General features: G+C 36.3%; 5 protein-coding genes across 7 annotated transcripts; 4 read left to right on the forward strand and 1 right to left on the reverse strand.

The window, feature by feature from the left end:
- The first annotated feature begins 137,791 nt into the window (after positions 1-137,791).
- On the forward strand, positions 137,792-163,516 carry LOC145689607 (uncharacterized). The gene is made up of 7 exons (XM_081763791.1): positions 137,792-137,870; positions 139,051-139,226; positions 146,880-147,879; positions 152,483-152,607; positions 153,810-153,905; positions 160,312-160,422; positions 163,321-163,516. Exons 1-7 carry the CDS (start codon positions 137,792-137,794, stop codon positions 163,507-163,509), a joined length of 1,776 nt encoding a protein of 591 aa, XP_081619917.1. The 3' UTR covers positions 163,510-163,516.
- A 25,564-nt stretch (positions 163,517-189,080) lies between these two features.
- On the forward strand, positions 189,081-208,998 carry Manf (mesencephalic astrocyte-derived neurotrophic factor). 3 transcript variants are annotated; one of them, XM_081766018.1, is made up of 5 exons: positions 189,081-189,220; positions 195,749-195,848; positions 200,109-200,233; positions 203,053-203,194; positions 207,031-208,998. In XM_081766018.1, exons 2-5 carry the CDS (start codon positions 195,755-195,757, stop codon positions 207,195-207,197), a joined length of 528 nt encoding a protein of 175 aa, XP_081622144.1. In that variant the 5' UTR covers positions 189,081-189,220; positions 195,749-195,754; the 3' UTR covers positions 207,198-208,998. The 3 variants fall into 3 exon arrangements, with proteins under 3 accessions (XP_081622144.1, XP_081622143.1, XP_081622145.1); XM_081766017.1 differs by having other exon boundaries at positions 189,089-189,241; XM_081766019.1 differs by having other exon boundaries at positions 189,093-189,206.
- Positions 208,999-238,805: 29,807 nt separating this feature from the next.
- egl (Egl_like_exo domain-containing protein) lies at positions 238,806-460,369 on the reverse strand. Its single transcript, XM_081766021.1, has 7 exons — positions 458,955-460,369; positions 354,654-354,734; positions 274,361-274,605; positions 265,936-266,133; positions 256,325-256,420; positions 251,826-251,983; positions 238,806-246,793 (listed from the first exon to the last, which is right to left on the reverse strand). Exons 1-7 carry the CDS (start codon positions 460,224-460,226, stop codon positions 246,420-246,422), a joined length of 2,424 nt encoding a protein of 807 aa, XP_081622147.1. The 5' UTR covers positions 460,227-460,369; the 3' UTR covers positions 238,806-246,419.
- On the forward strand, positions 277,738-288,181 carry LOC145690773 (uncharacterized). The gene is made up of 2 exons (XM_081766020.1): positions 277,738-277,908; positions 285,115-288,181. The coding sequence occupies exons 1-2, from the start codon at positions 277,872-277,874 to the stop codon at positions 288,123-288,125; spliced, it is 3,048 nt and encodes a 1,015-aa protein (XP_081622146.1). The 5' UTR covers positions 277,738-277,871; the 3' UTR covers positions 288,126-288,181.
- A 220-nt stretch (positions 460,370-460,589) lies between the features above and the next one.
- Positions 460,590-486,621, forward strand: Dpm3 (Dolichyl-phosphate mannosyltransferase subunit 3). The gene is made up of 4 exons (XM_081766023.1): positions 460,590-460,751; positions 475,632-475,799; positions 479,083-479,160; positions 484,714-486,621. The coding sequence occupies exons 2-4, from the start codon at positions 475,650-475,652 to the stop codon at positions 484,783-484,785; spliced, it is 300 nt and encodes a 99-aa protein (XP_081622149.1). The 5' UTR covers positions 460,590-460,751; positions 475,632-475,649; the 3' UTR covers positions 484,786-486,621.
- The last annotated feature ends 952 nt before the right edge of the window (positions 486,622-487,573 follow it).

Consider the following 487,573-nt stretch of genomic DNA (forward strand, 5'->3'; position numbering starts at 1 on the left):
CGGAAATTGGTTTTAAATTATTTACAAGAGGTATAACACCTACACTGATTTTGTTCATATTTCAGAAATTCATATTTTATTAATAATGCGTACTACAATGTGATGTGATTTCTCATAATAATAATAATAATAATAATAATAATAATAATAATAATAATAATAATAATAATAATAATAATAATAATAATAGGTCTAATAATAATAATAATAATAATAATACGAGTTAAAATGGGACATTTTGCGCCCCGTTTGCGTTTTCTTCGAAACACCGGACAACTTTATGAAAAACTGGACAACAGAGTCAGATCTAGAAGATAAAAACTGAGGGGGGGGGGTAGTGTTGTAAAAAAACGGTTTTTTTCTGTGAAGTTTTTTTCAATAAAATACATTGTTCTTTTTCATGTTTTTTTTCAAAGATCTGTTTTTTTTTTCTGGCAACTATTATTTATTGATTTATGTTGCAGATTATTGAAATAATCAACAGAACTTGAGTCGAAGCCCTCGTTACTTACAAATCGTTTGTTTCTTTGAACCTATACGAGCAAAATTGTGTGATTATTCCTTTCGGCCTCAGGTCATTTTTGGCGTTTTCCTACATTTCCAGTAAGTGACTTATTGCTCAAAAACTATTCATTCGATTGATATGGTTAAGGGTTGTTTTTGAGAAAATGGATGTGGCTATTTTTTTTTTTTTTTTTTGTGTGTGTGTGTGTAAGTTGTATTGCAGTGTTGCCAACGGGTGGGAAATTATTGAGGGAAATGTACTGGTGAAAATTTTAAAAAAATCCCTAACCGAATTTCAAAATTTTTTTGTATCTAGCACCACTGCTGCTATATGGGTTCAAGTCACCTAAACAAATCTTTGGTGTGTTGACAAGGTACAGTGAAATCCTGAAGTCGCTGGCTTCCATTCAAAGAGGGAAACAAAAATTCTGTCATACACATGAAATTTTGACACTGTTTACGCCTCAGAAGTAAAAATCAAATATGCCAGGGTACAGCTTCTCTAATTATCCTATTGAAACTTTTTATGGTGCGTTCTATAGGGCAAAGAGGAAGCTTTCAGGTAGTGGTACGTTTGTTTCAATGTAGCCAGTAAGAGGGTAAGAATAGAGGGGAAAAGGGAAAATTTCCGAATTTTTCACCTAATAGTGGGAATTAATTGTTTTGGCTGGAAACGCTGCCATCAGACAGACGAAAACTATCTGAAAATAAACCGTAGTGTTCCAAGAATATATCCTACAAGTATCATGGCGATATATAACAAAGTAAGCATGAAATTTATAAAAAATCTCATTCTACCTTAGAAATTCACCATTTTCTTACCATTTACAGAACATGGTTTCTTATAAACCTCAACTGTACTTCCCGTAATTATTCTAGTAAAACTTTTTATGGTGCGCTGTGTAGGCTAAGGATGAGGCTGTTACACACTGGTACATTTGTTCGAATGTAGCCAACAAGAAGGAAATAATAGAAATAAAAAAGGGATATTTTTCCAAAATTTGCCCCTAAAATCTGGAATTAAAATTTTTTGTAGGTAGCAACACTACTATCAGATACACACAAACTATCTTAAAATAAGCTTTGGTATCCCTCTAATACCGGTATATCCTACAAGTATTGTGACGATATCTAATAAAGTAAGCATGTCAATTAAAAATATCTCATTCTACCTTTAAAAAAATCACAGTTATTTTCCAATTAGAGAACAAGGTCCACTGTAAACCTCAACTGTACTTCCCCTAATTATTCTATTGAAACTTTCTATAGTGCGTTGTGTAGAGCAAAGACGAGACTTCCAGATACTGGTACGTTTGTTCCGATATAGCCAACAAGAGGGAAATAATAGAAACAAAACATATAATTTTTCCAAAATTTCCCCCTAAAATCTGGAATTAAAATATTATGTAGCTGGCAACACTGCTACCAAACAGACGCAAACTATCTTAAATTAAACATTGGTACACCACTAATATATCCTATAAGTATTATGGCGATATTTAAGGAACAATACTTCTAATTACCAAAAATATATTACGGTAAACAGAAAAGTAAGGGGAAACTAGAAAAATCAAGGGCTAGAACCTAAATACGAATTTTACGTGCGCCCCCTAATTACCCCATTGTAACGATCAGTACTTTCGTTTTTTAAGTAAGGACAAATGTTCGATTGGCGTAAGTTGACTTGCACTCTGACGTATAGGTACGGATTTATAAACAAAAATTTTTATTTTTTTGCCCAAATGTAGGAGAATTTTAATTTCCCTAAATGGCAACACTGCGCGCAGGCCCGTCCAATTGATGTCAACAATTAGGTATCCATCCGAGGTATCTACCTGGCAAGTCTTAAGGATATCTATGTACAACGAAGGAAGCTACAGGGGGAAAAAAAGTAAAGCAAATTCGAAATTAGAAAATTCTCGAATTTTTGACTGGGGTGAAATTTGAGAAGGAAATTCGACACCAGAAGAAAAAGAAATTAATATGATAAACTATAGTCTAACCACATTTTGCAAGAATAATATCCCGATATCTTAATTAGTGTCCACACTGGAGCGGATTAAACAAGTGACACACCTGTGTGTGCCACTTTGGCCACCTGGGCCACCGAGTATACATTTGATTACACTTTTTTGACTACTAACTCGTGTTGTTGTTGTAGTTATAGTCTCGACTAATAATAATATCGTTGTAAACAATAACTTTATAAGGAAAATTTTCTCTCCTTTTTACATCTTAGTTCCAACACTGTTGGTGAGAAATGTAGGGTGTTTCAAAATAAATTTGGGGGTTTTAAGTCTTCGTAGTACTTATTACATTTTACGTACAATTATAAGCAATGCATCAAGTAAAAGAGCACCTCAAACAGTCTTTGCTACAAGTGTTCAATGTGAGATTCATTCGTCACACGGCACACATCTAAGGCCCAAAGAGGTCCGACAATGTACTTTGGTACTTTGATGTTTGTAATTTTTTATATATTTTTATGTTTATATATTTTGTGTTTGTATTTTTTCTATATGTACCTATAACAGCACTTGGGCCCCCCCAAACACACATCCTGGCTACGCTAAGGCGACAAAGGCCCATAAAGTTTCCACCATATGGCACAAAACACATTCAATTTAGGGGAGTTTCGTTTCAATTGTACCATCTCCTGAGGGTTTGCTGACGGTCAGATACAAACATTATGAGTGTTCGCATTAGCTCTTAGGTGAAATGTCGATTTATCACTGAAGACGACGCGATCCAGAAAATCTTCATTGTCATGCAGGAATATTTCACTTGCGAAATTGGCACGTAAACCGTAGTCTGTAGGCTTTAGACCTGTAGCAACTGCAAACAATAAAGAGGTAGTTGCAAGCGTCTCCTTAATATTCTTCGCACAGGCGGTTGCACTGTACAGGTTCTGTCTTTATTAAAACACAAAAAGCCTTCTGCACTCTAGTTTCCATCTTTGCTACTTGCTCTTTCTAACGTCACACAGAAGAAACAATGCATGTGCATGCGTGCGTACAGAACTGTTTGAGTTGCTCTTTCTAGTGATGGGCAAAATGGTTCATTTCGGAGAATTGATTCATTCAGTCTGATTCACTGAAATGATTCGATCATTTAATTCGTTCATATGAATTGGTTGTCAGCGCATTCCCTTCGCGCAAGTGAATTGGTTGGGAATGATTCGCTCATTGAATCAGTTAGGTTTCCGCGCATCTATTTTGCGCAGATGAATTATTCGATCATATGAATTGGTTGGGAATGATTTGCTCATTGAATCAGTTAGGTTTCCGCGCATCTATTTTGCGCAGATGAATTATTCGATCATATGAATTGAGTGGGAATTATTCGATCATATGAATCGCTTGGGCTATTGCATTGCTTTTCTGCGCCACTTAATAAATTCCTTGTGAGGAGAGGAAGTACACCAGATGACACGGCCAGCGTTGCATTGGGGTGAGTGGTGGCTCAGTGCTATTATGAAGTTTCAATATTATGGTGTTGCTCTGCTCCCATTGTTGTTATTTTTGCATCTTGTTTTGATATTACGGCTTGAAGCAAAAACTAACACTGTTGCAATCTCCACGTTTTTTCTGCCAATTTCAGTTCTCGAGGAAGTACTTTGTTGAAATATATTCCATAAAATTTCCACTGGATACTAGCAGTTTTAAGAATTTATTTGTAACTTCTTATTGTCGTACATATTAATATGGGGGAAAATATAGAGTCCTAAGTGCAATGTATAGGCTACATTCATGTTTTTGGTTTTAAATACAAAAGTACTATGCAATGAGTCCGTAGTTGTATATTCATTTCTGATGCGTATTATTTCCCCAGGTACACTGTAAAGTACATAGGTCTATTATGTTAATGAATTTTATTCTGTTGTTACGTCTTACAGTTTTGCACTATAGGCTAAAGAAGAGGCGGATGATTAATTAAAGTAAATTGTCATCTCGCAATCCATTCTATTCTATCCTGAGGTCACCGTGGTTCACTGATAAAGCTGTTACCTCCGGTGTGTGAGGTTCCTGGTTTAATCCATTGCTAAATAAGTTTGTGGTATACATCATGATGTCCGTGGGTTTTGTCGGGGTACTCCCGTTTCCTCCCACACTCTCATTCCACCTATTCCATCATCATTTACTTGCCTTAATCATTCGCTTTTCTTAGATTAATGGACATAAACGTGGAATGTTAAACTGCAAGATTTCTATTTTATCCTATTATATTCTAAAATATGTTCTATTTTATTCTTGACTGGCAAAAAATAATGATCTTTTTGAATTATTTTGAGCCAGAGAAGAAAGTGAGTTAACACATCAACATATATTTAATATTATTGTGATCATTTTATAAGGTTTCCCTCTGGGAGACATTGAGTAAACGCGGAATGAAAATGGGGCCGCGGTGGCTCAGTGGTAGAGCGTTCACCTCTGGTGCTTGGGGTCCCGGGTTCAATCCCAGCCCCCGCCAAGTGTACTTTGTGGTGGACAAACACCGTGTGCGTGGGTTTTCTCGGGGTTCTCCCGTTTCCTCCCACTTTCTTCATTCCACCATTTCAATCATTACTCATCATCACCGTCTCCTTTAGCCTAGCCGGCATTTCAAAGGTTTCATTTCATTTCATTTACGCGGAATGAAATGAAATGTTAAAAAGTTTTACGTTCCATGATTATCTTCGTCGACACTAAAGGAAACGATGCTGATAAGGATGAATGAAATAGTGAAATGAAGGAAGTGAGCGGAAACGAGAGAATTCAGAGGAAACCCACACATATGGTGTTTGTCCACCATAAAGCCCATTTGGCGTAAATAGGAGAAAATCAGGGACCGCATCCACCAGAGGTGAACGCTTTAAGATTGAGCCAATACTACTTCAATAAGCAAGAGATGAACTTATATTTGCGAAAATACTGGTAACCTCAATTGAACCCAATCTGAGAAATGCCCCAGGGGATAATTCTTAGCCTCGGGGTATTTTCTCCTCGCCTACCCCTGAAATCATCACTGTTCATCTATATTCTTAAGAGAAAACCATTAGCTAGTTAAATTTGAGTTGAGTTGATTTTGAGCTTAACGTCCCATTCAGCAGCAAAGCTATATGAGACGTGGACCTACTGGTTAACATGGAATCCGAATCACATGAGCTCTTGCCGGGAATCGATCCCGGGTCTCCCACATCCTCTTGTTTACATGGAAGCTCAGAAAATCATTTGTATCTCTACGTCCATTTCAATAGTAGTAAAGCGAAAAATATGTACCACTAAACAAGGGCACCGATTTCTCTGTAACTTGGGGGGGAGGGGCGAATTAAGGTGTGTTTGGTTGCAGACAAGGGTCTAAAGGATTTTAAGACTAATTCAAGTTATGCTAAATACTGAATATTCATAAAAATACATTTAAGCATTCAGGGGTCCGGTCCCCCCAGAATCGGCGCCCTTCCCACTAACTTTTTTGCATGTGGACAAGTGTTTCTACTGAAAGATGCAATACATTATCTTCCCAGAAAGAATCTGCGTCTTTCTATACATGTATATACGTTTGTGAAATCCATTATGTACAGTACAAATAGTTTACAGTGGACTTTTTCTGTGTAAATATTGTATTTAGATTGAATATAATATAGTACTTTGAGCTGATCATGAAACATTAAAATTGACCTTTTTGGCTAGTGCAGTTGAAAGTGATGGTAATATCTTTATCCAATGTACGTATATATATATATATATATATATATATATATATATATATATATATATATATATATATATATATATATATATATATATATATATATATATATTTAACAGGCTAGTCTGAAAGACTAGCTGCCTTTCAGAGGGTTACGCCCTCTTTTAGGAACGAGATTGGCGGTTAACAATGGAATTAATATGTTGGATGGGCTAAGTGATTTTAATCTTTATTAGCAGTAACATTTAAATAAATAATTTTGAAGGTGGAGACTTAAGGAATATTAATCCTTAACATTAGGTGCACGTATAAACACAAAGGAGAAAAGAATACGGTATATTTTAAACAAATAAATTATAACAAAATGATAGCAGTGCTTAGGTATAGCATTCATGATTTGTACAAGTATAGTTATGAGCGTGAGAGATGTGGTGAGGTGCATTCACAGGACAACACATGGGTGATGTTAATTAGACAAATGAGGTTATCTTCAGCCTAGGGGCTGCTCTAGGCAATGATGAAGACGAATGAGGCCCATGTTAGTAAATAATGATAATCACTGTGCTGGAAATGATGGATGAATGAGAGGAAGATGTTCAAGAATGACGTAATCTGTGATGATAAGTAAGGCGGGATCTAACGGTGGTAGAGTGTAGTGATATAGTGTGAAGAGAAGCGAAAGTGGAGGATGATAATAACGGTGAGGTGTTGGGTGAAGTGCTAAATATCGCATTGTATCCTGTAGTAAAGGATGTCGTGTTTCGAAGCGTTTGGTCATGAATGTTAGCCGCAGCTTTTCAAGGTAATATTGTAAAGTCGGAAAAGTTATTTTGTGGTATAGATCCTGTGTAGGACTAGGCAGCTTAATGCGGAACGCTGTACGGAAAGCATGGCGTTCTAGAATTAAAAGTTTATTGTAGAACTTAGTTGGGGCAGCTATCCAAGCAGTAAATCCGTATGTAAGAACAGGTCGTAAGAAAACCTTGTAGGTATTGAGGATGGTGTGTGCTTTAAGGCCCCAGGTGGTACCAGTCAATCGTTTCAGGAGATTGAGTCTATTATAAGCTTTAATGGTAATGTTTCTCAGGTGTTGCGACCAAGTAAGGTGATCATAGGTAATTCCAAGATATGTGACAGTGTTACTGATTTGAATAGGCACCCCATCAACATACAGAGAGAGATTGCGTGGGTTTCGGCGGACTTTGGAAGTTCTTCTAGGTGGTAAGAATACGATTGCTTGTGTTTTAGCTGCGTTAATAGTAAGCCGCCACTGAACGCACCAGGTGTAAAAGCGATCGATAGCTGTTTGTAAGACAATGTTAAGCTGCTGGATAGTTGTTCCAAGTGCTAGAAGCGCCGTGTCATCCGCATATTGGAAAAGATGGACCTTATCTGGCAGTCGGGGCATATCAGCTACATACAGCAGGTATAGTAAAGGAGACAGGGCTGACCCTTGTGGTACTCCAGAGAACAGAAGGATAGGATGTGACAAACTGCCTCGTACTGAGATATAGGTGATACGATTTGTAATGAAATGGTAAATAAGACGAATGTAGGAGATAGGAAGCTGAAATTGCAGAAGTTTGTATATGAGCCCATGGTGCCAGACTTTATCGAATGCTTTCTCCAAATCAAATAATACTAAGCAGGAAGGATTGGCTGAATTATAGTGCTGAGTAATGAGGGTTGTGAGTCGAAGTAGTTGATCATTGATAGAGAAAGCTGGTCGAAAACCTGCTTGTGTGATTGGAAGTAGGCCGTGATCTGAGATGAAGATGTGTAGTCGTTTAACCATGTACGTATAGTATCTTGATAAAATAGATAAGCGATCATCAAGAGTATGTTGAAACTAACTACGAAATCGTATTATATCTAATTGAGCAACACTGTCAGTACTTCACGACGAGAAGCAAGCAACAGAAAAGTTTATTTTGTAAGTAATCTGCTTCTAACAACGCGGCTTCCTCTCTTCGCAAGAAGCAACCCTATCACGCAGGAAGAAAAAAAAAACGCACGCCATCTACGAAAGAAGGGAGAAACAACGCGCGAACGGTTTTCTTTATTTTAACATTTCCCGTGAACTTCAAGCGCATTTGCAGAAGCAACCCTACCAATTCTCTCACACAAGCTGGCACTTTGTGATTCTCAATTCATTTCGATCACGGCAAGCAATTCAGTGGAAAGTAAAATGATTCATTAGAAGAATCGATTCATTTCTGGAAAGAATCATAATTCATTTGATTCACGCCATGATTCGTTCATAATGATCGAATCGTTCATGATCGACACAACACTAGCTCTTTCATTTGATATGATATTTATAATTGTAAGTTAATTGTAATAGACACTACAAAGTTTCAAAACCCTAATATTAATTTTGAAACACTCTGCATTACTTCAAATTGAGTCATCCTATATTCAGGTCCTAGTCAATTTGTCGCCTCGTGCAATGGCATAATTTGCCGCCTCCCCCTTTCTCCAGAAAGAACAAATCTTAGAAGTCATGATTTTAAGTATGCTACTCCAGCATGAACAAGAAAGGTGAGGATAAGTGCAGTCGCACTCAGAAAGGCTTAAATACTTACTAAAAATGCAATTCCGTTGTGTCTGTTTTTTTTCTTTAAATGTTAATCTATTATGATAGTGAAAGATAAAGCAAACACACCTGCAGAGGAAAGATGGTAATCCTTTTTTTATAGAATTCACTATCGAGCGTCAATCTCAATGTATCAGTTTGCAATTCCAGTGCAACTAGCTCTTTTATCTTTATTTGTTGATTTTTCTTCTACATCTTCTAACATTTTATTAAAAAAAAACTATTAACTAAAAAAAAACTAAAATTGTTTCTATCTTCAATGATAAGGAACTTGCTTCTGACAAAAACAAGACTACTTTCATATCAAAACTGTGGTAACTTACTAAATGGAACATATATTCACTACTATTCGAGAATTGAATTCTTGCATTTGACAACAATCAAGCAATTTGTGCTCGGATTTATTCGACCATTTGCTTTAGCATTGTCCATGTGGCCTTAAACTAATGTAACCTAAACATAATTTATGAATGTTGTATTCAAATAGAAGGTCAGCTTAGTAAATGTAACTACCATCATCATGAAGTCTGTTTCCAACAAGAAATATTTAATTTAAATAATATACTTATGACAAGATTTTGCCGGACCATCCAAGCTTGCCGTTCCACGCAAATGCACGTGTTGCATATATACAGTGGCGTATTTAGGGGGGCTTCCGGGCTTATGCCCCCCCCCCCGAAATCTTACTTACTATAGTAAAGTATATAAAATATATTTCAGAATTTTCACATTTTCAGGCAAATGCACCCGAAAGTTAGCAAAGCCTCTCCCGAAACAAAATCGTAAATACGCCACTGCATATATGGTAGAGCCGGCTCTGCATATCATATATATCTAGTCGACAAATTATTTATATATGACATTTAGAAAAATACTATTAGGCAAATTAGTATTAGTTTTTACCTTTAGACAAGTTATTGGAATTTTATACTGTTCGTGACATTATTTTCGTACTTATTAAAGGCCTGCATTCACGAAAAAACAAAATTCCATTTCTACTTTTATTTCTTAGTTGATATTGATGAAAACTGCTGAAACCCGAATTGTTAATAGCAGGGCCTAAAATTGAGTGGAGTACTCCACACTTTGTGGAACTGTAGGAAAGGAGTGTGGAACTATAATTCTTAAAGTGTGGAGTGGTATTAATGTGAGTACCTTACTTTTCTCGGATTATGTATTTAAGCACGTTTAGTGTGTCAAACTAAGTCTTACTGATTCAATACATTCATTATGCAATGGGTTACTCAATTCCATATAACTGCTAGTATATGACATTAAGCCAGAGTTAATACGTATAGGTGTCTCCTAGATGGCAGGGAAAACCATTGCCAATTTTGAGGTGAAGGAACTTCTTAACTATATTTAGTTTTCAAACGTTTTCGGTTGCATTCATATAGTTTTAAAATATGCAACTAACTGCACGTTTATCTGTTGTTTCAATATGACATTACACTTTTCCAATATAATGAAATATGTTGTTTTGTAGATAAAAAGTACACAATCCTTTGAATCCGTTATAGAAATATGTACTACCAGAGATAACATACATCAATAACCGCCAAAAATTTAGCCGAAGCACCGTAGACTCTCAACAACCAATCATAACACAGGAAATATTATCCGTTCGTAAGTTTCATGGGGAAAAAATCTCGCTAGTCGGCCCAGGTTAATTCTTTTGTCTATAGATCAGTGTTCGCTGTTTGGTGACGATGCATTGTTGTCTTCGGTAAAGTAATCTCATTACTTTAGAAACAATAACGAAAATGAAACAGAGGAAGGAAATAAAGAAAGAAAAAGTAAGCCCATGTTCCTCGTCTTTATGCCTGCAGACACGACACCTGACACATGGTTCTCATCTAGTTGATTTACCGGTACTTTGTGCTTACAAGCAGTGGCGGCGATTGGAGGTTAAAAGTGGGGGGGCAAGACACAAATATTTGTATATCAATGTTCATTTTCCTGGTTGCACATTGTTTGACGAAAGGTTGTATAACTAATAGGATACTATCTTTTTCAGTTAAAATACTGTATATCGTATTTCATATTTTACTAAGTAAATTAACAAGAGCAACGCAAGTAGATACTAGCCCTTTGTATTCTTAAACAACGAAGGTGTAAGAAGAAATTTGATTCCTTGCTCATGAACATCTTAAAATTCAATCTGGAAAATTGTGTGATCAGATTATTTAATAAATTGCAAACCAAATAAATAGAAAGAATAATATTAATCATAGTAATGAATAATGAGCTTTGTTTCGCAAAATTATATTTAAACCAGGGATTAATGAACAACTTACATCTTTAATTCCACATATACCATTAAATGTATGTTATTACACTTAGAAAGACAGTAAATGCCACAAGCATATGCTACGACATTTAAAGAAATATTTTTGCAGCTTCCGAAAAATGTTCGTTGCCATTAGGTGCAGTTTTCACTTTCTTGAAATACATCAAAACTTAACAAAACTTAGAAACACTCCACACTCCAGTTTTACAAAATAGAATTATGTCGAATTCACTAAATTTAATTGTATGTACACTAGTACACCCCTAAACACGCCACTTCACTCGTATATTACACTGGAGAACAATGGAAAAGGTAGAAGTTGTTTATTACTCTCCTTTTAATCATTTGGAATGGAATACCTGGGTTCGATTCCCGGTGGAAGCTCATGTGGTTTGGAGGTCCTGTTTCATATAGCCTCGCTGCTGAAAGGCACGTTAAACTCAAAATCAACTCTCTTTGTAATCAATATTCCATACTATTAGAAAGAAGAAAATACATTTTAGGAACTATCAATTTTTGTGTAATTAAAGAATAACTTGTGAAAGACCTTTTTTACTTTTATTTTTATTTTTTTGCGAAATGTTCTCTCAGTTAGTTTCAAAGAGCTTGATTAGCATATCGAATCTTTGTAAGAAGAAATGAAAGTACGCTGGAATTGTTGCGCTCCAATAGGTTAATTTTTGGACCGTTTTCTGTGGCAATTAAAACGCAATTCCTGTAGCTTTCTTAACTCCACGGTAAGACAACCAATACGAATTTACGAAAATGCAAATATTATATGGAACTATTTTTTCCCCTATGAACCAGTAATACATACGAAAATTTTACATTTCCAAATGAAACTATATTCATTAGTGGGTCACTTCAAAAAAGTGGGGGGGCAACTGCCCCCCTTTGCCGCCCCTAATCGCCGCCCATGCTTACAAGCATCATAGGGTATTCAATTTTTCATGTTGCTGGGCGTTGGACATTAGGTCTATTTATGTTTCTATGGAACATGAAATTCAAAGCCCCAGTAAAATTATACAGGGATCCCTTTAGGAATTTCTTAGTGTGGTCACCCACTACTGAGTAAATATTATCCGGTTTTGAAAAATCGCGCTCACAGTTAGCAGTAGCTTATAACGCAGTAAATTTGAGCCAAGTTGGGCATGTTGGGGAAAAGAGTACATAGTCTTGTCAGTGGAGAAGTACTTCACCAACTCTGAGTATTTTTATTCTTTTCACGTATTAACGCAGAAATTTTAAGTGCGGGTAAGGTGCGGGGCGGCGTCCCGGTGATGTTAAGTGCGGAAAACGACGCCCCACGTGGAGGGATCCCTGAAAATCGCCTACTAATATAAGAAACGTAACATCTGTTTCTGTTTCTTTGTCATTACTTTCCATCGTTTTGTGTATGCTACAGTGATAATGGGGAGTAAGTAGAATGCTGTAGACTAGACCCCCCGTATCGCTTTTATGAACCTATTTTATATATTTCATTTTTTTTTTTTCAAAATTATAGGCCCATGTTGAGTTTACAAGTGTTGTTAAATATTGTTACGTGTTTTTTAATGGTTTTACTTCAAGAAATGCCACTTACTGTGTTTTAACAGGCTGAAAACAACATATGTCAATGTGAGTGCAAAAATACAATAAGTGCAAAATTACTAAAATCTATATGATAAACAGTTAAAAATCTAAATTTTTGACTGTACAACATACAATCGCAAATAGTATAATACCTGTCAAATCTGAAAACCCATTCCTAAGTCGCCACAAAGTTATTTGTCCTGATACAGATCTTTTGCAGTTCGCAATGCAATATAGAGAGGCATCATCGTGTAGTATGTTGAAAAGTCTGGACGCGAAAAGCCTTCTCATGAAAATCTGTGGAAATCAGTCATTTCATGCTCTGTCAACAAGTCTAGCCCGAGTTGTTGCTTCGAAACCATATTCTTCCTATTTTGAAAGACTTATAAGTGACTACAACATATTGAAAATAGATAACACACTCCCTTTGGCTCCCACTACTGTGAAAAATTACCTTCACGTTAATATAAATATGAGTCCGTTGGAAGATTTTAGCCCAACCCCTGCTGTTATGAAATGGCTGGCCAGAAAAGAAAGGCGTTTTGAAATTGGTAGGAAGTCAAAGGAACAGCCCTGGTATAACGATGTATTTGCCTCAGCAGAGAACAGACTGAGTCAGCGTGATGATCACGGAAAAATGACAGTGAAATTCCTATGTAAGAAAAAGTGACTGTTTTCTTTCAGTGTGACTATTTTTCTTACTAGTTTGTTTCCTGTATTTTATGGTTTAATACAATACAATTAAATATGCCAAAATTTTCCTACATAATAATAATAATAATAATAATAATAATAATAATAATAATAATAATAATAATAATAATAATAATAATAATAATAATAATAATAATTATTATTATTATTATTATTATTATTATTATTATTATTATTATTATTATTATTATTATTATTATTATTATTATTATTATTATTGGTCGCAGGTAAACATAATGTACTGGACAGAACACTGATTATATGTCAAAACAAATGCTGACTAAACTAGTTTTTCTATACTATATAAAATTTTTACCAGTGTGGAGCTGTGATTTCGTTGAATTTTAGGCCCTGGTTAATAGGTATGGTATTCATGTAAATTGTAAAATATTTGTAGCATATCAGTATCTAGCGTTTAATTTGTGTTGCATTTTACGGTGATTACACCTACATAAAAATATTTCATACTTAAATAGACGTAAGATGCATTACAAATGACAATTTGAAAACAACGAAATTTAGAAAAAAAACGAGAGGCAGTTTTTTTTTCTAAAAAAAACGTACATTTCTGAAAAAATACGAACCGTTTTTTTTTTTTCTATTTACAACACTAGGGAAGGGGTAGTCAGCCCCAGACTATGATAGGTAGATCATGAGTTTACTATAAACTTTCAAAAATATATAAAAATTGCTTAAATTATTTTTGTTTACTCAAAAAACTGGGGCGCCTAGGCCCCCGGTCCTGTGATAGATAAGCCACTGCCGACAATCCTTTTAAAAATGAGACCTCTAGTCACCCTACTTTTTTTTTTTTTTTTTGTACGACTTTTGCAACTACTCATTTAATTTTGTTCATGTTTCATAAACAAATATTTCGTTAACAACTGTTAATGAACCGTTTCTGCTGAAGATAATCACAAAGAGTAGTTTATTATTAGGGGTCAGTTTTTAATTTTTTTCAGAAGGGATTTCTCAATATATATATACACACACACACACACACACACACACACACACACATATATATATATATATATATATATATATATATATATATATATATATATATATATATATATATATATATATATATATATATATATATATATATATTTCAGTAATAACAGCATCATTGCTTAATTTAATAAAATGAGAGCAACCAAGTTTAGTGCGATGGTTCATACCCACCACTAATTGTGGCTGAACTGAAGAATTAAAACAGGTGTTTGGTGTCTGAGCGTCTCGCATTCATGTTCCCTGCCTACGCGTGTGAAAGGAAAACAACCCTTCGATCAGTGGCCACGAGTAATCACGTACATCATATAATATCACCTTTGCTATACGACACGTTCTTGTCACACATGTCGCTGTAAGATTCGTGTTACCCTGGCTTTATGATACGAAACAGGGTAACGAATATGGGAACGCGCAAAGGTAGAAACTCACGTACAGTATGTAGAAGGAAGTCTGACGTGAGTTATTCCAGTGAGTTTGTAGTTATATTTATCAGAAAAGGCTTGCGAAGACATCCAAAGTGAGTTTTTCATTAGAAATATTTGTAAAGTGTATTGCACCGAGTATTATAGCAGTTCGGGAACTAGCACATTCCATTGCAAAGATTGTTTGTTCAACGTATACTGCAAAGAATATAAGAATTTTCACAGTGTGTTCATACGGAAGTTATGTCCTGTAAAGTGAACTGATGCACATGATTCATATACTTTTTGAGTTTAGCAGCGAGGTCATACGAGACGTGGATCTACAGTTTAACATGGAATCTGAAACACGTAAGCTCCTGCCGGGAATCGAACCCGGATCTCATACACCAAAGGCCCGTACGATATCTGCTTAACTACGATTGATGTAATATAGCTTCTCTTCAGATGATGAGTAATAGAGGATAGCTTTCGAACAATACATCATTTGCACGCAGCTCTAACGGAAGTAAGGTAAGGAAGAATAATTTAATATAGGCTGGTGTGTATAAGCTGCATCTTTATACTTTCATACAATTTCAGGACAATAATCTCATGTGTAAGCCATAGCGAACATAAAATATTTATTTAATTATTTATTTTATTTATTTGACAATCACCAGATACAGCTCAGAGGCCATTTTACACTGGATAGCTAACAATAACAATAACAATAGAAAGGATTTGGAAAGGTATCGGCCAGAGCCTGTTTAGTAGGTATCATCCCGGCATTTGCCTGGTATTACTGAGGAAAACCCCAGTCAGGATGGTCGGCAGCGGGAATCAAACCCACGACTTCCCGAATGCGAAGCCAACGCTTTACCACTTGAGCTTGAATTCTAATATATTTGTTAGTCTTAGTTGTGTTTAAATACCTGAAACTAAAACCACTACAAGCCACTGAAACCATCACGAAACCACTACCAAACTTGCACAGTATTTTTTACATATCCTGCTCGAACAACCTCAGATTTAAAGTTATACAATGGTCCTTATGCAGAGTCGTTCTGACGCGTGATTAGTGTCATAGTAAAGAGTTTGACGAACATATTTTTCCTGCAGTAGTCAGAACTTTAGTATGACGCTAATCATACGTCAAAACGACTCTGCATAAGGCCCAATGTATTTATTCTGGTGTACCACAAGAACCGAATCTCGTTCCATTTCATTTTGTTTTGTTCATTACATATTAGATTTATTACTTCTAAATTGAAGACCTTGGTACAAGAAGGGCTCAGCTCCAATTTTACATTGCAACAATTGTCCTTTCGTCTTCAAACTTTTGGTAAAGAGAGGGTTTATCCTATAATAACATGTCCTTACAAAAAAAAAAAAAAAAAAAAAAAGTTTCGAGACAATGAGTAAAATAAGTTGATTTTTAAGAATGTTTATTTGCAATCCTGAAACAAATGTAAAATTGGAGCTGTCCCCTTCTTGCAATGTGGTTTTCAATTTATCGAATGGAGGATTTTTTTCTGTGTATGGATTGTTGATAAGAGTCACTGCATTATTTTTCTTGGCACTTTTCGTCACTGCATTACTGATTGGAATTACAAAATAATAATAATAATAATAATAATAATAATAAATAAAAATGAAATGAAATCTTTAAGTTTAACGTCCCACAGTTATGCCGGTTAGTCTAAAGGAGACGGTGATAATGAGAAATGAGTGAAATGGTGGAATGAAGAAAGTGGGAGGAAACGGGAGAACCCCGAGAAAACCCACGCACACGGTGTTTGTCCACCACAAAGTTCACTTGGCGGAGGCTGGGATCGAACCCGGGACCCCAAGCACCAGAGGTGAACGCTCTACCACTGAGCCACCGCGGCCCCCAATAATAAATAAAATAAAATAAATTTTAAGAAGTTCAGTGAATGTTTCAATGCTATTGTTAATTACACCAGAAATTGTGAAATACAAATTGAAAAGTGGAAAACTGATCAGAAAGTTTCGATTCATCCATGGTCACACTTTTATTTTGAAAATAGTCCAGACAACAGATAATTCCATCAAACGGTATGTCTTTGATATTGTGGAGCTCAATTCATTGCATACATTCAAATTCTTTCAAAATGCTTATCTATTTTTGTAGATAATCAATTCACACTTCACAAAGTATACTACATTTTTCTTTGAAAATATATTACTTCTAATTTCAAATCAAACTCGTATTTTCCGAAAGTTATTTCAAAGTTCCTTTTAATTTTACTGGTATTAGGAAGATATTAATGATATGGCGCAAAATATTTAAGAATTTCTATCATTCTTTGTAATTGTTAAAGACAAAATGAAAAGTCTGATTAAATATAAGTCTGATTAAATGTCAGACAATTAAGAAAAATAATTAAACGCCTCCCGAACTTGAAAAAAATAAATAAATAAATAAAACGGTACATGATAAAAAAATAAAACAAATGGGTGCCAAAATATACATTTTATTAACCACAACCACGGGCATCTCTGGTGAGGGGGACGCGCCCCCCAATATTTTGAAATACAAAATATTCAATATTTTTATTCTAATTTAATTTATTTACTAACGACAGAATAACATATAAATAATAATTATTATATTTATGTGGAATATAATATTCAGGCTGTGAAACGATTGTAATCGAGTTCTTGATATACCTTAGGGGATCCGTGAAGGTAAGCAGAAAGGTAACAAATGGAATCGAAGTTAATAAACAGGTTGGGCTAGGTAGTACCATTTAAATCACTTTCTTAGATATCCCCCCAAATTTTACATGCCAGAGACGCCAGTGACCACAACACTGGCTTATTGCTATTGTCAGGGGTGCCAATCCCCCCAAATTAACAAAGTATCCCCTTAACATTTAATTTTACACCTCTTCCTATCACAACTCGTGAGATCACTAGTAACTTGGTCCATGGCCCAAATCAAGACAAAGCGTTTTTTTTTTATTTCGAACCAGGGAGCTCAGGGGGGGGGGCGTTTACCGGGACCGGCCTGGGGACTAGACATTTTGACCGAGAGTTACCAAATTTTGGTCACGGATACCTTGGCCCAGACCCCAGAGCAAGGCGAAGCGTTTTTGACAAAATTCGAACCAGGGGATCTCAGGAGGCCGATTACCGGGACATGTAAAAGTAGTAGAAAATGACCGATGTTAGGGTCGAATTCATAGTTTTCGCGTGGCTGAGATCAATAGTGAAACTCCGATTGCATTAACTTCCAAATTCACCTTATTCGGTTTGAGGCCGGGGGTCACCGGGGGATACCGAGACATGTAAAAGTAATCCAAAATGACCGATATTAGTGTCAAATCCATAGTTTTCGCAGTCGCTGAAATGGATGGTGATACTCCCACAAGCGTTGACTTTCAAATACAGCCCCCATGCGAAGAATGGTTAGACTAGGGTGACCAAATCGTGAACTAGAAAAAACGGGACACCTTTTATTTTTGGATAGGTTGCCCCCCTAAATATATTTTTTAGTCTCTCCGTTCTCTCTCTTTTTGTATCTCTCATAAAAAGGGGCAAATTTACACTTTTTCGGTTTAAAACCTATCGAAAAAGTTGTAGAATCAGTTAAATAACAAGTAACTATCAGCAGTTAACAAGAAATGAAAATATAAAATAATGACATATTTGAAAACATTACTAAAAATATATGAAACATTTTATCAATTATTAAAATTAGAAAAAAAACATGAGGTATGTTCATGAGAATAATGTAATGCAAAACATGAGTTCATTTCATGAGCTAGATTCATGAGAATACCTAGCTGTCTTTAAAACTTTCTTTTCTTTTTTCTAATAAGTTTACAAAGTTATAAAAGTCACAACAATCCATTTTCAAATTGTATAGTCCTTGAAAAATTGCAGAAAGGGTCTCCACTACCATCCTGTTTCTTTCGTCTGTCCACTGAATGTTCATGAGCGAAAATATTCTTTCAGTATTGCCATTATAAGCAGGGATCGCAAATACATATTGGTATATCTTTAAAGATTCACCGCCTTATGCACAGTCGTTTTGACGTTATGATTAGCGTCATACTAAATGCCTGACTACTGCAGGGAACATATGTTACTCGAACTCTTTAGTATGCCACTAATCACGCATTAAAACGACTCTGCATAAGGCCCTCAGAGTGCTGCTCAGACTTAGTATGGGTTTTGAAAAGAACAAACCCACTTCTCGTGGCACTGGAGGATTTTTTTCCCCTTTTTCCACTCCTTTATCTCGTATTATTAACAAAATCCTTCAACGAAGCCACGTGATCGAAAAGGAAAGAATAAATTATTTCAATACTTTTCTCTTTGAAGTAACAACACTATTTTCAACCCGCACCCAACTGAGGATGTTCAACAACATGCATTTGGATATTGAAAAAGTAGGGAACAATACACTCCATTTCCTTAGATATTCAATGGAAGTTTCATAAAACTCATTAACTTCCTGATTGGTTTTGTCTTGTTGCGTATTTTCATTCCTTTTGAGAAAGGATTTTACATTAAATGATAAAAACTGTTCCTCTTTTCTTTTAGACATAGCTTTAAGCATGCTTTCCATTATTGACATCCATAACATTTGTTTTTGCACTTCCTTTCAATTTTCTTAATTCCGTGGTGGAAGATACTAATCTGGTTATAGATAAATTCTATTTATGCTTCACTTAAAGAATTATTGTCTAGTCAAATCACGGAGACACTGTACTGTACTGATGACAGCGCCTCAATTTTCCACGGCCCAAAATAGAGAGAAAATCAGTTGAGTTGAGTTGGTATTGAGTTTAACGTCCCTTTCAGCAGCGAGGCTATATGAGACGGGACCTACTGACTAACGTGGAATCCGAACCACATGAGCTCACGCCGGGAATCTAACCCGGGTCTCCCACGCCAAAGGCGCGTACGCTAACAGTTTAACCACGAGAGCTCGAGAGCAAAAACAAGTTACATTTGTTCTTCTTAAGGCTTTCAGTCCTTTGCACTGTCATCTGCGGAGTGGAAGTCTTGGAGTGAGGAGACCTAGGAGGGGAAACAGTGCAGCCATCACATCCATCATTGCTAACGTCGTAGTGATGTTGCTCAGTAATTAGATATGTTCCAATATAATCACATAGCTTAGAAAATAATATAAATTTGGAAATTTTAGCGATTGGAAAGTGTCTTTGTACCCAATGTAAATACGGGACATTGTGGCGTCCCGGGAGATTTTTTCGGGACATCGGGAATGGGAGTGAAAAAACGGGACAATCCCGTTTTTACGGGACGGTTGGTCACCCTAGGTTAGACCCCCTAGTTCAGCTAGTTTTGGTTCAGCTAGTCTAATCTAATCTAATATAAATAAAATAAGGAGTTTATTTGTGTGTTTGTCTGTCTGTCTGTGTGCGGCCTGGGGACCAGGCGAGTGGACCGAGAATTACCAAATTTTGGTCAGGGGTGCCTTGGTCCAAGCCCCGATCAAGACGAAGCGTTTTTTAAATTTCGAACCAGGGGGTCTCAGGGGGGGCGTTTACCGGGACCGGCCTGGGATCTGGTCTGACAGTTATCAAATTTTGGTGACGGTTACCTTGGTTCATGGCTCAGGCCAAGACGAAACGGTTCTTTTTTCTTTCAAAATTCGAACCAGGAGAGTCTGAGGGGAGCGTTTACCGGGACATGTAAAAGTAGTAGAAAATGACCGATATTAGTGTCGAATTCATAATTTTCACGGTCGCTGAGATTAATGGTGAAACTTCGATCGCATTCACCCCATTCGGCTGCGTGCCTAGGGTCCCGGGAGGGGAGCGATACCGAGACATGTAAAAATAGGCAAAAATGAGCGATATTAGTGTCAAATCCATAGTTTTCGCGGTCGCTGAAATGAATGGTGGTACTCCCACAAACATTGACTTCCAAATACAGTTCCCATGCAAAGAATGGGTATATTCAGCTAGTACTTAAGAATATCTTCTATTTGATGGTTTTGTATTTTAGTAAGATGCATAATATTGTGTATACCTTCTGCTACCTGATAATATTTTGTATGTATTACATGACAACAGGAATTCTCATGTAAGCATTAGTAAGCATGAGAATTTCTCGCGTTTTGTAAGCTAATGATACAGGCAAATAAATGAAATGAAATCTCGCGTGTAATTTTTCACTGTTCAGAATATTTTACGTCAGATGTTGTCCTACACATATAGATCACAATAGACATCTGTTTCCGTGTTTGCTTCGTGGGTTGTGATTTGTTCAAAAAACCGTATGTTATAAAAAGAATTGGAGTTAATGTCGTTTTTGCAAGGTCTTCCGAGATGCCATCAACAATCATTGTGAGTTTAAGTTCAATGAGGAAAATACTTTCAGCAATCATGAATTTCGATAACAAAGGAACAGTTTCATGATTTGTTCATATTTTGTCACTCTAATCCAGAACTTGTAGGAAAAAGATATATGACGAAAAAGCATATTCTTATTTTCCTTTGTAAGCTACATCAATTATTATTCAATGAATTTTAACCGTGATATTTAATTACTCTTCGAAACAAAATACAACTCGGATAATTTCGGCAGTTAGGAGAGCATTGATGTCACGATTTGTTCCATTATTTATCGGATTTAATGCAATAACAAGGCAACAATACATTTGAACATCATGTGACTGACTTCGCAAATGCATTGTATAATCCAGACCCTAGTAATCGAAAGGTTATTGCTTACATTGACCGAACGAATAGTCGAATTGAAAAAGGGGGCCGTTGCCATAGAAACCACCGTTTCCATAACAACGAATCCCGTCACGGCTCGTCAATCTAAAACTGATTGAGGGAAGAAAGAATCTGCAACAAATGTGATGCACGGAATAAGTCGTGAGTGGGAACCCTTCACCCCTGGTGGGGATATTCATGAAGCTATCAGCTTATGTCTAATTATATTGGAATATATTACCCATTTCTTAATTTCGAACATACTAGGTTCGATCGAAACGAGAAAACTTTTTATCGGACTTCTAAAGAAAATAAAATAAAATAAATAAATACATGACCGTGTTTATTACATATAGAATTCCCAGTCACGACCCCCTTTTCAGTTTTATTAAAAATAGAAGAAGATGAAGAAAGGAAAAGGAAGATAGAAGAGAAAAGAGGTAAAGTAAGAAGGTGATAAAGAGGAAACTGTTACTGGATATTTTGAGAAATATGGTAAAGGGAAAGTGAATAATTATCGAATTGGGATCATTTCCAATAGCTATTGGGTGAATATTTGGTATTAAGGTAATCAAAGGTAGACACATGTTAACCCATACATCCCCGACCTAGATCCATTTAATCCCAACTACCGAATTATCCCAATCTAGCTCTGAAATAGATGAGAAAGTTTAATTTTACCGTTTATTCAATATTTCCAGAAGTTCTAGACTAATATCCAATATTTGAAAAATGAACGACGAAGTTGATGGCATGTTAGAATCGACCACAGAGAAAGAAAAAAAAATCAGAGTATTACATATTTGTCTAAGATTTTGACTTTCACAGTTCTCCCATGATGATCATTCGTTCAGGCTACTTCGGTCCTTTTTACTTCCTTCATAGAGCCAACTTAAATTAAGTTAGTATTAACATTCAATGACTTTAATTGCTAGCTACCATTAATTATAATAAGTCACACATATATGTCAAAATAATTTGTGCACTTAATACTAAACCTACATTTCACTCACACACACATTCATACAGGACAATGTATACTTCAGGTTGTATTTAGTTGAATTAAACTAACCTAACTACATTTCTATAGACATTTATTACATTTCAATAAAAGAAAACTTAGCTTGACATAACAGGAAAAATTTAATACATGAAAAGAATGTTTCATAAGCATGCACAGAAATCCGCTACTTTCAACAAGATCAAATAACACATTTCTCTTTCTAGATATATTAAAAGTTGGATTACATAAAAAAAGAATTCGACAAAAGACGAAAGACAAAAATAAAGGAAAAAAAAAGAAAATTCAAAGGTCAATATATTTAAGATTCAGTGCAATGAATACATATCATTGCGGAAAAAGAAAGAAAAAAATATAATTGGTTAATCATTCTTTAAAAAAAAACACTTTAGTAACATTTTATTGAGTCTCTGTCCCAAGAGGAGACATTTCGACAATTTTATGAGTCTTTGTTCTAAGATAATAACTCCTTTTTCAACTCTCTTTACGCACTGTGATTTGTGTCCATGAGAGTATTTAATTGTTTTTGTTTAAACTATAGACAAATAGTTGCTTCATATTACATATATATTTAAATTTCTCATTTCGTCACTTGACGCACTTGATATAAAATTTCAAAGTTTATCGAGATTTAAAATATCGAGTCCAGTCCCAAACATTGGGAACATATTTCCATATTCCTGTATTCACACTACTAAATTATTAACCTAATTTCAGTTCGTTGAATTTAAGATCACTATTTTTTTTCTAGTATAGATTGTGTAGTCAAAAGATTCTAGTCACTGAATAGTTAGGTTTCCGATCGTAGGGGAAGGATTTGTTTCATAGTTTACTGATAGAAGGATTCGTTGGTGGGGCACACTGTTTCGTAGCTTACTGATTTCACTATGATCTCGCAAAATAAATTTGGGTAAGGATTAGGGTTATTTTTACTTATCTTACGACCTGCTACTTGTTTTATTTACATGCAGTATTTAACATGATATTCAACTTTAATAGTTACAAACATCAATAACAACTCAACAAAATGTAATTTATTACAATTTACGCGGTAATACTGTATATCACAAATAGTTGGTAAATGTCGGGTGTCAAAAATCTATGGCAACCTAAAACAACCAGGGTAAATACCGAGCCCTTCACATACATACTCGCATATATATATATATATTCATATTAGTCAATATAATAAATTTCATTTTAATATCCATCATAGTATTTCGTCGACATTTAATATCTACATAACCTTTTTATATTCGATAAGTATTCATATTTTATTGGCTCAAAATAAACAAAAACCCTGACTATAAAAATTCACTTTTTTCCATCATAAGGTTGCAACATTGTACTTTATATGTAAACCCGATAATCAATAATCATTCTCAATTCACTAAAGATCCGCGTATAAAGAAATAGTTGGTGTTATTTAGTAAGTTGACATAAGAGGTGGAAATACAACAAATAGAGCAGGCACGTAACTTTTAAAACTATGTAAGTACATATATAGATGTATATACAGAAAAAAAAATCAATGTTATTCGAAACTAGTGGGCCCAAACTACTAATACATACACACTATATGACCAATCAATAGAAAGAAAAACCAGAAATCAGTAATCAATGGATATAATTTGTACGATCAATGAATAACAAATGTTTTCAGGAATCTGAAAGCATAGTGTACCTTCTCGTCAATTTCTCTCGTGGTGGATTGAATATCGCGAAAATGGTCCTGAGATGTGCTGCAATACCTCCACGAATTGCATCCCTCGATGTCTCAGTTAGTACATACGATCGAAATAAGTGATATGAATATTGTACGTTTTCATGAGTTTCAGAAACCGGGGGGGGGGGGGTTGAAAAATTTGAAAAAAAAAATCTCGAAGTAATGAAGACAGAGAGAGAGATAGAGAAGAAGGAAGACGAAGAATAGGGGCGCCAAAGACTTAAGTGGGAAATAACTAACGCTACAAAGATAGAAGTCGAATTTCGCTCTGAACAAAATCCATAGCCAAAATATTTTTAACATGCCAAAAGGGTGGTCTACTCAAATACGTAGACTCAAGGAGCGCCCTGCTGCCAAGGATGCAAGTTCTGTGTCCATCAGATCCCAATCCCACAAGAGTTTGGTTGTAAGATTGAAATCCGATCCCCGTATCCGGCCCAAACCAGCAGGGTCCCGAAAATCCTCCGGAAGGTTAGAGACGGCGTTAATTTAGAATTTCAAAAGAAAAAAATCATCCGACCTCTTGGAAACTTGAAGATTCCAGAATAGTAATGAAATTAGAGTAATAGCTAAGATATCCCTAATTAGAATTTGCCAAAATAAAAAAAATTAAATAAACTGAATTTTGGATCGGTGATTTCAATAACCAAACATCACCGATGGCTACCCCGCGCAGACATGCCACAGTCTGGGACGTCGTTAATTTCCCTCATCTAATTAAACGAAGAAAAGACATGAAAATACTTAAGGGGACTAGGGGTCGACGTCCGGGTACGCTAATGACATGAATATTAATTTAGTAGCAGTTGATTTAATCGGATGGTCCGAACTGAGTTATATGAACACTGCACAATAAATAAATAAGGTAAGCAACGGAAAAAAAATCTCGGAGAGGCTATGAATGTTAAAGGTACAAATGACCGAAACCTGTACTTTTCGATGATCACAGGATATAGCAGTTGGTTTTCTTAATTATCATTTCTGTCAACCTTTAGAAGTAATTCCCACATGATGCTACCCTATCTATTGAAAGGCTTAAGATCCGGGGCTGTTATTATGAGGTACATAAATGCGAAGTAACACACAATTCCCAACTACAATTTACTATCCAAGTAGCAAACTCGGTTGGATGAATGTACTGGTGTAGAAGTTAAAACGCGAGAGATTTTTTTTTTAGTAAACGTATTCATATTTTCACTATATAACATACACTAGGCCTATCCATTTAAATGTAGGTGTCATATCATCTCATTCATATTATTTTATATCATATTATTAATATATCATTACATTCATTCATTATCTACTAATTTTTGCGCGAAGTAATATTTTATAGACACCCTATTTCATACATTTTACACGCAGGCCATACACATATTTATATTACACACTAATAAATATATAATTATCACAATCTATCACGCTCAAACTACCACAGATAACATTCATCGAACCACGTACTCTTTGTTTCGAAACACCCAAATTGTATTTACTTCGCAGGTTTAAAAAAAAATCATACGTGTATTCACTGAAAGTTAAATTGTCAACGATTAATCTATTTCCAATTTGCTGATAAAACTAAAGCAACAATGGAATTTTCTACAGCCACGGGAAAAGAGAATTTAATACTACATTTTGAAACAAACAGTAACAGCATATGGGCTTTACTTCTATTAAGAAAATAGGCATTCTTTATTTTAATGGATATTTCGGGTTCTAAACGACATAGCAAGCTGTAATTTTCCAAATAGTAAGATCTCATGCTATCTTATATGAAGGTATACTCATCTGAACCGAAAACCATGTCCACGGGAAGTAATTTGAGAATAAATGGCCAAAATCAAACAATCTAGATCACTAAGTCATGCGATGTCGTAATGTCAACAAACAATTGATTACCGAAAACGGACACTATGGCGCTGTGGTGGAGGCATAATTTACCGTGTACTGAAATATATACTTGTACTCATTAATCAGAAATTTAATATTTACTCTGGTTTAGTATTCTTCGAGTTAGACAAATGGTACTAAATTAACGCATATTTATACACTGTCCTAACCGAAAATTCACACACTCACACAAAACTACTAACTACATACATCACTGTTAGTACTATACATAAAGACAACTAACTAAACCAAACATGCACCATTTAATTACATGCATGTTGACGAAGAATACTCCCTTGTTGGTATATACAGTCGGCTCTATTAAACTTAAAGGGGGGCAAAATGAGAAAAGGTAACCCTAGGTCCAATTGACCTGACCAATTGTTTACATAATTATTGCCAAAGATTGATGCCCTGGGGGCACCTTAACGAGGTTTATTAAGGGACCCTTCCCCTGAAAGGGGAAAAGGCCCTAAAACAAATAATAACTAACCCATTCCCCCGCTAGAACTGGTTCAATTTGGAAAAGGGGATAGGAGCCCTTTTAAGCTAACTTAAGCTGCCATTATGATTATTTACATTACAACTATCAAACCTACTACGTACATGCAATTACTAAATAAATAATAAAAAATCACATTTACTGTATACACGAACAACATGCACTAAACAGGTCGTAATTTCCCTAATCCCTAACTGAATATATGGTTTGAAAGAAAAAGAAAGTAAAGTCACTATTTCACTCTGTATATTCTAGCTGGGCAGCAAACATGGCTTCCTAGAAAACAGAAATCCGGAAGCAGATATTTTCCCCTGATTTTACAGTTCTCTGAACAAAAATATGTGTTTCTGGCTCCTAAATGATCACACGACGTTTATCAATGAAATTAACTGGATATTACCTTAAGTTCGTTTGAATTTCAGTCCTAATGAAGTCAAAATATGGTGATCACTTCCACAGATAGTGCTTCGTGACGTGTCTTCGATTATTGTGATAACATTGCGCCGAAAACGCCAGAGGTAGGAGAATTCCTCCAATCAGAACGAAAACTTTAGCCGCGGAAATTACAAAACAAATAGAAATTTGGCAAATCCAGATATAACCGGATCTGAAAGTGACTATGGACTAATGAGAGGGGTGAGGGAAAGATTAGGTACCTGACTAAATTCTACATTGGTCTGAAATTAAGAAAATTTATATCCAATGACGGAACTATGTTTCGGTATGACGTCAGAATGGTAAACCTTGTAACTTTTCAACTTATATATCCGAAAATGGGATTTACACTTAATCAAAATATAAATAAAATATATTATTCAGTGGGAATATGGTTACTAATGAAACCTTTGGATTCATTATATTTAATTCGAAGTAAAGAGAGTAAATAAATTGTGTAACTAAACCGAAATTGAAAAAAAAATTACTAGGTACAGGGTGCGTAAAAAAAAGTTGCCATTACTTTCAACTGTAATGGTACATTACAGTTTTCCCCGGCCCATTAACAAAATTTTGTTAGAATAACAAAATTTTGCTAATTGGGAATACTAACTACTGATGCTTGTTAAATTAACACACTCATTCATCCCATTCAAACGTTATCAGTCTCACTAGGACAGTATATTATATCTACTTGGGGTATTGCGCGAGTAATTCACTACGTTTATCTTCTGTACAATTGAAAATCTTTAAATTTCGAAAATTGTGAGTTCCGATACTTTTTTTTTCAGTAGTGTTCATATAGCAATAGAACGGACAGAAGTTCTAACTGAGAGATCGACAGAGACAATTCGTAAGGCTTCAGCCGTCGACTAGTATATCTGATGACATTAGGCCGCAGTTTCCCGTCTATCACTGCCATTTAATATGGTTCTAGGCTCACCGTTACCACGCACTTGCGAAGGGACTGAATTCTGGGGTCGATTTACATTATTGTTACTATTATTGTTATTATTATTGCCCTGACTATTACCGTTCTCCCTTCTTCCGTACGTCCTGTTAAAATTCCTCCTGGTGTTATCGCCCCTATCCGGGTTCGATTCCATGTTGGTACGGTCATAGGGACGATAACTCCGGCGATTGTTGAACATGGGCCGATTCCTGAATAGTCGCCGGCCATTAGTGTTGTTTTCTGAGCCATACCCACTAGGATAACGAGATCCAGCTTGGGTATAACTCAGGAAATCTGTCTGGCAACTTGCCGTTACCTTCGTCTTCGTCGGTTTTACAATCTTTGCCTGTCGGGCGAAGTATCGTTTTGGTGGACCACCAACTTCCTTGCCGCACAAGGCAGCTAAACGTGAGGTGACTTCTCGCACCGTTTGGCACAAGTGGGACGCTATGGCCCGGGACTCATCGGGTGGAAGAGCGTTAACTATAATATCTACCAGTTCGGCCTGAGAGGGATGTTCAGCTATCTGATAATATAGTTCAATGATTTTCCAAGCATAGTCCAAGAGGGACCCATACTTGGAGCGATCATACCGGAGTGATTGTAAGTTTCTCTTTTGGAGCCGCTCGATGTGCTCATTACAATACTCTTCTTTGAAAAGAATCAAAAAATCACTGAACGTCCGGATTTGGTATTTAACCGAGGCAAACCATGCGCCCGAAGCGGCGATCAAACATTTTTCGACTATTTGTAGGCGTTCCCCATCAGTAAGTTTGTACATATCTAGATATTGCTGCAATCTTCGCAGAAAAACTCGAGGTAACCCGTTAGCAATGTTCCCATCGAAAGTGGGAAAACGTTCAATATCCCGGAGGGAAACTTTAGAGCTCATACTATACGGGGCAGGAAAAGAATCTAGTGGAATCAACGCGTTATCCTGAGCGGTTGGGGTTGTCACCGGATTTGCCACCGACGGAGTGGTCACCGAACTGAACGCTCCCATATGACCAAGAGAGGTTTTATAATTAGTGTTGACCAGGTGAGGTTCGAACTTAGGACCCACCACGGCAGTAACCGACGGTCCGGCACATCTCCTTTCCCCTCCTGGCAGCACGCTGTAAGATTGTACCATTCCAAAGGTAGAGTGAGCATTTACGCTAGTGACTGTTGTAGTCACAACACTCGACTGCATCGGTACATCGAAATTACTCAACCATGATTTCGAGGTTGGCTGATGCGGGGGACAATACATGGTTGTGTCCCGTGCATCAGGCAACACTTGACATTTTCCCGGGAGGACGTTACTTGTTTCTGGGAAAATTTTCCCTGGAGAATCGCCATCAGGAAAAGGATAGGAGATATCAGACTTGACGAGTTCCAATTTAGTAATATTCCCCTTAAGACTGTCTACTTCGGTTTGAATTTGACTAATTCTTTGATCAACCGACTCTAGTTTGGTTTCTATTGATAGGTTAGATATTACAACATTTAATTTACTTATTTCAGCCTGCTGCTGTTCAACCTTTTGTTCGATGTCACAAAATCTTTTGTTTGTGCTCTCAAACCTTACATCTATTTCATTTAATTTTTCATTTGTTTCGTCTCTGAGCTGCTCGGTAGAATGTTGGGCCTGGTATCTAACCTGCTCTAGTTCAGTAGACGTTTGCTCTTTCAATTTGCTAATCGAAGAAGCAAAGTCTAAACAGATCTGGTCAAATTTATTGTTTAGTACCTCGAATCGAGCATCGGTCTCTCGTTTCGAGGTATCAAACTTTTCATTTATTTCACGTCTCATTTCTGCATTCTCACGCCTCATTTCTACACTATTCTGATCTAACTTCTCATTTATCTCACGCCTCAGGTCTGCACCGTTCTGTTTCAATTCATCAAATTTGTTGTTCATCATTTGCATCATTTGGCGAATTAATGCAGACGTGTCAGACCCTCCAGATGACATTCCTTCCTTCGGGTTTGCCGTCTGATCACGAGAATCATTGTGATCTCCATTCTTTTCATCATCATCGAGGTCAGATATCTCCGCTGGAGATATTTGGCCTCGGTCCTTTTCACAATCCTCACAGTATTTTATTATTTCGCCGGTTTGAACTTTTTCTGCATTTTCAGCAGTATTATCCAAATTGGTGCAAGCAAAGTGGATCCATTTTAGTCCACAACCGGTGCATCTTATTAATCTCCGCGGGGCGCGAGATCTTTTCTCTTTTTCATCTAACGTGCATTGAGTGCACGTGACTTCACATTCGTCCTGTGACAAAACAACCTTTTTTAATGTTGCCATAACTTTGACACACTATACACTTTACAAAAGACAAGATATATATCAAAAATACACATATACTATAAAATACTTATTCGCTATCAAGACAAGTATTATTCATAAATTAAAGGACTCCCATTCTCTTTCCTTCCTTGAAACCCTTCTAGCGTTTAGTTCTAATTTAGAAAAAAATTTGACACTCCTTCTCTTTTTCCCCCTTAGAAAAGGAAACAAAAATGACAAAGTAGCCAACGACTCTACTTGTTTCACTTGACTATAAAATTTCTCTTATTAATTTCAATGTTGTAATCAATTCAACATGCCTTCAACCTCACTCTTTGACATTCTTAAAAAATTTCAGATCTATCGGTCGCCATTTAAACTGAGATCCGTTGCCATGGGAACAAACGTTGCCATGACAAACCATTCTTGTCGCGGTTCACCAATTCAAACTGATTGGTATGATAACTTGTATTATTCAATAAGCATTTTCAGATCCGTTACCACAGCAAACATGCGTTACCATGGCAACAGTCTTGTCACGTGTCGCCACTCTAAAACTGAAAAAGGGGGCCGTTGCCATAGAAACCACCGTTTCCATAACAACGAATCCCGTCACGGCTCGTCAATCTAAAACTGATTGAGGGAAGAAAGAATCTGCAACAAATGTGATGCACGGAATAAGTCGTGAGTGGGAACCCTTCACCCCTGGTGGGGATATTCATGAAGCTATCAGCTTATGTCTAATTATATTGGAATATATTACCCATTTCTTAATTTCGAACATACTAGGTTCGATCGAAACGAGAAAACTTTTTATCGGACTTCTAAAGAAAATAAAATAAAATAAATAAATACATGACCGTGTTTATTACATATAGAATTCCCAGTCACGACCCCCTTTTCAGTTTTATTAAAAATAGAAGAAGATGAAGAAAGGAAAAGGAAGATAGAAGAGAAAAGAGGTAAAGTAAGAAGGTGATAAAGAGGAAACTGTTACTGGATATTTTGAGAAATATGGTAAAGGGAAAGTGAATAATTATCGAATTGGGATCATTTCCAATAGCTATTGGGTGAATATTTGGTATTAAGGTAATCAAAGGTAGACACATGTTAACCCATACATCCCCGACCTAGATCCATTTAATCCCAACTACCGAATTATCCCAATCTAGCTCTGAAATAGATGAGAAAGTTTAATTTTACCGTTTGTCAATATTTCCAGAAGTTCTAGACTAATATCCAATATTTGAAAAATGAACGACGAAGTTGATGGCATGTTAGAATCGACCACAGAGAAAGAAAAAAAAATCAGAGTATTACATATTTGTCTAAGATTTTGACTTTCACAGTTCTCCCATGATGATCATTCGTTCAGGCTACTTCGGTCCTTTTTACTTCCTTCATAGAGCCAACTTAAATTAAGTTAGTATTAACATTCAATGACTTTAATTGCTAGCTACCATTAATTATAATAAGTCACACATATATGTCAAAATAATTTGTGCACTTAATACTAAACCTACATTTCACTCACACACACATTCATACAGGACAATGTATACTTCAGGTTGTATTTAGTTGAATTAAACTAACCTAACTACATTTCTATAGACATTTATTACATTTCAATAAAAGAAAACTTAGCTTGACATAACAGGAAAAATTTAATACATGAAAAGAATGTTTCATAAGCATGCACAGAAATCCGCTACTTTCAACAAGATCAAATAACACATTTCTCTTTCTAGATATATTAAAAGTTGGATTACATAAAAAAAGAATTCGACAAAAGACGAAAGACAAAAATAAAGGGAAAAAAAAGAAAATTCAAAGGTCAATATATTTAAGATTCAGTGCAATGAATACATATCATTGCGGAAAAAGAAAGAAAAAAATATAATTGGTTAATCATTCTTTAAAAAAAAACACTTTAGTAACATTTTATTGAGTCTCTGTCCCAAGAGGAGACATTTCGACAATTTTATGAGTCTTTGTTCTAAGATAATAACTCCTTTTTCAACTCTCTTTACGCACTGTGATTTGTGTCCATGAGAGTATTTAATTGTTTTTGTTTAAACTATAGACAAATAGTTGCTTCATATTACATATATATTTAAATTTCTCATTTCGTCACTTGACGCACTTGATATAAAATTTCAAAGTTTATCGAGATTTAAAATATCGAGTCCAGTCCCAAACATTGGGAACATATTTCCATATTCCTGTATTCACACTACTAAATTATTAACCTAATTTCAGTTCGTTGAATTTAAGATCACTATTTTTTTTCTAGTATAGATTGTGTAGTCAAAAGATTCTAGTCACTGAATAGTTAGGTTTCCGATCGTAGGGGAAGGATTTGTTTCATAGTTTACTGATAGAAGGATTCGTTGGTGGGGCACACTGTTTCGTAGCTTACTGATTTCACTATGATCTCGCAAAATAAATTTGGGTAAGGATTAGGGTTATTTTTACTTATCTTACGACCTGCTACTTGTTTTATTTACATGCAGTATTTAACATGATATTCAACTTTAATAGTTACAAACATCAATAACAACTCAACAAAATGTAATTTATTACAATTTACGCGGTAATACTGTATATCACAAATAGTTGGTAAATGTCGGGTGTCAAAAATCTATGGCAACCTAAAACAACCAGGGTAAATACCGAGCCCTTCACATACATACTCGCATATATATATATATTCATATTAGTCAATATAATAAATTTCATTTTAATATCCATCATAGTATTTCGTCGACATTTAATATCTACATAACCTTTTTATATTCGATAAGTATTCATATTTTATTGGCTCAAAATAAACAAAAACCCTGACTATAAAAATTCACTTTTTTCCATCATAAGGTTGCAACATTGTACTTTATATGTAAACCCGATAATCAATAATCATTCTCAATTCACTAAAGATCCGCGTATAAAGAAATAGTTGGTGTTATTTAGTAAGTTGACATAAGAGGTGGAAATACAACAAATAGAGCAGGCACGTAACTTTTAAAACTATGTAAGTACATATATAGATGTATATACAGAAAAAAAATCAATGTTATTCGAAACTAGTGGGCCCAAACTACTAATACATACACACTATATGACCAATCAATAGAAAGAAAAACCAGAAATCAGTAATCAATGGATATAATTTGTACGATCAATGAATAACAAATGTTTTCAGGAATCTGAAAGCATAGTGTACCTTCTCGTCAATTTCTCTCGTGGTGGATTGAATATCGCGAAAATGGTCCTGAGATGTGCTGCAATACCTCCACGAATTGCATCCCTCGATGTCTCAGTTAGTACATACGATCGAAATAAGTGATATGAATATTGTACGTTTTCATGAGTTTCAGAAACCGGGGGGGGGGGGGTTGAAAAATTTGAAAAAAAAATCTCGAAGTAATGAAGACAGAGAGAGAGATAGAGAAGAAGGAAGACGAAGAATAGGGGCGCCAAAGACTTAAGTGGGAAATAACTAACGCTACAAAGATAGAAGTCGAATTTCGCTCTCAACAAAATCCATAGCCAAAATATTTTTAACATGCCAAAAGGGTGGTCTACTCAAATACGTAGACTCAAGGAGCGCCCTGCTACCAAGGATGCAAGTTCTGTGTCCATCAGATCCCAATCCCACAAGAGTTTGGTTGTAAGATTGAAATCCGATCCCCGTATCCGGCCCAAACCAGCAGGGTCCCGAAAATCCTCCGGAAGGTTAGAGACGGCGTTAATTTAGAATTTCAAAAGAAAAAAAATCATCCGACCTCTTGGAAACTAGAAGATTCCAGAATAGTAATGAAATTAGAGTAATAGCTAAGATATCCCTAATTAGAATTTGCCAAAATAAAAAAAATTAAATAAACTGAATTTTGGATCGGTGATTTCAATAACCAAACATCACCGATGGCTACCCCGCGCAGACATGCCACAGTCTGGGACGTCGTTAATTTCCCTCATCTAATTAAACGAAGAAAAGACATGAAAATACTTAAGGGGACTAGGGGTCGACGTCCGGGTACGCTAATGACATGAATATTAATTTAGTAGCAGTTGATTTAATCGGATAGTCCGAACTGAGTTATATGAACACTGCACAATAAATAAATAAGGTAAACAACGGAAAAAAAAATCTCGGAGAGGCTATGAATGTTAAAGGTACAAATGACCGAAACCTGTACTTTTCGATGATCACAGGATATAGCAGTTGGTTTTCTTAATTATCATTTCTGTCAACCTTTAGAAGTAATTCCCACATGATGCTACCCTATCTATTGAAAGGCTTAAGATCCGGGGCTGTTATTATGAGGTACATAAATGCGAAGTAACACACAATTCCCAACTACAATTTACTATCCAAGTAGCAAACTCGGTTGGATGAATGTACTGGTGTAGAAGTCAAAACGCGAGAGTTTTTTTTTTTTAGTAAACGTATTCATATTTTCACTATATAACATACACTAGGCCTATCCATTTAAATGTAGGTGTCATATCATCTCATTCATATTATTTTATATCATATTATTAATATATCATTACATTCATTCATTATCTACTAATTTTTGCGCGAAGTAATATTTTATAGACACCCTATTTCATACATTTTACACGCAGGCCATACACATATTTATATTACACACTAATAAATATATAATTATCACAATCTATCACGCTCAAACTACCACAGATAACATTCATCGAACCACGTACTCTTTGTTTCGAAACACCCAAATTGTATTTACTTCGCAGGTTTAAAAAAAATCATACGTGTATTCACTGAAAGTTAAATTGTCAACGATTAATCTATTTCCAATTTGCTGATAAAACTAAAGCAACAATGGAATTTTCTACAGCCACGGGAAAAGAGAATTTAATACTACATTTTGAAACAAACAGTAACAGCATATGGGCTTTACTTCTATTAAGAAAATAGGCATTCTTTATTTTAATGGATATTTCGGGTTCTAAACGACATAGCAAGCTGTAATTTTCCAAATAGTAAGATCTCATGCTATCTTATATGAAGGTATACTCATCTGAACCGAAAACCATGTCCACGGGAAGTAATTTGAGAATAAATGGCCAAAATCAAACAATCTAGATCACTAAGTCATGCGATGTCGTAATGTCAACAAACAATTGATTACCGAAAACGGACACTATGGCGCTGTGGTGGAGGCATAATTTACCGTGTACTGAAATATATACTTGTACTCATTAATCAGAAATTTAATATTTACTCTGGTTTAGTATTCTTCGAGTTAGACAAATGGTACTAAATTAACGCATATTTATACACTGTCCTAACCGAAAATTCACACACTCACACAAAACTACTAACTACATACATCACTGTTAGTACTATACATAAAGACAACTAACTAAACCAAACATGCACCATTTAATTACATGCATGTTGACGAAGAATACTCCCTTGTTGGTATATACAGTCGGCTCTATTAAACTTAAAGGGGGGCAAAATGAGAAAAGGTAACCCTAGGTCCAATTGACCTGACCAATTGTTTACATAATTATTGCCAAAGATTGATGCCCTGGGGGCACCTTAACGAGGTTTATTAAGGGACCCTTCCCCTGAAAGGGGAAAAGGCCCTAAAACAAATAATAACTAACCCATTCCCCCGCTAGAACTGGTTCAATTTGGAAAAGGGGATAGGAGCCCTTTTAAGCTAACTTAAGCTGCCATTATGATTATTTACATTACAACTATCAAACCTACTACGTACATGCAATTACTAAATAAATAATAAAAAATCACATTTACTGTATACACGAACAACATGCACTAAACAGGTCGTAATTTCCCTAATCCCTAACTGAATATATGGTTTGAAAGAAAAAGAAAGTAAAGTCACTATTTCACTCTGTATATTCTAGCTGGGCAGCAAACATGGCTTCCTAGAAAACAGAAATCCGGAAGCAGATATTTTCCCCTGATTTTACAGTTCTCTGAACAAAAATATGTGTTTCTGGCTCCTAAATGATCACACGACGTTTATCAATGAAATTAACTGGATATTACCTTAAGTTCGTTTGAATTTCAGTCCTAATGAAGTCAAAATATGGTGATCACTTCCACAGATAGTGCTTCGTGACGTGTCTTCGATTATTGTGATAACATTGCGCCGAAAACGCCAGAGGTAGGAGAATTCCTCCAATCAGAACGAAAACTTTAGCCGCGGAAATTACAAAACAAATAGAAATTTGGCAAATCCAGATATAACCGGATCTGAAAGTGACTATGGACTAATGAGAGGGGGTGAGGGAAAGATTAGGTACCTGACTAAATTCTACATTGGTCTGAAATTAAGAAAATTTATATCCAATGACGGAACTATGTTTCGGTATGACGTCAGAATGGTAAACCTTGTAACTTTTCAACTTATATATCCGAAAATGGGATTTACACTTAATCAAAATATAAATAAAATATATTATTCAGTGGGAATATGGTTACTAATGAAACCTTTGGATTCATTATATTTAATTCGAAGTAAAGAGAGTAAATAAATTGTGTAACTAAACCGAAATTGAAAAAAAAATTACTAGGTACAGGGTGCGTAAAAAAAAGTTGCCATTACTTTCAACTGTAATGGTACATTACAGAATTGAGAGAAGCAGTAAGGCCATCTATAAACTATAGGGTAGATCCTAGAAAATCTCTTACGATTTTTCCTAGAGTCAAAATCTATCAGATCGCATGTCATTTCCTATGTTCTGAACGATCCTATGAAATTTTTCGTGTTTAGAGCACACACTAATTCGGAACGAAAATGCGTAAGATTTCGATTTAAGCGACATGAGGTAAGAAAAAGTGTCTTTATATATATATATATATATATATATATATATATATATATATATATATATATATATATATATATATATAAGACACTTTTTCTTACCTGATGTCGCTTAAATCGAAATCTTACGCATATACAGTGGCGTATTTAGGGGGGTGGCTTCCGGGCTTAAGCCCCCCCCGAAATCCTACTTAGTATAGTAAAGTAAATTAAATATCTTGCAGAATTTTCACATTTCCAGGCAAGGCCCCCCGAAAGTTAGCAAAGCCCCTCCCGAAACAAAATCGTAAATACGCCACTGCGCATATATATATATAGGTGTTGTGTGCGGAGGACTGTGAATTTGCATAATCTGAATAAATTACTACAATTATTAATATGAAAAAAATGCAAATGTGGGAGGAATCTGAATATTTAAACTGATAATTACGTTAAATTACTTTAGCCTCCTGCCACAAAGTTAATTTAGTGAATTTAGTCAGTCGGTAGAGTCTTAGATTGAATAAAAGTTAAAATTTTGAAAATATAAACAAGATTCCTGTTATGCATGAAACTCTAACTTACAGGTTCATATGGTTTTAACACCCATCCTGTATGCGAAAGATACCCACAATATGCTCATCGGAATTACGATCCATAGATAGACCCAGCTTCTGGCCTGAAAAGCAAACAAGAAAACAAAAGGGGTAACACATTACCTTGCGGCCAACTGCAACAATAAAAGGAGTCAACATTCCAGTGGTAATCCTGCTTTAATGCACCACTTCCGTAATTTTAGAGCACACAGAAATTATTTTTACAAAAGCACTCGCGCGCGTGGTCTTGCTAAGAGACCTAAAAAAAAGAAAAAAAAATATTTCTTTTAATATTTCTTTCTCACACTTTGAGCTCGTATTACTGTTTGTGCACTTTTATTTTCATCACGCCGCACTCTTCTTTCTTGAAGTGTCTCTAGTTTCACAACTGAATGCGTTTCTGGGTCGAGTTTCTCCCAAAGTTGTGGACCATCCTCTTCCTAGGTTCTGCTAACCGTCAGGTTTCCTCTGTCATGGAATTTCAGTAAACACCATAGGCGGTCAACTGGGCAGTCCTTGGTGTGATACAACGATAGAGTACGTCTGCTATTTGACGAAAGTTCTCATGACGTTCTCTTGCACAAAACCCGCCTACTTAATACAAGCAAAAGTAGCTCAGTTCTTGTATTTAATGGTTTTTAATTAAACTATGCTATACGATAGCATTGGAGATTTCCTATAGAACACGGCAATGCTTTTTCTTAACTAAGAATGGTATTCGCTTTCGATTTCACTGTTAGTGTGAACAAGTGATATTGCGTGTGACGTAAACATGGCACAAAATTGACATTGGTACGAAGCACTTTACGAAATATGATGTAAAGCTTTGTCTCTTCAACTCAGTTAATGGTGATATATGTGACACTTGTTCTCATATCACTTTTGAGAAAACACACTTTTAAATATATACATAATCGGTATCTCCAACTCTCCCATTCCACCACGAGAATGTTAGTCCGGAAAAAAAAGGAAATACTGAAATTAAACTAGCTATGGTTGCTCATTTTACAGCACACACGCACAGAATATCAGTGTGTAACTAACGCACTATTCTTATACACACATCTCTGAATGGTCAGAGTTCCAAAAAGCTGCCGGTCAACACTATGACGATCTGCAGTGCTTGATCTGCACTGTCTCGCGAATTAGCAATAACTCACCTCTCTGGTTGTCCCGTGTACTGTTTTATTCCTTTGCAGTTTCATTGTTTCTTTCAACTGCTGGGTTGGGCCAAACCAAAGTAGCCCGCTCCACTGGAATAGGGGTGAAGGTGCACCCCTCACCTGCGAGTTTCCAGTGACCTAAATAACTTAAAAAAAACACACTTGTTCATGTTCTTTTCCACTTTGTCTATCACTTCAATGGCATCGTTGTCTGTCACTATGTTAGTTAACTTGCTTAATAATCAAGCTTCAATTTAGTATCTGTTACGTGCACATACTGTGCCGTAATTACGATAAATATTAACACAAACACCAACATTATTTAAACTCTGTCACTTGACATGTTTACTTAACACCTTTGTCAGGTGACACCACCTATCGGCGATAGCAGGAACTGCTTGAACAAGTGACATTGAATATGATGAATTACAGAAACGGATGCATTTGAAGGATTTGGTTTCTGAACAAATTAATGAAGTTAATTAAACGAATTAAATGAACTATGCAAGATGTAAACACATTAAAATGACTTTAGATAAGGCTGAAGTAGCCTGACACATAATAAACAACATAATATTACTGATTGGAAGGTCGCTTTTCCTTTGTAACAGTATTGCCTTCTCGGTTATATTTAAAAAAAAAAAAACAAAGGTATGTGTTCGTCTCCCTGCATACCTTCCACAACCACAAACTAAGCCTAAACTGGTATTAGTACAAGCCAATTTGACAAAACAAAATATATATATCGAACTACATATGTCTAATACTACGGGAACACCCAGAAAGTTTATTTACATAACATAACACATATTATCATTCAAATCATATCAGCGGAGCAGACGATAACTATATTTTTACAGAGACATCTAGCGGTTGTCATAGAACCATTACAAACAACGTTCTAGACAGCTTCCCCTCTAGTTCAAGTGGACTCGTCAATAATTTTAAAATAGTCAACTATTCTTTCTCTGAGAATGTTCCGTTGGCAAAACGACGCTTCACAAGTCGAACACGCTAAAAGTGGGCGTGTTTAAAAAAAATAACACCTCTTTGTATACGGATTTCTCTCATAGACATGCTAAAAATTTTATGATTTTTAAAGTATTGTCTCTCTAGGACTTGTGTCTCGGCGGTGCTAGTGTATGCTACTTCCTATAACAACACTAAGAAATTCAACTAGCAATACATCTAAGCAAAATCTGAATCTCATAGGTTTTCTATCCTTGTTCAGATGGTTATATTGATTTCAAAATTCTTCTCACCTTGGGTGTCCAACGCTCCGTTAAGTACACTTATATTCTTTAAGTTTTTTTTTCTCTGGGAAGCTTTCTCTGCCTCTATCCATGCAAACTAGCATGTCAAATACAAAATTCGCTATCTTCTTAGACGTTAATATAAATTAATATCAAATTCTCATTGCTTCTCGCTTAAGTCCTGCCCTGTTGTTCATTACTATTCATTTACATAACACAATAACCATAAATATACATAGAAATATTAATAAAAGTTATATGCTCCCGCTGGTAATTATTTAAATCTCAACATTCTTTATATGCAAATTCCTAATTATATTGAAATATTATTCATAATTTCACGAAAAATTTACATATGCAAATCATCTTATAACACATATAATGTGACGTTCACATTTATTCCCCTCATAAGGAAATGCAACCGTTAATCGCTTAATCGTTGCATTTTCTCAGAAGTTGTACTAATCTACTTTACGTAAATCACCTACATATTCCGTATATACTAACTTTGTACAAGATTTCCTAAATACATCAATATATCATAGCAATAATAAAATGGTAAACTAAGCACTAATAACACATAAAAATAATTCCTAACATGTCATAATCACTTTATACTCATCATAATTCTATACAAAATTCATCTCTTTCATAACATCCTGATTCAGCTGTTGTATTACACTCCGCGCAACTACTCTCTTGAAGGCCAGACGTAAAGAGGTGCGTCTGGGAGTGATTCTTTCTTCTTCAGCTCTCCATCCTGTATGACGTGCTGTGTTTATTTCCTGCCTTTCCTACGTCATCAGGTCAGCTGTGTCCTGAGGAGGCGTGGCTTCACGCTGAACGTATTTTTTCAGGTGGAACACGTTTCTCTTCATCAATGCTTCCTTAGTCTCAGGATCACCGAGCGTGCAGACATTATTCTGCGCAGTGGAGAGTGTCAAGTAAGGTCCCGTGTAAAGGAGCATCATCTTTTTGGTAATGCCAGAGAAAGCGTCAGATTTGGGAAAAGCTCTCACCAGTACCAAATCTCCAACCTCGAAACGCGCTAGCTCGCGACGTTTATCGAAGGCCTTCTTTCTTCGCTGTGCTGACTTCTTCAGATTACTTGCTGCTAGCTCAACGTAATATTTCAACGATTTGTGTCTCTCTACTTCTGGGATCTCAAATAATCTCGCCAATTCTTTCGACGGTGATTCTCCCAGGTGCACTTGAAATGGACTTAGACCAGTCGACAGATGTACGCTTGAGTTGAGACACTTTTCGATTTTCTCAAGGTGTTTGGGCCATTCTCTCTGCTTGTCATGGCACAATTTTCGTAACATTCTCACTGTCGATTTTACACCCACCTCTGCCATGTTTCCTTGGGGATAGTACGGAGTACTATAGATGGGCTTAAGGTTTAAGTCCGAGAGTTCCTTCTTCCACTTGGCACTTGAAAACTGTGTCCCATTGTCTGTCAAGATGACCTCAGCAGACGGACACAGTTTCAGGAACTCCTTCAGCTTCTTTAACGCTGTGTCTGTGGTGGCCCTTCTGCACGCATAGAGTCCAATCAACTTGGAGAAAGCATCCACGCATACAAGGATGTATGACACGTTGCCTACCCCCACAGGGAGAGGCCCCAACCAGTCCAGACAAACCACGTACCCAGGGCGACGCACTAAAACAGGGTTCAGTGGTCCCGAACGATACATGTGAGGGGGGGATGCTTTCTGGCACAGACCACAGGAAGCTGAGAATTTCTTTATGGCATTCCTCATCTTCGGCCAAACAAAATATTCAGTTAACATTGGCACAAGCTTGCTAGCAGACAGATGTCCTCGCTCATTGTGGTAATATTCCAACAATGGCTGCACAAGCACTTCCGGTATGCAAATCCGTAGACCGGAACGGTCACGTTTACATAGCCGTCCATTTGAGAGCAAGTACTGGTGGTTCTCGCTGGCTGTTTTCCCTGAGTTTTCCTGGTTCTGCAGCTTTCTCTTGACGTCGCCAAATACAGGGTCAGAAGTTTGCAGCTCTGGCAACACTGCAATAAGTTCCCTTAACTGACTCGGAATGTGGGTCAGTATTGTCATCAGAGATTCATTCAATACCAATTTCTTTGCCTTATCGAATTGAACTCCTGTATTTGGTGGGTACCTGGAATGGTAGTCGCTTAAATTGTCCTTAGACTTTACATACTCAAATTCGAATGTCAACATATTCAAAGTTAGTACCCAACGCATCAGACGCTGTGACGTAAGTCTACATAACAGCAGAAAACGTATCGATTGATGGTCGCTGCGAATTTTGAAGAAATTGCCTACCAAATAGTGTTTAAACTTACACACGCCATCAATTACACCAGCCATCTCTTTCTCTGAAATTCCATAGTTACGTTCTGCTGCATTAAAGATGCGTGACGTCATTCCTATTACACGGACCTCGCCATTGTCGTCCAGTTGATAAAGATGCGACGAACAACTTACATCGGAAGCGTCACATTCCAAAATAAGTTGTTTGTCAGGGAGCGGCTTCTTCAGCACTACTTTCTCTCTGAAGACTTCGCGTATCCTTTGAAACGCTACGTCGTGACAAGGCAACCATTGATATTTCACTCCCTTCTTTAACAACTGAAACAATGGGTATAAAATTTCTGAATACTGTGTACTGAATATTCTATAGAATTGACAGTACCCAATAAAACTTCTCAATTCTTTCACGTTTCTAGGCTTGCGAAATTCCATTACCTTCTCCAGTTTCTCCTGCGACTTCTCAATTCCAGCAGGGGAGAGGTCATAGCCAAGAATGGAAATTCTCCGGCGGGCAAATTGGCACTTTTTCAATCTTAAAGTTAGGCCACCTATTTTCAACTTCCCTAACACAATATCAAGATGGCGTAGATGCTCATCAAAAGAAAATGACGATATGGTTACATCATCAACATAATGGCCACAAAAGTCACGACACTCATCCCCGAGAATGGAGTTGATCGCACGCACACATGAAGCTAAGCTCTGCTTGGTCCCAAAGGGAAGCTTCTTGAATACATACGTAATTCCGTCGTGAAGGAAACCTAAATATTTCTGGCTCTTTTCCTCAACTAGAATTTGCATGAAAGAATCCACTGCATCTAAACTAGAGAACCAACGCCGTTCACATAAGTCTTGCAGTGTACATAGTGCAGGGATTGGTTGATCGAATTCTGCGCGCGTAATAGCACCGAGCTTTCTCGCATCCAAACAAGTTCTCAAGGTCCCATTCTTTTTCGGCACAATCACGAGTGGACTTAAATAAGAAGTGGGATGCTTCTTGATTATACCCCACGTCAACCAACGATTAATGGTGTTAGTTACAGCCGTCCGGTGTCGCAGAGGATAAGGATACATCCTTGTCTTCATGGGTCGATCATCGGTCACCTCTATGGAATGCTGGTAATCCCTAATGGTTCCGGGCTTCTCGTCAAATATGCTACGATGTTTGTAGAGCATGTCGTACAACTTTTGCTTTTCCTCCCCACTCAAATCAGTATACTTTTCGACATGATCTCTAATTTCTTCTGGGGTAGCCTGGGTTCGAACCTTCGCCCATTCCTGTGGCGAGTACACGACGTGTGCAAGTTCGGCTGCAGTTGGGAACTTCCCATCATCCAACTGGCTGCGCAGGGTAGCCAACTCTCCCTGGTGGCCTCCGCCTGCTGACGCTCGCTCGAACTGCTCTGTAGTCAGCGGTCCTCTCCTCGACACGCACATACTACTAAGTGTGGGATTCTCACAATCGACCACATCCTCTTCGAACTCCCAGGATAATTTTCTTATGAACAGGTCTTCTTCCTCTATTTCGATGTCTCGAAAAGAAACTTCTATATGGTGGGGATGGTTAAGCGAAAGGACGTTTCTCTCATAATCTAGAATCGCTCTACTTTCTACAAAGAACTGTGAACCCAAAATGAGTTCACGGTTCAGCCCTTTCACTACTATTGCCGAAGTATAGTACTCCTTTTCTGCAATCACTACCTCTAACAATACTTGGCCGATGATCGAAGCGACGGCGCGACCGAACGCTGAACTGACTCTAATATTTGCTGACTTAATGAATGCTGGTGGGGGGTCTCGCTTACGTATTTCTTCCCAACATTGCAATGAGATAGCTGAGATGCTCGCGCCACTGTCCAATAATGCCAGAATTTTGCTATTAAATAGACCTACTTCTACCTCAGGAAGTGTAACCAAATTGTTATTGGGTAGCTTTTCGGTCGAACTATCTAAAAGGTTCCTAAAAATCGCATTCGTCTCGTCAAACAACTCTTTGTTTATTTTAATTTTGTCCCCATTTCTCTGTAAAAGCATAATTTCGGGCTGACGAATGTCGTTATTTCCTTCACGATTGAAATGTGTCGTGCTAATTATACGTCTACAAGTTTCACAATCCCCATTCTCAAGTGTCGCTAACGTCTTTACAAATGTTTCACTACTTTCTTCTTTTTCTTCTTCTACAACATTGTTGCATGCAATAACACAATTACGCATATTCTCAGAAATACATTTCGCCGGTTTATCCTGAATATTCAGTACTCCAGTATTCAAGTCACCGCTCTGAGAACATGCGGACAGTTCTCAGTGGCGTTGACTAGTTCCAGGGCTGTTTGCACGTGAATTCCCACGAGACGAGACTTGTCTCGTGGATTGCTCAGTCCTATCATTATGAACACGGAGCTCATTAACCTCCGCAGCATAGTCACTATTTCTGTTATTATTATTACGAGTTTGTGCACGACCCCTTTTCCTTCCACGTCGTTGTCCTCGATTTCCCTGATTTCTCGTTCGAGAATCCCCAGTGTCACGCTCCTGACCACTGGAATTTCTCGAACGCCAATTGCCATTATTATTTCCATTTCTATTTACATTGCCTCTTCGTGAACCCCTATTATAATAAGGCCCATTGTCCCTGTGGAACCTCCTGTCTCTGGTGGGGTTACTCGGCCTACTGTTTCGTGGGGGGGGGGAGAAGATCGTCCTACATCTTCTTCTTCTTCCTCTACAGTTAGTGAATTTATTCCCCTCCTACTGTTATTGTTACTTGGTGGCTGATAGGTGGACTGCAGCTCACCAACAATGTTCAACAACTCATCTATAGATCTAGGTTTAGATGACACAATACATCTATAGATTGAGAATGGCAATTGCCGTGGAAGAACTCGCAAAAGTACCTGGGGCGGTAACGGGGGTTCGAGAATACTGTTGGTATGCAGTAATTCCAACAAGTATTCTGTCGGCTTCTTGCTTCCCCGTGCCTCGAAGCGTGATGTCAAAATAGAGGCACGGAGATTAGCAAGTTTCTCCTCGCTAAGATAGGCGTTCTTGAAATGTCTAACAAGATCTTGGTAATTAGCGCATTTCTTCAAAGTCACCTGCATCCACTGACGTGAGATGCCACGGAAGCAGTGGGAGGAGAAGGCCAACCGTCTCTCTTCTGGTACACCCGTTAAATCGAAATAGTTATCTAGCTCCACTAGAAAATTATGGGCCTGTATTTCTGATTCAACTCCTGTAAAAACAGGAAGTGACAGATCTCGATGTAACAGCCCTAAGGCTGACGCTACCTGACAATTCGCCACACTATTATTGCTACTGCTGACGTTGTTTATGTTTTGAAGGGGAGGGGCAGCCTGCTCGTCTGAGTTCTCACGCCTGGGAAGCTCAGGGAACTGTCCCGCATGGCTCGGTCCAGCGACCGGCGTTTCGATTCTCTCATGCGAGACAGAGGCTGTGTTTTGACAACTGGAACTGTTCTCTCGCACCGACTCCTTTAACATTTCCAGCTGTTCCTCCCATCTCAGTTCTGCTCTACGCAACTTAGATTGTAAGTGGCCCACTGAACTATCTACTGTGGCTTTTACTCTATCTATTTCAGTAGAAACGGCGGCTACGTTTTCCCCCACTCTCTCCATGTCACCACGTAAATGGTTGACATCTCGAGAGACCTGAGCGAGATCCGAACCAAGGACCTCAGATATCTCGCCTATCCTGCTTTCAGTGTGAGCCTCTAATTCGCTGATTTTATTCTCTGTTGCCTCTACTGATGATTTTAATTCCTGGCAGGATGCTGTTATCTTGGATTCCAGAGCTTCCGCTGAGGAATCGATCCTTGCTTCTAGCTCTGTCACGTTTTGCATCATTTCACGCCGGAAACTGTCAGTGATCTGCTCTTGAACAGCCTCTAACCTCTCTAACATGGTTCTGCTAGCGTTCTCCTGCCTACTTGCTAATTCCGATAACGTTTTTTCTTGCTTCTTTTCCTGAGTTTCTAGTTTACTTGAAATTTCTAAAAGTGACTTTTCATGAATCTTTTCTTGATTCTCTAACTTATTCGAAATGTCATTTAATGATTTCTCTTGTTTTTCTGCCATTTCTTTTAACATGCTAAACAAAGACGCGAGACACGGGTCAGATACCGATGTGACTTGCGCTGAGGTGCTAGGAACCGGTTCCCTAACCTGCTCCGATTCATTAGCCCTCTCATTACTAACTGTACCTTCTCCAGGCGGAACTACTTCCTGGAGAGAGGTGTTTACATTTCCTACTGAATCGCTTCCGGTGTCCTGAGACTCCGATGGAAATTCTATTACTTGCGCAAATTGATCGTCAATATTGTTGTCGCCTACAAAGCCTTCCATCGCTCTAGCTTGACTTCGCGTTACTACCATCAAGTGATTATGACCTCTAAATGAGTAACTAGGTTCTCTAATATGCCTAAACTTGATTCGCTAAATGTTATTCCCCTCCAAAAGGTTTAAAATTTGGCAATACACTTCAACAAAATAAATGCATATAACACAACAATAATATACACAGAAATAATAAACTTTCTGGATGGCAGCGCGACAACCTGAAAGAAAAACACATCTACTGCTACCCGCGTCTGGCTTGCACTAAATATCGTAAAAACGTTGGGTATCTTTCATTTCTTGTGGCAACATTCTTTACTGAATCGAAAATGAAAAAGAAAACAAGACTTTACTTTATTTTTCTTGCCACAAGATTTACTATCAAAAGCAAAATTTAGCAAAGGACATTTCTAAAACAAAACATACATCCAGGATGGTGTGTGTGTCGCGCCCCACGCGTAAGGCAGCCAAGTTCTTTGTGTGCGGAGGACTGTGAATTTGCATAATCTGAATAAATTACTACAATTATTAATATGAAAAAAATGCAAATGTGGGAGGAATCTGAATATTTAAACTGATAATTACGTTAAATTACTTTAGCCTCCTGCCACAAAGTTAATTTAGTGAATTTAGTCAGTCGGTAGAGTCTTAGATTGAATAAAAGTTAAAATTTTGAAAATATAAACAAGATTCCTGTTATGCATGAAACTCTAACTTACAGGTTCATATGGTTTTAACACCCATCCTGTATGCGAAAGATACCCACAATATGCTCATCGCAATTACGATCCATAGATAGACCCAGCTTCTGGCCTGAAAAGCAAACAAGAAAACAAAAGGGGTAACACATTACCTTGCGGCCAACTGCAACAATAAAAGGAGTCAACATTCCAGTGGTAATCCTGCTTTAATGCACCACTTCCGTAATTTTAGAGCACACAGAAATTATTTTTACAAAAGCACTCGCGCGCGTGGTCTTGCTAAGAGACCTAAAAAAAAGAAAAAAAAATATATTTCTTTTAATATTTCTTTCTCACACTTTGAGCTCGTATTACTGTTTGTGCACTTTTATTTTCATCACGCCGCACTCTTCTTTCTTGAAGTGTCTCTAGTTTCACAACTGAATGCGCTTCTGGGTCGAGTTTCTCCCAAAGTTGTGGACCATCCTCTTCCTAGGTTCTGCTAACCGTCAGGTTTCCTCTGTCATGGAATTTCAGTAAACACCATAGGCGGTCAACTGGGCAGTCCTTGGTGTGATACAACGATAGAGTACGTCTGCTATTTGACGAAAGTTCTCATGACGTTCTCTTGCACAAAACCCGCCTACTTAATACAAGCAAAAGTAGCTCAGTTCTTGTATTTAATGGTTTTTAATTAAACTATGCTATACGATAGCATTGGAGATTTCCTATAGAACACGGCAATGCTTTTTCTTAACTAAGAATGGTATTCGCTTTCGATTTCACTGTTAGTGTGAACAAGTGATATTGCGTGTGACGTAAACATGGCACAAAATTGACACTGGTACGAAGCACTTTACGAAATATGATGTAAAGCTTTGTCTCTTCAACTCAGTTAATGGTGATATATGTGACACTTGTTCTCATATCACTTTTGAGAAAACACACTTTTAAATATATACATAATCGGTATCTCCAACTCTCCCATTCCACCACGAGAATGTTAGTCCGGAAAAAAAAAGGAAATACTGAAATTAAACTAGCTATGGTTGCTCATTTTACAGCACACACGCACAGAATATCAGTGTGTAACTAACGCACTATTCTTATACACACATCTCTGAATGGTCAGAGTTCCAAAAAGCTGCCGGTCAACACTATGACGATCTGCAGTGCTTGATCTGCACTGTCTCGCGAATTAGCAATAACTCACCTCTCTGGTTGTCCCGTGTACTGTTTTATTCCTTTGCAGTTTCATTGTTTCTTTCAACTGCTGGGTTGGGCCAAACCAAAGTAGCCCGCTCCACTGGAATAGGGGTGAAGGTGCACCCCTCACCTGCGAGTTTCCAGTGACCTAAATAACTTAAAAAAACACACTTGTTCATGTTCTTTTCCACTTTGTCTATCACTTCAATGGCATCGTTGTCTGTCACTATGTTAGTTAACTTGCTTAATAATCAAGCTTCAATTTAGTATCTGTTACGTGCACATACTGTGCCGTAATTACGATAAATATTAACACAAACACCAACATTATTTAAACTCTGTCACTTGACATGTTTACTTAACACCTTTGTCAGGTGACACCACCTATCGGCGATAGCAGGAACTGCTTGAACAAGTGACATTGAATATGATGAATTACAGAAACGGATGCATTTGAAGGATTTGGTTTCTGAACAAATTAATGAAGTTAATTAAACGAATTAAATGAACTATGCAAGATGTAAACACATTAAAATGACTTTAGATAAGGCTGAAGTAGCCTGACACATAATAAACAACATAATATTACTGATTGGAAGGTCGCTTTTCCTTTGTAACAGTATTGCCTTCTCGGTTATATTTAAAAAAAAAAAAAAACAAAGGTATGTGTTCGTCTCCCTGCATACCTTCCACAACCACAAACTAAGCCTAAACTGGTATTAGTACAAGCCAATTTGACAAAACAAAATATATATATCGAACTACATATGTCTAATACTACGGGAACACCCAGAAAGTTTATTTACATAACATAACACATATTATCATTCAAATCATATCAGCGGAGCAGACGATAACTATATTTTTACAGAGACATCTAGCGGTTGTCATAGAACCATTACAAACAACGTTCTAGACAGCTTCCCCTCTAGTTCAAGTGGACTCGTCAATAATTTTAAAATAGTCAACTATTCTTTCTCTGAGAATGTTCCGTTGGCAAAACGACGCTTCACAAGTCGAACACGCTAAAAGTGGGCGTGTTTAAAAAAAATAACACCTCTTTGTATACGGATTTCTCTCATAGACATGCTAAAAATTTTATGATTTTTAAAGTATTGTCTCTCTAGGACTTGTGTCTCGGCGGTGCTAGTGTATGCTACTTCCTATAACAACACTAAGAAATTCAACTAGCAATACATCTAAGCAAAATCTGAATCTCATAGGTTTTCTATCCTTGTTCAGATGGTTATATTGATTTCAAAATTCTTCTCACCTTGGGTGTCCAACGCTCCGTTAAGTACACTTATATTCTTTAAGTTTTTTTTTTTCTCTGGGAAGCTTTCTCTGCCTCTATCCATGCAAACTAGCATGTCAAATACAAAATTCGCTATCTTCTTAGACGTTAATATAAATTAATATCAAATTCTCATTGCTTCTCGCTTAAGTCCTGCCCTGTTGTTCATTACTATTCATTTACATAACACAATAACCATAAATATACATAGAAATATTAATAAAAGTTATATGCTCCCGCTGGTAATTATTTAAATCTCAACATTCTTTATATGCAAATTCCTAATTATATTGAAATATTATTCATAATTTCACGAAAAATTTACATATGCAAATCATCTTATAACACATATAATGTGACGTTCACAGTGTGCAATTTATCAATTGACAAACATGGGTGTAGTTATCCTATTTTATATCTTGCAAATTTGTGAAATGTAACAATTTTGAAAGAACATTTCCCAAGAAATCCAAATATGTGGGCGCTGTACTTCTGAGTTTAGTATTTCGTGAGAAATACATGTTGAACTTCTCAAGCACGTAATCTGGTTAGACAGAAAAAATCTAGAAAGGCAGAAAAGGGTCGGATTTTCTACGAGATATGTCTTAACATTTTTTCGAAGATAAATCGTAAGAGATTTCCCAGGATCAATCCTATAGTATATACCAGGTCTAACTTTAGAGTACTGTAACAGTCCTATTGTGCGCATAAGGGTTATCACTTTTTGAAACCTGCGCTGATTGTGATACCGGATGGATCCATAGTTGCAATTTTAGAGCCTTACTTCCCAGATTATCCGAATAATGATACATAAATGCTCCGGAATGATTTTGAACATGAAATTAACGGGATAAGTGAGTGATTCGAGGAAAATGATACTTTTGTAATAGATCGAGAGTATAGAGACCCAATACCTTTGCTTGAACACCTTGGTGTTGATCACAAAATGCAAGCTCTTTAAGTACGTGGTCAGAAGCAACTTTCAACTGATCAAAGTAATGAATTCCGTTGACATACTAAATCTAGATGATAGTTGAATCCAGAATCAAACGGTCAATGATTAGTGGTTACCACGATTTCAGTCTTTTCTACCTTAGTGCAGAATATATCATCTTCAGATCTTTTCAAAAAATTGGTCTCGTAGTGGCCAAACTGTCATGCTTGATGGTTGTGCCCATTAAGATTGTTTCTCAGGATGACAAGATCTCAACGTATCACGGTTTCAGTCTTTTTCACCAAAATCCAGGATATAATTTATGTACTGCTCCTTTCAAAAAAGTGTCCTCGTACTGGCCAAACGGCCAGTCATTAATTGTTGTGTCAATTGAAAGTTTTTCTCAAAATGCCAAGATCTAGAACATATCACGGTTTCAATCTTTCCCACCGAAACCCAGAATATCATTAACTTCGGCTATTTTCAAAGAAATGGGCTTGTAGTTAGCTAACGATCAGTGATCGGTGGTTGTGCCTGTTGAGACTTTTTCTCAGGATCACAATATCCACAACATATCACAGTTCCAAGTAACTCCACCGAAATCCAATTTCCATAAGGATTGTGCGAGGATCCTTTACCCTTGTATGTTCGACATTACATAGGAATCTTTATTTTTGAGAAAATCTTTTAGAACATATTTTACTGTTGGTGTTCTAGGAGGTCAGTAAACCGAAGGGAGAAAGAGGAAGATCTTTCCAATTAACTTGAAAATCGCAGTAAGGGTGGTACTTGCTGTTGCTTTTATGACTATTATCGGTGAGTGTATCAACATATTGATATCGTTAAGACTTCCCATTCATATATTGCAAGACCATTTCGTGGTTCAGTTCAGTACTTAAGATGTACTTTCTTTTCGTCACGTCTTCGATTCCTCTTTTCCCTAAAGGCAAACATACACGGATAAGATTTGCGCACGTAATTTCAGTCCGTAAAATGACGTCGTAAATTTCCATTCGTTATCTGGACCATACACTTAATGTAAAAATAAACGCTTAAAAGAAAAGGAAGCAGTTACGACCCACTCTTCCTCTTGCCCATCGTTTGAAAAGGTGGCCATACTCCAATTTACCCAAGTTGTTTGAACAGGATGGATCGATCTAAAGCCATGCCTTTAAGTGGATATGCTGCAGGAAATGTAGAACAAATGATGATTGAAATTATATTGCAAAGAAAAAAAGGAAGGATACATGTGACAATAGGACAAATCTTTTTCCAAGGATGTTATAAATAGAGGATCTGCCCATATGTATCGTCATCCTATTAAATCGATGAAGCCAAAAATCAACCTAGCATCGGTACGTTTGATTGGCTACTCTGGTTTCCGCCATCGTCTGATTGGCTACTTTCGTTTCCGCCATGATTGTTGGCTCAAAACATTGCGATCCTATTGGCCGGAGTGGGCAGAGTAGGGGTGGCGAAACTGTGACGTATGGCTTCAAGATTTTGTTGTAACGGCAGATCCTCTATTTTATAAGATCCTTGTCTTTTTCTTTGTCGTTTACGGTCAACAACCATTTTCGAAATGCCCAATTGTTCACTTCTGCTGTTTCACTACTGAGAGAGGTGGACGAGAAGAGTGTGAATGTTTCGGGTGGCCATTTTATTTTATCTTATCTATTATCATAGATGGATAAAAAGGAAAAGATCAATGTAACTAATACCGTATAAAACACGCTGTGTGAATGACGAACTAAGATTTATACTTATTTCATACCAGTTTTTATATTGTAAAAAATTAGTTTACCATTATTTATATAATACAAGCTAATTCATAGATAATAATTAGTAGCCGTAATCAGTAGCGTCTCCTGACGTGGATGTTGGCAAGAAGGGAAAAATATATTAATCCTCACATCCATAGGCGATACTAGATGGGGAACCCCGTCTCCCCAGGAGCAAAGATGGGCCCACCCACTTTTTTTTACTGATCGAAAATATTATGATAAATTTACCTCAATTTACGCATAACTGTTTTAGTGGCATTCGCATTCAGCATACCAGTATTTAATAGTGACTATACTTTGCCCACCCATCGATCTTCTGAATATAATCTGTACCTGGAAGTTCTCGCAATTTTCGAAAGTAAGGAACCATGATCGTCACCACATAATGTCTTATTTACGCCAACCTATAAATAGCAATTTGATTCTAACAATTTAGTCTGGAAATTATAAAGAGCATTCAAGGAGGATGTTATTACGTAAGGAATACATTTAATTATAGTATAAGTAAATATACCCTCAAAATATGAAACTGAAAATCAAAAACAAGCAATTATTTAATTACAATTATGTGAATTTCAGCTCAAGTCGTCTTTCTTTGCGTAGAACCCTCTGGATTACTGCTTTAGAAATAGCAATAGGGGACCGAAATCGTAAGTCTTGAGGATGACCCACTAACGACAAAGTAAATGAAAATTAGGGAAATAAAAAGGCAAAATGGAAAACCGTTCTGTAGTTTGACGTCCAGGCTTCTTTTGCATCAACTGACACTTCGAACACAACCTGGATCGGGAAAAACGATGTTTCTTTTCACCGTACTCCTTACATGTATTTTAGGAAGAAGTCGATTGCACCATTAACTTTTGAATTGAATGATATATTTAGCAATAAAAAAGTGCGTAGATCATATCCCTTCTCCCCCCCAAAAAAATGTATTCCGTATTGCTATAAAATATCTGTACATTCACAAATAAATCTACAGACTTGGCAACGCTTGAGAGAGGCAGAAAACTCAAGACGTTGATTTCCTATCCAACGCCTTGGATCACACAAGCACGAGGTGAGAAACACGAAGCGCATGCGCAATAAAATTTCAGTCAAAGCGTTGCCAACGACTTACTCGCAGAGTTGCGTCCTCAAAACATGACGGAGACCGCACAGCACTTCTATGTTCTTTTGCACTTCAACAGTTGATTCTGTCTCGTTAAAAATAAAATATACCAAGTTCTGACGATCCGTTTAATTAAATTAAAATATCCTTTTTTTCATTTTTCTTTGGGCGTTAACACACGGCTTGCACACCCAGAGAAGACGCTACTGGCCGTAATAGAAAAGCATATTGTAATGTCCCACGTGGTATTGTGTACAAACAACTCTTCACGCTTATGTTTATAAACACCACCACATGGTTTTACGAGAGGATACTACTCACCACGTGGATCCACTATGACCTGCAGACGACAGACTTCTAGCACCTCCCACGAAGCAGACGACGACGACGAAGCAGAAGCGCCACCACCGTCTGAGGACCTCTATAAATTTGATGGATGACGAGAAAACCTGTACCAGTTCTCTAGTGTCCCTTCTATTGTTTCCTTCGGAACATTAGGAGTAACCTAACCCCAAGCCTCTAGTTTGCTTCTGGACTTCTGGCTTTTCCTTTCTCCTGGCCTAGCCTGGTTCGGGGCTTTGTAGGGAATCCCAACCTCAGTCGCTTAGCCTGCTTCGGGGCTCTGTGACCACCTAACCAACCCACTGCTTGCATCGGAGCTTTGGAATCCCTATCACCACTCTGCCTAGCCTACTTCGGGGCTTTGTGGAGATCCTGTCTGCGACCTCTCGGTCAAAGACTACCTATATCTTATCTAACAAGTATAGAGAAATTATCTTTGTAGTATTTTTGTAAAATACTGTTTATAGTGGAATTTTTATAATAAAAGCCGGTAGTGGGAGTCGATTCCGGACACTCTTTTTATTAACATGCTCTACCTACAACCTATATGGGACAGAGTTTTACAATATAATTTATAATAGTTTCGTTTAAGAACTAATTTAGTTTCTGAAAGTTGTCCACTTGTCCAAGTTGACCACTTTCCCATTGAACCGGTGGTGGCCAACATAGATAGCTTTCATTGCATTATTCTGTAGAAATTAGTTGATGGAGACCGAAACTTGCAATTTGATATAGACACAGACATGCAATGCATACTCGAAAAATGTTGGGAAAATATATAATTTATTTTTAAATCTGTACTCTTTCTTAAGAAAGTTTGGGATCCGCCCCTGGATGGCAGAGGTTCTCAAAACTGTTTATTACTTTTCTGTTTATGGGGAGAAAAATATGATTATTATACGTGAGGAAATGGTAGCTATACAATTCGAGACAGCCAAGCTAATGTTGTGAATAATGTAACTGCTTGGATGCTAAGTGGTGTTAGCTCTAAAATGGAAACTTTTCAGCAGAAAACTTTGAAGTTCAGTAACTCATGAAAAAATTCATACGTACTTTATGGTTGCAACCAAAAACAAAACGTTTATTTGCTAATGCTGATCAGCTACGCAAATAGACTAATTGTTGCCCGGGGCAAGAACTCGCTTTAGTTCCCCCCCCTTACCAACCAAACCAAAACGCTCCCCGACTATACCTGATAATGGCATCACACAATCAGGGATGTACGCAGGAATTTACAGGGTGTCCGAGAAGTCCTTCCCTGATTACAGAAATTGATAACTCAGGCTAGAAATAAGATAGAAATATGAAACTGGTGTTGAATTGTTTACAAACTATAAAAGTTTTTGTCTGTGTTAGGTTTGTTCTGTTTTACCAAGTCTCACTTTTTTTTTTTTTTAGGTTTGTAGTACGTAAGTAAGAAGCCCCAAGAAGCCATGCCAACCAACCAGGAGAAGGCACAGTGTGTCCTGTGGTACCATGAGACACGATCACCAACCACGGTGCAGAGACAGTTCCAGACAACATTTGGGAGGACTCCACCTGATGTCAAGAGCATTAAAGCCTGGTATGAGAAGTTCAAGAACACAGGGTCGGTTGCTGACCTTCCGAGGTCTGGTCGACCAAGAACCTCAGCAGACCCGGTGGAGGCTGTGCGGCAGTCTTTTTTGAGAAGTCCTAAGAAATCGGTTCGCAGGGCCTCACGTGAATTACAGATGTCCATGACATTTTACACAAACGTTTATTGTTTCGTGCTTACAAAGTGCAACTCGTTCAGGCCTTGTTGCCCGACGACGGTACACGTCGATATGACTTTGCGGTCGAAATGCTATCACGTATTGAGGACGATAATGGTCATCTCAGACGAATTGCCTTTTCCGACGAAGCGACATTCTTTGTCAGTGGAGTAGTGAATCGTCATAATGTACGCATTTGGGGTTCAGAACCCCCCAGGGAGGTCAGGGAGTTCACCAGAGGCAGTCCAAAGGTGAATGTTTGGTGCGCGTTATTGCACGATCGAATTATCGGGCCATTCTTCTTCGCTGAGGATACCATCACATCTGCAGTGTACCTGGATATGTTGCAGCTGTATGCTGTTCCTCAGCTGCTTCAGTATCGCTCCGATGTCGTTTTTCAGCAAGACGGTGCATCACCTCATTGGGGTTTGGACGTCCGTGCCTATCTCAATAGGACATTTCCTGGGCGATGGATTGGTCGTGATGGACCAACAGCTTGGCCTCCACGCTCTCCTGACATAACCCCTTTAGACTTCTTTTTATGGGGTTATGTCAAGGATGAGGTCTACCGAACACGTGTACCAGATCTTGAAACCCTGCAGCAACGAATAACCACAGTCGGATGGAAATTGAATATCGCCTAGATGTGCTACGTGCTACCAAGGGTGCTCATGTGGAAGTGTACTGATGTGACCAAAACTTTTATAGTTTGTAAACAATTCAACACCAGTTTCATATTTCTATCTTATTTCTAGCCTGAGTTATCAATTTCTGTAATCAGGGAAGGACTTCTCGGACACCCTGTATTTCGGGAGGGGTCTAAAGCGTTTCGGGGGGTCCAAGTACAATTTAAGGCTAAATTATATGAAAATTTCTAAAATTGCCCCTAAAAGTAGACTACATTTACAAAAAAAGTCGGAATTTCGAGGGGGTCCGGACACCCAGGATCCACCCCCCTGCGTACGCCCCTGCACACAGTAATTCTCATATTCCATTTTCTCTTCAAGTGGTAAGCTTGATTTCAAAATTGCAGTATATAGTGTAATTTTTATTATAACATAAAACACCAAGCTAATTAGTATTTGATTGCTAAATAATCTGAGAGTACCGTACTTGACATATTCTCATAGTCTTGTCACAATAACTGCAAATCACATTTTTTTTTCTGGAATTATATCGGAATGTGCATATGTGTAAAATGAATCAACAGTCTGTTGGTTTAGAATAGAATATTTAATTATGACAAATAGTCAAGGTGTTATCTCGAGTATTATATTCGGACATTTTGCAAATCTCTTAAATTGATGTAAGTTAAATGAAAACACAAAAAGCTGGAATTAAAATTTAACTTTTCGGTCTCTTTTGACTGCAAAGGTTTTTACAATGTCCTCAAAAGATAGCTTTGAAGCTAACTTATGCTCTGTGGATATGATCCTAAGATTGGTGAGTCCTGTTAAGTTTCTGAGGTATATTTTTTTTAACCATCTTTAGTTGGTAAAAACTCCTTCCCTTGTCTTATAGTTGCCCAGTTTTGTACCCCCAATCCGGCGCCCGGAGCACAAGCCCCGTCCCCCCTTAGTTACGTCACTTATGCTGATTGTGAATAATATTTCCTGGATGCAATTTGCATAAAATGTTTTAAGTTCAAAATTTCTTTCTCGGAAAATTTCCATTTTGGAGTTATACCTCTTGGCATCCAAGTGGTCCAATTGTAACATTCTCTCAATTGGCTAATGACAAACCAAATTGTTCAAAGACTATTAGCATTTAACGACCAAAAAAAGGTCCAAAAATGAAACATATAGCAATTGATATATCCCATTGTACTGAACAAAGTGATACATATAAATGTAAACCTCATGCGTAGTTTTTGAGAAAATTGATTTTTGTACATCTAAAAATTGTTGTATGAGAACAATACCATTTATTGAGGCGAAAGTGATGTTTCAATATGCTCATGAAGGAACCTCTTCATTGTGACACGAGCAAGGACATATAGTACAAACTTAAATTTTAAATTCTATTTAATTAAAATATTCTTCACAGATAAGATTGTATATTAAGGATGGCCAATTCTGGAATTTTTTTTTCCGGAATCTGAAAAGTACCCTAATATTCATGCTTCAGAATTCACCGCTACCAGGGAAAAAGAACGTACCATTAGTTCTTAAAGAAGTATCCCTATACCTCAACTTCCTTTTTACAGTTCGTTTCGCCGATAACAGAGGATGGTAAAACATGGATATTTAGATAGAGCGCATACTAGTTCTTGTGTAATGCCTTAAACCGCTTGGGATAGGTCCTATAGTTTCTAAGGCAGGGAGTTTCGAAACGTGATTTTTCGAATTTTGGTTTTTCATAACTGTGAAAAGAGACGTTTTTCGACCTGTCTTTATTAGAACATTTTCCTTTCATTTCATATAAGAAATCATCTCCCAAAGTTTCTGGGTGTTGTTACCTTCCACCCTCGTATATAAATCTATAAAACGAAATGAGAAAAGCTTTTCGAGAATCGAGACAAGATGAGAAAGGATTCTTCGAGATTCGATACTTTTTTTTTACAAAATTTACGAGTTTAGAAAACCGTATTCCTCGTCCCATTTCGTGGGCAACACTAGCGACAACATTTCCTTCCTTCTTATCATCGTTCGAAATTAAAAAGCAAATGTGGACAACCTCTAAAAGCACGGGCGTCAATCCTACCGGAGATACTGCGGACGTGTCCGCCCCCCCGAATGTTTGTAATACAGTTTTCGTCCTCATCAATATTTCAAGTATCTGCGGTGAACTATGACCCAAAAGAGGATCAACCAGGTAGCATTTTGCTACCTTCACAAAACAATTAAACAAAGCGAATACGAAAAAGTAGCACAAAAGTTTGTTTTCAACTGTGAAAAAAAAGGCAGGCAGTTTTTTACCCTACGAAGGTGAAGGTGGAGTAAACTGTAACGTAACAAGCTGTTTTTATGTAGATACCGAGCAGGAAAGCGAGTTTAGTTCAGCTAAATAATAATAATAATAATAATAATAATAATAATAATAATAATAATAATAATAATAATAATAATAATAATAATAATAATAATAATAATCATTATCATTATCATCATCATCATTGTTGAGCCCAGTGATGTCAACCTGTGGAAAAATCCCATATTATGGGATTTCTTGACAATGATTCCTTGAAATGGGATAAAGGGAATTTTCGTAAAAATTGGCAGAAATTGTGGGATTTTTCCCATATCTATTTTTCATTGACGAGAAGAAAATTGTCTATGGACGAGCAGACAAATGGATCTTCAATAAATGTGAAAATAATGCTAATTGTCACATTTTGTTATTATAAGATACATGTTAGTAATTGTACTTTGGTATTAAAAATATAAAATGAAAGAAAGAACAGAATTATCGGAAGAAGATAAAATAAGAAACGCCCAACTCCAAAGCGTTCCATATGAAATGACTAAGAATAGTTTTATTACATTCAGTGGAAGATCATGGCACAAAAGCGTGATAGAAATATTAAGCTCATAACAAACACTTATTTTCATTAGGATTTTTTAATTGTCTCTTTTAATTAAGAAAATATGTATTCATAAGTTTTTTTTGATAAACTAGACAATTGGAATTTGTGAATAATTCACACATATGTTGAAGAAAACGTCTGATATACACTAACTTCATTGTTCATGTATTCAAAGTTTTAAAACTTTTAATATTAATATAGCGTGGGAAATTCAATAGCAACATGGGAATTTCTGCCTCTCGGAACGGGATTTTATAACTTTCAGGTTGGCATCACTGGTCGAGCCTCATTTATATTAGTTGTAGACTTGTAGGTTTAAAACTTGTTTTCAAAACTTCGTTGTTTCTGAGTATTCATTTTTCACTACCTTTGATCGTTATCTTGGTTTCGACATAAACTTGGTCATTTTAGACCTAAGTTTAACTAAAATTGTAAAACAAGGTTGAATTTTACTGTTTGAGTAATCAAACAAACGGTAAAGCATATATATATATATATATATATATATGTGTGTGTGTGTGTGTGTGTGTGTGTATTTTACTACTACATTTTCAACAACAACAACAACAACAACAACAAAACCTTGACTATCAAGGGTAAAAACACAAAAATTTTAAAGTTTTTATTTGCTTTTTAATTCAAAAATACTTTAGAATGCAATGTACGAAGACTATTTTTTCCCTAATTTTCCGGGGAGAATCACCGGACTCTCCACTTTTCTAGGGATATTTCATACACTCCAGTTCCCTCGATAGTTTGTTCCCCCGAAAATTTATGTGTTGCTGATGTCAATGTATAAAAGCAATAAGTTAGCTTCCTGGCAATGTCAAAGCCATAATAATAATAAAAAAAAGAGAGAGAGAGATTTTAAGAATTACTTGGTTCCGTTATTTGAAATTTGTACCATTTCTTTAATTTTTTTTTAATTGTGGTTCCATGAGTTTCTTCAAATTCAGATATAATTTCTGTCGTGTTTGCTAGCTAGGTTACAAGGACCTATCTTCTTTTTAAATGTCTGTTTACAATAAAAGTACATACGTACAATTTTAACTATGATATTTCGTGATAAGATTACAATCAGTATAAAAGTGCTCCCGACATTGCATGCACATTCTATGGACAATTCTAGTGACAGGAAACTTATAGTGGAGAAGCCACAAGGGAAAAATCAATGACATACGTAAATATTGATCATATATTTGCGCATAAGGAGAAGTACAATGCAGAAAATTGCATATATTGAATGGTATTACTGAAGACAACAAGTACGTTGTGCATTTTAAGTGTACGGTGCAAAATGTGCAAATATCCAGGCATGAAGTGAGTGCGTTATATGACACAAAAGTGTTTTGTTAACAACTTTTAATTTTCTTTTTTGTTTTTAAAGCACGGAAGCTTACATAATATCTCATCATATTATTTAACACGCTGAACGTTTAACCACGCTTAAATTCGAAAGAAGTTTGTTTATGCATTGATCTCTACATGATATTATAGGTAAGTTCTTCTCATTTCTATATCTAGTTATTATTTTTGTAATTTGTAATTTCTTTTTTGTCAATCTGATTTAAAAAGAGAAAGCAAATCCCATAAAGGGAACACTTTTTAAAAAATCCATATTCACCATTAAAGACACTTATACTTAAAAAAAAAAAATGAAATAAAATGAAGTGAATCGAAGTGACGTCATGAAACGAGATGGTGACTTAAATTACGTCTGTAGTTGAATGTCCATTTACTTAAATTTTATTATCTATTTATTAAAGAAAATAAATGATAAATAAAAGTGTATGATTGAATGGTGACCTATCCTATATTGAAAGGACAAGTAAACGGGAAAATCCCGATAAAACGCATGAGCACCATATTCATGGACGCCCGAAGGGGAGGTGTGGTTGGTGATTGTTCTAATAGTGATAATTACAGTCCGGATTTTTATGTAATATCAACCCCTAAATATGTACATAAATATGTAACAAAAATCGCTTAAAAATGTGAGAAATGTGTAATATTATATAAGAATATGTAATATTACATATGTTACAAATTTATGAAAACGTAATATTAACACGCGTATGAGTATGCAATATATAAACGAATTATGAAAATAAAAAGGAAAATCTACTACACTTTATCTTGCTTAATAGCCCAGTCAATGAATGTCAAAAAACATCAAAGTTCGGAAAAAATTTGGGTAAAACTGATTTTCTCTCAAGTGATAGACCACTATGAGAGGAACATTTTCCCAAAAGTCCCCGCCCCTCCCCCTGGAACTTCCCCCCACGCCCCCTCAAAGTTAAAAAATGGGCGTTTTAGAAAAAAGGCCATATCTTCAAAACTAATGGACATATTGACATGCTCCTTTTTTTCTCGTAATCTGTGAAATGTTCTCTACAATTTCGTATTCCTTAAAGTTTTTCATGGACCTAATGGTTTCTTGGCAATTTTAACCTAAAGAGTAAAAAATGAAAAAAATCGCCCGCGCCATTTTGTTTTTCCTCTTATATTTCCTTAGTGAGTTGTGATATGGAAAAATGTTTCAAATAAATCTTAAAGAGCATAAAATTATCTTTCCAACGGTGTATATATTGTGGGGTTACTCTTAAAATTAGTCATGTAGCGAGGTAAGTTTGAAAACGAGCGGGCTCAAATTTTCGCCTCAAATATCAGTCACTATGTTTCATTTCGGAAAAAAAAGACAAAGCTTTTTGTTTTTCAAATAATAAACCACTGCATTGTTAGAAAAGCATTTTCGTGATATCCCTTCTCTCCTCTGGATCTCCCGCCTTACCCCCTTCCCATTCTAAAGTTAAAAATGAGCGTCATCCATCAAAAGAAGTTTTGTAGTTGTGTCGTATGATTTTGGTATTAATAAGAAAATATAAAAAAAATGTAGTTTTAATGTTGTCAAATGATTAAATGAGCATTACTTTATTAAAATTAATGTTTCTGTTGACTTTTGCAGTATGTTTAGACTATGTAGGCTGTATGTGTAGCGACATTATTGTTCACGTTGTTGGCAACACTGCCCCTTCCACTCAATCTTTATCAGACTTCGTGAAGAACAAATAGGGATGTTCCGGATTCCGGAATTCCGGAATACTTCGGAATGAAAATCTTAATTCCGGAATCGGAATTAAAAATTTAGTTATTCCGGAATTCCGAAATCTCGGAATTCCGTAATTTCGGAATCTCGGAATTCCGTAATCTCGGAATTTCGGAATCCAGGAAGTTCATTCCAAAATTTCGAAATATCTAAATTCCGGAATTTCGGAATTCCGAAAGTTCACCTCGAAATATCGGAATTCAGGAATCTCGGAATTCCGGAACGTCAGTCAGAAATTTCGGAATTTCCAAAACTCGGAATTCCGGAATCTCGAAACTTCAGCTAGAAATTTATGAATTCCAGAATATGAGGACTTCGGTTCAGCACTTCTGAATCTTTGAAATTCGAAATTCCCAATAACGGTACGTCGATCCAGCATATCGGAATCTCGGAATGCTGAAATGTCAGCATCTGAAATCTTCAAGTAACATGATTATGAGATAGACATCAACACTCAGACAATGTAATGATGAAACTTACCCTTTTTTACTCATTGTCAGTGGCGACAATACTCCGTCTTTCTGCAGAACGAAAAGAGCTGAGCAGAAGTACCGTACTCATTGAACAAAGTGTAAAGACTTCATTTACTTGTTCTTGTCTTGTTCTAATGTTCTATCCAAGGGCAGGCTCTAACATGTTTATACATCGTTGCTAGCTGGGTCACTAGTGCAATACGGATAGAGTATTTGACCAGTTTCTTCCCTGCGTGGCTTCAAAATGACATATAGAAAATGAAAAACTTAGAAGCAGGGTGAAGCCATAGATTGCGAGTTTCGTATTCATTACCAATATATTTACTTGCACACTTGAGCCGATATTCACCCTCGTACTCCTTAATGTTTAGAAGCCAGGTTCTGGATACGTAGCTGAAATGCTCGTTCTGCGCACGAAGAGATTTTAGATTTTAGAAAGGCATACGACTCGGTTAGGAGAGAAATATTATACAACGTTCTTACAGAACTTGGAATACCGAGAAAGCTAATTAGATTAATTAAGATATGTTTAAATGAATCCCAAAGTAAAGTCCGGGTAGAAAAATTTTTGTCCACGAGCTTTCACGTCGAAAATGGCCTGAAACAAGGAGATGCGTTGTCGCCATTATTATTTAACTTTGTTCTGGAATACGCTATAAGGAAAATCAAAGATAGCAACCAGGGCCTACAGTTGAACGGTATTCACCAGGTTATGGCATATGCTGATGATGTAAATTTAATAGAGGATGATAGGAGAACAATAGAAAAAAAATGCAGAGATCTTATTAAACGCTTACAGGGACATGGATTTAGAAGTAAATGCAGAGAAAACTAAATATATGGAAGTGTGTCGGGACCGTAATACGGAAAATTGTGGATGCGTTAAAATATTAAATAATACTTTTGATAAAGTGGATACTTTCAAATATCTAGGATCAATGTTAACCGAGGAAAATCATATTCACGAAGACATTAAATGCCGACTAAAAGCAGGGAATTCGTGTTACTATTCGGCGCAAAATCTCTTGTCCTCGCGAATTCTGTGGAGGAATTTGAAGCTTAAAATATATAAATCGATAATCATCCCTGTTGTTCTGTATGGTTGCGAAACATGGTCGCTTACACTGAGGGAAGAACATAGACTGAAAGTATTTGAGAACAAGATCGTGAGACGAATATTCGGACCCAAGAGGAATGGGAATGGGGAATGGCGGAAACTTCATAACGAGGAACTACATAATTTATACGGTCTACCCAACATTGTTAGGGTCGTCAAGTCTAGGAGGCTTAGGTGGGCAGGTCATGTAGCTAGAATGGTAGAAAGTAGAAACGCTTTCAAAATCTTGACTGGAAGACCAATCGGAAAACGACCATTAGGAAGACCCAGGCGCAGATGGGACGACAATATTAAGATGGATCTTGCAGAGATTGGAATACAAAGTAGAAACTGGATGCAGTTAGCTAAGGATAGAAGTCAGTGGAGAGCTTTTGTGAACGCAGCATTGAACCTCCGGGTTCCATAGGCCATAGAATTAGTTAGTTAGTTTAGTCATATGTGTACCAAGTTTGGTTGAAATTGCTTCAGGTGTTCCAGAATTATGCTGGAACAAACATACATCCATTTTTATAAGACAAAGCATCTCTTCTCCCTCATAGTTTTCTGTTTTTTATTTTCTTGTATTAGGAAAACAACTTTTCAACGAAAACATGTGGTTCGGAGCTCACATACGTAGTCGGTCCCATAACTAGCTGATAGCAAACAGTTTTTCATAACGTAGGTTTTGCATAATGCTATACCATAATTATGTAATTTTTGTAGATAGCATGGCACAAAAATTAATTCAATTATACCATGATACTTTTTTTAATACACAAAATGAAAACTTTCCTTAATGTCAAATGTATTTTGCGTTAATATAAAGAAGAAATAAAAATATGATAGATCTGAACTGCGGAAGATTGGAAATACAATGTAATATATTTGTAATAACTGTATTTAATATTTGTAAAAGCAGTGGAAAAATATACAATCAATCTAGCTTTCAACATAAAGTAATAATGAAATGCCATATCAATAGAATGTTAATTCTCTCAAATTTCTTTAATTTAAAGGAAACCTATAATTTTAGTTTTTACCGTAATTTTTTCTATCAGAGCTTTACATAATAGCGGATTCTTACTCTTATAAGTTAGGCTACCTGTTCATAAGATCAATAAAATAAATAAACAAAAAATACCTTATTATGTTTAAAGTAGTGTTGTAAAAAAAACGTTTTTTTTTCTGTGAAGTTTTTTCAATAAAAAACGTCGTTCTTTTTCATGTTTTTTTTTCAAATCTCTGTTTTTTTTCTGGCAACTATTATTTATTGATTTACGTTGCAGATTATTGAAATAATCAATAGAACTTGAGTAGAAGCCCTCGTAACTTACAAATCTTTTGTTTCTTTGTACCTATATACTAGCAAAATTGTGTGATTATTCCTGTCGGCCCCAGGTCATTTTTGGCGTTTTTTCCTACATTTCCAGTTAGTGACTTATTGCTCAAAAACCATTCATTCGATTGATATGGTTAAGTCCTTGTTTTTTTTTTTTTTTTTTTTAGAAAATGGATGTGGCTAGTTTTTGGTGTAAGTTGTATTGCAGTGTTGCCAATAGGTGGGAAATTATTGAAGGAAATGTAGGGGTGAAAATTTACAAAAACATCCCTACCAAATTTCAAAATTTTTTGTATCTAGTACCACTACTGCTATATGAGTTCAAGTCACCTAAAAAATCTTTAGTGTGTTGACAAGGTACAGTGAAATCCTGAAGTCGCTTGCTTCCATCCAAAGAGGGAAAGAAAAAATTCTGTCATACACATGAAATTTTGACACTTTTTACGCCTCACAAGCAAAAATCAAATATGCCGGGGCTACACCTTCTCTAATTATCCTATTGAAACTTTTTATGGTTCGTTCTGTAGGGCAAAGAGGAAGATTTCAGGTAGTGGTACGTTTGTTTCAATGTAGCCAGTAAGAGGGTAATAATAGAGGGGAAAAGGGAAATTTTCCAAAATTTTCACCTAAAAGCGGGAATTAATTGTTTTGGCTGGAAACACTGCCATCAGACAGACGAAAACTATCTGAAAATAAACCTTAGTACTCCAAGAATATATCCTACAAGTATCATGGCGATATCTAACAAAGTAAGCAAGAAAATTAAAAAAAAAAAAAATCTCATTCTACCTCAGAAATCGACCATTTTCTTACCATTTACAGAACATGGTTTATTATAAACCTCAACTGTACTTTTCCTAATTATTCTAGTGAAACTTTTTATGGTGCGCTGTGTAGGCTAAGGACGAGGCTTTTAGACTCTGGTAGTTTGTTCGAGTGTAGCCAACAAGAGGGAAATAATAGAAGCAAAAAGGGATTTTTTTTTCAAAATTTGCCCCTAAAATCTGGAATTAAAATTTTCTGTAGCTGGCAACACTAGTATCAGACACACACAAACTATCTTAAAATAAGCTTTGGTATCCCTCTAATATATCCTACAAGTATTGTGACGATATCTAATAAAGTAAGCATGTCAATAAAAAATATCTCATTCTACCTTTTAAAAAATCACAGTTATCTTCCCAATTAGAGAACAAGGTGTACTGTAAACCTCAACTGTACTTCCTCTAATTATCCTATTGAAACTTTCTATAGTGCGTTGTGTAGAGCAAAGACGAGAATTCCAGATATTGGTACGTTTGGTCCTATATAGCCAACAAGAGGGAAATAATAGAGACAAAACAGATAATTTTTCCAAAATTTCCCCCTAAAATCTGGAATTAAAATTTTCTGTAGCTGGTAACACTGCTACCAGACAGACGCAAACTATCTTAAATTAAACATTGGTACACCACTAATATATCCTACGAATATTATGACGATATTTAAGGAATAAAACTTCTAATTACCAAAAATATATTACGGTAAACAGAAAAGTAGGGAAAAACTAGAAAAATCGTGTTAAAACCTAAATACAAAGTTTTCGTGCGTTCCCTAATTACACCATTGTAACGATCTGTACTTGCATTTGTTAAGTAAGGACAAATGTTCGATTGGCGTAAGTTGACTTGCACTCGGATTTATACGGATTTATAAACAAAAAATGCTAAATTTTTTGCCCAAACTTAGGAAAATTTTAATTTCCCTAATTGGCAACACTGCGCGCAGGCCCGTCCAATTGATGTCAACAATTAGGTATCCATCCGAGGTATCTACCTGGCAAGTCTTAAGGAGGTCTTTCTACAACGAAGGAAGCTACAGGGAAAAAAGAAGTAAAGGAAATTCGAAATTAGAAAATTCTCGAATTTTTGACTGGGGTGAAATTTGAGAAGAAAATTCGACACCAGAAGAAAAAATTACTATGATAAACTATAGTCCAACCATATTTTGCAAAAATAGTATCCCGATATCTTAATTAGTGTCCACACAGGAGCGGATTAAACAAATGTACCCGTGTGTGCCACTTGGGCCACCTGGGCCACCGAGAATACATTTGATTACATTTTTTGACTACTAACTCGTGTTGTTCTTGTAGTTATAGTCTAGACTAATAATAATATCGTTGTTAGTCTCGACTAATAATAATATCGTTGTTGTAAACAATAACTTTATAAGGAAAATTTTCTCTCCTTTTTACACTGCTCCACAAAACTTAAGCAACCCGAGAGAACGTGTTATAAGTGACGTGTGGGGCCCATTCAACACTGGTTAGTGACATGCACATACACAGAGAGACACAAGCAGGGCGAGCACCCATTCTATATCATAATCAGCACCGTTGCAAGCGCGGTGAACAAATTATGCCATGAGGCGTACACCACAGCCCAGTAGTGTCCAAGGCTCCAAGCATTGAGTTAGTGGTTCTTATGTGGGGTACACACCTTGCAATGGCTGGTAGACGACATTTGAGTGTCTTTGACCGCGGGCGAATAATTGGTCGGTTGGAATTGGTCCGATCGCAAGTGGAAATGGCGCAGGAATTTAACGTGAACAAAAAATTGTGTCGAGGCTGTGGAGTCGCTTCCAAAATGGAGGTGAAGTCAATAGGCGTCATGGAAGAGGCCGTCCGAAGAAGACGTCGGCCGTCGATGACCGATTTCTCACAATTGCTGCCAAACGTAACCGTCAAGCTTCGTGCTCTCAACTGGCCAATGAGTTGTTTCAGGCTACAGGACAACGCGTGAGTCGTGAAACTGTTCGTTGGCGGCTCAATAGAGCAGGACTGTATGCAAGAAGGTCTGTGCTGTGTGTGCCATTGAAACTGGAGCACAAACGTGCGCGTTACACATGGTGTCAGGAACATGTTGCGTGGGGGGAACACCAGTGGGGGCGTGTCATGTTCTCCGATGAGTCGAGGTTCAGCCTGTCGTCTTATTCTGGTCGAACTTTAGTGTGGAGAGAGCCAGGGACATGCTATCATCCAAACTTCATTGCTGAATGGCCGTCCTATGGCGGTGGTTCCATTATGGTGTGGAGTGGAATTATGCTGGATGGGAAAACGGACCTCCATATTGTGTAGCATGGCACTTTGACAGCACAACGGTACCGGGATGAAATTCTCAATACACATGTGCGCAATTTCCGCGGAGCATTTGGCCCAGACTTCCTATTCATGGATGACAATGCCCGCCCACACCGTGCACATCTTGTGTCCGAGTATCTGGAGTGCAAAAACATTACGCGTATTGCATGGCCTGCATATTCGCCGGACTTGAAACCCATCGAGCATGTGTGGGATACTCTTAGGCGGGGAATAGCGCAGCGCAGTCCACCAGCACGCACTCTCCCTGATCTGCAAACAGCTCTCCTCGAGGAGTGGCGCCATCTGCCGCAAGAATTGATCAACACTCTGATTTGCAGCATGGAGGCCAGATGTCGTGCCTGTATAGCTGTTCGTGGTGATCACACGCCATATTGACTGCCTATGCCCTCGCACAATCCAGCTTCACCTGTTGAGGTATCGTTGTGCTGAACTTTTTGGTCACTCTGTACATCCTAACTGTATTGTTCGTCTTCACTTGTGCTGCACTGTGCATCTGGACCCTCTGGTTGTTCATTATACTTGGTTCAGTGTTCGTGTCGTTGTATTTTCTGCCACTTTCTTCGAGTTGCTTAAGTTTTGTGGAGCAGTGTACATTTTAGTTCCAACACTGTTGGTGAGAAATGCAGGGTGTTTCAAAATGAATTTTTGGGGTTTTAAGTCTTCGTAGTACTTATTACATTTTACGTACAATTATAAGCAATGCATCAAGTAAAAGACCTCAAACACCAACTCAAAGACCAAACCTCAAATGCACCTCAAACAAGTCTTTGCTACAAGTGTTCAATGTGAGATTCATTCGTCACACGGCACACATCTAGTCGATAGGCGAGAAAGGCCCATAAACTTTCCGCCATATGGCACAAAACACATTCAATTTAGGGGAGTCTCGTTTCAAGTGTACCATCTCCTGAGGATTTGCTGACGGCCAGATACAAACATTATGAGTGTTCACATTAGCTCTTAGGTGAAATGTCGATTTATCACTGAAGATCCACTATCCAGAAAATCTTCATTGTTATGCAGCAATATTTTCACTTGCGAAATTGGCACGTAAACCGTAGTCTGTAGGCTTTAGACCTGTAGCAACTGCAAACGATAAGGACGTAGTTGCAAGTGTCTCCTTAATATTCTTCACACAAACCGTTGCACTGTACAGATTCAGTTTTTATTAAAACACACAAAAAAAAAAAACTTTCTGCTCTCTAGTCTACATCTTTGCTGCTTGCTCTTTCTAACGGCAGATAGAAGAAACAATGCATGTACATGCGTGCGTACAAAATTGTTTGAGTTGCTCTTTCATTTGATATAATATTTATAATTGTAATAGATACTACAAGGTTTCAAAACCCTAATATTAATTTTGAAACACCCTGCATTACTTCAAATTGTGTCATCCTATATTCATGTTTTTTATATACATATCGTCAGAGCCGGTCCTAGTCAAATTGTTGCCCCATGCAATGGTATAATTTGCTGCTTCCCACTTTCTCCAGAAAGAACAAATCTTAAAAGTCATGATTTTAAGTATGCTACTCCACCATGATCAACAAAGGTGGGGGTAAGAGCAGTTGCACTCAGAAAGGCTTAAATACTTATAAAAATGCAATCCCGTTGTGTCTTGTTTTTTTTTTTAAATATTAATCTAGTATGTTAGTGAAAGATAAAGCAAACACACCTGCAGAGGAAAGATGGTAATCCATTTTATAGAATTCACTATCGAGCTTCAATCTCAATGTATCAGTTTGCAATTCCAGTGCAACTAGCTCTTTTATCTTTATTTCTTGATTTCTCTTCTATATCTGTTAACATTAAAAAAAATGTTTCTATCTTCAATAATAAGGAACTTGTTTCTGACAAAAACAAGACTAGTTGTCATATCAAAACTGTGATAACTTACTAAATGGAACAAATATTCACTACTGTTCGAGAATTGAATTCTTGCATTTGGCAACAATCAAGCAATTTGTGCTCGGATTTATTTGACCATTTGCTTTAGCATTGTCCATGTGGCCTTAAACTAATGCAACCTAAACATAATTTATGAATGTAGTATTCAAATAGAATGTCAGCTTAGTAAATGTAACTACCATCATCATGAAGTCTGTTTCCAACAAGAAATATTTAATTTTAATAATATACTTATGACAGATTTTGCCGGACCATCCAAACTTGCCGCTCCACGCAAATGCACGTGTTGCATATATGGTAGAGCCGGCTCTGCATATCATATATATCTAGTCGACAAATTATTTATATATGACATTTAGAAAAATACTATTAGGCAAACTAGTATTAGTTTTTACCTTTAGACAAGTTATTTGAATGTTATGCTGTTCGTGACATTATTTTCGTACTTATTTAAGGCCTGCTTTCACGAAAAAACAAAATTTCATTTCTACTTTTATTTCTTAGTTGATATTGATGAAAACTGCTGAAACCCGAATTGTTAATAAATATGGTATTCATGTAAATTGTAAAATATTTGTAGCGTATCAGTATCTAGCGTTTAATTTATATTGCATTTTATGGTGATTATACCTACATAAAAATATTTAATACTTAAATAGACGTAAGATGCATTACAAATGACTATTTGAAAAAAAAAACGAAATTAAAAAAAACGAGAGGCAATGTTTTTTTTTCTAAAAAAAAAACGTACATTTCTGAAAAAATACGAACGGTTTTTTTTTTCTATTTACAACACTAGTTTAAAGATGTTGGTTAATGCAATATAAATTTCGTATAAATGTTCATAGACTAGAATATACATTATTACAATTAATTTACAAAAACTAAAAAAATACACATTACCTCAAATCCAATACTATTATTGTACAACATTTTAATACTTTTCTGAACACGGTACTCGCGGTTATAGAAAACCTTTATTTCGTCGGACTCTGATGTATAAAATTAGTTCTTCGATCCCGACTCGTGAGAGGATAGTTATGTTCGCGACAATTTCAAAAGAATAAATGTTTTAAAAATTAGAAATAATATCCTATATATTTGATGGATGCCATTAAACCTGATTGTATTCTGTAAATTATTTCTACTACAAAATGTTACTTTTAAAAATTCTTTTATCCTTTCATAGCGTTTTCAGTCTGGTTAGTTTTACTAGGACATATGTAAAAGGCAGAATGGAAATGTACATTAACTACAAATTAAAATAAAAAGTACTTATCATGATGAAATATAAGCAAATGTTATACAAATAACATAATAACAATATATATTACGCATATTTAATACGTAACACTAGAAAACTAAGAAAATGTTATGCTGTACAAACAACATTTTAAATACGAAATATTATGAAACTTAAGAAATATATTAATTGAAATATTATATTGAAATAATGTATTAACATTATGTAAATTTAAGCGATTGAATAATATACAGATACATCTATGCAGTGATAATGACACTGGTAACTATGCCCTTCTCAATTGCTTAAATTTACCGTACCTTTGAAAATAAGAAAAAACAGATACAGAGACCGACAGAAGTATTGGAATAATATAATTAATACTTTATTTACATTGTATGAATTATAAACAACATACATCATATTTGCTTAGTAGTGTTGAATTTGTAAAGATATAAACGTTACCATTATGTGTCTCCGAAACTATATTTAAAATATCATAATGCATGTATTTAGCACACAATATATAGAGTCTACTATATTTCTCCTGCGGTCTCACTTATAGGACGACATAACGTCTCCAAACGAGTAGACACATGACTGGATGCATGTTTTATGCCCCCACCACACAGTCGTTGATTTCATACTGTGCCTCGCAACAGCAGCTCGCAATTGTAGTGTAAAGCTAAGCATTCACAAGTGACATGGGGTGTAAAGGCAAGGAGACAACAGTCGAAGAAAGAAATGTTGTAATTAATCTGTACAAACAACACAAACCCTTCTCCGAAATTTATAGTACAGTCAACAGAAGCAAAATCATGGTGTTCTCCATCATTCAGCGCTTCAAACAGACTAATAGTGTTGTGAATAAGCCGAGATACGCCGCTCCTTCTAAACTTACTACTAGAGACAGGAGCCAAACAAGCAGAATCCGGCATCTGAGATTAGAGGAAGCCTTGAACAATATTCTGGCACTGTGATGCACACAGGAACAGTTGGACGGGTTTTACATAGTGCCAGTTACAATGCCAGTTTTCCTACGAGAAAACCATACACCTGGTATGTCAATTGTGTGAATCAGAAAAAGAGTCTAAACTTTGTTAACCTGTATAGGGAAAGCCAACAGAATTCTGGGATCACGTTCCCTGGTCGGATAAAAACAAATTCTGCTTATACAAGGGTGATGGACGTGTTACAGTGTGAAGGCTATCAAATACAGCTAAGAACATGGTAGCTACAGTGAAACATGGAGGCAACAGTGTGATGGTATGGGGATGTATGGCTTCATCAGGCGTTGGAGAACTGGTGCTCATAGATGGAATCATGGAAAAGTTTGAATACAAGAGAATTCTTGAAAACAATCTTAAGAGGAGTGCACAGAAGCTAGAATTGGGAAATGGTTATTACTTCCATCAGGACAATGATCCAAAGTATACTGCGGAAATTATGAGGCTTTGGATGGTGTATAACACTCCTCACACTTTGAAGATACCGACCAAATCACCAGATTTAAACCCTACAGAGAACATCTGGAACCAGCTCGAAGATCGTGTTAGGAAACATCACAGAAGTAAGGACCATCTGAAAGAACTTCTTCAGAGTGGAGAAATATGAACTCTGCAGTCAGCACAAAAAAGTACAGTCATGTTAAAAAGTTATCGTAGTAATCCATAGAAAGGGGAACACAGCTAATTACTAGCTGTTCTCTGTTGAATGCTGATATCCAGATGTAAACAAACTATTTTCATCCTTTCTGGTAGTGGAGATAAGTATCCGATGTTTTTCATGAGTTTATATATTTAGTAGAAGACTCAAATTTATTTTGTAGCAGTTGCAATTTTGTCTACTTTCTTTGCATACCTATAGAAATAATAAATCTAGTAAACATGTTTATGTTAGAATAATTATGTCGGACTCTGTACTTCGTGTTGATTTATGAATCTCCTGTTATACTAAGCCAGAGATATGAAACAATGAGAAAATTTAGCTTATATTCAATAGTATTTTAAAATGTTTTTGGGACAATAGCTTTGTTCATGGACAGAAATATTAACTGCCCAGCATGCTCAGCGGTAAGATTATTTGTGTACACAAATATTTTCTCGCTAATTTTGTTAATCTTGAAAGATGGTGGGAATGATTATTCCACCAAAGTAGTGGCTCTTCCTCCAAATCTGCATCCCGAAGGCTTAGGTACAGGTTCAATTATTCTATGTGACTGCCTTCTTTATCCTGTCACCAAATGTCCTTCGTTTTAGGCAACTGTCTAATCTTTTAGTACCAACATTCCCTCGATTATCTTTTCTAGGATTTCCTGCTGGAATAAGTCTCAACTTATACAGTACTCTACCTTTTGTTATCTCAATATTTTTACCCAAATTATCTTCTTTAAACCTGAGATCTAAGAAAGCACAAATTTTCTACAGAATTCTGCTTCTTTCATCCTTCTCGAATCGCGATTTCAGAAGAGACAAAATTTCCATTTTCATGCTTCTTTCATCTTCTTTGAGGCTGCTTCTAAGATCTGTTCACTATCTCCCTCTTCAGTCAAAAAGTCATAGAATGAAAGATGTGTTTCCTGCGTACTTGCTTCATCTTGTTATGATATATCGTCTATCAGTTGAGATTCTTCGACTTGAAAATCTTTTGAAATTTGTTCATGTGATGGCCATATGTCCGACGCTGTAACAGATGTTTCTGCTGACATACTGTCACAAAGCATTTGTAAGGACGATAATAGTTAATAATTCTAATTAATAATCATAGTTAATAATTCTGTTTCTTCGTTCTGAAGAATAAGATTTTTATATATTGAGACAGAACTTTTGCTTTTTCTTCTTGGCATGTTAAAACTACCAGCATCAAAAGGAAAGTAAACAATCATCTTGTTGGTGTGCATGACGGAAGTATTTTACGCAGAAGGCCTAATGCATCTTACTCTTCTTGCAGCGCATGTCTCATTTTCCTGCTTTGACTCATAATTTGTCTGTTTCCGAAGGTCCCTGTAGCTCAAGGGCTTTGTTTACTCTAATATTCAAAGTATGGCCGAAACAACTCAAATGTTGGAAATCGCTCAAGTCAACAATGGCCTTTACAATATTGACACTACTGTTGTTACACAACGAACATTTTCAGTTGGTATTTCCCACATATCTATACTAAAATATAAAGCCTCTAACAGATTTGATTTCGGAAAATCGGAATTCCGGAACTTCATCGCAAATATCGGAAGTTCGGAATTCCGGAATCTCGAAACAAGATCTGAAATTTCGGAAGATCGGAATTCCTGGATCTCGGAATTTCGAAATTCCGGAATTCCGAGATTCCGAAAATTCCGGAATTGCGAGATTCTGAAAATTCCGGAATTCCGAGATTCCCAAAATTCCGAAATTCCGAGATTCCGAAAAATGGAATTCCGAAAAATTTCGGAATTATCGACATTCCGAATTCCGGAATTGAAATCTCAATTCCGAACACCCCTAAGAACAAACGAGTCAGTTGAGTCATAACAACTGGTGAGCTAGGATGTTGTGTTCAGCGTCTCTGTGAAATACTTTGTGCTATATTGCAGGAAAGATTTCCCATCTAAAGCTGTTTAATAATAAAAGAAAAATGGTTCTTTCATTCTAAGTAACCTTAATAAAAGAACTCCCCCAAATGTTTTGAATTGTAAATAATCCTAATAAAAACAACTAGGCCTAATTAATCTTTGAGTGTGATAAGGTTAAGTAATTAACCTGTCGCCATATTACTGTTTATTTTAGGATTATAAATATTTTTATAGCTTGTATTGTTTGATAACAATGGCCAGTTCAAGTTTCTCGTGTATTATTTGTGGGGATGAATTGGAAGGAGATACCGTAATAGTTGAAAAGGGGCTGAAAACGATTATTGAAAGTAGCTTAAAGCTCAACGATGGGCTTCATGAAAAGTTGGAAGGAAAACAAAATATTACAATTCATAAAAGATGCAGGCAAATTTATACTCGACCTTCGAGTATTAACGCTGCTATTAGAAAATCAGATAAATGCGAAAGTAGGCCATCTTCAATGGCATCTTCGGTTTTGAGGAGTTCGTAAGTGAAATTTGACTTTAGAAAAGATTGTTTTCTTTGTGCAAAGCCAGCAGAAATTGACACAAAGGCACCTTCAAACCGAAGGAAACCTATTCACATTGTAACGACAATTGAAATAAGAGAAACCATGCTGAAAAAGTGTGAAGAAAGAAATGATACCTGGGGACAGAAAGTAAAGGCCAGGCTTCTCAGTGTTAGCGACCTTATACTGTAGCTCCTGAAGCAAGGTACAGTAGAGCGTCGATTATCCGAAGTAATTGGGGACATGGGTGTTCGGAAAACTGGTTTGTTCGGATAATCGAACGGTACATGTTTATTTGCCATGCGCGGAGCGGCACGCCTCAACTCTAAGCTGGCGCAGCTGTTGCTGTGAACAGCTTTGATACTGCCGCTACTTCTACAGCCAGTGCCAAACCGACAGAAGTGTGTTGATTGTTGAAACACAGCGACTGGCGGCTTGGCCGGTCAGCAGCGCCTTATGAAGGCCCCATTAGAAGCAATGTTCCGCCAGCGGTGGGTCAGTGCGGCGACTACTGTGGGAAACTTGGTTTGGGAGTGAGGGGGATGATGGACGGTAGGGTGGGAGAGTAACAGGTGCGAGCGAGTACACAGTTCGGTTAAGCGTGTAGTGCTCCAGGTTTACACTCCACACTACAGACATCAATTCATGTATTATATTTTAATTGCATTATTCTCTACACAAAAAAAAGTTTGCTAATGAAACTAAGTGTGATTCTTACTAAATGTGGAAATTTAGCATTAAATATAACAAGAAACGAAATAAATATCTGTAATTAAAGTGTAATCCAGGTAAAAGACTAGTAATAACATTTTACTATTCATTGAAAAGTTATAATTTTGTTGAAGATCAATTGATGTTGAAAATAATGTGGTACTGAATAGTTAATTTCGTCCTCTAGAACCAAATTCGATACAACCTACCGCGTGATATCCAAATTTATGCAGATTCCATATGATTAAATTAATTAAAAACTTTATACATGAAAATATGTTTATGAGAATTGTTTGCTTCCTACATGCCTAAGCTGTTTGTTCGTATTTGTTTATGCACTTTCATGGTTCTGCACTTACTCTTAAGAGCTAATTACTTTTAACCATAAGCAAGACTCAGCGTAATAACATAATATAAATAATCACCTGATTCTAGTGACAAAATATCAATTTGTGAAAACAAAGATAATTATTAGATTTACGACATTGTGATAATCAATGAATTTATGATAAATAAAGTAATATAATTGTGAAATGAATAATGTTGAATTCTACGTACGATATGGATAATGAATGGTTAATTAATTAATGTTGATGTTTACAATTTGGTCACTACGAATCCTGGTATGTATTCTGACTGATTGAATTTTGCTCCTGATTTTCTATAGTTGCTATTGCATATAATTACATTGTCAATGTTACGTGCTTTTGTTTTGCATGTCCTGTAGCCTATGACTGTAGAACCAGGTTACTACTTACCATGTTTATAGTGAGTGCATGGATTTAACTATTAAGCTATATATTAGCAGCTTACACTAAATTTAGGCTGGCTATTGGTAACAATTCAATAAACTCAAACTGAATAAAGACAATTCATATGGAATATTTGGTGTAATTTGTTATTTAGATATAATAATATTATCTTGTTGGAAATCTTCATTACTTCTCCGAATATTGATCGAAGCTTAATCTGATGTTTAACTTCCAAGGAGGGGTCCTGTCGTTCAGACACGAGTCCTGTGATCTTCCGGCTGGGCCAACGAATTCATTAATTCGTTTACAACTAGAACATCAACGCTGTACTATCGTCACGATTCATATTGGGCAAGTACAGAGTGTTCACAAACCTACATAACATTACCCTTAAAGAAGTGGTGAAGTGGGGAGTGTTACAATTGGCGACCCAGTTCAGGATAATGATGATAAGGATGATGATTCGAAAATGATGATGCAAAGTAGAATAAACAACGATTATGTTGTTGGAGAAAGTAGGAGCATTACTAAGATAAATGGTTGAGTGAATTTCGGAGAATTATGGGGAAGGCATTTATAGAAGTAATCATGAAAGATTATTTGAAGTCTAAATAAAGTTAAATTTAAAGTTGAAAGTTGTAAAATGTGCATATTTACTTTTATGTTTTAATACTTAGTGGCAATCGGTGTAGAAAAGGCAGTCCCCGAATCTGTATTACAGGGAAGTGAAATATAATGGAACGTACTTCTAATGACCTGTTGTTAATTTTATCAAGACAATTGAATCAACTAGAGGAAAGCTTTAATCAAGGTATAACAAGGTTGTCAGACAATATAAGCAACTTAGAAAAGACAATGCGAGAGATGCAATGGTTTAAATCATCTCCTAACAAGAAGAAAGAGTCAGTAATGTCTGATGGCAGAACCAATTCAGAGTTGAAACCATCCGAACCAGTAGAAACAGACACTGACGAAATGACGAAAGACACAACAATTAAACCACTAGAGACAGACACTGACGAAATGCCGAATGAGTCAGTGATACTTGAGAACAGCCAAAATAACGAAGATAAATCGAATGTACAGCAGTTTGAAGGAATTAACACTAATGCTAATTTGTTGTCGCAGAAAGAAAATCAAAAGGACGAACAAATGATTAAGGATATTGATGTCAATCAAATGAAAACTGTCAAACTGTGTAATTGTGGTTGTTGTAGAAGAAAAGGAAGAGGGCGGCATATATGCTTGTGGCGAAGACACAGAAGAAAAATCACTTTAAGAGAAAATGAGTGTGTTACACGAACCATTCCAAGGCGGAATGTATTTGGAAAATTTGAATATGCTTTGCTGTGCCCGCAAATCATTTATGCATCCATGAAAGACGGATTGATCAGATGTCCAACGTACCGAAAATTTGATGGAAGGATTCGAAAGAGAAAACGCAAAGATAGATTCGAAATTCAGGATGAAATTGGATTAACACCAATGACGGAAGGCATCGTTTGGAAGGCGCATCGAAAAATGAAACGAAGAAAATGTAACAAGCTGATACGGCGAAAAATCGGAAATTCTATACAAGACAATATTCTAATTAGAAAAGTAGATGAAATGATTCTAGGAATTAAGAAAATAATGCACCGAAAGTGGATGTGGCGAAGGAAACGAGAAAATGAACAGAACAAGAAAGTAACTCAGCGTGTTCAATGTTGAAGCTGAAAGATGGTTTAAAGTTTGATAATCATTATTACGTTCATTGTTCGAAACTTACTGAAAAATTGAACATTATTGTTACTACGTTTGTGTTTATTGTTGATAAGTTTGTGTTTAATGTGCATTTATGATTTTGTGCGTAACTAAAATTTTCTTTCTTTTTACGTAAGACCATATGTTGTTACTCAACTCTTGAGAAATTGTGCAATACTAATAATGCTAGGTAACAAGCACCCAGAAATGGAGAACGTTTCAAGTTTCAAGATAACGAATATGGTCAAGTAAATACAAATAATGACTGATGAAATTCAAACACAAATTAAACAGTTCGTGAACTCCAAAGAAATTTTATCAACATAAAATTTCTTTTGTGACAACGGGGAGAGCTGTAGTGCTCCAGGTTTACACTCCACACTACAGACATCAATTCATGTATTATATTTTAATTGCATTATTCTCTACACACAAAAAAAGTTTGCTAATGAAACTAAGTGTGATTCTTACTAAATGTGGAAATTTAGCATTAAATATAACAAGAAACGAAATAAATATCTGTAATTAAAGTGTAATCCAGGTAAAAGACTAGTAATAACATTTTACTATTCATTGAAAAGTTATAATTTTGTTGAAGATCAATTGATGTTGAAAATAATGTGGTACTGAATAGTTAATTTCGTCCTCTAGAACCAAATTCGATACAACCTACCGCGTGATATCCAAATTTATGCAGATTCAATATGATTAAATTAATTAAAAACTTTATACATGAAAATATGTTTATGAGAATTGTTTGCTTCCTACATGCCTAAGCTGTTTGTTCGTATTTGTTTATGCACTTTCATGGTTCTGCACTTACTCTTAAGAGCTAATTACTTTTAACCATAAGCAAGACTCAGCGTAATAACATAATATAAATAATCACCTGATTCTAGTGACAAAATATCAATTTGTGAAAACAAAGATAATTATTAGATTTACGACATTGTGATAATCAATGAATTTATGATAAATAAAGTAATATAATTGTGAAATGAATAATGTTGAATTCTACGTACGATATGGATAATGAATGGTTAATTAATTAATGTTGATGTTTACAATTTGGTCACTACGAATCCTGGTATGTATTCTGACTGATTGAATTTTGCTCCTGATTTTCTATAGTTGCTATTGCATATAATTACATTGTCAATGTTACGTGCTTTTGTTTTGCATGTCCTGTAGCCTATGACTGTAGAACCAGGTTACTACTTACCATGTTTATAGTGAGTGCATGGATTTAACTATTAAGCTATATATTAGCAGCTTACACTAAATTTAGGCTGGCTATTGGTAACAATTCAATAAACTCAAACTGAATAAAGACAATTCATATGGAATATTTGGTGTAATTTGTTATTTAGATATAATAATATTATCTTGTTGGAAATCTTCATTACTTCTCCGAATATTGATCGAAGCTTAATCTGATGTTTAACTTCCAAGGAGGGGTCCTGTCGTTCAGACACGAGTCCTGTGATCTTCCGGCTGGGCCAACGAATTCATTAATTCGTTTACAACTAGAACATCAACGCTGTACTATCGTCACGATTCATATTGGGCAAGTACAGAGTGTTCACAAACCTACATAACATTACCCTTAAAGAAGTGGTGAAGTGGGGAGTGTTACAATTGGCGACCCAGTTCAGGATAATGATGATAAGGATGATGATTCGAAAATGATGATGCAAAGTAGAATAAACAACGATTATGTTGTTGGAGAAAGTTGGAGAAATCAGAGTTGAACGAAGCATTTTCAAGATTATGTGAACATATAGAGAATAGTGACGAATGCCAGTAAACAATAAAGGAATTACAGAACCTTTTAACGGAATTTTCTGGTCTCCAGGAAACGTACACAGATAAACACTAGAAGAACCTTCTTAACGAACATTTTAAGATTCGTTTATTCATGTCAAATATAAAAGAACAATAAAATGTTGTGTGTTTATCTGATAAAGCTAACAAACTGATTGAACAGTGGTACAGAGATAGAGACACAGATCCTGCTACAGAGCGTATGAGAATAGTGTTAGTAGCTGCAGACATTATAAGAGAGGATATACAGAAAATGATGTACGATTTTCAGAAATATCCAAGTGTTGAGATCAGAAGTGGAGCGGAAAATCTTGTTCCAGAGACTCTTAAATGTTTTACTAATAGAGTAACAGAAAAGAAAGGAGCTCCAGATACGGAGAAAAATTAAAGAAAATGTGCAGTAAGAAAACACGCAATAATTTCTGCTGTGAGACCAATATCGTTTTTATCTCCCATTCAAACAGGTTTGAGATTAACACTGCATAGGTTATATGGATCAAAACATCTTATTGATCTTCTAGCATAAATGCGTGTTTGCGTCTCATACAATGAAGTATCTGTATACATGAAGTCTCTCATAAATGCTGGATCGCCTAAGGTAAATGATGAAGGACTCATCCAATACGTATTTGACAATGCAGATGTTAACGTACGAACACTAGACGGATTAAACACATTCCACGCGATGGGAGGGATAAAATGCATAACACCAAATGTGTTAAAACAGAAGTGGAGGTGAAGCGAACTCCGTTGGGAACATTTAATCCTGAAACTATTCGTATTCTTTCGTAAGCCAAAAAAAGTCACCGTAGTGGGCTCTCCAATATTTTTGTGGGAGATTTTAATGACTTGAAAGTTACCAGAGGAATTGAATGTCGAACGGTACACCCCATATTTCCAATGAATGTTTTTTGGATTGCAGGCGCAGATATGTAGCCTGGGTGGAATGGATTCATGACCTCCGTAATGAGTAGAAGAGAAGATTGTGAGGATACATATATATTAGGAATTCCCTTTATAAACATGGATCCTAGCAATCCATCAACAATGTTCTCTGCTCTCAGTTATGCTGCAGAACAATGTCAGAAGCAACGCCGTGCCTGTATTGTTACGTTCGATCAACCTTTGATTTTAAAGGCGGTTGAAATTGTAGCGTCAGCAAATCCCAACAGTGAAGTGTCAAAAATTATTCTGAGGCTAGGAGGATTCCATCTATTAATGTCTTTTATGGGTGCTATTGGAAAGATAATGGAGGGGAGTGGTTTGGAAGACCTATGGGCTACAGTTTACGGTAAACTGACTGTGAACCACATGTTGAATGGTCACGCATATGCAAGAGCTGTCCGAGCATATAGCCTTACTGCTTGTCCGATTGTTAAAGTGATGAAGAGCAGTTTTACTGAAATAAATGGCTCTTTTGCATATTTGGAAAATATTCCTAAAGATCTTCTTGAAAAGGGTTTTAATGAATAAGATGTTCTAGAGAAACCAGCTGTTAAAGAAGCTTTGAGCAAATTTAACGATTTCTTGCAGGAAATTAGAACTTTAAGCAGAACAATTAAGCTGTGGATTAATCTCCTTAGGTGCATTGACCTTATAATGCTGTTTATCTTTGCAGAAAGATAAGGAAACTGGGATTTACATCTGAATACAACAATTCAAATCCTCCCATATTTTCATGCTGCCGGACATCTCCCCTATGCTAAATCCGCCCACTTGTATGCACAAGAGATGTGCAAACTTGAATCAAAACTCACAAATCAAGAACTAGTTCTTTTTAAGGAGAAAGGATTCTTCACTATTAGGCGGAAAGGCAAGCACTGATCGGGAACGTGGTCTGATATGTGCATAGAACAAGATTTGATGCGACCCATGAAATCTGTTGGAGGACTGACACATGGCCGTGGCATTACTGACAATACTCTTTCAAAATACTTTCAATACTTGGGTACTTGGAACACCATTCTTTCTCAAAGTCCATGAGGCTGTAGATTTTTTCGAAACAGCAATGCAGTTTAGCGAACAGCACGTCGAACTACGAGAATCCAGAAAGAAGAAAGACTTGTCAGACTTACAGAAGTTTACACCTTGGTTACAAGAACACAATCCTTTTACAAAGTTGTCTTGTGAACTGGTCTCTTTGGCCACTGAGTTTGTTTGTGATGATTCAATAAACTGTGATCAAGCATACGATGTCGGTTTGTCTACCATAAACAAAATTAAAGGTAAAAATTTCCAAGAACTCAAACTACACAGAAAAGATATGGTGAAGACACAGGCAGCACAAAAGTCAGCAAGAGTAAGATCAAAAGAGGTCAATATCAATTCTCAACAGCTTTTTAATCGGATATTGTGTGTCTGTGATAGCGCCAGCAAATTAAAGACATATTTCGAATATGAATTGGCAGTACGCTCACCAGCTCTGTTTGACGAAGTTTCTCTTCGAAAAGGTACAAAATCAACCTTGATGAAAGTTTTTGAAGAAGGAATCATCGAAGAACTAGATGTAAAGGATGCAACATATATTGTAGACGGAGGGTTTCTTCTTCACCATCTGCCATGGCCAAAAAATTTTATTTTTGGAGCTGTCTTAGAGAACTATTGTACGTACCATGTTCTTAATAAATATGGTCAAAAATCTATCGTTGTTTTTGATGGTTACCCTAGTGAGCCTACCACGAAAAATGAAGAACAAAACAGGAGAGCGGCGAAAAAATCTTCACAAGACATAATTTTTTTGTCAAAACACAGTCTGTGCCACGGGAAAAGACGAGTTCTTAGGTAATAGAAACAATAAGAAGAGGTTATCGTTGGCTCTGGGGTCTGAACTCGTGAAATGGGGATTGACTGTAATTACAGCAGAGGAAGACGCAGATGTTGACATTGTAATGACGGCCATTCAACAGTTGAAAACTGCTTCAAAAGTTATTGTTGTAGCATCTGATACTGACCTGGTAGTCTTACTTACTGCTGTACCGTGTGTCTCCTGAGAAAGAAAGTGCTTCTGTTTACTTCTGTAAAGAGAAAGGTGGTGTGACTCCGAACACACGGTACTTCAGGATCGAAACATTGATTGAAAAGTTTGGAGATTGCCGGCAACTACTTTTGTCCTGTCATGCGTTTACAGGATGTGACACGACATCGTGTTTTTATGGTATGGGCAAATTAAAAGTAATAGATATGCTCAAATCACCGGAATTTCAAAACTGGGCCAGAATGTTTTTGGATATTTCAAAATCTAAAGGAGAAATATTATCTACAGGTGAAAAATTAGTTTTGGCTTTGTATGGTTTGGGGAAATACTCAAATTTGAATGAAGCCCGATACCACAGATTTTTGTCTTTGACAAAGAAAAGTTCACTAAGATCTAACTTTGACCTGGCCAAACTACCTCCAACTTCTGAAGCGTGTAATGAACATTCGCTCAGAGTATTTTTGCAAGTACAGAAATGGTTAGGAAATAAACTTCCTGACACAGAAAGGGGTTGGAGGATAGAATTAATTAATGAAAACGGACGCTCCAAAAAGACATTGAAACCTATTCCCACATCCAACCCATTTGCACCAAACGAGCTTCTGTACATAATATCATGTTCGTGTAAGCAAGGATGTGAGTAGTAATGGGGTGACCTGATCGCGTTTTGGACTTTGACCTCGACCTTTGTGACGTCATAGGTCAAAGGTCAATGACCTAGGGGTACTTAGGACCACCCCCTCTAAAATTTGGCCGGGGTACCATGGCCTACCCCCTAAATTTTGGCAGGGGTACCTAGGACCACCCCCCTTAAATTTTAGAAATTGCCAAATCTAAAAATTTGGTATGGTAGCCTAGGACCACAGTATGTACCTCTATTAGTATTGGGTGTCTATGTCGTTTCCTTTTATGGGTAAAAAATTGCCAAAAATTCAAATTTCGGGGGTTTTTGACCTAATTTATCCCCTTTGATGAGGTGTTATTACCTTATATAGTTAGATGGGCGTATGCAGGGGTTCATTCCCTTTCATAAGACATGGGTATATTAATGCACCCCTTGAAAATTTGGGAGGGGTACCTTCGCCCACCCCTTAAATTTTGGAAATTAACAAATTTAAACATTGGGTATTATAGTACAGGACCCTAATATGTATTATGATAAATTTGGGTGGTCCACCTCATTCCCTTTTAGGGGTACAAAATTGCCAAAAATATAAACGTAAGCAATACGTTGTACCACGTGTTTGGTTTTCGATCTAATTTATCTGCTTGGATGAGGTCCTATTACCTTATATAGTTATATGGTCATGTATAGGGGTCCATTACCTATCATAAGACATAGGTACATTTGTGCACCCCTTTAAATTTTTGGGAGGGGTACCTTGGCCCACCCCTTTAATTTTGGAAATCGACCAATTTAAACATTTGGTATTATAGTACAGGACCCTAATATAGATCACTATAAATTTGGGTGGTTCACCTCGTTCCCTTTTAGGGGTACAAAATTGCCAAATTTTAGTACAACCACGTGTTTGGTTTTTGGCCCAATTTATCCCCCTTTGATGAGGTTCTATTACCTTATATGGTTATATGGTCATGTATAGGTGTCCATTCCCTTTCGTAAGACATGGGTATATTGATGCACCCATTTACATTTTTGGGAAGGGCACCTTGGCCCACCCCTTAAATTGTAGAAATTGCCAAATTTAAACATTTGGTATCATAGTATTGGACCCTAATATATATCACTAAATTTGGGTGGACCATCTCGTTCCCTTTTAGGGGTACAAAAAATTGCCAAAATATAAACGTAAGCAATGCGTTGTACCACGTGTTTGGTTTTTTGGTCCATTTTATCCACTTTGATGAGATCCTATTACATTATATGATTACAGGGGTCTCTTTCCTATCATAAGACATGGGTATATTGTTGCACCCTTCTTAGACATGGGTATATTGGTTTCTTAATAGTACAACAGCGTCTGAAGGATCTGCACCACCAAAACCGGCACCTGAATTATTTTCTTCCGGAGAAGAAGAAGAAGAAGATGATGATGATGATGTTTTAGAAGTCCGACCAAAAAGAAAACGTATCATTCCACAATGGTCAACGTACAAACTATGAACAAAAAGTTGAAATCCATTTATTACAATCCAGCACACCCTGCATCGTTTTCTACTGCAAAGAAATTATGGCAACCCACAGGAAAATCTATACTTTTAGCCAAAATAAAACTTTGGTTAAACAAACAACCTACCTACACGTTACATCGTTCTGTACGTCGTCGTTTCCGTAGAGATTTTTATCTTGTCAACAATATTGATGATCAATGGGAATGTGATTTAAATGATTTACAATCGCTTCAAAACTATAATGACAATTACCGCTATATTCTTACAGTGATTGATGTGTTTAGTCGGTACGGGTGGGCTGTACCACTAAAATCAAAAAGTGCCGAGGATATAGTGAATGCATTTGAAATGATTTGAATTTAGTACACAGCCGGATTAGTCAGCAATTGTGATGAAATCATGAATTCAAACGTCAGCACATTCCTTTGACGTCAGTCGTAGTTGTATGCTGAATGCGATCGATGAATTTGGTTGGTCAGCATGACGTCAGCAACTGTGATGAAATCATGTATTCAAACGTCACCACATAACTTTCCAATGACGTCAGCCGTAGTTCTATAAATCAACCAATATACTGTCAGCCCATGAAATCATTTGAGCAAGTGCGTTTCAGCAGGAAAGATGTGTACTTCTAACGATAAAGAATTCCTCTTCGCAAGCTATTATCCAATAAATATATTTCAAACAAAACAGGTGATGATTGGTATCAGTGCTAGAACATTTGAACCTGTAATTCGATTGGGCAAAGCAGAACAATTTGGTGTACAACTGACCTGTGAAGAATGGCAAATATTATGTTCACGAATCGACCAAATGAACGATTATTTTCATGATGAGCTAAATGTGACCATAGTCAAATCATTAGGCTCAAATCATGAAGTGGTGCTGCGTACAGTCCTTGAAGAGAAGATGGTGCTGTTACGTAAAAAGAGTACATTTCATGTCCCTCGCAATATGGTGTATCTAACGCAAAAGGAATGGAACAAATTCATCAACGTATTCCAATGTGTGAAACATGCAGTGGAAGTGTGCAACAAAACAAGTATATTCCTGAAAAAGTACTATTTTGAAAAATGTGTTATGCATATTGTACAACATGTATCTAGATGTTGTGATGGTTGTCAATATCGTTCGTGGGTGCATACCTGTATTGATAAACAGTTTATTTGTGATCAAATGGACATTGAGTTTCCACCAATTGATATTGCAATAGACCTTAAAAGACTTCAACTGGAAATAAAATTATACGCTAAAGACAAACTAGTGCAAGAAGTTCAAAATACATTGTATCGATAATATCCAGATCCTCTATCTGGTATGGATGTATGTGATTAACCAGTGCAGTGTAATAAAATGATCCATTTCAATGATTTGTGTTTTTTCATTTCAAGTACAACCCTATGTTCTGACGTGTACTATTGCACCATGATAAACAATGTTGCCAGAGGTTTTTGTTCTAAACAGTTCCGGTTCTTTACTAATGAGTGCACAAACTTATAAAAATGTCAAACCAAACTTTGAAACAAAAATTTCAAACAAAAATTTCGAACAAAAAACTTTGAAACAAAATTTTGAAAAAAAATTTGAAACGAAAAAAAATTTGTAAACGATAAATTTCAAACAAAAAATTTCAAACAAAAAAATTCAAACAAAATTTTACTTTAAAAAAAATAATAGTAATAATATAAAATATTAAATGTAATTGAATTGTGTTTTTGTACGATGTTCCCTTTCCTTGAGATTACATGCTATGTTGAATGCATCACTGACTAGTGACACCGAACCTACCGGGCCCGTATGGGCTCGTCATCAACAGCCACTGATACACTCACCAAGCCAATCATCTACGGAAAATAGAACTCAAATTTGGCCCGAAATATAAAGCTTCCAAACTCTCTTCCATCTCGACTCACAGTCCGATATCCAGGCCTGCAGTTCATCATCCACATCCCATCCGGAAATAGGTTGTGAACCACGACTACAGACACAGGACACCGACCTCCGAGTGGAGCTGGCGCTGAGCACAAAGAAGATCTTGATGTTGTCTGTGAAAGCCCTATCTGAATTTAAAAAAAAAAAAATCTTGAAACAGAATTTTGTAAATTAAAAAAAAAAGTCTAAACTGAGATTTTAATCGAAACTGATAAGATGAGAAATTTTCTACAGATTCGGTTGTTTTCAACTCGGTCACACTAAGGAAAGTCTCTTCCCTGAATTTCACAGCTATTTCATTTCCCCAGTAAACTTATTCTGTACATACTGCTCTCTGTTTTGATCATGCTTCGCATGCATACCAAAAACATCGACTACATATTTCTATGACTTCTTAAAATTACAAGCTAATTAGATTTAGTATTCGAAAAGAAAGATGCGTTCACGGCTAGTAAGTTTTATTCTTCAAAATATTCATGAATGTATTATTGGACAAAATATTCGATAATAAGAAAATATTTACATTGAACTGACATACCCATCAAAATAAAATTTTATAAAATCAATTTCTATACTTTCAGAGCCGAAACATTCTTTACTTTTGCTCATATTCTCGAAATATTCATATTCTTTAATATTCATTTAATATTCTTGCCTTCTAGAGCATTGACATTGTATCGACACGCAAAACAAACAAAAGGACACAATAGAAAATACGAAACACTACTGAAAATAATAACTTCACTGCTTACATGTTGTAGTTAGCTTATTTCACTCCTGTATATATTCTTTGGTGCTTACACTCCTCTGTGCGTCGAGATTGTGGCCGGCGTAGAGGATTTACGCTCTTCGCGACCTCTCTTCAGCTCGGACCCACATGACAATCTAGCACAGGCAAAACATTCATGTACATATTGACATCACACTTAAACCTAAAGCCCTAATCTAACTAATCTAACTTAACCTAGACAAGCATATATATATTTAAAAAAAATCACACATATATTTCATAAAGCACCATACTTATTTTGCATTTTATATTTTGTTTAGTTTCGCTACCACAATCCTACCGAAGACGCAGTGGTTATTTTTGCATCAGTGTCGCTCTGAATATATTGAATTTCTAAAAAAAAGAAGGAAAAGATATTTACTAGTAATTAACAAAAATTGCAATTTCTAACTTGATGAGTATCAGAATTTTAAAAATATTACGTAGGTTTAGCCTATTGATGAAAGTTTTCAGTTACCGGTACGCAAAATGCATGTACCCTTGCACTTGACAGTAGCCGTGAATCTGACACTTGTTTACATCTTCAACATTCATAATCATTCTATTTCAAAACCAAAGAAAACATGCCAAAATAAATAAAAGTTGAATTTTGAGCAGAATTACCGAAATGAATACTTTCTAGATTTTTGGGGAATCTAAAACATCTTTTCATCACTGGGGAAAATGTGTGTGTGGTACACACATTTTCTTGAGATTACAACAATCGCTCTGTGCTGAGATTCTAGCTTTCGTTTCCCCCCCCCCCCCATCGAATGAAAACACGATGTCACATTGCCTGAATCTACATGTGTGCGGCGTTGAGGGAAACGTTACGAACTTAATGCTTCATATTACGAATATTACACGTACACCAGAAAATATATTCACACATGTTTGTCAGAACAAGGAAATTTTCACGCCAAATACCTGGATTGAGTTTCACTTTCACTATTCCTTACTTACTTGAATCCTCTTCTTACACAGCGACTGAACGGATATATTAATAACAAAAAAGAGGTTCCTGACGACTTTTCCACCCGAGATTCCTGGGAAACTCGTAAAACGTGGTCTCAAAACAGTTTTAGGATACTAACTCCTACAGCACCTATCCAGAAAAAAGCATCGAGCGTGGCTTGACTTCTTCCTCCTCGATGTCTGCACCACTACTCAACGTTCTCTCTCCTTCACCGTCTCCTCTGGCTTCTCTTAGGTTCTCTGGCTGATCGAGAACGCAAAATTTGCTAAGGAGCTCATTCCATAACACTAGACATCTACAGGCTAGTATCCATTATGTTATACGAAATCACTTCACAATTGGACTATATCTGGATTAATAATCTGTTGAAACACCAAACACCGTACGTTTATCTCTTATGACAATTTTCAATATTCGCCAAAACGAAGAATTTAACACAATTTAACGTGATCACAAATTATTCCACTTTTCTGCAGACGCTAAACACTGCACGTCTGACTCTTGAAAATGGCTGACGCCGTAAGACAAAGAGTTACAAGAAGATGATCCCTAATTGGAAGATAATCATGACGTAATGATCGGATGATAGGCTTCTGTGCGAAGATCAAAGAAAACCGAAATCTCAGCCGCAGCTGTGATTGTGGATTATCCAATCAGATAATTTTACTTCGAAACAAAGAGATGCACCAAGAAGGGATTATGGCTGACTTTATTAATTTGGAATTTTGAAGATTTTACGAAATAAAATTTCTAGCTTTCTTGTGAAGATTCCCTATGCCGAAATATGAATAGAAATGAATTGAAAACCATTGAAAAAGCTGAAATATACACTTATTTGTCTAAAATAATAATATATTCATGAATAAATGCGTAAAATATATAAAATATAATTAATAATCATGTAATCCTCATATACTATCTATTGAAACGCTCTGTTTTACTAAAATTACGCAAAATTCTCGATCTACGGTTTTCTACTATAAAATAAAAGTTTCTCTTAACATTCTAAATAAATTTTTAAAATTTTCCTACCAACATACAAGGTGCTCAAAAGCATCGGGCCATGTTACGTTATGCTGGGCATAAGGTAACAAAAATTTTGAAATGAAAAATTTTTTCAAACAAAAATCTTGAAAGAAAATTTCAAACAAAAAATTTTAAACAAAAAATTTGGAAACGAAAAAATTTTAAACAAAAAATTTGGAAACGAAAAAATTTTAAAAAGAATTTGAAACGATAAAATTTCAAACAAAAAATTTTAAACAAAAAATTTTTAAACAAAATATTTTGAAACAAAAATTTCAAACAAAATTTTTCAAACAAAAATTTCGAAACAAAAATTTTTAAACTAAAAAAATTTCAAACCACAGTTTCAAACAAATATTTTCAAACGAAAATTTCAAAAGCTTCTTAAATGTTAAACAAAACTTAAAACTGTATGCAGCAAAGATTTGAAAATCATCAACCAATCAGATTGCACGAAAGATAGTGATCAGCCAATCAGATTGCACGAAAGATAGTGATCAACCAATCAAATTGCATCAACAATAACTTTGCCAGTGTTGTAGCATGTATTCCCTTAAGACTATGAGTCATAAGATTCAATAAGGTTAGCTATCAAATCCTAAAGCTCAGGTCAAATCAATCACCACAAATGATCTTAGACTATGAGCTGTGACTAAAGTTCAATGTATTGTTTCAAATTTTGCGCCTTGTGTTAAAATTCTGTTTATCACAATTCCCAAATTTAAAGAATACTTCTTTTGATATACCTAAGTCTTAGAATTAATCATATCATTATATGTTCAATAAGGTCAATAATGTCCGTTAATTGTTTACCTGAGTAGAACCAACTGTTGTCTAGAAACGTGTACTCAAACTTAAGAAGTACCACAACAAAGGAAATGAATCCCTGTACACTACCTCATCAAGGTCAATCACGTGGTACATCGTATTGCTTACGTTTATATTTGGCTGTAATAATCAAAACCAATGACGCAATTTCATTTGACAATTCTCAAATTATCCTACAAAGTTTAAATGTACCAATGTCCTGAACACCTAACCATATCATAGGTCAATAACTGATCACGTGATCATACTAATATTTGACAATGATTTACCCAAAGAAAGATATACCACCCAATTCTATGAACAATTACCAATTATTGATATGACAATAAGAAATGTACCCCTCCCAAAATTTAAGATTGGTACATAAATACACCTGTGTCTTATAAAAAAAAGTAATAAATCCTGTACTCATTCAATTATATAGTCGTATCAAAAGAAAAATGAAATCGGTCAATAAACTTCAAAATTTGAGTATTTGGCTATAAGAGGAACACCAACCTTTACAATGGGTCCTAGAAAAAGGTTTACCGAATTTTGTTATTTGATAATTCCCAAATTTAAAAGGGAACATAAACATATGAAGGTAATAAACCTCTGTACATACCCATATAACGTGCTAAATCCTTATCAAAGGGGTCAATAACCTCCGAAATTTGATTTTTTGGTAGTTATTTACCCATGAAAGGGAACGATGTGGACCATCCAAATTTATAGTGGTACATATTGAGACCTGTACGAAGATACCAAATGCTTATATTAAACAATTTCTAAAACTGAGTGGATAAGCCAAGATACCCCTTGCCAAATTTTAAGAATGGTGAACGAATATACCCATGTCTTATGATAGGAAATGAACCTATATACATCTCCATATAATCATATTAGATAATAGGATCTCATCAAAGGGGATAACTTAGGTCAAAACCAAACACATGGTACAACGTATTGCTTACGTTTATATTTTGGCAATTTTGTACCCCTAAAAGAGAACGATGTGGACCATCCAAATTTATCATGATACATATTGAGGTCCTGTACTATGCTTAAATCGAATTTTTTTCCAAAATTTAAGAGGTGTACCCCTTGCCAAATTTTAAGAATGGTGCACCAATATACCCATGTCTTATGATAGGGAATGAACACCTATACATGACCATATAACCATATAAGGTAATAGGACCTCACCTAAGGAGATAAAATGGACCAAAAACCAAACACATGGTTACACGTAAATTTGGCAATTTTTTAATCCATGAAAGGGAACGAGGTGGACCATCCAAATTTATCATGATACATATTGAGGTCCTGAACTATAATACCGAATGCTTAAATCATAAAATTTCCAAAATTTAAGGGGAGGGCCAAGGTACGTACCTCTCCCAAAAATTGAAAGGGGCGCATCAATGTACCTAAGTCTTATGATAGAGAATGAACACCTATACATTACCATATAACCATATAAGGTCATAGGACCTCATCCAAAGGAATAAATTAGGTCAAAAACCAAACACGTGGTACAACGTAATGCTTACGTTTATATTTTGTCAATTTTGTACCCCTAAAAGGGAACGAGGTGGACCACCCAAATTTATCATGATACATATTAGGATCCGGTACTATGATACCACATGTTGAAATTAAGCAATTTCCAAAATTAAAGGGGTGGGCCAAGGTACCCCTCCCAAAAATTTAAAGGGGTGCATCAATATGCCCATGTCTTATGAAAGGTAATAGACTCCTGTATACGCTCATATAAACATATAAGGTAATAGGATCTCATCAAAGGGGATAAAATCAACCAAAAACCAAACACGTGGTATAACGTATTTCTTACGTTTATATTTTGGCAATTTTGTACCCCTAAAAGGGAACGAGGTGGACCACCCAAATTTATCATGATACATATTAGGATTCAGTACTATGATACCACATGTTGAAATTAAGCAATTTCCAAAATTAAAGGGGTGGGCCAAGATACCTCTCCCAAAAATTTAAAGGGGTGCATCAATATGCCCATGTCTTATGAAAGGTAATAGACTCCTGTATACGCTCATATAAACATATAAGGTAATAGGATCTCATCAAAGGGGATAAAATCAACCAAAAACCAAACACGTGGTATAACGTATTTCTTACGTTTATATTTTGGCAATTTTGTACCCCTAAAAGGGAACGAGGTGGACCACCCAAATTTATCATGATACATATTAGGATTCAGTACTATGATACCACATGTTGAAATTAAGCAATTTCCAAAATTAAAGGGGTGGGCCAAGATACCTCTCCCAAAAATTTAAAGGGGTGCATCAATATACCCATGTCTTATGAAAGGTAATAGACTCCTGTATACGCTCATGTAAACATATAAGGTAATAGGACCTCATCAAAAGGGATAAAATCAACCAAAAAACAAACACGTGGTATTACGTATTGCTTACGTTTATATTTTGGCAATTTTGTACCCCTAAAAGGGAACGAGGTGAACCATCCAAATTTATCATAATACATATTAGGGTCCTATACTATAATACCACATGTTGAAATTTAACATTTTCCAAAATTTAAGGGGTGGGCCAAGGTACCCCTCCCAAAATTTTCAAAGGGTGCATTAATATACCCATGTCTTATGAAAGGTAATGGACACCTGTATACGCCCATATAACTATATAGGGTAATAACACCTCATCAAAGGGGATAAATTAGGTCAAAAACCTCCGAAATTTGACGTTTTGGCAATTTTTTACCCATGAAGGGGAACGACATAGACCCCCAATACTAATAGACGGACATACCCTAGTTCTAGGCTACCACACCCAATTTTTGGATTTGACAATTTCCAAAATTTAAGGGGGGTGGTCCTAGGTACCCCTGCCAAAATTTAGGGTGTGGGCATGGTACCCCTGCCAAAATTTAGAGGGGGTGGTCCTATGTACCCCTAGGTCATTGACCCCGGGCCAAGGTCATTGACCTTTGACCTATGACGTCACAAAAATTTTTGCTGACTCGGCGCATTATACGCGGACCCCTACTACTATATTCACTTTCAACATATTAAAATATTATACATTCGGTCTTTACAAGATGGTTCTTTGTTCTATCTATCTTTCTTAGTTACCGTAACAACAACATCAAACAGATAAACCAGTTGTCATAGCAACGAAATTAAGAAATATTTTGATATGATACAAATTATTTCTTTATATTTTTTCTTCTTCTTCTCAATTGCTTGTGCCTTTAAAATAGCACTTTTGCCCGTAAATATAAACAACACTTAGAAAGTACATACAAAGTATACATTATCGTTCTATGTACGGACTATGGGACTTCTTGAAATTGATTACAATTAAAGAAAGAATTCTGGACAGTTAAACATTTCATATATAATAGTTACCTTACTTTTTGAATAGCCTTCATATATATAAAAAAATACAATTCATAAAATAATATATTATTTTCATTTTATCTCAATATCATTCTTATATTTATTCAATAATCAGTTTTATTTTAATTCTATAAAATTATCGATGACAAAGACATATTCCAAAGGTAGTAAGTTTGTTGGTTATTTTTAGGACCTAAATAGATTCTTGAATTCAATGCCATTTATACTCGTTAACAATAAAGTTAATGTGAGTTAAAATACAACGTAACATATTTCATTTATTGGGCATATTTAACATAAATTTGATAGACAAAATTTGTATTGATGCATAGAAGTAATTGCATAGAATGTGAACGAAGTAAAAATTGCGAAGTAATCATAAGAATATTCAAACTGAAACAAAACAAAAACCAATTGATATTACAAAAAAATAATCACATAATAAAGAAATTATTACGCTAAGGATTAATCTGAAATTTAGATATTATCTATATTAATCTTAGATAAAACTTCTGTAGGAACTAACTTTTCAACTAATTGCATCCACTTATTTTTGGTATAACTTTTAACAGCACAACTTAGCTTAAGTGACATTACCAAAAGATTCGATTAAGTTGCATTGTATAGCACAATATTGAATACAGTTCTGTATGTTATTCACTTCACCAATTCTTTGATTTCTATTTTGAAGATTTCTGCCACCTATGTAATTACTACGAAATCTGGGAATTCGTGAGAAATTAGCTCAATTATTTAAATTATTCTTAACAGCAGTATAATTATTATTTCTATTTCTTCTGAAATTAGGTGCGGTCGTATTGCCTTTACGAGAAAATCTAACATTACCTCTCATATTATGATTACAATCTTCTCTAACGTTGATATTTCAAACAGGAATATAGTTAGCTTGATTTCTGTTATTATTACCTTACAATCTAGTCTGACTTTCATAATTTTGAACTATCATTATTAAGTGATTAAATTTAATACACTGCGAAGAGATCAATACTTGCTGTAGCCTAAACGGTAATAATATTCTTATTGATACGATAATACGTGATTTCTGCTGATATGAATTGATCTGTTTCAAGTCATGATACGCAGATATTACAAAATCTGTAAGGCTTTTATCTACTTTAGGATCAAAACGTCGGTTTCTAATTTGGACATCCCGATCTCCTAACATAAAATCATTTTCGAAATTTGCTAACAGCGCATTTTTAAAGTCGGAATAATTACGTAGACTACCTCTGATTGCTTTGTACCATACCGAACAAGGTGGTAACAAAATATACGGTAAGATTTTCAGGAAATTAGCCTTATCTATTCCAATTAGTTCACACTCTTCCTCAAGTTTCTCTAAAAATGTACTCGCTGGGATGTCCTCAGATCTACCGGTGAATTTAGTTAATGATCTTGTTTCACTGAGTTTCACGCGACTATTATTATTACTAAAATACCTTAGATGTCAAGGTTTTATGAGTGTATGTTTCCTGCGACGTGGTCTTCTTTCTTTGTCCTCAGTATTTTATATGGTATCTTCCCTTTCAGAATAGACTTCTGATGAGTTGTCTTCTTCACAGAGTCTATACTCATTTTTCATATGTTCTTCATATACAACGTTGAGGGCAGGATCAGGATTACACTGGGCCGTAATGATTTTATCTTTGATGGTATGAATCTCTTCTTGCAGTCTTCGAATTTGGTTCGTATGTGTCGTTGACTTGTGTTTCGACTACATTAACAGTACTTCTCATCACTGCAAAGCTATGAATAATTTGTTCCATCCTATTGTTGGTTATTTCAGATTTGGTATTTATCTGCTGTGTTACTTGTTCGAATTTGGAATCCATCTGTTGTGTCATGGAATTCATTTGCTGTCCTAGCTGTCGTAAAAAATTAATTACATCCGTTGAAGTCTCAATTGCTTGAATATCGGCATCTTCAACTCCTGTATTGGTATTGATTTTAGGTCTTCGGTATATTTGTCTTTTATTACGTAGTAAGAGATAATCCGTGATGCTGATTGAGATAGTTTACTAATACTTCTGAGTAATGTCAAAATTCCACGGTTTCGGCACCATATAAATATGTAACGTTATTTCTTTTCGCTGTTACGTTACATTCCCTGATTCCAAATGTATATATTGAATATTTATACAGTTCACTAGATTATCATGAATCACATAACACAATTATTCACTTCTGAATATATATATATATTCACTTTCAATATATCGTGTTTGTCACATTAAAATATTATACATTCAGTCTTTACAAGATGGTTCTTCGTTCTATCTATCTTTCTTAGTTACCGTAACAACAACATCAAACAGATAAACAAGTTGTCATAGCAACGAAATTAAGAAATATTTTGATATGATACAAATATTAAAATTATTTCTTTCTTCTTCTTCTTAATTGCTTGTGCCTTTAAAATAGCACTTTTGCCCGTAAATATAAACAATACTTAGGAAATAAATACAAATTATACATTATCGTTGTAATAAATTGTAGGAATAGGTGTAATGATAATTAAAAACTATTAATTGCTTCTCTTGAGTGAAATATTAGATTTTTTATACTGTTCATTTCCTTACGTTTTATGTAACAACGATTTTGGAAATAAAAATGTATTCGTATTTCATGCTCCTTGTATAAATTTAGCTGTTTGGGATAAATAAATAATACAAAACTTATTATGTTAATAACATAATGTGTACAACGTACTTATACCTTTCTTTAACAAAAAAAAAAAAAAAAGAAAGAAAGAAAGAAAGAAAAGAAAAGAAAGAAAATTAAAATCGAATGATTAGGAACGAAGTTATAAGGAGTTATAAGGGGTTAAGCGAGCGATGACTCTTCATTTCCCCCCACCCCCTCCCAGTCGCGGGTTTGACATGTCCACCATCACTTTTCTTATTCCCTAACTTACAAGGAACAAAATGATACCATCCACAATACTCTACAATTAAATTGCACACGGATTATTGTCCGTTCACTCTAGGATGGAAAATTGTTTACAAACAACAATTTGTAGTGCGAGCGTCAACGCCTTGCTTCTCACCCGTACATGGTTAATTCATGGTTGCCAGACACATGAATCGCCGAACCGAATGTACCTACTTCTGCACAGTCATAGAACAATTATTATTACTACGTAAATTGCTGCTTTTCGCATGACTGAGATATTAACGTTATGACAAATCGAGTTAGTTATTATGTAATACAATCTTACATATAATGCACACTCAATTTTGTACAAGTGTTCTTGTTCGAAAGTGTGCCGAAACTTTGTACGCCTGGCAATATTGGAATCATGCAGTTTGTATTGTAAACAATAAACAGGGATCGCGAAGACCGTTAGGTTCGCTGGACAGCGTTGTTTTCTTGATAAAGCGACAGAAACATCTTGTACTGATTGTAAACAGAGGCTGGGAATTTCGATGCGAGTTTAGGTGGAAATATTCTCGCCACATTATTGCCTGTTGGTGAAGGTTTGCAATGTTGCAAACTGCCAAGTCTAGAATTCATACTAATTGAACGAGCTTTGAGAAGGATTAGTCTGATGCAATAATTATAAATACTAACAACCATAGACCTAAAGTATTAGGAAATAAAGCATGCTGCTGTAAGAAGAATATAATACACATAGAATTACGTGGTCAAAGCACAGTATAAAGCGAATTTTAACATGTAAATATTTTAAAGCAGTACGCATTTACCCTGTTTGGGTGCCCTTACCAGACACTGTCCAACACAAAAAAAAGGCATTAAAATAGGTAGATTGAGCATGGGCATAAACCCAGCTCTGGCTGGTATTCCTTTTTAAGGTTTTTCTCAGTCCCACAAGGTGAATGCCTAAACGATAGCTTCTGTAAGGCCGGGGCGGATTCAGGACGGACTTCTGGGGGGGCGGTGGGTTTTAGTACTGCTACTTAGAGCTACTTTTAAGAGCTCCAAACTCTGGAATGGGTTTTATTTAAATATATAAAATAAGAAAGTTTTCTCTCCGGTGGGGGGGCGATCGTCCCCTGGGTCAGCCACTGCTGTAAGGCCAGAAATGAGCCAAACATTGAGGCCCCAGAATTGGCGGGAAATATATTACGCCAGAATGTTGCCAAAGCTTCCACAAATATTATGGTGGTGGGTTCCGATATCCCTTTTTCGTTTATATGTGTTTAAATTCATTATGAAGTAAATTTAGAATTGTTTCTTTCATTCTCTTTCTTTCTTTCTTCTCATCTTTCTCATCCTCACTCTCTTTTCCCCACCTTCATAAAATCTGAATACTATCCTCCTGTAAGATTGTTTCTCTCCACGACCCAAGGTTTAAAGAGACCAACCTGATATAGTTAACTATTAGCAGAACTGTGGCAATAAATACACATTAGAGACAGCGCCGTAACTCAGATTTTTTTCTGGGGACAAGCATTAGTACGTGTATTTGGGCCTCCTAGAAAAAGTTTTTTCTAATTCTAGGGCCCTCCTCTTTCTACCTTTCTCTTACTATTTATGTCCCCCCGGAGCCTGTGGCCCTCCCTCACGGCAAGGTCTGCGGGGCCGTTACTTACGCTCCTGGGCCCCTTCCATACATGACAAATTAATTCAGGGGACAATATTGACAAATCTCAAAACCATACCAATAAATGTTTCTAGGACCCCTAATAGTACACGTTTTTTACTGAAGTGGGCCCACGACTCACTTTTGTTTTATTTACCTTTTGTGCGCTGCTTTATGTAAAGTAGTGAAACTGTTTGATGCTTCATTTATAATTTCATGTTCGTATCGTATATGGATTAAGAAATTTTTGCCTCAAAATGGGCCCCTTCGAACGGCGGGGAACCTCCCTGGGGGCAGTTGCCCCTCCCCTGCCCCACACATGTTACGGGCCCTGATTAGAGAAGAAGTAAACTGTTTCGAAATTTACGCAACTTGCAAATACCAAACCCTACTAGTGATAAAGTTGATGAGTTAGTGCCACTGTTACCACTGCGATAAGGAGAAAGAAGGGGAAGGACTGCTAAGATTCGCTAGCCAGGTTTTGTGTCAAAACACAGCTCCAAGCTACAGTAAACGGACAATACCACTAGAAAACCCACTATATGGTTATACCATTGGATCGACTATACGAACGCTTTCACTGCAGAGTCAGGGCGTCTGGGCGCGCTAATAACGCGTATCTCAGGAGGTTAATTCGAGCTCTAGATGTTTTTATCTTTCGTATCGAACCTTCCACCAAACGATCTTAATAATTCATCAAGGGATTTCATTAACATCTGTTAGTATTTGAAGAATTTATTTTCGTAGTTCCGGTGCTCCGCGAACATTAAATAAATTGGCCAGTAGAAAGCCGATTTGTCAACAAAGGATGAGTTCTCAATTTGCTAATTTCCTGGTCACCTTCACTTGCTAATCTCTCGGGTATTAGATCAATAGGTCGATACATCCCATTTCTTCTAATCTCTTGCTTATTAGGTCGAGGTCCATAAGCCTACATCCCATTTCTTCTAATCTTTCGGTTATTAGGTCAAGAGGTCTATACATCCCATTTCCAGCGATTCCATATCTACCACGGAGAAAGAAAAAATAATGATGTTGCAAGAATTCAATGCCTACGCGCGTTTAGTCTGATTACGGCACTTCTAGTGTCGCTTTATCTTCGTTACGTGTTTAGCGTCCGTATCGTCGGACAAAATAATACCCTCTTTTCTGGACTGCTAATGCCGCGTTTACAGCGTCCGTATACTCTATGCAATACATTATCTATTTGGTTTAAATAATACTTAAAAACTGATATTGCACAATTAAACGAACTCCACATTTCCTAACTCTCAGAAGTTTTTCGTATGGTTAGTGTAGGGAGAACCAGCTTCGGTTCCCGTAGGAGCTCGTGAGTTTTGAGAAGTTTTATGCTAATGTAGATCCACGTCTCATATAGCTTTGCTGCTAAAAAGGATTATAATTTCCTATCCAACCAACCAAGAACACTTAACTTTCCTTGTAGTGTCGCTGCTTGCATTCTAATAATATAAAATGATTTTAAAAAACATTGTTTAGTGATCACGTAAGATTTGTTAAATAAAACAGTAATTTTTTTGTTTGTTCCCAAGGTTTCATAATGGTGGGTCCAGCACGACAGCAGTAGAATGGAAAGGGATCCATCTCCTGTTGCAAGATCGTCGGTCTATCGCAGTATGGCAGAGGCACGAAGACCACGATCTGCATCATCCTCCAGAGCTCCTACTCTACCTCCAAAGCCAGCACGACTACAGGAACATAGACGAAGAAATTCTATTGATGAGTCGTCGCTAAATAAGATCACAAACATGCCTTCACGTGAAAAATCGTTTGTGGATTTACAATCTTCTTACGAGCGAATGTCATCATCAATGGTTTCTACTACAACAACTGAGTCAAGTGAACCTGAGAGTAGAATCTCAGTTCGTTCAGAAAGTGAAAGAAGAAATGTTCCTGTGCGTCCAGCTCCACAGCTACCGCCAAGTGGAACTATACCGAAATCTCAGTTTCATCCAACATCACGATCAGTATCCAGTGCACCGCCTGCAGGGGGAGTTGCATGTTTGCCTACTGCATGGAGAAGATCGTTCTCTAACGACGGAAGCACGAAAGATGAAACAGACCATAGGATGGCTCAAGTGCACAGACAAACACAAACAGAATCACCTTCTAGGACTCCTAGAAAACGACGAAGGCCCTCTTCTGCTCCAGGTGTCAAGAGTTCACCGTCTAGTGCAGGTATGTTATCTATTATGCTGCTTGTAGACGATCCAAGAAAGCTTGAACAAGACCATTCAATACCTCAAATTTACACGTTCAAAGGAGTATTGTTCGAGACACTTGAACAAGAGTCTCGAATGGACTTGAAACAACTTTTACACGATCATAGAGGTATTGAATCTGTTTTATATTCTTGTTAATAGATGGCAGTCGAAAACAAGAGACTGTAACTATGAAAACAAATGAAAGAAAAACTGCGTACTGTTTTAGTTCAGACCTGCGCATGAATAGCTATAATATTAGGATATTTTTCGTAACTTTCTGCAGGTATTTGTAATTTAATAGATTATATTAAATAATTTAGAAAACAGGTCAATTGATTTTGCAGCAATCCCATCGAATTTTCACTAAGTAGTTTGTCCCTTTTACATTAAATGCGAGTTAGGTTAGATGACGTTAAAAAAGTAAAGTGCTGCTTAGGTATAAAATCGTTCTCTTTACTAAGATTTTTTTAAAAATGATCTTCAAATGGTGTGCTGATGACAGAACCACACTCAAAAAGAAAAAATCGAACTGTTTCCTAAAATTGTGTGTATCACGAGGCAATGTCTGCCTTTTGATGTTATTTATGCTTTGGCATCGAAGACTGTTTAAACAAAAGGCTGAAATCACAGAAAACCAAACGAAGCAATGATAATATTTTTCAGCTAGAGGCCTTTCGCTTATATGTGCATCAGACTTTCTTTACAAATCTATCCCTGTTTTGGTACTGGTTAAGAATAACTCGTCAAACGAATAGTAATTTTACTGTTAAAATATGTGAGTGTGTATGAAGGAGAATTATCTGAGATGCCGTAATAATTCCCACTGTCGAAACATGCCTGTAGAATGTAGGAAACCAGTATTTTATATTTAGAAGTTTAATGTTACCAGTATCAGATCATTACAAGAGCTATAGTTCAGTTCAAATGAGTGAATACGATGTCAAGGGTTTGTTGCACTATTCTCATTTATACATGATTCTTATTCTTGTACTATAACCTCCGTCGATGATGCGCCTGATCCGTACGGACATACTCTCCCGTGGACCCCCTTCAATACTCCTGCCGCGACATTATTAAATAGTATCTCGATTTTATTATTATTACTTTTGCACAGTCTTGTATGTAGCATATGTTAGCATGCACATTTGTACCTTACGGGAAAGCACTGGCTAAATTAATCTGCACGCGTGAAAGCAATCTCTACCTCAAGACATAACTCTCAAATACTACGTGTGGATTTCGTGATAAAATAATTAGAATACAATAGGATAACATCTATCATTTCCAGGATGCTTCAGTTTGCGAGCATATTATCAACCTGTACGCAAATATTTAATATTATCAGAGATTAATAACAGTACAAAACGTCTTAATAAATCAAGAAAAGTCAGTTATTTATTCTTTTTATTTGTCTCTTCTTCCTTATCTGCACCCAATATACTTGTATATTAAATTCTCAAGTTAATACTTATACTTCTCATTGCCTCAAAATTTAACAAAACTTATGGGCATGCAAGCATTATAACTATATAAATCGTGAATATTATAAATAAAAAATACTAACAATATCTTCCGGCGCAAATAATAGCTTTTGTTTATTATAATACACACTTGGAATATCAGATAATTATGGAAAAGAGTAACGAAAAGATATTTATTCAACTACAGCTCTGTCTCACGACGCCATCATACTTGGTTTGTATTTTCCTGCACTCAACTCGAGCGCTGATTGAATTGGATTGTTTAGAACAGGACCGAAACGAAATTTCTTGAACGAAACTATTGAATTCAAGACAAAAATGACGTCAGTGCTGACGTCTTTTTCATCAAATAGTCTTGAATGGTCTTGAACAAGTGTCTTGTTCAAGCTTTCTTGGATCGTCTACAAGCAGTATTAGAAATATCGGTAGGTGTGTTCCTGTATATTCTGTGAATGTGTGATGATTTTCTTCGGTTAATTGATTGATTGTCTGTATCATTATCAATTTGTTGTTAGTTATATAAAGATTCCAACGCAAGGGTATCCGTGCAGACTTTCTTCCAGAATATTTTTTCCGTGGGGGATCAAAATGTAAAAGGGTTCACTAAGACATTTGGTAAAGAAAGTGCTCTAAAACAAGAACGTCATGCAATCACAATTTTCAGCTCCGGGGGGGGGGGGTAATTCCTTATTTCCGCGGGTGTGTACTCCCAGGGAAACACTGTAAATTAATGCGTGTAAGGTTTATCATCTGCTACTCTGAAAAGCATCCACGATATTAGTAACTTATAACGAAGAACAAAAATATAGTATCCAAATATGAGACATTAATTGATAGACTTCAACGAGATAAACAGAATGACTTGGATAAGTTTAAATTCTCAGGTGTTGTTTACGAGAAATCCAAGAAAAACGACCTTTTATGGCGCTAAAGAGTATGACATTCATTTGCAGTAATAGTTTATGTTACTTTATTCTGGTACAACAGATTGTTTATTTATCTATATAGCCTATGTGTAAAAAAGTACACTATCAAGTTACAGTTGTCTTCTAATAGTGAGTCACACACTCCTAACAGTGACGTATATATATAATAACTAAATCATTGTGTAATCTTCTTCAAGTTAAAGTAACTTTCCACAAAGAGAAAACCACTATGAAGTTAGGAAATCAATAGGCCTATACCTAATGAAGAAAATTTTGAAAAAAAGAAAACCAAAACACTATAGGGTTTCTTATTCAGGTCTCATTTATCCAAACTTGTCCGAACTCATGTGGTCGGCGCTCATGAGTTCCAGATCATGTTGTCGACGCTCATGAGTCCAATCTAGCTGCTACAACGGAAGCTTTGGACCACAGCTCACGAGAAATCTGTGTTAATAAGGAATCTGTTAGAAGAGAAAGAATCTATCAGAAGGAAATCGCTAGTTCGTCTTTTCTATCTGGTGGTCCACTTACAGTCCATTGGGATGAGAAGTTATTACCTGTCCTCACATCTATGGAACCTGTTAATCTCATAGTCGCTCGTTTCTGGGAATGATGATACGAAACTATTAGGAGTGCCTGCTATTTCAAATGAAAGTGGTGCCTCCCAGTCGGAAGATGTTTATAAGTTGCTAGAGGGTTGGAACTTAACCACACGTGTACATTTCATGTGCTTTGACACAACAGCATCTAACACGGGGTCACAAAATGAAGCTTACACCCTGCTGGAACAGAAAATGCAGAAGGATCTGATCAGAGTCCCATGCAGGCATCACATAATGACACTAATTGTCGTGAGAGTGTTCGACATGGTTTTCCGGTGCTTCAATGTGTCCACACATAAAACTTTCAATGTTTCTCTGAGGCATGGAACTCAATTGGCAAGCTGAAGTTTGACATCGGAATCCAGGAGGATGTTGTCGCAGAGGTTTTGACCCCAGCATAGTATGAACTGATATAATTCTTCAAGCAGCAACGGACGCACTATCAACGTAGAGATAATTACATAAAACGTTTACAACTTGCTCTCATATTTCTTAGCAAAGTTCTTCCAGGAGGTATCACATTCAATATTCCTGGAGTTTACTATCGCACGATGGATGGTGAAATTGATTTATTGTCTGAAGTCATATCTTTACCGGTCACAGTTTCACCCTATATCTCGTGAGCTGAACGCGCTTCGCGACTTAAACATATTTGTTGTCGCAGTGTATTTGAAGCCATCCTATTCCTCTAGTCTTGCGCTTTCAGCCCCAAGTAACGACCTGAATCTCTTAAGACGCATCCATTCCTACCAGAATGTTAACGCAAAAATTGCAGAAGTAGCAATGTGCAGTTTTTCACGATATCTGTGATATTTGAGCGAACCACTTATTGTTTTCAGTTTTTCTTTTGATCCTGAGCTCGTCGTAGCAGTGAAGAAAGACATGGTTACAGCGTTATTTAGGAATGGAAGAAAAGGAGAAGAGCTCGTGCGCTTAAGATATAAGAAGACCACAAAGCATAAAACCCTTAGTGACTTCGTTTCCAGAAACACCAGAAATGTGTTTGAAGCATTGAATATCTTCAAGGATTTTTTATTAGAAAACCCTCAAACATGGGAAACGAACGATACTTTCCTTCAGACTCGAGAGCATGTGAATGCTCTACATGTTGTAAATGATCTGGCAGAACGATGAATTGGATTGATTCAAAACTTAATGGAAAACTGACCAATCAGGAAGAATGGGCCCAATTTCTTCTCCAAGCTGTAGAGGTGCACAGAAAGAAATTTCCTCACCCCCAAATAAATTCATTCTCAGTCAGTTTGTTTGTTTGTTTGTTTGTTGTATTGAATATACTTTCGCAAACTTAAACACTGAAAAAATATAAATTCGTAAAACATAAATATTACTATACGATGTTTCCACACATATTTTTGAATTTCATAATATTTACACATTTTACACATTAATTTTCACATTTTGGTGGTTTTAAATAAATTTATGGATGCGTTGATCGAACATTAAATATTAAGTAATTGTTTCAAAATTTTTGTAGTAAACATTAGAGATAAAAAGAAATAAAATTTGACTTTGAGACCATTAAAAATGCAAAAGTGAATTTTCGTTGCCACCCCACATGAAGGTAACCAAGGTCTGTGTTCAATTGGCCCTCAGGTCAGCTCAGTTGTTGATGAGGGTATATCCAACATACTACCTGGTTATGGCACTTTAGTTACACGGTGAACTTGCCTAAGAATAGAGTGAACATGAAACCACAGAGCGTAATAAGGACGTATATCCTGTACGAGTTCAAACTGGGGTCAAACGCCACTGCAGCGGGGTGAAAGATATGCCAGGCCTTTGGTGAGGGTGGCGTAAATACGCGGACAGTGCAGCGGTAGTTTAACTAGTTTAAGGAAACAGAACACTTTAAGTCGCACCACGTGCCGGAAGACCAACACACCTACAAAATGAAGATTGTCAGGAAGCAATTGAGGCGAACAGTGGCCAGACATGTGAGGAACTGGGGTTACAATTCAGTGTGAGTGGAGAAACGATTCGGCAGTATCTCCATCAACTTTTCAAGCACCACAAGTTGGATCGATAGGTCCCATATGATTTAACTTCGGGCCAGAAGGCAACATGAGCAGATACCTGTGTTTCTTTGCTGTCTCGTCTGAAGAAGTAGCCATTTCTGGACAGGGTGTTTACATGTGATGAGAGGTGAGTCCTGTACGAAGCTCCACGGCGCCGTTATCATTGGTTAGCAACTCATGAACCGGTTTCAAAACAGCCGAAACCAGCACTTCACCAGAAGAAGGTCCTCCTGTGTGTTTGGACGACTGCTCGCGGCATCGTGCATCGAGTACGGCTACCGGCTGGTCAGAGCATCAATGCAACTGTGCACTGCCAGCAGTTGAGCCGTATTCAAGGAAAACTCAAAACTCTGGAACCAGCATTTCTGAAACTTAAATGGGTCCTCCTGTTACAGGACAACGCTAAGCCTCACGTAGCTAGGATGACTCGTTGCACCCTTCTACGCCTTGGATGGGAAACACTATTGTATCCACCATACTTCCCGGATATTGCACGGTACGATTATCACCTGTTCCATTTCTTGGACAAATATCTTAGAGGACGCCAGCTCAAATCTCTAGTTGAGGTGCAAAATGCGCTTGATACCTGCTTCGCTTCAAGGGCCACCAAGTTCTACCGTGATGGAATCCATGGAATTCCAGAAAGTTGGCAGAAAGTCGTCGATGCTGATGGGACTATCATCGATCTCTCAGGTATGTCTTAGGTGACATATTGATGTATGAAGGCGGTGGGTGAAAAAGCAATAGAACATACTAGATAACCTTTATATATATAAAAGTGAAGATATTACTTGATAGTAAAACTGTTTTAAACGTCATTGAGTAAAGAGAACTACTGTATGCATGTGAGTGTGAGAGAAAGAAAATAACCAATTATCACCCTGTCCACTTAAGCACCCCCTGCAAAAAAAAAAAAAAAAAGTTTTTTAAAAAAGAAAAGGCGATATAAAAAAAGAAATTAAATGAATGAAATACGAAAATTTGGGAATAATCCTTTAAACTAACTATTCTTAAATAGTCCTTATGTAAGAAACCACTAAACTTTAATGCACGTAGGGGCCGCGGTGGCTCAGTGGTAGAGCGTTCACCTCTGGTGCTTGGGGTCCCGGGTTCGATCCCAGCCCCCGCCAAGTGAACTTTGTGGTGGACAAACACCGTGTGCGTGGGTTTTCTCGGGGTTCTCCCGTTTCCTCCCACTTTCTTCATTCCACCATTTCATTCATTACTCATCATCACCGTCTCCTTTAGCCTAACCGGCATAACCGCGGGACGTAAAACTTAAAGATTTCATTTCATTTTTTTTAATGCACGTAATTTTTCTCACACCGTATCAGAGTGTTGCCAACTAACTGATTATATTTTTTGATAAAAACCTAATTTTATTCTAATTTCTTTAAACGGCCAGGAATTCTCAACCGGTACTTTATGTGTACTTGACAGGTTGGTCCCTCAGAAGGACAGGAAGCAAAATAATATAACCGTCACCATGTTATATAAGTAATTTTGTGGATGCTCTGTATATTTTGGGAAGACGCAATCATTCTTCAATTTATACTTTATTTTTGAAGCGCAAATAATTTCTTTTCTTCGGTGGGAACTGCTAGTAACTGATTTCTTTCGCACGAATTAGAGCAAAAGTCTTTCATCGTTCACTCATACATATATGTGAAACGTTTTTTTCACGGTGAGAAAATTTTAGTGAGTAACAAAGACCACATTCATTATCTGAAATATATATATATATATATATATATATATATATATATATATATATATATATATATATATATGAAAGTCGTATTTCTACTACTTGGATCCTCAGTGTTTCTTCCTTATTCATTAATGTGCAAAGACTACATTATATAGTTATTTGAAACTAAATTAAGTGATTTCTTCAATTATTTATTGAAATACTGACAGGCGAGAGCAGACCAGGCGCAACCTATTCAGACCGTCGACTAGCAATATCGTTCAGCCAGTTTTATCTAGAAATTCTGACGGTCAACTATCATTACCTTTTTGTACATTGTGACCAGTGAACTGTGAATTACCGCAGATTCTTTCAGCATCTAATTTGCATATCCATACAGGTGGCTTAACTTGATTACATTTTAAAATGAAGTGCCAACATTGACCAGTTGGTCAACCCAGCTCGCACCTCGAGCACCTTAACTCTAGGAGTTTTCTTCCGCGTGTCGTTGTAGCCAACACGTTCGTTGGATTCGGTATAGAATTAGTAAAGGGGCATACGTCTCATAGTCGACCAAGGACTTGTACACCGGGGGACACTTCTAAATGGTACAGCCATATGGAGATTTACGGCTAAGGTGTATCATTTAGAAGTGTCCCCCGCTGTACAACGGCTAGTCCCCAATTAGTGAAGTCCCGCGTCCGCTGACCCAGTGCATATAAGTAGTAAACGGGTCCTCCCAATGTCCTAATCATACATTGTGACTACCTGTATTTGTTCTGCTGGATGCTACCGTGAACCTTTTACGGATTCTTCTCACAGCAACCAGGAACTTAACGTCGTGGGATTACTTTAGTGTTACCCCATTGTGCTAATTCAAATCTTCATTATTTAGAGGTGTGAGAAAAGTGTTTGTTGTGAACCCCCAAATATAATCTTTCATTCATCTATATACGTGATACAAAGGGCTATTATCTCGCGAAATGTGAAGTGTAATTTTGTTTGTGGATTTACAGTAGTAAAGTGTCTATACTCATATCAGTGTTTAGTGTTGTGATTGTTTTTCTTCTATACATTTTTTACACATAATGCATTTAATAAATAAGCATAGTATTATTCTATTTAATGTGTTTTTGTTACGTGTATCAATGATGTCGTGGTCTGAGCGATCATCTGGATGCCCGTGAGGATTTCGAGACGAGACATCCAAATCTGTCGGTGCTTGACGCTCATCTCATTGTTGAGACCTGCAGGTAATCCGGGAAAAGTTCTGTAATTCCTTTTTGGAAATGGTCTTTGATGTCTTAACCGGGCAAGTTGAAATCTCCTGAAATCACTCGTTGGTGGGACATCTGGGGGCAGATCCGGAAAGCGATTACAAGTTAAATCAGGCACATAGCCAACGGGTGGGTCTGGGAGGTCCAGGCCCCCCTTCGAAACCATAAATGAAAAACTTAAGGACAAAAGGATAAAAGAAGATAAGGAAGGATAAAATAAAAAAGAAACTAGAATAGGAAGAATCAGTGTTAAAAATGAAAATCTACAGCAAGCGTTTGATTGCTCTTTCTTATGAGGAGCTTTGTGTAGAGGAAACGGGGAGTCAAGTTAAAAATGAGTATTATTGAAACGTAGCTTTCCGAATTCCACCTAGCTCCATATTAATCCTATGGACTACAAATGATAATTGTTAAACCAGTTCGGTGAGATACTCTCAGGTAGAACTTATGAAATGCCCGCAATCACCAATAATATGAGCCTGGTAACATAGATTCCAGTTACACTTGTTAAAGAAATTTTCAACTTCACGGCATTATTAATCCATTTTATAGGATGTCTTTACTGCCGAAAGAGACCTCGTCGTTATCCTTGATGGCATTAAACGAAGATAAGAGAAAGAAGAAAAAGAAGACAAAAAGAACCGAGTTCGAATGACTTTGGAAGACAATTTTTTCAATACTTTTTCATATTCTTTTACTCGAGATTTCTTCATAGGTTGTTATTAACATACAGGTACTAACAACCCATTGTCCTAACGAACCAATATGAGTTTGTTGCCAGAAAAATAGTTTAGATTGATCGAGCCCCTGGTGTGTAACCACAGTACTTCATGTTGCGTTCCTCCATTACGAAATCCTGGCTGAAGAACCAATATATGTTGCCAGTAAAATAGTTTAGACTGTGACGTAAAATGTTGTAAATTGTAGGAAGTGGAAGATAAGTGAGTTTTATTTTTGGTAGTAGGTTTCCCCGAATTATTTTCTCAAAATTGACTCAGGCGATTGTTTGTTAATTCATAAATAAATATTTCATTGGTAATCTGTCAGTATGAAACAATTAATTTGTCCTGAAAATTTTACAACGAGCAGTCAATTCTCGGGGGTGAGTTTTTTCAGGACCGTTATCCTATTTTCTTCGTTGTTATTTAATATTAATTTCTGTCTCCTTCAGCATTTGTTCCTTATAAAGGTGGTATTCGATATCAAAGAATTACTTTCACTTCTTAATCTTAATACTCTAGGCATCAACTTGACAAAAGTGGTCTGTTTTTCGAGTTTAAGGGCAAATCATGTAACAATTTGGCATTTTGAATATATACCTATCACTGATCACTAAAAAGGCCGGATGCCAGAAAAAATACCTCACGGGAGGGAAGGGGAGAAAGCCGAAATATTATCCCTTTCTATTATTTACTATATCTCCGTAACTATTAGAGCTAGAGCATCCAAACGTTTTTCATTTTGTTTGTCTCATTGTACTCTACAATTTAACTCTAGTTCAGTTTTGAGCTAAATATAACGGTTTTCTTGTTATTTTCATTTTTACTCAATATTGGTTGCGCGTGACGTCAGTTTTTAGCCACAGATACTTTACAACATCGAATTTGGAAAAATGTTTCTTCTAAAAGTTTTTCGTCACTTTATGCTCTTGGAATTATCACCTTCAGAACTCTTTGTTGTTGTTTCCGGTAGTTTTAAAGATCAGAAGACTGTTAAGTCAAACTTCGAGATCGATGTTCAAAATCTTGTAGGGAAGCATGAAGAATCAGAATCTAGAATGATACTTCATGCTGTGAATCACAATTCAGAAATAGTTGTTGTGTTGTGTAGAGACACCGGTGTATTCCTGCTGTTGAAGCACCATTATGGCAGAATTGCTTGTAAAGAATTGTATATGATGGCAAGATTTCAAAGACAAGAAGGTTTATTCCAGTTCACCACCTTTGTCAGAATAAGAAGATAGGTAATGGCTTATCACGCTCCACTTGGATGCGCCATAATGTCATATCCAGTTGGACCAACAAAGATCAAGAACTGTCTACTTACTCACGTCAGAAAACTATAACCTTTTTTCTCTTTCTTTCTTTGGACAGATCCCTTCATTAGCAAGCGCTATAGAATCTGCAGAACTTTTTCACAAAGCGCCTCAAGGTTAATGCGAAAATCTGTGATGAAGCTAGGCTCCTACATTTAGGAAAATGCAGCCTGGAGAAATTACCTCCAACTACTGATGCTCTGAAACAACATATAAAGAGATCTCATTACCAAATAGCAATTTGGGAAATGCTGATAAGTGTGAGATTGATCTACCAAGGCCAGAAGACTCCGTATGGTACTTGGAGGACCAAATTCTGAAGCCAGTTTTGAAAGCACTCGAAGATATTCTTAAGGCTTGTTTAGAGATTACAATGTGTAGCTGTCAGAAACTTGAGTGTGTAAGTTTGAAATGCAAATGTAAGAATCGCGGTTTCTTGTGCACTCCAATGTGTAGTTGTCCGAGAAAGTATAAAAATTCAATATCAGTTAATGAACAGAGTGATGAAGAAGACTGAATGACATATTAAAGACATCAGTTTTTTTTATATCTTTTCCGATATATAAAGGTAACCAAGAAAGTTCTGTCGCTTTTGTGGAGGTGTGTGTTCAGTTGGCTCTCACACAGTGAGTTAAGTGCAAATGAAGATAAAGCGAAAGCCACTTGTTGGTACCTGGTTGTGGCAGGTCAGTTACACCCTAAACTTGCGTAAAGACAGAGTGAACATGGGACCTCCACAGAGCGTCATAAGGGCGTACATTCTCTACGAGTTCAAACTGGAATCAAACGCAGCTGCAGCGGGGCGGAAGATATGACAAGCTTTTGGTAAGGGTGTCGTGACGATGTGGACAGTGCAGCGGTGGTTTAACAAGTTTAAGAACGGTGACGAAACAGTCAAAGACGTGCCACGTGCCGCAAGACCAACACACGTACAAAATTGAAGATCTTCAGGCAACAATTGAGGCGAACAGTTGTCAGACATGTGATTAATTGGGACTACAATTCAGTGTGAGTGGAGAAACAATTCGGCAGCTTCTCTATCAACTTGGGAAGCACTACAAGTTGGATCGATGGGTCCCATATGGTTTGACTCCAGGCCAGAAGGCAACGCGAGCAGACATCTGTGTTTCTTTGCTGTCTCGTCTGAGGAATGAGCCACTTCTGAACAGGTTGTTGACATGTGATAAGAAGTAGGACTTGTATGAAACTCTACGGCGCCGTCATCATTGGTTGCAACCCATGAACCGGTTTCAAACAGCCGAAACCAGCACTGCACCACAAGAAGGTCCTGCTGTGTGTTTGGTGGACTCCTCGCGACATCGTGCATCGGTAACGCTACCAGCTGGTCAGACCATCAATGTAACTCTGTACTGTCATCAGTCGAGCTCTGTTCAAGAAAAACTCAAAACTCTGGAGCCAACACTTCTAAATCGCAAAGAGATCCTCCTGTTACAGGATAACACTAAGGCTCACATGGCTAGGATGACCCGGGACACCATTCAACGCCTTGGATGGGAAACACTATTGCATTAACTATACTCCCTGGACATTGCACTGTCCGATTATCACTTGTTCCATTCCTTGGACAATCATCTTAGAGGACGCCAGTTGAAATCCCCAGGAGAGGTACAAATTGCACTTGATACCTTCTTCGTTTCACGGCCCACCAAGTGCTATCGCGATGGAATTCGTAGCCTTCCAGAACGTTGGCAGAAGGTCGTCGATGTTGAGGGGAATATTTTTTGATTTTTCAGGTACTTCCTAGGAGATATATCGATGGGTGAAAGTCTTGGGTGAAAAATCGGGAGCACCTGGATTGCGCACACTCTAGATCCCGAATTGCGCACAAATCTCTGTTGGCCTCTTTTAACACATATTTTTGTCCAACATTGCCACAATGTCAGCTTTAATATTGTGCGCAAACAAGGTTTTCTTTCAGACTAGGACATAAACAGAAATTAGAAATAAAATACAAATTGGATTGAATAAATATAATTTGATCAATGAATGCAATACAAAATATCTCCATAACCAAGCATTTACATTTACAAGCCACATATTAAAATTTTCTTGGTTCCAATTTTAAACCTACAATATTTAGAAATGTAATCCTCCTTATCTCATACTCTGAATATGTATCACCTTTAAACGTCTTTAGGCATATTGAGGATTAACTAAATATAATTGGATCAGTAAATACAATACAAGATACCTCCAAAACCAACTTTTTCTATATTTACAATCTACATGTTAAAATTTTCTTGGCTGTAATTTTAAGCCTACTGTTTTTAGAAATTTAATTCTCCTTGTCTGATACTCTGAATATGCACCACTTTTAAGCATCTCATACTGCTTCAATATGAAATTATGTCTCTTCACATCTTCCTTTCTTTGTGTATTGGTCTTTCCATTAGCAATTGATCTTAATTTCAATTGTGTTTCGGATTGTGTCTTCAACAAAGATGAAATCACCTGATAAATATCCGGACTCGGTGAATAGAACTGTTCATTGTAATGTTTATGGAATGCTTCTGCCGCATTCGTCGTTCGAGGAGCCACTGAGGGTTCTGAAGCCCAGATTCTAGGTGGAAATCTAAATAAAACGAAGGAAACAATTATTAAAAACATTCTCAATAATAATAATAATAATAATAATAATAATAATAATAATAATAATAATAATAATAATAATAATAATAATAATAATAATAATAATAATAATAATATAGCACAGTAGGCATGCTTCACACTATTATCCAAGTTTTATGGAAAAATTGACAATTGAAAATCAATATGAATAATGTTCTCCCTTGTGGTAAAACTTTGCTTTTGTAAAGTTATTAACGTCTGTCCTTAACATCGTTTTTTTCAGCCATATAATATACTTGTTACAATAATATACTATACAATATACTTAGATTACAATACTATTAATACAAACATTGATGTTTATAATCGACTTCCTCATATAAATACTGATTATTCCAATATAATCCTTGCAATATTACACGATTTACTTATTAATAATATGGAATCTTTCAATATAAGTTAAATCACCTTCCTAAATCTAGTTAGAAACAGTATTTTGTACCTACCTGCTAGTTTCTTCAATGTAATTTTCGAGTACGTAGTCGGAGAAGTGAAAACCTTCATTGTCCGGTGCAACTGATATCAAATCTGCAAACGCATCGGATACTTCAGTTGGATGTAAATATGAAAGACCGAAAAACGACTTTAACCACATCCCTGTAAAATACAATTAAAACCCTCAATTATACTACTGTTTTGGTATTTTATGATTTCTAATGTGATTTAAAATATAACAAGTCTGATGATCATTATAGTTAATATTGACAATTTATTATATCGTCGTCTGAGATTCAACACCGCGTAAGTAACCCTTCACTAATTTTACAGGAGAAAAAAAAAACGTTTACAAAAATAATTTTAGCCTTAATATAAGCAGTGTGACTTTTTAGGGAAGAACAGTATCACCTATCGTGATATAGGTGTAGTACTTAACTAGATTGTGCACAATCTTATACTGATTCTAATAGTATCAAACACTCAAGTTCGCCAAAATTGGAGACATACGAGCTGTTGAATCCCAGACGACGATATATTTATTGTATTTCTTCCTTCTTATATGAGACAAGAGGAAATCTTTCTTATATAAGGAACCCCATAATTATTCAGAAGAATTTATATTTAATTCAACGATATGTAGTTCACAAAAGTAGAATCGAATAGGAACGACTTAGTCTCTGAGTGCCAACGCCGCTAAGATGTCACAATATTGGAAGACTATTAACCAAATGTGTATAATAACAATTCAGATTGGAATTACTTTGAACAAGGTACAATCAATTGTTTAACTTGTTAACAATTAAAAGCTTTTATTCTTTAAAAAAATATTATTACATGCCATCTATATCTGGTACTAAAAGCAATGACATCTCAGAGGAATCAATTTTGTTTACTGAAAGATTATTAATTTCACTGTTTTGATTAGTTGGCTAACAAGCAAAACTTTATGAAGGAAAATCACCTAGAGTACCTACCTAACTCAGACTGTGGATTCAAGTAGGCTCAATATAAGTGCTTGTTGCCCTGGATCTTTCTCCACCAAGATTGACCCAAATGGAATCGACATCCAATGATGTTACATTCTGGAAATACCTCCCTGATAGCTTCGTGAGCTGCAGTTTCAAAGTCTACATGGATCGACTTCAAATTTATTTCAGGTTCTAGACTTCTTATCATTTCCCACATTGCCTTGTAAGTTGGCTTATCCTTCCCCGGCAAAAACGCATAACATAGAGGCAAATAAAATTGGTTTTTGTATGCGTGAATAGTATACAGCTGATGAAAATGACGAGGAGCATATGTAAAGGTACCATCTGCGTAAATCTCAACATCATTTGTCTCACATATAAAGCTGAAAAGTAAAACGAGAAGAAATGTTACTTCAGTTGCATTAAATTTATTAACACTAATACTATAAATCTAACAATTCCCACTATTCAGTTGTTCATCATAATCAAGCCTAAAATGTCAAATGAAAAGCTTTAAAAAAAAATAAAATAAAATAAAAAACAGCCAACAATATTGAAATATCGAAACTATACTAAATATTATTATATACACTACGACTATGTACAGTAAATGTTATCATTATACGTACCTAATGTTACTCGCACAAGTTAGGACGATAATCTTAGCTTCTTTATTTACAAATAGAAACTTTTCTCCATCATGACTGAACTCATCTTCCCTTTCAATCATTTGCTCAACAGCCTCTGTAATATTTCTTGGACGAACTGGTGTGTTTCTTTTTCGAATACAGTACATCGCTTCTCTACACCTCTTCATATCCTTATGCGTTAATTTCTCTGTATTTTCTAAACTAGATAGCTCAGTTCTAATGATTTTATTCGGCCTTTCGTTCGGGTATTCCGCTGCTCTTCTTACAGATTTCTCGTAACTCGTGACTTTGAACCCTTGAAAAATCGCTCAAGTGATTGTGCTGTCCTCTTTCTTCCAAAATAACAGTTCTGTCGCAATCAGTGATAATGACGGCACAACATGATTTTAACGTACACCTGGAAAATAAATTTGTCAAGAGTGTCAGATATATATGTGGTATATCGTTAACAAGTTTACTTTGCTATATAATATTAAAATTATACTGTATATACTGTAATACAAAAAATATAATCATTTATAGTTAGCCTATGCTCTTTTTCTCGTCAAAAAAATTAATAATTAATAAATACTTTACTTACCGCCACTGTGATCCTTTCTTATTCTCCCGAAATCGACGATACTTAAAACCATCTTTAATCACACAAGCAACTCCTTTTTCAGTAACACTTACTCGGAAATCCGCCATTTTCCAGTGTCAAAACAAGGCAGTCACAACACAAACCCAAAGAAGGTATAAAAACTTCTGACTACAAAAGGTCATCACCTTTGGTATAAATAAAGAGATTCTTTGACCTTTACATCCCAGTCAACCAATCAGATTCGTCCTCTAATTAAAAGTTTACTTTAGCCACCTGCAAAGTTCATTTTCCACTCCACCAATCAGAGGAGGCCACTAAGTCAACATTTATCGTCTAATTAATTACAGAAGTCAGTTCTTGTAAACACCTGGATATATAATATAACACATACATACAAACATAACAGAAGAGAGAACATTTTCCATCTTGGGTCCGTCTTTGAAAATATACAACTTGTCAATAAAGTCATACATACGTATATACAAACATAACAGAAGAGGAAATATTTTCACTCTGACAACATTGCTTAATTTTTTGTGCGCAATCCTGTACATTATGACAGCTTGTCAACGGCTTATCAGATAAAACTGATAAAACCGGAAAAGTGTGCGCAATATCATTGCAGCCGAAAAATCGACAGAACTTTCGTGGTTAACTTTATAAAAAGTGGCATAACATTATTGAAAACCAATTCTAGAAATCAAATAATTTGTTCTCTTGTGTAGAGATTTCTTAAGTACACGGTTTCCTTCTATTATGTTTCTTCTTATAGATTTATTGTATTATAGCAACTGTACACAATCTTAATAATAGGCAACTGCTTCTTATCTAAATAAGATTTAACAGTGTAAAAACTGATCTTTTATAAAATATGTTAGGTATATGTTATTTTTTGCTTTTTTTCTTATCGTTACAGTAGGTATTAACAGGGAAAGCTGGTAATATATAAAAAACGTGGATGGCATTTTTTTCATGATTCTCTCTTGAAGGCAATTTTGAAATCTAGTTCCTACTTCATTTCGGTCAGTACAATTGTAGTACATAAATCAAAGGTTGTCGAAACAAGATTTTTTTTCTTCAGAAAATTCAATAGAAAGCTTCATGTTTGTGCATGTTTTAGAAGGTATCAGAGACACGTATAAAGAAACAGATTTGCAGATTTTCTCATATTGTGTACTAGAGAAAGCTCTCTTTTCGCTTTTCAAAGAAATTTTGTGTTTTGACAAGGGTTATTTTCCAAAAAGCCCCTCAATTGATGTTAAAATGGATATTTTTTAATTAGATTATAGACAAACTTAATCATCAGTATTATATACTTGCAGGCAGACAGGATTACATATATATAAATCATCATCAGCTGCTAATATCTACCGTTTGTGGGAAGGTAACTCTTGGGCCGCGCCGTGATCAGTTTCGCACACGACTGAATAAAGTCGCTTATAATTCAGGCACTATTAGTCCTGCACTAATATAGGTATACATTTTTTGAAAGAGTATAAAGTGACGAAAAACTTTTAGAAGAAACATTTTTCCAAATTCGATCTTGTAAAGAATCTTTTGCTAAAAACTGACGTCACGCGCAACCAATATTGAGTAAAAATGAAAATAACAAGAAAACAATTATATTTAGCTCAAAACTGCACTAGAGTTAAATTGTAGAATACAATGAGACAAACAAAATGAAAAACGTTTGGATGCTCTAGCTCTAATAGTTACGGAGATATAGTAAATAATAGAAAGGGCTAAAATTTCGGCTTTCTCCCCTCCTCTTCCCCTCCCGTGAGGTATTTTTTCTGGTATCCGTGATCAGTGATAGACATATATTCAAAAAATATTGGATGCCAAATTGTTACATGATTTGCCCTTAGAACTCAATTTTTAAAGCCCGATGCCTAGACTATAAAAATCTGGTGTCTTTAAACTTAATCTGCACAATAAATTGAATGCAGGTAAGTGAGCGATAAGATTAAGTGCATCGTAAACATATCCACGCCTTTAGCATCAGTACATGAAATCATCAGTTGTCAAATATAGCTCGTATAATTATCTACCTTACGTAATTTATCTCATTTTGTCTTATCAGTTGCTAGATATTATGCCATACAATTAATAAAAACCTTTAAATTAGACATTGTTCCTGAGTGAATTGGGGAAGTAAGGCACTTTTAATCGGACAGAATTGTAATTATTATTACAAGTAAGTACGTTTTTGTTTTCTTTTAAGTAAATTGAAGTGATTTAGTTTGTATCTAGGCTGAAAGACGCTGATATGATCTCCGTCTACATAACATACAGTACTTTAATAAGTATATTCACTCTCCTCAACTAAACGTTGGTGGACAAAATAGAAGTGTCAGATTTTCTGTTCACTTAATGCTTGTTTCGGAGATGAGGATATTGTTATTCTTTCCTTACGTTGTTCAGATACTCCTTGATTAGCCTTCTATGTCTATTTTTCATTAACTTTCGCAGTACGTAATAAATAAATAAAATCATTTTCCTATTATCCAAGGGTAAAAATGTCAAAATACGAATACATTGTCACCTGGCTAACTCATTATGTAAACATTAAGTTTCAACATAAGAATGATAATTTTTAATTTCTACTTTCAAGTTTTCTTATGAAATATAATTGAATACGAGTACTTACACAGCATCATATAACTTTACCCATTCATATTTTCCGTAAATCTAATCATTATAACAATTTCTTCTTAGAATACAAATACGCCCAAACATACGAGGTGTGTTCAAAAAGTATCGAACTTCATTTTTTTCTCGCGTAAACCAATGAAGCAGGACATACTTTCTTCAGTGTAGATGTACCCTAACAGCAGAAGATGTGCTAGGCATGTGCCATTTAGGTGTGCCAGCTGTTTCTTAGGTACCCGACACTTGGCACATGTGATATTCATATGCTAAGTATGTACTTCAGCTACCTACAATTTTAGGTACTTGTTACACCTAATTGATATTAGCAGCTATGTACCACAAATATAGCATTTATATACTTGGCAGAGTTTCGTACTCTAACAGTCATTTGTTTTATGTTGTCACTTGGGACATATATCTATCATGTTCTAAGTACATACTGTTTCAGATACTTTAACCGCACAAAGTGTGCTAGGGATGTGTCGTTTAGGCGTTCTAAATTCATCTCCCACATTTGATGGGTTTGTTGCTTCTTTTTCTAAGCGATTGTGTACTAGAGGCAACAAACGCATCAACTTTATTAGATGGCAACTTTCACCGATCATTGGAAGTGAATATGGAAGAAACATAATAAAATAAATAGACACTCGTCATTTTGTTATAAAATTTTTAACAGATTTTAGCAGATTTTATCTGATTCCAAACTGTTATCGTCGAATATACGCGGTTAAAGGAGCACTCGGATTAGCCAAATTCGAAAAACCTCAACAATTTGTGCCTCTACAAGCGATGTTCTGTTGATCGCCTCCGCGGCAAAGTCGGAAGAGCACGTGGCTAGTAATCCAAAGCTTGGTAGTTCGCGCCCACCCTGGGGTACATTTTTTCTTACTTGTTTAAAGTGTTTTCTAGACTCACCTTAATGTAAACACATTACGCATATAGGCGATTTAACATATTTTTGATGAGTAATTTTGTGGTTCATTGACGCTTACGGCATGGGAAACATACCTAGAACACACTAGGCAAGTTTCCCAGGTACTGTACATGTCAGGCATATGCCTAGGGGCGGACATAGACTGTGACTATCACTTGCCATCCATGTGATTTGTCTCTCAGAGGTACATAAGGCACATACTGGACACATTCCCATGTACCTGAGGGAACATGATAGGCATATGCCTGCTATGTAATTGTGCTGTTAGGGTAGAGGGGACACTCATGTGCTGTCGTGAATTTTTTGTCGAGCCAGTTGCTGGCAGTCGGCCAATATGTGAAGACATGTAGTGAGCGGTCGTCGAATTTAAGTTTTTAGTAAAATGACAGAAAAACTTCAGCCGCGATATTGGATCAAATTTTGCCAAAAGCTTCGCGATAGCCAAGCGGAAACCATTCAATTGGATAAGTACATTCAATTTTGAACCAGAATTTTGGCATGAGGAGAGTGTCCGCGAAATTTGGTTCAGGCTTTCATCGCCAAACAAGACATTCCTGTGTGTCGTCAGGCCCTACTCACCCGACATGGCTCCGTGTGACTTTTGGTTATTTCCCAAGCTGAAAATGCCAATTAAAGGGACATGCGACGGCATGGTTATTCACCATTCCAAAAGCTACGTTCCAGAAGTGTTTCGAACTATAACGGGAGCACAGGGAGAAGTGTGTGCATTACTAAGAAGATTACTTTGAAAGGTATTAGTGTTTCGGATTTCCAAATCAACAAATGCATTTTTACCAGCTAAAGGTTCGCTATTTTTGAACACACCTCGTATATTTATGTGTGAAATATCTGAAATGGTGCTGACAATACACTTGAGCTTAGCAAACATGGACAAATTAAGGAATTTCGGAAAATGTAAGCAGTCCGAAATGTTTAGTCTCAAAATATCGATATGTCCGCATAAATGCTGACGTATGGTAAGGTTATCCAAGGGTCTTAATGAAGGAAGAGCACTTCCTTCTTTACTTTACCAATTTGTATGGTAGAGATACTGCATTCCTATTACTATTCTGTGTTGACTGGGGCTTTAATAAATATGGCCTAGATTTGCGATCATAGGCGCCGACTTTTAGGGGATTTAGGATTTAGGATTTAGATTTCTGGGCTTTCGGCATCTAAGGCCATTTAGCCCTTCACTATTTGAGGGATGACGTCCCTCGGCGAGCACACACTCCGTGGAAAGGGAAGGAAGAAAGGATTGGGGGAAAGAATGAAGCGGCCTGGGACCTATAAGTTAGGTACCACCCCGACATTTGCCTGGTGTGAATAAGGAAAACCTCATTCAGGGTGGCTGGCATGAAAAAAACGTGTTATACTTTTTTCGACCGAGTGACCCTACCGGGCGCTGACTTTTAATTTTTAGTAGATGTTCACGCTTTCGTACTTACAAGATACAGGATGTCATGACGTCTTATATTCTATTAAAGAAAAAAAGTTTAATGTATGAATGCTTTCGTGACTGCGGGCTTACTCGTTTCAGCATTTGTAGTTTGAGGAAAATTTCCCTAGTCGGGGGAAATTTCGTAGGTAAATTAGGAAAAACTTGAAATTGAACTTGAACTTGAAATTTTAACTTGATTTTAATCATCATATCATCTCCAAGAGAAAACCAGTGATGCAGTAATAGGCCTATTTTACATTCGTTCTCAGCTTCTTTATTGAAAACCTCTAGGCATTCCATAGTCAGCTCTTCTACGGCTTCTGGGTGGGGTGGAGGGAACGGTGGATCAGTGGCAGAGCGGTTACCTCTGGTGCGCGCGGTCCCTGGTTCGATCCCCGGCCAGGTAAGTTTGTGGTGGATAACATCGTGTCCGTTGGTTTTCTTGGAGTACTCCCATTTCCTCCCATATTTTCATTCCACCAATTCTTCCATCATAATTCATTTGTCTTAATCTTCATCTCCGTTAGCCTAAAGGGCATAATCATCGGACGTTAAACTGAAATATTTTCTGAGGATTCTCAAAAACTCGTCTCCAGTTGTTAGGTATTCAAAATAATGCTATCTCGTATGTTACTAATCTCTGATTATTAATCTTATATCTATCACACATATTTACGACGGCCTTCTCATCAATCACATTTAGTATATCGCACTAACACATATCATGGCATTTCTTAAGGATCATCATTCTTAACATAACCTTAGAAATCATTTTCATTTACCATTGCAATGTTTATCAATCATATTAAACAAATACATAAAATACGTAGTATTTAGCTTACAGAGCATAACTATGATATACAGGACTGGATTAACCCATCTGGAGACGCGGGGCTAGAAAAATATGTGCCCCCCTGCTGACTTTGCCTAAAATCTTTCTTTGAAAGTTCAGCAGGAAAATTAAGGGAACATGTTTCATATTTTTGGTCATATGTTATCTTATGGTGATAACTGTATCTTGTATGATACTTTTTAAACAGCCAGTTGAGATTTTGATCAAAGTGGAGGCTCCCGTCCACAAGGAGACCCGGAGCTACAGCCCCCCTAAGCCCCTCCCATAATCCGGCCCTGATGATACACACTATTATTTTATTATGATTATAACTATAATTTTTCTATCACAAAATTTTAAACTTGACAAATCAAAAGACATTTAAACAGATTTGAAGAAGAAATTAGTAAAATCCAATTTATCCACACACAAAAAAAAAACTAATAATAATTCCACATATAAGTTATAATTGGTTATGAAAACAAAGATGCCGCCAAGTACTGAATATTCTAACCGAAATTCTTGTTAATTTGTTATGAATCAGATCAACTATTGATTTTTGGAACTTTTTTTTATTATAAGAAACAAACCAGGAATGTTTCTAAATTTTGAACCTTGAATCTGGGGACCTTCAATATATTTCTTCAAAAAGTTTGTCGAACAAGTTCCAAAACAGGTTTCAATTCCTTGCCCGGATATGCAAGGAATTCAACATATTTCCGCTCAGGGATGGAAATATATAGAACAACTTTACCTATATATCCTATATCTCAAAGTGCTCCGCATGACTAGTAGATTAAGAATATAATATGCACTACCAATTTCATTCTATATCAAGGTATTAAAATCAAAATAATGATTATTTCCCTATAAATTTCCTATATTAGTGGACCTATAAAGTTGAGAAAAGCATATCCATAATATCCAGTCAAAAGTATGTCATTTGGTATCACAATTAATGTGACCCATTGTTATGACTCGATATGACACATTCTGTGTATTTCAATTTCTATATTTTCCTCGATTTCACCTATATACATTGTCTAAGCCTGCCATACGTCCTATAAAAAACGGAACAGTCCCGATTTTGGGCCTGAGTGTCCCGCGTCCAAGTAAATTTAGTCGGGACAGGCAAACGTCCCGTATTTTAATCTCGTCCCATCAATATAACCTTATTCGAAAAGTGAAAAATCAAAAATTCTGACATTGACTGGAATCCTGTAATCACTGAATGAACAATAAGCTGTAATATGTAACAGCTTCGAGCAAGTTATCACACCACCCGCTTCGATTTGATAGCGAGCAACAGAGCCGTAACTTGTGGGGGGCAGGGGGCAATTGCCCCACAGGGAAGCTCCTTGCCGTTCGAGGGAAGCCCACTTTAAGACAAAATTTTCTTACTCCATATACGATATGAACATGAAATTATAAATGAAGCATCAAACAGGTCACTACAATTAAATAAACAAAACAGCACACAAAAGGTAAATAAAACAAAAATGAGTCGTGGGCCCATTTCAGTAAAAAAAATGTCTACTATTAGGGACCCTAGAAATAATATTTATCCGTATGGCTTTGAGATTTGTCAACATGTATCCCCTTAATTAATATGTCATGTATGGAACGGGCCTAGGAGCGTAACTAACGGCCCCGCAGACCTTATCAAGCGGGAGGCCCCACAGGCTCCCGGTGGGCCCATAAAGAGTAAGAGAAAGATGGAAAGAGAGGGCCCAAGAATTAGAAAACCGACAGCAAAAATGCCTAAATTAAAGTGTACGTTTTCTTAAAATTTGAAAGGAAATACTCGTTTTTGAAAGCAACGAAGTTGAACTATGAAGTTGACTGCAAATTTGCAAAACTACTTTTTCTATTGCTCCTAATGGGAACTCGGACACTCTCCAACACCGAGAAACAAGCAAACATAAGAAGCTTCGAGTGCTTCTACATCTACGAGCATAGAGAAGATTAGTGACTTTTTCTTCAGCAAATAATCTTTTTTGAGAGGCTAGGGGCACAGAATTGTGCTTTGGTCTACTGTTTAGAAATACATAAATCCGGCCCTGACAATATATTACACACGACGCAAGGAGAGAAATCAGCTGTTTTCATCAGATTAAACTAATAAACGAAATTTTGGCAAATACAACCATGTAAATAAATATTGCTAAGTGCGCAAAGAATATTCAAGGTAGATGGTATCACTGATTTTAAATAAAACGAGATTATTTGCTTATTGTTTTTGCGTAAAACATTTTTATAAGACGTTACCTTGAGTTTTTAAAGCGATTCCTTTGCAGTTGTAGGGAACGAAGAAAAAAAGTAGCTGCAGGCTTAACATTGTCAGATCGTACGTTCATTATACATGTATATTCTTCAACTGCTCATCTAAATGAGTTGTTTTATAGGTCGCCAGACCTGTAACCAGCCCAAACATGTAGGTGGGCCCGATCCAATCATATGATAGTTCATCACCATATTATAGTTCATTTGCAAGCCTACCGTGATTAGGGGGTCGGCAAGAATTTAGGGGGGCGGACCCCCCAGACTTCCCCCTGGATATAGGCATGTAGGTCACACGGTACAAATACGTTCAATGGGTTTTGAGTTACTAATTAGGTGGAAAATAGTAGTAGTGGCAATTTGAGCTCATTTATTTGATCCGAACAGCTCCTTCTTTGTAGCTGTATAAACCCAATTGGTCACCCTTCTGGATTTAAGCCCTTTCGCAAAGGCTTCCGGTCCAGGTGGATGTTGATTTGTTGGAGGTTGACTTTTGGTTTTGCCCACGTATAAGAGCTAGGCAAGTCACGCGTCAAGATCCTGGTAGGATCGTGCTGCCAGGAATTAGCCTTTGTTTTTAAGATGTGAGGGACACATATCTTACACTTTTTCGAAGATACTGGAAGTTGGATATATAGTCCAGGATCTAAGGGGGGGTTGAGTATGCATGGAAAGCCTAACGCAATTTTATTTCTGATTTGTTATAGGCACTATAGTGATCATGAAAGCCGATGTTGTCATCCCCCAACGTGATCGACAACTTGGGGTTAGGGGGAAATGGGTGGGGCGCAGAAAATCGTAGACCTTCACGTTGGCGATCCTAGTAGCTCTCTTAATTGTCACAGGGACATGAACCATACCTCGTTGGAAAGCTTATAGAACACAAATTCCGACAAGGTAACTTTTGTGCCCCCAGTGCCCAACACGTAAAACAACAACAAGAAGAAAATAAAAAAGGAAGAAAAACACATTTTTGTATAATTTGTGGGACGCTGGCAACATTGTTGTTTGTCATACACAGGAAAAAATAATCTCACATTTACGCCATACATTGGCAACAATCATATACAAAAATAAAGGGCGTAGATACAATAGGAAGAGAGATAAAATTTCGGAACTTCTTACCTCCGATGGTCACTCTGTACATATTTTTCGGTTGACTGTCGTCACGTTGGCAACCCTAGCTACGCCCCTAATTGTCACAGAAACATGAACTATACCTCTATCTTTAGAAAGCTTATGGGACACAGATTTCACAGAGGTAACTTTTGTGCTCCTCCTGCGTACTACAAACAACATTATTGCCAGAGTTCCACAAACTTAAATTTTTTTATTTTCTTCTTCTTCTTCTTTTTTACAGGTTGAGCATAGGGGTACGAAAGTTACCTAGTTGGAATCTGTGTTTTATAAACTTTCCAACGATATTTTGTTCATGTTTCTGTGACTAACAGGGGTGTCGCTAGGGCTACCAGACAACGTGAAGGTAGACGACAAATATACAAGAGAAGTGAAGAGTAGTACGAGCTTCCGAATTTGTATCTCCCTTGCTATTGCACTTACGCCCTTCATTGTTTTTGTATGACTATTCCCAATGTCTGGCGTTGTGAGATTTTTTCCTGCGTACGACAAATAACAGTGTTGCCAGCGTTTCTTTTCTGGCAACACTGTTATTTGTTCAAATATGTGGCTTTCTTTTATAAAAAAAATATGCACAGGAGAAATGGGCAAATTCAATACTTCCCATTTACCCCTCGTATGCCCAATGACCAAATACAGGCTATCACTAGTTAGTATAAAGATAACCAAGAAAGTCCTGTCACTTGTTATGGAGGTCTGTGTTCTATTGGACCTCACACCATGAGATGAAGCTAATGGAGATAAAGCGAAGGTCAGTTGTTGGTGTACATATCCAACATACTACATGGTTTTGGCAGTTCAGTTACACGTGAATTTGCGTAAGGACAGAGTGAACATTGGACCTCCACGTCATGAGGGAAGACAGAACGTCATAAGGGCAATATGCTGTAGAATTCGAACTGGGGTCAAACGCCGCTGCAGCAGGACAGAAGATATGCTGGGCCTTTGGTGAGGGTGTCGTGATTACGCGGGCAATGCAGCTGTGGTTTAACGAGGACAGTGACAAAACACTTTAAAACGCACCAAGTGCCGGAAGACCAACGCGTACAAAATGATGATCGCAGCAATTGAGGCGAACAGTGACCAGACATATGAGGAACTGGGACAACAATTCAGGGTGAATGAAGAAACCAGCAGCACCTCCATTAACTAGGGAAGCACTACAACTTGGGTCGATGTGTCCAACATGATTTGACTCCGAGCCAGAAAGCAACGCGAGCAGACACCTGTGTTTGTTTGTTGTCTTGTAGAAGGAGCCATTTCTGGACGGGTGTTGACATGTGATGAGAAGTGGGTTCTGCACGAAGCTCTAGGGAGCCGTCATCATTGGTTAGCATCCCATGAAACGGTTCCAAAACAATCGATACCAGTACTGCACTAGAAGAAAGTTCTGTGGACTACTCGCGGCATCGTGCATCGGGAACTGCTACCAGCTGGTCAGAGCATCAATGCAAATGTGTACTTTCAGCAGTTGGGCCGTGTTCAAGAAAAACCCAAAACTCTAGAGCCAGCACTTCTGAATCGCAAAGGGGCTCTCCTGTTACACGACATTGCTAAGCCGCACGTGGCTAGGATGACCCGGGACACCATTCTACGCCTTGGATGGGAAACACTATTGCATCTGGCATACTCCCCGGACATTGAACCGTCCAATTATCACCTGTTCTATTCCTGGGACCATCACCTGAGAGGATGCCAGTTCAAATCCCTATTAGAATTGGAAAATTCACTTCTTCATTTCACAAACGAACTGTTCTTGATTTTCAAAATTTCCACTTGAAACCTAACGTATCGTAACTGTTGCGTTAAAGTTTGCATATCAATTTAAAAGATGGTGCAATTGAATATAATTTACTTAATCACTATCAGTTTCTTCGCAGTAATATTTTGTTATAAGATTTTTGCAATTGTCCTTACAAACACAATAACTGCAACAAGACGACTTACTTACAAAATATCTGCAAGACAAAATATTTTGCAGGTTGATTTTGCATGTGCCAGGTGGAATTTAGGTATCTGCTACGGCAGGCTGTGTCATCAGAAGTGGACGTATCGTTTCATTGTCATCTAAGAAAGAAAAAAAAAACTTGGTTAAATCTAAAGGCTCTGCAAACGGAATGGTGGAGTTACTCCAATAGTACAGTTGAGCAGTGCATCTTAGTACATGTTGGAAAGAATTTGAGGCGAACGGTAAATAAACAATGTCATTAACTGTAGGTGGGGATGAGATGAAGTAAATGTATCTACGTACTTTCATCACAAGAGTTTCCGTTTTTCTTAATAATCTTTAAATAGACAAGCTCTAGTTGGTGAAGTTGAGTATCATTGATGTCTTGCTGCTGTAACAACTGTAGCACATCTAAAATAATCCGATTTTCTTGCTAAATTGAAAGCATACTGTTTGCTTCCTACTATACTCGTAGAGTCACAGCTTGTAAAGTCGTGAAGAGATGGTAAACTTTAGGAAACTTTTACCTCTAAAGTTGCCTCTCTGGAATCTGTGTCCCATAAGCTTTCCAAAGAGGTATAGTTCATGTCTCTGTGACAATTAGGGGCGTTGCTAGGGCTGCCAACGTGACGACAGTCCATCGAAAAATATGTGCAGAGTGACCATCGGAGGTATAAAGTTCCGAAATTTTATCTCTCTTCCTATTGTATCTACGCCCTTCATTTTTTATATGATTATTGTCAGTGTATGGCGTACGTGTGAGATTATTTTTTCCTGCGTACGGCAAACAACAATGTTGCCAGCGTCCCACAAATTTTACAAAAAAATGTTTTTCTTCCATTTTTTAATTTTCTTCTTGTTGTTGTTTTACGTGTTGGGCACTAGGGGCACAGAAGTTACCTCGTTGAACTTTGTGTTCTATAAGCTTTCCAACGAGGCATGGTTCATGTCTCTGTGACAATTAGGTGGGCTACTAGGATCGCCAACGTGAAGGTCTACGATTTTCTGCGCCCCACCCCTTTCCCCCCTCCCTCAAGTTGTCGACCACGCTGGGGGGCGACGACATTGGTTTTCACGATCGCCATAATGCCTATGACAATAATCAGAAATAAAATTGGGTTAAGCTTTCCATGCATGCTCAACCCCCTTCAGATTCCGGCCTAATATATGAACCCTCCATATAAGGATGTGCCTCATCCGGGGAAGGAGTTGAAACTTGTTTTGGAATATGCTCAAAAAACCCTTTCTGGAAATGTATAGGTTGTCCCCAGATTCAAGTTTCAACTTTGGAAGCATCGCTGGTAAGATGAAATGAAGCTTACCAATTCAAAACCTAATACTGAACATTGAAGTATATTAGTTAATTCTTTGTATTCTCATTTGTTATATAATAATGTGCTTTATTAGGTGATTCCTGTATTTATTTACTTTTATTTAACTGGAATCCAGGAGATGTTTAGCAGGAAATTCAACATGAAGATCAACAAGAGAAAAACAATAGTTAAGAGGTGCTCAAGGAGAGGAACTACAAGAAAAATAAAAGGTACTCAAATATTTATTTACGAAATATTGACAAAATTATATAATACGTTTCGGAAAACTTTGTCCGAGGAAAATTCACTTCCAAAAAGAAGCTCTTTTTCTGTATTTTTTTCACATAAGAAATGCTTTTAGCCAATTATAAGGTTGTTAATGAAATATTTATTTATGAAACCAACAAAAAGCCCTGAAACGTTTTTGAGAAAATTGTTTTTGAAAAATCAAGAATCAAATAAAGTACCCTTTTTGATCTTTATTTATTTATTTATTTATTTATTTACTTGAGAAGCAACTTGCGATATATTGTAGAACTAACTGAAATACCCATTCTTCGCATGGGTAAGATAAAATATCTATGTAAACTAACTGAACAACGAAAGGAAAAAATGTCTCATTTTCTACTACTTTTACATGTCTCGGTAAACGCCCCCTCCCCCTGAGACTCACTTGGTTAGAATTTGGAAAGAAACCTTTCGTCTTAGTCTGTGTCCTGGACCAAGATACCCGTGACTAAAATTTGGGAACTCTCGGTCTACTCGTCTGGTCCCCAGGTCGCACACAGATACACAGACAGACAGACAGATACACAAACAAATTCTTTATTTTATTTATATTAGATTGTTAATGAAATATGAAATCTCATCAAAAACTCCTGAGTCGTTTTAGAGAAAATTGTTTTTTGAAAAATCAAGAATAAAGTACCCTTTGTTATTTATTTATTTATCTATTTAAGAAATAACATGACATATTGTAGAGTTGTTAATGAAATATTTATTTACGGAATAAGAACAAAAAACTCTTGAGTTGTTTTTCCAAAAAAAAAAAAATCTTACCCCATACTGTCCCTTATGTATTTTCTACTAGAAATTCCTTATACCACATTATAACCAGTCTTGGGAAGTAACGTAACGCAAGTAACGCGTTACTTTTTAAGTAACGTTTCCTAGTAACGCGTTACATTTTTTACAAAGTAACTGTAACGGTAACGCGTTACAAATTTTTAAGTAACGTACCTAGTTTGCGTTACTTTTTTCGCGTTACATTTAGGATGAGTAACCAATATATGTATATTTTTTTCGGAAACAAATGTTTCTTTCCTGTAAGTGAATTTCTCAGAATGGAACAATGGAGCATGAACGATGTCAGTGACCGACGATTCCTGCACTGTTCGCCTTTTCCCGTTTCGCCTTATGACCTCTAGCAATGAAATTTGCATGTAAAACCTGTTATCACTTTTCATCTTAATGTAAGGCGGAGCGGGAGATCTCGATGTGCATTTTCCCGTTTTGCCTTACGAACTTTATGTTGGTAGGCTTGCAAATATATTCATAGATACAATTTGATTTATTTATTTATATAACAAAATATAGTGCCACTTGCTGTTTTTTGGAAGATGAGGACAGCCTCAGGGAAATAACGTGTACTGATTGCAAGCACTTGGAAGATTTTGTCTTAGATTTTCACAGCTCCAAATCAATACATTCAGTGAGTGAACTACGAGTGCAATGGTACTGGTAGTCTATTTTACTTTGATTGGTGTTGTTTTTATAAAGATGGAGAACGAAAATATTTTTATCGTTCGAACATTTGAGAGAATACTTTTCTTAAAAGCTGAAAATGATGGTGAACAGAATTTAAAAGTAAAGTGGTGCCCCGGCGGGAAATATTTATCAACAACTAGGGTGCCATAATTAACGACATACAATAAGGGGTTAATATGAATAAATTGTGTCCTGATGAGCAGGACTACTTTATTGATGTAATGTTGATGGTATGTAATATTAGAGTTCTTTTAGATCAGTTTGCGTATCCTAAAGTCCCGTTGATTATAGAGTTTGGAACAACTAGCTTTAAAAAGCATGTATCGATTTTAGACTTACTGGCAAGTTTTGATTCACCCCCAGTTCATGTGTTCTCGTTTTCAGTTGTAGTGTAATGTTTCTCTATATTCTGTATTTTTAATTTTACATAGCAACATTGTTACGCAAAATAATAATAAGCAACCATTTTTTTAAAACAAGGAATGGGCACAAGTCAAGCTAAAACTCGACTCGAATCCAAGTCGAGTTTCGAGTCCAGTCAAAAGTAATATTCTGGAGTCGAGTTCCGAGCCGATTCACTGCTTTTGGCGTCGAGTCAAGTTTGATAAATGGCTCGCTCATTTTAACTCTTTTTGAAATTATGGCCTGATTACACTGGAAAGCGAAAGCCATGAGAAATGTAAGCTAAGCAGTAATATGGAACACTTTTAGTGTTGCTCACGAGAGGGGACACTGCTCGCATCTCGTCTCATCTCGATAGCGAGACTACAAGAGATTTTTTTAAATAACAAGTTTACCTCGGCTCGGCTTAACTGAGCTGATGGCTCGAGCCGGCTCGCTTGGGATGAACCATCGGCTCGAGCTGGCTTGGTTGGGATGAGCCATCTGCTCGGTTCGACTCAACCGAGCGAAGGGCTCTAGCTGACTCGGCTGGGTGAGCTGTTGGCTCGGCTCACTTCTCGGTTTGGGTCGATAGTGAATGAGCTGTGAGCCGATCTGCTCGAGTCGTTGACAATTCTAAAGCCAAGCCGAGCAGTTTTGAAGATATTTGGCCAGTGCCCTATAACTTTTAACAATGTTTGGCTCGAGCCCGAATACTCAACCTAGACCCTCAACCCAAATTCAGAAGCTCGTGAACAATGTCCTTGACTCCTAGACTTCACGACTACCGAGGTTGGCACTCAACTACTTTCTTAGTATTCAGATATAAACCGCCTATCTTTCATGTGTATACACAGTGTTATAATAATAATAATAATAATAATAATAATAATAATAATAATAATAATAATAATAATAATAATAATAATAATAATAATGTTGTAGTAGTACCATTGATTATAATTAAATTGTCTATGTAAGATACTTGAAGAGAGTACTCGAAACCATACACCAGATTTGGTTCGACTCGACTCGAAACTCGACCCGAATTCGAGTTGCGTTGGAGGAAATTTTTCAAGCCGAGTTCTCGGATCGAGCTCAAAAATGTCTGTTTCTAGTCGAATCGAGTTTCAAAGTAAACTTGCTCGAACTCACTCGTGCCCATCCCTACGAGTAACGCAGTATGGCATTTTAGTCAATGTTACATTACATTAAAATGTTCATATAGCTGTCAAGTAAAAATTTGTTCTTGCATTTACATAAATCGATTCAGAACGTGCAATAATAATAATAATAATAATAATAATAATAATAATAATAATAATAATAATAATAATAATAATAATAATAATAGCGGTAGTAATAGTAGTACGGAAAACTGAAGTAATAAGATTTTTTTTTACATATTCAAAGTTTCGGACCTAAAAGTAACGCGTTAGTAACGCGTTACTTTCGAAGTAAAGTAACAGTTACTTTTTTGAGGCAAGTAACGCGTTAGTAACGCGTTACATTTTAAGAGAAAGTAAAGTAACTTGTAACGCGTTACATTTTTACAAGTAACTTACCCAACACTGATTATAACATTATTAATGATATTATTATTTATGAACTGTAAACAAAACCTTTGAAATCGTTTTTGAGATTTGTTCAATCCCAGTAAATTACTATTATTTTTGGGAGTGGGAATAAAATTCCAAAATCTTCCCTGGAGAATCTCATATAAAAACTTTGGGCCTTATGCAGAGATGTTTTTAGCGTTGCATTAAGAGCCTGGCTAATGCGCGATGCTAATTTCCATAATGTAGTAACACGTAAGTTAAGTTAGCAAGGATTTATATTGAAAAAGGGTTAACCTCGCTAACCTCGACTTCAACATAAAAAAGTGAGATCAGTGAGTGACCACAGGCCTTAAGCCAACTTGAGCTTATGTGAGACCATTTGGCACCACGTGGCTATAAAGCTTCCAAAAAAAACTTCTTAACCCTTTCTAAATAATATACTCGTTTTCTGACTGCACCAGTTACATTCATGGGAAGTTCATCCTGAATATATTTTCAACTTTGGAGCTCCCTAAGAAAAATTTTGGGTGTGTGCATGACCGCTTTCTACAAGATATTTTGGAGAAATGAAAATTTACCATATCGAGGCATGAATACAAACATGACGAGTGTTTCGAAGCAATATACTTGAACATTCCCCCTGATGAAATCCTGTATATGCCACTGATCTGAAGTACCATAAGAAACTCAACTGAATCCGACACGAATGATTTGAAGACAAACAAAGCATTACGTGGCTATGAATAATACATCATTTTAGCTGGACGAGGTCAGGAACAATTAACAAGTTGAACAGGGGAGTCACGGTCCTTCACGTCATCGAAATGGAAGAAAAGAAATTGAAGGAAGTTGATCCTTTGAGAGGCGAAACGACTGAGAAATTATATCGCTGACGATTCAGGAAGTGACAGTAATAGCCCTGCTATCAGTTGTTTGAGGAAAATTGAGGTCGTAAGTAGTTAATTTTCATGTTCTTATAGAATAGAATGTGTATGCATATGGTATCAAAAATTCAGAATTGCACTTACTATCGTAATGTTCGAACGCTATAAAAATGTATGCTCATCAAGAAATAGAAATTTGAGAGAGGAAAAAGGAGGAGATGTGTAGGCCGTATTCATGGATTTGCTTAATGTGTTACGTTAGTTAATTGAGGAAAAATAGATTTTCCAAATGAATAAATATACGTTGGTAAACCTATATGTTGTTGTGTTCACAGTGCCATGATTTATTGATAACATTCACGTAACGTTGTAATTTCACCTGTAATTATATCTAGGGTTGCCAATTTTGGAAAATTGAAATACTGGACTCCCTCCTGGAGTACGTATACTCAAAAGATTATAACATCATCTCTCGTCAAAAATATGGACAATCTGAAAGTGGTTACCTTACATAAAATTGAGCAATTCGAAGTTCGAATTTAATAACTTTAGTTGCTTTTCAAGCATTTATTAATCTTACTTATTCTAGTTTTGGTTGAGTCGGCGCATGTAATTTTTGTAGTCTATCATCAATAATACATCGTATTTAAAGCAGAAAAGCAAATATAATTCGCAATATAATCATGACACAAATTTATAAAAAAAAAAATATACTTGAACAATAAGTCTTACCAGCTTCGCTTGGGCTGGTAATGTCACATAATGCCTACATACTTTTACTAAATCTGGATGCATTATTTAATTGGAAGATGTAGCTGAGGATGAAACAATGCTAGCTGCGCTCTAGAAAATATACATTTGTTGACCGTTAGCAGTTTTGGTAAGTTCAGTAAATTTTCCTGCCTTCAACTCTTCAGCAAATTCTGCGCACGACAGGTAGATATCAAAGCGAATTATAAGCTCTGCTTTAACCATGTTCATCGACAAACGATTCCTTTCGTCACTGCAAAATAATCTGAATAGAACAGAGAATAGGACTAGTAAGAGGAAACATTACCAGATATAGTTAATGTTCGGTTTTGATGTCGTATCGGACACCGGACAAGAAGGTCAAAAAACCGAACTGTCCGGTAAAATACTGGACGGTTGGCAACCTTAATCATGCCATAGCGATGATGTCATAGCATTTCTTCGGTCGCCTTTGGAGGAGAGCAGAACTGGTATTGGTTGTTTTGTCCGGTGTAGGGAGTCGTCTTTTGTGCTTGAGATATGAGATGGGTCACTGGTGTTGCAATGGCAGAATCACATGCACAGTCAGAGTAAGAAATATTGCCAGTAGCAGTCGAAACAGCTTTCTTTTTCACCAATCGCTAAAACTTATGCATGGAGTGATACAACATTCAATGAGTAGTTTGTTTTTGAAGACTACAAGGTACAAGAGAACATAAAGTCACTAAAAATTAAATACTGGGACACAATCAGTAGTGAATGAAACGAAGGTTGTGACACAACGCAGTGTTGTCATATGGTGAAGCAGTGTGGCTAAGCAAACACACTACAGCGCGAGCGCGAGCAGGTGACAGATATATATCTCGTTCTCTGGCAACACTGCAACTCTTTCGTTCGTTAACAGCGTTTAAAGGGAAGTCGAAGTGACGGCTTTTTTTTAACGTCGTAAGCGTTGTCCCTTAGCTTAGCTCAATTACTTGTAACATATGGAAAACATAAAAATATAATTTTTCAACTCTTTATTTCATTTATGTTACATATTCGTCACAACATCAATAAAATTAACAACACAGAGCAATTGGCAAAACTGCTCACAATGTAAGGGGATGGGGCGAATTGAATTGTCTGTTCTGATGTTTCTAATTATTCACAACTGAGAATCCATGTTGATGAGCACCAAATAACGAGAATAATAAATGACAATAAATACTGTTTACCATAAAATAATAATTTTAAAGGAGAAAATGTCTTCAAATAACGGATGATCATTTTTGCATAAAGAACTTTAAAATATACTGGAACTGATTGATTTGGTATCCTTAAGCATATGCAACTTGATTTCATTAATAATGTTACGCATTTCACGTAACACACTTCCGTATCTTCTTTCTTACTATTATCTTGAGGTGAATCGTATGAGTGGATTAAATATATAGAAGAGTTGTTTTACACTGAAAACTGTATCAACTGAATATAGGTACAGTAGACTCCCGCTAATCCGGCCCTCAGTAGTCCGGCCTCTCAGTAATCCGGCGCACATCCAACCTAAAACACGTGCACAATGAATTATCGTGCGCATGCGCAACAATGCTTAGTTAAACAATGCTTTATGTACTGTACCTATTCGAAATTGTAGCATTCTTTACAGTTCGGTTGCGTGATAAAGCATCCCACCGTCGCGTATCATCATTGCGACAGTTAAAAATTAGGGACATGTTTCATAGTGAGTGATACTACTCAAGGACTAAGTTTTCTTTGAAAATTAATGTATATTTGGATTTAATAAAGTATATCGTCTAAGTTTTAAAATTATATCCTTCGATTTAATAAAGTACGGTACACTATATCCTCTATGTTTTCAAAATAAATAAAAAAAACTAGATAAATAAATAAATCAAATAAATGTCAGACACTCAATAATCCGGCACTTCAGCTAATCCGACACCCATGTGTGCCAGGAATGGCCGGATTAGCAAGAGTCTAGTGTATCTTATTTCTGTTTTGTATGATGGATTTTGTTCTCTATACCCAGCGACCACGCCAGAAGGAGCAAGGGATGGGCGTTCTGTGGCTTCAATGTCTGTCTCAACTACTGCCTCCCAGACTTGCATTATGATGTAAGTCAAAAAACTATCCTTTTCGATATACGAAAAAATGGCTACCTCAAAATTTTGCCTCTCCATCTGTTTGCACCCCTAAGAAATTAATGATGGCATGCTGTACCAGCAATATACAGGGCAAGTCAAAATGATGGACCCGATTTCAGAAATGTATTCTGTGAAATCTAATATACATATGTTATTACGAGACATGCGCTTCGAAACTTTAACTTTGAAAGTATAGTTTCCATACAGTATTTCCACCTTCTACCGCTAAGAGTCACAGCGAACATGACATGAATTGCTGATATTGATACAGTATGCTATAAAAGATTTGGCAGGAGATCGGCTTGATGTGTGTCGTGTTATAACCCAAACGCCCCAAGCTGCTCACATAGAACACTTGTGATATGTTTGAAGAAAACTTTGACAGTTATCTTTCTTATCACTTATGTATTGTTTCTGAAGTTTCAACTTTGTTTAGAGAATATATACTACGTTTATTGTTCTCTAAACAATGTTGAAACTTCAGAATAATCTCGTCTGTTGTACGATCACCATATTAGTGTTTGTAGTAAATAAACTATTGTTTTTCTGCCATGAAGAGAAAACTCGACAAGAATTTACTCCAGAGTTTATTGAATAGAGACCTCTTCTTGTACTTTGTTGATTTAATTTTACATTTCGTTTCAAGGTTTTAAGGAATTAACATTGTGGAATCATTAGTAGAAAAAAGTTCGTATTGTTAATGGATACAAGGTGGCTTATTGAATGAGCGTTCTCGTATGGTGTCAGAGGTCCTTGTTGCGATCCAAAGTCATGTGAGTTCCACACACCACTTGTAAGTAAATATGTAAATAAAAGTGAATATGGAGGAAGAAGAAAATACCACTGTTTCCAAAATAATTTCGCCATTGCTTGAGGGTCAATTGTCGCAAGGAAAACCTCGTAAGAACAATAGACCGCGTTTTTTTAGACAAGACGAGAATTTTGTCATCTCATTAGCAACACTATTTACAATAGTAGTCATAGCTCATACAAAGAGAATACATTTAAAATTCTATTTCTAAGTGAAGTGTCATTTTTCCTACTGAAACTGGCTTTACTAATTATTTTAACTAATATATATTCAAGAGTAGTAGGCTATTTCATGAATGAAAGACAAAGCCTCTATTTTACGGAATACCTCTACCAACCACCAAGGGCGCCGATTTCTCTGTAAATTTGGGTGGGGGACATTAAGATGCAGAAGGTATATATATATATGAGGATTTTAAGACAAATTGCATTCAAATTATGCCAAATATTGTATATTCATAAATACAATAGGGGCCCACATGAGCTTTGGGGGGCCCGGCCCCTCACAGGATCGACGCCCTTGCCAATCACTAATTTCACATTGTCATTTTCTTTACTATTCTAATTATAATTTACTTGTTTACATTCAAGTTCAAAATGAGATTCTCCAGACACTTGGCATAATACCCCTTTATGGGCCTCAGCCACTCCAACGCCATCTATTAGCGACGGGTTGAACTACGTCTAACCTAACGGTGAACGTGGTCAGCGCGCTGCGTCGCCCTGTCTCTAACCTGCGTATCAAGAGCTTTCTAGATCTAATGGCCCTCATGTCTTTTATTCACATGACTCCCCAGTCTCCCTCACGACGCTCGATGGACGCCGTAAATTGGGAAGCACCGGCCGGGAATCGAACCCGAGACCACGCGCAGGTGAGTTCAACACTCTGCCTACTAGAGTACTGAGTCTCCTTTTCAGTTTACTTGTTTTTCCTAAATTAACAAACACTACATGCGCTTCCTTCCCTTTCTTTAGAAACCTTAGACTGATGATTACTCGGTGTAATCTACTGACAGCTCTAGTTTTCTTGGTCTCTCCTAATTCTAAACTGTTTCCTCGCAACTTTCTGATTTATAAGGCCGTATAATATTCTGTTCAATAATCGAAGCAGAACTTTTGCTCATGTGATATAAGACTAATATCTCAGCAATAGTCGCATCTTTCTACAATTGATTTCCTACACAGCAAATATCATTATTATATTGAAATAAATGAGTAATTAAATAGATGTGATGTTTATATTTTATTCCTTTTTTTTTTTCCTTTACAGCTTCCGCCGATAAGGCCGCCATGATAACTTGCCAACAGAGTCATCAACTTCACAAAGACAAAGGGAAACGGCCGGAGATTTCTTCTCCTCAGGATTTCCGTCATCTGGCTCATATAGGTCCCGAAGCATCGTTCGGATTAGAAAATATTGCATCAGAGGAAGGTTCACGACCAAAGGTAAATGCAATCAAAATTAGACGTGTGCGCTTTCTTGTGTTATCAATTACTCATGACTGGGTAGATGCATATATATATGTACAGGGTGTTAATGAGCACTGCTCACATCGGTTGGGAGGTAAATTTACTTATAGAAACAAGAAAAATAATTGCAGTAAACATTTCTTCGGAATTGCTCAATTTCAGAATTACAGGTTGTCCAAAGCATGGGAAAATGAACTTTCTAGGTGAATATCTCGAAAACTACTTGACATTGTGTTGAGGCGGCATGTTATCACCTTAGATCTGTAATCTGTTCTATCAAAAACCGTATGATTCAGAATCTTTTATTGGCGAAGCAAGAGGTTCTCTCACAGGAAGTGAGGGATTCCTGGAAATTCCATTAGGATAGATTCTACTAACGACGTATGGAACGACGTCCCAGCAAGTAACGAAAGTTCATTGATAGAACATCGATATCTTCATCAGAATCAAGGTGGCGAATGGTTTTTGGTGTGTTGTGCGTGGTTGCATAACTACAGAAGAGAATGATTATAGTTTATAATTATGACTCACGATCATACCTTGTGGGCTAAAGGAGACAAATATTTATATTGTTTAAAATTGATCATTTTGAAAGAATTCGTGTAATAACAATCTGCGAGAAAATGGGAGTATCCCCCGTAATACAAAAAAAAAGAAAGAAAAGAAAAGAAAAGAACACGATATTCTCCCACTATAAGCTAACTTAACCTGGGATCGAAAGTAGGACCCCTTGCAGTAGAGACGAACGCTCTATAACTGACTCACCATGCACTCCTTCTTCCTTGTACTCCGTAACGGACTAAAGATTACTAAAGATTGTCATCGCATGGAAGATGATGAGACATGAAAGCAACAAAATTAATTATGTAATAGGAAGCTGAAAAGGGTGCGTTAAAGAGGAAGACGTCTTGAAAAATGTGGGTAAATGAACTTTCTAGATGAATATTGGCAAAGAAAATACTATTGAAATGTGATGACAGGGGACCCATAAAGGATGACCCAATATAGGGTTTAATGATTGTAAGACATCAAACTGAAGATTTTATTTACTTTCATGTTATCAACTACAACCATTCTCTCCTGTAAATATGCAACCACGCACAACACATCAAAAACCATTCTCCGTCTTGAATCTGATGAAGATATCGATGTTTTGTCAACGAATTTTCGTTACTTGTTGGGATGTTCCATACGTCGTTAATAGTACCCACCTATTTTAATGGAATATCCGGGAATCCCTCACTTGCTGTGGGAGAATCTCTTGCTTTGCCATTAAAAGAATCTGAATCATGCATTTTGGATAGAACATATTACAAGTGTAAGATGATAACATGCCGCCCAGCTCAATGTCAAGTAGTTTTTGAGATATTCACCTCCAAAGTTCATTTTCCTACTCTTTCGACAGCCTGTAATTCCGAAACTAAGCGATTGCGAGGAAACGTTTACTGGAATTTTTTCTTGTTTCTATGAGTAAATTTACCTCCTAAGCGTTGCAACCCTGTACAGTGACACCCTGTATATATATATATGTATCTACCCAGTCATGAATAATTGACAATACAAGCAGGCGCACAACTCTAATTTGAACAAATTTGTACCTACAGTACTTTTGTTGAAACTAAAATAACAAGCAAATTTCTTGTATAAATAGAAATCGGGTGTAAACTTTTACTCCTCGTATACCATTTCCATGAACGTAATTTAAAATCCACAAAATTCGTAATACACACGGTGCAGAAAATTCTACCTTTTTTAGATATAACATGTTAAAAGCATTTTAAAAAGTTAAATGGACCTAGCTTGAAAATTATGCAACACCTCAAAGACACTTCATCAAATTTTGTTGAAATCATTCTAAATTCTATCGAAATATACTGCATATGATTCATTAATATCCTATGTCTACTCCACAAATTGTATAAAGGGACCCGAGTATTCAACTGAACGCAATATCAACTTCAGTCACATTCAAAATAACTCAAATATATTTCTATCTTTCGTAAACTCTGTGCTCTTAGACTTACATAAAATTACATCGAAGAAAAGCGTATATTGTCCCTTTGAATAATTTCTCCTAAGCATGTCAATCAGAACAGGTGTTTGCAGTAGTGTTGCCAGAAAATCATCACCAGATTTAACCCCACTAGAATTTTCATGTGGAGCTGCATTAAAGAACGTGTTTACGTGCCTCCTCTTGCAGGAGACGTTCATGAACTGCAAACGAGGGTTGAAGATGCTGCAGATACGGTCATACCAGACATGTTGAATGGAATCTGACAAAAACTATTAGACAGTCACACATAAAAAAACTCGAAACGTGCAGTAGTTTCTTTATACAGTAATATATTTTTAAAGTGGGACACCAGGTATACATAGATCAAGCATTAGGGCAGGGCCTAAAATTCAACGAAATCACAGCTCCACACTGGTAAAAATTTTATATAGTATAGAAAAACTAGTTTAGTCAACATTTGTTTTGACATATAATCAGTGTTCTGTCCAGTACATTATGTTTACCTGCGACCAATAATAATAATAATAATAATAATAATAATAATAATAATAATAATAATAATAATAATAATAATAATAATAATAATAATAATAATAATAATAATATAAATAATAATAATAATAATAATAATAATAATAATAATAATAATAATAATAATAATAATTATTATTATTATTATTATTATTATTATTATTATTATTATTATTATTATTATTATTATTATTATTATGTAGGAAAATTTTGGCATATTTACTTGTATTAAACCATAAAATACAGGAAACAAACTAGTAAGAAAAATAGTCACACTGAAAGAAAAAAGTCACTTTTTCTTACATAGGAATTTCACTGTCATTTTTCCGTGATCATCACGCTGTCTCAGTCTGTTTTCTGCTGAGGCAAATACATCGTTATACCAGGGCTGTTCCTTTGACTTCCTACCAATTTCAAAACGCCTTTCTTTTCTGGCCAGCCATTTCATAACAGCAGGGGTTGGGCTAAAATCTTCCAACGGACTCATATTTATATTAACGTGAAGGTAATTTTTCTGGGAGCCAAAGTGAGTCTGTTATCTATTTTCAATATGTTGTAGTCACTTATAAGTCTTTCAAAATAGGAAGAATATGGTTTCGAAGCAACAACTCGGGCTAGACTTGTTGACAGAGCATGAAATGACTGATTTCCACAGATTTTCATGAGAAGGCTTTTCGCGTCCAGACTTTTCAACATACTGCACGATGATGCCTCTCTATATTGCATTGCGAACTGCAAAAGATCTGTATCAGGACAAATAACTTTGTGGCCACTTAGGAATGGGTTTTCAGATTTGACAAGTATTATACTATTTGCGATTGTATGTTGTACAGTCAAAAATTTAGATTTTTAACTGTTTATCATATAGATTTTAGTAATTTTGCACTTATTGTATTTTTGCACTCACATTGACATATGTTGTTTTCAGCCTGTTAAAACACAGTAAGTGGCATTTCTTGAAGTAAAACCATTAAAAAACACGTAACAATATTTAACAACACTTGTAAACTCAACATGGGCCTATAATTTTGAAAAAAAAAAATGAAATATATAAAATAGGTTCATAAAAGCGATACGGGGGGTCTAGTCTACAGCATTCTACTTACTCCCCATTATCACTGTAGCATACACAAAACGATGGAAAGTAATGACAAAGAAACAGAAACAGATGTTACGTTTCTTATATTATAGTGCGTCCAGTAAGAGAACGTCTCTGACAGCTCGCAGTGACATTGCCACTACTCGCGCGTCAAGGTTTTTTTCGGTGCAATTGTAGTGGCAATTTAATTAATAGTATAAGACAGAGTGATCGTGGTTGGTAACACTGGTATCAAAGTAGATTCTGCAATGTCCCACCGCATCTAGTAAGAAACGTCAGAGACCATCTCTTGTTGGCCGTGCTATAGTAGGCGATTTTCAGGGATCCCTCCACGTGGGGCGTCGTTTTCCGCACTTAACATCACCGGGACGCCGCCCCGCACCTTACCCGCACTTAAAATTTCTGCGTTAATACGTGAAAAGAATAAAAATACTCAGAGTTGGTGAAGTACTTCTCCACTGACAAGACTATGTACTCTTTTCCCCAACATGCCCAACTTGGCTCAAATTTACTGCGTTATAAGCTACTGCTAACTGTGAGCGCGATTTCTCAAAACCGGATAATATTTAGTCAGTAGTGGGTGACCACACTAAGAAATTCCTAAGGGATCCTTGTATAATTTTACTGAGGCTTTGAATTTCATGTTCCATAGAAACATAAATAGACCTAATGTCCAACGCCCAGCAACATGAAAAATTGAATACCCAATGATGCTTGTAAGCACAAAGTACCGGTAAATCAACTAGATGAGAACCATGTGTCAGGTGTCGTGTCTGCAGGCATAAAGACGAGGAACATGGGCTTACTTTTTCTTTCTTTATTTCCTTCCTCTGTTTCATTTTCGTTATTGTTTCTAAAGTAATGAAATTACTTTACCGAAGACAACAATGCATCGTCACCAAACAGCGAACACTGATCTATAGACAAAAGAATTAACCCGGGCCGACTAGCGAGATTTTTTCCCCATGAAACTTACGAACGGATAATATTTCCTGTGTTATGATTGGTTGTTGAGAGTCTACGGTGCTTCGGCTAAACTTTTGGCGGTTATTGATGTATGTTATCTCTGGTAGTACATATTTCTATAACGGATTCAAAGGATTGTGTACTTTTTATCTACAAAACAACATATTTCATTATATTGGAAAAGTGTAATGTCATATTGAAACAACAGATAAACGTGCAGTTAGTTGCATATTTTAAAACTATATGAATGCAACCGAAAACGTTTGAAAACTAAATATAGTTAAAAAGTTCCTTCACCTCAAAATTGGCAATGGTTTTCCCTGCCATCTAGGAGACACCTATACGTATTAACTCTGGCTTAATGTCATATACTAGCAGTTATATGGAATTGAGTAACCCATTGCATAATGAATGTATTAAATCAGTAAGACTTAGTTTGACACACTAAACGTGCTTAAATACATAATCCGAGAAAAGTAAGGTACTCACATTAATACCACTCCACACTTTAAGAATTATAGTTCCATACTCCTTTCCTACAGTTCCACAAAGTGTGGAGTACTCCACTCAATTTTAGGCCCTGCATTAGGGACATTATATAGCATTCTATATAGAGTTTACACTGGTCTGAGAAGTCAGAAATATGGCGTTGAAAGGTCACCAACTGAAATGTGCTTCATATGGCTGGCCAGAATCCTTCATGAAGCTCTTGAGACTTCTGTACACGAGGTGAAGGGTCGTTTTATTTAGTTACATAGAACTGATTACTGATTAAATTAGTTAACAGGTAGAAGTACTAAACTTTCTGGCACAACATTCCATGAGGGGCTATGGCCTACCAGATGGCGCATGTTTAACTTGGACATACGTGATCAACTATCGGCTTCTAGCTTCCATTATTTCAGATTTTCTAGACCGAAGTTCGCTACCTTTTAATTCAGATATCTCCCCAATTGCGCAATGATACTGGATCCATGCCAGAAAATTTTAGCGTTCTCCCTTGATATTGAATCAGGGACCACGCACACAAAGTCGCGCGCGCTACAATTCGGCTGAATGAAAGCTCAGTAACATATAACCCTCGATCGTCTTGGCAACTATGTTGAACAAGAATTTTAAGGGGGGGAGGGAAATGGATCACAAGATTGTTATCTTGGCCAATAATTAATTTTACACGATCTGTAACGACTGCTTCCAGGAAACTATCTTTAAAACTATTGATTGAAAAATATATTGAATCTTATGATCGGGGCCACAAAATTTTTGAACGGCCCCTAAATCAAGTTTTCGTATTTTCTGTGGAATAAACACATCAGAGTAAGTTAAGCGATAGCTTGGATTTGACTACCAATCTGTAGTTCTCTAGATATAAGGCTTACAAGAAACTTTTTAATTGAAATATATTAGATCTTTTGATCAAAAATAAATAAATAAATAAATAAATAAATAAATAAATAAATAAACTGTTGATATAGCATACAATATGCATTGGTTTATATATAACATAAAATATGATTATAGCTAAATACAGCCTTCTAAACTTATCTCTAGGACACCCCTCGTACAAAAAGACCTTGTAAAAGAAAGGAGAATGTTAGTGTTTTGTATCCTAACAGTACATATTAGACATTTGTATTATGTCATTATTCCACATAGTAGGTACACTCATATCCCAGTGGTACCCACCCCCCTTATGTCCATGACGCATCCCCCCAATTGTCTTTCCGTAGGTGTTCTTCCATGAAAAAATCTTCTTTTCGATTAATTTTTACACTCCCTCAAACATATTTATATAGATTTTTACCCCCCCCCAAATATTTCAATGACGCAGTTTGCGTCATACCCCCTTTGTGGGCACCCCTGCATATCCAAAATTATTGTCGCATGTCTATAAATATGTTGTTGTAAGAATATAATTGGATAACGAATTCACCAGGTATTTCTTATAATGTTAGTATGTGTATAACCGGCAAATACATGTATGTGGCAAATTTCATGTGAAAAGAGCAGTAAATAAGAACAATAAAACAAAAATAACACTTTCTTGTCAATTTAGCAACATTTTGTTTTACTCATTATAATTTTCATATTTATAATTCTTTTTCTATGAAATTTACCACAAATATAATTTCCCGATTATACACATAGTATCAGTATTAAAAGTCTACAAAATAATTATCAAATTATATTCTTACAAGAAGACAGTTATAGATATGCGACAATGATTTTGGACATGAGTGTACATACAGATACGATATATTATCAGAAGTATTCTATCATTATCACCAAGGTCACTTAGATCAGACAGTACAAGTTGGAACATTTGTATGCACTACAGACTACCATTAATCTCTTCATCTAGAAACGTAAGAATATGTTTTCTATCATACTGCCTACGACTCCATCAGAATAAAATATTTTCTCAGTCTTTTAAACAACTTAATTTTTCTCTTTTAAGGTACTACCAAGCCCCTATTATCACTTCTCCATTGTTTTTTTTTTTTTTTGTTCGTGCCAGCTAATATTCTTCAGTCTTCTCCATACCAGCATTTCGAAAGCTTCTAGATCCTTTCTATTTCAAGTGTGCCCCTGCTGGCGCTGCTGTCGAAGTGTGTTTTCTCGTACCTCTCTGAAAGAGCAGGGACAAGTTGTTTTGGCCGAGATCCTTCAATAGTTGGATGTGGACAGATTTACCACATTGACAGGCTTCGCTGTGCACTCTTGTTAGTCATTCCAATTAGCCTACGATCTTCACTCGCCAAGACCAAACGACTGAATGACAAATTGGCAAGAAGCACAGCAGAGGTCGTTCACTTCTTTCCCCAAAACAAAGGGAAGCTTCCGCCGTAAGAGATAGGTGGGGGTGGGGCTGAAGTATGTTTTATATGTTTTCCGAGGGCACACTTAAATAGTAGCTTATAATCGTGTTTAAGTACTTTTAAGAGCTGTAATTTTAAGTAATATTGTGATACAAAATAATGCTTATCATCTAAGAAATTTATTCAACTTTGTTTTTCAGAGACATGATACATCTGCAGCGAAAGAACAGCAATCAATGAGCCACGTTGCTTCTTCATCCCCTACAAAGTTGAAATCTGGTAACACTGACGACAACAAACAACGATTTAAGAATCTGCAACAGCCTGATGAAGTGGATGGAAGTTCAGGCAAAGAAAACTCAATTTCGTCACCAAAATTCAACAAAAGTGCCAAATATACGTCGAGAGATTCTTCGAGCACAAGAGAAACGTCACATTCAGAATTCGCCAGGAATGATTCAAGTTGGAAGCGATCGGAGTATTCTTCTGAAGCTAACAGAATGTCCAGTTCTGATGTAACCACCATATTGTCTCCCATTCGTCGTGCACCTCCGCCTCCAATCTCTGGTACATCCAGTTCACCCCTCAAAAAGACATTCGATTCAACTACTGTGTCTACATCACCGCACAAGGGAAGTAGTGCCGTGCCTTCTTCACCCAAACCTAAGGCACCACCTCCTCCATGTCCAATCGGACCTTCAGATTCTCAGAAATGGCAACCCAAAGATTTACATGAAGGTGCTTTTGGGTATGGTATGAGTTCATCCCAGCTAGACCAAATGCATGCTACTCGTTCACCAGAACGTCAACGAATTCCTTCAAAACCAAAAGTTCAATTGGAGAAAGGTAGTGTTCACATGAGCACCGAATCACCAGATTCACAAGCAGTTGGTGCCACAGTGAAGAACTCAGAAGCCGTTCCAGTGAAAAATATCAAAGCAAAATCAAAAATATCATCTCACAGTTTTCCAGATAAGGAAATAAAAATGCCTCATATAATTAGATGTACACCTTCTTCTCGACGTCTTTCTGAATCATCTTGTGTGAAACCACAACAACCACCTTCTGTTGACTCCAAGGAAATACCTCCTCCTCGCCCTTCTAAACCACCTTGTGTAAAATTTCAGCAATTTTCTTCTGTTGTCTGCATGGGAACACAGACTGAAAATGATGCAGACTTGCAAAACGCAATTGATCCAGGTAATTTTCTATTTGTTAGATTCCTAAACTAAGCTATGCATAAGTGTTCGGAATCTTATAGAACGGCTTTATCCGTCCATCTGTCGACAGGTATCAAAGCAAAAACAGTAAGAGATGGGAATTTTCCCAATTGATTCAGCGTCCCAAGAATAGATTTCATCTCTTCCGTTAACTCTCTTCTCAAACCAGAAGTAGTTTAAATCAATCATTTCCGGTTTCAACGTTTATCGCCATAGAACAAACATGGTAACAGATAACGAGAGGCACTTTAAAAAAAAAACGATTCAGTGTGTCAATTTAACGTACTATCATGACTATCTCGTACACTACCAAAATAGAAGTGGTTCAAATTTATTATTACTTCCGATTTCTATACTGATTTCTATAAAGCAAGAACGATAAGAGATATCGATATGCAGTTTTCTGCAATCGATTCATCGTTTCAAAGGTAGGTCCTGTCTTCTTCTTCTTCTTCTTCTTCTTCTTCTTCTTCTTCTTCTTCTTCTTCTTCTACCTTCTATTCAAACCGGACATATTTCAAATTAGCCATTTCCGGTTTCAACAATTATCGCCAAAGAACAAAAATGGTATTAGATAGCAACACGCGGTTTTCTGAACATACCATTACATAGTGGCAGATTCAAGGGGGCGGTTGTCCCCCCCGCAGAGGAGGAAACTTTCTTATTTTATATATATAAATAAAACTCATCTCAGAGTTTGAAGCTGTTAAAAGTAGCTCTAAGTAGCAGTATCACAACCCACCGCCTCCCAGAAGTCGGTCCTGGATCCGCCCCTACCATTACAACCCGTAACACTCTACAAAAACCGGAAGTGATTGAAATGTACTCCTACTTCTGGTTTTAATACTGATTTTAATGGAGGAAACACGGCAAGAGATATCAAGATGCGGTTTCTTGAAATCGATTCAGCTTCCCAAGAGTATACTTTATCTCCTCTTTTAACTCTCTATTGATCCGGTTTTCACATTTGTCGCCAGAGAACAAAAACAGTAATAAATAGAGAGAAACAATTTTCCGCAATCATCAGAGTCTCAAAGGTATATACTATCACAACCTGTAACACTCTACGAAGGGCGCCCATCAGGGTGGCAAGGTGGGGCGCTCGACCCCCTCTAGAGGAAATTTTACTTCGGAAGATCAAATATCCAATAGATTTTTTAAAGAAAAGTTACCGCAAAATTTGAGACTGCATTTGAAATGTCGCTAATACTTGCCCCCCTGGAAACCACAACATGGTCGCCCTTGCACTCTACCAAATCTGGAAGTGGTTTAAATTTACTGCTACTACTGATTCCAATAATGACTTCCGTAGAGCAAAAATGGTAAGAGATATCGAAATGCAGTTTTTTGTACTCTATTCAATTTCCCAAGAGTAGCTTCTAAGTTCTCTTTTAACCATCTATTCAATCCGGAAGTGACTCAAATTAACGATTTCCGGTTTCAACCTTTATTGTTATAGATCAAAAACAGCAAGACATAGCGAGTAATGGCTTTTCGATAGGGATTCAGCGTCCGAGGAACAGATTCTTTCTTTGATCTTATTCCTGTATTGTAATGTGTAGTTATAGATGTACTAATTCAAGTATGAGTAGGCCCTAATGAATTCCCATAGTTTGTAAGTCTACATACTACATACATAGTAGTAGTCTACATGTAGTACATACGTAATCTACAAACATACATACATACATACGTACGTAGTACTAATCTACAAACTACATACAAAGTAGTTTCACATTGTGAAACGAAGCTCACTTGTTTATATTATTGGAAGCTTTTATATTTTGTTGATGTAATGTAGTGATAATCTCATATATTTTTTTAAAGGACAGTTTTGCAATGAAATGAAATAAAATATTTAAATTTTACGTTCCACGGATATGCCAGTTAGGCTAAAGGAGACGGTGATGATGAAAAATGAATGGAGTGGTGGAATGAAGAAAGTGGGAACAAACTGGAGAATCCCGAGAAAACCCACGCACACGGTGTTTACCCACCACAAAGCTCACTTGGCGCGAGCTGGGATCGAACCAAGAACCCTATGCATCAGAAGTGAACGCTCTACCATTCTGCCACCGCAGCCCCAGGATAGTTTTGACTTTATGTGTTTATATGTTTGGTATCTTCGAATCTACTTAAGCCAATCTGGATAATTTTTCGCCATTCAAAAGTATATTCCTTCGGATTTGTTATAGATTACGTATTGTCATTATGGACTAATCAGTAGAGTAAAAGGTAGAACAAGATATGGGAAATTCTTATTTTTCCACAAGAGATTATTGTAATTTCATATATTAGGGTTTCTGATAAGTATATAAGTATACGTAATCAATTGGAAAATTTCTTCATTGAACATGGCTATTCAATTCTTGTAAAAAGATGTTATACATTTTCTCGCACGGGCCTCGATCTCAGTAAGTCCTTTGTGATTGGCCCACATCCTGCTCCAACTTAAACATACCTGGTATACAGTATACTTACATGAAAATTTGGAAATTCCGCCCCAAATGGACAGGGAAACGTGAGAATATTAATTTGATCGACGAAAGGTTACGGAGGGAAGTTTCTTCTGAAACCTTCACATTATTATTATTATTATTATTATTATTATTATTATTATTATTATTATTATTATTATTATTATTATTATTATTATTATTATTATTATTATTATTATACTGTGTGTTTCTTCTGAATGGTTGCACGTGAAGGAGCGAAATTGTAGAGAGGCTTTTCATGTAGATAATATCAATACCTAATTGAGTTTCTAAAATATGAAAAAATATTCTGAACAAATTAAAAGCAAACAACTAGAATAAATATTTGGGTTGGTGCAATAATAATGTCATTTATTTGCCGGAAGAAAAACACCCAATGTAACGAAACCAATGGTTTAGCCGAGGTACAACGTACAACATCCATACATGTTCAGGAAATAGGTATGTTGTCCATTCAGGCAGGAAGCAGTGTATTTTAAACAGGATAATACCAAAGTGCACATTTAAACAGGGACATTCTACTTATCTAGCCGCAAAAATATCAATAGCTCATTAGGGTCCGGAGTAATGAATTAACATACAATGAGCTGCGGAACTACGCTAGTTGTTGCCCGGGGCAATAACTCGCCTTGGTGCCCCCCCCCTGACCAACCTAAACAAAACGCTCCCCCAAATATTGCCCAATTTTTGCGTCCTCCCAATCCGGCACCCGGGGCACAAATCCCGTTTGCCCCACCCTAGTTACGTCACTGCACACCATGCAACGTTGATTTATGAAATTTCGTGTTGATAACATCTTTTTAAATGTGTTTCACAGGCACCGGCTAACAGAATATTCTAATGAATTCCTCAGGGGCACAGTGGAATGGATCTTTGGGAAAATGTTCGTACAATTGCAGACGAGTCGCAATCATTTAGGTGAAAAAGTTAGAGTAACGGGGCCACATGAGCTGACAGCAGCCAACAAGGATTGTTGTCTGCAGATGTATACTTCACTCACAAGGGGACATCTTATATTGATAGTAGTATTGCCCAATCAAACAATGCGAAATCTATAGAGGAGTGAAGAAAAGTGAGAAATCCAAAGTTTTACGGGCCAACACCCAGAAATACAGGAGATAAGAGGAAAGAAGGATCTAGAATCATGTGAAGATAGCAATGCAAAAGATACACTGACACAGAAAGAACTTCAAAATGATTAAAGTAATCAAAATGACATTTACACAACAGCATAGTAAGCAAACATTGTACCCGAAGACATGCTCAATAACATCATATGTAATGCAGTGTTGCCAACTGAACACAAAATGAAGTTTTGTTAAATGGCATGAAACACAGATTATAACATCTAGTAAATCCAATTATGAGTAGAACCATACCTGTGAAGTCGTGATGTACAATGTTGCTAACGTTTGAGGATAGGCCTATATGAATTCCAATATGAATCTCGGATGTAGAAGAGTACATACAGTACACGATTCGAACTAGTTAAAACCAAAACAGTGTGCTTCGTCCCTTATTTTTGTACTTCAGTGATTACATTCTTGTTTGTGGTCTCATATTTTGGTTTCATAGCTACCAATTACAGATCTTCCTACATCTCGCATCACTTCTTATAGAGACAGCGACGACTCGTGAAGGCTGAACTCTACACGAATCATAGACCTGCTTTCCCTCACGGGTGATGCATAGGAAGAATTCGGTACTATTCGTAGAGTTGCCTCCCGAATTGACAGTTGTGAAAAAGTAAAACGACAGGAGTGCACCAACAACGTTGCCAAACTTAAAGGACATGGCAAACAAATGAAAGAAACACTTAAAGAAGTATAACACGAACACTAAAAATTATTCGAATTAAACACTAACAATAATAATAGCAAAAAATAACAAAACGAATCTTAGCTGCAATACTCCAACATTGCACCCTCAGGAGATTTTCTTCGTATAGCGCGAGGGACGAAACTGGCAAAATTTCATGGATTAGATCCCCGCATTCTATTGGGTGGTGAAATTGGTAGATGTAGGTCAAGCTTCACGACTCCTCGCGATCATTATAATAACTTACAATAATGATTTCTTTTTCAGACGAGCGAAGCACTAGCACCTCTGAAAGTCAAGTCGAACCTCTCTCAACATCTAGGAAAGAATCAGAGGCAAATGCAATTTATGAGGATGAAGCAGATTCTACAGACAAATTAGAAATTAATCAGGTATGTAGTAATCCTCTTCATAAAAATGTTGTTACTGTGGGAGAGTAGAAACACATTTAAATCAATCGATAGAGAGGTAGAAATTCTCACAAGATTGTTCAACAACAGCGTCGGTAATCAAATGGGACAATATAAAACAACTGTTTCTGTGTGGTTAGACAATTAATTTATGTCACACAGCTAAAACGAATTCATATAACTATATTCTAAAACATATCTTTATATTTATCTATAAGCAGTGGCGGCGATTAGGGGGGCATGAGGGCAATTACTTCTCACTTTTAACCTCTTATTGCCTCCAGACCATTACTTAATCACATACCTTCTTATTAATGAGAAAATTTTAATCCTGCGCCCTTCACTCTTTACACCAAACCACCACTACTACCTATAAATACACTCTTTAAAAAAAAAAACACCGGAATTTTTCCGGTGAAATATCTGGCAATCGGGGATGCCACATTTTCACCGGAAAGTTTGCAGTAATTTCACCGGAATATTCCAGGAATTTCATCTAAACTTTAGATATTTTACCGGAAAATTTTAGTGATTTCACCGGGGTATTTGCATGAATTTCACCTCATCTATACTATATCTAACCTATATCATATCATCTAAGTATACTAACACTTATTTAACATTGTCTAAGCTTGTTTGTTGTTTAAATTTTAATCTTAACTAAAGTTTTCAATATTTTAAGCAAAATAAATTCTATTTAAAATATCAATATAAATGTAATTTAAAATCATCCTAAATAAGAAAACTAAGTCTTATATTAACATCTTGAATGTATTTCATTACACATCAAAATGTTAAAAATTAAATGTTTAGAATCTAAAAATATGCAACATAAATGTTTTCTCCCCAATCATTATTAAATTAATAAATATTTTAACGATTTCAACTATGACAGAACAATATGGGGAATTGTACTCTCTACAATTTTGATAAACGGAATTGAACCTTGTAAAATTTGATAGATATAACTTGTAGACATAAAACTAGCAAATAATTATTTTCAGTTATAACAACATCTTAATGACATTTATCTATTCTACAGTTGTCAAGTGAGCGTAGCACTATTAGTGGGGTTGGAGGCATGACTTTCTGAATCACCTTCGTATATCTGACATCAACTCTCATTAAATCATTCGCTCAACTTAAATAGGAATAAAACTCATAATACTTATTGTTTTTTCTAGGAAATAGAAGAAGAAGAAGAAGAAGAAGAAGAGAAGCAGTCCATGAACGAAAAGAGTGAAATGTTACTACCCGGACTTAACGAAGGAATGAAAAGAGTGGGTATAAAAGTTTTTAACGAATGTTTTTCTTCAAGTTTCTGTTGATATTATTGTTCCTTTTCAGTGCGGAGCTATATGATATATGAACTAGTTGTGTGCACAAAAAACGGTTTTTCGGTTTTTGGTTTTTAGGAAAACCGAAACCGGTTTTGAGAATTCGGTTTCGGTTTTCTTCAAAACCGGTTCCGGTTTCTTCCAAAATTGGTTCTATTTCTGACCAGAATAGTGTTTCGTTGTTCTCCAGAAACCGATTCCGTTTCCGCAGAAATAGTTCTATGTGTTTTCCAAAAGTTTTCACCGAAAACCGTTTTTGGAGAAAACCGAAATGTCGGGTTTTCGGATTTAGGTCTTTCTATAAACCGGTTTCCGGTTTTTATAAAAACCGGTTTTGCCCATCCCTAATATGAACCTATATCTCAATGTGGAATCCCAACCACATGAACTATCAATTGTTTCAAACCTAGCCAATTTGAGAAAAGTTGCTTTTATGTGTTATTTCTTGTACGTGAACTATTTTAGCTAACTTAAGATTTAGAAAGACTTTTTAATACGTATAAAATTAAAATGTGTTTGTTCATTTGTTATTCAAGGAAATTTCGCTCAATCAACTATAAATTGTTTTTGTAGTGGAAATTTTCGCTTATACCCTGGCCGGTGAACGATGATTTCTGACAGTTTTGCACAAGGCCACAGCGAGCGAGCAGAAGACAGCAGGTCAACCAACCTTAGGCTCAGAACCTGTCGCGTCTCCATGGTAACCACCATACATTGCCAAACTTTCACTTACCCCCTCTCACCCTCAACGAAGAAGAAGAGGATTCTTTCCTTGCGCGAGAAGCACATGGCAACACCACCGCACTCCTCAGTCGTCCTCGCGAGTTGAGCTGTCAGAAATCATCGCTCGCCGGCCAGGGTATAGTATAGGTAGATTATTTTCGGAACAGCTATGACTTTTGTTGTGAAGCTAGTCAGCGAGCCGGAACATGGGAGGGGAGTGATGAGTTGCGCACAGTGAAAGTGCTGTGGCAAGGCTGTGGTCAGTATGTGTAAGCTGTTAGCCAATAGTTTTCGCGCTGCTATAGAAACGTCATGCTGTGCGACTGGATTCAGAGCTGCACGTAGGAATGCTGAGAGCTGTTCCGAAAATAATCTAACTATACAGCTAACTCGACTCTGAAATGTTTGCTTGATGTTAAGCACCCATTTTCGTATTGAAGACTACAAGACTGTTCTAGAAATTAACCTTACATCCAAACTATAGAAACTCAAACCGGAAAACAAAGCCTTGTTTCCGTAACCAAGGGTTTGACCATCAGAAAGCTGACTTCGCTGGAAGGTGTTCACATCATAAGCAATCCCAATGGGACATGTGTAGACACCGTTTATTTTCAAAAAGGATCACGAATAAGTTAATTTGCTAAGATGATTCCTTTTTTAAAAAAAAAAATGAAATAAGTATAATTTAATTCTAAAGAAGGCACAGTGCTATCCATAAGAACTGAATGTGAAGCAGGTTGCGTCGTTAAAACTTTAAGGGCAGGGAAAATAGTTAAAGCATTTCAACTGGTAAGTAACTGCAAATTCACATAACAGGTTTAAAATTCATACAAAAGAAATGCGTTTTATGCATGCAGTGGCTTATAGCAATTTTAGGTATCCGAACCATTAAATTAATTTAAAGGTTACTATCATAGGAGGCACCACAGTGGGTGCAGCTGCAGCCACATTAACCTCGATTTTCAAATTTCCTATAATAACCCTTTCTATTTTGTATATTTCTTGTTTCCTACATTTGGATATATTTGAGTGACTTCTTAAGTATCTTATAAGTTACTTGCTATCATGCCGTGTTTTTCTAGTTTTTTTTTTCTTTCTGAGTAAAACTTTGGGATTATTTTTAAGATCTTAAGGCTCAATAGTGCAGAGCGTTCTGGCAACAATGTTAGGATGTGTTGTCCCATCCTAGCCTGCACCCACATTACCAAAATCCACGCACCGCCTATGGTTACTATTGCTTCTCTTCTGGAATGAGATCTGAAGAGAATTCTACCTGTGTACGTCACGAACCATACAACGATAAATACGATGAAGAGACATTTACAAACTAATATACGATGATAAAATCAGTGATGGAATAATGATAGAGAGAGAGAGAGAGAAAACCGTTACAAAGTGCATGGATACAAGTTATCTTGCAGAAACTGACATCTGGAATTGAACTAGGCATTCTTCATCCAGGTATTAGCGTTCTTCAAAAGTTGAGTTGATGTATTCTCTTATATTGAATCTTTGAACTTCATGTTACAGAAAATACTTTAGAAATAGTTCATATTTCCAAGAATGTCATTTTTCTCTTTATTATTAGTGCATTAAAACAAAAATTATTGAAGAAATTCTGGGAAAAAAGATACATACAGGTTCAGTAGTTTAAGCTCAAACGCTACATATATATATATATATATATATATATATATATATATATATATATATATATATAAAGTTCTTACCTGTCTTTGTTATTTACATGAAATTAGAATCATAGTTGAAAACATATGTTACTGAAAATTTTTAATATAACTCAAAATAAATTACTGGAAAATTTTCACTTGAAAATTATTTATTTTATAAAATATACTTTCAAAACTTGTTGATAAAAAATTTTGTTTGAAAATTCCTTACTAAAAGGTTTTTCGTTTAAAAATGTATTCATTGAAAAAATGTTGGTTTAAAATTTTTGTTGAAAATTTTTAAATTTTCGAAATTTTATTTTAGTTTGAAAATTTTGTTTCCTAAAAATGTTTTTTTATTTGAGAATTTGACTTGCTGAAAAAAAAAGTAGATTAGTTTATAAAAACGTTGTTTGAGAATTTCGGTTTACTGAAGAGTATTTTGTTTGCAAATTTGTTAGTAAGAGATTTTAACATCATTCACAGATTTGAGCTAATTGCGTTTTGTTCCTTGAGAATTTTTGTTTGCCAAGATGAAAATTTGTTGCTCCATTTTTTTTCATTTAAAAATTTGTTTTTGGTCTTTTCCTTTTATTTTTTTTTTCATTGAAAAGTAATTTAGTTTAAAAATCTGTCCCCTAGTTTAAAATTTTTGCTTACTTAAAAATGCATTTTTTAAAAATTTGCAATGGTAATCATGTCAAAACATGATAAAAACTTTTTTCATGAGGTCAGCATAATTGAATCTGAAAATAGTTGACGTCATTTTAATAGTCTATGATGAAATTATACTAATTGCGTGTTATTTGAGCAATATTACTTTGGCTGTATGATCTCGTACTGTAATGTTGGGGAGTGGATAAACTATTTTGCTACTTACAATAAGGTCGATGATTCAGTTGGAGTTAAGCTTTGTCTGTGATTGTGTGCACATCGCTTTACAGTGCAGCGAAGAGTACGGGAGTTGAAGCGGTCCATCACAAATTGCAATTACACACATCCATGCAAAATTTTGTTCATCTACTTTACTCATACACACATTTTTATACAACTTTCCATTTATACGTTTACATTGTACATTGGCTTTTGCTTCCGTTTTTATATCCTCGAATATCTGGATAGCCTCACCCCTAATTAAGACCTATTTTCCGGAATTTGATCATCCTTATTCCCTCCTTCTTTTTTTTCCTCCACTACCCCTGCCTTTGCCAAATATTTTGGTCTTATCGGCAGACGCAACTGCCCATTCTGAAAATCTCTCTCCCACTTTCCAGATCTCTCTCTCTTGCTGTATTATCCTTCCCTATCTAGGTAGGGGTGGGCCTTTTTGGACCTGAGTTCTGGCTAACTATCTCAGGTCTATTTTCTTCTTTTTTATTGACCATAACTGAAAGAAATAACTTTGTTATTGAATGATTTACAAATCACATACACATAAAACATAACATACATACATAAAATACAACATTCACAAAGTCACATATCACTACTAATAAAACATTATTAAAGAAATATCTTTGTTTGTTTACATTGAAACCAATTTTTTCGGTTTCACCTGTGTGTTGGTTTGTTAATTTAAATGTATTTGGTTTTCCTCCTGTGTTAAAACATTGACGATTAATATTTTTTTCTTGCTTTTACTTACAGTATAAAACTTACTTGGTTTCTCATCTGTTTTAGATTAATCGACGGAGTTTTTGTTACGTATGGGACCTATTTGGTTTCACCTGTATTATGTAGTTTGTAAGTCAATGACTTAATAAATACTTTCTTGTTGGTCCTCCGTACCGTTTCTGTTTAATATAGTTTGTTCTGTTAAATTTGGACTTCCGATCCTGTTGCTACTGAGTAAGTGGTCCTCCACTAATTTCGAGTGTTAACTTTAATCTCCTTTTCAAGACAATACACTAGACACAAGCACACTACACTGGACTAACCATTAACACAAAACACTATATGTAACTTGAGTACCGTTATTATTATTGTAAAGCTTTCTGTTCATTGTGGAACGTTCCAATTTTTCACTTAATTATGTCTTCTTCACGCTAGATCTAAACTTACTTGTACTCTATTTATTTCTGATATTTTAGTGCAAATTTTGGTTAAACGTTTTCTATAGTCCTCTTTACGTATCAGTTCTATTGTTCCGTGTTGTTCCTGAATATTCCGTAGATTGACTCTTAAATCTTGATCTTCACTGGTAGGATCACATTTTGGCAGTAGAAAACCAAGTGATCTGGATTTTGAATATCTCCACAATCGCATTCGTCGGGGTCTAATGAGCCGATTTTTGTAAAAGTTGTACGATAAGGTCCGTGTCCTGATAGGAACTGTATTGTATGTCTGTTTAGCTCAAGATTTCCTAGTTCTAATCTTTGTTTTATGTTTGGGAATAGACACTTCTGGCTTTCGTACTATTGTTCCAATTCCCTTGCCATTTTTATTTCAAAGTTCTCTCTAAGTCGTCAGGTGTTAAAATTAAAGCATTAAAGAATCTTCCCACTTTAGCGTTTTCACCTTTTTCAACCAATATTTACCAACGGAGCTTAAAACTGCTAAATTCAATGGTTCGATACCTAAAATTATCTGTAAGGCTTCTACCGGTGTAGTTGCCATTGCTCCTGTCATACGGGACTGCTCTTTGAGTACTGTCAATTTTTTGACGGCACTTAATATTTTCCATTAATCTGTGTCCCCAAGCACTTGATCCGTACGAAGTGATTGCCACAAAGATCATCTTATAGTTTAACTGGCAATGTCTAGCGGAAAGTTTATATTCTTTCGCCATTATGTAAAATGCCTTGTTTGCTACACTAATTACTTTTTCTTTTTGACGTTGGAGGTGTATTTCAAACTTGAAAGCCTCGTCCAACCATACTCGTAGGTATTTAAAGACCTCACCCCTTGAAATTGATTTTAAATCTATCTTGATTATCTTCCACATGCCAAGATATATTTTGTTTTCTCAGAAGAAATGCTCAATTTAACTGACATGCACCAATCAAGTAAATTATTCATTACTGTATTTGCCTTATTTACTATTTCCGCTCTTGTTCTTGCATTCACGACTATGACGAGGTCATCAGCATATGCTACCACTCCCGCTGTTTCTTGTAAATTATTTAATCTCTCGAGACCCGTCTGCAGTAAAATATCCCACAATAGAGGGTCTAGGACAGAGCCCTGTGGACATCCTTTCGTAATTTTCTTTTCTATTTTTAATCCTTTCGCTGTGTATAATACTACTATGTTTCTACATTTTTTTTATTTTCAGAATATTATTGTTTATATTCAATCTTCTTAGTTCTTTAAACATAGCTGGATTGTCAAAGGCGCCAGCAATATCTGCAAATATTATTAGGGTGTATCTTTCTCCATTTTCTTTTATTCGTTCTGTGATTTCTAATAATCTATTAATTGCCTCTGTAGTCCCCTTATTTTTCCTAAAACCGTATTGCAACTGGCAATTACTTAGCTCTCCTCTCTTATCTTTTATTCTGTTTACGAGTATTTTCTCTAAGATTTTGCCCAGAAGATCCAAGAGGCAAACAAGTCTGTATGATTTTGGTGTGTTCGTCAATCCTAGTTTGTGTTTTTGCAATATAATCCCTCCTTCTCAAGATTTTGACCATTCATCCCTACTCTTATCGTCTCTTATAATTCCGGTTTAAACCGGTAACTGATTTAAACATTTCCTAAAATGTGTTATAATTTTCTAGTAACATATATTTATCTAGTATTAGTTTCTAAAAGTACTATATGGTAAAAATTAATTAGAAACCAGAAACCAACGTTCCAGGTAATGTGTGAATCTGATAGTTTTTGTATGTTTTGTTCATAATTGTACTGAACCTATTTCCTATTGCCTATATTTCGAATAATAATAAATAGAACTTAAAACCTAATCAAGAGTGTCTCGTATGTTTCTAACTTAAATGATACTTGAACTGTTTCAGCTGAACATAACACAAGAGGATCTCTTGAAGTTTTTGCAAGACTCTGAAGGGAAAGCAGCTATATTAAGACATAGAGAAGCTAGAGTGAAAAGTGATGCTTCAAACAACGAGGTAAGTTTTAGCCGCATATTTATCTTAAATTTGTAAACTAGCTCGCTATTTAGATTACAGTATACCAAAATATAAAAATCTCAAAATTATTGCTAATTATAAATATTTAAATTTTATATTTTGTTAATTCTTGCAAACAATTTTAGGCCGGCTCCAATACAAAACACCAACTGTCTAAATTAAATCAATTAAATCAGGGTTGTTTTTAAAACCTAATTTAAATTATTAAAACAAGCCGAAAATTATTAAAATAATAAATTTAAATTATTTATTTTATTCTACCAGACATACCCATAAATCTCTTAAGCACAAAATATAAAAAGCATGAAAATTACATTTTGCCTTCCGCCATTCCCGTTCCTCTTGGGTCCGAATATTCGTCTCAGGATTTTGTTCTCAAATACTTTCAATCTATGTTCTTCTTTCCGAGTAAGTGACCATGTTTCGCTACCATACAGAACAATAGGCATGATTATCATTTTATATATTTTAAGCTTCAAATTCCTCGACAGAGTTCGCGACCACAAGAGATTTTGAACTGAAAAACAACACGAATTGCCTGCTTTTTAGTCGATATTTAATTTCTTCTTGAATATGGTTTTCGTCTGTTCTGATCCTAAATATTTGAAAGTATCCACTTTATCAAAAGTATTATTCGATATTTTAATGCATACATAATTTACCGTATTACGATCCCGACGAACTTCAATGTATTTAGTTTTCTTTGTATTTACTTCTAAACCCACGTCCCAGCAAGCGTTTAATAAAACTTCTGCATTTCTTTCTATTGTTCTCCTATCATCCTCTATTAAATTTACATCATCAACATATGCCATAACAAGGTGAACTCCATTCAACTTTAGGCCTTGGTTGCTATTTTTGATTTTCCTTATAGCGTCTTAAATATATTTTATTGCAGAATAAAATTGAATAATAATGGCGACAACGCATCTTCTTGTTTCAGGCCATTCTCGACGTGAAAGCTCGTGGACAAAAAAGTTCCTACCCGGACTTTACTTTGAGATTCATTTAAACATATTTTAATTAATCTAATTAGCTTTTTTGGTATTCCATATTCTGTAAGAATGTTGTACAATGCTTCTCTCCTAACCGAGTCGTAAGCCTTTCTTAAATCAATAAATAGTTGTTGTACCGGGGTATTATATTCCCACTTCTTTTCGAGTATTTGTCGAATGGTAAATATTTGGTCGATAATTGATCGATTTCGTCTAAATCTGCACTGATAATCTCCAATAATTTCATCTGCGTATAAGGTCAATCTTGCTAATAGAATGTTTGAGATGATTTTATAGGACGTTGACAGAAGAGAAATGCCTCGATAATTATTACAGTCAGTTTTGACTCCTTTCTTGTGAATTGAAACAATGATTGATTCTTTCCATTCTTGTGGCAATTCTTCCTTATTCCAGATAAGGAGAATGAGTTTGTGTATCTTGTTCCACAATTTTTCGCCTCCAGCTAAAATTAACTCAGCCGGAATTTCGTCTATGCCTGGAGATTTGTGTTTCTTTAATTTCTTTATAGCGTTTTTTACTTCTATTAGGTTGGGTTTTAAAATATATGGATCTGCGGTGTGTATCTCCCTTTCTCCATGCACATAAGTTTTTAGCTGCGTGTTAAGCAATTCGTCAAAGAAATCTTTCCATCTATTTAAGATGTTATCAGTGTCAGTGAGAATTGTTCCGTCAGCTTTCGTTAATATATAGGCACGAGGTTGATAGCCTTTCTTGAATTCGTTGATTCTCTTATACATGTCCCGAATGTTTTTATTTTTACTATTATCTTCAAATTCCTTAATTTTAGCTTTCAAAAACTCGCGTTTCTTTGCTCTAAAAGTTTTGGAAGTTTCCCGCCTGATGTCTACGAAATTTTGTGTAGTTATTTCATTTAGATTTTGTAGCCAACGTAATTTTGCCTGTTTTCTCTTCTCCGCTACTTCAATGACTTCTTGCTCGAACCATGGTTTGTTCCTACTTATTTCCGCATGTCCTAATTTATCTTTTGCTAAAAATTTAATGCTATCTCTAATTTCAATCCAAGTATCCTCAACATTAGTGCATTCTAAATCTTCTAAAACCGAGAATCTATTCAAAACTTCAATCTGGTATTCCTCTCTTACCTGGCTCTCTTCTAATTTCTTTAAATTAAATCTCTCCGCTTTCAGACATTGAATACTTCCTTTATTCAACGATAATCTCTCTCTTATCATCGCTGCTACCAGGTAGTGGTCAGTATTACAATCAAGTCCTCTAAACGACCGAACATCAATTATGCTAGATTGTCTTCTATCTACTGAAACGTGATCGATTTGATTATGTGTTTTTCCGTTTGGTAAGGTCCAAGTATATTTATGAACGTCGCGATGGGGAAATTTTGTACTCTTCACGATAAGGTTTTTGAATGTTGCGAAGTTCACGAGTCTAACTCCGTTGTCATTACTTTCCTTATGCAGACTTTCGTTCCCTATAATCGGTTTGAAAATATCCTCTCGTCCTACTTTCGCGTTGAAATCCCCTAATAGAATTTTCATATGGTATTATCGCGGGAGTTGGTCAAATATCCGTTCCATTATGGCTGGCATTAGTCCCACATAGCTGCAAGCAAGCACCAGTTATAGGTACATTATTCCATTATTTTGCAGATATTTATCCGTAGGAATTTCTGGCACTTTCCATTATTGCTAAATTTGACTGTGTTTTGACCATTGAATGTATTGTTTCTATTGCTACCATGACAACAAGAGTTCATCAATTAAAGTGAAGATTCTTTTTTGTTTTTTTGTGTTTCTAAAACTAAATTTGACATTTTTATTCTTAAGAGATCAAGTTGTTACATTAGAAAAAGTGATAATCTATTTTATCTCTTTGATTTTTACAGATAGCCCAGGGTACAACTGATAATGAAGAAGATGAGTTTATAGTGGTGGAATGTTCCGAAGAAGAAGTTAATTTGGACGTGACACAAGTGCAGCGGTCGCCAAGGAGAAAAGTTGAACAAGATTATGATGTGTTAAATGTTGATGAGACACGCCCTATTCCTAAGCCACGAACCAAAAGACCTGTATAATAATTATGTCGAAAAGGTTTTTTTTTTTTTTTTTTTTTTTTTTTTGCCTTATCCCTTTATTGGGCACTGTTGCTCTCAAGCAACATCGTATTCTATTGCGTTCTCCGCACGAATTGTAACTTCAGTGATCATTTAATTGGCATTATTGCTTTCATATAATATTCATATACATGATTTGTGAATCGCTTCTTTGGATACTTCTAATCTTCGTCAACAGAGGACAGTCAAATTTAGTATTGTAGAAGCTTTATCTCCTACGTTCCGCGAAAGTTCTTTTTTTTATATATTTTTATTTGTGGTTTCTTGCTCTGTAGGAAAATATTTCAACGAAATTGCTGCTAATTACTGAGAGTATTCTTATGATATTTGATCATAATAGGAGGGCAATGCTGCTCAGTAGTTACACATAAGACCTATTTTATGGCAATGTTGCTTTGAAATAAACACCCTGTATTTTGTAACCAAAGTACAAAAATACTTTATAAATTACGAGATTATGATCAGGAAGACAGATTCAACCATAAAAGCAAACTAAATATTTTAACGGTAATGCTATCAATGCTTACCCATTAATGAGTTATACAACTTTGATGAACATACTTCACTTATAGAAGAGAGAAACAGATTTCATACTTCGCCTTTATATCGCTTGAAACTCTGATCAGCAGTCGTCGAAGACAAAACTTCAATTGGCACGTGTACAACACATCAGTGGTGTGATTATCTGTTTAAGACGGTCATTATGAAACATTTGGTATTTGGTATTTATGTGTGAAAAATTGTGGATGTGCTCAGAATGCTACTCACTTTCTTTCTTGCAAACTAAACCTAGCCTAACTGTTTGTTTACACAAAATGACACCATTCTGCCTGTTTGTCATGTGCAAATAACGGATAACGCTTTATTGACTCACTGAGTACTTGTAACGGAGTGTTTTTGTTTGTTTTGTTTCGTTTTGCTATTTGTAATAAAATCTTACATAAAATCTATGTCGTTTATTCATCAATACCACTGTGCAACAAATTTAAACTTTTCCCTGTCCTTCAAGTGAAATTATGTGATTTTAACTAAATAACAGGTGCTGAATTCATTGGTGGAAAAAATGATCTATCACGTCACGTTTCTGTTGGGCAACCACAATACATTATTCGAAATGTACATATTCATATTTACATATATTTACTCTCTAATGTAGGCTAAGAAGGCGTATTATACTAATATTAAATTTTGTTGATTTACCCTTTAAAATACTTTCTTTGGTCGCTTACCCTTGTCGGCACCTTCTGGAGTCTCTCTGATGACAGACTAGCAATGTTCAGCAAGCATACTTTCAGTCCATTTTCTACTGTAACGCTTTCCAAATGTGGCAATGTCCTGATGAAACCGTTTTTCGCGTTCATCACTTACTGCGCCGAGGTTTTTAAGGGAAAAAGTCATGCTGTGAGTGCAAGAAGTGTAATTTTAATGACATGTTGCGTCCCATGAGTTAAAAGCTGCCCATCATGTCAGTAACAATAGCTTCATAATTTTCAGCCTTTACGTTTATAAGAAAACCTGAACAAACCGATTTAAATGATAGCCAAGCTAATTTCTCAATTTCAGAGAGTTTAGTTTCAAGGTCTTATCCTGCATGACTGTTTCAATCTGTGGACCAAAAAGTACTACTTTAATTTTTGCCTCATTTAAGTTGAGAATTTCTCCATAAAGTACATGAAAGCAATACCTTCTCTATCTACTGTTTTTACGAAAATCTTTATTAACCCAAGATTGATAAGTAATGGTGGCAAAAAATGTATCTCTTGAGAGTTCACGATTTTTTTATGAGGTACTAGCAGCGTTCACCCCGCTTCGCTGGGGTCACCCCGGAACGCAATAAACTTTGTTACTTAGATAATTTTTACTTTTTCGCTTTCAAGTGATATGATAAAAACCATAGAAGATTGCAGTAAATGTTAACATTATATCGCCTGTCATTTATGTTAACCCGCCGAGTGACACGGTCATGTGGGTTGCATATAAATACGGTTAGATTTAGCTATGATGAGCTAACAAAGGATTTCTACGTTATGGACACTTGAATGGTCAATTATCTCAAGACACTGGTAATTGAAAATTAAAGTGATATGATAAAAACCATCTAGGGTCCAAATCTTAATAACCCCCCAAAAATGAAAGAAATTGGTTCAGCCGTATTAGCGTGATGAGCTAACAAAGGATTTGTACGTTCTCTTTTATATATATAGATATTCTAAGTACCAAAAATGAAATCTTATATGGCCCATACATTATCAGTTTTAACTGATCAGTCCAACTAAGCTAGAAACTGAGTTAACCGATCGTACAATGAACTGAACTGATAGTGTATGGAGTACCGTCAGTTAATCGAGTTCAGTTGCTCAGTTTCATCAGTTGTTCTGTGGAGTGCACTTCTAAGTTCCTTGAAATATCAAAGCTTGGAACCGTACACTTTCTCACCTGCAATCCCCGATATAATGGATTCGTTGACTTTCCGCAGTTCCTTTCTAAATGCAGACCATAGGTTTTTTTTTTTTTTTTTTAATAACAGTATCGCGTGTCGCCTGAGTTTCCAATCCTTTTAAGTAACACATCAAACGCCTCCCCTCTTTTATACCTATTCTCATAATGCACATGTTGCATGTCCAAGATTCGGGATGAACATGGTTGACTTCAGTAAAAGCCAACAATGCCTCACTTTTACTAGCTGCTATGATGACAGGACTTGAACTGAGAGAACTGAACTGAGACAACTGTGTATTTTCTTCAGTTAATAGCACAGTTATCGTAGCAAACGACGGTTCGTTTGTTCAGTCCAAAATAACCGTTCTTCAATCCAAATAACCACATGAAGAACTGACTGAAATGAACGGATTCCTTCAGTTTGCACAGTTTTTCCTTCAGTTCTGACGTCACGATCAGGTTTTCCTTCAGTTACACTGATAATGTATGGGCCTCTTTATCTTTGAGGCCAGTATTTACGGACATAGTGATTTGCTTTGTTACGGTTATCCCCCTCACATAAAATGCAGCAATACTTGGTGTACCCTTGTTACATTCCTGTGAGAATAACAATAACTTTCAAGTCCCCACATACATACCATTTGAATCTTACATATTCAATAAACTCCAATATCGTACTCATCAATTCATACATCTTCTTTCTATGCGCCACAAATGCTACAATTAAGGCTAGATAAACATTTCCAATATAGAGAAGCACTGCTTTCAGACTTAGTTTCGAGTTGTCAATAAACAATCGTGACTCGGTGGGTTTTATATTCATGTCCCAAAGACTGAAATAGCTGTATGTCTTGTAGGTAAATTTAAAACATCAGTCTTGAAGCATTCGTTATCTTCATAACGAAAAAAGTATTTAAGAGTACGATTGATTTCGTCTGCGACAGTGATATGATTACTTTGTCGAGGTATAAAGACTGATTTTCTAGTAGTAAGCAGTAGGCTAGTCAGTGTATATAAATAAAATTCCTTCGCATTTGATAAGGATGGTTTGATATGGCAATTTGTGGTTAAATTTCTAAAGATAAGATCGTATAAGCAGTCGGTGTTTTGTGATCTGGCTTGGACTTGGAATTTAGAAATTTCAAACATATGATGCCTTTTGCATAGTGATATATCAAATTCGAAAATTCCAGATGCGGTCCAAATAGCGAATTCTGGTGTCTACATACGGAGGTAGGAAGTGTCAGTGAAAAAGACGTTATTAACAAATTCGATAAACAAAACGATAGTTGCTATCATGGATAATAGGAGTTTAGATAATAAGACAAAGCCGTTATTAACAAATTCGATAAACAAAACGATAGTTGCTATCATGGATAATAGGAGTTTAGATAATAAGACAAAGCCGTTATTAACAAATTCGATAAACAAAACGATAGTTGCTATCATGGATAATAGGAGTTTAGATAATAAGACAAAGCCGTTATTAACAAATTCGATAAACAAAACGATAGTTGCTATCATGGATAATAGGAGTTTAGATAATAAGACCAAGATTTGCTTTCTCAAAGTCGAAAGAGACACGATAGGCCTTGGAGCATAGATAGAAGAGTCCCAGATCCTTCTCCATTAAAGTTCCTCGGAAATTCGAATTACCCTGCATGATTTTATTTGTTAGTTGAGGTTTCATTATTGCATCGTTAACTTTATTATCTAAAATACTTTGCACTATCAAGTTGAAGTGCTGTTCTATAAATTGAACATTTAGAAGTGTAACTAAAAATCTTTCGTTTGCCACACTAGTACACATAAGCTGCAGGACCTTGGGGTGAGTCTGGATAACCAGTTTTTTTTTTTTTTTTTTTTTTTTACTGCAACAATAAAGTTTGACACCAAATGTGTAAATTTAAAGTTACTTTCTTTAATTTGCTGAATCTGAGAATTTAAATACTCTGATTGTTCTTTTAAAAGTTGAATTGAAGCTTTCAATTTTTGTACTTCGTAGAGTGAGAAGCCGCTAAAGGTCATATTTGTTAATTTTACAATTTTCTCGGAAATCGCACGGAATTGTACAGGGTGTTTGAAAACAACACTGGTAACATTTGTGATGTGATTCCTGACACCAAGATAAGACAAAAAGTATAGACCAACCCAGGGTGAACAAATGCTTCCTTTGGGACTTATAGGCTGCCGAAAACATGAAAAATGAACTTTAAAGATCCCTAGCTCCAAAACTATGGGACCTACCGTAGTCGGGTCAAGACTTCACATAGGAACTAATATGAGTGCTATCCAAAAATTCATGTTTCACAATCCTGAAGTCCTCACGTAACAATTTTTTTTTAGAGGGAGTTTGGCTACGGGCATATAATTTGAAGTACTCACCATCTACCTCTATAAAAATTGTTGGGAAAGTACCGCAGGATTCTGAAACTTAGATATTTGGATAGGGCACATAATATTCCTAAGTGAAATTTTGACCCGACAACAGTAGATCCCATATTTTGGAGCTATGGACCTTTAAAGTTCATTTTTTCATGTTTTCGACAGTCTATAACTCCGAAAGGAAGCATTTGTGCACCCAGGTTGGTCTATACTTTTTGTCTTATCTTGGTGTCAGGAATCACCCTCCAAACGTTGTCGGTGATGTTTTGAAACAGCCTGTATTTGTGACTTTATTACTGAACTGTGCTTCCTTTTCGTAAAGAATTTGTATTAAGTTTTCATAGCCCGTGCAAGATTTGTTTTTAGTTTAACAACTGTAAAATCGAGTTGCAAACGGCACAGAAGAAATTCCCTGTCTTCATAATCTATTATACGTTTGAAACCTGCCACTAAAAAACAATTTGTTGAAGTACAATTTCGTTGGCTCGAGAATACTGCATAACAATAGGAAGACGAAGATCGCTGGCATTGCTGCTGTATTTCTATAAGAGAAAAATGCTTAGTTTTAGAATTTCAATGTAAGTTGTCGAAGTTGCCTTATTGTTAAAATATACATCTGTATAATAAATAAATATGAGTATGTTTCGGGGAGGATAAGGTTTGTGTAATCATTTTCGAAAGTAAGGAAATGAAATAAATAATTAAGGATCTGTCAATATCAGTGAAACATATACGAGAGAGAATCAAATGAAAACCTTAAAATTGCAATACATTTTAGAATGTAACACTGAAAAGGAAAGATTAACTTCTTATTTTACAACGTAGTGCCCTTGACGTTTACTGCATTGAAGTGTATGGTTACCACATTGGAAGAATTCTTTTGGTCGAGATTGTAGCTGCTCGTGCACCGCACTTTTCACCTCTTCTTCACTATTGAAATGCTTGCCTCCCGTCATTTCTTTCATGGTACAAACGCATGAGTCACTGGGAGCAAGGCTAGTGAAAAGAGTAGATAAATGGGACACTCAAATTTGATGCCATCGGTAGTCTCAACGGGCAATATGCTATTGCACGTTGCCATGCAGTATGAGGACACAGAACAGAAGTCCTCGTCGTTTACGCCTGATTGCAGGGCGAATTTGATTTTTCAGCTGATTTGAATACGAGGCACTGGTTACTGTCACTCTTTTTTTCCATGTACTGTTTCAAAATTACTCCCTTTCATCCCAGAAGAGAGTGAGCATGACCTTTCCTGCTGATGGTTGAGTGTGATTTTTTTTTTTTTCGGCGAAGAGCTATGCCACCATTCCTTGCTCGCTTTTTTGGTTTCTGGTTGATGATAGTGAACGCAGATCTTATCGTCTATAACAATCCTGTCCAGAAATATATCACACTCGGCGTTGAAACGACATAAAAGATCTTCACAGGCGTCGACGGGATGATTTTTCAATTTACTAGTCAACTGATGTGGGACCAGGGCCGTGCCATGAAAAATCAGCGCCCGGGGCGAGAGTATACGACGGCGCCCCCATACATATATTTCAAGCAATTTTTTCTTGTTTCCTTTTTTCTCCCGAATTTTTCGCCCCCCTTACTTCAGCAACCGGGGCCGTGCCCCGCTGGCCCCCTTCCCCCACGGCACGGCTCCGTGTGGGAACTACCTTGCTGACACCTTATTGAAATGCACAACATTATGCACAATATTTTGAGCCGAACCAAGGCTAATATTCATAATTGTAGCGATTTCTTTCGGCCGAAATTCGAAGAAAGGTCTCCGTAGGTGATTAGATCTGGTGAAAGTGTCTCCATGTATCAAATTTGGTGACCATAGATAAATCCTTTCTATTTGAAAAGTTGATGACAGACCGATACACAGGCACATTATATTATTATTATTAATGGTTATATATATATATATATATATATATATATATATATATATATATATATATATATATATAATGTAAGTAACATATTATGGTCTAAAAGATAAGTATAATATGTAAAACGTTACTACATCATGCCTTCCAGTTATTCTACGTTCATCGGGTACATCACTTCGAGAGTACAGAGTTACCAGAGCTTCGGAATCTAGCATAATCTAATCCTAAGTACAAAGCCAATACACTATCCAAGTAATCCTAAGCCAATACACTATCTTAATGTATGCTATCCTAACTGCCCTATATTGAATACCGGTACTTACCTTCTTGTAATATATTTACCTGTAGACTGGCTTCTGAAGAATTTGGAGCTCAGACACTAAGGGACAGGTACACCTAAAAAGAAATGAAAATTGGAAATTCGTAAAATTTCACAAATTGTTGAAAATGGCCGCCATAGTATCAGTGTTGAGGTATTAGAATGATGTATTTTCGTATTTTCGACGAGACCTAGTACACTAGTCTCCTGCACAGGTCTTCCTCCTTCCTAGGTCTCCTGCCTTATTGTTTTGCCAGGTCTTCTTTGTAATTTTGGTTTTACAGCTCTGATGCCACTTTAAATGATTTCTTCAACTTCTCGATGGCAACTGCGTCTACAATGGATTTGGATCTACTTGTGTGAATGTTTCTGGAGTTACTCTTTTTATATCAACTCATATCAGTACTTTGGAAGAGAAAAGGCGAATTCTGAAAGCGGGCTGTTGGGAAATCAAGCTGAAAGTTTTGCAAGTACTTCAAGATAGCAAGAGCGAAGAAACTTTGCTTATCTAGAAACTGAGAATACGAAGGGCAAACCAGGGCAGAAAGCAGTGTCTGTATGTTGTCCAGACCTATCTGATGCGAGGGAAAAAGACATTAAAAAATCGATTTTTCGAATTTGCCCTGTCTCTTCCAAGGTCCTGATCTCTAGTGTCGTCAGATTTGGGGTCCTACTTTACATTTTAAATAGTTAAGATGTATTTCTCGAGCGCGCACACATCCTTCTATTGCTAGAAGAAGAGAAAAGGGATTGTGAATAATGATTTCGTATATTTTGACTTCCAATCAGTGATGTGCCGTAAACTATAATTTTACGTCTACGCGATTGTCTACTGTAATCTATACGTAATCTACATTACACCTTTTCTCGTGAAGACTATGTAGACAACCACGACCAAATGTAAGGAAGAATTTCGTTGCTCGTTTGTTCATATTTCCTCATTCAGTTGTTTGCTTCGGTGCAGCGAAAGATTAGGGAAACCACTAGCATATAAAAAGTAGAGGGAATTATCTAATCTGAAAGTGATACGGATGACAACGCTGAAGTTACGCTGTCGATGCTGCTGTAGTGTTTAAGAAAGGTAGAAGAATGAATCCTATATCCTTTGTCTGTGCATACCACTTCCTTAGATTTTCCACTTCGAGCACTGCTTTTACAATGAAACGTACAAAACTAATTCTCACCTGTGGGCTTTCAGCCTTGAAGCTGCTGTATTTGCCAATTTTTTCTTGCATATTTTACAAAATGCATAATATTTGTTATTTTCCTTCATTAAGACGAAACTAAGTATTCGAAAGTTACTATTCGCTGGTCTAGGCATTTTATTTTGTACGCAATTTCGCAAGGTAACGACAAAAGAAAGTTCCTTTATTGTCCACGACGCCATATTAAATTACGTGTTGTTGACATATTCTACATAGTCTACGTTGTTTACATTGTCTACGCATTGTTGACACGTAGACGTAAACTATCGTTTTTTACGCGTAGACGCACATCTCTGCTTCCAATAGATAATATCAACATGTCATTACGTTGCATTTTAATGTACCGAGGGCATTTTTTTGAATGGGAATATGTAATATTAATGTTGTGATAGGTCAATAGTGCATCGCCACAAGAATTGGAAACGGTGGAAAAAATACAAGGTTCTTTTCTGCTCGTTCTATTTATGCTTTAAATGTGAATAAAATATAAAAATGATTTATCTGAAAATGTCAGACAGAATATTACAATATACCGGAAAACGGGGCTACTTTGACAGGTTTTGGACTAGTTTAGATGTGTAACGGGACACTTTCTGCAACCAATGAATGATACTATTCTCATCATAACAATAGGCATCTAGGCTATCACATCCACTACTAAACCTAAATCTCTAAAAGTAAGTTTTGGCGGGAACAAATTAAGAAATACCGGTCAAAGTAGCCTCGGGGGTTTGCTGCATCTTACGTATTTGCTGCATAAGGTCAAAGTTACTCAACGTATGGAGTTATTTTGACATGGAATTTATGTAAAGTGTATAAAACACTGTTTTGGTCATGTGTAAGTTTCGATGCTGTACACTTGATAAGCACGAAATCTTTATTTTGTTGTGGTACATCATTATACACCACTATACAAGTTTTTCTAAAGCTTTACTTTTAACATCTTTTACTTTGAACATACACGGTGCTTTACCTTACATTGTTACTTTTTTACTCTATTTTTTTATTTACTTTACTTTTAACATAATTACATATGTACCGGTATGTTATCTTTACATGTAACAATGGAAAGAAAAACCTTAGTCGTCAACATCACTGTCGTAACAAGCATATTGAGGATTTTTTGATCCACCATTACAAATCCCACACACCCATTTTTTGCACAGGACACATTGAATCCACTCTCTTCCACCCTTGTACTTTCGATAGTCATATACAAATGGCACAGATTTTGGGGGGGAATAAACAGTGGCGGATCTAGAAGTCCTTATATTATATGTTGAGTGCAACAATTCTCATAGGAAGCACAAATTGCTCATCTGTCAAAGTAGCCCTGCTCTATGTCAAAGTAACCCTAAATGTCAAGATAGCCCCGTTTTATGGTACTTTAGATATGTAAAGTAAAAAAATATGTAATGTTCTACTTAATTTAATGCAAGGGCGTCTGTGGCGGGCGGGACGAGGGGAACACATCCCCCCCAATATTTTGAAGTGCAAAATATTCAATATTATATTCTAATTTAATTATTTACTAACGATATAATAACATATAAATAATAATAATTTTTATTTGGAATATAATATTCAGGCTGTGAAACGATTTTAACAGAGTTCTTGATATATCTCAGGAAATCCGTGAAGGTAAGGAGAAGAGTAAAAATGAAATCGAAGATAATAAACAGGTTGGACTAGGAAGTACCATTTAAATCAATTTCTTTGATGTTCCCCCCAAATTTTACATGCCAGAGACGTCAGTGATTTAATGCAAGCCTGGACTGGCCCAGGTGGCTAGGCGGCGATCGCCGTCCAAACAGGGCCCAAATCAAAATAGGACCAAATGAAAATTTTAATGAAGGGAGGAGATCAGGAGGAAGAGAAGAAAAATGTGAAAAACGTGTGCGACAACTAGTATTCTTGTGAACAGTCAAGGCGACAATCTGTTATACAGCAAGCTCTTTGAGAGTTGCATAATATTTACCCTGATTTTATATTATGATCTTTATGATGCAATGCACGGTCTGACTACTAAATAATAGTGTGCTTTGTCTAAAATAGTGTGCTTCTATTGTGGGAAAACAGTGGACATTTGGGGTAACAGTGGTACCGGGGGCGGATTGAGAATTCGGGGCCAACACAATTTGTCACCCGCCGGGGCCAACTAATATTCAGTGCAACTCTGATGTAATGTTTAATTCTATTAGCTAAAAATTAAGTCTAATTTTTCAAGAATTTAGCTATATTCTATTCTAGCTATACCATTTTAGCTGTATTCTATAGGACATTTAGCTACTTTCTGACAGCTCCTGTTGGCAACACTGTATTACGGACTTCAGTGTAAAGGTATTGATGTGGTTTTATGTTCCGTTATTATGTATACCATTACGGCATTCAGTAAGAAATCGGAATATATGAAAACGATAAATGTCGTTTAAGAAAAGTATTGTTGTAATTTTGAAAAAAAAAATAACAAGATTATTTACATTTTGGAAAATAAACAAATATTTTTAACAATGAAGCCAGTAATGTTTCCATGAAAGTTAATCTAATTTCTTCCACAGATATTGTATAGAGAGGAAGCAACTTACTTGTTCTCTTTTTCGGTTAAAAATTAAAAACAGTTTAAGCAATGAATATGGGGAGAGGAGAAAATCTGTCAACTCTACCAACAAGTCTCATCACAATATGGCCAAGGAATCAGGGCAAATGACTTCGTCGCAAACCAAAAACATTTCAAGAACGTTCGTCTGAAAAGACTACATCACGTTCTTCTGAAACAAACAGATAATGTGGCTGGAAGGGGCATGTCTTTGTAAAAAATCTTACGGAAATGGCGAGAGTTGGAGACCCAAATGCCTACTCCTTTTGTCGAACGACCAGTTCAGTGTCTTCAGATCAAGAGGGAATCAGCGAGTGAACACTATTTGCTTTAGCTTCTTCAGTGTTTTCAGCACATCCAGAAAGAATTAACGACGGCTTGGCAAACACTTTCCTCTCTCTATTAATCCAACAATAATTTCAGCGCCTTCGGTGGATCCAGGAGGAATTGATGAGAGTTGTAGACTCTCCATCGTACCCTCTTGACTCAGTGGCCATTTCAGGGTCTTCAGCAGATTCAGGAGAATAAGCAAGAAATGAGAAAACTCATTGTTATTCTATTGTTCGAATGTTTACTTCAGCGCCTTCAACAGGTCCAAGAGGAATTTAAATCTTACATCTTCCTGTAGAAGAGAACATGGTCAAAGCCTCATCATGTATTGCGAAGCATTTTCTCTTGGTGCAAAAGAAATGTTGCTTTCTGAACAAATCTGGAATATATATTTAGCTCGAGCATCAATTTTTGAAACTTCACATGAATACGGGAAAATATCTTCTGATACAGTAAGATCATCCTTTACATTTGTAGCAGCAAAGACAATCAAACAAAGATGGATCTTCTTCTTCTGTCAAATGTTGTTCTATAGCAGCTCTTCTGTCAAGCGAACTACTATAGAAGTGCTCATTTTGTTGAATTTTACGACCTGTCTGCTTTTAGTATCAAAGAACAATACCAACCACAAATGTAAGTCTGTTATCTCTTCCTAATTATTTTTCGTGGATTTCCATTTCCACGCTAACTCAATTGCAGATGTTCTGTTTCGGAAAGCCTAACTGTAGCCAAACTTGCGGTAAACTTTTTTAACTCCTTCCAATCATCTGTATTGAATTGGTAAACTGGTTATTTTACAAGTACTTCCACACCAATGACGATTCATTGCTGTCATATAAAAAAATCCTTTTGTTAATTGTGAGAAAAGCGCTAATACATAGACATCACAGTTACTCTTTTTCCGTTGTCTCTGAAGAAAATACTTCTCAGCTTTCATTTCCAACAAGGATATGGTATGTTGTAAATTTGGTAGAAAATGATCAGAGATGGTGTCTGGAAGATGTCACGACAAGAGAAGATCTGAAATCCTAAACCTTCTATGCATGGTTTTTGTTGCACCTGAGATGTTACTAGGATATAGGAAGACAAAAGCGAGTCACAAACTGACAGTTACCTCTTCAAGCTATTTTCTTCGCGGCTGATTAATATGGATAACAAATACGAATCTGTAAGAAAACAGTGCTCGTGATACCGACATTCAGACTTTAGGTACTGCAGCTAAATAGTGCATGCCAATTGTCCGAACGATATCTATAGCAATGTAAGCTTTCTTTGAATTTAAGCCCATCTCATCCCAAAAACAATCGTTCAACTTCCGTTATCCATTCCATGTAATGATATGGATTTTTCAACACCACATTTACCAAGAGATAAATAACATTAAGTTTAATTGTGCAGCTGCACTTCAGTTTAATATTCCAGCTGATAACAATGATTCCATTATACTACTTGACACAGTATAGCTGAGGAGGTAGTTATAGTCAAGAGTGAGGTCCATAACGTCACGGAATGAAGAAAACTGACCGCTTATTGTTATCATCTTCCCGATGCTCTAAACACACTAGAAAAACACTAAAGACACTATGTCGTGTAACGTTTCTCTTGAAACTGAACCGGAAGATAAGATTTTGTGTGTCAGGGAATTTATAAATATCCGAAGGAAGTAGCGAGAGTTGGAAACATCATTGAGTCTTCTCTTGATCTAAGGGCCACATCAGCACCGATCCAGACAGAATTTTTCAAAGACTTGCGTAGTTCTGCGGAAGAGAACATAACGCTAGGATCGTCACCTAAGCCTGCCAATCATAATCATCCTGGTGTGAGAGGATTTGTGACAACTGAAAATATCATATAGAATCTCAACATCAATATAAATGTCTAATAAATCTTGCACCAATTTATGAAACAGCAAGGAAAGATGGTTAACTATCATCTAGTATATTTTTCGCGCCATTCCCTTTAATTGCAGTAGCCAATACAAACTAATCGTCTACTTCTACAACAAGACATGGTTCTTTAGCAATTCTTCCTGGTGAACAACCAGAGAAAGACTTATTTTATTCATTTTTTAAAAACCTGACATAGAAGACTTGTAAAATAACATGGAACATGAGAAGACTTGTGAAATTATGATTTTATTAATTCAGTCTTTAGGGTAAACAATCTTCTTCAAAAAGAGTGCGAGACTTGAAAAGGATGCTAACTGCAAGTGGGAGACCTTCATCTCTTCACAATCACGTTTCGCCGATTCACACTTCCACAGCAGTTCAATTGCAGATGTTATGGTTTGAAAAGCGTGGTACTAACTGTAACCGATCTTAAGATAAACTTCATAAATATAGAAGTGTCAGTATTGAATGGACAAACTGTTTGTTTTACAAGTACTTCAAGATTAACAACGATTTATTTACTGCCATATAAAATAATTTTGTTTTAGTTATGAGGAAAGTTTTGAATCACTTTTGCATTGCCATTTTCCTTGGATAATTACCGTAAGATTGCAACATTCTCCAGCCGATCATCATCTTCTGCAGAAACATGTCTTTCTACAACGAGGATACTAGTTATAAATTTTGTGGAAAATAATAAGAGATTGTGTATGGAAGACATCAGAATAACAGAAGAATTAGAAGTCCAGTCCATGAGTCCATGGTGCACAACATCTTATGCTCAAGATGTTACAAGAAACAATGAGGACAAAAGCGAGTCATCAACTGACAGTTTTCTTCTGAAATCATTGATACTAACTTAGGAATCTGTGACAAAATGAGTCTCGCGATTTCGGCATTTAGATGCGAGACACCGCAGCTGAATTGCAGGTAGCTGTATGATAACTACAGTTATGTATTCTGACGTTGAACTTAAGTCCATGTCATCTGGAAAACGATCAGTTAATCTGTTTTCATCGCAAGTAACGATATGAAGCCTACAACATCGAATTTGTCAATAGTCAAACAACAGTTGAAATCTATTTGTGCAATATAATCTCAGTTTATAAATTCAGCTACTACTCGTGGCGCCACACACTATCTAACACGATGCAGCTGAGAAGCTCAAAGCCAAATGTGAAATACAAGAAATTCACAGAATGAAGAAAATAGCACCACTCATGTCATTCCCAATCCCTGAAAAGGAAAAAAGAGTAAGGTACTGTTTTAATAAATATAATGGCTTTTTCGGAAGGTTCAGAAAAAAAAAAAGCTGAAGGACAAGTAATATCTGAGTAGGTAGTCAATTACCTCCTTCCGGATCTCCAAAGCAGACAATTGAAAGACGAATAGAAAATGCGTATTTTGATAGGAATCTCGATCATTTGTTTTAAAAAAACAAAAATTACTGCGAAGGAAGTAGAATTTGAAAATAATGTTCTGATTCTCTGAGAAAGAAGTGTGGATCAAGATATCCAGAAGATTAAGCCACTGAATGAGGTCATTTGCCAGTGTTATTGAACATCTTCGATTTTTTCCCCTTCATCTTGTGGCTGGTACTGGAATTGGCTTAGGATTTGCTATACTACGTGGGGACTACATAAAAATCAAATTATTTAGACACAAAAACCACAAAAGTAGGGAAGAAAAACAATGTTAAAACAAAAAAATTAAAATAATAATATTTAAAAAAATGAAAAATAAAGATAGAGCAGAATCAAAATGAAGATAGATATGGGAAAGCGAAAAACATTTGTATTATATGTAAATAGTCACTGTAATTATTGTAAGTACAAATCTAATAATTTTGTTGCTTTGTAAATAATGTAAATAATGTATCATATATAATGTAAATAGTGTATATATAATGTAAATAATGTATCATATAGTGTAAATAGTGTATATTTAATGTAAATAATGTACCATATATAATGTAAATAGTGTATATATAATGTAAATAATGTATCATATATAATGTAAATAGTATGTGTATATAACGTTCATAACATTCATAATATATCTATACTGTACATAATTACAAAAATTTAGTTAATAGTGTATCATATTGTGTATATATGTAAATAAATATTGTACATAAATCTAAAAAATGTTGTAAATGAGATGTTCAGAATTAAATTTAGTAACTTGCGCTAATGTTCTACAGTTGTACAACATGTAATAAGAAAAGCCTCATTAGCCTAGTCGGTGAGGCGTTTACCGATCAAGAAGGTGGTCTGGGTTCAATCCCTGGTGGCGAAGGAACTCTTTCGTCAATTGACTGCAATTGCCTTTGTAGATGATCTGATGATTTCTTGCTCGACTGCTCAACAACTCGTGTATGTGGTGCAGCCACGAACTTTAGAAAGTGGAGATTGGATATGTAAGAAATCATAGCTTTTTCCAGTAGCAGTAGCAAATACAACTATGTACGCAGATGACACAAGCCTAACAATAACAGATACAAGCTATGATATTGTCTGCGATAAAATTGACGAGACAACTCGTAGTTTAGAAAACTGGTTTGCCCAAAACAAACTAAAATTAAACACAAACAAATCTACAGCTCTAAATTTCCATCACATTCAAACTAAGTAGTGTGTAGAAATTGATATAATGTTAAACAATCATAAAATCATGTATTCAAACTCAACCAAATTTCTGGGACTTTGGCTAAATCACAATCTCTCCTGGGAAACTCACATATTTTCACTGGCCCAAAAACTCAATAAAATGCTCTATGCATTAAAATCAATCAAACATGTTTTACAACTTGACACGATTCATAACTTATATTTCGGGCTCTTTCAGTCTTTACTTACATATGGCATAATCTTCTGGGGAAATTCTCGAAAAAATAGTATGTTGTTTTTAATTCAAAAAAGGCTTTCAAGAACTATAGCAGAGACCAAAATAAACGACACATGTAGGCCAATATTTAAGGAATTTAAAAGGATAAAACGTATTTCAAGGGGACACATTTTTATCATCTCTTTCAATCTTCAACAAGAGAGCAAAAAGTCTTCCCTTGCTCATCCAACCGAGAAATGTCTTTGGAAGTAATCAGATAAGAAATTTTGCAGGTGTCCACTCAGCCGTGGACTCAACACCTCTCGTTATCTTTCGATCAGCTTTTTCTTCAAGGAAGTGATTCATTGTCACGCATTAAAAATAACAGGAAATCACTAACTAGTTCATTTTTAAAATACTGATTCCATTTCACAGGTAGGGAGGTATGAAGACACAATTATATATAAATCTCCAAAATTGAATTATAAATTAGATATTTAAAACAAAAAATCTGTGCATTTAGATTTATATAAAATTCGTTTATATGAGTTTTACACTTGTAAGCAACAAAAGCTCAAGTTGCTATTTCGATTCAAATAGTCTAATATATATGATAAATACATATTCCTTTTTTGATATGCGAGACGGGACATAAGTGGATCTGAACCACTACTCAAGTTTGTATTTCCCCGGTTAACACGGTTCTATAATAATATCCGGAGGAATTGGTGCGTACATAAATAATCATACAAAATCAAATTCCTCGTAACGGGGAACAAATGCATCAATAATTATGTGCCCATTAACTCTACAATTAATTAGTAAATCAAAAATCATGTTATATGAGTATATGGTAGATTTTTCTCACTACTGTTTGTCGCTTCCAAGAGATGGATTAGGGGAGCATTTACATCCATTTGAATATACGTACATACTCGTACTTTGAATTTTCATTATCTAAATGTAAGTTTAGAGACCAGATTCAAATAAATGCAATACCTATAAAAAAAACAGAGTTAAAGAATAAGAATATAAATAGATTGTTCAAATGGAAACATAGAACAGATTACTAGAATACTTTACGATTTATGAAATTTTAGAAAAGGAGATGCTAGTTGACAAAAATTGCAATTTTTTGAATGTGGTTCAAGTACCAGAAGTAGGCTAAAAATACAAGCGGATGTATCCCAACCTTCCTCTCACGAATCGAACACTAACATTTAGTATGTTTAAAGCTTTGAATTAAAAAAGTAAAAGGAAAGAAACTTTTGGATGTAATAGTACGCAAGAGATAAAAAATAACCACATGTTGTACTAATATATACAATTATTTATTGGAGGCAGTTAGTGAGGCCAGTGAGACCATAGGGGTTAAAGCCTAGGATCATGTGTCTCTAATGGTGTCTTCTCGTTTGACCAATTTTCTTGTCGCCTACTGACTTAACTACCAGTTTACACTATGATTTTTATCTCATTTTAGACGGCGAAATGGTATGTCCATCTCACTGACGCTCACTCAGCAAAGCATATTTAGTCTGATGAAATTTCTAACAGAGATTTATTAAGAAGATGCATTTCTCAGAGTGAACAACAACACCCACAGCCATCTGTAACAATATATGTAGTGATGTGAGGTGGAAAATTTTCCGCTATATTTTTCCGGAAAATTTTCCCTTCTAAAAAAATAATCAGTAATCAAGTAACAATTCCTCAGCAATCATAAAATTGGTTGAATTCATGCACAGAAATGTAAAAAAGTGAAAGATCGTTTAAAGAATCTGAACATTTGCATGGCTCACACAATTTTCAGTAGTATGTAGGAACAAGTTAAACAATTATTCAGGAATCGAAATATTTTCTGTCTTATATGAAAAAATTGAAGAACTTTTTATGAGTCGGAAAATTTTCATCATTTTGAAGCAAAAGGTGAAACAACTTTTTGTGAATCGGAAAGTTTTATTGCTCTGTAGAAACAAGTGAAAGGAATTTTCATAGATCGGAAAATTTTCATCACGATGTAGAAACAAGTGGAAAAAACTTTTCATAAGCCGGAGAATTTTGGATATTATATATAGTGATGTTAGGTGGAAAATTTTCCACTATATTTAACTGCACATTCAGCTACAAAATTGAATTTCTGTAGAGGAAAGTTAGTCAGCAACAAATTATAATTTTTCAATTAGCTTTCGGGAACCGGAAAATTTTCTAATATTTCAAGTTGGGAAGTAAACTTTTACACAGTGTTTCTCTCTCTCTCTTCATCTGCGAGCTCCTTCGTTGCTAAGCGGTTAGCATACGCGCCTTTGGTATGGAAGACCTGGCTTCGATTCCCAGCGGGAGCTCATGTAGTTCGGATTTCTCGCTGCTGAAAGGTATAGTCTCGCTGCTGAAAGGGACGTTAAACTCAAAACCAACTCAATTCAACCTCTCTCTCTCTCTCTGTGCGTGTGTGTGTGTGTGTGTGTGTGTGTGTGTGTATGTGTGTGTGTGTGTGTGTGTGTGTGTGTGTGTGTGTGTGCGTATGTGTGTATGCAAAGAGCAGAGAACATGAGCTCGTAAAGTACAAATATCCCATTCTATTAATTAAAAATTCAATTTATTAAAAGTCATGAATATTTTCCGATTCATAAAAACATACTCCACTTATTCCTACATCGTTGTTTAGCCGTAGAAATTATTGGTAATAAATATTGTCATAAAAAGTTTCATGAAATGAAAATTTAACGATTCTTCATTTCAAAAATGTTTCAAAAACTTCAATACGTTCTTCCCTCAGAATCCACCTTTGATCTTACAATATTAGATTTCGTCAGTTTAATACGCATAAGACGGTTTTCTCATAGCTTTACTACTTTTATAGATTTACATTCAGCAACATTTAGAAATAAGTAGATATAAGAGAGAGAGAGAAACACTATGTAAATTTTTACTTCCCAACTTGAAATATTAGAAAATTTTCTGGCTCCCGAAATCTAATTGGAAAATTATAATTTGTTGCTGTCTAAGTTTCCTCTACAGGAATTGTAAAATGAAATGAAATTTTTGAGTTTTACGTCCCACGGTTATGCCGGTTAGGCTAAAGGAGATGGTGATGATGAGTAATGAATGAAATGAAGAAAGTGTGAGGAAACGAGAACCCCGAGAAAACCCACGCACACGGTGTTTGTCCACCACAAAGTTCACTTGGCGGGAGCAGGGTTAGAACCCGAGACCCCTAGCACCAGAGGTGAACGCTCTACCACTGAGCCACCGTGCCCACTACAGGAATTGTATATCTCAATGTGTAGTTAAATATAGTGCAAAATTTTCCACGTAACATCACTATATATAATATCCAAAACTGTCCGGATTATGAAAAGTGTTTTCACTTGTTTCTACTTCGTGATGAAAATTTTCCGATTCATGAAAATTTCTTGCATTTGCTTCTACAAACCAATAAAACTTTCCGATTCACAAAAAGTTGTTTTACTTTTTGGTTCAAAATGATGAAAATTTTCCGACTCATAATAATTTCTTCAATTTTTCCATACAAGACACAAAATATTTCGATTTATGAAACATTGTTTCACTTGTTCCTACATAGTGCTGAAAATTGTGTGAGCCACGAAAATTTTCAGATTCTTTAAACGATCTTTCCATTTTTAACATTTCTATACATAAATTCAATCAATTTTATGAATACTGAGGAATTGTTACTTGATCACTGATATTTGTTAAGAACGGAAAATTTTCCGGAAAAATATATAGAAGAAAATTTTCCACCTCACATCACGGCTAAACAACGTTGTAGGATTAAGTGGAGTATGTTTTTATGAATCGGAAAGTTTTCCGTTTCAAAATACTGAGCAAATGCTAGGTTAGTACCTTGATCTAAGGCTCTGGAGACCTTCCTTCCATTCCTTTTCCAATGTTGTTTTCATCTGTTGATTACTACAGTGTAAAGTGGCCTCTGAGGATGTATCTGGTAGCTTATAGTAAATAAACAACAACGACATAATATATCTTTACGAAACGTGTGGGTTAATTTAACTACGGCCTTACAGTCCTAACAGATAGCTCAAGTTTTAATATCAATTTCCTGACTTTTAAATACTATTTTTATATTGTTTTAGCTTCCAATTGTCTCATGTATGTTCTCACCGAGAATTGAACCTGAGATCACATGAACAAATGCGAATATGTTAAATAGTTTTGAACACTTTAATTTACAAAACACAAAAGGCTTCAATGATACGATGCATTAATATGTTTTGGTTACGTCCTGCCATGTATGATAAAAGAAACTTGAGGGTGAAGAAAAATAACAGAAATCTCTCTCATATTTACTCCTTCAACAAACTCCCGACCTCAGAAGGGCAAGCCATAAAGTACGTGATAAAGTCATACAACGAACACTTTTATTAATACTAATATTACTACATAATCATATCGCTTTCCTGAAATTCTCGGGTGTATGTTTAAAAATCTACTCTTGTTCCATGCCAACCAGTCTATATTTTTTGTTGTACCTTCGAAGTGAAAGATATTCATTATTACAATTGTTAGACTCTAGTGAGTCAGAAACTACAATTAATAAAGAGTTTGTTTTGTCTAGTATTCCTGCGATTAGAAGGGCCTTATCTAAAAGATATTTCATTTGTATATGAGAAAATAGTAAAGTTTATTTTCTAAGAATAAAATAAACATTTTCAATGTGAAGCTAACATTAAGTTTTGAAGAGGAGCTAAACAGAAGAATTTGTTACCATTTACATCAGTTTTCAGACAGTTCACTATACTCTGAAATGGGAAGAAATCAAACTTGGAAACATTTTAGTAGACTTCGTCAGAAAGTGCAACATGTAAAGAACATTACAAGGTTAAAATAAAATAAAGAACAAAGATAGCACAAACGTGTTATGGAAACATTTAAAAGCACAGCAACCTATTATATTAGTGAATCCGAAAAAAAGTTTTAACGAATTTTAGATATTCAATTTTATCATCACAATTTCAGATGTAGGTTTGGATACGAATCAAGATCTGAGATTCGAATTTCGGATCCAGATCCGAGATCCGGACCCACATCCGAGATCCGGATCTGAGATTCGGATCCGAGGTCCGGTTCTAGGTCCGGATCCGACAAGATCCGGATCCGGATCTCATTGGGTCCGGGATATCCAAGTTTTCGGAGTTACAATACAAGAGCAGACGGAAGTTGGCATTGAAAAAAAAGCAATACTTCGATTTGAAAAAGGAACTCAAAACTTATTCACTAGTCTAATTGGCAATAAACTAAGGAAAACTGATTTCTAGAAAGTGCAATACATATTATATATTTAGATTAAAACGCACCTGAGATGTGATTAACGTGCATTAAATTGTGAAAGTAAATATTTTTGTCTTATTACAGGGCCCACAACAGCTTGTCATATAGACAAGTGTAACTAATGTAAAACTTTGAGGATAGAGAAATAAATACGTTCCTTTCTTGGGACATTGAATCCATATGAGAACAGTGGCGGCATTTCAGATTCTGTCAGAGAGGCAAGATTATGCTCCGACAAGAGCTTGACGTTTTTTGTTATATATTAGTATAGGCTACATTTTAAAAAAATGTATTTCTCAAACTTAAGCAGGAAGAATTGCTTCCCTGCCCTCCCAAATGTATTAGAAAGTCATTACTCGCTATATTTTACAGTTTTTGATCTACGGTGATCACATTTTAAACCGGAAGAAGTAAGAAAAATTACTCTCTTCCGGTTTTATAGAGTGCTACGAGCGCAAATGATATGATTCCTTGAAACGCTGAACCGATTTCCAAAAACCGTTCGTCCCTATCTATTACCGTTTTTATGGTACGGCTATCAACGTTAAAATTAGAAATTGTTAATTTTAACACTCCCGGTTTCAATAGAAGGTTAACGGAGTAGATAGCATTTATTGTTGGAACGTTTAATCGATTCCAGGAAAACATTTCTCGGTATCTCTCGTTGTTTTTGCTTAATGGAAATCAATAATGAAATCAAAGGTACTAGCGAATTTCAAAAATGATCGGTTTTAGAGAAATGTTAACAAGTAGAGATGATATATTTTATTGAGAATTTGATTCAATTCTAAAAATACAGCTTCTAGCCATGTATTATCGCTTTTTGTTCTATGTCAATCAATGTAAAGCTCTAACTTTAACGTCCATACATTTCCACACTTTTATAAACTATTCCCAATGATCAGCAATAAGAAATTCAAAGCAAGAATATTTATTTGAAACATATACTAGACAACTTTAACTGGAATAGCAGTGAAGTTTGGAGATTCATATACCTATATAATTGTGTCTTTATATACCTCACTACCTGTGAAATGGAATCAGTATTTTAAAAATGAACTAGTTAGTGATTTCCTGTTATTTTTAATGCGTGACAAGGAATCACTTCCTTGGAGAATGTTTCTAGTGATCTTAGAAGAAAAACGCTGATCGAAAGATAACAGGAAGTGTTGGGTCCACGGCTGAGTGGACATCTGCAAAATTTCTTATCTGATTGCTTTCAACGACATTCCTCGGTTGGATGAGCACAAGGAAGACTTTTGCTTTCTTATTGAAGATTGAAAGAGATGATAAAATGTGGCCCCTTGAAATGCGATATATCCATTTAAAATTATGCCTTTACCCTCTCTTTATATATTTCGACTGCTGCTCTTTGTCAAAAACAACATTGATTTACTTAACACATAAATATGATACCAGGTGTAAGGATAAAATCCCCAGCAAACAGCACTGCACTAAGTTATATGAAAGGAATCCAATCTTTATGGGTACTATTTTGTACAATAAACTTCCTCAGTATATCCGAAGGACAGAACAAAAAGGAGAGTTCAAGAGGTTAATGAAAGCATATCTGCTGCAGCACTGCTTTTATTCTGTAAATGAATTTTTAGATATGTAAGTGAATTTGTCTATTGATAGTTATGGAAATATATATTGTTTTGTACTGCTTTTATATCGTAGATGTAGCATAGTAGTTTATTCAATAGGTATGTATTTGTCATTACTACGTATTTTATATATTTGTACCTTTGACGAATCTTATTCATACGCACGTAATCGTGCAATATGTATGATTAAAAAGACGAAATGAATGAATGAATGAATGGCTAATTCCATTTTTTTTTTTTTTTTTTTTTTTTTGTCCAATTTCATCTAAATATTAGTTCAGTACCTCGTTTTCGGAAGCTTCCAGGAGCCGGGAATCAAGAACACCAAGCAACTTTCTAAGGCCGCAAAAATGTATTTCACCATGTAAACCTATGTGCTCGTGTTAGAGGTCTGCACGGGCTCGGGCTGAGCCCGCGGACTTAAGCCCGATCCAGCCCAAGGGCCGGACTCGGACCTACAAAGCATATGTGATTTTGGGCCCGAACCGGACTCGGGCCGTAAACCTTTAAATATACAACCATATTTCTCGGGTTGTTTCGGGCCTAAGTTTGTAAATATACTGTACAACGAAATTTATTGGGCGTTCTTTCTGGAGAACTTTTAAAGTACAACTTCAAAATTAAACCTCTAATTGCTGTAAATAAAAATTTAATTTTGAGTTAATTCTTAAGTTCCTGTAATTCGGGCTCATTTGATTATCACATGAGCTCGGGCCGGACTGAACTTAAATGCTAAAACATATTTCGAACTCAGGTCGGGCCTTACATTATAAATTCACGGGCCGGGCCTGGCCGGATCCGGGCTAAATTTCCGGCCCGTGCAAACCTCTAGCTTGTGTAGCACCGGTAATTCAAACAGCTTCATACTATACAAAACCTGTCAATCACATTCGATGCACACGGTTCCGCAAAGTAAGACCGCTATGAATCATCAGTGATGCACATGGCAGTCAACGTATTAAGAATAACATGCTAATTATAGATATTTGGTCTAGGAATTAATCCGTGCGGTTGGTACGCACACATTGAAGCTGTAGTACAAACACAAAATACATAAATACCTTAAGAAAAATATTGTCCATCGCTAGCCACCACTTTCGCCCATCTGTCAGGCAATGTACGGATTCCGTGGCGAAAGAAGTCCTCATCCTTGGAAGCGATCCAGTCAGAGACCCATGTTTCGATATCTTCTGAAGAAGTAAACCGCTGTCCAATCAAATCGTTGTTCATGCAATCGAACAAGTAATAGTCCGAAGGAGCAACGTCTGGTGAATACGGCGGGTGGGGTAAAACTTCCCATCCGACATTTTCTAAATAGGTTTTGACCGGTTTTGCGACATGTGGGCGAGCGTTATCATGTTGAACAATAAGTTTATCATGTCTGTTCTCCCATTCTGGTCGTGTTCTGGCCAGAGCTTGCTTCAAACGCATTAATTGTCGTCGATAACGTTCTCCATTCATAGTTTCACCCGGTTGCAGCAGCTCATAGTACACCACACCTTTCATATCCCACCATATGCACAGCATAACCTTTGCACAGTGAATATCTCGTTTTGGTTGTGATGGACCTGGTTCACTTGGTTTCACCCAGGCCTTTTTTCGTTTAGGGTTCTCGTAATGGATCCACTTCTCATCACCCGTAATAATTCGATGCAGAAACCCCTTTCTGCTCTGTCGTTGAAGCAGCAATTCCTCAAATGGTTTTTCGTCTTTCAACGTCTCTGTCTTTCAATTCATGTGGAACCCAATGTGACATCTTTTGAATCATTCCCATGGCTTTCAAGCGTTTGGAGACTGTTGTTTGATCAACTCCTAATGCTGCTGCAAGTTGTTCCTGCGTTTGACACGAATCCTGCTCGAGCAATGCTGTCAATTCTTCGTCTTGAAATTTTTTTGGCTGTCCAGCTCGCTCTTGGTCTGCCAAGCCGAAATCACCACTTCTAAACCGTGCAAACCACTTCTGACACGTTCGCTCAGCTAGAGCATGGTCACCATACACTTCCACCAAAATACGATGACTTTCAGTCGCACTTTTCTGCATGTTAAAGTAATGCAGCAGGACACCCCGCAAAAACACTTTATCAGGCACAAATTGCGCCATGTTCACTTAACTACAAACTGGTGTTGTTGACGCTTTAATCCACTGCCCTATACTACGAACGATACGCGATGACAGGGGTTTGCAACACATGTGTGGATACACGGAACTGTGGGACGCTCCGTTCGTTGCGCCATCTCTTGTCCACCCGCACGAATTAATTCCTAGACCAAATATGAATACTGTGTGTTTACTCTCTTTAATACTACAATTAATTTCTTGAGAAAAATATAAGAACATATGCATATAAATGTACTAAGTCACGAGTGGGACCATGAACTTCTACCAGTCCAGTCAGCCGTAGTTACGCCCCTGTCACTAATATTCTTTCCTCTTTTATTGTATTTGCTTAATAATAGACTCGTCATTCATTAGTCAACAGAACGCAAATTCTGTACGTTATTTTGCGTAATAGGTATAGCTCTTATAATTGATTTTCAACCTGTTCTCTAGTAACCTTATTTTTGCATATTTTTCGTTGCGCAACGTTCCGTAATTTTTACGGAGGCTGGTACGAAATTAATCCCAAGCCCAAGTTCCACTAATTCTCTTTCCTTCATACTTCTATGGAATATGTTCCGTATATTCGATTACCTAAATCGAACTTTCTAGAATCGAGTATTCCACGTATCGATACATATGACGTCCATGTGGAAGTGACGTAAGCGGATATACGTCTTCACCAATCACAGTTCGCCAGCTGTATCTTGTGCTTGACAGTCGGCTCAAATCAACGTGGATGGTGTTTAGCGGTGTGTTTCATGTATTTATGTTGTAAGTAGAGTGAGGTACGTACAGAAGTTTTGAGGGTAAGTGAGACAAAACATCTTCGTAGTGTAATGAGGAGTACCTAGATATCATGTGTATAGTAAAATTTTTAGTTAACAAGACAATTGGTAAAATTATTGAATTACGATATTTTATTTAGTAATAATAATAATAATTTAAAACTTGAGCATTATTCAAGTCAGTTCGCATGTTATATGTTGTAATCAAAGATTCTGGATTGTATTTTTTCCTTTACTGAAAAGGTTATTGTACTTCATTTCGTTTATAAGATACATTTGCATGCGTAGAAAAGGTATGATGCCGGCATGTTTATTTTGCTTTTAATGCTTAGTGTGTTACAGTCGTCGGTTCTCGGTAAGGGTCACCGTTACTATTTCTAGCATAGTGGTGCTAGATCTGACATCTTTTCGGGCACACTAGCATCTCGATTTGGACAGAACTGTAACATTAGCATAAAATCGTTTCATGATGTTTACGTGTGTTGGACCATAAAAAGTTGAATGTCCCAGGGTGAACTAGTGTCGATGCTTCTTAAAAGGAAGTTCAGAAATTAGTTGGAGGATGGCAAAGCTATAAAAAAATAGTATAAACATAGCAGCTTTGTTATTTCAGACAATTAAGGTCCGAGGGAACCTTCTGGAAAATTTCGAGACTTTGGTCATTTTCTGAGAGTGTCTGACCCTTCGAAATCGTAGTTTTAGAAGTGAGTCGTGTCGTTCTGTTATTTTTCAATCCACTGTTTGCAGAGAACTTTAAACTGGCTCACTCGAACAGACGGTTCTACCAAATGGAAAATTTATGGGTAAGATATAATATGAAATTTTTTTTTTGTGAAGGAGTGAGTGTGTGAATATAAATAAAGATAACATTTAGTATCTTCCCCAACTCATTCCATGGTTCCAGAACCGAGTACCTTGTTTTTGTCTAAATTGTGATAAAGGTAGAAGTACAATGGCCCTGGGGGCTTCTAACTCCCTTCGCTAGCATTCCCTAGCTCACCTATATTTTTGTAAAGTAACACACTGTAAATCTTATATGTGCAAGATTGGGGGAGATGCTAAATATCAGCCATAAATAATTAGGCCTACGGTCAGTGCACAGCATGTTGAAATGAGTTTTGAGTGATAGTGAATGTCTAAGTGTGCTGTTCCACTATCTCTGTTTATGCGTATAATTCCTGTCGCTGATGCGCGTGCAGACTATAGATGCAACCCCTGCCTTGCTCTCCCTGACTTATTTAGATAGCATTGGTGCTTTTTAGTGGCTACCTAGCACAAATTGGTTCGTGTTTTATGTCATACGTCCACACTGTATTTATACTGAGCCTCCTGAAGTCAATATACAAGTAGTAATGTGAATGCTTTTCCAAAAGAAATACAAAGCTCTATCCTGACCTGTAAATGTAAAATGTGTCAAAGTTTGGTACAGCCGTCTGCTCGAGTAATGCCCTCGAAACATATTTTTAAGTGTATATTTAGGTTACATCCCGTTATTGGTTGAAATATCGAATAAGTTCCAAAGCTTCTTGTAAGGTTTTGAAAATTTGCCTGCAAGAAATTAATAATTTGCTCATTTGTGTCCTTGATAATATTTAAGGAGAGCAAAAGTTGTTTATTATTTTTTTTATGAGCGATTATAAACATAAACCTATTTGGTAAGGAGAAAGAACTATGCGCAAGTTCACCGCATGCTTTGATTGTGTGAAACTAACGAGCATTCGTATTCTCAACATGGCTGCAGGTGTACAAAGACAGTCCAGTTGGTACTCTTACGCAGAGGCGAGGGATTACACCATTAATTTTAACAAAATGGGTACAAACTTTACTAAGGCTTACGATGCGAGCAATCCTGGGTTCGATTCCCTGCTTCCTTCCTTCCCTTTCCCCGGATAGTGTGCTCGCCGAGGGACGTCATCCCTCATGTGTGTCGGGCTGACATGGCCATCGATTCCGAAAGCCCAGAAATCTAAATCCTGTCCTGTCCTGACCCGAAGCTTACTCAATCCGACCCTACCCTACCCTACTTATCTCTGCCTTACTTTACTCTAACCTATCCTTTTATGATTTTTAAATTTCCGTATTATTTATTACGCTATTTATCGCAACCCAGGCGGGCGATCAGCTTCCGACTTACCTCCAGTTCACCATTTTTTATTTTAGGTTATAGTAATGTTTTTGAGATCCTCACCAACGAAAAAGAATGAAATCATAGTTTGTTTCTATCCTCCCGTTTTCATCTTAAGCATAAAAGTTGAGGTAATGAATTTTAATTTCAAACTTTGTGATTGTTTACTACTAAAAGATTCATATGCGCGGATTGTGCTTGTTTGGATATTGAGTTTTCTTTCCGTTTTAAAGTGTTCGTTCTTCTATTTTAATTGTTGTAAATCTGTGCACTTACATTTAATGGTAAATGAAATGGCAAATGGTGCACAGAAACAAGACGTGTAGTGGTAGTCAGATAAGAGAGGGGAAGGGGGGAATGGAGATTCAAATCAGAATTGGGAATCTCGGACCGAAAATACGTACACATCGGAATGAGAAAGCGGTTTTATATTCAATGTATGGTTGGTCATCAAACGAATTGCAGTTAAATAATTCTGTAATGTGCAGGGTTGGCTGGTTTAAACCAGCTGTTAAAAAAAAAAAAATGGTTTAAACCAAACAAAAAAAGAACGAAAAATGCTTTAAATCGTGTTAACTTCATGGTGTCTCCACATATGAAACCATCTGCATTACGTTCATGTACTTTTCACCTTTTAATCAAGGGGTCCCATGTTCAATTCTCGGTCGAACCACAACCCATCTTTCAAGTGTAAACCAAATAGCGATTCGAGGTGTCCCTGTAAACGAAAGTCTTCTCCGTGATAACCTTGGTATTTCATAAGGATGTTAAGCCTAAACATACGAAACGAAACCAAATTATATATTTCTACTTGCCTGAATGCCTGTTGTTTTATAAAGAAGCCAACGTTGCTTAAATATATTGATAAAAATTGGCAAAATTTATCAACTCCCTACGCAGCTTCCAACATCAGCTTGGATATATCTACATACCAAATTTGTAATTTAATACCTCAGTTTTAGCGTAGTGATTATGATACGTTGACTTTAAAATTTTATATACAAATACATTTAAAGTGATAACAGGATTTTCCCAATGGTTAAGGCGGGAGTTTCCCGATTTATATATAATTGTATAATGTCTTTACTTGTGCAACTGTTTCTTTTTGTCCTTCTGAAATGACTCTTGACAATTATATTAACAATAGGCCTGTGTAAAGATCAGTACAACGTATTTTTATCAGGAGTCCTTCGTGAGTTAGTCGACTATCGCATTTGTGACCAATTAGTCCCGGTTTCGTGTCGAAATTGACGATTTTTCTTGGATGAAGCCGAGAAGCGATTTGGATTACGCCTAAAGCTTATGTGATCCCTTCCAGCATAACCTTGTTGTTGCATAGTAACGCCAAGGCGAAACAAACTAGTTTCTGTCCATATCTAATATAAATACATAGAGTAAATTATTTAAACCAAATAATCCTGGTTTTTTTGGTTTTGTCAATAAAAACCATGTTTTTTGCCAACCCTGGTAATGTGGAGGTTTTCATCTTATGACTGACTTATTCAGTAAATAAATACTTTGGCTACAGTAAATCAGTTTAGTTTACTATATGAAGTTCACATGATTCTTCTCATTGTTCGTATTATTTAAAAATACTAAGCCTAGTACAATTTTCTGTGTGCAGGTTTACTTTTGACACACCACTCGAAATAATTGTTGGATAGATATTCTTTCATTACCGGTAGTTTATCTCCTAAAATATTTGCGCTGGGCAAAATAAAAATCTCACTTGGCATAGATAAAAGTCAGGGATATCCCAGAAATAATTGTTGAAAATTTACAATTCTTGACGATTTGGGTATAAATTCGGCTTCGGGATATATGGCATAAAAACTACAATGCAAAACACACAAATTGTGCCAAGTGGCCACTAAAAAGCACTAATGCTTTCTAACCGAGCCAGGGTAGGGCAAAGCTGGTGGGCCCAAAGGAGTTGCGTCCCAAAGGAGCAGTTCAGTCAGCGTTGGTGCGTATACGCGTAAGCTTGGGTAGTATAAAAAGTGGGTTTGGGCAATGATAAAAGTTTCAGTAGCACTTGTCATGGTTTCATACGAGTAACGCTCCATTTCTAAACATAAAATGCAGCTTCTGTACAATGTGCAGGAACACATCGCCGGTGAAAAATAGCATTTGATAGTAATCTTTCATATGCATTAGTTTTATCAATCGACAGTAGTAACCTACACATGTAAACCTGAAATACAGCTCTTTAACTTTGTGTTTAATTCTGTGGCCTGCAGATATTTGTTTCTTATAAGTGTCATTTTATACAATCTGTTGAACTTTCTGTAAATCTTCCAAACTATTGTGTGCCAAAGCTACACCAACACCATTTTTTTGCTAAATAACACAATTCAGTCACAGCTTTCCCTAGCATGATATATCGTGGATTGTTTCCAAGGATGTTATATGGTCCGGATCTTACATTTCCACTTCTTATGTGGCCTCGTGCTGATAAGCCAATAATCGTTGAACGTACGCTTTAGCTTTCCAAATTAATATATTTAATATATAGAGTTCCTTTGATACAGTAGTGTTTTTTGGTACTGTTTTAACATGTTGTACATAGGAGGATGTTTGGTAATCTAATTTCTGACCATGTGGTACTCTGACATGATTACATTGTCCTGGGTGCCCTCCGTGTATCTTCGCTTTATGAGGCCACCGTCACAATGTCTTTTGGCGATTTCAAGTGTAAATTTTTCAATTCCTGTTGAGTGATCTATACATTCCACTTAAAGCAGAGTCCTTGAACGATCTATTTTTGTAAATTTAGAGCTGACTGTATTTAGGAAACTATTTTACATATAAAATTAAAGCTTATCTTCAGCTTGTAATTTTATAATTAAGATGCAACCCATATCATTTATCAGTAAGTATTTTACATACAGGTTAAGAAAAGAAAGTGATCTTTTGTCCCAATGACACTTCGAAGGTCTTATTTGCAAGACTTTTCCACACCCAACTGCTCGAGCTGAAGGCTATAAGGCTTGTTTTTCCTCTTTCGCCAGATAACTATTGGCAACCAATTATTTAGCGATATACATTTGAACTTTACTTATTTCACCTTTGAATTACAAGGAAGCGATTCTGATCACTGATCTGCCTAGTGGATTGAGAACTAAAATTTCATGTCCTAACCTGATTTCAGAGCATCACAAAGCATTTCATTGAAAAATGCCACTCTGTTACAATAAGTACAAACTAAGATTCTTTGACAGACACCATTTGGCATATTTTGTTAAGACTAATTAATACATATAATATGGCCGAGAAATCCAAAAGAGGGTTTTATATTCTTGGTATAATCCACGTATTATGTTATGTTTTACATTCCTAATTTTGACAACCAAAACTTTTTGCCTTCGACGACTTCAGTAATGAAGAACTTCGGTTTCACAAATATTTTTTACAAAGTGGAGTGAAATGAATACAATGTGGAATGTATTTTAAGTATTTACTGTAGGTTGCGTTTGTATTGGTAATCCTACTTGTGAATTAGTACGTATAGTGATAACAAAAATTTTAATAACTAGTTGAACGTGCGTTGTCTACACGGCCCGTTATCCTAATATGGGCATGAATCTCCTTCCCACTTCGTCACGATATCTGTAAATGTCCCTTTACAGACACTATAGACAAACATAAACAAAGCGTTTCAGTATATGGATGTTGTTCATATATTATCCATCTCCTTTAGCCTAAAGGGCGTAAACAGAGGACGTATTAGAAATTTAATTTCAATTATCTGTATTCCTTGATATCGTTACATCGCCTACCTTCAGTTACTAAAACTAAGCACACCGTCTCTGTCGAGGAACTTGAAAACAAGGTTGATATGCTCGCATGCGAAAGCAGTATGTATATATATATATATATATATATATATATATATATATTGTTGTGGTCAGTTGGAGTTTTATTAGCGATAATGAATTTCCAAAGCTATAGTGAATAGTTTACAAATATGTGTGTGCAAGTAACTCTGTATAGTGCTCCACTCTTCTGCACTTGGGTACTTTATTTCTCTATGACTGCATATTTGCAATTTTAATTTGAAATATATTTCTCAGCTAATTAACCAATTACTACTACTACTTTGGGACTACTTAATCATGATTTGTATATGTGAACTGTCAAGTATGGTATTTAAATGAAATACATTAGTCAGTAGTATTTCTTGTGTCGAAAGAGCACTGGAGAGATGTAAAATTAGAAAGTGGGTTCAGATCGTTTACCTTTTGCAAGAATTTAACTCTTAGATTTTTAATACTAGAGGGTGGTGTATCAGACAGTCCTGTGACGACTAGTTTACAGCTAAGTGACTTCGTAAAACTTGTTTACTTTGTTAATATATTACGTATTACGCAAAGCATCAGATTAATATAAATTATTTGTTTCAGGAACAAATGACAGTAATGCAGTTGAACATAGTGTTTATAACGATAGCCATATTGGCTCTCACCTTCGAAATATCTGCGCTCAAGAAGGATGAATGTGAAGGTAAGTCAATTGTTTAGAACATAGGCTACTTCACACTTATTAAACCAGTATTGATACAGTAATTATGGGATAAGTCTGTACGTTACTTGCAGAAATAGATATTAAAAAAAAAAAAAAAAAAAAAAAAAGTGTCACCGTTGAAATGACTAATTTCAATGTGTTAAACTGTGTGCTATTAGAAAATGGTACATCTCCGTATGCAATTTTGCTGACTTGTAGTTTTTTGACTGAATTTGAAACGTTGAGTTTTACTAGTTGTGATCATGCGTGAGTCTAGATACTTTAGTAGTGACTTTCAGTATGTACAAAGTAACCATCTGGAAGGGAACAGTTCCAGACATTGCTAATAGACCAATCGCTTAATTGTCTTACCTGAAAGTTCTGGAAAGAAAACATGTGCTCAAAAGCTTTCGACAGTTTGAAACTATTCGCTGTAAGGTTAACAGACATGAAGAACTTAAACTTGTATGTTTTCCTGCAATAATACTCCTTACTAATAATTGATGGCCATAAAGAGTATATATTCATAATTCCAAGCTTACCCCTTTGTTTCCGAATTTTAAGAAACTATATTTTCTTCTGTGATATTTAGGATAGAAGGAATTTGTATCCTCAGGCGACGTTTGTTGCTTGCTTACATATTTTTTTTTCTTACGTATCAGTTTTATCTAAGCGGTGATGGCGTTTTTATTTTATTGTCTTCATGCACTAAATTCATCGTACACTTACAGTTGTATTTATAGTATGCCTTCTATATCCTGGAGGATTAATGTAAGTTTGTACACTATCATACCATATTGTTTCTTTTTTTTTTTTAAAAAGATATATTTGTGTATTTATCACTTTATACTGGTAACTGATTTAACAATTTCTCATTGTTTCTATCCTTGACAAATCTGGATGCTGAGGGTATCCAGAGATACCCCTGGAAGGTTATAGAAATGTCAGTGTTTAAGATCGCTTTAGTAATATTGAAATGGCAATGAAAACTGCACGTAGAACTGAGAAGGTTATTCAGTTGGATACCCTTGGCACGGAATGTACAGTTCATTTCAAAACAATACCTCTTCATATCATGAGACATTTGCTAAACCCAGCAGACGAAATTTCCTTAGCACTGGATGAAGTACGAAAATACGAAAAGCGATTCCTAGTTAATAATTTGGTAACATCTTTCAGGTTTTATTATTAATAATAATAATAATAATAATGGAAGGGTAGTTTCCTTTAAAAAGTCTGTAAGTAACAAAGACTTTCATGTTTTGGGTGAAATAGACTGAAAATAACTTCCTTGCTGAGGCTATCCGAATGACCACTTGTATATCATATAAAATTACTTCTATTGCAATATATATTATTTCATTCGTATCAAAAGTTACATTCAAGTACCAATTTCAAACAAATTATACAGGGTTATTCAAAAAGAAAGAACAGATTTCCAATATATATTTCTTCCAAACTAAAAAAGATAAACATGATTCGAACGTTACTTGATTAAGAAAAGTTTACAATTTATTGTTAGTAATTATGGTCTGCATTCAATATGAGCACCGTGTTACACGACAAATGTCAAAACGGTGGCTCATTTCTTGCCACACACGAAACAGCTGGTCTCTAGTTATCGAATTCACAGCTTCAACAATTCGATGTCGTAGACCTTCAAGAGTGTCAGGCATATGAGGGATAAAAACACGGTCTTTTACGTAACGCCATAGATAAAAATCACACGGAGTGATATCTGGAGACGTGGGAGGCCACCGGCGATAAAGTTGATCTTCTGCTCCTCCTTGTCCAATCCGTCGTCCTGGAATGGTGTCATTCGAGTAATGTCGAATGTGGTTAGAGAAATCAGGCGGGGCACCATCTTGCATGAAGATGAAGTAATCTGAATCATCTTCAAGTTGGGGAAATAATCAGTTTTGAAGCATGTCTAGATAGGTTGATCGTGTCAGTTTTCTCCGTGAAGGGGAAAGGCTCATAAACTTTGGTTACAGATATCGCACAGAAGACGTTCATCTGGGAGGGTGAATCTCTTTCAATGCTTGCAATAACTGCAGTGTGTACGGCTTCATGTGCATACGATGTTTTAGAGCTCGCCATACCGTTGGTTGAGGAATGTTAAGTTCTTTGCTTGCTCGTGATGTAGATTTCTTTGGGCCCCTTTCGTAAAGTGTACGAATACGCTTGATATTCTCGTTCGATGTGCGTGGACGTCCCGTGCTTTTCCCTTTGCAGATGCAACCATCTTCTACGAATTTTCGATGCCACTCGTAAATTTGCTTATGATGCGGCGGTTGTTTATTAAATTGATGGTGAAATGCTCGCTGAACTGCAACAATGGACTCAAGTTTTGCCAATTGTAGCACACAAAAAGACTTCTTCTGTGGTGACGCCGCCATTTCACTACAGACAAACAGCGCCAATGCGGCCGTGATTGGAACTTCTATCCGGGCTGTTTAAGTTATAAACTTTTCTTAATCAAGTAACGTTCGAATCATGTTTCTAGCTTTTGCGGTTTGGAAGAAATAAATGTTTGAAATTGTTCTTTCTTTTTGAGTAACCCTGTATTAAAGAAAATCTTGACAGGCAAGAAATATTACATTTTCCATTGCTGACATACGAACATCACGGGTAGTGTGCATATGGATACTCTCGGTAGTTAGTGTTATATATATATATATACAGGGTGGGCCATTTTAATTAATCCACGGAAATATCTGAAAAATGATAAAACATAGAAGAAATGTTTGAAGTACACGTTATATACTGCTAAGGGGGAAAACCATTTCCGCCAAAAGTACCCCTCTCCACCCCTCGGAAATGGGGGTAACGGGGGGTAACTTTGAAATGTCAAATGGGAACATGGGTCGAGTAATACCTCGTTCGAAAGGTCTTGGAAAACTAAGTAACGCTGTACCAAAATTTGTTTCATATGGAGCACCAGTATCAAAATGGCCGCCATGATATAGTTCGGAAACTCCAGTAGCCGTAGTATGAAAACCATGGGAGGTAAATGAATGGAACAAAATTGAAATACGTAAATATCATAGGGAATATCGAATGATGTGACCCCTGCGATCCCAGTGGCTTCCCTGAAGGGATCTTGTGAGCTAACTTCAATATTTCAATGTCCGACCGGACAACGGTTCGGGTGTACGCTTGACCTACCCAATGCTGTTTGGAAGGCAGACTTCAGGGATAGAGAAATAGTGCACTCAGTTAATGCGGATGGCCACAGTCAAGGGCGCCCATAAGGGGGGCAAGGGGGGCTCTCGCCCCCCTAGAGGAAATTGTGCATCGGAATATTGAAAACTCAATAGAATTTTTAGAATAGCTACAGCAAAATTTTCTGACACTGATACTATGTTTCAGCGGCCTTTTGAGAACACTGCCATTTCACCTCAATCGTTTTCTCCTGCAAGATGTTGGATTTTGCAAGATTTATCGAACGAGGTACCACTCGACTCATGTTACTATTTGAAATCTTGAAGTTAGACCCCAAAACCCCTTCAGGGATTCTACTGGGATCACAGGGACCACACCATTCGATATTCCCTATGATATTTACGTATTTCAATTTTGTTCCATTCATTTACCTCCCATGGTTTTCATACTACGGCTACTGGAGTTTCCCAACTATATCGTGGCGGCCATTTTTAAACTGGTGCTCCATATGAAACAAATTTTGGTACAGCGTTACTTAGTTTTCCAAGACCTTTCGAACGAGGTATTACTCGACCCATGTTCCCATTTGACATTTCAAAGTTACCCCCTGTTACCCCCATTTCCGGGGGGTGGAGAGGGATACTTTTGGCGGAAATGGTTTTCCCCCTTAGCAATATACAACGTGTACTTCAAACATTTCTTCTATGTTTTATCATTTTTCAGATATTTCCGTGGATTAATTAAAATGGCCCACCCTGTATATATATATATATATATATATATATATATATATATATATATATATATATATATATATATATATATATATATATACAGGGGCGGATCCAGGATATGATCAAGGGAGGGGCTAAACCATATTTTGCCGTTTTATCCAGTGTAAAGCAGGATTGAAGTCCATTTTATCCAGTGTATACCTGAGCGTCAAGGGGGGGGGGCTATAGCCCCTATAGCCCCCCCCTTAGATCCGCCACTGTATACATATATATATATATATATTTAAATAATTAGTTATCACTTTTCCATTTTACATTGTGATTTTTCTATGGTTAAAAGTAATTTCTGTTGCTCTTGCAGTTTGTATCAGTGTTGTGGACAGGTTTAGTCGAGATCTTTCGTCAGATGACAAAAGTAAGCCACAGATTATAGAACAAAAATTCCGAGAATTCTGCAAGGACACCAAGGGAAAGGACAACAGATTTGTAAGTACATCAATATTGCTAAATGGACAGCTGGACCACATTTTCCTCTTTAAATTTAGTTGAGATTGTATTTGTGGGCGATATTAGAAAGGCCAATTTAACTTTCACATATTGTACGGGAGTTTCCGTATTTGGCGGAGTTTTAAAACTTTTTCCTCGTTTCCCAATTTTATTTAATCTTAAAGTTCATATTTTTCGTATTAAAAAAGGAAGGCAAAATATTGTATAAACGGGGACCGTGGTGGCTCAGTGGTAGAGCGTTCACCTTTGGTGCATCGGGTCTTTCGTTTGATCCCAGCTCGCGTCAAGTGAACTTTGTGCTGGACAAATACCGTGTGCGTGGGTTTCCTCGGGGTTCTCCCGTTTCCTCCCACTTTCTTTATTCTACCATTTCATTAATTTCTCATTATTACAGTCTCCTTTAGCATAGCCGTCTGACGTAGAACTAAAAGATTTCATTTCATTTTATTGTATAAACCAGCTGCTTATTTTTAAAAGAAGACATCTGCGTAATTCTTGCGTATTGAGATATATTTTCATATAATCACTGTTCTTGCACTATCCATTCCAATGGAAATATAATATCGATAGTACATTAAAATCATCCAATACGATCTCAATTTCTGCTTCCAGATTTGCCCTGAGTATTTCTGGTTATTTCTTTGTGATTTACAATGTACAAGAGTTTTACATGGTTATAGTGTATCTTCTTTAATCCAAATAGTAAATGGGTAGACTTAAAACTCGACAGAAAAGAAAGCAAAATGAGTTCATCAGAAGTAAGGAGAAATTGTGACGTCAGGCTTCCTACTTACCCGACATGGCTCCATGTGACTTTTGGTTATTTCCCAAGCTGAAAATGCCACTAAAAGGGACCCGATTTGGGTCGGAAGAAATCATGCAGAATGCGACGGCATAGTTACTCACCATTCCAAAAATTGCGTTCCGGAAGCGTTTCCGACAATGGCAGGGGGCGCTGGAAGAAGTGTGTGCACTATCAAGGAGACTGCTTCGAACGAAATTAGTGTTTCGGATTTCCAAATCAATAAATATATTTTTGCTAACCAAAGGTTCCGTACTTTTTAAACACAGCTCGTAATATTTGTTGTTGGGGAGTGACAGAAGATTGATTTCAGTTGTGAATAAGTTTTTAACTGTTGGTTATTCTTAATTCACAAGAAGTTCGTCGTGCTAATTGATTTATTGAACCATGGAATGTGTTTTGTAGAGAGTTGTTTCTAAAGATTCCCTTTCGCTGTAAACGTTGGATTGCGCACTGAATGATGGCAGTTCGAAAGTGTCAAAAATATCACTTTTTTTAACTTATTTATTTCTGACACTAGTTCTAGATGGGACAGGAGCTGTAATTTTCTTTCTTTTCTTTTTTTTAAATCTTATTTTTCACTTATGTACTAGCTGAACCTGCGCTTCTCTACACAGCGCATCATTCGCATATGAGCATAAATCTCCTTCTCATTCCTCACAACATATGTACATGCCCCTTTACAGACACAAGTGAAAGGCGTCCTGATTTGAAAAAAAATCGGCAAGGGGGTATCATAAAGGGGAGATTTTTTCGATTATTTTTTCTCAATATCTCGCACCGTTTGCAAGGTTTAAGCGTACTTCCGGTTGGAGTTTCTAATTCTTGTATGTGTTTTCTATGTGTTTTCTTCTTGCATGCAGTATGTAATAAGCAAATACATTACATATACAATTAATTATAATGTCAGTTATATATGGTTTTCATTGTGCAAAACACTCAATAAATAAAGATTTATCTTAGACTCGAGAAATGGTTATCCTTCCTTTTTCACTATTATTTGGCCATGGAACGTATACAACCCCAATATACAACATTGTGGTGTTGGAATGTATAACGCATAGGATATGATGCTTTAAGTTTTTTTTTCTTTTAATTTCAACGCTTCCAGTGTACCCTAAAAAATGTAATAAAGAAATAATGGCCATGTTTTTTTTAATATTCAGTTAGACCTGGACAATCTACGCAAAATTTCCAATCGATCAGTGAAAACGTCATCTTTCTAGATCCTGTAGTTTCTGAGATCTCATTGTCGAAAGGATTGACCACAAACATATAAACATAGTTTAAAAGAACTCGGAAGATGGAAGCACAATTCACATGCATTGATTTTAGAGAAGGCTTATTAAAATACAAAGTCTTTGAACAATAATTTTATATCATAAACTTTATGGAAAAGAAATATTTAACTAATTTAGACTATTTGAAGTACAAATACTCAATGTTTGTCTGTGTTAAACGTGAAATCACACATAACCGTAAATGAAAGATTTGAAACCCAAAGTTATAGGTTGGAGCTCAGGCGCTTTTAATTGCTATTGTAGCATTTTAATAGATAGATACTATAACTGTTAAATCTCTCAATTGGCGTATTACGAACAATTTTCTGTAATTTTGTTGCCTGTCAAGTAGCTAGATATCAGTGAACCAGCAATAGTCAGAATAGTTGGATCCTGCATATGGAACATTCAGTGCACACAGGAATACGGTCCAGTTACCAAAGTTTTGAGAAAAAGAGCCAAAGTTCGTACGGTACGCGTAAGTACATGTAAATGTTAACTTTTTCTTTATATATACATTATAAGGATTATTTATAATGTCTGGACACTCATATTTTAAGCTGTAAGAGGAGCTTCAGATAGAGCTTAAAATTAAATATGACCAGCAAACTTGACTTAATTCCCTTGTGCATTGAACACATATTTTTCATCTGAATGCCTGTTAATTTTTGCATTTCCGTTGTAACTTACGTGTGATGTCTGTGTTTTACTTTCAGTGCTATTATTTAGGAGGCCTGGAGGAGTCTGCAACCGGTATTCTGGGTGAACTCTCGAAACCTCTATCGTGGGGAATGCCTCCAGATAAAGTGTGTGAGAAACTTAAGAAGAAGGATGTACAGATCTGTGACTTGCGCTATGGTATGTAGGTTTTTGTCATTTTTAATTTCAGACGTTAGTGTTGATAGGTAATCAGGGAACACTGTTGTCTAGTGGTTAGTGTTGGACTCATGTCCGCGTGGTTCCGGGTTCAATAACCGGACGGTGCTTCCTGATTTTCGGTGTCCACCCAGCGTTGTGAGGCAAACTAGGGAGTTACGTGAAAACAAGACGTGACGGCCATTAGCGCCTGTTAGGAACAGGGCGTCGCAGCCCTCTGAACACGTGCTCACCTCTAGACTGGACGAAGTTCTGCCGGTAGCTAGCAGATGGCGCTGGAGCAGGCTTAGGTTCACAAAATGGTCTGTTACACTAAATGATTTGGTTTGTTGATAGGAAATCGCAGCACGAAAGAAAATGCTACTTAAGAATAGTATATTTAGTGAAAGGCATGAAAAGGTGGCAGAAAGGTCTTTGGAGTAGGTAGGAACGCATATTGATACTCTTGTCGTACGTTTGGTAACACTATTAGGCTACAATAATTTAAATTAGATTTTATAACATTTGAAGTTCGTGTGGCATATCAACTCATCTGGACGGAGGGATTGAGTGTAGTTTATAAATTTAGTTTTCGTTTAATTTTTTGTGGTGTTAAAACATTCCCCTGAGATTACCACTGGAATGTTATTCAAATCATAGGAAAATTCTAAATGACAAGTACCAAATTATATGGGATCAAAATTCTCTTTGGGCGTGTTAGTGTTAAATCAAAAGGTTTGGTATAGTGCTATTCAGTAGCCAGTTTCGGATAAACTTTATAGGGCATAAATCATAACTTTTACTTACTTATGATTTTATTTCAAAAGTGATGGTAAATATTTTTGTTGCACTTTGATGCAACTTAGAAATCTCGAGAGCAATTTTGTGATTTCGTGTGAAAGATAACCAACACACCAATCAATAATTTGAGCTTTGCGTAGGATTTTAATAATAAAACCAGGTCAGTATCTTCTGAGAATGTATGAACGCGTGTCTATAGAAACGGGATTATGTTACACATCAACCAGGATTAGAATATGGTGGCAAATTTATGCTCTTTTAGTATTTTTTTTAAATTTTAAACGTGTTTCAAGTTAACTGTGTACGACATAATTCTTGAATCACTTTTATTTTAAGTGCATTGCTCAGGGTTTTCTTTGCATTTTGATCAGGCTATAAAATTTTAATTCATATTTGTCATTATACAGAAGTTGATATATTTTAAATAAAGTTTATTAAAAGATGAGCGGAAACACAAATACCATTGTTTGTATCTCTTTAATTTTTTTTACTGAAAAGTTTTAGCTACTTAAACTATGACTGTGTACCAGGTTGTTTCTTACATGAAGACTGAATCACGTTATAAACTTTCTGGAGCCGCGGTGGCTCAGTGGTAGAGCGTTCACCTCTGGTGCATGGGGTTCTTGGTTCCACCCCAGCTCTCGCAGAGTGAACTTTCTGGATATACCATGCGCATGGATTTTCTCGGGATTCTCCTGTTTCCTTCCTCTGCCTTCATTGCACCATTATCACCATCTTCCTTAACCTCCCTTCATGATTGTGGGATGATAAAAAAAAGAAACTTTCAATGGTGCAAGACTTCAAAGTTAGATTTTTTTTCGTAAACTGATTGCTTATGTAGAAAATAATATATATGGCGATTTCTTTGTGAAAGAACAATGTAATAACAATTCCTTTGTGTGTACTATTAGCGGGAGAGGCCGGGAGTCACTTAACATTGCGATTCTCGTAGGCTCTTCTTCTATTCTTACATTTTATTCACTTTAATTTTCTGTTCAAGTAGTAAATAATAAATTGTTTCCATAATCATTAAAAAACACAAACTTAGTTATGTAACTATTAGCGTAAACACGTTTATCTGGCAGCAATCAACGGAGTTGGAGTTTGCACTCATATTATTAACTAAAACTCAATTATACAGTAAAGTTCATATAGGGTTATTCAAAAAGCGCGCCAGTTTCAGATCGTCTGGCAAATTTTTGTTTCGGTTGCCGACATTGTTTTGTAGTATTGCCCTACCCACAAACATTCCGATTGTCGCCTTAGTCTGAATTTCTCGCATTTCTTCAGTCTGTGTCTAGCCTTTCAGCAGCTTACTATAGCGCAACGTGTGCTAATTGTGAAGGCTTTTTATCAGAACGGAGAAAGTTATGCAGGAACTGTCAGGTGACTTCGCGCGATTCTAGGGTGAAATTATGCACCGAATGAATCAGCAATTCGCAGATTTATGAAAAAAATTGTACGAGTTATACAGTGAACATTAAAAGTTCTGGGCGTAGTCATCAGGGTTGGCAAAAACCATGGTTTTTATTGAAAAGAACAAACAGGTTTTTTGGGTTTAAACCAATTTTTTTTTTCTTTTTGGTTTAAACCAGGTTTTTTTTTTTTTTTTTTTTTTTTTTTTTTTTTTTTTTTTTTGTTTGTTTTGTTTTGTTTTGTTTTGTTTAAATTTACTCTCTGTATTTATATTAGATATGAACAGAAATGAGTTTGTTTCGCCTTGGTGTTATTATGCAACAAGGTTATGCTGGAAGGGGTCACAACCTTAAAGCGGAATCCAAACCGCTTCTCGACTTACATCCAAGAGAAATTGTCCATTTGGACACAGAACCGGGACTAATTGGTCTCAAATGCGATTGCCGACTCACTCACGAAGGGCTCCTGATAAAGATACGTTGTACTGATCTTTACATACTCGTTAATATAATTGTCAAGAATCATTTCAGAAGGACAAAAAGATAGTTACATAAGTAAAAACATTATACCAGAATTATATATAAATCGGGAAACTCCCGCCTTAGCCATTGGGAAAATCCTGTAATTACTTTAAATATATTTGTATGTAAAATTTTAAGGTCAACGTATCATAATCATTACACCAGAACTGAGGTGTTTAAATTACAGATTTGGCATGTAGATGTCATTCAGTAAAATTAAAGTCAAATCCAAGTTGATGTTGGAAGCTACATAGGCAATTCATAAATTTTGCCAATTTCTGTCAATATATTTAAACAACCATACTTCTTTATAAAACAGGCATTCATTCAAGTAGAAATATATAATTTGGTTTCATTTCGTATGTTTAGGCTTAACATCCTTATGAAATACCAAGGTTACCACGGAGAAGACTTTCGCTTAAAGGGACACCTCGAATCGTTACTTGGTTTACGCTTGAAAGATGGGTTGTGGTTCGGCCGAGAATTATACACGGGACCCCTTGATTAAAAGGTGAAAAGTAGATAAACGTAATGCGGATGGTTTGATATATGGAAACGTCACCATGAAGTTCACACGATTTAAAGCATTTTTAGTTTTTTTTGGTTTAAACCATTTTTTTAAACAGCTGGTTTAAACCACCTTGGTTTAAACCAGCCAACCCTGGTAATCATAGTAGTCGTTCTGAGCAAAACATTGCGGTGGTTCATGAGTGTGGCTGTTAGGCAGTCATAGCGAATTTGACGAACAGTTATTGCATACCAGCGCAGCAGAGGTCATATACCCGACGTCATTCACCATACCTGAAATGTGTGATGAACATTTTTATGAATTTTGTTAGTGTGTTTTGGAAAGTAAATTTCATAATTTGATGTAACAAAATCGGCACGCTTTTTGAATAACCCTTTATAAGGCCGCTGTTATGATTCTTTTGGAAACTATTTAACTTGAAGGATACTCAGATATTTATAGTTCCAAAATACAAAGCTGCCAGATTTTAAGTATTTTACTGTACAGTAATAAAAGTTCAGCAGTTTTTCTTTGTATGCTAAACAGTAACCTGTAATGAATATTTTCATTCTTTGCTTTTTTCCCGTCTACAGACAAGCAGATCGACCTGAAAACTGTTGATTTGAAGAAATTGAAAGTCCGTGATTTGAAGAAGATTCTGAACAACTGGGACGAAGACTGCGAAGGCTGTATCGAGAAGACGGACTACATCAACAGGATAGAGGAACTGAAACCCAAATACATGCGAGAAGAATTATGAAACTTAATGTTATTCAAAAATAGACAAGCATGAACCTTGTTGATGAAATACTGTGTGTGGCGATGTGCGCGTGCGCGTGAGACATGTGAATGGTGTTTAAATTATATACAGCAGCTTTAATTATTTCCCATCAACATTATTGTTATTATTATTTAGAGAGAAAACAAATGTATGCTTTGTGTGTGTCAGAATTTGTATTTATCTGATGTTGTACCTAATTCTTTGTTCCGTTACCCCGATCCTACATGCAATATTCCGTGGAATTCACACGAGTTCGAATACATTGAAGTCTACCTGTTGATACCCTGGTATATTCCTGTAATGTTGTGTTGTCTAACCTTAAGATGATTAGGAATGTGAGAATTATCTTTTATATAGGTGAAAAGAAACACATGTATGACACATGTCATTCTTTTGTTAGGAATGAATAATGTAAGAAACAAATTCTAAAACTTTTTTTAAAAGATATTTTTCATAAGCACAAAATCTCTTGTATTTTGGTGAATAACAATTTGAGGCTCGTGGTCGCGTATATATTTCACGGTACTGTAATTATAAAATGTTGTGTAAATTGTATGTTTCAGGATAGTCTTGCGTGGTCTGAGAATCAATACTTTCCACATACTGTGTGTTGAGACCACAATGCTCATGTTTATATATATATACGTACGTAAATTTCTTGTGGTTCGCATGGGTGCCCGAGATTTTTTCTGATTCTCCTTTGTATAGTTTTGGGAGGGTAAAGCGGTCTGTTGATAAATAATTTTAGTCGATGTTACAGATCTTGACATGTAAACTAATTCAAGCCTGTACTCATCATAAGAAATTATTGTTATTTGTTAAAGTTTCAAAATCATTCTCAATTGTATACACCATCAGGGATTACGTAACGAAGTTGAGATATTAAAATCAGTTTTTCACTTTGACTGGCAGAGGACGTGAATATCCACGGTGTCTACTTTTGTATTTGGAATTTGGCTCATGTGGCATAATTTAATAATTAAATCTGTTTTTGAATACTTTACAAGCTTAATCTTTTTGTGGCTCATAACTTTCCCTCAATCAAATTAAACTTCTTCTTACTCCTTCTTTGTTGTAGGAAATTACCAGGGTTTTACAGTAGGAGGCATATGTGAAAGGCATTTCGCTGCTTGGGAATTTGTTTTTCCGTTTCTTCATTCGGAGATGCCGTCATCATAGGCTCAAACATAAGTTCTAGTAACCTTCTTCCTGTTATAGTATTAACTTGAAAACTGAAGTGTAAAACGATGTGAGACCTGAACACTGAACTGTAAATGGATTCAGAGAGATTTAAATGTTAGTAAACTTTTGTTGTTACTGATCAAAATGTGTAGTATCAAACTAATGATTCAACTAAGCCAGTGACAATAGTCATTCCTTTAATTTATTGCAAAATTTTTGTTTTTCAATCATAAAGAAACTTTTAAGTTACCATAGAAGCTCCGGAGAGATTCGAAAAAGTAGTAATAATCACCTCGTCGTTTACGTTAGGTATTCCATACTCTAGTAACTGGTTTCATAAGAGTATGGTAATAAAATGTTTTACTGTGTAGTAATTGGCAGGAAGAATATCCGTTAACTAGATATGTTGCTATAAAGATTACGTAACGTAAAATGTCGAATGTTGACTATTCACCAAAATACAATAATTTTCTACTTAAAACAAGTTGAAATAAGAGACAGGTTTACTGTCTAGAATTTGTCACCTCAGACTCCCAAAGATGATAAAAGCTGTACCTTAGCCAAGGAAACAAACGAAAATATAGAACTACAACTACCATCTCTGCATATTTTTCACTATGTCCCCTGGAAACAAGCAGAATTTTTTTCTTTGTATACTACTATGAGTTGTTCACTGAACTGTGGATAGATTTCTGGTAGTTTTTGCATTACGTGCGGTACGATTGGTGAATTAGCTGTCCTAATGCAAGAATGGTCTGAGATTTATGTAGAAAAATTTGCTCTTCATTAGTTTTGCTTTTTTTCAAAATACGAGAAATTTGTTAAAAACAATTTTAAAAATTCGCTTTCGTTCGTTATATGAAATAATGGACGTTCTAACATTACAACTTTATAATACCGACTAGCATGATCCTAATATGAGTAGGTAGAGCCTGTCTATCTCGTCTATGCCCTCGGAAACGATGCGAACTATACTTCGGCCCCATCCCCGCCACCCTCTGACGGAGGAAATTCTACCTTTGCTTACGGAAAAGAAGTGAATTACCTCAGCTGTGTTGCAAATTTGTCATTCAGTCGCTTGATCTTGACGAGTGAAGATCATAGGCTACTTAAAATGGTTAACAAGATAGAGGACAGCGAAGTCCGTGAAATAATTCAGTTTGGCAACGACTTCTCCCTCCTCTTTTGAGGGAGGTACGGGAAAGCACACTGACTGCAGCGCCAGAAGGGGCACAGATCAAATAGGAAGACGCTACCAATTTGCGAAAGAACACTACTGGACATTATATTGCACCAACAATATGAAGTCCATATTTCTGTTTAATCTCGAACTCATATTCAAGTAATTGTTGAGAGAGTTCCCTTTTAATTCTAATCTAATAATTACCTATCAGTCATCCACATAAGCTGATTATTAATTTAGTCCTCCCCGCATGCACGTAGTCTGGTAGACGCGAAGTTTGGTCTCCCGCTTTCCCTGCACTAGCCTCAGTACAGATATAGAATGTACCTAAGTATGTCTAAAGAATTACCACTTTTATATAGCACTACATATTTTAAGACATTTCATTACAGTGTTTTATGTTAGTGCGATATATATGTGTATGTGTGTGTGTGTGTGTGTGTGTGAGAGAGAGAGAGATAGATTAACTAACTCTATGGCCTACTTTGTATTCCAATCTCTGCGAGATCCATCTTAATATTGTCCTCCCATCTGCGCCTAGTTCTTCCTAATGGTCGTTTTCCGATTGGTCTTCCAGTCAAGACTTTGAAAGCGTTTCTACTTTCTTCCATTCTAGCTACATGACCCGCCCACCTAAGCCTCCTAGACTTGACGACCTAACAATGTTGGGTAAATCATATAAATTATGTAGTTCCTCGTTATGAAGTTTCCGCCATTCTCCATTCCCGTTCCTCTTGGGTCCGAATATTCGTCTCAGGATCTTGTTCTCAAATACTTTGTCTATGTTCTTCCCTCAGAGTAAGTGACCATGTTTCGCAGCCATACAGAACAACAGGGATGATTATCGTTTTGTATATTTTAAGCTTCAAATTCCTCAACAGAATTCGCGACAACAAGAGATTTTGAACCGAATAGTAACACGAATTCCCTGCTTTTAGTCGACATTTAATTTCTCCGTGAATATGATTTTCCTCTGTTAATATTGATCCTAGATATTTGAAACTATCCACTTTATCAAAAGTATTATTTAATATTTTAATGCGTCCATAATTTGCTATATTCCGGTCCCGACGCACTTCCATGTGTTTAGTTTTCTCTGCATTTACTTCCAAACCCATGTCCCTGCAAGCGTTTAAAAAGACCTTTGAATTTCTTTCTATTGTTCTTCTATCACCCCCTATTAAATTTACATCGAGTATTTGGCGAATGGTAAATATCTGGTCGATAGTTGATCGATTTCGTCTAAATCTGCACTGATAATCTCCAATAATTTCATCTGCGTATGGGGTCAGTCTTGCTAATAGAATATTTGAAAGGTTTTTATAGGATGTTGATAGAAGAGAAATGCCTCGATAATTATTACAGTCAGTTTTGTCGCCTTTCTTGTGAATTGGAACAATGATTGATTCTTTCCACTCTTGTGGCAATTCTTCCTTGTTCCAGATAAGGAGAATGAGTTTGTGTATCTTGTTCCACAATTTTTCGCCTCCAGCTAAAATTAACTCAGCCGGAATTTCATCTACACCCGGAGATTTGTTTTTCTTTAATTTCTTTATAGCAGTTTCTACTTATATTCAGTTGGGTTCTGGAATATACGATTCTGCGGTATGTATCTCCTTTTGTCCACGCACACTAGTTTTTGGTTGCGTGTTAAGCAAATCGTCAAAGAAATCTTTCCATCTATTTAAGATGCTATCCGTGTCAATGAGAACTGTACCGTCAGATTTCTTTAATATATAAGCACGAGGTTGATAGCCTTTCTTAAATTCGTTGATTCCCTTATACATGTCCCGGATGTTTTTATTTTTACTATTATCTTCAAGTTCCTTAATTTTAGCTCTCAGAAAATCGCGTTTCTTTGTTCTAAAAGTTTTGGAAGTTTCCCGCCTGTTATCTGTGAAATTTTGTGTAATTATTTCAATCGGATTTTGTAGCCAACGTAATTTTGCCTGCTTTCTCTTCTTTGTTTTATGCATTCCTGGTCGAACCATGGTTTGTTCCTATGGATTTCCGCGTGTCCCAATTTTTCTTTTGCTGAAATTTTAATGCTATCTCTAATTTCAATCCAGGTATCCTCAACACTAGTGCACTCCGAATCTTCTAAAGCCGAGAATCTATTCGAAACTTCAATCTGGTATTTCTCTTACCTGGCTCTCTTCTAATTTCTTTAAATTGAATCTCTCCGTTTTTGGACAATGAATATTACCTTCATTCAACGATAACCTCTCTCGTATTATCGCTGCTACCAGGTAGTGGTCAGTGTCACAATCAGTGTGTAATTATAAGTTTAAACATTTATCATTTACGTGGTAGTCAGGTGTTGCGAAATTGTTGGAATGGTAAACTATTACACAGTTGAACTGACTGGGCGCCTTCTGTATTCATATAATAATAATAATTTCGTCTTAATGTGTACTCAAAAGGACTTCATGATTTGAGTTTTCCGACTACATAAAATTACGGAAATCGAAGAGAAAAACCTTAAATTCTTTGCGTAATTTTCAAGGAAACACGGATTGCTACTAAGTTTTATAATTATTAATTTATTTATTTTTGAAATGGTCTGTTCAATTCGTTATCTGAACCTCTGGCATCATAACTGATTTAACGACTTTTTATTTGACAATGGAGAACATACTTAAAACAGAAAATGTTCCACTAACATGTAGTAATTACGCAGAGAAATTTTAAGGTTCTGTGATTTCAGCAATATTTTCAAACAAGAAATGGAGACGATGGTGAGGGAAAAGTCATATATTTTATTGTACTGAAGTTAAGGAAACTCAAAACTATATTGATTTACATCAACAATATATTTGTAACTAATAAAGCACGCAGAAAATAAGTTAATACGAAAAACCCATTCCATCAGACTAGGGAGAGTGAGAAAAGTAAAAAAATAAATATGTTGCTGAGTCGAGAGAATTTAGTGGATCAAAGTAATAATGAAATTATTGGGTCGGTAACAGAACAAGAGACAGAATAAATAATACATTTAGACAGATTTGACACGTACTATAGTGTAGGAAAAATATAAATAATGGGAAAAGTAATCGAGAATGGAGGTTGTAAAGAATAAAAAAATATTGAAGATAGTAAACATTTAAGGTAAAAAGTGTACTGAAAATAAATTGGCAGAAATGTGTATGGATGTATGACGAACTGAGTAAGATAGGATAGTGTAGACGGTTACGATCACGGGGACAGTTTGTGGATATGATACTAATAATTTTTTACCTCATTGCTCTGATGGACGTGAAAGAATCTCAGGGAAGTTTGGGAATACTTGTACTTCTTATCTAATAATGCTTTTATTTTATTACTTTCATTAATATTTTCTAATTTCACTTTTCTGGTTGTGAGCAATTTGGTTCTCCATACTTGCATCCGGTTTCTGTTCCAATTCTCTGGAGGAACTAAGTTATAAAGGTAAGTGGGGAATATCTTATCCATCTTTGTTTCATGGGTATCTTTCGCACAAAGAAAACAGAAGATGAAGATAAGAAATTAGAAGAATAACTATCTATTTGAGACCGAAAGTATATCCATGGGTAGCAACATTGAAAAATAAATTAATACTCCATGCATTCGGAAGGAAAACTAAAGTAAAATACCATATACCAGCAGAAATCACAAGCAACGATAGAGAAAATATTACATGGATCATAAAAATGTTACAGGTAATAGACATTATTGAAGAGAGAATAAGCAATAAGCTAGCGGTAGATCAGACATACAGTAAGACGGAGTTACTTTGCACAAAATATGAAAAGAGTTTCACAGTCCTCTGTCGATAGAACCATGACCTCTAAAGGGGAAGATTCAACTGCCACTGTAAGATAAAACATCTGACTGTATTTTAGCTATAACATGGCGGTTAACTTTAGTTCTAATTACCGGGAGGGTTTGTTGTTGTAAAGGTATGGAAAGCAGTCACTATAAAGGCCGACAAAATTTGGAAGATATCACCTACAAGAATTTACGCCAGTTTAGTCAGTTTCGTAGAATACTACTATGTATAATGGGACTTTGAAACAATAGTGAAATGTGAAACTGCATTCTCCCAATTTTATATTTTTTATGATTAAAACTAGAAGACTGTTTCAGCCGCTAATCGGGGTTACTTTGCACCGGTCCAAAATAACCCCTTAGATAAGAAATTACTACTGCTGATACAGTGAAACCTGTCTATGTTGGCCACCATCGGTTCCATCGAAAAGTGGCCAACTTAGGTGCCCAACTTACAGAAAATAAGTGTGATTTGTGTATTTTTAGAATAGGATTTCTAGTATTACTTGATTATAAAATTTTAATAAACAGTGGCACGACAGCTACTTATAAATATTGCATATAGAGTAATCATAAAAATATACAGTACTAGAAAATATTACTATAGTATGTTTAATATATGTGCATACTTTTCTCTTCCTGAAAACTAGTCTGGTACATTGGATTATTCGGATTGAAAACACAATAACACAAACAACCATGAAATAGAAGCGTATGTACGCAGTTTATTGAAATTGATACTATAGCACACTGAGTTATTCAGATTGAAAACAAGAAAAGCTAAGTTATAAATTGAGAAATTCATATGCAATTTATATGACTTCTTTTCAGTTGTTACTGAATGGTGGTTCATTCTAGACGTATTTGTTTTATTCTTTTTGGCAGATATGCACATTCTAATATTGTAGTTAACTACCTCTTGTTAATGAGCTAGAAGTGTTTCCCTCGGAGCAAAAGATGTTTTGAAAAATTCTTGAGGGAATTCATACCTAAAAAATTCCGCTATCTTTTGACAAGCCGACAGGTGCCAATAGTTGACAATTGAGAATTTTCCGAAATTACTAAAGCTCCCCACTGATGAGAGGAGTTGATATAGCTAATGGTTTTACCAAAACAGACAGGGTAAACAAATACGTACAACCATTTCCTGAATTCCTACACGTGCTTTTTCTTATTCACGCCTTCCTTCACCACCCCTTTATGAAGGTAGTGTTCTGGCCATTGACCTCCAAGAACAAATCGTGCGAATCTATGCTTCTTTGTGTCCAGTCACAAATACAGAACATCTGCCTCTCATATGGGAATTCGAAACAGTTAAGAAAAATAACAAAACTGTATTTTGCGTGGCCAAGATACGCAGGTAAATTTATCATTATCATCATAGGGTAAACATTGCTTCAGTGTGGCCAACTTATAGAGTAGTAAGTAGCAAATGTCTTATGGGAAAATGCAGGTTCAAGACGAACTAGGCCAAGATAAGCAGGTGGCCAAGTTGGCAGGTTTAACTGTATCTCCTGCCTTTTAATTTTATGTAAATTTCCTATTTAGTAGATGCCAGAATGGATTTCTTGTTGGAAAATAAATTACGAACAGTGGCGGACTCAGAAAATTAGTTTGAGAGGGGCTTCACTCAGAAAGGCTTAGTTTTTTCAGAAGTCACTAGACTTTTGAGGGGACTTGAAGCTTATACACATAGGAATGACTTAACATTAGATTATTTTTAAAAATATATATATATAAATAAATAAATAAAAATCATGCAATTTGGGTGGGCTTCAGCCTGAAAGCCCCAAACCTCTTAAATATTCTACTGATTACGTTTGGTGTATTCTCGGACATAAAAAGCAACCAAGGCAAATCAGTTCACGGGGATAATTTTTTTTTCTGTTCCTAAGTTGGCATTTTTGTGGGTCATATGCTAAACTACCAGAATGTGCTTCCTGTGCCGCTACCAAAAAATACATTTTTTAAAAAAATTACAAATATCGATAATTCATATGAAGTACTGGTACAATCCGCGGCAAAAAACCTGCAACATGAGGTTGTAAGTTTATTGTGAAACTACGCCTAACAGCACAGGGAATGAACATAACGTCTACTTGGAACGAATCATGCCAGGATAAACCTCGGCCTCCTCCCGTGCACACTTACTTTGGAGCAAAAGACTTCGTCATTTCACAATAAACTTATATGCTCGTGTTGCAGGTTTTTTGCCGTGGATTGTACCAGTACCATAATTCCACTATCAATATTTGTAGACTGTATGCATTTTTGTGTAGGAAGTAAAATGTATAAATACTGAAAGGAAAACATTGCACAGAAACGTTGTTTGTATATTGAATATACTTTTTTTTTGTATGTTGTGCAAAGTATCCTCACCTATGGGGTTACTTTGCACCGAAGTTTATATTTCAATAACTATGGTCATATTAAATGTGTACTAATGCACTTGCACAAGTGTTTTCCTGATATATCTAGTTATATGTTTTACAAACATAATGATTTAGAACGCTGTATTTTAGTTATATTCGATTTCTTTTAAAGTTCCTTAATTGTGCAAAGTAACCTCCTAATACAGTATTCTGAATGCCAAGAGACAAGCAGTGAACGTACTTATCAATCGCTATGTCAAGAACAATGAGGAATAATATGGAAAAAACTGTCCAGTGCAGATGTTTGGAGAGAGAGACATCCAGTAGTGGATTTATGATGGTTGGTACAAGCGAATAAAATGTATGTACTTAACATCCTTTTTCAACGCCGAGGCTAGATGAAACGTGGAACTATCAATTGTTAGTGGGATCCGGACCACATCTGTTTCCAAAGGCAGTCGTCTTCAGATTTCCGGCTGAACGCTAACAATGTTCAGTGAAATTACAAAGAAAACAAACACTGATCACTTAGACTATAATGCCGCAACTGTTAGTCACTTGCCATTAGCACGAGGATGCACCAGAATGGCTTTTTATTATTATTATCTCGAACCAATGAGAAAAATTGGCTCCGTTTGTGTGCAAACTGTAACGAGGAATCATTTTGAGAATGGTATGCTACATTGGAGAACAAAGATTTTTTCCAGTATTAAGATTAAAAAAAAAAAAAAAAAATCTTTCATTTAGCATGTCTCATTTCAATGCTGGGAAACGCAATATTTTATTTTTGTACTTTTCTCTTTCCGTAACTTTTTATCTTGTAGCAATCCATAGGAATATAACCACCAATGTTGTGTAGGAGTTACATACTAGTGAGACTACATTGTGGTACAGTTGCTTACATTAATATTCGGGTTTTGTTTTAAATTCACGCATATGCGTAGGATTTGGATGTTTAACGCGTAGGTGAACGTAATTGTTTGGATACTTGTGTTATGTGCTGCATTTTTTAATGACAGAAAAGGAAAATATGTATCTGAATTCCAGAAACATATGAACCAAATACTTTTGGAAGTATGTCCGCTTTTTTCTCTTTCTAGATGCTGTAGATAGCATGATAGGCATGTAGATGGCAGGGGAGAATCATGAGAGAGAAACACAAGGAAGTCATTGTGGGTTGTAGGGAACGCCATGAGACGCAAATCTAAAAGTAAAAGTTTCGACCAGCAATAATCAATGCAAAAGGGCGTTAATATCGATTATCCGATCTAAACAGGCCGTGGTCTCGACGGATGACGCGGCAAGTAACACGCGACATTTAAAACTAACAAAATATATTGATTATTTCAAGAATTACCTACTAGTATCTTGAACAAACTACAAAAGACTTCGCTCAGAGCTTATGGAAATCCGGTTTCCGTTAAATTGGCTGGTGCTGCAGTATGTTGTGTATTTTGGTCTCCTGATGAAAAGTCTCAATGGGCATGAAGCCCAAAAACCCCACGTTTTTGAGATATCCGCTGATTATTATCGTTACTTAAAACAAACGTGCACTCGCTCGTAAACTAAATAATAAGTAGGCGAACACGTTATCTATGAAGTATGAACGAGTCTCACTAGGGTTTTTGGGGTTGCTGATTCCGAATCCGACGTCGGTTAATCTCCATCACGTCAGGTTCAAGGCCAAATCGAGAGGAAACTTTGCAAAAATCTGAACAAAAAGTACATAATTGTTTTTTGAGTCGCTGGATCCGATTATGCTATTTTCTTGACCCAACAAGGTCATTGTAGGGTCAAACTTGAAAAACCGTCGGGAAAATCTGAAAAATATTATAGATAAGGGTTTAGAGCAGCTGGAAAAAGCATTACTTCGACCATGAAAGTACTGATATTTTTTTTAATTACCCGGTAGATAGAAATAGGTTTGAGCCAGGATTGTTACGATTTAAAATCTTTTAAAGATTTAGAAACGCTACTCGATATTAGCTTTGGATATGCTTTGCAGTGAATGATGAATTACTGGCCATGGAAATATTAAATAGATGGTCCGATATTAGGATATTATTGGACTTGTAAGTCCGGTGCTACGACATTAGGTTGTTATGCACATGTAGCCAGGGTCCTATAGTTTTTAGAATGGGTTCTACATCAACAACAAATCAAATATCCTAACCAAGCTCTACTGGAATACATACAAGATGCTGGTAATTGAATTGTGAACAACGATGGAAATGAAGTCAAATACTGGAGGTTGAAGTTCAAAAATGATGAGCTGTGAGATGCAGAACAAATCTTTATTGGAGTTGAGTTGATTTTAACGTTCCTTGGCGAGGCTATATGAGACGGGACCTACTGATTAACGTGGAATCCGAACCACATGAGCTCCCGCCGGGAAGCGAACCGGGGCTCGCACGCCAAAGGTGCGTACGCTAACCGTTTAGCCACGAAGGAGCTCAAATCTTTATTGGAGAAGACAACACTGCAAACGACTGACTGGAAAACTAAGTGGAAGATATTACTGGTAAATTCGATTAACATCGACCTCGAATTCAAATCAGTTACTCTAAAAACCTATCTAGGAATTTTTCAGATTTTCCGACGGTTTTTCAACTTGAACCTTGAAATTACCTTATCGGGTCAAGAAAATGATATAATCAGATCCAGCCACTCAAAAAATATTTATATATTTTCTATTCAAATTTTTGCAACGTTTCCTCTCGATTTGACCTTGAACCTGACGTGATGGAGAATAACTGACGTCGGATTCGGAATCAACGACCCCAAAAACCCTAATGAGACTTGGTCATACTTCATAGATAAAACGTTGATCTAATTATTATTTAAAGTTTACGAGCGAGCGTATGTCTTTAAGTAACGATAATAATCAGCGGATATACCACAAACGTGGGTTTCGTGCCCATTGAGACTTTTCATCAGGAGATCAAAATACACAACATACTGCAATACCAGCCAATTTATCGGAAACTGGATTTCCATAAGTTCTGAGCGGGTCCTTTATACTGTATGTACAGCAAAGAACAATCAAGGTAATCGGCTTATGTTCTCATCTGTTTGACGTTTTCTACCAGCAGATCTCGCAGTGTCTACAGAAGTAAAAACTCCGCTGATGAAATTTCGTCCAGCTACTCCACGTATTCCAACGCTATCTCCAGAAATATTGTCAAATTATTAATGAAATATTTAAAACTTGGTATTGACACATTGAACGGTATGGCGTCTAGGCAAATACAGACGGACAGATGTCGAAAGGTTTTTTTTTTTTTTTTGTTTTTTTGTTTTTGTTTGTTTGTTTGGTATGTATAGTCTATGAAAGATATAGATCTGATGGAGTCTCTAATTCGATTTTTTTTTTCCATGATCAGCATACTTTCTTCTCTCCTTTCGTTCGAAAGTAAAAATTAAGTAATAAGGGCTATTGATTCTAACAGAAAAGAATGAAAAAAAAATCTAAAACCATTGTAAAAATAATTATCAATCTTCAATATGACACTGCTGGCTATATCTATGAACAGTAATAGAGATTCAACACACTGGCGTTGTATTCCTTTAGTACGGTGCAGCTTCTTCGGCTGGGAGCGCGTACCTAACCCATGAGCTTTCAACGTCGTTACGTATACCTTCCTGAGTTACATTTACCTACTTATAGCGCCACAATTGAGGAGTGTATTTTCAAAACATGCTAAATCCAATAATGTCCGATTTTGAATTGAATATTGAATATGGTATAATATGGAACCTCTTACATTAAATTTTGTAATTTTTTTTTTTTTTTTTTTTTTATCAAAACACATTATTTTTTGTAGTAAATTCTGTTTGAAATATTACTTTAGTGCCAAAACATGCTAACTACGAAAATTGATTTCCTAAATATGCTATATCCAATTTCATGGCATAAAATGCTAAATCCCATGTTTTGTAATATTTACGTTATCCAGTTTGTAGCAAAAGATGGAGCCTCTGTTCGTCGATGTGCTATTGCCACCTGCATCCAAACCGAAGGAGAAAATAACGTTTTTCCTCATTACTACTACAACTTGCACGATTGGTAACACTGAACGAAAAACAAACAACTGTGCTCAGTTACGTTAAAAAGCAGACGTCAATGATCATCATATGTGCTCAGTCTAATGCAAACCACGCAGCAGTTCTTGCTGTGTGATCACAGGATGTGATTTGAGTTCTACTGTTTATAAAAAGATTATCTTGCAATGGATGACTTGGAATTCAGTGAAATATCAACAGATAAATGTTCTTCTGCCGCTAGGAAACGTAAGCCGAACCCTGGGAGGTGGAAAAAATCTGTGTAATGACAAGAGAATAGAGCAAAACGTAATAAGGGATAGTCTGTTGCCTATAATCATACAAGTGAAAAACGATACTGTAAAGTAAGCTCTATTCATGAAGAATACATTCAAAATTTCCACCAACAATATTGGTCATTGCAGAATGCGGTGGAAGAAAGGCAGTTTCTTCAGAGGAACATTGTAGTGTCTACTGTAAGTAGGAGAAGGCGTCATAAAGAGAAGAGAGCAAGAAACTGAAATAGTGATCACGTACTTTATTCAAACGTCGACAGGGGCTGTGGAGATATGTAAGAAATCGTTTTTAAGTATTTTGAGTACTGGCCGAATGAAAGTGGAAGTAGCTGCAAAACAAATTATGACACCGGACAGTGGCATGAATGAGAAAAAGGGAGGCATCAGAGTTAGTGATTCAATGAAACGTCTTAAGGAACAATTAGTAGTAGTGGTCGAAGTGAGACGGTATGCGGTGGTATGCCATACCGTCCCTGGTTTTTCAGTGATGAAGACAATATTTAAATGAATATTTAAATGACAGGTATGTTGAGTCAAAATCATAATAAAACATACCGCTTCCGCTCTTATTCCACTTCGAACACTGATTAGTAGAGTATTTTAAAAGTTTTCGTTGTATGCCAGCGCACTACACCGTTCTTATTTGCCGTCAGAACTGAACGTAAAAAGAATGTGGAAAGAAATTTCTAAGGGTGATAAAAGTAAGTGCAAAAATAGTTTGTATTACTCAGTATTTAGAAGAAACTTCAGTCTTGGTTTTGGTTCTGTAAAGACAGATACATGCAGTGAATCTGTAAGTTGAAAACACTGAAAATATATGTTAGTGAAGATGACAGAAAGAAACTCGTACTTAGGTATATGGTGCATAGAGCTAGAGCAAAGCGTGTTTTTAAGAATTAAATCATAGGACATATTACCGTAAATGTCGACTTAATACAAAATCACCCTCTTCCGAATACGTCAATAGGATAGGCTTATTTACTCATGACAGCTTGGTACTACATCTTCGGAGTGGTTTTGCATGATAAAGATGGCTCGCTTAAGAAAGAAAATGTTCATTAAAGAAAGAAAAAAAATGGTTGGAAACCGAATATGAACATGGCTGCAATGAAATTGTATCATGTTCGTCACATTTTCTTAACAGAGTGCTCACTCCAATTACTTTGGAAGAAATTACAGGTCTGCGATTCTTCTTCGATTCGTGCACAGGTCAAAACAAGAACCACGCAATGTTATTGATGTTGATGCGCTTCTGTCAGAAGAAAAAGTACTGGTACTGTTACTGGTACCAACTGTTCGAATGGTACTTTCCGATGCGGGGTCATTTTTATATGCCCGCTGATAGCGCATTCGAGCAAGTTGAAAAAGTTCAAGAAGAATTGAAACAATAGTGCAGCCTGCACAATATGATCAAGTTTTATCAGAAATTGGTACCCTTCATATTATTGGGAAAACCGTAATGGTACAACAATGGAAAGATTGTGCACATAAAGTTCTGAAGAGTAACAACGGCTTCGATATTACAAATGCAAAAGTACTGTCGTTGGATGATCCATCACAGAATGTGATTAGCTTCAAACCCTTGTATTCTATCGCAAGTGCTCAACATAGAAGTTTGAAACAGAACTAAAGTGCTTTCAAAACTAGAAACAAATTGACAGCTCAAAAACACGGGCAGATTTATTTTGAAGAAGGGAATCACGTCACATATTTCTTGCGGTCACTCAGCGAGGGTCGAATCATAAATGTAATTTTAGCAACAGTGGGTGGAGGGTTTCTTTGGCAACAGACCTTAACATTCCAACGTTGCCGCTAGTAAACACGTGTTTTCAGAAGGAAAGAAGCTATTTAGTCTTTCGTTCCTTTGTACGTGAAAGGGATTGAAAAATAAAAACACACACACAATCCCTTCTTCCCAACATGTACAAACTGGGACCACAAACATTTCCTTTCATCCCTCGAAACAAACTAATATTTAGAGATTTTCCTTTTCGTTAAGAGCCCTCACTACTTCTCGAGCATGTCAGATTTCAGTGTTCTGGGAGCGGGGAGAAGGGTAGTGTAGGTGTGGCCATTCGTCTGTCAGTGGAACTCGTCCTGTAGTGTTTCCACTTTGCATTAAATATCGTTATCGGCACTTAAACATTTTCCTCTTGTTTTGTCATTTGTTAGGAAAATTCTACCACATTCTCATAGGTGACGTATTCACACAAAAGATACTACAAATTTCTTACTGTTCCTCTTGCAGATTTCGTACAGAACGTTAACTTTCTTGTCGAATTATTTTTTTTTTCCTTTAGACAATTCTTTCATATCAGATATGGTAACCTTGAAATTAGTTCTCATCAATAAAACGTGTAAATTTCGGTTATAAGTTTTCTTTAAAACTTTTCACTGCTTGAAAACAATCATAGTGAACCTTCCTGACATCCCTACAGACACTGATCTCAGCATAAACGATGAATCCTATACTTCTGGGACAGTTTACTGCAATACTTCCGCGATGCTTGAATGACAATGAAGTTGCATTGTAGTCGACTTCGAAACTACCCTGTACTCTGCAACAGCGCTAGAGATATGAATAAGCGACATACCACACACACACAAATACACACACACTCACAACGTGTGAACACAGGTTCTTCTTAGAAACGCGCGCGCAGACTTTTGATACCTGCCGGACAGATAGTAAAATTATTCCCGCACTCCACAGTCCATTGACACGGTTTCCAGCTGTGGAGGAGACCTTTCAGTTTGTCAAAAAGATGAAGGGACTTCATAATGAGAACTGCTATGTTGCGTTTCCTGAAGATTTGTTTTTTAGTCTCCCATTGTAAGAAAGCATATGCCCTATGCAATTTCAGAAACGTATATCACAATACTTCACACGCAAAAAATGCTAATACAGTGACGTCACTAAAATATTTTGTTTGGGGGGCTGAAGATCTTTTGGGAGGCATACTCTCCAACAACCCAAAAACTCTGTTTAGTATTTTAGAATCATCTTCAATCAAGGACACAATGAAATTCGCTTTTGGGCGAGGGAAGGGGGGGGGGAGAATATTGTTGCTGCTCTACGCTTTCATATTTTTGTTATCATAGTCATGTTTATTTGTTTCACTTTTATCGTTGCGGAAATGCACATTCTTGTACTTCACCGATTCATTCAGATACGAGGGTCACTACGAAAGTTTTGAGATACACATTGTTGTGGCACAGTATTTGAATTCCAACAACAAGTGGTATCCAGAGCGAAGAAGCGAAGCAAGTTTCAACTCGCCTCGCTTATCGGCATGGCCGTATCGCCTTCACTTGTTTGTTGATGTGAGCAGTATTCGGCTGTCTAGAATGAAGCTCGAAAGGGATCATTTTCGGGCAATGATCCTTTACGATTTTAAAAGTGGTTTGAACGAGACACAAAGCCTTGCCCGTTTGCAGGGGGAATTTGGGTACCTTGCTCCTTCCCGTGCTACAATTTTTCGGTGGTTTGGTGAATTCAGAAGAGGCCGGACATCGTTTAAAGATGAAGAGAGAGCTGGACGTCCGGCAACAGCTGTGTCAAATGAAAACATTGCCGGTGTGGAACAAATGATTCGAGAAAATCCTCGAACAACTTTCAAGAACATCGAATCTACAGTGAACACTGGATCACCAGCAGTAACAAAAATTCTTCATGATCATCTTCGGCTCAGGAAGGTTTCATCTCGTTGGGTGCCTCACACTTTGACTGAACACCAGAAGCGCATGCGTGTGGAATGGTGTGAAGAAATGCTTGCAAGATTTGATGGAGGCAATTCTCGACGCGTCTCTGACATTGTTACTGGTGATGAGACTTGGATCTATCAATTGACCCTGAAAATAAACGCCAGTCTACAGTTTGAATCTTTCCAGGCGAAAATCCATCCATGAAAGTGAAGCGATCGCGAAGTGTGGGGAAGAAGATGGTCGCAACTTTCTTCTCCAAATCTGGCCATGTTGCAACTGTTCCACTTGAAGAACAAATGACTGTTAATGCTCAGTAGTACACCACTGTTTGCTTAACAAAAGTGTTCCAGAAGCTTCGGGAACGGCGTCCAAGAACTGGATTTCGTGGGATCCTGCTTCATCATGACAACGCGTCCGCACACACGGCCAACATCACAATTTAGTTTTTAGAATCTACGGAGGTCAAACTTATGACTCATCCACCGTATAGCCCTGATCTGGCCCCGTGTGATTTTTTTTCTATTCCCCAGGATCAAAGATCGCATGCGTGGCAAGAGATTTTGCAGCCCTGAAGAATCTGTAGTGGCTTACGGGAATGAACTTTCAACATTTGAAGAAGAAGACTGGCAACACTGCTTCCAAAAGTGGTTTTCGAGAATGCAAAAGTGTGTACAGTGTAATGGTGAATACTTTGAGAAAATGTAAGTGTTAAATTGATTTTAAGTATGTAAGTTATTTCACATCTCAAAACTTTCGTAGTGACCGTCGTATAATCACGCAATTTTTTTCTTTCTTCATTTCCTTCTTTCCTTGATAGTTATTTTTCTTAAAAATACTTCATGAAAAACTTCTTTCTCAGCAATCTTATTTTTATATTCGACTTCTGACCTGCCTGAAATAGTAATACAATAAGATAAAAATAGGCAATAATAAATAACATATAAAATTTCTTAAAAGTTATCCATCTAAAATTTGCCGCATGAGATAGTTTATAGTTGAGACCTCACCTTGCGGAAACTAAGAAGTAAAGGAATGAGAAGTTCAGTTCACATAATATTTCCAAGTGAGAAATACGATAGAAAAGCATAATTACGTCCAGTGGCGTATTTACGATTTTGTTTCGGAAGGGGCTTTCCTAACTTTCGGGTGTGACTTTGCCTGGAAATGTGAAAATTCTGCAAGATATTTCAGTTATTTTATTATAGTAAGATTTCAGGGGGGGTTAAGCCCGGAAGTCCCCCTAAATACGCCACTGATTACGTCATAATCATAATAGCTATCGCTTTTCTCAGCTAAATCTAACACATCAACAAGTATCTGTAGTCGCTCGCCGAAGACTGAACTTCACATTGAGAACTCTATACAGAACGCGTTGCTGTTTGTTGAAGCAAAAAGAAGACAACCCAATATATCATGAGTCTACTGATGGCGTGTTAGAATCTTACTTTTGGAATAAATTTCTCAGTATATAACGTATTTTCAGTGTGAGATTTGGGAGGGGAGCTTGGAAGAAATTTCCGGGCTTTAACCCCCCAAATAAGGCCTAGTGACGCCACTGTACATATAGTCGTCTTCTGAAAATCAAAACGAAATTAGGTAAGTAAATATGTATATTTTTAAATAAAGTGCTTACATACTGAACTTGCATATAATAAAAAGTCTATTATCACAGAAACAGACACTTTGTATTGGGTCCATTATTTCCCTTAAATGACTACATAGTAAACAACACGATGAAAAAAAAAGACACATGCTCAAATTGGTTATATTTGCATATTATCCATACACTGAATAACTTACGTTTCGATTCTGTTTCTTTTCCCATCCCCTCTCTCTTTTGCAGGTACCGTAAGACACGGTTACTTTGCACACGATTTAAGGAATTTTAAAGAAAATCGCATGTAACTTAGAAACGTAATGATTTAGAACACTGTATTTTAAACATATTATAGCTAGATATGTGTGGAAAACATTCGTATAAGTTCATTAGTAAACATTCAGTATGACCATAGTTACTGAAATATAAACTGGTGAAAAGTAACCCCATAGTTGGGGTCACTTTGCACAACATACAAAAAAAGTATGTTAACATACGAATATAACGTTTCTGTGCAATGTTTTCCCTTCAGAATTTATACATTTTACTTTCTACACAAAAGTGCATACAGTTTACAAATATTGATATTAGAACGAGGGTACTGGTGTCGATACTAAGTATGAATTACCAATATTTGTGAAGAAAATTATGTATTTTCTGGTACCGGCACAGGGACTACATTCTAATAGTTCAGCATATGTCCCACATAAATGCCAACTCAGGAACAGAAAAAAAATCCCCGTGAACTGATTTGCCTGGGTTATTCCTTATACCCAAGAATATCATCCCAACCGTAATTAGTGGAAGATTTACGGAGTTTGAGACTTTCAGGCTGAAGTCCACCCAAATTGCATGATTTCTTTTTCAAAAAATCTAATGCTAATCATCGAGCCGTTGACAACCCTAAACTCGGGCCGAGCAGCTATGAACATGTTTGGCCGACGCTCTATGAGTTTTAACAATTTTTGGCTCAAGCCCGAATACTTGTTCCTCCGGAACTCAAACCCAGAACCTCGTGACCGATGTCCTTGCCTCCTGAAGACTCCTCGAAGACCGAGATCGACAGTCAACTAGTTTTAAGTATTTCAGTCCAAACCGCCGACCTTTCATGGTTATACACAATGTTATAATAATAATAATAATAATAATAATAATAATAATAATAATAATAATAATAATAATAATAATAATAATAATAATAATAATAATAATAATAATTAGTAATAGTAGTAGTAGTAGTAGTATAATCATCATCATCATCATTGATAATTATACTGTCTATGTAGGATATTTGAAGAGAGTACTTGGAACTACACAGGGTTTAGCTCAAATTGGCTCGTTTTGGCTCGACTCGACTCGAAACTTGACCCAAATTCGAGTCGAGTTGGAACAAATTTTTCGAGCCGAGTTTTCGAGTCGACCTCAAAGATATCTGTTTCAAGTTGAGTCGAGTTTCAAAGAAAACTCGCTCGTGCCCATCCCTAAGTATTACAGTCTTCATTGATAAATCAGTGGCCACCCCTAGAAACCTGGAACGGTGAAACGGATGTCAAATCAGGGAGTTTCTGGGGCAAACTTCTAATCTCCATACGTTGTTATTTATCATTATACCCATTATTACAATTTTGGTCTATTATGATTTGAAGCTAATTGAACTTTCATTCTCATTTGTGAAAATTGTATTATATGGAATATGATTACTTATCATCATTAACAGGAGACGGACAAATATGGTTTTTCAGAGAGAAATGGAAAGTTTCGCCAATAGGGACTGTTGCTGCCCTGATATTTCTGCTTTACTCTAGCAGAATTATAATCATTGATAATATTACCTCTGCCTTATATTAGCATGTTTCATAGTAAAATATATAATACTAAAAATATGCAAAATACAAGTCAATTACATACTATACAGTGACCCTGGTGGAATGAGTGGTTACGCTCGTCACATTCTAATCAGTGCTTGGGTTCAATTCCCTGTGGGACACAAGTGGCTCGTGTCTCACGTTAAACTATAGATCCCGTCCTTTGGACGTCATCATAATCCCATAGAAGATAATGGCAAACCACCATGGGCTCACCTTGCCAAGAGATATTCGGGTTAAAGACCTACTTTCGGACAGAACACTCATCATCATATAATGTTCATCGTTAGTTGTCTCCATTTTTTAAGTTCCGTTTTCTTTCTACATCACTTCAAGTGCAAGACTTTTTTTTTTTTTTTTTTTTTGCGCTAGTAACCTCACCTTACGATACGTACAAGTAAAGTGAGACATCCACCAAAAACAAACAAAAAAAAAAAGAAGAAGAAAGAAAGAAAGGAAAAGAAATAAATAGCTGCAGGCACGTGTAATGTTAGATGCGTGGTATTCGAAAAAAAAAAATTAGTATTTGTTGCCAGGGTAACTCTATTATCACTGGCATGGTACTGTAACTTATCATTTAATATTAGCAATGTCCGTTGACAAATACTAGCCCGGTTTCTGAAATGATGTTCGGGAAGAGAAACCAAAGTCAAATAGCAGTAATAGGTGAAACAATACCAAGACTGTATCTGCAGCACACCAACAAAATGTACTCAAAATTATAGCCTATTTGTGAGGTCCTAGAAAGGATAATGACTCCAGCTTTCTGAATTTCTCGTAACCTTCTTTAGACCACCTGATTTTCTAGTCAGTAAAGTGTTTTTCCTTTGATTTTCCCTCAGTGATTTCGGTTGCTACTTTGCCACAGAACCGAGAATATTCAGGGCCGGCGAGAGGGGAGGGCAGGAGGGGCCAGAGGCCCCAAAGGGGGCCCGGCGGCCGAGGATAAAGAATTACTAAATGTTGTATATTTTTACTCAGTTCGCTTCCAATCAGTGCGCTCTTTGTGTAACAATTTTTGTGTACTGTGGTCTTGCAAAGAAATGACAGATGACAGAGCCAAGAACAAGCAGCTTCACTAGTCCAACGATACCCAAAAGATTTAGGAGATGATCTTTCTGATGAACTGCATAGCCTGAAATTGATATATTCGGCCAATTTTGGTAAGAAAACGCTTTCACCATGGGATCTCCTAAATAACATCAAAACTTTGAATCTAGAAACTTTATTTCCAAATCTGACAGTGGCCCTTCGTAAATTCGCCACAATCCCTGCTACCGTTGCTAGTGCAGAGCGCTCTTTCTCTCCGTTAAATAGAATAAAAAATGTTTTACTCCCTACAATGTGTCAAGACAGATTATCAAGCTAAGGCTTGTTGGCAGTGGAGACAGAACTTATCAAGTGTACCAAACTGGATGCTCTCATTGATGAATTCGCCCTGAAAAAGGCCAAAAAGGGAATTTTGTTGTAACTATACGTAGAAAAGGATAAATTGTAACTGTAACAGTTGTCTAGTAGTAATACATATAATAAATTCCTCCTACAGACAATTACTATTAATATCATATTATTAATCACACTATAATTAACTTGAGCAATATTTCATTGAAGTAACTAAATTAGGCCTAATGCCTCATGTCTCTAGTTAAGGAAGACTAACTGCATAGCTTACTTCTATATAATTATTTATAGCAACAATTTGTGCAAAGATTTCATAGTACAGGGTAGGTTGGATGGTTGAGAACATTTACTTTCTCAGCTTTTATTAACTATTTAATATGTTCTTTTTGTATTTCCTTCACAAATTAGTGTGTTTGAGCATTAGGGGAGAACTTTTGCTATTACAAATAGATAAGTTACTTTTTTCTATATTTTGATACCATTATATTTAAATATATAATTTTTTTATTCATTTTAGTTTTGAAGCCTTCAAAAATCTTAGAACCAACAAGTATAGGGTCTAACCAAAATCATAAATAGTGAATTAATTAGGTTTTTTTTTTTTTTTAGCGAACAGTGAACATAGGCTAGGTTCAGAGTTCTTATTATTCACTTATTTGGAGATATAGCAATACTGTTTAACATGTAAATTAAACGCATTAATGGCCTAATAAAGAGTTCAAAATAAGTCTTAATGTTCATTTTAGTTTACCTCCGTCCAAAGTGGTAAGTACGTAAAAAGTCATTTAAGGGGCCCGGGATTGCTCAGCCTCTGGGCCCGCGACCGCACTCGCCGGCCCTCAGAATATTTATAAAACAAGAATGCCCTTCTGATAAGGATTGTGAACAGGGACGTACTCAGGGGGTGGGTCCTGGGGGTCCGGATCCCCCTGAAATTTCAACTTTTGTATAAATTTAGCCTAAGTTTAGGGGCAATTTTAGGAATTTTGATATAAAATACTCTCATTTTGAGTTTGGACCCCCCCCCCGAAATAAATTCCTACGTACGGTACGCTACTGATTGTGAATTATGCCACCACCCCCGCCTACTTTACAATTTGCTTTCAAGCTCTTTACTTCTTTCGCATAGGCAAAGTATCAAAATACTTATAGTCTTTACTGATGAGTGATAAACATAACAGTGATATACTTGATAAAAGAAAGACAGAATTTTTATGCTGAAGACGTCCAGTTGATAGAAAAGCCATCAACATTTAGGGTATTCGGTGCACTAAATTACAAATCAAAATCTTAAACTAACAACTTATCTAAAAATTTAATTAAAAATCTACCCAAGTAATGAATGAAAAATTAAGAAGAAAATTTTGTCAATAGTTTCAAAATTTACAAATGACATTTAACTTTGTTCGTTCCCTCCAGGCAGCTAAATTTTCGCCTCGATTTTTTTTCCTTCTTGCAGAAAGCTAAAGGCCGCTCTTCTTCCTTTTCTGAGATGGCATTTTCCTAACGATTACTTTCTTCAAAGCTGCACAAACACAGTGCGGAAGCAAAACAAAAACACACTATGCGTTCGCCCTGGAATTCGGAGATTACAAACCTACCAACAGAGGAAAGGATTCCCGAACGTGACATAAGCAAGCAGCCGATTTCGAACGAACTGAACTCGTATTTCGCGCCTCCAAGAAGTTGAGTGAGGCAGACTGCAAGGAATAGTATCACTACGCGCTGACGTCAGAAAGTGGGTGGGTCTATGCTTGCAGCAAACGCCGCCTATGCTGGCTAGATTTTTTTTAACGTACCATTTTCTTTTTTACGTAATAGTTTTGCTAATATGTATTCAAAATAGATTTTGATTTCAGGAACGTTTAGCAAAAGGTACAATCTACAAATCCCTGTTTTTACTTTTTCTTTTACGCAACAATTTGTTTCTCTGTTGAAGAGTAATTGATAGACAAGCTGTCAATTCGATATTTTATTAATACTTTTATTAATTAAAGTTATTTTACCATGCTTATTGGAGGAAAGAACTACAGACAACTGTTACATACAATTTAATCTATCTAACAAAAAAAAGAGCACAACGATATCTCACATGATAAGAGAATTAGAGCGAAAATAGATTACCATGGATTTAAATGGCAATAGCGAACTTGGACAGAATGCAATAACTCCTCTTAAGACCCACAGAACAGTTCCAGCTGATGAGTCACCGAGATGTGCACAAAGTGGCAACAGTGTATCACGTGCTTCTCCAAATGTCAATTTGTTTCTAGTTTTGAAAACACTATATATGAAATCATCTCTCAATTTGAAAGCAGTTGAAACGCACCACACATGCGACTGAAGACAAAGTGAAAGATGTAAAGAATTTGTTACAAGAAATGGGTCTCCTGCAGGACGCAATGCACTACTACAAGGATTGTCTTAAATTTTGTAACCCGAATGCAGATGACAATATTGATTTCTATATTGAAGAGAATTAACGTCTGGAAGTGCGGAAATTGATGTTTATTAAACACGCGAAAGAACTTACTATATTACAAAACCTGTTTTAGAATATTGTTACGAAATATTCATATAAAGGAAATTTTCTTTTTTTAATTTAAATGATAGTACGTTTATATGAAGAAGTTAAACAATCTTGTTGCCACGCAAGGAAGAAAAAATGTTAACCACTTTTTAAAATTTTTTTATTCATTTATTTTATTTATTTATTTTTGGTATGCATCCCATATATTTTGTACGTTTGTTTAAAGAATTAAAGTCTTTGTGAAGTCATAATTCAGTACTTCGCTTCTTTTTAGTATCAAATATACTAAATCCTCAAATATTGTTTTCAAAATATGCTAAACGCCAAGTTCGTTGCCAAAACATGCTATAAACCAATTAAACCGTTTCATTACCTTAATTTCTAGATCTTGGATAGGTTTAAACTTTTGCCAGCAAAATCCTCTTTCTATAGTCTATAAGAGGTTTTTTGAATCATCACGTGAGCTCGTTATCTAGAGAGTTGTTAGTATAGTGGAGGCTGGAAGAAATTGCGCCTCTTCAGTTTTCTTAACGTGTACACATTAGGCGCTGAAAATGGAGAAGGTAAATTGATATTCATTCTATTTTTACTTTCTTTTATACCAGTGAATATGCATATTGCAACATGTAATGAGTTACCGATTTTCTTCCACTTATATTTCAGATAGCGTTAGTCATTTGTTTATCGGTCGAATGTCCTATTGAGACCCTTAGAGAGTTCAGTATATGAGACCGGTCTCATAATGTGACCCGTAAAGTAATATTGGGTCTTATATTAGTTTATTTGTATCGACATTTCTGTATTTACAAAGTAATCTCTTAGACTTAGTCTTGTCCATAGAGCCAGTGATTTCATTGACATTGTACTATCATTTTGGACACATTTCTTCTCATTTGGTACATATTTGAACATTAAAAGAAGTGATCAAAAATTGTTGCAGTTTATGTGCACAAAAAGTGTAAAATTTTACAGTGCATATATTCTAAAATTGAAGAAAGTGAGTTAGATCGAAAGTGTAAGGTTTTATATTTTTGTGCCATCACAGGATTTGGCTTAAAGATAGTGTTGAATGGTGAATTAATTAAAGAACTCTTAAGAATACACAAAAAGCCGGGGTCTCTTATTAGGTGCCCCTCATAAAAATGGCAGTGTAGCAACTTTAGTCACATTTTTCAATATATTTTTTATTGTTATTTTTTTTTATGTATTCCAATAGTTTGTATCGTAAATTAGACATTCCACAGAATATATTAAAGTAACAACAGTGTTTGTTTAAGCTATAATTAACCAGTATATAGCATCTTAACTTTTAGGGCCTCCTATTTGGGGTTCTTACCCTATAATGTAACAAATAATGAATGACACTGCCCATCTAACTGGCATGTAATCTCCAATACTATAATAAAAGTAAGTAATCAACGCTATTTAAACATATCCAGCTGTAAGACAAACGCCTTCCTGATCGTTACAAATTTTCAAGTGTCCCTGACTACGAATTTTCCAGAATATGCCACCTTCCAGCTAGTAAATGAATTAATGATTATCCCGCTTACAAACGTATTTATCCGCATGCATATCCTCTAAATTCTAGTCTATTTTACACGACTACTGCTCTTCTCTCATTATAATAAAAATCACATAGATTGTTCACAATTGTCACGAGTGTTTTAGTGGAATACCTTATGTAACGTGTTCAATCTCTATTTTACACACACAACAGGGAATTTTTAACATTTCAGTGAAGTCAAAAAATATATATATGCGTTAACAGTCTGCTCTATTTTAGGATAATGCACTCATATAACTATGTATGTATCTACAGAGGCATCCAAAACTATACTCACTGTTTGTAATTAAATCATTTCTAAACAAAAACACACATACTACTGCGTAGTGTAGTGTAAGGTATTCAATTTGTCATGGTAGGCGGAACTGGCAATTTATGCCACGCATGCACTGGTGGTTGGAGGTGGAACGAGCCAATCATATTAGCCAGAGCAGCAAAAGACAGTCAAGTAGCAACAATGTCTCAGGTTTGCTTATCGTTTGTTGAACACAAGACTGTACTGAAATGTTACTCGAAGTACGAGAACATTCAAGGGGCAGAACGACATTGAACATTTGCCCGCATTCGCGATAAATTCGAAGCCGACGGAACACTTAAAAATGTGCACAAGGAAAGATCCGATCGATCACGAACAGCTACAAGTCCGGCGTTCAGTGCTCCAGTGTTGCAACATTTCACCCGATCTCAACAAAAATCAGTGAACCAAGGAGAGCGTGAAAGTGAGGTGAGCTGGTCAAGTGTAAGACACATTCTGACGAGGTCAGAGTAGAATGTGTAAATGAACTTTTTTACATGCAACAAGATGAAGCCCCACTTCACTAACATCGAGATTTCAGGTTGTACATCGATAAAACTCCTTGACAGTGGGTTGATCGAAGAGGTCCTGTTAAGTACCCACTTCGGTCTCCTGATTTCAGGAATAATCGACGAACTATGTGAAAAAAAATCTTAGTCATATGCTGCCATTACACCAGATACACTAACAGCCGTAGTTCGGTATGCAGTTCGGTGCCATGGGCGTTGCATAAAGCTGCTGCTGGACATTTCGAGCGCACACCGTAACCCTCTGTCAGTACCAAAAATTGTCACGTCAAGTCAAATTTGTCACGAGATATGGAGTAGCAAACAGTGAGTACATTTTTTTGCACCGTCTGGGTATACATCTGTGTGCATTCTCTAGTTAAAATATGTAGTAATGGATATAGTAATATTAGTAATATAAGAAAATTGAGTATAATTTATTAGCTCGCCATTTTAGTTGCAGCGATCACAAAGATTCCTAAGCGCACTAATATTATATATTCCATTTTTTGATTAATTAACGATATCTGACGCAATTCCAAATTCAGAAGTCTCAAATACGTTCTTATACTCTTAGATAATCCCACTACTATATCTATATTTCAATAATTCAAAAGGTCAAATGAAAACTGTTCGTAATTAAATACTACATTATGACTCTATCAAATACCGAAATGATAGCAAACAGGTCGAATTACTTTAATTTTTATTAAATAATTTCTGACGTTTGGTTAATGAAAGATAAATAAGAAGGCAACTCTGCATTTATGAATCATCTAGCTTATGTTTCTACCTATAATCTGCACTTTTGCTAACAGATGGCGTTCCCGTATATTCCAATCCAACTTCATTCATAAAGTTTTAAAAAATAATACTGTTTCTTACTGGTAGCTCTGCTCTTAACATTGCCGCGTACTGTAATAATGCTATATAATATTATTCTGTTCATAATAGTGAAAGTGACGCACACGGATGTGGCACTTTCTTAAATCCTCTGCTGTGTAAACGCTAATTAAGATATAGGAATGATTTTTTCTATGCCAAACTGGACCATAGTTTATCCTGATATTTTTTTCTGTGTCGAATTTCCTTCTTAAATTTGAGGGAAATTAAAATTTTCCTATTTTTCGGTCAAAAATTCGACTTTTTTTAAAAATCATGTTTAAAAATCCGTATCTAAATGTACAAACACAAGTCAATTTACGTCAGTCGAACATCAGTCCTTACTGAACAAAAGCAAGTACAGATTCGTTGCAATTGAGTAACTAGGAGTCGCACGAAAAATTCGAATTTAGGTTTTAAGTCTTGAATTTTGTTTAAATTATTTTTTTTAATGTTCTGTTTACCACAATCTATATTTTTTAAATTACAAGTTTCGTTTCTTAGAAATCACATGATAGTTGTAGGGTATATTAGTGGTGGACCAAAGTTTATTTTAAGATAGTTTTCGTCTGTCTAGTAACAGTGTTTGCAACCATGAAAATTTTAATTCCCTATTTTAGGGGGAAAATTCGGAAAATACCCCATTTCCTCTTTTATTGACTACATTCAAACAAACGTACCAGCAGCCCTCGTCTTTGGTCTACACAACACATAATAGGAAGTTTCAATAGGATAATTAGGGGAAGTACAGTTGAGGTTTCCAGTAGACCTTGTTCTCTAAGTGGAAAGAAAATTGTGATTTCTTTTTAGGTTGAATGAGATATTCTTTAATGATATGCTTAGTTTATTAGATATCATCATGATATTTCTAGGATATATTAGTGGGGTACCAAAGTTTCAAGAATTTCGTGTTAACGATGAGAGAGAATTTTTCTTTCTGTCTTTTTATAGCAGGCAACGACTTCACGCTTACACTGTGCGATGTCGACACACCAAAGATTTTTTTTAGGTGACGGACACGTGAGGTAACAGCTCCAAAAAATTTTAAAATTCGATTAGGAAATTTTTTGTGAATTTTTATCCCTACATTTCTCTCCCGTTGGCAACACTACCACTGCACTCAAACTTATGCCATAAAATTCCCACGTCTTCTAAATAACAAGGTCTTAGCCATATCAATCGAGTAAACAGTCTTTGAGTTATAATTCATTACCTGAAAGTTACGAAAACGCCAAAAAATAACCATGTCTCGAAAGAATTAATTTAAAATTCAGTAACACTGCATTACATTTCGGTACGAAGTAGAATGATTCAGTAACATGCATAAGATTTGCAGACGATATGTGCTTGTTGCAGAATCTGAAAAGAAAATCAATAAAATGTTAGAAAAATGAGGAAGCGCTTTAAAGAATATGGGATGAAAATAAATGTTAAAAAGACAAAAGCCATGTTGATTGGAACGAAGGGGTCTGTGCCAAATATAAAATTGGGAGGGAAGGAAAATAGAACAAATGAATAGTTTTCGATACCTGGGTAGTATTCTCAGTAATGACATGAAGTGCGAACGTGAAATAAAAGCAAGGATAGGAATTGCGAAAGAAGCCTTTAGAAGGAAGAAAAGTGTTTTGTGGGACCTTGAATAGAGAGTTGAGAAAAGGACTCATAAAATGCTTCGTGCGGACTGTTGTACTGTATGGGGTGGAAATGTGAGCATTACGTAAAGTGACGAAAATCGACTGAAAGCCTTCGAAATGTGGGCGTGGAGAAGAATGGAAATAATTCGTTGGGTCGACTGGAAAATGAATGAGAGTGTGTTAGAAATGCTTGGAGAGAAAGAACACTTTTAGATATTACCAAGAAGAGGAAGAGAAACTGGTTGGGGCATTGCCTAAGAAGAAATTGTATCATGAGGGACGTCGTAAAGGGTATGATGGCAGGAAAGGGAGGGAGGGGGCGAAGGAGACTACAATTAATGGATGATATAAAACAGAAAGATCATACGTAAAGACAAAGAGGTTAGCGAAGGACCGTGGAGCATGGAAGCTTCTCAGCTGCGGCAAGTGACCTGCCAATAAGGGTAGAATACCTATAATGATGATGATAATCTAAACAAGTATTCAAAATAAGTGGCTCATATACCTAATTCAACTTCTGTTGCTATCAATAATAATATTATTCTATCAATAGAAAATTCCATTACGTTTAATCATATTTATCATTTCTCATGGTCCATTTAAATATTCTCTTATTATAACAGCACAGATGATCTATTATCCTAAGACTGCACTTGAGGTCCATTGTATATGTATAATACATTTTAAACTCAATCTAACCAAGGACCGAGGCAAAAATATGAACTAAAATGTGATCGGAATTTTTTAGTGAGCAGAATAGAGGTTATCAATCATATTGGTAATTATCGTAATTTCAAAATATGCTCCCACTTCGTGCAAAATACTTCAGAGAACTAGTTATACAGTAAAGGCATTGATTGAGTACTTCAACGAGCGAAATCCTGAATTGAGTTTTATAGTTAAATTTTATTTTCAAGACATTTACGAAATCAACCTAATAATAGCAAAACATTTTATATGTTTTTATAGTGGTCAGGTTACAGCATCCCTTAGGGAAGGAGTGCTAAAAATAATTTTAGGCTGTCATATTGTTATCTATCTGAAACGACAAAGAGAATAAACATCGCAGAATAGTAGTAACAACTAACTTAAGGCACTTTCCACTAACCTTCCAACATCCGTATTAATCATAACAACAAGCTATTTCCTGATTTACCACAATTGGAGCTTTCAGCATACTATATATTCTTTCTTACCAGGATTCAGTTGATAGTCAAACTAAAACTTTTTGACTATAATTTTATTTTCTTCATTTAAATTTCAATCTTTAATTGAACAGGCGAATCCAAATTGACAAAACTAGTTCCATGATAAAAATTTCAAATCATCTTCCGACCTTTAAATACGTTTTAAGCAAAATATACATTGCCGATACCAAGTGTTTATACGAGGCATGATTAAAAAAAAAAAAAAAAAAAAAAAAAAAAGGTTGCAAAACACAAAAAAACTTTTGTTATTCACTGTAACTTAACGAAAATTTATTTGTGGACTAATAACATGTCTGTCTTGGGGCAGGTCTGAATACCTCGGATTCTGATCATGTATACTCGAGAAGCGAAAATTAAAAATGATGACTCGTCTGAAAAATTAGTCAAGAGTAGGAGTGAGGTCAGTGGCGCAGTTCCTGTGGACAAAAACACTACACCTGCTGAGATTCATAGGCAGATTGTAGAGGTGTATGTGGGTGTTAATGACAACCCTGAACACAGCAGTAGACCCAATACTTCAACCACTAACGTTACGCTTGGAACGACTAGAGCACCCCTTCTACAGCCCTGACCAATAATGAGTTTTACCTTTTTCTTGTTCTAAAGCAAAAAATGGCTGGTCACCATTATCTGGCATGTAATTCAGGGGCGTCATTTGGGGGGGGGGCAGGGAGGAGCATTCCCCCCCCCCTTAGTTTGACATTTATATAGATTTTATCAATAGAATAGTAGTAAGTCAATGAAAAACGCGAAATTTTACTTATATCAAGGGGGATTCCCCCCCCCCCTTCCCAAGCCAAATCTGAAATGACGCTACTGATGTGATTATGTCAAAACCGCTGCTTCACGGTGGCTACGAGAACTTCATGTAGATTTCTATACAGATAGTATAGAAACCTTTATCTGCCGTTGTGGTAAGCGGTTGAACAAAAACTGTAAATACATTGAGGATTACTGTTGTTGAGCGCCCTCTATCATCAGGTATGTTGATCGTCAAGCTGTGTCACACATAAGCCATAATAGGCTTTGTAACCTTTTCTTTTCGATCATCCCTTGTGCTTTAAAATGGTTTGATTTAGAAAATATGTCAAATGCATACATTCAAATCGGAAATATTAATACTACAAATAGTTCTTTGGACAAACTATGTTATGATGTCAACTCTGAACTGTAAAATAACTAAATAACGCAAAACGTACAATTAACAGCGAGATATTAAAAATTACGATAAAAATTTATTGTAAGGAGAAAGGAAGAAAAATGGATCCCTACAAATACTTACAATGAATTTTTACACTACAAACTCCTTTCTTTGAGAAAACACCTAATACAGGTTTTACAATTAGCTGTCATTACAATACTTGAGGCACCGCACTTCTTAAATCCCCCATCCTTTCTTGAGCATCATTCTTTTAGGTGATCGACTTTTATACCATTGACACGAGCAGTAGTCCTTTTGAAGTCCATGTTAAATATATTTCGGAAACAGCAATAGTATAATTGTAGAAGGTAAAATGTAAATAAAAACACGACATTAGGATGTATGTTCCGTTTATTTTCTTTTGATGAGCAGAACATAACATGTTTTTATTATCGGAAACTAGCATTCTGCAAGAAATAAACTGCTTAAGAAGCATTACCTCCTGAATGCATTGCTTGCTTTATTGTATAATTCTTCCATTATCAAAAAAACAACAAAATAATTTTTTTTCTTTTAAATATTAAGAGAAACGTAAAGAGATACAGAAATCTATATGATGTAAATTTAAATATGAAATCAGTATAGTTCTCTAGGTAGGAAAGATAAAAGGAAGGGAAACTGGTAATGAGAGATGAATCTAAAAAAAATAAAGGACGTTTGTTGTAGATGTAAAATAAAAAATCACGTAACTACAAAACATTTCCAACTCCAAACCCTATTTTCACCGTTCACTAGTGAGATATTTATTTTTTATTATTTTTAAATAATGCTTTGCAATCTATATATTTTTTTCTTCATTAATAGTATGTAAATAGCAACACCTCGGGTTTTCAGATGGGCATAATGGACATATTAACAAATGTTCTTAGTTATGCATCGACGCAAGACAGTAGAGCAGAAACTCTTATGTAGACTCTTCTATTTAACAAGAAAAGTCATGGAATTCATAATGTATATTCTCTCTAATAAGGTCAAGTTATTGGGTTGAAAACTGCAAATTAAAAACACGTATGTATCATATTCAAGGCCAACATTTCGGATTTACAGTTTGAACTATGTGAAACTTGGATAATTACAAACTATACAATGGTTATTAATACTTATCGTTTTCAAACTGAAATCAAGTGTATTTGGTTCCTTTTCTATTTCTGAACGTCTACCTCTTGATTTTATAGCCTAAACAACAATGACGGAGTACAAAAATACCTCAACGCACATCAGCAATGTTTACAGATTTCAATTCCACTTCTCTTCCGGCTGATACAATAATTGAGTAATATTTTCTATTATGCACGCTTTGTTTTTAATAGATTTAAATCCGATTTAAACTACTCGCTGAGCAAAACAATACGTTTATTATAAAAATTATTAACGTGTTACAGTTTCGCCAACGATCCTAGACTATCAGACTAGAGAGTGTCCGATGAAACTAAGTAGATAATTGGCGAAACTAATATACGTTAATAATTTTTAGAATAAACATATTGTTTTGGTGAGTGAGTAATGTAAATCAGATTCAAAACTGAATATAAAACAATGCATATACTAATGCCAGTTTTTATTTAAGTTTTTCAATTCTTTGTTTGGGGGCCATTCGTTCATTTTAATAATCGTTTTCAAAGTAATACCAAACGAACAAACCATCACAGCAAACAAGTGACCCGCTAAAGATGGTGTGATCAGATAGTTCGCCTGCTAATATTGCAAGTGACGCCGAACTGTACACCAAGTTTCAAAAATATAAACTTTAAAAGCATGTGTAATTATATCGTAGGCTTGCTTACTAATTGTTACAACTTTTCGAAACTATAGGTCACATTGAAGTATGGCCTAAATCTGTACAAGTTTTGAGCTGTTATTGCAACTGGGAAACTTAACAAGTACAACACAGCAATGTTTATACCAATACTACTTTACTATTGCAAATCCTACAAATTTGTTATCTTCTGAATGTATTTCTGCACTACTGCCATTTGTTTATATATACACATAATATATCTAACTAACAAGTGGAAACTACATATAAACATATTGTTAGACAGTACGTCTATACACTCTAGAGCTCTCACCAAATTGTGAAAATGCTGTCAACTATGATGAATGAAATAAAAACTATATAGATATATATATAATTCCATCCATTATGCCCATCGGTCATTAACATCAAAAAATGGAATTCTAAAAACAGCGATGGTTAATGGAAACCTCAGTGCCAAAAAAACAAAAATAATAATAAAATTAATAATACACGTTAAACTTGTGTGTGCAAACTGGAAATGTCACCCATCTACGTAATTAACAATAACAGTAATAATCATAGTGGATAAAAATAAGGTTGTAATGTGATGTTTTTCTTTCCAATAGTGACTTCCTTAAGAATTCATTTTCCAATACGACAGACAAAATATATATTTTTTAAAAAAATGTTAATTTTTCGAAAGTTGTGCACAATGCTTGTATTTTTCAAAGAAAGCACAATGCTAACGCTGCTAACACGGATGCTACGAATCAATAAGGAATTTAGTTACATGAATAATTCCACAGTTGCACGAAACAAAATTTATACAGTATCCTAGATCTCAAAGTCTCTGATAGAAAATGTCAATATCACCCAAGTTACATTTCTCCTTTTTTAAAAAACTTCATACTTTTGATAAGGCAACATTATATATATACCAAACCACGTAACGGCCTGAGCCACTCCAACGCCATCTGTTAGCGACTGGCTGAACTGCGTCTAGCCCAGCGACGAACACGTGATCAGCTCGTCGCGTCGGCCCGTCTCTAACAAAGGTTATCTAGACCTAGCGGCCGCCACGTCTTTTATTCACCTGACTCCCCTGTTTGCGTCACGATGCTGGGTGGACGCCGAAAATTGGGAAGCACCGGCCGGGAATCGAACCCGGGGCCACGTGGAAGTGAGTCCAACGTTCTAACCAGTAGCCTATATCAATATTTGATACTTCATAAAATTCAACAACTTATTTCAATTTTATACACGACTTAATTTTATTAATGATAAATTTGTTTCTATATTCCCGAACCAATGACGAAATTTTGAAACAATGTAACCTTGAAATCAATTGCGCCTAGTACTCAAATAGATAAGTTAGAATACAGTGTTCTTATATACTCAAGTGAGAATGACGCTTAGTACACTTCAGGTTGTCAGTAACTTTAAGTTAGTTTCGTGATAAATGAATTCGCCTGTTTCTTACTGAATCAATCTGTTCGAAAAACAAGGAAGTTCATATGTTATCAAGTGTACGAATAAATTTCTTTTGCGTGTAGACCACTTGCAACAAAAAATCTTCAATTAGAGGGATAGTATGTTCTTTACTTCAATGGGTCAGGTGCGCGAATTCAAACCACAAAGCGTAGGTCTATATTTGCAAGTATTCAATTACGTCTAAAATGAAGTAACGGTTAAAAAAAAAAAAAGTTAATTTATACTGTTTTTTAATTCCTTTACAATGAATTATACGAGTATTGTACACAACTTTCGTTTTTTACCAATGTAAATATCTAAAAATAACCACCTCAAAGTGACAAAAATAAATCCATTTGCTATCATTAAAAAAGTAATGCAAATTATACTTTAGAAACCACAGATAATAGTCTGTTGCTTTTTAATATTATTATTATACATTTTGTTTTAAATAATGAATTTCTCTGAAATTCTGCTTAAATGTTTTTTCTTATTGTTTCCCCAACTATCATGTGAAGTAAATATAAATCTCTAAAATAAAAATATTTCTCTAATAAAATTCATTAACGCAAAGCAGGGGAAAATATCTATATATTACACACACACACACACAAAAGAAATGAATGTTACCATGTAATATATGAAATAAATAAGTATATCGCCTACTTAGCAAAAACGAGAAGTACGACATAATTAGGTACATCTCGGACGCAAAGACGTCTAATAATTATTAATAATAATAATTATTATTATTAAAAATTAATAAGAATGCACCACAAAACTACAACCAACAGACACGCTCAACTCTGACAGGAGCACGCGGGGAATTTTGCGGTACACCAAATAACAAAAAAATCCAATACTCACTCTCATCGACATATTCTGAGAGGGAGATTACCATCATAAGCTTTGGTCAAAAAGTAAATCAGAACACAGTAAAAAATAAGAAACTTATTAACAAAAAAGATGTGAAAAATACATATAATAATATACAACTAATTATATAAAACTACTCAACAACCTACGATGTTGCTATCGTATATCTGCTGAAATTCTGATGATTCAGAAATCGTCAATTATTACACGTTATTAATTTTGTTTTAAAAAAAATAAAAACTGAACTCCCAACATACCATTTTTATAGTTCGCTTAACGACAACTGTTAACCTTACTTTGGGGGGAAGAAATTATCATGACATACGTAAAGCTACCAGAATTATTTTATGAGCTTCTGTCGGGCTCAAGTCAACTACATTCCAATCTTCTCACAAGTTAAAATATACATACACACATCTATATATATATTTACATAATAAACTCCCAAATAATTGGAAGGTATTTTTAAAACCCAATTTCTTAAAGAATGCATTCAACCACTACCGTCCGATATTACAATAATAATAAAACTAAACATACAGCTTTGGCCATATTTAAGAAAGAAGGGGTAGAATGATAAATAATCATGAAGAGAACCTCACTGAGGACAATCTGTGATGTTAGGTCTATTTTAGGATGTTACAGAATACATTTACTTTTCTTTCCGTATTTACCTCAAAGACACTTGCTAATAATTATTAAAAAAATTTAAGTACATAGGCGCATTAAAACACTCATTTTCAAAATTTATTTTAACTTCGTTACTTTCTCTGAAATAACTTCTAAATTTATACACATTCAAACCACAAAAATATTTATTTGGTTTCATACACCATAAAAGCTACGGAAATTGGAATCGCACCAGAAATCAAACCCCAGACCTCACTGACAATCGAATTTTCACTCGATCACTAAAATTTCCATCTCAGATAGCGTACAACTCTTAAGAAACAAATTCACTACTAGTACGCTATGTGCTGAAGGTCAAAGATCTGGATCTGGGACAATCCTGTATTCTCCATATGGTCCAGGTATAACTCCAAGTATCTTTTCTCAGGTGTGCCTTGAATTATCTATATTAAACAGATTATCATGCTTGAGACCTGTATCTGTCTTCCAATTCAAGCCCTTTCATTAACATATTGTAATCCTTTTAGCTTCAGGTTACTGCCATATGAGCCCATCAACAAATATCAAAGCCTTGGGCACCTACCTATGTCTGCATTTTCATAATCATATGTGACGTGGTGACTTCAAATTAGATACAGCCAAAAGATGCACGTATTTATTTGGTTTATTTCCACTTATGAATAAGCACAAAGGTCTTTTTACAGAGAGGTTGATAGTAACGAGTTTTACGGCAAGTTTATGCCTTCTTCGTTCTTTAAAGTACGTAAGACATAAATGGACGCTTCAATAAATTATTTTTCTTCCATAGCGTTCATGATATAATACTTTGAAAATACAATAGCATCTCTGAAGGCTGAGTCATGTTATTTGTCTGTATTTCTTCACGCAGTCATTTTTCGACAGCAAGGTCTTTAGAGGTAAATACGGAATACATATTTAATTTATTCAAGTCTAAAACAACATACCTTTCTGTAGCACATTTTAGTATCGATTGACAATGCTTCTTTTTTTTTAGTTTATTCAAGGACATTATAACATCACCAAATATTACGTACTATTGCAGATTTTCTTGTGACATGTGTTCGAACGTGAAGAGAACTAATTAGAGCGCTTTATTACTATATTGACTTTTAAAGAGGGTGATTCTAAAGCTTCTTTCATACTTTCAAATAAATTACTTTAAAATATCACATACGTACACACGTCTTCTATGAATCGTATTTAAAAACTGAACTAGAATCAGTGATTTCAAATTTAAAAGAAATAAAAGACGAAATAAATATAAAGCGTACTGGTTGTTGTATACATGCCTCATATATTGGAGAATCATATCTCCAATGTACTGTGCAATGTAACCAGATCCACGTTATATAAATTAAGGTAATGGTATACAGGCAAAGCAGAGAGGTTAAACAGACAGGATTAAAAGTATCAGCAAAAATGGATACCCAACCATAAAATTTGTTTTCCTGAAAAACTTTGGGTTAAGCAGCCAATTTAGTTATAGTATGCTCAACTTGGAAAAAGCCAAATCGTCCCGTTACAGAAATATTACTCAAAACCATTTCATCTACTTCGCCGTCATTTTAAAAAAGAAATGGTTACATAGGCACCCTACATTAACTGGCAACTTACAATATTTAATACAATCTACGGGTTGATTGGTGTGCTTTATCAGAAATATTCCACTCACAGAAATACTTCCGATTTCTAACTTTATGCTTTCATTGCAATTTGCATAGATTTTTCTTCTGCTTCAGCCGTACTACGTGTTAAATTGTGTCATGTGTTTTCCAGTTCTAATAGCAATTTGGCACCCTGTAAAGTCAGCCAAAACATACAGCTCTAAAATTGGGTCAACACGGGCGATAAATTTGAAAAGACAGAAGTAGGTTAAATATGGTAAGAGCACAAGTATACGTCACAAACAATTTATAATTTTAAATAATGCAAAGGAAAACTGGTTCCTATTGTCCTACAAATAAGGATATATACACATACCATCAAGCGCATTATGAAAGTAGACTGAAGCTTTAGAGTCACCTCCACTGGAAGTCTGAAGGTAATAATTATATACAGTGATGATGATATTGCTGATGGAAAATGAAATGCAGCATGATATGAGAACTATAGAGTTATGAAACGCTAGTTTACGGGAAGTTCTACCAGTTTAGCACTACTAAGAATGTAGGATGAAACTCAGTCGTTATTAAGAGTTATACGAATCCACTCTTTCTCTACAGAATACAAAGACTTTAGACCACTTAACTTATGAGTACGAATAAAAATCTCACTTTTCTTGTCAATTAATGTCCCTTCATTTCACTAAAAAGACATTAAAAAACGTTCCCCAAGTTATTCGTTTCTCGGGTTTGTTTGTTCATCCACCCTTTTCCAAAGGGTTCACTATTAATAATCTGATATAATCAGTTAGCAATCACTAGCAAAGATAAGAAACATCTTCGGAACACGTCACAATGCTCAAGGTCGAAACCCAGCACTGGACTTAAGGTATGAACCAATATTTCCATAATCACAAGACAGGAACGCTATTTGCACAAAATACTCATTACTTTGAAAAACACGCAATTATATTTGATTTTTAAGGTCATTTTCCAGAAACGAAATCAGAAGTTGTTTCGAAAACTTTACGACTCCCTCTTTTAACTTATTCTCAATTTTTCTTATCTTGAAACCAATTTTCCTCTAGCAACGTCTACTCATACAAAGTACAATCATTATACAGAAGCCAGTCAAAATGGCCTCTCCTCCCAAGACAAAGAAACATAACAGTTTGAACTATTTTCTGGAAACAAGATCATATCTTACGATCGACACAAAACAATCTTAAATAACGAGACATATATTGCCTTTGTCCTTTTTTATTTTGCTAAAAATAAATAAAATATTCAACATAAAAATACATTTATGGTGAATTTCCTGTACTAATTCACATAAAAAAAAAGAGAGAGAAAAAATGTCCTTGCAAACCATTTACAGTAACTCTGAATTTCGGTCATACTCTACTCTCCTCGTTTGGTTTTGATTTTGCTCTTAGTCGCTGCAATCGACATACTTCGTATCGACGAATCTCTGTATAAACTTCGTACTCAGCATATTGGATACTTTAATACAGAGAATAATTTATCCTTTGGATACTTTTCACGAGATTTCACGAGATTCTTATCTTTGCTAGAAGCTGCCAACTTTTACGCTTATTATCTGAGTGAAGCTTATTGTTTCCTTGGGGATGACGTCAGCATCTTCTCCTTTTCTTTTTCTTCTTCCGTGAAGAAAATTCTCGTAATAACAATGTCCCCGGTCGAAAGTGTCTGACAAGCCACATCAGCACATTCGATCTTTTTTGGCACATGTTCATCGCTGAGTCCTGCGATCTGATCGTGGATGTGGCAAGTGCACGTACAACAGTTGTCCAGAGAATTGTTTGAGCTGTTGGTGACAACCGCTGTTGCTGCAGATAAAATGGCTTCCAGTTTCTCGATCTTCTCGAGGCGGTCCATTTTGCCATCCGACAGGATTTCGTCCATCATATGCATCGACTCCGTTAGACTTGGTGAAGTCAGGTTGCGGGGAGACATTACACCGCCTGAAACACAAACACAAATTTGTATTCTAATATTTTGAACATAGCAAGTATGAGATCTAATTACACAGTCACACACAAACATAAATAAATAAAAGAAAATTAAAAAATATATAAAAGAGAAGTTCTGTGCTCCGGACTTCAGGGTATGTATTTTGTTACACAATCCAAATATCGAAACCCCAAGAAGATCGATAGTGTCAATTTTTTGTTATGGGCGAAAAACTTCAGTGATTTTGGATTGGGAGGATACATGTAACACAGCTTTAAAAAAAAAAAGAAAAAAAAAACTCTGCAGTGACCCCAAAGTATGAATTCGATGTATTTTGTTACACAGAATCTAAATTTCGAAACCCCAGGACGATTGACCATGTCAGATTTGTTTCATGGGCGAAAAAGGTGATAATTCCCTATCCAAAATCGCTCAAAATTTTTCCCTCATAAAAAATGGCAGTCAATCGTCCTGGGGTTTCGGAAGTTGTATTCTGTGTAACAAAATACATCGAATCCATAGTTCGGAGTCCACTGTACAGAACTTTTTGTGTGTGTGTGTATAGCTGTGTCACGTGTACCCTCCCTATCTAAAATCGCCCCATAACAAAAAATTTACACAGTCGATCGTCCTAGGGTTTCGAAAGTTGGATTCTGTGTAACAAAATACATCAAATCCATAGCTCGGAATCCGCTGCACAGAAATTTTATTATTTTTGTGTAGCTGAGTTATTAAGGCAGTTCAATTCTCATTGTTTATACAAAGCCACTTTCTCTTGGCAAAACAAATCAGACTACAATTTAAAACATCTTATTAGCAGCGAAAGAATTATTCCCTTGCAGGGCAAATAAAGAACGTTACATTACGCGTAGCTCCACCATATGTACTTCCCACCAAGTGTAAGAGCGTAACTATTTCAAGAAATCTACCATAGACAGCATCCATGACTTGTAGTGGATGGATCGAGAAGATGGAATAATAATCTAAAGGCAGGATCTGAGGAGAAATTGCAAATAACAATCCCAAAGGAATTTCATTGACACCAAATAGTATCCAATGAGAGGTTTCGATTTCTGCTGCGAAAACCCTAGAACTTCTTCAGCCAAAGAGTTAGTGACAATCGCAGGATTAGTAATTCAGAGAAGTAGGGAGGGTGATAAACGGATTTTTAAGGATAATGTATATATATATATATATATATATATATATATATATATATATATACATATATATATCCCATTTCTCCCTTTTTCTCCCATTATCTTCACAAACTTTGTAGGATTCTTATTTTTTAGTTTATTATCAATGGTTCACCTGATGTATGCACTGGCAACACTTTCATTACAATACGAAGAATGATTCTGAAGATCTGTTTTTAATGGGTCAGTTAAATGAATAATAAAACCGCAAGTGTTAATAGCGTTACCAATTGAAAATCACTTTTGGGGACGGGTATGGTAGGAAACATGGATAAAATTTAAGAAAGATGCGTTCACCACCTCCGTAGTGCTGTCCATACACATAAGTGCATTTATTTAAACAAGTTTTATTGTTAATTTATTTAAAGTAACTTCATGTTCCACGATCTTCCACTAACCTCTTCGCCTTCCCGTATGATCTTTCTGCTTTTATATCGTCCATTAATTGTAGTCTCCTTCGTCCTCTCCCTCTCTTTCCTGCCACCATACCCTCTAGTACGTCCCTCATGATACAATTTCATCTTAGGCAATGTCCTAACCAGTTTCTCAATAATGACTAAAACTGTTCTTTTCTCCTGCATCATTTCTAACATCTAATCATTCTATCTCCTACCGAAGTGCCGTCTTCATCATGTAGGAACTTTTTCACTATCTCTTCTAGATATATATTAAATAATGTTGAGAGACAGCATCTTTGTCGAACTCCCTTCCAATTCACTATTGTACTCTCTTCTGTAAGTTCCTTCCCTATTCTAACACTTACTTGTTGATTCATATATAAGTTTCTTATAAGTCTTCGATCTTTCCATTCCAACCCAATCTTCTTTAGAACTCCCAACAACAATTCCCAACTCATGCGATCTAAAGCCTTTCAAGATCAATACATACGACATAACCTCCTTCCCTTTTTCTATAAACCTTGCATCGATCATCCTTAATAATCCAATTGCATCTCTTGTGCTCTTACCTCTCCTGAACCCGAACTGTTCCTCTTCAACTTTTTCATTTGTTCTTCCATACAACCTTCTGTTCAGTACTCGGAGCAGAATTTTAGCTGCATGAGATATGAGACTAATAGTTCTATAATCCTTACATTTCTTCGGGTTCGATTTCTTACCCATTGGTATCATGATCGTCTTCAGAAAGTCTTTTGGACACTCTTCTGTTTCATATATTTCATTGCACAGTCGGAACAATTTCTTGTTGCCCTTGTCTCCCATATTCTTAACGAATTCGATTGGTATATTATCTATTTCGGTTGCCTTTCCATTCCTAATCTCGGATATAGCTTTTTCAAACTCATCCCGAAGAATACTAAACCCTTTATCAACCTCACCTACTTCATTTTCTACTTCAATATTTAGGCCACATGGTCTATCCCTACTCCTATGTAAGTTTTCAACTTTCTTACGACTTCACCTCTCTCGATATCTTCCCATTCTTATTGTCTACTGCCATCGTAATACCCCCTTGTTTCCTCCGAAATTCCATAATTTCACCTCCTTATACATTTTCTTATATTTCTCAACTCTCTCTAATTCTTCTATGTAATCGCATTTTCTTTTGTAAAACTCTTCCGTTGCTCTGCTTCCCTTCGAAACTCGTTGTTTAACTTTTTGTACATTTTCCTGCCCTCTTTATCAACCTGTTTCCACGTCTTCCTTTCCCTCATCTTCTGGAACATCTGTTCTGTTGCACGGTACACGGTAAAAGTGAAATGATTAAAAAAAAAAAAAAAAAAAAAAAGTCATGTCGGTTCAAGTGCTAGCTCTGTTCAAAAATTTATTTCAAACGGTTCATCTATTTTCCCCTGATGATAAAACTGACCACCTCGAAGTCATTTTTATATACTGAGAAAAAAATTAGTAATTCTCTCTCTTCTCTCGTTAAAAGCGGCATTTCCGGAAAAGGCTAGGACATATGCCCACTTGTTTTTAATAAGGATGTCTCTAATCTTAAGGAATTTCAAGATATTACCATCTTATTACGAGAATTGCAATCCTCATCCTTTTTCTTCTCTCCTAAAGGAAACATCAGAAAATGCCAAAACACGCCTTTAAATATTTTAAATTAAAAGCCTTAACTTTTTCATGTATCTAATCTTAAGGAATTTCAAGATAATATTATTACAACAATTGCAACCCCGACTTTTTCTTCCCTTCCATGGGAAAAATAGAGAAACGCTGAAATAGTATTTAATTATTTTAAATGAAAAGTCGGAACACTAATTCTCATATCTCTACCTTAAAGGAACTTCGAGATATAGCCATCCTGTTATAACAATTATAATTCCACCCTTTTTCCTTCTCTTCTAAGAAAAATATCAAGAAATGGTGAAACACGTGTCTAATTATTTTAAATTGGAAGTTCATATACCAAATTTCATGCCTTTACCCTTGACAATCGAAGGTGGGGGACAATCGAAGGTGGGGGTCAATCCATCTGAAGTGGTCCAGAAATGTTGAAAGTGGTTGCTCAACCATCTCCGAAAATTATAAAAAATTGACTGTGATGATCTTCGTGTATGAGAAGGTCAATAACACTATTCACGTTGTATAGGATAGATAGATGTAGAGCAACCTTGTGAACACATTAACTTCCGTAACTATTATTGGATTTCAATGACACTTGGCTGATACATTGAGTACCACGGTCCAGTTAGGTGAGGGATGTTGTGGGTGCAAGGAGGAGCTAACTCCCTCTCCCATAAAGACGTAGCAATGGTCATGTAGCTAGAAAGATGGAACAAACGCCAATCGCGAGCTTTTGCACACAACACAACAAAAGATGGTCTAATTGCTGCATCACAAGTAGTTTTTGAGTTCTAGCATATCCAAACATTTAAATTTTTCCGGGCTTCGACCATCGTCACGCACGTTCTTTCTTCACGTTTTTACCATGTCCTCACTTTTTTCTCCATGTAATATCAGTCCTGATTTTTTGCAATACTTTATTCACATACAGAATTACTTTGTGACCTAAGCAGCAATTTTTAGCACTTTGCCATCCTGAGACATTACGCCCCCAAAATGGCATCAAAATCACAAACTTCAAGTTTCGGACCCCCATAAATCTACGGTGCCCGTATTATCATACGTCAGAGTTAAGATATTTCTGCAGACTCTTTACATGCAATAGTATTGAGGACAAAACTTATGACCCCCCCCCCCCCACTTTATGCCATTCCAAATTACTGCCCTATTAAGTGTAATTTTCTGCACATTTTCTGGTAATTTCATGTATTGGTTTGCAACCCTGCATATTTATTTAGAAACAAGATTATATATTTTTCATGTACCTCAGTCTCTCCTCTAAACATTAGTTTTTGTTTGGCGTTCGTCTGATTCGTACATCCTGAGCAACTGTAGTTTTCGTACACGCTTGCACATGCAAAAAATTGGCACTCTACCGATAACAAAGATGGTCGCCATTCAAGAACACTTGTACATACAACAACGTGAATAGTGTTATTGACCTTCCCATACACAAGGTTAATCATACTCATTTTTTTATAATTTTCGGAGATGGTCGAGCAACCTGCTCTGGACCACTTCGTATGGATTGACCCATGGATATTTTACTATAATAATTGTCACTCATATTCTCCTACCTCCTTCCTCATAGAATTTCCAAAAATCCTTTTTTAGTGTACCTAACGACATAAAATCCATACACCTTCAAAATTTCAAACTTCTAGCGTAAGCGGTTTGGCCTAGAATCGTGCTTAAAAAAAGCTAACGAGTAATGATAAAATTTACAACACCACCCAGTTAAACAATGAATTGGTCGTTTTAGCGTATTTGATGTTTTGAGTCAATTTTTCCTTTCCAGTGATCATACCCACCTCCAGAACCTGACAAGGAGTTTTCTGGTGACGTCTTTCCGCTCCCACTCGCCATGCTGTCCAGACTAGGATATTCACTATCACCATTCATTCCCTCACCGTCTTCACATTCATCATCATCATCACACTCATCGTCGTCATCCAGAGATTTCGAATCCCTGAAAACGCACAAAACATAAATTAGTCAAACTATGTCTAAAAGTATTAATGAAAGGAAGAAACAACCAATTTAAACTTATTTTTATACACCAGATTCTCTGTAGGTACAAATTCAGTAACACGCAAAGAGTGAAAAACTAAATGACTCGTACCCAGAATCTCCGGCATGCCGTGCCGATGCCTTAGCCACTACACCACCCACTCCGTTTCCCAGAATAGCCAAACGCCGTCTCATTCCTGTAGTCGGTGCTCTCCACTCAGACTACATTGGCTTTTACTACATCCTAGCTGCTGTGCTTGGACAATCCAGTATCTACATATTGAAAAAATGAAAATGAAATCTTTCAGCTTTACGTCCCACGGTTATGCCGGTTAGGCTAAAGGAGACGGTGATGATGAGTAATGAAAGAAATGGTGGAATGAAGAAAGTGGGAGGAACGGGAAAACCCCGAGAAAACCCACGCACACGGTGTTTGTCCACCACAAAGTTCACTTGGCGGGGGCTGGGATCGAACCCGGGACCCCTAGCACCAGAGGTGAACGCTCTACCACTGAGCCACCGCGGCCCCTATCTACATATTGAGAACACATTTTAACGGTTGTAAATTTTGATATATATTAATAAAAGAAGAAAGCAAACAACCAATTTAAACTTATTTTTACACACCAGATCCTCTGTTAGTGCGAATTCAATAACATTGAAAATATTGAATGGTGCGTCAAAATAAGGTTAAATCGGTTGTTTCCTCTTTCATAAATATATATGGAATTACAACTGTCTAAAGGTTTCTCAATATAAAACTTTGTCCACTGGATTGTCCAAGCACAGCAGCTAGGCTGTGGTACAGTCTGCAACAAAAAAACCTGCAACATGAGCATGTAAGTTTATTGTGAAACGACGAAGTCTTTTGCTCCAAAATAAGTGTGCAGGGAAGGACGCCGAGGTTTCTCCTGATGTAATTCGTGCCACTTAGACGTTATGTTGATTTCCTGGGCTGATAGGCGTAGTTTCACAATAAACTTAATGCTCATTTTGCAGGGTTTTTTTTTCTGCGAACTGTACAAGCAATAATATCTGAATGGAGAGCGCCGAATTCAGGAGTGAGAGAGTGTGCGGCTGTTCTGAGAAGTGTACTGGGTGGTGTAGTGGTTAAGGCATCGGCACGGTATGCCCACGATTTCGGGTTCGAGTCCCGGTCTAGTCATTCACTTTTTCATTTTGTGTGTGTTACGTCCAAATGTATTCGTTTCCAGAGCTGAAGAGAATAACTTTAAGTGGATTGTTAATCAGGTTGAGAATGTACAAAGAATGTGAACTAAAGCCATACATAATTTGAAAAGTTGCTATTCTACGTGAAATTAGAAGTAAAAATAAATACATAATTACAAATAAAGATTTATACACAAGAAGTCGTAAAAGAAATAGAGACCTTATTTTGTATGCACTCTTTCCATGCATGATTTTCCAGATTCAATCCTCGGTACGAACATATGTAGTTCGGATTTCAGTTTTCACTTCATTAAGAGTCTTAAGAGTACAAGTGATATACGATAAGTGTAAAACCATTTCTGGAGTAGCCTGATGCAAAACTCACCAATAACATTAAATCCTAAAGTATTTTTCTATTTTAGTCTCTCAGGTAACCCACAGAAATCACTATTTACAAGGCAAACTAAAATGAACTGTGCTAAATAAACATAGTATATTATCGTATATTATGAACTGTGCCTTTTATGAGGTTAATGGAACTTCGACTGAAGTCAAGACTTGCCTCCCTTGTGCTATAGACTCTTCATATATAATATACAATACCTCTTCCTTCATCCGAAGTAGTGCGTTCCGTAAAACTTCAGGTAGACTAACTTGAATTTTGTGTAAGTCGAATTTGTAAATTGCTTAAGTGTACATTCGTAAGCAGCTGCAATATTTATTATTACTTTTATTATATGTATATACAGGTCAGTCTGTTAATGTTGATCCTAAAACATTTGAACGTATTCACTTTAGCGAAAGTATATTATTTTATATTTTAAACAGCATCCACTAAAAAAAAATAATGCAGACTAAAAGTAGGAAATTCGTGTTATTATGCAGTTCAAACACTTTGTCTCCGCGAATTCTGTCGAAGAATTTGAAGCTTAAAATATGTAAAACAATAATTATACCTATTTTGCTGTTTGGTTGCGAAACACGGTCGCCTAATTTGAGGGAAGAACGCAGACTGAAAATACTTTAAAATAAAATACTGAGGCGAATATTCAGATCCAAGGAGGTCGAGACTTGGGAATGGTGTAAACTTCATAACGAGGAACTCCATAATTTATACCATTTACTTAACGTTGTTAGGGTCACTAAGTCTAGGAAGTTAAGTGGTCAGGTCATAACGCCCGAGTGGAAAAAAATACGAACGCTCTCAAAATTTTAATTGGAAACTCAATTGGAAAAAGATCATTAGGAAGACAAGGAAGGGAAAGTCTATCTTCCTTGTGTCTCCTCGTGTCAACGACAGTAGCTATGGTGGCGACATTCGGCTTATTGACAGTTCACCATGGTAGCTAATGCTATTTTGACAGTTTTTCTGCTGATAAGAAAAGTTGGTATAGTTTGAATTTCCACTATACTCTGGATATGATCTATTTATATTACTATTATTTTCACGGAAACAAGATATGTACGAAAGTTATCGCGCCATGAATTACTTCACACCCATAAAGAATCAAAAGTAGGTAATCAGCCTGTGAGTGTAGTAAACACCCTTTGGATCATATAATATGATAGAACGACTCGTTCACTAACAATGTATAACGTTTTATCGAAAGCTGGGTCATATCTAAATGAAACTCTGGGAATATTTATAAGATTATCAGCATTGCAATAGACAGCACACAAATTAAGAAATAGCAACAGCTTCAAAGATGACTGGAAGTCGGTTGAGAGTGAACCATATTCCGGTAGGTTTTTTATAAGCCGAATGTCTAATGACAAATGTGCCTTTAGTCATAGAGGTAAGCACTGCATTCTACAAAGGACTTTCAACAGCTCTCTGAGAATTGATGTGTTTTTGTATAATAAAGGGCTAATAAATAATAATTTCGTGTACAAAAATTTGTGACAGTGTCGAACAACAGTACAATTTATCCTCCTAGCACATATACACGTGTTTTATAAGTAATATTCTTTTCCTATTTTCCTAACATGCTCCTCCTGATATTCGGGTGCTTCCAAGCTAAACATTCAATACACATGGACACAGTTTGAGTCATGAGAAGACATTATGTAAAACGTAACGGTCCAGCTGTACTCCCTCTCCAAAGAGATTTTCCAACAAAGGTGGTACCACTGGAAAATGTGTACTTCAAAGAAACTACTTTGAAAAGGATCGATTTTAAATTTCCGGGTAAATAATTTTATTTCCCGCCCAACGATTGGATATTTGTTGAACAGACCTTGTTTATCAATTACTGGAAATACATTTCCAAAATCTCGAATGTCTAATTATATTAACCAACTAACTAACTCTATGGCCTATGGAATCCGGAGGTTCAATGCCGCGTTCACAAAACCTCTCCACTGACTTCTATCCTTAGCCAACTAGGTCCAGTTTCTACTTTGTATTCTTGTTTCTGCGAGATCCACCTTAATATTGTCTTCCCATCTGCGCCTAGGTCTTCCTTATGGTCGTTTTCCGATTGGTCTTCCAGTTAAGATTTTGAAAGCGTTCCTACTTTCTTCCCCCATAGCAGAACATGCCGCGATCTGCGATGTCATCGCAGAGAATTTGCCGCGCCTGTGCAGAAAAATTGCCAGAGGGGAAAAAAATAGCCAACAGAAAAGTATAAAAACATGTCTGTATGTATAGATGTCTTAAATGCAAAGTCGACTCGCATAAATATAGTTTGAACTGATCTTTACATCGCGTAAAGCGCATTCTTAACAATCACAGGTGTTTATTCTGCAGAAATTTTTTGCAAATTCCAGCAGAATATTTTTGACTTACAAAAGCTCATCGCAGAAAGAGAAAGAAAGTCCTGCCATCGGGCTTTCTTCCATCCTGGCTACATGGCCTGCCCACCTGAGCCTCGTAGATTTGATGACCCTAACAATGTTTGGTAAACCGTATAAATTATGCAGTTCTTCGTTATGAAGTTTCCACCAGTCTCCATTCCCGTTCCTCTTGGATCCGAACATTCGTCTCAGGCTCTTGTTCTCAAGTACTTTCAGTGTATGTTCTTCCCTCACAGTAAGCGACCATGTTTCGCAACCATATTGCTTTTACTAATGACGCTATGAAATACAAACCCAAAGGATAGAAATCCATACTGCAAAAAAAGATGCTTACTTATCCTGTCCTAGATTTTCGAGCTTTTCGAGCTTCCGTGCAACTTTATATGAGCCTTTCAGTTTTTCCTTTTCTTCTTCCGTAAGGTCTAAATACCTGAAAGTGAAACAACAAAATAGAATGATGTACGAAACTTTCAATAACATCTTTAGAAACATCATAATAACTTCTAAAACAAGAATAATTCAGTACATTAATTATTGAACATACTTATAATAATCATAAAAAATAAACTAATTAAAAACAAGTTTACAACCAGGAGCATAATGATGCAAAACTACGTGCCTCACAACGATTTCGGTGCTTAAGAAATGAGAAAAATAACTATAAAGGTAACAAAAAAATAATAAATAAATAAAAATTCCCGTTTCCACCCTCCAATGTATTTCAAAACTTGTATATTTGTGCAAACGCGGATCTTGATATATACTTATCTTGCCCCATTTGCAATACATTCATTACCTACCATAGCAGCTCAGAAAAATCTCTACAATTGCATATACATACGATCATACGTTTATCACTATATCGAAAACAATGACATCACGAAACAAGTATCTAAAATCACTTTATCAGATAGAGAGAAGGAAGAAAAAGGAAGAGAAGCAGGAAGACAAAAATTAGGAAGAAATTATATATATATAAATATATATAGGGTGGAGGTACCGGTTATGGCCACTATAAGGACTGTTTCATTTTCGTGACTTTTTTTTTCCTTTTTTGGTAAAATATATTACCACTTTTTGATTTGAAAGTGTATACTTCTAATCTGAACTCTTGTGAATACATTTTTCGTATTAAGTCATTATCTACCGTCTTTAAAAGTTGGTAAAAAATATTTTTTTAAAAATAATTCACATTTCACTACTTTTGGCCACTCTGTTTTTGCTTATGGCCACCTTTTTTTCCACTTATGGTTACTCAAAACTATAAAAAATCAACTTCCAAATTAAGGTTTATTAAGTAAAAAGTCAACGATCATTTACTTATACATGAAATTAGCCTAGGTGTTAGTTATGTCTGAATGCTAAACATATATAGGCTACGTTACAAAATGTATTTATCTTTAGCATTTAGATATGTACATTTTATATATAGTTTGCAACTTTATCTATAACAAGAATTTGCCTAATAGAATAACATCTTAACAAATAGATCAAAACTAGTCGAGCATAGAACAATATTAATGTTGTAGTGTTTAACTGTTTTTACAACTTCAGGGAATACATTTACCACTATTCGACCCCGTTCTTTACGGCTCGGTTTTGGTAGTTTATCAATAATGTTTAAAATATTTACTTGTGATAATGTCATCTCAGTGATTACAAACTGTGTTTTCTCTGAGTACACACGAGCTCCTTCGTAATTTAAGCGGTTAGCGTACGCGCTTTTGGCGTGGAAGATTCGGGTTCGATTCCCGCCGGGAGCTCATGTGGTTTAGATTCCACGTTAATCAGTAGGTTCACGTCTCATATAGCCACACTGCTGAAAGAGACGCTAAACTTAAAATCAACTCAATCAACTCTTTGAGTCCACAAATTTGAAACATTGAATATCATACTCAAAATTTGACATTTTGTTCAATATTACACCAACATACTTGTACTCTTATCACATGGAGAAATTCATTAGTTTACATATAAGCTAACACAGTATTTTATACCGAGTGTAGTAGGCTAGTACTTTTTTCTTTCCATTATATGATTTGGTAGGGTTAAGAAATTTTCGTTTTTCTTTACTTTTTTTTGTTACGTCAAAATGTTTTATTTTGTAATTTAAAGTTAACTTAATATTTTGGCATACTAGTGGATTTGCCTATTTAGACCTAATGTGTTGTAATGTCAATAAAATAAGTTTTTTTTTTGTAATTTCTATTAATAAACAATCAAATTACTATCACAATTACAAAAGGTGGCCATAAACAGTAACAAGTATGAAACCGCTTCTGGCTACCTACTGGCCATAACTGGTTACTTACGAAATATTCCGACCCACTAATGGCCATTCCATTTATTTGTTGTGTTTTGAGGATGGGGCACTTACGATAGCATTATAAAGGAAATATGGAGTTTTTTTTCTTATCAGGTAACTGAGTTTTTACTTTCTAGGCCACCAGATAATTTTCTACAATTTTTTTGAAAAAAAATCAAAACTTAAAAAATTGCAGAAGAGAAATTGGAGAATTCTGTGCATCACAACACACAAAATGTAATAGTATATCCATATTCATTAGATTTACAATGCTTACTGACTGAATCTGTTATTTAAAGTCTACTGCTTTTAATAAGCATTTTTTTCGATTGGTTGAAAACAGCATGAAGCTTAATAAAGGATTGATAACATGCACGTGGCCATAAGAGGTATGGTGGCCACAAATGGTACCTCCACCATATATATATATATATGTAGAAGAATTTCTAAAGCGTTCATATGGACCTCATGTTACGGTGCAGGATCATATGGCCACGTAATAGTGTTTACAAGGTTGAAAATAGATGAAGTTTAATGAAGGTAAAATGGGACGGGTATGTCAGTAAAAATGCAGGAGAATGAAGAGATAATAAACGATATTAAATATTTGTTAAAAAATGAGAGAGAGTACAGAATGAAGTATGGATGGGGGAAATAATTGTGAATAATAATAATGTGAAACAGAAATTGGCAAAATCGAGACAACGTATAGAAAACGAAGTTAGTGTATTGAAGTGGGGTATTGCAGACGGATCAGACCAAACATTTGCGGACATTTGAGAACACATGATGTGTAAGTATCTTCATAATCTCTACGTTATTTGTTAATTGACCTCAGCTTTACTCACTTCCATGTTAATTTAAATGAATGTCTCTTACCAGTGGCGACGCCAGCTTTAATTTCTTGAGGAAAAAGCGGAGAGGCAGATATATATATAAAAAACCAAAAAGAATAGTTTTATATTACCTGACTTATATTACAACATGTCTGGGAGAGGAGGAGAAGCAGAGTGAGTGACCCTCTGGGCACTCGCCTCCCGTCTTTATTGTCCCTTATGTTTTATTAGTAATTATTATGTTCAAAATCCTTCCTGCAGATTCCGTCAGTCCTTTACAAAGAGACCGGAAGACACTTACTTCACCATTCTTTCTGCGAACCGCCTTTCTCGACTTCACCTTTTGTATTACTTTACCTCACAACAGTTACTGTTTCACATACTTCATTTATATACAGGGTGGTCGTGCATGAATGTCGGAAAATTCAGGAGATGAATCTACAGGTAAAAACAAGCAAAAAATGTCATATGAACATTGGGTGAATGCGGCTTCGTTTGGACGCTAGAGGCGTCTGAAATGTCACCTTCCGAGGCGGCAATTTGCAATATCTCAAGAACGGAGAGAAATACGAATGTCGGGTCAAAATATATCAAAGGAAACCCCATCCGAAGAATCCAATCGTGCATAAGTAATGGCGAAACAGTGGCGGCGCAAGAGGGGGCACAAAGAAAGTGAATGAAACATGGAGAAAAGTGAACAATTTACACTTCAACATTGTAGGAGGGGATGTTACTTGGAACATGCAACAACAAATGTTAATGAACAAAGGCAACAACGGCTAGTCTGTAGGGACATTATGGGAGGCGGATTGTAGGAATACAGTATCTTTGTAATGGTGAGAAATAGGAATGTCGGGTCAAAAGATTTCAAAGGAAATCCCATCCGAAGAATCCAATTATGTATAAGTGATGGTGAAACAGTGGCGGCGCCAGGGGGAGCACAAAGAAAGTGAATGAAACGCGGAGAAAAGTGAAATTGGTGAAAACACAACTATTTGAAAGCAATCAGGAAACAAGGAATGCAACTGTAGGTGTACTGTATGATAAATGTCCGTTGACAGAGGGCGCATAGCTAAAGTAGGTGGAACAAGGGGGCGTGCAGAGCGTCGCGTAGTAGAGTTAGTTATAGGAGTAGTGAAAGCGTGGGTAACGAGAGCGTTCGCATCGAAGGTGCAGAGGACAAAACAGTTCATTCGTACTGAATGGGGCAATGACAGTAACAGCACAAGCGTTTTAGTGCTAAACTCTACAGGCAGGGCAGTGATCCATGTGTATGTGAATGTGGTTTACTTTGTGTTGTGTGAAAACAATGTTGATGTTGACAAGCGCGGGACGAACAAGTGCTATGTGTAATGCACCACAATGAATAGGGTAGTATACACTAACGCCGAAATAGCAGATATGCATTTGATGTACGGCTTAGCGGAAGGTAATGCAGAAGAAGCACGTAGGTTATATGCGGAACGCTACCCAGATCGACAAATTCCAGCACCGAGGATGTTTATTCGTATTCATCAGCGACTGCGGGACACTGGGCCATTCCTTCCCAACACAGACATTCCGAGACGACGACGCGTTCGAACACCCCTACTGGAAGAGAGGGTACTTCGACATGTGACCCGGAACCCGAGTATTAGTACCCGACGAATAGCAAGGCAGGAACACGTTTCGCATCAAGTCGTGCTAAGCATCTTGCATAGTAATAACCTCAGACCATACCACGTACAACGAACGCATGCGTTATACGATGGTGACTATGAAACCCGACGATGTTTCTGTCGTTGGTTATACCGCCGCTGCCGTGTATTACCAGCCTTTCTAACACAGGTATTGTTCTCGGATGAGGCATTATTCGCACGGGATGGCATAACAAATTTCCACAATGACCATCGATGGGCACTCATCAACCCGCATGCAATTGTAGAGACGAAACATCAACAGCGTTTCCAATTGCATGTATGGGATGGTATTATTGGCGACAACGTTGTGGGACCACACTTCTTACCACAGCGATTGAACGCAATATCATATCTCCAGTTTCTGACTCAGAACCTACCTATTCTGCTTGAAGATGTGCCACTGAGGACACGACAGTGTATGTGGTTTATGCATTATGGCGCCCCTGCCCACTCATATCACATCATTCGTGCATATCTGAACAAAACATTTCCAGGTAGGTGGATAGGTCGTGGTGGAAGACAAGCGTGGCCACACGTTCACCCGACCTGAATCCCCTAGATTTTTTCTTGTGGGGTTACGTGAAGAGTCTCGTGTATACACGGCCCCTACATGATGTTAAAGATCTTCGCCAGCGTGTATGTGCTGCATTTGCCACATTACGGCAAACGCCAGCGATATTGGCACCAGTCAGAGAATCCTTACGCCATCGTGTAACTGTCTGTCTCGATATCGAACAGCTGCTATAGAATGGCATTATGTTGACCATGGTAAGTACAATACCTCTTGTTTTTACAGTGCACTGGGTCTCATCTTACATACGTGTTTTTTACGATCTGCACGTTTCATCACTAAGAGTGTTTAACAGTTTCTTTGCAGCTCCCATGCGCCGCCACTGTTCCACAATACGTGTGAATAATTGGATTCTTCGGATGGGATTTCCTTTGATATCTTTTCTCCCAACATTTCTATTTCTCTCCGTTAAAATGATACTGTATTTCAACATTCCACCTCTCATAGTGTCCCTACAGCGTAGCCATTGTTGCCTTTGTTCATTAACATTTGTTGCTGCATGTTTCATATAATATCCGCTCCTACAGTTTGTCAGTGTAAATTGTTCACCTTTCTCCGCATTTCATTCACTTTCTTTATGCTCCCCCTGGCGCCGCCACTGTTTCGCCATCACTTATACATAATTGGATTCTTCGGATGGGATTTCCTTTGATATCTTTTGACCCGACATTCCTATTTCTCACCATTACAAAGATACTGTATTCCTACAATCCGCCTCCCATAATGTCCCTACAGACTAGCCGTTGTTGCCTTTGTTCATTAACATTTGTTGTTGCATGTTCCAAGTAACATCCCCTCCTACAATTTTGAAGTGTAAATTGTTCACTTTTCTCCATGTTTCATTCACTTTCTTTGTGCCCCCCTCTTGCGCCGCCACTGTTTCGCCATTACTTATGCACAATTGGATTCTTCGGATGGGGTTTCCTTTGATATGTTTTGACCCGACATTCGTATTTCTCTCCGTTCTTGAGATATTGCAAATTGCCGCCTCGGAAGGTGACATTTCAGACGCCTGTAGCGTCCAAACGAAGCCGCATTCACCCAATGTTCATGTGACATTTTTTGCTTGTTTTTACCTGTAGATTTATCTCCCGAATTTTCCGACATTCATGCACGACCACCCTGTATTTATCCATTATTTTCATGACTATTTAAAATTCTTTCTCCTACACAAATTTTATTTTGCATTATCTTCCCTTTTTATTTATTTTTGTTAATTTCTTCATAATTTCTTATTTTTCGATCTTTCCCCTATATTATACATTTTTTTTTCTCTTTTCTTATTATTCCTGTGTTCTGCATTTTATCTTGTCTCCCCTCCTCCTATCTAATGAAACATTTTGGCGAAAGCGCTTATTTTATATATATATATATATATATATATATATATATATATATATATATATATATATATATATATATATATATATATATATATATATATATATATATATATATATATATATATATATATATATATGTCGTGATTGTCTTGACTATTATCTGGTAAGTAATTCATTTTCCACTTCTGTTTCCGTTTCGAGATTCAATTATTCCAATTACGAAACCTGTTTATGTCGGGTGCCATCGATTCCACTGCACAATAGTCGACTTACGGAAAATAAATGTATTTTGAAGCTAAAACTATCATATATCGCAATATAGCTCTTGTAGTGCAGTAGCCATTTATTGTCTACATATTAATTAGTATTTAGAAACAAAATTGTTTAAATGCTAGTTCTTCGCACGAGGGAATGGGCTTATGGAAAGTATATGAATCCCTTCCCTCCCTTAGGATATGCATGAGGATGAATCTAGACAAATGGCATTGGGAATTGCTACTATTCATCTCAGCGACCGCAAAAACTACGAACTGGACATTAATATCGGTAGTTTTTAGTTATTTTTATACGTACCGAATATAATTAAAATCGATGCAGTGGTCTAGCATCAGTTAAATGTCAAACATAGTTTAATTCATTTTTATTTACGTAGATAATAAATATTATTTCTGCATGGTAAAAAAAAAAAAAATGTATTTAATAAATACAAGGTGGATCAAAAGTCACGACGGGTGGGTCGAACTGTGAATAACTTTTTCTAATTTATCATTAGTTCCCATTGATATTTCACAGACTTAATGGGAGACAGTTTACACTTACGCGTGATGGACCTCACAGATACGAGTCCTGTGTAGCATATGATTCATGGGTCCGAATGGCCGTGTTTCTGCATGAAGTTTGTCCTTGAACTGTTGTATTGTTTGTGGTTTGTTCACATACACTTTGTCTTTCAGATAGCCCGAAAGTAAGATGACGACGACAATACAGTAACGGTGACTGGTGATCGATGTCGAAACATGATTGAGACTATTGTTTGTCCTGCAGTGGAGAACATGCCTGAGATGTGGTTTCAGTAAGATGGGGCTACAGGACTCACGGGAAGAGTCTCAATTGGCTTCTGAGGACCATTTTCGATTATAGCATCATCTCAAGAAACACAGATATAAACTGGCCTTCCCGTTCGCCTGACCAAACTCAGCTTGATTCTTGTTCCCATACACAAGTGTAAATTTCCTATCCTCAGTCTTTAAGGCTGTGAAATATCAATGGAAACTAATGATAAATATAAAAGTTATTCACAGTTCTAACTCCTTCGTGACTTTTGGCTTACCCTGTGTATAAGTTCCCCACTCGTACATTATGATTTAAATGCTGCAATTTCAACACAGCAATTACCTCCAAAACTACAGCATACGCGTTTCTCTCTTCTCTACCAATAGCTGCAGATAAGATCGCAAATTCCAGGAAATATTCAAAACACCCCCACTGTCTCATCTTCTAAGCAACGAAACACCAAAAGTGATCCACTGTAGACTTAGAAATGCTAATAGGGTTGTGAACCACATAGAGGACAAAATAAAGACTTGCATTGATTTCTTTTTCTTTCTTTCTTTTTTTTTCACACTTTACAATTCGACTTCATTTATTGTGATTTTTTTTTTACTAGTTTTCCAGGGTTCGAACACTTGACGAAAATAAATGATATCCGTAACTTCATAAATCCGCTTGGACGGACTGCCACATGCCTTGTGATATAGGATATGAATGTATACAGAGGTGTCGATCTGTTCATATACTTGCCGATAATAAGCATAAACAAGAATCAACGCTATCACCTTCTGTATTTTTGTAAAAATTCTTTTAGTGGCCAAGTTTTCCCCTTCCTTGAGTTTCTTGACCTACCGAAACATATAACAGTAAAATACGTTCTGAATGAGTTTCTATGAAATTAAGACCATGCAGGTGTTCAATATACTGAGATGAATTTATCATTAACAGCATTATATACTCTATATAGCATGTAATTCTAGTTAAATTACGAGTAATGGGTCACTGTATCTATCCTAAACTACAGAGTAAATTAATTTAACTTTGTAGGACGTAATCCTTAAATAATTAATACCTTTCTGACCAGAGTACATACTTATTTATTAAAATTAAAATAAGTCGTAACAGTTTCAATAACTTAACGTTATCTTCATCAGACGTTAACTGGCAGAGATATCTTCATAACATTAAATTAATATTGTTTTTTTCTTTTTTTAAATTGCAACAGGAAAATAATTTTATTAAGTTCTATATATCTCACTTCCTGCTTTACATCAAGTAGCATTAAAAAGAGCGAATTACAGTAAAATTGTACAGTACAAAAAAAAAGTACAAACAAATATTATTGTATAATTTTAATTGTTTTTTATTATTGTATAATTTTAATTGTTTTTTTTTTTTATAATTTTAAATTTTTAATATGTAACAATCAGGTATTGTTATAATTTACTGTTTCCTTTTAAGTTTTTTGTATAGCTGGTTTTTAGTATACTTATACAATACTAATTCAACGTTATGAAGATATTTCTACCAGTTAACGTCTGATAAAGATAACGTTAAGTTATTGAAACTGTTACGACTTATTTTAATTTTAATAAATAAGAATATACTCTGGTCAGAAAAGTGTTAGTTATTTAAGTAATAGTTCCAGAATCACAATGGATGAAGTTACGTAATCCTTATTGAAGCTGGGAAAAATCTGTTCTAAGTGCATCTTGTGTTCCTGGCGGCGCCCAGTTCCCCAGTACAGTGATGTTAGTCTGAAGATGAGTTATAATGCAAATATATATTCTGTAAATAGATGAACAGGGAAATCTAAGATTCTTATTATTATATATTCAGACGAACCTCCTTCCACTTGTTAACATTTGACATGAAGGCCCCATCTCCAAATTAAAAAAAAAAAACACACACACACAATGGAAATTTGTGAGGAAAAAATGAAAATTACTACAAATGACATTTATACAGCGTAAATTTGAAATTTTCGTTGTATGGGTATCTGTGCTAGGGAACCACTTTAGTATGTCTTTGTTTGACATTTAGCATTTACTATTGTACAGAGTAAATTTCAAAATGCCTCTTGTATTTTTCCTGCTAGTTAAACGCCATTCCGTGAAGAGATAATGGTAAATACTTTTACTTTGGGAGGTAATTCACTAACCTGAGTAACCTGATTTCCCTATTACTGAGCACAATATTCTTCCCCTGCACGGTTGCCAGCTTCTGTTTGAGATCAGCGACTTCCGTCTCGATCTTCCGTTGTTTCTTCCGCTGCTTCACATCGTTGGGTTTGATGTGCATAAACACTTGCTCCTCACAAAGCTCCAGGAACAACGACTCGTTCTCAGGCTTTATAAGTCTGTAACACAAAAGAAGAAAACATATTAATACAGGTACATGCATTTTATCTTTAAAATTACTCAATGACGAAATATGCATCAATGTGTGAGTGAAACGAAAGTAAGCAATTAACTCTGGCAAAATCAATAATGAAAATTCTTATTATAAAAGGAAGCCATTTTAGTCAGCCAGTCACGCTCCTAATAATTCAGTGAAGATAATAATTGTCTCTTATCTGATATCCAAGAGATGTCGTTATCCCACTTACACTACAGTACTAAGTGGTAAATACGTAAAGTAGGGAAGTATATGCAACACTGATCTATCTAACACTATTATATATATATTCCCTTGCACACCCACTGTACACTGATGACGTGTCTGGACAGAGATATCGTACGCATCGTCCCAACTGACACAACGGCTCAATCAGATTTATTATAAAGTCGCCATGAGAGCGTACGAACAATAAACAATCGATTGCTAGAAGCAAGTCCTGATTTCTGACTGGATTTGTTCGACACAGGAAAGGATCCGCCGTTTTTTTCTGAAAAAAAAAAAAAATATGCAAAAAACATAGTATTTAAAGCCATATGAATAGGACAGACGAGGGTAATCCTAAAAGTAAGATCTTCAAAGTGCTGGTAACACAGGGAGACTGTTCGGGCGGCTGTTGGCAACACTGTTGTGTGTTTGTTGTTCTCCCACTCCCAAACAAGCATTCGCATACCTTGCTGGGACGCTCAGTATTCAGTGATGCCAATTTAACCTTTTTTTTGCTAAGTCTAGCCTATTTGGAGAGATATTTAGCCATACAAATGTACGAAATGTTTATAGCCATAAATATAGCTTATTTTATGAAACACTTTTGCCATTCTTTTTTATTAGCCCTTAGATTAATTCTAAAAATACTTTTTCTTTGAAAATAAAGTGTAATTTTTAAAAATTAGCCTATTTGCCATTGTCGCTTTAATTGATTTCTCTAGACAAAGGGTGTTTTGTTAAACGTTTGTTTTTCGTTCTTCTTCCGTCTCCCCACTTAGAGATTTACAACTACTTAACAATACTTTTCGACTCAAAAACAATTTTAATGTCGTTCCCGTAACGGCTCCGTTTGCTACTTTTTAATTATTTTAATTTTCGCATTTCGTTGCAAGAATGAAAGTTTTCTAATACAAATTTAGTAAACTTTTCGATTCTTCAAGCCACAGAGATTGTTCTAGTTTATTAAAGGGAACAAATAGGATATCTAATTAGCTTAAAAACTACCATTGTACTCATGATGATTCATGTGGGTGTACGAAGAAATAAGAAGTATTTGTAAGGACTATGACCTGCCGAAAGAAGTACTACTGAAAATTAGAACATGGCAGCCTACACAAACACAACCAATCCACAATCCAACGATGGTGCATCCAGTTCCAGTGCCTCGGCTAGCTGCGACGTCATCGATGATGACTTATTTCAATTCAAGAGTTGTTGATGGATTTTATTGTAATTTAAAGTCACGTATGATGCTTGTTAGTCTTCAGTGAATAAAATTCAACATATCAAATTTTACTATAACTTACTTATAATTCATCACAGAAAAAATGGGGTTTAAAATCTACAATGTGGGTTATAGGTTAGCAATTCAAAATCTAGCCATTTTTTCTTAAAAAAGCTAACTGCAACAATGCCAACAAAGATGTATTAGCCGAAATGGAGATTATGTAGAAAAACAGATACATGTACAAGCTTTAAAATGGTGTAAACATTATTGAAAATAAAAATTTCTTTGTTTACACAAAAATAAGATATCTTACTTTTGGGATTAACCTCGTAGTTATACTGTATCTGACCTACATGGGTGGTTATGGGAATGTGTTCCGAATTGCTTTATAGAAAGTTTGAAATCCACCTCAAACTACGTACGTCTCAAGGAATAATGTTTTTTTTTTTTTTTTTTTTTTTTTTTTTTTTTTTTTTTTTTTTTTCAACGAAGCATGCACAGGCAATAAATTTGATTGGTCGTCTATTTATACCCTGGATACTTAAGAACGTACTATCGCCAGTACAGTACTGTCACAGGCTTGCCTTCATGCTAAATTATAAAAACGGACACACTATATGTATAAATACAATCCAACGCCTAAAATAGGAAATACTGTAACAATATCCGCAAAATCTACTGTTATCGAAATCACAGTTGGGTGGATGTCTCGGACTGGGACGTATAGGGCCCCGACAAGAGACTCACTTTGAGGGCCCATCTTCCCTTTCTATGCAGCATGTAGGAGCATTCATGGTGCCCCCATACACATTTAGTCAAGATGATGCTTGGGTCCCGTTCTTCATATTGTTGAAATATATTCTTACTAGGCCACAAACAAAGGGCCTCAAACAGGACTTTATAATAATGTTAGTTTCATTTCAATAATGGGACCCCAAGATTACATTCAATGCTGGCGGCCACCGAACTCTGGGAACGGAACAAACTACAACGAGTAACTATGCTCCAACACAGCATACATGTTTTATCTTACTTTCCATGTTATTCAATATTCATTATATATATTTCGAGAGGGCCCCGGCAGGGATCCCTGCCCTCCTGCCTGGCCAGTCCGAGCCTGATATATATATATATATATATATATATATATATATATATATATATATATATATATATATATATATATATATAGTGTTTTCTTTCTTACAAAACAATAGTCGGAAAGAGGGTAATACCATCTCTCTTTGTAAGAATGGATCGAGTGATTTTCCAAGATGAAAGCAGAATACTCACAGCAATTATAGTTCTCATCAACATTAATCGAACTGGACCTAAATGAAACGCTGCCTCCTCTTAATGAAAGATTTTCTGAGTTGAAGAATCACTAATTAATGATCAGGGTTTCTCTTCACGTTCAATTAAGAGTTAAGATACAATAATATTTTGAAAATAAAAGAACAGATATATATATACATTCTATGTCTTCCTTCCTATGAAGTTACAAGACGTTACGTGTTTCCCACAAATTGTGTCGCTTGAAAACTTCCAAACTTGGTAAATATCTTTTGACATCTTTGGCAAGACAATTGAACGGAAGGAATAAAAAATGATTCAGTGTTTAGTTAACGTGTTCCAAAGGTTTCATCAAGTCTCTGGATATTTTTGTTTATAGCTCTATTGTTTGAAAAACTCTTCTATTAATGCAATTAACCAGGAAATACGACTCTCAAACCTCTTTGAAATGAAATGGTTTGAATTTGATGAGAAACTACATGGAAACAAAGTTACAAAAGTTAAGGCTTTGTGTATGGGACATCATAAAATAACTTGCATTGCAATGTATATATATACACACTACAATTTTAAAGTTAGTATTCTGTAATCGGAGATAAGAGTATAGGCTATATTGTAACCAGTGAGAATGTATTCAAGCGATTTGTGAGGACGTCTTGCAGGCCACTATCGCGAATATAATTACTAACTTTCAGCTCTGTCTAAATAGTACGATATCATTATATTTCCACAAATATATAGATGTATTATAATAGCTATCCTGTATACTGTGTTTAGCTATTATATGTTCGTGTGCTAGCTAGCTTAGAATTTTCGGAATAATCATTCTGAGGACACGAGCCGTGTCTAATTTCAAATGTGCAACAAAATTGATACGGATTTTGCTAAATCATCATCTTTACGCAGAAAGGCAGCTAATTCTCATATATTAAATCAGGACTCCTGTGTCAGTTGAACTGATGGAAACATTCCGTAATGTGTATTATTAGATTGAAATTTTATTTTCGACGGCAACTGTTCTCTTGTTCCCGAATCAGCCAACTAGGCAGCGGTTTGAGTTATTAATCCTCTAGTCACTGATATTTATGTATAGAAGGAATATTGCCAATGATAATGCTACTGGCAATTCCATTATCAAATCTTTAAATAAAATGAATGTTGCTTAATCTAGTATTATTAGAATTGCGGTGCAAGTCAGAGACGCCAACCCGTGGGGAAACATCCCATTTTGTGGGTTTTTTTACGTTAATTTCTAGAAAAGGGCTAATGGGGCGTTTACACTTAGTCGATTTGCGTTCGATTCAGTTGAATTGACGTCACTTTCAACTTAATCGACCGTGTAAACAGGACTTCAACCTAATCGCTTGTTGATCGAAAGCGACTAATCGACTAGCAACTGAATTAAAAGACGTTCTATTTTCTGTGGTCGATTCTATTTTCTTCTGCTATAACACCGTAAATTGTACCAATTACTTTTTGCTTGGACATCTTTAAAATTGCCAGTCGATTTCGAATCGACCAGAGGAGAGCGAGTCGACAAGCAGCATTCAATTTCGGTTGAAACAATTGAACACATCCATCGATCTGATTCGGCCTAGTTGCTTCGATTTAATCGCAAATGCAGTGAGTCGATTTAGCCGTGCGACTAAATCGACCAAGTGTAAACGCCCCATAAAGGAGATTATCGTCGCAATCGGCAGAAATATAGGATTTTTCATTGATACGAGCAAAATTCTCTATGGGCAGAATGAACATGTGGCTAGCACGAGCTAGCTAGCACACGAACATAATAGTTGAACAGGGTATACAGGACAGGTAGTATAATACATCTATTTGTAGAAATATAATCATATGTTAATTAAAACTATAATGTACCGTCTACACACAAACAAAACAACCTTCTCCTCACTGGTCAAAATCTAAAGGTAAGATACGAAGCAGTAGCGGTTCGTGGTGTGTAGAAGTACCGGTTGCAATGTTACAATATCAAAGATGTGTAGGTACGCGCAAGTAATCCCTTCCCCCAGCATTCTTGAGTCTTATCCAAAACATATTCATGAAATATGAAGAGGAAAGTCCTTTTAAGCTCTATTTGTATATTTATTGATTAAAGTGTATTCTCTAATATTGGTTTAATATAAGCTATTTCCTTTAAAAAAAAAAAAAAAAAAACACTATCAATGTACGTTTATAAACTATTTATATACAAAACTTCTTCACTCATGTCATTGAGCAAGAAATAAATCGAATATATAACATGTGCTGTAAGCCATGAATGATATCGTTAACCCGAAAAGAAGAAAAAAGCTAGAAAACTGCATATATTCATGCACGTAGTTAAAAACAAAATTATTTAATTAAGTCAGTGGTGCCCACCCCCCCTTATGTCTATGACGCACCCCCCCCCCAATTGTCTATCCGTAGGTGTTCTTCCATGAAAAAATCTTCTTTTCGATTAATTTTACCCCCCCTCATCAAACATATTTATATAGATTTTAACCCCCCCAAATATTTCAATGACGCAGTTTGCGTCATAGCCCCCCCTTGTGGGCACCCCTGATTAAGTAAACTATGCATTATTTTAAAATGGAAGATCTTTCGTCCTTACCGAGCTGCAAATTTTTCTATGATTTCATTGAAATCTGAAATGCTGCTTGCCAAGTTTTCCTGAATAGAAAGCATCGCTACCGCAAATATTTTCTGCTTATTTTCTTTAGGGCACAGAAACACCTCTCTCTTCCGACAATATGCATTTTGTTAGCATTTCTTTGTATGAATATGAGACAAAGAGTCCATTTTCAGTAGCCACGTATTTTTGTCTGCTGTTCTACTATAAAGAAGCATGAAATCTAAGATTTTTTTCCTTCGAAAATGAAAAAAAAAATAGTTTAAATTTCCAGCAATTTAGGCTAAAGAAGACAGATGAGTATTGAGAGTGAGATTAATTTTTTATGCTCTCCGCCGGAAATCGAACACGGGATCATGTGTACGAAAGACATAGGGCTAGGAATTAGACCAGTGGTAAGACATTTTCTGCTTCGAGACTCGATATATCCAGAATAGGATAATTTTTATTTTAAAAATAAAACCTATAACAAGAATTTTTACCTTTGTATTATAAATATAAAATAAAACCTATTGACTTCGAACGACCGCCCTTCCCCAAACATTCAGCCTGGATCCGCCCCTGCTACCACCAGACGCGTATTTGTTCTTTGCGAGTTTCTGTTTTGTGAATAACTTCTTTTTTCCTAGCTCTATATCTCACCCACTCTATCAACTGAGTCAAGCGCTGCCAAGCGGAGGAATTCGTAACTACGTATTACAGAAGCTGACTATATACCAGTGGCAGAAAAAGGTGCAACTGGAAGGGAGCAATACGGGAGGATAGCAGAATAGCAGAATAAATCCACTTCCTCATGTTAAGAGATAGGAGCTCGCTGCCATATGCTCAATGTTACTGCTTCCAGTGGCAACGCTTACTGCAACTGGAAATGTAAATCACTTTCTTTCTTTCAGTTTTTTTATATTTTTTTAAAAGAAATGCATCAATACTGTTTTGTGTTCAAGAGCAAAGGTTTATTTTTTACTGATACACTACTTTAATACCTAAAAATATTTTTAGTATTAAAACAATATATCCGGTTGCACAACCATGCAACATATAATACCAGCCGCCGCTGATACGAAGGGAAGAGCAGATCAGTCTCGCTGGTGCATCGTGATTATAATGACAACATTAACAACGGAGTCCGCAAGTGGCCGCTACTGGTCATTTAACAATTTTACTAGTAATAAAAAAGATGGTTTTATTTGTAATGTCACTAGCCTATAGTGACCCTATAGCAGACGTCCTCAAACATGAAACTTCTGATCTACCGTACAGTTTTTAAATCCTACTCTCAGTTACCAACCAAAAGAAGTACTAGCTTTTTTTTTTTTTTTTAAAAAAAAATCTTACATTTGTTGATTGCTTATCAACTTACATTTCAAGGTTAGCCAACGGGAGCGTTAACGCGATCTACCGAAAATGTCCCCGCGAGCTACCAGTAGCTCGCAATCGACGGTTTGGCGATCACCGGTCTATAAGGAAGCTTTGGTAACACATTGTTAACATTACAGAAAAAAGTTCTAAAAATCAGATTTAAAAAATGAAATTAGTAGCCTATAGATCACTATTTATTTAGTAGTCGAAAAGAGCTAATTATTATTTACATACTGTACAAATATCACTAAACGACTATCTTCAGGCTCTATTAGGATCTTCAATACTGTACACAGTACAGTGTACAGAATTGATTTCTCTAGTAAGCATGCATAAGAGGAGCCATATACAGGTATCTTGATATTGTAGTATCTCGCACATGGTTATATTTATCAATATCACCACATGCATTTCTATTACAAGTTACTATAAGACTCAAACGACAGGAATCTTCGTCACCACTGGGTCATGTGATGGATGAACACCACCGCTACTCAGGAGGAGGTAAAACATTCCGAATATCGCCACAACCAGCATCAGTCTCAGCTGGTTAGTTCTATTTTCTTAAGTTGCAGTGGAGCTCAGAGAACCCTTACCTAACCCAAGCCTCTTAGCTGACAGTTGAAGTCTGAGAGATTCCTAACCACAACCACTCAGCTTGCTGCGGAGGTTTATGGGATTCCAACTTCTCTTTGCTTGCTGTGAAGTACTGAGAATCCCAACCTTCTCCACTCAGCTTGCCCTGGAGCTTTGTGGGGATCCTTTCTCTTGGCTGCCTGGGCATTGGGACATGTATCTATTCTAATTACTTACAAGATTTTACATTTTATCTGTGTTATACTATTTTATAATATATGGGTCGTTCAATATATATAACTTTCCTTAAGCTGTAAAATATATATATTTTTAAAGATTCATTTATGAACTATACATGCGTATGTGTAGGAGGGTCTTTCCTCACCTGTCCACATAATCCCCATTGAGATAGAGGCATTTGTCGCATCGTTGCACTAATTTGCAAAGGGTTTGGACAAATTGGTGCAACGGTGAGGCAAATGATTGGACCTCAATGAGGATCATGTGGACAGGTGAGGAAGGACCCTCCTACATATGTTTGTATAGTTTACAAATGTATTTCACTTTATTATATACAGTGGCGTATTTAGGGGGGTGGCTTCCGGGCTTAAGCCCCCCCGAAATCTTACTTAGTATAGTAAAGTAAATGAAATATCTTGCAGAATTTTCACATTCCCAGGCAAAGCCCCCCCCGAAAGTTAGCAAAGCCCCTCCCGAAACAAAATCGTAAATACGCCACTGATTATATATATAGAGCTTAGTGAAGCATATTGAACAACCTGCGTAAAACTAGTTGTGGAGGGGGGGGGGGAGGAATTGATTCTCGCGTATATTTGCTCTACTTTCAACCTAACAAGGTAATTTTACAATATTAAAAGATGACCAAAGAGCAACACTTACTTCCGCATTGCCTCGTACACTTGAGGCACCAGAGCCAGGACATCAGCGGCCGCATACAACATCATGTCCCTTGTGAGTGGTCGACGCGCCCAATATCTTTGATCCCGTCTGTACATGTTCTTCAATTGATCCTTCATTGGGTTCAGCGGAGCCTCGTACATCTCACACAAAGTGTTTAAACTCACGTTCTTCACCTTGTACACAGGCTTCCCGGTCTCCTGTTGTTGAAGAACTGCATGCGCCGCCTGCAACACAAACAATTAAACACAATCTTTAGTATTTCTCTTTTATATACAGTCACACTGAAAACATAAACAATGGTCATTACCCAAGGTCATCAATTAAATGTACCATTTCAGCATTTACCTGTGGGAAACAGGGGGGGGGGATCACAGTCAGGTTGGTCGACCCACAAGATTCCTAACTGGGAAATAAAATGCAATACTAAGTTGTGCAGTATTTGTACATTTAAAACATGGAATTAACATTCTAAATGTACAAAGTAACATTTTATAGGGAAAAAAATCAACACGTATTTACATAATATAAAACAAAAGTTTGCTAAGCATCTTGAAAAAAAAAAAAATATTTGAAAGATTGAACAAATTTTGAATTGAAGAAATCAGAGTTTCAGTTTTTCCTTCTTCACAAATTGATCACGTTACCACCAACCGAAAATAATCTTGTGAGTAACAGATAAACCTTAATTGTCACTGGAGTCTATTAATTTTGGGGTAATTGAAGAAAGTGAAATAACTTTCTAACAAGAGATATAATAGAAAAAAAAAAAGAAAACGAAAATGCATTGGTGTGTATGAATGCATAGCTACATTTGTCCGTCCTGTAAAATGTTGCTACAGATTTCTGTAAACTGTTTTCTCTGACTTTCCCCTGGGAAAGGTTTACCGGTACTTATTTCCCTGACAAAAGTTTAATTTTTTCCACTCTTTCGTAACCCCATTGATTTAGTTAAATACCTAAACTAAAGACAGGGCATTAACTTCTTATCAAATAGGTTGGCCTAGGAAACATGCGTGACCAAGTATATATTTTATTAAATCGGTCTATGCGTTACGGAATTATACGTGAACATATTCACGGCTATTGAGAAGTTTCACGGTCAAACTCCAAAGACTACCATTAGACCCTGATGAAATTTATATAGAATCTGCGAAAAACTATACCCTTTGAAACTAAAAAAGGATAATGAAAATTCGTACACCTGTGTTGGAGTTATGCCTGAGTATGCACAGAGTGAAGTCGTTGATTACGATATTAACACTCAACTGCTGACAAGTTTCATGATCTAACTCCGATGACTAACACCAGATCCAAATGAAATTTATCTGAAACAACCCCGAGAACATGCTTTTTGAAAGAAGGAGTAAACCAACAAACTTGATGTCCTATTTGGAAATTATGCATAATCATACACACATTTATGATATCAACACTGTCAGCCATTGAGAAGTTTTATGCTCTAGCTCGGAGGAGTATGAACCCCATGAAATTTAGTATGTAGATCAACTGGAAAAGAATACCCTTTCAAAAATAAATAAAATAAAATTGGTGCACCTTTGTCGAAGACTTCTTGAACATACGCACAATGTATATTTATATAAATGGGTACAACTGAAAACTTTTTTAAAGTCGGTTAAAAAAAAGAGAGAGAGAGAGACACACACACACACACACACACATACATATATATATATATATATATATATATATATATATATATATATATATATATATATATATGGGCGGATCGAGGATATGATCAAGGGAGGGGCTAAACCATATTTTGCCGTTTTATCCAGTGTAAAGCAGGATTGAAGCTCATTTTATCCAGTGTATACCTGAGCGTCAAGGGGGGGCTATAGCTTCTATAGCCCCCCTTGGATCCGCCACTGTATATATATATATATATATATATATATATATATATATATATATATATATATATATATATATATATATATATCAGTTCAGAAGGTCAGACACACCACACACTGTCTACATTAAGAGATTCAAGATGCTAAAGCTCAACTGATTTCAGAGTTAAGAATCTAACCACAAATCATGGCATACTACACCTCGATATAACTTAACACATCTGCAATCCATTATTCTATATTGCTGTATTGTATGATCTCTAAATCCCAAATAACCTTATTACTTCAAAGTTGCCTTTATTATCGAGAAGATTACTTTGTTTTCCTGACATTAAAAAACTTTTCTATAATTTCCCTGACATTCTTTAATTTTCCATGTCTGTGGGAATCCTGGAATAGTTTTTCTGCTATTACTCGAATATTGACTTCAGCTCCCTGGTGGCTAAGTCGTTAGCATACAGCGCCTATGATGTGGGAGACCCGAGTTCGATATTCCCCGCGGGAGCTCACGTGGTTTGCATTCCACATTAAGTTGTAGGTCCACACTTCATATAGCCTTAGTGCTCGAAGTAACGCTAAACTCAAAAAGCAAATCAATCAAATCGAACAATGACTTATTCAAAGCTTAATTGTACCAGTCTACTTCATAACTTCTGTAAAAATGTCGTTCTTCCATTGACTTTTTTTTTAACGAAAAAAGTAAATGCAAAACTACGCTACATAAATTACAGAAGTACTAAATTAACCCCTTGCGTACCAGCGATAACCATGTAGATGTCATAAAATACTCCGTTGCAAAATATCAGTGACATCCATGTGGATGTCATGAAAACTTATCCCTTGTTATAAGGATCGTATTAATCCTGGAGATGGTGAAATTTCGTAGTAAATGTAAGGCAAGACTTAGTTCTACTATTTATCCTTAGGTGACAGAACCTTACTGACAGAAAAGGCTAAAAAAAAGTCTCAATAGATGGCAGGCCTAAAGGAGCATTCAATTACGACACACATGTGTTTGTTTTGACGATAAACAATTAGCAAATTTGAGATCGTATTTGAAGATCGAAAAGAAGAAAAAAACTTTGCCTTTGATCTCCAGTCAGTGTTGCCAACCTCAAGCAGCATAAAATCCCTTCAGAAAAATCAGAATTTCCGTTTTTCAGTCAAAATGTTCCACAATGGAAACAACAGTTTTTATCAGCAAATGAATGCTCTCCTCACGTGCGCATTCATTATGCCCTATATAACGGTTTAGACAGTCTTTTAACAGTAAATGAAATCGGTATTACAGCACGTACACACACACACACAAAAAAAAAATGACACTGGAACGCAAGGGGTTAAAAAAAAAGTCCAAGGAACAATATTCTCCACTAGCCAAGTTCTGATTAAACAGTGCGTCTTTTTTTCTTAGACTTACCAGTCAAAGTGGATTTCCTTTACAAAACTCTTCAATCGCTTCTAACACAAACCCGTGCACTCTCTGTTTCACCAGGATTCAAATGGTTACTGCGCGACGATAATTATTGTTGACGGTATTTCGTTCCCATTATTGCTAGGAAACAGATCGGGGGAGTCTGTCAATATGGAATTGATAGTACTAAATCCTTAAAGAGATGTCACTGCATCACTTATCAACAACTGATGAAGAAGGTTGGTTATCAACTCTCTTTCAACATTCTACATATAAGTTACTGATGCCCTCTCTAACTATACTTATGAAGTTTTATTATACTCATCTGTTGACGGTTTTGGCTACGATATGACCGTCTATTTATGTTAGCTTAAGGACATCAGCCACCACAGTTACTTATATAAACCAAGGCTGATAGCATGCTACACATAGCGATGGCAGCAAGGATGTGCGTTTAAGAGAGCAGGGATCAAAGCTGTGACACAGGATGTGACGCAAATTTTGCAAGTAAGCATTTGTTTTCCTTTGGCCGGAAAAGATCTTGGGGTTCTCGACTGAATAATAAAATTATATATATATATCGACCAGACTTCTAACTTAAAACGAAAGTATGAAACTGCATGTGCTAAATTTAATGGTGATACTCAAACTCCACAAAGTGACTCGAAGTGCGTCTATTCAGTCTGGAAGTTCATTAGAGGAAAGTGATAACTTTTGATATAGTTTTGAAGTGTATACTACAAAATCCGAAATTTCTTTCCCATTTCCTTTTCTTAATATAGTTTTCAGCTAAAAACAGCGCCGGTAATGTAAAAAGCTTTATAATAGAGTATCATTCATCCATCACTTCTAAAGCTGAGGAAAGAGAATTTCGTCCAAATATCAAATACAGGTCGCCAACAAAGTCCCGCCAGCCCCTCACCTTAAATATAAAATAAACTATATACACTGTAAATATATATGACAGAATTACATTATATTTATTTCTTATGTCAGGTATAAACTATGGCTGGTACAGGTGATTATACCATTGAAGAACGCATCGTACAATCATTTGGGTTCACGAGAGGCCTAGAACCTGGGAAACGTTGGAAAAGGTGCGTATGGATTTCCAGCTACGATTCGGACGAGAGCTCCCTCCAAAGATAACACTTTTGCGTCACCAGCAGTGTTAAGGGCAAACCACGAAGTGGTAGACCATCAACAAGAGAGAAACAATACACAGTAGTCCCGGCGTCAATAAAAAAATCTCAATGAAGTACACTCAGTGGTGTATTTACGATTTTGCTTCGGGGGAGGGGGAAGTTGCTAACTTTATTCTTGGAAACGTGAAAATTCTGCAAGATATTTCATATACTTTAAAATAGTAAATAAATTTCGGGGGTTAAGCCGGAAAACTCTCCCTTAAATACGCTACTGAGTACACTCAAAAACGGTCCGTGGAACTTGATATATCCCGATCAACCCTGCGCACACATGAAACATGACTCAAAATTACACCCGAGGGCCGCGGTGGCTCAGTGGTAGAGCGTTCACCTCTGGTGCTAGGGGTCTCGGGTTCAAACCCTGCTCCCGCCAAGTGAACTTTGTGGTGGACAAACACCGTGTGCGTGGGTTTTCTCGGGGTTCTCCCGTTTCCTCCCACTTTCTTCATTCCACCATTTCATTCATTACTCATTATCACCGTCTCCTTTAGCCTAACCGGCATAACCGTGGGACGTAAAACTCAAAATTTCATTTCATTTCAAAATTACACCCTTATAATCATATCGACCGAAATTTGCTAAAGGATGATCTGACAATGATTTAAAATTAAGAAAGGAGGTATGTGGCGCACTTTTGCATGTGTTTGATAATATCCTGAAACGTGGAAAAGTGATTTACAGTGATGAATGTATCATTTACCGAACCTCCCGAGCAAGAAATGTTTTCTGGTCAAAGGAAAATTGTTAGTTTTTTATGAGGAAATTGAGAACAACCTTCACCATGTCACAAGGGCGCCCATCAGGGGTAAGCAAGGTGGGGCGCTCGCCCCCCCCCCAAGAGGAAATTATACTTGGCAATATCGAAAACCTAATAGAATTTTTACATTAGTTACAGCAAAATTTGAAACTATATTTGAAATGTCGCTTATACTTGCCCCCCCTTGGAAACCACAACATGGGGACCCTTGCCATATCATGATATGGAATGACGTGAATAGCAAATTTACAGTCCATATTTTTTGATGGAAACTGGTTCATACCTCTTTTGGAAACTGAAGGGTCAAGGGGACATGTTGGTTTCTGCAAGATGGAGTGCCTCCACATTTTGCCATTTCGGTTCGAGAATATCTCAATAAGGTGTTTCCAGGGCGCTCCATTTGACTGGCCACCTCAAAGCCCGGAGTTAATCTATGACAATTCACTCTAGGAATTCATCGACACAACGTTATGATACGATTGATGAATTGAAAGCTGTGAGATTTGCTTTCTGACGAATTACTCTAGCAGTGCTTGCGACGTATTATTTTGTGTTTGGAGTACGATGAAGCCAATACTAATGAGTTAGACATTTACACATTAAATAGTGTGTATATCTGTAGTTATAATTAAAGTTTGATAGTTTGAATGTTTAGTACTTCACAAGGGGTGACGAGACTTTGTGCCCATCCTGTACTATGAGAAATAAATTCCGAAAATAATTCAATGTCAAGTCCGGAGTGTGCGAGAAAAAACAAACTCTTTTCAGAAAGTGCACCCTTATGTCCTTAAAATGATTTCGAAAGTGTCACGAGATTATATTTAAATAACATCATTTTACAAGAATTCTTAAACAAAGATTTTCGTTTCCTTCAGCTCTGGAATGTAAACAGCAACAGAATAAACTTTGATTTCGAACAATTTTTCCACAATGTTACCTTACCAATTAGAATGACGTTGAAAATTAGCCCTTATTCGTAGAATGATATAGGGTACAATTTCTGAAGAATGGTCGAAACATGAGCTTGAGTTGAGTTGATTTTGAGTTTAACGTCCCTTTTAGCAGCGAGGCTATATGAGACGGGGCCTTCTAATTAACGTGGAATCCGAACCACATGAGCTCCCGTCGGGATTCGAACCCAGGCTTCCCACGTCAAAGGCGCGTACGCTAACCGCTTAGCCACAAAGGAGCTCCGAAACATGAGCATTTTTTATTTATTTATTTATTTATTTATGTTTAGAACAGGACATGTGGTCAGTTTCATTCTGACAAGGCAGAACCCTCGGGATTACTGTAAAATTGATTCAAATGCAAAGTTTTCCGCGGCCCAATGTGTATTGTAGTGATTTTAGCGGCCCATACCGGTAATTTGCATATTTATGGGCCTTCATATATCCGGAATTCAATCATTCACTACTATAATTCTCGGACACAAAATTGCTTTTAGTTTCTTTAGATGTAACTGGACATGAGTGTGGGCATATGCAAAACAAATTGGATCAAGTACTGCTTCTCTGACACGTGTTACTCACCCCGCTTCTCTGACACGTGTTACTCACCCCGGCAGGCATCTTGGATTCAACTTTCGGTATTTCATATGGGAATAAATGCAAGTGATACATCAAATTTATGTAAAATACAATTTTCTCGAAAATTCACTGGTGTAGTGAATTTTACTGTAGCTTGTATCGTTTGGAAGGAATTGCATGTTAAATCCCTCCAGGTACTTCGCGAATAGACATTGCAGAGTAATATCAGTTACGCTTACATTTTTTATGTTGACAAATCAAAACAATTTCTAACTGGAAAAATACTGTACGTATAAACAAACTCTTCACAACATTCGTGTCATAATCTTATTAAATTTCTGTGAGTGATTGTTATTACTTCCATATTACACTATAACAAGGAAGTATTGTAGTATGGTCAAAATACCTAATGTAAATCCAGAAACGATCAGATTTGGGTGAAGACCTACCATTTCTGTATTGACGTCTGGCTGTGTCTGTATGTACACTCATGTCCAAAATTATCGTCGCATATACAAATATGTTGTTGTAGGAATATATGAGGGGGGGGGGATCAAAAAGTTGCCCATACGCTGGGACAAATGCATTTCCAAAGAAGGAAACTATGTGGAAAAATAAATTGTAAGTGCCTTGTGGTATTCAATAAATGAACTTAAATAAAAAAATAAAATCCCGTTTATATTTGATACACCCTCGTAATGTGACGACGAATTCGCCTGGTGTTTCTTATAATGTTAGTATGTGTATAATCGGCAAAGACGTATGTGGCAAATGTTATGTCAAAAAGAGTAGTAAATAAGAGCAATAAAACGAAAATAAAACTTTCTTGTTCATTTAGCAACATTTTGTTTTACTCACTCTAATTTTCGTATTTATTAATTCTTTTCCTATGAAATTTATCACAAATATACATTTCCCGATTATACACATAGTATCAGTATTAAAAGTACTCTGCAAAATCATTATCAAATTATATATATATATATATATATATATATATATATATATATATATATATATATATATATATTACAAGAAGACAGTTATAGATATGCGACAATCATTTTGGACATGACTGTACGTACGTTCAGAGAATATTTCGTCAACGATAAATCACGTAAAATATTACATATACACACGGGGCACTGCACAACTTTCTATTTGATTCAATATTCGTAAAGTGCCTGACATTTAACATGCAATACCTTCCAAACGGTAAAACTCACTACATCAATGAATTTCCGAGAAAATTGTACAGGAATTTGATGTATCACTTGCACCTATTCCCATCTGAAAAACTGAAGTTGAATCTAATATGATGGATCCAAGATGGCTGCCGGGGTGGGTAACATATGTCAGAGAAGCAGTACTTGATCCAATTTGTTTTGCATATGCCCATATTCATGTCCAGTTACATCTAAAGAAACTAAAAGCAATTTTGTGTCCGAGGATTATAGTAGAGTATGATTTAATTCCGGATATATGAAAGCCCATAAATATGCAAATTACCTGTATGGGCCGCTAAAATTAGTACAATACACATTCGGCCGCGGAAAGCTTTGCATTTGAATCAGTTTTTCATGAATCCCGAGGGGACACTTCGAGAATGTACCTTGTGACAGATTCATAAAGATAAGGAATTGAAATGGATAATTATTTTGAGAACGAGGATTACGCATACAACATTAACTATAGCTTCATTACACGGATAACCCTTTGCACATCTCTCCCCATCCCCCTTTCCTGTATGAGCATTCTGACTTCTTATACCACCATATTCTTGAAACAGGGAATCCAGTAACTGTTAGCTTCGCAATTAAATTTTAACGAAAAATTAGGGTAAAGGGGCCGAAAGTCACATGAGTGACGAGAGTCAATCAGACAGATTTGTACATTCGTGATGCAATTTTCATTACGAAACAACCTAGCTATTTGCCGTATTATAATAATGTCTAAATTTCCTACTCTGGTGCAATATTGTTCCTTCTATCCTTGCCTTCATCGTACAGTTTTACATTTAAAGACTAGCCTTTTTGGTACCTGGCTGCTTCGCCCCCAGACCACGTGTTTGCTCGGCATACGGTCTCCCATCTCTTATGGATCAGCTTTTGTATCAAGAGTGAATTTCGTGCATTTGCTCTTAATATTTCCTAAATTTTGCCAGCTGGGGGCTTTGTTCCCAACCCCCTGTGTTTGTTAGATCTATGTCATCGCACTTTTTAAACCCAATATTCTACCAAATTTCAAGTTTCTTTTCCTATTTCGACTACCTAGAAGATAAGATTTTGTATCCCCCAAAACCGCCCATTTAAATAACATGAGAATTTCTTGATCTCCACTTTAGACCCCTTAAAAATTAAAAATATTATTTTTGGCAATTTTTCCTGTAGGGAAGTCCCGGAATGCTACAATCATGCCAAATTTCATCATTCTAATCCTGCCGGAAGTGCCTACACATTTTGGAGTGTAAATGTCCCATATAAACAACATAGGAAAGATTTTTTCAGTTCCCTGTAAGACCACTCTAAAGTTGGAAATTTTTATTTCTGGTGATTTAGTTGGGTAACGCTAACAAAAACGTACAAACATACTGAACTTCAAGTTTTTATCCAATTAAAAGTACCTAAAATATGATTATAGGTCCAAAATAAGGTCCATTTAAATAACATGGAAAATATCTTCACACACGCCCTTTAGACTCCCTAAAATTAAAAATATTCACTTTTGGCAATTTTTTGGATCATATTTCAATCAAAAGTTCTCTTGTACGCCTTATATCTGGAGAACTACATACAGTGTAGCCAAACCCAAATTATCACTTAACTCAGTATGATGTGCTTACTCGGTAGAAAATAGAACACTCGATTTACGGGCCGTTCAAAAATTTTGTGGCCCTGATCCAATAACTAATTTTTGGCCAAAATCTTTTAATCCATTTTTTTGATCATTCCTAAAATTCTTGTTCTGTTGGTTAGTCCGAAAAAGCTACAATCATGTCAAATTTCAACTTTCCGCGCCAACCGGAAATACTTCTTTATTTTATGTCAGTAAGTTCGTGTAGTTTTATATATTATTGACTCGTTGAATATACCCATGCTTCGCACAGGGGCTGTATTTGGAAGTTGACACCTTTGGGAGTATCACCACTAATTTCAGCGACCGCGAAAACTATGGATTTGACACTAATATCGGTCATTTTGGATTACTTTTATGTGCCTCGGTATCTCACCCACCCACCCCCCCGGTGACCCCCGGCCTGAAGCCGAATAGCGTGAATTTGGAAGTTAATGTGATCGGAGTTTCACCATTGATGTCAGCGACCGCGAAAACTAGGAATTCGACACTAATATCGGTCATTTTCTACTACTTTTACATGTCCCGGTAAACGCCCCCTGAGACCCCCCCCTGGTTCGAATTTCGACAAAAACGTTTAACTCTGGTCTGGAGCCTGAATCAAGGTATTCGTGACCACAATTTGGTAACTCTCGGTCAATTTGTCTGGTTCCCAAGCCGGTTCCGGTAAACGCCCCCCTGAGACCCCCCTGGTTCGAAATTCGAAAAGGGCTTCGTCTTGATCTGGGGCCTGGGCCAAGGCACCCCCGACCAAAATTTGGTAACTCTCGGTCCTCTCGTCTGGTCCCCAGGCCACACACAGACAGACAGACAGAAACACACAAACTCTCTATTTTATTTATATTAGATAGATTAGATGTATCGTTTTCATTAACATCTATACTTCCACTGCAACATAACCCATGAGTTATTTGTAGATTTTCTTAATTCAGCGAAATACTATAATTTCATGTGCACATAATAATAATTTCTTTACGTGTATGTCACGAAAATTTAGTATCATTGCTTACTTAAAATAAGCCACAATATTAACGATTAACAAGAGCATAAGGAGTAAATGTGAGAAGTAGTATACAATAAAGTTTTTCTTTCTTTTTTCAGATAACGAACAGGACGAATCTGCTCGGACAAGTATTGAAACTGTGTACTCCCCCAGTGAGCTCTTCCAAATAACCGCTCAGGCGAATAGCGACGTTACAATACCTGAAGATGGTACCAGAATCGCCAGAGAAACCACAGAAGCTCCACGCGTACTTTCACAACCACAACTACAGACTATCCAATCGCAACTATCGAGGGTCGAAGCCACTCTATATGGAATTAACAGCTTATTGGTGCCTGAAATAAACCGACTACCTTGGCAAAGGAGTGGACAGTTTCAATTTGAGGAGCAATCACCTCATGAAGAAGACAACACGCTAAACACTTCGTCCGATATTTCAAGCTTTCTTACGGAGCTCTCAATTACAGAGTCCAATCTTCTACAAGCCAATCGTCTACTAAGTTCAGCCATTCAGGAAAGCCGTTTCAAGCACTTGAGAACAAAAAATGTGCAGCAGAACGACAAAAATGAACAGCTTGTGAGAACATTATTGCCAATTACTTCTAATATTTTGTCACAATTAACACGAACGGAAAACACATTTATGGCTGTTCGTTCCATTCTTAGTGTTATGCAGAATGGTCATCAACAACCACAGAACAATTCTCGAGGACGTAACAGCAGAAGACCAAGCGACAACCACACTACGCCCACTTCTTCCATCGTCCACCAACTGTCTCGGGCACAAGCTGATCTTGGGGAAGCATACAGTCTACATGCAGACCTCATGAAACACAATCGACATAAGACTAGTCTTTCTGACAACACAGACAACACTAACACTTTAAGAAACAAAATTACGGATTCTCTGGTTCATTTGTCGCGAATTCAAGGGAATCTTCTTGAAATGGATTGGTTGTATCGAGCACTTGGGCCTAGACTCCAACAAGAAGGTCCTCCAAGTATTTCCACGCAACATGAAGTTTCAGAGCAATCGACAGATGATGTGGAACACAGTGATTCACTTAATCTTTCACGCGATCTACCTCCCAGTAATCAGGCTGAAAATGCATCCAGTAATCAGGCTGAAAATGCGTCATCATCCCGCGACATAAAATTGTCCTCTCAGGACATTACCTCAATCCAGGTGCCAAGACCAGAAAAATGTTACTGTAGATCTAGATGTATCATTGACAATAAGAGTTCGAAGTGCACAGACACTGTCTCTGATCAATGGCTGTCTACATATGATGTCTTTCTTGAGTCAAATACTTCCAGGGAATTCACTTGCAATTTAGTTGAAATACATGAATCTTCCAGACAAGTAGAAGTAGCAAAACAAGAATATCCAGTGAACTCTTCCGGTGGTACTGAAGGACATGTGCAACGTAATACCAAAACTTCTGAGAACACCGAACCAAGTACGTCTCAGAAATATGGCAAAAAGGAACCGTCACAGGGAAACCAAGCGATTATTGAATACGTAGAAACTGAGCAGTCACTTGATTCAATCAATTCCTCTTATGATATCTGTGAACCTTGTAATGAAGATGGAGCTAACACTTTTGAACAAGGAACTCAAGTTTCGAATGAAAAAAATAGCGAAAGTAAAGATGGTTTACCTGAAAACAGAAGTGAGGATTCGAGTAGAAGGAGCAGTGAAGGCTCTGAAATTGGAAGTTTGACTTCAAGTGAAAGAAGCTCAGCTACAACCTGTGCGTCCAAAGGAGGGAGTGAAGCTTCTAGTGAAAGCAACAGCATTGTAGATGCTAACGCTTTCAGCGAAAGTATTAGTGCTGAACAAAGAATTAAACTTCCTAGTATCCATACTGAGAATGAATTAACAACAGGAGTACAAAAAGAGAATTCGAGTACAGAAGAAGTCGAAAATAACTCACCAAATCTCTTTCGTAATTCACCGGCTGAATCTCTTGAAAGACATTCCAGTGACGAGGAAATAGAAACAAATGACACTATGAAACATGATTCAGATCTACCAATCACTTTTGCTAAACGACAGAGACGTCAATCTGTAAAATCGTTCTGCGAACTTGATTCTGATCCACTACAAACAACTCGAACTGATCAAGTTGGAACTGAAATAATTGATTTTAAAAGTAAACAAACCGGAAGTTCCGAAGACTCGTCTGTCATGGATTCTGGCCTAGTTCGCCCAAGGCATATAAGCATTAATGTCGCTAAAGGGAAACAACCAATGGTTGGTTCTAAGTACTCAAGGGGGAAATCGGATTCGGATCCACTCAATACAAGTGACAGCAACAGCAAGAGTAAGACTCCTTCTGAGAAATATTTATCTGCTCAAGAGAAATGCACAGCTTCTAGTAATCACGGTTTTCAACGTACTCGAGGTACATTTGGGGTATTCGAATCAACTGAAGAAATGACTGAAATGACTGCACGTGACAGAATTGTCGTACCTAAATCTGAGCCTCACTCTTCTGGCATGGCGTTCGAAAGAACTAAAGAATGTAGTACCCAATTTGATGGAATCAGTGATAACAACAGAATTAATGTAACCTCTATGGAGGTGGAAGAAGTAGAATCAACAAGAACAACAAGTACTAATTCACCTTCAATTACTTTCAATGGTAATTTGTACGCAGAAATTCATGGAGATTACGGACAACTACGATACCTCGGTTCTGAATTTACTTCTTCAACACCAGACCCACTTCCTCAATTAGCTCTGTTGCAAACGACCCACGACACAATAGGATTCAATGAGGTAGTCTCTCTCCTCACAAGAGCTGAGAATACACTCGCTGAGACGGGTCAGATGCTGCGAAGGGCCATGTTAATGCAGCAACAACTTCCATATGAAGGTGAAATCGGTCGAGTTAGCAGACGAACTGGAGAAGTGACGTCATCCTTAGGACAGCCGTTAACACCCACGATTAGCTTGTTAGCTGCTCTAAATAGAACTGAAATGAATCTGGCCCAAGCTAATTACCTCCTAAGAACTCTTATGCGTTACCGAAATTCAAATGGCGCAATTACTTTTTCCAGGGTATTTTACTCTTATGATGGCGGTGATCGTCAGGGTACTTAATTTTTCATAACTGTAGTGTATAGTGCAGAATAAAAGGAACGTATAATCGATAAAAAGCGTACTGCAATGAGTAGAGGTGCAAGGACTCTTAAAAAAAAAAAAAAGAAAACTTCCGCACGGCTTATTTCCTTTTTTTTTTTTTTTGGAACACGAAATAACTTAATTCGTCAAGTTCAATAATTAAGAACAATCGATCACCCAATGGGAAAAGAAAAAGCCTGTAATGTTTCTTCCCGTTCGAACGAATTGTCTGTAGAGCTACTTACATTGTTTTTCAACGGGGGGTAAAAATGTTTTCGGGAAAATCTAATAGTGTTCAAAAACTATTGTAAAAATCCCGTAGTAGTTAGACTTAGCAGAACAAAATTATCGTTTAGCGTTAGACTTAGAACAAAATTATCATTTAGAAATTTTGCAAGAAGTGAAACTTCAGTTAGTAACGTTTTTGGAGCTGAAGATATTTTATGTGAGAGGTTACGCGGAACAAGTTCAATATTCAAAAGGATTTATTGATGCTGTTAAAACCCGACCGGAAGAAGATTAAAACGCTATACCCAAGCTTCCTAGGGCCGCGGTGGCTCAGCGATAGAGCGTTCACCTCTGGTGCTTGGGGTCCCGGGTTCGATCCCAGCCCCAGCCAAGTGCACTTTGTGGTGGACAAACAGCGTGTGCGTGGGTTTTCTCGGGGATCTCCCGTTTCCTTCCACTTTCTTCAGTCCACCATTTCATTCATTACTCATCATCACTGTCTTCTTTAGCCTAACCGACACAACCGTGGGACGTAAAACTTAAAGATTTCATTTCATTTTCCAAGTTTCCTATTTTACACCTACTAACACGACGTAACAGAAAATAATAAATTTTATAATGATCTTTAACTACCGTTAAATTAAAATCATACCTACAGGGCCTTTCTTGGCTTTACTTGTGTAAACTGGCCTTATATTAAGTTCTAATAGAATACCTGAATCTCAGCTAAATTCTGTATCAAAACAAAAATGAATTTGTATTTCTTTCCGGGTTTACGATATCTTTTACCTCGTATATCAAGGTACATAAGTTTCAAACACTTTGTACAGTGATTATACAACCAACATGACGTTTGCAGATGTCAAAGAGAGGATGTCTGCTAGATTCTATAGATCAGGGTTTCTCACCTGGGGATCGCGAGACGGTTTCATAGGAGTCGCGAAGATAAGCAGAAGAGATAAATATAATCTAATACTGGAAAATATTTTTAAAGATTATTTTGAATTTTGTTCTGATAGGCATGTTTTTTTTATTTATTTATTTTTATACATACTGTTAAGAACAACAAAAAGTAGGTCCATTAAACATTTTCAACAGGTGCACAGTTGTTTAAAAATCAAATTAAAATGAAAGAAGAATGAAATGAGAGAACTACATATTGAAATACCAAAAAATAAATAAATAAACAAATAAAATAAAAGAAATACAAATGCAACAAAACCTGCATATTAAAATACAATTAAAATTCAAAGCTAATGAGATACCTGAGCAAGGTATGATTTCAATAGTGGGGGAACATCTAGTTCAATCTTCGTGACGCACATTAACAAGAAATTTAAAATACTCAAATGGCCTCCATTTTGAAGCAGTAGGGCCTACGACGGATCGGATTCGATATTTGTAATATGAATGAATTGACCAAATTGTTTTTAATCGATTCGCTTTTAGAGAAGTTACTGTATTCACTATATACAAGAAATGGATTCTATTATAGAAATAGATGGATATCGTGAGAACTCCGCAATAGGTACCGGTATATTAAACATCCCAGAAGAGCTTGTTACAAACCAGAAATTACAAAGGGGTCGCTGGTAGGAGGATGTGATAAAATGGAGGTTGGATGATAAGAGGTTGAGAACCATTGCTCTAGGCAACATATAATGAGAACTTGACGAGCAATTAATGGAGCATACATTGATGTAGAGATTAAAGGAAGTTTCGAATTGGCAACTGAAAGAAAGGGGAAAAAACGCAAGTTGATATTCTAATAAGTTTCTGTGCTATTAATGAGTAAAACTCCATTAGAGACTTGGAACATACTGCAGAGTCATATATCTATTTCAATCAGTTTAACTATGAGATAAGTACAGTTTAACTTGATACATATACGAGAACTACGATGGTTATATGAGCATTTGAATGAAAAAAATTAAGAGAAAAAGGGACGTGTATATTGTTTCGTAGCGTTAATTCAAATGATGCACAAAGCAATTAAAATGTTAATATAATCACGGAAGTAGCAAGCAAATATGTCAGACTAGAGGACTGCCTCGATCTCTGTTACTTACTTGGAACAGCCAGGCGGGCTTTTCCTCTGTCCCCACTTCCTATGGGAGACCCGTACCAGCAGTTCTTTCTTATTTGGAGGGAAAAAACTGTTCCCTTATAGTCTCCCTTAACAAACCACACAACACACAAAACATAGGTAACGTCTCGCATTATGTGGGTCTCTTGTCTCCATGCAAATTAAAAACCAGCAATTGCAAATCTATCCATGCAAACTAACAAATACAGGAATTGATATCTTGAACAGTAATAACAGAGCTAGGGATGGCCAGATCCGGATATTTTTGGATCCGGATATCCGGATCCACTTGGGTCCGGATATCCGGTATCCGGATATCCGGACACTGGATCCGGATCCGAGATTTCGGATCTTGGATCCGGATCCGAAAATCCGGATCTTGGATCCGGATCCGAAAAACGGATCTTGGATCCGGATCCGAAAATCCGGATCTTGGATCCGGATCCGAAAATCCGGATCTTGGATCCGGATCCGAAAATCCGGATCTTGGATCCGGATCCGAAAATTCGGATCTTAGATCCGGATCCGAAAAACGGATCTTGGATCCGGATCCGAAAAACGGATCTTGGATCCGGATCCGAAAATCCGGATCTTGGATCCGGATCCGAAAAACCAGATCTTGGATCCGGATCCGAAAAACCGGATCTTGAATCCGGATCCGAAATTTCGAATATTGGATCCGGATTCGAAACTCCGTGTCAGAAAATTCGGGTGTTCCGAATCAGCAAAATTTTCGAAATTATTGACAAAGTGATTTTCATTCCTATGCTTAAAATAAGATTTTAAGACACTTTTGGTATCTGATCGTGTGACAGCCTTGCGTTCCCTTCATTCTGTTGATATTTGGTTTTCGTGCCTTAATATGTCACAATTACTCCAAATTTGATTGAGTAAAACTGTCGAGTTAGGTGAGAGCAATCTCATTGTCAGATTAGATTCTAGTGGAAATACTTGACCGAAAAGGTAGTAAATCTTTTTTAAAGCTGTCGTCCTGATGAAAATTTGTCCTTTGTTTTCTGTAACATTAGTCAAATGCTGGGATGAAACCTTAGTCTCAAGCCCAAGCTTCTTCATTAGACTCTGGCTGCTTACTTTTCTAATTCTTTCTGAGTTATTGTGGTCACTGAATGAGGCCATTTCCTAGTCGTGATGGGCTAGGCCATTGCTAATAGAACAGCCCATAAAATATAGATCAAATCAAATTAAGGAGCAACTTCCTTTTCTTGCTCTTGATGAGCATTTTTTTTCTTTCCTTAAAAATACGTTTCTCTGTGACCCTACCACTCCAGTTAGAGTTAAGAATTGTAGTAGAGATGAAGTTCTAAATGGCAATTAATGTATCAAAATCAATGTATTAATGTACTGTATGTGTATACAAAATACCATATGGAGCCTCGAGCAGTAACACGTATCTTTGTAATTAGTAATCCACTATTATTAACTCTGCAAGGAGCTATATCATTCATGTAAACACATAGGCGGATGCAGGGGGAGGGCGAAAAGTCGTTCGCCCCTACCCAGCGCCACCATTAACAGTGTACTTTAGTAGTAATTTGTGGCAATTTCAGATCATCTAAGTAATTTTTCACTGCTAGCATCCCCAACCGCCCCCTAAGAATCCATCCGCCCCCTCCAAGAGTCCGTTCTGGATTCGCCCCTGCGCAAACATAATTTTATACAACTCATTCAAGAGTACATTTTGGTAGCTTTTTAAAATTTTTATCTTAAAGGATTGTCATTTCTCGTGGCTACTTATGCAATTTTGTCCACAGGCATACATGCAATTTCCAGTCATTACGCAAATACATTTATATACTTAATAGACCTCGGCTAGTTGGGGGCTTCGCCACTAGACCCCCGTTACTAGGGCCTCGCACCACAAAAGCCTCTAATCATAATCAATTTAAAAAGAAATGTCTGGGGATTTGCCCTTAGACCCTCTGATATCTCATTTGATCGGCCTATGACCTCGTACCTCGTAAACCTACAACCATACCGAATCTCAGTTCAAATATCAAATTGTATGTAATAACATTCCAGTATCCCGAGACATACCGGATTTCAGTGCGAGTACATGGGGGCTTTCCCCCCAGCCCACACATTTGCTCGGTCTACGGCCTCGCACATCATACGCCTGCAAACATAACGAATTTTTAAGGGGCCGCGGTGGCTCAGTGGTAGAGCGTTCACCTCCGGTGCTTGGGGTCCCTGTTTCGATCCCAGCTTGCACCGTGTGGACTTTGTGGTGGACAAACACCGTGCTCGTGGGTTTTCTCGAGGTTTTCCTGTTTCCTCCTACTTTCTTCATTTCATTTATTTCTCATAATCACCGTCTCCTTTAGCCTAACCGGCATAAACGTGGGATGTAAAACAGAAGCATTTCATTTCACAAGATAACGAATTTTTGTTCAAATAAGTTTCATTTCTCTAACATTCCAGGATTCCGAGATATAAAAGTCTTTTCTCCCCGCCCCTTTACTTCCCCTCTAAGACATACATCAAAAAACGCTTAAGTACATACCTAATTATTTCAAATGTAAAGTAAAAATACAAAATTCTATGCTCCTAACCTTCAGAGGTTCCCAGATATCGACATGTTATTATAATAATTACAATCCCCACCCTCTTTCCTTTCCATCTCTTTTCTTTTCCTTTTTACTAAAACGTCAAAAAACACTGAAACACATGTCAAATTATTTTCAATGAGAAGTGCAAATACCAAATTTCAAGTCTCTAACCTTAAAGGATATAACATATTAATACAATAATTGTAATCCCCACTTAATTTTTTCTCGCCCCTTTTCTTCCCTTCTGGGCCACACATAAAAAAACGTTGAAATACGTATCTAATTATTTTAAGTGAGAAGTCCAAATACCAAATTCGATGTTTCTAACCCTTTAAGTTTCGGAGATATAGGCATATTATTATACTAATTGCAATAATTGCAATTACCACCCGTTCTTTTACTTTCTACATCTTCCCTGCCCCTTCTAATTTAAATATCAAAAAGCACTTTAACAAGTATCAAATTATTTTCAATGAGAAACCCAAATACCAAATTTGAAGTATCTAACGTCAAGAATCATCATTATTTTCCACCCCATTTCCCCCCTTCCTCGTCGAATTTCCCAAAGTCCTTCCTTAGTGGTATCCTACGTCACAAACCCTATAAACTCTCCAAATTTCAAGTTTGTAGCTTAAGCGATTTGGTCTGTACGGTGATCTGTCACTCACTCACTCACTCACTCACTCAGTCACTCAGGACTTTGCCCTTTTTATATAGAGATATTTAAGATTTTATGGGAAAGCCATGGATTTTGTCCTAAGGCCGCCAGTGTCTTAGAAATGTAATAGCTTTGCTATAAACTTTAAGCAATCAACTGACTGATCTGCGTCTATATGTATTATGTAAAATACCGCTTATGATATTTATTTTGCTCGTAATAAAAAAAAATAGAAATGATGACGAAAATTCAAAGACATCCATGATTTTAGCGTAATGCTGCAGGAGTTCAGATCATTGAATTAATCATAAGAGCCGATTGTATAAGATAGACTACATTAAATTCCAATGTGGCAAAAGAAAATATGCAGCATTACTATGCAGTTTTTCAACGTTATAACTCATTCTGAAAATATTATCATAGGTCTCACAAACAATCGAATTTTAATCCTAACTCGATTAATATATAAAAAAGGCAGATCTATACAACTACTGACTTCAGATGAAAGTGGCATACTTGTAGTACGTTTAAAGATATACTAAAGACTAAATGATGGGGTGTGCGGAACAATGGTCTAACCCCGAAAAATGTGAAAATGAGATTTTGATGTAATCTTTTGTCATTTAAATTGAATTGTCTTTCCAATGAGTTAGATAAAATTTACCTAGTAAATTTTATACATATGGATATTTTAGTTCTGGGTCTCAATCTAAGGCCTAAAATATTCAAAACAGAAGTACGAATCTGAACTTCGAAATTTCGGGTGTGGATCCAGGAACCGGATATCCGAATACTGATCCAATATTCAAAACTTCGGATCCGGATCCAAGATACAAAACTTCGGATCCGGGTCCAAGATCCGAATTCCGGATCCGGATCCAAGATCCGAAATTCCGGATCCGGATCCAAGATCCGAAATTCCGGATCCGGATCCAAGATCCGAAATTCCGGATCCGGATCCAAGATCCGAAATTCCGGATCCGGATCCAAGATCCGAAACTTCGGATCCGGATCCAAGATCCGAAATTCCGGATCCGGATCCAAGATCCGAAATTCCGGATCCGGATCCAATATCCGAAATTTCGGATCCGGATCCGAGATCCGGATCTTATAGGATCCGGATCCGGATCTTGTAGGATCCGGATATCCGAGATCCGGATCCGTCTGGCCATCCCTAAACAGAGCACACATTTCTAGAGCATAGACAGACATTTAAAAATCCGGCTATCGATAACGCCATAGATTTAAGAGCTCAGCCACTGTTTTCTGGAGACGCTGTAGTCGACGATCAGTTGTTGGGTTTTGCTTGCACCTGCTAGTACATATTTCTGATCATTCAGTTTATTTATTTTTTTTTTTTTTTAAAAAGTTATTTTCTGCTGTATAGCCTTCTTAGGTGACGTAAAATTCTCGGGAACTGTTTTATTTAGTTGGTGAATGTCAAAATTTCATTTATTTTCATTTCGTATCCAACTTTCTGCCTTTAAGGGACTGTACAGTTGCCGTTCTATGAGGGCGGCGTTTACTTACACTCACTCTCATATCTCTCGTACGGTTTGATACTGATGGTTAGAAATGCACACCATTTGTTTTCTTCATTATTTTTTAATAGATGGTATAAACATTAACTCGGAATAGGAGAATATTTTGTCTTTTGAAAAGCATGATAATAAAATAGTACGTATTTCCCCATTCAAAATGTCAGTCTCCTTTTTCTGCCCCTCAAAGAGAAATTATATAGGTTATATAACAATCTAAAATTCGTCATTTTCGAAAATCAGACACTCTCCTCAAGTTCAGAGGCTGCCAGGTTTTTAAATGTCAATTTGTAACAATCGTAATGCTGGTAAACGTTGGACACAATTTTCTCGTTCATTAGCTAATGTGGAGGGAGCCTAACCTAGGCGCCAATCCCGGTATTCCCAAGTATCGATATCTACTAAACTAAAGCTGTGAAGGTGGGGAATGAAAATACAATAGAAAATCTCTTCTGATGAAGTGATTAGTGCAAACAGTGGACAACCAACCGAAGCCAGGGTCTGACTAATGATTTCACCAACTGCTGTGAAAAGCAACATTCTATAGAATGTTTCTTGATATGTATCTTGTTAGGAAAACTGGGTGCTTTGTTGATAATCAAAATGGAACCGGAAACCAAAAATATGCACTTGTATCGAGCCGGTCATTCAGGTTGATGACTTTTTTTTTTTTTTTTCTTTAAATTATGATCTTTAGTCAAGTAATTATTAAGCTATGTGATTAATATTGTTGATTCTAACGGTAATCTAACTACAATCTCTCCTTCCTTTCCATCAAAACATGTGAATTTCTTTCACTTATCCTATTTTGATTTGGAGTACATCATTGTTTTGCTATTCCTTTTCACGAAAACTTGTAGTTTACTATTTCATACAACCTACATACTCTAATTACCTCCTTATATTAAAATAAAGAATAACGTACCGTAACTACCCCAGCTGGTTTTCATTGGTTGATTGGACTGAAACCTCCTGCATCGATACCAACCGGAACCACTGCTTAAAGGGATCTGAACTACTGCTCGAAGTCTAGTAGACTACTCCTAACGTGTTTTCTTTTAATACTGATGGATTCCGAATTCTAAAGTTCATTCAACGAACCTTCTGATCCTGATGTAAACATTACAGAATGGTATTACTCCGCCAGTCATCGGATGATTGGCTGTCGGTCAGCGCTTCTTTCGAGAAGCACGTGTTTACATATTCTTCGCACGCAGCCATACTGTAAACCGTGATTCGCGCGTAAGGTGGGTCAAAGCCACTTTCTGCACATGCGTATTCTCTTTTATTACATTAATTCAATTTAGTTCTTAGACACCGTGTTGTTTCTGTTATATAACTGTAAGGAAATTGCATTTCTGGTAATGAGCCTTACAAGCAACAAAAACATTGAAAAACAGCTTATTTGACAATGGACTATTTTCTTCTGCCGCATGGATGTTCCAAGGTTCTTTAACCAATAAAGTGAAACAATTATCACGTGTATCTGTTTACATGAGGTACTGAACGTTCCTTGAATAAACTATACAGTCAACTCTCAAAACTTTATGAGACAACTACAGATGTTAATTATTGAAATTATATTTGGATATAAGGCTTCCTGCGAAAAAGAGTGGGCACATCAAATTCTTTCCATTGCTGGCAGAACAAATCAATTATATCAGCTAAATGTTTTAAGTTTTGTGCTCTTTTGATTTATTACACATATTCGTATAGTACAGTAATTTTCCAAATACACTCTAAAATGAATAACCGTGTTACATTATTAGTTCTGTACAAGGTTATTAGAATGTACGTAGAATTGTACAAGGGGAATCAAAATAAAAACTGCAAGCGAAACAAACATCCGTGACGAGCACAATCTATGCAGAATGGTATAAAATGTACTTTGAAGCCATACAGGATACCACACACCACACACACACACACACACACACACATATACAATTGATTATGAACACAGAGATTAATATGGCACATGATATCTCTAGTGTTCCTGGATACTGTGCACCAGAATATTGAGAGTTGCCGAATAAAGGCTCACATTTGTATAAAAATATCCACAGCTTTCGAAAAGATCGAAGAGAAGAAGTTTACATCTAATAATTTATACGCAAATACAGAAGTATTTATTGACTTATGTATTCACGGACTTTCTTATATAATTTGCGAGGCCAATTTAGACAAGAATAACTAATAACCAACAATAAGAACGACAGAAAACGAAGTGAAAAAGCTACGTCATGATGCTATTCCAGTACAGTGCAGTCCACTTGTCCAATTCAGTGCGGACAACCAATGTCATGCACAAAGCTAAATTCCGGTTTCGTTTAACATCTCAACAGACGAATATATTGTTGCAGAATTGTATGCCAGTACATGCCAGCAGGTAAAATGTCTCACAAAAACATGGAGGGCTCTACAAGCACCTTGCATAATACTGATTCTGACATAGTGAAATTGATCGATAGTCCATGCACGATTACCTACATCACATTCGGTGGCCTCGTCCATGCGCTGTACTCAATGGAATACATCAGACTAGCATAATGGGCATAACATGCTCGTACCGGGCGTGGAAAGCTGCTGCGAGATCTTTTATCAGGCCCTCTGTTTTCTACATGGAGTCATCAGGTAGTTATTACCAAGTATTTTTGTATTGCATGAATGTCCTGGGCTGAAACGCCGGCTGATATTTCCATATTGCAGTAACTCCTGTCAAAAGGGCTTAAATTATTACACCTTTTGGAGCCTAAAGTTCTGAGCTACTGACCTGTCTTAAGCGAGATAATGACTCGTCCTATTGAAAGTTATCTGATGGACCATGTTCTATTCGTCATATTAGCAGCAACACAGCACACAAAATGAATGTCACGCGTGCTCCCGAAAAGGTATGATGACCATTTTGCTCCTGACACGAATTTGTCGGAAGCTTTCACTATACAACATGTCTCGCCTGCAGAGTCGATAATGTTGAACACTTTGGGTAAAACGAGGGTTAATACACGAAGATTTTCTTTGATTCTTAATTTATGTTTAGTTGCGACAATAATCTAACTTCACGGAACATAAAAATGAGGAAAATATTGTTCCTTCCGCATGCACTTAATGCTTCTCATACGAAAAGCTTCATTATGTAGACTAGAATAGTGCTTTCCAACCGGTGTATCGCGCACTACCATTGAATTGTCGCGAAATTATAGAATTTAAGAAAAACTCACGATGAAACATTTAATCATTGTAGTTAAAATCAATTTTGAGACAGACCGTAATGTCACGATATCATGGGTGTTCAGCTGTGTCGTTAGTCAGAAAAGGTTGAGAACCACTGGACTAACGCATAAAGATATGTCTGTCAGAATTGAATTCCATAATATACTTGATTTGCAGATCAAGTAAAATAAACGCTTTTCACAGAAACCAAAAACTATTTAAAAAAAAAAATTGCTGGTTTCTTGGTTATTTCACTGAACAATTATGCAAAACTTTGCGATAAACCCTATCAGAAACAGTGACTTGGTCATCAAATTATGGCTTGACTTTAAAACGGATAACACTTAAGTGATCCTGATCCGAATGTGTAATGGGGAAAGGAATAAAAAGGAAAGAAAAAAGACAAACCAAATGATGAAGTAAAAACCAATTCACATAAGTTATAATAGGAATCTTAATTTGAAGACTTGGTTATGACTGTATGTATGTTGGAACAACATGTGAACTTTGATTTGAAAGCAAAATGATGCAAAATCAATAAAACATCTACGAATAAAAACCATGGATTTTATAACCTGTTAGAATACTTTCGATCGAACATCACAAGTTCTCCACGTGTAGCTCCACAGATCATCTCCGCGAAGGGATACATAGCACACACACACGATCTCAAACCAGTCGTACTAATGATTTGAATTCACCTCAGCTCTATAAGTAGCAACGAAGCCAAGAAAAAACTGTGTGAAAAGAAAGCAGGCATTACTAACAGCTATATTCAGCCGCTAAAATTGGACAAGTGCCTACTCGAATGGAAATAAATCTACGTAACTTTTAATTCGACTCGAACTAAACTTTTGTTTCTTAACAGAAGAGGTTGCAGCATAAGAAAACTTCATATAGTTCACAAACGTAATACAATAAATTTTTGGGGCATTACTAACGAAGATTGGTTCTACGCATATATATATATATATATATATATATATATATATATGCGCTCCAAGTCTACAGAAATATACTAATGGAAATCTAGTATTTACAATTTCGAATTCCCTTGTGTTATTTCGATAAGAAAAGGACCGACAGTTTTCCATTTATTAACGCTTCGTGGATGAAGCATCTTCTCGGCCAACATTCTACAAGAACACCGTTCACTATAACAATCTTTCTCAATAAAATCTAGTATCAGAAGTACTGCCACTGTGCAGAGTTAATTTAATGTGGCTCAAGCTTTCTCGAACTAGTTCGTTCAGGAAGGAGTGATAATACAGCCAATCTGTTACATATATGGAACAGTTTTTCTACCACCATTCCTCAACAACATGATCGATCACAATAATATCGTTTTCAAAGCATATATATCATAACCAGTATCTCCACGCAAAGTTTTTTCTTCAAGTTTCGGAGTGAACATGATGGGCCTTACGCAGAGTCGTCTTGACGTATGATTTGCATCTTACTAAAGGCCTAACTACTGCAGGAAACATGTTAGTCGAACTCTTTAGTATGGCACTAATCAACGTCATACAACTCTGCATAAGGCCTGATAGGACGAAGCGCAAAGTGACACACAGGCAGTAGCATTTAAGGAGAACAGTATTAACTAAAATACTCCTAGTTTCTTTTATAATACTAACGTTAAGAAAAAATTGTTTGTTTATATTTTAATAATTGATAACACTCAAGACTATGTATATGTAAGTTATTCGAATCTTATAATCTTTACTGCATTGTTCACCAATCTATTATTAGTATAATCTGTATCCGTTTGAGGTTTCCAACTACAGGGTATGATGCAGTTGACTTTAAATTTATTGTTTTATGTCTTCTTTGAATTAATGTTCAATCTAAAAGAATCACAAGGGTAGACGTCGAGGGCCACATTTTGAGAAAAGCAGTCTACAGGATAAAAAAAAGATAAAAAATAAAAAAGTCTATAACGACAAAACGATTGCTGGAATGGGCTGAAACGAGAGAACCCCGATCAAAAGACTGACACAATATTGTTCAGCGGAAACAAACCTAGGATCTCCTTCCGTAAACGTTTTTGCGTCAACGAAACGAAAAATTTTCATTTTCGTTTGCGATATTCAGTATCACATACTGATTTTGCGATATGACGTCCGTAACGCAAATTGTGAGTCCTGGATTAATCTATTTTCCACATGTTCTTAAGTTCACCACCAAAAGTTTCTTACCACGTATTTTGCGCTGCGGTACGGTACGCAAATTTTGCAGAAAGATACAGAATGAGGCTTCTGGTCTGAGATAGAACCAGTAACTTTTTGCGCTCTACCATTGAACTACCACTCTTGTTTTAAGATACTATCAAGTGGCGGACGAAAAAATCATAACACATTTTCATTGGAAAAGCATTTCGGACAATAAATCATACTGGCATATTTCTGAATATTTCATCGCGTATTCTGCTCTAACAATTCCAATTTAAGCTCCAGCTTTCAATTATTTACGGAGGATTACATAGCCCTTATTCCAAAAACAAATAAAATTCGCTCCTGGTTAAATGATTAATTTTAACCTTTTCCATGGGAGACTCCAGTTCGATATTCGGTGAGGACTTCTGTGGTTCATATCTTCTTGGACAAGCAGCAGGTCAATGCCTCGTATAGCCTTGGTACTGAAAACGACAGTAAACTTGAAACAAAAAATGAAAAATTATACTCTTCAGTCCGAGGCTAGAAATAAATTACATTATGCAACCACTCGTGTGATATCACATGTAATATGGATGTCCATGGAACTAATCAAGCGAAATCATTTGGGAGAGGCAGAAAGAAAAATACTAAACACGACTTTTTTTTCATGTAGTTCCGTGTAATAACTTACAACTTCTACTATAAAATCTACAAATTTTTATCGCCAGTTAATAAGATGGGAAATGGCAACATGTGAATCGCACTAATTTTGAAGTGGAAGACACTGCTAGCAGAGGCCAAGCTCCCTCGTCGCTATGTGGACAGCGTACACAGCTCTGGCATAGCAGATCCTGGTTCGATTCCTGGCGAGATTAGAATTCCACGTTAAGCTGCCTGAAGTCAAATCTACTAGCATAGAGTTATGTACAAAATTGAATCACATAATATTAAGATAAAAAATTAACTCAACCTCTGCCATATAACTAGCATACGCCTATTTGGTGTAAGAGATTTGGGTTCGATTCTATGTGGGAGCTCACATGGTTTGGATTCCATGCTAAACTGTAAGTCCACACCTGATTTAACCTTGATACTAAAAAGGGCTTTTAAACCTACCAACTTGAATATAAAGACACACACACATTATATTCGTAACTACATTATCACAAGTTACAATTACTGAATGAAATTAATCTGGAATATATATATATATATATATATATATATATATATATATTACTTCTTACTCTACATTTATTTGGCCTACTGTTACAACACAATTGTTCATAGAGAGAGAGATTTTCATGAGAACATTAATAAACAGCAACGGGGAACTCATCTCAATGAAATATCAGCCACTTTATCTGTAATATTTTCCATAAATAGAGACTTTGCTTTGTATTTACTTAAATACAAACAATTTGCTGAGCAAAACAATATATTCACATTAAAAACCTACATACGTGTTAGTTGGCGAAACTGTAACACGTATGTAGTCTTTTTAATGTGAATATATTGTTTTGCTCAGCAAATTGTTTGTTTGCAGTTTATCTGGAATTCTAACCATAAATTAAAAATTGTTCCGTTCGCATGGTCTTGTGTAAGGTCGTGTTCGAGGGTTTCCTCGGAGTTCTTCACAATCTGATTCCAAAACTTCCTTTACAACCATTCCCTTTCATTGATCACACAACTCTTTTATAAACTACAGATCATATCTGTGGGACGTAAAACTAAAAATTTAATTAGAATCATTATTATTTTATAAAGTACCTTTGTCTCTATTTTGAAATTCGAATCAACTCACGACGAGTGGCGAGTTCTAAATTTGCATGAAATTATATATATATATATATATATATATATATATATATATATATATATATATATATATATATATATATATATATATATATATATATTTAAAAATACTTTTTTCACGACTTATATACGTAACATGTGTAATATTTGTTGAAATCCACGTAATCTGGTGAAGCGAAACAATTCAGCACATCCTAGTGAACTACTGCTATTCTTGGACACAAAACAATATGGCCCTTAGTAACAAAAGAGTGTACAGAAAATGGTAAGTCCGTAGCCAGCACAATAAGACAGTAGGGTGGAGATTATTTCGGAAGAGTGGTAGTTTCTTAGTACATAAATGTTATTAATAATGAAATAAAATTTCCCTAACGAGCAAAGCAGAAACTAAAGCATTTGAAATTTATTGAACAATTAGCAGAATTGTAATTTTTTATAACTTCTCAAGGTAGAAAATTAATTTTAAAAAATAATTTGTAATATCATCAAGTGAATATAAAAAAACATGCCCGCGGTAATTGTAATACATGGAGTTGGTAACTTTGCCGAGTTTCAGCCACCTACGGCGCTGAAACACAAATGGCGACTCGTTTGGAAAACTGGTCTTGCGAAGCCTGCTCGGTTATTCGATTTCTGTGGGCGAAACATGTAACCGTGGCTGAAATTCACCGGCTGCTGGTAAAGATTTACGGAGAGACTGTACTGTCTCGTCAGCATGTGGCAGAATAGTGTCGAAAGTTTGTGGCTGGTAGAGAAAGCGTCAGTAACGAGGAGCGCGGTGGCCACGAGGCCCTGAAGCAGTTTCACTGAGACATCATCGCTCACTCTCCCTACTGCCCGGACCTAGATCCAAGCTACTTTCGCCTGTTCACACGGCTTTGCTTCAGACGAAGAGGTGAAGACACTTCGTGACAAGATGGCTGAACACGCAAGGACATCAATTTTTTCAGGAGAAAATCTTAAAACTCATTCCACGATGCGATAAGTGTATCAACCGATATGGAGACTACGTAAAAAATTAACCTAATGGATGTACTATCTGTTGGCTGTATTGGTTGTATGAAATAATATATACATGTTTCACTGCAGACTTTGTAACCTTATTTTCTGATCACCCCTCGTAAGCCCATCCTTCCCTTAGAGATAAAAGGAAACGTTATCAAGCCAATAACAACAGAATTATATATATATATATATATATATATATATATATATATATATATATATATATAAAATGAAAGACACTACGTTTATTACTTAATAACTCTTGAACCACCCGACCGATCTTGATCAAATTTTCAACACAGATGAGTTTCGGGCCTGGGATCATTTCACTTTGACGGTACAACGTAGGGGAGGGGGAGGTGGGAGATATATATATACATAAAAATATATAAAACTTAATAACTCTTGAACCACGAGACCGATCTCGATCAAATTTGCCAGACAAATGAGGTTCGGGCCTTTCTTTTTAATCATTTCACTTTAACGGTACAATTTAGGGAGGGGAGGGGAGATATTTAAAAATGACCAATATAAGTTTCGAATCAATAGCTTTCAGGGTCGCTGAGATGAACAGTGATATTTCCGATGCCATTTAAATCTAAATTCAGTCCTGCAACTTGGAGGAGGGAGATATATATATATATGAAAATGATCAATAGTAGTGTCGATTCCATAGTTTTCGGGGCCGCTGAGACGAACAGTAACACTTCCAATGACATTTAAATCCAAATTCAGTCCCCATTAGTACTTTATGTCCAAAATGAAACGTATTCTCCCCGTGCGAAGAACGAGTATATACAGGGTGTTTAATAAGTAATGGTCATAAATTAAACCGTAGATAGTACACGCCAAAACTAACAAAAAAGTCTTAGTAAACATGTGTCTGCAAATGCTTCGTAACGGAAATAGGGGCTGTCGAAAGTGTAAGAAAATTAAGTTTAGAGACGAATATCTCAAAAAGTATGAATCGGACAGAGGGCGGTCCAATGAATGACTATCGAAGTCAGACCTGCGCTATGCAGAAATGCATGGTTGATAACTCTGCAATGCGCGCGCAATTGATTCCCCAAAGAAACGGAGGGATTCCCGGAAAATTGTCCAAGGAAAGGGGGCTCGAGATGAACATCAAGGGCGAGTCTATCCACCAGTAATTCATAAGTCGTGGTACCAGGTCGAAAGCTCGAAAAGATACAAAATGGTGGACAATGTTTACGTACCGTGTGTGGTTGCATAACCAGCAGGAAATGAGAGAGGCAATCGAAGTGTGGTGATGTACGTTGTAAATGGCTCCAGGAAGAATTCCGACAACTAATGCATATGTACAAGTGTGGCAGCACTTAGGTAAACCAAACGGTATGCAAGGCACTGATGAAGCAATATCTGCTAAGCAGTTAACGTAACGAATATCCGCAAACTGGATTGCAATCGGAAAAGCATGACAACATCATGCATAAACCACAGTCGCTGACGCATATCGAGAGGTATATCTTGGAGTAGAAGCGGCAAATCGTGTTGGAGAAATCGCAAATAGAGATTTGTAGGCGAGAAAGACAAGTGAAGACAACAAACCTCTACACTCTGAATCATTCTCCCAAGCGACTACTCCAGTACGACGAAAGAATGTAGACCTGTAGCAGAACCCTTCAGGCAACATAATAAACAAACGTGGAAAGGGAAGCGTGTTTCCAATTCATGTCTGTAAGCGAAACAATGTAGTGTTCTTAAATTCCATATTTCCTGGCTTACCAGCTGATTGACAAGAACTGCGTGCACAGTTTTTTCTTTACGTATACGTACAGGGGAAGAACCAAGTAATGAGCAACCTACAGGCGCTCGGTTGATTGAGATATTGTTGCTTTAAACGAGCTTAGGAGCTCCGAAGGATGGGACCTACAATTCTGAAAATATGGGATCAGAACCACTGCATTCAGTGGGCACTTCAGCGGATTTGAACCCGCAACATCATGCACCCAAGGTGAGCTCAACGTCTGTTTCAACCCCGATTCAGTATTTCCAGCTGGCTTGCATGTTGTACCAGTGTTCTTTTCGGCTATTCCATTCATTTTCGCGCATCGTTTGTTTTACCTTCGTATGGTACAGTAAAGGACTTCTCTGTACATGTGCATTCGTCTTAGAAATGTCCTCTGAAGTAGTTCACAACATGCACCACCAGATTTTTTCGATTGCCTCTCTCATTTCCTGCTGGTTATGCAACCACACACAACACGTCAACATTGCCCTCCATTTTGTATCTTTTCGAGCTTTCGACCTGGTACCACGACTTATGAATTACTGGTGGATAGACGCGCCCTCGATGTTCATCTTGAGCCCCCTTTCCTCGGACAATTTTCCGGGAATCCCTCCGTGTCTTTGGGGAATCCCTTACGCGCGCATTGCAGAGTTATCATCCATGCATTTCTGTATAACGCAGGTCTGACTTCGATAGTCATTCATTGGACCGCCCTCTGTCCGATTCATATTTTTTGAGATATTCGTCTCTAAACTTAATTTTTTTACACTTTCGATAGCCCCTATCTCCGTTACGAAGCGTTTGCGGACACATGTTTACTAAGACTTTTTTGTTAGTTTTGGCGTGTACTATCTACGGTTTAATTTATGACCATTACTTATTAAACACCCTGTATATATATATTCTCATGGGGAACAATGGGCCAAAAATACTAAAAATTTAAACCGAGATCTCTACTCTGTCCTCAAACAAATCAGAACTTGTCCTTTTCCCTTTTCACTAAATAAGCCAAAAATATTTCTTGACTGCTTAATTTTCAATATATATTTATTTAAACAAACAACTGGAAATTTCAGAAAGGGTTGAAAGTGGTCGTAGGAAGTTTCAGCCCAATCCTCCCCAGTTACGGTTCTTCTGGGAGGTCTTGTAATTCTGTAGGTAACTGTAGTTCAAGTTAGTAAAGTGAGAAATATCCTCCTTTATCAACGCGTTGTCTTCTGATTTTGTCGTCTGGGTGAAGCTATGTACGACTTACCAAGATACAGAGCGAGGATTCTTCCTATTTCTTGCGTACATCTTCAATACTACATATTCCGTGGAGTGAGGTCTCGCAATATTGTACCTGTCGAGTACTCCGCAATAGCACAGTATATACGTATATATATGTATCTTATACCATGCTCTCAATGAACAATGTCACTTTGTTCTTCTATACCTGCTGAGTAGCAATTCAGGTCACGCGCGTCATTTGTCTTCGCTAAATCCGAACTGAATTATTTACGTCTCTCATCTTCCATCCATCTCTCTCTCTCTCTCTCTTGAGCCATAAAGTCCAGAGAGAAACTTATCCAAAACTTCCTCTTCAACTTTTGGGCAACTTAGAACATTCTATTTCGCAACACTAATCCTCTACTTTTCACAAATTCAATACGAAGCTTTATTCTTTTGTGTTCCTACATGTATTCTGCTTTCCAAACTTTTTTTTTTCTATTATTACTGTAAGTTTAACGAGTTTTTAGATCTTTTTCTGTTATTCATTCAGTTTCATAAACCATTGTTTCTCCTTTCATACAAGCTCTGTACTATATTAGGCGACGCTGTAGAGCTACATTGAAGTAAGATGCTAACTATTTGACTTCACGAACAAAGTGCTTCTAAATAGCAGCGTAAGAAAGCGTTAGTCAATCAAATATTTGCATGGGATTTGTGCATCGCGATTAGTGCGAAGCTGATTGAAGTCGGAACTTTTGTGTTTGTGCTGTGTGATGGTATTTTCAGTTAGCATATTTTATTTAAATTTTATTATTGTTACTAGCTGAACCTATACTCTCTACACAGCGCATCATTCGCATATGAGCATAAATCTCCTTCTCATTCTTCACATCTATGCATGTCCCTTTACAGATGCAAGTGAAGGACGCCTTGATAAAAATTGACAAGGGGTATCATAAAGGGGAGATTTTTTCGATTATTTTTTTCAATATCTCGCACCGTTTGCAAGATTTGAGTCTACTTCCGGTTGGATTTCTAATTCATGTATGATCAGTGTTTTCTTTCTTTTTGCATGCAGTATGTAATAAGCAAATACATTACACACACAATTAATTATAATGTCAGTGATATATGGTGTTGATTGAGCAAAACACTTCAAACAATGAAGATTCATCTTAGACTGGAGAAGTGGTTATCGTGCATTTTTCATTATCATTTGGCCATGAAACAAACGCCCGAGAGATATACTAAATATGTATACAAATGTGTAGTGTTCGAACGTATACGTCGTAGGATAGATGTTTTACTTTCTTAAAATTTCAACACTTCGAGTGTACCCCTAAGAAATGTAATAAAGAAATAACGGGAATTTTTAAAATGTTCAATTAGAACTGAACAATCTACACAAAATTTGCAATCGATCAGTGAAAACGGCATCTTTCTAGAGCTTGTGGTTTCCGAGATATCACTGTTAATAGAATTGGCCCCAAACATATAAACTTAGCATTTTAATATATAGATTTATCGATCAACACAACACAATAAGCAAAACTGAGAAGATTATTAGTCTTTCTGATTCACCAAATACTAAATAATAAAATCGTAAAACGTGATGCACATCTTAATTCATCAATTGTCATGCACATAAGAATGATCTGCAACGAGATGGAAGCAAGCATTTGTTCCACACAAAGAACTGACAAAGAGTTTGATATGATTCATTGGAATATTGGGGGAATCAAGTCTTATGAGATGCGGATATGAATGGCATGTGACATTTATGAGAGTCACTTTTATGCTTTACACCAAAATTCTTTTAATAGCGATTACCATAACAGTGATTAGCAAAATACATACAGTATAATGATCGAATTTCCTCTTCTAATGAACTTCAAACGCACCAGAAACAAATTTCCCTTCCATGAAATAATTTAAAATTTTGTTGTGGACCACAATATTTATACGATACTTTTACTTATATAGTATAGTTTCTAATTGACATGTAACGTGTGGTATCTCTGAAATAATAATGTGTAATAATAATAAAAAAAAACTGTTTACTGCATAAGAAAGAATTATACATACAGTATTTTCAAAGTAAATGAACTAACGAATATTAATATGAAGCCTGGCTCGTCCAAATAAGCGAACTGACACTCGACTACGATGATAAATTAAAGGTGCGGTTTTTCATTATTTGTTTTTGACTTAGATTTCTCTAAAGAAGAGTAACAACCTGCAATTTTATATCAAGTTGTAATAAAACATTACTACCCTGTTGTATTATAATATATATATATATATATATATATATATAGAGAGAGAGAGAGAGAGAGAGAGAGTCCACCAGAAAAATGTATACACGCTTTATCATCTTGTATCAAGATGCGGGCGTTGACAATTATTCTGAAATTTAAGAATGTTTTTGTATGGGTTTTCGGTCTATTGATGTCGGTACTGTCTGGACGGCTAGTGAGACAACAAAATGGCCAGACCACGTACGAGCTTTCCTGGATGACAATCTGCAGGGACATTGGATTGGACGAAGAGGGCTCATTGAGTTCCCTCCCCATTCGCCATATCTTAACCCTATGGACCAAGGGGGCGAATTCCTATGGGGAACTGAGAACGATTAAGTGTTTCGAAATAAACTGCGAAAGCTCGAGAACCTTCGTCAGAAGATTACAGAGACATGTGCATCGGTCTCCATTGATACATTGACCGCTGTCATTCTGTTAGGTGTTTGCCCGACAACGGCCAACATTTTGAACATCTAATGTAGCTAAACTTATTCTTACTTGAAGATTTGTAACACACGTTTCAACAATAATTAAACGTAATTAAGTAATATAATATATAGGGTTTTTTTTCTTAAACAGTGTATACATCTTCTGGTGGACCCTAATTAAAGCTTCATTGCAAATGCCACAGCAATAAAAAATGCTTTCAGATTCAAAAAATAAGTAATTATTAATGCCATACTGAGAGATATTGGATGCAAATTTTATTTCATACTTAAACAAATGTTAACAATACGGTGAAAATGGGAGGGAGCAGGGGCGGCACAATATATCAAAATGAAGATACCTAAAAGTCGGACCTCATTAAAATAAATATTAATGTAAAAAACTCACGCTTTGCACTAGCTTAAAAATTTTTAATGTTTTTCTTTTGAAGCTTTTAACAAAACTCTGGAGCAAAGGATTTCTTCCAAAGCTCTGAAAGGAAGTGCTTTGAGAGGAGTACTCGACGCATGAAACCATTAAATGAATTATCCAGAAACGATAATGTTCAAGAACTTTCCATCTGAAGTAGAAAATATTTAAATTTAGTTTCAACAACGATGACAAACTAATTCTGATGCAGGAACGTCATTTCAAGTTTTGCTTGGGAGGGAAGGGGACACAATCCTTCAGAGAGAGAGAGACAGACAGACAGACAGAGAGGATAAATATAAATAGATGTACCTTTCCACTAGTCTAGCGTGTACTTTAGCGTGCGTGCACGAGATTTTGTTAGATCCCCTAATACGGGAACATTGAACGTACTACAATAGTTAGATCGTTTGTGTCTAGCCTATAACTTTTATATGTACTCTGGGCATTATCTAACAATGTTTAGATACAATCAATATTTAAGGAAAACACTTGTACCATTCATGACTGTGAACTTCCTCTTTTCTTATTATTTTTTGAAAATTGAAAAAAAAAAAAAAAAATCATGTGCACTCTGATCTTTTGGTGCTGTACATTTTCAAATCATTTTAAAGTTATACCCGTGTGTTAGCTATAAATTCATTAAAGTATATTATATTACGTTTATACGTATTGTGGAGCATAAATGGAAAAGCATAGAAGTGTATGCCTATATTTACTAAATACTTCAATAGTAAACATCAGGGTTGGTTGGTTTAAACCGTGGTGGTTTAAACCATGGTTTTAATCAGCTGTTTCTTTTTTCAAAAAACCAACTGGTTTAAACCAAAAAACGAAAAATGTTCGTAAAAGGGTAAATATTCGTAAAATCTTTATGAACACACATTTGTGGGTTATCACGTTTCACTCCCGTATATTATAGTATAAAATATTATATTCAGACCTAAATTCCCCATTCATTACTCAAAGATATTAAACTACAAAAGCAACTTTATATATATATATATATATATATATATATATATATACAGATGGTGATCAGAAAAATGGAAACACCTGTAGTTGGCAACACGTCAGATGTATGGGTTGGCAGTGGTGTCGTGGCGCCCGCAGCGCCGGACCGCTGGTGGTGGTGTATTAGGTCAGTCTCCATACTACGTCAGGCGCAATGGAACAGCAGTGTCCAGTGGCTGCAGCAGACGGAGGTAGTGTAAAATGGGAGACCTATCAGATTTTCAAAGAAGGCAAATTGTTGGTGCGCGGTTATGTGCAGTGAGTGTGACGGCAGTGGGTACTGTGTTAGGTGTGTCGCGTGGGACAGTGTCGAAGGTGATGACGGCCTACACAACACACGGGAAAATCACATCGGGGAAGAGGAACAGTGGGCGGAAGAAAATCATGAGTGACAGGTCATGCCGGGTATTAAAGCGCATTGTCACGTAGAACCGTCGTGCCACTGCGGAGCAAATGACGGAGGAACTCAATCAGCACCTCCCCCACCCTGTTTCGACAATCACAGTCCGCCGCGAATTACATGACATGGACTTACGGGGTCGTGTTGCACGGGTCAAACCGCTCATCAGGGACCATAACGCTTTCGCACGCCGCAAATGGTGCCGCGACCATGCATTTTGGACCGTTGAGGACTGGAAACGTGTGATATGGTCGAATGAGTCATCCTTCACCCTATTCCCAACCACGGGCCGTGTTTATGTGTGGAGAACGCCCAAAGAAGCTTATGATCTGCAGCGTCTCCACCCAACTGTGAAACATGGCGGCGGCTCGGTGATGCTGTGGGCCGCCATATCATGGTTTTCATTGGGTCCTGTGGTCACACTTAGCGGACGAATCACTGACAACGATTATGTCGCAGTTTTAGGAGACCACTTGCATCCTATGGTCCGGATGTTGTTCCCGGACAATGACGGCATCTTCCAAGATGATAATGCACCCATTCACACAGCTGGCGTTGTTGCAACGTGGTTTGAGGAACATCGGGATGAAGTTAAACACCTCCCCTGGCCCGCCCAACCCCCAGATCTCAACATAATTGAACATCTGTGGTCCGTCTTGGAAACACGACTCCGGCGACGATTTCCACCTCCATCCTCTCTCACAGAACTGGCCGATGCCCTGCACGAGGAATGGTGTAAAATTCCACTTGCTACCATTCACGACCTCTATGCCTCCATCCCACGTCGCATCAAGGCTGTTCTGAAGGCGAAAGGTGGCCCGACACCATATTAGTCTGTTAAGTTGCAATTTCGTTCAGGTGTTTCCATTTTTCTGATCACCATCTGTATATATATATATATATATATATATATATATATATATATATATATATATATATATATATATATATATATATATATATATATATATATATAAGTTTATGAATGTTTCTTTTCTGACTTTTTATAGTTTGTTATTATTGTTATGCAATTGCAATCAAAGAAAAATTCTAAATATTGTTTCGTTTGTTTAATAATGTTTACTGTTGATAAAATATATGGAAATGCCGTACTTTTTTGGGGGAGGGGGTCATATAAACCTCACGAGAGGCATTTATTGAAATCAGAAGTATCTTTGGTATCTACGTATGTATAAATTGGTCAGAGCCAAAGTGGACTCAAATAATTCGTATCTTTATTCACTTTTCATACTGATATGCAAATTAAGTCGTCGTATATCTTTAACTTGGACTAATAAAAGTTGTAGTGAACTAACTTGGACTAAATTAGTTCTTTTGTACTCTGCAGTATTTTGAAATTGTCCATATATAATTCTGTATACTGGTTTCACTTCTGCAACTGTTTATTTTTTGTCCTTAAATGACTCTTGATAATTATATTAACAAGTATGTAAAGATCAGTACACCGTTTTTTTTTTTTTTTTTTTTAAATCAGGAGTCCTTCATGAGTGAGTCGGCAGACGTATCGAATTTATTCCCAATTAGTTCCGGTTTTGAGTTCAAATGGAGGACTGTTTCTCTCGGATGTAAGCCGAAAAGCCATTTGGACTCCGCTTTAAGCTTATGTGACCCCTTCCAGCATAACCTGGTTGTTGCATAATAACACCAAGGCGAGACAAACTTATTTCTGTCCATATGTGATATAAATACACAGAGCAAATTATTTAAACCAAAAAAACCTGTTTTAAACAAAAAAAAAAAAAAAGGGTTTAAACAAAAAAAAAACTGGTTTCTTGGTTTTTTCAATAAAAACTATGGTTTTTGCCAACCCTGGTAGTCACACATTATTGATGCATTGCTCATTTTTCTGCAATATCTTAAAATCAGCCATTTAAAGAACAAACAAATTAACAATTAACATCCATCTCTATTCAGTTCCATCATGTTTTCCCATATGTTATCTTTCTAATAGGTGTGTGTATAAAACTCAAGGAGGCAACTGTCCCCTCCTTCCCCTAAATGACGCCCCTGTTCTGATGAAATGAATAAAATCATACACTACAGTGAATTGAAGTCAAGAAGTAAAATACATCAATGCACTTAAATGATTGCAGTGAAAATACAGCATAAGGAAGAAAACTTGAGAATTAACAGATTTTGGAGCTTTCATTGTTAATTTCACGTAAATGCAATACTATATATTTTTGTCTACTTTAGCCTGATAAATTCGTTTTGAAATTACTGAAGAATGAAATACAACTTGGGAGTACACAGTGCCCAATAAAGCCACTATGGATTTCAGCTCTCCATTTCCAATTTTAGAGTCTCACTTGATATGTTTCTGCCTCCATTTTATTCTAATATTTTCCCTCCGAAAAATCATAACTGACGTATGGACGTATGCTGAACTTCCGAACAAGACTGACCAAGCTAGCTCCAGTTATAAAAGCAAACTCAACGGAATGGTTGTTCACGGATGGGGTAAGGCAAAATAAAATATGTGTTGTGTCTTTGGTAATATACATTTAATACACTTCAGAGACACCTGATATTTCCTTCAAAGGTCCTCTAGAGAAAAGGAGGAGGTAGTGAGTGACAGTGAGAGATGGTCGACAGAGGGCAGTACCTGTCCCTGTTCACTTGAACTCACACGCAACCCTAAATAAAGCTTTTGTTCAAACCAAAAAGACATTGACAGAAGCTCCTGTGAAGAAGACACACAGTCTTGCTTCCTTTGTTTGCGTTAAAATAACACGAACTAGCCCTTAAAGAAGTTAATTTTAATGCATGTGATATCGAGCGGTGACCACAATCATTTAACTCGGACTTGGTTTCCCTCCCGGAACATCTGCACGTGATATTTTTTTTAGCTTAATTACAGAGTGATGAGACCAATTTTCAGCATAAGTCTCTCACGTGGCTAAATATTCGCGCTACGCCCTTAGGCGAAGACCCGTGTTCCATTCTCAGTAAGAATACCTGCGGTTCGAATCCCTCGTTCAGTTGTAGGTCTATGTTTCACATTTCACATAATCTCGATGCCAAAAGGAATGTTAAACTCTGAAACAATATAATTTTCAGCACAACGCTAGCAGTTGGTATATACAAATTATTTTAACAGCAAATATAAAAAAAAAAAATCCGAGTTTCCAATAACGTAAACTTACACGGAGGCAGTATTCTATTGAATTATTTACTTTTTAATCACGCACTAAAGCAATAAATTTAAAACTAATTTTGAAATACTCGAAACTATTTAAGAAAATGCTCCTGGAATTAGTTAGATCAGTTTTTAAAAAATGACATCCATCGCAAACACAAAACATCTTATACAAGGCTATGTGGAATGCTTATCAGTCAAAATTGCCACATCAGAGAATCAAATTGAAAGTGTTATCAATCGATAGTGTTACAAACAGTGGCGTATTTAGGGGGGGCTTCCGGGCTTAAGCCCCCCCCCGAAATCTTACTTAGTTTAGTAAAGTACAGTAAATATCTTGCAGAATTTTCACATTTCCAGGCAAAGCCCTCCCCCGAAAGTTAGCAAAGCCCCTCCCGAAACAAAATTGTAAATACGCCACTGGCTACAAAGTTAATGATGTCGCATGTTACGTACGGAAAACTGACAAATCAAAGTAACGACTCTGGCTTGATACTGAGCCACAATAACCACTTTTTCCAAATAATTTGGAGGGAAACAAAAAGGCTGACAGTGCTACAAGTACAACATTAGTACTTTTAGGTGCGGACAATTATTACCGGATATCTCAAGCTAGAAATATCAAAACACACGAAAACCAACAACTGCTCTCAGGTTATAAGATCTTCACAATTTCACGCTCGGTGTCAAGCAAATAATGTTTCTTTCAGGTGCGAGACTGAATAAGTTTTCCACACAGACGAGAAGAACCAGACCATCACCTGTAGAAGTTACCAGATCTCATGAACGTAATATCCGACGACTGAAATTGTTGAAAGTATTATTATTATTATTATTATTATTATTATTATTATTATTATTATTATTATTATTCAGTCTGCCTGTTGGCAGGTTTTGGGAAAAGTTTATTTATTTATTTATTTTACTTAGGTTCGAGCCAGGAAAGGTTTCTTCCATGTTTCTCGATCTTCAGTTCCTCTTTTAACTCCAAATACTTTGTTCTATTATTCAAATAATCTATCAGTTGAGTTCTTCCTACTCCTCGTTTTCATTTCATCTTCCCTCTATGGCAGTATAAAGAAGATAATTTCTTCGCAAAATGTGTCCAATCCAATCAATCAACTTTCCTACGAATTATGTTGTCTGGAAGCGTCCTCTTCTCTCCTACCGGTTTCACACCTTCCATTCTCTACGTCCATTATATCTTCTCCATCTTCCTCCGAAGATCTTTAAATATTTCTTCCCTAACTTCCGTAATATCTAAGTGTCTGAATCAGTCCAATATTTCATATTGTAATATCCTACATGTGGTTTATATTTGTAAACATCAACATATGTTTTTTTATTTATAAACAGAAACCACGTGCTTTTTTTTTACTACAAGTTACTACATGAAGTAGACGATAAGAATCCTTGTCACTACCTGATCATGTGATAGAAGAGAAACACCAGCACCACATCCACTTGGAAGAGAGTATAAAACTCCACGCATCACCTCAATCAACTTCAATTTCGGCTGGTTAACTCTGACCTCTTAGCTTGCCTGGAAATCTGAGATCCTAACTTAACTCAAGTCTCCTAGCTTGCCTGGAGCTTTGAAGCCTCCTGCTCACTCAGTTTGACTTGAGCTTTGTGGGAACTCAGCTACTCTCCTAGCTTGCATGAAGCTGACAAGGAAAGGATATGAACCTGTCAACGGGACTTCCTAATCAAACTTACTTTATTCGATAAACATAAATATATCTTCATGCACAAAAAATTATGTGCCTGTGGCCCATTGATTCTCTTAATATAAAGAAAATCGTAGACTCGCAGTGAAATAGCTATTGCATCAAGACTGTTCTTTGGAAAGTCATGGTTTATAGTTCATTCTCTTCAGCATGAAATAAGCTTTCCAGAGGTGCTATGTATTGGTGCCCCTAACTTACTTGAACAGGGAAAACTGGGAGAATGTCGGCAAAATTCCTCTAGAAATCCCTCCCATCAACTTTGGACCTCTCTGGAGTGGCCTCGAGTAAAAGCACACACTCGAAATGTATCTCGAAAAATATTCTAGGGTATAAGAAATGTGTGTACCAAGTTTTATACTGCTATACAGAATAGGTATGAGGGGGAAATCGTGTATTGCTATATAAGTTTTTTTCTTATACGTATCTATTCCGTCTACGAGTATCAATACAAAACTTGGTATACTCATTTCTTATACCCTATAGTATTTTTTGAGGTACATTTGGATTGTGTGCTTTTACTCGGGGCCACTCCAGAGGGCTCCAGAGTTGGTGGGAGGGATTTATGGAGGAAATTTAAGATTTTTCCCAGTTTTTCCTCTTCAAGTAAGTTAGAGGCCCCAATACATAGCACCTCTGCAAAACTTATTTCATGCTGAAGAGAATGAACTATAAACCATGAGTTTCCAATGAACAGTCTTGATGCAACAGCTATTTCATTCTGAGTCTACGATTTTCTTTCTACTAACAGGGTCAATGGGTCTCAGGGAGTTACTCCGTCGTCCATGGCACCTAATTTTTTGTGCATGAACATATATTTGTTATGTTTATCGAATAGAGTAAGTTTGATGAGGAAGTCCCGTTGACAGGTTCATGTCCTTTCCTTGTGAAATTCCAAACTGCAACTACTTAGCTTGCGTGGAGCTTTGTGGGACTCCAACCTCTTTGCTTGACTGGAGCACTGAGAATCGTAACCCACTTCCACTCATCTTGCCTGGGCCTTGGGACACCTATTTATCCTAACTACTTGGTGGATTTTGTATGGTCTTAGGGCCATACTTAACAGTGATTCTGTGTCACATTGCTTATAACAGAAACTTTTGTAATAAAAAGTTGTGGGAGAAAACCGAATCGTGTAAATTCTTCTACCTTAAGCTAATATTACAATATGTAACAATCAGTGTAGTCCAGTGTTAAAGCTGTAATAGGAGAGTAGTCAAGAATGATATTTTCTTGTTAAATGCCTCTTTGACTGGTAGTTCTTGACCTTATCTCTTCGCCGCAATAATCATCTCTCGTCAAAATACTTCCCAAATATTTGAAATAATCTACCTCTTCAGGTTTTCTTTGTTCTACTCTGATCTATACGGGATATTCTCATGACTTTCGAGACATATATAAACGCTCTACAATGCATAAACTTTTCACATGAATCACTTCACTGCATCAAATATTACACACTGTAAAACAAATACAGCTAAGCACGCTGCATTTTATTAAAATTCTAAATACTACAATACGTTATCATGATTTTAATATGTTTCCAAAGAACAACTGCGTGATATTCTGTAAACTACTAACGTCTCACTGCACTTTAGACAACACAACGCAATACTCATCGGGTAAAAACTGTAAAAAAATAAAACAGATATTCAATCAACAGTTAGAAAAGATTGACATTTCTTTATAGTATTTGTTTTTGTCAGTAAAAACTGAAAAGTTGATAATGACGGTGTGCGGAATGTCTAAATAACAGACAGTTTCCGATGAAGATGGTGGATCGATGTGTGACCGCATTCCATTCATACCACGTTGCATGTTCGGCTTTACGTGTCCTTCGACCGTTATCCAACTTTACTGGGAAAGTGGAAATTACTCGAAACAAAAAACGGGAGAAAAAGGTAAACTTTTCACTTTAGGATTTCCATCACTCAGGGATCATTAGAAAAACTACAAACATGTTTATAGAGAGCAAACTTTCTTTGACACTAGTAGTTGGAATTAGGTGGGAAGGTAGCATGACAATGGAGATTCTTTATTTACTTCGGTATCTGGTGATTGTAATATCGGATGAGTTCGTTATTCCCTAGATTTCAGGATTAAAAGCTTAAAATCAGAACTTAAACTCAATAGTTTTCGAGAACAAGTAAGCAAACTAAAACAGTCATACTTGTATTACACTTTTTATTTTCTGAAGAAAAAAAAACCTGAAAATAAAGAAATAAATAAGTCACCCCAATCAGAAGTACATACATCAGAAGGTGTTTCAAAACAACACAAAAACAAAAAAATATAGGCCATCTGAGTGCAGTAATCCATCGTTTCGGAGTTGTAGGCTGCCGAAAACATGAAATTTAATGGTCCATAGCTCCAATACTATGGGACCTAGCGAAATTGGGTCAAGACTTCAGTTAGGAACTAATATGTGTCCTATCCAAATATGTATGTTTCAGAATCGTGTGGTACTTCCACAACAATTTTCATAGAGGTAGTTGGTGAGCACTTCAAATTATATGTCCGTTGCCAAACTCTCTCTATAAAAATTGTTGCATGAGTACCGCAGGATTCTCAAACATGAATATTTGGATAGGACATACTAGTTCCTAACTGAAGTCTTGACCCCACTACGGTAGATTTCATAGTTTCGGAGCTATGGAACTTTAATTTTTTTCATGTTTTTGGCAGCCTATAATTCCAAAATGACGGATTTCTGCACCCAGGTTGGTCTATACTTTTTGTCTTGTCTTCGTGTCAGGAATCACCTACCAAAAGTTGTCGGCGTTGTTTTAAAACACCCTGTATATACACACGATCAATAACAGTCCTCCGATCTTTACTAAATGGGAATAATGATTGATCTCGACCAGTTCAGTGAGTACATGAAATACGATGGTAATCGTATGCGAACTTTTGGTTCCCGAACTATTGGCCATCGAATTTGGGGTTTGGACTTTTCTTTACCCAAACCCCACATTCCAAATACTAAATTTAATTTCATCAATAACTCGGGAACCCAAACTCTACACACTATAATATTTCGTAGGGCTACTAACAAGAAAAGTAATTGGGGTTCGAACAAACATATCTCTATGAAATTTTATTATTAGACCGTTACCTACTTCTAGAGGTGCTGGTGGTGTAATTTTTCTGCAACTCGGCCACGTTGAAAATCCTCGACAAATAGTCTATCATGAAATTGTATTTTGCCATTTAGAATCAACTATCTGCGAAAGTATGTAAATCAATGCATCGCTACGCGTAACAGAATGCTGGCTACAATATGACGAACCCTGTGGATAACTTCAAAAGTGCCATCGGGGTGGCGTGGGTCTAAACACTGATATTACAAAATGTATAATTGTATCGTATAAGCAACTTGCTTTTCTTTATCTCTGGGTTTTGTAGTTTTCATGTGGCTTTGAGAAGTCGAGAATGACTGAAACCAGATGTGTTGTTGTCATTATTACTCTATTATATTGTTCTAGATCCGCTATAAGGAAAATCCAAGATAGCAACCATGACCTAGAGCTGAGTTTCTGAGAATGTAACATTGAACTGCGTTTCGTAGGCCACAGAGATAGGTAATTAGAAATATATATATCTTTTCTAGGGAAGGTAGATATTATAACCTGAGATTTGATGCATCATAATTCTCGCGTAAATCTTACTTAATATCCACGTTTCACGCAATTTTCCTGCTAAAAGGATATTAAACAAACCAAGCAAAAAATACTATCGTTACAAGCCGTACTTACACATAAAACATATTTCGAAGAGTTCTGTTGTCAGAGAGAGCAATACAACACAATAAGTAAAAACAAGTCTGCATTCGTATATCGATTCTTTATTTTGGCGGACAGTTGGCGAACTCTTCTAAGGCAGAGAAAGAGATGTTCCCTTTTCCCGTTACAGCAAATAAGCTGTTGATAGAAGAACGGGAGAACAACACGTGTTCCCTCACCTTCCTTCGAATCCAATGACTTCGGTGCACGCGATGTCACACGCAGTGGGTGACTCAACAAATTCAGGGACGATGGGGAGATCTAAATTCGCCGAATGCTCGGCTCGGGACTCATGCCAGCTTCCATTCTATCCACAGACACATTGTCGACCCAACAACATCGCATTTCGGTTTTCTTTTACACGGAAACATACATTGTTACCCATCTACTGTCCTGTAGAAAACTTGCACTGTAAAACTTTCAAGGTTAATGTAATGTTTCAATGTCGGTATTTTATCCCCCCCCCCCCCCTCTCTCTCTCTCTAAAGGTAAGTTTGCCAACTGGACTAGAACTGTAGTATTCTCCCATCGCTTTTGCTGGTTCTCAGTTAGGATCTCCTGTCTGGTCATCCTGACATTCCCCTCTTCCCAAAAATTCTATCACGTGAACGTTAGAGAAGTAACTTCAGATAAAAGGCCTGACCGGATTCCTCCTCATGTTTTACTGTTAATTGTTTCCAACCAAAATCGAATGGCTTCAAAAGCTGAATCTGAAATAATCATAAATCACTGCCGGACTAACTTGTCACAAATTGGATGAACTTCTATTACGTTATCGACTAATCTCCTTGTCTTGACGTATAGCTACCCGTTTAAATATCATCCATCAACTTTGGTATTCATCTCCCTTTGTTTTTTTTTTTTTCTTTCTTACATTATACTTTATATCACGACCTTACAATTAAAATTTTATTCCTAATCCATAAGGGAGTCTCTCTCCTCCCTTTTTGTTTGTCCACAGTAGATCGACCGTCTCCTCAAAGCTTTCAATTTTGCATTTCCCGATATGATACAATCATGAAATTTTGCACAGGGGTTACAATAAAATATTGCACTCTTACTTTTATATACTTCTATATATAAAGAAGATGGTGGTGATGAGAAATTAATGATATGGTGGAATGAACAAAGCGGGAGGAAATGGGAGATCCCGAGAAAACTCTCGCACATGATGTTTGTCCACCATAAAGCCCACTTGGCGCGAGCTGGGATCGAACCAGGGACACCTCGTACCACTGAAGGTTCAAAGCAGATTCCCTTTTTCCCCTATGCCCGCCATATTACTGAACTCATTCCCCACCCCTTCGCAGTGAAATTTTCAAAATTCGTACAGTGAATAACACATTCCTTGCGTACTTATACTGTATATGAAAATGCACCTTCAAATCAATTTCTGTTGCGTTATGTCCAACAGTTGAGAAAAATTCTTGTATTCCTTCCTTTTCTCCACTTCTTGAGGGTGAAAATTCTAAAATTCGAATAAATGAATAAGATGCTCGTTAACTGTGGATTGAGAAGCCCCCATATGCTGAGTTTCGCGCCTATAAACCAGGGATTCAAAACAAACATGACCTTTTCTCTTGCGTGTGCTTGTGTTCGTATTCAATGTATCAAAAAGGCTTCTTACTCTTAATTTCGTATATTTAGGGTCAAAGGTTGAAATGCTTCATGTAATAATAGTAAAGATGTTTTCCATCTTTTATGCGATTGATGAGTTGTGTAAAGGAACGGAGTGATGAGCCTCTAACCATTCTGAGAGTTTGAGTGAATATATTGGTGAAAGTTTTCCTTGACATCACCATACATACATATCCCTCTCATTCTCGATAATCGATTGTAGAATGTGTGATTTTGATGCATACGGCCCAGGGTTCGATTCCCAGTGCACGAAAATATATGCATTTTAATACTAAGTTTTAGTTGGTATGAGGTTTAAATATTTCAAATAAAGCGCTCTCCCCTCCCTTTGCTCGAGATTAAATCAATACTACTTTTAAACTTAAAGGGGGTTGTCACGTTAGAACAACTTGTAGCTGTCATAAAAAAAAAAAAATTCTTGAAACCCTACCATATTTCACCGTGTACACATAGTCTTGAAAGGGTCATAAAACATTTTTTTTTTTTCATCTTGCAAGCAGTTGAACGATGCGCAACTTTCTGGGACGTCTTGCTTGCTACTTGCTATCGCCCTCCCGCTGACAAAAGAAAAAACAGTTTCGCCGCTTCCGAAACAACGGATTCTTTTAGACAGGGAGAGGTAGTGCGCCAAAATACACGTTTTTAATGAGGTTCATTGTTTGTCCACTAGAGTGCAGTGCTGATGTGTGGACAAATCTTTCTTGCTTTCAAGAAGTTGTAACATGTAAAGAGTAAATAAAAAGATCGGGTTGCAATTTTTTTTTTTTTTTTTTTTTTTTTACTACACTACAAGATTCTTCACAGCTACAAGATTCATTTAACGTGACAATGTGGCTTTACTTAATGTGGTTTTCAACTATAATACTTTCCCCTGAGGACGGTTGTAATTAAATGCATTATTGTAGCACTACACACTTTTTAGTTTCAAACTGGTTTAAATGTTTTCAATAATTTCTTGATCCCTAAAAGTTATGACACATTTACTATCATGACCCAAATTGTGAGCGCCCATGATTTCGTTAACCTTTTGTTAGACTAAAAATAAAACCATTCTGATGGCGCACCTGATTAGTGCGTAGTTAACAGGTAGATTATTATTGTTGCCTTTGGTATCTGATAAACTACCAGAAACATTAATCATTCTCTAAATAGTGAGAAGCACTTTTAAGAGAGCGAGAGAATCAAGTCATTAGGAGAGTTCTAAGAAGAATGTTAAGGATCCTACACCATATGGAAACACGCAGCAAAAAGGGGTCGCAGGAAGCCATCCCCGTATAATGTGAACTACTTCAACCCCTTTGCCTTGTGTTCTCTTTCTTTCAAATGGTGTTGACAAAGAACCGGAAACTCTGTCGAAGTGGGGAGAACTCAAAATGTTTTTATTCCAAAGCCAGAGCATCTGTTGAAAAAACATTTCACAGCACTCCCGCGTGAAACAGTAGCACGGAAAATGTTTATATTTCACCTTTTCAGAGCGGGAATTTCTATGCAATGTTTACAATCGAGATAAGCATTGCAGTTATGCAAACAGCTGTGTGAGCCTTTCTATACAACAAATCAGATAGAGGGTAATAACACAGCTATGACGTAAAAAAATCTGACGTCACATCCACATACTCCAGCGTCATTAGTGAAAGGAATACAATACCACTTTTATAGCATTTTCAATCAATGAAATGAACGGCACCCGCGGTATCAACGACAACTACAGTGGGACGAACTCGCATCATGAAGTTCATAACATTGCTTTTCTCACTGCTTAAAAGGCGGTCATAAAGTTCTTCTGCATAGTTCTCTAAATTTGCTGGAAATTTTTAAACTTCAGGGAAATATATGAACACTCCCAACTCGAAGAACAAGATTCGCATCCATATGGAAGACATAAATACAATAGTAAACTACTATTTTCTACACAGAAAAAAAAATACGCAATAATGATAGAGCATTTTAATATTAACTTGGTTATGTTTTTCTTTGAAATCGAAAGTAAGTTAACCGAATGCACGAGGGGAAAAAAAATGAAATTAAGTCTGAGTTTTACGTCCCACGGTTATGCCGGTTAGGCTGAAGGAGACTGTGATGATGAGTATTGAATGAAATAGTGGAATGAAGAAAGTGGAAGGAAACGGGAGAACCCCAAGAAAACCCAAGCACACGGTGCTTGTCCACCACAAAGTTCACTTGGCGGAGGCTGGGATCGAAACCGGAACCCCAAGCACCAGATGTGAATGCTCTACCACTGAGCCACCGCGCTCGGAAAACAAAAGCATACGATACAAATATGATCTATTTAAAGCGTTTATACATAACACACTTTTCTTTAGATTAGATTCTATGTAATGTGGATATCCATGTACAGTACAGGATAATATTGGGACAGAATAAATACAACGATAACATACTGTATAAAGGATAACATAAGAAGATTCTGACTCCTGCACATTACTTTCTTCAGGATGAAATTCAGTTAAGCCTACCTGTTCTAATTTTAGGCATAAGTGTGGCATAAGGATGTTGTCAACCAAGAAAGTGTTGGAAGAACTGCCATAAACTGTAAACTTACCAACGAATATTTCTGATCACTTGAGTTAAGAGGAAGCGAATAACGTTCTAAAAAGCCTGAAGTACAACGTCGGTAGTCGTCAAGGTAAAGTTCTGCTGTATTTAATATGTATGTAACAGATATGTCAAGATTTATCTCAATACAGTAAAAGGTTACTATAACAAACGCCAGTACAACCAAGTGTTTAGGATTGTGAATTTTTTTCTACTTAACATATGTTACAATAATTAATTTCAACGAATTTCGAACTTTCAGTATAATCAGCGATATAACTGGGCGTATATAGGAGTACACCGTGTACCCACTCCATATTTTGATGCTCATGCATTTACTTACCTTAAATTATATATAGTGTGCCGCAAAGTCGCGCAACCCAAAGTTTGATTGGGTATATTTTTTGATCTAAGAATGGTAAAGACCCGAGACTTGAAACAAATGTAAGCATGTTCTATGTAGACATTTTCGAGATCATGACCAATGCTGGAACTTGTAACGTTTTTGTGTAATAAGGAAAGGAATTACCGTAAGTGTAAAATAAAAAAAAAAAAATGTGCAAAATGAAGAAAATCAACATTCAGTTCCAGAAAACTGACTTCCTGCGAGTGAATTCCTGTGTATATGTACAGTATGCATCAACACTTATCCATTGGTGCTAAAATGTACAAGGTTGATGCAGTGCAGCCATATAAAAACGCTATTTAATGCAAGTTCGTAAAATGGGTGTTTTCTGACTGAAATGCAACCCCTGGCAACACTGTTGTTGTAAAATTATTGCAACAGGTGTGTTTTACGTTAACTAATGATAAACAATGAGAATTTGCACATAATTGATAAAATGAATTTTTATTCAAAAATTTGCGATATCGATTGCGATTTTATTCAAAAATATCTACATAGAACATGCTCAAATTTGTTTCAAGTCTCAGGTCTTTATCATTCTTAGATCAAAAGATACACGCAATCAAACTTTGGGTTGCGCGACTTTACGGACACACTGTATTATATATACTAATTTGATGCTAAAGTAATGTCGATTATGCAGTGCAAAGGGTGAATTTTCTCAGAACTGATTTATTTCAGTAGAACAAATATTCACTATGGCAAATAGATGTCGAAATTCTCAAAATTTCATCTTGCTATTTTACTGTAGTAGTAGATCCAATATAGCTGTGTTTGTTAACCTGGGGATCGCAAAGGGAGGTGAAAATGCAAAAGGTAATTAGGATCTAGTCGCGGAAAAACAGTTTTATTTATAAATATTGAGTTTATTTTGATACACACATCTTTATTTCCATACTTTTTGTGAAATACATCAATGAACATTAAACAAAATTTTATAATGAATTCTTTAAAAAAAGAATTGGAATAAAGGAGGAATAAAATTGGGAAAAACTATTGAAATATAATTTAAAATGAAGGCTACAGTCAAACTTGAGCCTTGGGAAAAACTGCATTGAAATTCAATTCAAAAGTAAGGCTTCAGTAGAACTTGAGCTTGGTGAAAGAAAACCCATACTGAAATTCAATTCAAAATGGAGGCTACAATGAAACTTGAGCCTGATGAAAAACTATTGAAATTCAAAATGAAGGCTACAGTAAAACCTGAGCCTGGTGAAAAACTGTACTGAAATACAATTCAAAATGAAGGCTACAGTGAAACTTGAACCTGGAGGAAAACTGTATTGAAATACAATTTAAAATAAAAGCTACAGTGAAACTTTCTGAAACTCGGTGAAAACCATATTGAAATACAATTCAAAATGAAGGCTACAGTGAAACTTAAGCTTGATGTGATTTCACTAGGCTTCACAAGCGATAAACAGCAATAGTCAAAAAGCTTATTACAATCTGGAAGTTACTTATGGAGGTCGCTGGGAAGCGGGTGTGATAAAGGAAGGCGAGGTCGTGATATGAAATACATGAGAAAGTCTGCAACATAGCAAGCTGGATGAACTATCTGCACGGTTACAAGATTGAGACGTAACTGTTACTGGAACTCCATTCATCGGATCAACACAAACATCGCTGCAGGAAGTAAAGAACTGAAAGCAGTACATGAGTCACAAATTGATTTTCTGTGTGTCAATCTTCATGTCTCCACAAAATCTTCTATACTAGTTCTCCATAAAAGGTGTATCGTTAACTCTCCACTCAATAAGAGCAAGAGAAAACGAAATGTAATTAACAGCGAATGGCGCTATTAACCTTGTTTTTCGTGTTCATCTCGTGTCCCGTCAGAATAGACGTTCTCTCGGGCCTCATAAACGTTTCGAATCACTCACTTCAAAGTCCACAAAAAAGCATGTTGACATAGAACACAGCGAAGACAAACAGTTCCCACCACGAACATCAAACAATGTAACAACCTTAAATCACCGCACAACACACTCCTTAAATTAAAACACAAAGGAATAACATAAACAGAAACGTCATATACACAACTTCATCTTGCACTAAACGCTACAATTGTAAATTACACAGAAATATAGTTGTATGTAGTAAACGGACAATCCATTATAGATTACTAACAAAGTTCTTTCTTTCACTCTTTCTTGTAATTTCCAACACAACAGCATTCTAATCATATATTGCTTTTCTTGTTTGTCTTTTTTTTTAATGAATATATGTAATGGATCTTATATGTGTGTGTGTTTTTTTTCTTTTCTTTTATTTTACTTTCCACGTTTATACTCTTTAGACTAAAGGAAACTATGAAGAATGAATCATAAAATTAATATGGTGAAAGAGAACGTGACACACTGAGCGGGATTCGAACCCGCGGCAGACGCAATCTCGTGATTGCCAACCTAGCACTGAAAAAAAATCAGTTATCGGGACAGCAGTATATTGTAAAAATATACGGAATCCATAAGTTTACTACATAAATTTGTACGGAGCATACGTTATCCATATGTTACATACGTACTGCCTATTTCCCTCTTAGATGCCGCTGCAGGATCTAACAGTCTTCCGTATACGTATGTTACATACGTCAGCTCTACGTCCATCTCCATGTGAGATCCTGACCGCCTATTTACATTTCTTTGTTTCATACAGAAAATACGTTTAGTTGGAACACTTATACGGAAAGTATTATAAAACATACGTTTTCAGGTATATATTTGCTGCTCACAGACTTTTGCCCAACAAAATAGAGTGTACAGACATAATTACAAAGACAATGGTACAGATTCCAACCCTCAAAACACGCAAGGGAAATAGTGGCCTGTTCTACTGCAGGAAGGCACGTACAAATGTACTGCATATTTCACCTACATGGAGAATTTGTGCTACATACAATAAAATCAGTAAGGATTATGAAGATATAGATATATTTAATAGTTGTGAAAAGTTGTTCAAAAGAGTAATACTGCGTATTTTGTTTAAAATAATCAAGTAAACTGTATTATTTTAACTCAAGATTTTGTACTAAATTATGTAATTATGTATTAAGCAATTTTAATTATATCAACTTTAAAATTATGTATTATATGTAGACACTGGAATTGGGCAGGAATGCCTGTTGTGTCGATAAATAAATAAATAAAAAACTGCAGGATTTACGCATGTAACCTACGTTTTGATGTACGCCACACAGTTTTTTAAAACTTTTTTCGTATGTACCTTACACCGCTTGAAAACTCCAGCCGATATTTCTGCTTTGTGTTAATTTTCTTATCACATTATTATTGACAGTGTTCAACCGATTTCATACTGTAAACTACTTAGAATGAAAGAAGAAATTCTTGAAGGATGCTGACCAGAAAACGAGAGAGAATAAAGGAAAATTCTAGAAAAAAAAGATAGGATGACCGTTCGCTAGATTTCAATCCGCGAAACTGAATTCCTTGTCCTTCAGTATAGATACGTAATAGTTATCCTCTGCCATATTCGTGCTTAACACACAGGTACTGTATCTTGGTGAAAAATCTCACATAGTTTTAATTAGCTGGCTTAAATTTCAACACCCCTGTTCAGCACCGACGCTATACGAGACATGAACTTTATCCTAGGAAATTTCGTTGTACAGGAAGTTTGTTAAGTAAATTTAGAAAGAAAGAAGTAATTCAAACAAGAAATAATTGAAGCAGTGACGGTTCTTGCCAAAATTTTATCGCTATCTGGTAAGGGAAGGCATCTAATTCTTATATTAATTGTTTAATACTGTTTTCTTACTTTAGCTTTTAGTGAATTTTAATATTTATCTGTCCCTCAAGAGCTGCCACTGAACTGAAGCTAAGACCAGTCAAAAAAGGAGGATTAAAAAAAAAAAAACATGTTAAACGTATAGATATTCGTACATATACATCATTGTAACTGGTTGCATTGATCTTTGTCACTTGATACGATAAGAATTTATACCTTTTCAAACTTGCTCTGAAACTGGCTGATGTATCATTACTGGTCACTCCATACTTCCTTTTATACTAATACCATTTGGACTAAAATTCGACAAAATACAACTTCAACATCGAAAAATCGGAAGTATTGAGAACAACCCGACAGAACGTGCCACTATGGGTTAGAGTGGTTTGAGGAGTCAGCAGAATTGTGAGATTTCTTACTGCACCAAAGAAATCACGTCAAGAACTGACATAGCCGAAGAAGCATTCAATAAGAAAATAGCTATCATTCTTAACTAGCAGGCTTAATACTGGACTAAGGAAGAAGTTGGTCAAGTGCTATATATCGAGTAACAGTTACTGAACTGGATGACACAGAACGTTGGACATTACGGAGTTTAAGAAATAATATTTAGAGAGCTTCGAAATGTGATGGAGGAAGACGGAGAAAATAATTTGGACAGAGAAAGTAACAAACGAAGATGTTTTAAAACGGATAGGAGAAAAGATGACACTTTTAGCAAGCATTCTCCGTAGGAAGGCCAATTGAATTGGACACATCCTGCAAAGAAATTGTTTTCTTCATACCGCTATAGAAGAAAAGATGGAAGGAAAACAGGGAGTAAGAAGAAGAACAATTGATCGATGATTTGAAAAATAGAAGAAAATATAGGGAATTAAGAGGAAGTTGGAAATGTGAAAGAAACATTTCCAGGTCAAAACCTATAATAATAATAATAATAATAATAATAATAATAATAATAATAATAATAATAATAATAATAATAATAATAATAATAATAATAATAAAAATAAACTCATTAGCCCTAGACTTGCCAAAGTTCTGGATCTCGATGTCTCTACATTATGAACCGCCTACTATGTATCTATTCGAATTATCTGATAGGCCTATATTAATTTGCATTCCATACTTGAAAGAGCCAGAAAAGATCTTTAGGGCGAAACTATCCCTTTCCGAATATCGATTTCTACTTATTAACCTCATGGAAGAACATAAAGAGCTTGGCCACGTTGTTCGACTACAAACCGACACAAGATTTAAGATTGCAGATTATGTTGTAACATGAGCTGATCCCACTTGAAATGCAGACAACACAAGCATTAGCAAACGTCTTTCTGCTAGGAGCTCGGTTTTCTGTAGGTTTATTGGGAAATCCCGTGACGTCACTGCCACGTGGCTGGGCTAATGATTGATGTTCAACTCTCTTTGCCTATATAGAAATAAGAAAGGATGGAGGGAAGATCAACACATGCCATTTTCTGTCTCACCCTCCAACTCAAAAAGCCCTGCGACAAAGGAATTGCGAAAATGTCACAAGTAACGCAGTGTCGCTCTTTCTTACCTCTAGGAAGAAAATTCTTCACAAGCCAGGATTTGAAAATGTTTTTATTATTATTACTTTCTCTACAATATCCGTTGCGCCTATCAATTATTTCTGAACAAACAGCATGCTACGTATGCACATCGAAAACTTTTTTCAATATTTAGATCATACTTCTTTATTTCGCATCATATCTATCTTTACAAGGAATGCTAGGTTCATTATAATAGCTCGTAAGAAGTCTCTGGTTTCCTCTTAGCCCATGCAAGTTAATAATGGTCGTTTTCTGCACTTCTTCATTTATTCAATATTCCATTATAATCCACTTGCATTTGTCACTTCCTTCCTTTAGTCCAGTGTTTCCCATTCTCTGGTCCCGCGGACACCGGGGGCCTGCGAGAGATTGAAAACGGGTTCTGTGGAACATTTCATTTTCATTAAAGTTTATACTATTATGTTCCTCACACATGGAATAGTTATAATGTACAATAAACATTTTGGGGTAACCTTTTGTTTGATTTTGTTTAGTGTTTCCCTTACTGACGTTACTAAGCTCTTACCCAGGACTTCACACCAAAAACAATTTGAAGTCCTCCCTTTTTGAATAGTTTTTAATTCGATGCCTGAAGGTTTACACCTGTTACGGTGTTTTTTGCGTAAAACAAAACAGAAGTAACAATCAAGAACTCAAATCTGTGGTGCAACTGTTTGAAGAAAAATACGAAATCAGTGAAAACATTTCTTTCTAGTGATGCTGCTGAAAGCATGGCCATATTATGAGGTAATTGGCATCTCAGCTAAGTACGAAAGAGCATCGTACCAAGCCGTTTTGTGATTCGACGTTCAAAATGCTGTTTCCTTCGTGACCATTACTGAGTTATTTTCAGTCTAATGCTGCTTACCCTCAAATTTCCAGAAGGATGTAAGGCATCTATTGCCAATTACTATTACCTAGGTAGGTGAATGTTCGAGACATTTCCTCATCTCGTATCCATGAAAATCAAATACAGCAATAGACTTAACTTGGAATCAGATGTATGTCTGAAATTATCCAGTTTTGATTCAGACCGGAAGCTGAAGAACTGCAACAGCTATCACACTAGGAGAATGCTGTACTGATAAGTTTCAAGAAGATACCACCTTCCTATGAGCAAGAATGAAGAACATTCTGAAAGATTTATTTTAGTAAGCATGTTGTTAATCTCATTCGTGACGCTCTACTACCGAAATTCTAACGAATATCTTATTGTTAGTTATTCAGTCAGGTCTTAACAGTATAGATATTGTTAGTATAGTATATACAGGGTGTCCAAATAAAATGTATAAACCGTTTAGCTTTTTTTTTTCATTTAAATGCTACACTTTTTAACAGCTCATGACTGTCAAAAATGGTATTTCCAGCACCTCACCACTACCATCGCGATGTAAGAGCCTACTTTGAGGAACACCTACCTAACAGATGGATTGGACAAAGAAGCAGTGTCGAGTACGCTTCACGCTCACCGGATGTGATCCTATGAATTTTGTTTGGGGAAGGGGGAGGCATGTCAAGCACAACGTTTATAGCACACGACTAACTATAATCAATATGTTGAAAACAGCCACTGAAAACGAATGTGCCCAAACACCAATTGCAACGATTATGTACGTTTTGGCTGGAGCACAATGGCCAACAATTTGAACACTTTCGGTAAATGGCTAGTTTCTACATTTGTTCACATTACATTTGAATTTTGCAACTTTCCCGTCTAATGATAATTTTTAGTGTTACAGTCATTCAAAGAGCGTAATTTTATTGGGATACATTCTTTTTCCGGATCGACCTTTCTCTTTTAATATTTTCATCCATTTCATCACGGCTTCGACAGGACACCTACATATTTTCTATCTTCGATTTTCATTACGTAACGCGTTTAGACTTTTCATGTTTGACATGCTTCATAAATCTGGACCTCTCCCCTTTGAGTATGTCACTTCGTACTGAGTATAATACTGAAAACATGTTGCAAAATTTGATGAAACGTAATCTTTAGTTTAATGTTGCACAGTTATTCCTTTTAGGATAGCGGAGATGGGAAACAAACGGGTATGGAAGAACTAGTGAAATGAGAACGTGCGACAAAATGGCAGAACCTCGTAGAAACTCATGTATACGATGATCCGCGATCTAACAAAGGACCCTCGCAGCAGATGTCAGCACTTTGTCACTTGTGTCCTCCTTCCTCAAAAAATTGTTTTATTGTTGTGGAAAAATTAACGAAAGATGAAATTAACAATACATGGAAGCAGTTTTATTATTATTATTATTATTATTATTATTATTATTAAATTGGCAACACATATAAATTTCATGTTTTAAATTCCTCTTTGGACTTGCTAATTACATGATATATACACGGAAAGAAAAACCGAGCGGGCTCATAAAGAAAATCCGAAGACTCTGGCTACAGGCGGTTCTCCTGACACCACTCCTGATTGTACGTTAGACTGGTGCAGAAAACTCTTGTGTGTGATACAGACTTCACCTGTCCGGATTTTCTCGACTTAAAAATCAGATTTTTTTTTCTCTCATGTAGGTATAATTATATTACTGTGATAGGTTGGAATAAGGTAGGGCAAAGTTTTCTCGAAAGGCTCTCTGTCTGGCGGGGCCTTATCACCACAACAGGTGCCACTAACAAACTCTTTCAATAAGCATTTATTCCTTTCACAGATTTAACCAGCTGAGAATGCTTCAAGAGCATTGCCATAACGAACTTAAAAAGAATGGAGAGATGGAGCGGGAAGGATAACTGTGATTGTTCCTAGATATAAAAGTAGATCTTCTTATCCGCACCTTGTTCTGTTTCTCGCAAAAATTCCCAAAATATCATCTCTCTATGACTTACAGTTCCCGAGATATGGTTCCTTAAATTTTTCGAAATTCGATTTTTTTTTTCAATATCTCGGGAACGGTGGCCAGTTGATCAGTGGCCACCGGTTACTATTTAGTACCAAAATATTTACAATCGTCTTAGGTATTGATCAACACCAGTATCATCTCTCTATAACTTATGGTTCCAGAGATATGGCTCCTTATGTATCTGCAAATCGGCCATTTTTTGGTCAATATCACAGAACGGTAAGTCACAGAGAGATGATATTAGTGTTAATCAATACCTACGGGGATAATAAACATTCTGGTACCAATAATAATAATTGGTCGCCACTGGCCAAACCAGTGACCAGTTGGACAGTGGCCATCGGTTACTATTTAGTACCAAAATATTTACCATCCTCTTTGGTATTGATTAACATTAATATAATCTCTCTATAACTTATGGTTCCCGAGATATGCCTGCTTAAATATTTGGAAATCAGCCATTTTTGTCCAATATCTCGGGAATGGTAAGTGAGGCAAAAAAAAAAAAAAAAACTTTCTCGTAGTTTTTGATGCTCTATCGAATGCAGGGTTCAAAATTGAAAAAATAGCACATAACAGACAGACAGACACAGACAGAGAGTTCAGCGAACTTTTTAAGTTCGTTGAAAATCATTAACTATTGCAGGAGGCCCGTATCCACGGGTAGCCGGCCCCCTAAATTTTTACTGGTCCCCTATAATTTTCACGGTAACCTTGCAAATGAACTATAGTTAATATTGTTGGATCGCCCCCCCCCCCTACATCTTTCGGATGGCTACTGTCCTGTAATTGCAGCAGCATCCTCTTATTTTTTGGAGGGGGAGGGACAAAGACTTTCCGATATAAGTATAATTCCCGTTTTTCATTACTATACAATTATAATTAAAATGTATGTATATCTCGAACTCCAGAGAGAGGACAATTGTCCCCTCCCTCTGAAACCCCCAAATGACGCCTCTGATTGTTTAGTATGGAAATCTGTTTTAAGAGCATGTGAATGCTAGTGGGCGAATGCTGCTTATTGCATAGTTTCAGAAAATAAACAGAACTTGTGAAGGCCTACTAGATTTTAAATTACTTCTGCCTTTAGAAGGACATCTAGAGAAAAGTTTTTAACGACATCCATTGGGTGGGAAGGGAGTGACATTGTCTCTGGCCTCTTCCTGTTTTTCCCTTTGCATTCTTTTGCTCATTTAGATGCCAAGCGCAAACACATCTATTGCACTGCTAAATGGCTGCGTGAGTTGTGAACAAACGGTTTCTCTCCAAACACACACAAACTCTTCGTCCTGTCTCTGGGAATGGAATAGTACACAACTCATAAATAAGCAGGTGATATTAATGTTTGTTGTCTTTACAGAAAAAGATACCAACGCCGGTGATGTGGTCTTGTAATCCAGCTTTCTTCGTTGGAAGATATAGTGGTGGGGAACGGCCTTATCTGTGCACCTATCAACTACACCGGATTCAATTCAACCCAGGTCGTGGTTCGAAGCCCACTTCATAGTAGACCCAGCTCTTCATAACCTCGGTACTGTATAAGAATTAAGATTTTCACTTTAGCGTCCTTTTCAGCACCGAGGCTACATGATATGTGAACCTACATCTTAACGTGAGATCGGAATTACATGAGCTCGCACCAGGAATCGAACCCAGGTCTCCTCCGCCAAGGGTGCATACGCTAACCGCTTAGCCACAAATGAGCTCGGTATTTCATAAGAATACAAAGAACAGACGCTAAAGTTACACTAAGCTATACTCCGCGCCACCCGAATTGGCGTATGGCATCAGCCAATAAGCTCGCAGTGCGCTATCCCTAAACCTTCAGAGATGTATCTAATCCTTCATAACTGATTTTGTTCGTATTTACGGACAAGTACGAATGATTAGATTCCTCCCTGAAAGTTTGGTAACAGCGCACTGGAAACTTATTGGCTGAATTTCGCATGGTCGTAAAAAAACGTTATTCACGTGATCTTTATTTTACTCCAATTTAGGAACGCTGGCAGATTCACGGGGAGGCAACAGTCCCCTTAAAGCTTCCTCTTATAGACCTATAATATAAAATATTGCACTATTTTGTTCTGATTTGACACAAAACTTTATATTCAACTAATTAATTGTCCAGGAGGTGATCCGCCGCCTTGAACGACTCTTCTGGATCTGCAGGTGTTCGAGAGGGGAAGGGGGAGATGAAGGATGAAAATTTGTTTCTTGTTTTTAGCCTTCCAAACTATGTTACGAATAAGCATCGGAAGTCTTAGAGAACGGCTATATCAACAGGTATTGGAGCAAAAACTGTAAAATATATCGATTTTTGTTTAATCGATTCAGTGCCCCAGAATAGGTTTTATCTCCATTAATCTCTTATTCAAACTGGAAATAGTTGAAATTAGCCATTTCTAGTTTCAACGTTTTTCGCCGTAGAACAAAAATGGTAATTGATAACGTCAAGCGGTTTCTTGGGATCGACTCAATGTCTCACGGGAACATATAATCACGCGTTGCAATACCCTACCAAAACCGGAAGTAGTTGAAATTTATTAGTACTTCCGGTTTCATTACTGATTTCTATAGAGCGAAAACGGTAAAAGATATCGAAAAGCGTTTTCTACAATCGATTCAGCATCCCATCTTCCCCGTTAACCTATTCAAATTGGAGGTGATAGAAAAAATGAAATGAAATTTTTCAGGTTAACGTCTCACGATTATGCCCTTCAAGCTAAGGGAGATAGATGGATGATTAGGTGAGGTGAATGATTATGAAAAAATGGTGGAATGAGAATGTGGGACTTAACGGGAGTACTTTGAGAAAACCCGTGGACACGATGTTGTCCCCAGAGGAAAACGGTCCACAAATGAGCCACCGTCCCCTACACCGGAAGTGAAAGAAATCAACGTTCCTGGTTTTTACGTTGATTGCCATAAAACAGAAACCGCAGGAGATAGCGACAAGCATTATTTTCAATTGGTTCAGCGTCTGGTGAGAACATCATCACCACCCTCAACACACTACAGAAACCGGAAGAGGTTGAAATTAACTAGTACTTCCGGTTTCAATATTGATTTCCACAGAACAGAAACGGTATGAGATATCAGGAAATATTTTTCACAATCGATTTAACGTCCTGCTTTCTTCTGCCATATAACAAAAATTATAGTGACAACCAACTTTCACCTATCGATTCAGTGTCTCAAGAGATTATACCATTCCACCTACGACACCACCAAAAATAGAAGTGGTTGAATTTATTAGTACTTCCGACTCCAATACTTACTTCCGTAGGGGAAAAAACAGTAAAGAATATAATTTTTTTTTTTTTTTTTGACACATTCAGCCAGGCCTGAAACCAGCCACAGAGGTTTGGGGGAGGCATGAATATGTTAGGAGGGAGAAGCAAGTCATTAAAAATTATATTACACACTGAGAAAAAAAGGTCTAGGATTTCCGTGCGGATACATCGTATTTACGCGGATGCGCTCCTTAAGTAATGTAATTTCATGTATAAAAGTACAGCAGGTGGGAACATCATGCCAAGTCTGGAGTTCGGCGTCGAACTATACTCGCTGTGATTGGATAATTTTATTCACATGATTGATTTCATGTTAAATACTATTACTCTCGTAAGGTAGGGAGTCACAGATTTAGAAAGAACCAAGAGGGGACACTCGTAGGAAGGTAGTAACAACATTATATACCTAAGTTACCACCGTCGGAATGGGTATGGCGTTAATTCTAGATTTGAAATGGTAGTCCCACAATACAAAATTTTCGCTGGACGGTGGTGTAGATCGTACTACTGATGAAACAACATTACTTAATGTGGTGACGCGCGAAACCTGGTAAAACCAGCATTTACATGCCGACTGGATTATGCATTTTTCTCCATGCACATATCTGAATTGTGTTTTTTGTATTGAGGTCTGGAAGGGCCACGAAAAGTCTAGGTGGGCGAGGCCCCCTAGCCCCCCCCCCTCTGGTTGCGGGTCTGAATTCAGCGTCCCTAGAATGAACTTTTACTCGATTTTTATCTATCTACTGAAGTATGTTACCGGAAGTAGTGAAAATTAGAATTTTTCGGTTATAAAACTGGGCACGTAATAGACGAATATATATCAGATTTTAATGTTAATTTCCATGGAGCAAACACGGTAAGAAAGAGCAAGTAATGGCTCTTTGATATGGATTCTGCGTTCGAGGAACAGGTTCTCTCTTCGACCTCATTCTTCTATTGCAACCAGTAGTTATCGTGCATTACTTTAAGGTTGAGTATTGAATTCGAGTAGTTTTATTGATGAAACGAAACTCAGTTAAAAAAAAAATTAAAAAAAGCTTTCATTTCTTTTGGTATAACTAACTAACTAACTAACTCTATGGCCTATGGAACCCGGAGGTTCAATGCCGCGTTCACAAAAGATCTCCACTGACTTCTATCCTTAGCTAACTGCATCCAGTTTCTACTTTGGATTCCAATCTCTGCGAGATCCATCTTAATATTGTCCTCCCATCTGAGCCTAGTCTTCCTAATGGTCGTTTTCCGATTGGTCTTCCAGTCAAGACTTTGAAAGCGTTTCTTTCTTCCATTCTAGCTACATGACCCGCCCACCTAAGCCTCCTAGACTTGACGACCCTAACAATGTTGGGTAAATCGTAGTTCCTCATTATGAAGTTTCCGCCATTCCCCATTCCCGTTCCTCTTGGGTCCAAATATTCGTCTCAGGATCTTGTTCTCAAATACTTTCAGCTTATAGCATCCCAAATGATTCCGTCGGAGTTTTCCTAGGGATACACAGAACTTGATAATTATAATCACTCTACGGTGTCGAGGTACCACTACAATGCTTAGCCGCGTCACACGCCACATTGGCTACCGGTCAAGTTGGAGATTTCTGCACGTGTTTCCAAGGCCACACGCAAGATTTACCACTATGTAAACATCAGTGCAAACACTATTTTCGCAGCAAACTAGTCAGTCTCGTTTCTTAATTGTCACACTGTATACTATATACTCCCGGCACCGAAAAGGAACGTTATAAATAAAAAACACTCAAAACATGTGTGTAGTTCAATAAATAAACAACTTTAACAATGTTTTGGTAGGTCACAAATATATCAAGGTCACTATGTAATCACCAAATTTTTATATTTTTATCTTACGTGTTAGTATTTTATATGCAGTGAAAGAGAGAGAGAGAGAAAGAAAGAAACGTACGTACGTATTTGCATTGTTACGTGACAACAAAAGTTGAATGTGTCACACGCAATTTCTTTTCGAACTATGAACACGTAACGCTCTTATAACCTGGAAATATATGATTTTTGTCTTTTGTTTTCTCGTTTCATGCATTTTAGCATTACAAAATGCCATTTTTTGTGGATGATTTCAAACGTTTCTTGATGCATTCGTTTGGAAATCGATGCAGAACAAACAGTACATCAGTAACGTATCATTTATTTTAATTTGTTCACATTCCTCGGTTGGAAAGGAGAAACGTTAAGATACTTCAATCTTCCGTGCATTGCAATTTCTGCATACAATCGACTATAGCTCTGAAGTTGTTCATGTGAAGTACGACTGTCTTTTAGGACGGGATATTCGTTTTCTTCTTTTTTTCGTTTGTTTGTTTTCTATGTCACTGAACTTACTGACCACTTTGATACTAAACTGAAAAAAAAGACAAATTAAACTTTTGGCACTCTGGTCCACGGAAGAGTGCAGTCAGATTGATCGGTTTCACTAAGGTGTTGTGTGGTCAGCATAATTACAACAATCATCCTTATTTTGGCTTTCTAGATCAACATTAGCTACCTCTCAATTTACATAGCCTCTTACTTGCCTTACAATGCCAGGATAACATTAAAAATTGTGAAGCCTCATCGGAAGTTCAACCCAGGAACCCAAAACAGAGGCATGCATAGTAAGTTTCGGGTAAAGAATTACAAAACAACGGACATCTACATTATGTGTAAAGTATCTATAAAGTGGTCGGGGAAGATGCTATAGTTTAAAAACTATAACATAAGGCAACAGAGAAAAGGACAAGAGTTGAACATTCAAACTCACAGAACGTACTTTTTTCCTTCTGCTAGATACTACATTGCACTCTAGAAAGAACTAGAAGGTACAGTAAGTCACACACGGGCGGAAAAGTAAACATCTCCAATCAGGCATCTGCCGGACTCGTCAAAAGATGTCTATTTTGTGAGTGTAAGATGACACACCTTTTGGAAGAGAGATTAGAGTAACCTTGTGGAATAAAACGAATGTTTCGTATTTTGAGGTCTATTATACTATATGTCACTACTATTAGTTAAATGTGCACAAAGAAACTAGGCCTATATCAAGTGCGCAGAAATCACACAACTATCAGCCTACTGTATTTAAAAAACATCTAAGTAAATCGTACTACTAAGACCGGAACGGAAAATAATTTTGATACACATAAATAAGTGCAATAGATAAGGAAACACCAGAAATTATGATAAATCTATGGACTATGGACATAAGGTGAGAAATGTTGAATAATTAACTGGAAATGAACATTGTACCATGTAACGAGGCATTTTCACAGATCAACGAATTTTCGAGAAAATTGCACATGAATTTGATGTATTACTTGCAACTATTTCCATTTCGAAAACCGAAAGCTGCATCCAAGATGACAGGTGGGGTGGGTAACATGTGTCAGAGAAGCAGTACTTGATTCAATCTGTTTTGCATATGCCGACATTCATGTCCAGTTCCATCTAAAGAATCTAAAAGCGATTTTGTCTCCGAGCGTTGTAGTAGTGTATGATTGAATTCCGGATATATGAAAGCCCATAAATACGCAAATTAACCGTAACTAACTAACTAACTAACTAACTCTATGGCCTATGGAGCCTGGAGGTTCAATGCCGCGTTCACAAAAGCTCTCCACTGACTTCTATCCTTAGCCAACTGCATCCAGTTTCTACTTTGTATTCCAATCTCTGCGAGATCCATCTTAATATTGTCCTCCCATCTGCGCCTAGGTCTTCCTAATTGTCGTTTTCCTATTGGTCTTCCGGTCAAGACTTTGAAAGAGTTTCTACTTTCTTCCATTCTAGCTACATGACCCGCCTACCTAAGCCTCTTAGACTTGACAACCCTAACAATGTTGGGTGAACCATATAAATTATGTAGTTCCTCGATATGAAAGTTTCCGCCATTCCCCATTCCCGTTCCTCTTGGGTCCGAATATTCGTCTCAGGATCTTGTTCTCAAATACTTTCAGTCTATGTTCTTCCCTCAGAGTAAGTGACCATGTTTCGCAGCCATACAGAACAACAGGCATGATTATCGTTTTATATATTTTAAGCTTCAAATTCCTCGACAGAATTCGCGACAACAAGAGATTTTGAACCGAATAGTAACACGAATTCCCTGCTTTTAGTCGACATTTAATTTCTCCGTGAATATGATTTTCGTCTGTTAACATTGATCCTAGATATTTGAAACTATCCACTTTATCAAAAGTATTATTTAATATTTTAATGCGTCCATAATTTGCTGTATTCCGGTCCCGACGCACTTCCATGTATTTAGTTTTCTCTGCATTTACTTCTAAATCCATGTCTCTGCAAGCGTTTAATAAGATCTCTGCATTTCTTTCTATTGTTCTCCTATCATCCCCTATTAAATTAACCGTATGAGCCGGTAAATTAGTAAATACACATTGGGCCGCAGAGAACTTTGTATTTGAATCAATCTTGCACGAACCCCGAGGGCACACTTCGCGAATGTACCTTGTCAGTACTCCAGACGATTATAGAGCATACTCAGGAAAGATTCTCAGCAAAACATTATTATGACAATAGCTAAATACCCGGAGAAAGCAATTAATCTTTCCTTGCTGTTTATTGTCGCTAAATGATTCATAAGAAAATGTGTTTGTCAACTGCTTCCTCTGCCGTGAAGGAAACCTCTGGAAAATAATAAGACTTCCTTTTCCAATCCTCCAACAGCTGAAAATCGTTACTACCTCCTTCTTCCTGCCTCAATGCACTGGAAACTTCTACAACTTTCGGGAAATCCAATATAGGTTCCTCTTCACTAGTTTCCTACTCCACTCAAACTGTTTGTCTCGGTATACAAGTGTAGTGCTGGGTGAAGAAACTTACACCAATGAACGTATTTTATTCCAAACCTGCAGAACAGGGGGCAACGCTTATAAAATATAAATGAGAAAACTTTCTTCACATTCTTCGCTCCTTTAATAATAGCGTAAGTCAGCGTTCAATGTAACCCGAGTGCGACTTCCACGTTGCGATTTATCGATGTTCCTGAGTAAAACTCACTGCTAACATACAGGGTGCGCAAAAGTAACAAACTTGAAATTAAAAAGTTATAATAAATGATGGATGAAAAATACCAATCTGTCGATTGCGAAAATGAACGTTCACAGTTCGTCTATACCTGTGGTTCTCAACCGTTTTTGACTAATGACACTTTAAGGAACATCTAGGATATCGTGACACAATTATTTGATATGATTATAAATAATAACAACATCTATTATAATAGTGAAACCAATTAGTTTTTACAAAAACTATATATACTGTAGTTGTTGGTGCCGCTGGAGGTGTTGAATGCTACAGTTTGTCTCGATTTTTACTAATTAATTATTAATAAATTCTTCATGATTTTTAAATTTTAAATTTCGCTTCATATCTTAAGGGACTCCGTGATACACCAGGGTGTCGCAACTAGTGTTGTAAATTTCCGGAAATTTTGAACCCGTTGATTAAAAACCGTTTTTTCCGGTCTCTTTCCGGAAAAATTGGGAAAATAACGAAAATCTTTGTATGGGGTTAATTTTACTAGTAATGGAACCGTTTTTTTTTTTCCCTCAAATGCGTGAAAGTATAAGTTGGGAAATTACAATATTGCGAATATTTAAAAAAGAAGTAATCGAAAATAAAACCGTTGAAATTTTTCTTGAAAATTAAGTCTGCACTCACTTCCTTTATATGATTTTTTAGTTGTTTACTCGTGGTTGTGCATTAATTACAGGACTAACAGCTGCATACACATCTACCATCATGAAGCGTTTCTGTTGCAACAAATAGAGCTCTTGAATGAAACTGAGTTCTTAATGTGCTCTACTTCTTAAAAGAGACAGCAGTAGGCAAATTTCACTAATACCCATGCATTAAAACATATAATTAGACCTACTATTATTTAATATTCTAATACAGACTTTTATATAAACTTTATGCACAAAATTTTGTATGTAAACAAATACCTGTTTTCTAGTATGACAAATTATATAAATATGAAAGTGACTATATTTTTAACTTAACAACTTTTGAACCAGCAGACCGATCTCGATAAAATTTTCAACATAGATGGATTCCGGGCCTAGGATGGTTTTTACCATTTCACTTAGAAAGTGAAACTTGGAGGAAGGAAGGGGAGATATACATTGAAAATGATCGATATTAGTGTCGAATCCATAGTTTTCGAGGTTGCTGAGGTGAACAGCGACATTTTCGATGCCACTTAAATCCAAATTCAACACTGCAACTTTGGGGAAAGGGAGGGAAAGGGAGATATATAAAAATGACGGGAAATAACCGATATTAGTGTTGAATCCATAGTTTTTGGGGTTGCTGAAATGAAGAGTAACACTCCCGATGCTGTTTAAATTCAAATTCACCGCCGTAACTTCACTGAAGGGGAAGGATTGACATATTTAAAAAAAGGATAAAAATATGAACGATATTAGTGCTGAATCCACAGTTTCTGGTGTCGCTGATATGAACAGTAACACTTCCGATGCCGTTCAAATCCAAATTCAGCGCAGCAACTTGGGGGAGGGAGAAGGGGTAGATACATAAAATTGATCCAAAATGGTCGATATTAGTGTCGAATCCATAGTTTTCGGGGTCGCTGAGACGAACAGTGACACTCCCGATGCCGTTTAAATCTAAATTCAGCTCTCATCAGTACTCCTAAAAGGGGAGGGTAACATGTAAAAGTAATTGAAAATGACTGATACTAGTGTTGAATTCATAGTTTTTGGGGTCCCAGTTCATTGGTAACAGTTTAGCTGCCCTTTATGTCCGAAATGAAACGTATTCTCCCCGTGCGAAGAACGGGTATTTTGATACTATTTAATAATAACGAACGGAAGTTTCACATGTTATTTTTTTAAATGTATTTCTCGCTGCCCAAATTTACACTTGTGCGGTGTATAGGTATGTGTAAATAAGATCATCTCTCTCTCTTTCTGAATTGTTCGAAAAATATACAACTAATAAAGACGGATATTTACCAGAAATCAGAAAACTAAAAAGTAAAATTAAAACCTGTTACTTTAAGTACTTTTCCTGCTAACGAAATACATCTTATATTCGCTACAGACACGTTACAGCAAATAAAATTAACATCAGGTAAAAGTTTTTAAATTATATTTTCCGGTTTTTGTCGATATTTCAGAAAGATTTTTTTAATGGGTTCAAAATTTCAGGAAATTTTACACAGCGCAAGTTAAGATACGTATCTCCATAATATTATATATATATATATATATATATATATATATATATATATATATATATATATATATATATATATATATATATATATATATATATGATTTTAACATACCGGTATTAACTAAAATGATTCTGGCTCCGTTATTTTAACACTTCCCTGCCATAAAGCGGGAACTTCATAAGATTGCTTAAGATAATTTAAATGCATCTATTGTAATTAATTTTATTTTAGCATCTTTTGTAGCCATATCTCCATTCTACTACGGTGCTAACACTAAAGGAGTGGAGCACATATATTTGTTGACAAATTTTCCCTATTCTAATACAAGAAACATAAGCACTCAATGATCTTAAATGTAAACTAGTAAATATAAAATATTCATCATTTTAAAAGCATAATATCGTTAAATAACAGAAATTTTTAAATTTTCGGAAATTTTCCGTTTTTTTTCCAAGCTGGAAAAAAAAACGGTAAAAAAACTGGTCTTTTACCCTAAATTTTCGGTCTTTTTACAGGCCTTCACAACACTAGTCGCGACACATTCTTTGAGAACCAAACTAAAAGCAAACCTTTTCCAACACTACAAGTGTCATCTTTCGGATTTTCTGAGAACTTATTGAACGATCCTCGTATCACTCTCATTTTTCCTTCCTACTTCCACTAAACCAAAACTTTTCTCCCCATGGAAAACAGAGCAATTCGATGAAAAGACATTTCACATTAATGGAATCTAAAATAAATAAATAGATAAATAAATAAATAAGGATTGCAACATACAATAACTGAATTGTAAGTTGTGAAAGCGGAAGGACGATTTAAAAACAGAATATTCAAATTGATCAAAGAAGATTTATTTGTTGTACCTAAATGACTTTGCATTGAAATCTTCATCTGAATACAGATATGTATATATAGAAAGTGTACAGTGATAGCAAGTAAGTCATATGGTCCTCTTCTGGAGAGTCGTTCCAGGTGAAATCAACACAATTTTAAAACAAAATATACCTTACCATCTCAGATTTCAATGAAATTTGGTACATAGATGCCCTCTATATAGACTAAGAAAAATACCAAATTTTAACTTTATATACAGTATTAACAGGTATTGAAGATAGGGCTATGTAAAATTAAAAAAAAAAAAGACCAAAATGGCATGTTCAATGAATTTTGAAATTGGAATTGCAGCTCTCCTAATTGAGCTAGAGAGCTGGTTGAGGTGTCATTTTACAGCATTTTTCAACGCTCTTTTCTGTGGTGTACAACCGCATATAAACTAATACAGAATTGTTTTTTTTTAATCAAAATTTTATTGCATTTTTTTAAAAGTACATATTTTAAAATTTTGAAATTGATTCCATGATAATATTGTAAAGCATCTGGCAAAAATATGAATTTGGGATAATAATGGGGTCATTGTTTAAAAAAAATCAAAACTAACACTGAAGTTTTCATTAATACTTTGTACCTAGATGAAAAATACAAGTATGCAATGTTTTTTGTTTTACTTGTGGGAATAAATATGAAGAATAGAGTACCGGTAATGGTTCTGAAACATATCATACAGACTTGTAATCTGCTTGCAATACTTATTAGCTCATACTCTAAAAATATTAACTTAAAGCTAAGTTAAAGTGCTAATCCTTTTGAACTTGTTTTATAAAAGTTAATAACATAATATTAATACAAGTTTCACAATTAAAAATATTACTGTAAATAAACATGGTTTGTAAAATGTATATATCTAGTACTGGTACAACAGCAGGCTTGGCTGGTTTAAACCACTGTTTAAACCAGGTGTTTTTTTAAACAATAAGTGTAAACAAAAACAAAAACAAAAAAGACACAAATCGTGTGAATTTCACATAGTGACGTTTTCACATATCTCCAATCATCTGTGTTAGTTGAATCTAATTTTCGCCTTGTAATTTAAAGGTCCTGATAAGCCCACAAAATTCCCCAGCTGGAAACGGAGTAGTGGTTCAGATGCCACTTTAAGTAATATGTTCAATTCTTCATAACCTCGCTGTTACATAACGATGTTAAGCCGAAACAAACGAACTAAAGCAGCTTTAACGGGTAGGCCCGGCCCCACCTAAAAATTTTGAAAAATATAAACGTCTAATACAATAAATATATATTTACTGCAAAGGAACAAATTCTACATATTTATATTTTTAAAAAATAAAATTAAAAAATGGCCTACTCAACAACGTGAAGCCGCCCCTGCTAACGAAACTAATTCTATCTTATCTATCTGCTTGCCTGAATGTCTGTTTCATAGTTAATATTTTTAACTTTGCTTAAATATATTGATAAAATAAAGTAGGCAAACTTTATCTACTACATCTGTGTTTTACAATTGGACTTTTTAATTTTCTTGAACTAAATGTTTAATTTTAAAAATTCCAGCATTCAGTGTTTGTATAAACGCCATTTTAGCGAATTAGTTATCAGGAACATACGCAAGAATTTATTTCGGGGATCCACAGCAGCTTTCCAGGGATAATTCAGCTTCAATATAAGGGCAAATTGCATTAAAATTTTGAGATGGTTTGCACATTTGGGAAAAGAAAGTGTCAAAATCTCCACATAAAGTTCAATTAGGAGACATATCAGGTGATGTCACTGCTATCTAATAAGAAAATTGGTGGCTCGGGTATGTTTTACAGAAAAATTAAAAATTTGATGAAGTAACTTCTTCATCCACCTGGGTCACCTCCATCATTCCCATATCCAAGAAATTATGTTTTGTGGGTGTTAGTAGTGGACGTTCAGATAAAAGTAAATCCTGTAACTCCCACTTCGAAGAAGTTATGTTTTCCTTGAAAGTGATGTACGCCGAACAAATGTGGCTTTTTCAAACTTCAAATGATAAACATATCATACTACTTATTGAAAAGTTTTACTATAGTATAATCTATACACTTTCTTCAAGTTAGTGTTCATTTTGATTTTCACAGAAATGTAAAACTTAGCAATCTTGTATTATTACCCTACGTACAGAGTATTCTTGAAAAATCAAGTGCTAAATTTTGAATTTTTAAATAATGAACCCATTATCATCCCAAATGCATATTTTGCTAAGTGCTTTACAACAATTCTATCTATTCATGGAATTAATTTCAAAATTTTAAAATATGTACTTTTTGAAAAATTTTAAAGTAAAATTTTGATTTTGAAAAAAAAATCTGTATTACCGTATATGGTGTTGTATATCGCAGGAAAGAGCATGAAAAATGCTGTAAAATGACACCTCAATCAGCTCTCTAGCTCAATTAGAAGAGCTGCAATTCTAATTTCAAAATTCATTGAACATGCTATTTTGGTGAATTTTTTAAAAACTTTACATAACCCTATCTTCAATAGTACCGGTTGATACATAAAGTTGAAATTTGGTATTTTTCTTAGTCTATATAGAAGGCATTTATGTACCAAATTTCATTAAAATCTGAGATGGTGAGGTTAAGTCACTGCGTTGAATTGATATGGAATGACCCTGGAGCAGCCTAATGGCTAAATGGAAAGCATATTTGTCTATGGCATGGGAGGCCTAGATTCGATTTCCAGTGAGAGCTCATGTGGTTCGGATTCTACGTTAAGCTGTAGGTCCCACGTCTCAAGTAGCCTAGCTTCAGAAAAGGACGCTAAACTCTTATCAACAAACAAACAAACAAACGATACATTTATATATATATATTAAATAACTGAAATTTACAGTACTGTGCTTTTTTTTTTAGTGCAGTACAGTCTGCAGTAAAACTAGTACAATTATTTATATTTTCCTGCTGTTATTCGAATATTCAAAGTTATGTTTTTAATATTCCAAGAGAAACGCGACGCCCAGGGCTTAAAAACTCCACTCGTCTGCTCACCAGCGGCGAGTAAAGTCCCATCAATCAAAAACGTGTTTTATTCCACGTCACACTTTTTTCTTTGTTTGTAAGACATATAAACAAATATGCCAATAAAGAAAATGCCAATAAAATAAGGTATACAAACTTTTATATAATCTTTAATCCGTATTTAGGTTAAGTTCTCTAATTCACACAACAACTGTTAGGTTAGGTTCCCGCTAATTTATTATCTCCTGAGATAGTTTACAAACATATCTCTGATAACATACCAGCGCCCAATGCCTCCATATGTTTCTTGCCTTCAGCTATTTATTGTTACTTTTACACAAGTACAATTACAACTCTTACGAACTCCTTACTTCATTTTATCAATCATTTCTTTTTTCTGCTAATTCTCTTCTATCTATTTCTTCTCTACATCTAACTTCTTTCAAGTTCCATTTACTATTTATCAATTAACTAAACTTCAATCTGTCTAAACTCAAAATCAACAAATGTTTCTAACCACACCAAAAACTCTCGTCCTCCTTTTTTTATTCTGGCTAGTGCTATTTTTTTAAACATTTCTAACCTAACTTCCTACACTAATTTCCTACTACTAACACAAAATAAAAATGTATTGATATATTTACTGTTTATATGTTGTTTATTTATATCAACACCGTAACTGCAAAATTGTCTGGCTAGTTGATTTTTTGGCTGGCGAGTACTCGGAAGCAAGATTTTTCAACCCTTGACGATGTCTGTGTTCGAGAGTCTGCCTCTAGTGCGTGACGTCCCATCTTCGATCCCAGAGCATATGAGTTTGAGGTGAACAACATCGTGTCTGTAGTTTCTGGACGTTCTCCCTTTAATCCCACATTTTCATTCCCCCAATATTTTCATAATTATTTACCCCCAATAATTATGTTACGTCTAATTTACCGTAATGGGGGCATAGGCGTGAGGAAGTTTTAATAAAGAATTTCATTTATTCGCATAATAAATTATTCGGACTTTAACAGCACTAGTTTCTCAACGCTTCTGGTACTATAGTATGAAAAATTATTTATACGTTTCAGGGATAAGAAAAAATCTAGAAATCACGTAAAATAATAAAGAGGCCAGGTCAATTATTGCACAAGTTATTCCACTTCGGTTAGCAGTTGTTATTTGCAACAACAGATGTCTCTGAAGTGCACTCTGTAAAACAGACATCAGTTGAAGGTCGACAACTAGTTTTTTGTATTGCGTGAACTCCTCCCATCCCAACGCAAGTGCATTTAAACTACTTATTTTTTTCTCCCCTCCTTTCTTTTTGTCCCGCAGCAATGTTTTCGTAGAAGACTCGTATATGGAAAGAGAAAGGGTCTTCATTTGGCACATCGCCTACGTACTACTGTATGTGTGTCTCTCATTCAACTGGCCACCAACACTACATCGCATACCATTTCACTTAAGCAGTCACTTAATTTAAATAGAAATACACACAACTAAGCGCTTCTGCACACACAAATACACTCCACCACATAACCACACGCAGAAGAATGGCAAACAAACAGAAATTACATCTGTGAGACTTGACCTGTAGTCCCTCGTTTTCAATCTTTTGACATTCGCAGGCAGTTTTTTTTTTAAACGAAAAAAACCAAATACGTTACTTTGCGGTAGTATTTTCGTTACTTAGTTGCAGTTTAGCATCCCATACCAAGCACTGAGCATATATGAAACGTAGACCAAACAATACAAGCTCCCACCAAATTGAAAGCACATCCCCAGGATAGAATGGCAGAGTTGAACCTAGATCCCCAGGATAGAATGGCAGAGTTGTAACAGAATTTTGATTGGTTGATTCACGTGTTACTGGGAACGTCAAACTTTATAATGTATTATAGTGGATCAAAGTGCCTATGAGATAGGTAACCCGCAATACATCACTGTGTTACAGGTTGCATGACACGAGAACTGACAGGGGCAATGCCAAATACATTCCTCATTGTTGTTATACACGTATTCTACGCATTGCTGTACTTTTAAGCATTTTGCATACACATTATGCTTCCCCGGTCATAATAAGAACGGGCACTTCTGCTACGAAATAAGGACAACAAGTCTATAAAAGAAACAAATAGATATCGGAAAATGTTAAAAGAGTAAATAAAACAGAAAACATAAGAAGTGAATACAAGAATAAGAAAAGCAAGTAAAAGCGATAGAAAAAGCCTCATTGAATAATAAATATTTTAATCTCCCGAATAAATGCAAGAGTAGGGTCTACCATCGCACACGAAGTGGGGGAGGGCTATGAATTTCTTTTTTAAAAGTTTTTTATTCAATTTTAATTTTTTAAAGTTTGAAATTTCCGTCGAACTGTCTGTAGTGTGTTGGTCATACGTACGGCCAACTCTGCCAGTGATAGCTTTCCACACAAAGATTTTAAAACTTAGAACAATGGAGTACAAAGAAAGAGATTTTAACCCTATAAATATCGATAATCGATTGTGATGACTGACCACCAATATCGAGAACATAAACGATAAGTAGTTATATCTAGCGTTTATGCTACGTATGTCAGACAAAATAATCATTGAGAGCCTGTGAAAACTATGGATGGTCCTGCTAATATCACTAGACAGTATTCAATATTCTATGAAATCCGAGCTTTTGGAAATTAACATAGAATTTTGTATTCTAGAATTAGTATAAAAGTATATTAGCAAAAGCAAGAATCATTACTATTATCATCTTAAGTACCCTACCATCATTGGCACATCACTGGCCGCGAATGAGCATTGTCCATATACTACGTTCGTGAAATGAATCTTCAGATAAACGTATTCCTTATAAGCTAAAAAAGACGATAAATGCAAATGAATATTGGTGATGATGTATGATGGAATGGTGAAGGCAAAGACAAGAAGAACATCTATGAACATATCCACCACAATTCCATCACTTGAGATCGAACCGGATCATTTTATAAGCGCTTTATCACTTATTTGAACGATACCAAAGATGGAACACGCGAAATGTTTACAGCATATATATTTTTAAAATGACGTAGATTTCTTTATTTATTGATAAATTATGTTGATATTGAAGTATGATTTTAAGAAATGTCTTTTGCAGAGTATACCAGTCATTGGAGTAGATTATGGCGTCTACGACAGACTGGACAATACCCCACTCGTATGAGACATTCGCGTTCAAAGCCTTAAGTATGATACTTCTGGGCAAGTGGGACAATATGTTACCGAACACTATTATGTTTTTGTGCTCTGTATGGTCGTGTACAAACCAGTGGTGGACACCAAAACATCTTTTTTGGTTTTCAGGGGGGGGGGGGCGAAACCGGTTTTTGAAAGGTTTTCTGAAAACCGGTTCGGTTTTTCTATCAAAAACAGGTTTTGGTGAAAAACCAAACCGGTTTTGGAGAAAAGATTCGCCCACCCACAGTAAAAGATGCTACGTCATCTTAACGTACACAGTGCGGCAATTTGAAATCGAGACTGATTTCTTGAAGTCTAATTTGGCGTCTTGCTTATCTTAACCATATATCTGTGAATTATATAGTCATATATTAATGTGATTTACTAATTAGTCCTTTACTTACGCTGAATAATATATGTGAATCTACTGATGGTCAACGTATACATATTTCAATCTAATTGTTTTTAGTGCAGAATTTAACAACACAATAAACAGCCTTTTTCTTTCTATTGAAATAAAAAGAAAAGCTAGTCCCGAAAGCTAGTGGGTTAGTCCCGAAAAGCTACAATGATACCAAATTTCATCATTGTAGCTCTACAGAAAGTGCCCAATAATTTTGAGGCGTAGAAGATGTCCCATATAAATAACATTGAAAAGATTTTTCAGTTCCCCATAAAACCACTCTGAAGTTGGAAATTTTAATTTTTGGTGATTTACTTAGATAACGCTAATGAAAACGTACAAACATACCGAATTTCAAGTATTTATAACAATTCTATGTACCTAAAATATGAGCTTGTAAGTTTTTTTTTTTTTTAAAGTGCCATTTAAACAACATAGAGAACTTCTTCATCCCCCCTTTAGACCCTCTAAAAATTAAAAATATTCACTTTTGCCAACTTTCCTGTGGGTTAGTACTGGAAAGTTACAATCATGTCAAATTTCAACTTTCTACGTCAACCGGAAGTACCCCTTTATTTTATGTCAGTTCATGTAGTTTTATATATATTACAAAATAATTTCATATTATTGTAATTAAATATTAATGATTTACACAATTTATTCTGTTTCTAGTCTCTTTAGTAACTTAATAAAAATAGTTTGGTTTCTGACGATGGTGAAAAGTGGGTGTACTACGCTTATATTGTAATATTTAATGCCAAATAAGTATCACAGAACTCATTTCAAGTGTATAATCTGATTTTGTGTTAACTTCATAAACCCAGATTCGAAAAGTCGAATTTAAACTGTTTTCTTCTCTGGAGATGAACTAGATTATACAACATTTACCAGGCTGCAAGTTTTCTTTTTTTCCAGAGCTATTGTACTCAATCGGTATTTACATTCAGAAGATACCACTGGTACGATACACATATATATGACATTTTTCTTTTTCTTATGTAAGCCTGGAAAGGAAACCAAATTGGAGACACGACTAGACTTCCTTTCATGGTTCACATTTAGTCTCTTTTTCGTTACAGTGAGCTCGACGAGGAAGAAAGAACACTGGATGTAACAACTGTTCAGTTACAAGTACGCACAAGCCTTGTATATTCTGATCAGTTATTCTTCTTAACCACAATAACAGGGGCATACAAAAATAATTCGGGGAGTCTGCCAACAGAAGACGCTCTGAACTGGTGTATACACGAACGTATGTAGATCCTTCCGACAGTAAATATAATTCGTTGAATGTTTCAAACACGTGTGGCAGTGGTTCCCAACCAGTGGGTCGAATCATCCCATAGGACGTGTGGCAGTGGTTCCCAACCAGTGGGTCGCATCGTCCCATAGGACGTGTTGCGAAATTTTAGAATTAGAAAATCATGAAGCATTTTATAATTACTTAAAATCAATTTTGAGACAGACTGTACAAGCAGTAGCGTAGCCACGATGTGTGTTGGGGGGGAACAAGTGCTGTTATAGGTACATATAGAAAAATTACAAACAAAAAATATATTAAAAAATTACAAACATCAAAGTACCAAAGTACATTGTCGGACCTCTTCGAGGGGGGCCCGACCCCTCTGCCCCCCCTTCCGTATGTCACTGTGTACAAGTAAACGCCTCCAGCGGAAGTGATAATGCTCAGCACTACATACAATCAGGATTTCATACATCTTTCAGTGTGACATTTACTATATCAAGTTGGAACTCGATAACTCTAAACTTAATAACCCGGAATTTCTTGACAACTCGATTTTTTCATATTACCTTGAACTCTCCATAACACTCAACGTTAAAATAACCTCTGTAAGTCGAAAGTTTAAAAAATTAAAACCTCAATTAGTCGAAGTTTAAGGGTTTCATAATCACGTTTAAAAACCTCGGTAACTCGAACTTTCGTACCTGCAAAATACATCTACAAGACGAAGTTTACCTCTATAAGTCAAATTTCTCTTGATATGACCTCGATAACTCGAAGCTATAGCTCTACTCTTTTACTCGTACGTGATTGTCATTGTTGCTATGTGTATTGTAATTGTATTTTACTCATGCCTAAATATGAATGCACTTTCCTAACCAATACATGTATTTCTACAATTATTTTATTTTTAGTAGTACTTTATTTAATTTACGGAACCTTTCACTACTTCCAGTTCTAGAGGTTGAACAAATAAAATTTAGTTCGATTAAAAGAAATAAACGAGTTTAGAGGTAATATAGTCACTTTCAATGAGGAGCGCGGAATCTCCGTACCTCGAATTTTTGTTGTGGTCATCATGATAACTAGAAAAACTCGATAACTCGAATTTTTGTCTATTCCCTTCAGCTTCGAGTTATCGATGTCCCACTGTAATAATAATAATAATAATAATAATAATAATAATAATAATAATAATAATAATAATAATAATAATAATAATAATAATAACGAAATATGTCGCGATGTTATGGACATTCTGCAAAGTGTCCTAAATTTAAATAAAGTTTGGAACCACTGCCGTAAAATGTTAAATAAAACGACAGTGTACTTACCAAGGATGTTATAAAATAGAGGATCTGCCCATACGTATCTTCTTCCTATGAACTCAGTGAAGCCAAAAAACAACCGAGCATCGTGTGAACCGGCACGTCTGATTGGCTACTGTCGCTCCCGCCATGATTGTTGGCTCGAAACATTGCGCTCTTAGTGGCGCGGAGCGGGCAGAGTAGGCTGTGACGTATGGCTTCACGATTTTGTTGTATGGACAGATCTTCTATTTTATAACATCCTTGGTACTTACAGTCATTATTTATAACATGGAATTACCCATAATAGAATATTTGTGTATGAATTCAGCAACTAACTACTGTCCACTTCAGCATTATGGACTCTTCTGGTTACAAAAGGACAGCGAATAAACCATGGTTTTCCCCAATTTGTCAAAGTGATCGTGCAACGTGATGAAATGAAATCGTACAGTTTAAATGTACCACGACTTTGCTTGTTAGGCTAAGGGAGACGGATGATTAAGGCAAGTGAATGATGATGGAAGAATTGCTGGAACGAGAATGTGGAAGGACACGGAAGCACCGCGAGAAAATCCACAGACACAATGTTGTCCACCACAAACTTACTTGGCCGGGGATCGAATCAGAGATCCCACGCACCCAGGGGCGGATCCAAGGGGGGATCGGGGCAATCTCCTTCCCAGAAGAGGAAGCTTTCTTATTTTATATATATAAATAAAACCCATCCCAAAGTTTGGAGCCCTTAAAAGTAACAGTATGACAACCCACCGCCCCCCCCAGAAGTCGGTCCTGGATCCGCCCCTGCACGCACCAGTGCCACAACTATACTACTAAGCCACCGTGCCCTTCTTGTAATGTACGAAAAAAAACTAATCTGTAGAAAAACCTAAAGACTTGAAACAAGTAAACAAGACATATCCAACCAATGATAAATCCAGACGTTAAAGGTCTACAATACTGAAATGATCTTGCTCAGCTCATCAACTAAGTGTACTACGTCATAAATTACTGGAACATGGACTATATTCCATGAGAAACAGAGGGGCTTGAACAAGAATGTTCTCTACGTTCTGGTCGGGAATTTAGTTGTGAATTATGGTTGACGGTTGGATATCAAAAGAATTAATGCTATAAAGTTCAACACATACAAAAGAATTAAATTGTACTTTGGTGTTAGCGATTTAGAATTTAACGTTTTAAACATATAAGATTTGACGTATTACGTTAAAATTACGTAAATGTGTTAATGAACGGAGGAATTAGTAATAATTGTTTGTATAACATTGATAAACTGAAATTTCTGTAATTCAGAAATAGTCAATATCTGGAATTGTGGATGGTGGGAATGAGCTACCAGCTGTGGAGCCGTCGCGGTGAGACTTAAGAATTACCTGGTTCCATCCAAGTCCACAGTGATACGACCAGTACTATATAAGATGGGGGAACGTATCAACACAGGAGAATATTTCAATACGGAGCATTTTGAAGCACTTCATGATTACGCCGAGAATTAGGAAAGCATTTGACTTGCTGAATACACATTTTCGAACAATGTGCAGAAAAGAGGACAATGCTTATGAACAATCTTTCGAAAAGACAGATAAAATATACTGTAACCTTCTTGCAAAGGCATTCCTGTACACATTTGATAGAATCATCCTATTATTAATTTTATTCAACTTACGGGTACCATATTTTAATATAAAATTAGAATGAAGTCAGTCTTACCTGCGTATCGAACACATTCTTGAGGGTAATGCCGAACTGATTGAAGAGAGAAACGCTATCATTCCTACAATCATGAACCACCTGCAAAGAAAGAAGGAATATGTATTGTAAGTAACAATTATAATGTAATACAAAACAAAACGTTACAATATGTTTGCTTAACCTGCAGTTCTAGAGCGATCAACCAAATACGACTTCCATTTTATTATTTTCAATATATGCTATTACTAGTATTGTCTCTCTTCATTAGAAGCTCTTTTTGGTGAGCTCTACACCAAGATTACCAGACCACCTCGTTTTCCGGGGGGGGGGGACAGTTTCCTTAGCTAATCTTTGATCCATTTCAGTGGTGATTCCAGATTTTTCGAGCATGTCCCCGTACTTACCGAATAATCTATAAATTTCCAAGCTAGGTTTTCCCTCAACTTTATTTTGTATACTTCACTATAATTTCACTAAAAATGGAGGCAGTTGAAAATGTAACTACGAACGGAAGCTTCATCCAATTCCAGTAGCGGTTACACGAAATAGTCACAACTCTGTGTGAAAACATTAATCTAAATATTTAAAATTAAAGTTTATTTAATGATAATTTTATGTTATTATCTTAGTCGAATGACGCAAACAGGACACAAGATTGTGTTATTAGTTCGTTCGTTCGTCCGTCCGTTACTACACACGATAACGCTTGAATAAAAGCAATCTTTATCTTGCAATAGATAGCTCGAGCGATTATGTCGGTTGAGTTCGTTAATAGAGTCAATCCGTCAGTAGTATCTTAATCAGTAACGGTGGCTATTTATATTCCGTTTGCAACTATTGAAATCTGTTCTCTCTCGTGCCTCCGTGGTTACGACCACAAGTCTCATACAGCCTTGCTGCTGAAAGAAACGCTAAAATTGAAATCAAATGAAATTTACTATTGAAACAAAGATAGCAAAAGTTACACGTCGCTCCGTTAGATTACAGCAAACATTACAAATCATTTGACATACCAGAATTTATTAACCATACTCCATACCAGTGGTTCTCAACCGATGTGTCGCGATACACTGGTGTGTCACCCAGTCCCCTAATGTATGTCGCGGAATTTTAGAATTTAAAAATCATAAAGAATTAAATTATAATTAGTGAAAATCGAGAGACTGTACCAGTTAACACGTCCAGCGGTAGCAATAATGCTCAGTGCTATATAGTGTCATTAAATAAATTAGCAGTTTCACTATTATAATAGATATTATTATTATTATTATTATTATTATTATTATTTAAAATAAAAATATCAAACAAGTGTGTCGCGATGTGCTGATCGTTCAGTAAAATGTCGTCAATCAAAAAAGGTTGAGAACCACTGGTCTATACTGGCATCTTGGCAGCATTACACTCAAAGGCATGATGTTGGTATATTTTAGAATCAGTTTTACTTTAAAATTTGGAGCCTCTTTTGGTTCGCTACTAAATGAACTTTTTAGTGCAAAAAATTAGGCTTTTTAATCGATTTTCTCGAGGATTTAACTCCAAACATCGCATTTTGTTCATCTTGATAAAATCTACTGATTGATATATGTCTCACTTTTAGACATTTCTCTTTTATACACTTTTACTATTGTAGAAATTTTAACTATTGTTTTATCACTGATAGTTCCTCGGGAAGTTAGTGCCTTTACATCACTTTCTAATCTGCTATTCGTCGCTCATTATAAGTTAGAAATTTCAAATTAAATTTAAAAAAAGTGTTATTTGAGTATAATATTTTAATACGGTGTATTTAAATCACTAGCGGATCTAGAAAGTAAAAACTAAAGGAGGGGAGGGGCATCCTCAACCCAGACTATGATATGTATATCATGAGTTTACACAAATCATTTTAATTTGAAATCCGTTTACGCACTTCGTTAACAGGAACTACTACGAATAAGAAAAAATGAATAATTCCTTTCAACAGTTACTTTTAGACATAAAGTACGAATAAGCAATTAATAAATTGTAGGCATTTACAGGTACGATAGCTAAACAAATTAGTCACGACCCATTGCGCTTTATATGGCAAAAAGTTTGCTTGTCGTGTAAAATAAGAGAAAGCACACATCTTTGTCGCTTTTTAAATTCATTTTCTTATATTTTACTACCAGCACACAGTGATACAGCACACAATCGTAATCTATTCAAGAACTAATTCGTCGATTGCCTGTTTGCAAATTGTTTTACAATTTTTCATGGGTCCTGCAAGATTTTCCAACTTAACTCTCCCCCGATGGATATTATGGCTAGATTGGACGTTAATATTGTGGACCTCAAGTATTGTTTTATCCAGGACCGTCGCGTGGGTTATAAGCGCCCAGGGCGAGAATTCCCAGCCCCCCTCCCCCGTAGTGTGTTATCAAAAACAACCAGAGTTTATTATGTACTCCTAGATTTAAATATGGAATGTAAGATAAAAGTTGGTATTTTGGCATTTTTTAAATAGTGAATGACTTTTGCAGTTAAAACATAGTCAATGAAAACATGGTTTTGAATTATTGAAATCGCGTGCTATTCTTGTTTATTTTGAACTTAATGCACATCAATATAGTAATAGCATTGAATATACAAATAATGATACAAATATTAAATGTGTATGTGATAACAAAAACTTCGTAATTTTCTGACTTTTGTTAAAAAAAAAAAAAAAAAAAAAAAAAAACTATTCTTTCCTTGCGATTAACACACAAATTTTTCAGTAAATTTATCATAACTTTTCAACACTAAAGTAACTTTCGCAGGTATTTGCATTTGCTTCAATTCAATCTTTTATGTTCAAAATCAAAATGTCCGGTTTGTTAATGTGTATTTTGCAAGACAATGCTAATCATACGTTTTTCCAAAACATGTAGTGTAAAGATCATATAATGATAACATAAAAATATTAATAAAAAATAGAAGTGAGCAAAATTAACTTCATAATGACATATACATACTTTATTCAAACACTAAATGGCACACGGAGAAAAATATATAATCCAGTCGGCATGTAAATGCTGTTTTTACCAGGTTACGCGCGTCACCACATTAAGTAATGTTGTTTCATCGGTAGTACGATCTATACCACCGTCCAGCGAAAATTTTGTATTGTGGGACCACCATTTCAAATCTAGAATTAACGCCATACCCATTCCGACGGTGGTAACTTAGGTATGTAATGTTGTTACTACCTTCCTACGAGTGTCCCCTCTTGGTTCTTTCTAAATCTGTGACTCCCTACCTTACGAGAGTAATAGTTTTTAACATGAAATGAATCATGTGAATAAAATTATCCAATCACAGCGAGTCTAGTTCGACGCCGAACTCCAGACTTGGCATGGTGTTCCCACCTGCTGTACTTTTATACATGAAATTACATTACTTAAGGAGCACACCCGCGTAAATATGATGTATCCACACGGAAATCCTAGTCCTTTTTTTCTCAGTGCATTCTCCTGACTTTTCTGTGAGCAAATATGGACAATCTCTCTTTGAAATCTAACTTTCTGGCTTCATCATTTTCAATAGCTACTATTACCAATGAATTAAGTCTTTCCAGGGCCATTATTGAGCGTAAATACGTCTTTATCAGCTTTAACTTACTAAAATGTCAATGGGACAAGCATTCTTACATAAATATAAAAAAATAGAAAATTAATTTTAAAAAATAGTTCTTGGACACGACAATCACTTGTGTTGTTTAGTTGACACGGACCCAGCCAGGATTTTGATTCGGGAACATCGGGAAAGGGTGTCTGGGAATACCCCCCCCCCCCCCCCGAGTACACGAGATCCAGCAGTAACCTTCGAAACATTTTGTAAAACTTATGCCTTAAAATTGCATTGTAATGCCCTTTTAAAAACTGTTTTCAGTTTAAACTAATATAGGATAGTTTGGATGAACGAGTGAGCCTTGGCTTATGCCTTATAAAGTTCAGTAAGTACCCGTTAATCAACATAACCAACTAATTAAGTGTACTGTTAAAAAGAAAAAAAAAGTTAACTAAATATATGAGCAAATTTCAATAACGTATTGTATGTATGTTTAGAAATCTACCTTCAGTTTTGATTATTAATTTGACAACGCGCGTCTTGTATTTACAGCAGAGAAATATGGCAACCTTATGCGTATCTTTAGTAGGCAACATATTCTTGGCACAGTCTAATTTTAATGCTGACAAGATATGTTGCAAAACTGAAAACTACTTAAAAAATGTTTTTACAATGTTACTTTTGATTAAGAGATTTCAACAAATAACTTTTTTTATTGTCATTTTCCTATTCTTTTTTTCCCTATCGTCACTCGAAAGTAATGAAAATATGGAAGAAGAAGAGGTTAGTATGTTGTTTGGGAATATATATATAAGAGGGTAGAGCGTTACAACTGTTAAGACGATATTAAAAGCGATTTTTTTTTTTTTTTTTTTTTTAGATCAAAAGGACAAATTCAGCGGATGATCGTAATGCATGGCCTTTGAATTTGACAAAAATGGCCTACTGGAATGGCAGAATACTTATCACGATGATGGTGACGGTAATAATAAAAAATCTCTTTGCCATTTATTCTCTCTAAACATGCAGTAAACACAGCTTGCATCACGGCTACTCCAACGAGTTACGCCAAGAGCTACAGACAGACTCCAAGGGTCTAGATACGAATCAATTTCCTTGGGAGATGTTTCCACATTTACACCGGCTGTCCGATACAGGTAGAAATGAAATGGAACGAAATATGGATTAGAATGACCACAGAAAGTGTGAATGTGTGCGTCTGAGAGAGATAAAAGACAAGAATCTAACCCTACCATCGAAGGAATGAATCACCCAGAACACGCGGATCTCCTGATTGTTATAAACCTTCCTATATCACCATGGAAACCGTGAGCGATCGAAACAATATGAGTCACCATCAATTATTCGGAAGAACGGACCTACACCAAGACTTTACACTGAAAAAAAATTAAACAACTTCTGAAATGGTATTTTTCAAATAATATTGTATCTACCAAGTAGATATAACATGTTATAATGTTTGTTTTGTTATTTTGAGGTGTCGAACACAAATCACGTGGCCACGTTCTGGGATTTCTAGGATTCTTTTACTTTTACCAGGCGAAAGCTGTTGTGGTACGTTCTAAACTTTATTTTAAAAATTCCTCTGCAAATTAATTGTAGGATTTAGGAGACCCAAAGTCTCCTCATGAAAGAGATCGTCAATGTAATGTTTGTACAGTAGAAAAGCCTCATAAACATCTATAAGTATAGTCGTTTTTCTTTCCTTCTTCACATCGAGAACTTCAAGTGGCAATCACACATATCAGATAAATAGACCGATCGATGATCTATCATACTAGTCTCAACTTAGAAGCTACAATTATCAAGTAAGATATGATATTTTGACATTAATTATGATTCTTTAAGATAATTTTTTTTAGTTTGTGACGAATGTTCTCAAGCTTCGATGGTAATTGTTTGCTGAAGTTTAGTGCCCTTTCAGCCTTATGGTTATATACCACGTCAACATACGGTTTAAGATGAAATCCGAATCAGCGTAATAAGTTCAATGTTCTCCCACCGGGAATCGAACCCGAGATCACGTGCACCAGACGTACTAAACTTTTGTCGATGTTTGCACTTTTAGTTCACTACTCTTCAAAATGACTTACAAAAGATAGTGAATGGAAACTTCGGATACTTCCAAACTCAATAATGATTAACTGAAGAATTCTTATCGGCAAAAACTGCTTTGTAATTCAGTCTTTGAATTTTTTTTCCATGAACCGAAGTCATCTATCTTACACAAGCCACAGTGTAAGTTCATGCATTGACAAATATGATGAGAGAAGTATTTACCTATTATATTTCTATAGGTAACCGTACTCACTATTTCACCACAAGTACAGTAAGTGCATGACCTCAGCTTAGTTGAGGAACAAAACGACTTGGAAATCTTTGAGTTTTACGTCCCACGGTTATGCCGGTTAGGCTAAAGGAGACGTTGATTATGAGAAATGAATGAAATGGTGGAATTAAGAAAGTGGGAGGAAACGGGAGAAACCCGAGAAAACCCACGCTCACGGTGTTTGTCCACAAAGTTCACTTGGCGAAAGCGGAGTTTGAACCCGGGACCCCAAGCACCAGAGATGAACGCTCTACCATTGAGCCACCACGGCGCCTGAGCTCCAACCTATAAATTCTGATTTCAAAGCTTTGATTTACGGTTATTTGTGATTTCACTTTTAAATAAATTACTTAAATAGACCTTTTTCATAAAGTTTGTGTTTTAATAAGCCTTTTCCAAAATCAATGCAAATTAATTGTGCTGCAATCTTTGGAGTTCTTTTAAACTATACGTTTGTGGCCAATCCTTTCGACAATGAGATCTCGGAAACTACAGGCTCTAGAAAGATTATGTTTTCACTGATCGATTGCAAATTTTGTGTAGATTGTCCAGTTCTAATTGAATATTTAAGAAACATGGCCATTATTTCTTTATTACATTTTTACGAGTACACAGGAAGTGTTTAAATTAGATTTAAAAAAACCTAAAGCATCATATCCTACGCATTATACATTCCAACGTCACGTAATTGTATACGGGGGTTGCATACCTCTCAGGCGATTCTATGGCCAAATGATAATGAAAAACGAAGTACAGCATAACCATTTCTTCACTCTAAGTTGAATCTTTGTTGTTTGGAGTGTTTTGCCCAATAAACACCATGTGTCACTAACATTATAATTAATTGTGTGTAATGTATCTGCTTATTACATACTGCATGCAAGAAGAAAGAAATACTGATCACACATGAATTAAAAACTCCAACCGGAAGTAGGCTCAAATCTTCCAAACGGTGCGAGATATTGAAAAAGTAATCGAAAAATCTCCCCTTTATGGTATCTCTTACCAATTTTTATTAAGACGTCTTTCACTTGTGTTTGTAAAGGGGCATGTACAGATGTGAGGAATAACGAGATTCATGCTCATATGTGAATGATGCGCTGTGTAGAGAGCGCAGGTTCAGCTACTATCTATATTAAAATGCTAGGTTTATATGTTTGTGGCCAATCCTTTCGACAATGAGATCTCGAAAACTACAAGGGGAAGAAACGTGCCGTTTTCGCTGGTCGATTCCAAATTGCTGTGTTTCTTTAATCTTAGCAACTTACAACTTTAATTTTTCTACTTGTTGTTGTAATCGTTCAATCTTAATTGTGTCACTAGTGTCTGAAATATGCTTAGTGTTTTGTCTTGATTCTTGTTTTCTTTCTGGTGTATGCTTTTCCCGTAAACGCGTGTTTTTTTTAATGTGTCATCAATTTTCTGTAGATTTGCTAGTTCTCATTCAAATTTTCTTACAATTTGCCTATTTTTCTATTCCACATTTTAGGCGTCGTTTTGACCCTATTAGTTTACTATTGCCACTAGGTCGTTAAGATTGATACCCTTGTGAAAGGCAACCAGTAGAGAAGCTATGTATAGCGGGTTGATGGACGTTTCAGGCGCTTTGCTTTAATCTGAATGACAAAACCAAGTTTGCAACTTTGAAGGCTTGTGGACACACAATGAGGCGTACTCGGGTGCGTAATTATAAGAAAAAAAATATTTGCATTTGGTAACATCTATCACTTATCCAAGTTCGCCACAAACTCACCCCAACATTTTATATATTAAAATACTAGTTTTGTATGTTTGTCTATAGCAATTCCTTCCTTTGAGAGTCTTCCTGTCCTTTATACTTGTGTTCGTAAAGGGACCTGCATAGATATACTGAGAAGTGGGAAGGAGATTCACGCTCATATTAGAACTGTGCACTGTGTAAATAGCACAGGTTCAGCTAGTAATAATATAAAAACTGCAGATTGTCTCATATGCCCTTGGCACTGAGTAAGCACCTTAAAACTCCAATACACAGAGAACATTTAACTTGGACAGTTGCTGGCTTTCAGGATGCAGGTTGCATCCATGTGATGTAAAGTATAAACACTTTTTATTATTATTATTATTATTATTATTCACTTACGAAACTCCACAGTTCTTTTATTAACACCCTGCACTATATAAAGCATAATCTCAACTATCAATCAGAAGCCTTTGAATTTGTTTGTGTTTTAGTTTAGACATCCGTGAAAAGAGGTGGCAACTCAATCGCATTTTATCAATTTCCCGTTTGATATTTAAGTTTTAAACCAAAAGAGTTGTGTTAATATCTACCTGAATAGCACATGCAGTCTCAGCCGCTGCAACTAGCGAAACGGATCGTGGAAGTGCGGATAATAAAAAATAATTATCATATACATGCACAAGGTAAGTGATATTTTCTGCATATGCGCCAAGTTTCTCACTGCCACAGGAAAAGGTTATTATACGTCACTGCCTCTGGAGACATGCAATGGCCTTATTAACCCAGCTAAGTGTTTTTAAATCTATGACAGGAAACCAACTTTCCAGCTACTCTCTTCCCTGGTCGTGGAAGCACTGTCACACCTGAGCTACCACCAGTGTTACCACCTCATATATTTTTACATTTTAATTCTTATGACAGAATTATCTGATATGATTATTACAGTAATTTGTAACTTAAAAAAAAAAAAAAAACTCTTTGATATATACAGTGTATGATTAATGATCGGTGTGAACCAAATCACTAGTTACAAACGTTAAAACACGGAATGTAACTCCCGAATCACAAAATATATGATTTCAGGATTTCTAAATTTTAACTAGCCATACTACATTCATAATATGAATACTCACATAAATTATATGAATTCATTTTTTCTACTACCAAAATGAAACGTAATATAATCACGAGGTTTCTTCAAAAAGTAAGGAGCTGAGGTGTAAACTTGTAAAAAAAGTGTCCATTGAGAAAGAGGCACAAATCTTGAGCAATTTATCTATATATGCAAATTCAAGTTATGAAACAATTTTTTTCCTCCGATACAAAGTTTACAATATCAGTTGCCGTCAAGGCATTTAGCCAAACAGTAATAGTTTCTTTACCTCTCTTTCTTCCCGCAAATCCACTATTATCACGGGCACACATCTTTAATCAATTTCTTATGCTCCTAGCAGTAGCGTAATTTCAGATTTAACAGGGAAGGGCAACATTGTTTATCGAAATGTAAGTTTCACGTTTTTTTTTTTTTAAAAAAATGTATATTAATATACAATTTATTAAAGGACAGGTGTATTTCAAACGCAAGGAGCGCACTGTTTTCCCCTGCCCTCCCTTCCCAAATAGTACATTTTAAGAGAACCACGTGAGAAGCGACACACGGGTAACTCAAATCTGGAAGTCGCACATCCCCGATACTAAAAGACAGACTCGTGTCCAATTATTGTCGAGTAGCGAGCGAGAAAACGTATCAAGTGCAACCGAAACGCCCGCCAAGTGTGAACTATTGATGTACTTCGATTTCTCCAGTCAGTTGCTGAATTCCCTGAAATTCCACGATCAAACAGTTCTACCCTTTTCTATCATGTTCTTTCCTTTCACGAACATGATTCACGTGTTCATCACGGTCACTTTTCAGCACAGATTTTCCACCCTTGTTAGAGTCTTTCTATTTCAAGTGTGTCCCTTTTGGCGCTGCTGTCGATATGTGTTTTCCCTTACCTCCCTCGAAAGACGAGGAACAAATTGCAGTGTATGAGATCTTTCATTGTTGTATGCGGTCACGTTGCCACAATGGTTTATTTCACGGACTTCGTTGTGCTCTGTCTTGTTAGCCATTCAAAGCAGCCTCGATCTTCACTCGTCACGACCGAATGACAAACTGGCAACACAGCTAAGATCATTTACTTCTCTTTCCTAAACAAAGGGAAAATTTCCTCCGTCAGAAGCTGGTGGGGACAGGGTCGAAGTATGTTTCGCAAATTTTCCAAGGGCACATCTGAAATGCTCTAACTCTCGTCGTGTACGTCGGTAAGTTTTTCTTTAAACTCTCTGTAGCATTCGTGCACACAGCAACCACTTAAAAGTTCCGTGAGGTTGTATTGCCTCCGTTCTACTTGGATAAATCTTATTAGATCGTGTAATTCACCCTTGATGGGCACCGACAATGATTGAACACCAGTACCCCTTTTGATATGGGGGATGTGAGATCTCCAATGAAGAGATCTGACTAATTCGCGTTTCTCCATCTCAGGTTGTTGTTCTCTAGCAGAGCAACAGACGCTTAAAAATTAAAACTTGTAACTAATCAAAATTAAGTGAGAAAGTACAGGAGATCAATACCTTCTAATAGATGCTAAAAACAATCTATAGTGAAATATCATTCACTTCTCCATATTGCGAACTCAGTTTATTCCACTAAGACAAAACTTCCTTGTTTTTTATTGTTGTATGCATTGCTTTGTGGAAGCCTACCTCGCGGTCGGCGTTCCAATAGCCATTGATATAATGAATCGTTGAATTTGCACAATGGGTTGAAGGGGCGGGAGATTAAGATGGCTGCCAGACAGATAAGTATATAAGCGTCAAGCTTTTTTTTTTTTCGATTTTAAATTTTTGATAAGTTTTTCTTTTAGACAAATAGATATGACCGTTTGATACAATCATTAAGATCATTTGCACAACATAAATAGGCCCGGTTTCATTCCCCCCATTAATTTTACAATTATCAGTGATAACAGTTTTACTTGTGACTGGCCAATCGTTCACGTGGACGGGCCATCTTGATGCTGAAATATCAAAATCAATTTTAATTATTAATCAATATTAGAGATAAAGTCGACTGGTCTCTACAGCTGCGACTAAAATATATATTAAAACACCCGCAAAAGTCTGAAGAATAGAATGGATGAAGAAAGAAGATAAGTTATGGTACATATACAAGAAAATGTACGTACACCTACAGGGTATGGTGTGAGGACTGCGATATGTCATATATAGGAGAGACAGGAAAGAGAATGAAAGAAAGGATAAAACAACATAAAGATGATGTGAGGAGAAAGAAAAATACCAATGCCATATATAAACATGTTAAGGAGACTAATCACGGAATTAATTGGGATAAGACAGAAGTATTGAAGATGGAGAAAAGAATGATAATAAGGAAGTGGAAAGAAGCAGATTGGATAAAGAAGGTAGGAAGAGATAAACTGATGAACTGGACAGGAGGCTTACTTATTACTGAATTACGGCAAGGAAGTTTGGATAGCATAGACAAGAAGAAAATAAAAAAAAGGCCCTTATAAGAACCAAAAATGGCGGAACGTGATTAGTTGGAAAGTGGACAAAGAGACTTCCGGGATTGGCTGAAGGCCTCAGCAAATAGAATAAAAATGTATAACAATGATTATAGAGCCTATATATGTCTGTTAAAAGAATTTAAACTTGTTCATAACAATGACTATATATATATCTGTTAAAAGAATTTAACATTTGTCATAACAATACTACATATATGTCTGTATTTTCATTTATGTTTGATAGTGTCTGCAGAAGGGTATGTTAGATATCCGAAACCATTACTTATTATAATTCAAAAGCTTTTTAAGCTTTGGCCAGTATTTCTTTTGTTACAAGAAAATGTGTATAAACTACTGTACCGGTACAAGGTGATATAAGCTAACAAATTCGTTTGTTTTAAACACATCAAGTGTTATAGTATGCTACTCTGAATATTTTATCACCTTACCAAGTGCCACACCTCAAAACTCAATAGTAACAGACTATAGGGCTTCAGAGGTTTCTGGTATACCTCACGATAAGTCAGTTTCGAAAAAAATCAGATACGTGACTATGTCAGTCAGCCAATGATACGTTTGCGGATCGAAACAGCAAATTCCTCTACAATAAAATCGAACTTGGAACTAGCACAAAATGGTATATATATACATATATGCGAACAGTTCCTCAATAATTTGTACATATCTTGTTAAATTCGAATTTCAACATGATAATGATTAGCGGCAGGTTATTGCTGTTTTACTTCAAAGGTGAGATTTTCATATAAAACCTGGGACTAATTCAATTCTTGTGTGATTACAAATTTTGTAAATGTTTTAAGACTTACTCAATTTTTAGTATTTCACAAGCGAATGAATGTTTATGATGTTAAAATACTGACAGCCAGATACGTTATATAAGCTACTATATGCATACAATAATCATTTAAATGATATTATAACTTACTTGCATCCGCTTCGCTAAGTTAAAATTTTAAATGCACAGCTGTTTTTAGTGGCATGGATTTCAACGGCATCGGAAATATCACTGTTCATCCCTGCGACTCCGAAAGCTATGGATTCGATATATACACCCCCTCCCCCAATTTGCGAGGTTGAATTTGGATTTAAACATCATCGGAAGTTCCACTGTTGTTCTCAGCGACCCCGAAAACTATCAATTCGACACTAACATAGGTCATTTTCGATCATTTTTAAATATCTCCCTCCTCCCTTAAGTTACACCGTCAAAGTTATATGATAAAAAACACAGGGGCGTCATTTCAGTCTTTGCTTGGGAGGGGCAATTGCACCACAGATTTAAGACTTTCACGTTTTGTACTAGTGTATTAGAAGACAATCGATTTAAGTATATTTATTCCTCAAACTCTTGGGGGGGGGCAATGGCCCCCTCCTGCCCTCCCTAAATGACGCCCCTGAAAAAACATCCTCGGTCCCAGCTTCATCTACTTTGAAAATTTGATCGAGATTAGTCAGGTGGCTCAAGAGGTATTAAGTTTTATTTATTTTTTATATCCCCTTCTCCTCCCCTAAGTTCTACCGTCAAAGTGATTAGTAGAGACCGGATGTTTAGGCACTAAAAACCTGGAAAATAGGCAGGCAAATAGGCACTAAAAATTTAAAAAATAGGCAGTAAAATAGGCACTAAAATGTAACTTAAAATAATGAAGATAAATACTCAATACCATTAAAAAATAGATTCAAATCATAGATAATGTTCAAAGAATATAGAAACATACTTGTTTGTTAATATCTTCTTTTATTGTATATATAAAAACGAAGCTTGTTATGCATTTCATACATACTGGGTGAACCTGAAAGATGTGCACATACTTTGGGAGCTGATTCATGACATCAAAAGAAGACAAAAAGTGCTGTTGCATGTTGTCGAATTCTGCGTCGTGTACGAGTAACAGGGGGGCCAACTTGGAATCCAAAATCGAATCCTGACAATTTTAATGAGACAAAGGTGTTCACATACTTCGGGAGGTGATTCGTGACATCCAAGAGGAGTTTTTGTCTTCTTTTCATGTCACGAATCACCTCTCAAAGTATGTGCACATCTTTCGGTTCCGTTCCAATTGTCAGGATTCAATTTTCAATACCAAATTGGCACTCTGTCAGTCGTACAAGGTACGGAATTCGACAAAATACAAGAAAACATTTTGTCTTCTTTTGATATTACTAATCACCTCCCGAAGTATGTGCACATCTTTGAAGTTCACCATGTATATATATATCGTAACGTACCACGTGCTTGTGTTTACAAGCACTTAATATGTGTGTATTATTTATGTTATATAAATTATATATTTTCCCAATGAAGGCTTATTTTGAAGAAAATGCATAGAATAGGCAATATTAGGCACTAAAGCAATTATTTAGGCACTAAAGGTCAAAATAGGCAAAACAGGCAAAATAAAATTGACTTATCGAAAGTATAAACCCCCATATAAACTTTAAAACGTTATTTTTGATCATATCTTTAATAATAAAGAATAGGCATTTTGCCTAACATCCGGTCTCTAAGTGATTAGATAAAACCACTCCCAGCCTCATCCATGTTGATAATTTGATCGAGATCGGTTAGGTGGTTCAAAAGATTAAGAATCACAAACGTAGTGTCTTTCAATATATATATATATATATATATATATATATATATATATATATATATATATATATATATATATATATATATATATATATATATATATATATATAATTTAAAATAAAAACGGTACATTATTCGGTGCCTGAAACTTTCTTTGTCAAATTTTGCATACAGTACAAGTAGACACATTATACGTGGTAGAATATTAGGTGTGAAAATATATATTCTTTCTGTATATAAAAAAAAAATCTATCCACAATATCACCCTCTTCCAACTAACATATTCCCCTCACAAACAATTCTGATAAGCACATATCTCTATGCACAGGTGTAACTAGCACACGCACGCTTCCTTAGATATACCAACTTCTTCACAGAGCAATAGTTTTAAAACTCTTATCCTTATCATCATCCTACATGCAGCATAAATAACTATGCTGCAGAAGAATTCTAATTGCATCGCTTCACTCTTTACTACGAAGTAAACTGTTGCCATTCCGGGACTAAGAAGGGTATGGGAATGTTTACTGGAGATTTGTTATCCACAAACAATGATTAATGTTTTCGCAGAAACAAGGGTTCATGGAATCCTCTTTCCAATGAAATATCAGATGCACATGTACACTTATTTTTTTTTTTTTTTTTTAAAGGAACCAATAACTCTCTTGGCAACACACCAAAACTTAAGTAGGGAAACCCCTCTTGCTTTTTTCCCTTCCTAACTTGTGGTTTAGTATAGATACCTCAACTACGCGAAGCAGGAAAAAAAAATGTGTCAGGGTTGTTCCGTAATTGACAAAGTTTCCGAAGGATGTTGTTAATGGCTACTTAATGTTTATTTTGTTTAGCTTTGAAATGATGCTAATAAACCAGTGAGAACACTATACCGTATTCGATTATTAGAATAATGATTAATAACTTATTTAACAGAACGGAACACATTATTGATTTGTATACTGTACATGTAAAAAAAAAAAAAATACAGTTAAATAGTGAACTGTATCTAATGCTTTTTTCTTCTAGCACTGATGTGCATACTTCTAAAATTCATGTAAAAATAACTTCTTGTAAAAGCTTGATGTCGGAGCAATAAGCTGGCGAATGTGTGAAATATCAGTTTTTGTGAACTCCATCTTAAAGCATTGAGATTCAAGAATTTGTAGAGGAAATGGCAGAAGTTCTATCTAGAAGTACCAGAGTTTAAGAACCTTACTCTGTACCTGCACAACATACTAATGTGCTCAAAATGATTTTTTTTATTTTTTTATTTTACGAAACCTTGATCCAACATTTAGTTCTTGAGTTAAGTCTTTTATTTTATCGTTCCATCGAATTTTCAACTGTTTTAACTCCGAAATGATGCTTTTGTGCACTCTTAATGGCGCGTAGTCTTCTTCCTTTAGAATAATGTATGGTAATTTACAAACTTGTTGTAGTTCTTGGTAAATTTTAGTAGTTGTTGCACTTTCAAATTACGGAAGAAAATCCCGACAGAAAATCCTGGACCTCCAGATTGGTGGTTGGCGTCAGGCAGGCAGCCGATTGAAAAAAAAAAAAAAAAAAAAAATGCCAAATCAAAAATGGATCGAGAAAGGAATGTGAGTGGAAAAATTCCAAGAAAGCAGACTGCGATGGTTTGGGCATATAAGAAGGATTTTGGAATACGTAGCTCACCGAGTACATGCTATAGAAATGAGTGAGAAACGAGCCCGAGGACGGCCAAAGAAGAGTTGAGGAGATTGCCTTAAGGCCCGTTACACAGTCACGCGGAGCTCCGCGCGCGGAGTCCCGCGTGGCAAGATTGTTCTATTGATTCTTATGGGTGCATACATAGTCACGCGGAGGCCTCCGCGCGCGGAGCAGCCTCCGCGTGGCCCTATCCGCGCTCCGCGCTCCGCGAGGCAGATAAGGCCATTGAGCAAATGGGTGCTTACATAGTCAAGCGGAACTCCGCGCGCGGAGCAGCCACTTCTCTTTAAAATTTAAAAAGAAACGTGCATGGTAGCAAAAGCAAAATGCAAATTGATCCAGATTTCTTTTCTTATTTTTGATAGTGAGTTGCTAAATAATATTTAATACTGTTCTATAATACTATTTTCATATTGTTTAGTGTTATTTTTAATTTAGCTATATTGTCTTCGTTTAATTGGAACTTTCAATTAATGTCTTTGCTTAATTGGAACTGTACATGTGGTGCCTCTAATATACCACTGTTAACAGTACGTGACTATTGTATTTGGACTTTCTTTCAACAAATTTCAGTTTCAGTTTCAATTATCACGGAGGTTAAATTAACACCATGTTAATGGAATCCCTCTTGTGAGGAACACAAAAAGCGTGACATTCGTGAACAGGCATGGAACGAGATATGTAAAATATTTTTTGTGTGTGTGTGTGAAAATGAAGGTATGGACAATGAAAAAAGATAAATTGAGGCAAATAATTTATCTCTACTATTAAATAGTTGATTGGATGTGAAGTTCTAACCAAATGTACAAACATACGTTATTTTCATTTGTTAAAAAACAGTATCTGTTAAGTGCTGTATTTTAAGAGAGTGCATATGAATTTTATTTAAATTGCATTTTTATAATTTCGATGGATTTTTTTTTTTCAATTAGGTCATCGAACGACTGAATTGACGTACGGAAATTATTGAAGTACTTCTCGTCTTCGCGCAAATCTATATACACAGACGTAAAGCTCCCTTCAAACTTCTTTGAGAAACTAAGGGATGAATCTTGAGACATTTATTTTTCTGTGTTCTTCGCTTTCTCTTCTTACAGAAATATTAAGATGCCACTATTGTCGTTTCGAACTTTTTATGTTGACTCGCAACACTGACTGAGAAGAATCCTGTATATAATCACGTGACGCGTAGCGCGTAGCTACGGATGACTGTGTAAGCACACACGCGTAGTGCGGAGGGCGGAAGACGGGACGCGGAGCGCGGAGCTCCGCTTGACTGTGTAACGGGCCTAAGAGCGTTAATACAGTGTGATGTCAGAGCAAATATTAGAAACAGGTGGAGAACAGCGACCCCAAAAGTCGACCCCAGCTAACTGTGAAAAAATAAATTACAAAAAACAGAAGAAATGAACATGAGTTTTACAAGAAAAGACGGCGTGGAAAGATTAAATTCGTTCGCATTGCACATAACATGGTTCTCAATGGCAGGCTCTGAATTAAAAATTGTTAATAATGTTAAAACATTTTGAAAATCTGTTCAATTTAGTTGGGGGAAGGGAGGGACTGTTTTGCATTGACGCTTTCACGATTTGCGGCAAATGGTAGGCAGAATACTTCTGATTATGACTAATGTTCGAATTCTTTTATCATCATTCACATTTTAAAGAATATTAGGACGTAAAATGGCAATGTTGCTGGCGTAGTTCTGTACCATAATCTTTTTCTCTTAAAGGAGAGAGAGGTGGTGGGGAACGCCCATTCTGTAAGGATTGATCATCTTTGGATGTTCCATCTACTGAACCACTAATTGTTCATATTACAAAAAAAAAAAAAAAAAAAAACCTATTACTATGTTTAGCTTGATTTTGTTCTCAATGTCACCAAGGAATAAAGAAAAAAAATCACTTTCAAGTGAAAAGTACTGAATATTGTCAAATTCTCTGTTTATTATTCCAACCTCCATACAGAATGTTCACGGTAAATTAAATGTCTTTCTAAACACTAACCTGAAAACACTAGACGACTACAGAATAATATTGCGGAAAAAGAATGATATAATATGAAACCTAAAAAGTGGAATTTAACACTGTAACACCACGAAATTAATCTTCGAAACTAAATGAGTCCCCTACTGTTGTGGGATCCCTGTCTTCGAACTGATATGATTGCAATTATAAGTCATTGATGTTGAAATGATAGAGCCAACGTTTGCATAATCAATATTTGTATGGACAAGCAATTCTATTCACCAACGGCCAACACAGTCTAAAGCTTAAAAATCTGTGCGAAGAAGGAAGAGAAAGATTTACTCGTCATGCTCGGATTGTAGTTTTTTGATCCCAATCTATTTTCCGAAATGAGTTCACTGGAGTAGAGAAACTTGGGAACGAGGCACGATCTATTACTTCATTTGATACTAACATTTCCCCCCACTTTTTCCCCCGAAAAGGATCTCCAGGTGTAGGGACCGTTCCTTCTTACTTTACAAAAACAAAAGACTTCTCTGGCTTGTCTTTCATACTATGATCTATCTCTCTCTCTGAGCAATTTTGTGGGTTTTCTTTTAACCAGGATTTTGCTGTAGAAATGATTTTACTCCTGGAGGCTTATTGCATAGTGGTTTGTGGCAACGCATTTTTTGTGAAGGTTGGTACAGAGTAAGACCCCTGCTGCTTGTCAGTGTTCCTTTGTCACTAGTTTTGCAGGTTAGCGTACTTTCTGTACAAGTTTCGATCCCAGGTGAGAGAACCAGCCTGGGGATAGAATCCTGAGTAGTGCTTTCAATACCAGTTTCCCATCTCATATAGTGCTTTCAATACCAGTTTCCCAGAGCCACTTCAATCTCTTAATAGATGTTTGCTAATGCCAGAGAAGTCGATAAAGTAAAAAGCTGGGACCTGAAGAATAGCAACCATTTACAAAATCTCCAACTAAAACATTTTTTTGGGGTAACATACTAGTTGAAACACTGACACGATAGACCGGAGACCCGGGTTCGATTCCCAGTGAAAAAGTTTTTTTTCACTCAATAATATTTATTTAAATTCATACCTTCAAACAGAAATAGTATAACACGACACCGGTTAAGATAGTTTTCCTGCCTAGGAATTCAAGTTTCTAGGACAAAATAATGACACTGTCAATTGGTCGACGATGCTTGCACAAAAGATTTCAATACAACACGAGGATATTTATTCTCTTACTATGGAAATAATACTTCTTGTAACATTACCCAGGACTTCAGTGTTAATTATATTTGTTTTATTATATATTTTAAAGTCATGATAGTTCCCTTAACACTAGGAAAGAATTTGAGGTTCATTTTACATCCTTATGAAGTAACGAGGTTACGAAGGACGGAATCTACTATTAAGGTGGGGTTCAAACTACAAAAGAGCCTTGAATACAACAGTTCGTGGGTGCAGAGATCATTTTGTAAGGGCGTTCCCCACCAAACTATCTCGCCTCCAAGAGAGTTTGACTACAGGACCTTGCCATGAGCCTCGACTATAAAAACACGATGAGAATTTTATGATGATAATGAAATAGTCAAGAGTGAGCAGGGTTTTAACTTCCATACCTTTAGATAGGAAACCAGCATGGAAGTCTCTGATGGTCATATGGAATTTTAGTCATAAGTTGTTCATCATCATAATCACACATCTCTGACATTAACAGCAAGCCACTTTATAAAAACTTCGCAGATTCTATGCAGCAGCACATGAAGGATCTTGACGGTGCATATTCATTTCGGTGATGTGTGGGCTAGAGATTTGCACGGGCCGAATTTTTCGGCCCGAACCCAATCCAGCCCGAATATACCTAGGCCCGGCCCGATAATTTTTTTAAAATTCTTTGCCCAAGCCCGGCCCGGGCCCGATAAATTTTAAAAGTTTTTGGCACGACCCCGGCCCGAATTTTTTTTTTTTTTTTTAATTTAGCTCGAGCCCCAATCTTTCTCAAAATTTAGTATTAAACTTGACCTAACCCTCAGAAACATTTTCTAAACTCTGGTTCACAACCTGACGCTTGCCTCCCGAATGGTACCATTGCCTCGTAGAACTTTGCTTGTCATCGAGAGAACAAAAACTCCATTTCCTGTAACAAAAATCTAACTTAATTGATTTTTAGCACGGGCACACTTCTTCAACGTTTGGCTTTATTCCAATTATCGTTTAACGAAAGTCAATAAAGAATTTCAATTATCGGCCCCAGCCCGGCCCGATCTGAAAAGAAATCAGTGTCGGCCCGCCCAAGCCTGGCCCGGCCCAAAGAAATAACAGAGCCGGTCCGCACAAGCCCGGCCCGTGAAGGTCTCTCATTGACTCTCATTGCTATTTTTTCTCCCTCTTACCGATAACGATATCAGCCTCACGTTGCTGCGTCAACACTGAAAGCTCAAAGATCTTAACCAGGAACTGAAGCCATGATCACGCGCGCTAAACAATTCGGCGAGATACACACAAGCACGACGTAAAACTTAGAACTGTTCATAATTTTCAATCTTTCCCCCTTTTCTTTCTACCATTGTGTTCCTGCTACTAATTGACACTGGCGACGCCAGCCGGAAGAACTCCCTTTGAACAACCTTGATGCTGCTTCGCAAATAGCTATTATAAAGATCTGTAGATGTTGGTAATGTGCTGCCACTTACATCGCAGATTCAGCTAAATACGAACTACATGGAAACAAGGGTGCCGATCCTGGGGGACCAGAGCCCCCCCTCATTGCATGTGTGAATATACAATATTTTGCATGATTTGAATGCAATTTGTCTTAAAATCCTCATATATATATATATATATATATATATATATATATATATATATATATATATATATATATATATGTCGTCTGTATCTGAATGCCCCCCCCCCCAAATTTACAGAAAAATCGGCGCCCTTGCATGGAAATACTTATTCGATTCTACGCTATACTAAACCCACTTTTCTTATCAACAATAAACTGTGTAAAAAGCATTTGCAGCTACTTTAAGAATTGACGGACAGACTTTTAATGAGTACAATACTGTAACAGTTAGCTAGTTGTCATTGTTCTTAGCAGGTATAAGTTACACTGGCCTGAATTTTCCTTGAATAAATGTCATTTACTATTCTTGTCTTCCGAAGAAAAAATAAGTGTTGTATGTGTGCAAACTATAGATTGTCTCTAGTGATCATGTTCTCTCTAATATCTTTCTTACTTCTTAATAGTTGCTTTACTGCTCCATTAACCTAAATTTGGGAGGCGGTGGTTCAGTGGTCGAGTGTTCATTTCTGATAAGTGGGGTCCATGGTCCGATCCTAGGTCGAGCCAAATGTACTTTCCTCGGATTTATCCCTTTTCTCTTACTTTCTTCATTCCAACATTTCATCTATTGTCATGATCACCATCTCCTTTAGCCTACGCGACATATCGTGAGACGTAAAACCGAAAAAAGATCAATCTCATTTTCTTAAATATCTATATATATAAAAGAGAACGCACAAATCCTTTGTTCCCTCATCACGCTAATACGGCTGAACCAATTTCTTTCATTTTTGGGGGGTTATTAGGATTTGGACCCTAGATGGTTTTTATCATATCACTTTAATTTTTAATTTATTTATTTATTTATTGAACAATTTCCCAGATACAGCATAACTTTGCCATTTTACACAGGGACATGCTAACAAAAGAAAGAAAAAAACAAGACAACAATAACAACAACATAGAAAAAAAGAGTGTAAAAGTAAAACTATTCCGTCAAAGCTCGTTTAATTGCTCTTTCAAACACTGGGTAGCTCGAAAAAATGTCCACATCAGTTGTTACTTGATTATAACTGTTTGGTATTCTATAAAAAAGAGACCTCTGTATAACAGCCAACCTAGGACGGGCAAGATGGAATAGGTGGGTATTCCGAGTGATGCGGGAAGGGACACGTAAGGATAGTTCCTGAAGTAATATTTCCGATCTTAAGGTTCCATTAACTATTTTATGTAGATATTTCAGGTCAGAGATAATTCTGCGTACTTCAGGAGTCTGAATATTAAGATGTCGCAAGAGCTCCTTCTTAGTGTCTTGAGATAATTGCCAGTGTCTTGAGATAATTGACCATTCAAGTGTCCATAACGTACAAATCCTTTGTTAGTTCATCATAGGTAAAAATAAACGTATTTATATGCAACCCGCATGACCGTGTCACTCGGCGGGTTAACATAAATGACAGGCGATATAATGTTAACATTTACTGCAATCTACTATGGTTTTTATCATATCACTTGAAAGCGAAAAAGTAAAAATTATCTAAGTAACAACGTTTATTGCGTTCCGGGGTGACCGCAGCGAAGCGGGGTGAACGCTGCTAGTTCATTATATTTACATATTTCAAATGTTCAACTTTGCCTTTTCCACTTTACTTTCAATAATATGTGTCTTTCTGTCCCGTATAGTACAATACCCCCCACTCACGAAACGTCTGATAAGTAAATAACAGTCGCAAGTTTGCGAAAGAGTGAAATTGGCTATGATTGACAAAATATAAACGATATTGATTCTCAATTCCCCTATACACTGCAAATAAAATCTCAAAGAAGAACCAGGGAAATGTGTCAGGAATGCCTGATCGTTATCTCAAACGTAGAAGTAAATGTGGAATCCGTTGTGCTTCAGTATACACTTACAAACCATAGTGGAACGGTTTTAAAGTTATTAGTGAGAGCACGCATAAAGGATATAAATAATTTTCACCCATTACATGTACTAGAAAGTAATTGCAGTAACGTAAATAAAATACAAGGAAATCCGCATATGCACTGCAAAGCAAATAAGATAAATGTATAAAACCATATGTTGCTGAAGGCATATTCCCAGAATGTCTTCTCAGTGTTCAGTTATTAAGAATTTACCGCTACCTTTGACTAATTTCAATAAAACTAGTTCCTTTTCTCAATGTTTCCTTCCCTTTATAATACCGTAAGACGGAGTTACTTTGCACCAGATATAAGGAATTTTAAAGAAAATCGCAGGATATAACTTACAAATGTAATGATTTAGAACACTGTATTTTAAACATATAATAGCTAGATATATCACGAAAACACTAGTGCTAGTTGCATACAGGGGTTGCATATCTCTCTGGCATTTGTTTTATGGCCACATTATAAAGAAAAACGAAGGATAACTATTTCTCCAGTCTAAGTTGAATCTTTATTGTTTGGGGTGTTTCGCCCAATAAACACCATATATCACTGTCATTATAATTTATTGTTTGTGTAATGTATTTGCTTATTACATACTGCATACAAGAAGAAAGAAAACACTGATCATACATGAATTAAAAACTCCAACCGGAAGTAGGCTCAAATCTTGCAAACGGTGCGAGATATTGAAAAAGTAATCTAAAAAATCTACCCGTTACGGTATCTCTTGACGATTTTTATCAAGAAGTCTTTCACTTGTGCCTGTAAAGGGACATGTACAGATGTGAGGAATAACAAGGAGATTCATGCTCATACGCGAATGATGCGCTGTGTAGGGAGCGCACGTTCAGCTAGTATCTATCTATTAAAATGCTACAATAGCAATGAAGGAGCCTGAGCTCCAACCTATAACTTTGGATTTCAAGCCTTTGATTTACGCTTATTTGTGATTTCACTTTTAATGACAAATATTTTAAAGTATGTATACTTTAAATAACTTATTTAAATAGACCCGTTTTTCATAAAGTTTATCCCTTTTAAATTATTGTTCAAAGTCTTTGTATTTTATTAAACCTTTTCCAAAATCAATGCAAATGAATTGTGCTGCCATCTTTGGAGTTCTTTTAAACCATACGTTTGTGGACATTTATATGTTTGTGGCCAATCCTTTCGACAATATGATCTCGGAAACTACAGGCTCTAGAAAGATGACGTTTTCACTGATCGATTGCAAATTTTGCGTAGATTGTTCTGATTGAATATTTAAAAAACATGGCCATTATTTCTTTATTTTTTTACGGGTACGCTGGAACTGTTGAAATTTAAAAAAAATAAAGTAGCATATCTTACGAATCATACACTCCAACACCACATTATTGTATACAGGGGTTGCATATTTATCAGGCGTTTATTTTATAGTCAAATTATAATGAAAAACGATGGAGAACCATTTCTCCAATCTAACTTTAATCTTTATTCTTTGGAATGTTTTGCCCAATTAACACCATATATCATTGACATTATAGTTAATCGTGTATGTAATGTAATTGCTTATTACATACTGCATGCAAGAAGACAGAAAACACTTATCATACATGAATTAAAATCTCCAACCGGAAGTAGGTTCAAATCTTTAAACGGTTAAAGATTTTAAAAAAGTAATCGAAAAATCTCCCCTTTTACGGTATATCTTGCTGATTTTTTATTAAGACGTTTTTCACTCGTGTCTGTAAAGTGACATATACAGATGATGTGAGGAATGACAAGGAGATTCATGATCACATGTGAATGTTGCGCTGTGTAGGTTCAGCTAGTAAACTATATTATTATTATTATTATTATTATTATTATTATTATTATTATTATTATTATTATTATTATTATTATTATAGTAAAATCATCCCAAAATTAGACTAAATTTACAAGGTTTATACTCTCCAGGAACCAACCCCTGCGTACGTCCCTGACTCTGAGATAACAAGACAAACTTTGTTATCCATCCAAGAAACATGTATCACGAATTGAAATCGAGCTCACCAGTATCGACTGTACACCTAGAAAATAAAAAGCTCTAGACTGAGGAAAAAGCTGTAGGTGGCGTACTTAAAAACATAGGTTGCATGCGTAATTGCTGTAGTTTTTGGACAACGCACAGCAGACGTATAACTGAAAACGCATGTTCTATAATACTTTCGTATAAGTGTTCCATCTATATGTACTTTCCGTATGAAACAATATAGGCGGTCAGGATCTCATATACAAATGGACGTATATAACCAGGGCCGGATTTAGGGCGGGTACAAAGGTGCACATGCAACTCCCTCCCTTTCTTGTAAATATACACTACCTAAAGTGAGAAGCTGGCAGTGAGTTTTGGAAAAATCAATAGTTTCAGTCAATTTTCTGAAGGTTGAAGGAAAAGGATTCACCGAGAGCAATCACTTAGCACTTGCAGGGCAGTTCCTCATTCACACCACAGATGCCTGAATGCATATATATATATATATATATATATATATATATATATATATATATATATATATATATATATAAAAACCGAATGCACTGGTAGTTGTGCACTTCCCTAGAAAATCCTGGATCTGCCCTGTATATAACATATAGCTGAGAAATGTGATCTAAGTATATGCATGTGATACACGGAAAACTGTTAGATATCGACATCCTGCAACGGCATGATGTAACACCTAAGGGCAGTGCGTATGTAACATACAGAAAACGTATGCTCCGTACTGATTTCTGTAGTAAGCAAGAGGATACCATATATGCGTACAGTATACCGCTGTACGCAGAACGGATTTTTCTCAATGCACCACTATAGTCTTATTGACACGTTGGGAAAGGAATATTAAAGTAGAAATAATAAACTAATAGTAAGTTTACCATTTTTTTTATTTTTTTTACAGCAATCTTATTATTCTTTAAATTCACCAGTTGACAGGAAGTACTGTCAAGGCTTACTTAGGAAACTGAAAAAACAATGACATTGACACAACACAGTTCGTTACGCTGTACTAACTCTTCGCGTACCACTGAGGATGAAAAGAAAAGTGAAACTCTAAAAAAGTGTCAAAAAAAGCAGCTTACAAGCCAGGCAGTAAATCAACTGTAAAACACAAATTTACTGCTGATAAAGAAAATGTTCAAGTGATGGGACAAGAAAATATTACTAGCTATTGCTCTCCATATAATTGATTCCAAAGGAAGGGCGGAGACGGATTGTTGGTATCCTATTTTATAGAACTTATGGAAGTTCCATGAAGTAGGGAACCGGAAATATATTCTTCCTTGAACACACACACACTACACTACATCGCAGAAGTAGCTATTTTACAAACTTTAAACTCAATACATAAATGAACACTTGAATATAGAATGAGAAATATTATTGAATAAGTACACTGAAGCTCCTTGATATACGATACGAATATAAAAGGGTTATCCTATAAAATCTGTCACATTTTAAAGACTAATAAAACAGAAAGTGGTTTATTCAAAAATACAAAACGATACTGGCAGTTTGTAATTATCCTGTTCTGACAGCTACAAGATGCTTCCTTGCAGAACACTGAGGATTGCAAAACAGACTGTCTCGCAATATTCTCAGGTCTATGAGCAATTTTAGTTTGGCAAGATTTTCTTTCAACGCTGAACCTATTGTTCGGAAATTCTCTATCGATCACCACTGATATACTCTCTAAATAACACCGACTAAAAGGGGTAAAAATACTTTTCCTGTTACGATTAGAGCTAAGAATTAGATTTCTGGGCTCTCGGCACCTATGGTCCTGTTAGCCCGTCACGTAAGAGGAATGACGGCTCTTGGTGATCACATTATCCGAGGAAAGGGAACGGAAGAAAGGAAGGAAGTGGTCTGGGACCAGTATGTTAGGTACCATCCCGGCATTTACCAGGTGTGAATGAGGAAAGCCTCTCAGGGTGGCTGGAATAAAAAAGCTTTTACATTTTTTTTGACCGAGTGGCCCCACCGGGAATCGAACCCGGGACCACAAGATAGTCTTCGATTAGGAACATTTAATTACGTGGAATATCAAAACTTTAAGCGAAAAGTTTTTTGTACTATAATAATAGAATTGCTAGTTTTGAAAAAAAAATCAATTGCGTATGCGCAATGAGGTCCTAATCAAATCATAATAACGACTGAAAACAATACGGAAACTGGTGAGTGGAAGCAATGACCTTCACTCCTCTCCCCCGTCCATTATGCAATTTGTTATAGAAGAAATGAATGTAGGTGATTGCCAAAACTTATAGAAGCAATACTTTGAGCTGACAGATACTAGTGCCTCTTGCTCTTGTATCCTACAGATTTTAGCCCGTCGCTCTAATTTATTTAGAGTTGATCCTATTCTTATTAATACGCTCTATTGGAGGTCTAAATTAACTATCTTTCTGCAAATTTATAGTATTTTTATTGATCAACTGCACGGGCTGAACACTGATAACACCAATACTAACAGATATAACCCGAGCTTTACATTTTCTATTTTACTCACGTTACAATTGCAAACTGGCAGAGATGTTTCGCTAGCGGATTGGAACCCACGGCTCAAAGACATCTTTGTATTTCTGTCTCACTGGCTCAGGAAAATCTTCTGGATGTAACTCTACATAGTGCCTCAATACCGCACCTCAAGACCCTCTCATCAGTGGGCATTGGATCTTCTGACTCCGGATCAATTTTCAACTTCAAAGAGTATACTATCACAATATTGGGCACCCTTTTCAAGTGGTTTTCTAGGGTTTACTACTGTATGTTTCGTGAATTGGGTAACCAGGAGGCCTGTTTTCAGTGGAATTCAAAAACATGTTCTAGTGACAGAAGCAGCAGCCTATGTAGGAACTAAATGGGATCAGCATCTGGATAGGAAGCTTGCTGAAAGAGATGCGGTTTCTATTTTATATTTTGCTTTCAATTATAGTTGCCAGACTCTTCGTGATAAACAAAATATCCCACATTAGTAAAAATATTTTTTAAAAAAAAATTAGTGGTACAATAATATGGAGGAGCTCTGGGGGCGACACAGGGAGACTTCTACTAGTACTGCCGTAAAATTAACTTGAATTTATAACGATGCACAGTAGCTGAGAAGGTATAAGCGAACTGCTAAGGAGTAAGGGATGGAGGGGTAAATGCAGGTACGAAATAGAAACTTAACTTTTTTCTTCGTAGACATTTGACACTACGCACACAAATCTTTCAAAAGTAGTAATTTTCATTCGCTTTCGTTTTTCCATAAACATCACGAAAAAGCATCCGTAGTGGGGTAAGGAACTTGAATCGATTTCAAATTAGGATAAATAATTTTAAACCAGTTGTTTGTCAGTTGTGTGTGTGATTTCCAGTTTGACGTAATTTTTACACCATCAAGACTGCTGGAGACGTAGATCTACAATGTGGAATCTGAAGTGCAGGAACTTTTACCGGAAATTGAATCTAACTATACTGTAAGGGTATCCCAGGAGGAAGAGACAATATTTTGGGAAATTATAGTATGGGTGATTCTAAGCAAAAAAGGTTCATACGGACATTGGTCCTAATCTCAACAGTTTGAGAGCTACAGGTTGTAAACTATTTTTGACTTTATGTTGCGTATTGTTAATCCTGTAATTACTCTACAGATGTGAGTCATAGCGGATTTGAAAGGCGATGAAATGACCTTTCCAACCATATGCAACATGTGGTAGTGGTGTCTTTGAAAAGGGGGTTATTGAGGCAAACTTATGACTATGTACGGGAATTGGATGGCAATACTGATTTCCAAATTTCCCTCAATAACTTCCCTTCCAAAGCCACCACTGTCACATGTTGCATACCGTTAGAAAGGCAATTCCTTCACCTTTCAAATCCACTATGTCTTACCTCTGTATAATAAATACAGGGTGAGTAATAAGAAACAAAGTCAAAAATGGTTCACAACCTGTAGCCCTCAAGCCGTTGGGATTAGGCCCCACGTACATACGAACTTTTTTGCTTAGATTCACCCATACCACCATTTTCCAAAGTATTTCCCCTTCCTCCTGGGACCTGTATAGCCACGATGGAGCTCCAATGTGAATCCAGAAATTAGTATAATTAGCCCTTTCCTGTCGGATAATCGATAGTCTATTGGATATATATAAAGTGGCTTGAGCGACCATAATCGCAAGTGGCACGTCCGGTGAAATCGGGTTATTAGATGAATGGGTTGTGATCGAACCACAGAAGAGTATTAGGTAGATTAATGTACCTGCAGATGGAAGGGCAAGCTTGCTTGGTATGTGTCATTGTAATGAACTGCATTATTACTGATACACAGGGTGACGCGGAGACGACTGAAGCATTTCGAAGTTGAATATTGCGCAGGCGCGATAAGCTTGTAGTGGGTTACGAGTGGGATATTGGAAGAGAATAGGATGCCATGGACATCGTTGGAGCGTTGAACAATGTTTTCTGTGTTCGTACTTATTACGAAACGAAGTCAGTCATAAGTGCAGCGACTGTTCGGACATTTCATTGTTACCTGACATTACGCTAAATGTCCATTGTAACTGTTGCAGTGTTCTTATGAAATGGAATCCTATCCACTTTCTATCCCCCAACCGCAATCTACTCCATGCTATCGCGCCTGCGCAATATTCAACTTTGAAATGTGTCAATTGGTTCCCCGTTCCGCTGTAGAAGAGATCTAAATTTGCATGTTTGTGATATTGTAGCGTCGTTAGCTTGAAACACTGAATAACATGTGAGATATACCATGTAATAACTAGGGATGGGCAAAACCGGTTTTTATAAAACACTGAAAACCGGTTTCTCGAACAACCGAAACCAATATTTCGGTTTTCTACAAAAACCGGTTCGTTTTTTTACCGGAACCGGTTTCAGTTTTGTGTACACTACTAGTAATAACCTGACGTATTGATATTTGGTATTTGACAAATATAAATTTGTTAGGTTGACAACACTGTTAACCTGGAAATAATGTAAGTATGTCAAAGAGTGTCCTCCTACCGATATTTACATAGTACGAAATTTCAGTATTTTTGGCTATTAGTTTAAAAGTTAGTAGCGTTAAATTCTAATAATATTGAGCAGCGTTAAAGTAGCGTTTCAGAAATAAATGAAGGAAAAAAAAAACGTAAGGAGAAAAGCACTAACAGAGAATCGAAGTACATGATAACAGGGTAGCAAATAACATCCAAAGTCATGTCTTAATATCTTTGGAATCCACTTGTGAAGTAAACACCTGAAGCACCGCTTTAATTGAAACACGGCAAGTGCAGAGACCCTTGATTTGCGGGCGATCGAGTTTGGCAACAGTGGCTAGAAAAGCCCGTCCGTATTTACCTAAGTAAACCGCGTCCCCGGGGGGCATATTTTCCAAGCAGAACACTTCTCCTCTCTGCTGTATCCTGTATTATTTAGAACTCCGAGGGCTGATGGAAAAATATGGGAAATGCTCCCACACAACTTACCGAAGGAAAGGAAAAAACTCCAGGGAAAATAATTCTTCGTTTTCCGAGGCTGAAATCGAAAGCGTTAACGCTGGGAAGATAGGAAAAAAAAAAAAGCCTGCGAAAATAACATCGATAACTTTTGCTTCACAGATAGCCAGCAACAGTCACTACTTGTTTTCTGTTTTCTCTGCTAAAGGAAAAACTTGTACGCTATTTTGAAAATGCGGACCAAACTGCAGGCCATTACTACAATTTATTCTGCTCTCCAATGAGATCGTAATATCTGTTTTTTACACGGTTTTACATCCATTTATATGCTGCATCTATCTTTCTCAAAATTTGCCAAAGCATATAACTTGGATTTTGAATTAAAAAAAAAAAAAAAAAAAAAAAACTAGCTAATAATATCAATTGTTCATTAAACAAAAGCATTTATAAAACTTATCACAATTCGGTTGATTTACGTATTATGGTTTACCACCCGTTTTCATCACTAAAGGCTGTATGAGACGAGAGACGTTTATCTCCCTAACAGTGTTGCCATCGAGACAAGAAACATTAAAATTCTCGTCCCATTTTCACAAGAAGACGAGAAATTTCTTGAGTCTCATAAGCAACACTAAGTCAACCAAGTTTCAGACCTCAAGTACTGTTTTAGTGTTGCATGGTTCCTAGTGCATAAACTGATAAAGTGACGATACGAACATAACGAAGAGCATTTATCGAGTGTAAAGATATGCAAGTCATTGCATAATATACAAATGATGTTATATCACGGCTTTATTGCACTTCTCGGAAGGATTCTAATAACTTCTCGATTTTAAAGAAAATGAAGCATAAATTTTGTATTAAAAATACGAAATGAGACGAAACATTCTACGAGACTCAAATGAGACGAAATGTTTAGAAAAATACCAGAGGAGAAAACCTTATTTCTCGTCTCGTCGCGTCTTTGCGGGCAACATTATCTGGTTTTAATATTGGATTTTCATAGAACAAAAACGATAAGATACAGGAAGAAATTGTTTTCCTGGTCTACAGGGTGACCCAAAAGTAGGTGTACACCCCTGCATTGATCAAGTATATCATTCTATTTTATGGATTTATTTGCTTCGACTGTTCCGGGCTTAAGTTATAAGTAAAAAGACGTTAAGAACAAATAATAAAGAAACTAGATCTGTTTGATAACAATAAGAAATGATATCAAATACGGGACGGGACTGCATGCCTACTTTTGAGCCACCCTGTACTTTCAACATTCCAAGAGTAGATTTCATCTTCCCTATATGTGATTGTTGAAACGAAAAATGATAAATCCTAATTATTACCAGACCCCTATTTGGAAGTTTACTGTAGTTTTAAAATGTGAAACGACCCTGTCTTGGTCTTCAGTTGTTTACACAACTATTTTTTTTAAAAAGATTACAGCTAAATACGGCAAAGTCAAGTATTCATACAATACAGTGGCGTAGTCAAACTCTCAAATGGAGGTGGGCTGATATACATAAGCAAACGCGACTCGCGGGAAAATATCGGTAAACGCCACTTTCGGCGAAATTGATTTATTAAGTGGAATGGGTTGGAATCGGACCACAGAACAGTATGTTGGTACTTTAAGTTCGGAAATGTACCTGCACATGGCAGAAGGAACTTTTTGCGATGTGATTACACGGGAATGTCGAACTTTCTTATCCAGGTTACTTGAACGTTAAAAAATGTATCTTATCATTGTCTTCCGCCGAGCCGATCATCTATATAATGAAAATGAAATTTTTCGGTCGCTACATCGCCATTGATGACCAAATATTATATTTTGGTGATAGACGTTTTCATAAATTAATCTGTACAAGAAAAAAAAATAGGGACCAGACCTGAAATTTCGTACGTAATCTACATTATATATATATATATATATATATATATATATATATATATATATATATATATATATATATATATATATACAAGAACTTGAAATATCTACCTTCTTTTTAAATGCTTTCTATTTACACTTATAGATCGTAAATTTTGGCGTATATGCTACACAGAGCTAAAAAAAAAAAAAGAATATAATAAAGCATATAACTAGTTTGCTTAAATCCTATAAAGGGTAAATATAAGAACATTTTTTGAACATGACTGTACAATAGTTGCTTTCTGTAAATACATTATAAAAAGAAACGTCGTAACATCGGTACGCACATTGAACATACTGTATGTAATCTCAATCATTTCAGTATCATTGCATTAAGAGGGGGATTTCAGCCCTCTATACGCCATTGATACAACACAAATTCTAAATTTCCTTCGAACGAAGGCGGAAGAAAAATAGAAATAAAAGAGCAAAACAATGAATATAGCAAGCCAGCCGTCACACTGCACTCATTGTATAAAAATATTCGATATCTTCTCATCAAACTTCACACTGCATAAAGCACAACACGAGTTATCTTATTCAGCTTTCTAATTCTTTTTTCTTTCCAAGTCGTCCATCATTTCAGTGTTTAGATAGCTTTCATTGCAAGTTAACTAACCTCTGTAAATCTCACGCATTTAGATAGAGATCGTTTCCTAATTGTTTCTTCATCAGGTGCGTAATTTCACCCATATTTTACACTCCACATGAATAATACTATTATTAATGTAATTTGCATTATTTTAAATATACGTGTATGAGTTACATACAGGATGCATTGTAACACTGTGCATCTCGTCGACCTAAAAGAAAGAACAGCATTTATCATAGACAGTGGAGTATTTAGGAGTTTATTTCAGGGGGTGGCTATGAACAACATCAGAAAGCAGGGGGCAATTGTCCACCTGAGTTTGATTAATTTATGCATAAATTGAAGTTTTAATGACAAGAATTTCAGACCGGCGAATCTTACGTGATATGATACACACGAAAATTTAACAGTGAATCTAACCTTTTATTCTGTTCATACAAGAAAAAGAAAGCATCCTCTTGGCCTACCTAATTTCCCGGGCTACTTATTCCTCCATTTTGATTTTCTTTAATTCAAACATTTACCTTTCTTTATAACTAAACGATGTAAATATTCCTTTGCCATAATAACTAAAGTCTCGTTATGTTGATACACGTGCAAGTTGGTGTAGAACACCAGTGTCACTTATCAGTTCCTCTTAGTTGGTGTTACTGACCACGGCCGACTTGAATCACAACTAACAACGGTCGAAAGTATGATAAGAGAAACGAAAGAAAGTAGCAACTAAGACAGCGTTTCCAAACCTTTTTCAACTTGCAGCACACTACAGGTGTAACTTGAATTCTCGCGGCACACTCATGTAGATATTATTAATATTTGTAAATATAAAATACCGTGGTAATTTATTTCTGTGATTACTGATCTCCTCACAGAGAAGAAAGCTCGATGACTGGTTTTCGGTAAATTATGCTTATTTTTCATTCTAACTTAAAAATAGAAAACAACTGCAATGAGATATAGGACTCAAGATTTCCTTTTTCGAACTTTTTCGAAAACTGTATCCAATCTTTCACTAAGAAGGAAGATCACTAAATAACGAACGAACAAACAAATCTCTTTTGCTTTTAAAACACAAATGTAGGTAATTTGCATGCATGTTTGCTTTGTCGAAAAGATTGACTGATATTACAAAACAGTCTGCAACAATAAATAAGCAATAATTGTCATAACAATGATAATAAATACACTTTTCAACATTAAAAATGTACAGAGATGTAAACGAGTATGAAAATTAAAATTGTAGATTCATAGTAGAGGTTCATAGTAATGTGAAATACAAATATACTTTTTCCGCTATGTTTTGCAATTTGATTGCCATGAATTAATAATTTTATTTCGATTTCCTCGCGGCACACCGGCGGACCATTGGCGGCACACCGGTTGGGAAACGCTGAACTAAGAAAAAGAAACAGAAGAATAGAATGGACGGAAGAAAAAAAGAACGCAATTCTTACGTGGAATGAAATTTGACAAATACACTGTTATTTCTGAAGAAAGATCATGGGGGAGGGGGGTGAGCCCGATAGCCCCATTAAATAAGCCATTGATCATAGATGATTATTGCTGACCATTTTATAATTATCCACGTGAGGAGAAAGAACAGCAACGACCGTGCGGAAACCTTATTTAAAAAATCATTTCACCTATTTTAATTCATTAGTCGAGGTTGAATTCATTCAAATTTTATATTTTGAAGTTTATCTCCAGCTGATGATTTGTCAAATCACTAAAGACAAACTCCTAAAATTCAATTTTTCAGCAACAGAGCCAGAAAGAATAAGAATAAATCTCTGAAAGACAACAACAGGTGTACAGCACTGAGAGCTAAATTTGAACAAGTTCTTGGTCAAGAGAAACGGAGAAGAGACTGGTGTAGGTAATAGTATATCTATTTGAGTATATTTAAGATCAAGGGAAGAAAGAACTATTCCATGTATGTTACGATATACGAGGTGCAGTCAAAAACTTCCCGGAATTTGGTTGTAATTATTTATTACTACAATAGCCTATAAGTATTCATTTATTTAATCGTCTTCAAAATAGGCTCCTTGAGAACACACAACACTTGTTCCACCGTTCCTGCTGTCGATGGAAACAACGCTGAAAGTCCTGTTTTGGTATCATCCGAAGTTCAGCCGTCGCGTTGAATTGGATGTATTCTACAGTGGCAAAACGGATACGTTCTTTGAAGCCCATTTTTAGCTTTGGAAAGAGCCAAATATCCGGTGTTAATATCCGGTAAACTACATAAGATTCATTGTAATTGGATTATAAATGCCAAAACTACTACAACTTTTAGCTGCCCCTCGTATATATGAAACGGGCCAGTAGGTAGAGAACATTTCTGAGACCACTGAAAAAGAAAACGGAAAAGGATCTGAGGAGTAAAGAACAATTTTGAATTTAGACACAGTGAAATAATTGTTCTACGATTGCAGATCAGACTGAGCCAGAAAAAAATAATAAAGAATGGGAAAGGGCACAATAGATTTCACTAGTTTGCTTAGGTAATAATAATAAATGTTCGAATTTAAAAAAAAACAAAGGAAATAAATGTAAAGCCACATTGTCACGTTAGAAGAACTTGTAGCTGTCATTAAAAAAAAAAAAAATCTTGAAACCCTACCATATTTCACCGTGTATACACAGTCTTGAAAGGGTCATAAAACATTTTTTTCCATCTTGCAAGGAGTTGAACGATGCGCAGCTTTCTGGGACGTCTTGCTTGCTACCTGCTATCGCCCTCCCGCTGACATAAAAGAAAAACCAGTTTCGCCGCTTCCGAAACAAACGATTCTTTTGGACAGGGAGGGGAAGTGCGCCAAGATACATGTTTTTAATGAGGAGGTTCACTGTTTGTCCACTAGAGTGCAGTGCTGCATGTGTGGAGAAACCTTTCTTGCCTTCAAGAAGTTGTAACATGTAAAGAGTAAATAGAAAGATCGGGTTGAAAGTTTTTTTTATATATTTTTTTTTATGACAGCTACAAGATTCATTTAACGTGGCAATGTGGCTTAACGTTTGGTGATTTGTCCAACTAAACAGAGACACTTTCATCGGAGTATCTTCGATCCCCGCGTCTCCTGTAGCAGACATAACCACAGTAGGAGACATTTTTGATTCACTGAGTCCCAATGTCGCCTACAGGAGACATAGGCCCTCGAAACTGGCAACACTGTACCCCGACACTGGCAACACTGTAACCAGTTTCTTCCCATCACATGCATGCGCGCGAAGAATACAGATGGAAACAAATACAGAAATACATGAAATTCTTGCCAAAAAATGCTCAGGACCGAAGAGGTTAAAGGGAACTGATTTGCAAGGGACTCTATTCATAAGAAACTTATATACGAGTGTTTCAGACAAAACGACCAGTGTAGATAAATATCAAACGGCTGGAGATAAAAGCATGAAACAAACACTGAGATAGGAAAACGTCCGAGGGTTCATCGAATGAAGCATTCTATTTGTCTCACAGGGCCTCGTATCATGGGGTCCTAAATGGTCACCCTATAATTAAAAATGGGATAGTATGTCAACTGATGTATCATTGAAAGATCGTGGAAAGCAAACAATCTCTGTACTGAAAAATATGTCTGTGTGGGTATCTTCCCATTTAAAATTTTCGGGTGATCCCAACTACCCAATGGTATAGGGGTAAGGAGAACGCTACATTTGATAACATTTTATTTCGTCACTTTGGTTTCATCCTTTTGTCTCCAACCGTTTATGGTTTATAAGCACTGGAGTTTTATCTTAAACATGCGGTATATGTACCAACAGGGTAAATAAACAAAAGAAATGATAGAGGAAGGTATAATTGAAAAAGAAGTCCGACAAGGACGTCGTTTCTGAGTATTATTATTTAGTAACCATTTAGCAGAAATAATTAAGAAACATCTATATACTGAAGCAGTTTCAAAGAAAGGTGAAGAGTATTCGCTTTACAGTCGATATCATTACAGTAATAAAATCTGAAACAATAACTAACAGATGTTACACAAAGTAAACAAACTGCCATGAAAGACATAGAATTCAAAACAACTGTTAAAAAGACATCAACTACAGACGCTGGATGAAAATAATAAAGTATTTGACCGTTTTAAGTAGCTATGCTGTTCTATTAGAAGAGATCTGAGATGCGAGGTGTAGCGATTTCCAATACGCTACACTATTTTTATTACATATATACAAAAAATCAATGAGTTGTTAAATATTGTGAAATAAAATATTACTGTTTAAAAAAGGACAGAGAAAGAAACTGATTAAAGTCTTTTTAAGGATTTTAATATGTATTAGGAAAGGAATGAATTTTTGTTTTTCTTTCTTTAGCTCACATTTCTTGTGAAAGCTTGAAGTTGTAAGTGAAACACCCTTTCCGTTAGCTGTGTGCAGGGCCGGCCTTAGGTAGTGAGGAGCCCGATTGGGAATATTTTGCGGGGCCCCAAGTTTACAACTATATATATATATATATATATATACGAGGGGTGAATGAAAAGTTTTGAACCTTGAGGAAACTGTAAGTAGTACAGATTTGGTAATACCTTTATTTTACAACATAATCCTCTTGAACAGCAACACATTTGCTCCAACCGTGCTACAGTGCTCATATCCCAGTACAAAAAAGTTCCTTGAGCTTCGTGGCTAAGCGGTTTGCGTACGCGTCTTTGGCGCGGGAGACCCGGTTTCGATTCCCGGCGGGAGCTCAAGTGGTTCGGATTCCACGTTAATCAGTAAGTCCACGTCTCATATAACCTCGCTGCTGAACGGGACGTTAAACTCAAAAAAGTTCCTTAGGTTGTGACCACAGAAACTCCTTCATGGTTCGTCATTATCTCTTGCAAAACGCCGTCCTGCTAGAGCCTTTTTTAGATCAGGGAACACGTGGAAGTCTGAGGGGCCAGATGTGGAGAATAGAGTGGGTGACGAACGAGTTCAAAGCCGCATTTATGAAAAGTACCCATGGTAACTACTGATGTGTGGCCGGGAGCATTGTCATGATAATAGAGATCGCCTCTGGAGATCATTTGTAGCCCTTTTTCTTGAATTTGGACTCGAAGTTTTTTCAAAAGGTTACTATAGTATTGTCTTGTGATGGTATGATCCCTTTGCAGGTAATCATTGAATATCACACCTTGGGAACTCTAAAAAACAGAGGCCATCACTTTGCCAGCGAAGGGGATCACCTTTGCCTTCTTTGGGGCAGAGGAGGAGGGGTGCTTCCATTGTTTTGATTGTTGTTTTGTTTCTGACTGTAATGGTGTACCCAATACATCCAAAGTGATGAATCGACAGAAGAATCGTCCACATCACGTTCTAAGAACAGTTTCAAATTGTCCACGGATAGAAGATACCGAGTGCGTTTTTGTTCTTGAGTCGTCAGAAGTTTCAAAATTTGAAAATTTCATTTTATTTGTAAAACCGGTAAAGGGATGAAAAACAAAAACACGTTAACCGACACCGGGAGGAAGTAGACATTTATTTGAGGGTATGTTTATCATGGCCACCATCTTGAAGTCGGCCATCTTGTATCTCTCTTGACTTTTTAAATAGGAAAAAGGTCACGTAATGCATCAAATCTTTTTGAAAAGAATTCAAGTTAGGAAGACCTAATGCACGGTAGTGAGAATATCGTAGCTACTTATGAAAGGTATAATCAGCTTGAAATCATTATCGACTGCAGACAAAATGAAATGGTGATGAGACGACCAAAAACCTAAAGGAACTGATGGAAGATGGATGACATATTTTCGATTGGATTATTTGAGTTAAAGACAAACTTTCATAACCAGCCACCTATCATTATGCACTACTTCAATAAATAGTAGACCTATACATTTGGTTTTCCTGGCGATGTTTTAAAAATAAAATCACGGAACTTTTCGCAGAAGAGGGCAAAGTTCGTCCTCTGGTTTGTATTTTTAATATAGCTATAATAAGCACTGGCGCAAATTCTGGGGGGGGGTGAGGAGGACATGTCCCGCCAACCTTGGAATTGGGGGAACTGTCCCGCCCAATAATCCGATTTGAAATGTGTCTTTTGGTGAGAAATGTGATAATTCGTGTCCGACTTCTATAAAGGAAAGTGAAATAAAATTGATGTCCCTCAGAATAAGCCTCTGCCCGCCTCGCAATGTTCAAGACAACTTTGCTTCCGTGATCCCCCACAGCATTGTTTTGCAACTTCATAAATATTTTGAACGTCGAAAAAAAAAAAAAAAAAAAAAAAAACCGGAACGGAACGGAATGGTCTTAGCCCTCTCCCTCAATGTTGAAGACAGTTTTGCGCCGCCGAAATAAGAGAAAGGATATGCAAAGAAGTCGCACTGAGGCTGATAGCTCAGTATTCACGGTAGTATCACATTACATAATCAGTAAGAACGCCAGAACTTTTACTTAGTGGGTTGTTCAAAATAAAAGTGGGTGTGCACCCAGTATAATGATATACATTTTTACACCAACTCAAAGAAAACAATATTTTTACGACCAGGGGTGTATGTAGGGAAATTTGGGGGTGTTCGGGGTTTGCACAATACTCCCTGGACGTAACATCTATTTTTACAACAGAAGTTGTAAAAAAATAAACTACTGCAGCAATAAATTCAGAAAATTTTTGCTTATGCCTAGAAACTTAATACAAACTATTCATTTCCTTGTTAGGAAGAGGTCATACCCTCCCTTGTGGAGTCTATGGAGGTACTTGTAATATGCTGTTGTATGTACTTGACAACCGAGAGTAGCAAAGCCATCTTAACGGTACCATAGCCACTTGGCCGGGTGCCCCACGAGCAGAATGGCATGTATTAATTACTTGTATTAGGAGCAAAATTTAGTCATAGATACCACAACAAACTTGTTTGCTCTTGAACCTAATATACTGTTAAAACGGCACTGGAAAATAGATTCAACTGGACAGCAGAGTAGACGGTACTGGCGCGGGGCCCGATTGGGAGAAATCGGTCCAATCGGCTTAAGGCCGGCCCTGGCTGTCTGTTCGAATTCTAATGACGTAGCACGGTGAGACTAGAATTGTGAGCGACACGCCCCCTTTTGTGGCTTCGGTTTTAAGAAAGTGTAATACACGGAACCAGTGGAAGATTGTGTATATACAGCAGCTTACAGTTAAAGTCGGTGAATTCGTAATATAATTCTCCTTCCTTGTCAGTGCAGAAGTTCATTATATTGAAGGCAATTGTAGACCGTGATTTAATTCAGTGACTGTGGAGTGTTTTCTTTTCTTTTCTTTTCTTTTTTTTTTTAAACATAATGTATGAGGAAGTAACTTAACGTCCATTTGCTACCGTTTGATAGGCAAGGTTGTTAGTTTATTTAATTGAAGTTGTATTAGGACTTCTCTTATACCGTCTTGTTGCGAGAAATTAACAAATTTACAATTAAAAATTGAGATTATTATTTTTATTAAAAAGTATAAAGACACAATTAGAATCATCTTTTTTAAAAGAAGAGGGCTTGTTAAAGAATAAGTAATCTCTAAATGACTTTTTCCACTTACTTCTAAGGTTGTAAAAATTGGAATTAAACTACGTAGCGGAGAGCTAGTACGTAGAAGAATGGCTAAAAATGGTGTTAGTGGTTAAAGAGGTTAAAACCAAGTTAATAAACAATACTGTTAATAAACAATATATATATCAGGGTGCGAAATCCCGGGGGAGACGGGAGGGATTTCCCCCCACCAAAAATTTTATACTTGCGTTTCCCCACCACCAAAATATGTAAGGGGGGGGACTTTAATATGAAAATATAAGTAGGTCTATAATGAAAATTTTCAAACAAACAATAAATCTGAATGCATGCCTGTTTTTCAAAAACGTAGTTTAGTTGTAAAGGTATCAGGTGTTTAACTTTGTCGGCTGTTTCTTTGTGACGAGATGGAGACCTTTATTCTCTAGGTACCAGTTGCGTGCAAAATTGGTAAAATTTCTTAAACAGTTGACGAATCTACAAACAGGTTTGCGGATAAGCACTTGCTTTTATATGTAACATATGTGGACGAATGCTTTTATATGTAACATATGTGGACGAAGAAAATAACCATTGTTGTTGTTTTTATAAATTAGTGCCTGTAGAAAATGCCAATGCAAAATTCGTTGAAGAGAAAATTATTCAAGCGTTTTCCGAAGATGGCATATTTTTAATCTTAAAGAAAAGCTTGTTAGATTTGGTTCGGACGGGGATGTAGTGTTTACTGGGAGAAACAAGTTGTTGCTGCCCAAATTAGAAGAAATGTCGACCAGTGTCTAATTAGCGTACACTATATGGCACATCGAATGGATCTTGTATCTGAAAGAGTTTTTGATGTTGTGAATGCTGTTCACAACTTTGAATATTTGTTAGGCGAACTTCATACAGCTGCAAAACTCAAAAGTATCGCGACAGTCACAGATGCCGCAGGACTGCTAAAAATCAAAAGATTGTTTTACATACGTTGGATTTCAAATGAAGAGCACGTATTATTTGCAGTCTTTACATATTTTTCTTGTATAATGCAATTCCTACTTTTGGAGTATGAAAATGCTGACCATTTCAACAGAGATAGTTTTAAACTGTGGTATTTACCCCCCCCCCGAAAAACTGTTGGAGAAAAAGAACATTCTATTGCTAGGTTTTCTTCTGGATATTGCGTCCATTCTGTCTAATATTAGTAAAACGATGCAAAAGGAACCAGTTTCGTACAATGAAACAGAGCAAGAATTGAATGTTTAATCCAAGCTCTGAGAGAAATGCATATGAAAGATGATGTCTACCAAAGTCTTTGTATTAGTGCACTGCAGACAAGCGTCTGATACAGGGAGTGATGATAGTGAGTTTGATCAAATAAGATGGCAGGTAATCCAGGGTTTAGTAGAAGTGGAAAGAAGGTTTCCTTCTAATGATGTCCTAAAGTGCTTTTCAGTGTTCGTAATAACATGAGTAAGATCGTTTATACGGTAACGTAGACGTATATAAAGAAGCTCAATTGTTTGGATTAAATCCTGATACTGCAGTGTTAGAATGGCTTTGTTTGATTTAGTTTAACGTCCCACGGTTATGCCTGCTAGGCTAAAGGAGACGTGGACCTACTGATTATAATTGAATCCGACCAGTTTGGTCGTTCCATTGTACACCACCGGGAATCGAACCAGGGAACACGTTAACCGAAGTCAAGCGTGCTAGCCACTAGACCAAACGGGGGTTCTACAGTGTCAGAATGGAGAGAGTACAAGTAAAGTTCTAAGTCGGTAAATGATTTTCAAGTTCTTAAAGCCTTAACACGGAAAGTTCGTTCTGTGCCATTATCAACTGCTGCCTGTGAACGTGGAGTCAGTGTTGTTTATATTAAAAGTTTCGAAAGAACCCGTATGTTGGCGAGTACCTTTCAATCTTTATTAACAATTAAACTCAGTGGATCTCCTTTAAAATTATGGGATGCTGTTACTGCTGTTATACGTGGACTTCTTCTGGCCATCACATGTTCACCTCTCGTTACACACGGAAAGAAAATGAAGTTTAATCTTAATTTTTTTCTCTAAGGTAAGATACTTTATTGCAAAATATATTTTAGGTCTATAAATACAGTAACACAATCATTCATTACTCGTATTATTGTGGCTCTCTCCGCTGGTCTACTGGCTAGCATTCGCGCACCATCTTCGGTGCACGGGGTCCCGGGTTTGATTCCTAGAGGAAGTGCCTTACAAAAAATTGAACGATTACCGTGGTTCGGATTCCACCTTAAACTGTAAGTCCACATCTCATAGCTTCGCTGCTGAAAAGGGACACTAAATTTAAATAAGCAAATCAATCGTATTGTTGTATTTGTGCTTTCATTTTATAAGGTTTAACGTCCTACGAATATTCAGTAAAACTAAGGAAGACGGTCATGATGAGATATATAATAATGGTGGATTAAGATAGTGGAAGGAGGCGGGAGGACCCCGAGAAAACCCACACACAATTGTTTGTATACCACAAGCAGAATTTGGAGTAAGCTAGGATCCAGCCAGGGATTCCACGCACGTGAGGTGAGAGCTCAACCACTGAAGTAGCACGGCTTTTTGTTGTCTATCAAGTATTTGTATTAAAATCATATCTGTTATTTATTTGGTCTAGGAATTAATTCGTGCGGGTGGACAAGAGATGGCGCAACGAACGGAGCGTCCCACAGTTCCGTGTATCCACACATGTGTTGCAAACCCTTGTCATCGCGTATCGTTCGTAGTATAGCGTCAACAACACCAGTTTGTAGTTAAGTGAACATGGCGCAATTTGTGCCTGATAAAGTGTTTTTGCGGGGTGTCCTGCTGCATTACTTTAACATGCAGAAAAGTGCGACTGAAAGTCATCGTATTTTGGTGGAAGTGTATGGTGACCATGCTCTAGCTGAGCGAACGTGTCAGAAGTGGTTTGCACGGTTTAGAAGTGGTGATTTCGGCTTGGCAGACCAAGAGCGAGCTGGACAGCCAAAAAAATTTCAAGACGAAGAATTGACAGCATTGCTCGAGTAGGATTCGTGTCAAACGCAGGAACAACTTGCAGCAGCATTAGGCGTTGATCAAACAACAGTCTCCAAACGCTTGAAAGCCATGGGAATGATTCAAAAGATGTCACATTGGGTTCCACATGAATTGAAAGACAGAGACGTTGAAAGACGAAAAACCATTTGCGAATTGCTGCTTCAACGACAGAGCAGAAAGGGGTTTCTGCATCGAATTATTACGGGTGATGAGAAGTGGATCCATTACGAGAACCCTAAACGAAAAAAGGCCTGGGTGAAACCAGGTGAACCAGGTCCATCACAACCAAAACGAGATATTAACTGTGCAAAGGTTATGCTGTGCATATGGTGGGATATGAAAGGTGTGGTGTACTATGAGCTGCTGCAACCGGGTGAAACTATGAATGGGGAACGTTATCGACGACAATTAATGCGTTTGAAGCAAGCTCTGGCCAGAACACGACCAGAATGGGAGAACAGACATGATAAACTTATTGTTCAACATGATAACGCTCGCCCACATGTCGCAAAACCGGTCAAAACCTATTTAGAAAATGTCGGATGGGAAGTTTTACCCCACCCGCCGTATTCACCAGACGTTGCTCCTTCGGACTACTACTTGTTCGATTGCATGAACAACGATTTGATTGGACAGCGGTTTACTTCTTCAGAAGATATCGAAACATGGGTCTCTGACTGGATCGCTTCCAAGGATGAGGACTTCTTTCGCCACGGAATCCGTACATTGCCTGACAGATGGGCGAAAGTGGTGGCTAGCGATGGACAATATTTTTCTTAAGGTATTTATGTATTTTGTGTTTGTACTACAGCTTCAATGTGTGCGTACCAACCGCACGAACTAATTCCTAGACCAAATATAATAATATATTCTTGCTAATAATACAATATAAATACATAGTATTATTTAGACTTACGTAAGTGACCGGATATCTGAGCGACCAAACTGAAATACTAAATACTTCGCGAAGAAACAGGAATTTCATAAATAATAAAAACTATGCTCTGACTACTGCTCGTGGGGATCTATGGCTGGCCAGGTGAAGCGCTTCAAGTTAGTAGTTCTAATGCTTGGTTAGGACATCGGTTCTCAGGGACTATTATTTCTGGCTTATAGATCTCTACCGCATTTTCGTGAATGCAGTCTTCAATATGATTGTAAACACAAGGGTACTGTGGTCCCACGGGACTCTAACCTTGGACCATACGCACCGAAGTGTATATTAAATGTAGTAGATATGTTATCAATTTTGGTTAAATGAATAAATAACATTAAAGTATTTTTTAAATAATAATGTTGACTAGTTTGGACATTAATTATTATTAGAAATAATAATAATAATAATAATAATAATAATAATAATAATAATAATAATAATCCATTAAAATTTCAACCTTTTGGAGGCTCCACGAAGCATTAGTGTGGATCGCTGAACTTCTTCCCCCCACCATTTTCAAATGATTTCGCACCCTGATATATATATATATATATATATATATATATATATATATATATATATATATATATATACAGTGGCGGATCCAAGGGGAGGGCTATAGGGGCTATAGCCCCCCCTTGACGCTCAGGTATACACGGGATAAAATGGGCTTCAATCCTGCTTTACACTGGATAAAACGGCAAAATATGGTTTAGCCCCTCCCTTGATCATATCCTGGATATAATATTTCTAATTGCATAAATTCAATGAAACTATATAGGGAGTTTTAAGAGGAGTAGGGAAATAAAGTCCAGGACCAGTTTGATCGAATTGAGGCAGAAAGTTACGTTAAATTTAAACTCATTAACTAATTCCAACTAACTTTGTTACCTACTTTCTAACATCCTAGATAGTCAATCAATAATTCCTAAACTATGGCGTTTCTCCTCCTTCCCAAACGGGAAGTAGCTCTCGTAAAATTCAACAAAAAAAAAAAAAAAAAAAAAGTAACGAAGAAAGGGTGTTTGCAGTTCAAGCTTATATGCCTCTATTGGCCATTAAATGCTTATATTTCAGTATTGGTTACTAAAAGTTTGGTCTTATCTGCTTAATTAAATTGAATTTAAATAAGTGATATCCATTTCTGGTATTAAAGTAAAATCATTGAAAGAACAGTAATCGTTAGGTATAAATTGTTATTGTTTCTTCTATATTTAATTGTAAATTGTACCGTAAATCTCAAATTTGAAGCTAAGTAAAACTGTCCCAAAATTTGATTTATTTGTTTAATTGGTATTTTCTTGCATTCACCAACAAGTTCCAATTGTATGAACGAAAGAGTGAGGAGTGTTATAAGAATAACTATTTGACTTTCAATTATTATTATTATTATTATTATTATTATTATTATTATTATTATTATTATTATTATTTAATTTATTTATTTTGGGAGGTTTTCAGGTACGCTGCTGCTTTGAAATTTCACTGGTTCAAAGTTACTCGCGATTGTTAGTTTTTTCTATTTCTTTTTTCAGGTCATATAGTGATTGTGATACCGAAAAGTGACGCTTCGAATAAACCAAGTCAATATATATATATATATATATATATATATATATATATATATATATATATATATATATATATATATATATATATATTAAAATTTGTTCTCTGATAGAGTTTAGGTTATTACCTATGAGACATTTTTTTTTTAATTGACAGGCTATTTGAATTGCGAACTAACTGTTATATGGGATTATAATTTTGGATCAGTGGAGATACTTATTTTGGTTTCAGTAAAGTACTGAATGCTACAGATGGGAAAAAATACCCTCTTCTAAAGGATCACGCGATTCCGTGTATGGGATGTTCGGTTGGGCATTTTGCAGTAAGAAAAGCTAAATATCCGTTTATTATAAGTAACCAACATTATTTTAGTTAGTGTAAAGGTTGCATAGAAACTAGGAAGTGTTATCGGATATTGATAACCACCGGTTATACATGATATTAACGGATTGACAATATTAACAAACTTGGAAGACAACTACTTTAGGGTGACCAGATTCTGACAAGCGAAACATAGGACACAAATATAATAGTATATGATAGCCTATTGCGTCGGCATTACGCATGTCCTTATTTCATTTAGCATTAACCTTAAGTTAATCATTCACTTTTGTTTAAAAACAAAAGGTAAAGAAAAAAAGGTACTCAAGAAAAATGTTGAAGGAATTCATCACAACTCCAAATACTTTCATGAACGACAAATACAAGATTGATGAAACAATTTAATGGATAACATAAAGGAATAAGGTTAATGAAAAAGAAAATTTAAGTATGTTAAAGTATAACATTTGCGGTCCGCCTTGATGGTTATTTATCCATTAACTTCAGACTATTTCGAAAAAGGTTAACAAATTGTTTCCAATATACAGTAGTTGTTCTCGGGCAAACAGCAAGGTGAATTCTACGTCGTCCAATGTTTGGAGAACTGACAACATAACTAACTAACCAACTAACTAATTAATAACTTTACTCTGCTGTAGGCAGAGATGGGCTTCTAGCAAGTTAATATTTTGCCCAGTGCAATGTAGGATTGGAATGGCAAGGAGTTTCTCAAAAACAAGTCGCTGTGATTGTGGCTGTGTATATAGTGTGTAATGCCGAAGTTGCGCGTTGCCGAAATATGATGGTAATTGTACTGGTTCTGTGGCTCTGTTTCTGCAGCTCTGAATTTGGAATAGGTTATTGTCGTTGTTTATGTGTGCTAATTAGTTGTTGTAATTAAGTTCGTATGGTTTTGGGTGTTGTTGATTTTATGTGCGTGATGATGTTCTCGTAAACCTTTATTATATATGTCCTGGCAGGAAGGAGGCAGAGTTTGATTGATCAATGGCGACGTCCAATCAGCGTAAATCTATATGTGCTTATGATTCGAAAGTTGTGGATAAGAATGAAACGTTAAAATATGCAAATAAATTAAATCAGGACATTTAAAAAAATGAATTTCTGGATTTTCTAGGTGTCCTTACAATATGCAGGACAACTCTTTGAAAAACAGTAATGTACTGCGAAAATCAGTACGTCTGGTCACCGTAACCTATTTGTAGCTATCTATTGCAAAAACCAGAATTCAACAATTCGCTTTCGCTCGAGTTTTCTTGTGCAGAGTAACAGTATAACCTTCAAACGTCTCACTAGCGTCGTCGTAATGAAATGAAGGATACGAAGGGCAAGGGCGACACAAGAAAAGCGTATTCTGGTCGTCGTCGTCTTTTTTTTTTTTTTTTTTTTTTTTTTGTAAGTCATGAACTAGTAATGAGTTACCTAATTGGGAAAAAAAGTTTCTTTCATTGATTTTAGCACATTTTTATGATAAATACACATTCCATTTAATTAACGTTTAATAGCCTTGTTTCATGAAATTTTCTCGCATCATTGTTCTAAAAAGCAATTAGTGATGTTTTTCTTTGAATATTTCAGAAGTCCAAACCTAAACCGTCTTTCGGGAACCAAAGCTTTGCACTGGATTATATTTCACATTTGTACTAAGCAACCCAAAGTCTACATTCGTGCAAAACTTGGTCAAGATCAAATTAGATTTGTCAATCGCATACAATATACAAAACGGATAAACTTGAAATTATATTTGAGAAAACATGAAATATTCAAAACAAGGTATCTTGAATAAGAAATGTTACGCCGAGAATAAAACAAATGAATGTTTCAGCTCAAGTAGTGAATCTCATGAATCAACTATAATGCAGCAGAGAAAGTATTTTGGGTATTTAGTTTTGGCTCACAAAGTCTGAGAAGTGAGACCCGTACCCGGATGACCCGGGCAAAAGACACGACTCAAGTGACCCATGATCAACTCTTATCACTCGTACGAACCACGGAAATAGAAATATTTCAAGAACTTAATAGAGAACGAACGAATGTTCATATAAAGAAAGTGGTAAAACATAAAGGGTACACTTATGTCCCACTACTTGTTTTAAGCTCAAAATCTATTTTGCAACAAAATAAACCATACATATTCATACTTTGAAGAGAAAGGTCGACGCACTACTATGCCCGGGCCTCTATATAATGAGATCACACAGTTGGTCGTTCTGCAATGAACTTGTCTGCATTTAAATAGCTTCTTCATCATGTCACTCACCGACAAAAGATTCAGGAATGCACATGCGGTGGTTCACGGTACAACTCACATCTTAAAAGAAAAAAATGAATATTAACATGTAGTGTTTCACGTCCTGATGAGTTTTCACACCTCACAGTTTCAGAGAAGACAAAATAAGAAACAAGCTACGCATACTTTTATCATTTATGTAGAGATTTAAACAAAATGCTTAATTATAAAATTTTTATCGTAGTCCGTTCTGACGATACTTATGTCTACAGTAAAAAAAAAAAAAAAAAAAAAAAAAAACCTTTCAAATGGAAGGAAAATATGTACCTGATAGAAGAAACAGAACTAAACATCTAGTGATCTCATAAGTATGACGAGGGGGCAATAAAAGTTGAATTTCGATATAAGCTCTAAAATTGTAACTGGAAAGCAACACGGAACTGGTGGGGCTATAGTATAGAGAACAAACACTTACGGGGCAAAGTACCGAAAATTACATCTTCTTATGGCTATGTGGTTATCGAACTCATCTTCGGCGCTGGTGACTAGAGTTCGTTTCCGGTGGGAGCTCATGTGGTTTAGATCCAAGTCTCATATAGCCTTGGTGCTGACAAGATGCTACACTTTAATCCAGCGTCCTCTAGCTACTGTGCCCCGAGTGAGCGGTCTCGGGTTTGACTCCCGGTGGGGGCACTTGTTCGAAAAAGTGGTACCTGAATGAGGTTTTCCTCACACCAGGCCAATACCTAACTTATAGGTCCGAGGCCGCTTCCCTCCTCCCCCAGGCCCGCCATTTCTTTCTTCCCTCTCCTCGGATAGTGTGATCGCTGAGGAACGTAATCCCTAATTGATATTATTATTATTTTATTGCAATTACTGTTTCATATGCTTACACAGAATTTCATCTCGAGAGAAATGAGATTTGTATTGTCAAAAATTATGCAACAAATCAATCGTCTATGTGTAATTAAGCAGTTACAAGTATCACATTGAAGATGAGGAAAATTAACAGAATAGTGTTACTTCTATAGCAGAATGACTTCATATATGGAACTCAAATCTCTGCATTTATCTGCTATAATACATTTTAATTCAAGTTTACAATTATTAATAAACGCACGACTCAATTTGTTTAATAGTAATAATACTATAAGTGATAATAGGTCAAATAAAATACCCAGTTATATTAATAGTGTTGTAATAAGTTTTTGAGGGAAATAACGTTTTGGTGTGCCGTGTTGAGTCATGAATATTCATTTACTGTGCCAAGAGTAGATAAAGGTTGTGGAACACTATCTTATTCAACCAACCAACAAAGAGGCACGGCAGCTCAGTGGAAAAGCACCCAATTCTGGTGCAAGGGTTCTTTGATTCGATCCCAGATCACTTTGGTTTGTAATGAACAACATCCTGTCTGTGAGTTTCTCGTGGATCTACCGTTTCCTCATAAATTCTGATTAAACAGAGAAATAAACCTTCCATATATATTCACTTTCATTAATCATTTTTTTTTTTTTTTTTAAGGCTACAAGTCATCAGACATACATACATTATTTAGCTCTGTGTGTGAGGGCCAGGGAGGAGTTCGGGTCGATGGCTATCTATGCCTTCCATTCGTATGGTTCCTTAACTTTTGATTGTTGTATTTCTTTCTAGGAACTGCAATTGTAGAACTTTATCTGAGTCTTTAGGACCTACGATCAGTGTGGTATATCTATGGCATCTTGTAGATGTGATGATGTGGTTGTCTTGTTCGAATTGGTGAGATGAGTAGGTATGAAGAATGATGAACTGGCCCCCAGAATTCTGCTGTGAGCGGTGTCTGATTTCACTGAGTAGGGGGCAGATCCAGATCTTCATGGATTAAGGCTATCCCTGGAGAGGCTCATGATGGCTCTGGGTGTTTTATTTTGCTTAGGAGTGGTAGGTCCAGATTTTCATGGATTTGGTCCATTGTTGTTTACCTGGAGTGACTTTTGATGGCTCTTTGATGTTATATTTCCTTTAGGCATGCCAGGTTTAATTTTTCATTGATTTAAGTCTGTTGGTATTTCCCTGGAGTGGCCTACAATGGTCCTGGTTGTTTTGTTTCGCTAAGGAGTGGCAGATCCAGATTTTCATGGATCTGGACTATTGTTGTTTACCTGGAGTGGTCTACAATGATTCTAGTTGTTTTGTTTCGCTTAGGGATGGTAGGTCCAATTTTTCATGGTTTCGGGCTATTCGTGTTTCCCTGGAGTGGCATACAATGGCTCTTGTTGTTTTGTTTCGCTTAGCAGTGATAGGCCAATCTTAATGGATTTAGGTTACTGGTGTTTCCCTGGAGTGGCCTACAATGCCTCTGGTTTCTTTGGTTTCGACAACTTGCACCTGTAGCCGCAGTGCGTTGCCAAGCTGAATACGTGTATTGCAAAATGTGCGGACAGAAATGTTATACACGTGGCGCCTGATTTCGTGAGGAGCAAGGCGTCATCGTCAGACGTAAAGTTAAAAAAAAAAAAAAAAATCACATTTCATTTCAAGATAGTGTCCACTTTTAGAAAGAAATGAACACAGACTGTTAAAGGAACCATAGGAGCATTTGCTTAGTGTAAAAACAAATGCAACTGTTGAATTTACTTCAATAAGAAGACAGTAGATACAATAGAAATCGCCAGCTGCTATTTAAAGTGAAAAAGTATATAAATAAAAAAACTTTTATATGTAATGATTTTTTTAAAATGAAAATATAGCATCTCTTTTCGTCATAATTTGATATTTGTATAGGAGACAGAAACTAAAGTTGTGACCTTTTAAAGAAAATACTTTTTAGAGGCAATTATAGGATATTTTTGGATTCACAGATGTTTCTGTCGTCTGTCTCTAAGCGTCCCTTTTAGGAACTGAAACATGTTACGAAGGGAAAACATTCCAAGATCGTTGGGAAAATAAACATTGCTGTATTCCTTTCTGAAGGGTTTGAAAGAAAGAAAAAAAAAGTGTGTGTTTTGCAAGACCCAACGATGTGTGAAATTATTTTCAGCACACAGTGTCGATACCTGTCAAACCTCGCTTTAGTATATGTTACAGCTTTAACTTACTCCTAACACAATATAATAGTTCTATCGTAGAGAACCTGTCAAAACGAAGGTTAGGTTATAAATTTAAATCCAGTTGGTCCTAAATTGTATTTTTTTTCTCTAAAAGTATAAACATCATTTCAGCTTCTGTCGTTCCATTCGTATTAAGACCAGCGTAACATGAGGAATATGGTTTAGGAGTATACTAAAATACTAACGAATATTAATCGTTGTTTACAAGCACAGCAGTATATGTATGCATCACTATTAGCAATATACATGTCGCCCTTAGTAGGTAAAAATAATAGATACCAGGGACGTATGCAAAGGAGTGGCCTGGGGGGTCTGGACTCCCGAAATCCCTATTTTTCTCTGGATTTACTTTAATTTTAGGGCTGATTTTACAAATTTTAATATAATTCATCTTCATAGTGAATTTGGGCCACCCGAAAAAGTTTGGACCCCCGGGATAAATTCCTGTGTACGTGTTTGGTAGAGTTTTTTTTTTACATGTACAGTATGTAAATAATAATAATAAAAAAAAATCTATCTACTATTGGCAACGATCGAACCATTTTAAAGTCCATAACCATTATAGTGACTGTGACAACTCGCGACTGGCCATTCTTAACATTACTGGCTCCCTTCTTAATGGGTACATCGATCATTTTATCGCCTCGCTTTGTCACTAAATGTACAATGTGATTGGCTAACGGAGCGTTAATCTCGAACTATAGCATCAACAAAGTTTGCAGCCAGAGAAAGTAGCTCCATCACAGGAACAACTGAGCCACGAGCGCTTATGTCCACAGAGTGACTGGAGCAAGTTTCAATCCGTTCCGGCCAGCAGATACTGCCCAGTAGCTCAGTTGTGTTTTCAGCATACAGCCAGCGAAAGGTATTACAAAATAAATACAAACATTATTTTAAAAGTACTAAATAACGAACCAAGACAACATGATAATTAATCAACTACCGTTGAGTTCATATTTCTAGTCGCTGCCTTATCCTAGATTTTTGGGTAATTCAAATTTTGGACACACTGTAATTTCTATGGATGGCAACACTGCTAATTCTTTTGATTCGTATTTTCGGATGTAGAATACCATTATCTATTATTGTGGTAAGTTACATTTCATTCTCTCTTTTCACTTACGAAAAACCAGCAAAAGAAACTTTGTTAGCTTTTCAAAAATATTTAGTAGTCTTAATACCGTTACAAAAATTAACGCAATTTTTATTAGTATCAAAATATAAAAACAAATTTACTTTCGAAGAGACAAACGTATTATGGTCTACAGAACATCCTGATTTAACAAACGTGGTCCTCATTTGAAAAAAAAGTCTGAGAAACGCTGTCTCAAAGGACTTGTTAAATGTGAATGTGACAATATATGGAACTGAATCAAAGGCGAATATTCACTGAATAATACAAATCTCTATTTTAAGAGAAAATATCAAATTCCCATACACGAGAATATGGTTATTTAAAGAGGTGGGTTGACCAGTTTTTTTAAAAGGTCCATACGGAACTCAAAAGTACAATCGTAATAACTAACAAGTGTGTGCATGGATTCAGTTTTTTTTCCTTTAATAAACTAAACTTTCTACTAAACTAACTAACTAATAATACAAAGATCCGAATAAAGAAAGTTATGTAAAATGGCGTAAAAAAACGTATGTTTACTTCTTATGAAATGATTACTAAATTTCAACAACACCTGAAACCAAGTGTATCACTTCTCTTACGCCTACAAAATGTGAGTTACGCAGAATGATTGTACAGTTAACCTTTTAAGTTCTAGTACCTATATATAAGCACTAGAGTAATGTCTTCATTATTCGATTAAAAAAGTATCAATAAAGCTATTTCCTTCTTTTTTTTTTTTAAAGTCTAGAGGCATTGTAGAATACATTACGTATAGTTTCTGCGTCAAGTCATAGGAGGGAGGGGTGATGACGTTTAAAAAAAATGTTTATGCCTATTTTTATTACTTTAGCGGGCTTACTTTTGCACCTAGGAGATCGAAATTTCACAAACATTCAGTCCACCGAGTAGTATTTATCAGATTCTTTCAGATCTCTGCGTTAACACAGGGAGGGGGGTCTACAGGCGCAAGCTAAAAAAAAGAGGGTATTTTAACCCAAAAATCCCTTTTTTTCACAAATTTCCCGTCTCAGATACATGGTGACATGTGAATGGTACCGTTTAAAATGCTGTTCTATTCTGAAGAGAATGAGGTACAAAACATGATCTTTGGATAAATACGAATGTCTCAGGAAATATTTTACCTGAGGTCAGTCTTTTACGGTAATCCGGGGCATTGTGGGGATCATTTGTAAATATTTTTCCCACCCTTACTATTCAAGATAGAAGCTTGAAATTTTATACATTGTTTAGTACACCCCTTAGTATTTTTCAGTTTATTTTTAGATATCAGTGTTAACATAGGTGGGTCGAGAGGGGCTCAAAATGTTTTAAAGAAAATCAGAGAAAAATCCCGATTTCCCCTCAATTTCTCGCCTCACGGACATATGGAAATGCGCATGGTACTATTTGAAAGGTTGATCCATTGTGAAAAGAACCAGGTATGAACCATGATTCTACGATAAGTAGGGATGATGATGTAGCCGCTTGACTGAGAGTTTATAACTTACTTTAAAGAGCCGGAATTTAAAAGGGATAATGAACTAAACTTTTTACTACATTAACCAAATAATAAACAAAAAGATCCGAATAAACATAAATCAAGTTCTGTAAAATGGCGTAAAAACATATGTTTAATTCTCCTTATGAAATAATAACACTTGAAACCAAGGGGACCAGTTCTCTTACGCCTGCAGAATATGTTACGCAGAATGATTGTACAGTTAATAGAAGATTTTGCCTGTTTTCTGTTTTGTTTGCTTCACTATACATTTTATATGGAAGCGCCGATTCTTATTACATACGAAATGAAAGCAGAATGTCTACAATACTACTACTAATAAAACACGCATGCAAGGCAACGGCAAGTTGATTAAGTCAGCAATAATATTTGAGATAACATAATGCCATACAACAGAGCTAATTTACCAAACAAACACCATCCAACGAGCCAAGAGCTGTCACATGTCGACCTGCTTTACAATTTTCCTCCGCGAACTCTGTAATCAAACTTTGTCCTGTTTCGTCATTCATCTCATCTGACGTCATAGGATATTCTTTTTAAATTTTATTTGTATACATATAAGCAACCATGAGATACAAAAAAGAACTACTGTTATATAAAATATGCCAGTCAATTTCAGGGATACAACAGGCGTAAACAGAGGAAGATGAGAATTCTATCCTCTTCGGTAGCCTCTCCAAAATAATTGAGCATGGGAGTGACAAACGTTTTCAAGTTTTACATTATTATTTAAAGACGGCTTGCAAGTATTTAATATTTTCACAAATATATATATATATATATATATATATATATATATATATATATATATATATATATATATATATATATATATATATATATATATATATATATATATATATATAGTAAGCACAGACACGGAGAAAGGTTGACTATTAAACTCTTCGGAGGAACCTTCTTTGAAAATGAAATAACTTAGATGAAAGTAAAAGCAAGTACAGTCCGCAGAAAAAAAACCTGCAACACGAGCATGTAAGTTTATTGTGAAATGACAGTCTTTTGCTCCAAAATAAGTGTGCAGTGGAGAGCGCCGAGGTTTTCCCTAGCGTGATTTGTGCCACTTAGACGTTATGTTGATTCCCTGCGCTGTTAGGCATAGTTTCATAAACTTACATGCTCATGTTGCAGGTTTTTTTTTTTTTCTTCAGTGGACTGTAACAAGCAAGTATGAAGCTGGAGAACAAAGAAATCGGAACTGAAATATCGCAATCCCCGAAATAAATAAATATCTATGTTGAATTCGGAAACTTCAGTCATAATTTTAAGCATTTATCTTAAACAAAAATCATTACTTTCTAGGTAAACTATAATTCAAAAATAACTACAAAACTTAACCTCCTGTAAAAATACTAACAGAAAGATTGGTAAACTCAAAAACTACTTAGGGCAGGAGTACTTAACCTTTTTCAAACCTGGAACTCCTGTTTAATAGTATTAAACTTAACGGGTAGCAGTAGTAGATACATACTGAGTATAACCGAAAAGGGTTCTATTTCTTTATTAGTCGGACATGGTGAGCACAAGGCAATTAAATTATCAAAATGCAAGCCTATTCTAATACTCGTTTACACTTGAATCCAAGAGCATTCCTTACCTTGCCTCACCGTATCTATAGAGTTGCTAGATCTCCGGGAACTGACATGAGTTCACGGGTTTGAAATAGTGGCGGGATTCAAAAACAGTTTTTTTTTAAAGTTTTAAAAAAACGGTTTCGGTTTTCTTCAAAACTGGTTCCGGTTTTTTCCAAAATTTGTTCTATTTCTGCCCAGAATAGTGTTTCGTTCTCCGGAAACCGATTCCGCTTCCACACAAATAGTTTTGTTTTCCAAAAGCTTTCATCTAAACCAGTTTCGGTGAAAACCGAACTGGTTTTGGAGAAAACCGAAATATCGGTTTTTCGGTTTTCTAGAAACCGGTTTCCAGTTTATGAAAATCGGTTTTGTCCATCCCTAATTTGAAATACATTCTATGGATCTATCGGTCAATTGACTAAATTCAGGAGCTTTGATCACCTATTTAATTATTTATGCAACTTATGTCTTACATAGTACTTTGTTGTTATTTACAAAAAAGTAACAGAAGGCTACGCTTATTTTTTTCATTGTTAAGGTTAGTGTAAAGGGAGAAGTTTTGCCGATAGATGTCACTACAATCTTCGTATCTCTCCCATGTATTTCTTACGTTTCACGAAAATTTACATTTTTTTATAAATTTCTACCTAGAGACTTCAAATTTTTAGAGAAGGAACTTCATAACCTATTAAAGGGAACAATCCGTGCCGATTTTTTATTTAGAATTTTCTTCATTGTTGAAACAATTCCATTGTTAAAGATTTGGATATCCATTTCAACATTCAAACCATTCCAACAATGAAGAAAATTCTAAATAAAAAAATCGGCACGGATTATTGCCTTTGATAGATTATGAAGTTTCTTTTCTAAAAAATTGAAGTCTGTAGGTTGAAATTTGTAAGAGAAATCGTGAATTTTCGTGAAAGATGAAAAATACATGGGAGAGATACGGACAGTAGTGCCATCTATCGGCAAAACTTCCCTTTAAACCAACCTTAAGTGTGTATTATCGCGCGACACCGACAGTATTTTTATTGACAGTTAGTGCCGAAATTTAAAATTTCTATGGAAATGAGCTGCACCATGAGTTTAACGTTTTTTTAAATCTATGGTATCAAGACTTTGATAGGAATAATAACTATTATAAATTAGAGTGCATTTTTCCGAGAAGGCAGATGCACGAAACTTCATGAAAATAATAGAGTATTCTCACTATATTAATCAGTAATTCATATATCGAACGAGTATTTAGTGCAATGAAAGCTTTATGGTCAGCAATTACAAAAAATGAAATCTCAGTTTTACGTCTCCGGTTTATGGTATGTAGTCTATGCCAATAGTGCCAATAGTTATTTTTGGATTCTAATCTTGGTGAGAATGAAACAAATGCTGGAATGAGGAAAGTGAAAGGGATCCACCGAGAAAACCCAACACACGGTGTTTATCCACCATAAAGACGAATTTGATGAGATTACAGAAACAGCATGCCAACAGTACCTGTGAGAACCGTCTAGATGAATCTGAAAATGATTTGTCAATTTTCCCCACAAAACAATTCTGGAAAAGAGGACCTTCAACAGCAAGAAACTCAAAGAAAATACGACTAATAAAGTAGATGTCGGTAATCGCTAATATTTTGTTACTTTCATTTAGTTTGGTATAGTATGTATTTGGTAACTAGTTAGTTGTTATAAGCGTTAGAAGTAACTGTAGTCAAAACATAAAAAAAAAAAAGTCCCGCCACTCAATTCGGGCTTGCCTTCAGTTAAATCTGGCAACTGTATCACACAGTGAACAATATGACATCCGGGGAAGCGTAGCCGGTACTATCAATGATTTACAAGGCTACAGTTTGTGCTGGTATGACTATCTCTCTGTCGTAAGATTATATTGCTTACTGAATATTAAACAAGTTCGCCAATAATAAAACAAAGAAGTTTTATTTTAAAATTACTTTTCAACATTTTAATGTATTGAAAATGTATTTCTTCGTATAATGAGTTCTTTCATGAATTCGATTGTAGTATTCTACATATATTATTTGAATAAAGGTTGTTCGTTTTATTTAATGTATCTAAGCCAACCACATTTTGCCGAAACAACTCAATCGTAATCTATCACAACTCATTCTTTTAGTAATTCTGAATAGCATTATTATTAAATCAATTTTTAAACACGTCTTTTTTAGTTTCGTCATTAAGCAGATTCATATTATATATATATATATATATATATATATATATATATATATATATATATATATATATATATATATATATATATATATATAAAAGCTTAGTAATTTTGGGATTTCCACTTTAAGGTAAATTTTAGACTTTCAGTCAAATAACTACTGCTTTGTTACTATTTATCGTAGGATCATGCAAAGGCGCCGATTTCTCAGCAACTTTGGTGATCCCATTCAGATGCAAAAGGCATTCATGAGGATTTTAAGACAAATTAAATTCAAATTATGCCAAATATTGTATACTCATAAATACAATGCGGGGGCCCACATTGAACATTGGGGGAGCGGGGCCTTTGGGATCATGGTTCATACCTTTTTTTTTTTTTTGAATAGAATAGAGCAATATTTCCAACGGTACTACTCACTAGTTCGTATTTTACACCAGAAACGGGAAAATCGGAGAAAACCATAAGTTTTTTCGATTTTTTTTTCAAAATTTTTGTGTCCCTGTGGCTGGGGCCTGGATTCACGTAGGGATCTGAAAATTCTTGAAAATTTTTTTTTGAAAGTCTGAAGGTGATCCATTTATTATATATAATATTTTAAAAATTTACTGAGACATTGCTATTTGGTCTACTAAATACCATTTTCTTCAGTATGGCGCACCATTTCCAACGGTACCACTCTCATATTCGTATCATATACCTGAACCGGGAAATTCGGGAAAAAGCGGAATTTTTCTGAAAAATTCACCCCCTCGGAATATTTGCACCCTTGGGGGCCCGGACTCAAGTAGAGATCTCAAAAGAAAAATGAGAAATATTCAAAGGTCCACACAATCTGTATGCAAAATTTCAATTTGATATCTTGAAAACTACGGGCGTGAAAAAAAAAAAATTAAATTTGCCTTTAAAAAAAAAAGTCATGCCACTCCACCCCCATTTGGCGCCGCCAAGTTGACCATCCGGTTCCACAACACATCTGGGGTGTGTCTTTGGTCCATGTTTGACTTGACCAATAAAAAAATCCCGAGTTCTATACATGTTATATGAGCTTAATAAGGGTTTAAACACAACATTACTCCATGATACAAATTCGTACCAAAAATCCCAAAAGGGTTAGGGAACATAGTGAGTCAGTGGTCTTCTTGTAGTAAGAGGAATCACTGATTCAATCGAGCGTTCTTGACTGTGTGTGTATTGGACAACGTCTGTTTCTGGGATTTCCGTTTTCCACCACACATTGATTCTACCATTCTTTCATAACCTATCATCATCATAATTATTCATCTTCTGTAGCCTAGGAGGCACGACCATGAAATATATACACAACTAAATTATTTCCTTCCATTCCATTAAAGCTTAGGAACAACAGCTTGCTGTTTGTGAAACGGTAGTTGATAAAACCCTGTTAAAATGTTAGTTTGAAATATTAAAGATGTTCAACATTAAAGGCATGTCAACCTAAATCTTGTAAGCAGTAAACTAAAAAAAAAAAGCAAAAAAAAAAAAAAAAGCACAATCGTACGTTATTTTCATTGGACCAAGAGAATTGTCAAAAACGAACTTTAATGACACCCCAAACTTATCCGTAAATAACGTAATAATATTCGTGATTGATAAAGTAAAACATTTAAGGCTCTTTTTTAATGAACATATGAACTGAGAAAGTCACGTTGAGTATATATGCAAAAAAAGCTTTCGCCTCTCTTCATTCCCTAAGTATAAAAAAAGTATACTAAAGTATACTAAAAGTATATTTCCCTAAGTATACTAAAAAAAAATACCGATTACCATAAAAAAGAAACTAGTAGAAAGCTTAGTACTTTCTAGAACAGAATACTACAATACGGTTTATTTAGATTAGTGGTGGGCATAAAAACAGGTTTTTCGGTTTTTAGGAAAACCGAAACCGGGTTTGAAAATTTTCAAAAAAACGGATTCGGTTTTCTCCAAAACCGGTTTGGTTTTTCACCGGATCCGGTTTTCAAAATCGGTTCCGGTTTTTCTAAATTTTGTTCTATTTATGATCAGAATGGTAAAAAATGAATGTTTTATGTCCCACAATTATGCCGGTTAGGCTAAAGGAGACGGTGATAATGAGAAATGAATGAGACGGTGGAATGAAGAAAGTGGGAGGAAACGGGAGAATCCCAAGAAAACCCACGAGCACGATGTTTGTCCACCACAAAGTCCACACGGCGCGAGCTGGGATCGAACCAGGGACCCAAGCACCGAAGGTGAACGCTCTACCACTGAGCCACCGCGCCCCCATTGACCAGAATAGTGTTTCGTTGTTCTCCGGAAACCGATTCAGTTTCTACAGAAATAGTTTTGTGTGTTTTCCAAAAGTTTTCACTGAAACTGGTTTCGGTGAAAACCGAAACCGGTTTCAGTATAAACCGGAATGTCGGTTTTCAGGTTTCGGTTTTTCTAGAAACTGGTTTCCGGTTTTTATGAAAACCGGTGTTGCCCATTCCTAATTTAGCCTTGAACGACCATTATCAAATAGACTGCAGGAAGTTTAAAATGTCTGTGTCCGGTACATATTTAACTTGAAATATTCGGATCATTTAACTAGCTACAGTACTTTGAATTGGATGAAATTGAAGGTGCGACGTAGATATTATATACTTACAAGTTTATTTACGATATTAATAAGTAAAAAAAAAAAAAAAAAAAAAGTACCTAAGGTGGCGCTTTCAATATCAGTATGAATCTCATCAACTCAACGCCAGGAGTAACGAAATGTCACTACTTTCTCTGCCGAAACACAAAACTGGTACTGTGTCAAACTGTCAATCGGGAAATTATGGAATGACCTTGCAGAAGATATTCAAAAGTCATCCTCGATAGCCATGTTTAAAAAGCAACTCAAAAATTATTCCTTGTTTTAGACTTACCAGTTTGCTTAACTAAATCAATACTTATTTCGGTGTGTATTTTATCTAGTACACATGATCATTACTGTTTTCAATGTTCTTGTCATATTCGGTAAATTTTTTATTATTTTTATTATTGTTCACAATGTAAATATGTAGTAGACCGAGTAGAAGATAAGGCAGAAGCCTTAACTCTATCTTTAATAAATTGAAACTGTAATTGAAAACAGATCCCAGATTAGGTTTACTCCACTTAACTTAGGAATATTGCTTTATTGTCTACCGACTTCAAATAGGACATTAATAGTTAAGATTCAAAATCTTCCGCTACCTATAAATATCTTCTTTAACTTCCCCGTAAGGCATCTATCCATTAAACATTTAATAATCGTTATTTACTCACTTCGACTTTTCCAACAATTTGACTATGCTTCCAACCTAACACTTTCAATCTCGAGGACATACTAAGTTCCGATGAAAGTTAAAAAGCTAACTTTTTGAGAAAGAGCACGGAAGGAGAGGATAATGTGCAGAAACGCGTGAATATCGCTTCATTTGGAATTGACCTGGACCATGTAACGAGACATCACTTTCATACCTTTTGCAGACGAGATATCCTCAATTCTTGTCTTGTAGGCAATTTTATCTCGGACGCCGCTACAGAAATCTCGAACGTCCCCTAAATTTATCCTACCCTACTCCGCAAAGTTATGTTTTCTATAAACATCTTAAATATATGCTACTAATTTCCGCCAACAATAAATGATTCTTCCATTCATCGTATAAAATTTCTGATACAAAATTTGCTATATTTAGCTAAGGATTCTGCCAGGAATCCACCAGCGCCAACAAAGCTCTCTTTACACGGTTGCCACTAACCCTGAATATTCTACTTGATGAGAAGACAATGTAGCGCATGCAAAAATATACACGAAACAGAGCAGTCAAAGTTAAAAGAAGGAAAGGTTCTCATGGAATTTATGGAATCCGCCCACATGAGTAGAAAAAAAAAAAACTTATGACAGCATTAAGAGAAAATATGCGCGTATAATAATACCAGTAATCCATCACTAACAAACCGACACGCCAATCCGAGCTTCTTAATAACACTTGCGTAACTTCGTCACGGCTCCGTTCTGAGGATTGGATCACGTAACCCACTTAGTAGCTCAGGTAATCCCTCTTCTGGAATAGAAACCTCCTTAACACTCCAGTAGCTGCCACGCATTTTCATATGCAACAGTAGCGTTAGGAAATGTTCATATTGACAAACTGCATTTTGCACACAATGTGTTTCTAGGCTAATCCAGAGTCATACCAGTTATTATATGAATGGTTGTCATCTAGAAGCACGCGAAATCCAGAGTACTTGTACACTACAGTTTTAGTATCTTGTAGACCTAATAAAGTTGATGATAAATGAAAGTGAATGATGACTTTTTTTTTTCTCTTCTGTTCTCCCATCACTATTACACTTTCGTTTCGCTGGTTGAAATTTTGATATTGTGTGTCTTACTATATTATGGACGGTCTACAGGATTTTAATATGGAAGGAAGGATTCGTGAACGCTTATGAATGGTTAGTAATAATATGGTGTAAACAAACATATACAGGGTGTTTCAAAACAACACCGACAACGTTTGGGAGGTGATTCCTGACGCGAAGATAAGACAAGAAGTACAGACCAACCTTCGTGCACAAATGCTTCCTTTCGGAGTTATAGGCTGCTGCAAACATGAAAAAATTAACTTTAAAGGTCCATAGCTCCAAAACCATGGGACCTATCAAGACTTCACTTAGGAACTAATATGTGCCCTATTTAAATATCCATGTTCGCTGTGCTCTGTCTTGTTAGCCATTCTAAGAAGCCTACGATCTTTACTCGTCAAGACCAAACTACTCAATGGCAAATTGGCAACACAGTTGAGGTAATTCACTTCATTTCCCTAAGCAAAGGGAGGATTTCCTCCGTCAGAGGGCGGGGGTGGAGGTGGAGCCGAAGTATGTTTGACATATTTGCCGAGGGCACACCTGAAATAGACAGGCTCTAACACCTTACAGCTATATCCCGAACGGAAATACAGCATCCTTCAGAAAAAAAAAAAGTATGTACGGAGGACTTTGTTTTGAAATAGACAATATATATATTTTTTTTTCGCGACTTTTGCCTGGGGGGGGGGAGGATTTGGAAAGTGAAAACATATGCACATTTGTCGCTAATTCGAAGAACGCCTTGTGCGTTTACAACCCCCAGTACGTCACAGATGTGCGAACTTACATAACAGTACAGGATAAACACCGGCGAATGGAGTAGATACATTTTCAACGAACTTAGTTTGTTACTGAATTCTCTATGTCTGTCTATCTCTCTCTCTCTCTCTGTGTGTGTGTGTGTGTGTGTTGTTTGCGAATTTTTCAATGTTGAGCCCTCCATTCGATAGAGCATAAAAAATTATGTAAAAGAAGCGATGGAATTTTTCGCGCCACTTTTACCGTTCTCGAGGTACTGGCCAAAAAAGTTTCGAATTCGGGAGATTTAAGGAGTCATATCTCGGGAACCGTAAGTCATACAGAGATTATATTGTTGTTGATCAATATCTAAGAAGATGGTGAACATTTTGGTACCACATAATAACCAGAGGACACTGGCCAACTGACCACCATTCCCCAGATATTCGCCAAAAAAGTTCGGATTTCGGGAGATTTAAGAAGCCATATCACGGGAACTATAGAGCCATAGAGCGGTATTGTGCGAATTTTTCAATTTTGAGCCCACCAAAACACGTGGAAAAAATTGTGTTCAGGGAAATTATACATGGATAGATATTACAAGAATTGTTTAATAAATGTAATAATAAAGTGCATAGAACAATTGGTATAAAGCCTTAGAAGTTAATAAGAAAAATTAGTACTTTTTAAGTTCGTTTTGGGAATACACTTGGAGTATTCTTAACTGGTTTCTTCTCTTTTAGAGCTCCTCCGTGGCTAAACGGTTAGCATACGCGCCTTTGGCGTGGAAGAACCGGATTCGATTCCCGGCGGGAGCTCATGTGGTTTGGATTCCACGTTAATCAGTAGGTCCACGTCTCATATAGCCTCGCTGCTGAAAGGGACGTTAAACTGAAAATCAACTCAACTCTTCTCTTTTAATCGATTTGTGAATTAAAAGAATCGCCAACGATGTGTTCTTACTCTGCTAGTTTTAACTAATGCGACAATTACGTTCCCTTTCAATCACTATGCGGGCTTCATAAACGACATATGTTTCATGGCTGATTGGAGGCAAATTTAGAACACGGCACCGTCTGCATTCCTGTAGTGTAAGGGAAATGGAACGAAATCAGCACACAATATATGTTACTGTCTTTATTTAGAATATAATTCATTATGGGAATCTCAGACAGGAGGGCAGTGTGACTCAATGGTAGAGCGCTCATGTGCAACGAATCTATATGGACTCCACTCCATGGAAGTTTCTGGTGGATATCACGTCCGTGAGTTTTCTCAGGACTCTCCCTGTTTTGTTCAGTTTTGTATTCATCACTTCTTCCATAACTCTTCGGTTTAGGTTACAGATAAATTAAACTGAATGCTTCATCTTCATGATGCATGTAAATTTTAACCTCTAGTTTGAGTACTCGTTCCTAAAAAATTTACCTTTCAACCCAGTCTATATTTGTAATGTACTTTGTTAATAATTAAAGTTTTATTCGAGTTTCACCTGTAAAGCCAAAGCACGAACGATATTTTCACCCACTCAACACTTGTTTGTTCCTTTACTTAATGGTCTTCACAATTTTATATATATAACCTTACTAATACAATAATTTATTACTCAATAGACGCACATCTACTTCAAAAATGCACCTTTTCTCATACAATAATATATTTACATACGTATATATTACCACATCCTAAGAAGATATAGTAGTTCGATGGTACTCAAGTGTAAGGTATCTCCGGTTCAGTGTATCCCAGGACACACAAAGTTTCACGCCCCTGAGTTTTTCTGGGACTTTTTCTTGTACATTGTCATTCCACAAATTCGGTCATAATCAGTCATTTGCCTCCATCTTCCGACTTAGTGATAATTTCAGATTTTATTCGGAGAAGGGGGGTTTCCAGTGACGGATCGAGAAGGTAAAAACTGGGGGCCAAGCCAGAACCCAGACTATAATAGGTATATCATGAGTTTACTATAACGTTTCAAAAATATATAAATAATAGCTTAAATTATTTTTGCCACTCAAAAAACTGGAGGGGCCTAAGCCCCCGGCCCTGGCCTAGATTCGCCACTGGGGATTTCAATACACTGGGGGTGAAAAGAAGTATTACGAAAATATTGGGAATCTAGATTAAGCACGGTAAGATACGTAGTTCCAGAGAGGAATTTCGTGGCTTCGAGGGGCATGTTCTCCCGGGCCATCGCATGAAATATCACTGATCCCAGTCTTTTGACGTATAGAACATAGCGTGATATGTTAAATCAAATATTTAATTTAATTTAATTTCCCAATAATCCTAAAAAGAATAAGATTATATCTACAGACATGAAGCATGTTCATCAAGATTACTACATTTACTGCCACATTGACCTATACCGTAAAGCATCTCCCTATCAACCGTGGAAGAACAAAATATACACGTATCTTGAAATTTAAGAAAGAAAAAAAAAAGCAGAAGTCACGGTAGTGTTTCCACTTTAAATCACAATAAACGCGGTATCCATATGATTTACACTTCAAATGCCATATTAAGTCCTTGACCTAGAATCCCGCTGAATCCGCGTGATAGGAGACTTGAATACTAATCATCTCCAGATTACATACTGGCGCCCTACTTCACCACATCAATTTACCTTCCACACAGGGTTGCCACGCACACTGAATTCATCAGTGTGTCAGCTGTTGTAGACGGGAAGTGACATTAAATGTTTCAAACTTCAGATACGGATCTATTCACACAAATAATACTAATTACGGAAGACTCGCGTATTAACGCAATTCAATTTATTAAGAATTGTTCATTAAAAAAAAATATTAGACTAAGGATTGCACTTCTGGACTCGATATATTTTTAATGTGTCCGCAATTTAGACTTCCCTGTCATTTACAGCACGAAATTGCTTATAATAATAATAATAATAATAATAATAATAATAATAATAATATGAAATTTCTGATACTGTAGCTGTAGTGTATTTGACAAAGGAATGAATACAATTCCCTAGATATTACTTATAGTTTATTGCGTTTAACTTTAAGCTAGCATAAAGAACTCAAAGACCACAAGGGGTGCGGTGGCTCAGTGATAGATCCCTTACCTCTGGTGCGTGGGATCCCTGGTTCGATCCCGTATCAAGTTAGTTTGTGGTGGACAACATCGTGCTCATTGGTTTTCTCGGATTACTCCTGTTTCCTCCCACTTTCTAATTCCACCTATTCTTCCATCATCATTCACTTGCTTTAACCATCGTCTCCCTTAGCCTATTAGGTATAATCGCGAGAAGTTAAACAAAAAGATTTCATTTTATTTCAAAGACCGCAAACACATTATTTGTCATTATCATTTACAAGTTGTTCTCCACAAACTTCGTGCTCGGTAGAATATCACTTTTGGCATAAATTTTGCAAGTCAAAATCCTGCATATTTAAGCAAGTGGATAAACTACGAGGCACGATGTTGCATTGGCCATATTCGGTCTGACATTGTCGTCCAGAAAGTAGACTTCCTTCGTCAGCAGTACCCTGCTCTTGTTCTGAATTGCCCATCTCAATTGTTATGATCTCGTTAAAAACTTCAGACGAAGATTTTCCGTTCACAACGAGATAACGAATAACGTTGCGAATCCCGCACTTGGCGGTATTTTTCATCGACATCTTTCACGGGAGACGTTACTGTAGCTACAATTTTGGTCATACTGACGCGTGATTAGGCTCGCTGGAAAGGTAATAGGAGCTAAGCTACATGGCAGTGTGACCAACATAGCAATAACAAATTCTCTGCCCGTGAGGGTCCTAGTCAGTGCCGGATTTACGTATAAGCTAAACAAACTATAGCTTAGGGCCCCATACTCTTGGGGCCCAAAAAAATTCAAGGAAAAAATTGAACGTACTTTTCCAAAATATAAGAAAAACAACAAATAAGGTAACATCTACATATAGCAACAGTGCTTCGTTTGTGTAGGCCCCTATGATGTAAGTAATGGGGCCCCTTCTGCTAGTCTGCTTCCTAAAATATCACTGGTTTCTTCATTTCTGTATATAGGGTCATACGTTCATCTGGATACATAAAGGGCCCTTATTATCTTCAACCAAACCTAAACCCAGCTCTGGCCCTAGTACACTTATTTCGTGGACATGCCTCGTAACTTGATTCCAAGTTTAATTTAATGCTTCCTGCAAGGGGCAATATGCTATACAACGCTGAACCAGCTACAATAAATCCACGAAGTTGTTAAACAGATTTCTAAATCTCAATGTAGAGAAGAATTAAGAAAACAAGCTGGATTAAATTAAAACCCAACAAGGGAAGGCACTAGTACATTAGGTGTGATAAGAGCACTGAGCCACCATAGGGGAAGGATTAGCAAAAAAAGTGTGTTTTCTTTCCCTACAGTAATGGCAAGGTAAGCAACCACACTTTCATGACATCGACATTTACGAAAAGTGACGTGCGAGCACAACGCTGTAACTGCCTTTACCCACTGGGTTTCTCCAGGCACCAATTTGACAAAGGCTACGTGAACACTAAGCCGCATTTATACGAAGGTAGAACGAAAGAATCGAAGCTCGAACCGGGGTCGCCATAGAGATCTTATCAACTATACTGCCGCGACTCCCCTGTGATTAAAATGGTCTATGGAAACTGAAAACTATACAGCTGGAATGAAAAGCTGGATTAAGGATAAAGCGATATTACCCAAACGTTGCACGTTACACGTTGATTAACTCTTTTAAATTATGGCTTTTTAAAGGTAAATTACAGACTTTCAGTCAAGCAGCTACAGAATCATCCCTATTTATCCTAGGGTCATAGTTTTGTCCTCATTCTCTTCAGACTAGAACAGCTTTTCAAACGGTAACATTCACATTTCCCTATCATGTCCCTGAGGCGGGAAATTTTGAGTCCCTCTGGACCCCTCCCTGTGTTTACGCATAGACCTCAAAATCAATTGAAAAAGATAGTAAGGGATGTACGAAATGTGTACAAAATTTCAAGCTTCTAGCTTGAATAGTAAGTGCGGGAAAAAAATATTTACCAATGAGCTAAGAACATCCCCACAATGCCCCAGATGACCCCAGAAGATCGGATGTAATATAAAAAAATCCTGAGACACCCCTACTTATCCTAGGGTCATGTTTTGTACATCATTCTCTTCAGAATAGAGCAGCTTTTGAAACAGCACCAGTCACATGAATCTACCACGTCCCCAAGGAAGGAAAATTTCAAGGTAATAGGGATCTTTTTGTTAAATATATCCTTTTTTTTTTTTTAAAAAAAAAAAAACCTTTTTGCCCCTCTGGACTCCCCGTGTTAACGCAGAAATCTGAAACAAATCTGAAAAATACTAAGGGGTATATTGAATGTGTGTACAAAATTTCAGGCTTCTATCTTGAAAAGGTAAATAATATTTACCAACGTGCTAAGAATATTTCCACAATAATCCAGATTCTCGTATAAAACAGGAAATTTCCTGATACTGTACATCCCTATTTATGCTAGGATCATGGTTCGCATCTCATTCTCTTTAGAACAGAACACCCTTTCAAATGGTTTCACTCACATGTCTTCATGTATCTGAGGCAGGAAAATCGCAAAAAAGGAATTTTTTGTTAAAAATATATTTTTTAATTCTTTTTGTCCCTCGGAACCCCTTGTGTTAACGCAGGAATCTAAAACGAATCTGAAAAATACTAAGAGGTGCACTGAATGTGAGGTGCAAAATTTCATTCTCCTAGGTCCAAAAGTAAACCCGCCAAAAATATCCCCACAATACCCCAGATTCCAGTATAAAACAGGATCTCTGGCAAAAACTTCCTAAGACTTCCTATTTATCCTAGGATCATGGTTCGTACCTCATGCTTTTCAGAATAGAACACAACCCTTCAAATGGTACTATTCACATGTCTCCATCATGTATCTGAGGTGAGAAAATCGCGAAAAAAGGGATTTTTTTCTTTAAAAAGTCCTTTTCTTTTTTACCTTTTTCTTCCTCTGGAACCCCTTGTCTTAACACAGAGATCTGAAATAACTCAAAAATATTAAGGAGTGCACTGAATGTGTGGGCAAAATTTCGATCTTCTAGATGCAAAAGTAAGCCCGCCAAACAATAATAAAAATTGACCTAGCAAAAAATTAGTTTTTAAGTTATGACGTCATTACACCCCATGTCTCAACACAGAAAACGTGAAACCATACGTAACGTATTCAACAATGCCTCCAAGCTTTTTTAATAATAAAAAAAAGAAGTAAAAAGCTTTAGGGTCTATTTGTACTTTTGAAATGGAATAATGAAGATACTACCCTATTGTATAAAAATATACGATATAATTTATAAGGGTTAATAATTCTGATACCAAAAGGGTTTAATTTCTTACAGCATGAAAAAGACATCCTTCTTTGAGGTTAGAGATGATACTGTTAACTCAAATCTGCATTAGCTATATTAAACAGTAATACTTTCGCCGATATACATACTTTCCTTCGCAATCACTGATGTGGAAATATACAAATTATTCTTTTCAAAATATATAAAGAACATCTCATTACATTGTGTATGAAATAAAAGATTATTCTACATTTTAGTATATTTATACAAACCCACAATCTATTACAGTAAGGAATCCATTAATGCCTTATTAAAGAAAGAAAAAAAAAACACATACACACTTTCACTTTCTCCCACCCAAACAATTATCCTTTTCGCTAAAAGAATAGGCTATTGTTTTTGTAATGACACATAAAAGCCTATCAATACAATATCGTTAACTCCCTCTCATTGCCTTAATATGGTAATTACTAATGAATTGGTAATCATATGGACATAATGATGACAGATGAGTCCCTCCCACCTAAGCGATACAGTAATTTCCCCCACCACATTGGCTCAAGAGGCGAATTAACAGCACATATGAAAATACGGCAGCTGTCTCTACGTGTATTTTAATGTGAAATCACGTATTTCTTCTGATTAACTCCAAGCGTGTAAATACGTTTTAAAAAAATCTAATTTACTACACAATTTTCTGTGAAGACTACCTGAACCTGCACACTCTACGCAATGCATCATTCACATATGAGCATGAATCTCCTTGTCATTCCTCATCTGTACACGTCCCTTTACAGAAACAAGTGAAATATGTCTTGATAAAAATCGACAAGGGATACCATAAAGGGGAGATATTTTCGATTATTTTTCAATATCTCGCACCGTTTGCAAGATTGAACCTACTTCCGGTGGGGTTTCTAATTCATGTATGACCAGTATTTTCTTTCTTCTTGTATGCAGTATGTAATAAGCAAATACATTACATACACAATTAACTATGTCAATGATATATGGTGTTCATTGCGCAAAGAACTCTAAACAATAAAGATTCATCTCAGCCTGAAGAAATAGTTATCCTTAGTTTTTCATTAGAATTTGGCCATGAAACGCCTGAGAGATATACAGCTCCTGTATACAACTGTGATGTGTTGGAATGTATAACTCATGGGATACGATGCTTTACTTTTTTAAAATTTCAACACTTCTAGTGTCGCTAAAAATGTAATAAAGAAATAACGGCCACGTTTTTTTTTTTTTTTTTTTAAATATTCAATTAGAGCTGGTCAATCTACACAAAATTTGGGATCGACCAGCGAAAACTGTACGTTTCTAGCACTTGTGGTTTTCGAGATTCCACTATCGAAAGGATTGGAGACAAACATATAAACTTCTCTTTGGAGACAAACATAAACTTAGCATTTCAATACATATATTATTTGCAGTATCTATCTTTTAGCTAGATTGAAAGGAAATTTACATGTTAGTATATTGTCATTATTCAGTATGCTGCCAACGCTGGCAGGTCATTTTGCATAAGTGAGGAGCTTTCATAATCTATGACCTCTCTGTTAATTTTAACTCTCTTAAGTATCATCATGAACTGTACTCTTTCCCCCCTTCCTTCCTTTCCTTCTACCATACCTTCTGCTCGGGGACACGAAATGATATAAAAGGAATTGGGCATAGCAGTTAGGAGTTTCAAAGAGATGAAGTGTATTAGTAGTTTATATTGCCAATTTGGAGAAGACATGGAAATGCTGGTTTTCTAAGGGGAAAGGAAAATATCGGTGTGAACATCTATGTTTGTGGTGTGCCGGAATTTCTACAATTATTATTAATATTACTAGATGTTTCTCCAAGCCTTCGGCTCTTATGCAAATTATCTTTAAGCTAGCAACATATCTTGGCGTCATGTAAGAGGCGCAGTTGGGAATAACTGTTAGCACGACTGTGAACTTTTGAGAATTAGCGTGACCGACAGTCGTTTTGACTTTGAATCATACTACGGATTAAGAACCTAAATATTCTCGCCTAAAACTTTATGCAACTTGTAACTCTTAATGTTTTTGAAGTTAGTATATTAGCGTTACTCACAGGATATGTTTTCCTCCATAATCATCATCTCAAGTCAGCAATCTCTAGATTTGTTTGATGTAGCTTTCCACCCTTAATTATACTGGGGCAGACCTTGCATTTCTTTGTAGCTTTCTTCCCTATATCTTGTATTATTTGGTCCGTATACTTCAATCGTGGTATTCCTTTAGATAGTTTTGGATGGTTTCCTCTAGATGAGACATGAATGGTAGCGTGATTCCTCCATGTCTCATAATGTGTCCAATCATCTTATCTCGTCTTTTCGAAATATTTTTCAATATACTCATTTTTCTTGTACCATCTCCAATACTCACCCATTTGATATATTGTCCCGCTCATCTAATTTTCAATATTATTCTCTACCATCGCGTTTCAGAGGCATCCATTCTCCGTTTTTCCTCCTTTTGCCCAAATTCTCAAATTTCAACTCGCTCTTCAACATGCCACTAATTATAAGTTGTGGTCGCTGTCCACATCCGCTCCTGGGTAACTTCCGAAATTCTTAATGTGGTTTCTGAACCTATCATATGTAGATATACTGGCATTTTCCACGTATAAATGTAGAGTTAATGTTGCTACTACTAGCTTGTTCTTCGTGCTAAATTCAATCATCCTATCTCCTCTGTCGTTGCGCTTTCCTAGTCCGTATTCTCCTTCTGCGCCTTGTACACTAGCATTCCAATTTCCTACCATAATAATTTATTTTCCTTCCACGTCTTTTATGACATTTTCGATAGCTTTACAAGCTTGCTCTACTTCTTCATCATTATGTGCTGACATTGTCATATATATCTGGATGATCGTTGTATTCCTTGGTTTGGTAGCTAGTTTTACAATAAGGAATTTGCAAGATAATGGTGGACAGCAATGTTTAGTTTTTGAGTTCCATCATTATTCTTGAAGAATTTTGCAATTAAACTTTACGCCACTGCAAAGTCTTTGCAATATGTCAATTGCTTGTTGAACCGTGAAGTCTTGCGTTATATCCAAGACAACCCCTTTTCAAACAAAAGATTCCAAGGAAAAAACATTTACATGTCATACTGGGTGTATTTTCATAAAACAAACAATCGTTAGAGAAGTTATGTACACTACAATTAATATGGAGGCACGGTGGCTCAGTGGTAGAGCGCTTACCTCTGATGCGTTGGGTTCCTGATTCGATCCCCGGCCAAGTAAATTTGTGGTGGACAACATCGTGCTCGTGGATTTTCTCGGGGTACTCTAGTTTCCTTCCACTTCTCATTCCACCAATTCTTCCACCATCATTCACATGCTTTGATCATAATCTCTTTTAGCCTTAATGGCATAATCGTAGGACGTTAAACTCAAATATTTAATTTATTTTACAATTAATATGTTAATTAACTTGTCATTCCTTAGTTTCAAGCGATAAAACCGGTATGACTTTCCTAACAAGCCGCCTATAAAACTACACTAAAAATCATACCAAACTTGATATTCATCAATGGAAAGGCTCAAGGAATCTGCCAACGTTCAAGGTTAAAGCAGTAGGACGAGGAAGAGAGTAAAGTTAAAGTTTATAGGAAGCTCATGATTCGGTTCACTAAAGAAAAACTCCTGTGTCGCAAAAACAGATGAGTCAAAAATTTTGGGCACGGAATTGCGGCAAAATAATACTCTTCTTGGATTCAGAAATACACGGTACTACTAGTGAAACAGTTTGTTTCAAAAAACGATCTCTATTAAAATAATAATAATAATAATACGTCTAGATGATGTCAAATCTAGATGACGACTTGAGAGAACTTAAGAGCCATCTTAAAATATTGACTATTTTACTTAGAAGAATTCCGTACTTACAAGAAAATTAGATTTGATTTCTTCTATGTTTTGAAAAAGTGGAAAGTGGGCACAGGACTTATAAATGCCTTTAACTATACAGAAGTGAATATATTAAAAGAAGTGGAGAGGTCAGCTCAAACTTTGTATCAATTCGTGGCATAGCTCCTACTGGTTATCTCTATTTTGTGTAGTTGTTTTGACGTGCAATCTTCCTATTGGAGTCATCCTTTCTTGCTCCGAAATGAAGGGGAAAGTGTACTGCCTTGAGGTACACTAAGTGAGAATGTTTAGATATTCTGCATTGGCATTAGGAAGAAGAATTGTAGAACAACAGAAACCTGTTTAGTTGAGGATAAGGATGAACCAGACAGAAATTCATTGTGAGGTCACTGTGTTAACTGCAAGACGCAGAAATTGAAAAGCAAAAGCATTTCAAACTAAAAAACACGGTTTACTACACAAATTAGAAAGCAAGTTAGTAATCAGCTTAATAATAATAGTAGTAAAAATGGGTGCACATTTGAAACTCACCTGATTACCCATTTGTGAACCAATTAGCTTTTCATTGCCTAAAATAATCGTAACAATTTTCGTCCTATGAAACTAATATCACTATTATGTCCAATATATTGAATTCCCTAATTTGTTTATAGATGCTCACTGGCATCAACGATTTTATATATATATATATACAATAACTTCAGCACAAACAAGTTTGAAAAGGTTTTAGGTACAGTACAAAAAAAATAATAATAATAATAACTGGACGGTTTAAAATCAATTTCTGCAAATAGTATTTTGAGGGATCTGGGATTTTATCATTACACTTTGAAATGTGTATATGATTTTTTAAAAATGAAAATAGAAACCGTCAGTTTTACGTCCCACGATTATGTTGGCTAGGCTAAAGGACACAGTGATAATGAGAAATGAATGAAATGGTGGAATGAATAAAGTGGGAGAACACCGACAAAACCCATGCACAGTGTTAGTCCACCCCAAAAGTCCACTTGACACGAGATGGGATCGAACCAGAGACCCCACGCGCCAGGGGGGAACTCTCTCCCACTTATTTTTTTAAAGTTAACTGATTCACCGAACTATCTCAGTAACTTGCAGTCTATTTTCTACTCGGTTATACTTCGTTTTATTTCCAGTAACCTTTAACGACAGTGACTTGGATTTGAAGAGACACACATCGAAGACAGTTAAAAGGCTCTCCCACCGGGAATCGAACCCGGGATCCCACACACGTCCAAAAGGCGCACGTGCTAGTCACTAGACCAGCGGGAAGAGCACCACTGAACCACCGCGGACCCAGGGATTTGAAATGAATTTTTGAACATGACACTTCGGTTGAGATGGAATTTTATAATATCCCATTCAAATTCGCATCCTACAGGGGGAGAACAGGGAATTCAAATATTCTCAATTTATATATCCTTCCCGTGAGAACAGGTATTTCAGGTAATATAATATAAAATTAATAACAAGAGTCACATTAGGGCAAGAAGGTATGTCAAAATACAGAGAATTTCATACAATTAAAGGGGGCTAAGTACTCAGGTGGAAAGGGGTAAAAAAAATTGTGGAGACGGAACTGTATATAATGTTAAAAAAAAAGTTATAAAAGTGTAAATGTAGAAAATATGTGCAGTGTGTAAAGTGAACCTATGTTAATAGTAAACGGCACCCACTACTACCATTTTCCCTCACTAAGCACAACGAGATTATGTTCAGACAAGGCTGGGACATACTTGGTTCGATTCCTGATGGGAACTCATCTGGATTAGATTCTACGTTAAGTTTGAGCCGTGCTGACTCAGTGGTAGAGCGTTCAGCTTTGCACATGGGGTTCCTTGGTTCGATTCCAGCTCGCGCCAAGTACACTTTGTGGTGGACGAACACTTTGTGTGTTTTTTCGGGATTCTCTCATTTCCTCCCACTTTTTTCACTCCACCTTTTCCTTCATATCTACTGTCACTGTCTCCTTTTGTTTAGCCGGCATAAACGTAGGACGTAAAACTTTCATTTCATTTAATTTTTCATTGCAGCGCCGCGGCTCTGTGAAACTTGAGACAAGTGATGGATTCTGCATCACATATTTCACCAACCAGAATTAAACTAGGATTTCCCGCAGGAAAGATAGGGAACTTATCATTTATCAATGAGAAATCATAGGATTCTTCTCTCAATACTTGTATTTTCCTATTCTTACATTCAGTGAGCTAGAACGCTATTAAATCGACGTTCATTTCCATTTTACAGAAAAAGTTAATTTTTATAGTTTTTGTATTGTGACTGTTTTGAATCGCAATTTCTTGCAAGGAGAAATAGCCAGCAATCACTTGCTGCACTAATCTGGTTACCTCATATCACGTGAAGTAGTTTGTGATAATCGCGTGAAAGAGGCCACGACACTTTTTGCAGCCCGACGACACATCGAGAACATTTTCTTCCTCACGGAAATGAAGAAAGGAGAGGAGGAAGAAGAAAAAGCTTTTAGAAAACTGTCCAACTAAAACTTTAGCAGACTGAGCGTGAACATATACTACAGTCAAGTAAACAATGTAACCATTAGTGAAGCATGTACTATAACATGTTTCCACGAACATGCCGTATTAAGTTGTTAAACAAAGAATTGAACATTTGATTCACTTCTTTAAATCATTCTTCAGCGGATAGCGAGAAACTGGCTATTTAAGGAACTCTGCTGTATCGCGTTTTATTTTCCACTTAATACAAGTTATGTTGAAAATGAAATATTTACGTCCTATGTGGACTTAAGGGGATGGATAATTAATGAAAATAAATGAATATGGAAGAAACACGATTGTGATTAGGAATTCTGGGTTTTCGGCACCTATGGCTACGACTTTTTTATGAACCGGTTACGTATGAGGCATGATGTCCCTCGGCGATCACACTATCTAAGGAATGGAAAGGAAGGAAGCGGCCTGAGACCTATAAGTTAGGTACTACCCCAGCATTTGCCTGATGTGAAAGGGGAAAACCCAGGAAAACCTCATTCAGAGTGGCTGGCCTGAAAAAGCGTTTTACACTTTTTCGACCGAATGTCCCCACCGAGAATCGAACCCGGGACCGTTCGCTCAGTGGTAGAGCGTTCATCTTTGGAGCGTGGGGTCCCTGGTTTGTGTTCGTGGCTTTTCTCGGAGGTTCTCCCGTTTTCTCCCACTTTATTTATTCCATCATTGCATTCGTTAGAAGCAGAATTTTTGAAAACACTGAAATACGTACTCCCTTATTCTTAATGAAGAGATCATAAACCGAATTTCACATCTCAGACTTCAGCTAATCCCCATATTCGGAAAAGAAATTCTCCTCCTTCCTCCTCCCTCCCGTAGGAGCAACATTTTTGAAAACTGAAACACGTAGTCTTTTATCCTTATTTAAAAGTTTAAATATCAAATTTCACATCTTCAATTTAAGTGAGTCCTCAAATTGATCACTATCTCGATAAAGAAAGGAAAATGTGGATATCATAGATATTACAGAAGCTGAATTCTCGAGAACACTAAAACATGGATTCCCTTATTTTTATTGAAGAGTTTATATAGCGATTCTTACATCTCCAACTTACGTGAGACGCCAACTTACGTACCATTTCGCACCTTGTGAACAAATAAAGGGGAACTTCAATATGATTAAAATGGAGAAACTTCAATATGATTAAAATTGCCCTCTTTTTTGCTTTTCCTCTTAGGAGTGGAATTTTCAGAAATTCTCAAATATGTCTCCCCTTATTTTTAATTAAAAGTTTCTACACCAAATTTCAGATCTCAATTTAAGCGAATCCTCACATTCGAACTGTTTGATTAAGCAAAACACAATGTGAGTATTGTATATATATGCCCCCCTTTGGAGTGGAATTTTCTAAAACTCAGGAACGCATGTTCTTATTTTTTATTTTTATTTATTTATTTATTTATGAGGAAGAGTTCATATGCCGAGTTTCACCCCTCTAACGCCAGGAATTCATGAAATGCAATATTCTTGAGGGAAAATCTGAACCCCTTTAAAATGGCTTATTTCTTACTTTCGTGACAAAATTATTATTATCACCAAATTTCAAGTTGATGTCTATAGTAGTATGGACTGGGCGATGATCAGTCTCCCACTTCTACTCTTTTACATAATAATAAGTATTCTGTTATCACCAAACAGATCACCTTCTGTATGTTTGGAGCTTCCAAACAATACGGTTCTCCACTTTTTATTTATTTATTTTTTTGTTTGAAGAAAGATTCTTTAACATTGTCCATAAAACTATCGGTGCAAGTTTCTTCTCTCTCTATTACCTTTCACCTGCGGTAAGTTACTCTATTCCTCAGTGGTCCAGTGCTAGCATATGTGCCTTTGGTGCACATGGTACTGGGTTCGATTCGGTTGGAAAAGCACAAAAAGTTAATAATTTACTTTCATTGTCATCAGTCTCCTTTAGCGTAAAAGGGGCAGGACGTATAATTAAAAAAAAAAAAAAAGTTGAAATAATATCCTGGGCCGCGGTGACTCAGAGCTTGAGCATTCACCTCTGGTGCTGGGGTCCCTCGGATCCCAGGCTCGCAACAAGTGAACTTTGTGGTGGACAGACACCATGCACGTAGGTTTCCTCAGGGTTCTCTCGTCTTCTCCCATTTTCTTCATTCCACCATTTCATTCATTTCTCATAATCACCGTTCGCTTTAGCCTCACTGGCATGATCGTGGAACGTAAAATTCACAGATTTCATTTCATTTTTCAAACAATATCCTAACAAATTTCCTTTCCTGCGCTTCGTCGCGGATGTTAGCGCACGAGCCGACGGCGCGATCCACGTCTCTTATATAGCTTCGGTGACAAAAGGGATGGAATCTGTAATCCAACAATAATTTGTTTTCCTCTCGCTATTTCTGTACAGTTATCTTTTACGAACATTTTCCCATTGGGTTTTCGTCCCACTCAGCTAATTTTGTCTATTTTTCTTCAGATACACATTTCTAACGATTTCATTTGTTTTTCATCCCTCTTTTTACCCCGTACAGTACATTTAGTATTACAATATAGTAATTAAGCTTAATTTTGACAAGAACAAAAACCATCTCGTAGAACATGAAACACAGCTTTTTTGGTTGTATTTTCTTTCCTTCCTTCCTTTTTTAAATTTCTTTTAGTAACATGGGAATTTAATTTCTAATGTAAATAGTAATGTTGGGTTGGTAATACTGTTAACTTCGTGGTATCACAGAGCATGCCAAACAATGTCCCCTTGCCGATATTTATATGGTACAACATTTCAGCGTTTTTCGCCCATTAATGAAAAAGTTACACAAAGTGCGTATCAACATAAATGGTCCTCCTCATACATACATACATACATACATACATACATACATATATACCTAGATATATATTGGGGGGAGGGGACTGCTCATTTTTGACCGACTTCAATTTCAAGCATTGGGAATTGTGTGACAGTATCTATAAACATATACAGCATACTGCATCAAATGGAATCATATTAGCCTCCATACTAAATCGTGGAACATTTTTTTACGTCACGGGGAGGGGAAGCTGACTTTCCCGTTGTTAACTGATTTTAAATTCAAGCACTTGAGATCATTGTGAAGCCTCAAAAAAATATGCGATATATATTGCATCAAAATCTTTGAGAGGTATACGCATCTTTTTATATAATTGCAACCCCATTTCAGCCCCTTCAACGTCGAATTTCCAAAAATTCCCCTTCAGTAATATCTTACGTTACAAATCCTTTGTAGTGTCATCATTTCAAGTTTCTAGCTTAACTCGACGTACACCTAGGGGTTACGCGTAACATCGTACACCAGGGGAGTGTTAAAAAAAAAAATGTTCACGACATAAATCATCATTTTCTATTCTTCTCTATTTTGTTCCTTCAGTTGTCTTAGTTTATAGTTAGTACAAAATAGAGAAGTATATTACATTTTCTGGAACAAAAATAATGATTTGTTACACATTTTTAAACTTTCCCTTGGTGTTCGGTGTTACGCGTAATCCCTTTGTGTACGTAGGGTTTCCACTTTTAGTATCATCAGTCCGAAAACAGGTCTTTTCCGTCTAGGTGTACGACGTTTTACGTCTTCTATACCTGTATCGACGTCTAGTGTCAGAATCATCAACTGGGAATACCCTCATGCACATTATAGTAACACGTTAAACCAAGGGAGGGTAATTTATGTCCACCACGAATACTTTCTTTAAATGGGTTATTTTCTAGAAATTAAAAGTACTGGATGACAGAACAAAATTTATATTAGTTTTGACACAGAACCTGAGTTATGACATGATACTAAAGAAGCTTCTATAAAAATTCTTATCCTAATAACAGCAGGGTTTGAAAAAACCCGGGCTTTTTTGAAAAAGCCCAACCCACCTGGGTCCATATGGGTTTTTTCGGGTATTTTCGGGTTTAATTGGGTTTTTTCGGGTTTAATCGGGTTTTTTCGAAATATTTCAATGTCTTTGGGGTAAAACTGTTAAAATGTGATTTATATTTCAAGATTTTCATTGTCACAACTTGCAAAAAATTTTCTACTTACTGCTGTTTTGAAAAAAATGGCCGCCATTTTGAAATTTTACATTCGATCGCCGAGAAAATCTATACAGCAAATTTGGCAGATCTCGTGCATTCACCGTCAAAACTTCAACTTAAAAGACTGAAAATTGTGTTTCGTAGCGTGGATACTCGCTGTTTTGAAAAAAAAAAAAAAAAACGCCATTTTGAAATTTTACGTTGGTATGCTGCAAAATCTATACAGGAAATTTAGAGTGTCTCGTGCTTGTATTCTGAAAATTTTAACTTAAAAGGCCAAAAGTTGTATCCAGTAGTATGTGTGGTAGAGGCAGACAAACGAGTTGAGTTGATTTTGTGTTTAACGTCCCCTTCAGCAGCGAGGCTATATGAGACGGGACCTACTGATTAACGTGGAATCCAAACCATATGAGATCCCTCCGGGAAGCAAACCCGAGTCCCACGCTGAAGACGCGTACACTAACCGCATAGCCATGAAGGAGCTCGGCAAACAAACGAACAAATGTAGATCAAGTCATCCAGAAGTCTGACTGACGTTTGCCAGATATGAATACCAAAAGGGGTCTATTAATTTAAAACAAAGATACAATTCATGTTGTATGAAATAAAAAAATGTTTTAAAATGTCTTATATGAAATTAATATCTTCCAGCCATATTTTCTCCATGAGAATATACGGGACACCTCAGATCCCCCCTTCCTCAAATTTCCAACACAATGCAATGAACTGTAGTCTGGTTATGAACAAAAGTATAATAGGCCGCGGTGGCTCAGTGGTAGAGCGTTCACCTCTAGTGCATGGGGTTCCTAGTTCGATCCTAGGTCGCGGCAAATGAACTTTGTGGTGGACAAACACCTTGGCGTGGGTTTTCTCGAGATTCTCACATATCCCCCTACTTTCTTCATTCTGTCCTTTCATTCATTTCTCATCATCACCGTCAGCTTGAGAATAGCAGGTATAACCGTGAGACTAAAAGCAAAAGATTTCAATTTATTTAATTTTAATTTTTTTTTCAAGAATATAATAGGCGAAAGTTCACTAAGCAGCAGCTGCTTTTCTCTTTTCGTACCCTGCAATTAATTGTATAGACTAAAGATGCCTAAAAACTTAAGATGTGCTATAAAAATGCTTTACAGGAAAACAATATGCAAATTATTTAAATCAATGGTACAATCTACTTTCAATATTTTTCGCGCGTGTAGCAATATTTATTTACATGGCTGTATTTGCCAAAATTACGTTCGTCAGTTTAATCTGATGAAAAGCTGATTTTCATCCTTGTGTCGTGTGTAATTGTCAGGACCAGATTTACATTTTTCTAAGACCTGGACCAAAGCACAATTCTGTACTCCTAGCCTCTGAGCAAGATTATGATTCTTGTTAACTTATCTAATGTGTTGTTTAAGAAAAGGTTAGTCATCTTCCCTGTTTGTAAATGTAGAAACACTCAAAGCCATTTTTTTTAATGTTCCGGAGAGTATCCGAGTTTCCATCAAGTGCAATGGAAAAAGTAGCATTGCAAATTTAGCTCGCTATCAAGTCGAACAGGGTGGTGTTATAACTTCCTCGAAACTGTTACATGCAACAGCGTACTGTTCATACACTAATTACAGGATTCCCAGCCAATGTCAGAATTTTTTTGTTTTTCACTTTTCGAATAAGCTGATATTGATAGCAGAAATGGAACGGAGTTAAAATCTGGGACATTTCCCTGTCCCGACTAAATTTACGGGGACGTGGGACACTCGGGTCCCAAAACGGGACACTCCCGTTTTTTACGGGACGTATGGCAGGCTTAAGCGTAAAATAAATAGTTTTATTGTTGAAGTATTCATTTCCGATCCTTCTGCGTTTAATTCGAGAATTTCCCGAGCACTTCTTTCACAGCCTGTACATCAAAACTTCCACTAGTACGGAAATTTGAACTCAGCACTTGAAATAGTAAGTGTTACGTAGTCTTCGAAACCCCGAGCATTAAGCTTCTAAAAATTTGACAAGAATTTTTACGCTATTGCTGGTGTTGATTCTACAGAATGCTTACTTGAAGAGTAGCAACAAATAACTGAACTAAACTATTATTGGTGGAAAAGCAAATTTTAATTGAAGAACCTTGTGTTTTACATCAAAGGTAAGAAATAATACTACTAATAGTTTTACCAATGTATTTATATATGTACTATTAGTACCGGCACCTATGACCTTAAACCCTCAAACGTATGAGTGATAATGTCCCTCGGTGTCGCGAAGTCGACGAGCATACTATTCACGGAAAATATTTTCTAAAGTACAGAATTGCTTATTTTACTTCAAATAGGCTATAAGCATAATCCACACATTAATTTGTTCTATAACTATCTCAAGCTAAGGTATTTTTTTAAATTCATTTAGTGCATTGAGAACTTTGTAAAGGTCTTATGTTGAATGTTATTGTATACCGTAACGTGAAAGCCTCTAATTCGCTCAAGGAAAGTCTGAAATCTGATAAAAATCACTTACAATGTGATCACCTTAGTTGTATCAATAATATACTAAGAAATAGGTCAAAAACCCAGGTGGGTTTTAAAGTGGGCTTTTTCAGGTGGGTCCAACCCGAAAAAACCCACCGAGTTTTTTCGGGCTGGGCCCACTTGGGCAAACCCTGAATAACAGTGTGGACAATTTTTAATCCACCTTGGTGTACGTACGGGTTAAGTAGTCTGGCTAGACGTTGATCACTGTCATGATTCCTGTCTTACATATAAAGATAACTAAGTTATTACACGCGGCACAAGTCTGGTATAACACTATACATAGTATTATTATTGAATATAGGTTGAGCATTACAAAACTTATATCCTATTTGCTGAGGAAGCAAGGTGAGGACAAAGATTACTCATTATTACACGGAACACACGATATTACATCTGGTATATATATCAACACGGTTTCATTTTCAGCTTTGGATTACAACTGTTGTTAACAACAAATGGCGTAATTCAGTTGAGATTGTGAGAATGGCACGAAAGAGTTGTTTCTCACATATAATGTTCTCCCAGGTTCTCACAAAATTACATAATCAAAACATAGTGTTAGAACTTTTATGTTTTAATGTAACATATTGCAGATTAAGTTTATTATTAATTAAAAGTATTATTCTATACACCTGCCGACGAAAGAATAAATTTCAGCAAACACCGGAAATATCTTATTTCACGAAATACAAGTAACGTCCGCCACGCTTCCATTTTACTGTAATGGAATCTAATATTAATTCTGTATCCGAATGATGTCATAGAAAGAATGAAGATTGCCGAAATATGCACTGTACTTCGCTTTATTAATCAAGCTTTATTTTGAAACAGGAAAAGTAGTTTTTTCTTTCGGTGGCAGTGCTGAAATGTTTTCATGTAACTCAGCGATGGATTGGGACACTTTTTTCCAAGTGAGATAATATTTTTATCAGTCTACGGACTACCATACTCTTGCCCTTTCGAATGCAAATTTATTATTTTTCCTTCTTTTGAACATTCAGTGCCAGTGTGTATTTTTAAAAAGTATTCATAATATTATCTTACGTTTATATTGGTATTAATAAACGACAATATTTAATTGAAGATTGTCACGAGTATTTCATAAAGTAGATAGGGTAATATATTTCATAAACGTTAAGTCTTGAAACAGGGGAGAGAAAGTGAAAGACACTTGCGGTGTAATTTTCGAACTCTGAGATTCTCAACTACAATTTCGCCAGAAAAATGTATACTCTTTGCCATCCTGTATCAGGATAATGGTATTGACAACTGTTCTGAAATTTAAGGATGTTATAGTATGATTTTCGCCCAACAGATGTCGGCATTGTCAATTGTTTTCAGTTAAAATTGTTGTAGTACAGTTTTTCGCTCAATAGATGTCAGTACTGTCAGCATACTTAATGAGATAAGAAGATGGTAGGAGGACGCTTGACAATCTGCAAGAACATTGGATTGGACGAAGAGGGACCCTTGAGTTCACTCTCCGTTGGCCAGATCTTATCCCCACGGCTTTCTTCTTGTGGGGAACTGTGGAAGATGAAGTGTATCGAAGTAAGCCCCGCACGCTCGAGAACCTTCGCCAGAAGATTCCAGAGGCAAGTGCATCGGTCTCCATTGATACATTGACCGCTATAGCTGCAGCGGACGCTCATTGTTCTGTTAGGTGTTTGGCCTCCAACGGCCAACAATTTGAACATCTAATGTAAACACATGCTTACTTGAAAGTTTGTAACACATGTTTGAATAATTAAACGTAATTAAGAAAGATACACCAGGCTTTTTCTTAAACAGTGTAAACATTTTTCTGGCGGATTCTATTGTGTGTCATATGAAATTCACTGGATTTTTTTTTTCTGTCTTGTTTGGACTAATGTTCAATCTATGAGGAATACAAGAACAGACCTCGACAATCACAGTTTGAGAAACGGTGATCTTACCAATGTTTAATGCGTGGTTTAAGGTTCAATTTCCGTTAAACAACTGTTAAAGTACCTGAATAAGCAAGTAGCGAATTCTTTAATAGAAAATGAAATGATGTTGATGTTCTGATCAGATACATGATTCAATTAAAAGGCAGCTGGCCTGTGGCATAATAATAATAATATGACTATGTTGTTGTTTGCTGGGTGTCGGTACTTTCAATATTCGGGGAACGAGAATGCTGACACGGCGGCCAAGAATGCCGCATTGGCAGAGATCGCACTAGAATGCTGAGATTTCAGTGGCTATTTCCTCCAACGGATGATCTCTCATTGGCAAGTGCAGGGAGTAATCTACACTCCCCCAAATTGAAAAACTGGATTTCTGGAAAACAATAAATCAATGAATAATTTTCTTATGAAAGATACAGGGAGTCCATAAAGTCTTGCAGGAAACAAACTCCAAAACTTCGAAACCGTTAGGTTTAAGTGTATAAATTTTTGGGGTTAGAAGAAGGGAAATTTAAAGTTTTGTTCTGGCTACAATGCTCGATAACGTTTGCGCTGGTAATCACATGACTTAAGATGGCGTTCATTAAAGAAAAGGCACAATGTGTTTTGTGGTTTGCGGAATTTAAATCTTGCGTTTCAGTGCGGAGAAAGTTCCAAACAACGTATAGGAAAACACCCCCAGCAGAAACAAGTATCAAGAGGTGGTACGAGAAGTTCAAAGAAACGAGAAGTGTGTCAGATTTATCACGCAGTGGAAGGCTAGGAACGAGTGACGATGTGATTCACACATTGCACAAGAGCGTAGCCAGGAGTTCAATGAAATCGCTTAAACGTAGGTCACTGGAACTGGGAATACCGAAGTCAACGTAATACAAGATCGTACGCAAGAGTTTGAAGGTCCGACCCTATAAGTTAAAATTTGTGCACGAGCTGATAGAGGAAGACTGACATGAGAATGGAATTCTGTGAGTCAATGCTTACACGCTTACAAGAAGATGGTGATCTTCTGTCTCGATTTCTGTTTTCAGATGAAGCCACATTTCATGTGTCGGGAAAAGTGAACAGGCACAACTGCCGAATTTGCAGGGTGGAAAATCTACGTGAATTCGAGGAGCACAAGCGGGGTAGTCCCAAACACAATGTGTGGTGTGCTGTTTCAATGGACCACATTATCGACCCTTTTTTCTTCGAGGGAGAGACAGTAAATGGTAACAATTATAGAATGCTACAGACATTCCTTTTGAAAGAACGTACTAGGTTAGGCATCCTTAATAAGGTCAACATGTAACAGGATGGGGCACCGCCGCACTATGCCCTTCAAGTTCGACAGTTTCTTAACGAAGAATTTAAGAGATGGATTGGCCGAAGAGGATCCACACCTTGGCCTGCAAGATCACCAGTTTTGTCGCTTTGTGATTATTGGCTGTAGGGACACGTGAAGATCAAGGTGTATTCGCAGAAGCCAGCTATTCTGAACGATCTCAAGAACAAAATAACTGATCTGATTTTGAACATTCCAGACGAGCACCGCCAACACGCAAAAAGAATGCAAGAGTGTTTGGACGTGAATGGTGCACAATTGGAGGTTTAGCGATGAACCTTAACTAACTGAAACAAAACTTTGAACTTTTCTGTAAGTACACCAAAAAATATTTGTTAATACATTACGTAGTTCCAACTTATAGAGTTTTACTTTCCTGCAGGACTTTATGGACTCCCTGCAATTCAGAGCCAATAACACAGCCAGGAAGGGGCAGGAGCTGAGCTTAAGAGATCAAACAATATTACAATTAACGTTAACAGCAGGGTTAGAATATTAAAATAATGAAATTGCAACTATGTACAGTATTAATTACTAAACGAATGTGATTTCAGCATGGGACGAGGGAATTTTTTCCTTATTTTAAAAAAAAATCATCCACTAAAACTTGTTGGGGGTGAATAAATTGAAATAATGATAGAATTTTGCAAAATAAGTACAACAGTTCGTACGTAATCAATTCATATGTAATTACTGCCAAAAGTGCCCCAATGTTTCTGCATTTTCTTCAAGAAATAGTCTTTAAATTAAGACGAAATGATATTTCTGTTGAGTACAACTTGTTTAAGTATGGGGAAAATCATAACTCAAGATCAGATGATTGTTTTTTTTTTTTTATTGGTTTGTTATTTAGCATGTGAAAATAATGGATTTGAACTTGGGTTTTCTCTTTGTTAATATGAAATCTTTGAACTTAGTTTCCTATTCGTATTAATATGAAATTTTATTTTAATGATCCAATGTACAGAAATTAATCTATTACAGTTTTTTTTTTTTTTTTAAAGCAGATTGAGCTCCATAAATGAAGGCTGCGAGGGAGGAGGAACATGGAAGTAGCTACTCTTGCTAGCAGTTCCGTAACAAAATACATAGTTTTCTTTTGAATTTGTTTAAAAATGTATGTCACTATTCTGAGCACCCCTCTTTTATTTTGAACACCCCCCAAGTAAAAATTGCTGGCGTACTTACTAAGCAAGTGGATTGGAATCAGGCCAAAGAAAATGAGCTTCACTCAATAAAACCTCGTTTGAACAATTGGCAGCCATCGTCATGTATTGGAAACAGAGATGAGTTGATCTTGACTTGCTTGTGCATAGGAAGTTATCATCTCACACATTCGTATTTAGTGCATAGCACCAACCGTTCGTACTTGGCACAGTCCTGTAGAATGTCCAAAATACTCAGATGTAAGAGAGCATTTGGGACTCAAACAATCTAGAACAGATTTTGGGGGTAGTATGACTTTTAATGACTCCATTTTTCAGTTTTTACTTGTCACACTGGGATAAACTTTGTCTAGGTATTTTCTTTTACTTATTATTGCTATTTTAAATTGTTTTTCTTTCTTGTTCTAATCCCGTAATTTGAAGAAGTTATATAAACTACATACAATCCATTTGAATTTTTAATATGCAGCGTGTGATGGCCATTGGCCTTATTGTGATGGGGCAAATAGCTTAGCTGCAGCAGTCCCCGTGAAACTACAAATAATAAATAAGTAATAAAACCCTTTTCTACAAAATTTTTATAAACAATTAGGAACTAAAGACGCCACTGTCGACTCTGGTGAAAGCGAATATTTCAGAGCTGAGCCGCGTGGTGTCTATACTGTCGATGCGACCACAAATTACATCTGTTATCAGGCGAAATATTCTCAGAACCATTTAGATATTTGGTCAATAATTTTTCGGAACGGGACAATGCACAATATATACGGGGTATTTCATATATATGGACCAACATAATGATATACTCTTTTTGAATTGGCCACCTCGTTCGTCAGACGGCGCTTGACTGTCTACCGTTGAAGTAGTACAAACTATTCCATTTTAGTCGTGGTGAGACCAAGATTTCTAAGATATACTTTTATCCTTGCATCTGTTTAAATGTCTGATGGAATATAAACACATCTCTGACTCCTGTGAACACAAAAATACAATTGTTATGGGTCATATAAATGCATACTTGAGTCTGAAGTGATATAAAAGCTAATTTTCGGTTATATTTTAGGGAATTCCACTACTCAGAAATAGTGCAAACACTGGCACGAGGTTATTTGGAACTTTCTCAGAAATGTTTGGCATTGTGTAACGAGATTTGAAGGAGTACTGTAGTGTGAGAGGAAAGATTCTGGACTTGGCATAGTATCAACCATTTTGGAAAAACAAGTCTCCACCTCAACTTTTGTTTCTTTCTCTGTTTCCTCCCCTGCAGTTGTATCTGAATCGGTGGAAAATTCTTTCAACAACATCCAATGGAGATTTTCAATGCACGGACGATAAAATAGTGGTAATATACACTGAGTACGATCACAAAAAAAGATCAATCCCCTGAGCCCGCCCCTAAAGTCATTATAGTACTTACGATAAGACCCGTCTTGTTTACTTTGCGTTTAGATATTTTTCGAGGATTAGGGATATTTGTAAGAGACCCTGCCACCTCGGAGTATAGTTTCAAGATCTCTAAAGTCAATGTTGCCTGGCTTTAGGTTATATTAAGGGCATGAGTACATGAAAATACTTTCAAAAATTTTAGGTCATAGAAATCTGAGCCATAGTCTTGATATGCATTACAGCGTACATTAGGTGATGAAATTTTTCATTTTCCCCTCATTACATTCTAATATATTAGGGTTTGATACAGATTGGAGGATCAAAAAAAAAAAAAAAAAAAAAAAGGGAGATTTTTGGTTTCCGTTATTACGTCTGGGATCTGTAAGTGTAAAGAAAGTGATATATATCGAATGTTATCTCGAAATTGAAGCGGAATGGAGCAATGGTTTATACAGATTTTTGCTTGTCATGACTCATGCTATCATTCCTCAAAATACGACCTTTTCCTGGTGGACATATATGAAAAGTTCGGGGGAAAACAATGATAACCCTCATTTTAAAACAAAGTGAGTTAGTTACAGAAAAACAATAACACTCATGTAAGCTGAATTGCGGAAACAATTCAAGATAGAAAAAATAGCATAGTGAATATGCTGTTGTTTCAAACCTGAACTCTTTCGACAGTTCAGCTCACATGAGTGTTGTTATTGTTTTTCCCCGAACTCATATTATATATAATGTGTGTGTGTGATTTTGCGAGATAGTAATTATTAGTTTCCTTGATATATTTCTGCTATGCCACTGTAAATTATAATGTTTAGTGATTTTCGACTCTTTGACTTAGTAACTCTCGGTGAGGACCCTGAATGGAAGTTTTTCAGCTTTGAGCACAAATCTCATAAAACTGAGGAATTGAAGATTGGGATTCTCACCAAGTGATCGCTAAAAGAAAATTTTTTTAAAAAAAGGGAAAAAGGAAACGACCAAATAACAATCTGGCAGTATGCCTAGAAGAATGTATCGCTCATGATGGTAAACATTAGTGCTGTTGAACTCATTAGAATATTCGTTCTCGAATAATTATTTATTATCCAAATAATTGCTCGAATAATGCATAATGAATTATTCGAAATTTAACAGCACTAGTAAACATCTGGGCGATGTCATCTTCAAAGTGGTTGAAGACTCAGACTTCTGTGTGTGTTATGGTAAACATTACTCTGCATGGTAGTGAAATAACATGTTGACCAGGATCTACGTTGGTCCTTCTATTGACATTTCAAAAAGGGTTATGGTATTATTCCGGCCCCTGTACAAGCTTGAAAACAGTGTTGATCCCCAAATTTCGCTTCCATGTACTTTTTCCTTACTGTAGGGAAAGTGCACGGTAGCGAGAAAGTACTTTATGAAATGAAACAATCTTGGGTAATTTCCAAGATTCAAGCGCAAAGGTGCACAACTGAGCTTTGGTATTTCAGAAATCAAAAGAAAAGAAAACAAATGAAAAAAAAAAAACAACAGTAAAATGCCAAACGGGAAATAATCGAATTCCAAAATAGTTTCACATGAATTGTGTCGAGAACGAAGTTGTTCCAGTGTTTGTTACCTGCAACAGAAGGTGATGGAACAAGATGTGATGTAGACACTGCATTTTTAACAACATATTTGTTTCTGTTTAAGGAAAATGCATATTCACAAACCATTTTATAAGCAGGATGATCGAAATTTACTCAGATATTGTAAAAACTGAAATATAAAAGTTTTCTTTTTCATATCTTTGTAACTAGTGTAACAGAAAATAACTAACTCACTCACTCTATGGCCTATGGAACCCGCAGGTTTAATGCCGCGTTCACAACAGCTCTCCACTGACTTCTATCCTTCGCTAACTGCATCCAGTTTCTACTTTGTATTCCAATCTCTGCGAGATCCATCTTAATATTGTCCTCCCATCTGCGCCTAGGTCTTCCTAATGGTCGTTTTTCGATTGGTCTTCCAGTCAAGACTTTGAAAGCGTTTCTACTTTCTTCCATTCTAGCTACATGACCCGCCCACCTAAGCCTCCTAGACTTGACGACCCTAACAATGAGTGTAACAGAAAATTCAGAAACAAAACGAGAATTTCTGCCTCTCAAGATGGGCTTCTGTAATATTCCAGGTTGGCATCACTGAATCAGTGTGTTTGCAAGGTTCTGTCCTCCATGACCACAGTGCTGCTGAAGGATATAAAACACAAAAGCTCAGCTTAACAATTTTAAAGAGACGTAGGTTGTCAGTTTTTTAAAGTAAAACTATACACATTTCGATTAATTTTCAGTATTTCTTTTGTGACATTTGCTTAAGCAAGAAATAATAGCCTATAAGTATAATCTTATAACCGCTGTACTAGGCACAGCTTTATGCGCGTTGGTGCATTGCTAACCTCGACGGGAGACCATACTTGAACGCACTTGGCGAACGAATTGAATTCCCAGAGCTCAAAAAACTCGTAATAGTTTACGAATGCCGAGGAAAATAAATTTATCTCAGTGATCAGGTCACGCAAAATTACTCCGAGGCATGTTTCATGTTACATTCTCGCATTCATTACGGTAACACCTCGTGCTGTAAGTACAGATCTCTTCTTCTGACGTCTTGCAGATAATTAAGCAGCCTGGATAACAATCTTCGTGTGAAAACCTTCATTTCCGCCATATCGACACAGAACTCATAATAGATTGGGAAAACCATTTTGTATGCATACATGCAGGAAGCATTTCAGGACAGATGAAAAGCCAAATTCTCAGTTCTTGTTTCAAAAACCATTCTACATGTCAAAAAAATAACAGATCTTCCGTGACTATTAGATTCCTGTCTACAATGTTGAAGACATGGGTTCGATTCCCGATAAATGTATCTATTGTTGAATTCTACGTCCGACTTACAGTGAATCAGTAGATTACATCGTGCCCGTGGATTTTTTTTTTACCGTTTTCCCTTCACATCTTCATTCCACCAATTCTACATAATTTACGTTCATTAATCATCCGCTTTCATTCACCTTTCAGCTTAACGTCCCACGATTATGCCCTTCAGGTTAAGGGAGACAAGGGCGCCCATCAGGGAGAGCAAGGTGGGGCGGTCGTCTCCCTTTAGAGGAAATTGTGCTTCGGAAGATCGAAAACCCAACAGATATTTTAGAATAGATAACGCAAAATTTGAGACTACATTTGAAATGTTGCTTATACTTGCCCCCCTTGGAAACCACAACATGGGTTTCCTTTAAGGGAGACGATGATAAAATAATTGGTGGAATGAGAAAGTGAGAGGAAACGGCACCCCGAGGAAACTCATGGACGATGTTGTCCACCACAAACTTACTTGGCTGAGAATCGAAGCACGAACCCCACAGGTAAGAACTCTAAATTATCAGTTTTGTTACTCATACAACGTGAGGTGTAAAACTAGAGATTCCACTCAGTTTTTCCATGTTTATGCTCTATAGCTCTAATGGCAATGTATTAAGAGGAGACTGCGGCTCAGTGGCAGCGCCTCACCTCTGATGTATGGGGTTCTTGAATCGATCCCAGTTCCGAAACAAGTGGGCTTTGTGTTGGACAAACATCATGTGAGTGGATTTTGTCGTAGTGCTTCCCTTTCCTCCCACTTTCTTCATTCCATCATTTTATTCACTATCATTATCGTCTCTTTTAGTTTCGATCTTCAGACGTCAAATTAAGCTTACAGTATATATAAAAGAAAAACTACTACGAACCTTCACTATACCAAAACACTTCACCACGCATCTCACGTTACATTCCCACAAAGCATTACGTAATATAATGTGCCCTCGAAAGAAACAAAAGCACACTTCAGTTTCTACCTTAATGACAATTCCGCTGCTCATGAAAAAAAAAAAAAAGTATAGATTGCTTTCACCACCGGAAATTATAAGAAAGAATTCCCACCACAACATTCAATTTCAAACATATAGGCGTAGATAGATATGCTTTGTAGATTTCTTTCGTTAGCTTTCAAAATATAAAATAAATATACAAAGCAAAACAACTGAATGAATGGGTAGAATACACGTATTTTCACGTAAAGGCAAGAAAGTAAATTCTCTATTCATCCACAAGGTTGCAGTAAAATCACTCAATTGAAAAATATTTAAAACATACAGACAGTTTAAAAAACGAGCTCAGAGAACATTTTTTCTCTCCTTTAGTGGAGCATATACAAAACTGCCATATCAATTACCAACAATTCAAACGCTCAGCTCACGTCCTTCTTCCGGTTTAATGAATAGATTATTATTATTATTATTACTTTAGTTATGCTGTTTTTCCACATTTTAAAAAAATGACTTATTGAAATACAAAACCGATTAATCGAATACATGATTACACTTATTTTGTATGTATTTAAATTTCATTCTCACTACATTGCAGCAACACGATTCAGGAAAAAAAAAAAAAAAAAAAAAACACCCATACACCTACAGGAAGGTTGTACTTTCATGCACTTGAGATGTACGAAATTTTACTTTTGTCCATACAATTACTTAGATTTGGTAAGTGACAAGACGATTTTACGGTGCTGAGATTCATTTATAGGAAACGGAGGTTACGGTTTTGAACACAGTTGATAGAATTCGTATCTCAGTTTCTGATGGTGTTTTCTGCCCACCACGAAATGGTGGGTTAGCAGTTTTATATAGTACGCCCTAGCTGCCTCCCTTTTCCAGTGGCGTACGAACAATGTCATCAAGAAGGGAGAGTGTGTGAGTTAAAGCTCTGAAGGTCATATTGTTTCAGGCTTTTTATACATCTTAATATGGTACATGATTGTTTGTAATGTTTTGTTGAAAGGGAAAGGTTAAAACACATCCTTTGGGTACTCCCATTGCCTTTATTATTGATTGTACCAGTGTAAAATAGTTTTACACCTCTATTTGGAACTTTTAATAGTTCTGCATTATTTCCACTATTACGATTCTATCAAAGATCATTTGAGCCTAAATTATATACGAATACAATGTTGTATATGAAGTTTCATAGGGTAGGGTTCGACAAAGTAATTAGGATTAGGAATTAGACTTCTGGGCTTTCGGCACCTATCACCATGTTAGCCTGTTACGTATAAGGAATGAAGTCCCTCAGCGATCACACTGTTCGGGGAAAGGAAAGGAAGCGGCCTAGGACCTGTACGTTAGGTACCATCTCGGCATTTGCCTGGTGTGAATGAGGAAAACCCACGAAAACCTTACTCAGGACGGCTGATCTGAAAAAGCTTCTACACTTTTTCGACAGAGTGTCCACAAAGTAAATACCATGCTGCATATGAGGCATTCCGAGTAATAAGGGCAAATTCAACAGAAGGTTCCTAACTTTAATTGGAACGTCTAAAAAATACCTGTCCACATCCATTTGAGGTGTTCTGAGTGGTAATACCTAACCGATTTGAGGCAACCTGTTGTTCGTTTCCCTTAAAAATAAAAATAAATAATTATAGGCATACAAATAAACTTACGATTATTTTGACCGTTTAGAGAGTAGTAGTAAGAGGAATTTCCAGGCCAATCTTGAGCTCCCGCTTATTACCCGGAACGCTTCATATGTAATCTACATATAAATGCTACCTCCCTTCGTCGAGGACTGAACAGTAAGGCCGCGCTTCCATTGCTTCCGAATGCGAATGTGAATTTTCCAGCATGTGTATATAAATTGGATTGCCTCGACTAGTTCCGACCTGCGAACTGCGAAAACCGACGAAAAGGTGCGAATGCGAATGATCCCAACCTGATGGGATTGTTCGTCCGAATTCGTGCAAATGGAGAGTCGTCTGCAGAGGAATTGAGCTCTACGTGAGAGAAGAAAGTTTGTTTTGCGTGAAAGCAGACGACGTTGCGAGGTGTGGAGATAAAATAAATAAATAAAAATAAAGATGGAAATAAATGTTGATGCTTTAATAAATTGTTTTGATTAAGTTCCATTGTGGAACCAAGTTCATCCAGATTACCACAAACGACACGTCAGAAACTTGGAATGGAAAGTATGTATGTATATACCGTATTTATCCGTGTATGCCGCGCACCTTTTCTGTACAAAAACGAAGTCAAAAAACAGGGTGAGCGGCATACACGAGGAAATGAAGAATTGACTGCGCCACCAAGCATTTAAAATCAGGAGGAGTTCTTATTAACCTAATACTGGAATATTGTGAGTAATTTTACAAGAGTAGAAAAGTTTTAATATAAAATGACAAGTTACAGCTCATCTTTCCTCTTTGCATCAACCGGCCTTTCAAGAACCACTTGCGGCGACTGTACACTGAATAGATGGCGACTGCAATACACGAAACTACGCCAACTGACCGAATTAAGAAACCTGCACTTCGTCTTTTGTGCGCATGGATTATTGAGGCATGGAATTCAATTCCAGAGGATCTTGTCGTCCGCAGCTTTAAAAAATGCTGCATTTCCAATGCCAGCGATGGGAGCGAAGACTTTATTCAGTCCGATGGTGATACGTGCTCCAGCTCCTCGGGAGACGACGAAGAAGAAAGCTAGGCACGGGAGTGGTTTCTGTTAATAATCACAGTATTGTTGGACTGTCTTTGTGTATAACGATTTTAATAATTAAAAGTAGGATGAAAAATACATTGTTCCGTTTTTTTTTGTTTTTTTTTTAGAAAATTGATGTGCGCTGCTTACACGTTTTTTTTTTTTTTTTTTCAATTTTAACGTTCCAGAAATTGGGGGTGCGCGGCATACACGCGTAAATACGGTATATTTTTTTGTCTTTAAAATATGAAGATTTAATTAATACACGAACCGCAACTTTTTATTCATTTTATATTTCCTTTTTGTTCCTCAAATAATAAAATATTGCTTCTTACCTTAATGTCAAAACCAAATGATTCTTCGCAGAGAGAGAGAGACTCGAAAATTGGAATATTTTTCAAGTGCAGATGAGATTTTGTGAAGTATGTAATAGAATGCTGCAGGTGTCATTCTAAAATACTCGAAAAACTTTTCCTCTTGTTGCTCTGCTGAGGCAATAAGTAAAATTTTCCCTCCTCATTTCTTGATAAAAATGTCATTCATCTTCGTGCTCTCAAGACTTTAAGGTACGAATTTTCAAGCAAAAATATTTCACATTGAAGCTTTGAAAGAGACACTGCAACTTGATTCACATTCGCAAAACTTCGGATATAGTAGAGGCACATGAATTTGCAGTTCACATTCGGAAGCAATGGAGGCGCGGCCTAAGGCGGAATTTCTATTTGAACAGGGTAGGCAACATTACGACTCACGAGTTGAGCCTCCAGAAGTTACTTCTCCACTCTCCATATCTTGTACCATTTCACGAGGAGTCTGGGCCCACTTGGGCTACACAGCAGTTCTCAGAACCATGACTCAAGGGTCTATGGGAAACGTGTGCTCACCTCTACTTTTCAGTTTTCGTTTAAAATATTGGGCATCAGTAAACGATACACGATAGGATCATCAATATTATTATCTCCTGTAAGATTGCAAAATACAACTTAACTCTTCAGTGAGGTTCTCCAAATCTGTAACTGATACCGGTAAGAGAAAAATAATCATACATGTCACTTTTGTAAGATTGAAAATTAAATCTCTAGGCTTTAACTATAAAACAAAATGTAAATGAGAATATTTTCATTAAGTAATGAGCTCTATCCTAGGTATTTCTTGGTATACTGTGATATTTCAAGATTTTCTTTTTTTTAACCTTCAGCCATTTTTTAAAACCCTAGTATAGAAAATGGAGATCCAAAATAATTTTCCCACCCATTCTTCGTCCAATGATACAAAAATTCTTTTAACATTTTCCTGTTTTTACCTGGCAACCTTTGTCTTATTAACATTAGCCTAACCATCTTTATAACGGGTTTCGGTAAATTACAGGTTTCAAGAAACTCTCAAACACATATAGGCATTAAATCTATATCCGAATCTATTGTGCAAATACTTGTTATGCATACACTTGTAAGCGACAGCCTTCTCCCTATCTACATACCAAAAGATTGCAACTATAGCAATTAAATGAGCTCTGCCATCGCATAAAATTTCTCTCATTTATCATTCAACCCACAAACTACTATGTATTTAGAGTAAATTTCAGTTTCACTATCCTTTCAATGAACTTTGAAATTTGTGACAGCAAAAATCTTTTTCAGTACTGATTTCTAAAAAGTCAATAAGAAAGCCAATAAGCAATTGATCTTAAAACATCTGTACCAACATTGTGCTGGACAAAACTGTTTGAAATCTAAGTGTTCGTTCTTTTCGTGTCAAAAATTGATGGCTATTCTTCAGATATAAAATATTTCTAATGCTAGTAAACAACATTCGTCGCAACAGACAGTGTCAACATTTACATTGACACTTGCCACACCTCCAATGTTTGTTCATAGTTTTAGCATTAATTAAATTCTTATCTGTACTGGTAACGAACAGTGCCTCGAGAAGCTTAAAAGAGTAGAAGGTGATTTTAAGCTGGTGCACTGGTCAGCATATCCAGTGCTGTAGTCAGTGGCGTATTTAGGGTGGGAGGCTTACGGGCTTAAGCACCCCCGAAATCTTACTTACTATACTAAAGTATATGAAATATCTTGCAGAATTTTCACATTTTCAGGTGAAGCCCCCCCCCCATCGAAACAAAATCGTAAATACGCCACTGGCTGTAGTCCTAATATTTTCAGAGGGATACGCTGTTTAGTGATCGTCTATGACTGTCATAAAAGACATAGAAGGTATTTTTAATGAACAATGTTAAACGCATGTATTAATTAATTCAATTAAAATATAAAGGATACACTACTGTTTTATAGTCTAAAAGCATTTCGTGCTATTTTCTTGATGACTACTTAAATCACACCATTAATAATATATATGGGTGTAGGAATGAAGAAGGAACAACTCACTCCGAGAAGAAACAGAAAAACTCGCGCCCGATATTGGCAGAAATAAGAAAATTATGCCAAATTTAACTTTATTTTAGTTTAGAAAAACACGAAAAGACAGTGTACTAAGAAAAAATGATTTTTTCTCATGAAAATCCCTGAAATATCATGTAGGGATATTTGAACACCTGCTAAGAATATAAGGGGGGGATGTGATATAGTCACTTTATCACTGAAGTCTGGCCCGATTAAATATATAAATAAAGCAAAAGTAGAAAGTACCATACGCTTTGAAGCAGAAGGTACATTCTAATGACTAGGATTAAGCAGAGGGTATACGGCGTGAACCGCCGTGTACCCTCTTCTACAGCCCTGATGCATATCCCAATGCCGTTCTGCTAATTTTTTCAATCAAAACTTGCTACTCCTGTTGTTTCAGTAGCTTCTTCCGATTCCAACTATCCTTATGCTGATAATTAAACGCTCCATCGCCAGTATAATCTATTTTTCCCTACAGTCACACAAATGAGTCCTAACTGTTGCTCAACTTGATCTGACGGCAAACCGGTACAGCAGTCCACCTAGGGTGTTAGCTCCTTGAAGCATGCATAAACCTCATGCTTGCTCTTCCAATTCTGTACATGATCGTGAATGACCTTTGCATTCTTGATTTGGGCATCGCTCTGTAACGTAATTAGAACGTCCATATTTAATCACATCTTCTCAAGTCTGATTTGCAATGACAATGCTTATTATTTTTTACTGTGAAGCCAACCAAGAAGCTGCCTATAGAAAAAGTCCCGAATCTTTGTTTATAAACAATAATAGAAGTCGTGTGATATTGGACAATTTAAAGGGCTTTTCTATCAAAACATTACAACTGGTTTAAATTACGTAAATTACCGTACAGCCTGGAGCCACAGTGGTTCAATGGTAGTGTGTTCACTTCTGGTACATGGGGTCCTTGATTCTATTCCAGCTCGCGCCAAGTGAGCTTTATGGAGGACAAACATCGTGTGTGTGGATTTTCCTAGGGTTCTCTCGTTTCCTCCCACTTTATTCATCCCACCATTCCATTTATTTCTCATAATCACTGTCTCTTTTAGCCTAGCTGACATAATCGTGGGACGTAAAGCCTGAAGATTTTATTTTTTTTTACCGTACAGCCAATTTTACAGTTCTGCGTTGTTACTTACCGCATATTATAAGAATCCTATGCTTATATTTTTAGACAAACCAGAAACTTGGTATGTATTTTTCATTTCTCCCTCAAATCCTGATTCCAACACCTGAAAATGTGATATTTTACTCATAGTTTGGGGTATCTGTAGATTTAAGGTTAGCGCATTTTGTTTGACAATTGGGAGGTCTCATGAAAAGAAACAAGCAGCAGGCTATTCTGAGTTTTTTAATTTTATTTTTTAAAGAGTTTTCACGTTGCACAAGACGAATGTTGGAATGATACTTCTAATATATATATATATACGAGGATCATTCAATAAGTAAAGAGACAGTCTATATTTTTAACACAAATCATTTTTTTTTTTTTTTTGTTTCAGAAGGTGTTAGCTGGCAACCTTGGGATATGCTCTGTTCTGCTGATTCGTAATTTTATGTCAACATAACTTCAAAAATATCAATTCATCATGGCAAGTCCTCTAGAAGATTGCACCTTAGAAGAACAGATCTCAGTCATTAGGTTTTTAGTTGCAGAAGGTGTAAAACCAAGTGAAATTTTTTCTCGAATGTTGAGACAGTACGGTAACAGTTGTATGAACCGTGCGAATGTGTACAAGTGGGGTGATCGGTTTAAAAGTGGCCGAACAAGTGTAGGTGATGAACCCCGATGTGGACGTCCAGTGGAAGTTTCTGGTTTTTCGTTGGAATCGAGGATTGACGGACTTATTCGTGATAACAGAATAATTACTGTTGAAATGATAGCTGAGGAAGTTCAAGTAAATGTTGGAACTGTTCACAATGTCATTAGGAACATTTTAAAGTACAGAAAAACAGAAAAACGTGTCCCAGATGGGTTCCCAGACAGCTTACTGACGCTCATAAAGAATCAAGGCTTTCCATTTGTCAAGCCTTAACGCAACGAAGTTTGATTGAAGGAGACTTTTTTTTTTTTTTTTTTGAAAGAATAGTGACTTGCGACGAGGCCTGGATCCATCACTACGAACCTGAGACCAAAAGGCAGAGTATGGACTGGAAACACACTAGCTCTCCAGTTCGCAAAAAATTCAAGGTTCAACCTTCCGCTGGTAAAGTGCTACTGACCATCTTTTGGGACTCACAGGGTCCAATCTATTGCGATATCCTTGAAGATCAGCGAACTATCAATAGCCTATACTATTCTGAGATGCTAGAACACAAAGTTAAACCAGCTATCAGGAGCAAACGCCGTGCACTCTTGTCAAAAGGAGTCATTCTTCAGCACGATAACGCCCGCCCTCATACAGTCCAGCTGACCCGAGATAAGCTTCAAGAATTGGGTTGGGAGGTCTTACCTCATCCTGCCTACAGCCCAGACCTCGCCCCATCTGATTTTTACCTGTTTGGACCACTCAAAGACGCCCTACGTGGAAAAAGATTTGCTAACAATGAGGAAGTTAAGGCAGCGGTGCAAAGGTGGCTTCGGGGTAAATCGAAAGACTTCTTCGCCAAGGGAATTAGGAAGCTGCAAGAAAGATGGGACAAATGCATAACTGTAAAGGGTGATTATATTGAAAAATAGCCTTAGTTTTGAAAGATTGACATAAATCTTTATTGAGCTATAGCAATTTGTCTCTTTACTTAATGACACAATTTCTTCCAAAAATTCCGTCCAATATTTAATTGTAATTATTTCTAAAGTAGTATGGTTTCGCGACAGTATCTCGAACCTCTCAGTAAATAAATGAATAACAAATCTCTAAATCTACAGTAAAGTATTGCATTTCTGAAGGCGACTGTACCGTCGTTCTTTTTCCTGATATATTGCATCAAAAGATACCTAGAAAATTCAAGAGTTAACACGTATGTCCGTGTAAATTCTCACTTTCAGTAAGATACGAATGCAATGTTAATTTATATTCTTTATTTCTGTTTTAATATTTCAGGTCAAACAGAACATATTGAAAATTTAATGACAGGGAAATAGTCTAAACGACAAATACTTTATTACGGAAGTAATCAGCGATGCATTTAACTAAGGAAGTATTATAATTTGAAACAGCTATTCACAATTGTCTCTCTCGTGCTTTTTACCATAGTTCTCATGGAAATTACTTTTACGTATGTTACGAAATGCATATCATTAATTAAAAAGGTCTCATTATAATCACCTCATAAAATCTGTGAAAAGTAATTCACCAACATAATACATTTTCTCGTTGATGCTGCAATATGTCGTATGTGAAAAAAAAAAAAAAAAAAAGAGTTCAGTTTTCATTATTGAAATCTAAATTGCCGGCAACGCGTCCTGAAAGAAGTTATATACCAGACCAACAAGTTATTTCCAGGCCGGTAATACAATCAATGTCAAGGAACTTCGGATTTATCATGTTAAAATAAAAATTTTTCTTTTATATACACGATATTGCAGTATAAGTTACGATTTATACGTCCTTAATGTCAAAATAAAGTTATATATTATCTTATTATCGGATTTGTGACTAAAATTTCAACAGTGAAACGTAACGCAGCATTCCATGGTTGGTTCTGTAAATCCAACACCCGAAAATTTCGAGAAATAAAAGTCAGGATATTATATACATATACACTTTATTAACAAGACTCATACGCCATTTTATATTTGTGAACTTGAAAACTGGGATGATACTTCTGAAGATCTGGAGGGAGAATAAAGTTCTGACCCATACACAACTTTCTGATAAGGCTACGCATACATGTTATTTACTACGGTTCATTTCAGATAAGCTGATGGAAGATATACAAAGATTCTCATCACGCACACGCACGTGGTATGATAAACATGAATTTCAATGTTCTTCTTTCTACCGTCAACCATCGCCCGCAGAAGTAGGCCTACCGGCAGGGTCGGATCCAAGATTTTCTGACGGGCGTGCACCAATAACCACCAGTACATTTGAATTAAATTTGATTTTTTGTAAATGCCTTTAGGCATCTTTGCTGTGAATGAGGAATTTCCCTGGAAATGCTAAGTGTCTGTTCTCGATAGATCCTTTCCCTCAACCTTTAGAAAATTGACTTAAACTATTGATTTTGAAAAACTCTGCTTTCTTTTAAGCCCGAAACGGAAACATGACATGAAATTTTCTGAAAGTATTGCCATTTTTACTGCTAGCTTCTCACTTTAGATAATGTCACAACGAAGAGGGGAAGGAGGGCACGTGCTCCGGTGCATCTCCCTAAATCCGGCTGCTATAACTTTCATAATAGCTCTTCATATTTCAAAATATTTTATTACAAATTATCTGTATTAGTAAGATAAGTAGAACTAACACATCTTTTGATTATAAATTGAAATCTAAATGGAGTTATGGTTTGCCTGGTAATCCGGGATGTAAAATGATGGAACTGAAAGCAATGATATGATTGAGAATTGAATGAGTACTTTCTGTATCCATACAATAATTTCATATTAATATGGAACGTACGAGCAAATACAATATTCACCGGTATGGGAAAAGTATCAGAGCACTAACATAATAACGGTGGAACCTGAAATAAGAAAAACAACGCGTGTTTCATCCAGTCCTCTTATAAACAAATATTCTAATTAAAAAGATAAAGTACAACATATTTGATTCATAGCCTCTTCCGACTCTAATAAATGAAAGAATTACGGGAACTACAACGAATGAGTCCTTATTTCTAGAAATTCAATTTTACAAAATACGACTAAATAAAACCTATATTCAGATAGTGAAAATGGCAACTGTGGGCAGCGGGGTCCAATAGTGACTGAAAGGAGCAACAATACCTTTTCAATATGAAGTGCACGGAACACACGCATGATACTGTACACATTTTTACACGATACTATATCTAATAGATTCTCTCCCTGTGAAGATTAGGAACTTGTTTCTCCCTTCTATAATAGCAAAGAAGTGGGGGAGAAACGGACTTTGTATACATTCCCCATCCACTTATCTGGAATGAATGATAACTGTAGTTCTTATATATATATATATATATATATATATATATATATATATATATATACAACTGACGAAACAAGCATGTGGTTACGTATTTGGTGAAAGATAGAGAGAGCCTAACTACGGCACGTAAAAGTAGCCACCAATAAATAAAATACATGAATAAACAAATTTCCTGTCATTCGGTATTCTCTACAAATTCTTCGGACCTGTCTCTGAACCTCCGAATCTCCTGACCACTGGTCATTCATTTCGATAAGTCTCTTACTCCTGTGTACTATGCTCCGACAATAACGTTCTCTCAGTTAATCAATGGACAAAATTGAAGAACTACTATTCACGGTATAGAAACGAGTTTTGGACTACAAATTTCGTCATACTTCCAAGCACATTTAACTTCTCATTCCGGACTATAGTATAGTATAGTATAGTATCCGGAATAAACATATTACGTTTAATATTTTCGGTATCGCCGACATCAGCTTGATGGTTTCATCCGGTATCTTCTTCATAGCCATGGTTAGATTTAGAATTCCCGAATTACGTGACCACTCCACACAAGAAATAATGTTTTTAATGTACTTATGTAGCCCACACAAACGACGCCGAGCTGCAGACCTACTTTACCTATACAAGATTATCAATGGTAAAATTGATCCTCAATTATTACTATCACAGATTAATTCTGCGAGCTTTTCCCCGGTGAAATCGCTCTTAATTTGCTAACCTACGAGACGCCTAGGTTTTCAATTGTAAAACGCTTCTTGGTTTACATGATTACAATCAGTAGCGTAGCCAGGATGTGCTTGCGGTGGGGGGAAGTGCTGTTATAGGTACATATAGAAAAACTACAAACAAAAAATATATATAAAAAATTACAAACATCAAAGTACATTGTCGGACATCTTTGGGGGGGCGGCCCCTCTGCCCCCCTTCCCTTCGCCACTGATTACAATACAATGCTAACATAATGTAATATTTACTAAAGATCAAATATCCAATTACTGACTTTCTCACTGTTATAATGTAGATTTTGTAAAGTGCGAGTACCTCTTGGATTCTGTGCTCAATCATCTTATCATAGATGTTGCTGGATAAGCTTTCTTTAACTATGTACACTCATGTTCAAAATGATTATCGCATATCTATAACTGTCTTCTTGTAAGAAAATAATACGATAATGATTTTGGAGGGTACTTTTAATATTGATACTATGTGTATAATCGGGAAATGAATATTTGTGGTAAATTTCATAGGAAAAGAATTATAAATACGAAAATTAGAATGAGTAAAACAAAATTTTGCTATATGGACAAGAAAGTTTTATTTTCGTTTTATTGTTCTTATTTACTGCTCTTTTGACATGAAATTTGCCACATACACGTCTTTGCAGATTATACACATACTAACATTATAGGAAATACCGGGCGAATTCGTTATCCAATTATATTCCTACAACAATATATTTATAGACATGCGACAATAATTTTGGACATGAGTGTAGATCGATGTTACTTTAACAGTTGGTGGGAGAGAATAAAGAAAAGTGAAGAAGAAACTGGTTAAGTTTTGAATGCAGTTATCGTGTAAGTCTATCAAACTGGAAAACCAAAACTCAGAGCTGACGTCGGCAGAATATGATCTTCGGAATTTTAGCCAAACAGACATGACAACTAATGCTAGGACACTAATTTGGCTTCCGCATTTGGTGCACGTGGTCCCGGGTTCGATTCCCAGTGACAGAGCACAAAAATAATTTTACAATCATTTACGTCCATTAATAATCTACTTCTTTTAACTTAAGTGGATGGTTAAACTAAGACTAATTTGTATAATATTCTAAAATACATTCCCTTACTTTCTTCTACACTTTTGAATTGTAATGACAACCTCAATATGTGAAGTATTCATTCTTAGGTTCAAATCCAACAAATAAGGCTAACGTGAGAAAAACTGTAATAGAATAAAATAAGAAATTTATCAAGAGATTAATTACTTCTTCAGCCAGATAATTATAGTTAGGAATAAAATAATAGCCAAATGGTTTAATAATGAGGTCACCAAGATCATAAAATTACTATAATTTTTACTGCATATGATCAGAAAATGATCTGCATTTCCAGAAAATGATCTTGTACACCGACGTTTAAGATAATCGAGTTGTATTTGCTGACGCTTTGAAAGATTTGTTCTGGTTGGCGTTCAAATATCACTTAATACTAATAATTTCTGAAATGTATTGAGAAACTGCTGCAGAGAAATTCTTTTTTTTAATGCATGATCAGATTAAACGTCCTTAATATCATGTTTCGAAGAAAAACAGAAAAGCGAGCATCAACATGCCAGTGATTCCAAGCTAATTTAAAATTACGTTTAAGAGGATGAATTGAAATGTTATTGAAAAGTTCTGTATGCAAAACAAAGTATGTAAAGTTATACAAGTATGCAATGCAAGTCTGTATGTATAACAATTTCATGTCTATGAAGCATTTCCATACAATAGAATTCCTCAGATCAGGCTATGTTACAAAATAATAAATATTAACTTTCACTAAATAATAATAATAATAATAATAATAATAATAATAATAATAATAATAATAATAATAATAATAACAATAACAAAGTACTTGTGATTCCTCATTCAGTGTCAATACTGACCTTTCTTAAGTAATACATAAGCAAGCAATTGAAAAATAAGTACGTAAATAAATGAACCCAAAAGATAAACTGCAAGCCCTTTATTGAACAGATACATAAATATTCAAACCACTTACCTTCACGATTTCCTCAGATTCTAGCAACCTTTTGACTCCACCTGTTGTCACAATTCCAGGACACGTTATCAGGTCAAAAATGTAAGCATGTCCCGACATTGTCCCAACTTGGAACAGAGTAAGCTGTCCTTTCAGACCTAAATTGATTCCTTCGCAGTCAAACGACACAGCACTACCTAACCTAAAAATTTCTTCGATAATCTGAGCACTTTCTTTAACACTAACAATCACTTTTGTAGCTTGCAACACTTTGAGTTTATGATTTTCACGTATATCTCCTGTCCCAATAAACGTATTCCGATCACGATCCCGTTCCGTATTGTCGGCAATGGTCTTCATGACAAGCGAATTGATTCTTTGTTTCAATGTTTGGTTTTGAATACTCGTTGGAGAACCTGTACATTGATTATTAATGTTATTGTTATTTACAACGTTGGCATTTGTCGTAGTATTACTATTATTTGAGGTCTGGAGAGGTAGCTTGGCACTGTCTTTACGAGGAACTAAAGTTACTAAATTTGACTGAACGTGGAAGGTATTCGAATGCATTTTGAGAAAAGTTGAAAGGTCCTGAGGCGTTTTGAAAATTTTTGACCACATCTCTTGGGGAAACCGGGCACCAACACTGTGAAACAACTGATCAACGAGCATAGGCCCTTTGGCTTCTATACACTGCGTAAAGAATGACAATAATTGATTCGTTACTTCGGGATCAACTTTAACTTCTTCTATTTCCCTGAAGGGTTGGGGCTCTTTCCCTTCATGCTCTTTGAGAATTACCGACTCGTCTTTCACGACGAAAGCTTCAGGATATTTCAACAAGAATTCACGGAATTCTTTAACATGCTGGCCTGAAATATGTCGCACTTCTGGAGACGCTTGTGATCTGTGGCCCAAAAGACTTTTGATTGGAACTTCTGTCCCAACGCCGTATTGTAATAATTTACCACAGAAATACTCCACAGCCTCCTTCGCGTAATCTCTCTTTCCAGCATATTTTCCATTCGGATCATTTGGACTGTTAGCACAACTAAACATATTGACATGCACATAGTCACCATTGATGGAGAAAAGTGCTGGATACTGTGACAAAAATTTTTTCAAACCGGATTGAGATCCTCCAGCTATTTGTCTCATTTCTTTCGTGAATCCCTTGGCTCCGAATTGACAGCTAAGATCATGCAAAGTCCTCGGACCTCCTTTATCCATAAGTCTCTCGAAAAAGAAAAGAAGCGTCATATTTCTTACCAGTTCGTACTCAGTGCTATCCATTTTTACGATTTTTTGATGTCCGGGCTCTGGTTAATTGCGGAAACTTCGTTTAGAAGTCCTCTCGACGGACCCCTAGAAAACTAACACCTCTCACTCACCGACATATTGCATACTTTGTCCATGTGACGTCTACAGTGCAAGTGTCAACTTCACTACTCTTTATGGTACAATATTATTTCTCACTTCACTTGCTTTAAAAGTTCTATAAAATTATCAAGGTCAGACCTTTAAAAATTTCTCTGAAATTTAAACATGTACACACTTCCGATTATCTTATTTAAAGAATTTCCCAGAATTTTATGTGTGATTTTAGTTATTAACTTGATTTAAAAAGCGAACTTTGTACTTGAGTGCACAACCAGTAGATGTCAGAAGTGAACAACTAACAAAACAGCTGTCGTGTGCGTGGATCAGGTGGACGTGGTTTGATTCATAAACTGAATGATCAAAGTTACTGAAATCTTGCGCGTAAATATAACATTTTTCAAGACAAGAGTGCACTTTGTTTACATTCTAATTTAAAGAGTAAGTAGGCAAAATACAACTGTTAGGATCATTAACTTCAATTTTTCTGTCATAAAGTGGAAAATTAAATTGTTGTAGCTACAAGATTTGGCCAATCACGAAAAAATTATGTGTAAATTAGTCTGTATGCAGAAAGTTAGTGTAAAATATTATAAATTGCGTATAATTGATTAGTATCGGATCGTTGTTTTAATTTTATGAATTTTTTTTCATGGTACACATTAAAACTAACTTGATTCGTTTAAGTGCAAGAGCATATTTTGTAAATATCATTTGACCTTTGTACCGATTATTTATAAACGTATTTCCAAGGTTTAAAAGAACATGCCATTCAGATTAAGAATACGGAAGAAAATATATAACACTCAGACTCACAGTTCGTCGAAATAGTATCCTCATGTCTTCATTTTTCTTGGTGCATAGTAGCACCGTACTTGGAATAAGTAAAAGTGAAGGGTACCACCAGAAATAATTGTTTTAAAATTACAGTTCTTTCATTAGTGCCTTCTAAACTCCTGGCTACCAACTGTGCACAGATTTATAATATGCCTACACACTTTATATATCATAAATGATACATCTCCGAACGCGAATGTATATTCAATTAAAATTATTACTTGTGAGAAAACAGCCACAGACTTGTAGGAGACCGCTACAAGCTAGTATTGCATCTATTCTGAGTCAGGGCCGGAAGAAGCTCGCATATGTAGGGAACAGGCGCGTCATTGAAGGTGGGTATACCTATATGAGGAAACAAGTGCAAAAATCATGTCTCAGACTGTGCTAGATGATTACTACAAGTTATTTTTAGTGCAACGTTGCTGCTAATACTGTAATCGTTATAGGTAGAAATAGTACGATTTAAACAATGATAAAACGGAAATTAAGCCGAATAGCAGTAAGTGACTCAATAATAAAGTAATAAATATCAATGCAACTGGTATGTTCTCCGTATTGTTATATATATTTTTTAAAATTTACCATATGGTATATAGCCTACCGTATATTCTTACCAGGGAAAAAATCAACCAAACGAGAAACAAGGAAAGCTGAATATAGCCAGTAAATGTGTAAGTAAGGTTATGTGTTGTATAAATTATTTGCATTAAAGGACAATGATTTTGGCTTCCTGTAGGAGAATCTGGAGCTTCCTCCTGGTCCACAGTACCGTTACCTTGAGAATGAATTAACTGGTTGTCACTTACATTCCTGTTACTTTTCCCAATTCGTTCTACACTTGCTTGCTGTGGCAGATTCACACTAATTTACTTTATTTATATATAAAAGCGTACAATACAACATGATAACCTTGACACGTTAAACTAAATTTAATTTACTTACCGCATGTAAGTTATTCCTGGAGGCAAGAAATCCGCAGGTCATCTTCATTCACGCCCATGTGCTAATCTTTATCGAAACTGTTGCCTGCCTCTTCGTTACTTACACTTTTCGTATTTAAATCCAACATGGGTCTCCCATGCTCAATTTCGATCAGTGCATTTTCATCCCACCTTTGTTTCTTAATTTCTTAAATATGATCAAAATAGTTTGAGTCCTGTGGACTTATTTTATTATTCCTTACCCCAGCAAACCATGGCCATCAATTTAAATATTTTATTTTCTGAAGCAACACCACCCTAAACTTTACTCTAAACAAGCTCTATGGAGAAAGTTCGCAATGACAGGGAGGGAAGATGAAGAATTTAATTTCTTTCTTCCTTTTCGATGCGGTCTATATGATACCGGTACTTCTGTATTGGATGTAACATTGCTGTTGCTTCAAATTTATTCCTGTTAGATCACGTTCAACACCGGGCTGCTGTTGCTCAGTGGTAGAGAGTTTACCTCTGGTGCATGGGATCCCGGGTTCAAACCCTGCTCCCGTCAAGTGAAGTTTGTGGTGGACATACACCTTGTGCGTGGTTTCCTCGGGGGTTCTCCCATTTCCTCCCACTTTCTTCATTCAACCATTTCATTCATTTCTCATCTTCACCGTCTCCTTTAGCCTAGCCAGCATAACCGTCGGACGTAAAACTCAAAAATTTCATTTCATTTTCACGTTCAACACCTTTAGTTTTTAACCTCTAAACGTACAATTGCTCTTTTAGTGCTGGGGGCCGCGGTGGCTCAGTGGTAGAGCGTTCACCTGTGGTGCTTGAGGTTCCGGGTTCGATCCCAGCCCCCGCCAAGTGAACTGTGGTGGACAAACACCGTGTGCGTGGGTTTTCTCGGGGTTCTACCGTTTCCTCCCACTTTCTTCATTCCCCCATTTCATTCATTACTTATCATCACCGTCTCCTTTGGCCTAACCGGCATAACCGTGGGACGTAAAACTGAAAGTTTTTTTCTTTTAGTGCTTGACTTTGTAGGAATTTTTTCGTCTTTTACGGAGTGGATGGAATCATGATCAATAACAATCGCGGAATTTGGCGGTACACAGTATGTACACATGTATTAACCATTCGAAAAAAAAATCCTGGTAATATTGTTCATAATTTGTTGCATCTAATTCTTTGTAATAATGACTTGTTGTACCGCAGAGAATAAGGTCAGCTTTAGGAATTAATCTTGTTGGAGTCATCACATAAATCATTGTTTAATCTCCCTCTATTTCCAGGAGATGCCTTAACACCTGAGAACAAACTTTTTCCAAGCTTGTTCAGCTGTGTTGATTGTAGTATCATGCCATACCTTTGACTTGTTATGGCCAGCATTGACCCAGATTTTGTCCTTATAAACAATATACCTACCTGCTTCCCTGAGAATGTTCTCCAAATAGGTGTGGCTCCATGCTATGATGTTCTTCTCAATCTCCAGCACTTAACGACACATAAACCTGCTTCCTATGTCAAGTAGCAGCCGGTAAAAATATTGACAATGACACAGTAGACAGTCCTCTACTACAATACGGTGAATTTTCCGCAAAGAAAGAAATTAATTTTCCTTAAATATTTTATGAATTTTACGGGGTATTTGTGGTAGGGTGGACATCTCATATTCTTCCAGATTTGTCTTGTATTGTCAGTTGGTATTTTCTTGCGTGAAGTAGAAACCTTTCCTTTAGTACCAGGGTTGACTGGTTTAAACCAAGGTGGTTTAAACCAAAAAACAAAAAAGGTTCGTAAAAGTGTAACTATTCATAAAATCTTGACGAACACACATTTGTGGGTTATCACGTTTCACTCCCATATATTACTCGTACTATATTCAGACCTAAATTCCACATTCATTACTCAAAGAGATCATATTACAAAAGCAACCTTTTTTTATGTAACTTTATGGATGTTTCTTTTGTGACTTTTTTATAGTTTATTATTGTTATGCAACCAAAGGAAAATTCTAAACATTGTTTCGTTTTAATAATGTTTACTATTGATAAAATACATCGAAATGCCGTTTTTTTTTTTTTTCGGAGGGGTGTCATGCAAACCCCACGAGAGGCAATTATTGAAATCATAATCTTTGGTAACTATTTATGTATAAATGGCTCAGAGCCAAAGTGGACTCAAATAATTCGTATCTTTATTCATTTTTCTTACTGATATGCAAAGGAAGTCGTTATATTTCTTTAACCTGGACTAACAAAAGTCGTAGTGAACTGACTTGGACTAAATTAGTTCTTCTGTACTCTGTAGTACTTTGAAATTGTCCATATGTAGTTCTGTATAATGGTTCAACTTGTGCAATTGTTTATCTTTTTGTCCTTCTGAAATGACTGTTGACGATTATATTAAGAAATATGTAAAGATTAGTCCAACGTATTTTTATCAGGAATCCTTCGTGAGTGAGTCGGCAGACGTATCGCATTTGTAGCCAATTAGTCCCGGTTTCGAGTTCAAATGGAGGACAATTTCTCTTGGATGTAAGTCGAGAAGCGGTTTGGATTCCGCTTTAAGCTTATGTGACCCCTTCCAGCATAACCCGGTTGTTGCATACTAACACCAAGGCGAAATAAGCTTATTTCTGTCCATATGTGATATAAATACTTAAAGCAAATTATTTAAACCAAAAAAACCGGGTTTAAACCAAAACAACCTGTTTTTTTGGTTTTTTCAATAAAAACCATGGTTTTTGCCAACCCTGTTTAGTACGATGGAATTCCTGTTGCACTTTCGTTGTAGTAGTGATTCCCACTATGTTGCCTCGAAGTCTCGAGTTGCTTCTGAAACAATTTCAGTACTCCCTTTACTGCCCGGGTTCGGGGTATCTAATAATTTAGTTTTTTTTTTTTTTTTTTTTCACTACCAGTAGAAAGAGACTCCTTTTCTTTCTTTACTGCTCATAGAGTACGTTTGTTTCTTCTTGGCTCGCTTCCCGCCAAAAGGATGGATCTGTCTGCAATGCGTTGTTCACACTCCACGGTCAAGTAGAGAAACACAGCAAAACGCCACACCACTCACAAATCACTATAACACACTTGTTCGCCTGTAGCAACTAAGCACTTGAAATACCTGTCAAATAGCAATGATCTCACTTCATGGGCTGGCTGATAATTAGCGTCACCTTCACAGGGGCAAAAGTGAGAGTAAACGCGGGGAAACGGCGTCCTCCACGTCGAAATGTTTACGGCGTCTCCCCAGTTCCTAAAAAATTACAATGGGCAAAGATAGGCAGGGGGAACGGCGTGGCGTGATACCGCTACCTACCGTTCCCCCATCTTTTCAGATCAACTTTTAGCCGTGCACCTACACGACAAAACCAATAAAACGTCTATTGGATTAAAACGTTCACGTGAGTGCTAGCAGAAAATACTTTAAAGGCCAAGCAAGAGAACTGGCGGGAAGTGTGCCAAGATAAAACAAACGTACTCTAACACAGTGGAGAATTTCTGGCCATTATCTCCAAAAACAGCAATTGAAGTGTTTTCAGCTCTTATAACAAAATTGTATGTTTAACCAACAGCTCTAACAATAACATAGAATAACAATAATATCAGCGTTACAATCATAGATATTCTGCCATTATTTTAAATCACTTGCCGCAGCTGAGAAGCTTCCATGCTCCATGGTCTTCAGCTAACTCTTCATCTTCATATGTGATTTTTCTGTTTTGATATCGTCCATCAATTGTAACCTCCTTCGCCCTCTCCCTCTCTTTCCTGTCACCATACATCTAGCACGTTACTCATGATACAGTTCCTTCTTAGTCAAGATCCTAATCAGTTTCTCTTACTTTTCTCAATAATATTTAAAAGTGTTCTTTTCTTCTTCGCCAGTTCTTACACCCCCCTCATTCGGTTTTCCTTCGATCCAGCTAATTCTCTCTCTCTCTCTCTCCACACCCACATTTTAAAAGCTTCCAGTCATTTTTCATCATTTTTGTGTAATGTCCATGTTTTTGCCCCATTAATAACAGGAACGAAACAGAATAAATTCGCAACACAGCATTCACTGAGCTCTTCACACAGGTGACAAGGTCACTGAATAGAATGTGTAGTCCAACCGCCGAATGATATGGTAACAACTAAATTAATGTTGCCAAACATACCCTATCACAAGAAATTTAACCTAGAAAAGAATGAGTCTATAATTTTCCTATTGTCATTCTAACAGTCATTCGTACTTTCATCGCAAAATAACTGAATTTTAAAAAGATTTTCGATACATTCTTATATGAGCGTGCGTAAATCTAACAATCTTATCTACGTCATGCTTCTTCGCTTGTTGTCGGCTGCAGTGAGGGTTGCAGGTACTTATTTTAATGTATTGAACTACACAGACCATAAAGCTATTTAAGTAAAAAACACTTTTATTTATAATTATATAAAGTGACTTGTGTTATTCATCTTCCACGTATTCTACGAATAGAGGCAACAGCCACATGTTAAAGAAATGCTATATTAGAGTGAAACTTCTAAAGAAATGCTGTATTACAGTGAAACCTCTAAAGCCCGATGGCGAAACTTCCTTTGTCTTTCTGCGATGAACTTTTGTAAGTCAAAAATTTTCTGCAGAAGAAACACTTCTGATTGTTAAAAATACGTTTTACACAACGTAAAAAACAGTTCAAACTATATTTAAGCGAGTCGTTTGTGCATTTAAGACATCTACACATACCAGAGATGTTTTTACACTTTCCTGTTGGCTTGGCTATATATATATATATTTTCGCTCTGGCAATTTTTCTGCACAGACGCGGCAAATTTTCTGCGATCATATCGCAGATCGCGGCATATTCTGCTATGGGGCTCTAAAGAAATACCGTATTACACTGAAACCTCTAAAGAAAAGTTGTATTACACTTAAACCTGTAAAGAAATGCTATATTACAGTGAAACCTCTAAAAAAAAATACTGTATTACAATAAAACCTCTAAAGAAATACTGTATTTCAATGAAACCTCTAAAGAAATTCTGTATTAAAGTGAAATTTCTTTAAAAAAAAAAAAAAAAAAAGTATTACTGAAACCTCTGAATAACGGTCCCGTTGGGACATGCTTACATGGTCGTAAATGAGAAGTGTATATTACTGAAAAGTTATATACTCACAGCTCATATAATAATTGTATGCTGTATGTGGTGGTAAATAGATTAGTTATAAAGTTAAATATAGGCTAATATTGATACAGTAAATAAATTAATTATAAATTTAAATGTAGGCTAATATCGATATAGTAAACACGTTAGTTATATCATAATATTGCGAGCGGTGATGATTATATTCAATAAGAAAAAGCAGAAAGGCTATTGCTAAAAAAAAAAAAAAAAAAAAGCAGAATTATCTTCTACATGCAACAGGTAGCGCTTTCGGAAGATAGAACTTCCTTCTTCAGCTTATGGTAGACTTCAAAAAGGACAAAAAACATGAATGAAGGTTAAAAGGTTAGGATATGTAAAAAACAAATCTGTCAAACATTAAAACAAACGGGAATAGAAACTCACTCACATTGTACACTACTGTTCACTGTTTTCTGTTCTTGCTTTCCAAATGATGAAAGCATGTAGTGAAAAGATTACTCCAAATAATAATTATTTCTCCTCTATCCAGTTAAGTGAGGGCCTTTCTTTGTGAATGTAATATGATTCTTTAATTTTTCGTTTCGTAGCTGTTTTTGCTTTTTCAATTAAACATGATTCCACGATATGATGGTTATAATCTCTAAGATGCGTTGCTAGACCGGATAACTTGTGGATTCCGAGATTTCGAGGTACGAACGTGTTCAGTTATTCTAGACAAATGTTCCTTTTTGTTTGACCTATATACACTTTATCACACTGACATTTCACCCGATAGACGCCACTGCTTTGTAAAGGATTAGTAAATGTTAGTTATAAATTTACATAGGACATTAGTTATAAATTTACATAAGGGTAATATCAAATGCAGTATTCCATACTAGTGTTCTATGCAGTGTTTGAAATAGAGTGAGATTATTAATGTTACTTGTTGAAATTTTATCATAAAACTGTGTTTGCTCCTCTACTGTTCAATTTGGAGATGATGATGCAAGTCTCAAGTGAAAGAAAAGTGAATTTGTCAGGAAAGGGAAGAAGTTTCATATTAGAATTCTTGGCCGTACAACTAGCTCTCTACGAGTGTTTTTACTCATTGACTTTTCTAAGGTTGCCTGAAGAACGAAATTTATTGTGGACGGAGAAAAGAAAAATAAATCAAGAGTTCAACTTACAAATATTCGGAAAACAGACCAGTTGCATTTTCAGTGTGGTGACTTACCAAGTCTTTGGCTTACGACAAGGACGTTTTGAGGCAAAGGGAATTTCAATCCATCTTCAAATTGGAGAAATCATTTTCTGTGCTAAATGTGTGTGAACTGAGAATAATTTCTGTACCTTATGAGGTTACTAAACGTTGGGGTAAAAGAAAATCATTCGTGCCCGTATCTGAGACTGTCCGTAAAAGAGAGGATTTTGTCACACAATAATACATATCTTTTTGCAGGAACGGAAAAATCGTCTGTATCATGGAAATGTCAGTTGTTGAAAATTGCCCGTTAAAGAGAATTCCATTGCATATGCACATGCATAATAGAGATAAATAATCCATCTTTTTCTGACAGCAAAGAGCAGTATTTGCTACTGGCTGCACTGCTATGACGTATTTTCCGTTTTAGAAAAGGGCACTATTTGCTACTCGCTACGCTGCTATGGCGTATTTTCCGTTTTAGAAAAGTGCATTATTTGCTACTCGCTACGTTGCTTTGTTTTTTCTGTTTTTAGAAAAGAGTACTATTTGCTATTGGCTACGCTGCTATGACATATTTTCCGTTTAGAAAAGAACACTATTTGCTACAGGCTACACTGCTATGATGTATTTTCCGTTTTAGAAATTAGTACTATTTGCTACTGGCTACGCTGCTATGACATATTTTCCGTTTTAGAAAATTTCATTATTTGCTATTGGCTACGCTGCTATGGCGTATTTTCCTTTTTAGTGTGTTTCTACCTTGAGTCAGAGAATAGTTAGTCTTCGTGCACTGTAGTGCCACTAAGTTTAATTTTATAAACTGATAGTGATAGTAACTGAATTCGTATTATTCAAATAATTGCAAGAAAGACATGGCATTTATATGGCAATATATATACTCATTGTTTTATTGATAGATGAGAGTACTGATAATTTTCATGTTTGCAAATTGAGAACAACGCGTTTTTTTTTTTTTTTTTTTTTTTTTTTTTTTTTTTTTAATAATAATAATAATAAAAGGCAAAATTACTACTTCAAACAAAAGATAAGTTTGTAAGAAGTCAATTTTTAACTGTCGATTTGTCATGAACAAAAAAAAAAAAAAAAAAAAAAAAAAAAAAAAAAAAAAAAAAGCTTTAAGCATCAGTTAGAAATGTACTTGCGTATGAACTGGCGACAAAGTTTAACTTTAAATATGTTATAAAAAAATGGTGACATCAGTTCTTTCATCAACGCAGATGGTTTATCGATGTCACACAAACGTCATCAACTCTGTCTCTTGTAGTCAACAGTGCTTGCGAGAACATATAGTTTTAGATCTCATCATTTGCGAAATGATGCCACACTAGGTCAAGGAAGTCAAATTTTTTGAATGCCGCCTAAATAATATTTACTTCTCATTAAGAAAAAGGAATATCTCGCATTGGGTAATTCCCTTTTCACCTCTAATAGCTAAAATAGTTTATCAGTCATTTTGAAACCATAATTCTCAGCAAAGAAAGGTTCAAATTCATTTTCGTTACGTTGATGATTATTTGATCATTTTATGACAGCATAAACACTTTATCCGTCCATCTACTGATAAAAGCTATAGGGCATATATTCATAGCAAAGTAGCCTCTGTCTTTTTCTTTATGTTGTCATGTAATCTAGGCGAATTTCCGTAAAATATCTTCTATAAGGTCCGCCAGAAATATGTATTTCTGAAGGCTTAAACTGTGCCAGATATCATTCCCTTAATTTAACTTGCGAAGTATGCAATAGCCCACCATACGATTTCCAAAAGCACTTAAAATAATTTACGGTGATACTACCCTGTAATCTAAACAAGATATTTTCCTAAGATAAAGCATAAATGTGAACTGGACTCTAGTACAATGCCAGCTGTACCCCTAGACGTCGTAAAAGCGTTTATTAAGGTTTTAAATTTCAGGGGAGGCTATGTAATTTGGAGTCTACTTTAATAAAATGCCAGTCCTGGCCCCTAGAAATAATAAAAGCGTTTACTAAGGCTTTAAATTAAATGGAAGGCTAGATAATCTGGGCTCTACTTTAGTAAAACGCCAGCTGTGACCCCGAAAAGTAATAAAAGCGTCTATTAAGTTTGTTAAAGTCCAGGGGAGGCTAATTTAATATTTTTCTATGAAGGGGGGGGGGTCTGTATTCAGGGTGTCTACAGGTCAAAGTCAAGGAATCGAACACTAGGTCAAGAAAAGTCAAGAAATGACACGATAGTTCAAGAATTTTTGTTTTATATCCCAATTATGATATACAGCTACGTGGTGATACACAGCATCAGTGATTTAGCTTAGATACTGGGAGATATTAAAATGTTTAGCTGAGATACTGATGGATATTACAGTGTGCTGTACAGTATTGCAACCGGATTCTTTACAAAACTGTAACCACCATTGACTTGACAAATTCGTCCAATATCAAGATGGCTCAGGATGTAGATGTTTGTTTTGGTGCTTCTGCTACTTACAAAGGTTTAAGAAATCTGGAGATACTGACATTTAGGAACCAGTGGAGAGAATTTTTAATCACTCTGTTCAAGAAACTGGTTGAAGAGTGCCCATTGGCCTGCAGAATTGTTGTCTTTCACCAAATGTAATTGCTCATTACGAGTGTCTGGTGTAACCATTGCCCTTGAAGAGTTTGTGTCGAAGAAGCATTTATCTCAGTCGATGGCCGATTATGTGAAACGGGACTACTTTCAACTTTGCGATTCCCCGTGTTTTAAGAAAGTAGTTAAATCATTTGATTGGAAGACAAACAAACTAGATGTGCTTCTTTCTAACGTTCTTCATGACACAGATGTGAATAGTGTTTCGACAACTAAGTTCTTTCAGCTGCTTCTGACCTTGTTTTACGGTAATACTGCTTGGAAAGAGGTTTCTAAGTTAATAATGTTTGGTAGAAAATTTGACAGAAAAGTCGTTTGTTGCTCAACAAGCAGTGTATGGAGCAGGTAAAGCTGCAGGAATGATTTCTAACGTTGAGATAACAGAGGCAGTGATTTTGATGGAAAGAAACTCATCAAGAAGACAGGAAGAAGGAATAAGAAGATCAAAGAGAAGGAAGTGGCTAACAGTAAGAGAAAGGCTGTACAAGAATTAAGTTTGTCGGAGGTGAAGAGACTTTTGCAGCAAACACATGAAGAAGTTGATTCTTTGGACAGAGAAATTACAAGTCCAAAAAAGAAAATGAGTATGTTGTATTTGTTACTGCTTACATTTTTGCCTAAGTCCAGGTAGGAAATTTTTTGTCCACGAGCTTTCACGTCGAGAATGGCCTGAAACAAGAAGATGCGTTCTCGCCATTGTTATTCAACTTTGTCCTGGAATACGCTATAAGGAAAATCAAAGATAGCAACCAGGGCCTAGAGTTGAACGGTGTTCACCAGGTTATGGCATATGCTGATAATGTAAATTTAATAGGGGATGATAAGAGAACAATAGAAAGAAATGCAGGAATCTTATTAAACGCTTGCAGGGACATGGGTTTAGAAGAAAATGTAGAGAAAACTAAATACATGGAAGTGCGTCGGGACCGTAATACGGCAAATTGTGAATGCGCTAAAATATTAAATAATACTTTTGATAAAGTGGATACTTTCAAATATTTAGGACCAATATTAACAGGAAAATCATATTCACGAAGAAATTAAATGTTGACTACAAGCAGGTAATTTGTGTTATTATTCAGTTCAAAATCTCTTATCGTCACGAATTCTGTCGAGGAATTTGAAGCTTAAAATATATAAAACAATAATCATGTCTGTTGTTCTATATGGTTGCGAAACATGGTCGCTTACTCTGAGGGAAGAACATAGACTGAAAGTATTTGAGAACAAGATCGTGAGACGAATATTCGGACCCAAGAGGAACGGGAATGGGGAATGGCGGAAACTTCATAACGAGGAACTACATAATTTATACGGTTTACCCAACATTGTTAGGGTCGTCAAGTCTAGGAGGCTTAGGTGGGCAGGTCATGTAGATAGAATGTAAGAAAGTAGAAACGCTTTCAAAGTCTTGACTGGAAGACCAATCGGAAAACGACCATTAGGAAGACCTAGGCGCAGATGGGAGGACAATATTAAGATGGATCTCGCAGAGATTGGAATACAAAGTAGAAACTGGATCCAGTTAGCTAAGGATAGAAGCCAGTGGAGAGCTTTTGTGAACGGCCATAGAGTGAGTGAGTTAGTTAATGTCTATTTTTCATCACTTAAAAAGCTATTTATGAGATGAGTGAAGATGGAAGTACAAATGTGCTTAGTTACCATATGTGTTGTGGTGATTGACTTTTGTGTCACGATAGTGAGTATTTGTACGAATGTATTTTCACGATAGTAGAATGTGGTAAATCACTGTAATCACATGTAATCTCTGTCATTTAGTAGTAGTGTATTCACAGAAAGTATTAATTATAATACAACAATAAATAAAGCCAAAGCCATACACTATCCAGGATGAAAGTTAAAGTGTATTCTAAGAGGTAACACTGAGATGATAAGATTAGGTAAATTAGATGTGCAGCCTTTATTAATTACAGGTTGCTAAGACAAAAGTGTAAAATACCTTTAGCTTTCATCTTAACCGGCCATTGGTAGCGGAGCAGGCCGTTTGGGCGCAAAGCCATATATCTAAATAGGTTAATCTACTTAAACGGGTTATAATGTGTTTCATAACGAGAACCCGGATGTTTTTGCACTAAAAGCCTTGAAAATAGCCACTAATATTACAAATACTCTGTCATAAAAAATAACTGCATAACTTAAGAAATTCAGAAAGATGAAATTTGACCCCAGTTTTCTTTTAAAAAATTTCAAAAACTAAATTTTCGTTACGTTATAGTATGCCCTAGGGTAAACAGTAACTGAAAGTCGCAATTGCATTAAATGCTTAGGCCTAGTTTAGTTCTAGTAATTTTTTGTATAATGCAGAAAGAAAAAATCTTATGTTACATTTACCATGACATTATCATTACATGATGGAATTATGGGCCAAACCCAGCAAGTGTTCTACAATATCAACAGTTTCAAAATTCTGTACAATAGTGCGAATTCTATACAATAGTGCGAATGTGCTCAAATGTATTTACTTCTTTCGTTGGGAGTATTTTCTTCTCGAAGCATTGCCTAGTGCACTAAGTCCTGCTTTTTTTTTGTGTCCTCCGAAGTGCATCAATAAACAGCCAAGTAGACCAAAATGGTTCCTTTATGTTAGATATATTATAAAGGACAGAAGTTTTTGGGGTGTCACAGGCTGCCTAAAATAAATTTTATTTGGACCACTCCTCCTATTTCAATGTACAGTTAGGGCCTAGTTTTTATGAAATCTGAAATAACTTTTTATTAATACAATAGAGTCTCAGCTATCCTCCCTAATGGGCATATCGAATAACAAAAAAGCATTCAACAGATACCCACTTCCAGAACCACCCATAGCATTAAAAACACCATTTTTATTCCAAAACCATCTCGTATTCATTTTTTCTGACCTCTTGGTACAGGCCAGTACTTAATAAACATTTCTTATGTTTTGTACCATGCATTTTAATAATTTATTATAGAAAAAGAAAATGCAAAAATGAAAATATGTGCAGTATTGTACACATTTTAAGTCACATCTTTAAAATAGCTGAACATTAACAAAAACTTTTTTTTACACAAAAATTACATGTCCTTATTACATATGTCGTAATTTGTTAAAAAGAAATATTCTTCCAAAACTAAGCCGCATAGTACGGAGATCGGATACTAGCGATCTGGATAGTCGTGTCTGCTACAATTCCTTCCTTTTTGTTTGTTTGTTTCCAACTGGTAGAGATAATTTGTGCATGACGTGCAGGAACTTTGTTGTGTTCAATATGTTATTTTTAAGTTTTGCAGAATTATTGTGGAAGTTTTTCGAAATTTCCAGTGTCTATTTTCATGTGTTAGTGCCTAAACATCCGGATTCTAGTTATGAAATATGTATATGTAGGTAGGTTTATAAAAATTTTTGTGCCCAAACGTCTCGCGCCAAAATGTCATGGACCCATTGGTAGGGGCTTAGAAAACTGTAGTATTTGGTAAAAAAAAATTGTAAAATCGTCCAGAAAAGGTCAAGAAATTTGGACTCTCAAAACCTGTAGACATCGTGGTATTAATTCTTGCCCGTTAAAAAAAGTTCCCAGTTGCAGTGCTTATTTTCACATGGGTATTTAGTTTCTAGCAGTTATTCTAAAGCAATATTTGTAAAGAATAGACAAAATTTGACATTAACGTCTTATTTCTTTTGTAGTGAGTTCATCATGTCCCGAATTATAGTCCAGCAATACTTTACTAAAATCGTGGGCTTCAATTTCCCAATTTCCCTTCACACCGTTTCTCTGCGGCAATATGTCTTTATGAAATATTTCCGCATGATAGTCCGATATATCAGTACGATTTCCAGGAAAGAAATCGAAATTTGAATCACTGAAATATAATTTCAAGGACATGTTCCATTATTATTATATATTTTTTTTAAAAGCTTTGATCACTTTGATTCACAAATTTCTTTTATTTGAAGTCTCTTGTATTTCCATGGGAGATTTGTGTTACTTTATTGGAACATATATATGAATCGTGTAAATTGTTGTTTTGCCACTGTAACTTTAAGGAGAAAATCCCACAGTATGTAAACAGGAATGGTAACCTCTAAAAAAAAGGGAGAAAAAAGGCTCTTTGTACAAATTCACTATATTTGTTTCAAATAATGATGATCCTTATTATCCATAGGTTAAATTTATAATTATAATTGCTAGAATTACTGCAAATTTATTCCTAACTGCAACATTCTTATTTTAGATTTGAATTTACCGCTGTAAATTCCTCATTATCCATTTATATGATTTATATATTCAAATTATAGTATATAATTATTGGAAATTGCTGTATAAATCTATGCTCGACAGCGAAATTCTGATTCCTGATTTGAATTTATCACCCTGAATTCTTTTAGGATTACTAATTTCAATCCCAGAAATAGAACCTTTGTAATATAATGTTATGGATGAGTTATTGAGTAAAGTTTAAAGAAAATGTAACGAACTTACTTTAGTAGCCTGTGTTTGTTTTGGGATGTCAATCAACTACAAATCACTCGAATTCCAAAATTTAGATTTTCACTGATCTCAATAAAACCTTTTGTTTTTCTTTCTTTCTTTCCTCGTGTTCTTAATAGATACGCTTTTTCTTTTTTAGTACCGAATATTATCGAGGATGACGAAACTGGCGGAGTGGTTGTTAGGTGTGTCGCTGTTCATGGGTGTGTGGACTGCTGCGGTTACCCAACAGATAAAGTCCCAGCTGATTGACCAATGGATGCACGTGATATTCCCGCTTCCTCTCGTCCTTATAATACTCTTTGGGGTAAGATGTACATTTAATCTAAGTTTCACTAACAATCATTATAAGACTTACAATATTGGGCCTATTCGTTATCTTGTTAAATTAATTTACTATCTACTAAACGCTGTTATCATCGTTGGTTGTAATGGGGTAGTAGATTTAACTTAGCAACTTTCCAAGTTGTAAATCATATCATGAAATACGTACGTCGTATAAATGCCTCTGGTAATACAGGATTTGCACAAAATTACATTTCGTGACACGACAGTAGTAAAATTACTGCAATACAGCTAGTGTAAATTTCGTTACCTCTCAAATTGATGATTATCAAACGCTTATACAGGGTGTCCCAATAAAATGTATACACTGTTCAACATTTTATATATATATATATATATATATTTTACATTTAAGTGTCACACACTTTCAGCAGGATTTCCCGCACCTCCCCACTACCATCACGACGTAAGAGCCTACCTTGACGAACACCTACCGAACAGATGGATTGGACGAAAAGTCAGTATTGATACCCTACTAGGGCCGCGGTTGCTCACTGGTAGAGTGTTCAGCGCTGGTGCATGGGGTCCCTGGTTTGATCCTTGCTCACGTCAAATGAACCTTGTGGTGGACAAACACCGTATGCATGGGTTTTCTATGGGTTCTCTCGTTTACTCCCACTTCCTTCATTTCACCATCTCATCATCACAGTCTCCTTTAGCCTAACCGGTATAATCATGGGACGCAAAACTGAAAGATTTCATTTTCGTGTTTTCCAGTACCCTCCACGCTCACCGGATTTGACCGGAGTTTCGAGGATTCACTGTCTCTCTGGGTACAATAAACGTTCATACAGCTAAAAAAATCAAATATTAATAGATATTTCATATTGTAAATCCTCAATTTTTGAGTGTTGCTGGCATTCAAATACATATTGTTTCATATATTGAAACAACTGTCGCAGTATTAACAAATTCTAAGTACTAATTAAATCGACGAAATGCATATGTATTAATAATAAATAAAAATTCTCATACGTTAAAATACCCAAAAGACAAAATCTGTAAACGGTTTTGAGACACTCTTACCTCTTCTTCAGTGCATTTAAAGAAAACTTGCTACGTAGGAGACATGTATGGAATTCCATGTTTGTTCATTCGATAGGGGGCACGGTGATTCAATGGTAGAGCGCTTACCTCTGGTGCGTGGCGTGTCCTTGATTTGATCCCCGACCAAATAAGTTTGTGGTGGACATTGTGATTTTTCTTGTTTCTCCTACATTCTCATTTCATCAAATCTTACATTATCATTCACTTACCCTAATCATCGTCTCCTTTAGCCTAGAGCCTTACGTTAAACTGAAATATTTATTTTTTTCCATTCGATAGAATATAAGTGATATGGTAAGTTTGTAGTTTGACAGTAAGAGTTCTTCTCTTCTAATTTATGGGCAATGAAAAGTCCTTGAAATAAGTTTGTACGTAACATCACACAAGCAGAGAGTTTTATACCTGTTTGTTATGTAACGACAAGTTTTCTTTAGATGCGCTGAGGAAGAGGTGAAAAGTGTCTTGAAACCATTTTGCAGAATTTGTCCTCTGGTTGTTTTAACATATGAGGATTTTTATTTACTATTAATTAAGGTGGTAAGAAAATCTAGATCTGGTATAAATTTATTTTGTAAAGAGTTGATTTAGAGTTATTTATTTATTGATTTCTTTTCTCGAGCACTATTTTAATTCAACTTGTTTAGTCCTTGAGTTTTCATAAACTGTTATTTTTACCTTTCAGGAAATTAGTTTTTCCCTTTCGTTTTTCGCAGTTAGGTTAGTTTTCTGGCACTACTCACTTCCGCTTTTAGAAATCGATCTTTTTGTTTAGAGTATTTTGCTTTGTTAGTTTTCAAGGTTTGGAATTTTCCAGAAAGGCCAGCTTCTGTATATAGGCGCTGAGTTAAACACATTCAAGCATTGGAATTTTTCAGAAAGGTCACCTTCTATATATAAGCACTGGATTAAACACATTCAAGTTTTGGAATTTTCCAGAAGAGTCACCTTCTGAATATAGACGCTAGGTTAAACACATTCAAGCTTTGGAATTTTCCAGAAAGGCCAACTTCTGTGTATAGTCGCAGGGTTAAACACATTCAAGGTTTGGAATTACCCGGAAAGGTCAACTTCTATATGTAGGCGCTGGGTTAAATACAAAAATTGCCAGATGGTTAGACATTCTTCTTCTTATGGGGTCAGGACTTTGGGATCTCGAATGAGAATCTCGATTTAGTCATCATGGGGTTGGGGATATTTAGTAGACTGAATCAGATGGAAAATATGTCTTGTCTGTTTTCAAGGTTTTAAAAGCTCGGATTTATTTATTTCTTAAAATTTGAGTTTCGACTTATCTACTATTCAGACTTCTGAAAGTTTATTATTGTCTATTATCCGGTATACTAGAAACGCTTATTTGTTGCGCTTTCTGATGCACTGCATGATTATTTCGCCAAGTAGGTTTTGTGGTAAACAAACACCATGAACGTGGGTTTTCTCGGGTTCTCCCTTTTGCTTCCACTTTGTTCATTCCACCATTTCATTCATTTCTCATTATCATCGTCTCCTTTAACCTACACAGCATAACCATGGGACGTAAAACTGAAAGATTTCATTTCACTTTTTCATAATTATTTCGGTGCCATATTTATTTTTTTAAATTATTATTTCGGGTTGAGTTACCGTACAATTCGGTTTAGGGTAAATAAGAAGCGGTTTTAAAATTTAGCATTTCATTTTAGCACCGAGGCTATATGAGACATGAATCCGCAGCTTAACATTAGATCCGAACCAGTGGCCCCGCGTAGCGTAGTCGCTAACGCTCTCACTTTTGGTGCTAGCGGTCCCGGGTTCAATTCCCGGTGGGGCCACTCGGTCGAAAAAGTGTAAGAGGATTTTCAGGCCAGCCAACCTGAGTGAGGTTTTCCTGGGTTTTCCTCATTCACACCAGGCAAGTGCCGGGATGGTTCCTAAAATAAGGTCGCAGGCCGCTTCCTTTCTTCCTTCCCATTCCTTGGATAGTGTGATCGCCGACGAGACGTCAGCTCTCATACGTGACGGACTAACATGGCCATAGATGCTGAAAGCCCAGAATTCTAATTCCCAATCCGAACTATGGAAAGTACTTATACTAAGCAGATAACCACGAGGAACCTCAGTTTAGAAAAGGACTTTAGCAAAAAAATTTTTTTTCTTTTTTAATGAAGTAATTTCTCTTTATTTCCAAGTACTGAAATGTAATGAATAAATGTTTCTTTCAGTTGTATGCTGCAAGTGTAGTGTTGTGGAGAGTATATACTTTTAATGATTGTGAAGAAGCATCTAAGGAATTGCAACAGGTAAATATGAGCTATAATGCACTCTATTATAATTAATTCACAGAATTCATTTGAGAGAAAGTTATTATTTCTACCTTTCATGCAGTCATAAATTTTCGATCTTGGCCCTGTCGTACATGACAAGGAACAAGGTAAAGAAATATGATAATCAGAATGAGATGGGTGAAAAAGAATATAATTTAGACCGATCAAGAGGAATGCAAGTAATCTTGGACAACACGGTTGGTAGCTTTTTCTAGTATGTGAGCATGAGGTTTTGTATTTAAATGCCGTATACCATAAATTAAATATAGGAAGGCAAAAAGTAACAGACGTTTTAAAATAAAATAAAAAAAAGTAACATAATGAATAAACGAAATTGTATTATACAGGGTGGCCCAAAAGTAGGTATACACCATTGCGTTAATCAAGTATAACATTCTAGCTTGTAGGTTTATTTGCTTCGGATGTTTCGAGCTTAAGATATAAGTAAAAAGACATTAAGAACAAATAATAAAGAAACTAAGTCTACCTGATGGATAATAACAAGAAATGATATAAAAAGCAGCGGCGTAGCGTAAGGGCACGCCGGTATGCCCGGCATCCCCTGTTAATAAGAAAAAAATACGTATTTCATTATATATAAATTGTTTGCTTCTTATTATCACAATTATTCCCACTGCAATCTTCTAGATGCGCTCTCTCACCGTTTCGCCTTACTGTGACAAGCAGAACCTACGCATGCGTGTCACTCAGATGCACATTTTCTGTCTTTCCTCTTGTCGGATGTTATGTTCCTTGGGCTTCCAGGCCTACTGCAAGCAACGGGGTTTTTGTCTGCTTTCTGTCGAATGCGCATGCCCAACTACTTCCTTTCACATCCCTGCAACTCTACATTTTGCTCTAGACATACGCTGACATATTCAAGTATTTCCAACTATCTATTTTGAACTAAGTTATAGTTTCTGTACAGAACGTACGAGCGCTATCAAGGAGATAGAACAAAACAGAAATGGTTAGTTAATTGTCTTTTTGAAGCAAGTCGGTTATGTAAATAATAGTATAAGAATAGTTATGCTTTAATCGTAATGAAATGTATCGTAATTGTAATCGTAATTAAAGGCAAATTATTAATCTTCTTCATAAATATACAGTATGTCCAGTGGCGTTGCCAGAAACTCTTTGAGGGGGCTCACACACACAAGCATAAACATAAAGTATTCTGTAGAATCACGGTCACCGATCTGGTAGGTCAAGAGATTGCTCTCAAATATTGCTTGGGCCCTTCAGTCACTGGCACATATCCCGGGGAGATGAGGGGAACATGTCCCCTCCAATCGTGGAACAAGGGGACTGTGTTTCCTAATAATACGATTTGAAATTGTGAAGATTTGTATGCGACTGCCACAAAGGAAAGTGGGATGAAATTGATGTACCTTAACTTGTTTCATTTAAAAAAAAATCGTATTCTTTAATATTTCATATTGTTAGTCTATTTTCAACTATTTGTTTAATTCTTGTATTGTTATCACCACAATTTTGCTCAAATAAGAGTATTGTTGCGCCATACATAGTTGATTTTCTTCCATACTTTTGGGGAAGTCATTATTTATATTATTACAAAACAAGTGTCCTAAAATTTTAATTTGGATCATTGTGGATGCATAAGTAGAAACATATCAATTATAAATATGCATGTATTCAGATTACAGAATGTGTTCACGGCACTAATTTTTAATACTGATATGTACTACAATTTCATCTATATCGCTTACAACAGGTTCACCTCAGAAATCAGATTCATCTACTGTAATTTGAGTCTCATCTCCTCTCCCCCCAGAAAAAGCCTCAGATATGCCCTCCTCCCTCAAATCTACCCTCCTCCCAATGTTGAAGACAACTCTTCTCCCCTGATCCTCCACAGCATTGTTTTTCAACTTCATAAATATTTGAACATCGCTTTTTACAAAAATATGGGAAGGGTCTTACCCGTTCCCCGAATGTTGAAGACAGATTTACTCAACTGCCTTGAGTATCTGGATATCTGACAACGAAATACGTACGCAGAAACACACTCCTTCCCCCCTCCCCCCCGAGTTGGTTTAAGTACTTTCTATTTGCATCTCCAAATGATATACGTATAAACTCAGGCCCATATTTACGAATGGGACCTGAGTTCCGGACCCAAGATGACAAATTTGTAGGGGCGACTTTTTCAAGAACGAGATTGAAGTATGGTATGGGGAGAAAAAAGCTGCCCAAGGGAACTATACTGGAAACATGTTTATACAACAGTGTGGCCGAGTTTTCTCGTCACAACGGTAGTGGCAAGAAGAAGCTGAGACAATTGCTTATTGGCTTCTACCCTAATCCACGCATTTGCTTCTGTATGTCCCACTAGGCCACCAATTAGGGAGGCCTCCCTTCTAAATTTTTCATAACCCTATATTTCCCCTCGGAATGGCTATGTATTGCTGATTACAGTAGTATTGTGTCGTGCAAGTGACTAACTTTGGCATCCCCACTTCGGAATACCACGCTACGCTACTGATAAAAAGCAGTAAGTTGATCAGTACGGAACTGTATACCTATTTTTGGGCTACCCTGTACATTTGAAAGGTACACTCTTAAGCTATTTTTCCTCATAATCGTCATGCAAGCTTGTACCGTGGCATAAGTTTTTTCAATACCGTCGCGGTAGAAGTTTGCCGCTTGCGATTTCAACCACTGGCTTACACCGGCATTCAGTTCGATGTCAGTATCAAAGCGTTGTGTAGCGAGCCATGTCTTTTTCGCTGGGAAGAGGTGGTAGTCGCTCGGCGCCAAATCCGGGATGTATGGCGGAGGATCGAACACTTTTCATCCAAAACCATCCAAGAGCTCTCGGGAACGCTTGGCCATGCTTGGACGTGCGTTGTCATGAAAAAGCATCACCTTCGCGCTAAGTTTTTCTCGGCACTTATTTTGGTGGATTTCAACTGGTTTGTGGTTTTTGCCAACAAAAACCTAATCACAGAACGCACCTCACAAGAGGCGGGATTTTCTATTGTAGCGCACATTGTAACATATCACAGAAAGCATAGTAAAAGCGTCACAGTCCTTACACTACTACAGCGCGTACTTGAGTGTGGCACCGTTCTGACAACAAGATGGCGACTCTAGCCCCGCCCATTGCCGTGATAGGCCAAAACGTCTGGTACTTTCTCGATAGCCCTCGTATATATCACATGTCTTAACATAGGTTAATTATAGTTATAAAAGTAATTTACATGCTCCGTATTAAATTGTTTTTGGGTGTAACTGGAATAACAAAAATATCATCATAAGTTTGTAGCAATTGGCAAGTATCATCAGCACAGAGAAATGAAGTTTCTAGTTTAATATCCCACGGCTATGCCCTGTAGGTTACAAGAGGAATGTGGGAGGAAACGGGAAAACGCTGAAAAACTTGAGGACTACATTATCTACCACAAACTCACATGACCTAGGAACGAATCATAAACCGCTCACACCATTCCTGGCCCACTGTATGCCCTTCATTGGCAGAAATAAATGAAGAAAACAGTCAACAGCCGAAAAGTATGTTATCATTAATGAAATCTTACTACGATAACATCATATATAAGATTACTTAGGCAGAAAGTGCTTTAATGTATGCACTTTCCCAAGAAAAGTAGAAGAAAAGAAATAATTAATAATTATTACTTGTATATACATATACTTTACTGTACATATACTTACAAAGGGAATCTGATATGGAGATGGAAAATAAACGTTTTCTGCTTAATAATGAGGTTTGATCGATTTAGATAATACGAACCAAGTTAAATAAAAATCCACAGAGATCATTGCGTGAATGATTTCGGGAAAGCAGCTTTATACGTTTTGCTATTTAAACCATTCTAAAGAAAGCTCTGTCTTGTAGGCCATGAAGGGTATATTACATCCAACAACTGTAAGATGTCAGCTGTGACGAAGACAGATACTGCTAAAATAATTTTAGCGTGGTATGATGTCTGGCTGGAACTGCTGAACATTTGGTGTAAATAATTAATAAGTAGATGTTAAGTTATATGGAGCGCTTTATATTAAAAGTTCATTCTGTTGGGTAAGAGACATTTTAATTGAGTAGCGCATTCTCAGAGTTGATCCGCGGCGTCGATCGTTATTTGGGTGTTTTGCAAGATTATACTTAGTATTGTGGCGGCTTGTTTGATTCATAACATAATATTAGAACTTCTTGGCGGAGATCCTTGTAAGTGGCACGTAGAAACATAATGTGTTTGATTATAGGGTGTGTTCTAGTAATAGTATGAGCTAATAAAGGTGATACTACTTGGGTGCTACCATTACTTAATGTAGTTGTTGTCACAGCTTTCTCCAATCATATTTTTTTTTACGACTTTTTGACGTTCGGTGCGGAGTCCTGTGTACTAAATAGAAGATGCAAACAGAACCAAGAATCACACGTTTCCTTGACTTCGATCTGACAAAGAACAGGGGTTTCATAAAATAAAATAATAATAAAACCTACATTTTACAAGGGTTGTTCAAGGCTGACCAAAACTTCTATTTCTAGACAGGAAATATACATATATAGAAGCATCAAACTGACAGGTTCAGAAAATATTCCCCCTAAACATCCAGACATGTTGGCAACGGTGTCGAAGTTCTCAGATGCCTTCGGCGTGGAAAGAAGCAGGTTGGTGATGATGATGATGATTTTGAGTTTAGCATCGAGGTTACAGCTTAACATGAGACGTAGACCTACAGCTTAGCATTTTAACTAAGATTCGAACTATATGAGGCGCTGAAGTGGTTTGGTGTCGTAACCATTGGACAACAGCGTTCTTGAGATCCTTATCTGTCTGGAAGTGCGTTCCACCCAAATGCTCTTTAATAGGCTCAAACAAATGGAAATCACTCGGAAATAAATCTGTATCTCGTTCGATTCGAAACCAACTGAAGTGCTGTTCACAGATAATCTGCTGACTGTCTTCTGATCGAATGTCAAATGTTGAGGCACCCATCTTGCATACTCCTTACAAAAAAGTGAATGATTGTTTTCATATTACCAACATTGATATTGACTCTATATGCTATGCCACGCAATATTACTCGCCGGTCTTCAGTGCTACTTTGCTCAAAACGCACGATATTCAATGGGGTGACTGCAGTTGGGCGAACTTGTTCGTGCGGTTCATTGCTTACCAACTCCCGCACTTCATTAAACTGTTGACACTATTCGTACACTCTTGCCTGTGACATTGTTCTTTACACTGTGCTTGCAGTGTACAAAAGATTTCAGCAGATCCTCTTTCACAAGAAATTTCATTATGCACCGCTATTCCACAACAACAGATACACTACTTGCCGCCATCTTCGTTTACACTACTGTGTATGCACCAATCCGCATTTCGCAAATGGCTACGTGCCATATTTTGACATCACGATTAGTTGTCTATAGTCATAGAGTATTTATAATAAATTATAATAATTTTAGTTTCGTATAGATAAATATTTTATATAAATTTATCGATGTCTTGTATAGTTTTCAAACTTCTCTCTCAACAGCAAATTCAAGAGGCGAGAGAAGACTTGAAGAAGAAAGGCTTCATTTTTGAGAGTTCGAAAGTGAAAGAGTGAAAAAGGTGTCCTTGGAACTGTTTTCTGTTTAAATTTATGGATTGAATTAGTAAAGACCGAACTTTACAGCAGTGGAAAAACTCGTAACAACTTGTGTGGATGCGTATATCTTGATTACGTTGTTGATGTTTTAAAAAGGTATGATAATGTTACCACTTGTTCATCGTGCAGGGGAAACTAGTCTTTTCGTGATGATTTCATCGTTCAATAAAGAATCTGTATTCTCATTCGACGGTGGGACTCAATCACTGTGTGTAAGTCGTGTTCAGAAAACAATGGATATCAATGTTCTTCAGCATCTATATGCTTTATCTCTTGGTAAGATTACGTGATTCGTCTATATTCTTCGCCTAGGTACGGTCGTCTTCTAAACAATCTGACCACCGTAATATTATGCAATTTAGCAATACGGAATTCACCACAAAATTCTCGTATTATTAATTTTGAACTTCTATTTTGATTTTAGGAATCATCTGTTGTCACAAAAGATTAAAAGTTAGGAAGTGGATATAAAGAATTTTGAAAGGAACTGGTACAGGCTATTGAATGTATAATATGAGCGAGAGAGTTCAGTCCAAGAAAAACAGAAGAATTTAGGATTTAGATTTCTGGGCTTTCGGCGTCTATGGCCATGTTAAGCCTGTTACGTATGAGGGATGACGTCATTCGGCGATCACACTAACCGGGGAAAAGGAAGGAAGAAAGCGGACTGAGACCTATATGCTAGGTACCACCCCAGCATTTGCCTGGTGGGAATAAGGAAAACTTCATTCAGGATGGCAGGCCTGAAAAAGCTTTGTACACTTTTTCGACCGAATGCCCCCACCAGGAATCGAACTCGGAATCGTTCACACCGAAGGCGAGAGCGTTAGCAACTATGCTACGCGAGGCCATTCCAAGAAAAACAATAGCTCCTTCGTGGCTATGTAGTTAGCGTACTCGTCTTTGGCGCGGAAGAAATGGGTTCTGTTCCCGGCGCAAACTCATGTGGTTCGGGTCTTACGTTATGCTGTAGGTACACGTATCATAATAGCCTCTCTGCTGAAAGGAACGCTGAACTAACTCAACCAACAAAAAATCCGAGAGAAACAATAGGTCGCGGAACTTCTACAACCAAAACCTGTTCATATTGTCACACTTAACGTCTTCGTACTAAATATAAATACATAGCCTATATATGATTTTTCTCATCCACCACTTGACAGTGTAAAGAGAAAAAATCTCTGTCTGTCAGTTAAAATAATATGATGTTTGTTCTGTATTATTAGGGCAATTAAACACTAGAATTTACACAATACTAACCTTTTATGTACGTTCCTACAGTGAAGATCAATTTAACGTTTTACTTCTCGTCGATATTTCTGGCATAATAGACGTACTGGATCTTCCTAAGAATGTTTTAGACTAGAATCTTTCTATACTATATAAATAAATCAAAGATCGGCATATTAAACCTCCAAATTTTGTATAGAATGACCCATATAAGGTAAAAACCATAGCTCAGTTCTTTTTTCAATCCTTATTATCCACTTCAATCACTATGAAGACTTTGGGAGTATTTTTTATTATTATTTTACATTCTAATTACACTGCAAGTACGCGTATATACGTGAACTTGCCTGTGTCAAAAGAGTAATCTTACTAAGAGCCATTTAATGAAGAATATGTAAGCTAGAAATAAATATTGTGGCCAGTAGTTGAAATATGACAGAATGAACGTGATGATGAAAGCGAAGCCAGAAGCAAATTTTTATAATGCTAACATTCCTTTTCCATATCTTGTCAGAAAACTATTATTAATAAGTGACATTTTGTAAAATAAATAAATAAAGTCAGCTTGTGTATTTCATTGTGTTTTCAAAGCATCCAGCCAGCTAAGTTCATTTTATTGTTGCAGGTCTTCAGTATACAGGGTGTTTCGAAACAACGCCCAAAAGCTCCTTACACGAAAACACACACACACAAAAGAAAAAAAAAATATTTGGGTGACACAAATGGTTCGTTTCGGAGCTATAGCCCGCCTAAAATCGGTCGAAAGTATAAGAGTAAGAACCATAACTAGAGAATGAGATGTGGCAGTGGATCTAGAACAGGGGCGGCGACAGGATTAGCCTCGAAGCATAAAAGGTAATTCGTGAAGTCTTCTATAAACATATGAACAAACTGGGCAGCCCTTCTTAGGACCAAGATCACCCACAATATGATGAAGCCTTAAACCAGAGGGACCCGGAGCAGCCAATCACTAAAAGGAACAACCAATGTATCAACAAAATAGCAGAAATAGTTCAAACAGCGGCACGGAAGGTAACTATGGAAATTATAAAGTGGGTTGCCACTGTTCTCAGTTACTATCGAACCATCGAAACTTCTACACAAAGCTCTACTACAGAAAGCCTCCCAAGAAATCCTTCAAACAACAGTACAGCTGATCACATCCACCCATGGTCACAGTTACATTATCCAAATAGATTCTAAAAGGAGCCGAAAACAAACAAAAAAAGAATGTGTAAGTATAACGCACACACAAAAAGCCAAAAATATCACAGATAGCTAAAATACATACACTCTTTACATACAATAGGTGCATACACTCAAATATACCAACTTTAAACCTTCTGAACATCTTAGGTTACTTCCGTTACAATCAGCAAATGAAGATTGGCACTTTTCAGTGCCACGGCAAGCAATAAGACGCAGGGACCTCCCAAGCTGAAAACTGCCCTCTTGCTCCCCCAGAAAAGATTACAAGAAAAAAAAAGTCATATTTATTGAAAAAGGAAAAAGCATT

Source organism: Thermobia domestica, chromosome 7 (genome assembly GCF_964235325.1).
Source record: "Thermobia domestica chromosome 7, izTheDome1.hap1.1, whole genome shotgun sequence".
In the NCBI taxonomy this organism is placed as follows: domain Eukaryota; kingdom Metazoa; phylum Arthropoda; class Insecta; order Zygentoma; family Lepismatidae; genus Thermobia; species Thermobia domestica.

Bases quoted from the DNA above. Each gene is read 5' to 3' on its own strand.
- Manf (XM_081766018.1), top strand. From the start codon at position 195,755: ATGACAGTAATGCAGTTGAACATAGTGTTTATAACGATAGCCATATTG. The intron at 195,849-200,108 runs GTAAGTCAATTG...TTGCTCTTGCAG, and splicing joins CAAGAAGGATGAATGTGAAG to TTTGTATCAGTGTTGTGGAC. The intron at 203,195-207,030 runs GTATGTAGGTTT...TCCCGTCTACAG, and splicing joins GATCTGTGACTTGCGCTATG to ACAAGCAGATCGACCTGAAA.
- Dpm3 (XM_081766023.1), top strand. From the start codon at position 475,650: ATGACGAAACTGGCGGAGTGGTTGTTAGGTGTGTCGCTGTTCATGGGT. The intron at 475,800-479,082 runs GTAAGATGTACA...TGTTTCTTTCAG, and splicing joins TCCTTATAATACTCTTTGGG to TTGTATGCTGCAAGTGTAGT. The intron at 479,161-484,713 runs GTAAATATGAGC...CTCTCTCAACAG, and splicing joins CATCTAAGGAATTGCAACAG to CAAATTCAAGAGGCGAGAGA.
- LOC145689607 (XM_081763791.1), top strand. From the start codon at position 137,792: ATGGAGGAAGAAGAAAATACCACTGTTTCCAAAATAATTTCGCCATTG. The intron at 137,871-139,050 runs GTAAGAACAATA...TTTCCTTTACAG, and splicing joins ATTGTCGCAAGGAAAACCTC to CTTCCGCCGATAAGGCCGCC. The intron at 153,906-160,311 runs GTGGGTATAAAA...GAACTGTTTCAG, and splicing joins TTAACGAAGGAATGAAAAGA to CTGAACATAACACAAGAGGA.
- LOC145690773 (XM_081766020.1), top strand. From the start codon at position 277,872: ATGTCACTGCATCACTTATCAACAACTGATGAAGAAG. The intron at 277,909-285,114 runs GTTGGTTATCAA...TTCTTTTTTCAG, and splicing joins ATCAACAACTGATGAAGAAG to ATAACGAACAGGACGAATCT.
- egl (XM_081766021.1), bottom strand. From the start codon at position 460,226: ATGGATAGCACTGAGTACGAACTGGTAAGAAATATGACGCTTCTTTTC. The intron at 256,421-265,935 runs GTTAGTGAATTA...TTTCACTTTCAG, and splicing joins AGGGAAATCAGGTTACTCAG to GTATTTAGACCTTACGGAAG. The intron at 251,984-256,324 runs GTAAGCATCTTT...GTGCGTTTTCAG, and splicing joins GAAAATCTAGGACAGGATAA to GGATTCGAAATCTCTGGATG.